Genomic DNA, 576,716 nt, shown 5'->3' on the forward strand with positions numbered 1-576,716 from the left:
CCACAGCAATGTGGTTGATTCAACTGCCCTCTGGGCAATTTAGGGACGGGTAATAAATGCCGGCCCAGCTTGTGGCATCCACATCCCATAGGTGAATAAAAAGCTAGCTAAAAGCAGATTTAGCAAAACATCAGAAATTGGGGACACAGTGGACCAATTGGATGCCCAAGGTTACTCCACCACTCAGTAGGTTCTTGCCTGATCTAATTGTAGCCTTACCTCCACTTTGCTGTTTATTCCCCATAACCCCTGACTGCCTTGTTGATTAAAAATCTGTCCAACCACATCTTGAATACATTCTGTGATGCAGACACTGCTCCCCTCTGGTGTAGAGAATTACAATCCATGACCGTCTGGAAGAAAGGTAAACCTCCTTCTCATCACTTGGTAAAACGGAGACCCCTTATTTTGAACTTTACTCCCAAGCCCTGGATTTCTCCCATGGAGTGAAATGCCTACCCTGTCAAGCATCACACCACCACCACCACAGGAGGTCAGAGGCAGTTATATCCAACAGAATTGATTGGAATTGCTTCTTGTGCACAATATAGAAAACGGTTGGTAAGTGGTTATGATCTTTTGTACTCTTAAATTTTTACATGGTATACAAATTGATCGTGAAGTTAACTGAATAAAAGACAATGTAAGTAAGTAAGTAGTGCAATAAAATAATTAAAACTCACAAAGAATGATAGCTGAGGTGACATGTCAGGGCAGTAGAATATTGGAGCTCCTGGAAACCCCTGTGGCTTGGGGTAAACACATCATTGGTAAGTCTTAAGTTCAGATGGCTTTGATTCAGTTTTGAACTGGAGTCTGGATTATAGATACTGCAACATGTCAGGAAGGAGAAAGGTTACCAGGATTCTTTATACAGTAGACCGACACACCACTTCAGTAGGGTCTTGAGTTATTTAGTGATCAGGATAGGAAGCTGTGACTATGAGTGAAGCAGATTGATTTTTATTCATCCATGGGATGAGGGCATTGCTGGCCAGGCAGCATTTATTGCCCATCCCTAATTGCCCAGAGAGCAGTTAAGAGTCAACCACATTGCTGTGGGTCTGCAGTCACATGTAGGCCAGACCAGGTAAGCATTGCAGTTCCTTTCCTTGGAGGACATTAGTGAACTAGGCGGGTTTTCCCAACAATCGACAATGTCATCATTAGATTCTTAATTCCAGATATTTTTTATGGAATTCAAATTCACCATCTGCCATGGTGGGATTCGAACCTGCATCCCCAGAACATTATCTGGGTCTCTGGATTAATAGTCTAGCGATAATACCATTAGACCATTACCTCCCCATTATGGGACAGAGGGTAGACATGCAGGAAAGGTATTGCTCAACGGGTTTGAGATTATCTCAACCTATTTTCATAGGGCTTGCGCAGTGGATGCTGAAGTTATTAAATTGGGTGGGGGTGACAAAGGAATGTGGTAGCAGTTGTAGGTGATATTATAGTGAGAGGGATTGAAACTGTTCTCCACAGCATAAACCAGAAAACTGTGTTCCTGACTTGGACCAAGATTTAGGACATGTCCTCAGAGCCGGAAAAGAATTTATAGTCGAAGGGGAAGGATCTAGTCGTCATGGTCCATGTGGGCACCAATGTCGTAGGTAGAAATAGAAAAGAGGTTCTACATAGAGAGTATGCAGAGTTCCTTCTTAAATTGAAAAGCGGAATCTCAAAGGTAATAATCGATGGATTATTACCTGAGCTGTGTGCATTTTGACATAAGGTACATAAAATTAGAAAAGAATGCAAAACTCAAAGGCTGATGTGTAGAATTGCATTTTCAAGTGTTCAGGGATGTGTAGATTAGGTGGTTATAGGGGTATTGGTCTGGGTGGCTTGCTCTGAGGGTCGTTGGTGACTTGTTGGGCTGAAGGGCCTGTTTCCACACAGTGGAGGATTCTATGATTATAAATAAAAAGTGAAATGGGAGCAAATTGGGTAGTCCGGACTGTTAAGTTCCAGGTCAAGATGGGTTTCATCCAGGGATCTTAAATAAAAGCTGGTTAATGAGATGTCAGATACATTTATGTTAAATTTCTAAAACTTCCAAGATTAAGGAAAGCTTTCACCAGATGAGAAAGTAGTAGGTATTTCAGAATGGGGGAGATACTGATTGAGGAAGAAATAAGTGAGCTCATAGGATTTGTTTAATTAGTGAAACTTCCTTAATTGTTTAAACTCCAAATATTTCTGTACTCTGTCCAAAGTTATGCATTTACATTATATCAAGTATAGTTTGGGTGCTAGGACAATGACAGAGATAGCTGTCAGAAGGAAGACATGATGGTAGAAGCAAAATCATACAAGATTCATTTCCGTGACATTAAACAGGTTTTCAAAAGAATTACTTTGATTCCAGGATGTATTGTGTATTGAGGAAAATTTATTTGCTCACAGAAACTGGAGCATGGAATGATTTCATTCAGCCCATTATATCTATGCTGGTTCTTGAAACAAAATATCCAATTAGTCCCACTCCATAGCTTTGCATCATAATACTGTAATTGTCTACCCCTTCAAGTACTCCTTCAATTTTCTTTCAGTTAGTATTGAATCTTCTGCCACTACCCTTGCAAGCAGTACATTCCTGACCAAACAACCGAAGAATAAAACAATCACCCTACCTCTGGTTCTTTTGTCATTAATTTTTAATATATGTGATCTTGTTATTGACTCATTTGTCAGTATAAACTGTTTCTCCTCGCACCAAAAAAGTCTTTCATAATTTTGAAGAGTTTGATGAGCTGCTGTTGTGAAGAACTGAAATGGTCATGATGGAGCAAGCGGCCTTCTCCTGTGCTGTAACTAATCTAGGATTCTATGACTGCTATATTAGATCGTTGTTATGTTACTGAACAGTCAGATATATAAACTTGACTGGCAGGCCTAACTGCAGAATGCAATGTTGGAGTAAAATATCAGTCAATCCTCATTGCTGTTTTGTAATGCTTACCTCATATTTTAAAATGAGTTTCAATCAGGGCCATGCCTCCATTTGCTCACAGCAACCCCTGGGCTCCCTCTCCTGTGGCACAATCATAAGAATGTCTCCAAGTGACCAGGAATAACCTCTATTAAATCTTTTCTTCACAAACTATGCTGTAAGGCTAACAACCTCAATTTCTCCAGGCAACTGAAGTCATGTCTTGCATTCATGCTAGTGACCTAATAAATCTTCCTCTACCCTCCCTGTGGTCTTGACATCCTTCCTAACATATTGCACCCAGAATTTGACACAAGGGCTCCAGTTGTGACAGAATTAAAGGAGAAAAATTGAAAATACCTCCAGAAAATATGTATGATTTGGTTCCTTAACAGACTCAGTTGTCTGCCTGTTTCCCCAGTAAGCACAATCCATATCCACAACCTAATCCCCTCTGGTAAACATCAAACAGTAGCCGGAACATATTGGACTTCTGTCCTGAGACGTTGCCCCACCCCCTGTTTTAACCCATCAACACAAGTGTAAAAAAATTCCACATAAATATGGTAGGTAAAATATTGTTCAGAATTTATTTTCGCTGTCTGGGGCTTAATTGATATTTTTAAAAATACAGAGAACTAGCTGTTGTTAAGAACATTCTGCAACATTCCTCAAGGACAGAATGAATCCATAACATGTGATATGAAAGATCCTTGACATTGTAAATCATGTTTATGCTTTGACAAGCCATTGTTAACAATTTGTTTGGAGTTTATTACATTCAACCGGATTGACAAAATTGTGGAAGATGGGCCAAAGAAAGATGTGCTTAAATTTTACAGATTTTAATCAGACTACATACTTTAGAAGAGGGTTCAGATCTAGTCACTGACAACAAAAAGATATTTGAACCCTACAGGCTGTGCATCAATAAATGAAGAGTTTAAACTCATGCTTATCAGAAAAAAATTGTGAAGCTCGTGACTTTTCAGACTTGACTGCATCAATGGTGCGGTGACATTTTAGAGGTATCTGATGATAAGACTATGAAAGATTTATAAGATTATAAATGAGGAAGGGTCACCGGACCAGAAATGTTAACTCTGATTTTTTCTTCACAGATGCTGTCAGACCTCCTGAGCTTTTCCAACCACTTCTTTTTGTTCCTGATTTACAACATCTGCAGTTCTTTCAGTTATTATAATGTTTTGGGGACCTAGGTTGAATAAAAATCTGGAATTAAGAGTGAAATGATGACGACAAATCCATTGCCAATTGACAGGAGCAACTCATCTCATTCACTGATGTCCTCTATGAAAGGGAACTGTCATCCTTAACTGGTCTGGTCTGCATGTGATTCACAGCAATGTGGTTGGCTCTGAACTGCCTCAGGGCAAGTAGGGATGGGCAGTTACTGAGAATGGAATAAAAAATCGTTTAAAAATGTGGTTAATATAGGTTAAGACATACAGGAAGCATGGTATATGGGTGCACACAACTTGGTTTGAGTTACGAAATGAGAAAAAGCATTTTGGAGGTTTAGTCTAAAATTCAATTGTGGTGAGATGACTAAGACGTGAGTTCTGTGATACTTTGACTGGGATTACCCGAGCTTTGAATTTCCATGAGTTGCACAACTTATCCATCAATGAGAAACGTTTTGATCAGCTATATGTCTTGAAAGCTATACACATATCAGTTTTGGCACCCTCCTCATTCATATATCAAATGAAGCATCAGTGGCATAAATCCCATCCAAAATGGAGGTGAAGATATGAAGGAATTTTCTGTACTGCAGCCTTTAATAGAAAGGTTTGACGACCCAGTGCAACAGAATTAGGGAACAAGAAATCAGTTTGGAACAGCACTTTGATCATTCACTTGGCTGTTAACTAAAGTGACTGTGTGCCTCATCAATCTTTTCCTGTCACTTTTCAAGAACGTCTGCGACAGGTGAGGTTAGTATACGCAACCACAAAAAGAATATGAAATGACACAAGTATAGAGATGATGCACAATTTCAAAGACTCTGACCTGCATGCACTTTTTCAAGTTAAGAGCAGAAACACAGATGGAGAGGCTCTCATGGTGGCAAACCTGCCAGAAATGACATCTGCATCAACCCAAAGGAAATAACACTTCACTGAGTGTCAACTCTCACTTCTAAGATAGACAACAGGTCTGCAAGAAGTTAATTCATTCCATGAGAGCAAGCAATATACCACACTAGTAATTCTAGCTTTTCTTTATTTGTCACCGAGTGCCACCATGTTTCTCACCAGTTCAGATGCTTGGACCTCAGTCATCTGGTGATCTGGCATTGACTGGTTTGAGCACCATACCAGCATCAATCCAATAACCAGAAGCCATAACAGTCCATGAAGCTGACACACAATGCACAAGACCAGGGAAATATTGATGCTCAGGAACCCATCTCAGTAAGTAGGGAGGGTCAATTCAACCTCATGCCATTGAGTACTAGTGTGCATCCACAGCTCCTTGGAGGGTACATCTAATATTGAAAGCTGTTGCATCCATCTACCAGTGATACAAGAACCTAGAATGCCACAGAAATAGACGAGAATCCTGCCACCAGGCAGGACTCACTCAAAATAGCAGGACCTTCCTGGTCTCAGTTAACCAGAAGATGCTGCTAAGGCCATGGAGGCCAGCAGGACACCTTGCTCAGTATCTGCCTCTAGCACGGAAAAGAAATGTAGGGGCATGAGGTACAGCATTTGTAACACATGAATAAGTCACTGTTCCTATGCATGATTCATTGTGGGAGCTCATTCATTACATTAGACTGAGTATTGTGTCATTGGTATCCACTTCATTATTTGTCACCAATGACATTGCTATCATATTGGAGTTGGATTTCACATCAATGTGATAGTAATAAAAGCTGCAAGTTCGCAGACACTTCCAATGGATTTAGACTTCAATGATGAGAGGTGTCTTGTCTGTTGGGTTCATTGGACAACAGATGGCACCTCATTACTGCATGTATCAATACTACATATGGAAACAGGCACCCAGATAGTTAAGTAAATCACCTTATTATCAAACAATAAAATTCTACTCTATGTCCTGTGAGGAGAAGTCATCCTTGCCCTGGGAGATGAGGTCAAGAGCATATGTCCAGTGTTAGGGTAGTGACTGTGCCGCTACACTGATATATATCCATCCACTTGAAAAGTCAAACAACCATAAACTTTCCCCTCATAACCCCAAGGGGATGATATTTGTATGTTGCTTTCGACACTTCTGGTACAACACCAGCAAGCTCATGAGGTCAAAGCTGATGAAAAAGATAAATGAAGTAAGCAGAAACTGCTTTATGAGCTAGGATATGGAAGGCCACGTTGATGGTGATGAAAAGGGTGATAACATCAAACTGAAACAGACATCCCTAAAATGCTCCATGGCTCTCCAGTAATGCAGCTCTACCACAGAACTGCAACTGAGCTGACAGCTTACACTGTGTTCTCGATTCCTGGACTAAGAAGATTACACTCATAATCCATTAGATCAATGAGAAATCAGTCACCAAGCTAACATTAACAGTTGACTGGTCCAGCCAGTTACTAGTTATATTTGCCAAATATTTACCAACTGATATACATATATATATATATATGGGTTAATTTTCATCAGCAAACAGGGCAAAGTGCTTGCACTCAAATTGTAAGCTGCTGGTCCATTTTGATCATGCATTACAAGAGTGGCATGCGTTATGAGAGTGATTTCAGTTTGGTAATCTGGCAGGCCATTCTTAGAGCATGGGCTTGCAGCGACGGCTGAAAAGTCAGGTCAAAGTCATTTAGATGGAGACAGTATTCAAGAGATCCCCTTCTCCTCCACAAGTTTCTGATCTTCAGAATATACCATCCAGGCCCTCTGTTTTTGCTTTCAGTAGTCTAGATGTTGCAAATGGTGGTATATCCATATACCTGCTGTTCTTGTCATTCTAGATGGTGATGCTCATGTGTTTGGAACTTGCTGCCTTAGAAACTTTGGTGAATTTATGCAATGCATCTCATGGGTTGTATAAATTGATATTACTGCTCATTTGTGCTAGAGGATTTTAATATTTGTACACATGGAATCAATAAAATGGGTTTATTTGTTCTAAATGGTGTCAAGCTTTTTGACTGTTGTTGGAGCTGCATTCATCTAAGCAAATGGGGAGTATTCTATTTCATTCCTGATTTGTACCTTGTAGATGATGGACAAGCTCTGGAGAGACAGGGGGTGAATTAATCATTGTGGCATTTCTACCTTATGACCTGCTTTTGTCACCACAATATTTAAGTGGTTAGTTCAGTTCAGTTTCTGGACAATGGTGACCCCCAGATGTTGCTTAGAACATAGAACAGTAGAACAGTACAGCACAGAACAGGCCCTTCAGCCCACAATGTTGTGCCGACCATTGATCCTCATGTATGCACCCTCAAATTTCTGTGACCATATACATGTCCAGCAGTCTCTTAAATGACCCCAATGACCTTGCTTCCACAACTGCTGCTGGCAACGCATTCCATGCTCCCACAACTCTCTGTGTAAAGAACCTGCCTCTGACATCCCCTCTATACTTTCCTCCAAACAGCTTAAAACTATGACCCCTCGTGCTAGCCATTTCTGCCCTGGGAAATAGTCTCTGGCTATCAACTCTATCTATGCCTCTCATTATCTTGTATACCTCAATTAGGTCCCCTCTCCTCCTCCTTTTCTCCAATGAAAAGAGACCGAGCTCAGTCAACCTCTCTTCATAAGATAAGCCCTCCAGTCCAGGCAGCATCCTGGTAAACCTCCTCTGAACCCTCTCCAAAGCATCCACATCTTTCCTATAATAGGGCGCCCAGAACTGGATGCAGTATTCCAAGTGCGGTCTAACCAAAGTTTTATAGAGCTGCAACAAGATCTCACGACTCTTAAACTCAATCCCCCTGTTAATGAAAGCCAAAACACCATATGCTTTCTTAACAACCCTGTCCACTTGGGTGGCCATTTTAAGGGATCTATGTATCTGCACACCAAGATCCCTCTGTTCCTCCACGCTGCCAAGAATCCTATCCTTAATCCTGTACTCAGCTTTCAAATTCGACCTTCCAAAATGCATCACCTCGCATTTATCCAGGTTGAACTCCATCTGCCACCTCTCAGCCCATCTCTGCATCCTGTCAATGTCCCGCTGCAGCCTACAACAGCCCTCTACACTGTCAACGACACCTCCGACCTTTGTGTCGTCTGCAAACTTGCTGACCCATCCTTCAATCCCCTCGTCCAAGTCATTAATAAAAATTACAAACAGTAGAGGCCCAAGGACAGAGCCCTGTGGAACTCCACTCACCACTGACTTCCAGGCAGAATATTTTCCTTCTACTACCACTCGCTGTCTTCTGTTGGCCAGCCAATTCTGTATCCAAGCAGCTAAGTTCCCCTGTATCCCATTCCTCCTGACCTTCTGAATGAGCCTACCATGGGGAACCTTATCAAATGCCTTACTGAAGTCCATATACACCACATCCACAGCTCGACCCTCATCAACTTTTCTAGTCACATCCTCAAAAAACTCAATAAGGTTTGTAAGGCATGACCTACCCCTCACAAAGCCGTGTTGACTGTATTTGATCAAGCCATGCTCTTCCAGATGGTCATAAATCTTATCCCTCAGAATCCTTTCTAACACCTTGCAGACGACAGACGTGAGACTTACCGGTCTATAATTGCCGGGGATTTCCCTATTTCCTTTCTTGAAGAGAGGAATTACATTTGCCTCTCTCCAGTCCTCAGGTACGACTCCAGTGGAGAGCGAGGATGCAAAGATCTTCGCAAGTGGCGAAGCAATTGCATTTCTCGCTTCCCAAAGCAGCCGAGGACAAATCTGATCCGGGCCTGGCGACTTGTCAATCTTAATGTTTGACAAAATTTTCAGCACATCAGCTTCGTCTATCTCTATCCATTCCAGCATGCACACCTGCTCTTCAAAGGTTTCATTCACTACAAAGTTTGTTTCTTTCGTAAAGACAGAAGCAAAAAACTCATTTAGGGCTTCCCCTACCTCCTCAGGCTCCACACACAAGTTCCCTATGCTATCCCTGATCGGCCCTACTCTTTCTTTGACCATTCTCTTATTCCTCACGTAAGTGTAAAATGCCTTTGTGTTTTCCCGGATTCCTTCTGCCAAGCCTTTCTCGTGCCCCCTCCTGGCTCTCCTCAGACCATTTTTGAGCTCCTTCCTTGCCTGCATGTAATCCTCTCTAGCTGAACTTGACCCTAGCTTCCTCCACCTTATGTAAGCTACCTTCTTCCTTTTCACTAGAAGCTCCACCGCTCTCGTCATCCAAGGTTCCCTAATCTTACCCCTTCTTGCCTGTCTCAGAGGGACATATTTACTCATCACTCCCAACAACTGTTCCTTAAACCGTCTCCACATGTCGATAGTTCCCTTACCATGGAACAACTGCTCCCAGTCCATGCTTCCTAACTCATGTCTAATCGCATCATAGTTTCCTCTTCCCCAATTAAATATCCTCCCATTCTGCCTAATCCTCTCCTTCTCCATAGCTATGTAGAATGTGAGGCAGTTATGGTCACTATCACCAAAATGCTCTCCCACCACAAGATCTGATACCTGCCCCGGCTCGTTTCGGCTTGTGGGAGAATCAATGAATGTCATTGAATGTCAAGAGGAAATGGGTTGATCCTTTGTGATTGGAGATGAACATTGACTGACCTCTGTATGGCATGAATGTTACTTACGATTTGTCATCCCAAGCCTGCGTGACGTTTATGTTTTGCTGTATTTGGACATAGATATTTCAATATCTGAAAAGTCACAAATGGTGCTGAACATTCCCACTCCTGGTCTCATGATGGAAGAAAAGTCATTGATGAAGAAATTGAAGATTCTTGGACACTATCATGAGAAACTCCTGCAGAGATGTCTTGCAGCTGAGGTGGCTGACCTCCAGCAATCACAGCTATCACCCTTTGTGCTATGAATGACTCCATCTAGCAGAAAGCATTTCCCTGATTTCTAGTAATTATAGTTTGTCCTTGATGCCTAACAGTGAGCAGGTTATTGCTAAGATAGTGCTGCTAAGTAGCAGTATTGATCACCCCTCTCAATACTTTACCTATGATCAAGCGTGCACTTATGTTGTGGCGTTTGGCTGGATTGGATTCATCTTGTTTATTGTGTACAGGTAATTGTTAATGTTGTCATGATAGATTAGAATAGATTACCTAGTCAGAATAGATGTGAGTGTTGTAGTTGTATTGAAACAGCTTGGCTGGGGATGCAGCAAGTTCTGGGGTACAAGTCTTCACTGTGACTATCAGAATGCTATCATTGCAGTATCCATTCCCTTCACATTTCTCCATTTCACAGGGAGGGGTTTGTATCAGCTAAGGACTGGTATTTCTGATTCTCTGGACTTCTGGAGCAGCAATAGATATTTAAGGGGATATTTCAGAATACACAGAATAATTGCATTCCAATAAGAAAGAAAACCTCCAAAGATCTGCCAACTATGATTGACTAAAGAGCTAAAGATGGTATCAAATTTAAAGAAAAAAAAACACAATATGGAAAGATGGTCTTCTGGTCAGAAAATTGGACAGAAAATAAAAATCAGCAAAGAATGGCTCCAAGACTATGGAGGGGACAATGTAGAGAATAGGAGAAAACTCAAAATATAAAAAAGGACAGGAAGCATTATAATAGATATTTTTTAAAAAAAGAGCTACCAAAGTGAGCACTGGTCCAACAGAACGAGTGTGAGGCATGATTTGGTTGGAGTGTATACAATCCAGAATATTCTTGACAAACTGGATGTGGGAAGAATAATAAAAACCAAAAGAACTGTGGATGCTGTAAATCAGTAACAAAAACAAAGTTGCTAGAAAAGCTCAGCAGGCCTGGCAGCATCTGTGGAGGAGAAAACAGAGTTAACATTTCGGGTCCGGTGACCCGAGTTCTGAGGAAGGGTAACCGGACCCGAAACATTAACTCTGTTTCCTCCTCCACAGATGCTGCCAGACCTGCTGAGCTTTTCCAGAAACTTCGTTTTTGTTGTGGAAAGAATAATTTCTTTTCTGGGCCAGTCTAGATCTAGCATTGTTGTAAAGTTACAGGTCACTCTCTTAGGCCTAAACTGAATTTCTCTCAGAAGGTTGTGTGACATTTTAACTCACAGCCTCAGAGGTTGGTCAAAGCAGGGATATTAAATATTTTTAAGATAAAAATAGATTGAATCTTGTTCAGCATTGGGGTAAAGGTTATTGGGGATAAATGAGAAAATGGATTTTGAAACACAAACAGATCAACCATGCTCTTACTGAATGGCGGATTAGGCTCAAAGGGCTGAATTGTTTACCAACACTCCTGTTTCATTTGTACCAGCTTTTTCTGCCCAATATTTTCATACATTTGTAAGGACCTGCATCATGTCAAAACATTGCAGAAAAATGTAACATTTTCTTAATAATATTCACGATCAATTTTCATTTTGATACTCCCATATGGAATTTTAAGCACATTCCTATGGTTATTATACAGCTATGTAGTCAATAGAAAAACAATCAAATCTTGTGTCAGATGTATAAAATTGAATCAATCCATTGCATCAGGAAATGCATCTGTCTTTATATCATATCACCCTGTTTGTCAGCTATCACCTCACTTTAATGAAAAAAAAACAACACATCCACTGCCAAATCTGTACTAAATATATGGGAAGGAGATAGCATTATTAATGTTGTTCACAGCTGTAGAGTCAGGGACAATGAACTGGTGATTCAAGCCTGCCAACAGCTCATATTGCTTTATTTCATTTGCTTGGTAAACTACTGTATCGGTTCCAAGATACAGCACCACACAAAATTCAGATGTAGTAGGACTGTTGAAAAGATAAACTATATCCATGTAGGTCACACTTCCCCAACACCATTAACATCTTCCCCTAACATGGAATTGGCAGGGGCTGGTGATATGTTTGCAGTCAGAAGCTTGTCAATGCTGGAGTTTATGTTGTACATCATCGAAGTCTACAGAATGTTTTGGGAATTCCAATGGATAGTTTTGGATATATAACACAACCATTTATATTCTTAACTTGCCTATTTAAAATAAAAAGCAAGATCAGAGACCAGTGGCAGTTGGAAAAATGCACAAGACTCACATATATTCAACTGCTGAAATTGTTTATCACTCTGGCTGTGGATCTCTATCTAATCTTAAAGAAAACAAGAATTATTTTCTGTCGGATTATTGATGTACTTGGAACATTTTTGTATAGTGCTAGTGAGGCGAGGAATAGGGAGAGAGAGGAGTTGAACACGTGGCTACAGGGATGGTGCAGGAGGGAGGGTTTTGAATCATTGGATAATTGGGGCTCTTTCTGGGGTAGGTGGGACCTCTACAAGCAAGATGGTCTTCACCTGAACCAGAGGGGTACCGATATCCTGGGGTGGATATTTGCTAAGGCTATTCGGGTGGGTTCAAACTAATTCAGCAGGGGGATGGGAACCAAAATTGTAGTTCGACTATAGAAAAGGTTGAGAGTAGCGAGGTCCAAAATAAAGTTTCAGGGACACAAGATGGCACTGGCAAGCAAGAAGTTGGTTTGAAGTGTGTCTACTTCAACGCCAGGAGCGTCCGGAATAAGGTGGGTGAACTTGCAGCATGGGTTAGTACCTGGGACTTCGATGTTGTGGCCATTTTGGAGACATGGATAGAGCAGGGACAGGAATGGCTGCTGCAGGTTCCGGCATTTAGATGTTTCAGTAAGAACAGAGAAGATGTTAAAAAGGCAGGGGGAGGTGTGGCATTGTTGGTCAAGGCCAGTATTACAGTTACAGAAAGGATGTTTGGGGACTCGTCAACTGAGGTAGTATGGGCTGAGGTTAGAAACAGGAAAGGAGAGGTCACCCTGTTGGGAGTTTTCTATAGGCCTCTGAATAGTTCCAGAGATGTAGAGGAAAGGATAGCAAACTTGATTCTCAATAGGAGTGAGAGAGACAGGGTAGTTGTCACGGGGGACTTCAACTTTCCAGGTATTGACTGGGAACACTATAGTTCAAGTACTATAGATGGGTCAGTTTTTGTCCAGTGTGCGCAGGAGGGCTTCCTGACACAGTATGTAGATAGGCCAACAATGGGTGAAGCCACATTAGATTTGGTACTGGGTAATGAGCCTGGCCAGGTGTTAGATTTGGAAGTAGGTGAGCACTTTGGTGATAGCGATCACAATTCTGCTATGTTTACTTTAGTAATGGAAAGGGATAGGTGTATGCCACTGGGCAAGAGTTATAGCTGGGGGAAAGGCAATTATGATGAGATTAGGCAAGATTTAGGGAGCATAGGATGGGGAAGGAAACTGCATGGGATGGGCACATTAGAAATGTGGAGCTTATTCAAGGAAAAGCTCCTGTGTGTCCTAGATAAGTATGTACTTGCCAGGCAGGGAGGAAGCTGTAGAGCGCAGGAGCTGTGGTTTACGAAGGAGGTGGAATCTCTGGTCAAGAGGAAGAAGGCGGCTTATGTTAGGATGAGATGTGAAGGCTCAGTTAGGGCACTTGAGGGCTACAAGGTAGCCAGGAAAGACCTAAAGAGAGACCACAGAAGAGTCAGGAGGAGACATGAGAAGTTGTTGGCGGATAGGATCAGGGTAAACCCTAAGGCTTTCTATAGGTATTTAAGGAATAAAAGAATGACGAAAGTAAGATTAGGACCAATCAAGGATAGTAGTGGTAAATTGTGTGTGGAGTCAGAGGAGATAGGAGAAGCACTAAATGAATATTTTTCAACAGTATTCACTCTAGAAAACGACAATGTTGTCGAGGAGAATACTGAGATACAGGCTACTAGACTAAGTGGGATTGAGGTTCACAAGGAAGAGGTATTAGAAATCCGACAGAGGGTGAAGATAGATAAGTCTCCTGGGTCGAATGGGATTTATCCTAGGATCCTCTGGGAAGCCAGGGAGGAGATTGCCGAGCCTTTGGCATTGATCTTTAACTCGTCATTGTCTACAGGAACAGTGCCAGATGACTGGAGGATAGCAAATGTGGTTCCCCTGTTCAAGAAGGGGAGTAGAGACAACCCTGGTAATTATAGACCAGTGAGCCTTACCTCAGTTGTTGGTGAAGTGTTGGAAAAGGTTATAAGGGATAGGATTTATAATCATCTAGAAAAGAATAAATTGATTAGGGATAGTCAGCACGGTTTTGTGAAGGGAAGGTCGTGCCTCACCATCCTTATTGAGTTCTTTGAGAAGGTGATCAAACAGGTAGATGAGAGTAAACCGGTTGATGTGGTGTATATGGATTTCAGCAAGGCGTTCAATAAGGTTCCCCACAGTAGGCTATTGTACAAAATGTGGAGGAATGGAATTGTGGGAGATATAGCAGTTTGGATCTGAAATTGGCCTGCTGAAAGAAGGCAGAGGGTGGTAGTTGATGGGAAATGATCATCCTGGAGACCAGTTACTAGTGGTGTACCGCAAGAGTCGGTTTGAGTCCACTGCTGTTTGTCACTTTTATAAATGACCTGGATGAGGGCGTAGAAGGATGGGTTAGTAAATTTGCAGACGACACTAAGGTCGGTAGAGTTGTGGATAGTGACGAAGGATGCTGTAGGTTGCAGAGAGACATAAATGAGCTGCAGAGCTGGGCTGAGAGGTGGCAAATGGAGTTTAATGCAGACAAGTGTGAGGTGATGCACTTTGGTAGGAGTAACTGCAAGGCAAAGTACTGGGCTCATGGTAAGATTCTTAGTAGTGTAGATGAGCAGAGAACTCTCGGTGTCCATGTACACAGATCCTTGAAAGTTGCCACCCAGGTTGACAGGGCTGTTAAGAAGGCATACAGTGTTTTAGCTTTTATTAATAGAGGGATCGAGTTCCGGAACCAAGAGGTTATGCTGCAGCTGTACAAAACTCTGGTGCGGCCGCACTTGGAGTATTGCGTACAGTTCTGGTCACCGCATTATAAGAAGGATGGGGAAGCTTTGGAAAGGGTGCAGAAGAGATTTACTGGGATGTTGCCTGGTATGGAGGGAAGGTCTTACGAGGAAAGGCTGAGGGATTTGAGGCTGTTTTCATTAGAGAGAAGAAGGTTGAGAGGTGACTTAATTGAAACATAGAAAAAAATGAGAGTGTTAGATAGGGTGGATAGGGAGAGCCTTTTTCCTAGGATGGTGACGGCGAGCATGAGGGGGCATAGCTTTAAATTGAGGGGTGAAAGATATAGGACAGATGTCAGAGGTGGTTTCCTTACTCAGGGAGTGGTAAGGGAATGGAAGGCTTTGCCTGCAACGGTAGTAGATTCGCCAACTTTAGGTACATTTAAGTCGTCATTGGATAAGCATATGGACGTACATGGAATAGTGTAGGTTAGATGGGCTTGAGATCGGTATGACAGGTCGGCACAACATCGAGGGCCGAAGGGCCTGTACTGTGCTGTAATGTTCTATGTTCCATGTTCTATTTGTCCTATCTATCAGGAGTTAAATATGTAAAAATTTGACAACATTATCAAGCAAAATAGATGCCCGCACTAAAAGGCTGATTTTATTTTACTTTAGCATTATCATCATCTATCTAATGACACAAGTGCTGCTATTAAAGAGTATTTCAAGGTTAATTAGATTTTTCACTGCTAATGTGCATTAAATGCATTTTAATAGGCTACTCAATTTTCAGATGTGAAATTACACATAAATGAAAGAATGCTTTAGCTACATGCGCATGTACTTTTTAAGAATTCTTATCAGATCATCTTCAATAGAAAAAGGTGTCTTCGTATCTTAATGTGGATTACTTATGAATAGAATAACTCAATGCCAATCAAGCCATTCTCTACCTCCTAACCGTCCTGAAAGGCTAATGACAACCAAGACAGGATAATTAACACACAGCAATTCCCTTACTGCATTTACTGAATTATTCAGAACATTAATGACAGCTCTAAACCCAACATGTAGTCAACATTGGTATGGAGCGTTTAAATATTCAGAAACTACACTGAGACTCTAATTAATTGGATCAGACCATCTGTAATGGCCTTAACTGCAGTTCTGGTACTTTCTGATGATCAGCTTGTTACAGTTCATGCTTTCTTCCAGTTCTCTTCATTCATGTTCACTATGCCCAGATTTTCTTTATATTTATAGGCATTTTTAGTCAATCTGTTTAGAGAAGTATGACATATTTCTGGAGCAGGTGGGACTTGAACCTGAATTTTCTGGTCCAGGAATAGGAACAGTACCACTATGTCACAAAAGCCAAAATTGAAAGTAAATTATACCGCATCAGGGCTCACACAGGATGTGAACTTAATATCACTCATACATGTGTTTATTAAATGCCCCAAAGCAAGAATTATATACCTAAACCAACAAGCCACCTGTCGAGACTAACTTGCATTTATATATGGCCTCTAATGTCATGAGATACACATAACTGGGTTAAGCAAAAATTTGGCATCAACCCAAAAGATCCTAAAACCATAAGATGTAGGAACAGAAATACGCCATTCAGTCCACTGAGTTCACTCTGACATTCAATAAAGTCAAGGCTGATCTGATAATCCTCAAACCCAGTTTCTTGCCTTTTCCCTATAACCCTTTACTCCTTTACTGATTTAAAACATTTGTCTATCTTGCCCTTCAATATACTTAATGACCAAGAAAAGTGGATGAGCCTTCATCACATGGGTGGCCATTCTTTCTATGTGGGTTGACACCAGCTCAAATGGATGAGACATCATGACATTCATGTTAAAGGTGGTGTCCTCCAATCTTTATCTTAAAGTTGCACAACACATCTGGAAATGCTGACAGAGATGAATTCATTCCTTCTTGCTCTTTCACATGTTTTCATGGACCGCTCCTAAGGCTCAGTCATCCAGCTGTGTAGAATTTGAAGCATTCTGTGCCCTCAAATGAGATTTTTCCAACACTATCTCTGTCTCAAGCACTGACTCCTAGTCCTGCATGTTGTGCTGCCTGTCATGTGACATTGAATTATTTTTCTTCTAATTTTTGCATGTCTCAAAATGCCTTATAGTCAATTAACATGTGTTCAAGTGTAATCACTTATTGCAATAAAAGTAATAGTGGAGATCAGAGGAAGTGCCTGGAGAGGAAAGTACAGCAGTCAATCAGAGTGCTCGGCTGGAGAATATTGAGGAAGTCAAAGATGACAGATCACCTTAAACTGGCATGACCCTCACCTTTCCTGATCTAACGAGATGCTAAATCTAGGTCCTGGGCACCAATATCCTATTGTTAACCATCTCTGGCACCTCTCCGCCTATATATTCTGTATCTGAGTGCCTCCCTCCACCTCACCTGACAAAGGAGAAGCATTCTGAAAGCTTACCATTTTAAATAATCTTGTTGGTCTATAATCTTGTGTCATGTAATTTCTGATGTTGTCCACCCACTCCAACATCAGCATCTCCACATTTCTTCCAGAGTGCCCGAGAACCAGAGGCCAGCCCTCCCATATCTTCCTTTCATCTTGTCAATTAAAGCAGGGTTTCCACAACTGTTTTGATCCCAATCAGCCCCTTGAAATAGAGATCCTTCATTGTCAGAGAGCAGGTCATCATACTCACACGCTGAAAACTATTATGCTCAGTTTGGGTACTACACTCGAGGAGAAATTTGAAGACTTTGGTGAGGTTAATGAAAAGGTACACTGGAATGGTATTAGGGCTGGGGATTAACATTATGTGGATTACCTAGAGAAGTTGGGGTCATTATTCTCAGAGCAGAGAATATGAAGGGGGAATTGATGGAAGTGATTAAAATCAAAAGAATTTGGATAGAGCAAGCAAAAAGGAATTGTTTTTCATTGTTTCAGAGTCTACGAGCAAAGGGATCTGAATTAGAGCAATTAGCAAATGAATCAGGTTGAAAATTAGGAAGACAATTTTATGGAACAAGTGTTTGAAATGAATTGCCTGACTGGATGGGCGTCACAGGTTCAAATGTAACCCTTAAAAGAATATTGATAGACGAATTAAGGAGAAAATATTACAGTGATGTGGGTAAAGAGCAAGAGAGTAGGGCTAAATGGAGATAACAGGGTGTAGAACTGGATGAACATGGCAGGCCAGGCAGCATCAGAGGAGAAAGAAAGCTGACGTTTCGGGTCTGGACCCTTCATCAGACTAAATGGATTGCATCCAGCAAACTCAATGATTTTGTTTGTGAGTAATACTTAAGGAGAAGTGTATTTGCCTAGTATCGTAACCAAAGTTCCTTAGTGATGAACTTTGACCTGGAAGCAGTACCATAAAGAAAATCTGTAAAATCAGGCCTACTCCAGGATCATTAGTTTAGGGATTATTGCAATCCCAGCACTGGGATGCTCTTGACAGCCACTGCTCCTGACGGCACACAATGATTGACAAGCCATCAACCCCCTGATGGATGAAGCTGTTGGAGGTAGGACAACCTACTGCCACTGGCGAGAGACAGCTTCATGACTTGAGCCAAATTACTATTGGGACTATTTGAATAATGTCATGTTTACCAGGCTCAGCATAGCCAGACTCGCTCCCAGCTGGAGATAACGGACATAACAGCTACCATCTCCTGATAAAGCACAAATCATTGTCTTCAGTCCCAGGTTAAAACTCCATGCCCTTGCCACAGTTTCCATCTGTCCCTTCTACATTTTCCTCCAACCAGACTGTTCTCTATATCTATGTCATTGATATCAACATAAACAACAATATTAAACTGCTTACCCTCCTTCTTTAGAATGTCCTACAGCCATTCCATAATATCCTTGACCTTGCCCAAAGGGAGGCAACACATCATCATGAAATATCATCTATGGCTACAGAAATGCCTGTTTGTACTACTCACAATTAAGTGACCTACCATGATTGTTCTTCATTCCTTTCAATTCCTCCCTTTGGTTAAACTTGTAGCTCTCACTGTGAAGATGCTTGGGTTTTTGAAAACTCATTCCACTGTTTATGATTGGCCTTGACCTGGTCCTATCAGAGATACTCAAGATGGTTGGCACCTTCACAAATGCTTCTCCTTCAGTTTGGGCGTTCTTAGATAAGAAATTTCAATGTATCAATTGTGTATTTTATATTTTCAGGGAGTTATTGAGGACATCCTTCAAGAGTCTTCTTCTGTTCTCCAGGTCACCACAGCCATGACAAAGCTTAGAGTAAACAGCTTGTTTTGGAAAACTTATTTCATGCATGTGGACAAAGTGTTCTATCCAACGCAGTTGATTGACAAATGGCTAGTTACTCAAGATGTTCGTCTGAGGCAAGACACTAGTATTGGAGCACCTATAATCATCCTTAAATTAAACCTTAAAAGCTTGGCCCTGGACTTAATGTTTTGGATCTGGATCAGAACAGAGGAAGGGTTACTGGACCGAAAACGCTAACACTGATTGTTTTCTACTCAGATGCTGCCAGACCTGCTGAGCTTTTCCAACAACTTCTGTTTTTGCTGTTCTTGTTGAAGATAATGAGGATATCAAGAAGGAATGGAGGTTGAAGAAGGGTAGCAGGAATGGAGCGGTGTGGCAAAACCTGACCTTATGTAAGCGCATATCAAGACCCACAGATAACTGAGGACCTATCCAGCCTTTTCCCATGTATTTTGAATAAGAAGCTTGTGCTTTCCCTTTTGAACCATAAAACAAAACTGAAAAGCTATTGAAATCTGACCTGCAGAATTTTCCTACAATGCACTCTTTGTGTGGTGACAATAGTACTTATTATTTAAGCTTTCAATGCTTTAAATTGCTTGTGGTGACATTAATTGCATAAATCAAACATTGCTATAGTAGGTGGGTCACACACATGCAATTCAGGCACATATCTGAATTTACTCATTTTCACATGAATCCTACAAAACACACAGAGAGATATTATAGGAATATATGGTGTAGGATTGCTCATCTATTAACAATGAAGATTTCAATTTTTGCTGCTACCATTACTCCTTTGGAAAAACTATGTTCAATTCTTCATCATTTAAGGTTCTTTTAAGACCTAAGCTACCTCAGTTGTGATGACATAAATAACCAATTCAAACTTGAACAATAGATAAAATAAAGCCAACCAGACATCTCACTTGTGGCTCCTGGACATGCATTTAGATTAATATCAGATGAAAAGAAGATTAGGGTGAAATCCCATCATTCATATACAATTAAAGATACAGGAGGGCATGCCAGGACCTTGTAAATGAGAATTCAAGCTGGTGAAGACACAGAAGTATTTACATGCTAAAGCTTGGAATCAACATGGAATAGACACAGATAATCAACTCCACAACCAACAGATCAAATCAAAGCTCTGCAATCCTACCATACCTAGCTGTCGATGATGGGAACAACGAAGCAACTAACTGGAGGAAACAACTCCACAAATATTCCCTTCATATTCCTCCATCATACTATTCTTTGTGTATATATCTAAACTGTTTCTTGAATTTACTGATACAACCAGCCTTCATTTATACATTCACCAAAATGGCTTAACCCAAACAGCTTTTATTCTCCCTCCACATGTTTGGTGACATGCATTTTGCTACAGAATGTGCACATTAACATGTATATATATACACAATGGCACCCTGAACACTTCAATAAGATCACTCTGAGCATTTCTTCCATTGGGGAAAATACTGTAGGCACCTCTTACACTTCAAAAATCACTTTAAATTTTAATTGTCCTCCAGCCCATCCTCTCCAATGCCTCAGTATATAAGGAACTAAATATTCTGAACACTATGGGGAATGAGCAGGGGAATGCAAGTAATTAGATAGCTCCATCTAAGTTCTGACACAGGCACAAAAGGCCAAATGGCCTAATTCTGCATTGTATGATTACAAACCTTTCCCAAAACATAATGATCAGAAGTATACATATTATTCCTGTTGTGACCAGAGAAGCATGCTGTAAAAACTCAGAATCACTTTTAAGTGATGTTGTGTGCTCAAAAAATAAACTTCTTCTGACTGGTTCAATATCCTATTCACTTTATTTACTAGTGTTGAGCAATGACTTCAATGACTTCAATAATCCATCCATTGGCTAGCTCTTCTCTTCACAGTGTCATTACTTATAAATTCCTTTTGGTTAATGTTGCTACTGAGTGTATATCCTTGCCCAGTTGTTTGGCTTGAGCCTTTATCCAAATTATATGGGACCTGCCATTCACCTCACAGCCCAGTTTCTTCAACTGTTCAGAATTGCTGCTGTTGCAGTTCTGCTCAGTTTTGTTTTAATTGTAACTTAGACAGATTTGTTATTTTCTCCCTTTTAACTCACATAGGCACAGTGTAATATTTCAGTACTTACTTCTGACTGAAGCAGCTCCCATTTACAGTGTTATATGACAATGTGGCTCCACTTAAAATCACCCTTTGTTACATTGATGTATCTGAAGTGTTAAAAGGATCAAAGGCCTATCAATCACTCATTGGTATTACGAAATAATAAATCTGCTGTTAGCTAACAGAGTTACGCAGGAATTCTGTGTCAATGGCCTCTCAAGCTGTGTGTTTATTTTGAAACTCCAATATTAAGTGTCATCGTGTAACTGGTCAGGACAAATAGATATAAGTACCCAATAGGAAGAAAGACAACACTGCTGTACCTGCTGCATATCACAGTAGAGTGTACATAAAATGGGCTTATTAATTCCATGTTACTCATAAGGATATAAGCTAGGATAATTGAATCTGGAAACTAAAGAAGAATCTTCATCAATTTCTAGCAGTTTTCTGTATATTTCAGGATATTTTAAAATTTTTTGCTCCTATTTGATAATTAATCCTTATTATAACCACTTATTTTGGTTTAAATTAGTTAAGCTATTTCAGTTAGAACTGATATACCTTAACCTACTATTAATAATAATGTTTATTTGAATTTCTGCACATTATTTTGTACATACAGGTAGGGATCAGGATGGCACCAATTTTAACCAATAATTCTGAAGCAATGGCAAAAGAACAAAAAGACCATAGAGAGTGAGTACTTCCTGGTTTTCTTCATAACTCAGCTTAAAAATACAATAAAACACTTCCCTCTTGTTTATGATGAACTAAAAGAGATTCTGATTTTTTTTTCTAACAAAGTAATAGTGCTTAACATGAAATATTAGGCTTGATTAATGAAACTTGCTTGCTGAGAAAGCTAATGTTAACATTTCTTTTCAACTATTTCAGAAAAAAATATAGTACATGTAAAGAACCCTCATTTGGCCTCAATGCCTGAGGATTTTCTGTATCATTTTGATTTGGGAACAAAAACACACAATCTTCAAGCAATGTTTGGAGATGTGAAGGTAGGCAATTTTATAATGGGACAGAACAGAGCAGCCAGCAGAAATTGTAAAAATTGTCCTTTACCTTAGCATCATGTATTTTTTTGGAGAAGAAAATGAATACAAATGGTATTGGCTAACCAGATTGAGAGGGAAAAATTATGTGTATCAGATAAACAATAGATGATAAGTGAGTGCCTCATCCAATTGAAAAGAACTTATAATAATGTAGTAACTTCCATTGCTTCATTACCCTTGAATCCCAATCAGGCTTCTAACACTGCTTAATTTTTTTTTTAGAAAGGTTTAGAAATCACACAAAATGTCACATTGACTGACATTCTATAAATTGTGAGCTTTTTGAACAAAATAGAATGTATCTGCGAATACAAATTTACCCCATAGATTTATACGTGTGTGTACGTGCATGTGTGTGTGTGTGTACGTGCATGTGTGTGTGTGTGTGTGTGTGTGTGTGTGTGTGTATGTGTGTGTGTGTGTGTGTGAGAGAGAGAGAGAGAGAGAGAGAGAGAAGGAGTGTGTGTGAGTGCAGGAGAGAGGGTGTGTGTGCAGGAGAAAGAGTGTGTGCATGTGTGAGAGATAGTCAATGTGGCATTTTATAAATTCCTACTATAGATATAAAACCATCTAACTCCAAACCAAAACACAGATTCTAAACAAGGCCTCACACCTAACATGCATTGTGAGACCTAAAATGTCAGTCCCTCTTTACACTGATAAAACCTTTAGTTCTCTCAGGACAGTGATTTGAAAGGAATTTGGGGGTTTACATATACATATTAATCGAATAAAACCTTCTAACTGATGAAAGATTTAGTAGCGCTTTAGATTTGCTTAATACATCCTCATCAGTGGTACAACCCTTTGATCTTTTTCCTTTTAAATTCTGTGTCTGATACTACCTCTCTCACTAACACCTATGTTTTCAAATAAACCTGTTGGACTATAAGAGATAATGGGAACTGCAGATGCTGGAGATTCCAAGATAATAAAATGTGAGGCTGGATGAACACAGCAGGCCAAGCAGCATCTCAGGAGCACAAAAGCTGACGTTTCGGGCCTGGACCCTTCATCAGAGAGGGGGATGGGGGGAGGGAACTGGAATAAATAGGGAGAGAGGGGGAGGCGGACCGAAGATGGAGAGTAAAGAAGATAGGTGGAGAGGGTGTAGGTGGGGAGGTAGGGAGGGGATAGGTCAGTCCGGGGAAGACGGACAGGTCAAGGAGGTGGGATGAGGTTAGTAGGTAGCTGGGGGTGCGGCTTGGGGTGGGAGGAAGGGATGGGTGAGAGGAAGAACCGGTTAGGGAGGCAGAGACAGGTTGGACTGGTTTTGGGATGCAGTGGGTGGGGGGGAAGAGCTGGGCTGGTTGTGTGGTGCAGTGGGGGGAGGGGATGAACTGGGCTGGTTTAGGGATGCAGTGGGGGAAGGGGAGATTTTGAAACTGGTGAAGTCCACATTGATACCATATGGCTGCAGGGTTCCCAGGCGGAATATGAGTTGCTGTTCCTGCAACCTTCGGGTGGCATCATTGTGGCAGTGCAGGAGGCCCATGATGGACATGTCATCAAGAGAATGGGAGGGGGAGTGGAAATGGTTTGCGACTGGGAGGTGCAGTTGTTTGTTGCGAACTGAGCGGAGGTGTTCTGCAAAGCGGTCCCCAAGCCTCCGCTTGGTTGGACTATAACATGGTGTCATGTGATTTCTGACTTTGTCCACTCCAGTCCGAGCACCTGCACATTTTTGTTAAAAAAGCTTCAAAAATGTATGTAAATATAAAGGATTGGAATTTTGCTTCCTTGATGTATCATTTAGTTAAATTAACATCTTGTAATATTACTTACAACAAACTCAATGTTCACTTCCTGTAATGCAGTCTATAATAAGAAGGAAATTTGTGATTCTCCTGGGAAAGGGAAGCAAAGTAGGTGGGAAAGCTAAATTGTGTACAGTCAAAAATCAGCTTCTCAAAGGTGGGATGTAACTTTTGAATCAAGACCTCCAAGGTTTGATGGTGGTTCGAGTTTCTCAACAGCAAATGCATGATTGCATCTGCAGATCATGCATATTCATTCAAAGAGAATCTCACCAGAATTACATGCACCTTTCCAATTAAATTATTCACAAATGAGAATTGTGTACCTTCGGATTCATAAATGCAAGGAAATGATTTGCAACAGGCAAGGCAGTCAAAAATAAAGCATAGAACTGTCGACCATGGAAATCTGAAACAAAAACAGAAATTGCTGGAGAGGCTGAACAGACTTGACAGCATCTGTAGAGAGAAAGTAAAGTTAATGTTTCAAGTCTAGTGACCTTCTTTTAGCATGGTAGTCAAGTTTCTGGACTGAGGAGAAGTGGTTATTTCATTCATTTTTTTTATTCATTAACAGGATGAAGCTATCACTGGCCAGTTGTTCACTGAGGCAATCATTAACATTTTGTTTGGTGGCAGTCAAGATGGAATGGGGCAGTATATGGAAGGGTGGAAAGAATGGTAGAGGGTGAGTGAGGGAAACAGGTGACAGTCAAACCAGAATGGAAGGAGCACACCAAAGCAGTGAGGAAGGAGGAAGGCAGGGAAATGGTGCAGTGCAAACGAAGGAAGGGGTAGAGCAGCAGAGGAAGGGAAAGAGAGAGAGAGAGGTTCAGAGAGAGAAAAGGACTAAGAGAGAGACTGAGAAAGAAACAGGCAGAGGGGGAAATTGAGTGCAGGGAGTTGTGGAGGAGGATAGGTCCCAGCATCATTAATGTTGGAGCCCTGTTTTTGGGCCAGGTGAAGGACGCCTTGGAAGGCTGACTGGAGAGAGATAAATGGGGCTACTGCCTCAATGGTGGGGTCCTGTGAATTGAGCTGAGAGTACTGAACAGCAAAGAGACCAGTTTCATTGATGGGGGTGAAGGGGCAGTGGAGAGATGAGATGTTGATGGGTAAGAAGGATCAAGATTAGGATCAGATGATCTTATGGTCATGGGTGGGGATTGTAGAAAAGAAGTGAGGCAGTTAACAGGATGGCTCAGTGTCAAAGTGGTCATTGGGTTTAAAGTTTTTTTTGAGAAGATTTGTAGCTCGGGTTGTGGATGAGATTGTAGACTTGCTTGCCTGAGGTGTACTGACGGTGTTACCTAGCAGGGTGCAACCAAACCCATTGGTTCAGCCAGATGGTGAAAAGTAACATGCACCACTTCTTACAACCTTTTTGAAGAAGGAGTTGCTCTAAAAGTGTGAGTCCTTGAAACAAGGGAAGGATTGCTTTGGGTGGAGCTAATGTTCTGCACAGTTGGCCACCTAAGATGATTCCCTGACATTTAGTTAAATGATGAGAACAAAAAACAAGTATACTTACTGCATACCTTGTTACCTGAGATGTACTTTGATGGTGCAAGCTTAAACAGCTTTGCCCTTCTGTGCTTCTCCTGCACAGAAGTGCAGTGCCTTCAGCCTCACATACTGGAGGTAATGGGGTCACCAACAGAGGCAGATAACCCTTGGAGTAACCTTAAGATGAAGTCTCAAGGATGGCTTGCTAGTTCTCCCTCCCCATCGATGCATGATAAGATATCTTTTGAGGGTAAGGAGCACCTGGAACAAGTTCAATGTGCTTACTCTCATTCTTGCCTAGCTACTGCCAAACTGGCTACAGTGATAGAATGCAAGTTTGAGCAGATATCCAGCAGCCATAGACAGTTTATCTGTACCTGGTTGTCTAAGCTGGTTGCCACTATCTCCATGGGAGCAGCCAAACAATCACATTCTGGAGCCACAACAGTAAACATATTTTGGACAGATTAATGCTCCTTTTGTATAAATCTACACATGGCCTCTGGCATCCCTGCCAAACCTTAACATCTCCATCAAATGGCCATTACCAGACACTTTGCGTCACCGCGAGCCTCTGTAGGGTCCTGATCTTAAACAGTTATCCAAACATCAGAGACATCAGCACTCACATCCTCCATCACTGTCAGCATGTGTCAGTGACGTATTTACCAGACCGTGGCTCTGAACTTAATCTGGAGCATGTACCCACTGAGCTAAATGTCTCTGAGCTGGTGAAGGCTGTGATGTGCTTCCTCTGAGTTTTCTGAACCATCATCCTCAGAAACAGAGCTTAAGATGAAGGTGGAGGAAAACTGTTTCTTCTTGCTTTCAGACTTGATGCAAGGATCTGGGGCAGAGAGGACAAAGATTTATCTGGTGGCTATCCATAATTCCTTTTTCCCATCAATATTTCAGCAGTTACCACCTTATATTCAGTTGTCAACACCAGGCCTCACAGTATTGCTGTGAAACTCTGATCTCCATCAGTGCAATCTCTGTTTTGATCCTCTGCGCAGGTTTCATGGCCTCCTCCTCAGCTGAGGCCAGGATTCCGGTATCAGGGTAATCTCTTCCCGTTTCTAATTTCTCCCACTAGTTGTGAGATCTTTTCTCCTGAAAACAGACTGGATAAATGAATGCTATCCTAATGGGTATTTTTTGAGTCTGGATGACCATACAGTTTTTGTGCACTTTCCAGTTTGTGTTTATTCATTCATGGGGCTAGGGTGTTGCTAGCCAGACCAGCATTTATTGCCAGCCACATTGTCCTAGACAGGTTTAACGTTTACAACATGAATTGGCTCCCAGACTATCAGTCCACATATTGAATATAATGCCAAGGCATGCAGTTGAAACTTTTGTTTACAACACTCTGCACTTGCACATTTACATTGCTTAATTCCCATATAAATGTCACATTGCAGTGACTACAATGTGGAATTTGTCCTTATGGATTCAGCAGGTGATGTATCCTCATCCTGCATTGGTTGCAGACTCTGGACTGGACTTCAATATTGCTAACCTGGGGTGTCACCTCCATTCAGGACACATTGGTCAGAAGAGTCGGCCTCTCACTGTCATCCCTGTGAAATACAAACACCTGCCATTTTTGGACTGCCTGGGAGAGGATCTGTAGTCACTCATCACGAGGTCTCTCACAGAGCCATGGAATCAGAGTCATTGAGTTATAAGGAGAGGCTGGGACTTCTTTCACTGGAGCATAGGAGGTTGAGAGGTGATCTTATAGAAGTTTATAAAATCATGAGGAGTATACAGTGGATAAGGCCCATGACAAGTGTCTTTTCCCTGTGGTGGGGGATTTCAAGACTGTGGGGCATATTTTAAAGGTGAGAGGAGAAATATTGAAAAAATACAAGGGGAAATTTCTTTACGCAGAGAGTGATTCATGTGTTGAATGAACTTTCAGAAGAAGTGATAGATACAGGTACAGTTTCAAAGTTGGAAAGATATTTAGATAAGTACATGATCAAGAAATGTTTGGCAGCATATGTGCCAAATGCAAGCTGATGAGATTAGTTTGTTTGGGATTAGAGTCGGCGTGGACTGGTTGGACAGAGGGGTCTGTTTCTGTGTATGACTATGACTATACGACTTATACAGCATGGAAACAGACTCTTCCGTCCAATCAGTCCACAACCCCACAATCCCAAACTAAACTAATCGCACCAGCCTGGGTTTGGCTGCCAAACATTTCTTATTCATTTACATATCTAAATGTGTTTTTAACATTGTAACTGTACCTGCATCAACCACTTCCTCTGAAAGTTGATTCCACACATGAACCACTCTCTGTTTTCTCTGACACATCCTGAGTAGCAAATTAGCAGGGTGGATGGGGAGGGGACCAGAAAATTTAGCTTCTTCCATTGGTGTAAAGTTACCAAGTGGAAGTTTGATGGGATTTGGATACAGATTCCAATGAAGTTACGAACTGCTACATTGTTGCCTAATCAAAGTCAAAGACTCCCTCATGTTGTCATCAACATGAACTATGTATTCAAGTACCACACAATTATTGCTACGCTCACTTTATAGCCTGCGCTTGGGTTTGTTGTTCCTTCTAAATCCAAGTGTCAGCTGAGTTCCTATGATGTTCTATGCTCCACTGTTCTAAGTCACAGATAGTCCTCTGTTTACCCTCTGCTGAAAAGGAGGGTAACCCTGTGCCATATTTTCATTAATACTATCCAACCCACCTGTTGAAAGTACCTGATCCAGTTGGCATCAATGAGCTTCAGGGAGCCTGAGCAGAACTAGACTGCGGATCAGGGGAACCTCCCCTCTTGTTGGCATCATACCTGGCACAAAGTAAGATGGTTGTGGTTGTTGGAGGTCAATCATCTCAGCTGCAGGACTTCTCCATCGGTGTTCCTCCATGTAGTGTCCTAAGCCCAACTATCATCAGCTGTTTCAACAATGACCTTCCCTCCATCATAAGGTTGGAAGTGGGGAATATTTTAGTGACTAACTCACTTCCTGACTCCCCAAAACCTATCCACTGTCTGCAAGGCGCAAGTCATGTGTGTGATAAAATACTCCCCACTTGCACAGATAGGTACAGCTCCAAAAACTCTCAAGTTTGACACCATTCAAAATAAAGCAGCCCATTTAATTGGCACCACATCCTCGAACATTCACTGTTTCCACCATCAACACTCCATAGTGGCAGTGTGTACCCACCACAAGATGCAATGCAGAAATTCACCAAAGTTCCTTAGTCAGCACCTTCCAGATCTAAAATCACTATCATTTATAATGGCAGCAGATACATAGGAACGCCACCATCTGCAAGTTCCCCTCCAAATCACACACTATGCTGACATGAAAATATGTGGTTGTTTCTTGACTGCGGCTGGGTCCAAATCATATAACACTCTCCTGAAAGACATTATTGGTGCACCTACTCTAAATAGATATCAGCAGTTCACGCAGGTTGCTCACCATCACCTTCTCAAGGGCAACTACAGATGGGCAGTAAATACAACCCAGCTAACAACTCCTATCTTTCATGAATGAATAAAACAAAAGGAAATGCAGGGATCATGTAGTTTAAGAGCGGTTCTGCAAGGGAATAACATGGCCAGAGATCAGTTCAGGACAAATATGTGAAGCAAATATGTGAAATGTACTGAAGAGATAAGCATAACTAAATGGGAGATTTGCCTGGACCTGCAGTTTTCATTCTTGCTGGCTAATCATGGCAAGTCTAAGAGGTTTATAATGGGACTAGTAATGGATGCATGAAGCCTATGGAAACTTATAGAACCTAGACTAAAGAGGAAATACTTAGAAGTAGTTTTAAGATGCAGTGTTTGGGAAATTATAAATAGAGTTAAAACATTATATTGCATATCTTACTTGATGTAGAATCTGAAATTTAGTCCTATATTTTTCAGTTTGTCTGTGTGGGAGGCAGTGCAAACCAGATGAAAGCTTTTGCACAGTTCATGTATTTAGAATTTGAACTAAATGAAAGTGACAGTGATGTACTGGATATTTGTGTAGGAACTGACAGATACAATATGTACAAAACTGGCTCTGTATTGTCCATAAGTGTAAGTATGCAGAGTTTTTTTGAATGATTTGGTGGATAAATTTCCTTATCATTTGGGTATTCCTGCCCTGCTGAAACAGTTTTAATAATTTCTTCTCTATGAGGAAATTCAGGTAGAAGCTTTTACTGCCTAACCTCGTCACTTAACTATCTTCCTTGAGTTTTCACATGAGGCCGAGCTTCCCACAATCTGTTCACCAAATTACTAACTGTTGGCCTGATTTGAATATATCAAAGTGAAAGCTGGAAATAAAGCAAATCAATGTTGTCTGGAGCTGAACCCAGGATAAATTAGACGTGGTCCAGTGAGATCATAGAATCCCTACAGTGTGAAAAGAGGCCCTTCAGACCAAAAGGTCCACACTGACCCTCAGAGTATCCCATCCAGATCCGCCCCCCTTAACCCACCTAATCTACACATTCCTGAACACTACAGGCAATTTAATATGGTTAATCTATCTAGACTGCACATCTTTGGACTGCGGGAGGAAACCGGAGCACCTGAAGGAAACTCACACAGACACAGGGAAAATTTGCAAACTCCATATAGACAGTCGTCCAAGGGTGGAATCAAGCCCAGATCCCTGGCGCTGTGAGGCAGCAGTGCTAACCACTGAGGCACCATGCCACCCTCAATAGTTGCAGAGTTGCAATAGTTTCATGGTCACATGTTTAAAACAGGCCTCTGAAGCTTTTGAAATAGAAAAGGCTGATGATCTTTGAATTCACATTTCTGCACGTAGAAAATTATTGTGAAAAGTTTATTTTTAAATAACCTGCCTAGAAACAGCATTGCTTGCTTCAGATTGTTCTACACAGGATGAGGCTATTTGTAGCTATTCAGGCATCCCATCACATTGCTGTTAGCACTTCACAGGAGCACATGCAGTAAGACACTTTTATTCTGTTTTCTTCCAAGTTGGCAACATCATGCGGCTGCAACTCTTAGTAACGTAATCCACATCACCATCACCACCTTCCTTCCATTAGCTGTAGTGGCTTTGCAGGAAATGAGAGTAAAAACTAAGATTGGTGGGCAATCGCTCTTTCAAGTTTTAGGAAACAAGAAACGATGTGGAATACAGTGGCTGCATGACACCAAGGTGGTTAAAGATGGGGATAAGGGATAAGATGAGAAGCATTTTAATCTTTTTTTCATACATTTCCAAGTCATCCAAGCTCATTAAAAGGTAACCTCACAAGAATTAAGTGTCCCTTTTCAATTAAGTAATCAGGGAATGAGAAACATTTGAATTTAGATTCACAATTGATTAATGTGGTGTGCAATACGTGAGATAGCCTTACTAGTGGTTTTGGAGTTTTTGCTTCTCTGGGAGTTTTGTTCAGCTATTGAACAAAGGACAATTGAAATCGAGTGACAAAAGGTGAACTTGGCTTGCCCGACTGAGGGAGGGAGGAATCAAAGTGGTAGCCCAGCCAAATTTTATGTGGGCAGAGGCAGAAAAGATCAGTGTTGAAAGTAGGTCAGAATGATTGTGGGAAACCAGCTCTTATACAGGGAAGGTTAATGGTGAAGTCCTAAAAGTTGAAGATACCAGAGGGAAGGTCAAAGACGATGGAAGGCAGGCCGAGGATAGAGAGAAGGCACTCCTGTTGCACTTGAGGAAAATTCAAGAGTTAATGAAGAAATGGGGGAATGGGTCAAACGCAACGCACAGGTGTAGGAGTGAGGATGGAGGGGAGATCAAAGATTAGCAAGTTTTGAGAAGATTTGTAGCTCACGTTGAGTTTCTGGATGTAAGTTTGCTCACTGAGCTGGAAGGTTAGTTTTTAGACGTTTTGTCACCACTCTAGGTAACATCATCAGTGAGCCTCCGGTGAACTGCTGGTGTTATGCCCTGCTTTCTATTTATCTGTGTAGGTTTCCTTGGGTTGGTAATGTCATTTCCTGCATTGGTGGTGTCATTTCCTGTTCTTTTTCTCAGAGGATGGTAGATTGGCCCCAAATCAATGTGTTTGCTGATGGAGTTCTGGTTGGAATGCCATGCCTCTAGGAATTCTCGTGCGTGTCTCTGTTTGGCTTGTCCTAGGATGGATGTGTTGTCCCAGTCAAAGTGGTGTCCTTCCTTATCTGTATGTAAGGATACTAGTGATAGTGGGTCATGTCGTTCTGTGGCTAGTTGATGTTCATGTATCCTGGTGGCTAACTTTCTGCCTGTTTGTCCAATGTAGTGTTTGTCACAGTTCCTGCAAGGTATTTTGTAGATGACGTTCGTTTTGCTTGTTGTCTGTAAAGGGTCTTTTAAGTTCATTAGCTGCTGTTTTAGTGTGTTGGTGGGTTTGTGGGCTACCCTGATGCCAAGGGGTCCGAGTAGTCTGGCAGTCATTTCGGAAATGTCTTTGATGTAGGGGAGATTGGTTATGGTTTCTGGGCATGTTTTGTCTGTTTGTTTGGGTTTGTTGCTGAGAAATCGGCAGACTGTGTTCATAGGGTACCCATTCTTTTTGAATACGCCGTATAGGTGATAAACTTCTGCTCTTCATAGTTCCTCTATGCTGTAGTGCGTGGTGGCTCGTTGGAATAATGTTCTTGTTTAAGAAAGGATCAAGACAAAAGATGGAAAATTATAGGCCGATTAGTCTAATCTCAATTGTTGGTAAAATTCTAGAATCCATCGTTAAGAATGAGATTTCTAAATTCTTGGAAGTGCAGGGTCGGATTAGAACAAGTCAACATGGATTTAGTAAGGGAGAGTCGTGCCTGACAAACCTGTTAGAATTCTTTGAAGAGGTAACAAGTAGGTTAGACCAGGGAAACCCAGTGGATGTTATCTATCTAGACTTCCAAAAGGCCTTTGATAAGGTGCCTCACGGGAGGCTGCTGAGTAAGGTGAGCTACTGCCATGGATTGAGGATTGGCTGTCTGACAGAAGGCAGAGAGTTGGGATAAAAGGCTCTTTTTCGTAATGGCAACTGGTGACGAGTGGTGTAGCGCAGGGTTCAGTGTTGGGGCCGCAGCTGTTCACTTTATATATTAATGATCTGGATGAAGGGGCTGGGGGCATTCTGGTGAAGTTTGCTGATGATACGAAGTTAGGTGGACAGGCAGGTAGTACTGAGGAGGTGGGGAGGCTGCAGAAAGATTTAGACAGTTTAGGAGAGTGGTCCAGGAATTGGCTGATGAAATTCAATGTGAGCAAATGCGAGGTCTTGCACTTTGGAAAAAAGAATACAGGCATGGACTATTTTCTAAACGGTGAGAAAATTCATAAAGCTGAAGTACAAAAGATATCTGGGAGTGCTAGTTCAGGGTTCTCTAAAGGTTAACTTGCAGGTTGAGTCCGTGATTAAGAAAGCGAATGCAACATTGTCACTTATCTCAAGAGGGTTGGAATTTAAAAGCAATGATGTGCTTCTGAGACTTTCTAAAGCTCTAGTTAGGCCCCATTTAGAATACCGTGTCCATTTTGGGCCCCACACCTCAGGAAGGACACACTGGCACTGGAGCGTTTCCAGTGGAGATTCACCCGGATGATCCCTGGAATGGTAGGCCTAACATATGATGAATGGCTAAGGATCCTGGGATTGTATTCATTAGAGTTTAGAAGGTCGAGGGGAGATCTAATAGAAACTTAAAAGATACGGCTTAGAAAAGGTGGACATTGCAAAGTTGTTTCCATTAGGTGGGGAGACTAGGACCCATGGGCACAGCCTTAGAATTAGAGGGTAAATTTAGAATGGAAATGAGGAGACATTTCTTCAACCAGAGAGTGGTGAGCTTGTGGAATTCATTGCATTGGTGTGCAGTGGAGGCTGGGGCATTAAATGTTTTCAAGGCAGAGGTTGATAACTTCTTGATCTTGCAAGGAATTAAGGGCTATGGGGAGAGTGGAGTAGGTGGAGTTGAAATGCCCATCAGCCACGATTAAATGGTGGAGTAGACTTGATGGGCCGAATGGCCTTACTTCCACTCTGTCTTATGGTCTTATGGTTTAATGGACACTTGAGTAGGTATCATCTGATTGGGCATAGTTGGCATAGATTTGCGAATGGAAAATTCTATTTGATGAACAGAATGGAGTTTTTCGATGATGATATGAATAGAATTGATCAAACGAAGTCAATGGATGTAGTGTACTTGGATTTTCAGAAGGCTTTTGATAAAGCACCCCACAGGAGCTTGGTTTGCAAAATTAAAGCACATGAACTGAGAAATAAGAAACTGCCATGGATTAAGGATTGGTTAAGAGGTAGAAAACAGACAGTAGGAATACATGGGCCATACTTGCATTGGCAAGCTGTTTATAGTGGGGTCCTGCAAGGATTGATTCTTGGCTCCAGCTTTTCACAATATAAACCAATAATTCAGATATTGCTAAATGTAGAAATAGCAAGTTTGTGGATAGCACAAAGCTAAGTGGGAATGTATGCTGTTACAAAGATGCAAAATGGTTTTTGGAGGGTTTGGATATACTTAGTTTTTGGCAAGAAAATAGCAAATGGAATATAATGTGGAAAAATGTAAGGTTACCCACTTTGGTAGGATGAACAGATGTACGAAGTATTTCTCAAATTGCAAGTGATAATTGTGTTAAATAATACGCCTATCGAACTTGGTCTCAGCAAAGCCCTGTGCAACTGTGGTAAGACTGTAAAACTCAGCACTCACAGTGAGTCAATTATTTTTTAAAGAAGTGCAAGTGTGATGCCATGCAATACATCACACTGTGAGTCTACCAACTACGTATCCTCAAGGCACTCTTCTGAAGTGTTGAAAGCTGGACAACTCAGAATCCCTGGAGCTCATTCTATCAGCATATAGTCATTGCTGAGAAAACAACACTTGAACTGGATCAGCCACATTCACTGGTTCGTGGATTGCTGAATATCCAAAATCCTTCTGTATTGTGAACTGACCACTGCCTCATGACCTCCTGGGTATCTGAATCTATACTTCAAAGGACAATAGCAAGTGGGATACAAAGACTTGATATTTACGCTGATAACAGGGAGATGTGGCTGACAGCTATGACCTTTGCAGGCTGACTGCAAGGACAGTGAAAGAAGTGGGCAGAGGTAGAAAGTTCAGCTCTTGAGAATCATAGAATCCTAACAGCGTGGAAACAGGCCCTTCAGCCCCACATGCCCACACCGGCCCTCAGAGCATCCCACCCAGACCCATCCCCCTATAACCCACCTAATCTATACATTCCTGAACACTATGGGCAATTTAGCATAGCAAATCCACCTAACCTTCACATCTTTGGACTGTGGGAAGAAACCGGAGTACCCAAAGGAAACCCACACAGATGTGAGGAGATTGTGCAAACTCCACACAAACAGTCGCCTAAGGGTGGAATCAAACTTGTGTCCCTGGCACTGTGAGGCCGCAGCGCTAACCGCTGAGCCACCTTACCACTCCTAGACAGAGTATACAAAATCCCGCATCTTCTCAGTCTAGTGTTTTCATCTTCAGCTGACACAAGAGACTGCCATGCCAGAGTGGGTTTTCTGAGCCACACCAGGCAATGACTTGCACAGAGTTGATCACCATCGCACAAACCAATATTTTACAAGACAGAAGGTGCCACAAATGATCAGGACCACTGATATCTCAGTGGGAGCATACATTGGGATCAAGGAATACTGGGGAGGATGCCCAGGATTTGGCAGCAGTGGATAGGTGTGCCAAAATCTCACAATACCTTTTGAGAGCCGTGGAATCGGGGACTGCTGGAGGGAGGTTCCAATGTTTTAGAGGATTAGTACTGAGAAATTAAAATGTTAACTTGGGACTCCTTGGAGCAGCCCCTAAGTCTGGGAGAGTCATTTATGTGATGGGACATCATAGCATTGGTAGAAAATTGTTTGTTACAGAAAATTGAAACATGGATGTAGAGCATTTCAGAACATTTTATTATGTTGTTTATAAAATTATTATATTCCGATAGTTTAATCCTATGGTATGTAAATTGCACATCTTCAATGTAAAGGTTAACATTTAAATTATTTCCATCTTTAAGAATTTGATTATTTGTGTTTGGTTGCTTTCAGCATTATAATTTAACGGTGCTTTGTTTCTAAGCGTATATAAACAGGCTAGAATAAGGTGGATGCATACAAATTTTAATCACTCAATAGCCAGGTAGGTGTATTTTATATTTTCATTTTGTTTAAAAGCACATTTTAAACATTAAATTTTGGCTTTTGGTCATAGGCAAAATGTTCTTCAAAAAATATTCAATACGGCTTGATCCTTTCCACACTATACTATTACTTGAACAATTATTTACATGGGGAAATAACATTACAAACGGTTCATTTTGGCAGGTTCAATGATTTACACTGACATTATAATATTATCATAAATCAAGACAGAAAATAAGGTTGTTTACAGCAAGTATATGTATAACACTAGATTTTTAATGAAATGCATTAACATTGTCTTTTTTGTTATTAAAAATAACTGCTTCACATATATTAGCCTTGTTATACTCGAGAGATAATTTGTTCTCCAGTGTTGTGGGTGTAATTTTGTCAAGGGTTAAATGGAAAACACATTGACATGCCAAAACTCGCTTTCTGCCAAACATCTGTTGAAATTTCAGGGGCAAGGCAGGAAATGCCCAAAGGAAATTCACCCACCATGTTTCAATTTATATCTCCTGACTTTGATGTTTCAGAGATTAGGATATGAATAAGAGAGAATTATGAAACAGAATTTGCTTTACTTTTCCTTGTTTTCTGATAACAAGGGCTAAATGAAGAAAATATTGATTCAAATCCATTTAAATGTTTGCAGCGTGGAATGTGCGTGCCATCTATATCAATCATGTTTCATGAACTTATCAAATTACTTCACCATGCCAAGTACCATGATGTCACTATCATACGTTTGGGAAGCTCAGGCAGAATAGGTATGTCAAAAAATGTATTAATCTAGCCCTCACTCCTTTCTCATTATTATCTAAAATTAATTGCAGGGATCTTAAATAAATTAAAGTTTACAAAGCAAAGAGGGTGAGGTATTACCAACATAGCATTCAAATAGTGTATTGTGGAAGTGAGCAAGAACAGAGGTTTTAGAACCAGTGAGCTAAGTGTCGAGGTGGGTTTTATTAAGATGATGGAAGCAATATTTTCTGATACCTGGGATGATTTCTATATGATTTCAAGCATAGGTGCTATAGACTGAGAAGGTCAGAGCCCACAACTAACACTCAGGTAAGTAATAGGGAGGGAAAGACACCAGGGTTCTGTGAAAGTGTGAGCAGGTGGGGTGAATGGAGAAAATTGTTGCAGAAGCCAAGACTGTCTTTATTGCCATTGTTCCCGTGTACTTCAGCTCCAAGGTCCACAATAGAGTAAATGAGACATGCATTGAACCTAAATCAATCCAAAGAGGAGTGAGGCGATATTATCCACTGCACACACCCTCTATGATTTCGTTATTAATCACATATGGGATGGTTCTATATAAGGATGGCTTTTAATAGTCTGAAAGTATTTCTGAAAATATTGCTTTGTTCCTTTCATGTTGAATTCAAGCAATTAAATTTCCCGAACCTCTTGAGTAACATGTTAACTGATAGAGATAGTAGGAACTGCAGATGTTGAAAAATCTGAGATAACAAGGTGTAGAGCTGGATGAACGCAGCAGGCCAAGCAGCATCAGAGGAGCAGGAAAGTTGATGTTTTGGGCCTTGATTCTTCTTCAAAAAGGGATAACTGATAGGATTTAATATTTGGTGCTTCCAAATGTGTTTCATGATCTCAAAGTCTCAACAAAGTTGTCCAAATTACTGATTTCAAATTTAAACAATCTTCTGTCTCATTGCTCATTAAATTTTGTACCTGAGGGTTTTGATACATGTTATATATAATGCATACAGAATTCCTATAGCACTGCTAAAAGAGGATGAAGGACAATTTGCACTTTCTTGTCTTTCTGCAATGATAGCAAAATCTCAATGCAAATTCAGATTGTGTCATACAAGAAGCATGTTAAAACAACTTTTAAGAATGCTAGTGAACGCCATTTGATCTGCTGCCCTGACTTGAGCTAACTAATACTGCACATTTCGATGGTTATGAATTGAGGTTTCCTCGACTGTCCAGTGAACTAGGCATCAAACCTCCACGATATGATCCAAACATGTGTAGATCTAAACTGTAATCCCTTCAAAGCCAATAGAATTTGCTTGATATTTTGTGATCAGAATGTTCTAAAAATGGAGTCTGACCAGGGTTTTCTACAACCAAACCATCCCATCTTTCCCTTTGTATTTCACAGAGTCATAGAGACATAGAGCTGTACAGCATGGAAATGGGCCATTCATCCGACTCACCCAGGCTGACTAGATATTCTAAATTAACCTACCACATTTGCCATCATTTGGCCTATATTCCTTTAAACTCTTCCTATTCATTAAACTATTGTAACTTCCTAAAAGAAAAGGAGAACTAGCTGGAAAAAAATCAGCAGGTTAGGCAGCATCTGTGAGTCTCATCCAGAATTTTCTATTTTTATTTCAGATTTCTAGCATCTGCAGTGTTCTGCTTTCTGATTCTTGTAAATTCCTATCCTGTATATGTAACATGCTGGATAGCGCATTTCTTTTATCTCTATTTTCCCTTGTGACAATCATCTGCCCTGTTTCCCTGTATTACAATGCCGGATACATTTCAAAAGTACTTCATTCACTGAGAGTATATTGGGAAGATCTGATTTCATGAAAGACACACTACAAATGTTACTCTCTCATTTCTTCTTATACAGTCATGAAGAAGCCCAGTTATTGGATCTGGGATCAGGGAGTGCCAGGAATGTAATAGAGATAGTTGCAATCCCTAAAGGGAGTTCCTAGAGCTGTGCATTATTTGTATTATTTCATGTAACCTGGACAGCACTGGCCAGGCTAGAATCTATTGCCCACTCTAATTACTATTAAGAGGTTGGTGGTGTGCTGCTTTTTTTAAACTGCTGCAATCCCAGGAAATGTAGGTATGCCCACATACAGTAAGTGATAGAGTTTCAGGAACCTGAAGCAGCAAAAGTGAAGGAAAAGCCATATAATTCCAAATCAGGATGGTGTGTACTTGGAGAGAAACATGCAGTGGTGGTGTTCCTGTGCATCTGAAGCCCTCCTAAGATGGTAGTCATCAAGGATTTGAAAGGCATAGTCAAAGGAATCTGTGTGAGCTGCTACAGTGCATTGCACAGATTCCATACATTGTTTCCCCTGCACATCGATGGTAGAGGAAGTGAATTACTTACAATGGTGGATGTATCCAATCAAGCTAGCTACTTTGACATGGATGGTGTTGAGCTTTTCTTGAATCTTGTTGGATCTGCATTCATCTATGCAAATCCTGGCTGTGCATTGTAGATGTACACAGGTGTTGGGATATCAGAAAGTGAGTTACTCCCTTCACTATTCCAAGCTGCTGACTTGCTCTGATTAAGTTCAGCTTCTGGTCAACCTCCAGAATGTTAATAGTGGGAATTTAGTGATGGGAATCACCATTTTGCTGCAGCATCTTGATGCCACACTCAGTCAAATACGGCCTTAATGTCAAGGGTAATCATTCTCACCTCATCTCAGGAGTTGAGCTCTTTTGTCCACATTTGGAGCAGGGGTGGAATGTGATCAGGAGCTGAGCTGCCCTGGCCTAAGTTCAATGGAATTTCTGATGTGGAGGTGTTGGTGTTGGACTAGGTTGGACAAGGTCAGAAATCACACGACACCAGGTTGTAGTCCAACAGGTTTATATGAAAACACAAGTTTTCGGGGCATCACTCCTTCTTCAGGTATTAACGAGAGACGTTGTATCAGACACAGAATTTATAAGTAAAAGATCAAAGGGCCACACCACTGATCAGGATGTATTAAACAAGCTTAAGGTGCTGTTAAATCTTAATCAGTTAGAAGGTTTTAATTGATTAATATGTATACGTAAATCTCCAAATTCCTTTCAAATCTCTGTACTGAGAGAACTAAAGTTTTTATCAGTGTAAAAAAAGAGGTGACATTTTAGGTCAGACAATGCAGGTTAGGTGTGAGGCCTGTAAGTGCCATGTGATAACACTATTGAAAGATTTTGGGATTCATTTTAACTTCAATTGTTAAGTCTTAGATACAATTATAGTAGTGAGTTACAGAGACCCCCAAATCTTAAAGATTAATAGCCTTGATTAGTTACAACATCCATTCCAGGTACAAGTATGATTTCACAAGCTATGTGGAAGTTATTAATTTATCATAAAAGTCATAAAAGAAATTATCCTTATTGATACAGTCGTTTTCTGTTGATACCCTTGAGACAGAAGCTTGTGATATTGGTTGACTGGGCATAAACCTCTTGTTCTTTTCTGATGAATGAAGTTATGTTTCTGTTTTTAGTCTTCTTTACCTGTGTACTGAATTCTAAGAACCACCACAGATTAACTCTTACTAGCTACTACACCTTGTGCATGAAACAAAACACCCTGACCTCTAACTGGGTTCCAATGCATAGACAGAAAATAATCAATCTCTGATTATCTGAACTGTGTACGCCCCATTCCTGATTGATTTCTTTAAAAGTAAGTGGTATTACTTCTTATATTTCCTGATTAATTCTATGATACAAGACACAGCATCAGAAGTAGGCCATTCAGCACATCGAGTTTGTTCTGCCATTCAATGAGATCATGGCTGGATGATCTGATAGTCCTCTGTTCCACTTTCCTCCTTTTTCCCCATAGCCCTTGATTCCCTTAACAATTAAAATTCTATCTATCTTGACCGTGAATATACTCAATAACCCAACCTTAACAGCCCTCTAGGGTAAAGAATTCCACAACTCACTGGAGGAGAAGGCTCCACAAATATCCCCCTCCTCAATGATGGAAGAACATAGTATATCTGTGCAAAAGGTAAGACTAAAGCTGTCATGGCAATTGTCAGCCAGAAGTGTCGAGTGGATGATCCATCTTCGCCTATTCAAGTGATCCCCAGTATTACAGGCACCAGTCTTCAGCCAATTCAATTCACTCCAAGAAACAGTTGGAGACACTGGATATTACAAAGGGTACGGGCCCTGACAACATTCTGGCAAAGGTACTGAAGACTTGTGCTCCAGAACTTGCTGCTCATTTAGCCAAGCTCTTCCAATACAGCATTGACACCTACCCAACAATGTGGAAAATTGCCCAAGTATGTCCCGTGCATAAAAAACAGGACAAATCCAACCCGGCCAATTACCGCCCCATCAGTCTACTATCAATCTAGAAGCACCTGCTCAGCGATAACATGCTCAGTGATGGCCAGTTTAAGTTGTGCCAGGGCCACTCAGCTCCTGACCTCATTACAGCCTTGGTTCAAACATGGACAAAGAAGCTGAATTCAGAGGTGAGTGAGGTAGGAGCAATAGCCCTTGACATCAAGGCTGCATTCGACCGAGTGTGGCATCAAGGTGTCCAGGCTTGGGCTGATAAGGGGCAAGTGACTTCTTGTCACACAAATGCCAGACTATGACCGTCACCAATAAGAGACAATCTAACCATTGCCCCTTGACATTCAATGGTCTTACCATCACTGAATCCCCACTATCAACTTCCTGGGGGGTTATCACTGATCAGAAACTCAACTGGACTCACTACATAAACACTGTGATCAGAGATAATGGGAACTGCAGATGCTGGAGAATCCGAGATAACAAAGTGTGAAGCTGAATGAACACACCAGGCCAAGCAGCACCCCAACGCTGATGCCAACGCAACTCCACCCACTGCCAAAGCCAGTGGCACTCCGCCCACCGTCGACAGAACCCCGCCCACAGCCAATGTCGATGGAACCCCACCGACAGCCGACGCCGACATCGCTCCGCCCACAGCCAGCAACCCCAGAGAAGACAGCCACACTGAGCCCTGCTGAATCTTCACCATACCCCCAGACCTCCCACTGACGGAAGACGAATGGTCAATCCTCAGCAAGGGGCTCACCTTTGTCCCCCTCTACCCACACATCAACAAATACCAGTCATGTTTGGACATAGAGCAGTTACTTCACAAGCTTCAAAATCTCCCCTTCCCCCACTGCATCCCAAAACCAGCCCAGCTCGTCCCCTCTCCCCACTGCATCCCAAAACCAGCCCAGCTCGTCTCTGCTTCCCTAACCTTTCTTCCTCTCACCTCTCCCCTCCTCTCACCTCAAGCCGCACCTCCATTTCCTACCTACTAACCTCATCCCACCTCCTTGACCTGTCCATCCTCCCCGGACTGACCTATCCCCTCCCTACCTCCCCACCTATACTCTCCTCTCCACCTATGTTTGGTCCGCCTCCCCGTCTCTCAGAGCCCTCTCCCCATCCCCCTCTCTGATGAAGGGTCCAGGCCCGAAACATCAGCTTTTGTGCTCCTAAGATCTGCTTGGCCTGCTGTGCTCATCCAGCTTCACACTTTGTTATCTCACTACAGAAGCACAGTGGCTACAAAAGCAGATCAGAGGCTAGGAATATTGCCACAATTAACTCACCTCCCGGCTCTCCATCTGTCCGCCATCTACAAGTCACAAGTCAGGAGTGTGATGGAATACTCTCCACTTGCCTGGATGAGTGCAGCCCCAACAACACTCAAGGAGCTTGACACCATCCAGTACAAAGCAGCCCACTTGATTGACGCTACACCCACAAGCATCCACTCCCTTTATCACAGACTCTCAGTAGCAGCGGTGTGTACTATCTATAAGATGCATTGCAGAAATTTACCAAAAATTCTCAGCAGAAATTTTCATTTCTAAACACATACCACTTCCATCTAGAAGGACAAGGGCAGCACAAAAATGGAAACATCACCATCTTCAAGGTCCCCTCCAAACAACTCATTATCCAGATTTGGAAATATATCACCATGCCTTCAGTATCGCTGGCTCAAAATCTTGGGACTCTCTCCGAATGGTATTGTGGGTCAATCCACAGCGGGTGGACTGCAGCCGTTCAAGAAGGCAGCTGACCACCACTTTCTCAAGGGCAACTAAGGATGAATAAAAAAGAATGTAAAAAGGATTCACAACCCTCAGAGAAGGAATTTCTCATCTCTGTCATAAATGTGCACCTCCTTATTCTGCACATTGCATCTGGAAAATTTAATCTGAAAAAGCGGTAATGTATTACAAAATGCAATACATTGTAGCTGGTTCTCTCCTACATTGTTATTTAAACTATTAAATATCTCATTTGGTTTTTTGGTTTCAAACTGTGCTTGTTCTTTAGGGTTGGATCCTGGAACTGTGATCATTACAGGTACAGCAGTAGATTCATTCTTCCAACCTCAGTTTGAACAAGTTGTTCTGGGGAAAATAATTAACTGAAGCACCGAACTGGATGAGGATCTAGCACAAGAATTATTGAACTGTGGTAGTGAGATTGATGATTATCTTATTATCATTGGAAACACTATGTGCACCTATGATTTCTATGAAGGTAATTTTAAAAAATCTATTAGGATACACTTTGTAATCCTGTATGAAACAAGCAACAATCTTTATATAAAATATATGACATTTTAACCCTCAATAAGCAATATAGTCCATTATTTCTGGGAATAGCACAGAGAAAGAATATATAGCCTAGTCTTGATCAAATGGACAATAGAATTAATTCACTTGAACTTTAAAAGAATTCCTTGCTATTTCAATTTTCACAAGTTAATTGCAAACATTTGACAAAATCATATTTTTTCTTCATTCGAGGGCAAGGACGTTTGGGATGGTGCTTTACGCTCATTTTCAAATGATGAAAAAAATGGATTATTTGAAGAAGGCATATAAAGCTGGTGTCAGAAATATTGAAATGGAGTCCACTGTCTTTGCTACTATGTGTCACAGCTGTGATCTAAAAGGTAAGCATTGCTTCAAAAGTTATAACCACAGGATTGACAGATTCACTTTTAACCATTAACTTGTTAAAATATAAGAATCTGTTCCTGGTTACGTAAATCTGAAGCCTAAGAGGTTTTCAATAAATTTAATTTCTATTATACATTTAGTTCTTCTTTTCTTCTCTATTGCATAGACCCTTGCGGTACACCACTAGTAACTGGTCTCCAGGGTGATCATTTCCCATCAACTACCACCCTCTGTCTTCTTTCAGCAAGCCAATTTCCGATCCAAACTGCTATATCTCCCACAATCCCATTCCTCCACATTTTGTACAATAGCCTACTGTGGGGAACCTTATCGAACGCCTTGCTGAAATCCATATACACCACATCAACCGGTTTACTCTCATCTACCTGTTTGGTCACCTTCTCAAAGAACTCAATAAGGTTTGTGAGGCACGACCTTCCCTTCACAAAACCGTGCTGACTATCCCTAATCAATTTATTCTTTTCTAGATGATTATAAATCCTATCCCTTATAACCTTTTCCAACACCTTACCAACAACTGAGGTAAGGCTCACTGGTCTATAATTACCAGGGTTGTCTCTACTCCCCTTCTTGAACAGGGGAACCACATTTGCTATCCTCCAGTCATCTGGCACTACTCCTGTAGACAATGACGAGTTAAAGATCAATGCCAAAGGCTCGGAAATCTCCTCCCTGGCTTCCCAGAGGATCCTAGGATAAATCCCATTCGGCCCAGGGGACTTATCAATCTTCACCCTCTGAAGGATTTCCAATACCTCTTCCTTGTGAAGAGCTTGGATGCGACAGGTGCAGGGGAACCAGAGGACTCCAAGTGTTGGCTGCCCACCTGCTCCCTACTAAGCTATAGTTTTGTGGCTTGTTGGAAGTAGATAACCTTTCCACCCACACTAACCTGTTCCCAAATTACAGTGGGTAGGAAGGTATCAGGCAGTCCACCCTCACTTAGACCATCGCATTCTCTTGACTCACCAGTTAGCGATCACTTACAATTCTATAATCACAGAAGCCCTACAGTGCAGCAAAGGGCCATTTTGCCCATCAAGTCTGCACTGACCCTCCAAAGAGCATTTGACCCAGACACCACCCTCAAACTGTCCCCATTACCCCATATTTACCATGGCAATTCACCCAGCCTGCACATCTTTGGACTGTTGGAGAAAACCAGAATGCCCAGCAGAAACCCGTGCAAACAGCATGAGAATGCCCAGCAAAGCCCACACAGTCACCCAAGGCTGGAATCAAAGCTGGGTCCGTGGTGCTGTGAGGCAGCTCTGACAACCACTGTGCCATGGCACTGCCCAGTTAAGGGCCTCAGTTTTCTTATGTGACAGGGTAAAGTGGAGTCAAGACAGAATCCCAGCAATTTTCACCATGCAATTTACTACGAGGCACCCCAGTCACTGTCAGAGTCCCTTTCAAGAGTAGACTCCCCCTTTAACCCGCCTCGGTTGGCATCTCTAAGCTGGCCTCCCAGCCACTTTATCTCTTCCCCCCCTACCCTGTGCTGGGACTTCCCAACCAGGTATGTCAAAAACACTGCACTTACCTGCATTGAGCTCTATTGCTTTTCTTCCTTGAAAACTGGCTATATCTCAGCAGTGACCACTGTTCGAACCTGGTGTCGTGGCCAATCAAGTTGACTGGCAGCTCTGCAAGACAGGACTTCCTCCCAGATGGGACAGAGGTTCCACACTGAATTAATTAAAGCTGCTCGCAACATAATGTTGCTGTTAGATAGACAGCTTATGAATTGGCAGGTACACAATCAATTTTTCAGTTGGGGGTAGCAGGAATACATCACCTTGTGAAATCTACATCTATGTTTCAGTCAGCTTGAACTTATTTCATGCCATAGCCTAAGGTACCAGGTTTTGTGCAAAATAATAAAATTCATAAAACAGAGTGCACATTTATTTAAAATATCTTTTTGAACATCGTAAGAGAAGTCCCATAGAGCAAGGAGCTCTTAAAATGAGGACTTCCCATGCAGTTTTATTTGCAATATTAAAGTTCTTCTGGAAAGTGATTTTTAGATAGTCTTCCTATATAGTTTCAACATTTTTATAGTTTTATTGAAGTTGTGGCAGATCTCCAAAAAAGTACACAATGTTATGCTGACAAGAGGAGTAGAGCTCTCTGTATATTGTAAAGTCAACTAATATCACATCTGTACAACATTGCCTGCAAAAGTCTCACCTGCACAAGGAATGTGCATGATCAGTCCAGTAAATGAACAAACTGGATGTTTGGTGAAACACTTCACTCAGAATATTGAAACCACTCATAAATGATAGTGACCAGGCAGAGAGAAGGCTGCTCCCTTTAGACGTGTGAGACGTTTTATTTGAAATTTCCTGCAACACTCCTCAGGTTACTCTACTTTTCTTAGCTGAGGCTAATAAATTTCCCGGTGAAAGCCACAAAAGATCGAGCACAGCCAGTTTATTCCTCTGAGTCATGCCCAGTCAATGCCAAAACCTGTTGTCAGCTGCACCCTATACCAATTGTCTTGTTTTTCCCAATCAAATGAACATATTCTCGAACCCTGACCAACAACCCTTCCAACTTATAACTCTACCTTCAACAGGACCTACCCAAGAACCACTGATAATAAAACAGCAGCTAAGAATTAGACACGTAAAGTCATTGAGTCATACAGCACAGAAACAGGCCTTTCTGCCCAACATGTCTATGCTGACCAAAGACACTAAGCTGCAATTACCTGCACTTGGTCCAGAGCCTACCATGGCATTTTAAATGCTCAATTCAGAGGTTTCTTAAATATTATGACAGTACCTGCCCCCACCACTTACTCAGGCTGCATGTTTCATATATCTATCACACTTTAGATGAATTTTTTTTTTCAGATCTCCTCTAAACCACTTATTCCTCACCTTAAACTTGTGGTATTAGATATGTCTGCCATGCAAAAAAGATTCTCACAATTTACTCTGTCTACCTGTCTCATAATTATGTAAAGCTCAATCAGATACTCCTCTCAGCCTTCTCTTTTCCAAGTAAACTAACCCAGCCTATCCGGTCTCTCCTCATAACTGAGATTTTTCAACCCAGGCAACATCCTGGTGATTTTCCCCTGCACTCTCTCCAGTGCAGTCATTTCCTTCCAATCATGTGGCAAACAGAACTATACACAGCATCCTGTGCACCTTCTTTCCTACCCTGTCTATTTGTGCTGACGGGATCAATTGACTTGTACACCAAGATCTCTTTGTTCTATAGTACTCCCTAGTTACCTACCAGACATTGTACAGATATAGATACTTCTTTTAATGAGGCCACCCAAAATACATCACCCCACACTTATCACAACTAAGTTCCAGTTGTCATTATTCTGCCCAACTTACAAATTGATCAATTGTAGCTTGAGGCTATCTTCCTCACTATTAACACCACCAATTTTCATGTCATCTGCAAACTTACTAATTATACCTTCAACATTTACACTCAAGCTGTTGATGTGCATAAACTGATCCCAATGGTACTTGGGCTGGTCATGGGCTTCCACTCACAAGGATCAACAATCCACCATCACCCTTTGCCTCCTGTTCACAAGCGAATTTTGGACCCAGTTTGTTAACTTGCCTTGGATCCAATGGGCTTTTACCTTTTGGACCAGCCTTTCTAATGGAATCTTGTCAAAGGCCTTACTGAAGTCCATGTAAACCACATCAACTGCACTATACTCAGAAATATAGTTAGTCATCTTTTCAAAAACACTCAATTCAACTTCCTTACCAGTGAAGCTCCTTGTGTAGAAATAGATACAATTTACCTTTCTGGACCTCCCATATGCCTAATCATACCATGTCTTCTCTGCCTACTGGATTGTCCTCGCATTCCTTCTATATTTGATTGGACCTTGTTCACCCACCGCCTTCACAATGAGAAGCTCTAAGTGAGCTTTTTTACGCATACCCCTTGCATTAAGTTTAAGTGTACTTTGAATTTGAAACAGTTCAATAACAATGACTTAAATAGGGTAAAACATTAGAATGATATAAATATTTTATTTACAATGCAAAACAATTAATACCATGTGAGACAACTATTAACATTTTTCTTCTCTCAGCCGCTGTCGTCTGTGTGACTTTATTAAATCGATTTGACGGTGACCAAATCACAACTCCTCATGAGGTTTTGCTTGAATATCTAAAGTGTCCACAGAAACTGGTGTCAGAATTCATAAAAAAGCTTTGGCTATACAACTGAAAATATAAAATGTAACTGAAATACTTTCAGTGCAAACAGCAATGTCTCAAACTGTAAACTTTACATAGCAATAGAATTCATGGTTTATATGAGCCTAGTCACATTAATCTAAGGAGATAGCCTGAAATTTACTTAAACTTCCATTTAAAATCTGAATTGTAAGTTTCCACAGACAGCATGCATAATTTCATAGTATATCACAGATCACAGCATACAAGTCAACATTTGAAGTCTCCAAAACCCTTCTGAAACTAGCGGCTATGTATAAAACGAGAACTACTGGTGTTGGCTATCTGCAAATGAAACATAGTCCTATTTCCTATGTAGTGAGGTTAAGAGTAGGCAAATCAGTCCTTTGAACCTGTTTAGCTGGATCCTAGAAACATGCTTCTTGCATCTACCCTGTACAGCATTGCAAGTTTTTTTATGCTTCACTGAGATCACCTATTTTGTTTTAAACTTTAGAGAATATAAGACTAGTTTCCTTAATTCCTTTTTATAGGCTAATTCTGCTTCTTCCATTCTCATACCGGTTTTCATGGGCATTGAATCCCTTCACTGCAGGGAAGTTTTTTGATGAGTCAGCAAATGTTTGAACTTTTAACGTGAAAGCAACTTAGTATTTCTTTTTTTTATTGGAGGGCTCATATTGTTCATTATTTACCATGTTTTATGTAGTCATCTCTGTGCATGTGTGTGCAACTCTAGGATGAAAATAGAGACTGACTATTAATTTTAGTAGAGCATTTCACAACTGAAATGGCGAAATCAACTTGTACATCAAGCATAACAGAGTGTGGAGCTGGATGAACACAGCAGGCCAAGCAGCATCTTAGGAGCACTAAAGCTGCCGTTTCAGGCCTAGCCCTTCGAGGCCCAAAACATCAGCTTTTGTGCTCCTAAGATGCTGCTTGGCCTGTTGAGTTCATCCAACTCCACACTCTTGTTATCTCGGATCCTCCAGCATCTGCAGTTCCCATTATCTCCTTGTACATCAAGCAACTGCGACAGCATGGCTTTTGGAGCTGAGAACATTAAGTAAATTTATTTGGTTGATTTGTACACTGCAATCTACATTAATAATTTTTTTACAGTAAGTAATTTAATATAAATATATCTAAAAATATTGCAGTTTGAATGGAGGAAACTTACAAGAAAATAACCTTGATACTTGTGATAAGCTTATCAATTACATCCAAGTACCTTGCTAATCTCAATTTATTTATTTATGATACATTAAAGGCATAATCCAAACTTAAATATTACCGGTCCCATTTGACAGTTTAAAAGCAGTTAATGAGGATGTGATATTTCCATATTTACTGCTAAAGACCAACAGAAATCATTTTTAAAAGATCGTTTTAAATACATGTAAATATATTTATTTTAATCTGTTTTTTCAAAGTAATGTTAATAAAAGGTGTTTGACTTTGTGGTTATTTCTTTGGGAGATTTTTTATGCACCATTACATATAAAATATCTATACGAGTCCGAATGCTAACAGTTCATGAAATCTTTAAGATCATATATAATCCAATTATCCTACCAAAGAACTTAAATAAACTAAAACAAATAATTGCATTCAGTTTTCTTAACTCTTTCATAGCAAAATCCCCATTTAATTGGGAGTCAAACATTTACAAACAGGGTGAAAATAAAATTATCCAAAGGAAAAATTTTTCAGTTGCGAGCAATCTGAAATAAAGATGTAAAATGCTGCAAACACTCAGAAGGTCTGGCAACATCTGGGAGAGAAACAGATGGCTGAATTTTACCAAAAAAATTGCATGTGGTCACAAAGGGTTGATTTCTATGAGCCCTAGTGAATTATCTCATGTAATTCTCTGATGCATGCCTCGTTATGTATAAACTATGCCTCCATGCGTTATAATGCACTTACCATCACAGAAAATACTCACCACTGCCAGGGCCTGCTGTGGCTTCCATCACCGGTGCCATATTTAAAGCCCAGTGGCACAGCAGGTCAATTGTTGGAAAGCAAAAGTTGCCATTCACAATTGCACTGTGAGAAGAATTGCCCTGGAGATAACTGAGAGGCAAGCTGCCATTCTGATTTGCTGACAATTCAGAACAAGTCACATCAGACTTGAATGGAACCCGGGGCTGAATTCTGCATTTTTTGATGTCTGAACCGTGTCATGTTTTTTGGTGCAGAAGGAGGCCAAGGCGTAAAATGAACAGCTGCTACTGTGTAGCCTCAGAAGGTGACCATGAACTTCGCAACCAAATAAATCTTTACACCTCACCTGACATTATTTTTGCTTCACAGCCATTATCAGGAATAATTAGTAATGTTAGATGAAATGGTCAAAGTTGCTGGTGGCAAGGATTTTTAGTTGACACACTGGTTCTATGCAGAACTGTTGGTTCACATCCAGAATTGTGTGGCAACAGAAGTTTTTAAACCTGTACTCTATTAGCCTCTATTTAATACTATCATCCCTTAAAGGGCCTCACATTGCTCACAAGTAAAGCCCACTCTCTGAGGAGAAACACCATGCACTCTGACAACTTTGAACATGGTGGCAGCGATTTTCCATTTCAATTACACATTTGTGATTTGGATGAGGATGGAATGTAACACAGGTAAACTTCACAGAGTAAATATAAACAGAAAGAACAGCAGATGCTGGAATTCAGAAACAAGAACAGAAATTTTTGGAGAAGCTCGGCAGGTCTGACAGCGTCTGTGGAGAGAAATCAGAGTTAACGTTTCGAGTCAACTGACCCTTCCTCTGAACTGATGGCAGCCAGATGATGCCAGGTCTGCTGAGCTTTTCCAGCAATTTCTGCTTTTGTTTCTCATAGAGTAAGTCACAGACTCAGCCTCTCAGTCCAGGTGATCCCAAACGTTCATGTTACTTTTTATATTATTGGGAGGTAATGGCCTAGTGGTATTATTGCTGGACTGTTAATCCAGAGACCCAGACATCTGGGGACCCAGATTCAAATCCCACCAGGGCAGATGGTGGAATTTGAATTCAATAAAATATTTGGAATTAAGAAACTAATGATGGCTAACAACCCACTGGTCGATTGTCAGAAAAACCATGGTTCACTAATGTCCCTTAGAGGAGGAAACTGCCACCCTTACCTGGTTGGCCATGTGATTCTAGACCTACAGCAATGTGGTTGACTCTAAACTGCCCTCTTGGCAATTAGGGATGGGCAATTAATGCTGCCTGGCCAGCGACGCCCTCATTCCGTGAATGAACGAAGAAAGAATAGAATGCCCTCTCTGTCAACTCCATCAGGGTTGATTTTCCTTATGTTCCCAACCAATTCTTTTATTTAGCTGTTTATCTTCACACTTTCTCACCTGTCCCCACTGAAGTCAGGGTGGTAGTAATCATCAAGGCCTCCCCTCTCCCCACAATGTTCCTTCCATATCAAGCATTGCTCTGTTGCTTCCCATCCTTAGATGTTGAGTTGCCCCCTTCAAAGTTATTGTCCTTCATGCATCCCAGTATGCTGCCTTCAATTCTCACAAAATGACTTCCCCAGAATTCCCAATCAGCACCAGCTTCTGATAATCACTTTAAATTTTAGTCAACAGAACCCCTGCACAGATGATGGCCACTCTCTTTACTGGCATGGAAAGACTGCCCCGACTGATGAGTGGCTAGACCCCGAATGATCTCTGTGGAGCTTCCTGAAATGACTTACCACTACATGACTGACTGAAACCCACTCCGAGAACATCCTGACTCTGATCAGCCCAAGCACTGACTGTGTCCAAGCCCTTGGAGAGATATTGAACGGTGCCCTCAATTACTGTACCAGTATACACTAACTGAAGGCAGTACCCCTTGACTTGACTGAGGACACATCCTGGACTGAGAGTCATGGCCATTTGGTCGAAGCACATTGTATGTTGCTGCGTAAGCTACTGGAATATGCTGTAGTATGACACTGAAATAGCACAGTGTGGTACAGTAACATGTCCACTGCTTTGACTTTTTATTGCAGACAGACATGACAAACTGTCTGGCTTTCTGTCTTCATGAGAAGACAGAAGTACTGTGAGCCTGTAAACTTTGAATGAGGCAGCAAGGTGCATGACAATGGAAGGAAGATAAGTGCAATGTGAATAAACTCTCAGATAGCAAGCTAAAAATCCTGAGATGCAGCCTGCTATGATGCATGTGTCCTGCAGCAACTTTACAATGTAAAGCGTCAATGCATTTCAAAAAGTAATACTGAAATGGGGAACTCTAAGTGACTCAGAGATGTGTCATGATGATGTCATGAAAATAGTTCACGTCCAATTGCTAACCTCTGTGAATGAAAGATATTTCATTGATTATTGTGCAAGAATAGCCAGGTCCCTTTGTACATCCATAAATGCCAATATATCACTATCCTAATGTAACTGCCTTTCTGTTTCTCACAATAAAGTGTATTACTTCATATTTATCCATTATCCATATTATGTCATGAGTTTGCCCAGTCAACTTCTGTAGATCACTTTGAAGCCTCGCTGCATCCTCCTCATGGCTCAACCCACAAAACAAGATACAAGAAATTAATGGACAGCACCTTGTGCCTTACCTCATGGGGAGTTTGGTCATGAGGGTTATTTTACTAGGCAGGAGGGTGGTGGACGGGAATCCTGGCATCTTTCCACTTCCACCCTGATTAAGTCTGTGGTGGCAAGGCCCAAGCATGACCTTCCTCCCCAGCTGCCAATTCAGGCCTTCACATGAGCAACTTAAGGCCTCATACTGCTGTTGTGAATATTAACTCGGTTGCAGGTAGTGTTCTATTACTGATAAGAATTAATAAGAATACATCCTGTGGATTAACACACATCATACCTTTTCATTCTAAATTGCTCTTTTTAACACCTACCTTTAGACCTCTACTTATGTGGCCACATTTCCCTTCACTCAACATGATCTGCCATGAGTCTTTTAATTGATGCTCTGTCAAATTCTTTTAAGCTGCTTTTTAATTTGTTGCTGTCACGTTTAATTCATTTTGTTATATTTTCAAACGCTTGAATAAGGCTGGCAATCTTGAGAATAATCAACTTTGTATTACCTAATACCATGTAAACTTAGTTTAAAACAGTTTTCTACTATAATCTTCTCTACCCCATTCTGTTGTTCATAGTTTAAGTTATTGTAAAAAGATTGTTTGAATGAGCTGGCAAATACAGCTTACACTGAAAGAAAACAATGTTACAGATAAACCTTGAGTCATTGTACCTTGAAGTAAATTCAGTCTTTAAAAAGAGTAGATTCCATGTCTCTCCTTGGCGGTCTTGCTGGAGGAATCTTTGATAAAACCTCCCGTGCATAAAATGTATTGTGGAGTCCTGCTTCTCGTAGTGCTTGTTCAATTCGAACACGAGGATCAGCTACTACCTACCCAGAAATAAGTATAGTTTATTTTTGATTTTCAAAGGCAAATATGAAAGTTAGAACTTTAGTGAGAAAATATTGAGTCAGTAATCCGTGGGATGAGGTCCTGAATATGTTTGAAGTCAGTGAGAAGGCACAGGCACATCCGTGTGTTTAAAAGTGCGTTTAAAAATATTTTTAGAAAAATTACATGACAATTATGTAACAAATGCATTAATCACCCTCTAAATTCTATCCCTAACCCTCCACACAATGCCATATGTATTGGAAAGGAATCCATTTATAGGAGAGACAACTTTTAATGCACAAGACTTACATTTTTGTTACTTCATGATAACAATGTTTTATTCAAAAAAATGGGCCTAGATCTTCTGATCGGAAGATCTCAATCACACACACTCATCCCACTTCCATTGATCCAACATCCAACATCCAGGACACAATCCCCACCTTCTCTCATCAGCCTGAACACTAACCTGACTCAAATCCCAATTCTCCCCCTGACCAAACCCCAACCCTTCACTGACCCTCACCTTACTCCTACTACCCAACTAGCAAATGTCAGTCCAAACCCCAATCGATCCTTGGGCCCTACTCACTTCCCCTTCAACCAGCAACTTTGAAGCCACTGTCCAACTGACCCGACCTGACTTCACACCACTCCCTTGCCCCATCCACACTGCCCACCTACTCAACAAGCTCCAACTACTCCGCTTGACCTAATATCCTTCAATCTACCCTAAACCTTCATCCAATTACCAGCTACCCTACCCACTTCACCTACCACCACCCATCTGTACCCCAAACTATATGGCACTCCTCCCTTCACCCAGCTTCCATCTGCCACCTGTTCACCCCTACTCAATTGGTATTCTTTCCCCTCATCCATCTGCCACCCTAATAATCCCACCCCTCCCAAATCCTACATACCTTCTCTCAATATTGCCAAAGTTGCTTTGGACTATATGCCACTGAATTCTGTAGCTCCTGACACAAACAGAATTGTGGTTTCAGCAGAAATCCTCTCTGTAGCTGCCAACATGGATTCTCCATCTTCGGTCCGCCTCCCCCTCTCTCCCTATTTATTCCAGTTCCCTCCCCCCATCCCCCTCTCTGATGAAGGGTCTAGGCCCGAAACGTCAGCTTTTGTGCTCCTGAGATGCTGCTTGGCCTGCTGTGTTCATCCAGCCTCACATTTTATTAACATGGATTCCTGGACTGGACTGGGAAAGTTGGGAAGGTTTCTGGCCTGGAGGTTCACCCCAGTAAAACTCTTCCACAGACATGTGGGAAACTTCTTGTTTCTCCTGGATTGGAAATGGGGATGCCAGCCCATATTGGAAAATTGGGCAATGATGTTCAGCCCAGTAGGACTGTCTCACTTAGTTTCACTGACTTAACCAGTTATGGCTAAATCATCTCTTATGAAATCTTTAAACCTTTAGTTCTTGAAATCTGTTAAGATCAATATTTAGTCTACTTCTGCTTTTCATCATTCTACATTCATGGTTCCAAGAAGCCAGCTCCCCATCTCCATTTGTTATCACACCCATTGCACAGGTATAATATCCAGCTGAGATTTTAATCCTCTGCACTAGAAAGATTGTTTAGTTCAATCTGCATAACATCACCTACCTACATCCTACGTTAACCTTGCTGTGGAACCCCTCTGCATGGTCAAACAACTCCCAATACATCCAGTCAATTTCCCATCCTTCACAAACATCTGCTCATCCAAAATTCCTGTGACAATTTCATATCTCATACCAATTCCAGCTTGTCCACTTGCATTGATCTCACTGAGCCAATTTACTCATGAGCCCAGATTCCTCAAACTTAGAAATCTTATCAAGTTATAAAACCAATTAGATACTTTCCTAAGTACCCTGTTTGTATATATTAATACAACCTCTGAAATAGGTTGGATTTCATCCCAGGCCTCATGGTCCAGAGGTTGGGATACTATCACTGCACCAGAATAGCTCTCCTAAAATGGCATCAGCAATGTAGCCTCTGTATGTACCAATCTGCATCAATATCTCACACCTGAACATTCATTCCTTTGACTCTGCCATCTTGTTATCCCCTCTTCTTTTTACCTTCGCTGTTGTGCTTAGACATCTTAACACTATTAATTGGGGTATAGAGGTTATGCTAAATTTGTAGGGAATACTGGTTTGGACTCAAGTACTGTGCTACATCCAGTTGGAAGGATGTGAAGGCACTAAGAGAGTGCAGAAATAATTCACTGGAATGTATTCAGAGGCAGGAACTTTAGTTATGGAGAAAGGCTGGAGAAATAGGACTGTTCGCCTTTGAGAAGAGAAGATTAAGAGGAGATTTTATAGAGGTGTTTAAAATCATGAGGGATCCAGATGGGGAAACTATGTTTCTATCAGTGGAAGGACTGAGAAAGTCAGCACGGATTTCAGGTAATTGGCAAAAGGAACAATAGTGACATGAGGAAAAACCTTTTAATGCATTCTGGAATGCATTGCCTGAGAGTATGGTGTAATCAGATTTACTGTGGCTTCCAAGAGGGATTTGCGTTATAATTTGGAAAGGAAGAATGTGCAGGGCTGCAGGAGAAAGCAGAAGGGTGACACTTGATGAATTGCTTCTTTGGAAAAATAGCTCAGGCATGACAGGTTAAATGGCTTCCTTCTGTGCTACTAAAATTCTGTGATTCAAGTGCATAAATGACATCTATTGCACCAGAACAATTCTGTTATTTCATGTAAATTGCCTAAAATAATCTTCCTCTTTTCCCATGCACAGTGGCAGCTGAGGCAGACAAAGTACATGCCTGTTTCAATAGCATGTTTTATTCTTGCTACGTCACAAACCTGTCATCAGACATTATAGCCTGAGGCAAGCCACTCCATATCAAGCATTGTTGACCAGGAGATGCTCCTATTCTTATAGCCTGTTATTGGCATGTTGGGAGGAATTATACATTGATAGCCAACCTTGATAGCCATATCACCAATGCATCTTCTGTGGCCATCACACCTGTGAGAAGGACCCAAACCCTGGAGCTTCTGGCTTACAGGCAGGGATGTTACTTACTGTGCTAGAAGACTTCCTCTTATATACTATTCCCATTTAAAGTCCTCTGTTTTTCCACCAACTTCTCCTTCTGTAAGACCATCCTTTTATCACCTTTACTTCTTTGGCTTACCATCAATGTTCTTATTAAATATCTATGTTTTTTCAATCTATATACTGCAAGTTATCATTGTTAATTTAGAAAGTGGAAAGCTGGCAGCAGCATATCTAAAGGAAATACCTTGAATATTTTAAGAACATGCCCAGATATATAATTTTAATTTTTGTTGTGCCATGGTAGAGTTCCTATCTCTGGACCAGGAAGCCTGGGTTCAAGTCCCACCTACACCAGAGGTGTGTTGTAACAACAAATGAACAGGCTGATTAGAAAATATCTATATTTATATATACACAATATATTCCCGGGGTGAGCTGTATTTTATACAAAGGAAATGTTGTTGTGATGTACCTGTTTATCTGTGTATGTGCACAAATGAAATAAAGGCTTTTGGAGTAGAAATTCTTCTTGCGCCCCGATTCCAGATCGGGCTTTTGATGCTTCTGTGTCACCCATCATCCTGACAGGATCAAACTCAGCAGTGACAGAAAACTGTGAACACAATTAATGCATCAATTTCAATCAAGTGGCCATAATATTTCCTTGCCAGATAATGTATAATGTTTAGAAATTTTTAATCAAATTATAAGTAAATATTGTCTTGGTTGCAAATATACTTTATCTCTCAAAGTTTTAAACTATTTACCTCATTAAATATTGTTCAAATACTCAGAGCACTTTCTAAAATAATGTAATGTCTGCAGACCAAATGTACTAAAAGTAGAAGGATCTAGAAAATAGTTTGTGCAGCACCTTGTCAGCTGATGTAGCTGGGCTAAAATCCTGCAACTCTCTCCCTTAAAGCATTGTGGGTGTACCTATAGCAAATGGACTACAATGGCTCAAGAAGACAGCTCAACACCACCTTCTCAATGGCAATTAAGAATGTGCAGCCCTTTAAAAATGGGGCTAAAATGTTCAAGATGGTGCATAATGCCATGTGTTCTAATAGCTGAAGTGCCAAGTGCTCAGCTAGATGCCCATCAGGTATTAGGTCCATTGTTTACGTGAAGCTGGGAATGAATGGCAATTCCTACAAATGTCAAACACTGAATAGAGATTACCACCTGAAATAGACACTGTTTGGTTGGCAAGAGGTAGGTCCTTGTAGAAATGCGAACAGACGAAGTGTCGTTATTAACATGATAGTGAATATTCCAACCAATAAAGATGACATTACTACTTTTTTTGGCAACTTAAAATCAATATGAATCTATTCAGAATAATTATTTTGCACTGTGAACAGTTACCTGGTTTAATATAAGGTCCCTGTTATAGGCCATTCCCTTTCCTCTCCTTCTCTAATGAAAGGGAGTGGCGTCAGTTGGCCATAATGTCAAAACAAATTGATTTTCCTGGCAAAATTAATTACCTTGACTCAGATGAAAAAACAATGAATGAAATAACAGAAATACTGATGTTTATGGAAATGCATCCCAACATCATTTGGTCATATGGGATATCCCAAAGTATCTCACCTCTACAGGAAATTTGACACAATACCTGTTTGAGCGCAGTGATAGATGCATCTTGCAAACCAAGCAACATTGACTTCAGGATAGTCATCAGACTTAAGAGGGCAAAACAGAATGAAACATCATGGTATGAACATCAAAGAGAAATTAGATTTTCAATTGGTTGCCACATTCTTATTAATTAGTTACAAAATCTAGTTGAAAGAAAAGTAAATCAAAGCGGGCATGTCAATGTAAGTGTGAGGCATTGGTTTGTTGTTGTTGTCATACACGTCATCTCAAAACCAGCATCATAGTTGTCTGACTAGTTGTTGCATATGCATTACTATAATGCATTTGTATATGATAAGAATTAAAATTTTAAGAGAGTGCTAGGCCTTATGTGAGGTCAAGAATTTTAATTAAAAAACATAAATCAGTACCTTCTGCCAGTAAGCATCAAGACGTTTTTGCTTTTCTTCCTCCTCTTGCATTTGCTGCAAAATTAGTGCTTTCTTTTCTTGATGACGTTTCTGTAACAATTCCTGTCTGTGCTTCACACTACCATTAACAATACAATATACAAACAACATTTTTACAATCTCATGCTAATAAATCCAATGGTGGTGAGGCAGTTAAAATGCTACTCAATGACACAGATGTCAACTTTTCAAACAACTGTTATACTCCTGTCTAGGAAATAGAGCTTTGTATTTGTTGTCCTTCCCTTTTCAAGAATCAAATAGCTTCTCTTTAGTTTCCACCTGAGTGAGTTAGTATTTAAAGAAGAAACGGTTTCAGAGGATCATTTTCTATTATATGATTTAAATTCAAAATAATGGTTTTGGTTACATTAAAGTGTAAATCTCAGATGTCCAATAATCCTGTTCCAAAATCCATACATGATTTATACACAGTATACATAAATGATTTAGACTTGAAGGTAGGAGGGTTGATCAAGAAGTTTGAAGATGATACAAAAATTGCTGAGGTGGCAAGCAGTGAGGAAGGTACCCTTAGATTGCAGGAGGATACAGATAGTCTGGTGAGGTGAGCTTATCAATGCAAATGGAATTCAATAAGTGTGAGTTGATATACCTGGGCATGACAAATAAACCAAAAGAATACACAATGAACTGTAGGACCATGGGAAGCATTGAGGATAGAGGAAAATTGGTGTGCATGTCCGCAAGTACCTTGAGATAGGAGGCTAGGCTAATAAAGTGGTTAAGAAGGCATATGAGTTTAAGAGTGGACACGTTATGCTGGAACTGTATAAGATATTGATTAGGTCACAGCTAAAGTATTGTGTGCAGCTCTGGAATCCGCATTATAGGAGGGATGTAATTGCACCGGAGAAGTTGCAGAGGTGATTTAACAGGATGCTGCCTGGCCTGGGAGTTTTAGTTATGAAGACAGACTGGATAGATGATGATTGGATAGATGGATATTTTTGGAGCAGAGGAGACTGAGGGAGGACATAATTGAGATATATAAAATTATGAGGGGCCATAGATAGGTTAGGCAGGAGAGAAGCTATCCTTTTAATGGAGGAATCAATAACCAGGGATACAGATTTAAGGCAAGGAGCAGTAGATTTAGAGGGTGGTGGAAATCTAGAAACCACTGCTTGTAAGGTTTGTGGAAGCAAAAATCCTTAAAACATTTAAAGAATATTTAGATGCGCACTTTTGATACCATGGCACACAAAGCCATGGGCTAAATGCTGGAAAATGCGATTAGAATAGTTAGGTGGTTGTTCTTAACTGGCACAAATTTTTAGACCAAAGGGCCCTTTTCCATACTGTAGAGCTCTGAATCTATGACTCCGAATCGTTGCTCTGTCTACACTGTGAGATGCACACTCAACACCAATTACACTTGTAATTCTTTGTCCAGGTCAATAATTTTCTTCTTCTTCACTGACGATATGCAATCACATTCACAATGAGAAACATACTGCATTGAACATTCGTGAGAAAAGTAAAGTCTTTTAAAAGGTAGGTATCACTAAAGAGGAATTAAAAAATCCAATCATATCCACATTGAGAAACATGGTATGTGTGCAGCTCTGAGGTACTGCAGATACATTGTATTTTGCTACATTGTTGATCACAACAGAAGGTCAAAAGCAGTAGATGATAGAAGGGAGCATTTAACTTGAGAACTTGCAATTCATCCTTACCGCTCTCTGTCCCTTTCAGCTTGCTCTGCCATTTCATTTTTCAATTCTTGAAGTTGCTGCTGATGTTTTTGTTCTAATTCTTCCCTCTTACATTGCTTTTCAGCATAGTACTGCTTTATCTAAAAACAAACAGATGAACCTTATAGGTTTAGTGAACTCCTATGCATTAAAATGCATTTTTAAAGTGGCCTTGATGTCTGTAGGTAGGGGACTGCCACAAGGGATACACATCAGTAAGTCATGTGAACCACAGCACAAATATGCAATGCCAAATTTCTGCAGCCACGGTGCTCTGTCATTTATAGGCATCTGACTCTTTGGCAGTATACCATATGTCCAAGAAACTCTGACCAAATCAATTTAGCCTGATAAAAGTCACAGAGAATGTTGGAGAAACTCACTAGGTCTTACAGCATCTGTGGAGAGAAACGGATCTGCTAAACCTGGTGAGTTTCTCCAGCATTCTTTATGTTTGTTCAGATTTCCAGCATCAATAGTATTGTTCTTTATCAATGTAGCCCAATCTCATCTAAATTCAAATTCCTGCTACTCATTGGTTCACCAGTGTTTCTACAACACACCTCCAATGCCCAAGTGTTCCCAGCAATCTCATCTTCTGCAGAGTTCAACCACTTAAAGTTCTCAAATGTAAGCGTCTCAACACCACTGATGGAAAAATTGTTATCTGAATTGGATGTCTGAAAGCTGGGAGTAAAAACTTGCTTGGTAAGGGTTCTTTTAACTATTAAAATAGCAGACTCATTTGTTTAGGTTTCAATTGTTTTATCTTTTTAAGTTTTCCTTTGGTCAATTTTTGCTTGCTATCTGAGTCAAATCTTTCTTTCCCTTTCTCTTTCTATAACTAATTTTTCACTCAGATTTTAATTTTTCATAATCCTTACGCTGCTGATTACACAATCCTTCAATCTGATTAGTTCAGAAGAGATATAAGTGCCTTTCTTTTCAAGCACATCCCAAGGTCATGTATCAATGGGATGTTTTCAACTCACACCTTGAGCAAATTCTGATGAGGAATGTAAAATGCAAAGCCATGTCTAACTGACAACTGACATTGTTAAATGTCCTGCTATAGCAAAAAAATTGTCCAGTGTACAATAGCAATTTTGAAATAAAAGGGAGCAAAATCTTGTGCTTTGCAATTGTTCGGTCTATAAGAGAAAGCTACAACAAAATAAATCCACTATTTTAAATTTAACTATCCAAAGCAGCAGATTAAGTGATGTCATTATGCTTAATAAACTACTAATATTTGAAACACATGCTTCAGACATTTCAATCCTTGTAGCATAATTGTGTTAAGAGGTTAGCCGTCAAAGGCTAAAGTATAGTGTAATTGAATGACGCTCCATAGAGATGCTACACTAAGAGCTATATGAAGAATCACATTTATTTCAGACTTTTAAAACAAAATTAATGCAATTAATTACAAGAAATGAGAGGAATGGAAAGAGTGCCAAAGTCAATTATTCTCATTGTACAGGTTGCCTTACTTTTTCTTTATCCATGGCTCTACGGCACATTTCCTTTTCTCTTTCCTTCCTCTCTTGCTCCAATTCTCTTTCTCTCTCCTGTGCAGCAATAGCTGCTTCCAGTCTAGCCATTTCCTCTTGATGTGCACGCATTTGCTGAACCTAGTGAAACATATTATTTTATTAATTATATTATTAAGTAAAATTAAAATAATTGAAGAGCATAATATGTACTCTATGAAGCAAGTAAAGAAACATGGTAATTCAATAATTTAAAAAATTATACAAGTTAAATCCAGGTAATTACAGGTAAATATCCAGTTCATGGGCGATTTGATAAATTGGAATTCATCATGTTTCGATTTCAATTGCAGATTTGGTGGTCGCTAGGTGAGACTTGTTTCATCAGTTTCCCGATAACTCAATGGATAAACCTGTCAAGTAGTGTGAACACAACTGGTCAAGGATATTCTTGGTTTCAAGCATTGGTCTATGCTCTTGCTTGATCTCCCTGAGCAGGCATGGGCTACTTAAACACAGATAGATTGATAGCTTGGCCAAACAGCAAGGGATGCGGGGTACAGTGGCCAAGTGCAACTCTGAAATCACAAAACCCGCACACCAGACACAGTGCAAACACAGCAGTCAGGTACTAATGACATTAGCATAACATATTATAAAATGGATGTTGGCCCCACTCTGATAACTAAAACCGAAACACTCAGACAGGAGCGCCTCAACCTATAATCTGTTATAAGGAGGGTGAGAAAGGGTGAAATCTGTTTTCCCAGCGACATCTAGTAATTAAGTAAAATAAATCCCTGACACTCACTTTATAATCAACAAATTACAATTTATTTATCTAACTCTAACAATAAACAAATTAACTAAATTATTAACAATTTGAATAAATCCCTTCTAATAACTAACTGTTCCTTAATAAAACAAGGTGCCAATGGTATCATTTTCCAATAAATATAAGTCCCACTTATATAAAATAAAAATAATAAAAACAGAATTTAATGTCTCGAAGTGACAGTCAGGTTAAATGTCTTCCAGAATGTTCTGTGTCTTCTCTATCAAATGTTGTGTCAGGAACGCCTTCTCCATGAAGTTCTTCTGTCAGGAATATTAACTAGTTGTGCTGGCGGTATCTTTGATGTAGATGGTGCTTTCCCTAAAATTTAGAGCAGACTGTACGAGCTAGTAATTCTGTTTTGAGAGTTGAGTGCTGTTAACTCTTGCAGATGGCAGATTGCTCTCCTGTCTTTGCCCAACTGCCCCTTTTTTTATATCCTTGATGGCATAGCAATATTCCTTACAATAGAATTGGTCCCATGCTGTTAAATCGCTAGATTTAAATTTAACACAATGAAGTTGCTGGATAAGCCCAGCAGCGGACAGCATCTGTGAAGGTAAAAAACAGAGTTAACGTTTCCGGTCCGGTGACCCTTCCTCAAAACTATTCTGCAGAAGGGTCACTGGACCCGAAAGGTTAACTCTGGTTTTTCCTTCACAGATGCTGCCAGACCTGCTGGGTTTTTCCAGCAACTCTGCTTTTGTTCCTGGTTTACAGCATCTGCAGTTCCTTCGGTTTCTGTTTAGATTTAAATTGATTTGTTTTTGGGATCTGGGTGACCGGTTCAAATTAATTGGCTAAACTTAAAGGTTGTTGTCTTGATAACAAAAAAAAATTGCTGGTTGGCCTGCTGACTGTACAGCCTTTTAATACAAATGTTTCAATTCAGGTGCTTTTTGCCCCCGCAAACCCACAAGCTGATGCCCACAGACATTCTTGTTGAATCTCTAACCATAGAAAAAGCACATCATCTTTTAAGGGGGCCATACACTGCTTTCCCCCATAGCATTTTACAAACACTAAATTCGATCATCCTGCCTCCCAATCCACAAAACCTCTACCCAATTTCATAACATCTCCCTGCTTAAGAAAAAAAATCAACCATCATTATGAAGAGATGGCTTAATTTCTTCTTTTTAAAACCTTAACTCAATTATATTTCTAGATCCATAGCTCATTAATCTAGAGTTACATATCTCATACTACATCTACGTCCATATATACATATATAGATATAAATATACACATTCATTTCTACCTTATATAAATATTTTTTTCTTTTAAACACACAATAAGGCATCTGCAATAACATTTTCACGACCCGTAACATGTACAATCTGTAAATCACATGCTTGTAACATAAGACTCAAATGAAACAATCTCGCATTCTTGTCCTTAACTTTTTCCAGAAATGTCAAAGATTATCATTAGTATACACAACGTCTCTAATGCATTGTTTGCAACGTAAATATTAAAATCTTGTAAGGTCATTACCAAACTTAAAAACTTTTTGTCAATGGTTGAATACTTTTTCTGGTGGATGTTGAGTTTATGAAAAATAACCGTTGTGCCTTTCAATTCCACAATCATCCTCCTGTTACAACACAGTTCCAACCCTTACATCGTTTGTTTCAATGGTGACTTTAAAGGGTTTCAAAAAATTTGGTGTGGCTGAAACTGGTGTGGTGTTTAGTATTGCTTTTAAATTCTTAAATGCCCCCTGGCAATGTTCTGCTCATTGGAATTTTGTGTTCTCTTTTAACAAATCTACCAGCACTGCCACCATGCTACAAAAGTTTAGTCAAAATTTCCTGTAGAATCCATTCAATCCTAGAAATGTTAGCACTTCCTTTCTTGAGGATTGTCTTGGAAATTCCTTGATGGCCTTTGTGTTCACTTTTCTTGGTGTCATCCTCCCGTGTCCAATGTTGTGCCCTAAGAATGTCACTTCCGCCTTTGCGAATTCTGTTTTTGTCAAGTTTATAACCAACTTTGCCTTCCATAATCTCTCCAACAGCTCTGCCAAATGCTCCAAGAATGGCTAAACATCACTAAGTCATCTATATAGACAGCACTATTAGTCAATCCTGCCACAACACGGTTCATAAGTCTTTAAAAAGTGGCTGGTACATTTTTCATTCCAAAGGGTTTGACTTTAAATTGATATAGCCCATTTGGGGTTACAAAAGCAGAAACTTCTTTCACTCTCTCTGGCAAAGGTACTTGCCAGTAATCGTGAAATAAGTCCAACTTTGTGATGCAAGAGGTTTGTCCTACTTTCTCCACTCAGTCCTCCAGCCTTGGAATTGGGTATGAATCAGATTTGGTCATGGCGTTGACCTTCCAATAAACTATGCAGAATCATTGAGTGCCATAAGGTTGGGGAACCAGCACAATCGGCAAACTCCACTCGCTTTGACTCAGCTCAACTTGCTTCTGAACCTGCAGCGCTTCGAGAGGTTTAAGCCTGTAGGGGTGTTGTTTTATTGGAACTGCATTCCCCATATCAACCTCATGCACCATGGCATCTTTAAATCAAACATAATTCTGAATCCCGGGGAACATTGGAAAAGTGGCATCAGACCCTAAAACCATGCTAATGGTTTATTGCCAGAATAACCCAAAGAATTGGGATAAAGGTATTCTATTTATATTGTTTGCCCCAAAAAAATCAACACAGTTGACTCCATTTGAATTGATATTCAGCCGTGAATATTCTCTTTCTACATTTGTCCTCCTAGCACTGTAACAAGTCTTTCAATTCATTTCTCTGTTCCTGGGACAGATAGCTCACTATCCTATCCCATTCTTTAAGGACTTCCCTAGTATTCAATCTATTCTGAGGTGAATCAAAATACACATCACCTTGATTTGATCTGTCGCTCTGAGTGGCAGTAACTAATACCTGTTTCTCTGGTTCACTGCCCCTGTCATAGCTGGGTTTCAACACATTTAAAGAGTTGATGCCTAAACTATCCATGACCTCCTTAAATAATTTGGTGGTAAATTGGACTGAATTTCACAGGATAGACCAGAATGGGTAAAGAAAGTAAGCAACTCTTCCAAAACAATTTTTGCATTGACACTCCGTAATGGAATTGCTTCCAGAAATCTGGTAGACACATCTATTATGGTTAGCAAATACTGGTTCCCACTTTTGGTTTTAGGGAGGGGACCTACACAATCAATCATAACTCACATGAAAGCTCTTGAATTGCAAAAGGTGCTGGTTTTGTTACTGCCTGTAGCTTTCCTACCATTTTACATATATGACAGATAGGGCAAAATTCAACCACACCCTAATGCAATCCAGGACAACAGAAGTTATTTTGTATTTTAGCCTGAGTCTTCATCACTCCGAAATGAGGTCCCACCCGTAATTCGCGTGCAACTTGTAATACTTCCTTTCTGCATGCTACCGGCAACACAATCTGGTGCACTTCTGCCCATTTCTCCTCTGCGCTAACTTGCTGAGGTCTCCATTTTCACCTTATTATTCTTAAGGATAGAATCCTAACACTCAGGAATATGTTGTGATTCATTTTCCATGCAGGCTTTATGATACAGGTTTTTTGTTGTCTCATCTTTTTGTTGTATATCCATTAATCGTTCAGAACTAAACACCTCTGCTGACCCTCTACCTATTTAGGTTCTTTCTTTACCATTTCACCAAACAGAGCGTCAGCTAACTGGAACTTAACTCCTTCATCTCTCTTTGGTTTTCTCTTCTTGCTTTAACTTATGACTGTGAAATCTCGTCACCAAGCCGGCCTGAAAAATTCCAGACTTTTCTTTTAACTCCTCAGTTCCCTGGTTTTCCTTTGGCTTCTCCACTACAATTGGTGTCACTGCCACTTTTGATCCTGCTAGGTCATTTCCAAGAACAAACTGTATCCCTGGAATTAACACTCTTTCAATCACTCCCACTTTCACGTCCCCAGTCTTGAGTGGACTTTCCAACCCGATCTTACGCAGGGGAACACTAAATCTCTGTCCATCTATTCCACAGCATTTGATAGGGTGTGAAGGCTTGTTAGGAAATTGTAGCTGTCAATTTCGTATAAAATAGGCCGGCGAAACCATGTCTCAATCTCTACATAATTGTTTTATGTTACCTATTGGAAGCCAAGAATACAATAAAAAATTTCAGAATTTTTGTAATAGTGTAGGTGGGGGTAGGTATGATCTAAGTCTCACATACTGTGTCTGATTTGAATGAATGTTGCTACATCAAATATGACAAATTTACAGGGATAACTGAACCAGGATGTCTTAACAAATTTCAATCCCCATTTCAAAGTCTTACATTCTGCTTTTGTTTCTATTTTTATTTCTATTGAATAAACATTAAAGTTCTTTGGACACTAAATTTAGAGTTGATTGCAAGCTCCAGTGGATTGTTCAGCCTACACTATTGGCCAATTGAACATGGATGACATAGATGCAGCTTACTCCCTTGTTAACAAAGTGTGAAGCTGGATGAACACAGCAGGCCAAGCAGCATCTCAGGAGCACAAAAGCTGACATTTCGGGCCTAGACCCTTCATCCGAGAGGGGAATGGGGAGAGGGAACTGGAATAAATAGGGAGAGAGGGGGAGGCAGACTGAAGATAGATAGAGGAGAAGATAGGTGGAGAGGAGAGAATAGGTGGGGAGGTGGGGAGGGCATAGGTCAGTCCGGGGAGGACGGACAGCTCAAGGAGACAGGATGAGGTTAGTAGGTGGGAGGCTTACTCACTTGTGCCTGCTTATAGCTGAAATGGCAGTTATCCTCAATATGCAAGTGTCAGTGGACGTACCTCCAGAGTTTGCGGCAACTGTTTCATTGAATGTGCACCTTTCATCTGCAGACACAGAGTGTGAGGGGCCAAGAAAGCCTATGATGAGAGTGCCCCACGAGGGGTGGCTTCCTTAGCGTCATTATCATTGTTTTCTTCCTTGGTCTTTAGTTTTTTTCTTCTTCATTCATTCACGGGGCAAGGGCATCGCTAGCTAGGCAGCATTTATTTCCCATCCCTAATTGCCCAGAGGGCAGTTCAGAGTCAACCACATTGCTGTGCATCTGGAATCACATGGAGGCCAGATCAGGTAAGGATAGCAGTTTCCTTCCCTAAAAGGGCATTAGTGACCACATGGGTTTTTACAACAATCGACAACTTAAAAAGATTCTTAATTCCAGATATTTTGTTGAATTCAAATTCCACCATTTGAAGTGGCAGGATTCAAACCCAGGTCCCCAGGATTTATCTGGGTCTCTGGATTAACAGTCCTGTGGTAACACCACTAGGTCACCACCTGCCCTGTATTCCTGATGGCTGCAGGTGTGCACCAGCTAGGGTACAACTGTTATTTACCTCACACATTTCCATTCTTTCAGCTCCAGTGACCAATCCACATTACAGTGCTCTACATGCAATACTTCAAGTCAGTGTGCTGCACTTATATTCTTTCAGAATGAAACCACATCTGGCTATCTATGAATATCATGCTCTCTCTATGAAGCAGCCTACACATTCAAAGCTGTCCGCCGTAATGATGCAAATGAATTGAATCGATATTATCATTAGTTATCATCCCATGTCCAACAACTGCCTTAAGGAACTTCAAGATACAAAAGCACATTTACCGCTACCGGTGGAGGTAGAATTTTTTTCTTGTAAGCACTAAGGGCCAGATGCTGCACCCAGCTGTACATTTCTGCTATCTTCCTGGGACTATCTGCTGCTGCCACTGTCTTACCTCTGTTTTTTCGCTCAAAATGCAGTGCTCTTCACTGATTCTACCCACCTACCAATGTGACCGTATCTGAGTGGGTGCAGGATGGACTTTATGATATGACTTGTTCTGTTCATTGGGTTATTTCCAATGGCACCAGTCCTGTGTAGAATTAGGTAGTCATCCTTCATTGAAAGGTACCCATGGGAGACAGAAGGAGAGCCTGAGAACTAGGCTTTGACAGTAGAAGCCTTTGCTGTGCTGAGACTTCCCAATGAAACTGAGTTTCTGGTACGATAATGAAAAAGGGGGAGTGTACTTATTATAAGCTTATTCATAAGAAGCTGTACGTATCAGCACTGGCAAATCCCCAACAAGTGCAATGCCTCTAAGACTCACTGAGGGTTCATTAGGTACCCTGGTTACATATTCCTTCAATATTCAGGTGCAGCATACTCACTGAGGATCCTCCGCTGCTTGTCTGCTGGAGATTGCATTTTCAGAGGCCTGTTATCAGGCAGTCACATTGCAATCGTCTTACCAGAGAGGAGAAGCTCTTCAAAACTTTTCTGGCATTATATTCAGTTCCTGTGAACGACATTTCCGTTTCTGACTGTTTCAGTCACCTCCATCCATGCTTGCTTTGTTTGCCTTGATCATTTGTTTCCACCCTCTGGAAGGAGTATATTCCTTGATCACTAAACAATATTTAAGGCAGCAACTGAGAAGCATGGGATAGCTTTATTCAAAAACTTATTCACTCATAGACGTAGGTGTTGTTGGTCGGCCAGCATTCACTTCCCGTCCCTTGTTGCCCTTGGAAAGATGGCTTCTTGAATTGGTGCAGTCCTTATGCTGTCGTAGTCCCACAATGTCTTTAGGGAGGGAATTCTAGCCTAACCTAGGTTCCAAGCCTTTGCCTCATTTCTTGACCTAGTTCTTGCCTTTTTCTTTGAAATGGCTGTCGTAGTAATAACCATTGTGATGCATTTAAATAGGGCCCGTACTTGCAGGTCCATTTGGATCCCACGCCCATACTTGCTAACTAGCTTCTCGATTGCCCTCCAGACAATTAGCAGGTCACCTCTTCAGAAATTGCATACTCTGGCTACATCTTTCCCGATGCAAAATCTTGCTCTCAGTCTCCAAACTCCAGAGCTGGTCTTAATTGCATGCATTTAAAACAGTGAAGTATATTGCATTCCAAAGAGTTGTTTAAAAGTTCTAAAGTTCATATTTCATGAAACTGATAACCCATGATCTTAATATCTAAACATCACAACATTTGCAAACATTAATTTGGAAGTGGTTGCAGTCACCTAAAAGTTTTTTTATCCTGGCACTGATCATAATGCCTTAAAAATACTAGCTTTACATGAAATTGGTTTCATCTGATGCTAATTTTTTAATTGTCACTGTAAAATTTTTACTACTTATCTTATTATTTCTTTGATAAATGATCTTCAATCTGTATTTTTTAGTCATAATGTCGAAGCTTACAGGCAATGCAGAAAACCACATGTGCCTCTGATAGTTCTTGCCATATTAGGTTGTAAGGAGTAAAGGCTCAGTTTTAGTATGATATTTCATGTTTTCAATATTTATCTTGATTTATTCCTTGTCAGAAAGTCATCTGAACACTGAAGACTAAAATCTGTAAACATTCACAAACCATCAACCACTGTGAACAGGAAAGATAAATGGGTAGGGCACTTCAGTTTTTAGGAGGACAATGCGATTATCAAATTATCTTAAATACTTATGACAAATAATTATAAAGGGACGTTTTAGTTTTGTCTGCAGTCATATTATGATGTCTGTATAAATCAATGTTTCTTCTCACCTTGTGGTTTAATTCAGCACAGATTTCTTGCTGCTTCCGTCTGTCATTTGCCAGCAACAAGTCAGTCTCATGAGCAATACAAGCTTCAGCAAATATCATCACTGTCTTCATAAGCAAGTCTTTCTTGTCACGGGTCCAGCTCTGAATCAGAACCCTCCAGTGCTCTTTCTTAAATTGAAATCCATCCCATAATCTCCAGTGGTCAATCTGCAAGGAAGTAAGGCTTTGTTACTTTCTCAACAAAAATCTACCTTTTAGGACAGTTTTTAATCTGTTGGTGTTCTGAACTCTGTTCCATACATCGTAAAAGATTCATGTTTATTTATTAATTCTAAATTATGTCAGTCAGCATTTCGCTCATTATGTTAATAGATGCAATGCGTAATCATTTTTTTTCCAAAACTGAGGTGCTCCTACCACAAGACATATGTAAAGCACTCTTCCTTTTGTCTAAAGCCATTCATTCAGTTGCAGAAGTGCAATGTAGTCACAGTAATTCATACAAAATTAGGGACTTTTTACAATATTAACACAGGTTCACTTGACTAGAATGCCCAAACTCACCGGAGCTTATTTCCACTATCCTAGAGATTTTTCAGTCCAGTCTACAATGTATCATGGAAGCTCCCAAACAATATAGCAAGGCAGGTAAAAGCTCCATTTATTAAATAAGAAGTGGGTAGGGACAATGAATGTCCTTCACAAAATTTCCCAAAGTGCAAGACACGAAGTTTAACTCACATTCTGGAATCAAATTCCTTTTTGAGGGGAGCCCATGTTTATCATCTTCACAACTTTGATGTTTATCTCTTCATTAAGACGACAGACTGGATCATTTAGGATTCTATTCTTTCGAAGTATAAGGCGGCTCTCATAGAAACATGAGAATTCTGACTGGGCTAAACAAAACAAATGAAGGAAGGATGTTCCTGATGACTGGAGAGTCCAGAATTGGATCACAGACTAAGGATACAGGGTAGGCATTTAGGAATGAGATGTGAAGACATTTCTCCAGGGATTGATAAGCCTGTCACAGAAAACATTGTGGCCAAAACATTGAATGCTTTTAAGTAGGAGTTCAATATAAATCTTAGGGCTAAAGAAATTAAAGGGTATAGGGAGAACTTCGGAGCAGGGTACTGAATTGGATGATCAGCTCTGATCATACTGAAAGGCAGAGCAGGCTTGTAGAACTGAAGGGCCTACACTTGTTCCTATTTTCCACATTTCTATGTTTAATTCCACACAATAATCACTCAGCATGATGACAATACCTCCTGACGGTGGAACATATTTAAATTTGGACTTGCGTCCTCTTAATTTGCTCTCACGGAATAATGTGTATGTTATCTCAGGTGTCATGACTTTAACATAATGGATTGATATTACCATTGGTGATTGTTCAGTGCTGGTGAAAGTAATCCAAATAACTTCATATGGAGAGGGTCAAAGCTGGAGGGACTAGTAGTGGACTGTGGGATCCTTAACAGAAGAAGTGCTATCAAAAGATTTACAAACTAATCTTTGAATTAGTCAGTTGCACCCACAACAGTGAAGTCACGATGTTTCCACAATTCATAGTTGACAATGAGAAAGCAACATGGACATCAGAAACATCAAAGTGGGGGATTAATCATATAGATCCAATTTGGCTAATGCTAAAATGTGTTCAGCACTGCAAGGTGCTGAAGTTAAAAGTTGAATGGGCCAGGGTTTTCTTCAGAGCTCAATACTTTGACATTTGACAATGGCCTACAAACTATCACTGGGCACTTAATGTTTCCTTTGTAAATGGTAATCAAAGCTGGACACAATGTTCAAAGTACACTCTGCCTCTCCAAAGAGAGGAAATAATTTTAGAATAAAATTCCCAACTCCCACATATACCTTCCTCTACAGCCAAAATAAAGGACTAACCAGTTCTTGCCTGGATTTGTGTGGCAGCAACCTTAACAGCATGTCCATGTAGAGCATATTTCGATTCTGTGTCTCATTAGAGTACAGATCCACAATAACTTGAAATGTCCAATGATCTTCTTCAGTCCAACCACAGTTCCTGAAAAAGGGAGAAATACCTTTAATCGCAAACCTAAACATAAAAAAATTAACCATTTTTGCTACATAAGAAAGAAAAGCCTAATTAGGTTGATTTTCCTCACTGTTGAGGGATTAGGACTGCTATGGTAGTGAAGGAAAGATTTCCAATTTTGATGACTGTACCTGCAAAATGCTTTTTTTTTTGGGTTCCCTAATGCTTTTTGAACCTTCCTGTGGTGCAAACACAATGCATGTAGCTACTGGTCAGTCAGGGGACATGAAAATGCAAAAATAAAAGCAGCTGTAGATTATTTGGTCCCTCAAGCTTGCTGTGCTATTCAATGAGATTATAGCTACCTCAGCTCTACTTTCTCGCCAGTCTTCACAAACACTTGACTCCCTTGTAGATCAAAACTCTAACTCAATCTTGAATATTTTGAATGATCCACCCTCTAACATTAAAGAATTTCAAACATTAAGGTCCCTCTGACAGAAAAACTTCCAGCTCATCTTCACCTTGAATGGGAAATTCCTTAATTTGAAACTATGTGGTCTAGTTCCAGATTTTGCCATGAGGCAAATATCATGTCAGTAAATACCCTGTCAAGTGCTCTCAGAATCTTTTACGTTCCAATAAGATCACATCTCATTCTGATGTTGATGGTTTCTAAAGATATGGTCTCAGCAATTCGCTTTACAGTTCTACAAGACTTCACTATTTTTAAAATCCATTCTCCTTTCACAAAAGATTATTTTGTCTTTCTAATTATTTACCCTATTTGCAAGCTAATCTTTCATGATTCATGCATATGGATATTCAAAATGCTCTGTAACAGAATTTGTACTGTGCATGTACAGTGCACCCGACTTGACTTAAACCCACGTGCATTTGCACATTCAGAATGTCAGCCTAACCTCAATACATCCATTCAAGAACTACAGGCCCAACTCATTGAAGGACCTTGAGTTTGGGAAAAGTGAACCGAAATGTAGTCACTGATGCAATAATACAACCAACAATAGAACTTTCTGGCTGAAAGCCAAAAATTGTCTCCAAATGGTGTTAAGCCTATCTTTGGCTTGGTATCCAAATATAAAAACTGCTTTCTCTTGACTTTTTTGAATTTTTTGATAAAGTAAATGAGAAGGTTGATGATGGGAATGCCATGAACATTTTCTGTATGAATTTTAATTGAGTGTATCACACAATGGATGGTAAACAAAATTGTGGCTCATGGTCAGGAGAGTCATTGTAAGCATGAATTTTTAAAAATTGTCTTAAGGACAGAAAAGGATCAAAGCAATAAATTGAGAGTTTCCAGGCTGCAGGATGGTAGACAGTGGGGTTAGGACAACTGATTTTTGACGTGTATAAATGATATGGGATATTGGAATACAGAGTGAAATTTCACAGTTTGCCAAAAATACCAAAATGGATGAGTGTCAAACAGTGAAGGTGATGTAAATAACTTCAGTGGGACGTGAATAGGTTAGCCAAATGGGTAGACAAGTGGCAAATGGAACTTAATACAGAATAATGCAAGTTAATCCATTTTGACAGAAGTGATTGGGAGAGGCAATAGAGACTTGTTTAAAAGAGTATACAGTGACAGTGGGACTTAAAGGTACATGTGCATTGGTCTCTGAAGGTGACAACGCATATTGAGAAGTGATTAGTGTTATGTCTTGGACAAGTGCCCAATTTTATGTTCTGACCAAGACTGGACGAGTGCACTGACTCTTTCTAGTGCCAAATAGTCCACTGACACCCTATTAAATCATTCCCCAAAAACTGGTGTGGGAATGAGAGACGCAATTTCTTTTTTTGCAAGTTGATTTTTTTCACCCCCATAATCAGGCACACGTGGCATGTTCTACAAAATTGCACCATGCCTTTGTTAAATCCTGGTCAGTAACAAAATTGACACGTGCTTGGGTCTTCAGGATCCCTTAATGTCCTGCCATTGAAAATTCAAGGGCCTTGCTTAATATCGCCTGAAAATATTTGGGTGGCATCACTCTTGGTGAAATACTGAACACTTTTCATCTTGTGTAAGGAAGGCTTCAGTTCCTCATCAGAACCCATTTTTAACATTCTGGAATTCCTTTTTCTTAAGGTTAATTTTGAGTAAATTGTTCTGCTTTACTTAAATCTGGATCAACTCATTGAGCTTCATTCAGGAAGACTTATTGAACATTTCTTTCAGATTATTCAATTCCCGAAAGAAAGGTTCAGACAGCCACATATATGTCTGTGGTGTCAATTTGACTTCAAGCCACTGAAACTTGTTCAGTCATTGATCAGATCACTGCACATGAAGGATAAAGTCCTGGAATCTCTTCTGCAACTCCTCTGTATTCTTTTTCTCTCTAGATATTTCTGCGACTAATGGAGAAGTTATGATTTTCACTGCAACCATATCACTTCCCCAACAGCAAGTCAATTCTGTCTATTGGTAAACCACGTTTATAATTACAGTTCAGATGTTAGGACCCTCCAGATGTATTCAGTACAAAGGTAGAGGTATAAATTCCTGCTAATATTGTTTGTTAAAACCATTCAACATGCTCTCTGGGAAGAGATATGCCAGTCCCCAGCTCCTGTAACCATAAATAATTTACCTGTCTTATTTGAGGGATGAATTACTTCTCCTTTTGACAAGAATAACTCTCAGGTATCTTGTGACAAAAATAATTGATGAGGATTGAGCTGTGGATATAGTTTATATGGACTTCAGTAAACATTTGATAAAGTCCCACACGGCAGATTGGTACAAAAACTAAAATCACAGGAATTTCAGGATGGGCTGGCTAGATGGAATAGAAAACTGGCTTGGTCATAGAAGACAGGGGGTAACGGTGGAAGGGTATTCTTCAGAATGGGGACCTGCAACTAATGGTGTCCCACAGGGACCGGTCTTAGGACCTCTGTTGTTTGTACTATATATAAATGATCTGGAGGAAAATATGGGTGGTCTGAATAGTAAGTTGGCAGATGACACAGAGGTTGGTGGAATTGCTGATAGTGCCGGCTATTGTGAAAGGTTACAATAGGATATAGATAGATTGGCAACGTGATCACAGAAGTGGCAGATGGGACTTTAATCGAGACAAATGCGAGGCGATGCATTTTGGAGGTCCAAATTTAGGTATGAATTATACTGTACATGACAGTACCATTAGGAACATTAACATACAGATGGATCTGGGCATGCAGGTCCACAGTTCCCTAAAGTGGCAACACAGGTGGCCAAGGTGATTAAGAAGGCACATGGCATACTTGCCTTCATCGGTCGGGCATGGAGTACAACAGTTGCACCTATATAAGATCCTTGTTAGGGCACATTTGGAGTATTGTGCGCAGTTTTGGTTGCCACATTATGAGAAGGGTGTGAAAGCTTTGGAGAGAGCACAGAGAAGGTTCACTAGGATGTTGCCAGGTCTCAAGGGCATTGCCTGTGAGGAAAGGTTAAAAAGACTAGGATTGTTTTTGTTGGAAAGATGGCAGCTGAGATGAGACCTGGTAGAGGTCTACAAAATTATGACAGATATAGATAGGGTGGATAGTCAGAGGCTTTTTTCCCCAGGGTTGAAGTTTCGATTACAAGGGGACACATGTTCAAGGTGAGAAGGCAAAAGCTTAAGGGAAATGTGCAAGGAATGTTTTTCACACAGAGAATGGTTGGAGCCTGGAATGCACTGCCAGAGGAGGTAGTGGAAGCAGGTACATTGGCAACATTTAAGGGTCGTCTGGATGATTACATGAATAGGGAGGGAATACAGAGGTACAGACCAAATAAGGGCAGAAGGTTTGTGTTTTAGTTTAGTCAGGCATAATGATTGCCACAGGCTTGGAGGGCCAAAGGGCCTGTTACTGTACCAAACTTCTCTTTTGTTCATCTCCCTCATACTCACCATGGTATTTCTACTCAGCGTCAGTGGCAGTCAGAGCTTCAAGTTGGTTTGTGGTATTCTTGGTCAAGGCTCCTTTCTCTGCATTGACTTTATGTACCCTAAGAAGTCCTATGGGTTTATCCAGAAACATTCACTTATCAATGCAAAGGCTTAAAGGGCATCACTTCTAAGCTCAGCACCTTCCTTTCAGGTATGAGGAGGCTGTCCCGGGGATTCTCAGCTGTCCTTTCTCATCTCTACCTTTCTTCTTTCTTCTTTTAACCCTCTCACCTTCTATCCTTCGTAGGATTGTAGTGGTGATAGAAAAGGGTTTAGGTTAAAGGACAAGCCTTTAAAATTATCACCCATTTTAGCTGTCTAACTAACAGTTGAAATCTTCGGCTTTTAATATAGGTTCTTACTATTGGAAAGACTGGATTTTTGAATTCTTCCAGGGAACTATTTCCTTAAGGTTCTCATACATAATGTCTATCTTTAATGCCTACATCCAACAACCAAAATTATTTTGCTTTACCCTCAAATTCTATGTAGGTCTACCCAAGCAGCTTCCTACCATTTTGCCTGTAAGCTTCAGAAACTAACTCTCTATGCACCAAGAATTTTTTGACATTTTATAATCATTAGAAGCCTCCTCAGAAAGCATAACATAGACTTTGAGCTCTGTCAGAAAGTTTGTTTTGCACAAACAGTGCCACCCCATCTTTTCAATAGAAAGGAAAATGCCTACATATTTCTTTCATCAAACTCAGGAGGGCCTGTACAAAGTTAAACATCTCGCTACGGGGTCTTGGGTTAGTGTCATGCCTCGAAAAGAAAACAAACTTGAAAAAAGTCAATGAAACTTTTATAATAGAATGGAGGAAGTGAGAGAAACTGAAGACTCCTAATATTAGTTTGTCAGCTCTGTGAGATTGTTCAGTGATATGACTTAATTTGCAATTAAAAATGCATAAGTCCCTCATTCAACAATGGTTTTAATGGATTTAAGTGAGAACAGTGTATAAAAAGTTGAAGTTCAAGTTCAAGTTCAGTTACAGATTCTGTGCTGATTATATCTACATAGGTTACAACATTGCACCTGTGGAAGAACAGGTTATTGCTGACATCAACTTCCAGATTTCCACTCTAATGTTTAGAAAAAAATGTTCATGACTTGCGACGCCAGCGTTATATAGCCAGCATGGTATGTGAGGCCATATCTAATTGCTCTACGGAAGGTGATGCTTGGCTGCTTTCTTGAATTACTGCAGTCCTTGTTCTAGGTGGTAGAGTTGCAAGTTTAGAAGGTGCTAGTGGAGGAGTCTTGGAGCTGCCACAGCGCATCCTGTAGATGGTACACTGTTGTCACTGAGCATTGATGCAAGAGGGAGTTAATGTTGAAGGTAATGGTAAAATGTGTACTAATTAAGCAGCTGCAGAGCATCTGGAATCTGCAATGGCATTAAATGAAGTGCTTGGTATCGGGGCTCACTAAAAGGCCTCACTGTCCCAGTTTCAGATTTTCAATCAGCTGACAGAGACTTTGTAGGATTGTTTTAATGGATTCCCGCAGCTCCAGGAGATTTTTAATTGCACGCATGTAGTCACCTAACAGACCAGAGAACTTGATTCTTCATGAGAAATGGCCACCATTCAATCAGTATCAGACTGCTCTGTGTCTACATGTCTGCACTCAGGGCAACTGTAATAGTGCCTGGTTCCTGAGAGAACACTAGATGCTGCACCTCTTCAGGCCAACATGCAGGCTCTGTGGATAGTTGCTGGTCGATAAAATTTATTGCTCAAAGAGGTGGTCCATGTCCCTGTCTTGTACCTAGGCAGAGAAGCAGAGAGGGGCTACAACCAAAATCATCTTTCAACATGGACCTGCTTTGAGCAGACCACTGGCATGTTGAAGATATGCTTCCTTTGCTTTCACTGTTTTAGTGGTGCCCTCCAGTCTGAGCCAGACAGTGTGTCCAATTTCGTGTTTGTTTTGTTGCGTGCTCCATGCTCCACAACATGACTATACAAAGAGGTGAGGAGCTGGATCAAGAGAAAAGATTGATATAGCACTCTTCTTCAGAGGAGGACAGGGATGAGAAGCATGAAAGAGGCACCTCAGAGAAGGTCAGGATCCACACATCTGAAGGAAGCTGCAAAAGCCATTATAAAATTCACAGTGATCAATTGATTTGTATGGCTAAGGATAAACCTGATTCAGCAACATTCAACATTCAGCAATAAGCAACATTCCCTGCCCATGACAATATCTCCTGCACCATCTTTCTCAGTCTTCACCATAATCCATTAACTGATCAACATTGTAAAATTATAAATCAAATGAGAAGAATTGACTTCACCCAGGTAACATATCAAATGTAACTCACAGCATGAAGCTTTTCACTCACACCAGCCCTACAGCCATCTGGCTAAGGAAGAGATTGAGGAAGCCAGTTGCTGTTTCTCTAATTCACAAATAATATTGGATGGCTTATCACCAGATCAAGCTGAGCAGGTTTTCCAGATATGTGCCAATGTGGTGAAGACCAATTGGAGTGCTCTATCTGGTCAAGACAGTTATATATCTATGGCAGTTTTGGATTAAACTACATCCTGGAAAGTGAGGAGCTGAAATTCCTCAGAAGGAAAACAGAGTTTTAAAGGATTCTGTGATTGAGTCAACTCATATGATGCGGCTTAATGGTTATTTAATATGTAATTTATAGAGTACAGAGCACAATAAACCACAACTAGTAGTTGATTTTGAGCTTTAGAACAAAGATGATTAAGGCGTTATTTAATATTTGCTTTATTAACTCATGTGGAAGAAAAAAGTTCTTAAGTTTTAAACCGTAGATTATCATAGCTTTTTTTATTTTAAGAAATAACAGAAATTTCCGTTAACTGGAATGATTGAAAAGAATTTTTTTTAAAAGAAAGGTTACTGCTCCACTAGGATCATAATATCTGCAGAGAAACTAAAATAAGACAAGGTTATGTTTGCATTGTTCTGGAAACACAATATAACTCTGATACATGGACATACTTTGAGTTTTTGCCTAAAATCACATCAAGTAAAATGCTTATAATTGGAGGTTGGGGTTTTAAGTCACCTGTCGACCCCCCTGATTTTCAGCTTGCATCAGGTGGCGGGCAGATGAAAATCACTTTCGTAATTATACAAATATGCCCACTGCAGTGTCAGGATTTTTCATCTAATTGGCAGGAAAATTACTTGCAGATTAATCTCATTATTCATTTTTTGTGTTAATTGTTACTTTACCTGTCTGTAAATTTAAGTTGGTGATTGATTTCCTCTAGCTGAGATTTGTATTTTGCATTCAGATTCAGGAACTCCTGCAGAACAGAGGCTTTCAAGTCAAGATATGGACATTCTAAGACATGCACATCCTCTGGAATTTCATCAAGATGAGGAGGGATTTCTTCCTGATTATAAAAGAAAAGAAAAAAAGTTATGAAAAGTAATATCCCTTCCTATAATTTTCCATTTAATGATCCTAATTTTCAATAATATTTTAAATAATATTAATGAAATTAATCTTCCTGTGAGTGTAAAACAAGAACAGCAAAATTAGCAGTCTCCACTTAACTCATGAGTGGAGATTTCTGGCAAATCTTTCAAGAGGGCTAAAGTTAACTTCAACACAACTATATTTATTGATCCCTATATAGAACTTATACAAATTATTAAAAGGCCTTTTCAAACAACATTCTCGAAAACAATTGGAGATCGCACAGAATGTTGAGGAAATTACAATTTTCTCTACTGTACTGTTACCAGTTTAGACGGTGTCACAGCTTCTAATGCATTATATCTTTTCCTAACTAAAAAGAGACCAAAACTATTCACAGAACTTCAGATGTGCTTGAATAAAGGCAATGAACAGCTGCAGCACCTTTTCATATATTAATACTCAGTTCCTCGTTAATTGATTTTTTTATTGCAATCTGTTTGGATACATCTGTGTGGCAACTGGGACTTGAACCCAGACCTTCTGGCTCATCTGTGTCACAAGAGCCCAAATTTTTTTAAAATCAGCCTGTTCGGAGATGTTATGACACATCTCTGCAATAGGCTGGACCGCATCAAGACCTTCTGAATTAGAAAGGATACTATTCGTGCAGCATGAGTCCCTTCCCTTACAATAAATGCCAATATTCTATTTACTTTCCTAATCATTTCTGCACCTAGATACCATTTGAAATTCATAGGCATCAGGTTTTAAGGCTGTGAATGAGGTCCTTCCGTCCACCATATCTGTGTCAGTCATCAAGCGCCAATCACTTGTTCATTTTTCAGCAATTGGACAGTAGTCTTGTATGCTCTGATGCTTTAGGTGACCATTTAAATAGTATATATTATGATGGTTCCCACCTATAACACCCATTCAAACAGTGAGCTCCAGATACCCACTACCTTTAAGGAAAAGCATTCTTCCTTAAATCACCTTTAAAACTTCCAACCTTTTACCTTCAATTCCAATCCCGTTATAAAATCCGTCTATGAGGAAGGTTTCTTCCTATCTACCCTATCTTTGACCCTCATAATTCTGTACTCCTCAATTAAGACCTCTTCAGTCTCCTCGGCTCAATGAAAACAAACCAGCCTATCTAGTCTCTATTCATAGCTGAATCACTAAATCCAGGCAACATCCGGGTGCACCTCCTCTACATCCTCTCTAAATGCAATGCCATCCTCCCTATGGCTGGCAACCGGAATTGCACACAGTTCCCCAGCTGTGGCCTGACTAATAGATTCTCCAGCTCAATCATAACTTCTCTGCTCTAGTATTCAGCATGTCAACTAATATAGGCGGTATCCCGTAGGTCTTCTTCATCACCTTTTCCACCTGTCCTGCTGTCTTCAAGGATCTGTCAACAATCACACCACTGTCACTCTGATCCTCTACTTCCAGGGTCCTACCATTCATCATGTACTTCCTTGCTTTGCTAACCACACATTTCTACACCTTCATCTTTTGAATGTACAGATATAAAGTTCAAAAAACCAAATAATGTCTGTGAATCCAGATTATTCTTTTAGAAAAAAAGTGATCTCCCTTATTATTTAGAAGTTGAAGTTGAAGTTGAAGGAGAAAATCCTCAGATATTCCAAACTGAAAAGTTTGGGTAGGACTTTAAATGTCCTCGTTAAAATGATAATGAAGCATAGCACATGAAATTGAGACATTGGGTTTTTTTTTAATCACTTTAGTTGTAGCTCTTTGTTTTAAGATTTTCACCTGTCCAAACAACAGTACCCTTCATCTTTGGTTGTAAACATGAGCCTAGAATAGCAGGTCATCATCCCTTTTACTTGTTACCCAGGAAATAGGCATATAGTAAATCAAAACTGATGCCTACCCAATTGAGCTTTACTTATATTATGTTTCACAACCAGATAAAAACAATTCAACCTTGATTCTTTTGTGACTCTTTTACAGAAGTAAGATCTTGCGGATGCTGGAAACTAAACTTAAAGAAACAGAAAGTGCTGGAAATGACAGTATCTAGGTAGAATCAATATTTCAAGTCTGTGACCTTTCTCATTTTTCTATTTTTATTTTATACTTCCTTTACAAGGTTTGCTGTTATTCTATCATTGCATTTCACTTTAACCTCTCTCTGGCCTACAGGAAAGTTTGTATTCTATTTCCTAAACTTCTTGTTTCAGACCGTTTTGTCTTTTCTTCCCATCCTACTAATTTAAAATGCTTTCTTACTTTGTGGTTAATTCTTTCTACCAGCACATTAGGATCATTTCAGTCAGGAGTAAATCAACTCAGCTATACAGCTGCCAGTCAACCTAGTACTCATCACAATGGTCTAAGAATTTGAAATCTTTAAGTACAATCTACTGAATCCTATAGCAGTTGCCATGCCAAATTGAAATGAATGCTTGATGTCAATTTGAACGTACTTTAAATAGAGAATTTAATGGTTTAGGTATTACATGATGAAAGTAAACATAAGAAAGCAAATATGTACATCCACTATTATGCCACATGATCCAATAAGATAATCAATATGGCAGCAATCAGCAATTTTAATTGTTCAAGTACAAATAGTTGCACACATTAATAAGGCAGTAAACACATTATCTCAATCCTTTGAAGATCAGTTGACTTTGGACAGTAGCTAACAGTCCCAACAAGCAGATTTGCAGATGAGGGGGCATCAAATGCTGTGCTTTTCCTGCCACCCAGTGTCGACCTAGCCATAATTTACAAGCTAGTGGGCAACTGCCCTTACACCAATTGAGGATCCCAAACTCTGCCCCCACCTAAGTGACCTACATGCTGTGACGTGTGCACCCCAGCCCCCACTTTCTTTGTGTCCTTCACCCAAGATCCTCCTATTTTGGCCCTGTTAAAATACTACCCATCTGTACTACCTGTCAACTGACACCTAGCTTTCTGGTTTTTGGACTGATTACACTGGTGCTACTGACTCCTCAGTGGTGAAATGGCTGTAGCATAGCCCAATGGAGCATGTTAAGTTTCACAATAACATTTTTGGTGGCAGTGGAGGAAAATCCACCACTGCTAAAGCCTGCCCCATGTTTCAAACTGACTGATTCCTCCTGCTGTATCCTACCTCCCTATGGCATTTCTTTAGAAGTGTCCAGCTCACAGCGTATCAACATAACTGCAATATATTTATCCTTCAACCAGTTAGTTGTGAATCTTTGAAATTTCCAATTGTAGTCTACTGTGGATACTTAGTCGACAAATATATTGAAAACAGAGACTAAATAAAATTTTAGGAATCTGGTTATATAGGGATAGTTCAGGAAACAAGAAATGTTTTCAATGGTTAGCTTACGCCTGGCTCCTATTTCTTATGTTCCATGTCCTTATTTAGCCAATGCTATGCCAATGTCTGGGATGGCACCATTGATGTGTGAAGACAGGCTATATTGGTTAGGACTATAATCACTGGTTTTTACAAGAAAAAGGGGGAATCTCACAGAAACCTATAAAACTCTATCAGGACTAGACTGGGTAAACGCATGATGAATGGTCCCGATGGCTGGAGAGTCCAGAGCCATAGGTTACAATTTAAGGATATGGTGAAGATCATTTACGACCGAGTTGAGGAGAAATTTCTTCAACCTGACAGTGGTGAGCCTATGGAATTCTGTGTCACTGTAAGTGGCTGAGGCCAAAATGTTGAATGTTCTTAGGGCTAATGGGATTAAAGGTTATAGGGAGAAAGCAAGAAAGAGGCCCTGAATTGGATAATCAGCCATGATCATGTTGAATGGTGATGCAGGCTTAAATGGCCAAATCTACTCCTGCTCCTATTTTCTATGTTTTAATGTGATCATTTTGTTTCTTCCTGATTCTTCAATGTTTCTGGCTATTATGGTGCTGGTCACAAGCTAAATAAGAAACAGTTTAAGATTGCACCATTGACCACATAACTGGTCTTGTCATGCCAAGTGGCAATAACTGAGGAGAACTGTCTTCATGATTTCTGGATCACCAGGATGTTAATTGCAGAGCTGTGTCATTCACTGCAAACATAGCTGTAACTGACCTGCAAAGAAACATCTTTCCACTGCAGGCTCTCTGATAATTTTCGAATAAAGAAAGGAGTTCATTTTGAATTTCAAAATTAAGGTCAAAGTCAAGGAGATTTGGGCTGAGTGGTATTTCATAATTTACGTGAGCCAAAAAGCACTCGTTCCAATGTTTCAGTGTCTGGAAGACTAGAAAATGGCCCTTCCCATTCTGTATAATTTTAAAAGTTATTTACCTCAAATTCAATATTTTTGATCTGTTCTTCCAAGATGCTTCTCTCTTGCTCAAGCAAGTCTGTTATCATCTTCTGTTGGCTTCTTACACATTCCACCTAATTGCATATAAAGGTGAAGAAAATATACATGCTTCACAAGCAAAAGAATAGTAAGTGTTAAGAAGTTATAATTATTTTCCCTGGCAGAGTAATTTAAACAGTAGTATTTTGAGAAATTTTGGAAAGCTCTGACTGACATTTATGTTCTCTTGATTCTTAGGTTGGCTACCAGACAGCCACATTCAGGCAGTAAACTAGCCTCAATCTCCTACAGACACCTTGTGGCTGAGTAGAAAATGCTGGTTATACTCCGTTAGTAGGTTTTAAGTCACCCTTAATTGCTTTCACTGGCATTCTGTCTCGTGCAGGAACAGCTCTGCTGACACCCCACTCCATCTCTGCAGAAATAGAGCCAAAGAACTTATGTGTAGGCAAGCAGCACTATTTTGGCACTTGAATTCTTCTATTCACTGCCCTAGCTAGCCTTAAAAGTCATTGGAAAGCTCTGTTCTTGATAATGTGAGTCTGTTTACTACCAATGCTCACTGTGCTTGATTTGTTAAATCTGGTTCAGGATTTACAGAAAAGTAAAAAGATTATAGAAGTTGCTGGAAACAAAAAGCTGTAAATAGAGTAGGCATTCTGAAATATTGTGAATAAATTTTTGCTACACACATGGAAACTAGTGCCATTTCTGCATAGCTCCAAAATATAAAATATACAAAACTCTTGGGGACAGATTATTCTCAATTACTTGTACCAGAGGCTATTAGAATTATAATACATTCAAAATGTTAAGAACCACATTTAGCTGCTTCACCAAAACCTTCCCTTCATTACAAAGGTCAGAAGAAAGGATGTTTACTGATTATCACAGAACGTTCAGTACCATTCATGACATTTCAGATACTAAAGTAATCTGCGTTCCTATACAAAAAGATCTAGACAACAGTCAGTCTCGAGCTTGGCATTTGAACCATAAAAGTTCCAGGCAATGAGCACTTTTAACAAGAGAGAATCTACGAAACTTCCCTTGGCATTCAATGGCAGCGCTTTTGCTGAATCTCCCACTATCAATATCCTTGAGGGATACCATTGAAATCAGAAACCAAACTGAATAACCACATGAATACAGTGGCCACAAGTGCAGAGACTGGAAATTCTGAGGCAAGTAAATCACTTTCTGATATCTACAAAACATAAGAGTGTTGGAACACTCTCCACTTGCCTTGAGAGAGATTATTATGTTGTTTTGTGAAAATTCTGAGGAAAAGGCATAAATGAACCTTGACATTGAGCATAAGGCAATTACTTTTGGGAATTCAGTGACATTACTGTATCCCCTTAATGGAAAGTAATGCTTCTTATAAGATTGTTACAGGAGTATGCATCTTGGGATAAGAATCAATGAAATAGCAAGTTGTCTTAAAGTTAGAAAGACAATTTGTCTCTCTGCTTGTCAAAACTTAAAAATTCTGCTAAAAGCAGCAGATGTGGTTGGTGAAGATTATAGGAGACTACTAAATGGGATTAGTGAGAAGCATTAAATCTGTTAAAAAAAGGTTGGAGGAAGCCACTACATCCTGTAAGCCTTCTACTGTCATGTGACTTTCACAATAAGGTTGGCTTGGATGCAAAGATATACAACAAATTCAGACATACTTTCATTCTGCATTTATTAGATGTTGCAAACACAGTTGGTTTGTCTAAAATAATACTGGGTACAGGTAAAAGGGTTTTTGTGAAAAATCATGGATAAGAAGATCAAACAAGGAACACCAATCAGGTTTCTTACTGATAATGAAGGTGAATTTGTCAATGATTAGTTCAGGGACATAAAGGAAGCATGAATATCATGATCCCAAATGCCACAGTTGAAAATCTTTTCAGTGACAAGTTCTGTGAAATGAAATATGAGGTAATCAAAAAATGTTGAAGAAATGCCAGGATGGGAAATAAATGCTAGCCTAGCCCAGCAATGCCTATATCCTGTAAATGAAAAAAATGGGAATAAATTAATTTTAAAATTTTAGCTGATCACAAGGTTGCAAGTTGATGGGCAAAATCCTCAATTGCCTGCTGTGCTGTGTAATTGTCCTCTTGCTGCAGAAGCTAATACAACAGTTATGCAGTCTCAGAGAAAATTCAGAAATCATTGAGGCTTAACATAGGACAACTTAATTCAGGAGATTTGCTGTACTATAAGAGAGAGGGTCATAGATAATGGAACAGCCCTGCATTACTCCAATAATCCTTATTAATCCAATCAAATATCCGTCTAAGTCAGCCCTGAAGATATTCAATGATTCCACCTCCAACGCTCTCTGGGGTAGGTAATTTCAAAATCAAAATTGGATCAATGGGCTGGTGAGTGGCAGGTGGAGTTTAATGCAGATAAATGTGAGGTATTGCATTTTGCGAAAACAAACAAGGGCAGGACTTATACAATAAACAGTGGGGTCCTGGGTAGTGTTGAAGAACAGAGAGACCTAGGGGTTCAGGTACATAATTCTTTGAGGTTTACATGATCTACAGACAGGCTGGTTAAGAAGGCATTTAGCACGCTTGCCTTCGTTGCTCATAACATTGAGTATAAGAGTTGGGACATCATGTTAAGGTTGTACAGGATGTTGGTGTGGCCTCTCCTGGAATACTGTCCGGTTCTGATTTCCAAATTATAGAAACAATATTATTAAGCTTAAGAGGGTGCAGAAAAGATTTACCAAGATGTTGCCTGCAATGGAGGGTTTGAGTTAGGAGGACAGGTGGATAGACTGGGATTTTTTTCACTGGAGCATAGGTGGTTGAAAGGTGGCCTTAGAGTTTTGTAAAATCATGAGGTGTATAGCGAAGGAGAATGGCAGACATCTTTTCCCCAGCATGGGGGATTTTACGGCAAGGGGATATATATTTTAAGGTGAAAGGAGAAAGATTTTAAAAAGGCATGAGGGACAATTTTTTCAAACAGAGACTGGTTCATGTGTGGAATGACCTTCCAGAGGAAGTGGTGGATGCAGGTTCAGTTACAACATTTAAAACACATGTACATAAGTACATGAATAAGAAGTGTCTGGAGGGATGTGGGCCACGCGCAGGCAGGTGGGACTAGTTTAGTTTGGGATTATGTTCGGTATGGGCTGGTTGGACCAAAGGGTCTGTTTCCACGCTGTATGAGAATAAATTCCTCCTTTTCTGTCTGTAATGTGAGATCCCTTGCTGTGAAACTGTGCCTCTAGTTCTAGGTACACCTGATGAGGGAAAACATCCTCTCAGCATCCATCCTGTCAAGTCCCCTCAGAATCTTATTACTTTTCCAATACGTTCCCCTCTCAAACTTCTAAATGTCAACAAAAACAACTTTAAAAACCCATATCTTTGATCAAGTTGTTGCTCATCTGGCCTAATGGCTTTAAACAACTTGATGATTTAGGAACTTGCTCTTGGACACTCTCGTAAAGTGCCTTGTGATATTTTACTATATTAACAGCACTGTATAAATACACGTTGTTCACTTTGTTGCTGTGTTAAAACAAAATTAAGGAGAATTTTTCGTGGATTTTGTTCTGTTTCTAGAATGTGTTAACTTTTTGAGTAATCTCAATACATGAATGTAAAAGTTAGACAATAATGAGCATAAATGTTCACCCACAGTAAGTTAAATGCAAAGCAAAGTAAGCAAAAATTGTTTTATGATGTGACATGAAGCCTAATGTAAATACAAGTTAAATTAAATAGTTTTTGTACCTGCTGCTGTATCTGGCAGGAATTAAAACCATCACCCTGGTAACAGTGCTGCATTTCAATCAGCCTTTGTTTCAAGTCTTTCTTCAATTGGAAGATTGGATCCACTGTAGCTGTTCTAAAAGCTTCTTGGTCTTTTCGCAACATTGCACCTTGTGTTAGAGAGAAATTCTCAATGTGCCTGCTACATATTGATTCTTTAAAAGGATAGAATTCAAACAATTTCACTTTACTACTGAAAAGCTTAAATTTCTTGAGTGACATTTTATTACATTCACATGAAAAGTATCAATGTACAAGGAACTATTCAATTATGGCAGAACAGTTAAAATAGTTTTAGAAACTGGGCTCATCAGCAGTTTCAGACCTATTTTATGCATTCGTGGGATGTGGGCATTGCTGGCAAGGCCAGCATTTGTTTCACATCTTCAGTTGAAAAGGCTCAGGATCTCATATATGGATGAGACATGATGAAACACAATGAACTATGAGAAAGGAGAGTTATCTAGGCCAGACCTATGAAAATCAGCCCCATGAAACAAAATCAAATCAAGATTGATTTTTGTCCAACAATTTTTTGGTCAATAGTGCAAACAATCTCCCTCATTCTGCCCTCTCTGCAGAATATTTACGTTGCTGAGTATAAAAAAACATTGATTTAACATTGTTCAAGTATCACTGAAATTGTATTTTCTTTATATTTAAGCCATAACTTGTTTGCTTCATTCCCCGTACATTCCTCTTCAGCCATGAAAAAAGTAAGCTCTTGCTGGAGTACAAAATAACACATACCTGACAATCCACAAGCGGTGGTCTCAGCTGCCAGCTGGAGAACCAGAATTTCAAAACAAAAGCAGCAGAGATAAAAGAAAGCCAAAAGGTATGAAAAATGTCCAGATTTCAAAATCTAAGTTTTATCTCCATAAGGGTGTTTAAAACAACCAATGCAGGCACCCGGGCCCAGCCACAGCATAAGGTCTCAGCCAGCCTGTAAATCTCACATTGATTGCTGGAGGAGCTTTGTCATCACCGCCGCTGCTGCCACTGCTTGCCCCAGACACTGGAAGGAGGTCCTTGCTGCCACTGGCACCACCACCTCCAACTGCCAAGAGGAGCAGCCTCCACTGTCAACTGCAGGGAGCCTGCCACCATTCCATGCATGGCCTGCTCGTTGCTGAGACTGTGCTGCTGCCTCCAATCACCGAGCAGAACTCAGGAGGAACCACATCCACTGCTGCCTCCCATCACCTCCTCAGGCTGCCAGGAGGCTGCTGCCATTCCGTGCAAAGCATGCACTCGCTGATTACACTGCTGCAAAAGCCTTCAAAAGAAAAGAAAAACAAAAAAAAATAGAAGAGAGGAATAGAAAAGTATAAAAAAAGCAGAAAAGAGATGGTGAGGCCTGGGCTCAGAAGTTTGCATGTAGCTCTGCTACTCCACTGCCATCTTGTTCAAGAGAAATACAACAACAAGCCAATCCATTATGAAGCACTGCAGAATTTTTGTCAGCCATCTAGTGTTCTTCCCAATGACAACAGGGAGCTGTTCTGCTGAGGAAAAAGTCTATTGTTACAGAAATGCTCAGAACTCCGAGGTCACTTAGCTGAAGTAAAATCTCTGCACAGTTAATGAGTAATGCTCTAGTCTTTCAAAAAGACACACCAGTGGGAGAGAATAAGCAGCTTTGGTCCCTCGTTAATCCACAGACCTGGTAATGTTCTGGGGATCCAGGTTTGCATCCCACCATGGGAGATGGTAGAATTTGAATTCACTACAAATCTGGAGTTAAGAGTCTAATAATGACCATCAATCCATTGTCAATTGTCAGAAAACCCATCTGGATCACTAATGTTCTTTAGGGAAGGAAAATAGAAAATAGAACATAGAACATAGAACATTACAGCACAGTATAGGCCCTTCGCCCTCGATGTTGTGCCGCCCTGTCATACCGATCTGAAGCCCATCTAACCTGCACTATTCCATGTACATCCATATGCTTATGGAAGGAAGCTGTCATCCTTACTTGGTCTTGCCTACACGGGACTCCAAACCCACAGCAATGTGATTGACTCTTAACTGTCCACTGGGCATTTCAAAATTGACAATAAATGCTGCCTAGCCAGTGATGCCCTTGTACTGTGAATGAATAAAAAGCAGCAAGTTTTCCTTTCAAAATTCAGGACTTAACAATATTTTCCTATCAGTTTTGTTTTGACAGTTTATTCTGTTGTCCATTCTAGTACAGTACTATTTTCTCCAGGAGTCCTTGCCTATATCTCAACATCTTCATTTCACAGCAAATGTCGAGCTAATACTACTACTTGCAGAAAAAGAAATTCCTGCACTAGAGACATTAGAGAAGTTTTCATCTCCTTATCTCCAGCATTATCTTCAGAATGCCCTTCATTATTGTTCTTGACTAATAATCCCTAGATTAGAAAGCCAAGTGGTTAGAAAAGAGAGAGAGAGAATTTCACTTGCTTATTTTTTTCAATAAGTACAATTAGTTGAATCCTGAAGATTTCTCCTTTGAAGCAGGTTTTCCTTGTTTGATCTTCACTGCAGACTGTCAAAGACTGTCACCAGAACTTGTAATTCCACTCTGCCAATGTGCTGGCCCTCCGTGGAAATGACGAGGGAGCACACAAGTTCTACACAAGAACCAAGAATGTTACTGGAGATTAGACACAGACACAAGAGACTTGTAGAGGATGGGAAATGGAGTAAAAACATAATATCTTCATGATTAGACGTTAATAGTTAAAAAGGGATAACACAAAAGAACTTAGGGGTAGATGTCGATAGACTAATATTAAATGTCTTCCCTTACAAGCTATATAAAGTTGCTATTCACTCACAAGAATGTAGTTTTCACATCACTGCAGTGGGTGACATTCATTGCAACTCCCACCCTCCTGATGTTTGGTCCTTTGATCAGGTACTGAGTGCTTTTGAAAGAGGGAGGCTCGCCTCCCACTTCCCTAGGAACCACATTCAACGCATACAGGTTTGCATGTCTTATTACTAAAACAGCAAGGGCAGCGATACCAACAGTGATGAAAAGTGGCTCTTAATTGTCTCTTAAGGGTCTCAACTGGCAATAAAACAGGAAAGTTATCCATGGGATTTGCTGATCTGGCCGATCGAAGTGAAGCTGGAAAAGCAGTGAAAGCCTTACCCTCCAATTTAAAATCTAAAAACATGTTATGTGGGAGGGCATTAAATACTGTCCACAGAATCACACAATAGTCACAGCGCAGACGGAGGCCATTGAGACTAGCCTGTTGTGTGAGCTCTCTATGAGATACTCAACTCATCCCAAACCTCTGCCCTTTCCATACAGCCTTGTAATTTATTTTACACCTCAGATAATTATCCAATTCCCCTCTGAAAGCCACGAATGAAGTTGCTTCAAACTCACTCTCAGGCAGTGCATTCCAATTCCTGACACCATAATGTATTCAAGGCATTATTGTGCTTTTGGTTCTTTTGCTAACAACCTTAAATCAGTGTCCTCTGGTTCATAAACTTTCCACTTTCTCCGTCCACACCCCTCATGATTTTTTTAAATATCTCTGTAAAACCTACTCTCAACCTTCTCTTCTCTAAAGAGACAGCCCTGTTTCACCTATCAGGCCATGAAACTGAAATCATTCAACTGCAGAGCAATTCATGTAAATCTTTCAAACAACCTCTGCTTAGATCTTTCCTAAAGTGTAATGTCCAGATTTGTCTATAGTGCTCCAGCTGAATCTGAGCTAATGTACAACAAAGGTTTACCACAGCTGCCTTGATTTTGTATGTGTACCTTTAAAAAGTTATCAAGGTTTGATCTACCTTGTGTAACTGCTTTCTCAAGCTGTCATGGCCAGTACAAGGGTTTCTGTCAACTCATGAACATTCTGTCCATCCACTCAAGAAATATTGTGAAAAGTGGATGCTTTAAAATGGTCACTCACAATCACCAAAAATTATCAAACCCGTCTTGTGGAGTTCCCTGGCCTGCCCTAAAATCTCACTCTGTTCCAGGCAACCTCCAGTCTCCATAAGACATAGGAGGAGTGCAAGTAAGGCCATTTGGCCCACCGAGTCCACTCCACCACTTAATCATGGCTGATGAGCATTTCAACTCCACTTCCCTGCACTCTCCCCGCAGCCCTTGATTCACTGCTCAAGCTGCTTCTTACAGATTTTTGCACAAATTGTTAACCTGACTTAGAATAGAGAACATAGAACAATACAGCACAGAACAGGCCCTTCAGCCCTTGATGTTGCGCCGACCTGTGAACTATTCTAAGCCCCTCCCCCTACACTATCCCATCATTATCCAGATGCCTATCCAAGGACTGTTTAAATGCCCCTAATGTGGCTGAGTTAACTACGTTGGCAGGCAGGGTGTTCCACGCCCTTACCTCTGAGTAAAGAACCTGCCTCTGACATCTGTCTTAAATCTATCACCGCTCAATTTGTAGCTATGCCCCCTTGTACAAGTTGAAGTCATCATCCTCGGAAAAAGACTCTCACTGTCCACCCTATCTAATCCTCTGATCATCTTGTATGTCTCTATTAAATCCCCTCTTAGCCTCCTTCTCTCCAATGAGAACTGACCAAAGTCCCTCAGCCTTTCTTCATAGGGCCTGAGCTCCAGAGCAGGCAACATCCTGGTAAATCTCCTCTGCACCTTTTCCAATGCTTTCACATCCTTCCTGTAATGGGGCGACCAGAGCTGCATGCAATATTCCAAATGAGGCCGCACTACCGTTTTGTACAGTTGCAGCATGACATCACTGCTCTGGAACTCAATCCCTCTACCAATAAAACCTAACACACCGTGAGCCTTCTTAACAGCACTATCAACCTGGGTGGCAACTTTCAGGGATCTATGTACATGGACACCAAGATCCCTCTGCACATCCACACTACCAAGAATCTTTCCATTGACCCGGTATTCTGCCTTCCTATTATTCCTCCCAAAGTGAATCACCTCACATTTATCCGTATTAAACTCCATTTGCCACCTTTCAGCCCAATTCTGCAGTTTATCCAAGTCTCCCTGCAACCTGCAACATTCTTCCGCACTGTCAACCACTCCACCAACTTTAGTGTCATCTGCAAACTTACTAACCCATCCACCTATGCCTGCATCCAAGTCATTTATAAAAATGACAAACAGCAGTGGTCCCAAAACAGATCCTTGAGGCACACCACTAGTAACCAGACTGCCGGCTGAATATTTTCCATCAACCATCACTCATTGCCTTCTTACAGAAAGCCAGTTTCTAATCCAAACTGCTAAATCTCCCTCAATCCAATGCCTCTATTTTCTCCAATAGCCTACCATATGGAACCTTATCAAAGGCTTTACTGAAGTCCATGTACACCACGACAACTGCCCTACCCCCATCCACATGCTTGGTCACCTTCTCAAAAAACTCGATGAGGTTCGTGAGACACGACCTGCCCTTGACGAATCCATGCTGACTATCTCCAATCAAATTGTCGCTTGCTAGATGATTATAAATCCTATCTCTTATAATCCTTTCCAAAACTTTCCCTACAACAGATGTAAGGCTCACAGGTCTATAATTACCTGGGTCATCCCTTACTGCCCTTCTTGAACAAGGGCACAACATTTGCAATCCTCCAGTCCTCTGGTACTAAACCTGTAGACAATGAGGACTCAAAGAAAGATCAAGGCCAAAGGCTCTGCCACCTCCTCCTTAGCTTCCTAGACAATCCTCGGAAAAATCCCATTGGGCCCAGGGGATTTATCTATCTTCACACCTTCTAGAATTGATAACACCTCCTCCTTACTAACCTTAATCCTTTCCATTCTAATAGCCCGTAACTCAGTCATCTCCTCTACAATATTCTCCTGTTCCTCAGTGAAAACAGATGAGAAATAATCATTTAGCACCTCTCCAATCTCCACAGGGTCCACACAACTTCCCACTTCTGTCTTTGACTGGCCCTATTCCTACCCTAGTCATCCTCTTATTCCTCACATACCTATAGAACGATTTAGGATTCTCCTTTATTCTACCTGCCAATGTTTGCTCATGTCCCCTCCTTGCTCTTCTTAACTCTCTCTTTAAATCCTTCCTAGCTAATCTGTAACTTTCCATCATCTCACCTGAACCATCTCGTCTTATCGTCACATAAGCCTCCTTCTTCCGCTTAACAAGAGATACAATTTCTTTCGTAAACCAGGCTTCCTCCCTGCCTGATAGAGACATACCTAACAAGGACACGCAATATCTGTTCCTTAAACCAGCTCCACATTTCAGTTGTCCCCATCCCCTGCATTTTGCTAACCCATTCTATGCCTCCTAAGTCTTGCCTAATCGCATTATAATTGCCCTTCCCCCATCTATAACTCTTGCCCTGTGGCATGTTCCTATCCCTTTCCATTGCTAAAGTAAGCATAACCGAATTATGGTCACTCTCTCCAAAGTGCTCACCTACCACTAAATCAAACACCTGGCCTGTTTCATTACCAAGTACCAGATCCAGCGTGGCCTCCCCTCTTGTCGGCCCTTCGACATACTGAGTCAGGAAACCCTCCTGCACACATTGGACTTAGTTATTCAACAGGTTTTTTTAAAAATGTTTCACAGTGGGTGCAGGACTAACTAAATGCAGAATATTTACACACTGATATGCAGGTACGGTTAACTCCTTGAGTTACCTCTCTTTTAGACACAGGTTTACAGAAAATATGAACCAGGTTTCTGCAATTAACAATATTTCTTATTTATTACAAATAGTTACATTCTTGCTTCAAGTAAACAATTATGAACCATCAATATATAACTCTAATAGATAAAACTCTAACAATCTTATAAAATGTTATAAAACGGACACATATGGACATAAAAAATGTCTTGAATGGAGGGAAAGATTGGGTTAGCAGTTCAATGGTCCCTGTCCACATGCTTTGCTGAGATGATCCTTAGGCTTGTCAGGGATTGCTGCTCTAGGTACTGTAACCTGCAAGAGGCAAAGAGTGTCTTTTTGACACTTATAGCATCACTGACATTGGTTAAGAACTGTAGCTTATAGCAACCGATGAAGGAAAATAACTTTACTTTCTTCTGGATAACAAAGTGTGGAGCTGGATGAACACAGCAGGCCAAGCAGCATCTCAGGAGCACAAAAGCTGACATTTCAGGCCTAGACCCTTCATCAGAGGGGGATGGGGAGAGGGAACTGGAATAAATGGGGGAGAGGGGGAGGCGGACCGAAGATGGAGAGAAAAGAAGATAGGTGGAGAGAGTATAGGTGGGGAGGTAGGGAGGGGATAGGTCAGTCCAGGGAAGACGGATAGGTCAAGGAAGCGGGATGAGGTGGTAGGTAGGAAATGGAGGTGCGGCTTGAGGTGGGAGGAAGGGATGGGTGAGAGGAAGAACAGGTTAGGGAAGCGGAGACAGGCTGGGCTGGTTACTTTCTTCTGGCTTAAGTTTTTTTTAAACTATATAGAAAGACAGCTCCATCCTTTTTAGCAGTCTGATGGCATCTGACCAAACATTCTCGCCCTTGAGATACTCAGCAACTTGAAGCCAAGTGCATAGTTGTTGGGAGGCAAGAGACCTTTGTCATTGAGATCTGGTCACCATTCCACACAGCAATCTACAACTTGAGAATCTCCCTTTGTACCCACCCTTTCATATTATAACTCATCTGTAGTAACCTCATTAAGTGCTTGAACAAACAGCAGTATAAATAGCATTTGCAATGAATGTTTTTTTTAAAAAACAAAAGTGCAGTAATCCTTTCCACAATTCTTGTTTTTTTTTAAAAAACAGGCCTTCTCCCATTTCAGTCCGCAACTGAAAAGTACAGAAAAATAAAAAGATAGGTTCTTTAACCCATCCATTGCCTGAACACCATCTGTTCCCATCACGGTGCACGATGAATAGGAATTAACTACTTTAGTTATTTCAATCTGCATTAGATCATGCAGATATATATGAAGAATAGATATTAATAATTAATTTATAAATACTGAATAGTTTTGTTGGCAAAAATAACACATTACTGAAACTAATCTCTACGTAACAACCTCAATTGTTCTAATCTCTATTCGTTTTTAGTGTATAAGACTGCACATACATTAATATTTAATTCGTCAGTAAGGACCACATGGTCAGGAGACGTGGACTATTAAAAGTCGGCTATTACGGAGCTAATGAAGAAGTAAAAATTGATTGTGAAAGTAAATAGGTAAGAAATATAAAAACAAACAGAAGGATCTTTTACAGGGATAGAAAAAAAAAGTGTCATTAAATTAAATGTAGGACCCTTGCAGAATGCAACTGGAGAATTATTAATAGGCAACAGGGAAATGGCAGATAATTTAAATAATATTTTGCATTGGTCTCCAGAGTGGAGGATGTTATAATATCCTAAAAAGAACAGATAAGCAAGATGCCAATGGAAGGAAAAGTCTTGTAAAAGCTTCTATTATGAGGGTAAAAATATTTGACAAACTAATGGAACTGCAGGCAGGCAAGTTGACATGACCTGATGCCCTCCAACAAAATGGTTTAAAGGAAATAGCTCAGAGATGGTCATGTCATTGGTCAAACTCACTGGATTCTGAGAGGTTCCAGCAGTTTTCCAATCTGCTGGAGCCTCCCAAGCTGACACCCTTGCTCAAGAAAAGCAAGAAACTAAAGGCCAGTTAGCCTAATATCTATTGTTAGGAAAATACTAGAGTCCATTGTTAAGGAAGAAACAGCATTTAGAAAAGCTTAATGCAATCAAACAGAGAAGAAATCATGTTTGACAAATTTACTCGGGCTGTTTGAGGTCAAACTAGCAGAGATAATAAAGAAGAATTGGTAGACGTGCTTTATTTGGATTTCAAAAATGCATTTGACACCTTTCCACGAAAGGTTATCACACAAGCTAGCAGCTCATGGTTTTGGTGATAACATATTAGCATGGATTGAGGATCAGTTAGCATTTGGATGATCGAGATTCAGAATTCATTTTTCAAATTGGATGCATGTAACTAGTGGTGTACAGCAAGGATCTGTCCTAGGGATTCAATTATTTACTTTTTAGTCAATATGGCTTTGTGTGTGACAAATCTTGTCTCATTAACTTGATTGAATCTTTTAAAGAGATGACAAAGAAGATTGATGAAGGCAGATCAGTAGACTTTGTCTACATGGACTTCAACAAAGCACTCGACAAAGTTCTGAATGGTTGAATGATTAGTAAGGCTAGATCTCAACAGATTGAAGGGGAGCTAGGCAATTGGATACAAAATTGCCTTGAAGGTAGGAAACAGAGGTTGGTGGCAGAGGGTTACCTTTTGGACTGGAAGCCTGTGGCCAGCGGAGTGCCACAAGGATCAGTGTTGGGTTGTACTGGTTTTCTTCATTTATATAAATTATTTGGAGGTGAATATAGGAAGCACGGTTCATGAGGTTGCAGTGGACATCAAAATAGATTATGTAGTTGACTATGAAGAAAATCATCTCAGAGTACAATGGGACCTTGATTAGATGGGCCAAAAGACGAAGGGGTGTAATTTAGATATATGTGCGGTATTGCATTTTGGTAAGGCAAACCAGGGTAAGGCTCAAACAGTTAATGGTAGGGCCCTGGGGAGTGTTTGTAAACAAAGAGCCCTGTGGTGGAGGTGCACAGTTCCTTGAAAATGGAATCACACGTAGATACGGTAATGAAGGCAGGGTTTGGCACACTCGCCTTCATTGGTCAGAACATTGGGTATAGGAGATGGGACATCATATTGTAGCATTGGTGAGGCCACTTTTAAAATAATGCAGACAATTCTCATTGCCTTGTATTGGAAGGATGTTATTAAACTTGGGAGGGTGCAGAGAAGATTTACAAGAGACTGTTACTGAGACTGGAGGGTTTGAGTTATAGGGAGAAGCTGAACAGGCTGGGGCTTTTTACTGCTGGAGCATCAGAGGCTGAGAAGTCAGCTTACAGAGGTTCATAAAATCATATTGGGCATGGAGAGGGTGAATAGCCATGGTCTTTTTTCGAGGGCGGTGGAGTCCAAAACTAGAGGGCATAGAACAGAGAGGGGAAAGATTTAAAAAGGACCTGAGGGATAACTTTATCAAGCAGAGAGTGGTGCGGGTATGGAATGAGCTGCCAGAGGAGGTGGTGGAGGCTGGCACAATTACATTTAAAAGGCATCTGAATGGGCAAATGAATAGGAAGGGCTTACAGGGATATGGGCCAAGTACTGGTAAATGGGAGTAGGTCAGATTCGGATTTCTGGTCAGCATGGACAAGTTAGACAGAAGGGTCTGTTTCTGTGCTGTACAGCTCTATGCTTGCAACTTTGGAGGAACAGGTAGAGTGTAATCTATCCAAAGTTTCTGGTAATACAAAAATAGATGGGAGTGCATGTTGTGATGAGCACATTAGAAAGCCGCAAGGAGATATAGCTAGGTTGAGTAACTGGCCAGAAAATTGTCAGAAAGAAGTTAATCTGGCAAAGTATGAGGTCATGAACTTTAGTAGAAAGAATTAAAAGGTAGACTATTATTTAAGCAGACAGAGTTTCACAAAAAGTGCATCACAAAGTGTTCTGGATATTCTTGCGCATGCGACACAAATTAGCATGCAAGTGCAACAAGTAATTAAGAAAGCAAAGGCAACTTTGGCCTTTACTGCAAGGGGGTTGTACTTTAAAAATATGGAAAACTTATTACAACTGTACTGGGAGCAGGCACAAAAGAGGTGTTGAGGCTTCAGGTAAAGCAGCTATGATATTATTGAATTAAGAAAAGTTAGAGGGCAAAATGGCCTACCCCTGTTATTTCTCACGTTCATACCTTCTTATATGGAAAGTTGTGGATCTTATGAACATAGCAACAGGAGTAGGCCATTCAGCCCCTAGAGTCTGCTCCACTATTCAATGAGATCATGGCTCATCTATGGCTTAACTCCATAAACATGTCTTTGGCCCATATCCCTCAATACTTTTGCTAAACCAAATGTATCTATCTCAAATTTCAAATTATCAACTGATCTCACATCCACTGCTGCTTGTGGAAGAGTTCCAAATATTTATAACCCCTTGTGTGAAGCAGTCTTCCTACTATCCTAAATGGTCTTGCCTAATTTTTACACTATGACCCCCTAGTCCTAGAATCCCCAACAAGTGGAAATATTTTATCTTTATCTACCCTGCCTTTTCCTGTAAATATCCAGAAGACTTTGATCAGATGACATAACAACCTTTGAATTTGAGAGAAAACGGGCCTAATTTTTATAATCTTTCGTCATAATTTAACTCTTGAAATCCAATATCAGTCTTTTAAATCTACATTGTACACCCACCAAAGCCAATATATGCTTCTGAAGATGTGGTGCCCAGATCTGCTCACAGTACTCTAAGTGGGATTGGATGGCATGACAAACATTACATGGAAGCTAGATCAGTTAGGGTGCAAATTCCTTTCCCTGATGAACCAACTCTGTACAACAAACTGAAAGCTGTATATCTGTTTTAGTAATGTTAGCCAACAAATATCAAACTTGTATCACAGGAGAGATTAGGGTAATTAAAGCATCTTTATCAATGGCATGGCCAGGATCACCAGGAAGGATGCAAGGATTGGAGGTCAGTCTTGGGACCATTTTCCGGAACCGATAAGCAACCCATTTTAAGATTTCAAAAATTAACTCAAGGTAAGAATATGTTCTGAAACTCTGGGGCTTATATGTGACCTTCTGCCTTTTTACTAGAGCTACACCAGTGTCTTGTTGTAGTAACACTGAAGGACTGCAGAATTACCAGAGAACTTCAAAACCATGTTTTGATAAGGGCACTCAGATAAATTAGGCAAACAACGTGAGGAACATACAAAGTAAGTAGGAAAGAAAGGCAGGAGTAGGCAATTCTGCCCCTCAAGCCTGCTCCACCATTTGATACAATCAATGCTACTTTCACCTTAGCCTCAACATCACTTTCCTGCTGGCTCTCCATAGCCCTTCAACCCATTACTAATTAAAAATCTGTTTATCGCCTCCTTAAATTTACTCAATGTCCCAGCATCCACTACAGTGTGGGGTCATGAATTCCATAGATTCACAACCTTCTCAGAAATAATTTCTTCATATCTGTGTTTTAAATCTGCTACACCCTATGCTAAAACTTTGACCTCTCATTCTAGATTACCCCACAAGAGGAAACAGCATTTCTATTTATACTTTATCAATCCCTTTTAGAATCACATATCTGAAACAGATCTCCTCTCATTCTTCTAAACTCTAGAGGGTAGAGACCTAAACTGCTCAACCTCCCTTCAAAGTCAAATCTTTCATCTCGAGAATCAATCTAGTAAACTGTCTCCAACACAGCTGTATCCCTACGCAAACAGGAGGACCAGGTTGTACATTACATTCCAGATGCAGTTTCACTAATGCCTGATACACAGTTGCAGCTGTGGTACTTTAACATTCTATTTCTTTAGCAATAAATGCAAAAATTCCATTTGCCTTTCTCATTATGTACTAAACCTCATCTGCCAAGTTTTGACCCAGGCACCTAATCTAACAACTTCAATTTCTGAATTTCTTACTTCTTCATTGCAACTTACTTCCCCTCTATGTTAGCGTCATTCACATATTTGACTATAGTACTTTCTATCCCCACATCCAAGTCATTAATATAGATTGTAAATAATTGGGACTCTGAGGACTAAACCTGTGGCATCCCATTAATTACTCCTTGCCAACCAGAAAAAAAAAATCCATTTATCCTGAATCTCTGTCAATCCTCTCTAGTTTGCTAATCCTCAATCCAAGCTAATAAATTACCCTCAAGTCCATGTGTTCTTATCTTGTGTATTAACCTTTTATACGTGACACGTTATCAGATGCCTCTGGAAGTCCAAATATAATCTATAGGATCCCCATTACTCACATTGTTTGTTACATCTTCAAAGAACTCTAACAAATTAGTCAAACATGATTATCCTTCATAAAACCATGCTAACTCTGATGGTTTGCATTTTGACTTTTCAAATGTCCTGGTATTACTTCAGCAAATGTGAATTCTAACAATTTTGCAACATCACAGTTTAAACTAACTGGTATGTAGTTCCTACTTTCTGCCTCCCTCCCTCTTTGAATAGGTATGTTATATTAGCAAGATTACAATCTACTGGAACCCTTCACAAATCCAGGGAACTTTGGAATATTATAACCAATGGATCTACTATCTTTCAAGACCCTAGGATGTAGGCGATCAGGCCCTGGGGACTAGCCTGCCTTTAATCCTAATACTTTGTTCAGTACATTTCCCCTAGTATTTTTCCCTGAAATTCCTCTCTTTCAAAAACATCTTCATTAATACAATCCCAATAGTAACAAGTACAGTCCTTCAATGTGCAAATTGAAGCAAAATATTGACTTAGTGGTTCCAACATTACTATGTTCCTAACTATTAAATCCCCAATCTCATCGTCCAAGCAACAAAAATTCACTATACATATGGATTACACGTACCATATTCTTTCATTTCAAAATAGAATATATTTTCAGTGCTTCCATCTTCAAGTAATTGCTGAAGCTGTGACTCTATCTTTTGCCTGTAAAAAGAAAAATCACTGAATTGTATAGCTATTGCTGTAATTCTTGTAATGTCGCTATCATACTCATATTTATATTGCTATGATACCTATATTCATTTATTGTATCTGCTGTACTAGCAAATGTTGCTGAAATGCTAGCAGGACCAAGAACATTACTAATGTTGCACGAAAGTTTTAGTATTAGAGACTGTCATATGCTTTGGTCCAAAATCATCCATATTGACCAAGTTTCCCAAATTAAACTAGTCCCAGATAACAAAGTGTGGAGCTGGATGAACACAGCAGGCCAAGCAGCATCTCAGGAGCACAAAAGCTGATGTTTCGGGCCTAGACCCTTCATCAGAGAGCTGACGAAGGGTCTAGGCCCAAAATGTCAGCTTTTGCGCTCCTAAGATGCTGCTTGGCCTGCTGTGTTCATCCAGCTCCACACTTTGTTATCTTGGATTCTCCAGCATCTGCAGTTCCCATTATCACTTAAACTAGTCCCACTTGTCTGCATTTAGCCCATATCCCTCTAAAACCTTCCCATTCACGTACCTACCTAAAATAACTGCACAGAGGCTTGTAACCCATCACTTAGCCACCCTTTATTTCCGGCCGGCCGGCCAGCTCGCTCAGAGTCAGTCATCTCAATTGAGGAGATTCTAAAACTTCTGTGTTTTTTTCTTTTACATTAATCTCCTGTTAATATTGGTAGTCAGGACTTTCCTGATTGGGGTTGTTAGCCTGGGCTAATCAAGGATATCATAGTCAACGATGTCCACCTGGTTCCAATCACTACATCCTTCCCTCTCTAAGTCGAGGGATGTAGGCCTGCTCTTTCTCTTGTAGCTTTTCCTGCAATATTTCACCCCAGGTACAGCTCATCTGACTTGGACTCTGACATGGGAGGTGTGTACTGGACCATAGTCCATTTCTCGCGTTCAAAGCATCTCGGGAGATTTTCCTCCTTTTCTTCTGGCGGTAATGGTACTGAGGCTGCATCCATTTCAAACTCAGGTTTCCTTGACACTAGACAGAAGGGGAAGTACCTACGGTTTCTGACAGGTCTTCTGGCTATCCTGAGGGGCTAGGTATGTTTTGCTCCTGCCCCGTTGGCGAGGTAACAGTTTTCAGGTGATCCACATGCTTGTTCAGGACTGTATCACCTACCCAAATTTTGTAAGTCACAGGACCTTAGCTCACATCATCCTCACCTTGTACCCATACAAGGCCATTTCCATGGTTCCGGCACCAAACTTCATCCCCTGAACTAAACTGTCTCACTTGCTTAGAGCAGGCATGTGACCGATATTGGCGCCCCTGCTGCCGTTTCACCTTCCAGCCCCCAGGTCTGGAAATATCAGGTTTAACCTGCAAGTCTTCATGCAGAGTCTTCTCCCCATCAGCAACTCTGCTGGAGCTATCCCTGTTGTTGCGTGCAGGGTGGTCCTAAAATAAAACAAGAACCGGGACCAGGTTTGGTACCAAGTAATGCTGTGCGTTGCTTCTTCAAGCCTGCATTCAATGTTTGAACCAGTCTTTCCACTAGACCATGGACGATAGATGGTATAGAGCCATACTTACATGCCGAATGCCATTTGACTTTAGGAAATATTCAAAATCCCTCCTGGTAAATGATGTCCCATTGTCCGTGGCCAATACTTCCAGGCGTCCATGAATAATGAACGACGCTTGCAGCTTCTCAGTCATCATCCCTGAGTTTGCCAAATGATCTTTATGTACGTCCAACCACTTTGAATGAGATTCCACAATGACCAGGAATGTTGAGCCGATGAACGGACCAGCATAGTCAACATGCAGCCCAGTCCAGGGTTTGCCCGGCCATTCCCAAGAACGTGGTGGAGCTGCCGGTGGCAATTTTTGTCCTTTCTGGCACTCTGAGCACTGCCCCACCAATACAACTATGTCGGCATCCAACTCTGGTCACCAGGCCTAGCTTCTTGCTGGCATCTTCATCTTGGAAAAGAATGGATAACCCTGGTGGAGAGTTCTGTTTCCCCGATTACCACTAACTGTTTTAGTTTTGCTAGGACATGAGCACTTTGTGTCCATTGTTGGCTATTGTCAGCAGTGACTGAAAGGGTGTCGAGGAAGTTTAAAACCAAGACAGACTCTTTCAAGGGGTCCACAACCAGTGGAGTATCTGCCAGTGGAAAGCAGCTCAAGGTTAATCACTTGTATTTTTGGACGGTGATTTAATTTCTACTTGTACGCACTGAGAATAAAGGCCAAACGCTAAATTCTACCAGAAGTTATGTGTGGCGCTGCTTTAACTTCCTTCAGTAGCCTTAGCAGGGGTTTGTGAACTGTTATTATGACAAATTCCCATCTATAAAGATACTGGTGGAACTCCCTCACAACAAAGATGACCACCAAGCCTTCCTTCTCTATCTGAGCATACTTGCGTTCGGCATCAACCAAGTCTGGGCATCATAGGCTATCAGACATTCCTGTCTGTTGGGCCACCAGTGAGACAACACGATCCCGAAGCCGTATGGGGATGCATCACATGTCTGAACTACCTCTCACTCCAGATCATAGTAGGCCAACATCTTAGATGATAATAGCTGCTTTTTCACTTCTCTGAAGGCTGCTTCTTGGCTACGCGACTGTTTCCAAGGCTGACGCTTTTTCAATAGCAGGTGTCAGGGTGACAAGATAGAGGTCAGGTTATGTTTGAATTTTATGCAGTAATTCACTAACCCAAGGAAAAACCTAAGCTCCAGTACAGACGTGGGAGCTGGGGCGGCTTTGATTGCCGTCACTATCTTCCAACAGGCGTAAACTGGTTTTGTTGACTTGATAACCCAATTCAGTCACTTGGGATGCCTGAAACATACATTTTTTCCTTCTAAGGTGTATGCCACCTGGGAGAAATGCTTAAGCATTATGTCCAAGTTCTCCAAGTGCTCCTTATTGGTCCTCCATGTTACTAGTATGTCATCCAGATAAATGGCAACATGGGGTGGCCCTTGTAAAATGTTTTCCATCATCCGCTGAAAAAGGGCACAGGCTGACGATACTCCAAATGGCAGTCTTGTATATTGGTAAAAGGCTTTATAGTTATTAACTGTAGCGTACTCCTGGGACTCCTAATCCTGTCACAGTTGCAGGGAGGCGTGGTTCATGTCCAGCTTTGTAAAGGACAGCTCCACTGCCAACTTCGGGTACAAGTCTTCTATGTGAGGGATTGGTTATTTATCCAGCTGTGAGAAGCAATTTACCATTTGCTTAAAATCCCCACAAAGAAAAACTGAGCCATCAGGCTTCATAATCCGTACAACTGGTGCTGCCCATTGCGCAAACTACACTGGTTTGATGATTCCCTCACTCTCCAGCCTCCTGATTTCCACCTCTACTTTTGTCTGCCTAGGTGAAGCTTTCTCAACCAATTCTGCCCCAACAGGCTTGGGCCCGACCCTTTTACTAACATCAGTGGCGACTGTATCAACTGTTTCTTATAGGAGATTGGGAACAAGTCATATCCTTAATCTACAACAGTCGCCCAGTGTAGCTTCTCAGTCTGGCTGAGGTCCTGTGCAAACTTAAAGGTTGGAGCCCCAAGCAAAGAGAGGTTTTGCAGCCACAGATACAGGTGCACCAGTATTGACCTCGATGCAAATTAGGCAATCACTTAACCAAACATTAATTTTAATCAGTTTCAGTTTGAACATTGCTAAGCAATTTAATTGCTCCAACCCACAAGTAGGTAGACTTTCCAGGATGTACACTTTCTTGGACACTGGCCTATGGGTATTCTTACTTAGATCAGGCCTTGTAAGACCCCCTCTTCAGTCTCAAGTGCACATTCCAGCAGCTGGCTTGCTGGCCCAGATCTTGCAGAACATGTTAGCAACTTGGCCAAGGCTTGGCTTTGCTGTGGGATTCTGCTATGGACTGGCCATGGGTAGCAGTGTTCCTCTGCTCAGGATATGCCATGCCCAAGGCTCTGCAATTGCCTTCATTCAAGTGGTGTTCCCCAAGCTCAGTCAGACAGGTGATGGATTCTATTTCCATTGGGTTGCCCTCTAGCACATACATTCCACTTGCCACATTTTCTAATGACAAAGTTGTATTGACTGTTTAAAATCCAGTTGGGATTCAGCTAATAGGAACTTATGCATAGTTACATTATTAATCTCACACACCAAATGGTCTTTCTGTATCTCATTCAGGATTAACTTAAAATGGCATATCTCTGCCAGTTGTCTTAACCTCATCAAAAATCCCAATACAGAGTCTCTTGGTTCCCTAACCACAGAATAAAACCAGAGCATCTGAGAATTACAGAGAGTTTGGGGGTCATAATATCCCCATAACTCTCATAAAACATTAGAATCTGGTGCCTCTGGGAAAGTTAAGCCCTTATAGCTGAAAATGCTGCAGGCCTAGAGGTAGTAAGAAGGGCGACTCATTGCTTTTCATCTGCCCCAATGTCACTTGCATGTTTAAAAAAAAAATTGCATTCTTTACATGTACCAGGCCTAGCCTTCTCCAATGCAGGATCAAATGAGTCAAGCTTCCCAAATAAAGACATGATGTCAGAAATGCTTATTCAACTCCAAGATGACTGCTGCAAGTGAATGTAATTCAGGCACATACTGCTTTGTCCTGTCACCACTGAACCAGTTGTTCACCTGGGCACTGGACCCAGTTGGCTGGGAGTCAGTTCCCTGGTCTGAGGAGATTCTAAATCACCTGTAAATATTGGTCAGCCAGGGCTTTCCTGATTGGGATTGTTAACCTGGGCCAATCAAGGACATCATAGTCAACAAGGTCCACCTGGTTCTAATCACTACACTATCCAAATGTCTTTTAAATGTTGTAACTATACTTGCACCTACCATTTTCTCCAGTAGTTCATTCTACATAAGAACCACCTACAGTCTGAAACATTGCCCCTCAGGTCTCTTTTAAACTTTCTACTCGCATTGTAAAAATATGCCTCCTAGTTTTAGACTTCCCCATCCTCGGGAAAGATCTTTGCTATTCACTTTATCTATGCCACTCCTGTTTTTGTAAAGCCTTATAAGTTCACCCCTCGACCTTCTACACTCCAGTGATAGAAGTCCCAACCTATCCAGCCTCTCCTTATAACTCAAACCTCTAGTCCCAGCAACATCCTGGCAAACCTTTTCTGAACCCTCACCAATTTAATAATATTCTTCCTATAGTAGGGAGAGTCCTCCAAAATGGCCTCACCAACATCCTGTACAACCTCAACATGATGTCCTAACCCCTATACTCAATGGTCTGAGCAATGAAGGCAAGTGTGCCTTCTTAACCACCCTGTCTACACATCAGGCAACTTTCAAAAGAAGTATACACCTGTATTCCTAGGTCTCTCTGTTCAACAACACTACCCATGGCCCTACCATTAACTATACAAGTTCTGCCCTTGATCATTTTACCTTATATTTATACAAATTAAACTCCATATACCACTCCTCAGCCTATTGGCCAATTGATCAAGATCTCTTTGTAATCTTAGATGACCTTCTTCTGTGGAAGAAGACGTGGAGGCCAGGGAACTCATGGAAATATCACCAATTTTGATGACCACAAACTTATTAACAATGCCTCCTAAATTATCATGCATATTGTTTATATAAATGACAAATGACAACAGACCCAGCACTGATCCGTACGGAACACCACTGGTCAAAGGCCTCCAGTCCAAAAATCAACCCACCACACCACTAACCTTCTGTCATCAAGCCAATTTTGAATCCAATTGGCAGCTCTCCCTGAATCCAACATGATCTAACATCACTATACAGTCTACCATGCGGACCCTGGTCAAAAGCATTATTAAAGTCCATGTGGACTAAAACTACTGCTCTGCCCTCATCAATCTTTTTGGTTACAGCCTCAAAAAACTCAATTAAGTATGTGAAATACAATTTCCCACGTACAAAATCATGTTGACTATCCCCATCAATCCTTGCCTCTCCAAAAGCTTGTAAATCCTATCTCTCAGATGTCCTCTCTAACAACCTACCCACATCTGATATCAGATGGGTCAAGAGTTCCCAGGCTTCTCCTTACAGCCTTTCTTAATTAAAGGCACAACATTAGCCACCCTCCAGTCCTTCAGCAACTCACCCGTGGCTGTAGATGATACAAATATCTCTGCTAGGGGCCTGTAATTTCTTCCCAAACTTGACACAATGTCCTGGGATACACTTCATCAGGTCCTGGAGATTTATCCCCCCCTTTATGCTTTTTAAGAACTCCAGCACTTCCTCCTCTGTAATGTGAACTGTTTTCAAGACATTAATATTTATTTCCATGAGTTCCCTGGCCTCCACGTCTTCCTCCACAGTAAAAACTGACACAAAATATTGCATTAGTATCCCTCCCATCTCCTATGGTTCTACACATAGATGACCTTGTTGATCTTTAAGGGACTCTATTCTCTCCCTCGCTGCTCTTTTACAGAGTCATAGATTCTTAAAGCATGGAAACAGCTTTCAGTCCAATCAGTCCATGCCGACGAAATCACAAACTAAATTACTCCCACCTGCCTGCGCTTGGCCCATATTCCTCCAAGCATTGATAATGGGAACTGCAGATGCTGGAGAATCCAAGATAATAAAATGTGAGGCTGGATGAACACAGCAGGCCAAGCAGCATCTCAGGAGCACAAAAGCTGACGTTTCGGGCCTAGACCCTTCATCAGAGAGAGGCATGGGGTGAGGGTTCTGGAATAAATAGGGAGAGAGGGGGAGGCGGACCGAAGATGGAGAGAAAAGAAGATAGGTGAGAGGAAGAACCTAACCCCTAACCTGTTCTTCCTCTCACCCATCCCTTCCTCCCACCCCAAGCCGCACCTCCATCTCCTACCTACTAACCTCATCCCACCTCCTTGACCTGTCCGTCTTCCCTGGACTGACCTGTCCCCTCCCTACCTCCCCACCTATACTCTCTCCACCTATCTTCTTTTCTCTCCATCTTCGGTCCGCCTCCCCCTCTCTCCCTATTTATTCCAGAACCCTCACCCTATCCCCCTCTCTGATGAAGGGTCTAGGCCCAAAACGTCAGCTTTTGTGCTCCTGAGATGCTGCTGGGCCTGTTGTGTTCATCCAACCTCACATTTTACTATCTTCCTCCAAGCATTTCCTGTTCATCTACTTACTAAAATGTACTTTAAGCATTGCAACTGTACTGGCATCCACCACACACAAACCACTGTCTATGGTTTTCACTTTTGCTCTTAATGTACTTGTAGAATCTCTTTGGGTTATCCTTAACCTCATCTGCCAAGGTTATTTCATGTCTCCTTTTTGTCCTCCTGATTTCCCTCTTAAGAATGCCCCATACTCCTTACAGTCTTCAAGAGATTCACTTGATCCCCATTGTCTATGCCTAACATAAGCCTCAATATCCTTACTCATTTATTGTCCCCAACTCTGATTAGCCTTGTCCTTCAATCTACCAGGAGAATTACGCCTCGGAGCTCTCATAACCACTTTTGAAAGCTTCTGAAAGCTTCCTACATGCCAATCACCCTTTTATCTGTGAAGTCTACTTCAATCAAATTTTGAAAGTTCCTGTCACATATCGCTAAAGTTTGTCTTACTCCAATTAAGAAGTTTAACTTTAAACAAGGCCTATCCTTTTCCATAACTATTTTAAAATTAACAGAATTACAATCACTGATCCCAAAGTGCTCCCCCATGAACACTTCAGTCACTTGTCCTGCCTTATTTCCTGACAGAAGGTCAAGTTGTTTTCCTTCCCTAGTGGGTACATCTACACAATGATAAAGTAAATTTTTTGAACACATCTAACAAATTTCTCACCATCCAAACCCCTAACATAATAACAGTCCCAGTTTATTTTTGGAAAGTTAAAATCGCCTACTATTGTAACATTATTATTTTTACATATATCTGAGACCTCTCTACATATTTGCTCTTCAGTTTCCCACTGACTATTGGAGGGCCTATAGTAAAATCTCATCAAGGTGATCATCTCATTCCTATTTCTGAGTTCGACCTATATAGCTTCACTGGACAATCCCTCAAAAACATCCTCTCAGTACAGCAGTAATAGCTTCCCTAATCAAAAAATACTATTCCTCTTCCTCTCTTGCCTCCCTTTCTAACCTTTCATAGCATCTAAACCATGGAACATTGAGCTGCCAGTCCTATCCCTCCTTCAGACATGTTTCTGTAATAATTATGATGTCGCATCCCATGTTTCAGACATGCCCTCAGTTCATCTGCCTTACCCATAAGAACCCATGTAGTGAAATAAATGCAGTTCAATTCACCAGAAATACCTCGTTCTCTGACTAACTCTTGCCTGCCTTTTCTAATTGAATTGCTCTTGCCTGCCTTTTCTATTTAACTTGCTCTCGTTAACTTCAGAACCATTCTTGTCTGTCTTTCTATCCTCACTACTACTTAGGATACTCCACACGCTCTCGTTCCAAGTTTAAAGGCGCCCGAATAGAACTAACAAATCTCTGCCAATGTAGTTAACTCAGTCACATTAGGGGCATTTAAACAGTCCTTGGATAAGCATATGGATGATGACGGGATAATGTAGGGGGAGGGGCTTAGATTAGTTCACCGGTCGGCACAACATCGAGGGCCGAAGGGCCTGTTCTGCGCTGTATTGTTCAATGTTCTATGTTCCCCACCAAGATATTGGTATCTCTCCAGTTCAGGTGAAAACCATCTGTACTGAACAGGTCTCTTCTGTCCCATAAGAAATCCCAATGCTCAAAAAATCTGAATCCTTGCCAACTGCACCATCTCCTCAACCAATGATTTATCTGCCCTATCTACTTATTCCTATTTTCAGTAGCACATGGCACCAGGAGTAATCCAGAGATTTCTACCTTTGAGATTCTGCTTCATAACCTCCGACCCAACATCCTGTATACAAATGTTTCAATTTGGGTGCTCTCTGTGTACTTGCAAACTTTCAAGACTCTGCTCACAGATATCCATTTTAAATGCCTAAACACAGAAAAGCACATTATTCTTTAAAGGGATCATATAATGCTTTACCCCTTAACATTTTACAAACATGAGATTCTAACCTCATGCCTCCCAATCCACAAGTACTCTACACAACTTCTCAACGCCTCCCCCTGAAGAAATAAAAACATCATCATGAAAATTCAGAGATAACAAGGTGTAGGGCTGGATGAACACAGCAGGCTAAGCAGCATCAGAGGAGCAGGAAAGCTGACGTTTCGGGTCTGGACCCTTGCTCAGAAAGAAGAAGGGTCCAGGCCCGAAACACCAGCTTTCCTGCTCCTATGATGCTGCTTGGCCTGCTGTGTTCATCCAGGTCTATATCTCGTTACCTCAGATTCTTCAGCATCGGCAGGTCCTACTATCTCTGAATCATTATGAAAATTCAGATTATTTGCTTTTTTTAAAACCTTAACTTCATTATATTATTAAATCCATAGCTCATTACTCTACAGTTACACATTTTATACCAATTCTATTACTATATAACATTGAACACTAGCATTCTCTCTATTAGAAGCATTTTTTTCTTAAACTCGCAATAAAGCATCTGCGATATTTTCACGACCTGCAACATGTACAATCTGTAAATTAAAATGTTGTAATATGAGACTCCAAAGAAGTAATCTGGTGTTTTTGTATTTAAATCTTTCCAGAAATGTCAAATGCGATAGGTAAACTTTTGCTCTTAATGTTGTAAGGACATTAACAAACTCAGTTGCTCTTTTTCAACAGTTGGATACTTTTTCTGGTGGATATTGAGTTTTTTTGAAAGTTAACTGATTGACCTTTCAATTCTATAATCATTTACCTGTAACAACACAGTTCCAACCCTTATATCAAAGTCATCATTGACTCAAGTGAAGGGCTTCAAAAAACATTGTTGTGGTTAAAACTGATGCGCAGTTACCACTGCTTTTAACTTCTCAAATGCCTCTTGGCATTGTTCTGTCCACCGGAATTTTATGTTCCTTTTTTACAAATCCGTTAATGGTGCCACAGCACTACTGAAGTTTTGTACAAATTTCCTGTAGAATCCACTCAATCCAGAAATATTATAGCACTTCCTTCTTTGGTTGCCTGGAACGCTCCTGTGGTGGGTGCCTGCAATGCGTTGCCAGCGGAAGTGGTAGAGGCGGGCACGATAGCGACATTTAAGATGTATCTAGACAGATACATGAATAGGCAGGGAGCAGATGGATACAAATCCTTGGAAATTAGGTGACAGATTTAGGTAGAGGATCTGGATCAGCGCAGGGTTGGAGGGCCGAAGGGCCTGTTCTTGTGCTGTAATTTTCATTGTTCCTTGTTCTTTTGTTCCTTGAAGATGGTCTCAGAAATTCCTCAATGGCCTTTTACTTCAAGTTCCTTAGTGGCATCAGTCCGTATCCGATGTTGCGCCTGAAGAATATCACTTCCGCCTTTGCAAGTTCTGTTTTTGCCAAGTTAATGACTAACTTTGCCTTCCGTAGTCTATCAAAGATCTCCATCAAATGCTCCATGTGATCTTTCCACAAATGGCTAAAGATCATTAAGTCACCTAAGTAGACGACACAATTAGTCAATCCTGCAACAACTCTGTTCATAAGTCTTTGAAAAGTGGCTGGTGCATTTTTTTCATTCCAAAGATTAAATTGATATAGCCCATTTGGGGTTAGAAAAGCAGAAACCTCTTCCACTATCTCCAACAAGGTACTTGCCATTAGTCACAAAGTAAGTCCAACTTTGTGATGTATGTGGCTTGTCCAACATTTTTGCACACAGTCCTCCAGTCTTGGAATTGGCTATGAGTCAGATTTGGTCACAGCATTGACCTTCTTATACTCTATGTAGAATTGTTGAGTACCATCGGGTTGGGGAACCAAAACGCTCGGCAAACTCTACACACTTGTGACTCATGTCTATGATGTCTTCTTGGTGCATCGCTTTCAATCGCTCCTGAACCTGCGCTGCTTTGAAAGGATTAACCTGTAGGGGTGTTGTTTTATCAGAACAGCATTCCCTACACCAACCCCATGTGCTATGCCATTAGTCCACCCCATTCCATTTGTCCATGGATCCTCAAAGCACTGTAACAAGTCTTTCAATTCAGTTTTCCATTCCTGGGACAGATAGCTCACTGCAAAGCCTCTTCTAAGGATGTCTACGCTGAAGAAGTTACCCTCCTCCCTCTGGACAAACCACAGGGGATCTCTCTCCCACTTCAAAGACCTTCTGATGAAGGGTCTAGGCCCGAAAAGTCAGCCTTCCTGCTCCTATGATGCTGCTTGACCTGCTGTGTTCATCCAGCTCTACAACTTTTTATCTCGGATTCTCCAGCATCTGCAGTTCCTATTATCCCAGCTCACTAACCTATCTCATTCCTTAGGGACTTCCTCATTATTCAATTTATTCGAAGGCACAAAAATTCTAACCATCTGGATTTGATTCCGCACTTGGAGTGACAGCAACTAATACCTGAGATAACAAGGTGTAGAGCTGGATGAACACAGCAGGGCGAGCAGCATCAGAGGAGCCGGAAAGCTGATGTTTCGGGTCTAGACCCTGCTTCAGAAAAAAAAGAGTTGGACTCAGTGTCAGGAATTTCCCCTCCGTGGGAAGTCTGGCACGCGCCTGCGGGTGATGGTCTGAGTTCGGTGGTGATGGCGGCTTTACTCCAAGGCACTCCGCACGCAACCTGTGCGCATCCTGTTGCCCCTCTGTCTCGCCAAAAGGCAGAGTCGCGGACCTCACAGTTTCCAATCGGCTTTCTTTTTCATTAACTAATCCCACACCCCCAACCTGTAATCAGCATTAATATTACCTTTTCCCAGTTATTTTTAGATCTGATGAAGGGTCACTGGGCTCGAAACATTAACTCTATTTTGCTCTGTACAGATACTGCTAGGCCTGCTCAGTTTCTCCAACATTTAGTATTATACAGGTGTATATTAATTGAAATCTTAATGATTATAAAGATACAGTTGCATGACTCGAACGTTTTACCTTAAATGAACATTTCAGGTGTTAATTCTTACCTTACTTCCATCAGTTTCGGGTGCTCCTTCCACCATACCCGCCGATGTTGATTAATTAGTGTACGCTCTTTGTTTACTTTTCCTGCTTGCAAGATTTTCTGAATCTATGCAAAAAATAAAAGGATTAAAATAGTAAAATTCCCTATTGTTCAATCAATAAATTGCACAAGGGAATGGGGTACTGAGTCATGGAAATTGAAAATTACTGATTAAAGCTAAATTATCTGACCTCAAGCAACAGTAAGAACACGACAATTGGCAAAGGATGAGAAGAGAATATGTCAGCCAAATTTTTGTTTTTAAACATCCATTTGTTAAAATTTTATTTGTCTGTGGGCTTAGTTGAGACAAAGATCATGAATGACAATGATACATCAATATTATGGATTGAATTACCAGTCTTTACTCTTGAAAAACTCAAGCATGAAGAACAGTCAACAAAGTAACAGAAAAAAAACTTGGCATGATTCAAAGAGAAGAAAAAAATAAAATCGTGAATCACTGCATTTCATTTTTCCCCTTCCTTTGTTACCTCCTTCAGCCTTGGAAACTTTTGCTTCAATTTTATTTTCAACCTATTTCATTCACCTCCACCACTGGTGGTCATAGCTTCAGCTGGACTGTCTGGTCCCCCAAGCTGTGAAATTCCTTCCTGAACAATCTCACCTTTACTTCCAGGTACTCCTTAAAATCTGTTTCACTGACCAAGCTTTTCACCTTTTCTAATACCAACTTTTGTGTGATTTTTGTTATTTTATGTTAAATGTATTATGTAAGTGTAGGCTGTTGTAAAACATGGTCTGAATTCAACATTTACAAAACCAAAGCTTGCAAGCTCAAGTGAGAACTGTAAACAAAAATAAAATTGTAAAAATAAAAATTGTAAATAAAACTATATCTGAGAAACTAATCTGTTCCATCCATAAACAAGACATTTTCTACTCTTCACCTCTGTTATGTCTTCCTTCTATTATTACCTCTTTCAAGCAGGCAGATTGATTGCCTGCTCCTATCTTTTAACTTTTACTTAGCGCTCCCTCTACTCAACAACACAAATTACATCTGGAACTGAGTGAGATGGAGAACATCACACCCATTTTCAACCATCCATGGCATAGTGGAACAGTACTCTAGACAATCCATCTTCTTATTAATGCAAATTCACTATATTTGATTTGATTTGATGTATTGCCACATGTACCCAGGTACAGTGAAAAGTTTTGTTTTGTGTGCAGTACAGGCAGATTATACCATACAAAATGCATTAGGCTAAGAGAACCAAACAAGGAAATTAATGTTACTGCTGCAGAGAAGGTGTACAAAGAGCAAGATCAACATTAAATTTGAAATTTGAGAGGTTCATTCAGAAGTATAATAACAGTAGGGAAGGAGCTGTTCTTGACTCTCTTGTTTATGCTTTTGCACCTTCTGACTGATGGAAGAGGTTGGAAAAGATTATAACAGAAATGAGAAGGGTGTTGATTATGTTAGTTGTCTTTCGAGGCAGCATCAAGAATAGATGGAGCCAATGGGTGGAAGGTTGGATTGCGTGATGGACTGGATTGTGTTCATGACTCTCTGTGGTCTCTTACAGTCCTGGGCAGAGCAGTTGACTAACAAGCCATGATGTATCCATATGCAGTGTTTTCTATGGTGCAACTATAAAAATTAGTAAGAGTCTTTACGGAGATGCCAAATTTCCTTAGCATCCTGAGGAAGTTGAAGTGCTGTTGCACTTTACTGACCATCGCATCAACATGGGTGGACCAGGCCAGATCGTTACTGATCGTCACCCCCAGGAACTTGACACTCTCAACCATCTGCATTTCAGCTCCATTGATGTAGATAGGGGCATGCCCTCTACCTTCCTTCCAGAGTGACCAGCTCTTTTATTTTGCTGAGAGAGAGAGAGACTGTTAGGTTTACACCACACCACCAAGCACGCTATCTCTTTCCTGTATTCTGTCTCATCATCGTTTGAGATCTGGCCTACAATGGTGGCATCATCCATGAAACTGTAGAAGGAGTTAGTATGAAATTTGGCCACAAAGTCATGAATGTATAGGGAGTATAATAAAGGGCTGAGCACACAGCCTTGCGGCATGCCAATGTCGAGGATTGTCATGGAGGAAGCGCTGTTGCCTATTCTCACTGATTGCAGTTTGTTAGTCAGGAAGTCGAGAATCCAGTTGCAGAGGCTGGAGCAGAGACCTAGGTCTCAGGCTTTGGGGACTAGTTTGATTGGAATGATAGTGTTGAAGGCAGAGCTGTAGTCAATGAGTAGGAGCCTGATGTAGGTATCTTTGTTATCCATACAGTACAGGGATGATTGTAGGGCCAGGGAGCTAGTGTCTGCCGTGGACCTGTTGTGTTCTTGGCGAATTGCAAGAGATCAAGGCAGACAGGCTAGAATGCTAGAGTTGATATGAGCCATGATTAACCTACTTATTCAAAGTATTAGTTTTAAAAAATTCCAAATCTAATATTTTAATGCATGAATAGTTCAATACCAACATGTTGGTGAATTTTATTTAAAGAACTAGTTAATTTCGCTTATCAGATTTAAAGGCCACACACAATTTTATTTAAAGAACTAGTTAATTTCGCTTGTCAGATTTAAAGGCCACACACAACACAGATATTGGCAAGGGTCACTGCATTGTACACAGGCATATTGTTAACAGGATGTGAATTTGCTCGCTGAGCTGGAAGGTTAGTTTTCAGACGTTTCGTCACCATTCTAGGTAACATCATCAGTGGGCCTCCGGTGAAGCACTGGTGTTATGTCCCACTTTCTATTCATCTGTTTTGAAACCTAAACACCAGGAAAAATCCAAAGGCATGTCAAACAACTATTTACTTTGCATCCTCTAGCTACTGCTTCAAAATGAGTATTTGTAGAGCTGTGGTAGTAGATTATCTAATGCCTTTTCTGTTGGAACAATGCAGAGAAACACAAACAAATGCATTTATGAGCCTTTATTATAGGAAGTCGATTCTTTGGCTGATTTAAAATTCTACAGATAGTTTATATACAGTAGCTACACCATTCAGTTTTGCAGAACTAATCTACTGGCATGGGCATATTGTCACTCACAATGTTAAGTAGCAATTTTAAGGCATTACTGGAATCTTCCAAACATGGTTTATTGTTAACAATAGCGAGTTTTGAGAAGATTTGTAGCTCAGGTTGAGTTTCTGGATGTGAGTTTGCTCGCTGAGCTGGAAGGTTAGTTTTCAGACGTTTTGTCACCATTCTAGGTAACATCATCAGTGAGCCTCCGGTGAAGCTCTGGTATTTAGGTTTCTAAACAGATAAATAGAAAGCGGGACATAACACCAGTGCTTCACCGGAGGCTCACTGATGAATGTTACCTAGAATGGTGACAAAATGTCTGAAAACTAACCTTCCACTCAGCGAGGAAACTCACATCCAGAAACTCAACCTGAGCTACAAATCTTCTCAAAACTCGCTATTGTTAACAATAAACCATGTTTGGAAGATTCCAGTAATGCCTTAAAATTGCTACTTAACATTGTGAGTGACAATATGCCCATGCCAGTAGATTAGTTCTGCAAAACTGAATGGTGTAGCTACTGTATATAAACTATCTGTAGAATTTTAAATCAGCCAAAGAATCGACTTCCTATAATAAAGGCTCATAAATGCATTTGTTTGTGTTTCTCTGCATTGTTCCAACAGAAAAGGCATTAGATAATCTACTACCACAGCTCTACAAATACTCATTTTGAAGCAGTAGCTAGAGGATGCAAAGTAAATAGTTGTTTGACATGCCTTTGGATTTTTCCTCCAACCTTCTGAGTTAACATCTGGTTCACATATTGTCTTCATTAGATAACTGGGAGGACAAACCTAAATGTAGCCACAAAATGATAAGGTTTTTCAGTTAATGTCTCAGTACTATCACACAGCTATTAGAAGGTTATTCCTTTAAACCAATTGCTTTCGATGAACTGTTACATCAATTTGAATAGGCCCATAGAGCATAAATCTTATACTTTAAAAGTTAATGCCTGAAGGTTGGCATCTCAGACAAAATAATCTATATACTACTGCATTATGTGTTCAATTCCTAAATAATCATATCAAAAATTTATCTGCTTAAATCAATTTTGTCAGATTTTAAATTACTTGTCATGATAGGCTAACATCCAAAACGGATGATGGGATAAAGTCAATGGAAATGTTAATTTTGAGTATGAGAAACTCTAAAAAATGTTATTGGGCAGGTGAGATATGGCAAATTCATTATAACAGAATTAAAAATATCTTGAAACAGTAAATAAAAAAGGAACGGCAAGGGCAGAATTCAAATCACTAACAGTGATGGGCATACTCAATATGAAAGGAACACTAAAGTAAGCACTTGAGCAGGGTTGAGAGATACTATGTCGAAGTTGAAAGATGTGAAAAAGACATCAACAGGGTAGAAGGACAGGTCAGGGTCTCTTGCCCAAATAGTTAGTTCATATAGCAATGCACAGAGCATTATTATGATCCCATAGAGGCTGTTAATTCTTAAGATATATGAATTGCTCAATGATCTATTGCAAAGAATAGCACAAGATTTGTTTTGACCAAGACGGGAGAAGTGTACTGTCTTTCTCTAGTTACACTACTCCATGAGTCACCATAAATTTAATTGTTTACCTTGTTCCGAGATATACAAATTAAGAGCAGGAGTAGGTAATTCAGTCCCCTTCAGCCAGCTCCAGCATGCAATAATATCATGACTGATCTGATTGGGCCCTCATATCCACATTATCATGCAACCCTTGAAAAGCTTTCACTTCCTTGCATAAAGAGCACCTATCTACCACAGCCTTAAAAATATTCAATGACTCTACGTCCACTATCTTTACAGGAACAGAGTTCTAAAGATGTGCAACTGTCCCAGTTTTAAAAATTTACCTCATCTCCATTTAAATGGGTCTAATTTTTAAATAGTTCTAGTTGTATGTTCTCCTAATAAGAGGACCTCTCAAAGACCACTCCCAACTTCTTCCAATGTTTTTTGTCAGGCAGAATATACAAAAGCTTCAACACACGTACCAACAGGGTCAGAAACAGCTTCTTCCCTGCTGTTATTAGACTTCTGAATGGACCTCGCAAATTTTAATTATAACATTGATCTTGCTTTTGTGCATCTTTTTTGCAGCTGTAACTTTGTATTCCTTGCTCTGTTCAATCACCTTACAATGTGACTGTACTGCATTCAAAACAAAACTTTTCATTGTACTTAAGTATGTGGTAATAATAAATCAAACGACATCTGTGTCAAGACCCCTTAGAATCTTGTAAGCTTTAATCAAGTTACCTCTTACTTTTCTAAATTCCAGCGATACAAGTTTAATCTATTCAACCTTTCCTTATTAGGCAACAGTCCCATTCCTTAAACCAGGTGAACAATGTTGTACACAATGCTCCAGTTGTGGTTCACCGGTGTCCTGTAATACTGATGCATTACCTTTCTACTTTTATATTCAATTCCTCTCACAATAATAACATTCTGTTAGCGTTCTTAATTACTTGTTGCACCTGCATACCAATCTTTCCCAATACATGCACAAGGATATCCAGATCCCGCCACATCTAAGAACTCTGCAATCTCACACCATTCAAACAAGGTGATTCTTTTTTATTCTTCAAGCTAAAATGCACAATTTCACATTTTCCTACATCATACTCTACTTGCTGCATCTTTGCCCGCTCACTTAACTAAGCTATGTATCATTTGTGACCTCCTTATGTCCTCTTTACAACATCATAAGTATGTATTGTCTACAGTAGACTTTAAAAAATTAATCAGACTTTGTTAATAAATACAAAATTATTGATTCTAATAAATAAAACTTGTTAAATGAGGGTAAAGATAGGATAGAGTTGATTGCACACTGCAGTAATGTACTTCGGGGGAAAAAAATTGTTTTAGCCAATAATGGCTTGGCTCTTGGAGGCAAAAGGGATAAGGCTTGAGACGATTGGACAGTTGTCACTGGCTATGTTGTTAGGTGTCATCAAATAAAAGCAATCGACATTGAAATTTTGGCAGATTTATCTTGCTCGAGAAACAGCATTAAGAAGTTGTCCTGTTGCCCTGCAAGAGGATAATCAGGTTTCACACTGAATTCACAATAAAGATGCTTCAGAAACAGGATGTGATGTTGCCAGTGTTGGACTGGAGTGGACAAAGGTAGTAATCACACTACACAGGTTTTAGTCAAACAGTTTAATTTGGAAGCACATGAGTTTTCAGAGCGTAACCCCTTCATCAAGTACAGTGAAAGTCACTACACCTGAAAAAAAGCGCTCCAAAAGCTTTGTGACTCCAAATAAACTTGTTGATCTATAACCTGGTGTTGTTGTAGACTTCTGACTTCAGATGGATTCTCCAGCATCTGCAGTTCCCATTATCACTATGCAAGCTGAGCAACCTGTTGTGTATTATGCTACACCAACTGAAAACTGAAACCAAGTCTGCAAAACACTGTTCAAAGACAGAGATAAGGAGATTATTTTTCTCTCAGAGGGTTGTGCGACTTTGAAACTCTGCCTTAGAAGACAGGATCATCAAATATTTTTAAGGCAGAACATTGTGGTTAGGCAAGGAAATCAAAGGTAATCAAGGATTGATGGGAATGCTGAATGCAAACAGATCATGCACGATTTAATTGAATGTCAGAATATGCCCCGTGGCTAAAACATTTACTTCTGCTCCTGTTTTGTATGTTCATAAGTAAACAGAATAGCCATAAAATCCTGTCATAAAAACACAGTCAGATGTTTCTCGGAAGTGAGTTCAAGCAACCAAGCCCAGCATTCATCCAACAACTATGGGGTTTCCAATGTTGTGCTGAAAACAAGGTTCAAATTTATTTTTGCATTTACCTTTAGGAACAAATCCTGTTGTCTCCACAATCCTTCAAACTCAAGACCACAAAATTTTGAAACATTTAGACGTCATAACAATTGTAAAGCTGAAGACCTTTACAGTAAAACAACTGAAATCAACATCAATGAAATAATACCTAGTAAGCAACTAACATATGAAACTACAGAACAGGGTACTCCACATTAACATCTTAACACATCCAAAACACAACACAGGCTTGTAACCAGATGAGTTTCACAAGAGGTTACATTTCACATTCCAAATTATTCCATTTTTAATTTATTTAAAAGGAGACATACCCATCCAGCAGTCATAGCAATATAAAAGATAATTGAGTGAATTGAAGGCTCTGATGTCAATTAGATGGCATGAAGTAGTGGCTATGACTGAGATGCGGCTATATTACAATAGCTTCAGAAAATATAGGACTTCTGTAAGTGGTATGGTGCGCTGCTGACATGAACAATAATATTATTATTTGATATATCAATTTTCTTTTGGTTTTACAGCAAATATTGAATTATTTAGAGTTGGTTATTTTTGCCCCTTTACAAAGGAGACACTTGTTTTAACTGATTTTGAGTCAGTCATCGAAAGTTGACTGTTCAAAGACTGGAATATAAATGGTACAGGAAAGATAATTTCATCAATAAAAAATACTATTCCAACAATGGTAAAAGAGGAAAATGCAAGGAAAAGAATGAGGCCTTTACAATCTCTTGCAATTTGAAAACGTTATAAAGAAGGGAATGCAATCAGCAGATGCTATGCTCAGAATTGATAAATGAAGATAGCACTCAAAACTGCAATGGAAGTTATAGGCTTCTCAATAGCAGTTTCCCAGTGGCAGAATGTATTAATTCATAGAGTGCAGAAGCTTTTAGCAAAAGCAGGATAATTTAGCTTCAGAAGTGCAAAGTTGCTCAAGTTAGTGAATGTGCATTTCACAGAAATTTTAGCTGATTAAAAAGAGTCAGTATAGATCATAGCATGTAGTTCATGTCTCAACTTAACTGAGATTTTTAGGGAAGTGGCTAATGGTAGAGATGGGAGTGACAATGGAATGGTGGGAAAATACCATATGAAATTTACTACAAAGAAATGCAAAGTGACTCACTTTCATAAGAAGAACATGTGAAGGCAGTGGGGGCAGCAGTGGCCAAGTGGTACTGTAGCTGGACTGTTAACCCAGAGATCCAGATAATGTTCTGTGGACCGGGTTCAAATCACGCCTTGACAGATGGTAGAATTTGAATTGAGTAAATATCTGGAATTAAGAATCTAATATGACCCTGAATCCATTGTCAATTGTCGGGAAAAACCCTTCTGGTTCACTAGTGTCCTCTTGGGAAGAAAACGGCCATCCTTGGTCTGGACTACATGTGACTCCAGACTCCAGACTCACAGCAATATGGTTGACTCTTAACTGCATTTAGGGATGGGCAATAAATGCTGCCTAGCCAGAGACACCCTCATCCTATGAATGATTAAAAGAAAAAAAGGACACAATATTAAAGTGCGTGCTGCAGCACAGGGACTCCAAAATCCTTGAAGGTGGCACAGCACATTAGGAATGCAGTTAATAAGGCATACTGGATTCTTACATACAAAAGCAAATTATGGGGTATTGTTATAAATCGCTGGTCTGACTTGAAGACAATAATTGTCTCCAATCCTGGCACTTCACTGTACAAAAGACATGAAGGCATTGGAGACAGTGCAGAAGAAATATATAAGAATGGTTTGATGACAATAGATGTCAGTTATATGCGAAGAGTAGGAAAGTGAATTATCTCTTTGAGAAGACAGAGCTGAGGAAAGGATTTTATACAGATGGTAAAAGGTATGACAGCTTGAGACAGAGTAGATACAGAGAAAATGTTCACATTTGTGGAGTGGTCAAGAACCAAAGCAATCTAGTTTAAAACAATTGACAACAGAAACAGAGTTAACATGAGGAAACTTATTTTTCACAGCAAAATGTTTGGTTCTGGAATGCAATAGCTAAGAGTGTGGTGGAGGCTGAATTAGCCATGTGCTTCAAAATGGAACTATATAGTTATGTGTAAACGAAAAAATTGTAGGTCCATGGTGAAAAGTATGGGAAGGTGGATTAGCTGTGTAGCTGATACAGAGAAATGGCGCAGACATGATGAGATTTACAGTTTCCTTCTGTGCTGTAACCGTTCTATGATGCTGTATAGCATACATGGACTACTCTTAGGCAATTGATACATTTATGGGAGTGTTAACTAATTTTTGTGAAACTAAAGACAAATTATTGACCCTGATTAGGAGAGGTTAAGTGAGCCAAATGACAACATTTTCTGCACAAGCCCACTTGTGCTATGAATTACACTAGCAATCAATTTAAGATTATGAATCATGCATGTAACAGTTTTATGGTAGTACAGAACTTAGAATTTGCAAAGAGTGGACAGGCCATCAAAGGTTCCATATTGCACTCCTCCGAATAGGACACAAGAACTTGAAAAAGTGACACCAATTGATACAGCGTGATGAGAGGGTGCTGATGAATTGGGCCATCATTGACATGGAGTTGCAGTTAACTATCAATCTTAGTACTCAGGCCAGGCAGTTAGGCTCTAAATAGGCAGGGTATTATCATGGGGATGTAGCACGGATTGGTTTTCATAACCCCTTTTCTTTTCCCACGAGAAAGGTACAATGTGTATGCACATTTCTTTTGCCAATATAAAGCAGGGTCCTTTTTATAAATATATTTAACTTCTAACTGACCAAAAGTTACACTTTGAGCCTGTCTAATTATTATAAATTGGTTTTTGGTTTCTTAGCACAGCCCAGATTATTAACAAATGATTTTTAATACTAGGATAGCTGAAAATTTTAACCATTTGGCTAAGCCAAATGAGGGAGCTTTAAGGGAGAGATAAATGGCTGTTGAAGATTAGAGGTAATTTAGTAAAAGGTTTGTTCATTTGAAATCAGTTACTCAGATGAAAATACATGTCTTTGGTCTCCTAATATTCCACACTCCCAAGTCAATTAGATCTCATGGGTGGAACAGTTAGTTTCATTATATCTGGTTGCATAAAACACCCAACTGGACTTACCTTGTTGCCTTGCAGTTTCAGAAATGGGATTCTCAATTCTTTCCAAAATTGGTCACTGTATGTTTTCACATGTCATTGTATTCCCCAAGATGGGATTTACTAGATATATTAGAGGTGATACATGAGGTTCCACTGTCTAATGGGTAGGGACTAATGGTCTTTTCTAACCCGTGTGTACAGGGAAATGGTAAAGAAGATAGAAAAGAGAAGAACAGTGAATAGAATAACCTCTCCAGTTCTGAGGAAGGATCCAGTGATCCTTCCTCAGAACTGCTCTTTTACTTTGAAACTGTCACTATGTTGTATAAAGTTGAGTTTCTAATATTCAAGTAGCTGTATTCTTCTGGTTATCTCAAAGTCAGAAAAGGTGAACAAGAAAACTCAGTTAGCAAGTCCAAGGATTAAACATAAAAATGAATTAACATTACCATAGCTGGTATACAGTCCAAGCCGTATTTTCTTTCAGTCCTGTTTGAGATATTGTTCTAAAATGCAGTATTCTTTTGATTTAATTTGATTTGATTTGATTTGATCTATTATTGCCACACGCACCTAGGTATAGTGAAAGGTTTTGTTTTACATGCAGTTCAGGCAGATCATATAATACAAAGTGCATTGGGGTAACTGAACAGAGCGAAGAATACAATGTTACGGCTGTGGACAAGGTGCACAAAGAACGAGATCAGCATGAAATTTAAAATTTGAGAGATCCATTCATAAAATCCCTACAGTGTGGAAACAGGCCCTTCAGCCCAACAAGTCCACACTGACCCTCAGCACATCCCACCCAGACCCATCCCCCTATAACCCACGTAATCTACACACTCCTGAACACCATGGGCAATTTAGCATGGTCAATCCACCTAGCCTGCACATCTTTAGACCATGGGAGGAAACCAGAGCACCTGGAGGAAACCCACACAGATATGGTGAGAACATACAAACTCCACACAGACAGTCACCCATGGGTGGAATCAAACCCGGGTCCCTGGCACAGTGAGGCAGCCGTGCTAACCACTGAGACACCGTGCCACCCCCAAAAAATAGCAGACCAATACTTGCATTCCCTGAAGAGAATGCGGGCCGTGGCGGTGAGAGCACTGAATCCTAACCATTAGACTGCCAGGGAAGACGCCAAATGCGCGTGCAAATTTTCTCAATTACAAATTCTATTTTTCTACTTTATCTTGCTTAATGCGCTTCTGTTTAACCAGGGACTCTAGATTTGGCAATATCAATCTCTCTTTGTGTAGAGAGGTCTATACTGTGCCTATGGCACCTCCCTTTTGAATATCTCACACTGGTTTCCCTTCTGTTAGCTGTAACATTGCGCCCACTTTTGCCAGATTATCTCTTAAATTCATAAAGTGTACCTTCCTGATAATCCACTTTTGCCTTCCACCAATGATGCTAAATCCAACCATGTCAGGATCAGCGTCTGTAAAATGGTCATCCACCAGTACTTCATTCACCTACTCAGCTACATTCCCAAAGATAAAGCTCTCATTGCACTGGTTACATGCTGCTTAAAATAGCTCTTTTGAATGCAGTTCAGAAATTCTGCGCCCTCTGTACCTTTCACATTGTTTGTACCCCACATTAAATGTGATTGAGGCCCCCCATTTTTCCTTCAAATGAAACTTTCAACACTGATATTTGACAATTGTTAAGCCTGCTCCACCATTTAATACAATCATGATATTTAGTCACATCATTATTCTAAAGTTAGCTGCAAAGGCCTGAAGACCTAACCAAATGTTACGCTCCACTTATTCCCAATGAGCATAAATGTACAAAAAAAAACTTTGAACCTAATGGAATGATACATTACTTTGAAAGAACATGCTAATTTCCAAATCTAGTGTCTAGGTAGTGTGTTTATAAAAGCCTTAAAACCCCACTTACTTAACATTTGCGGGTTTCTCCTAGACACAAAAAGTGAGTCCCAATTTTCAGATTATTTAAGTGATCAGTTTGTGAGAAATTGAGTTACTATAAAACAAAAATAAAGATGCTAGAGAAATTCAACAGGTCTGGCAGCATCTGTGGAGAGAAAAACAGAGTTAAATGCTTAGAAGTCAGGTAACATGGAGAAGAAGCTGCTCTTGAATCTATTTCTATGTGTATGCAGAGTTTTATGTATTCTGCCCGATGGAAGAGGTTGGAAGAGAGTGTAACCAGATTAGAGGAGTCTTTAATTACGCTGGTTGCTTTCCCAAGGCAGTAGGCATTATAATTGGAGTCAATGGATGGAAGGCTGGTTTGCATGATGGACTGGGCTTTGTTCATGACCCTATAGTTTCTTGTGGTCTTGGGAAGAGTGGTGCCAAACTACACTGTGATTAATTCAGATAGAATGTTTTCTATCTTGTATTAATAAAAATTGGTAAGGTTTCTACAAGGTTTCCAAGTTGTTAGGGCAATTTGGCAACTTGCTTTCTGGAAGTCAATGTCGAGAGACATAGAGAAATAATCTTCTAAGATATGTCACAACACAAATTGATGCCTGTCTTACAATTCCTCAACGAACTAGACCAAATTGAGAACATGCCATGTAGAGAAATAAGCAAATGAAACCAAACCAGGAATTGCTGGCAAAACTCAGCATCTGTGGGAAGAAAGCAGAGTTAACGAACTGATGCTGAGTTACTGGACTAGACAATCTATCACTGCTTTCTTCCCATTGATGCTGCCAGACCTGCTGAGTTTTGCTGGCACTTCTTGTTTTGTTTCGGATTTCCAGCATCTACAGTTCTTAATTTCATACAAGCAACTGAAGGTTTCTTTTTTATTGACTCAGGGTGTGATTGATACTGGTAGACCTGCATTTTTTGCCCATCCCTAACTTCCCTTGAACTGAAAAGCTTGATAGTCCATTTCAGAGGGGAAAAGTCAGAAGTCACATGACACCAGGTTTTGTCCAGGGAAGGCAAAGGGTCTAGGCCTGAAACATCAGCCTTCCTGCTCCTCTGATGCTGCTTGGCTAGCAGTGTTCATCCAACTCTACACGTTATACCAGGTTTTGTCCAACAGGTTTATTTGAAATCACAAGCTTTCGGAACATAGCCCTTTCAACGTGTGAATTCTGACTTTGTCCACCCCAGTCCAACCCCGCACCTCCACGTCATTTCAGAGAGGAGTTCATGGTCAATTACAATGCTGGTGATCTGGCGTCACATGTAAGGCAGACCATGTTAAGATGGCAGATTTCTGTCCCCAGAACAAGATAATGAACAAGACGGGTTTTTATAGCAATCAATTGTAGTTTCAGGGTTACACTTACGAGGTTTTCATTGCAGACTTTTTTGCTTATTTAACTTTAGTTCTATTAGATGCCATAGTGGAATTTGGACCACATCATCACCGCATGAGCCTAGGTCTCTGGATTACAAGTTCTGTGACATTATCATTATGTCAAATTCTCAGTCGTTGCTAAACTTCTGTTTATCATTGGCTATTATTAGTTGTGGTATTGAATTCTTTTGTTACTTTTGCACAAAATTGATTTACCTTAACGTCAGTGTGGAGACATGCCACCTTTTTGGCTTCAGCAAGAGCCTGAAGTTGTTCATAGTTAACTGGCTTGTACTTCTGGCTTCCAAGGCCATATTTCATTCTTATAACAAGTTTCTCTAGCAGAAAATAATTAAAGCATTAGAAATTTCAATGCAGTGTCAGGATTGCTTGTACAAGGAAAGACGAAGTACAAGAGCAAATAAAAAAAATTCATTTTGAGTTTGACATCTTACTTCTTCTACAACACTTCAGATGTGATCTTGCCAGGACTTTGCAAAACTTAAGCATAATCTCCCTTCTTACACATTCAATTCCCTTTGCAATAAATTATAACATTCTATTAGCATTCCAAATTACTTGCTGGACCTACACATTAGCCTTTTGCAGTTTATGCACTTAATATTTACCTAGTATTGCCTCTGGTTCATTTGGCAATAACTTTAAATAGACATCCTCTGGTTCTTGGTTCTTCCATCATGGAAATGGTTTCACCATACCTAATCTGTCCAGACCCTCATCATTTTGAACATTTCTATCAAATATTCTCTCAATCTTTATTCTCTAAGGAGAACAGTCCCACCTTTGCCAATCACTCCACTTAACTCATTCTTGGAATCATTCTCATCATTCTTTTCTGTGACATCAGTATAGCGTTCACATATTTCCTGAAGTGCAGTGCTCAAAACTGATTACAAATGAATAGGAAGGGTTTAGAGGGATCTGGACAAAATGCTGGCAATTGGGACCACGTCAGAATGGGATGTCTGGTCAGCATGGACGAGTTGGACTGAAAGATCTGTTTCCCTGCTGTATAACACTAATGACTGTAATATCTTTATACTCCAGTTGATGCTGAATCTGTCTTTTGTAAAGTTTCATTAGCAGTTCTTTGCATTTGTACTCTATGTTTCTACATATAAAACCCAGGAGCTCATATGCTTTACCATGCATTTTCTCAATCAGCTGTGCCACATTCAACACTTTGTGCGTATGAATATCTCGGTCTCTCTCCTCCTCCATCCCTTTTAAATTGCAACCCATACGTTGCCTATTCTAACTCTTCCTTCCAACATGTGTCACATTCCACTCCCCTGTGCCCATTCCATCAGTGTTGTCTTCTCAAAATCTATCAATATCCTTGTCAGAGTACACAATATTTCCAAGTTTTGCCATCTTCAAAGTTTGAAAATGTGCCCAAATCTAGGTCATTAAAAATAAAATAAAATTTTACTTTAAATACAAAATTCATAAAATCAGAAATGTTGCAGTTCTAATCCTAAACGCTGCAAAATCCCATTTTATTCCTTCCTCCATTTTGAAAAACAAACACTAGGTCTGTCTCAGTGATAATGGGAACTGCAGATGCTGGAGAATCCAACATAATAAAATGTGAGGCTGGATGAACACTGCAGGCCCAGCAGCATCTCAGGAGCACAAAAGCTGACGTTTCGGCCCTAGGCCCTTCATCAGAGAGGGGGATGGGGTGAGGGTTCTGGAATAAATAGGGAGAGAGGGGGAGGCGGACTGAAGATGGAGAGAAAAGAAGATAGGTGGAGAGGAGAGTATAGGTGGGGAGGTTGGGAGGGGATAGGTCAGTCCAGGAAAGACGGACAGGTCAAGGAGGTGGGATGAGGTTAGTAGGTAGGAGATGGAGGTGCGGCTTGGGGTGGGAAGAAGGGATGGGTGAGAGGAAGAACAGGTTAGGGAGGCAGAGACAGGTTGGACTGGTTTTGGGATGCAGTGGGTGGAGGGGAAGAGCTGGGCTGGTTGTGTGGTGCAGTGGGGGGAGGGGACGAACTGGGCTGGTTTTGGGATGTGGTGGGGGAAGGGGAAATTTTGAGCTGGTGAAGTCCACATTGATACCATTGGGCCGCAGGGTTCCCAAGCGGAATATGAGTTGCTGTTCCTGCAACCTTCGGGTGGCATCATTGTGGCACTGCAGGAGGCCCATGATGGACATGATATCTAAAGAATGGGAGGGGGTGTGGAAATGGTTTGCGACTGGGAGGTGTAGTTGTTTATTGCGAACCGAGCGGAGGTGTCCTGCAAAGCGGTCCCCAAGCCTCCGCTTGGTTTCCCCAATGTAGAGGAAACCACACCAGGTACAATGGATGCAGTATTGGCAGATGTGCAGGTGAACCTCTGCTTAATATGGAAATTCATCTTGGGGCCTGGGATATAGGTGAGGGAGGAGGAGTGGGGACAAGTGCAGCATTTCCTGCACTTCAAAATCTCCCCTTCCCCCACCGCATCCCAAAACCAGCCCAGTTCGTCCCCTCCCCCACTGCACCACACAACCAGCCCAGCTCTTCCCCGCCACCCACTGCATCCCAAAACCAGTCCAACCTGTCTCTGCCTCCCTAACCTGTTATTAACTAGGTCTGTCTCCTGTCACTCTAGCAGCCTTTTATTCAATGTGCTTGTCAGCAAAGTCAAGCCCAACGAACAGCATTGCCATAATCAGTGATAATGGGAACTGCAGATGCTGGAGAATCCAACATAATAAAGTTTGAGGCTGGATGAACACAGCAGGCCCAGCAGCATCTCAGGAGCACAAAAGCTGACGTTTCGGGCTAGACCCTTCATCAGAGAGGGGGATGGGGTGAGGGTTCTGGAATAAATAGGGAGAGAGGGGGAGGCGGACCGAAGATGGAGAGAAAAGAAGATAGGTGGAGAGGAGAGTATAGGTGGGGAGGTAGGGAGGGGATAGGTCAGTCCTGGGAAGACGGACAGGTCAAGGAGGTGGGATGAGGTTAGTAGGTAGGAGATGGAGGTGCGGCTTGGGGTGAGAGGAAGGGATGGGTGAGAGGAAGAACAGGTTAGGGAGGCAGAGACAGGTTGGACTGGTTTTGGGATGCAGTGGGTGGAGGGGAAGAGCTGGGCTGGTAGTGTGGTGCAGTGGGGGGAGGGGACGAACTGATATTGCCATAATCAAATCTCTATGCTATTTCATCCAAAAAAATTACTCAAATTCGTTAAACACTTTTACACTTACATTCTTCCTGGGATGAGGGAATTATCTAATGAGGAAAGGCTGGACAGATTGAGCGTGTATTAAATGAAGTTTATAAGAATAGGAGATCATCTTATTGAAACATATGATCTTTAGTGAACTTAACAGGATGGATGCCAACAATCTTGTTATGTGAGATACAAAACTTTAAAATAAGGTGTCTCCCCTTAAAATGGAGATGAGAATGAGGTTTTTCTCTCAGAGGGTTATTCATATGTGTAACTGTCTTTATGTTTTTAAAGCTGAGTTAGATTATTGATTAATGAGGGAGTGAAAAGTTATAGTGGATAGATAGGTAAGTAGAGTAGATGCCACTGTCAAATAGCCATGACCTTATTGAGCGATGGAGTAGGCTTGAGGGACTGAATGGCACACTTCTGCTCTTACCTTTTAAGTTCATGTTTTCTTAATTAACCCATGCTTGTCCACGTGATTTAATTTCTCCCAAATTACCATTTCTAAAAGCTTTGCCACCAAACAAGATTAATATTGACTAGCCTGTCAATTCTTATGCCATTTTTTTGAAAAGTGGTGTCGCACCTGCAATTCTGCCCTTTTCAAGCACCACCCTGTATCGAAGGAGGACTGGAAGAGAACAACCAGTACTACACAATTTCTAACTTTACTTCCCTCAGTATCCTTGCTGCATTTGATCTGGTCCTAATGATTTATCAGTGATAACACAGTGTTACGTTAAATCTGATGTTTTTCTTCACAGATGTTGCCAGACCTGCTGAGTTTTTCCAGCAACTTCTGTTTTTGTTCCTGATTTACAGTATCTGCAGTTCTTTCAGTTTTTATTCAGCCTGTCTAATTTCCTTTTTTTAACTAATTTTTGCCACATCTAGCATTTCAACCATCTTCGATTTCATTATTGCTTCGGCAGTAGCAGCGTCAACAATAAAGACAGAGGCAAACTGCTCATTTAGCTCCTTAGTCATGCCCTCTGCCTCCCTGCCAAGGTCCCGTTTATGATCCAAAATCAACTTTAATGCTTCTTTTTCAACATGTTTACTATTTTTGATTAATATAGCTTACGTTAGTTGCTTGTTGTTCCACTTTTCACAAAATATGCAACTCTACTGCATGGTTGCAAATGTTTTTAAGTGGACATCCTGTTTGATCAATATTATGAATTTTAAAGCCATTGGAGTGATATTAATTATTATGAAAATTCACAAAATATATAAAACCCTAGAGTCAAAATGGAAAAATAATTTAAAATACTGTATGTGATACACTTAGAATTCAGACTCAAAACACTTTGCAATGTTGACAATGACATTACACACAATATTGAATTTAGTACAATTTGATTCATAGTTCCAGCACTATTATTGACTCTTCAGTTGACATACAAATAGAATAGCAAAAAACAGGACAAGAAAAATAATCCAATGATTACTTTTATAAACAACAACTCCAAAGTACATTCAATTAACAATTGGTCTGAACAGTACATTGTAATAATGTACCATCGAATTAATGAAATGTTCTCGAGCAAAATGGTGTTCAAATTATTTGTGTACTTCCTGAATCCAATTTTATCTTCACTGGATAGTAGGAACTGCAGATGCTGGAGAATCTGCGATGACAAGGTGTAGAGCTGGATGAGCACAGCAGGCCAAGCAGCATCAGAGAAGCAAGAAAGCTGATGTTTCAGGCCTTGACCCTTCTTCAGAAATGGGGGAGGGGAAGGGGGGGGGTTCTGAAATAAATAGGGAGAGAGGGAGAGACGGATAGAAGATGGATAGAGGAATAGATAGGTAGAGAGGAGACAGACAGGTCAAAGAGGCGAGGATGGATCCAGTAAAGATGAGTGTAGGTGGGGAGGTAGGGAGGAGATGGGTCAGTCCAGGGAGGACGGACAGATCAAGGGGGTGGGATGAGGTTAGTAGGTAGGAGATGTTGGGGGAGAGGGGCGTGAGGTGGGAGGAGCAGTTAGGTGGGAGCAAGGACAGGTTAGAGAGTCGGGGACGAGCTGGGCTGTTTTGGGATGCGGTAGGGGAAGGGGAGATTTTGAAGCTCGTGAAGTCCACATTGATACCATTGGGCTGCAGGGTTCCCAAGCGGAATATGAGTTGCTGTTCCTGCAACCTTCGGGAGGCATCCTTGTGGCACTGCAGGAGGCCCAGGATGGACATGCCATCTGAGGAACAGGAGGGGGAGGTGAAATGGTTCGCGACTGGGAGGTGCAGTTGTTTAGTGCGATCCGAGTGTAGGTGTTCTGCAAAGTGGTCCCCAAGCCTCCGCTTGGTTTCCCCGATGTAGAGGAGGCCACAACGGGAACAGTAGATGCAATATACCACATTAGCAGATGTGCAGGTGAACATCTGATTGATGTGGAAAGTCTTCTTGGGGGGCCTGGGGTGGGGGTGAGGGAGGAGCTGTGGGGGCAGGTGTAGCATTTCCTGCGGTTGCAGGGAAAAGTGCCAGGTGTGGTGGGGCTGGAGGGGAATGTGGTGTGGACAAGGGGACCATGGAGAGAGTGGTATTTGTTTTGTGCTAAGTTCCAGTACATAACTGTTAATGTATTGCAAACCTTTCATGAGAAAAAGTAGGTAGCTTACCTTTGGCAATGAGTAATGTGCTGACTTAAAGGATATTGACATCAGAACTGTCAATATTTGTTAATTGTAAACCTGATGCAATAGTTGTCCACCTTAGACTTTTGATCATTCTTCGTCTTTAAGAGATGTATTTAGTCCGTTTCTTTTCAAGAAGAGACGTCACGACAGAGTAGTGAGCAGTCTGCTTCAAGCCAATGAAGTAAACAGGTTGTGAAGCCTTGGGTTTTTTAAAAGATTGCAACAATAGAAGCTGTCTGAATGGGTGGGGTTAAACTCCCATCAAACCAGGAATTTAAGTCTAGCTTTCAACAGCTGTTGGGATTGTGATAGTTGCTACATCTCTCTCTCTCTCTTTGCTACAATTAAAAGCTTGGGTTCTCTTCCTGCTGCTGGAACTGCATGTGAGATAGTCTATTTCACTGCATTTGCCTTTGTCGAGGGCATGTTCATGGGATGGTACTACATTAGAATTGTTGCTGTTTAGGACTTAAATAGTCTATCTTTCTGTTAAGTTTTCTAATAGAGTTGTCATTCCAATCCTTTCTTTTGTTTGTAATTTAACTACAGTATATGAATAAACTGTATTTTGTTCACGCCTGATAGTTTGACCAATTGAATTGCATCTGGATTGCACTGCCTGGCACTTGGCATTTTAAGTAAGAAAAAATTAGGATCTCTTTGACATATTTTGAAGGGGCTTGATCTGATCCATAAGACTTTAAAACCTAAGTGTAAATTGTACTTAACCATTCTGGATTTTATTAGTGAAATTGCCATTGATTATTTGCTTGTTCACTAATTTTGCGTTGCCTTACACAATCAAAATTATGGTTTCATCATGCCAATGTCAAATTCTATCCTATGTTTCTTGGTTTATAATGTTCAGGCAATTAAGTATTTAATATTTTAATAAATCTAAAACTGATTTCCAAAACAAACTTAGAGATTAAGCATTGAAAATTGTTTTGCTAGCTTTTTTTTCTAAACTGTACTTCTTCTCTCCCAATAATACTGATTCCTGTCAAAATAATTGGGTACCTTGCACATGTCATTTTTTTCTTGAGAGAGACCAGACAGCAATGGTGACAAATTATTTGGACACATGACATCACAGCAACGCACAGCATTCAGCATCAGCCACTTAGTAAAAATCTAGAGCAAGAACTCTAGCTTACTTTGTCCCTGGTCAATGCTAGTTGTAGCAATTCTTATGTTGAGGATCAGCTAGTTCTGAACAAAATGAAACATCAGGTGAGTGTACCTCAGGCTATCTGGACCAACTCGGACATCGGGTCAGAACTGCAAAAGCAGGAAGATTTTTCTTTTATGAAAATGTTATTTTTGAGCCATGATAGATGGCAATGGTAGACTAGCTAACCGCACTAATGAGGATATCAAATCTGGATTGCATGGGTTACCAAAATGAGTAGAGAGTTACTATTAGTAAGATTTATTGTAAAATACCTGCATCATCTGCTCTGTGATTTGTGATGAACATGCGAAGATCTCTTCCACTCATTGCTCCTAAAGAAAATGTAGTTTGTATTAGTTTTATACATTTTTAAAAATTCAGATAATTGTAAAGACCACTTATTTTGGATTGTAGACTAAAATGTTGGAAAAGATATTGCATTAAACCAACCATTTGTGGAAGAAGTTGCAATTTTCATAAGTTACCGGAACTCATTATGAACTGTATGAACAAGGTTGCCTCATTCAAATTGTGAGGGGAGTTTTTTAGAAGCGTTGATTCTAGGTGTGTTCAGGCGTTCTTGCCCAGGGAAAGTCCTTTGCTTGGTTTTTCATTTAACCAGTTGATTATTTCCTGGGCAATTGGCTGCAGCCCTGGATGTGAACCACAGAACAGAAACATCCAACCTGTAAAAACCAAAAGCCCTTCAATCTCAAGTGACACAAAAAGCTCCAATGAACTATTCTCACCACTATTTTCCTGTAAATTGCTGTCTTTGCAAGTTGCCTGTTGAAAGAATAAAAGGGGGCAGGGTTGAGGAAACGACCTTCAGAGACACTGAAAGGAGCTAATTCTCAAACAGTGAATAAAATGCAGCATCAGTGTGCAAACAACCTCATTTGATCAGCAGAGAATGAAAGAAAGTGGAAGAAACCTAAAGGAAACAACTCATCGACTCCTGTGGTCCAAATTGGTGTTATCAAATTGGTTCTCTCTGATTTTTTTTCTATCCCTAGCATTCTTGCCTCTTTATGTTTGCCTATATGTGGACTGGCATTTTTTTTAAGAAAAGGGTAGAATTTACGTTATAGAGTTATAAGTTGCAATTCATGTTTCTTTCTTACCATTGGTTAAACACAATTTGATTACAAATAGTGATTCTTTTATTAGTGATAAAAACCAGTTATACAAATCTGGAAATAGGGGAATTTGATTTCCAGTGCACTACTCCTGTGAGTCATGGCAGAACTAGAGTATGCTTAATATGAAACATTAGTCTATAAATAATTGAAGCAACAAATTATTTCAAATTTAGAGTTACAATTCAAATTGGAATGCATTGTTATTGACCTGAAATGTTGGGTGAGATTTTAAGTTTTTCAGGTTGCTAAATGTTATCTGCATTTCTGTTTTTTGTTTCATTTAACACAATCATCTTTATTGCTTCCCTATCTTTAATGTCAATGTAAGTTAAAGCATTAGGGCAGAATCTTACAGGGAATTGAGTGTCAAGAAATGTGGTAGAGTAGGTCTATCTCAACATCAGGATATAACATTCTGCATCCTTTAATTAAGTTCCAGTCAAGGTGAAATTCTCATGAGACAATGGCAAGTTGCCTACTAAGGAGACTTACTGCCCGCTAATGACTTTATTAACTGCAGATTTTGTTCAATTAATATGCAGCTTTCCATCATTCCAGTTGCCATGAATTTTTGTCATGGAAGTCAGAGAAAGTACTTGGCAACTTCAGTTCACTACTTGCTCCGAAGGAACTCCATGTTGAACACCGGGTACCAACATCTCAGGGCACCGCATGTACTACCCTAGACATTGGCAAGTGTCATGTGTCAGTCTCTAAAAATCCTAATGAGAAAACTCCGATCCACTTACAGTAAGCTTCTGCACTTTTTTGCTGCACTTCAAGGTTCAGTGGAAACCATCATTGTAATGGTCCAGCAGAAACAGTTTGTGTTCAAGGACAAGCAGCCAATCAATCCATGGGCTAGACCTGGCTTGCTCTCTTTGTGTTCATTCACTTTAAGCTGACTTGGATGCTCACAGCATCCATTCTTGCTTTCCCTTTACTTGCATTTATCTGTCTTGCCCATCAGCCAGAAATACCAAACTGACAGTTCTGCTGTATTGCTGTTCCACTTAGCACAAATCGAGAAGTTTGTCATGGTTGTCAGCAGACCTCAGCAGTTAGGTCAAACAAGAAAACTTTTGGTCAGGGATTTGGACACAGTCAGTTAGCCTCTTAGGGTGATCAGAGTCAAGATCATCCTCTCATAAGGCGTTTGCAGCCATATGTCAGGCGGCCTAGAGCCCGTCTTGATTCTTTCCACCCTATTGTAGTCTGTTTTCCTCCTGAAATGAGTGAAAGGGGCAGATGTTAAGAAAGATGAAAGTGAGTAGCAGAGCGGTGTAAGAGATGAGGTTCCCAGGTGTGTCAGTAGGCAGCACAGAGGGCATGCTGGGATAGTGCTGTCAGGGGATGTGAATGACAGCAAGTGAGGGATGATATTATAGGCAATAGTGAGAACAGTACAGCATGAGCCTCAGTAAGAGATAGGTACAGTAGCAGAGATAAAGTGAGTGGGAATTTTTGGATAGAAAAATTGTAGTACTTACACTGATGGCGTGAAGACCATTGGCCATTTTTTTACAGTTGTGTGCATTCCTCCTAAGACTTCACTGGCCTGAATGGCAACCTCGGACCAAGCTGGCATGGTGGTATTATGGCTCTACTGCTGTTCCTGGCATCATATTATTCAATAGGTCATCCAAGTCTCCACATGCAAAACAGGACACTAAATTTCCTTCTCTGCCATGTCTGGAACTAATGTCAGTAAATGTGAATGGCAGTCCTGAACAGACGTAGCCTGTCAGGGTGCACAATGGCCTTTTAAAGATGGTGTTAGGGTTGCTGGTCCATTTCTGCAAATATGAATTGTTTCAGGTACAACATGTGGTAAAATAGGGCTAGAATCAGATTAGAAGGACATAATCGGAGTGGAGTAGGTAATTAGTGAGGGATGTTTTATAAGATGCGGCAAGAAGCCTCAGGCCTTGCGGAGAGAAACTCTTCAGAAAACTCAGTGAAACTGACATTTAGCCAAAAAAATAGAAAATTCAGTCCTAAAAGTGAGTTTTAGTACTTTTACTGTTCATATTACCAAAAAAATGATAATAGAAAATTTCTGGTAATCTGAAAACTTTTAGTTATAATGCTAACATACAGCTAATTGATAAATCTGTTTTGGCATATGAATTTTAAAAAGACTTTTGAAAAGAATCAGAACAAAATGACTTGGTTCAATGGTCTTACCCACTATAATGTTGTGACTGTTAAGATGTCTGCAAACTATATTGTGATTCAGAAACCTTGAGAAAGTTCATTGCCACAAATTTTTGTATTGGCATTAATCTCAGCTACAAGTACCAAGTGATGATGGCTGGTCACATGACATCTTTGGTAGAAGATAAGCTTGATCTTGGTGAAAATAGTTTTATTACATTTGAGATATAGGATGTCTCAACATTAAAGTGCACATTACCGTTAGCTCCATTGATTTAGCAGCAGAACAACAACTGTGAAAGACTGTACAAACGCTGGTAAAGACTCACAGTTCCACCAAAGTGCAGTCATAGTAATGCACAGCATGGAAACAGACCCTTTGGTCCAACTTGTCCATGCCCACTGGATATCTTAAATAAATCGACTGCCTTTTGTCAGCGTTTGGCCCATATCCATTTACATCCTTCCTATTCATATACACATCCAGATGTCTTTTTGATCCCTTACCTGTGCCAGTCTCTGCCACCTCCTCTGGCAGCTCATTCCATCACCCTCTGCATGAAAAAGTTGCCCCTTCAGTCCCTTTTAAATCTTTCCCCTGTCACCATGCCCCTGCCTTTAAGTTTTGGACTCCCCTACTCTGGGGAAAAGAGCTTGGCTATTCACCTTATCCATTCCCCTCATGATTTTATAAACTTCTTTAAGGTCACCCAACCTCAGGCGCTCTAGGGAAAATAGCCCTACCCCATTCAGCCTCTCCCTTTAGCTCAAACGCTCTAACCCTGGCAATATCCTTGTAAATCTTTTCTGCACCTTTCAAATTTCACAATATCGTTGCTCTAGCAGAAAGACTAGAACTGAAGCCAGTTTTCCAAAAGTGGCCCCACTAATGTCCTTCCTATCTTGATTGGCAAGGCCTAGCATGTTGTGTCAATCCTTTCAATTTCTAGCTATGTTATAAAACATTATTCAGTTAAATAAGTGAATCTGATAGCCCAAAAACGTTTCCAGTTCAATCTCTGGTCTCCACTGAGATAACAGCTACAATGTTCTTAAAAACAATAGACAATAGGTGCTGGAGTAGGCCATTCGGCCCTTCGAGCCAGCACCACCATTCATTATGATCATGACTGATCATCCACAATCAGTATCCTGTTCCTGCCTTGTCCTCATAACCCTTGATTCCACTATCTTTAAGAACTCTATCTATCTCTTTCTTGAAAGTATCCAGAGATTTGGCCTCCACTGCCTTCTGGGGCAGGGCATTCCATATGTCCACACTCTCTGGGTGAAGACGTTTCTCCTCAATTCTGTTCTAAATGGCCTACCCCTTATTTTTAAACTGGTCCTCTGGGTCTGGACTCCCCCATCAGCGGAAACATGCTTCCTGCCTCCATAGTGTCCAAACCTTTAATTTTCTTATACGTCTCAATTAGATCCCCTCTCATCCTCCTAAACTCAAGTGTTTACAAGCTCAGTCGCTCCAATCTTTCAACATATGATAGTCCCGCCATTCCTGGAATTGACCTCGTGAACCTACGCTGCACTCCCTCAATAACAAGAATGTCCTTCCTCAAATTTGGAGACCAAAACTGCACACAATACTCCAGGTGCAGTCTCACTAGGGCCCTGTACAGCTGCAGAAGGACCTCTTTGCTCCTATACTCAATTCCTCTTGTTATGACGGCCAGCATGCCATTAGCTTTCTTCACTGCCTGCTGTACCTGCAGCTTGCATTAACATAGTTCCTTCAATGAAGCAAATTGTTCAATGGTGTTACACTGTTAAGTACAACAGACTAAACATTTGGTCAAAGAAGGAGAGTTTAACAAGTATCTCAAAGGAAACGAGAGATGGACAGACAGGGAAACAGAAATTCTTAATTTAGGGCTCAGATCACCGAAAGAACATTCTTCAATGACAGCACGAAGAAAAGGAGGATACACAAGAATCTAGTGTTGAAGGAAGGAAGAGCACCTAGGTTGTTGTACAGGTGGAGGAGGTTTCAAAGACAGGGAACAGAAAGGCCATGAAGGGATTGGAACACGAGAATGAGAATTTTAACATAGATGTTTTGGTAAACTGGGAGCCAGCAACCATAAATTGTGACAAATCAATAAGGTATCATGCAACAGTGTTCTGGATGAGGAGCAGTCCATGGGGTGTGAAGAATGGACAGTCAGCCAGGATTGCATTGCAATGTTTGAGCCCTGAGGTGACATACACTTGGAAAGGCTTTTCAGAGCGAATGGAGAGTTCAAAATGAGTGATGTTACAAAAACAGGAGTGACTCTTTCAGGAGATAATTATGGGTTTGAAGATCAAGATAGCAACAAACAAAACACCAAGATGCAAATAGTCTGGTTCAGCTTATGGAAGGGGTATGAAATCAATGGTTAGCAAAATGGAAGCTATGGAAGCATAGCAAAATGGTGGATATTAAAGAGCATTTAACATAATTTTTATCTGTATTCATGCTCCATGGTCTAGGTTTACCAGGTTCGTACTGTTCTGTTCCAGTCTTTCAATTACAATAAGCAAAGACAGAAGAATAGCAAGTATGATGATGTGTTAAGACATTAAGTGACCAAGAAACTTGGAGAACTGAGCACATTTATTAGAAGGTAATAAAGTGTGAAGCTGGATGAACACAGCAGGCCAAGCAGCATCTCAGGAGCACAAAAGCTGATGTTTCGGGCCTAGACCCTTCATCAGAGAGGGGGATGGGGAGAGGGCTCTGGAATAAATAGGGAGAGAGGGGGAGGTGGACCGAAGATGGAGAGAAAAGAAGATAAGTGGAGAGGAGAGTATAGGTGGGGAGGTAGGGAGGTGCTGCTTGGCCTGCTGTGTTCATCCAGCTTCACACTTTATTATCTTGGACCTCCCTACCTATACTGTCCTCTCCACCTACCTTCTTTTCTCTCCATCTTCGGTCCGCCTCCCCCTCTCTCCCTATTTATTCCAGAACCCTCTCCCCATCCCCCTCTCTGATGAAGGGTCTAGGCCCGAAACGTCAGCTTTTGCGCTCCTGAGATGCTGCTTGGCCTGCTGTGTTCATCCAGCTTCACACTTTATTATTTTGGATTCTCCAGCATCTGCAGTTCCCATTATCTCTTTATAAGAATGTTACAGGTTCCAAATCATAAAAATGTTAAGAATCATAGATGATGTAGATTCTCATGTAGGATTTTAAAGTTTAAATATATTCTCCAAAGTAAAGGAAATGGCTAAAGTTGTTACGTCTCAAGCAAGACTAGGTTAAAATATTCCTTTTTTCCAATTGTGATGCTGGTGAAATGATAGCTAAAGAAATGTATTTGGGACAGAAATCAATCATGGCCCTCTGAAACTAAAGTAGATAAATAATTGACTGAAAAACAGTTTAGAGCTTAAATGTGCATGTAAAGTTATAATTGCTTGATATGCCAGAGTTAGGTTATTAATGCTAAGTTAATTGTATTATCATGGTGAAGTTTACGCAGGTGAAAGGCATTGATTAATTACGTACTTAGAGCACATATAAAGGAAGTCTGTCGTGTGTGTGGTCTTGAGGAGACCATGTTTTATGTGGCCTGTAGGCATTTAAAACAAATATTTTGGCTGTATATTGTTAATTGTTGGTCACCTGGTATGGAGGGAGTAAGCAAATTGGAGGACCTCATTGATGGTCATCTTCTTGACCTAGTCAAAATCATCATGAACAGGTCTACATAAATGGCTGTTGGCCTTTGTGTGTAGTTATGTCTGCACCTGGATTTCCTTGGTAAGGGAATATGCTGTGTCCACTATTATGTTTCAGACCTGTGACCAGAAAGTAATGCAAGAAGTAGAGTGCATGATATCTGCACAAATGAAGTTAACTTAATTTTCTTTTGAATGCTACTCTTTTCTGTCCTTTTTAACAGTCTGATGGTCTCTATTAAACTGGTTGTATTTTATATTTTAAAGCATAAAATGTTGAGGCACACAAATACAATAAATCTAATTCTTGAGTTTAAAATGTTAGTAATTAGTCTTCCCTATGTGGCTTCAAAATGAAAATGCAACAACAAATACTAGCCTATGGTGTTTTAAAAACTGGAAGCTGGGGATGGGAAATCAAATTTTAATGAATTAATTTTATGAATAATGGCTGAAAGCAAATTAACTATGTTTCTGGAATCTGAACTTTATGGTGGTTGGGGAGAAAGTATTTAAATAGTTATGTGGGGCTTGAGTTATGCCTTTAAACAATGGTAAACTTTTTTTGGTGGGGGGAATTTTTAAAAAAAATTGAAGTATTGTCAGCTAGTTGACTACTTGTGTTGGATATTCTAAGCCTTGTGGATGAAGTTTACTGGGAAAACATCTTGCATACCAAATGAGGTATGGTCAAGCTTTATAGATTTCAAAAGATCTATGGTGAATAGTGCAATGTCATGGATTTATAGATTAAGATTGCTGGAAATAACCTATAATCATCATCATTGAGTTGCATTTAAATTCCTGTCTGAGGTATCAAATAGTTCTTGGTCTTGTGCTCTATCTCTCAACCTTCTGGATCAAATCCCTATTCTTGGAAGAAAAATTCCTGGGGAAGTAGTCACTTCTAGCACCTTTTAACAAGAATAAAGTTTGTCTATTTCTGGCTCTGACAGAATTATAATAATACTACCAGTCATGTTCAGTTGGTGTTTGGTTTCATGCTTGTTATCTGGCTTCTGAGTGAGTTAATACCTGAATTGGCAGGAAATGTGAAAGCAATGATGCCAATGAAAATAGTTGGGTTTGAATAGTGATGTAGAAAATGTTGAATTTCCAGTTTAGTTCATTGGCATGTAGTATATTTTTAATCCATAGCTTTTGGGGTTTTTTGCATAAAAGGTCAGCTAGCTGGACCTCTGAGCTCCTTGACTGGACCAGATTAACAGCCCCAATCAAGGAACTTGCTGACATAAGCTTGTTTAGGTATTAGTTTGTTTTTGATTCCTGACCTATGATGCAGTGCTATAGAGTGACTTAGAAAAAGTCACTAAGTCCTCATTTTATTGACTGACTGGATATTCCTATCCAGAGTTACAGGGGTCTTTGCTATAAACATGTTCTGGCAACACTAATTGGCTATAAGCTGTTTGACAAATAGGGAAACGCATTTTAAACGTGAACTTGTGTTGGCTGTGATTCCATACAGTAGGCAGCTTGCTGTCAGGAGCCCTTTGTACTAGTTCACTGTAGGTATTGTTAACAATGTTGTGGTTGAGTCGGAAATTCGGTCAGCTTTTTTCAATAATTGAAACAGACCTGCTGGCTTCTTTTATTAGTTTAAAAATTAGGGTGTAGGGAAAATGGAAGAACAATATTCTTTCCTTTGAAGGGAAACACTGAAGAACAGGAGCTGGGCACAAGAGGCTGCTCCAGCAGACTATGTAAGTAAGCAGCCAGATCATGGTGGGCTTGTATTTCAACTTGTTTGTTTTTTGCACCCTTGCGCCATAGCCCTCCATACACACGGTGTGAATGGCTGAAGGAGTCGAATTTGCTATGGCAACATACGTGTATATATCGCAGTCTGGAACTTTGAATCTCCGAACCTATACTCTGCTTCTGGCAGGAAGGATTTGCAGATCTCACCTTGAGTGCGCCTTGCCGGGCCATTGAGTTCTGAGGCAGGACTTGAACTTTGACCTTCTTGCTTACAAAAGCTTATACCTGTAACAATCTCGATTTTCACAAAGAGCTTGACAGCCACTTAAGTGTATATAAGTGCAGTCATTGTAGAAAATACAACAGCATTCACGCATAACTCTCTCTCCCAAGCAACGTCTGATGAGAGGACAATCCATAATTGTTGCTGACTATCGGATAAGCATTGACTAGGACACCCGGGTAACTGTCCTGCACTCTTTGGAAATAGTGAGGACAGATATGCAATCAGAAAAGGATCTGCCAAACAGCTGTCACAGTCGGACCAACCTGTTTGAACAGCTGCCGAACGTAGTGCTATCCTTTGAGCCACGCTTTTGGTGGTCTGCCCCTAACTCCGCTTTTCTCATTGGCCCAGTTATTTTCCACAGCGTGATTTTTCTGCAGCGTAACTATCGCGTCATAGCGGAACCGCCTGTATTTTGGTTTGAGTGCGTCAAACTATATGAATTTACAGCATGACCCCGAACCTGAAGGTTTTGATGACGATCTTTCAATCTTCCCTGGATAATGACAGTAGTCGTGTCAAAATAAATATGGGAAAAGCCTTAAACCCAACAAAGTCAGCAGCATCCTTGTAACTCCCTCAAGTTTCACAACACCATCTTTCCTATAGCAGAGAAACCAGAATTGAACATAGTATTCAAAGTGGCCTAACCGATTTCCTGTATAGCTGCAACGTGACCGTTCCCAACTCCATACACAATGCACTGACCCATAAAAGGCAAGCATATCAAATATCTTCTCTATCCTGTCTACCTGTGACTCCACCTTCAAGAACTATGAATCAGCACTCCCAGTCTCTCTGTTCAACTGTTCAGCAACACTCCCCAGGACCTTAGCCAGTGTGTAAGCCCTGCCCCGAATTGCGTTTTCAAAATGCAGCATCTCGCATTTAGCTAAATTTAGAAATCCAGCTGCTGCTCCTCTGCCCATCTGATCAAGATCCCATTGTACTCTGACATAACCTTCTTTGCTGTCCACTACACAGTTTTGGCATCATCTGCCAACCTAAACATACCGACTCTGCTCACATCCAAATCGTTTATATAAATGATGAAAAGCAGTGGACTCTACAAAGATTCTTGTGCCTTGTGGCATGCCACTGGTCACAGGCCTCCAGTCCGAAAAGCAAACTTCTACCACCACCCTCTGTCTTCTACCTTTGAGCCAGTCCTAATCCAATGGGCTAGTTCTCCCTGTATTTCCTATGATCTAAATTTGTTAACTAGCCTACCATGAGGAGCATTGAATGCCTTACTGAAGCCCATATAGATCACATCCACTGCCTTCATCAATCCTCTTCGTTACTACTTCAAAAAAACTGTTGTTAGTGACAATTTCCCATGCACAAAACCATGTGGACTAACCCTAATCTATCCTTGCCTTTCCAAATACATAAGTCCTGTCCCTCAGGATTCCCTCCAACAACTTTACCACCATTGCTGAACCTCCACTCTGCTAGCACCTCTCCTGTGGCTAACAATGATACAAATATCTCCACAAGGGACCCAGCAATCACTTCCCTACCTTCCCACTGGGTTCTAAGATAAACCTGATCAAGTTCCAGGGATTTTTGCACCTTTATGTTAACACTACTTGTGGGCTTCAAGTGCTGGTTAACAATCTAGATGCAAGATATTGTGAAGTGACCAGCTATCTAGCAATTAGTTAATCTCTTCATGAGAAGAAAATGGTGGATGTTTACATGAGGAATGCACGGGGTGAATTTTCTAGCAGACTTGTACTTAGCTCTGTTTAAAGAAAAACTGGAAATACTCATTAGGCAGCACCTGTGGTGACAAACAAAGCTAAGATCTTGGGTTGATGATATTTTCTGACTTTGAAATATTAGTGAAAACAGATGTTAAGCAAGTACAAAATTGATAGATGGAACAAGGAAGGGATTGGAGAGACTAAATAACAAATGGAACGGTTCCACAAAGCAAAAGAAAGTGACTGGGCAAGTAAGGGAATAAAAAATCTTGGAGCATAAATAGGACTAGTAGAATCATCACTAATGCTATGATTTGAAAATAGGGGACAGATTACAACCCAGAATTAAATACCATATTGGATACTTAATCTTTGGGACTCAACCTGAAAGTGATGTGCAGTTTGTAAGTTTTGATCATACTTCAGTCCAACAGTGGATGAAGTTAAGGACAAAGACGAGTTGGCATTGTCTCAGAATTAGTTGATTTTAAAGTACAATTGAGGTATCCACCAGAATGTTGCTGTGGGAATTTTGGTTTTGGTTTGTTTTGAATGCTGAAAAGGGAGGGAATAGAAAGATGCTTGGATAACCTAATGCTGAAAGAGGTGGTAATGGTAGATGTTCAATTAAATATGTAGGTTGTGGAAGGGGAAAAGAACAAGAAGAAACTAATCTCCCCGGGGGGCGGGGGAAGAGAGAGAGAGCGAGAACAAATCTAGGAAATGGATCGGTCACTACCCTTTTCGAGATAATGAGAACTGCAGATGCTGGAGAATCCAAGATAACAAAGTGTGGAGCTGGATGAACACAGCAGGCCAAGCAGCACCTCAGCTACCTTTTTCGAGCATCTTTATTAGGTCAATCTACGAGGACTAGTAATTAGGCTGAATGTTTGTTTGGCATAACATTTAATCATTGGGATTTATGAGAAATTTCTCAATGTATACTTAAGAAGCCACTTATTTATCAATCACCATATCTTGCAATGAAATTGTCAATAGTAAAACGCCGGTTTATCTTGGCTTCAATATTTATTTTGGTTTCACAATGCTAACGTGCATCATCCGCAAAAACATTCCGGAACGAAAAAAAAATCGGTTTACTCGCAAAATAATTTACCATTACTTCCTCCTTTTTATTGCCTAAATTGGTGACAATTTGACTCACATCACAAAAGTCCTGGCAGCTGTGATCACATCTCGGACTGATAGATGGCTCATCCCAGAGGCGAATTCCAGTGCTGGGGAAGCCAGGTGAGCTCGCTGCAGTGGAGGAAGCCGCACTCACCTTGCCATCTTTCTCACTCAGCCGCGGATTGTTGACAGGCGACGCCGCGATGGCAACCAAGTACACCTTTCCCAATTGGCTGATTTCGCAGGGGCAGCACCCAATGGAGGCGAGGGTAGCTGGTAGGCTGACCAATGCGGCCAAGCCGTGCCCGAGAGCAGGGCGGTGACGCGGGGTCGATCGTTTCCAGCTTCTCCCCACCCCGTCCCTGGAGAGGGGAGGAGTGAGAGTGAGAGTGAGAGGTTGAGGTTGCTGGAAAGGGGCGTCTGTCCCCTTCCAGTCTTTTCTGGTGCTTCCTTTCGAAGTGTGGCCCGGTCAGCCAGAGTAGTAAGTGTTTCGGTATAAGTGAGGAATATATCTCTGTCTGTGTGTGTGTGTGTGTGTGTGTGGGAGCGAGCGAGCGAGCGAGCGCGAATGAACTGGGAGGTTTGGCTCACCAGTCACAGACAGGTGTTCGCACACCCGTGGGCCAGAGGAAGGTGAGAAACGTTTCGTGGGTGGCTAGGATCCCAGAGCTGGCGTGATTTTAATCGCCTCCAACTCCTGCCACCCTTCTCCTGTTCGTGTCTCAATGTTCAACGACCGGGGACGGAACGATTTACATGACCATTTGGTTCCTATTGTTCTTGATGAAAACCGAGGCGAGAACACTCCCGAAATGATTCATTTCAACTGAAAATGGTGAGGTGGTGTTCCGCGATTGCGGACTGTTTCACTTGAATGAGTCCTTCCCGCAGTGAAGGTGTGGCGGCAATAAAATGAAATTTTCCATTGAGGTATAACTGTATTTTGATTTCGTGTCCTTTTTCGGCTACGTGTTTTCTTGCCTGCCCCTTGTTTAGTTTTTTTTCAGTGCGGTCATAATGGAATATGGCCACTGTTTAGAGAACAATCGAAGGGGGTTTGAGCGCTTATTTTGCATCATTATTAGGAAAAAAAATACGCCTTTGCGCCACTGTGCTGCATTGGCTGTACTGGTCTGTCGAGAATACGATCCTTGATTGTTAATGGTGATAAACCAGTCCCTGTGCGGTAACTGGGCGTTACTAAATCTGTGTGTGACTGTGGTTTCTGTTTAACTTTCTACCGGTCAGTAGACGTGTGTTAATATCGAATATTCTTAGTTGCTCCAATTTTAAGTAATTCTGTCCGAGACATTAGCAATCTAAAGCGAAACAGTCAACTGCACATGTATATCCATTCTATCCTTTGATTTTGTTATTGAGACATTTTGTAAGCGTGATACAAATTGGGTAACTTTAAAGGAAAGTCGTATTTCCAGACAGTTTGAGTTTTCACTTAAACGGCATCTCTGCTAATTTTTTCTTTCTTTCTTGTGCTTGTTTAAAAGCTATTAAAATTACTTTGTACAACAACAATATTTTTCTATAGGGAATTTTACGTAAGTCACCTTTTTAGTAGACAGGTTCCTTGTTCAGAGATAACAAGGTGTGGAGCTGGATGAACACAGCAGGCCAAGTGGCATCTTAGGAGCAGGAAAGCTGACGTTTCGGGCCTCGAACCTTCATCAGAAAAGCTCCCTTGTTCAGACAGCATGCTGTGTTTCTCAATTTAACTTATTTGCTTTCTTTGCACGTATACTGCATTTATGAATAATGTACTCTGATTTTTCTGCTATGAGCTAAAGTTGTTTGGACCACCTGTAATTTTTTTTTGCCCCAAATGAAAACAAATCAAATCTTGCATTCTCTTGCAGGGATAGAAGAGATAAAACAGGGAATGCAAGATGCAGGGTCTTTTGTTAGATTTCCAGATGTGGCATTTGTAGGGAGAGCACCAATAAAACCTGTTGCCTCTGCAATCTAACTTGCAGTTGAACCAAAAATGATGGCGTCAGATTACAGTGTTGAGCAGAAAAAAGATATTTGCACATACCTTGTTTTTTGTATGCTTCAACTTTTATGAATATTAGTGTAGTGAACAGTGAAGAAGTCTGTGAAAAGAACAAAACCTTGATTAGTTGGGCTGAGGAATGGCAAATAGAATTTAACTCTTCATAAGTGGAAACTGTTGCATTTTGGAAGGCACACCAGGGCAGAATTTAATTGTCGTGTTCTGCGCTCTCTTGCTGAACAAAAACCTTGAGGTGCAGGTTCATATTTTCTTGAAAGTGGAGTTCCATGTACACAGGCTAATGAAGAAAGCATTTGATATGCTTGCCTGTATTGGTCTGTGCATTGAGTATGAGAGTTGCAATGTCATATGGATCTGGATGTGTACGTGAATAGAACGGGTTTGGTGGGATCTGGGCCAAGTGCTGGCAAATAGTACTGATTTAATTTAGGATATCTAGTTGGCATGGATAAGTTTGACCAATGGTCTGTTTCAGTGCTGTACAACTCTAGACTCTCTAACTGCAAATAATCATCTTTAAATAAGTAATTTTATACAATTTAAGTCATGTTTATTGTGACCCAACTGGTTATACTAGTAGCTATGGTGCCTGTGTGCCATCTCACTGCATTAGTGACTACTTCCTATCATTCTGAAGTATTGACAAGAACAGGAGGGGCTACTTAGCCCCATGAGTCAGTTCTCATTCAGCAGGTGTTTGTATCTTGCTGATGTACTTGTACTTGTATCAAGTATTAACCATTCCACATGGCAGCTGTGTCTAAACACATCACCTTGTTACCTCAATGTAGATGGCGTAGAGCTAGATGAACACAGCAGGCCGAGCAGGAAAGCTGACGTTTCGTGTCCAGACCTGAAACGTCAGCTTTCCTGCTCCTCTGCTGCTTGACCTGCTGTGTTCATCTAGCTCTAAAACCTATCTCAGATTCTCCAGCACAGGTAGTTCTTGCTGTTTCTCTTGCCAACTGTATTGTGCTATCTTTTCAACTAATTTCAGTATGCCCAGAATAAAAAGAATACAGTATAAAAACAGGATAGAAACAACTTTCAACACTGTCGTCTCAAATGTCTGCTCTTTCTAAAGGATACAGGAAGGTTGATTAAACATGACTGCTTCATTTTTCAGCTTCCATGCTGGTAATTATTTATCAATTCTTTTGTTATTTCATCCTCTGGGGAAGATTTTGTCTGCCTGAATACTGAAGCTAATTGGCTTGTAGTTTTCTGCATTAGTTTTAGGGATGCTTTGTTTCTATAGTGCTTGTCACAGGTATTTTGAGTTGTAACTACAGTTTTATGCTCTTACTATCTGCCAAAGCTTTGCCATTTTTTTAAACAATCTATCCAATGTGCTTTTCAGATTTTCTGCAGAAAACCCTTTGCAATAGGCCATCTAATGTTGATCTGATTCTCAGCAGATTAATTTTACTGAAAGATTATATATTTTGTTTTTAGGGTTTTGAAAGGGTATAGTTTAGGTTGTAAGAGTTTAGAAATCATTTCTTTTTAACTGTTCTTGTTGAAATGAAGTGTTACAATGACCAGTCCCCACCTGCATCCACCTATCACCATCCCACCTACCTTCTCCTAGCCCCAACCTTCTGTGTCTTTATTTCCCAGTGCCCTTCCCCCCCCCCCCCCTCCAGTTCTGAAGAAGAGTCCCAACTCAACATTGACTTTCCTGCTCCTATGATGCCTGACCTGTGTTCCTCCAGCTCCACAGAGTTGACTCTGTCTCTAGCATCTGCAGTTCTTGGTACCTTGGTTACCTTTGCCTGTCGTCTGAAAAGCCTGGTGTGAATTCTTTAGACCTGAGGTAACAGTCAGTTATGCAAACTAGTCATTCTGATAATCTGAGATAGTAGGAACTGCAAGATGCTGGAGAATCTGAAATAACAAGGTGTAGAGCTGGGTGAACACATGCTGAGTCGGAAAGCCGAAACGTCAGCTTTCCTGCTCATCTGCTTGGCCTGCTGTGTTCATCCAATACTCCTTTGTTATTTTGATAATCTCGTTGGGGTTTTATGCCATTATAAATTTTAGGACGGATGATGGAACAATCGTTAACGCATTGTCTTTTAAGTCATGATGCTACCTTTTTGTGAATTTTGTACACTTTGAAGATTTTGCAACCAAAGTGTTCCACCAGGTTTCTCAGTTTTTACTTTTAAGCCTTTGTGCCTGTTCAACCTGTTATCCAGTGAGAGAATCCCCTTCTACTCACCACTCTACATTTTTGTTCTTAAAGCCTTTCTTCATTTTCTCAAGTGTTTGTGGTGCCCATCTAGTGGGGATGAACTATAGAGATAGTAAGAACTGCAGTTGCTAGAGTCAGAAGTGTGGAACTGGAGGAGCACAGCAGGCCAGGCAGCATCAGAGGAGCAGGAAAGTTGGCATTTTGGGTTGGGACCCTTTTTCAGAAATGGGGGTAGAGAAGGTGGACAGGTTGTGTCAGGTGAAGGAGGTGGGGATGAGAGGGAGTGTTGGAAATGAGATGAGGCTGGGGTGGGTAGGTTTTGAAACTTGGGAAAGTCCACATTGAGGCCATTGGGTTATAGGCTCCCAAGGCAGAATGAGGTGATGTTCCTCCAGTTTCTGGATTGTCATTGCGACGCTGGAAGAAGCCCAGGATGGACATGTCACCCAAGGAGTGGTGGGGGGGGGGGGGGGGGGGGGAGGAGGAGGGGAAGAGAGACGAGGAGGAGTTGAAATGGTTCCCGACTGGAAGGTGTTTCTGTTACGAACAGAGCTTCCGCTTGGTCTCAGCAGTGTAGAGGCGGCCACATCTGGACCAGTTGATGCAAGGACCACATTGGATGTGCAGGTGAACGTCTGTCTGATGTGAAAACTGCACTCGACTATAGCTGCCTTTGGGTCAAATATTATTGAAATGAAGTGCCCAGACTGTGCAAAAATGAAACAAAACATCAGATTTATTGTGTATTAATCAGTGCATTTGGGCTAAAGGTGTTTTGTTTGTGTTTTGATTTCTGCATAGGGTTGCATTGCGATTCTTAGTTGCTAACATTGCCACAGCTTAAAGGTCTAACCATGTTTTTTTTAAAAAATCTTGTGGTTGGTCTGGGCATTTGTCAAATACTGATCAGAAAATTCTTGTGTAAGTTCTACACCTGTGCCACCCTTTTCTGTCTCCACTTTCTGCCTTCATTCTTGAGCAGAGGAAATTCAAATCTAGTCCTATGTGACAGACCTCTTAAGTTGTCTGTAAAGATCTAACAATCCTGGCTTCAACTTCCTCTTGTCCAACAGCAATTTAATTTTGGCATCAAGTTAAAGGTATCTCCAGATGTGCAACAGTGTTATCAGCAAACAGGCTACGCATCCATGCACATTGAGAGGACTGTTGTGATGCAGTGGTAGTGCCCCTACGTCTGAGCCTGTAGGCCTGGGTTCAAGTTCCATTTGCTGTAGAAGTGTGAAATATCATCATCTCTGAACAGGTTGATTTGTAAATATAATCCAAGCACAATGATGATTTCAGAAGACAAGGCAGGAAGTTTGGTAATTAATTTGTAAATTTTCAGAGCAAACTAACAGTGATTTGATACCCAATATCAATACTAAAACTCTGAAAAATTGAGTTTTTTTAAAAAAAACTTAATCATAATAGAGAATTTTAAATTCTGCAATTGAAGTTAGCTTTTCAGAGCCTATAAGTGTTTGGCAGCAATTGATGTTTTTAAACTAAAATTTTTCAGTGTAGAATCATAAAATTGTTTGGTTCATTGTCTGCACCAGCCCTTGAAACAAGCATAATTAGCCAGAGTCAAGCTTTTGTGTTTTCCTTCTATTCTCTTTATAGACCCTTTCTATCCAAATAATCACCCAGTGCTTTCTTGAATGCCTCAATCGTTGAATCTACCTAAACTAGATTTCCAGGCAGTGTATACTGTACCCTTTCTGCTTGCTGAATGAAAGCCTTTTTTTTTGTTTTTGCACATCACTTTAAATCTCCACCATCTCAAATTGCGTTCTTTCTTTAGGAGTGGGAATATCTTCTGTGTGTCAGTGCTTTCCAACGGTCTCATGATTCTTAAAGCCTCTATCAAATCTCCTCTTGGTTGTTTTTTCTCTGAGGAGAACTGTTCCAGCTTTTTAATCTGCATTATTGAATTTTTTCATTCCTGGAACCATTCTTTCTTCTACATTCCCTCTATTGCAGTCAGATCTTTGCTATAATGTAGCGCAAGACTCCAGCTGAGGTTTAACGAGTGTGTAGTACGCACATTCAATATCACCACCTTTCTCTTGTACTCTATGCTTCTATTAATAAAGCTGAGGGCACTGTATGCTTTTTCTTAATTTACTGCTCTCTCAACCTGTCTTATCACCCTCCATGATCTGAGCTCATATACACCCTGCTCACTCTACTCCTGCATCCCCTGTATCTCCTGTTTGAAATTGTTTATCCATGTTCTTCCTATCAAAGTACATCACCTCACTCCTCTGTGTTGTGTTGTCTAGCTGGGAGGTGGGTAAGAGGATTTTGTGGGAACTTTTCTAACATATCCTTTGGAAGAAAACCATTTCACTGACAGGAACTCAACTCTCTTTTTATTTTCAAAAATATTTATATTGCAAAAGGTTTTTATCTTGAACACTGGGACAAAAGTGAGATTGACACATCTGAAATTTTGCAAATAACTGGTACCCTTTTTCTCAGGTACAATAAATTTCAAACAAGTGCAAAAATTTGTGACATTCTTTTGTCCTGATGTGTAAGATTATAAACTTCAGGTACGTGTCCCTCTTCAGCAATATTCAAGTTTTGTGCCACCAAATGACTGAACAACTTCTGCTTTTATCTGTGGCATATGAAAGTACATATTTCAGTGGGGCACTAGTTAAAACAGTGACATTTTTGTCTGCATCTTTGCAGCAAAATCCAGGGCATACCTGAGTCTATTTTCATATACTGCTTTAGATATGATTTCCAACTCTCAGTCTTCACTATTTTTCCTTATACCCATTTCCTCAGTACAAGTAATAATGTTTAGATGAGTGAATTGAGATTATTTATCACATAATCTTTTGTTCTGAGCACATGTACATAGTCATTTACAACTAAAAATTAATCAATTTTCAATTGGGCAATTACATATTGCATCTTTACCGGTAACCTCTGATTTGTTGTGAGGAATGTGACTACAGGTATTAGCTTGTTGATAATGTATTAAAATGCTCGAGTTGCTGCATGTTCCTCTTCTTGGGATTGAGGCTAGAAGTGAAAGTGAAGAATGCAGATAAAAATTTAATAGTTTCAGAAGCTGTTTGCACATAGCTTGTGAGCACTGTTTGGTTTATACAACCGCCTCCTGCAAGTACTTGCCCCACATGCCTCATGAGGAAAGATTACCAGCTGTTTCACCTGCAAAATTTTGAGGCATTATTTAAATAACTGTCTTTGGTAGCAGTTTATACTTATCAAAAAATGAAGTTTTGTGATCGCCTATAATCTATAACACATTTTAAATCTTTTTAAGAAGACTGTTAGTGTTCACAACCACAAGATGTCCAAAAATGCTTCACTACAGCAAAACCTATAATCCAGAGTCTTTAACGTGGTAAAAGGTCTTGAGGCATTTCATAGGAGCATTATGAAGTCAAATTGGGCACCCAGACGTGAGATATTAGGACAGATGTCTCAAGATTTTGGTTTAATTTATTCATGGGAAGTGGATATTTGTTGCCCCATTCACGGTGGTGGTGGTGGCAGCAGCAGGCTCTGTTGAACAAAGACTTAAGTTTGAGGAGCACCTTTTTAGAAAAGAAGAGAACTTTTGAGATGGTGAGATTTAGGAAGGGAATTCCAGAGTTTGGGACAAATAAAAAGCCCAGGCTTTCATTCTAGAGCAACTTAACACCAGTGAGAACTCCAAACCTGGCTCTAAGATGAAATCATGGAACATTCAAGGGTTGGAAGAGGTTACGGAAATGGTAGTAGTGAGATGATGGAATAACATAAAAGCAAGGATGAAAATCTTAAAGGTTGATGTGCTGGGCCAGCACCCTAACTCTGTTGTGGCCAGTGTAGGCTGCCAGCGTGAGGGTGATCAGTTAATGAGTGGACTGCACAACTTTGGAGAAGTACTCTCTGCCTGCAGTAAACTATGCTTAAAGTAGCAGCCAGTTAGCAGATAGCAAGATCCTGGCAACTGTAATGTGCTTCCATTATTTGCATTTAGGTCTTGGCCTAAAGATAAATAGCAACCAAGACACAAGAGAACATCAGCCTTTCATTGAGCTCCTGACTCTCAGGATAGTGTCACTGACCAAGCAAGTTAAATTTTCCAGTCTGGTTTACATTTGTGGCGAGGGATGAGCGTGGGACCTTTGTGCCCAAGTAGCTGCTTAGTAGGTGAAATAGTTGTCACCTTGTTAAAAGGCATAGCTTTCTACTCCAAATGGGTTGAGAACTAATTAGCAGATGCATCAGCGGATTTGGTAAGCTAGTTAAGCAAGTGGAAAAAGGATTGGGGATTGGGTGGTACAGTAGTTAGCAAGACCGTACAGTCCAATGTGTTTTTGACAATGAAATTGCAATGGCAGACTTGAAAAGGAAACACTTGTACTGCAACCCTTTTTATAACCAGCACCTACGGGACCAGGAGTGTGCTGGTTGATCAAATCGGCCAGATAATCAAGGGGTACGTATTATTGTAGTAAACTGACTAAGTGAAGTTTCAGGACACTAACAACCCTCAAAATATATGTAAAAATATCAGTGTGCTCCTCAAACTCATTGTAAAAATACCAGGTAAGAAATAGAAACACAATGCAAGGGGTATATGTATGACTGTTATACTTTATAAACAGCATTAAATACTTGGACATGAAGATAAATCACAGTATTTTGAGAATTGGTGCTGGTTAAAACAAAATTTGCTGCACTTTAGCAGAATGTGCATGTTTGCTATTTTTCTTAAGTGAAAAAAGTCTTCAGTCTTTTCCATATTATTAACAATTTGACAACTGTTCTACTGTGCTATTAGTGTTTAATAAAGTTTGCAGTTAGTTGGAGTTCCAGCCTCTCTGTTGATCTAGTGTACCAGATCAAAGCTTCGCTTACTAGTTTTGCTGTAGATAATGTAAATGCAATAACTTTTGTAGATTTGAGTTTTACAAAGGTAAGTATCACTTTTTAAAAAAAAACACGTAGATAATGGTCACATTTATTTGCTTGTTTTGATTTTGTTTCCTGGGAAAATTTGATTATATTCCAAATTTCAGTCCAAATGCATGAGTTACACCTGGGCGAATTAGAACCTGATAACCTAGGGGACATATTTGCAAGTGTGGTCAGAACATTTAAATTTAAAATGCCAGGGAGATGGATGACAAGACTAAAACAAAAAGACAAAAGGCAATAAGAAAGGTAATTGGGAAAGAATTCAAGCACTGGAATCAAGCAAGGCCATAGCGAGTGAGGTTAAGAATGCTTAAAAAGACTAGCCTTATGGTCTTGTGCCTCAATGTGCAGAGCATCTGCAATATTTTGGATGAATTTGTCACGTAAATAGTTTTACACAGGCATGACATAATAGAGATTGCAGAGATGATACAGTGTTGTGACCAGCAATGGGAACTGAATGTCCATGAATTTTCAGTTTTTAGGCTGGGGAAAAATGAAAAGGTGTATCACTGCTGATCAAAAAAGAAAATTAACTTGATTGAGGAACGATATTGGCCTTGGCAAAATTGTTATCCCATACAGAAACTAAGTGTGGAGCTAGATGAACACAGCAGGCCAAGCAGCATCTTAGGAGCACAAAAGCTGACGTTTTGGGCCTCGACCCTTCATCAGAAAAGGGGGAGGGGGAAGAGGGTTCTGAAATAAATAGGGAGAGGGGTGGAGGCGGATCGAAGATGGATAGAGATGATAGGTGGAGAGGAGACAGACAGGTTCAAGACGTGGGGATGGAGCCAGTAGAGGTGAGTGTAGGTAGGGAGGGCATAGGTCAGTCCGGGGAGTACAGGCAGGTCTTGGGGGGGGGTGCGATGAGGTTAGTAGGTAGGAAATGAAGTTGCAGCTTGAGGTGAGAGAAAGAACAGGTTAGGGAGGCGGGGACGAGCTGGGCTGGTTTTGGGATCCAGTAGGGCAAGGGGAGATTTTGAGGCTTGTGAAATCTACATTGATATTATTGGGCCGCAGGGTTCCCAAGTGGAATGAGTTGCTGTTCCTGCAACATTCGCGTGTCCTCGTGGCATTGCAGGAGGCCCAGCATGGCCAGGTCATCTGAGGAATGGGAGGGGGAGTTAAAATGGTTCGCGACTGGGAGGTGCAGTTGTTTATTGCGAACCGAGCGTAAGTGTTCTGCGAAGCAGTTCCCCAAGCCTCTGCTTGGTTACCACGATGTAGAGGAGTCCACAACAGGTACAATGGATGCAGTATACCACATTAGCAAATGTGCAGGTGAACGTCTGCTTGATGTGGAACGTCATCTTGGGGCCTGGGGTGGGGGTGATGGAGATGGTGTGGGGGCAGGTGTAGCACTTCCTGTGGTTGCAGGGAAAAGTGCTGGGTGTGGTGGGGCTGGAGGAGTGTGTGGAGTGGACAAGGGAGTCACAGAGAGTGGTCCCTCCGGAATGCAGACAAGGGAGGGGATGGTGGGGTCAGATTGTAGATGGCAGAAATGTCAGAGGATGATGCATTGTATCTGGAGGTTGGTGGGTGGTATGTGAGGATGAGGGGAATTCTCTTTTGGTGCTTATTGCGGGGACTGGGTGTGAGGGATGAGTTGCGGGAGACCTGGTCAGGGCATTCTCCTCTCCTGCAGGGAGGATGTTGTGGTCCTTGAAGAACAAGGACACCTGGAATGTATGGGAGTGGAATGCCTCACCCAGGGAGCAGATGTGTGGAGGCAAAGGAATTGGGAATAGGGGATGGAATTTTTGCAGGAAGGTGGGTGGTGGAGTAGGTGTATTCAAGGTAGCTGTGGGAGTTGATGGGCTTGAAATGGATATCCGTTACTAGGTGGTTGCCTGAGATGGAGACAGAAGTCCAGGAAGGTGAGGGATGTGTTGGAGATGGTCCAAGTAAACTTGAGGTTGGGGTGGAAGATGTTGAAGCAGCTGTATGGGTTGACCTTAGAAACACCAAGGGACAGAAAAATTCAGGGGCTGCATAGACACCCAAACTGTACTAGTAATATTGAGTCATTAAAAAGAAAGTTAATGATGCAAGGAACAAAAGTGGAGCTGTAATTGTGACTTCAGTCTGCATATAGATTGGATGGATCAAATCTGTAGAATACCATAGAGTAAGATCTCTTAGATTTTACTCTAGTTTTGTGGATCAATATGTTGAGGAACTGACTGGAGACAAGGCCATCTTTGACTGGGTATAGTGTAACAAGGAAGGATTTGACTGTCATGTTTTGTGTGGGCCCATTGGGAAATGTGACTGCAATAGGATAGATTTTTTTCATTGAGAGAGACTGATGTAGGATCCTGAATTGTAAATAAAGGAAATTATGGTACAGCAAACATTTTATTGACCAAGAGTGTACTAGTTGATCACTTTATTCCAGTTGATCAAGAGGCCCACATATTCAAAATGTGCAGAATATTGACTATTATTGCTCTCTTCTTTAGTCTGAGTAGTCAGTTGAGGATGAGAGTGAGAAGGCTCTCTGCTGCTAAGTTTTTGTTTAAAGAAAAGTTGTATTATTTATTACTTCAGTGAGTTACACTGTAAATTGCCTTTTGAGTTTAGGTGTGTTCAGGTTTTTTTTGAGGGATGTTTTTAAAGCTTTGCTTGATTTGGTGTTTACTGTGGTTGCACATACCACTTTTAACTATTTGATAAACTGGAACACTCCCTGATTCTATAGGTGCTGGTTAGTGAAAGGTTTGCTGTACTGGGGGGGACATAGATTTATGGTGAGATAGGAAAAGTTTTTTTAAAAGGAGATGTGCCAGGCTTTTCTTAAAATAAACAAGGGTGGTAGATGCCTGGAATGTGCTGTCAGGTGAGGTGCTCGAAGCCGATACGATAGCAATGTTTACGAGGTCTTTCCACAAGCACATGAATAGGCGAGGAACAAAGGAATATGGGCCATATGCAGCAAACTAGATTAGTTTAGAATGGCATCATGGCATTACAATGGTGGGCTGAAGGGCTTGCTCATAAGAATTGGGAGTGGGAGTAGGCAGTTCAGCTGTTTGTGTGCTGCACTGTTCTAAATAGTGAAATTTAGGTTGATTTTTGTAGGATCCATGTCAAGCTGATGAGCCCTTCTACGTTCTACAAAACTACTTATATGCCACAAACAGCAAGGGGCCCAACACTGAGCCCAAGGGAATCCCACTGAATGCTGGCTTCCAATCTCACAGTCCTTGATCAGCACCTTCTGCTTCCTGCCACTAAGCCAATTCTGGATCGAATTAGTTACATACCATGGGCTCTTTATTTCACTATCAGTTTTGTTTGGATCTTATTAAAAGCACTGCTGAAGCTCAGAGACTGTCAAAAGTACACCTGGTCACCACCTCAAAATATTGCCAGTGCCGCTGATAACTTGTCTGGAATCATTTTACAAACCCTCCTTTCCCCCTCAACCTGTAACGCTATGACTACCCTAAATACTATTGGACAAGATGAAATCCCCCACTGTTGCTACCCTATTATTTATGCACGTGCCTTAAATTTACCTACAAATCTGCTGTTCTGAGAGTGTTATGGGGCCTTTTATCCGATCCTAGCAATATGCTTGCTCCTTTTTGGCTTTTAAGTTCTGAACACACCATTTCATTTGGGGAGCCTTCTAATGTTTCACCCCTCCTTGTTTCTGTAATAATATGTTCATTGCAACATTCTGTCGTCTTGTGCCTCCTTTCCTGCCTTACATGAAGGCCCAGTATCCTGGAATATTAAGCTGCTAATCCTGTTGCCTCCACCCCCCCACCCCCTCTCCCACACCAACCATGTCTGTGACAGTAATGACATCATACTACTGTCGTCTTTGTGCTTTGAATTCATCTGCCTTGTTTGTCAAACTCCTTGCATCAAAATAAATACCATCTGACTGAACTCCTTCGGGGCAAATTGCTGCAGATGCTGGAATCTATACTGTAAACAAATACTAGAGATCAGTGGGTCAAGCAGCATCCATGGAGAGAAAGAAAGTTGACATCTGAGGAAGGGTCACTGGGCCTGAAATGTTAACATTTTTTTCACAGATGCTGCCAGACCTGCTGAACTTTTCCAGCAGCTTCTGTTTTTGTTTGCAACACTTCACGTCTGGATGACTCTTTAGAGCTCTGACAAAGCATTAGCTTGCTTTCTCAGTGGATACTGCCTGACTTGTCATCTCCAGCATTTTTTATTTTGTTTTCTTACCAAACTGCTTTTGTGCTTTAAATGGTCAATAATTTCTGTGCAGTCTTGACTCACTTGCTGGCGTTTATCTCCTCCCATTGAACATTCTCTATCTGGATCCCACCCTGTCGCAACTTAATTTCAGTACCCCCTCCCAAAAAAGTATTGGCACTCAGCTTGGTGTGGAGTCTCTGCTTTTGTCTTTAGCAAACAAGCTTCCATGAACCTTACTAGATTGGTGCTTCACTCTAAGCCTGTTGCAACTCAGCAGCTTTATCAGGATGTCTTTATCATAATTGAGCATTCAAACTTGGAGGAATGGAAGAGTGACCAAAGGCATGAATTTATAAATTGGGGCATGCAGCTCTTGTAATTGCCCGCAGCCCCTTCTGTGTGCAGTTTTTGCCTATGTTTATCCTGTTGGGTATGGTGTTATTGCTGCAGTTAATGTCAATCTTGCCATCAAGATGGATGCTGATACTTGGTGTGTCAGTGCTTAGAATTTGCAGCATAACATGATGTTTGAAAGATTTGGTGATAAGTTTTTCAGCAGACCAGGACATATCAATTACATTTATGAAGGAAGTGCCACTCTCTTCAACTGTTTCTGGAATGTTACTTCTATAAAGTTGGTAGTGAGAGCTTAAGATCTTGTCAGTAGTTTTTTCATCTTGAAGTCCTGCATCTTCTAACATTGCTTTTATCCTGTCAAAGATGAGCTGTTTGGTCATCATGTAGGCCTCCCCCACAGATGGTGTGCATGGATTGGTTTTTCAGATGTATTAGCTATATTGGAAGGGAGTTTGAGTGGAATTGATTCACCATTGTCCCAACTGACTGAATGAAGGATAAAAAAGGATGAGGTAGTAGGAACTGCAGATGCTGGAGAATCTGAGACAACAAGGTGTAGAGGTGGATGAACACAGCAGGCCAAGCAGCATCAGAGGAGCAGGCAGGCTAGCGTTTCAGGTCTTTCTGAAGAAGGGTCTAGACCTGAAATGTCAGCCTTCCTGCTCTTCTGCTTGGCCTGCTGTGTTCATCCAGCTCTACACCTTGTTATATCAGCGAATATTAACACCTTTTTTTAAAAAGTCCTGCATCACTCGGCCTGTTCAATGGAGAAATTCCTTTTGGGGGTAGATGAACAGTAATTCCTTTTTGAAGATTGTGTTAATGGGCATTCCTATCATGGAAAAAAAGGGCAGTCCTGTGTAGAATGGATCCCATACTGGAATCTGCTCGTACATCACACAATGTAGGGCAACATCAGCCATTTGTGAGTACAGGGAAGGTTCATATGTCAGGACTTCAGAATTACCTCACTATGGGATTGCATTCATAAGTTGGATATTCTTAAATCGGGTACTCCCCTGAATATGTTTTGGCTGTTTGGCACCATAATCTAGATACCTGGTGAATATGAAAGACCAATGCCCAGTTCTCTAGTTGCTCAACCATTCTTCTGCTTTGCCATCTCCATGTAATGATGGCTATTGAGATTTTTAATAAATGGTTAGGTGATTAAGGTGCTGGTTAACAAAGCTTGTAGCAGCTTATAAACATCCATGACTGTCTGCTTTATGATTAGAAGGAAGAATGATTAACTTTTGTCAGGATTCCTTAAGCTTTGATAATTAGGTCCTTAATGTGTGACCTTGTTTGTTTTTCGCTTGCTATCTAGCAGAATCCACAATCCTGTTCTGGTGTGGACTAGGTTCTGGTAGGTGTTTGTTTTGATCACTTGCAGTTCAAGTTCCTTGATGTCACATTATTTCTCACATTTTAGATGGACTTCCAGTGATTTTGATTTCAGTACCAGCCCAGTCCTCTAGCTTTGGTTGACTTATGAAAGAGACCTTTCCATTGAAAGATCAGTCGTGAAAGGCTTTTCAGATCAGAAGGCAGCTTTGGTCACCTATTTGATATTAGTGCATACATTCTTCGTTAACTTGATATGCACAGGTCCAGCATATGTACCTTAGCACGGACTAACCTCTTGTAGGTTGAAATTAATTGTTCAAGACTTTGTGATCTTTCAAATGAGTAGGAACTGAAGCAGTGTAGCTGCTGCTGCAAAAAAACTGGTAGATGCTAAATATTGAACACAAATGAAATTGCAGTAAACGCTCCCAAGTCAGATAGCATCTCTAGTAAGAGTGAAAAGATTAATCTCTTTGTGCACCCATTGTTGGAACAAACAGCTAGTTACAGAATGGCTATACACTGCACACTTTGAATTTGGTTAGATTCTGTACTATAGTCCTCAATTGAAAAATGCTGCCTTTTTGTTTCCCTTTTCTGATTGATTTCCACCCCCCCCCCCCCCCCCCCCCCCCCCCCAAAATCCAGGAAGAACCTTTCCACTTTCTCGGGTGACTGCCTAAAGTGAATGAGTGTAGTGTTCTCATTGCTAGGTGGAAACACCATTTATTTGTCACAAGGATCAAATGATTTAATGAAAGGAATTTGGCAAACATTTCAGCAGTAAGCATTGTCTTGCACACAACATTTTTGTCTTGCAATCCATAAGGAAGTTTGTATTGAACTAGTTGCCACTGTAAGGTGTCTAGTCTTGATCAAATGAGAGATTGAAGAATATATCTTGTCCAAATTTGTGTTTTGGTAATAAGTTATTGAGGAAGTTCTGCTTTCAGAATGTGAAAGCTCTTTATCCTCAGATCATCAACAGGCATGGATGATAGGCCAAATTGCTAAGCAGTGCTCTACAAATTGCATTCTGTCTGGATGCCAAGGAAGCCATACCAATGAGTTGGGCACTTGTCAATATGCAAAACTGCAAATTATACCAGATTTCAACACTGAACTAGAATGTGTTATTATGCTTTAACTAAAATTCAAGTTTAGTGCTGCTTCAGACTTTTCAAGGCCAGATTACTAATATACTTACTTTCAGATGTTCCTGAGGTTCAGTACTTAGAAGTTAGCTTTAGCTAGTTGTGTGGCTGAACTTGTGTGTTAGTAACTTGACTAGTTACTAATCCAGGCCTGAAACAGGCCATCCATCATAATTGAAGTGTTTGTGACTGACTGATGAATACAGTTTTTTTAAGAATATAGAATATTCACAATATTGTTTGAACAGGGAGTTAGTTAGCTCAGTTGATGGGCTAGCTTGCAATGTGAAGTAACATCAACAGCATGGATTCAATTCCCACACCAGCTGAGGTTACCAGGAAGGTCTCTACTTCTCAACCTCCACTGCATATCGGAGATGTGGTGACCCTCTGTTATAAATTGCTACCTATCCCATCCTGCCTCACCCCACCCCACATAAGTGGCTTCTTTCTCTAGGTTTGTGAAAGTGGCTGTACATGCAACCCCATCCTGAATGATGGGAAGCCCAGTACATTGGTGTGTAAGACAAAGTTGATGCTTCCAGTAATTCATGTTAACTTCAGAATGAAGGGGAATTTCAAGTAGGAAGTACAGTTTACATTTTGGGTCCTGTGACCCTTCTCCAGACCTGATTTTCGCTAGGAAAGAGTTGGTGTATATGCTGATGATGGCATGGCGGGGGCGGGGAGAGAGCGAGAGAGCGGTGAATGATGTAAGTTATAGACAGACATACAACATACGCTGTCTGTCTTACGTAGAGTATCCTGGGCACTGCACTTCAGGAACAACAGTATTTGAAAGGATTTAGTTAAGATTCACAAGAATGGTTCCTGCAATTTAATTTTGAACTACCTAAATAGGTTGGAGAAGCTATGGTGATTCTTCAGTGACGAGAAGGTTGAGGAAATTGGAGTTCCTCAATAAAGAGGAATCTCAACTGTGGGTGGAAAAAAAACTGTTTGCAGTGGTAGAAGGTTCAAGAACCAAATGATACTAATGCATTGGCAAAAATGTTTGTAATCAATGTGGTGGGGGGAATACTTTTGCAAGTAGTTAGACTGTTTGCCAAATCCTTTGCTATGACTATTTTGTTCGCAGAATCGTAGGGTTATTACGGTGCAAAAGGAGGTCATTCAACCCAGGGTGTCTGCACTAGCTGTCCAAGTAAACAATAAGACTTAATGCTGCTTTCCCCTGTAATCTTGCACATGTATTATTCAAATAATAGAGTGCTTTCTTGACACCTCATGAATGTTCTTTGCAGAGTTAGGTGGAGAGGCTGGCAATAAAAGCCCTTGAAGGTAATGATAAGCTGGTTTCTTTAACACCTACACCAGATGGGCAGCTGCAGTTTGGTAGGGTAAGCAAGATCCATGGTTTTGAAACACAATCGTAAAATGATATTTGGAAGGGATCTTGCAGGTGAACATGTTCTTATGCACGCATTGTCCTTCTAGTTGGTGGGGTTATTGGGTTTGGACCTGTTTTTGAAGGTGCTTTCAAGTTGCTGCCATGCATGATGTAGATGGAATTGCTCCTACTACGTGTTAGTAATGGAGCAAGTGAATGTTTATGTTGAGGGATAAGCAAGCTTCTATGCCTTGGAATAGCATGAAGCTTCTTGGGTATAAGTATGCCAATGCAGCCTGGAATCTCAACCCAGGCTAATTCCAGTATTATGTCGGATGTGTATTCTTTTGTTTAAAAAATGAACTTCAAGGTGTCCAGGTCACTGACCCTGATTTGAATTTCAATAATGGAGTAAAGCAGTCTTAACTTTGCATTGACAAATTTGCAGTATATGAATGCATACTTCCATTTCATGATGGTGCCTTCAGTTTTGAGGGACCCTTGGAAGTTTCTGCAAGAGATCACAAATGATCCTGAAAGGTGGTAGTATAAGCAGGAGCTGGAAGAAAATTGGCACCAAAGCAGCTGCTTTAGCACTAGACTAATAGAATTACTATCACCTTAAGAGTATGGACTGTCTGCAGCAGTGATGTAGATGTTTCTGTTTTTCTTCTTGGGATTGAGGGGAGAAAGTGACAGGGAAATGTCTGGGACAGTGGGATGAAGAGGTAATGAAAAGCCTGATTACACTGGAACAAGAAGCCAAAAACGTCATGATTGTTTATCAAAGGTAGAACGAAACCAGTGGTTACAAGTGAACTGGTCCAGGCTACTGGAAGCAACATCCAGGATGGCAGAATGGAATGAAGACGTGGTGATTGCTGCATGTAGTCAGAGTTTGCTAGCTAAGCCCTGATGTGAATGCTGATCAGCTGAATATCGGGTAAGTAATGAGAATGGGCTTGGGGGTAGAAGGTTTTTTAAAAAAAAATATTGCAGCAGGTAACATTAAGTCAGCCCCCTTTTTAAAACATTGTATTTACGTAAAGTGTTTTGATTTGATCTCAAGAATATTACCAAAATTGGAACTCCTCTTTGGGTAACACTTTTAATACCTTGTGCTAAAACAGATAAGGCATGATTTTCCAGCAGACAACCAGATAATTGTTTAAACTCAGTAATGATCTGACTTAATGGCCTAGATTTTCCAATAGCCAGATATTTGTTTTGGCAGTATAGATGGGGTTGTGCATGAGGGCCAATTAAATCTTTGACATATCCCAAAGATATTACTAAGGAAATTCAGTATTCCAGTGGATGATTCCCTCTGTCTGAAACCCTCTTTCTAAAAGCATCTGTTTTAATCTGAATTTGGAAAGTTCAACTGCAGTTAAGTTATGCAAGAAAAATTTAGATGATTTTAAAAAGCTAATCGAGCTGATGTAGCTGCTCCTTGGTAATGGTTTAAATGGACCTACAATTTACCGCGCACACATCATCTATGTTCCACAACCTCCCCCACCCTACACCCCAACCACACTCTCAGATGACTGTGCAAACTCCTCACAGAAATTCTCCCATGTTTGTGCAGGTTTCCTCCCACAGTCCAAAAATGTTAGCTGAGGTTGATTTTTGGCCATGCAAAATTGCCCAGTGTCTAGGGATGTAAAGGCTAGGTGGATTAGCCATGGGAAATGTACGATTATGGGATAGAGTAAGGGTGGGATACTTTTCAGAGGGTCATAGTGGACTCGATGGGCTTGATTCCACACTCTGGGGATTCTGTGATTTTAGAACTCTGCTCAGAATAAGTTTTAAGATCCAGCCTCTCCCACTTTCTAAAAGAGAATGATGTACTCAAATGATCTTAACTGAGACAAAGGTCTCCTAATCTCCTTTTCAAAGGAAGACCGCTTCGTGTACCACTATTTTATTCTTCCCAACAAGAAGCAGTGCACTGAGTATCCACCTGGCCTGCACTCCTGTTTCAATGATGTCACCTCATTTTAGAGCATAAAAGTGAAGGACAAGAGGCAAAACATAACAGAATTTAGTTAAGCAGTGAAGCACCATGACTCAATTTAATACTATTTGTTCATATTTGTTTTTCAATCTATGCAGCAAACACAGCATGGTTTTTTGTTTGTGACAGCACTGTAAATGTTACTTAGTTTTCAGTGACACTTGGGTCAAAATATCCATTGTATGAACTTATTCTTCCTGACTACTACCTGTAGCAGGCTCACTTTTTTTTTAAGCCGGGCATATTCATAGAATCCCTACAGTGTGGAAACAACAGGCCCTTTGGCCCAACAAGTCCACACTGATCCTCAGAGCATCCAAACCAGTCCCATCCCCCTATAATCCACCTAATCTGCACACGCCTGAACACCAGGCAATTTAGCATGGCCAATCCACCTAGCCTGCACGCCTTTTGGATGGTGGGACGAAACCAGGGCATCTGGAGGAAACCCTGCAGACCCAAGGAGAATGTACAAACTCCACACAGATTGTTGCCCAGGGCTGGAATTGAACATGCCCCTGGCACTGAGGCAGCAGGGTTAACCACTGAGCCTCCATGCCACCCTCAATTGTTGCAGAGATGACAAATACAAAGTATAGTGAATTGAGTGCAATGAAGCAACTGCTTCTGTGAACAGTTTTGCATGTGGTCAGTATATTCTGTCACATATATAAACATATGCAGAGCTGGAGTATGCCATTCAGTCCCCTCAGCCACCTCAGCTATTTAGTAAGATAATGGCTAATCTGACTGTAACCTCAAATCCATATCCCACTACTCTAATAACCTTTTTAACCATTCTGATTGTGTGACCCCTTATTTTTTTAAATGGTGATTCTTCATTCTGGACTCTTTCATAAGAAGAAGCATCATTTTCACAACCAGTCTGTCAGGATCCCTCCAAATTGTCTCTTGCTGTTTTAAACTTCAGTGAATTCAAGCCTAGCCTGTCCAGCCTTTCCTCATAAAATAGCCTACCCATTCTACGTATTGGTCTGGGAAACCATTTGAACTGCCTCCAAAGCATTTACGATCTTCCTTGTAAATAGTAAGACCAATACTATACACAGTATTCAAATTTGGTCTCACTAATATTCTGTATAATTGAAGAAAAATCACTTCCTTTTTTGTTTCCAACTCCTCCTCACTATAAATGATATTTTAATTAGTTTTCCTAATTGCTTGTTGACCCTATATGCCATCCTGTTGAGATTCCTGCATTAGTGGCATCCAGATCTCTCCTGCAGTCCCAAACTCATTTTTCTTATCAACAATTGGTTTTTTTATTCTCCTTGCCAAAGTATACAATTTCATATCTAATCGCCTCTTTGTCCACTCAATTAGCTGTATCTCTTTTGTACCCTTCTCATGTCCCCTTCACAACTTGCCTATCTTTTGGCAGCTGTGCTTTTATCCAAGACATTTTTAAAAAAATTTCAATAGTTGAGATCTCAGCACTGATCCTTGAACCATTTTGACTTGCCAGCCTGATAGACCTATTTGTGCCTCATTTCTTAATCATCTATCCATGTCAGTATGCCACTATCTACACCTGAGTTCTCATTTGTTGCTTATCCCAAAGTGTTCTTGTTATATCACTCTGCCATTATCTGAATCTGCCCTGCTGGTGGGTGAGAACATGCCTAGGGATAGTGATAGTGTATGAACCATGATTCTGAGAGTTTTACCTTGTCATACTATTGCCTGACTAATCTGTGGGATAGCTGTCCCAATTTTGACTAGTCCTAAAAGCAGTAAGGGAGATTCTGTTGTATCAGCAGGGCTGGGTTTGCCACTGTCATTTCTGGTCCCTCAGTCGACTGCTGTGTTCTACAGACCGGTTGGCATAGTAACCTTACGACTTGCTTCTGAGTGAAAGGTTGCCAATAGCTGGCAGTATCACTGTCTGTGAGTTACCTTTCCAGTTTATGGTATATCATCTTAGTGTGTAGGGATATTTTCACAACACTCCATACTGTCAGCTGAAGCTTTTGGTTTTCTAGGGCACCACTTCAATGTGAAGGCCACCAATACAGATCAAAAAGTTGTGGTCTTATTCATTGTGGTCAAGGTAGTTTGTTGCTACCATCCCCTCCTTATTTGGATCAAAGGGCCAACTTGCTTTATAGTGGTAGAAGAAAAGCCAAGTGAGTCTCCTTGAAGAAGCTCTTGCCTTTTAATGTACTCTGGTTATCATGCAGTTCACTAAACTTAATAGTAAATTGAGCATTGTTGCTCAGCCTATTGGGAAACTGTAGGTCTTCACCCTACAAGAATCTAAGATGTTCTCCCTTTTTTTGCCACCAAATTCTGTTGGAATCATCTGCGTGGAACTCCATGCATTCCCTAGCGTTAACCATTTTGGAACCATCATACAACACTTCTTCGCCCTGTAAAGCCCTCTTCCAGTAGTTAACATTTATACATGATGTATAATTATATTTACCACAATCCATCTCATCCTAAATCTCAGCATTCACATTCAGGAAGCCTGGTGACTTTCACAACTCTTGGAGAACTCAGTCTTTAGGTTTTGACGACTGGCAGTTGTTTGACTTGAGGACTGCTGAATCTAGTAGCTGCCCAACAACCTCGTCCAAGGATCTTGTCTCAAATTTCCTTTATAGAATATGACTGCTGTTTTGAAACTTTCTTTTGCAGCATCCTGCATTTGTGCTAAGCCGTGCTAAATATTCTAAACCTGCTGATGTTGAACATCCATGTTTAACTTCCATTCTGAATTAGTCTAAACATATTTATTTGCTCTCTATGGTTGCCCTGTTGGTGAGCCCAACATAATCACATCCTAAGCAACGCTACTTTGAGATATACTGCTGATTTTTGCCGTTCCTTCAGTGAGCTCTGCCGTTGGTATTGGTAAGTCTTCCTTAGGAAATGAATTGAAATATTCCTCCTAAACTTGTTTTTAATTAAACCCCCCCCCCCCAACCCCCGGCCAAAGCTGTTTTGGAGCTTGAACAATTTCAGTAAGATGGATCAATGCACACAAGTATCCCATTTAATCCATGGCTTTAACTTTGCAGTCCATTACATGGCATTTTAAGAAACTTCTTTTGTTTTTGCAGTCCACCTACATCTCCCCACCATTTGTTTTAACTTTAGCCGAGTTTAAAAATGACTTGCTTTCTGCAAATCTTTATTGGCTTTCCTTAATTCACATGTCTGATACCTCCCTTTCTTCTTGATTCACTTGTTTTCAGGTGTAGATTAATTAATGAGCTAATCTTTCTTTCATACTGCACTTCTTGCTACAGTTCACACTGCTGTTAGTACATGCTGTGTAATCCTCCTGTGCTCCGCCCCACCCCACATCAACTTTGGATGTCATCTCTTGGTGTTTTCAAAAAGAAAAGTCTAACATTTGTAATATTAAGGAAATAACTAGAGTACAAAATGTTAAAATACTAAAAATCAACACTTAACTTTATTAAGAATTTGCCTTTTGTTATACTGTAGCAAAGTGGAAGACTTGGAATCTGGGAGCTAGTCACTGAAGCAAAAAGCTAACAGTTTGAAGGATGTTGAGAGATACTGCTAGTATAAAAGTGGAATGTAATGTATTAGATAAGAGCATGGATATACAAGCTTGCTGAGATAGTTACCACAAAGGGTAAGACTTAGATTGTAACATTAGCAACAGCTGTATAAACTACTGTTTGTCGGAAAAAGCAGGATCACCAACCATGAAGCTGAACATAACTGAATGAGGGGCTAATTTAGTAAGAACCAGAATAAAGCAGAGTTATCCTGATTTTTAGATTGGTGTTAGTTGGAAAATCTAGGACATAGACCAGAATAAACAAGATGGGAGACAAGGCAGAGAAGAAAAACAAGCCTAGAACCAAAAACTGAGAGATCATTTGACTAATATGTTACAACTGTCTGGGTTTATTGTTCTAATTGTCTCAACTTTTTTTATGTATGACTTCTGTCATTTGTGGGCACTGCGGGGTGACTTTTGGAACTTGGCACTTTTATTCATATAAAAGTACACAATACAAATTTCTCTTCCATGATTTACCTGATCATTTAATATACTTCTGACTCTTTGCCAGTCTGTTTTAAAACAAAGTATAACATCAATAAGTCCCAAAGCCAACAAGTTGGCATTAAGTTTACTTTTCTGAAATACATTGGGTGTAATATTCACTTTAAAGCTGCACAGAAACTCCAAAGGTCATGCACAAGTCGGCTATATTAGATTGCTGTGCGTGCAGCAAAAAAACTCTGCACTTAAATCACTTGCACAAACGAAACTACAAGTGATATTCCAAGAGTAAACAAGGTGATATTTGATTTACTTACTGTCGCATGTATCTTGTTACAAAGTGAGAAGTGTTTCATAGTGTCACTACTCTGCCATCTTAAAACACACATTAAAAAATGTGAAATATTAGAATACATAGGCAGAAAAATGAAGAAATCAGGAAAAGATAATGATTTTGACCCTCATCATATCATATATGATATTCTGTGCTTTGTCTAATTAGTAATCTCATATTCATTTCCCAGTTATTGAGCTAGGTTAAAGGCTTTTCCATTCTTTGTCCACCTGAATTCAGCAATCTAACTTTCTTTGATTTCCTTTACATGTGAAGGATGCACCATTGTGGAGTCACCACGTACTGGCCTCTTGTTCCCTTCCTCGTTTTAACTGAGGACTGCTGACATGTTGTCACATCTCAGTTGCTGTGTTCGTCTCAGTTCTTCTAAACTACTGCATTTCACTGAACTCTCGGGTCTAACCATAAGGTTTGTCAGCAACCTACTGTTATTATTTGGCACTTGAACCTCTCCCCTATTAGAGACAGTACACGAAGTGTCCATTACCACTTCAAACGTTTGTATTCTTTCTGCCACCATCACCCCCATTCTCCCTGAAAATAACCTCCCCTAGAAATCTTTCCTCCATAGCCTTCATCCTTGAATAATCTGTTTCGTCTTCCAAGACCTACAAATGGAAGCAACTCGGTGGATCTATTGTCAACTGTTCCTGTCTCCTTGAACTAACTTCTTTCTGTCTTGTCCAGTTGCTTCCAGTTTACATATACATCTCATCTGATAGCTTCAAGTCTCCAATTTGCTGACCATAACTGCCTCCTTTTTCTTCACACGTGTTCAGTTCTTTATACATGGCTATGATCCCAGCTGATTACTACTGAATAAGCCAGATCCCGCAGTGCAGTCTGATCTTCTGTCAAGTCTCCTTCAGACTGTTTAAAACTCTGGGTTTGCTAAATTAATACTTAGTTATCCTGAACAAAGGACAAGCTGATGGTCTTCAACTTTTATCCCAGCTGCCATAAACCACGACCGTTTAAAATCTAACTTCTGTTAACACTGTAGAGCTTCCCCGGTTTCTGGAACTTTGGGTCACTGTCACAGAAGGACCACCTGTTTTTTTTAATAAAACTGTTCAAAAGTAACCAAGTTCATGTGCCTCTATTTTGTAATCCAAACTCAAAGATATACTTTATTACAATAGCCATTCCCCACCAAGAAAGTCTGAGCACCTGTGTCAACTGAGAACCAGCCAGTGGCTGAGTTCTTGCATTGAACAACTACTCACCAAAAATGAAATGTGGTGCTGTGGGTAGCAGCATGGATCCTTGCACTGCCTGCCTTTTGAATGCACCTCTGCTCTCCATCTCCTTTTTTATTTCTCCTTTGATACATTTGAGTGTATTGGTAGAATTTTCTATTCTTTCCACAAGCCTCAAACTTTGAAGACTGCTCTTGACTTTATATGGTCCATTTTCTTCAACTCTTCTCTTTTCCCTTCAGCTACTATAGTCACTATTTCATGGGAATAGCCATTAACCACAGTAAGATTTCTCCCTTTTCTTACCCCTGCAGCCCCTCTGTTTAGTAGATCATCCTCATCAATTTCTGTTGCCAGCTGGGCGATGCCACCATTGAACATATTCTCTTCCTTTTTCTTCCTTAACTGCATCCGAACTTGTTTTCTTTTTGCAACCTAATGTTCAGTTGCACTTTAATCTGTTAACCCTAAATTTGAATTCTTGTTTGAAGAGCTCTTGCTCAGTTGCTCTGGGCCTATATGTTCTTTTTTGAATTTTTGTACTCTATCGTTCTGGTTACCACACTAACAAAAAGATGTGGAAGCTTTGGAGAGGGTACAGAAATGGCTTACGAGGATATTGCCTAGCTTGTTGGAGCTCAGCACACACCCTCGCCCCCACCCACCATCCCAGTAGAAATGGCAATTATTAGTGAACATAGGTTTCGGGTTAAAGGAGATGAGAGGCAAGTTTCCTTAGTGTGCTAAGTACCTGGAATGTACTGACAGGGGAGACAGATACAGTAGCATTGTTTAAGAGACATTGTGACAGAATCTGAATAGGCAGGAAATTGAAGCAGTCTGACTAGATAAGTGGCAAAAGGGTTACAGTTTAGAAAGGCTTCAAGTGTCAGTGTAGTAATGGTAGGCTGCAGGGCCTGTTCACATGCTGTGCTGATCTTTTATTCTGAGATAATGGGAACTGCAGATGCTGGAGAATCCACGACAACAAAGTGTGAAGCTGGATGGAAACAGCAGGCCAAGCAGCATCTCAGGAGCACAAAAGCTGACGTCTCAGGCCTAGACCCTTCTTCAGAGAGGGGGCTGGGGAGAGGGTTCTGAAATAGGGAGAGAGGGGGAGGCGGACCGAAGATGGATGGTGGAGGAGATAGGTCAGTCCAGGGAGGACAGTCAGGTCAAGGTGGGATGAGGTTAGTCAGTAGGAAATGGAGGTGTGGCTAGAGGTGGGAGGAGGGGATAGGTGAGAGGAAGAACAGGTTAGGGAGGAGGGGATGAGCTGGGCTGGTTTTGGGATGCAGTGGGGGAGGGAAGATTTTGAAGCTTGTGAAGTCCACATTGATACCATTGGGCTGCAGGGTTCCCAAGCAGAATGAGTTGCTGTTCCTGCAACCTTCGGGTGGCATCATTGTGGCACTGCAGAAGGCCCATGATGGACATGTTGTCTAAGGAATGGGAGGGGGAGTTGTTTATTGCAAACCAAGCGGAGGTGTTCTGCAAAGCGGTCCCCAAGCCTCTGCTTGGTTTCCCCAATGTAAAGGAAGCCACACCAGGTGCAGTGGATACAATATCTCTGGGTCTAGGCCCGAAACGTCAGCTTTTGTGCTCCTGAGATGCTGCTTGGCCTGCTGTGTTCATCCAGCTTCACACTTTTTGTTATCTCTGTTCTTTTATTCTCCCTGGTTCTGCTGCATTCTGTGCTACAAAATGAATCTGCAGCTAATTGTAGTGATAGTCAAATACTTATAGCTTGTTGGAAATTTTTTTGGATTTGGTGAGAGACGTTCCTCCATTGCCTCCTTTTCTAAAATGGAGAAAAAAGCTTAGTCTGAAAGTGTTGAACCCAGTGCCCAGAAACCTGCAAGGTGCTAAGTAGATAATCAGGTGCTATACCTCTTGCTTCACGCTGTGTGAATATTAAATGATTCTTGCGTTGTTAACTCACCTAATCTTTCAACATCTTTTTAGTTCTTTGGCTCCTGAAAATTGGATACTTCTAGTTGCTGTTGACACATGCAGAAAAGTGATAAATTGGGTTCCAGGATAAGTACTACAGAACAGGCATAACGAGGATGAAGTTGAATGCCTTCCTCTCTCTTGTTATTGATTTTAATTTCCCGTACCAAAATGCTAATTCAGACCGCTTTCAATTTTTTTCATACATTTAGATGACATGTCAGCTCCTGATGACAAATCCCTGTTGAAGGAATAGGGGCTACTGCCCATGTGGGAGAACGTCCCACTGATCCTGCCATGGAGTCTGAGACCACAGCAACAACCATTTTGGCTTCAGTTAAAGAACAGGTACAGAAATTATGATTCTACCTGATTATTGATGTTCTCTAGGCTGAATGTAAGAAAATTCAGTTGTTCTTGTGATTTTTCTGGATAATTCCATTTTATAGGTAACTGACTTAATTGAACTTTTTTACATTTTGTAGTTTAGAAATGATTTAAAAACTGCAGTGTCAGCCAAATGAATGTGTTACTGTGCTGCGCCTCATTATGTCCAGTTTGTACTAAGAACAAGGACTGAACTGCAAGATCTAATTTGTTTGAGCTGGGTTTTTTGGTTCTTATTCCTAACTGTCTCCTCTTAGCATTTCTGAAGTTTACTGGAGAAATACAGTGAAGCAAATTGTATTTTTAGAATGGATGTTCTGAATATTTGTGTTCAGGAGCATAGATGTTATAAGCGGAATTGCAATGTAAGCTGTTTATTTCATCTTTTTAAATGATCATAATTAATGTTAGTGCCAGAAAGTACAAATCTCAGTAGGGCCCCGAAGAAACAGTTGTGAAATTGGCAGAATCGCTTTTAAACTATTTGGTAAGATTCATTATTGTAAAGCATTAATCTATTTTGTGCAATGAAATGTCTCAGACTTGTCAAATACCTAACCTGACAAGTGGAGAAGTGCAGCATGTTTGTCAGCATTAGAAGTAGAATTTGCACCCGTACCTTTTAAACTGTTAGCTACTTTAGATGTTGACTTGATGGCATTTTCTAAGTTGTATTTGTGTGTTTCCTTTTTACGATACTAATTACATTTTGAGTGTAAGAAATATTTCTGCACCTTTTTTGTTTTCCTTCCTTGCCCATCTTGTTTGAAATTTGTTTTATACTGTAACATTTTTCTTTGGCTACCAGCAGTTTTGGTACTTTCGGAAACCATTTTGAGACTGTCTACTGAGCAACAGCTGGCTTAGTTTTTTGGTACAGGTAAATTTCCCACTACTGGTAATGAATGGAAAGCTACCAACAGCTGGAAAATTTATCCTCCTGCCTTCCTCTCTCAGAAGAATGTGTGAAACAGTTGTAGCAGCCAGGAAATTGCTTCAATGACTTGCCACTAACAACAGTGTAGATTAATTAGTTAACAAAGTGTGGAGCTGGATGAACACAGCAGGCCAAGCAGCATCTCAGGAGCACAAAAGCTGACGTTTCGGGCCTAGACCCTTCATCTAGGCCCGAAACGTCAGCTTTTGTGCTCCTGAGATGCTGCTTGGCCTGCTGTGTTCATCCAGCTCCACACTTTTGTTACCTTGGATTCTCCAGCATCTGCAGTTCCCATTATCCCTAGATTAGTTAGTTCAGTACCATTTCAAGTTCTAGAGGAATAGCTAAGTTTGTTTTTAAGTATTCTTGCGTAGGTATTTGCACAATTGTTTGTCCTTGGCTGTTTTGAAGCCCACCAACCACGTTCTTCGAGCTAAATATCAGGTTTAATGTTTGGACATGATACAGAAGACTTGTATTTTACTTTGTAATGAAAAAAAATCCCAAGACACTTCAGAGTAATAATCAACCTAAAAGTAGATTCCAAACAAAAATGAAGATGGGTAGTGACCAAATGACTGGATAAAAGTGATTTTACAGGAGGAAAAATGTCTGAGTAATCTATTATGGGGGTTCAACAGATGAAGGTGGGGTGAAGGGAATGGAGGATGTATGCCAGAAATGGATGATTTTTGTACTTGGGAGTGGTAGAATTATAGGCTCTCAAGAAATTTGGTGAATTGATAGGCAAGGCTGTGGAACAATTTAGCATAAATATGAAAATTGAAAATATCAGGAATCTAAGAGGTCATTGCATCACAAATAAGAGGTGGTGGACATGCCGAACTTAAAATTGTCCCCTGGAACGAGGGGATAAGCAATTTGGACTTTACAAATTAAGAGGATAGGATGTCAACATGAAGAATGATCAATGGTTCCTTATTTATCATAACAAAATATCCTAAGATGCTTCACAAGAACTTCTTAAAATTGGCATGATCTGTCTGATATTGGGTCAGATGATCAAACACTTAGTTCTCAGGAAGAGTCACCAGACTCAGTGGCAACTCTGCTTACCTCCCACAGGTGCTGACAGATCTATTGAGTTTACCAGCAATTTGTTCTTTGTTTCAGATTTCTAGCATCGGCAGATTTTTTTATTTTGTATATTTGTAGCTTAGTCCACGAAGCTGTCTACAGGGAATATCTGAGGAAAGAGGGGAAAGGCCTGGAGAATAGATATTCCAACTTGGCTAAACAAAGGCTCAACTGAGATGTAGGAGCAGAAGTAAGCAATTCAGCCTAACAAGTCTGCTCCGTCAGTTAATGAGATCATGGCAGGTCTGATCCTAAATTCCACTTCCTTACCTTTTCTCCATAACCCATGATCTTATTACTACTGATAAATGTTCAATCCCAGCCTCAAATATAAGTAATGAACAAGCCTCAACATCCTTCTACAGTAAAGGATTCCACAGATTCCCTAGCATCTATTCTTTGGTTGGCATGATGACTCTGGTTAGCTCTGCCACTTCAGAGTGCCAGGAATCTGGGACGGGTGCTCTTCGGAAGGTTGGTGTGGACTCGGTGGGCTGAATGGCCTATTTCCGCACTTGGGAATCTAAGAAGAAAGGGAGGCAATGGCCTAGTGATATTCTTCTTGAACTGTTAATTCGGAGACGCAGGTAATGTTCTGTCGACCCAGGTTCAAATCATGGAATTTGAATTTGATACAAAACTGGAATTAAGAGTCTAATGATGACAATGAATGTATTGTAGATTAGTAGAAAACCCCATAAAGTTTAATGTCTTTTTAGGCAAGGAAACAACCATCTGTGTGGTCTGGCCTATGTTGCTGTAAACCCACAGCAATGTGGTTGACCCTTGACTGCCCTCTTCTATGAATAAATGTTTCAGAAATTCCTCCTCCTATCTCTCTCCTAATGGGATGAGACCTTACTTCATAAGTCCCAACAATCTTTCCATCTATCCTGTCATGTCTGCTAATATTCATCTGTGGTTCAATAGATCACCTTTCAGTTATTTTTATTTCTAAGTATTAGAATCCCTACGATGTGGAAACAGGTCCTTCGGCCAACAAGTCCACACTGCCCCTTGGACCATCCCACCCACACCCATCACTCTATAACCCACACGCACCCCTGAACACTACAGGCAATTTAGCATGGCCGATCCACCTAGCCCATACATCCTTGGACTGTGGGAGGAAACCCACGCATACATGAGGAGAATGTGCAAACTCCACACGGACAGTCACCTGAGGGTGGAATCGAACCTGGATCTGTGAGACTGCACTGCTAGCCACTGAGCCACCATGCTGCTCATATTGTCCCAACCTCATCAACCTCTCCGAATAAGAAAATGCCTCCATATCCAGAATTAAGCAAATGAACTTTGTCTCCACAACCTCCAATGCCAGTGTATCTTGAATAAGAAAGTTAAAATTGTTCAGTATTCCAGTTGTGCCGTCTATAGTGACTCGAATAGTATTGGCAAAACCTTTCTCCTTTTATACTTGATTCCCTTTGAATAAAAGCCAACGGTCAATTTGCCTTCCCTAAGGTTTTGGAGTAGATTTAAAGCTCGGGTTGTGGGTGTTTAGGTTGGTCTGCTCGCCGAGCTGGTTTCTTGTATAGCAGATGTTTTGTTACCATGCTGGGTAACATCCTCAGTGCAGCCTCTAATGGTCTTCCCTTTTACCTGCTGGACTTGGATGCTAGCTTTTTGTGATTTTAAGCACCGGGAATTTCTCTGCAGCTTTCTGTGGTCATCCTCCATCGAAACAATGTTTGTTTAGATTTTCTGTTCTTTCTACCACGTGCACACTATATTCTATCTGCTAGAATTCCCCCCCACCCCACCCACCCCCCCCCCCCCCCCCCACTCCTTAACCAGCCTCATCCCTCCAGTAGAGTCGTCACCCTCACCACTTGCTTTGCTGCAAACTTGGTGATAGTACATTCACTTCCGTCATTTTACTTATACATTTTTGTGGTCCCAGTACTGATCTGTCACTCCTAGTTTCTTGAGGTAACCAGAGTTTTGAAGAGAGCACTAAATCTGTTGTGGTTTACTTGGACATTTAGTCTGGATTTGATGAGGTCCCTTGTGGCATAGGCAAGAAAAGGGCCCAGTGCTGGGGCCCTTAACTGTTTACGGTGTATGTAATTTGATTTGACCCTAAATGTATGGGGTATGATTTAAGAAGCTCCCAGGGGCACCAAATTTGGTAGAATACTAGATAATTCAAAGGATATTTGTAAACTGCAGGAGGATATCAATGGATTAGTCAGCTAGGCAAAGCAGTGGATGGATGTTACACATGCCTGCGGTACAGGATCATGGATGTTTTTGGTTACAGTGCATCCTAAAATGGAAGAGTGAACAGACAAGAAGTCATTGACCTCTGTGCCAACATGGTCATAGGAAGAGTGACAAGGTCTTACAATGACATCTCGGAGTTAGGTAGTAAACTTAAAAACGTAGGGCCTCTAGGGTAGTAATCTCAAGATTACACCCTGTGCCATGCACTACTGAGGCTAGGAACAGTGTACAATTGAACACGTGGCTATGTATGAATTGGCTAATACAAAAAAAATTACTGCATTCAGATCATGAGAACAGGATACAGCATTGATCGTACATGAAGTGACTGAGAACAGCAAGATGCGTTTTCAAGTTGCCAAAGTGTCTGGCTTGAACATAAGGTCACTGACCTGAAATAATGGGAACTGCAGATGCTGGAGAATCCATGATAACAAAGTGTGGAGCTAGATGAATGCAGCAGGCCAAGCAGCATCTTAGGAGCACAAAGGCTGACGTTTCGGGCCTAGACGCTTCATTGACCTGGCCCCTTCAGTGTAATCAGAAGTTTCATACCTTTACAGAAGTTTCACCCTCTTACAGAATTATAGATGTCTCGCATCTTTACAGTCGTTTCCCTCCAATCCTATTCAGGCAGGAAGTTTAAGACCGTTTTCACCTACCCCTGTGTAGGAAGATAGGAAGCATAAATATTAATGGGATGTTATCCTGTTAACATCTCAGTACAAGAGGGACCTAAACTGGAGGGGCACCAATATCCTGGCAAGGAGGGTTTAAATTTAATGTTGAAATTGGCACTGCAGGCCAAGGAGTATAGAGACTGGGAACAGCTTGGACTATGTCAAACGTAGCCAAGTGGATGAAAGATGGAGGCTGAGGGGTGATCTGACAGAGTCTGCAAAATTGAGAGGCATAGGGTGGATAGTTGAGCTTTTTCCCCAGGGTGGAAAGGTCACCTGCAAGATGGCACAGATTCAAGGTGAGGAGGAGAAAGTTTTAGGGGAGAAATGCAGGGCAAGTCTTTCACACAGAGGGTCGTGGGTGCCTGGAATGCCCCACTAGAGGTAGAAGCAGACACATCAACATTTAAGGCATATCGTGATAGACACATGAACGTGAGGCAAACCGAGGGATAGCTACCACATATGGGTACTAAGTACTGGGTCTACAGGATTATGAATCTGTGCAGGCTTGGAGGGGTGAAGGCCTTGTTCCTGTGCTGCATTGTATTATAAATGGAATTTATCCTGGAAAAAAAGCAGGAACACATTTTTGGTGGGCTAACAAGGCAAAATATTGCAATATGCATTGTAGTCTGGAATGTCTCAATCATTCAGCACAGAAGAGACCCTTCAGTCTACCTGGTTTAGCAAGTACAAGCTGCAGAGGATCGTTGTACTCAACCTGGCACAGAGTATTGAGCTTCATAAGTGATTCTCTACAAACAGTGGACAGTCCTTGCTTTTTATGCTCCGCATGAAATAACTAATACAAAAAAATTACTAATTCAGAACATAGAGAACAGGATACAGCATTGATCGTTCTGCTAAAAAAAAAATACACTACCTACGTTTAGAGATAATGGGAACTGCAGATGCTGGAGAATCCAAGGTAATAAAGTGTGAAGCTGGATGAACACAGCAGGCCAAGCAGCATCTCAGGAGCACAAAAGCTGACATTTCGGGCCTGGACCCTTCATCAGAGAGGGGGATGGGATGAGGGTTCTGGAATAAATAGGGAGAGAGGGGGAGGCGGACCGAAGATGGAGAGAAAAGAAGATAGGTAGGGAGGGGATAGGTCAGCCCAGGGAAGACGGACAGGTCAAGGAGGTGGGATGAGGTTAGTAGGTAGGAAATGGAGGTGTGGCTTGAGGGGGGAGGAAGGGATGGGTGAGAGGAAGAACAGGTTAGGGAGGCAGAGACAGGCTGGGCTGGTTTTGGGATGCAGTGGGGGAAGGAGAGATTTTGAAGCTGGTGAAGTCCACATTGATACCATTGGGCTGCAGGGTTCCCAAGCAGAATGAGTTGCTGTTCCTGCAACCTTTGGGTGGCATCGTTGTGGCACTGCAGGAGGCCCATGATGGACATGTCATCTAAAGAATGGGAGGGGTAGTTGAAATGGTTCACGACTGGGAGGCGCAGTTGTTTATTGCGAACCGAGCGGAGGTGTTCTGCAAAGCGGTCCCCAAGCCTCCACTTGCTTTCCCCAATGTAGAGGAAGCCACACCAGGTACAATGGATAGACTACCTATGTTTAGTTCACTTTCCCACACTGACCCCATAGCCTTGAATGTTATGACACTTCAAGTGTTCATCCAAATACCTTTTTTAAAAGGTCGAGGCTACCTACCTCAACTACCCTTCCAGTCAGTGCATTACAAACCCCCACCATCCTCTGAGTGCAAACCCATTTTCTCAAATCCCCTCAACCTCCTGCCTTTTCAAAGTTATGTCCCCTTTATTTTTTGATCCTTTAACTAAAGGGCACAAACAACTTCTACTGAATTACTGAAGATCAGAAGGATCTTGGTGTGCGTATCCACAGATCTTTCAAGTAGCAGGCCAGATTCGTAAGGTGACTAAGAAAGCTCAGCCAAAGCATAGAATACAAAAGCCATGAGGTTATACCAGGAGTTTTTTTTAAAAAATGTATAGCTGCTACTCCACAACTGAAGTAGTGTGCAAGTTTGGTCACCAGGTGATGGGAATGATGTGATTGGACTGGAGGTTGCAGAGGAGATTTTATTGGAGAGCCCAGAGCCTCCAGCTCAGTGGAGGAAGGATCAGATAGCCGTAGTTATTGTGAAGACAGAGCGGACTTCGAGAGCACAAGTCTGAGGGGTAGGATGGCTGAGAGAGCGCTTTGTCACTGAGAGGGATTAGCAACTAGAGCATAGATTTATGTTAAAACAAAGGCTGGGGTGAATTTTTTTCACATGGAAGCTGATGGGAGTATTGAGCTCAGTGTGTGAAGAAGTCATTGAGTCAGAAATTCATGTCACGTTCAGCACTGTTTTTTAGGTGTTCATTTGCATAGCCATAGCCTCCAGGGTTGTAGTCCAAAGGATGGAATATGGAATTAGTATAGTCAGTCTTTAAGTGGTGCCGACAGAATAGGCCATTGGCTTCCTTCTGTAAATTGTTACTCGAGCTATTTGCAACTTGAGACAGAACAGTTTTCATGATCTCTAGATTGGAAGATAAATATGTCAGCTGAGTGTATTGGAATGGTCTAGTCTAGATGTGGTAAAGTCATGTGAAGTTTTTAGTAGCAGACGAGCTGAACCTGCTGAAGTTGTGACGTTAGGTAATCTTAGTGATGGAATGAATGAGTGGCAGTTTGTCAAAATCACAGGACACCAAGGTTGCAAGCAGACTAGCTTTATAGAGGCACAATGTCAGATGTACAGCATGGAAATGGACCCTTCAGCCTGATAGGGGACAGCACGGTGGCTCTGTGGTTAGCACTGCTGCCTCATAGTGCCAGGGACCTGGGTTCGATTGCACCCTCTGGTGACTGGAGTTTGCATGTTCTCCCCCGTGTCTGCCTGGGGTTCCTCCCACAGTCCGGGCTAGGTGGTTCCCTGTTGAGGCAGAAAATACTGTTTTTCATCTTAAAAGGACATCCTACATTACCTGGGGCCAAATACATTCTAAAATATGTCCTTCAATAGCATTTAAAGTAGTTAACTGTGTAACAAACCTGGCCAGTTGTGATCTCCATCTTAAAGATTTTTTAACTTGATTTCCAATGTAGAATTTTAAAGCAGTAATCAATAAGATTATTGAAATGGACGCACAGGAGATGTGCAGGCTAGGTGGCTTGGCCATGCTTAATAGCCCATAGTGTTCAGGGACATGGAGCTTACTTGGGCTATGGGGTTGGGTCAGTATGGACTTGTTTGGCTGAAGGGCCTGTTTCCACACTGTAGGAATTCTATGATCTAACTCCTTTGTGATGACCAGTTTCCTAAATCAAACTAGTCTCATTTGGCCCATATCCCTCTAAAGCCTTCCTGATCACATACACCCATCCAGATTCCTTTTTAAATGTTGTTGTAATTGTACCAGCCTCAACCACTTTCTCTGGCAGCTCATTACATACATGTACCACCCGCTGCATGAAGAAGTTGCCCCTTAGGTCCCTTTTAAACCTTCTTTTTTCTCCCCCCCCCCCCCCCCCCCCCCTCACCCTAAACCTATGCCACCAAGTTTTTAGACTCCACTACCCTGGGCGGGGGGGGACCTTGGCTATTTACCCTATCTATGCCTTCATGGCTTTGTAAACCTGAGATCACCCCTCAACCACCTGACACTCCAAGGAAAATAGCCTATTCAGCTCTCAGACTATTACCCAAGAGAGGGTTCTAACATGTCACTAGGGAGTAGTCTGGAGCAGTGTCACAAAGCAGCTTTTCCTGTCTTCCATTAGAATGAAATTTCTTTTCATTGAGAATTTTAGTCTGATTTACTGTGCGGGACGTGGAGGTGATGTGAAGTTGTACATTGTGTGTGTATATAGGAGAACTAGCACTGTTCTTTTGGAATGTGTCACTGGCAGCACCTAGTCAGCTGAATGACAGGGGAAGAGGCGCTGAAGGAGAGTAGTTTGGTCAACTGTTAAAGACTGCAAGATAACAAAGTTTGAAGCTGGATGAACACAGACCAAGCAACATCTCAGGAGCACAAAAGGTGATGTTTTGGTCCTAGACCCTTCATCAGAGAGGGGGATGGGGTGAGAGCTCTGAAATAAATAGGGAGAGAGGGGGAGGTGGACTGAAGATGATGGAGAGAAAAGAAGATAGCTGAAGAGGAGAGTATAGGTAGGGAGGGGATAGGTCAGGTCAAGGAGGTGGGATGAGGTTAGTAGGTAGGAAATGGAGCTGCGGCTTGAGGTGGGAGGAGGGGGATAGGTGAGAAGAACAGGTTAGGGAGGCAGAGACAAGCTGGGCTGGTTTTGGGATCAGTTAGGTACAAGAGGACTTAGTGTGGGGGAGGAAAGAGAGAAATGTTCACTTTTGTCAGAGTTGCATAACAATCGTAACTGATCAGAGCTGATTTAGTACTGTGATATGGGTAGAGATCAGGTGAGACAGTGATGATGTGGGGGAAAAACTAGACTACGACCTAAAAGCTCCAGGCTAAAGTTCTGAGGGCATATGTTGAAATCCCTGTATGGCAGATGTGCTCAAATTTCACCATTAAACCAGCATTAAATTCAAGATATTAAAAGGTGTGCATGTAACCACTGTTGTAAAAACCAGTTTGGTTCACGTTTTTTAGGGAAGAAAATCTGCGATGTGACTCCAGACCCAAAGCAATGTGTTGCCTCTGAACTGTGCTCTGGGCAATTAGTGATGGGCAGCAACAGCTGACCTACCAGTAATGCTACTTCTGTGAATGAGTTTAAAAACTTAATTGATCAACATTGGAGTCACTTCAGAGACTGATCACAGTAGTTTTGAAGTATCTAATCAGCAGAAGGAGATTTCAGCAATGTGCTCTGAGGTAGATATGCAAGATATTTGATGTTAGAGATGGAAATGTATATCAGTAGCCTTTGTGATGGAAAAATACAAGATCAGAAATTTTTGATTAAGGAATGAATTTTGTCATGAGCGCTAGGTGTGTCCATTGAAGTGTTCACCAAGCCATAGGTTAATATGACTTGTATAGCTTTTTTTAAATTTGTAATATCAAAGTTAAATAGATTAGCAGTCAAGATAATAAAGTGTGAAGCTGGATGAACACAGCAGGCCAAGCAGCATCCAAGGAACACACAAGCTGACATTTCAGGCCTAGACTCTTCATCAGAGATTAGCAGTCGTGCTTGTTTAAGCAAGTTATAGGTTACTTTGTTAAAAGGTATATCCAAGCTCTTTAGAGATAAGGTGAAATTAACAAGGAACTACAGGACTGAGCCTCCTAACAATTAGATAAAACCAGGATATTTGTACCAAAGATGCGTTGGGAGTTTCTTATACAGTTAGGATGCATTTGCAGGAACACTTTTATTGCTGACATGAAGAGGTTAACGCAAGAAGTCAAATCCAGCAGCTGCAATGACTTCTGTTGAAATAGGTGGTGTTTTACCTCCTAAAAGGTTTTTGAGCAGATTTTGGAAGGAAAAAAATTCCTTATTCTTCAGTTCTGTGATTTTTGACTTCCAGTGCAGCAGTATTTTGTATACTTTTTGTCCTCTTGGTCTAAACTCTCTTGAGGGTGGTTGCTCAAAGTTACTGCCTTTTGTGCTGTTTAGGATGGCAATACAGACAGTTGCATACTTATCATTTGACAAAAGTATGTGTGCCTGACGGAGTCGTCCTTTCATTTATGAAGGATGATTAGTCCAGGTTTTGGGACTAGACTATTGTATTTTTAGATGAGGCAGTTAGATTTTCAATACCACAGTTATCACTTTGGTTCCCTGTTGAGGCAGAAAATACTGTTTTGCATCTTAAAAGGACATCCTATACTGCCTGGGGCTAAATACATTCTAAAATATGTCCTTTTGGTATTATCGTTCCGTAGCATTTAAAGTAGATAACCGTAACAAACTTGGCCAGTTGTGACCTCCCATCTTAAAGATTTTTTTTAACTTGACTTCCATTGTACAGATTTTTAAAGCAGTAATCAATAAGTTTGATCCCAGGCCCACAGGATATTTGAGTCTAAATGAAAATTTTATCAGCATTTACCGTGGAGAAAGACGTGGAATCTGGGGAACACGAGTGGGGTGGGGTTGGGCAGGAAATAGTCTTGTCATGAAAAGAGCCTATGTTACAGAAAACAGTGCTGGAGGTCTTGATCTGATCAAGTGTATCCCACGGCATTGTGCGAAGTTAGAGGAGAAATTGTGGGACCCTTAGAAATATTTCATATCACTGGCTGTGGGAGAGAGCATGGAAAAACTGGAGGGTGGCTACTGTTGTGCCATTATTTAGGAAAGGTTGCAAGGGGAAAAACCAGGAAACTACAGACCAGTGAGCTTGACATCAGTGGTGAGGAAATTGTTGGAGAGGATTCTGAGAGATAGGAACAATGCATTTGGGAAGACACAGGCTGATTAGGGGTGGTCACCTTGGTTTTGTGCGTGAGAAATCATGTCTCGCTCGCGCTCTCGAGCAGACCAAGACTATAGATGAAGGCAAAGCAGTAGACTTCTTTTCTGAAGAAGGGTCCTGTGCTGAAACGTCAACTCCGCTGACCTCTACTGCTTGGCCTGCTGCTGTGCTCCTTCAACTCCACACTGTTATCTGACCCCAGCATCAGTAGTTCTTACTATCTCTAAGCAGTAGAAATTGTCTACGTGGACTTCAGCAAGGTCTTTTGACAAAGTTCCACGTGGTAGACTTGTTAGTACAGTTTGATTGCATGGGATCTAGGGAGAGCTAACCAATTGGATACAAAATTGGCTTGACAGGTGACAATGGTAGCAGAGGGTTGTGCAGACTGGAGGCCTGAGACCAGTGGTGTGCTTGCAAGTATTGGTGCGGAGTCCACTGTTTGCAAATGGGACCAAGATTGGTAGCATGGACAGTGAAGAAGGTTATCTAAGAGGACAATGTGATCTTGATTGACTGGGCAGAGGGGTGGTGTTTGGGGCTTTAATTCAGATAAATGCAAGATGTTGTGTTTTGGTAAGACAAGACAAGGCAGGGCAGAACTTAGTTAATGGCCAGGCCCTGGGATGTGTTGTCAGAGAGACCTGGAGGTGCAGGTATGAATGACATCACAGGTAGAGAGGGTGACGAAGGAGGTGTTTGGCATAGTCGGCCTTCATTGGTCAGAGTGTCGAGTGTAGAAGTTGGGACATCCTTTTATAGCTGTACAAGACATTGGTAAAGCCACATTTGGTGTTCTGCATAAAATTCTGCTTGTATTACAAGGATGTTCCTAAGACTAGAAATTTTAGGTTAAAAGTAGAGATTGGATAGGCTGGGACCACGACTCCACCCCCCCCCCCCCCCCCCCCCCCACCTCCGACTGTAGAAGGCTGAAGGTGACCTTTATAGAGGTTCTCACAATCATGTGGCATAGGTAAAATGAATAGACAAGGTCTTTTCCTCAGGATGAGAGTCCAAAACTAGAGGGTGTAGGTTTAAGGTGAGAGAAGGATTTCAAGGGGACCTAGGGGCAACTTTTTCTGTGGGTGATAGGTATATGGCATCAGCTGCCAGAGAAAGGTAAGTACAGTTACAACATTTAAGAGACATTTGGACAGGTACATGGCTAGGAAAAGTTTTGAGGGATATAGGCCAAACACTGTAAATGGGACTAGTTGAGTTTTGGAAATCTGAGCATGGCTGAGTTGGCCTCAAGGCTTTGGTTCTGTGCTGTGACTCTCTTTAGAACATGCTTAAAAGGGCATTAATCAGGTGGCATATTTTGTAATGGTGTTTTGACAAAACTAATTCAAGACAGGATGCCAAATAATGGAGGGAGTGAGTAATAGAGTTTAGTGTACTTGTGCAAGCTGAGCTTCACACGTGTTTTTGGTGACATGATAATGTGGATGAAGAAGAGGTGGAGACTAAGGATGGGAATGCTGAAAAACAATGCCAGAGACTTGATGGCCCAAATTAGATAGCTACGAGGAAGCTAAGTGAAGGCTGTAGCACATAACTGGATTTCGTAGATGGTAGAAGAATGGAGTGGTTCAGGATGTAATAGTTCAGTAATGGTTATGTGCTATGCTCAGTAACCAAGAATGGAATTCCTGATCTTGTGGGGATATTTTTGTACTGCAGGTGAAATGAAGAGAGAGTAAGAGATGGGAGTGTCTGAGAAATGGTTACGCATCGAGTTTGAGCTTTAAAGGCAAGTGGAAATTGGTGTCCTGCATGGCCTGAGGGATTTTTGGGGAGTAGCACGATGCCAGCATGTTGGGGGAGGGGGCGGGGAGGGAAAGAACAGTTTATGCTATTTGGGCCATTAAGAAAGGTTGGGTGCTTACCAGTTTCATAGAAATGCCTTTGAGAGCAGCAGTTTGGCTTAATGGACAGGATGTGCTTGAGCAGAAGAGAGCTGTGGTCTTTAGAGTAGGCTTTTATTTTGGAAGGGAATTGATTCGTGACTTACGGAGGTTTAGTTTGATAATCAAACTATCAGGAGCAGCTGAATATGTATGGTCTCTATCTGTGACACAAACCTGTGATTCTCATACTGAGTAGGTAAAGTTGGAGAAATGGGAGAGATTTAATGGAATTCGGAGAATAGAATCCCTACAGTGTGAAAACAGGCCCTTCAGCCCAACAAGTCAACACCGACCCTCGGAGCATCCCACCCAGACCCATCCCCTTATCAACCCACCTCATCCACGCATCCCTGAATATGGGCAATTTAGCATGGTCAGTCTACCTATCCTGCACATCTTTGGACTGAGAAGAAACCAGACACTGAGAACGTGCAAACTTTAAACAGTTGCCTGAGGGTGGAATCGAACCTGGGTCTTTGGTGCTGTGAGGCAACAGTGCTAACCACTGTGGCCCCCTATTGAGAAGCCAAGGATTGTTCATGGTCTCCAGAATGCTGAAGACCTCCAACTTCATTGTTCCCCAACCCCACACTCTCCACTTCTGTCTCCTTCCCAAAATCCCCAAACCCGCCTGCCCTGGTCAACCTATTGTCTCCGCCTGCTCCTGCCCCACCAAGCTCATCTCCACCTATCTGGATTCCCTTTTCTCCCCCTTGGTCCAGGAACTCCCTACCTACATCCACGACACCACCCACGCCCTCCACCACCTCCAGAACTTCCAATTCCCCGGTCCCCATCATCTCATTTTCACCATGGATATCCAGTCCCTACGTACCTGCATACCCCATGCAGATGGCCTAAAGGCTCTCCACTTCTTCCTGTCCAGCAGACCTGACCAGTCCCCCTCCACTGACACCCTCGTCCGCCAACCCAAACTTGTCCTCACCCTCAAAAACTTCTCTTTCGATTCCTCCCTTTTTCTACAGACAAAGGGGGTGGCCATGGGTACCCGCATGGGCCCAAGCTATGCCTGCCTCTTAGGTTATGGGGAACAATACCTCTTCCGTACCAACACTGGCCCTAAGCCTACCTCTTCCTCCATTACAGTGACTGTATTGGTGCCGCCTCTTGCTCCCAAGTGGAGCTCAAACACTTCACCAACACCTTCCTCTAGTTCACCTGGACCATCTCCAACACATCCCTTACCTTCCTGGACCTCTGTCTCCAGCTCAGGCAACCACCTAGAAACCGATATCCATTTCAAGCCCACTGACTCCCACAGCTACCTCGAATACACCTCTTCCCACCCACCTTCCTGTAAAAATTCCATCTCCTATTCTCAATTCCTTTGCCTCGGCCACATCTGCTCCTAGAAGGAGGCATTCCACTCCTGTACATTCCAGATGTACTCATTCAAGGACCCCCCACAGTGGTCGAGAATGACCTCGACACTCTCTCCCACATTTCCTGTGCCTCATCCCTCACACCCCGTCCCTGCAATAACCACCCCAAGAGAATTCCACTTGTCCCCTCATAACACCCCACCAACCTCCCCGGATACAACACATCATCCTCTGCCACTTCCGCCATCTACAATCCGACCCCCACCACCAAAGACATTTTTCCATCCCCACCCTTGCCTGCCTTCCGGAGGGACCACTCTCTCCAGGGCTCCTTGTCCGCTCTACACTCCCCTCCAACCCCACCACACCCAGCACTTTACCCTGCAAGTGCTCCACTTGCCCCCACATCCCAGGCCCCAAGGTGACTTTCCTCATCTAGCAGATGTTCACTTGCACATCTGCCAATGTGGTATACTGCATCCACTGTATGCAGTGGAACCTGTACATTGGGGAAACCAAGCGGAGGCTTGGGGACTGTTTTTTGTAGAACGCCAATGCTTGGTTCGCCGTAAACAACTGCACCTCCAGTCGTGAACTATTTCAACTCCTCCCATTCCTTAGATGTCATATCCATCCTGGGCCTCCTGCAGTGCCACAATGATGCCTGCCGAAAGTTGCTGTTTCTGCAACCTATATTCCGCTTGGGAACCCTGCAGCCCAATGGTATCAATGCGGATTTCACAAGCTTCAAAATTTCCCCTCCCTAGCCCCAACACCACCCCCCCCCCCCCTCAACTGCTTCCCAAAACCAGCCCAGCTTGTCCTCACCTATCCTCTCCTCCCACCTCAAGCCACACCTTCATTTCCTACCTACTAACCTCATCCCGCCCCCTTGACCTGTCCGTCCTCCCTGGACTGACCTATCCCCTCCCTACCTCCCCACCTATACTCTCCTCTCCGCCTATCTTTTCTGTCCACCTTCAATCTGCCTCTTCCCCCCCTCCCCTCCCCCCACTCCCTATTTAGTTCAGAACCTTCTCCCCATCCCCCATTTCTGGTGAAAGGTCTAGGCCTGAAACGTCAGCTTTTGTGCTCTTAAGATACTGCTTGGCCTGCTGTGTTCATCCAGGCCCACACTGTTATCTCGGATTCTCCAGAAGCTGCAGTTCCCCTTATCTCTGAGTGGAAGTCAAAGGGTTTGTTGGGGACAAGGAGACTCATGAAGTTTCGGACTGACTTTGAATACGTCCGTGGCAAGAAAAAATGGGAAACGATGGATGTTAACTGTTTAAAATAAGGAGCAGGGTAGAGAAGCTAAGAGAATAGTGTTGAGGGTCAACAATTGTCACCACTGGGCAAAGCAATTACCAGGCAAACTCCTGAGAGTAAACAATCAATTATTTCGATTTGGGGATTTGTATAAATATGGGCACAGTTGTTACAATGTGGATTTTATATTGAACCATTTTTAAATGTTTTGTATACTTTTTCAATTGAGTGCGAATTGATCACAATGTGAATTTATTACAAGAGTTTGCTTTCCTTTTCCCCAAGTTGTTTACCCAAAATATTAGCTTCTACACACTGAATATCTGGTAATGTTTGAAAGTGAACGGTCAATCAGGCTGGGGCAAGATGTGTGTTTGAGATAATAACAAAATAGTGGTTCCCCACATTTTGAAATCTTTTTTAAAAGAAAATGTGTTATTGGATATTGTAAGCCGTTAAAAATAAGACCAGTTTTGAGATGGTACATATACATTTGTTTGCAAAATGTACACAGTATTAATTAGCAAGTAGTTTGGTGGATATGGGGGAAAATTGTTCAGGGCTGAGGTAAATTGAATATTTAGGATGTGGAAGGAAGTTCTGTCTGAATGAACTAGCTATGTTACACCTATTCAGCGTGGTAACCTGCCATTCATTCTCTTAACAAATGTCATTTTCCAGCAGTACTTCAGAATGTGAATATGTTGGCTAACAATCTGAGATTGTTAATGAGTAATGTTTAGAGCTTTGTGCTGCTTGATTTCAGAGCTTCATTCCTGCCTACTACATGTGAACATTTTAAAAACCCGTTAGGATTCTGCTGTCTGCCTGCAATATTGATAAATATGTTCGTGAAATGTTCACAGCTGCAAGAATTGTAAGTGCATAAATTTGTCCTAATGCTGTATTGAAACAGTATTCCCTGCAGTATCAGACTTAGTTGATTCTGCGTGTGATATCAATTTTGTATCTAAATTCAAAGACAAACTGGAACTTTAGCATGACTGTAAAGGAGAAAATGCTTTTCAGCAATTTTTGTAGTAAGTATTTTAATAAAAACAGTGCATAAGCCCTATTGTGTGTGCATTGTCCTTCACAATTAGGGGAGGCAATGGCCTAGTGGCATTATCACGGGACTGTTAATCCAGAGACTCAGACAACGTTCAGGGGACCTGGATTCGAACCCTGCCATGGCAGATGGTGGAATTTGAATTCAATAAAATATTCAGAGTCTAATGATGATTTGTTCATTGTCATGAAAAATCCATCTGGTTCACTAATGTCCTTTTTGGAAAGAAAACTGCCCTCCTTACCTGTGATAATGGGAACTGCAGATGCTGGAGAATCCAAGATAATAAAACGTGAGGCTGGATGAACACAGCAGGCCCAGCTCTGGCCTACATGTGACTCTAGACCTGCAGCAATGTGGTGGACTCTTAATTGCCCGACGGGCAATAAATGCTGAGTAGCTAGTGACACCCTCATCCCATTAATGAATAAAGAAAATATGACTGCTTTGTAACTAAAAACTCTAACAGCTTTTTGAAAATGTTAATTTTAACAGCTGTTAATCTGTTTGAATTTAATCTAATTTATACTGCAATTTGGAATTAAACAGGAATATTTATTAAGCATTGCTATTTCGCAAATTCTAAGTTCTGTTTTTTTAGGACAACTTTGTTTTTGTTCTATAATTATTGTTTGTTGGTTCTTGCTCCACTTAACTGTGCAGGAAGGACGTAAACTTGTCTGAAATGATGGTGCTCAAAAGCTGACGTTTCGGGCCTAGACCCTTCATCAGAGAGGGGGATGGGGTGAGGGTTCTGGAATAAATAGGGAGAGACGGGGAGGCGGACTGAAGATGGAGAGAAAAGAAGATAGGTGGGGAGGGGATAGGTCAGTCCAGGGAAGACGGACAGGTCAAGGAGGTGGGATGAGGTTAGTAGGTAGGAGATGGAGGTGCGGCTTGGGGTGGGAGGAAGGGATGGGTGAGAGGAAGAACAGGTTAGGGAGGCAGAGACAGGCTGGACTGGTTTTGGGATGCAGTGGGTGGAGGGGAAGAGCTGGGCTAGTTGTGGTGCAGTGGGGGGAGGGGAAGAGCTGGGCTGGTTGTGTGGTGCTGTGGGTGGAGGGGACGCGCTCGGCTGGTTTAGGGATGCGGCGGGGGAAGGGGAGGCTTTGAAACTGGTGAAGTCCACATTGATAGCATTAGGCTGCAGGGTTCCCAGGCGGAATATGAGTTGCTGTTCCTGCAACCTACGGGTGGCATCATTGTGGCACTGCAGGAGGCCCATGATGGACATGTCATCTAAAGAATGGGAGGGGGAGTGGAAATGGTTTGCGACTGGGAGGTGCAGTTGTTTGTTGCGAACTGAGCGGAGGTGTTCTGCAAAGCGGTCCCCAAGCCTCCGCTTGGTTTCCCCAATGTTGAGGAAGCCACACCGGGTACAGTGGATGCAGTATACCACATTGGCAGATGTGCAGGTGAAACTCTGCTTAATGTGGAAAGTCATCTTGGGGCCTGGGATAGGGGTGTGGGGGCAAGTGTAGCATTTCCTGCGGTTGCAGGGGAAGGTGCCAGGTGTGGTGGGGTAGGAGGGCAGTGTGGAGCGAACAAGGGAGTTACGGAGAGAGTGGTCTCTCCGGAAAGCAGACGGGTGGGGATGGAAAAATGTCTTGGGTGGTGGGGTCGGATTGTAGATGGCGGAAGTGTCGGAGGATGATGCGTTGTATCCGGAGGTTGGTGGGGTGGTGTGTCAGAACGAGGGGAATCCTCTTAGGGCGGTTGTGGCGGGGGCAGGGTGTGAGGGATGTGTTGCAGGAAATGTGGGAGACGTGGTCAAGGGCGTTCTTGATCACTGTGGGGGGGGGGGAAAAGTTGCGGTCCTTGAAGAACTTGGACATCTGGGATGTGCGGGAGTGGAATGTCTTATCGTGGGAGCAGATGAGGCGGAGGAATTGGGAATAGGGGATGGAATTTTTGCAGGAGTGTGGGTTGGAGCAGGTGTATTCTAGGTAGCTGTGGGAGTCGGTGGGCTTGAAATGGACATCAGTTACAAGCTGGTTGCCTGAGATGGAGACTGAGGTGTCCAGGAAGGTGAGGGAGGTGCTGGAGATGGCCCAGGTGAACTGAAGGTTGGGGTGGAAGGTGTTGGTGAAGCGGATGAACTGTTCGAGCTCCTCTGGGGAGCAAGAGGCGGCGCCGATACAGTCATCAATGTACCAGAGGAAGAGGTGGGGTTTGGGGCCTGTGTAGGTGCGGAAGAGGGACTGTTCCACGTAACCTACAAAGAGGCAGGCATAGCTGGGGCCCATGCGGGTGCCCATGGCCACCCCCCTTAGTCTGTAGGAAGTGGGAGGAGTCAAAAGAGAAGTTGTTGAGGGTGAGGACGAGTTCGGCTAGGCGGATGAGGGTGTCGGTGGAGGGGGACTGGTCGGGCCTGCGGGACAGTAAGAAGCGGAGGGCCTTGAGGCCACCTGCATGCGGAATGCAGGTGTATAGGGACTGGACGTCCATGGTGAAGATGAGGTGTTGGGGGCCAGGGAATTGGAAGTCCTGGAGGAGGTGGAGGGCGTGGGTGGTGTCACGGATGTAGGTAGGGAGATCCTGGGCCAAAGGGGAGAAAATGGAGTCCAGGTAGGTGGAGGTGAGTTCGGTGGGGCAGGAGCAGGCTGATACGATGGGTCGACCAGGGCAGGCAGGTTTGTGGATTTTGGGAAGGAGATAGAAACGGGCCGTGCGGGGTTGGGGAACAATGAGGTTGGAGGCTGTGGGTGAGAGGTGCCCTGAGGTGATGAGGTCATGAATGGTGTTGGAGATGATGGTTTGGTGCTCGGGTGTGGGGTCATGATCGAGGGGGCGGTAGGAGGTGGTGTCGGAGAGTTGGCGTCTGGCCTCGGCGATGTAGAAGTCAGTGCACCATACTACCACTGCGCCACCCTTGTCTGCGGGTTTGGTGAGGTTGGGGTTGGAGCGGAGGGCTGCCCATTCTGCGGGGGAGAGGTTGGAGTGAGTGAGAGGGGTGGAGAGGTTGAGGCGGTTAATGTCTCGACGGCAGTTAGAGATGAAGAGGTCGAGGGAGGGTAGGAGGCCTGGGGGTGGTGTCCAGGAGGAGGACTTATGTTGGAAGCATAGCTCGCAACAAACAACTGCACCTCCCCAGTCGCAAACCATTTCCACTCCCCCTCCCATTCTTTAGATGACATGTCCATCATGGGCCTCCTGCAGTGCCACAATGATGCCACCTGTAGGTTGCAGGAACAGCAACTCTATTCCGCCTGGGAACCCTGCAGCCTAATGGTATCAATGTGGACTTCACCAGTTTCAAAATCTCCCCTTCCCCCACCGCATCCCTAAACCAGCCCAGTTCGTCCCCTCCCCCCACAGCACCACACAACCAGCCCTGCTCTTCCCCTCCACCCACTGCATCCCAAAACCAGTCCAACCTGTCTCTGCCTCCCTAACCAGTTCTTCCTCTCACCCATCCCTTCCTCCCACTCCAAGCCACACCCCCATCTACCTACTAACTTCATCCCACCTCCTTGACCTGTCTGTCTTCCCTGGACTGACTTATCCCCTCCTTACCTCCCCACCTATACTCCCTCCACCTATCTTTTCTCTCCGTCTTCGGTCCGCCTCCCCCTCTCTCCCTATTTATTCCAGAACCCTCACCCCATCCCCCTCTCTGAAGGGTCTAGGCCCGAAACGTCAGCTTTTGTGCTCCCGAGATGCTGCTTGGCCTGCTGTGTTCATCCAGCCTCACATTTTATTATCTTGGATTCTCCAGCATCTGCAGTTCCCATTATCTCTGAAATGATGGTGCTGTCAGGATTTCAAAAAAGCCCAGTTGGAGCAGTCTGATTTGTAGTCCCTCCTGCCAAATGATATTTATCATTTGTTGATATTTCATGTTGACATGGAGACAGCCAATCAAATCATCTTCCCGATCTCTCTATTTGGAGCACTATATAAAATTTAAAATACTCAATTGCCCCAATGGTTTCTAAGCAGGCTTTTTAAAAAAAAACACATACCAGATTTTAAATAACCAAGAACAGACACCAACTTGATAAACTTAATTATTTTATTATTTAAGCTATGAATAATACAGTGGCTTTAGTAGTGCAAAGTTAAATGACAAGGTAATGTAATGAGATACTAAGGTGTAGAGCTGGATGAACACAGTAGGCCAAGCAGCATCAGAGGAACAGGAAAGCTGACGTTTTGGGCATAGACCCTCCTTCAGAAATGGGGAACGGGGAAGGGGGATAGATGGCTGAAGGAGAAGATAGGTGGAGAGGAGACCCACAGGTCAAGGAGGCAGAGGTGGAGCCAGGAAAGGTGAATGTAGGTGTGGAGTCAGGGAGGGGATAGGACTGTCATGTAATTTGTCATTTTAAACCCAAAATCTTTGATTCTAGCCTCTCACTCCTTTTGACAAAGACAGACAAACAGACTTAGCTAACGGATAAATGAGAAGAAAGATGGAGATTGAACTGATGAGTTCACTTAAGCAGTCAACCTGATTTGTCATATCATGGGCACATGGGATTGTGTTTTGCTTGGTCTCTGGTCAATGCAAACAGCTTCCAGTAGGCTGTGAGGTATGTTCACTTAATTGTTACAACAGAACTGCTGTTCACTGAACTTTAAGTTGATTGCTCCCTCGTTATCCTTTCACAATCAAACGTCCATCCTATGGCTGTGAAAGCAACAATCCTTCTGACAAAAATGCAGTTCAAAACCAATGCAAACGTTTGGCTTTTGTTTCAGTTTTGTTCACCAGTCTCTTGATGCCAATGTCCCTAACTGGCTCCTATTAACATTCAAACATCTGTCACCTGTTTGAACCTAATATCTCTCCACAATCAAAGTCTATAGAATACTTTGAACAGGAATCAAACTCCATGAACTTCTAGGCCTGACCCCAAGCAAATGTCAGTTTGTTCTCTTTATTTTTCTAACCATTCAAAAGTCATGTTCAGCTTGTTGCTTAGTTCACAGTTCCAATGAAAAATGATAGAAATAAAGCTATTGAAGGTCTCAACATTATGGGAAGGGAAAAAAATCTTAAAATTGCTATTTCTGGTTATTATACCTTTTTCTGTTTTGAGCAAGTTGACCTTCAGTATTGTGATCCATTTTATATATCACTAAAGTTTTGGATTAGGTTTGTAGCTCGGGATATGGGGTTGAGGTTGATTGGCTCGCCGAGCTGGTTTGCTATTCCGCAGAAGTTTCATTTACCGTGCTTGGTAACCTCTTCAGTGCAGCCTCAGTTGATGCGTCAGTGTGTTTTTCTGCCTGGTTTTTAAACTCCGGGGTGTCTCGAGCTGGATTGGCTCACTTCTGGCTTTCATTCGTAGTGGAATGTAAATGGGGTCAAGTTCTGTGTTTATTAATAGCGTGCTTCGTGGAGTGCCAGGCATCAAGGAATTCCTATGCCTGTCTCTGCTTAGCTTGTCCCAGGATTTTGGTGTTGTCCCAGTCAAATTGGTGGTTCTCCTTTTACCCATGTGGATTGAGATGAGCGAGCATTGGTTGTCTTTTTGTAGCCAGTTGGTATTAGTGTACGTTGTTAGTTTCCCTCCTGTTTGTCCGATTGTAGTGTTTCTCAGTCTCTGCAGGGGATCTTAAATAACATTGGCCCTGTCCATGGCGGGGAGTGGGTCTCTAGTTCAGGTGAGCAGCAGTTGTAAGGTTGATGTGGGCTTGTGTGCTGCTCTGATGCCCTCAGTTGCAGGAGTCTTCTGGTTAGTTCCAATGTATTCCTGATGTAGGGTAGTGTGATGGGTGTATCTGGGCATGTGGTATCTTCCTGATGTTGCTCATGTAGGCATCTTCTGACCTTTTTTGGATATCCATTATGCTTAAACCTGAAAGAGGTGGTATTCTTCCTATTGGCATAGTTCTGTGTTGCTGCAGTGTGTTGCCTATTTAAATAATATTCGCACGCAGCTTTGTGTGTTGGGGTGGTTACTGTTACAGTTAAGTGCCTGGTCTGTGGATCAGCTGGATAAGAAACCCCTCTGATAGGAAATGAGACGCAAAAAAAGCCGTTCTCACCCCGGGGTCTGAACTACAACTGCAGGGACGCTAACAAAACGGAATTCCTAGCCACACTGGAAGCCACGTTAAGGACCAACCATTTCAATGAGGAAACACAACAAACGATAAGACAGACAATAATCCTGACCCTAACCAGAAGGAGTGAACTCAATATGTTAGAAAGACAGGCCCTGGAAGGACGGAAGAAAGGCAAGAACGTCACAATACTATCCGCAGATTAAAGGGCGCATGACAGTGATACTGAATAAAAGGGACTACATCTCCAAGGCACAAGCACTGCTTGCTGATGAAAACACATACCGGCCAGTAAAAACTGACCCAACACCACAAATGGGCAACAAAATCCTCTACAAGCTGAAAAGTCTTCAACAGGACAGACCGACAAAGCAGATGACTTAAGAATGAAACCCAAAGGAACCAACACACCCGGATTCTATGGCCTCCCGGAAGTACCCCTTAGACCCATAGTCTTCCTACCAGGCACTTCACAGATTAGCCAAGGAACTACAAAGGAGACTCGGGCACCTAGTCAACAAGTCATGCCACTCAATCCGCCCAGCCCAAGAATTCCTCAACCATATCCAAGACATAAGGATTGATGACAAGGAGACCATGATATCGTTTGCTGTCACTGCCCTAGTTACATCAATAGACATACCACTAGCAAGGGAAACAATGATAACACTACTGGAACAAGAACAAGATCCCAGTGAAAACATCTCTGCAGACAACAAGCTCAAACTACTGGACCTGTGCCTCACCACCCGCTTCACTTTCCATAGCCAAATATATGAACATATCAACGGGACACCCGTGGGATCACCTGTCTCTGGACTCAGAGGCAGTGATGTAAAGACTTGAAAGGACGACCCTTCCTTCTGCTAATCCACCCAAAACTATAGATACGCTATGCGGATGACACCATTGTAGTCATTAAACGGACCAAACTAGAGGAGATGCAAACTTTTAAACAACACCCTCACCGGAATAAAATCACCAGAGGAGGAGAACAAAAACGGCTCCCATTGCTGGATGTCACAGTAGAGCACAAGACAAAAGGGCAACTCCAAATGAAAGTACACAGAAAAGCCCACACACTTACCAGGTACTGAATTTAAGCAGTAACCATCCCAACTCTCTCAAACGAAGCTGCGTGCGAACATTATCTAAACTGGCAGCAACACAGAACTACGCCAAGAGGAAGAAAAATACCTCTTCCAGGTTTTCAAGGATAATGGATATCCAAAAAACTGGGTCAGACGATGCCTACACTAACAACATTAGCAAGGTAACATACCCTACATCAGGAACACATTGGAACTCATCACAAGATTCCTACAACCACTGAGCATCAGTGGCACACGAGCCCATATCAACCCTGCAATAACTGCTCACCTAAACTGAAGACCCACTCCCTGCCATGGACCGGGCCAATGCCATCTGTAAGATCCCCTGCAGAGACTGAGAGAAACACTACAATGGACAAACAGGAAGGAAACCTACGACAAGGGTACACTAACACCAACTGGCTACCAGAAGACACGACCAATACTCACTCATCTCAAAGCACATGGATAAGGAGAACCACCAATTTGACTGGGACAAGCTAAGCAGACAGGCACAGGAATTTCTCAAGCCTGGCACTCCACGAAGAAAGCCATTAATAAACACAGCACTTCACTCCCTATACACTCTACTAGGATTGAAAACCGGAAGTGAGCCAATCCAGCTCAACGGATTCCCGAGTTTAAAAACCAGGCAGCAAAACACATTCCAGCTTCATCGAAGGCTGCACTGAGGATGTTACCCAGGATGGTAATGTAATGTTTGCGGATTAACAAACCAGCTCGGCGAGCCAACCAAGCTCAATCTTTGTATACCACTTTAGTTGACTTTCCTGGTTTAAATCTTGGATTTATTCAATAGTGGCATATATTGTTTGAAACTGCTTCTATAAGCTCACTTCTGCTACTTGCTTAAAATAAAAGCCACTTAACATTTTTGTTAAATGAACTGCAATTTGAGTTGGTAGCAGAGTTTTTAAATGCAGTAAGAGTACTAGATAAAAAATTTTAAGCTTAAGTGACCCAGGAGGCCTGGGTTCAAATTCCATCTGCTCTATAGATGAACAGTTACATCTCTGAACAAGTTGGTTTAAAAATACCTGGATAAAATTGTCAATCTGTTGTAACGTTACTTTTCTTGTCACAACAGTAGACTGGCAGCAGCAAGATACAGCAATTTGCATGCCAGTTTGGCAAAAATATACATTGACTGAGCCCTTGATGTTTAGAATTTGTGCAAGATCCAAACAGTACAGATATAAGAAATAGCAAATTTATTGATATTTTATTCAGATGCTGAGTTTTTAAAAAATCTAGCTACTTCTACAATTTCAGTGAATATTAATTGCCTTGTGGGTTTAAAGCATTTTTTGTATGAAAACAACTGGACTTTGGATAGAGACATGTTGGTATGTGATATTACTACATTGCTAGGCAACAACTGATTTTATTTGAATGCCATTGGGTTTCTTAAAATTACTGTTTCTTTATACACATAATGGAATCCTGTCTTAACAGCATATTCAGGTGGTAAAGCTGACTTTTCTGTGTATATTTGTCACTTTCTCCAGTGCAGTTTACATGTGATTAGTTATGGAGAAGGGGGTTATTATGAAGTAAACCTATGCTGCTGAATCTAGTCAATTGAGCAGAGAAAATTCTCTCCAGTCTAATTTTTTTTAAAAGGCAGTGCTCGTCAGTAGTGCAAATATTTAAGTACATTAGCTAACTTGAACACTGAAATAAAACGAAATTGCAATTTTAAAAATGCCAACAAAATGTTTAATTCAGTTGAGACAAAATGGAAGGAGTCTGTCTGCTCAAACTATCATGTCATGCTGCAGTACCAGTAATTGATGGAACTCTGGGAAGGATTGCTGAAATAACTGCGTACAGAGGAATTAGTAAATGCCTGTAGATCATTCATTTGTAAATGCCCCTAAAGATCTGAATTCAAATATAAGGGTATAGTGTTTCTGTAGGGTGATCTCCTAAAACGGAAAGCTTAATCGTGTCAGAGGCTGCTTCTTGATGATGAGTGGGAGGGGCAAGATGAATGAGACTGGATTTCCTTGCATTTAACATAGTAAGATGTGGCCATTTAAAATAAAGAAAACTGAATTTGGCTTGCAATTGTCTGTAATAGGTTGATAACCCAATGCATTTACTGTCCTGTTCGTTGCTGCAGGAGCTCCAGTTTGAAAGGCTTACAAGAGAGCTTGAGTTGGAACGGCAGATTGTTGCAAATCAGCTAGAAAAATGCAAGCTGGGAACTGAATCACCAAGTGCTGCCAGTATCAGGTAAAAGCCTGCATTTTCCTTTTATTGCTATTGGATTGCCTGGATGTATTAATCCTGACTGCATTGTTCGCCTTACAAATGCATCTCTTATTTGATTTTTCTGTCTCCTTGGTTAATTCATAATATTGTGTGAAAGAACATTGATTCTGATATTCTGTTCAAGTAATAAAATGCTGAGGTGCCTGAATAGAATTTTTTCCTTGATTCTTCTAGCAAACCATAAATGCTGTTTATCAAATGAAATGCTATCGTCACAGATAACAGTAAATTTTGTTTGGGTTCTTCAGTCTGATTTGGTAGGATCCCTAACTGTAGACTGCTGACGTTTTTAACTTTTTCTAATTTAATTGTGCAGTACTGAAAAGAGACTCGTGGATTTTGTTTTTGAAATGAATTGTTTAAGTACTTTTCTCCACCAGGCCATAAAGCATTTGTCAATTGGCATGCTACGTGTACAGTCAGCATTGTTCCAAAAGCAGGGCATCTTAACTACAAAATAGGGATGAAACACATCAGACCCAAAAACAAATTGTGTTTGTATTAAAATCTGTATTGAAAAAATTGAAAACAATAAAGGCAGTGTATAATGGAGCTGTAAAAACTGTTGCAACTCATGTTTCTTAAAACTAGTAATGCTTCCAAGATGTGATTGGATTGACAATAGGACCATTGTGAGAAAAGACAGCAGCAGTTTTTCGTAACCATGTCAACTCAGAAGCCTGCTAACTTAACGATCTCTGGTATCCTGGTACAGAATTATACACAGTACTATTATCGCTGATAATGATTGATTGTTTTGATAAGGATTACGTTCATTGAAATTGTTGAATGACAATCTTGTGATAACTTGTATCATCCTTGAATAGACAAAGTACAAAATGAGGATGTTTACAAGTGCAGCAAATCGAGAACGATCAGTTCCATGAGATGGCAAAGTATACATTTTGACATTTATTTCTGTGCATGCAATTTAGAAATTTAAAGGAGATATTTTACAGTTTCAGACAAAGGAAAATCTGTCTGATTTCAGTTAAGCTTCTTCTTCAGAGTGGAGAACAAATGTTAGGAGTCTTCGGTAGTGTTTCATGCATTTGTACGAATAAAACGCTTTTAAAGGTGTTTTGCCAGATATTCAATCACATATTCCAAATTTAGAGGGTTTTTAACACTACATTTTATAGTTGCTGCCAAAATACCCCCTGCATCTCTAATATGAATGAATTATGACGACAGTTGAGAGGGCGACAAGCTTAAATTATGCCGTGCTCTGAAAGCTTTACTATGTTTATGGACTCTCTGCCACATGAACCAATTCTCTTGTACTACCCCATGTCAGTACAGTTAAAACTATAAAGCTAAACTAGCAGCACCCATATTAAGAGCTTGAAAACCAGGAATTCCTATGTGCTCAGCCATGTGACTATCATTTTTTTAGACATTTTAATTAAAGCTGTTCACTTTTCAGAAATTTCATTTGTAGAGCAGTGAACAGCACAGTACAGGCCTTTTGGCCCATAATATTGTCAAACTTTTACGCTAATCCTAAGGTCGAACTAACCTCCACCCCTACCTTTATACTATCATCCATGTGCCTATCTAATAGCTGTTTAAATGCCCCTAATGAAGTAATGCATTCCACGCCCTAGCAGTCTGAGCAAAGAACCTACCTCTGACACCTGCCGTATATCTATCTCTACTCACTTTTAAACTATGCCCCCTCGTAATAGCTACCTCCCACACTAGGGAAAAGTCACTAGCTGTGTACTCTATCGATACCTCTGATCATTTTGTACACCTCTGTCAAGTCACCTCGTCCTTTGTTGCTTGAAAGAGAAAAGCCCTAGTGCTCTTGACCTTTCCCTGTGACCTTTCCCTGTGACCTTTCCCTGTGACCTTTCCCTGTGACCTTTCCCTGTGACCTTTCCCTGTGACCTTTCCCTGTGACCTTTCCCTGGTCACAATACTCAATCCCTCTGTTCCTCTGCATCCTGTCCAGTGTCCCTTTGTAACTGAGAGCAGCTGTCTGCACTATCTGCAACTCAACCCACCTTTGTATCATCCAAAATTTACTAATCCACCCATCTACTCTTTCATCCAAATTGTTTACAAAAGTCACAAATGAAAGAGGACCCAGAGCAGATCCTTGTGCTACACTGCTTGTAACTGATTTGTCTGCATTCTGAATAAACAAATCTGGAATTGTTAGCTATGCCTAACTTTAAATTACATTCACTTAGCTTTCCACCTGTTGCCACTATTACTGCAACTAAGCTTGATCTGGGCCACCCTCCTCTGTAGCTCAGTATGATTGTGAATGATCCTCTGTGGCCATAACACATTTCTGTGTGTGGAGCTGGAGGAATATAGCAGGCCAGGCAGCATCAGAGGAGCAAGAAAGCTGATGTTTTGAGTCAGGACCCTTCTTCAGAAATCTGCATTTCTGCCTGCACGTCCGCCCTCTTCCCTCCCAAAACAGTGATAGGGTTCCCCTTATGCTCACCAGCATCCCCATCCAGAAAATCATCGGATGTGATTTCTGCCACTTCCAGTGAGATGCCACCACCAGACACACTCCCCTCCCTGCCTTCTGCAGGGACCATTCCTTCTGGGATACCTTGGTCCACACTTCCTTCACCCCCAACACCTCCCCACAGCCCTACAGCACCTTCACCTGTAACTGGCAAAGTTGCAACACCTGTCCATTTACCTCCTCCCTCCCCAGTATCCAAGGGCCCAAACGTGCCTTCCACGTGAAGCAACACTTCACCTGCACTTCCTGGAATCTAGTCTGCTACATTTGCTGCTCATTGTGGTCTCCTCTACATTTTGGGGAAACAAAATATAGACTTGGTGACCGCTTCACAGAACATCTACATTCTGTTTGCCAAAAAGCCCCTGAACACACTGTCTGCCACTTCAATGCACTGCCCTGCTCCCTGGCCAACATCTGTCTCTGGCTTATTGCAGTGTTCCAGTCCAAACCAAGCTGGAGGAACAGTACTTCATTTTCCACTTGGGGACCTGACAGCTCTCTGGACTCAGTTGATTTCAATAATTTTTGCGCCTAAACTCTCCCATGTCCCAGCCCCTGCCCCACATACCAGCCTTGTTACCACATAGCCTGTGATTACATGCCCCCTGTTGCTAATCACTAACAGTCCCTGTTAACTACTCTTCATCCTCCAAGCCTGATTGTTAGCAACTCCTCTGTCTGTCCAATTACCCTTCGCTTTAGGTTCTGTCCTATCGTTTTATTCCCTATTTTCTGCAGATGTTTTTCCAGCCACCATCAGTTCTGAGGAAGGGCCACCGGACCTAAAACGTTAACTGTTTTGTCCTTCACAGATGCTGTCAGACCTGCTAAGCTTTTCCAGCAACTTTGTTTTGGTCTATATTTCTTTTTTTTGGACCTTTTAAATAGTGATGATATATTTGCCACTCTAATCTGTAAGAACTGCAAAGTTTAAAGAATGTTGGAATATGACCACCAGTGCAATTTAAATTTCCAGGACCACTTCTTTTAGTACTCTGGGAAGTAGATTTTCAGGAGCTGTGATAATGGGAACTGCAGATGCTGGAGAATCCAAGATAATAAAATGTGAGGCTGAAACGTCAGCTTTTGTGCTCCTGAGATGCTGCTGGGCCTGCTGTGTTCATCCAGCCTCACATTTTATTATTGTAGATTTTCCGGAGCTGATTGTTTGTTTGTCAGCCTTTAACCCCATTTAATTTTCCAGTACCATTTTCTTACTAGTACTGACTTCCTTCAATTTTGCCCTGTCTCTGGATTCTTGGTTCCCTAATATTTCTGGGAAGTTTTGTGCCACCTTTTGTGAAGACAGAAATGAAGAACACATGTTCAACTCTTCTGACACTTCTGCCCATTATAACTTGGTTGCTGACCGTAAAGGAGCCACATTTGTTTTAACTAATTCCTTCCTCCTCTCACATTTTACAGAAGTGTTTGTAGTCAGTTTCTATGTTCCCTGCAAATTTTGTACTCTTTCTTTCTTTTTTCTGTCTTGACCAAACTCTTCCCTTTTTTTGCTGGTTCTAAAATGTTCCCAATCCTCAAGTTTGCTTTTTTTGGCAGTTTTGTCTCTCTCTTCGATGTGATACAATCCCTAATTTTTGTAAGCTTTGATTGTGCTTCCTTTCCTCGTTTTTGCACCAGATACGAATCAATTGTTATAATTCATGTGCATGTTTTTTACTTATGAACCATTTGCTTCTCCACTATCAACGGCTTTAAGGCACCCCAGTCTACCCTTGCCAACTCATGGCTCGTACCCATGTAGTTTCCTACTTCACATTCCATCTTAATGAAGAATTCTGTCCATGTGGTCACTTCCCCAAGGGTCCCTGCATGACAAGACTCTTAATAAATTCTCATCACGTGTCTGTAGTTTATGGCGGTCAGTTTAATTCCTCAATATATTGGTCTTTTGAAAACCTGTCACACATTCTTTCCAGGAAATCATCCTCCCCAGTACATTGATCATATGGGTTTTTTATTTTGAATGGCTGAAATGTTGGTGATCATAGCAATCATTGCAGCAGTGAACTGTGTAACATCTTTCCGCCTTCTACTGCTCAGAATGACTACCCTTCACACCCTTCTTCTCTCTCAAAAACTACAAAGAAACTCATTCAACTGCTTGTCTTTGGTTTGTACTTGTTGACTTTATTCATTGGTCTACTACAGGGCATCCTATCTAAAATCTTTTGTAAATTCATAATTTTTTGCTAGATTTTAAAACAACAATAAATTACTGGTAATGAATTGCCATTGAATGTTTTAAGGTGACTGCAGACTAGATTCTCCTTTTGCATTTCAAGCTGACTGTTAATTTTCGCTTCCAACTTCCTTTGGTTCATAATTTCTAATATTACATGTTATGAGAATATTGGAAGAGATTTCTTATAAAGGAGTATTTTTCTAAATCTAATCTTAAAATAAGAATTGAAGTCCAAGTGTTAAAATAATTTTTAACCTATGTAATTATTAGAATATGAACAGCCCTGGCTAAGCATTTGTAAAGCAAAATTTGAAAATTGATTGGCGCATGTTGCAGTTGTTACACTTAGACAACTGTAGGAATTTGCATTAATATCTAAAGAACATGCTATACAAATCAAGTCTTGTTAATTGTGGTATACAGTGTTTTGCTATGAATACTCAGAATTTTATGATTTTGATCCACTTGTGTTCAATATTGATGAAATGTGGTCCCACTTTGGGTTCTTCAGTGCGCCTCTGTCATTTTTATCCTGAAATCTATTTATTGCAAACTTTCATGCTGTAAGCAAACTAACAATAGTCAAATGCTCAAAGTCTAACTACTTTTTTAGTGAAAGAGAATTTCATGCCAATGGTTATTAAGACAGAGGAGTTAATACAGTTAATGTTATTGAGAGCCAGCTTTCTATTTATGCCATGTTCTACCTTTTAATTTCACCTGCAATTTCTTTTCTCAGTTCAAAAATGTTAGTGTGCAGCTTGTTCCTCACCCTGTTGCTCTGTACATACCACACAGGACCCTTTTTGGCCCTCTGAAGTCCATACCAAATTAGTTCAATGCTTCATGAGCTCCAGGATCTCAACTGACTTTTTTCCTTTGCACAAATGCCTTTTATTCAGAGATAGACTTTATTGAAGCTGCCATGTTTTTTGTATTTATGCTAAGTGAAAATTAGTTTCCTGTATCCCAAAACTAAGCACTGGCTAGCTTGTCTAATCCAATTCTGGAAATCAGTGCCACAAATGGTGTCAGCGCATAGTGCTGCAGTGTTGGTGTGGCTGTGGATACATGCTCTGAGGCAATGTTGCTCCCATGCAACTGTTGCCCTTCAAATTAGCCATGGATTTGGAAGATAGTGAAGGTGCCTCCTTGAGTTACTTTCGTGAACCTAGTAGATGGTACATAGTGCTGCCATTACCTCTGGCACAGGGAGTGAATGTTGAAGGTTGTGGATTGGGTACCAGTCAAGTGTTGCTAAAAGAGGTGCAGGAGCAGAGGGAGCTGGGTGTACATGTGCACGGATCATTGAAGGTGGCAGGACAGGTGGAGAGTGCAGTTAATAAAGCAGTGTTTTCAGCTTAACGAATAGGGACAGTGTTACAAGATAAAGGAGGACTTCTGATGTCAGGTTTCTTGAATGTATTAGTGCTGCACTCATTCAGGCATGAGGAGTATTCCATCAGGCGACTGACTTGTGCTTCGGTGACTTGGAGTGGAAGAGTAAGATTGGCTGAAAAATGCCTAGCTGCTGACCCACTCTTGCAGTCACGGCATTTTAATGGCTAGCTGAGTACAGCTTTAGGTCAGTGATAACCCCCTAGGGTAGTGCAAGCGCATGGCCCTTGTTTCGAGAGAGAGAAATGGGACAACAACTTTACCCCTTTCTCCTCACCTTGCAGTTGTGCACAGTAAGATGGGTTTTAAATCCTTTTAAGAAATGGGATTTTGGCAATACGTATGATGCAGTCTTTCTGGTAAGTTATTAAATCAGACAAAAACTTGTTTACACTCAAGATGCTGAAATATAAATGCATGCATGCCTTCTTGCACTCACTGAAATAGGGTAAAGATAAAGCATGCGTTTTGAGTGAAAAGCAGAAATACAAATAGGAAATCACAAATTCAGACTTAAGTCCTTTTAAAAAGGCACATTGGATGCCTGTATGGGATTTCTTTTTCTTCATTGCCACAATGTTACAATTCCATAAAGATGCAGGCTATTCAGCTCATCATTCCTTCAGTTTTGTTACCTATTGCCAATCTCCTGTCTTTATTTCCCATATCCCTGCACACTATTTCAATCAAAATAATCATCCAGCACCCTTGAATGCCTCAATTCAACCTGCAGCCTCCATGTTTCCAGGCAGAATAATCCAAATCTGTGGAGAAAAAGGGTTTTTATTTTTGTCGCACATCACTCTTTAAACTCACACCCACATTCATTTTCTCTTAACAAGTGGGGACAGATTCATCCTTTCTACTGTGTGCAGTCAGTCATTGTTTTGCAAGCCATTTCAAAATGCCCTCAATTGAGGTTTCTCATTCCTGGAAGTTTTTTTTTGTAAATTGCTTCTGCACATTCCAGTGTATTCAAATCTTCCCTATAATGTGGCAATTGCACATAATTGAACTGAGGTCTAGCATTTGTTGTTCAAGTTCATCACCTCATTGCTCTTTGTACACTCTTTCCCTAATCATAAAGCTGGAAACGTTATTTTGTTAACTGCTGTTTCTACCTGACCTGCCATCTTCAATGGTCAGTGTGCATGTATACCCAGGCCCCTCTGCTCTTGCACTTCTCTTGTACCGTCTTTCAATGTTCTCACTGAAGTGCATCATCAACTCACACTTTGCATCAAGCCTTCTCCGCAACCTGTCTGCCCACTTCACAACTTGTCTGTATCTCTTTGACTTTCATGCTATCATCCTATCAGTTTGCAATTATTCTGAATTTAGTTACTGTGAAATTGTTCCCTGCATGTCAAGATCTAGTTCATTAATAAATAGGAAAAGCAAAAGTCTCGATATTGATACCAATGAACTTCACTACAAATCTTTCTCTAGCCTGAAAACTCCTCCAAAGGTGAATGGAAGATGGAAGTTTCTGAATTTCCATGTGAACTTATGGGTTTCTGTAAAGGTATATATTTGCAGGTGACAATCACGCTCCTTGGGTTGATTGGTTGTTTGACAGGTTTTGTTGGAGGAGCGGTCCATCTGGTTGAATTCCAGATTTCTATCCTTGGAGATTTAGGATTCATTATCTGAAGCTTGTACAACCAAATGAGTTATAAGGAGTGGCTGGATAAGCTGGAACTTTTTTCCTCCTGAAATATAGGAGGCTTACGTTCATAAGATCGTGATGCGTAGATGAAATGAATAGCTAAGATCTTTTTTCCCAAAGCAGGACAGTCCAAAACTAGAGGGCATAGGTTTATGGTGAGAGAATAAGTTTCAAAAAGGAAATGCAGGCAAATGAGACTAGTTTACTTTGGGAAACCTGATTGGCATAGACAGATTGAGCCGAAGGCCTCTTCCTCTGATGTGTGACTGTGATCAACACTTGAATTTTCTCTGTGAATGATTTGATGTTAGCCGTTACTACATAATATGAACTTGGTGGCTGTTTGCCCCTTGAGAACTAATTTCTCTGTACTGCTTTTGAAGGTCAAGTTTGCAGACTGGTCAGCTGATTGAGTTTGTGTAAAATTACACAAATTGGGCCTGTAAATTCCACAAGTGGTTGAATCTCCCTGCCTGTTCAAGGGTGGGGTACCTCATCCACATTCACTTGCATTTTAAGAATTTCCTGGAAGCATGTCCAGGCATGGATTAATCCATTGTACGGAAATTTAGTGCTTTCCTCTTACTTGACATTCCAGCGCACTGAAATGGCAAGAACTGCAGGTGTTGGAAAATCTGAGTCAATTCAATATGGAGTTGGAGGAACACAGCAGGTCAGGCAGCATCAGAGGGGCAGGAAAGTCTGTTTCAGTTTGGCACCCTGATGCTGCCTTATCTGCTGTGTTCCTTCAGTTCCACACTACATTGACTGACTTTTACCCTATCATAACTGCTTCCCCCAAAATTATATTTGTATCGACTGTTCTAGCCAAGCAATTCTGTCTCCTCCCCAATTTTTGTGGCGTTGCGTGGTTACTTGGAGCGTGGCGGGATGATGTTAGCCAAGTCAAGGCTGATTTAGTGACATTACCAGACGGTCCCTCTGTCTATCAATCTAATTTACCAGCAGATTTTAACTTCTACTTACTACCATAGCTGACGTACGTATTGCTCTTTGAAACCAAAAATGTCTCCCTTCATTTCACCGGAGTATGCCTTTGATGATTTGAAGTATCTCTATCAAAACTGTTAAGGTTGTAAGGAAAATAACCGCTGCTTCTCCAATCTACTAACCTAAGTATAACCTTGCATTCCTGGAAACCACTTAAAATCTCCTCTGATCTTGATCCTAACTCATGGTGCTGCTGGAAATGTCCGATTCCAAAGTTGAACCTGGCTTTTAAAAATACTTCTCAGTTGTTTTAGTGAGTAATCACCTAAATTCTAATCACAAGACTGAATGTTTTCTTTAACAACAGTAGTTTATTGTGCAAAACAAAGAAACTAAGCTACTTGAATTTAGAATATAGTATAGAAAAGTCTTAAACAAAATTTTCAACCTACTTTTAAAATTGCCAATTTTAGAGACTCCAATCTCAATTATCTTTTAGGTATTTGTTTGTGGGACATGGGCATTGCTGGTTGCCCAGCAATTTTTTTTGTCCCTAGTTGCCCTTTAGAAGGTAGTGAGTTGCCACCTTCTAACTGCTGCAGTCCATGTGCTGGAGGTTGACCCACAGTGTGTTGGAGAGGGAATTCCAGGATTTTGACCTAGCAACAGTGAAAAATGGCAATCTATTTCAAAGTCAGAATGGTGTGTTGCTTGGAGGGGAACTTGTAGGTTCTGGTGATGTCTTTTTAAATGGAAGTTGAGTTTGGAAAATGCTAAGGGTCTTTGAATTTCTGCAGTGCATCTTGTAGATAGTACATTTGCTACTGAGCATCAATGGTGGAGGGAGTGGATGCTTGATGTGGCATCAGTTGAATGGCCTTTATGGTTTCAAGCTTCCTGAGTAGTGGAGCTGCACCCAGCTAGGCAAGGTGAAAGTATTCCATCACACTCCTGACTTGTGCCTTGTCGGTGATGGACAGGCTTTGGAGAATTGGGAGATGTTACGTTCTACAGGATTCTTAACCTCTGATATGCTCTCGTAGCCTGTTCTGTGTAGTTGCGTCTCTGGTCAAGGAGATTGATAGTTCGGGATTCAGTGGTTTGAATGTCATGGGATGGAGTTTGCCTGGCATTTGTGGCACAAATATTACTTGCTACCTGTTGAGCCTGAATATTGTCTGGATCTTGTTGCATTTGAGCATGCATTGTTTCAGTATCTGAGGAATCAGAGTGCTGAGCATTGTGCAATCAGCAAACATCCTCACTCCTAACTTCCTGATGAAGGGATGGCCATTGAATCAGCTGATGGTGCTTCAACTTAGAACACCACACTCAGGACGACCTCCAGGGATGTCCTAGAGCTTAGATGACTGACCTCCAACAACCACAATCTTCATCCTGTGTGTCAGCCTGATTCTAACCAGCAGAAAGTTTGTTCCCAATTCCCTGTGGTTCAAGTTTTGCTGGGGCTTGTTGATGCCACACTAGATCAAATGTATTCTTGATGTCAAGGGCTGTCACTTTCAACGCAACTCTGGAAGTCACCTCTGTCTTGTCCATGTTTGAACCAAGGCTATAATGAGATCAGCTGCTAAATGGCTCTGGCAGAACCAGAACTGGGCATTACTGAGCAGGTGAGCTAACAAGGTGTAGAGCTGGATGAACGCAACAAGCTAAGCGGCATCAGAGGAGCAAGAAGGCTGACGTTTTGGGCCTAGACCCTCTACACCTTGTTATCTCAGATCCTCCAGCATCTGCAGTTCCTATTATTACTGAGCAGGTGCTACTTGCTAACATAATTGACACATTCCATCACTTTCTGGATCAAGAGGAGACTGAGGTCGTAACTGGGGTTGGATTTGTCTTGCTTACGCATAGGACGTATCTGGGCAATTTTCCACATAACAGTTTATAACTGTAGTCTGAGTTTGGCTCGAGCAAAGGCAAGTTCCTGAGCTCATGACTTCATTACTATTGCTGGGGCGTTGTCATGACCATTAGCCTTTGCAGTGTTGAGTGCCCCCAGCTGTTTCTTTATCACAAGGAGTGACTCGAATTGGCTGAAGACTGGTAGACTGAAGCAGAAACCCTCATAACATTGAGGAAGCATTTGGATATACACTTATGATGCCAAGGCATAAAACGTAATGGACCAAGATGCTGGAAAATGGGGTTAGAACAGTTACAGGCAGTCATAAAGATGTACAATATGGAAACAGACCTGTTGGTCCAAATCATCTATGCTGACCAGACATTCCCAAACTTAACCAGTCCCATTTGCCAGCATTTGACCCATATCCCTCTGAGCTCCTCTGTTCATAATGCTCATCCAGATGCTATTTAAATCTGTAACTGTACTAGCTTTCTCCACTCCCTCTGGCAGCTCATTCCATACATTGCCAAAATTGCCCTTGTGCCCCTTTTTTTAAATCTTTCCCCTCACCTTAAATTTGTGCTGTCTAGTTTTGAACTCCCCTACCCTGGGGCAAAAAGATCTTGGCTATTCACCATATCCACACCTGTCATGATTTTCTAAACCTCTAAGGTCACTCCTCAACTTCTGCTCCAAAGAAAATAGCCCCAGTCTTTTCAGCCTCCCCTCTTTCCCGCGCACTCCCGCTCCTCCTCTCTCAGCTCAAACCCTCCAATCCCAGCAACATCCCTGTAAATCTTTCAAGTTTAACAACATCTTTCCTTTTGCAGGGAGACCACAATTGAATGCAGTATTCCAAAAACTGCCCAACAATTTCCTGTTCAGCCATAATTACTTGTGGCTCCACCTTGAACTATGAACCTGCACATAAGTTCTTTGGGCTTTTTTAGCTTCTAAACATCTGCAGATTCTTATAGCTTCAGATCTGGTCTAGACTACATGTGACTCCAGGCCCCCCCATTGTTTTTGATTCATAACTGCCCTCAGGGCATTTAAGACTGGGCAATGAAAGACTGAGCCAGTGATGCCCTTGTCCTGTGAATTTTATTCTGTACAGACTAAACCTGTACTCGGGAGAGCCTCTTCCCTGAATTACTTGGTCTTTGAAAAGTTCATTTTTAGGAGAGAACAAAATTTGTTTCTGACCCAGTCAGGTTGCCTCCAAGGTGCCTTATAAACTTTTAATCTCTAGGTTTCCTGAAATTAAATTGATCTTTTGAACCAAAAACACTCCAGGGTTTAGAGTCACTTGTGCTTGGACGCAAATGGATTCTGGAAGGACTCTGACGTTTTTTCTTAAATAAATCACTTCACAAATGTATCCACCGCTCGTGCCATTGTTTTGAAATCTGGTCTTCAAAATGACATCTATATACCTTTTTTTATGCTTTTCCTCTGTCACCCTTCACTTGTGATGCTGGCATTGGATGTGGTACACCAGCTGGGGCTAAATCAGTATTTTATATCTGCTTTGTGTAATCTCAGGTGGTATTTGCTTTGGCTCCTTTCTCAAACTGCTCTATGTTGCACTGATGTGCCAAGATTTTTCTCATGTACCATTTGCAATATATATTTTTGAAATTGTATTTGTACCCCTTAAGTTCAAATCATTATTGCACCAAAAAGAATTGGTTATGTACTCGAAAGTAAAGAGCTGGAGATTTGGACTAACTGGATTGCATTTCGAAAGGGCTGTGCGGATTAAGATGGACCAAATTGTATAGTATTGTGTTGTGCCATTCTCTGGTTATAGCTTTTTCTAATCAGCAGATATGCTCAAGGAACCCATTCTTGCAGCCTCAATAACTCTTGCATAATTGACCTCTTTCTATTCCTACCTCAACGACCACTTTGAATCATTTTGATATATCAATACACTTTCCAGAATTAACCCACATCTAGATCTGGAATTGAAATTGGTTCAAGGTGTTTATGTACCTCAATACGCAAATTATTTCGAACAATGATGTCGATTCTGCTTGATAGCTAAGAGCTGTGATATTAATCCCAAGATCTAAAAATTTGGACCATTACAAAAGCAAGCCTCCAGTAGGGATCAGTGGAAACTTTACAGCAAATGTTTTTCATTATCATGAAAAACATGCATTTGTTGTGCATGAGAATGCATGTTTACTTATAAACTTTAGGCGTTTAAGTATCAAGTGAAATAACTTCAGTTTTCTTCTCTTTCTGCTTGCAGCTCAACTGAAAAGTCCTTCCACTGGAGACAGACAGGTATTAATTAGCAATGTGTGATTTTTAGTTACCATTTTTTTCATAGTTCTATCTCCATATAAATATGGATAAATAGTTTCTCAATTTCTGTAATTTGATATTTGTCACATGCATTCTTCACTTCTTTTTTAAACTACCTAGTTTCAGCAACGTGGATTTACTCCAAGGGTGGTCCCCTGTCATTAAAAGTCATTGGGTAGGCAGATTAGTTAACAATTAGGCACAGTGTTATAGGGGACATTGAGTACAAGAGCAGGAGAGGCTATGCTGAAATTTTATATAAAACTGATTAGACCTCACCTAAAATAGTGTGTACAGTCCTGGGAACCACATTTTAGGAAGATGTGAACGCGTTAGTGTGTGCAGTAGTTTCATTACTCCAAGATGGAAACCTTTAGTTTTGAGGTATGATGCACTCAATTGGCCAAACAGCTGCTTTCTATACTGTAAGAATTTGATGTTTTGAAAGTTTACAATGTCACTACCTTTTTCAATGCTGTCTTTTAGGATAATTTTCTCTCCTAATAGTCCCTGTGCTTTCAATTTTACTGGAGAGTAAATGAAAAGAGCAGTAAATGATTGGAGGCAGAGATGCTTGGAATGTTATTGCACGTTGCTTGAGGACTGCAAGCTATTTTGTGGGTTATTAGCTATATTTTAAACAGCATCAATGACATTGGCAATTGGCGAAATTGGTTTTCTGTCTCATGGACCTTCTCACTGGGATAAAGGATGGGATTGTTTAACAATAAAATACATTAGATTAAGTATCTTGCAGACTTTAATTCTAGATATATTTCAATAGCATTTTGTAATGTGAAAACGTATCACTGATCTGCCAGTTCGGGTGCTTTAAATCTGTTCGCAGCCTCCATGTAACCCTAACTGCATATTCTCAGTTTGTGCTCACCCAGACTTCTTTTGAATGTATCTATGCTATTTTCCGAAACGACTCCTTGTGGTAGGTAGTTTCATGTTATAATCATTCTTTGGTAGGAAATTTTCCTGAATTCCCAGTACAGGATATTAGCCCCTAAGTGTTTGTGTGGTAGAATGGCACACAAATTGCTTACTGGTACCTCCCTATCCTTGATAATATGCAGTACAGGTCTGTGGTCTGTGACCACTAAGTGGAAGACTTTTTCTGATTAAAGTGATATAATCCTGAGTGCTGCTTCAATCAAATGACCATTTACATATTGACTTAATTCACTGAAACTTGCCATCCACCCAGGTGGACAAAGTCAAAAGCTCCATCATGTGACTTTACCTTCCTGCTCAGCAGAGTACAGCTCATTGTGTGCTGTGGCTTCTTGTCTATGCTGTGCTCTCTCCCCTGCACTTTGTAACCTTGCATCAGTTCACCTTTTCTTCCAGATTCTGCGTGCCCTGAAGACATCCACGAGTCCCTCTGGATGTAAAATTCTATGCTTCAATCAACCTTTTTCATTGGCATTTTCTGTTCATGCAAACTGTTCATCTTGTGGATTCCATCTCCTGTTATAAATTTATGAATCTGTGAAGTGTAAAGGATGTGATGGCTAACTAGAATAATAATGACCTGATTGCGCGTAGTTGGCATGGATTTGTGAATGAGATTTGTTTGAAGCTATTGGAGTTTAAGGATGTTACTGAATACTGTGAATTCAATCTGTTTTAATTTTGCTAAGTAACCTCTGGGTCACGACACCAAAAGCCTGCTGAAAGTCCAAATATATTGCATCTGTTGATTTTGTGTTTCTCCTACCTCTGCCTGCAGGGCACCTACATTTGCCTTGGCCAAATGTTTGCTTTTTACACACCTGTGTATGGTTTTACAATCCTGTGGTTTTTTATTGTCTTTTTGTTTCTTTGCTAATTTGCTTTCATTCTCTTTTTTGCTGTATTCTAAAATCTTTTTGCTGTATTCCTAAAATCTTCCCAGGGTTACTACTATTCCTGGCAACTTTGTACCTTTTCATGGAATTCTAGAATAGAATCCTCGTGTTGAAAGAGTCCATTTCAGCCCATGTCCATATTGACCCTCTGTAAAGCATCCCATCAAAACTGAGCCCCCACCCTATCCTCGTAATGCTGCATTTACCGTGGCTATTCTGCCTAGCCTACACATCCCTGGACACAAGGCAATTTAGCAGTTCATGTTTACGATCGTAACTTTTTTAAAGCCTGGCTGACTCTTGGGATTTTGTGCTTTGGAGGAATAGTGGCTATAAACTATAAAGTAATTCTTGAAGATTATCCATTGCTGCATACACTGTCATACCTTTTTTAATATGTAGTCCCAATTTACCTGTCACTTTGTCCCTTTACTTTAGTTTCCTTTTGGTCAAATTTAGCACCATTTTCATTTGCATGGAAGAGCCTGTAGAAAATGTGTAAAAGCCAAAAAAGGGCTAACTTCAGTGTTTTGAATAGAGATTGTTGTCCAGGTGGATTGGAATTAAGACAGTAAACACTAACTGAACAATAGGATTTGTTCAAAAGGAGACAATTCGGGCATATTCCATTTCACTGAGAGTGAAGGATGGACATTCAAAGTTATAGTTTCCTTGAGGGCTAAAGATAGAATGCCTAAAATGAAACAGTTACAGGTTTATAATAGAGGAACAAACCACAGAGATTGAAAACAGGAATGAGGAGCAAAGAGTATGAATATTGATTTTAATATTGGCTAACTAAATGAAAAGGAATTAAAGGAAAGACTTTTCTGAGCACAGTGAAAAGGTAGATGAATGAAACTATCAAGGTGATTAATTCTGGTTCTCTTTGACCAGGTGCAATGTTTTAAACTTACCTGGATATACAGTTGCTACCAGAAAACTTGGGTTACAAATGTTGGACTTGCTTGATAAAGGGCAAAGGGCTAAACACAGCCAAGACACCCAAGTATCTGTGCTGGGAAACTTTGGACAGAATTTTGTATAAACCCCCAAAGTTAGGTGGTGTGGCAACAAACCTGTATCATCATAGCAGATAGCCAATTTGAAAGAGCTAAGAATTTGCCTCCTGGTGAATGGAATTGGATGTACCTTTGGCGATTTGAGCAAGTGGGGAGCAGGGAATGCAGGCTGTCTGATTCCCAAGTGGAAGTTGGTGGTGTTGAAGCAGTTGGCTTTCATAAGAGGTCAAGAGTTGTTGTAATGGAATAGTCAGAGGGGCAGAGTGCAGAATGTGAGATAGCAACCAGTGAATTTTTGTTAATTTAAACTCTATAACCACCTGACCCATTTGACATTGGAGCCAGAGTTTTGTGAAACTGGATACCACAGGAATGATCCAAAAGCCACAAAGCTTAACATTTTTTAATATAATCACTTATTGTTATTGCAACACCCGAGCATGGAATTAGTTGTTTGTTTACAAAACAGCTTATAAATCTGCCTGCCTTTCTTAATGAAAATCATAATATTGTATGTGCAACTTGAACAGCTAAGAGAAGCGTCTGACGCTAGAGGCAGCGTGATCTGTGAAATCTACAGAAGAGCCTGATCCTGTGGCAGCCTCTACATCGGGGAGACCAAGCAGAGGCTCGGAGACCATTTTGTAGAGCGCCTGTGTTCTGTTCGTGACAGAAGATGACACCTTCCAGTTGCGAACTACTTCAACTCTCCCTCCCACTCCCTGGATGACATGTTCATCCTGGGCTGCCTCCAGTGTCACAGTGATGCCACCTGGAAACTGGAGGACAACCTAATGGTGTCAATGTGGATTTTACCAGTTTTAAAATCTCCCCATCCCTGGCCTCAACCCATGACCAACCCTCCCTCTGATCCCTGCCTCCTTGATCTAACACAACCAATCTGCCTTATCTCCTACTTGTCCACTCCTCCCACCTCACTGACCAATCCCCACTACCACCTCCCTGCATTCATCTATCACCATCCCACTGACCTTCCCCAGCCCCACCCCTCTGCTATTTATTTCAAGCTTCCTTACCCCTCCCCTATTTCTGAAGAAGGGTCCTGACGTGAAATGTCAGTTTCCAGCTCCTCTGATGCTGGCTGCCTGCCTGCCTGCTGTGTTCCTCCAGCCCCATGCTGTGTTACCTCTGAATCCAGCATCGGCAGTTCTTCCTATCACTAACCCTGAGGTCGTTCATTTTCTGTCAAGCTGGCCATCACATGATTCTGGTCTGATGACCCTTTTTCCACTGATTTGAAAATTTAGCTTGCTTGTCGGTCCATCAGCTTGGAACTTTGTCTCCTGAGCCAAATTCAGTCCATGTAATCTGGAACATTTTAACAGTTATCTAAACTTTGTGGACTCCGGTTAAAAGTGGCTATATATTTGGCTGTTCAATTGAAACGGCTGAGGTTGTGTTTTTTGGTTCAAAGCTGCAGCATAAAATCTGGTAACCTATAATTTGGGTAAAGATCTTGCTGGTTGTTCTACCTGAAATTGTACATGCCAGGAGTTTGATTCCTAATGTGTGCATGGCTGTTCGTGTCCTTGACAATACGTGACACCTTGAATTGTGCTGAATGTCTCTGCCTTTGAAGATTACCTCATTTATTGTAAAATGCATCTTATTGACCTGAATGTCCTTCGTGGAAGGAAATCTTCCATCCTTGCCTCTAAATCACTCTGTCAAGATGTTGGCATAGTAGGATGCTCCAACTGGAGTGACTCTGCACTTTGTCTTGTTCTCTCTCAATTCTCCCCCACCCCCAACTGCAATTGGGCATGTTCCCAAGGCACCAGGGAAAATTAGAAAGGCAGAATTTTTAACTTATTCCTTTATCTTCCTAGTTTGAACTATGAAAGATTTTAATGTAAACTGTTACCTATTACTTTACTTCATAGAATAGTGGAGAAATAATGTTTAAGTTTTAACTTTTTTAACTCTTGTTTCTCTTAGTACACTGTATATGTAAGCTTTTTTGTATCTAGGTACCTTGGTACTTAAGATGGTGACATTATACTTTTTTCACTGTACCTCTGTACTTGTACACATGGCAATCAAATTTAAGATCTAAATCTACCATGGTCTGATTTACCTATAACTCCAGACCTATGATATAGTTCAACTTTTAACTGCTCTCAAGGGCAATTGGGGATCAGTCACAGTGCTGAGGTTGCAAGCAACTTGTGTATCGCATAATGAAAACTTTGAGAAGGTATTTAAAGCTGGTGGTTTCCAGCTGGTGATCCAGAGCTGTTCCACATCAAGAGAAAATACCTTCAGGATGGAAGAAACTTGGAACAACCTAAATATTTAGATGTTGTGAAAACTCTTAAATTTGTAAACTTTTAATATCTAAAGTTTGCTTTTGTTTTGGCCTTATCCATGACATATGAAGCTTTTTATAAACATGTTAAACTTCCTGAACTGGAACTCCTGCGTAGGTAATTGGTATTAGCAATTAAGTACCTTTTTTGTCTTGCCAGTGTATGTCACCAAAAATCAGTTCTTGCCTTCCACCTGGTTATATTTAAACAAAAAGGCCAATTGGGGCAAGTGAGTTTCAGGTTCAGCTGAGCTGCTTTAAGCGTATTGAATTCTTGAAAGGAAAATTAATTATTTACCTGAAAATATTTGTAAGCAAACAAATAGTACTTGAGGCATATTTAAAATGAATAATGAATATTTCTTTGCAATTAACATGTTTGCATTATTCCATTCAACAGTTTAAATATTATTTCCACCAATGGTGCTCAAAACACATGCAGCCTCTTTATATTTCTAATCCTTTGTTAACTAAGCATGAAAACTGGCATGTTGTGAAGATTTTCTTAACCACAAATTATCAACATGTAGCGAAATACAGTTCACAAATAAAATTAGTATTACAGAATCTTCAGCTCCAAAGGGAATAATTTGTTGCATTGTGCCTATACTGATTCTTTAACAGAAATGTTCAGTTTGATTCTATACCTCATCTTTTACTCCATAATAATAGTATAAAATAGTTCTGTTCAAATACATCTCCACTTTTCTTTGAAACATCCTATTAATTGTTTCCACACCCTTTGAGCTTGTGTTTTCTAGGCCATAAGCATGAAATAATTTCTCCTCCTACGTGCTGCCCTGACAAAGTAATTCTCTCAACAATTATTTTAAATCTTTGCAAAGTAGCTATTGACACACAGGCAACAGGAAACAATTCCTGCTCAGTTGTTCTATCAACCTATTTGTCATATTAAATTACCCCGTGGGGTGTCCCTCCTAACACACACTATCCTTGCCCCCATCAATTTCAGTGAATTAGAGTAGCCCAAAGTCCCTCTACTGCTGAACTACTCCTAAAATTTGTACCATTTTGAACCTGCTGCCTTTACCACTACTTTTTCTGTTCCTCTGTCTTTACCCTCATTAAATTGTAAGTAAAACAATCTGTGACGTCTCTACCTATTTCATCTGCCTGCCTCCTTGGAGTCTGCTATCCTGTTCAACGTCAACGTATGTTGCCAAGTTTTATGCTACCTGTGCCAATGTCCATTTTATAAATTTAAAAAAAGTAACAGGGTTATTGTATTAATCCTTGCAGAACACTTGCTTACCTTTTCTTCAGTCAGGAGCCCAGATATTCATAACTGCCTCTTCATCATATTCCTTGGCCTATTGCAATAACTTTGTCCATCCCTTTGTTTTGGTACTTCATTTAAGGCACACAGTGTTTTAGCTTTTATTAATAGAGGAATCGAGTTCCGGAACCAAGAGGTTATGGTGAAGCTGTACAAAACTCTGGTGCGGCTGCAATTGGAGTATTGCGTACAGTTCTGGTCACCGCATTATAAGAAGGATGGGGAAGCTTTGGAAAGGGTGCAGAGGAGATTTACTAGGATGTTGCCTGGTATGGAGGGAAGGTCTGACGAGGAAAGGCTGAGGGACTTGAGGCTGTTTTCATTAGGGAGAAGAAGGTTGAGAGGTGACTTAATTGAAACATATAAAATAATCAGAGGGTTAGACAGGGTGGATGGGGAGAGCCTTTTTCCTAGGATGGTGACGGTGAGCATGAGGGGGCATAGCTTTAAATTGAGGGGTGAAAGATATAGGACAGATGTCAGAGGTAGTTTCTTTACTCGGAGTAGTAAGGAAGTGGAACGCTTTGCCTGCAACGGTGGTAGATTCGCCAACTTTAGGTACATTGAAGTCGTCATTGGATAAGCATATGGACGTACATGGAATAGTGTAGGTTAGATGGGCTTGAGATCGGCATGACAGGTCGGCACAACATCGAGGGCCAAAGGGCCTGTACTGTGCTGTAATGTTCTATGTTCTAATGTCTTCAAAAATCTGTGTGAATACAGCATTGATAACATTTATGATTAATCCTTTGTTATTTTTTTCATAGGAGAAATCTTAATGTTTAAGTTTTAAAAACTTAAATTGTAGCCTGCCTTGGTAATTTTTTTCACCTCCTGTGGGATTGAGGATGCACCCTCTGCACCTGCTTGTCATGGAAGGCCTGAAGATTGCTGATGCATACTGCATGCTCTCCTTGGCCGGAATGGCACAGGCAGTTTCCCCTGGCTTAAATTTTTTTGGAATATCCTCCCTGAATAATTTTTCAGGACATGGGACTAATATTAAATTCAATCTGAACAGGAGTCTGTTCAGACAGAACCCACCACATGCTTGAGCTGCATCTGTAGTATGCATTCCCTCTGAGCTAGGTTTATTTGAGTGCTGGGTGCCCACCCAACATGTTTCTGCTGTGTTATCCACCTGTCATGTCATCCAGCATATCTGAGAGTTTCGTCATCCCCAGGAATCCGTACCAGTGTCCCTACCGTTAATGGTACAAAAGGTGGTGTGTATATGAAATGAGTTGCCAAAGGAAGTGGTGGAAGTGGGTACAATTACAACATTTAAAAGACGTTTTAGATAGGTACACGAATAAGAGGTTTAGAGGGATATAGGCCAATTACAGGCAAATAGGACTAGATCAGTTTAGGTAACCTGGTTGGTATGGACTAGTTGGGCCGAAGGGTCTGTTTCTATGCTGTATGACGTATGAGTAATGACTCCCAAATGATAACTGTTACTCCAGTGTAAGGCAGCTAGGTCCCAACTATAAATCAGGTCCTACTAAAAGCCTGGCAGCTCCTGTGTTGAATTATGAAGATCAGATCAATATAAGGGCAAGAGCTGCATGTGACAATGCACCTGGAGGATGTTTGTTGCTATGGCACACCATCGAGGGGAGCAGAGAGTTGCTGTATGGGTGTGAAGGTACGCCAACACTGAAACTCTCTCCCCAAAGGAAGACTGAACCTCAGCTGTAATCTAGTGTTTTGCCGCAGAAGAAATTTATAAACGCCCTGTGTATCCTTGTCATTCTCTGCAGAAGGAATCAGTGACCAATGCATACCACAACATGGCAGTGATCAGTTGATTTCTGACCAACATGTGACTACTGTAGGATTATCCTCTAGCCTGTCCTGTCCCTTCCACCCAGTTGGAATTATGGCCTCTGCTTCTTGCCAGTTTACAGCCAGGATTTCTCAACAGGCCTAAAATAAACTATCCGTGCAGAGGGGAGATGTGTTCCAGGTTCATCCTGGGGAGTCCATCCACCAATGACTGACTCTGGAAAATTTTCTCCAGTTGATCCTTGCAGAGGACATCGAGTGCATATTTTGACGCTCATCCACTGCCTGTCAATTAGTTCTTTGAATAGGAACATGTTATCAGTGTAAGGTCAAAAGCTACCACCAACCTCAACTGAGGCAGAACCAACCTTGCCAGTATTTTCCACAAAAGATGCAGAATGGCTCCCCACAAGTAGAAAATAGTCAACCAAATAAGAATTGCCCTGATACACTACTCTCCCAAAATGAAGGGACATGTTGAGGACCTGTTGTTCTTGATTAGACGTTGCGGCAACATACAGACGAAAGGCAATGGACTACATCCCAAATTGCAATGCTTGCAGAATCACAAATGTAAATTATTTGTTCCTTTGACACTGGTCATGTCCTTCTGATCAAAGGACAGGAATGTGGCAACAGACCAGTACCCTGGGAAATGTGGATCAGCTTCCAGACAAGATGAATATTGTCCTAAATGATGCAGCCTGGAACTGTCTAGGAATAGTCGGAGCCAACCATGTGGCCCATGGTGCAGGGCAAGAAGACGATACCCTTCAAGCATTTTACACTCCATGCTGAGGAAGACTGAGATTGTGTCCCTCCTTCTAAAAGGGCTACGATGGCCCTGTGCTATGAGAGGGGCATCTTCCTAACTGCTGAACATTCCTCCATCACTTGCGTGAAGTCTTTCCCAAACCATTTGGGTAATCTGTCTCCTTGTTTTTGATACTGTGATGGATAAATCTCTCATTTTATCCATTATGCTTCATCTGCTATGCATTTGCCCGCTCATTCAACTTGTTCAAATCATACTAAAGCATCTCTGCATCCTCGTCATGTTTTGCACTCCTACCCAGTTTGTTGTCTGCAAACCTGAGGATATTACTTAAACACCAAAAGGATTGCAGATGTTGTAAATCAGGAACAAAAACAAGGAAAAGCTGAGCAGGCCTGGCACCTTCTGAGAAGAAGAAATCAGTTAACATTTCAGGCCTGGTGACACTTCCTAAGAATCGGGATATTACATTTTAGTCCCCTCATCTATATCATTATACATACAATGAATAGCTGGGGTCCAAGCACTGCTTCCTGAAGTATCCAGCTAGTCACTGGCTGCCACCTAAAAAGACCTGTTTATTCCTACTCTTTGCTTCCGGCTGCCAACCGGTTCTCCATTCATTTCAGTTCACTGTCCTGGATCCCAAACACTTTAAAATTTACAAGCAAATATCATTTGTGGGATTTTATGAAAACCCTCCTGAAAGTTCAAGTAAACCATGAGCAACGTAGCACGTTTATTTTTCAGTTTTACTGTTTACTCCTGTGTATTTCCTGTTCCTCAACTTTTTAAAATTAGTTTTAGAATCTAGCATGCCTTCTGGCTCAATTTCTTGGCTGTTTTGTACGTGCATTTTTTTTACTTTCGCATACTTCATGGCATTTCTTGTAGCACACCTGTAATATTCAGTATTTTCTGCTTTGCCCTGTGGATCAGATGTTACAGACTTGATTCTTTCAGCCATGGTGTTTGATCTGGTAGGACAATAAGATTTGCTCCTGTATGAGCTGCCAGAGGTGGTGGTGGAGGCTGGTACAATTAGTGTTTAGAAGGCATTTGGATGGGAATGAATAGGAAGGGTTTAGAGGGATATGGGCTAAATGCTGGCAAATAGGATTAGATTAATTCAAAATATCTGGTTGGCAAAGACGAGTTGGACCAAAGAGTCTGTTTCCATGCTGTACGTCTCTATGACGCTAAGATTAATATAAACAGGTTCTGTGGAAGGCACTTTCCTCCAGGAATGGCTCAGTTCTTTGCTGAAGGAAAAGGTTTAAGCTCTTACTTTCTTTTGAGTAGGCATTTGACTTTTTACTACTCTGAAGTTTTGCCCCATTTCTGCAGATCCTCTTGAAATGGCAAACAATTTTGCAGACTCAGCATTCTTTTGCCATGGCTGAGCAATGTCTCTGCTTGTGGACTCTGTTCTGCCATGATGTTAACACTGACTCTTAGTTTCTGGTATTTGACCTGCTAAATGCAACTAACTTATTCAGCTCCAGACTTCATACTTAGCTTCCACAGTACATAATATTTTTAAAAGTGTTTTATCCAAGTCAATTGTGTTCTGTTTGACTCATCTCTGACACTATAAATCTTTTTGGAAGTATTATTTTTCCTTCCAATTCTTAATGTGTTTGTTTGTTCTTTTTTCATATATCTGTGTCACAGTGCTGTTTTGTAATCTGCAATCTTTAGGCTTGTATTCTTAAAGGAAGTCAGTACTGCTTAAATTCTTTAGTCTGAAAGTTTGGATAATTCTGTAATGTAGGAATGATGCCTTATTTCCCTTCTCTTCAATTCTGAAGAATTAAATTCTATACAGAAATATTGCAAACAATGCTTCCAATAAAGCTTTAAATTCAGTTGATCAACAAAACTGATGTGCTGTTACTTTCAAGTTTCAAGTTCTGCCACCTTTACAACAGCTATGGGGACTTTAATGTGCAGATGGACGAGGAAAATCAGGTTGGTAGCATATTTCATGAAAAGGAATTTGTGAAATGTCTACCTGATGAATTTTGTTTTTAAGAGCAGCTTGTGGTAGAACCCACTAAGGGGACAGGCAATTCTGGATGTGATGTTTAATGAGGTAGTCTTGATTAGGGAACTTTTAATGTGAAGGAACACTTCAGTGACCATAGTATGATAGAACTCAACCCGAAGTTTGAGGGAGGGGGTGTGCAGTAAAGCTACAATTGAGTAAAGATAATTAAAACACCGGGAAAGGAGCTGACCAGAGTTGGTTGATTTTGGAAGAGGCCTTTTAGGGAAGAGGCAAACAGCAATGGCAAGAGTTTCTGGGAGTAGTTCGGGATGCATGGCAGGAATTCATCCAGATGAAAAGAAAACATGCTAAAGGGAGGACATGGCAACTATGCTGACAAGAAGTCAGGGACAGCATAAAAGCCAAAGAAAAAGCATATGAAATGGTGAACAGTAATGGGAAGCCTTTTAAAAATGACAGAATAACTAAAAAAGCAATAAGGAAGATGAAATGAGGCTAAGCTAGCTAGTAATATGAGAAGATTGCAAGAGTTTTTTAGACATATATCCAGTTAGTCTACAGTGTGCTGACCATCACCACCTCAAGGGCCACTAGGCATGTGCAATAAATGCTGGCCAGCCAGTGATGCTTATATTGTAAGAATACATTTACATAAGCGCAGGAGAGGCAGAAGTGGACAATTAACTGCTGGAAAAAGCTGAAAACTGCTGGGAAGTCGTGATGGGGAAACAAAGTAGTGGAGGAACTGAATAGATACTTTGCATCAGTCTTTATACTGGAAAATACCAGAACTTCTTGAGTTAGGGGGTATAGATGTGTGCAGGTACCACCTCCTGAGGAGAAGGTGCTGGAAAGCTGAAAGGTCTGGACCAGACGGACTGCTCCTCAGGGTATTAAAGGAGATGGCTTAGGAGATTGTGGAAGCATTGATGATGATCTTTCAGGAATCACTGGACTCCAGGAGGCTCTCAGAAGACTGGAATGTAATGTAGCACTGTTTTAAGAAGGGGAGGAGGCAAAAGACAGGAAACATTGACCCAGTTAGTCTGACCTTAGTCATCGTTAAGATTTTAAGAGTCCATTATTAATGACATGACTTGAGTACTTAAAGTGCATGGTAAAGGGGCACTGAGCCAGCACACCTTTTGTCAGGAGGCTGCTAAATAAGATTAGAGTCCACAGTGTTACGGGCAAGGTACTGGCATGGAAGTTGATTAGTTGACTGGCTGAAGGCAGAGAGCTGGGAAAAAGGCATCTTTTTCAGGATGGCAGCTAGTAATAGTAGAATTCAGCAGGAGTCCACAACTATTCACGTTATATAGTAATGATCTGAATGGAGGAGCTGAAGGCATTTTTGCTAATTTATGAATGACCCAAAAATAGATGAAGGGACAGGTAGTTTTGAAGTGGGGAGGCTGCACATGGACTTGGATAGGCTAGGAAAGTGGACAAAAGTGACAGGTGGAATATAATGTGGGGGGTTAAGCACTTTTCTAGGAAGAATAGAGGCATATGCTATTTTTTAAATGAGGAAGGGCTTTGTATGGTTGAACACAGAGGGTCAACAGGCAGGTTTAGTTGGCAGTTGAGGCAAATGCATTGCTTGCGTTCATTTCATGAAAGCTAGAATATAACTGCAGAGATATGCAGCCTTAGCAGTACAGGGTGTTGCCTGTAGGAGGGGTTCAAGAGACCTTTACAAGAATCATAATCATACAGCTTAGAGACCCTTTAGCCCAACTGCTGACCAGATTTCCTAAACTGAGCTAGTCCCATTTGGCTCATCCCTCAACCTTTTTGTCCCTGTATCTGTCCAAGAATTGTAATTGTAATTGCACTTGCACTTGCACTTGCCCTTCCACTTCTGGCAGCTTCCATTATGCACAATGCTCAGTGTGAAAATGTTGCCCCTCAGGTCCTTTTTAAATCTCTACGCCCCTCCCTCCCCCAACATGCACACTATTCACCTTTATAAGGTTATCCCTCCGCCCCTTGTCTCCAGGGGAGATTAAGTCCCAGTCTATCCAGCCTCTCCTTATCCTGGGAATAAAGGGCTTGCTCTATGAGGATTGTTTGAGGACTCTGTGCTTGGATTTTTAGATGGACAAGGTGGGATTTCATTGAAACTTTCAGAATACTGTAAGGGCTGGATGCTATGCATGTAGAGATGTTTCCACTAGTCGGAGAAACTAGGATCCAAGATCAGCCTCTTAGTGAAGGGATGATCCATTAGAACTGAAAATGAAGAATTAAGACCAGAAGATGGTGAATCTATGGAACTTATTGCCACAGAAGATTGCAGAGACCAAATCATTGAGTATATGTAATTCAAAGATAGAAAGGTTCTTAATTTGATAAGGGAATAAAAGCTTGATGGGGAGAAGGTAAGAGAATGTTGAGAAACATCAGCAATGATTTAATCATGGAGCACACTTGATAGGCTAAGTGATCTGATTCTGTTTTTGTATCTTACAGTCATCGACATGTAGAGATGAACAGCACGCAGATAGAACCTTTTGGCTCAACTTGTCCATGCTGACCAGCTATCTTAATCTAGTGCCAGTTGCCAGCATTTGGCCCATTTCTCTCTCGACCCTTCATATTAATGTATCCGTCCAGATGCCTTTTTAAATGCTGTAATTGTACCAGCCTCCACCACTAGCTCAGGTAGCTCATTCCATATACACACCACCCTCTGCGTGAAAATGTTGCCACTTCATTCCCTTTTAAATCTTTCCTCCCTAACCTTAAACCTGTGCTGTCCAGCTTTGGATTCCCCAACCCAGGGTAGAAGACCATGACTATTCACACTATCCATGCCCTTCATGGTTTTTATGAAATATGTCACCTCGGCCTTTGCTCAAGGGAAAATAGACCCAGCCTATTCAGCCTCTCCTTTTATAGCTCAAATCCTCCAAACCTGGCAACATACTGTAAATCTTTTCTGGCACCCTTTTCAAGTTTAACAACATTTTGCTTAGAGCAGAGTGACCAGAATTGAACTGAAAGTAATTCATTCGACCACTTTTGGAACCAATGTCCTATACAGCCACAACATGACCTCCTAACTCCTATGGTCAATACACTGACCAATAAAGGCAAGTATACCAAATGCTGCCTTCACTACTCAGCCTACCCATGACTCCACTTTCAAGGAACTGTGAACCTGTACCCCTAGGAACTCTTAGTTCTGCAACACTCCCCAGGACCTTACCATTAAGTATATAACTCATGCCCCGATTTGCCCTGCCAAGATGCAATACCTCACGTTTATCTAGATTAAACTCCGTCTGCCACTCATCAGTCCATCTGATCAAGGTTCTGCTCTACTCTTGAGGCAAACTCCTTTGCCCACTATACAACCAATTTTGGTGTCCTCTGCAAACTTATCAACTATACTTCCTATATTCACATCCAAATCATTTATGTAAATGATGAAAAACAGTCGACCTAGCACTGATCCTCGTGGCACCCTCCAGTCTGAAAAGCAGCTCTCTCTTCCCCACCCCCTTTTCTGATGAAAGGTCTAGGCCCAAAACGTCAGCTTTTGTGCTCCTAATACACTGCTTGGCCTGCTGTGTTCATCCAGCTCCACGCTTTGTTATCTCTACCACCACCCACTGTCTCCTAGCTTCAACTAGCCAATTTTGTTTCCAAATGGTTAGTTCTCCCTGTATTCTATGTAGAACCTTGCCGAATGCCTTTCTGCAGTCCGTATACACAACGTCCACTGCTGTGCCTTTTTCAACCCTGCCTTGCAGTCTTCTAACAATCAAAGTGGCTCAGGCCTTCTGAAGGGTTTTCCTACTTCTGCAGCCAGGATGAAGTTTTTAAACTACTTCTCTGTTGTAAAGGATACTGTTTTGGCTTTCAAGGCCTAAATGCTGAACACAATGTACCTTGCACAACATTGTCAAATTTCTGTGGGCTTATCCTTAATAAATCTTCCTGGAAAATTGCAATTTTAAATTCTAACTGTCAATCTTCTGCTAGACTCCTTCCTCAATCTTTTATATTTCCCCATGTATTGACTTAAAGTATGCAGTTTTCACAATACTTGTGGACCCTGTAGAAATTATTTTTCTGGACATTACTCTGTTCCCTACTGGGCATAGTGAAGACTGCTCAGAATAGCATTGATGTTTTGAGGGATGAGGACTTCTTCCACACGTTCCATAGAATTCTATTTCACAGAATCCCTACAAAGTGGAAGCAGGCTATTCAGCCTGTCGAGTCCATGTCGGCCCTCCTGAGCATCTCTCCTCTCCCCCCACCCCCCACCCCCGACCCAGACCCACTTCCAGCCCTACCCCTGCATTTCCTACCCTAGACACTATATAAAGCAGTTTAGCATGGCCAATCCACCTAACCTGTACATCTTTGGATTGTGGGAGGAAACACCTGCAGGAAACCCATGCAGACATGGGGAGACTGTGCAAACTCCACACAGTTGCCTGAGGGTGGAATCAAATCCAGGTATCTGGTGCTGTGAGCCAGCAGTGCTAACTGCTGAGTCACTGTGCCGCCCCCAACCTTTCTTTCCTCACTGCCTGATCTTTGGCCCTGTTTTTTGTATGGATTTTCTCTTTCACTTTTCTGGCAGGGATGTCAAACTGTACTCCTAGAGCTCACAGTTGAACCACCTTCTGTCTCTTCCAAGCGTGGCTAGCTTTAACTTATTTCCTAGCCCTCGCTCTTTGCCCTGTATCTTTCTTATCAGTGTTGAGATGAAAGCTTTTGACCCGCTGCTGCGACAAGAGAGCTTAACCTTTTTATTTCTTTAAATCCTTAACAATGGGGTGCGACTGACATTTTATGTAACGAGTCGTACCAGAATGTTCTCCTAACTCTCTTGATTTTTTTTGCCCTGTTACTTTGTTCAGCTGGAATATTATAACCAGATGATTATTTTTGGAAGTACTGGTCCTATCCAGATTCCATGATCTCTGAACACAGGATCTGCTGAGATGGCTCTTCTGATCAGAATGCTGCTCCTCTGACATGCTTCTGTGGTTGCTCTTATTGGTTTGCAGGAGGCAAGGATGGGTGGCTCATCCTCAGAGGATCTGACTCATTAGTTATAAATTGTAGCTTATGGCAAGTGCCGAAGGAAAGAAAAACAGGTTTTCCTCTGGCTTAAAGTGGCTTTTACAGCAGAGAATCATGAGGACTAGTGGTGATTAGAAGGCTTTTCCATTCCTGATCACTGCCCCAAGCTGTTTGACAATTTGAAAATCAGTTGCATGGTTATTGGCAGTAAGTGGCCTTTGTCAATGGCCTGTGGAGTAGTGGCTAGTTGTCAACCAGTTCCTTGTCAGGTGACTGTATGCACACCTCTCAGCTCCAGTTCACCTGCAAACTACAGTTTCAAGCAGTGTAGTTGAACAATCAGTTGTGTAAACAGTACTTACAAGGGCCAGCATACTTGCTTTTAAAATCTGTACTAACCCTTCTGCATTTTTTTATTTAAACCATTCCAACTTGAGGAATACAGAAAAGTAAACACATTATTTACATGGTGATGGAAGGCAGATTGCAGTGATGCGGAGAGATTGTGAGATAACCCTCATGAGTGAATGAGTAGGAAGCGCGTAGGGCTGGAAGGGCTATTAACTTAAGAGAATAGGTGAATGAGAGCCATTGTGTGGACATGATGCCTACAATAGTCAGGTGTAGTGCATGGACCTTAGTGAGTGGCATGTACAGTGTGCAGAGTTAGTGAGTTGAGGAGGTCCTGAGAGTGTAGTAGTGAAGAGCAGACTCGCACTTACCCCTGTGGGGTGAGAAAATTGACCTCCTTTCTGCACTGTTGGATGTTCCACTTCACCCAGGATACACCACTGTGTTGGAATCCAGGCTCATAGTGTAATCAAACATGATGCAAAAGGCTATCTCTCCAACTCCTCCAGGCTGCTGTTCATTAAATGGTGAGGGGGCTTTAATTTCCTCTGGGCCATGCCCTTGGTGATAACAGTTGAGCAATGCAGTATAAGGGCCAGTTCCTAGCTTGTAGTGCCTGAAGTGGCAGGCAGCTGTGCTTTAAATATGTTATCAGCTAGATGAATGCTGCTAAGTCCAGGTGCATTAAGCACCTCTGCTTTTGGTTGTGTAATGACCCAAGATGGACACTTGAGCCTGCACAATTAGAGGTTAAGTGGAAGGTTACATGAGAAATGTTGCCGTGAACTTGGGAGACCATGCATCATGAAACTCACTCGACAAAACACTTCAACTGGAAATGGGAGGATTCTATCCATTGTCTCAGTGCACAGTACGGTGGGCTATGAGGAAGTGCATTGTTAAAAAGCAATCCTTACTTAGAAAAGCAAGCCTTGTGCCCCATCTGCCCACTTGGATTGAAATTAAAATATCAATGTGACTATTATGAGAAAAACATGGAAGTTCCCTCACTGTCCTGATAACGCAGTTAAAATGGATTTTCTAGTCATTTGTCTGGCTATTTCATGAACCCTCTTAATTATCTGGTATTTCCTTGCCAGCTGTGAATAGTCTTTATCACTTGCAAAACTCTAAAACATCCTGAAGGTGTACCGTAAGACGGGAGCAGAAATAGGCCATTTAACCCATTGAGTTTCCTCTACCGTTCACTGAGGTCATAGTAGATCTAATAATCCTTAAGTCCATGATAGATCTTAAGATATAGGAGCAGAATTAGACCACTTGGCCTGTCAAGTCTGCTCCACCATTTGATCATGGCAGATACATTTCTCAACCCTGTCTCCTGCCTTCTCCTCAACTCTTGACCCCTTTATTAATCACATGGGGGCATTACCATCTGCAAGTTCCCCTCCAAGCCACCCATCATCATGACTTGGAAGTATATTGCTGTTCCTTTACTGTCACCGCTCACTTTTTCTCTAGGGCAACTAGGCATGGGCAGTAAATTCTGGCTGGTTAATGAGGCCTATGTCCCATGATTGAATTTTTTTAAAAAATCAAGAATCTATCCGCTTTAAATGCTCTCAATGATTTGGCCTTGCTAGGTCTCATTACTCTAAGTTTCAATTAAATGCCTCCCTCATCCTTCTAAACTTCATTGAGTGCAGACCCAGAGTTGTTAATTGCTCCTTATGACAATCCTTTCATATCATATCATTCTTGTAAACCATCTTTGACACCATCCCACATCAGATTCGTCCTTAGATACAGACCCACACTGCTGTCAATATTCGAGATGTGGTCTAAACAGATTGTTGACGTATAAGGTAAATATTTGTGGTCCCAACACTGATGCTGGCAGAACTCCACTAATCACTAGATAACAAGGTGTAGAGCTGGATGAACACAGCAGGCCGAGGAGCAGGAAAGCTGACGTTTCGGGTCTAGACTGGCTGTCCTTTGTCCAACGTGCTAGTTACTTCAAGAGAGAATTCTAACAAATTTGTCAGCCATGACCTCCCCTTGACAAAGCCATGCTGACTCTGCCTTATTTTACTGTGGACTTCCGAGTACTCTGCAAAATTGTGCTTAATACTGGACTGTAAAGTCTTATCTATGACTGAAGTCACACTAACCAGCCAGTAGTTTCATGTCTTCTGTCTCCTTGCTCCTTAAACAGGGGTGTTACATTTAGTATTTTTCCAGTCTTCTGGAAGTCTCCCTGACTCCAGTGATTCCTGAAAGATGACCACTAGTGCTTCCGCAGTCATCTCAGCTGTCTCCTTCAGAACTGAGTCAAGCCATAGTCATGCCCCTACAGCATGGAAACAGACCCTTAGGTCCAACCAGTCCATACTGACCAGAGTCCAAAACTAAATTAGTACCACTTGCCTAGACTTGGCCCATGTTCCACCAAACTGTTGTATTCACGTACTGATCTATGTATCCTTTAAATGTTGTAACTGCACCCGCATCGCATCCTCCAGTTCCTCTGGAAGTTCATTCCCCACACGAAACAATCTGTTTTTTCAAAAAAAATTTCCCCTTGTATTATTTTCAATCTTTCTCCACTCACCTTGAAGTTAAAAAAAAAAGTCCCTAGTCTTCAAATCCTTCACCAAAGGGAAAAGACCCTTGCCATTCACCTTATCTGCACCCATGATGATGATATAAACCTCTGTAAGGTCACCTCTCAACTCCTCTGCTCCAGTGGGGAAATGTGCCAGCTTGTCCAGCCTCTCTCTCTAACTCAAGCCATCCATTCCATTCATTTACTGCAGCATCCTGGTAAATATCTTCTGAACCCTCTCCAGCTTAATAATATCCTTCCTATGACAGGGAGTCCATAATTAGACACACGACTCCAGAAAAGGCCTCACCAACATCCTGTACAACTTCAACATAACGTCCCAACTCCTGCACTAAAATGCCTGAGCAATGAAGGCAAGCATACAAAATGTCTGCTTAACCATCTATCTAATTATAAAGCAAACGTCAAGGAATTATGTACCTGCACTCCTAAGTCTTTCTGTTCTACGACATTAGACCATGCTTTTAAATGTATAAATCTTGCCTTTGTTTTGTTTTGCCAAAATGCAATACCATTTATCCAAATTAAACTCTGTCTGCCACTCTTCAGCCCAATGGCCCATTTGACCAGGATCTCTTTAATCTTAGAAAACCTCCTTCACTGCCTACTATACCACCAATCTTGTTGTAATCCGCACACTTATTAACCGTGCTTTCTGTATTCACATGTAAATTGTTTATATAAGTGAGAAACAGAATGGACCCAGTGCTGCTCTCTGTGGAACACTGCTAGTTACGGGCCTCCAGTCAGAAAAACAACCCTCCACCATCACTTTGTCTCCTGCTGTTAAGCGACTTTGTATGCAGCTGACAAGCTCACCCCAAATCCCATGTGATCTAACTTTTCACTAATTAGTCTACCAGCCATAACCTTATCAAAGGCTTTACTGAAGTCCAAGTAAACAATGTCTACTGCTGTACCCTCATCAACCTTTTTGGTTACTTCCTCAAAAAAACTCTCTCAATCAAGTTTGTTAACACAATTTCTCTTGCACAAAACCAAGCTGACAGTCCCTAATCATTCTTTGCCTTTCCAAATATGTATAACTACTGTATTTGAGACACCTCCAACAATTTACCCACCACCCAAGTCAGACCAACAGGTCTGTAGTTCCCTGCCTTCCCCTTGCATCCCTTCTTAAACAAAGGCACAACATTAGCCAAATCCAGTTATTCATTCATCTGGTACAGGCTATTTATCCATCTTCAGACCTTTCAGCTTCCCAACTCTCTCTTGCTTAGTGGTAGCCACTACAGTCACCTCTGCCTCTTGACCCTCTTGAAGTTCTGGTTTGTAACTGTCTCCCACTGTGATGGTTTTTGCAAAGTACCTATTCAGTTGCTCCATCATTTCTATGTTCCTCAGTTTCCATTCTTGCCTTTTATCTATCTTAAATAAAAACTCTTGCAATCTTCTTCAATATTGCTAGCTGACTTACAATATTTCATCATCTTCCCACTTATTGCTTTTCCTTTTTAGTTATTCTTTAGTTTTTAAATGACTTTCCAGTTCTCTGGCTTCCCACTGATCTTCACCAAATGGTATGCTTTTTTCTTTGCTTTTATGCTGCCCATGACTTCATTGTAAGCCATGACAGTTTCCTGCTTTTTCCTATAACGCACAATTCCCTAATTGACAAAAAATGGCTATCTCTGCTTTGTATTTGCTTGAAAACCCAGCCTCTGTGGTAAATAATTTCATAGATTTCCCACCTTGTGAAACAATAAATTTATCCTCCTCTCCGTCTTTATTCTGAGATTATTTACTCTGGCTCTAGACTCTCCCACAGAGGGAAGCAACCTTTCTGTATGTACCCTATCAATCACTAGTCATCTTGTATGTTTCAGCAAGGTCACCCCTCCTTCTTACAAATTCCAAAAAGCACTGGCTTAACATACTCAACCTCTCATAAGACAAGGACCATACTGAGAACCGACCACACCGAGAACCAACCAACCTTCCTTGGACAATTTCCAATGCCAATAAATCTTTGCTTAGATAAAAGCCTAAAACTGTCCACAGTATTCCCAGCTGTGGTTTGATTCGTGCCTTGTATAGTTTTGGCAAAACATCCCCCCCCCCCCCCCCCCCCCCCAAAACCCATTAACCTGTTTATACTCCATGCCATTTGAAATCAAGGCCAACATTCTGTTTGCCTTCCCTATTACATGCTGAATGTCTTGTGCTTCCATGAACGAAGACTGTCAAATCTTTGTTCTATAGCTTCTGCCCTTTCTTATATTCAAATAATATTTTCCTCCTCTTCCTGCCAAATTGCATAACCTTGCATCTTCAAGTTTTTTTGCCCAATCTGTTCACGTACCTCTGCAAACTCTTTGTCTTCATCACTGCTGGCCATCCCATCCATTAGTGTCAAACTTGGAAGTAGTACATGCTCATGACTTGGATGAAGAAACTAAAATGTATTATAAGTAATTGGAGCCCCAGCGCTGATCACTGGCAGTCCAGTTGCAAGTTGCCATTAGGAGGAAGAAGGCTCCTTATCTCAACTCCCTCTTTATATTAGTTAGGTAATCCTGTATCCATGCGAAAATACTGCCTCCAACACCAGGAGCTCTTGCCTGAAGTACAGTACCTTTTTCAAAACTGTCTGAAGTTCCAAATATATTACATCCTTTGCTTCCTCTTTACCTATCCAGCTTGTCACCTCATAAAATTCTACTAAATTTGTCAGACGTGATTTCCCCTTCATGAAGCATGTTGACTCTGCTTAATCATATTATGTATTTATGAATGCCCTGCAATTGCAGAACTAGAAAATAAACTCAAGGCAGACTCTAACATTTTCAAATGGAAATACATTAAACTAACTGGCCTATAGTTACACTTTATATTGGACTCCTTCCCTTTTTAAATAACTGTTTTACATTTTTTTTTCAATCCTCTATAACTTATCCAGAGTCTGAGAATATTTGGAAAATTTTTACTGCTGGTATTTCCATTATAATTGTAGCTACTTCCTTTTAATTTCCAAGGGTGCATTCCATCAGGTCCAGGGGATTTATTAGTCTTGAATCTCACTAACTTTTCCTAGCACTTTTTCTTCTCGTGATAATTATTATAGTTATTTCATTTATCCTTTAATTATTTAGTAATTTTAGGATAGTGTTAATTTCTTCTATTGTGAATACTGATGCAAATTGCTTATTTGGTAACTCCTCTGCCATTTCTTGGCTCCTCATTATTAATTGCTCAGCCTCATTCTCAAAAGACCTATGTTCACTTTGGTTTCTTGCTTACTTTTTAAAAATTTAATGTAGTTCTTGCTATCTGTCTTGATATTACCTGCAAGTTTGCCTTCATAGTTTATTTTCTACCTCTGTTTTTGCCATCTTTTGGTTTTTGAAACTTTCCCAATCCTCTAACTTATAATTAATTGTGGCGGGTTTGTAATTTTTTAGTTCAATTTGATACTGTCTGTATCTTTCCTATTTAGCCATGGTTACCTTATCCCTTTTTTTAATTGTTCTTCCTCATTGGGAAGAATCTTTGAGTCGTGAACTATTTTCTTAGATAACTGTTGTTCCTCGACCATCTTTGCTACTAAACTCCTCTCCATGTCCACTGAAGCCAGCTCTGCCACCATTTCTTATTTAAACTTAGCACCTCTGCCTCCAACCCAGGTTTAGGCACAGACGTGCTGTGCCAGAGAGCCTGTTTTGTGTTCTAAGTTCCTCGCTGTCAAATTCAGTGTTGAATTTGATCATGTTATGGTCACCACTTCTTGGGGGATCTTCCACTATGACATTATTTATTAAGCCTGCCTCATTAAATCACCAAATCCAAAGTGGCCTAGTATCTGGTTCGATCCATCAGTTGTTATTCTAGGAAACTGTCCTGGATACCTTGTGAGTTCTTTGTGGCTTCATCTGCCAATCTGGCTGCCCCAATAAACATGAAGATAAAGGTCAGCCATGATCAATGTGTTTCCTTTGTTACATGCCTTGACTACCTCATTTATCCTCTGACCCACAGGAGGGTCAGGAGACCTATAGACTACTACTACCAGTGTCATCTTTCCCTTCTTTAATAGCTATTTGCAACGTGATATGCAATATGTGCGGAGTGAATTTTGTCTGTTGATGGGGAGCTTTTATTGTGGGTTAGGCAATGGACAGCCAAAAATCATTTTTTTTAGAAATGTGTTGTGCTGAAATTTGTCCAAATTTGATTTGGGTTAGCCATTTTTATTCTTCCAAATTGCATTTATTATTGTGCTCCAGCAGAAATCTTGATAAAGTAAACTGGGTCCTATGTTAAAGCCTCCAGTTTTTCTGAACCTGCTGTCTTACATCTGAGGTGGTTTGTCCATGGCCATAGGATTCTGCGTATCCATGTTTGAAGTATATCATATTAATTTGCTGATTACATAGTATTTCCAAAACACAAGCAGAGCATACATCCCCGTTGGAGGATGTGGTCTGAAGTGTAGTTACCAAATTGCAATTAGCTAGCTTTTTATAGGGGGGGGGGGGGAAAAATGTCTTAATTGAAAGTTTGTTTTAAACTGTTGAAATGAATTCTAAAGCAACTAACTTTTTTTACAGATGACCCAATAGGAGGAATTAATAGACGCAGAGTTACTGAAAACATTCAACCCCAATCCTTTAGTGTTGAAGCAGGCTGTGAAAAGTTACCAACTCCTGCACCTGAGCAAACTTCTCTTCATGAAAGTGAGGGTCTGTTGTATATGAATTTCAATTCGTACCAACATCAACTCTTTCACATCATCTGTTTTGAAAAGCCTGTTCCAAAATAAAATGTACTTTGACTTTTTCCTCAAATCAGCTGTATTATAACAAGCTGTACCTGTCTGCTCCAACTGTACAGGATCTATTGGAAACTCACGAAGCTCCACACAAATGAATTCCTATTCTGATAGTGGTTACCAGGAGACTGCAGGCAGTTATTATAGCAGCCAGAACTTGATCAAGCCTAACACAAGAAACCTACAAGAATCTGTTCAGAGCAGCACCAACAGTAATCACCTGGTGCGAAATTCAAGGCCAGAGGGACAGTCTGTTGGCCAGGTACTATGTTTTCAGGAAGCTGATGGCTTAAATTAACTTCTTCACAATCATCATCTCAATCTCTTCTATGCTGTTGGCGTTTTAAGCTGTACAGGCAAAAATCATCCACAAACTGTTGCTTCTGGCATATGCATTGGGATGGGCTTAGCACATATTTCACTTTCCTAGCCAAACAGATATGGTTTAATTGCAATATCTCATTTTAGATATTTCAGGTAAGTATCTTTTTCACTATTGGTAAACACTTGGGTAGCTGCCTTAGCAAGGGATGAAAATTAAGAACTATTACTCTGCTAGTGCCCAGAAGTCTCAGGCCCACCAATCTTTGGTTGAATTCTATCAGTTGATTCCTGCCTCTTAGTTTACTGGATATGGATCTGAAGAACAAGTTGTTCACTTTTCTTATACTAGCCCACCAAAAAGGTTGCTTTAGTGGACAGAACAGCTGCTAGGCATATTTCTGTCCAAGGAAGCCACGGGCTCCCCTTTCCTACTCTGGAGAGGCATATTTGAAGTAATAAGACAAACGCCCACAGAAAGCAGAATCTCGGGCAAAGTCTTTTCAAATCCACTTTGTGGCCTAATGGCTTTGCATTTACTTCTGGCCTACGTGTTTATAGGAGCATCCTGTGGACTTTTGGGTTCCAAAAAGTAGTAATTTTTCTAACAACTAAGTCTCCTTGTACGTTGGGGAGAGATAATAGGAACTGCAGATGCTGGAGAGTCTGAGATAATAAGGTGTAGAGCTTTATGAATACAGCAGGCCAAGCAGCATCAGAGGAGCAAGAAAACTGACGTTTCTGGCCTTGAGCCTTCCAGGCCTGAAACGTCATCTTTCCTGCCGCTCTGCTGTTTGGCCTGTTGTGTTCATCCGGCTCTACACCTTGTTATCTCTTTATATGTTAAATGCCAGTAAATAATAACTTTTTGTATCAAGTAGTCTTTGCTAATTATGTTCAATTAGTGAAGTTTTAACGAAGATTATTTCAAAACATTGGAAATTTTCATGAGAAATTGCAGCTAAATGCAGATGAGATTTTGTACTCGGGTCCTGATGAGATCTCTAGAGATGAATGATCCATAAAAATAAATTCGATTCCCAGTGATTTAACTGAAAAGATTGCTACAGCCTTCGACAAAAAATACTTACTAATCAAACAAGAACAAACACTATTTATGTCAAATACTTACACTTCAAACAAAACATTCGTAATGGCGCCGACCTGTTCCTCTTTCAGGTTTAACCATGATACCTTTTTAAGTTTTCAGGTTCTTGTGCCCATTCAGTTTTCCTGGACCCAGCACAGTGTAACATGCCTTGGCTGCCAGTGATTCACTTTGTGGTTTTTCTCCTTTGCTTTGCTTCCAAGTGAGAGCTGTCCTATCAAACTCCCATGAGCATCCAGATAGGCAAATCTTCCAGCCCTACTTCAACATCTGACATTTTTGGATTTCAACACCCTGAGCATGGGACTTGTTTGCATCGTTGCATAGTGACTCCAAAACAAAATCACTCCAATTCCTCATGGCCCTCTGTTCTTTGTTCTAGCTGCTTTCTCTGCCCTCTCCAAGCTGCTGTTTGACTTACCGCCTCATAGACTGACAGCCAAAAAAAATTTCAAAGCCACCCATACTTATTATCTTTTAGTTTTAAAGGTGTCCTTTGATCTGAAAGGCGTAGTTTAAAACCTTGTCCTGTTAAACAATTACCTTCAATCTTTACTCATACAATTTCTTTGGATTAGTAATACTACCCCTCACAGACAAATTAGATCCTTGAGAGACAGTTATCGAGGCCTTCATTGTTTAACTTTGACACCCTATATAATGGCATTGTTAACGTTAATTTCGGCTTGCCTTTGCACTATAATTACCTGACCTGTCTGCATTCTCATCAGACTAGGCATCCTTTCATGATGAAAATAATCTAAACGCATGTACAAGCAAATTACTTCAGATGCTAGAATCTGCAGAAAACAAATGCTGGAGATCACAGCAGATCGGACAGCATCCATGGAGAGAGAGCAAGCTAACATTTCGATCCAGAGCTCTGATGAAGAGCATCTAGTCTTGAAACGTTAGCTTGCTCTCTGTTCGTGGATGTTATCTGACCTGCTGTGACCACCTGCATTTGTGGTTTTCAGTACATAATCTAACACACATTTGTAACAATACACTTAGAAATACCAATACTCAAATATTACATAAACCTTCTGAAGTGCATGAGAAAAGTTTCTTCTATGACAGCATTAGTAGGTGGGTGAGGGTAGACTTCTTTACTCCCTGGGCTACAAACCTCTTGTTAGGAAGAGCAACTAACATTTCTGGTTTTTCCCCATCCAATGATGGGATGATTTATTTCCATTCGGTGTCTTCCTACAGCAGTGTGGGTGAGTTTGAAAATTTAGAAATTGTTATTCTTCCTTTTCACTCTGGCACAACTTGAACACAGTTTGTTTTCTCCTTGGACTTTGAATTAATTTAATTTTATTCATGTTTATGGATTCTGTATTTTACTTTGACTTTGATGTTTTGAAATAACAGAATGGCACAAGGCCTGTGAGTCTAATGTCTGATTTCAAATTTATTATTAAAATAGAGAAAAATTCAATTTCTTCCAGCCCCATGTGTGTGAATTGCCAATCTTGCTGATGGCTGGGATAATACAGAAGAAATTTACGCAAAGAATCCCTTTGCGTTGTTGAGCTTTGGAAAAAATTTTTCGCAGAGTGAAATTGATGGCATGTAAAAATTGTCCTTAGATGGCATTCCACCTTATCAAGCATAAAATGTATTTAGTGATGTTGGGATTTTATTAGAGGAATTTTTTTGTGAATCCCAAATACCTTTTGACAAGGCATAATGTCAATGCGTGCATCTTTATCTTTTTGAAAAACTGTTAATTCAATGACATTAACTCTTTTTTTAAACAGGGTCCAATGAATGTTGCTGTTACAACCAGTAGGGCAATGAGAAGAGTTAGTTCAGTTCCATCTCGAACACAATCACCAGCTTATGGTACTGGAATGTCACCGTCGAGGGGATCCCTGAGAACATCACTTGGGAGTGCTTATGGGTCACCAGCATCAACTGAACCTCGGTCCAATAATTCTGCAGTTTATTTGTCCTCTACAATGCCAGCTCAGAGAGCAGGCTCTCCACACGCTCCACAGAGAACTGCATCACCAGCTACAGTTAGACGAATTGGTTCAGTTACAAGACAACCCACTAACTCCAGCAGAGCCACCTCTCCTTTCCAAACTTTAGGTTCTTCGTTGAGACTGGGTTCACCTCTCTCTTTGGCAAATGCACAAACAAGAATAAATTCTCCACCCCAAGCTCAAACCGGATCATCATCTCCTGCACGGTCTACTATGACCGCTGTTCCTCAGCGTATGGCAGCACCGCTGCAAAGATCTCATGCCATTGATGCTGATTTTTATTGTCTGCAGTCACCAGAAATCTATGAGAGGATGGTTCCACCACGACCAGACAGCCTTGCAGGTCTGTTTTGTGATAACAATATAAACTACGACTCTTTTCATGGAAAAGTTTTATTTTAATGGGTATATGATATGTAGTCTGAACATTTTCTGGTCTTTAATCCTCAGTAGTTAATATGTCAAACTTTCTAATATATCCTGAAAAAGTGAAAAACTAAAATAAAATTTGAGGAATATGGTACTGCTTGCATTAAAAGGCTACCAACTGCAGCCATTTAAAAGTAGTCCCAACAGAGAAAAAGGTGAAACATTCATTTTGTATTTATACTCACTTTGCTGCTACCAACATCCTGAAAACCATTATAAATTAAGGCTCCTTAAAATAGTATTACCTTCCTTCATCATTGCCAAGGCACACAGAGGCAAGAAAAGAAAAACACACTTTACTTATGGACATCTTCCCAACCTTGCTATCTCATGTGGCCTATTTTTATATCCACTGCCTCGGTCACAGATGAAGCTAATTCTGATCACTTCCTTATATCACTCAACAGTTGCATCATCTACCTCCCACTTCCTTTTGTGTTCATCCTTCAAAAAACTTTGACCAAGTTGCTTTTAAACTGCCAACTATTTCACTTTTGGTCTTTGCCAGATTGCATTTGCAGTTATCCAGCTACTCAGTCATAGAACATAGAACATTACAGCACAGTACAGGCCCTTCGGCCCTCGATATTGTGCTGACCTGTCGTACTGATCTCAAGCCCATCTAACCTACACTATTCCATGTACGTCCATATGCTTATCCAGTGACGACTTAAATGTACCTAAAGTTGGCAGCAAAGCGTTCCATTCCCTTACTACTCTGAGTAAAGAAACCACCTCTGACATCTGTCCTATATCTTTCACCCCTCAATTTAAAGCTATGCCCCCTCGTGCTCGCCATCACTAGCCTAGGAAAAAGCCTCTCCCTATCCACCCTATCTAACCCTCTGATTATTTTATATGTTTCAATTAAGTCACCTCTCAACCTTCTCTCTAATGAAAACAGCCTCAAGTCCCTCAGCCTTTCCTCGTAAGACCTTCCCTCCATACAGGCAACATCCTAGTAAATCTCCTCTGCACCCTTTCCAAAGCTTCCACATCCTTCTTATAATGTGGTGACCAGAACTGTACGCAATACTCCAAGTGCGGCCGCACCAGAGTTTTATACAGCTGCGGCATAACCTCATGGTTCCGGAACTCGATCCCTCTATTAATAAAAGCTAAAACACTGTGTGCCGCCTTAACAACCTGGGTGGCAACTTTCAAGGATCTGTGTACATGGACACTGAGATCTCTCTGCTCATCTACACTGCTAAGAATCTTACCATTAGCCCTGTACTTTGCCTTCTGGTTGTTCCTACCGAAGTGCATCACATCACACTTGTCTGCATTAAACTCCACTTGCCACCTCTCAGCTCAGCTCTGCAGCTTATCTATGTCTCTCTGCAACCTACAGCATCCTTCGTCACGATCCACAACTCCACCGACCTTAATGTCGTCTGCAAATTTACTAACCCATCCTTCTACGCCCTCATCCAGGTCATTTATAAAAATGACAAACAGCAGTGGACCCAACACCGACCCTTGTGGTACACCACTAGTAACTGGTCTCCAGGATGAGCATTTCCCATCAACTACCACCCTCTGTCTTCTTTCAGCAAGCCAATTTCCGATCCAAACTGCTATATCTCCCACAATTCCATTCCTCCACATTTTGTACAATAGCCTTGTCAGGGGAACCTTATCGAATGCCTTGCTGAAATCCATATACACCACATCAACCGGTTTACTCTCATCTACCTGTTTTGGTCACCTTCTCAAAGAACTCTAACGTTTGTGAGGCACGATCTTCCCTTCACAAAACCGTGCTGACTATCCCTAATCAATTTATTCTTTTCTAGATGATTATAAATCCTATCCCTTTATAACCTTTTCCAACACTTTACCAACAACTGAGGTAAGGCTCACTGGTCTATAATTACCAGGGTTGTCTCTAGTCCCCTTCTTGAACAGGGGAACCACATTTGCTATCCTCCAGTCATCTGGCACTATTCCTGTAGACAATGACGAGTTAAAGATCAATGCCAAAGGCTCGGCAATCTCCTCCCTGGCTTCCCAGAGGATCCGAGGATAAATCCCATCCGGCCCAGGGGACTTGTCTATCTTCACCCTGTGAAGGATTTCTAATACCTCTTCCTTGTGAACCTCAATCCCACCTAGTCTAGTAGACTGTATCTCAGTATTCTCCTCAACAACATTGTCGTTTTCTAGAGTGAATACTGTTGAAGAATATTCATTTAGCCCTTCCCCTATCTCATCTGACTCCACACACAACTTACTACTACTATCCTTGATTGGGCCTAATCTTTCTTTCGCCATTCTTCACTACTGCCTTTGAAGCTCTTAACTCCAGTAATGACCCTTACTTTCTTGCCATTACGCTCCTCATTCAATAAGCCCACAATTGCTAATGGGCAATAGATGTTGGATTGTGAATTATATTTTTAACATTTTAAATGCTTTAGAGAATTTTTGTTCCCTATACAAAAGTGGACCCTATGGCCTCCAATGATTCAAGCTATTTCTTGAGGTCCAAATCTTGAATTCATGCAAAAAGGGCTACTTGCTGCACATTGTTATTCAGATTATGTAGAGTGTCCTGGTGCTTTTAGCAATGAACTTTAGGTGTCCAGTTGTAATGCCTTTGGTCTGATCGTGTGGTGGGTGCTTTCACGTCTGGCACAGGAGGTAGTTCCAGGTCCAATTAGGAAGGGGATGTCAGCTCCAACTGGGGGAATAGGTGTATCAGGTCCATTGCAAAGTACAGAGATAATGTTGTCAAGTAAAATGGTGAAGAAGTAGAATTGAATATCAAAGACATACATGTATGTTCCAATTGTGTTGGTGATACCATGAACTTGCAGTTTACACAAGGAAGAAAGGCCAGGGGTGGATCACGTAGGACACCTCAACTGACCCTGTAGGACCTGCAGGATTTTTTTCAAGAAAAATAGCTATAATGTGCTAGTTGCATTGGAACAAGTAAGTGTGATAACTAGTCAAGGACAATATTGATAAAGGAAAATAATAAAACTGCATTAGAAGTTCAATGGTCATAATTGTGGAGTGTCTTATTGTTGGTTTCACAACTGTAATCTGAGTGTAAATTCCAATAAAAATTTGCACAGAAATTTACATGAGAAATTAGACAAAAGGGAATAGAGGAATGAATGACTTTTCATCTGTATAAAACCTGTGTGATCACTTTCACAACATCTGGAAAGTAAATGTCCAACAATTGCACAAACATGATAGTTGTAAGAATCATAACTTGAAGTTATGCTATCATCTGATGTCATATATCTCATGCAAAGGCTACAAGATGACATCATGTCTGTAATTAGCTTATTATGAAGGGCTGCCTTAATAGCTAACAGCAATAGTACATACAAGCAAATGTGAGGATTCAGGTTTAGATGTGTACATGTGGACCAAATAATTGGAATCATTAAGAATACAAGCTGAGACAATGGGTGTTAATCCTGTCAGTTTATGTGCTCAGATGACAAGTTGAAACAACCAATCTGCGGTATAAAAATCAGTTGCAGGTTTTGGAACAATTGCTCCATAAGGATTTTAACTCCTATTTCCACACTCTGGAGATCTGGGAGACATCTGAAACCAACCAGAATATACTCAGTAAAATGTTATTTTCTCATTCCTGAAGATTCACCACCAGTTCCTAATATTTAGTCCTTCCTTTTCCTTCACCAACCACAACATCCTTAGCTACATATTATTCTGCAGTGACATTACAGATGTGGGACAATTCCTGCACATAAAATAGATACCCAATTCTGCCACTCCTCTGTCTCTCTTGATCCATTATCTCATCTCTCCAGTTGTAATGGGTGGGCCTCGTTTGCTTCCCATCCTTGATGCATGTTTAAAATCTTGCCTTTTAATTTACCTGTCTCCAGCCCCTAAATGTCATGAAACTTTTAATTGTTATTTTCTTTTGTGAGCTACCAGTACTACTTGCTCCTCATTCTCAGCACTGCTATCTCTGTATTGTTAGCCTCATTTCACGAATTCCATTAATTCAAACTGGTTTCCTGTGCTTTTAAAAATCATTGAATTCCTTAGTAATTCAAGTGCTGCAACTTAAATTACATATTAATGTCATTGAAGTGGTGTTTATTTCATAAGCACTAATTCTGAAATAATCCTGAATTATTGTCTGAATTATTTTTAAGGAAATTGAGCACTGAAGGGAATAACATGGCAACTGAACATGATGGGATACAGTTACTTTATAGAATTGAAGAGCAAAGTAACATGCTCTTTAAGTTTGTGGGTATTGCAGATACAGTTGATACATTTCACACCTACTTCAGCTTTAAATTGTAAGATTGGTTACACCAGTTTGGTTTTTCCAAACATCAAAAAAACCATGAGTAAATAATCACATTACTGTCAAGTTGGATTCTAATTTAATGTCATGAGGTCAGGTCATGACTTTGCAATTGCTTTGAAAAATATTAATGAAATGGCTTTGTTGTGCTAAGGGTATTTGCACCTGATAATATTGTGCTCAGTACTTTAAATTAGTTTGGGAGGGGGTTGAGAAGCAAAGGGTAGATTCGGTTGGGACAAAATCTAAAGTGAAAATGGACCGCAAAAAGTTGTTGGATGAACCTAGAAGGCAGAGAAAACAAAGGTTGGGGGTGAAGAAAAAGTGTATTACAGTGTGCAAGGGCAGCTACTTCTGTGTAAGGAGTATAGCAAATGAAGCAGATAAGCTGAGGGCAAAGATACAAATGTGGCAGTATGCTATTACAGCTATTGCAGAAATATGGCTTGAGAAGGGACGGAAATGAAAGATCAACAATCCTGGGTACAGGATTTTTCAAGCAAGATAGAAGGGGGTTGAGAAAAAGAGGAGGCAATTTTGGTCAGAAGCAGTTACAACTACTAGGAGAGATGAAATGTTACGGTTATCAAATGAAGACACACAGATTGTACTGAAGATTGAAAAAGAAGCAGTGACAACGTGTACTGTAAATCCCAAACATTCAGATGAGCTAGAAGAGCAAAAATGTAAGTAAACCTTTGAGGAATATAAGGGAAGTGATAGGCTATTTTAGCTACTGAATATTAACTAGGATAGTTTTTGTCTGAAAGGGAGCTGAGTTTGAGGTGCTTTCAAATAATTGTTTTTAGCCTCAATGCAGCAAGTCCAACAAACTATGGTGCAGGTTTGTACTTTATTTTAGAAAATCAAGGTAGGCTGGTAGAAGGAGTAGCAGAGGGAGAGTGTTTTAGTAGTAGTGATCATAATTCTGTTAGTCCTAACAATTATGGGCCGGCACAAAGATAGAACATGAGTTCTATAGAACTCACGCAAGATCACTCTAGTAAAATGAATGTAATTTAGCAAAATGTGTGCTGGAAACACAAAGTAAGCAAAAACAAATTGCTGGAGAAACTCAGCAGGTCTGGCAGCATCTGTGGAGAGAAAACAGCCAATATTCTGAGGAAGGGTCACTGAACATGTGTCAACTGTTTTCTCTCCAGAGATGCTGCTGGATCTGCTGAATTTCCCAGACAATTTCTGTTTTTGTTTTGGATTTCCAGCATGCAGAGTTCTTGGATTTATTTTCAAGTCAAGTCAGACCACTGGGAGACATTCAGAATAGAGATTCAGGGTGAACATCTTCCTGGAAAGAAAAGTGTGGGATGTGTAAATCTAGAGGCCCCTGGATATCAAGGAATGTGCAGGACAAGACAGGGCAGAACAGAAAAGGTTATATGTGACATTGAGAACTGAAAATGTCAAGAGAATTGTTAGAAAATGGAGGTGTGACATCAAATAAAATTAGGATGGTAAAGAGAGGTAAGAAAACACATTAGCAAGCAATACATTAGGAGTAAAAGGCTAACCAAGGAAAAAAAGGACTCTCTTAAAAAAACCAAAAATGTAACCCAAGTCTGGTGGCAGGAGAAATGAATACGGTTCTTAATGAATACTTTTACCTTTCCTCACAAAAGAGGAGATGCAGTTATTGTAGTTGGAGAATGTATAGTATTGGATGTGAATAAACATGGAAGTCAGAGGTCACATGATACTAGCTTATAGTCTAACAGGTTTATTAAGACCACAAGCTTTCGGAGTGTATCTCCTTTGTCACATGAAGCCAGAAGCAGTGCTCCATAAGCTTGTGTTTTTAACCTGGTGTCATATGACTTCTGACTTTGTCCACCCCAGTCCAACACGGGCATGTCCAAATCACAAATGAGAGAGGAAGAATTAATGGCATTAGTGTCCACGGAAGTGTTGCATCACCAGCACTAGGTGAAGCATACCAGAGGCTATTAAAAGAAGCCATTCATTTTTCAATCCCAACTGAAGGGTCACTTGACCCAAACGTTAACTGTGCTTTCTCTTTACAGATGATGCCACACCTGCTGAGTTTTAAGAATAATGCCAGATGATTGGAGGACTGTTTAATATTTTACGTTGGTTTCAGAAAGGAGTGAAGGATAGACCAATTTGTTGCAGACCAGTCTAATCTCAGTGGTGGGTGTACTGTTGGAATCCATTTGCAACATCAAAATAAACTCAGTTTGGATGTGATAGATTTGTCAAGAAGATCATGTCTACCTAATTTGATGGAATTTTTTGACAAAGTAACAAGGAGGCTTGATGAGGGTAGTGCGCTTGATGTGGTCCTCATGGACTTTAGCAAAGCTTTGAATTTTCTACCCCATTAGTAAAGTTGAGAGCATTCTATTCTTTATTAACTGCTTTCTCTAATCGATCTGCCGTATTCAACAATCCATGCGTGTGTATATATATCCTCTGTTACTACACTCCTTTAGAATTGTATCCCCTTTTCTGTATTGTCTTTCAATGTCCTAATTCTTATCTGCAGTGATCTTGACCTGCCACCAACAGCCTAATCCAATAACTTGTCGATGTCCTTTTGGAATGCTAGTTTGCATCATAATGTAAATTACTTCCATGTTTTGTATAATCAGCAAACTTTTAAGCAAGGGTGCCAGTATTGAGCCCTGGGGATCTCCAATTGCTCTTGCTCTTACTTCCTCTTGACATTGCTCAAAAGAATCCATTAATGCATTTTCTTTCTTAGAATTAGTAACCTTCAAATTGACTGAATTATATCTAAAATAAATGTTTCTAGAAGCGTCCCTGCCAGTGAAGTTAAACAGACTGGTCTACAGTTGCTGTGATTATCTTTGCAACCTTTCCTGAACAAGGCCGGAATGTTTTCAGTTCTGTTTCCTTGAGTCCAGAGACAACTTGTGGATTATGGTTCGTGCTTCCACCCTGTCAATTTCTACCCTTGCTTCCTTCAAAATCTGTGGATGATCTCATCCCAACCTGGGGTACCAACAGTCTATCCAAAACTACTTCCTTATTAACTTTGAACCTTTTTAGTTATACAGTTTCCTCCTCTACCTTGTGGCATCTGAGCTAGGAGGCCAGAGGTTAAATCCCACCTGCTGCACAGATGTGTAATATTTGAGCGGTTTGTTTAGAAAATATTTTACTCTGTCACCATGGCGTGGAGCAGGATCCTCTTTTACAAAAAGTATTCATTTAACACCTCAGTCATGCCCCTGCCGCCTTTTGTAAATTCCCTTCTTGTTTTCTAATTAGCCCTACTCCTCCTCTAACTACTCTATTTAACTATTTATGGACCTATACAAGACTCTGGGTAATTGGAGCCCCCATTATAACCACTCTGCAGAATTGGTATTTTTCTCTAATTGAGTCTGTCACCCCATCCAATCCCCATGACCATGCGTGGAGTTTTAAACCGTTACCAATCCATCTAACCTGTACAGCTTTGGACTACGGGAGGAAGCCACACATGCAGAGAGAGCATGTAAATTCCATACAGACAGTTGCCTGAGGTTGGAATTCAACTAGAGTCTCTGGCATTGTGAGGCAGCAGTGTTAACCACTGTGCCACCAGGCACCCATTGTCATACCGGTATGTATGGAGTTTTAATATTCTTATTTTAAGAAGGATGCAAATGCATTTGAGATAGTTCAGATGAGGTTTACTAGATTGATATCTGTGGGTTGTCATATAAGGAGAAATTGGAGAAGCAAGGCTTGTTTTCTCTGGAGTTTAGAAGAGAAGGCCATGTGATAATTGAAGTGTACAAGATCTCGTAATGTCTTAAGTTGGACTTGGAAAGAATGGTTAACTTTGTGGTGAGTCCTGAACAATGGGGCATTGTTTTAAAATTAAGTTGTCACTGTTTCAAGTCACACACCAGGGGAATTTTTCTTTGAGGGATGTGTGATGCTAAAACAGTCTGCCTCAGAAAACGGTGGAGACAGAATTCTTGAATATTGGTAAGGTGGAGATAGACAGATTCTTGTTAGACAAGGGTAAAGATTTTTGGGGCAGAAAGGAATGTGGAATTTGGAACACATCAGCCCTGATAGTCTTGAATGGCTGGATGAGCTTGAAGACCCAAATGGCCTACTTCTGCCCCTAATTTATATGCCTGCATGTAATTTGATTGAAGTTTGCAAGACATTCATGAAATAAGGGGAGGGTGAGAGAAACTATTTCTGTTAGTTTGAAAGTACAAATAGTGGCTGAGTCCAGAAGCCTAGTTACCCGGGACTCTGGCAGCAGCCACCCATTGTTCACCTCTTCATTACAAGCCTGTATTGAGTTGGAAAAAAATTGGAGTAACATCACAAAACTAGTGAGTTCATTGGCTTGTAAAGGAGCTTGACTAGCAGTTGAAGACATTATGGCACATCTGCAACACTGAGTGTTATTTGAAAAGCATGGGTAGAGAAGTTAAGGGAGCGAAGGAAGAAAGGAATGGATGACCACCAGGCAGTCCAAGAGAAACAGGAAGGTAGAAAAGGAATGTCTTGAGTTCCCGTTAAAATTATTTTTTTGTTTTGGGAGCTGATGAGGGTATTGTGCTACCTTGAAAAGCCAATCAGAATCCAGCTTCTGGCACTGTGTGGCCTGACAATACAGGAGAGGAATGAAGAAGAAAGAAGGAGTAATAGAGATTGGGGATCAGACACAAATTTCTGTACCTGTTGTCTACAGGATGGTGCCTGGTGTTTCCTCGTGCCAGGGTCAAGGATGTGAAGGAGAGCTACAGGACCACCTATGGGAGGGGGTACGTCTAGAGGTTGTGGTCCATGTTAGTATCAATGACTTGGGTAGGAAAATGGATGCAGTCCTACATTCAGTTTATGAAGCTATGTAGAAAGTTAGCAAACAGGACTTCAAATCTCGTAATCTCTAGATTACTCCCATTGCCACACGCAAGTGAGCACTGAAATAGATAAGGCAGATGAATGTGTGGCTTCAAAGATGGTACAGGAGCCTTAAATTCCTGGGGGCTGGCTCTGGAGAAGATGGCACTGTACAAGCCAGATGGGGTTGCACCTGAACAGAACTAGGACTGAGTTCCGTGTGTGGCGTTTTGCCAATGCTGTTGGACGAGGTTTAAACTAACTTGGAAAGGGTATGGAAACAAAGAGAGAACAAAAGAAAATGGAGGTTCGGAAAAGACTTGGGATACAGCTGCACTAGCACAGACAATACCAAGTTAGTAGGTGAAGTTGAAGAGAAAAGTGAAGCCCAAAGCACAGTTAACAGGCACAAATAGGCATACACAGAGCTTGTAAAATAATAAGTAAGAGTTAGGAGTCACAAATGCAGATTGTAAATGGAAATATCATGATAAATGAGAGGAAATTGAGAATCCTTACAGAAATATTTGCATTACCTATAACTATGGGTGAGGTGCCTCATGACTGTAGGATGGCTACTGTTGTACCTTTTTGAGAAGGGTTGTAAGGAGAAACTGGGGAACTATAGACTTGAGTCTGATTTTGGGTGTGGGTAAACTGTTGGAGGTGATTTTTAAAAGATAGGATTCATGGGCATTTAGAGAGGCAAAAATTGATTGTAAAGAAAATCATTCCTCTCAAACTTGATTTTCTTTAAGAAAGTAACCAAAATGGTTGAGAGCAGAGCAGCAAATGTTGTTTCTTTAGATTTTAGTAAATTGTTTGAAAATGTTCTGCATGGTAAACTAATTACTAAAGTTAGGTCACATGGAATTCAGGGTGAGCTTGTCAGCTGGATACACAATAGACTTATCAGCAGAAGACACTGGAGGGTTGCCTTTCGGACTGGAGGCCTGTGACCTGTGGTATTCCGCAGGAATCGGTTCTGGGTCCTCTCTTGTTTGTCATCTATGTAAATGATTTGGATGAGAATATAGAAGGCGTGGTTAGTAAGTTTGCAGACGATACCAGAATTGGGTGGCATAATTGACTGACAGTGAAGAAGGTTTTCTAAGATTACGAAGGGATCTTGATCAAATGGATCAATAGGCTGAAAAATGGCAGATGGAATTCAATCTGGATAAATAAAAGGTTCTATATTTTGATACAACAAACAAGGGAAGGGCTTACACAATTAATGGTAGGGCCTTGGATAGTGTTGTAGAACAAGGGATCAAGGGGTTCAGGTACATAATTCTTTGAAGTTTGCTTCACATGTAGACAGAGTGGTTAAAAGTGCATTTGGCACACTTGCCTTCATTTTTCTGTTCTTTTGAGTATAGGAGTTGGGAAGTCATGTTGAGGTCGTATAGGACATTGGTGAGGCCTCTTCTGCAGAGTCCAGCTCTGGTCACCCCGTTAAAGCAAGGATATTATTAAACCAGAGAGAGTTCAGAAGAGTCACCAGGATATTGCAGAGTAAGGATGGTTTGAGTTATAAAGAAAGGCTAGATAGGCTGGGACCTTTCTCACTGGAGTCTTGGAGGTTGACAGGTGATCTTATAGTTCATAAAATCAAAGGTTACAGATAGAGTTAATAGTAGTTGCCTTTTCCCTAGTGTGGGGAATTTCAAGACCAGGGGACGCATGTGAAGTTGTTAACTAAATCTGCGCATCACAGTCCACTGTGGCATGCCTTCAGTATTTAAGGGCATGTTGTGACAAAAATCTTATCTCTGACATATTCTAGAATTCTCTCCTTTTTTAGTGCGTGTAGTCTGCTTATCTAAATCTGTATGAATATTAAAATTCCCCATGAACATTGTATTCTATAATTTGTTATTACTTATGAGTGCCCATCTACTTCTTGGAAAGTCATTTATTGTTGGAGTGATTTTGTCCTTAATCACTAAAACATCTCCATCCCAATTTCCCTTGTCATGTTTGAAGCAGAAGGAGGGGAGTTCAAATTTTGCTCAAGGTCTTAAGCACAAAAAAAACAGGCTGACAATTGAGTGATAGTGAGTTTAATGGTGGGATAGTCACTCAGCAGTTAGCACCGCTCCCCCTCAGTGCCAGACACCCAGGGTTAATTTCACCCTCTCAACTGTGGAGTTTGCATTTTCATACCCTATCAGTGTGCCCCCCACCCACACCCAACCCTGCTTCCAGGTCTCCTGTTTCCTCCCACAGTCTCTGAAGATGTGCATGTTAGGTGGCTTGGCCATGCTTAATTGCCCCGTGCTATCCAGGGATGTGTAGGCTAGGTGGATTAGTCATGGGAAATGTGGGGTACAGAGATGGGTGGATCTGGGTAGGATGCTGTCCAGAGGATTGGTATGGACTTGATGGGTTAAATGGTCTGCTTCCATGCTGTGGAATTCTATATGCAGTGGGAGAGAGAAGTTGGAGAAGAGTAAACTGCTGGGATGATTTCAAAATCCTAATAGATCATCTTGGAATCCCTACTGTATGGAAATGGACCCTTCGGCCCAACAAATCCACACTGACCCTCAGCATTCCACCCAGACCCATCCCCCTATAACCCACTTAATCTATGTATCCCTGAACACTGAGCCATTTAGTATGGTCAATCCACCCAGCTTGCGCATCTTTGGACTGTGGGAGGAAACCAGAACACCCGAAGGAAACCCCCACACACGGAGAGAATGTGTAAACTCCATACAGACAGTTACCCAAGGGTGGAATTGAACCTGGATTCCTGACTCTGAGGTAGCAGTTCTAACCACTAAGCTGCCGTGCCACCCCATAACAGCTCTGGATAGATGATCCCTCTCTGATGAAGGGTCTAGGCCCGAAATGTCAGCTTTTGTGCTCCTGAGATGCTGCTTGGCCTGCTGTGTTCATCCAGCATCACAGTGCATAGTCCAGGCTATCTTAACTGAATTTTCTCTTCCCTAGATAGTAGGATACACCTTGTTTTCTCTTCCCTAGCACCATTTTCTGCACATGCTGTACATACAAGTTGCTGCAAGATGGCAACGAAGCAAGTTGCTCCATTCGGACTCCGCTCTGCTCAATAGTTCTTTCTCTCTTTGTCCTTCCTTTTTATTCTTCCTTCTTCTCTCTCCCTCTGTAGTAATTCTATTTGAGGTTATCCACTTTTTGGTAGCAAAAATGGATAGGCAGATTATTAGATGAATGGTTGTAAATTGAGAGGGGGTATGTTCAGAGAGACCTGGGTGTCCTCCTGCACCGGTCACTGAAAGTAAGTGCACAGGGTAGCAGGCAGTAAAGAAGACAAATTCAATGTTAGCCTTTGTAGCAAGAGGATTTGAGTATAGGAACAAGGATTTCATGCTGCAGTTACATGGAATGTGGTGAAGCCACACCTGGAAAATTGAGTCTCCTGAGGAAGGATGTTCTTGCTAGCGAGAAAATATTGTGAAGGTTTAGCAAATTCATTCCTGGGATGGCGAGACTGACGTATAATAAGATATTGAGTCAGTTCGAATCATATTCACTGGAGTTTAGAAGAATGAGGAGGGTCCTTATCGAAACCTATAAAATTTTAAAGGACTAGACAGCAAGGATGTTCCCAATGGTGGGGGGAGTCCAGAACCCCACTCCTTACTTTTAAGGATAAGGGCAGATGAGCATTTTTTTTTACCCAAGCAGTAGTGAGCCGGTGGGTTCATAGTCAAAAAAAGTGGTTGAGGTCAAAACGTTGTTCTTTTTATCATCAAGGAGGAGGTAGATTTATAGCTTAGATATGGCTAAAGGGATCTAGTGATGGGGTGAGGGTGGGATTAGGATATTGAACTCAGTGACCAGCCATGGTCATACTGAACAACGGAAAGGCTCAAGGCATCGAATGGCCTACTCCTCCTCCTACCTTCTATGTTTCTATAACATTGTTGAACAGAAGGAGTCTGATCTCAGACTGAAATTTAGCTTGGCAGATGACTTTTGTTTTGTTTGATTTTAATGACGTTGTCTCTCTCTGAAATATAAATACACAATGCTGCATATTTGATTTTTAACAATTAGGCAGAAACTTAGTAAGCAAAAGAGATGAAGTAAAAATAGAATAAGCCGAACTTTTATGATATAACTTGACTTTAATTTCTAATCTGTAAAGGTCTGTGAGCCGCTTCCTGGAACTGCCATACTGTGTAGGGTTTAAATATTCTCCACTTCGAATAACATCAGTGTTTATCAAAATACACGCTGGGGCTATTACTGATTCCTTGCTTGAAATTTATTTAGTGTTGACACTGTCTGCAGAACAATCACAAGCTGAAAATAAAACTGAAAAGATCTCGCTTTCCAAACTTCCTGAAGTTTTAAAAAATTCAGAAATTTCGAACACAAATCCAGATGTTTACAGCAAGAAGAGAAATTAGTGGAGAACTCTCAAAGTCTAGACGGCATCTGTGGAGAAAAAGCAGAGTCAACATTTTGGGACCAGTGAAACTACTTCAGAACTTAGTGTAGCTGTGAAAAGATGGTATTCGTGCTAAAGCCTGGGGGTTGGGAAGGGAGGGGAAAGCGGTGAACAATGTGGAGTCCAGAGAGAGAGAACTGCAGTTAGATAGACAAAGGAATGATAATGGTGAGCTGTGGAGAAAGAAGAGCTGCTAATGGGGGCCATCAGTGGGTGAAAATGGGTTGACTGTAATGAAAGCAGCCCATTTGATGACAAGACCTGGTTATAGGGCTGGGGTAAGAGAATGGAGGCAGTGTTCAGGCCCTAAAATTATTGAACTTAATATAGCGTCATGCAGGCTGCAGGGTCCCCAAGTGGAAAATGAGATGTTGCTCTTGCAGCTTGCACTGAGGCTCATTGAAACACTACAGCAAGCCCAAGACACACATGTTGGCCAGGGAACAAGGTGGTGTGTTGAAGTGGTAGGCAGCCAGAAGTTCAGAGTTGTTTCTGAGGGTAGGATGTAAATGTTCTGCAAAGCAGTAACCCAGTTTGTTTGATCTCCCCATTGTAGAGGAGACCACATTGTGAGCAGTAAATACAGCCAACTAAATTGGGTGAAGTGCAGGGAAATTGCCTTACCTGGAAAGTGAGATTTGGGGCTTTCGATATTGAGGAGAGAGGAAGTAAACTGCGATCACATGGAAAAGTACCACGTGGGTGTAGGTGAAGTGGATCAGGGCATTCTGGAGGGTATGGTCCCTGGTTGTTTTTATCACAGCCAACCCATTTTCACCCACCGATGATTCCTGTTAGCAGCTGTTCGTTCTTTCCTGCTCAGCATTATCTGTTCCTTTGTCAGCCCAATTGCCATTCTTTTTCTGTACAGGCTCCATCTCCAGCTGCTATTCACTCTGTTCACTTTCCTCTTCCCCCTCATTCCCCACTTCCAGTATTCAACATAAATGTCATTTTTCAGAGCTACAATCAGTTGTGAAGAAGAGTCATTACTTCGCAAGGGCATCTGAAAGATACCTGCTGCTGGTTCAATGTGCACTTGCATTACCAAGACATACAAAGCTATGTATCAAGTGCTGGAAAATGGGATTAGTGTAGTTCAGAGATAATGGGAGCTGGAGAATCCGAGATAACACTGGAGCTGGATGAACACAGCATCTTAAGAGCACAAAAGCTGACATTTCAGGCCTAGACCCTTCATCAGAAAAGGATTAGTGTAGTTGTTTTTCCTGTGGGGGACCTTCTTCTGGGCTGTCTATCTCTAACACTAATTACTTGATATAACTGCACATTAACTCTGTGATTCACATACTTGGCATCTGGTTCTGTCCTGAATTTAAAATTTTCCAGTCTCTTGCCATTCAAAAAATATTCTGCATTTTGTTCCAAAAGTGTATTCCTTCATGCTTTGCTGCATTGTATTCCACCTGCCATTGCTTGCCAACTCGCCCACACTGTCGTCTTCTTCTTTGAGTCCATCTTCCTCATCACTAACTTTTCCACCTGAAGAAATCATCTGAAGGATTGAGAAATGATTACAAAAAATTGAACAAAGTTCACATATGTCTATGTGTATGAATGTAGTGGCAGAGGATGAACAGATGAGAATTAGATTAAGTGAGACAAAAAGTAACTTCTGAAATTAGATCTTTGAAATCTTAACATTTATTACGTGAGGAAATGAGGCTCCACATTTGTGCTCATTAATTTTCATTGCCATAGAGAAGAATGGTAATATATCAATTATCACACTGTTAAAGAATACTAGTATTTGTAATGAATTGGTTTTACTTTTGCGAGTGTAATTTGTATCTACCATACAAAACAATAACTTCATAACATGCAATGAATGTCAATAGAGAGACAACGAAAGGCTAATGACAAAATACTACAACTGATCATAACATATGCATGTGCCTGTTTTCACATTTCTGTACCACTTGTGTATAAATAGTGGTGAGCGTTATTTGTTTTCACTTTATTTTGACAGCAAAATCCGACATTTAAATATATCTTAAAGCTGGTCATTTGAGTTAGTGATATTTCTGAATATTGTGTAAATTTATGCTCTTACTACTGATTCAATATAACATTTGTGTTACTTTTATTTACTTAATATACTTTCTGTTTACGGTTAAATTTCTAATGCTAATTACTCTCCTTTAATAAAATATTATAATTAACAAATTGATTTAATTTGATATGTTTTAATTCTGTTTCTCAATTTAGAGGTTTATGAATGAGTGGTTGAACATAGCTTTATTCCTGGCTCCACCATTCTTCCCCATCTCGTACATAATGTTGATTTTTCTGATTCTTCCCTCATTAACTTCACTCCTACCTGAGGATGTTTTTCTTTTTCTCTCCTCTATTACTTTCAAATCCTCTCCAGATTTTGTTCAGTGAGTAGAAGAACGTGTTGTATTGGCGGGGGCGGGGGAAGGAAGAAGAGATCTCAAATGAGCACGCAGAAACCTGATTCAGTGAGCAAAGTTGTCCATATGTTTAGCAAGTGTCCATGTATGAAAATGATCATGTCTGAATGCATACAAATCCTGACATTTCTCTAGACTTAAATGTTAGTTGACTTGTTATCTAGGAATCATATTTTTAGGATATTATTTATCATTCCAATGAGTATATACTTCTGTTTCATGTTTCCAAGCTCAGAATTTAAGTACGTGGAATATAAAACTAAATTGATTGCGAAGTATATAGTGTAAGTAGTTTCTTGACTTCTACATACTGTGGCATCAACTTGTATCTCATTCTTAATATATTCACTGCATTGAAATAGATTACACCCATAGGAGGGATGCCATCATTTTTGAGCTGGCTCAAGAGTGATGGACCAATCTTTAACCAATTTCTCATTCTTAAAGCTGCTCAAAATGGCACTGGATCATGTTGACAATGAAAAAGTTTTTCACTGTGTATTTTACTGTTATTCTCACAATAAATACATGTGACAATAAAATCATACATCATTGTTCAACTGGTTAATGTCCACACTCATCACTGTCCTCTGTGTCATAGCTTTCGGATCTTGAAGCAAACTTGCAATGAGGTCGTAGAACAACTCTTACTAGATGCTAAATGGCAGAGTGAATGGAGTTAAATTTCTTTTTCTTTATTCCTGCAGGGGATGAGGGTGTTGCTGACCTGACTGCGTTTATTGCCCATCACTAATTGCCCAGAAGGCAGCAACCACATTGCTGTGGATCTGGAGTCACATCCAGTCCCGTTAAGGATGGCAGTTTCCTTCCCTAAACAACATTAGTGAACCAGATGGGTTTTTCCACACATTGACGATGGATTCATGGGCAACATTAGGTTCTTTCCAGATTTTTATTGAATTCAAATTCCACCATCCTGCTGTGGCAGAATTTGAACCCGGGTCCCCAGAACATTATCTGGGTCTCTATTAACACTGGACTGTTAATATAGCACTAGGTCATTGCCTCCCATCTAATAAGAAAGAGAAAGAGATAAAACAGATGGAGAGCTAGGCAGTAACCTGTAATCTGGGCAAGTGAATGCTGCAAACATGTACAGAGAAGCAAGTGAAGTAGACGCGCATTAAGCTGTCTATGTTGTGAAACAAAATAACCAGAGAACTGCAGATTCTGGAAATCTGAAGCAAAACCAAAACAGTAGTGAGATACACTTCTTCCACCTTGCACTGGCCTTTAGAGCACTGTAACAAGCCTGAGCCAGAGAGATTGGACAGGGTGTTGGTGTGCTGAAGTGGCAGGCAACCAAAGCCTGGGTCATTTTTGTGGACAGAATATAGGTGTTCTGGAAAGTTATTGCCCAGTCTGCCAACGCTTTCCTACCTGAAATCCATTCTGTAGAAGGCTTACTGCATCCGAAATGTTGACTCTGCTTTCTCTCCATGTGCTGCAAGACCTGCTCAGTTTCCCCACGGTTTCTGTTTCAGTTTATGAAATTGTTATTCTATAATGCAATGATGTAGAATTAAGATCCAGTATATATCTGAATACTGTCTACTGTGTTATTTTGTCTCCATATGTAACAAATCATATTATAAAGAAGCCCAAGCCATGCTGTCTCCTCAATCAGTCTGTCTTGAACCCAAACACACGGAATCAAGCTTAAAACTACACAGCAAAAGACTTCATACCTTTCTTCATTAAACCTTTTAGTATATTCTTGTTGTCTTTCCTCCCTCAAACTCAATCTGAATGAGCCTAATTTTTCCTTAAGTGCAATACTATTCACTCATCCGTTCCTTGTGGCAGAGTTCCACGTTCTTACCACAGTTTAACTTCCTATGTGTTTAGCACTGTTTCCAGTACTTCAAGAGCATTTTTATTTTTAAAACTGTTATTTATGCCCAGTGGAAATAAATACTGATCAATTGGCATATCAAAACATCTTTATTTTTAAATAATTGTTTATACCCAGTGCAAGTCAGCTTTGAATCACTCACCCATAGATTCTGTTTTTCAGGATTGCGTAGTTCATACGCCAGTCAACACAGTCAGTTGGGACATGAGTTGCGTTCTACCATGTCTCCTGATTTGCATATTACTCCAATCTATGAAGGAAGAACACTCCAAAGCCCGGCTTATCGCAGTCCCAGTCATGCAGGTGTGGAACTTCTTCATGGCAATCAAACTGCAGTGTTTCGTACAGGCTCAGGTAATGGTTTTGTTGAGTAGGTTTTCTTTTGAGACAATGACAAAGACCATACTACTGAAGGAAACTAATTTAAAGTAGGGCCATCTGTTTGAATGTGTCAAAGAAGTGGATTTTTTTTGAGGTTAGAGATGAAATGGTAGATTTAGTGTAAGATGATCTAGAATAGATTATTAAATGTTTGATTTGCAAACTGATTTGTTACTAATGTGTTTTAGGGTTTTCCCAGTTTGTTTGAAATCGGCCAAAGATTATGTGGAAGTCAATACTGTGTGGAGCTGGAGAAACACAGCAGGTCAGGCAGCATCAGAAGAGTAGGAGAGTCGATGTTTTGGGTCTTGACCCTTCATCAGGCCTGATGAAGGGTCTAAGTCCAAAACCGAAACACTCGTACTCTTCTGATGCTGCCTGACCTGCTGTGTTCCTCCAGCTCCATGCTGTGTCGACTCTAACTCCAGCATCTGCAGTTCTTGCTATCTCTGAAGAACTGAGTGGACGCAAGAAATAATTTATCTTCATGTAGTCAATTGATCTGCAATAATTATTCAGTTAAGTGTCTCCATTGTTGACCATTGTATGCCAGTTTCAACTTTTCTTCCCTACCGCAGTTTGAGATCTCAATCTTGGACAATGTAGTATACTCTTAGTATTAAGGTCAGCCTAGATTCTGTTTTCACGTGCTGGACTGCACCTACCCTATTACTCGGGCCCTTTGCTACTGTTGTGCTATTGCTGAGCCAAGGCTTAAGACATCAAATCTCTAACCTCCTAATCAGCATACTGTATGGCCTATCCCCTTCAAATAATTATTTTAATTACCAGCCAATTTCATATCTGCACGGAACTGCAACAGTCATGTTAGTCCATTTTCTAATAAAAACAAATTTGTGTTCTCATTTTCATTGCCTTTTTTATTATCTGTAATCTAGGAGACATAACTTAGAATATTCTCTCTAATTTAGTTATTTATGTTAAGATATTTAAGGATCCAAGGCTGACTTTGGATACCTCAACTTTTCTAAATTATGATTTTCTGTTTATCACTGTTTATTAAAACAAAATCCTGCAACTAGTTGTGAAGTAACACTATTGTGCAGTACCTAAATTGCATCGAAGCAACAGGAAAATATTTTTAAGCTAATTGTCTGTCCGACATTGCATATCCCCCTCTATTCGGTGAATCCTTAATCGTTTATTTCTGATGTGCCACCTTGTCGTCAACTTGCTGAACATGAAGCCAATTGGATATGGGTTTCTTTTTTGAGTTTGTTCTAGATCCAGCTTAAAAGGTTCTAAGAATTAGTGACAGGCATGGAAATAAACTTCAAGTGTTAATGAATTTGTTCGCAATGCCGTTGTCTCTGTTGCATTTACAGTTCTGAAACAGAATATTCTCAGTCTTTTACAAAGAGGATAAGGAACATGTGTATCGTGAAGATTATAAAGTGGAGGAATTAGAAAGAAAGAAAATCCAGAATGGAATCAGAAAGACAGTTGATGGTTTGAATCTTCAAGAAATGGCAGAGTTCTGGGTTAGAATATTGCATAGTCACTTGTGTTCAAGCAAGTAACTGCGCTACTTTATGGAATAAACTCTCCCACTATTTCTCTCTCATCTGAGAAGATTGCATCTGTAGTGCCAGATGCTGCATTCCTAAGACATTATGCTAGGGATTGTGCAGCTGATATGCTGTTACAATCTTTGCTGGTCTTAGCTTATCAGTTAACCTTAGCAATTGTGCCAAAGTAGAAATACCCATATTGACCCCATGCTAAAAACTGGATTGAGACTGCCAAATTATTAAATTAAAATTCCACTAATTGCAGTGGTAGGATTTGAACATAGGCCCTCAGAACATTAGCTTAATTTCTGGATTAATAGTCTAGTGATAATACCATGAGGCTATTACCTTCCCTTCATTTGCTTCTGTATCTTATTGTTCAGATTCCTTGCATTAAAATATATTCCATTAACCCTGTTAACCTTGATTCTTTCCTATCAAGCCTATGTTTTCTCTGCCTTCCAAGCTCAATTACTCGCATTTTAACTTCTAATTCCAATGCAACTTTCCTCCCTCTGAACTGCATGTTAGGATCTCATCTCCCTGACAATCCACTTTAAATCCGCCCCACCAATATAAGCAAACCTGCCCACGAGAATGTGTCCTATTCCTGTTTAGATGTAATACAACCAATGAGTGCAATTCCCATCACCCAGAAACTGCCCCAATGCCTCAGGAATCTAAAGCCCTCCTTCCTGCACCATCTCACCAGCCACGGATTCATCTGCTTCATCCTTTTATCCTTGTGCTGTCTACAGTGTAGCACTGGAAGTATTCTGGAGATTATTATCTGTAAAGCCCTGCTTTTTAGTTTCCTATCTGGCTGTCTAAAGTCTGCATTTCATTTCCTTCAAATGTTATTGGTCCCAACACAGACCACAACGTCTGACTGTTCATCTTGCCCCTTCAGAATGCGCCATAATAATTCTGGGACATAAGACATCCTTGGTCCTGGCACCTGGGAGGCAACATACCATCTGGAGTCATGTTAATGGCTGCAGAAGTGCCTGTCTACTCCCCTAATACTTTTGCCCTTCCACATTTTTTTCTTCCCCCTTCCCCAACCTCCACACTTCTGGACCACCCTCAGTCCCCTAGCCTTGGCTCTGGCTGGCCTCTGCAGAGGAACTGTTGCTCTCTCCGTTTTCCAAGGCTGATTAAATGTTTTGCAAGTGGGATTCATTTGTGGATTTCCTTGCTACCTACCTGATCTCCTTATTTTGCCTGGCAGTCACCCATCCCCTCTGCCTGTATTTTCTTAAACTGCAGGTTAGCCAGATCCTGAAGCATGTCATTCATGAACCCGTCAGTTTCATGAATGCACTATAGTGTCCCTAGCTGTCATTCAAGCTCCAAAACCCAGAAGGTTTATATCCATAACTGCATAGAACATGGTCACTTGCTTTCATTTTACCTTTATTCCTGCTTAAGTTTCCTGAGTCTCACTCTAGTCCACCACAGTCTGTCCAGTACTCCACATGGGTCTTCCCTCCTTTTTCCACGCTTCTGTGCAGTGATACTGACTGCCTGTGACTTATGATGTCTTGAATTATATACTAAAAACAGAGGGCACCTCAAAGATATTTATATGTAGCAATTCTGCTTGCATTTATTTGTTGAAATTGGCTGTTGAATGTGGTTTATATTTTGTTTTAATTAGAAAGCATGTATTTGAATATAAACGCTGAAACTTCCTTCAGGAAAACCTACGGCCATGTGAAATTTTGATATTTGTTTGAAATAGGACTCAGTACGCAGATTGAGAATCAAATATGTAGGGAGATCTCAGATATATGTAAGCATAATAAGTTTGTAACAATGGGAGATTTTAATTTTCCAAATATTGACTGGGGATGCCATAGTGTTAAAGGTTTGGATGGTGAAGAATTTGTCAAATATGTTCAAAATAAATTTTTTTTTGACAATATGTGGATGCTCCTAATAGAGAAGAAGCAAAATTAAGCCACCTTTTGGGCAATAAAGCAGGGTAGGTAACTGAAGTAAAAGTGGAGGAATACTTTGGGTCTAGTGATTATAATTCTATTAGTTTCAAAATGGTTATGGAAAGGGATTAGCCCTCCATAAAAGTTAGTTTTTAATTGGAGTAAGGCAAATTTTAATGGTATGAGACAAGAACTTTCAAAAGTTTATTGAAGTAGACTGTTTGTAGGTAAAAGGACACCTGACAAGACGGAGACGTTCAAGAGCATGGTGAACAGAGTTCTGAGGGATTTTGTTCCTGTTAGTGAAGAGTAAGGCTGGTAAGACAAAGGAACAATAGATGAATAAAGATATTGAGATTCTCTTCAAAAATAAAAGAGAACCTTAATTTAGATATAGCCAACTTGGTTTGATTGAATCTCTCAAAGTGCGTAATGGCATTCTTCAGAGAAATCAGGAAGGCAGAGGCCATATCCGACAGCATTGGCAAATAGGGTTAAGGATAATCCAAAGAAATTCTCTAAATAAACTAAAAGCATGAGGATACCGAGAGAGAGGGTAAGGCCTCTTAAAGATCGAGGGTAAGGCCTCTTAAAGATCAAGGAGGTTGTCTTTTGGGTTTAACCCCAGGCGATGGGAGAGATGCTGAATGAATATTTCACATTAGCCTTTACTGTGGAGAAAGAAATGGAGTTTAGAGAATGCAGAGAAATAAACTTTGATGTTTGAAAATCAGTTCACATTACAGAAGAGGAGTTTCAGGAGTTCTTAAAGAGTATAACGGTGGATAAATGTCGAGGACCTGATCTAATGTATCCCAGAGCATTGTGGGAAGTAAGGGAGGAAATTACAAGACCCCCTGCAGAAATATCACTTATAACCAAGGGTGAGGTGCCTGATGACTGGAGGGTGGCTAATATACTTTCTAAGGAAGGTTGTAAGGAAAAACCGGGAAACCATAGGCCTGTGAGTCTGACTTTGGCTATGCATAAATTGTTGGAGGTAATCATAAAAGATAGGAGGAATGGACTTTTAGAAAGGCAAAAATTGATTTGGGATAGTCAGTATGGTTTTGTATGAGGAAAATCGTGTCTCTCAAACTTGGTAACTTACTCAAAAAATTCAAAAACATTTGAGAGCAGAGCAGTAGACGTTTTTTATTTGGATTTTAGTGAAGCTTTTGACAAGGTTCCACACAGTAGACTAATTAGTAAAGCTAGGGCACATGGAATTCAGGGTGAGTTTGTCAATTGGATACGTAATTGGCTTAACAGCAGGAGACAGTAATGGTGGAGGGTTGCTTTTCAGACTGGAGGCCTGTGACCAGTGGTGTTACACAACAATCATTGTTGGATCCTTTTGTTTGTCATTTATATAAATGATTTGGATGAGAATATAGAAGGCATGGTTAGTAAGTTTGTAGACAACACTGAAATTGGATGGCATAGTAGACAGTGAAGAAGTTTTCTAAGGTTTTGAAGGGATCTTGAACAAGTGGATCCATAGGCTGAAAAATGGCAGATGGAGTTCAATCTGGATAAATGCGAGGTATTGCATTTTGGTACAACAAACAAGGGTAGGGCTTATACAATTAATGGTAGGGCCTTGGGTGGTGTTGTAGAACAGAGGGATCAAGGGGTTCAGGTACACAATTCTTTGAAGTTTGCTTCACATATAGACAAGGTGGTTAAAAAGGCATCTGGCACAGTTGCCTTCATTGTTCAGTCTTTTTGAGTACAGGAGTTGCAAAGCCATGTTGATGTTGTACAGGACATTGGTGAGGCCTCTTCTGGAATACTTTGTCCAGTTCTGGTCACCTAGTTATAGGAAGAATATTGTCAAGTTGGAGAGGGTTCAGAAGAGATTTACTAGGATGTTAGAGTATGGAAGGTTTGAGTTATAAAGAAAGGCTGGATAGGCTGAGACTTTTTTCCACTGGAGTGTAGGAGGTTGAGAGAGAAGCTTGTAACATAATGAGATATATAGGTAGAATTAATGGTTGTTATACTTTCTCTAGGATGGAGACTTTCAAGACTAGGGGACACATTTTTAAGGTGAAAAAAGAGTTTTAAAAACTGAGGCAAATTTTTTAGTTGTTCACATGTGGCATTAACTTTGAGGAAGTGGTGAATGTGGGTACCATTGTACCGTTTAAAAGACATTTGAATAAGCACATCAATAAGAAAGGTTTGGAGGGATCAGGGGAAGGAGCAGGCAGCTAGGACTGGTCTAGTTTGGAATTATGTTCGGCATAGACTGGTTGGACCAAGGGGCCTGTTTCTGTGCTGGATGTGTCCGAGTTTGTCTGATCCTAGCTGAATGCCTGTCTCAAAGCTGATAAAATAGTCTACACACAAGTTAAATTTAGTGTGTTCTAAGTAGGCAAATCAGAAATAGAGGGCAGATATGAATATTGGAAAATATTCAATTTAAATTTTTAAGGATAATAATCAAAATCTCTGGTTTAATTAAGTTGAATCGAGAGTTGTGATGTAAACACTAACAATAATATTGAAGTTGAGCTTAACCAACATGGATAACATAAATGGGAAAAAGAAAAGCTGTTTCCATGTACATTAATGAATGAATTGGATGTGAAATTAGAAACCAATGAAATATGTGTGATAGTAATTGCATTTGGTATTCTGTAGATTTCCAAGTATATTAATTTCTGGAATCCAAACAAAATTGTTTTCACCAGTTAAGATAATAAATCTCCTGCTATACCTTGTCATAATGTTGAACCTGATTGTGTTGATTAGCTGCACCCTGTTTACTTCGACTAATTTACTCAGAACAATCTTGTTGCTTGGATCTATTTAATAGAAAACGTGCTTAAAAGTCTGTCATTGCAATATTTCAGGAGGATTATATAGGTTTAAGGTGTGCTTTTTTTTTATTTTTAGCTATTGGAAACCTACAGAGATCAGCCAGTCAACGTAGCACTGTGACTTACCAAAGAAATAATTTTGCTCTAAATTCAGTGGGCAATTACGGTGATCCATACAGAGTTCCATATCGACCACCCGAATCTACCTATTCCAGACATCATTACAGCATTCCAGCAGATGAGACTACAACAAGATCTCCATCAATTGACAGTATCCAGAAGGATCCAAGGTAAGTGTATTTAGGATTTTGAGAGACCCTGCTAACCAAAGTTGCTTTTATGCTGGATTTAGTAGGGCAAGTGAACAAGAAGATTGATTAATAAATCTCTCTCTAGCCTCTATTACACCTGATGTAAATTCAAGCCACTGCAAGTGCCAAAACACACACACAATTGAGGGAGCCCATTTGACCTATTATTTCATTCAATAAATAGGTGCCATTTTTGGTCAAACAGGCAATTAACAGTTATCAGCGTAATGGACAAAGAGGCCGGGGAGTGGATTGGGAAAGGGTCGGAAAAGTGGATGTTCATTTTTTAATCAAGAAAAGACAGGCATAGCAAAGGCCAATGTGAGGTGGAATCGAAATAGGTTAAAGTGTGAGGCAATGGCCTAGTCGTACTGTCAGTGGACTGTTAATCCTGATTCCCAGGTAACATTCTGTTACCCGGATTCGAATCCCACCACGGCAGATGATGGAATTTGAATTCAGTAAAATATCTCAAATTAAGAATCTAGTGGTGACCATGAGTCCATCGTCAATTGTGAGAAAAAACCCATCTGGTTCACTAATGTCCTTTCATCCTTATCTGATCTGGTGTACATGTGACTCCAGAGCCACAGCAACTGCCCGATGGGCAATAAATGCTGCCTAGCCAGCGAATCCCTCATTAATGAATAAAGAAAATAAAAAGGTTCAGTCAAATGAGGGATGATGACTGGGTTGTTTTTTTGAATTCATTTGTGGGACATGGGTAATGCTGACTGACCAGAATTTTTATTGCCTATCCCTAATTCCTCTGGTGAAAGTGGTGGTGAGCTGCAAATTTGAACTGCTGCGGTCTGTGTTATAAGGAGACTCATAATGCTCCTAAGGAGGAAGTACACTGTTTTGAATTTTTCCACTTCAGGATGGTGAGTTGTTTGGAGGGAAGCTTACAGGTGGCTGCCCCTTTTTTGTGCTATCCTCGTTCTTCTAGAGGGAAGTGGTTAGAGTAAAATAGAATAGCCTTTATTGTCACATGCACTTGAATGAGTGCAGCGAAAAGCTTGTAATGTCACTGCTTTGGCACGATCTCGGTACAGGGTACTTAGAGAGATTTACTAAGATTTACAACATTCCAGCAGCTGAGACTCCAACAAGATCTCCATCAATTGACAGTATCCAGAAGGATCCAAGCTAAGTGTATTTGGGGTTTTGAGAGACCCTGTTACCTGAAGTTGCTTTTATGCTGGCCTTAGTAGGGCAAGTGATACTTCCTGTTTGTTACAGAATTGAAAGAGTAACAAAAAATAGTCTAGCATTGGAATTCAAAGTTTTAAAAAGTACTGGAATTACTCAAGTCCAGAATAAGAATATCTTTAAAAAGTTCTCAAATTATAATCCTTTGGTTTTTTGTTTGGAAGGTGCTGTCGAAGGATTGTTGGTGAATTTCTGCAGTGCATCTTGTTGCTACTGCACATAAGTGGTGGAGGGGGTGGATTTTGTGGGTGTAGTGCCAATCAAGCGGGCTGCTTTATCCTGGATTGTATCAAGCTTCCCAAGTGTTTTTGGAGCTGCACTCGGCAAGGCAAGTTGGAAGTAATTCATCACACTCCTGACATGCCTTTTAATTGATTGTCACACTTTGGGGAGCCAGAAGATGAATTAGTCAATACAATATTCCTAGCTTCTGAGATAATGGGAACTGCAGATGCTGGAGAATCCAAGATAACAAAGTGTGAAGCTGGATGAACACAGCAGGCCAAGCAGCATCTCAGGAGCACAAAAGCTGATGGTTTGGGCCTCGACCCTTCATCAGAGAGGGGGATGGGGAGAGGGTTCTGGAATAAATAGGGAGAGTGGGGGAGGCAGACCGAAGATGGAGAACAAAGAAGATAGGTGGAGAGAGATTCCCTGAAGTTGGTCCGGAGGGAGGAGGGTAACTTCTTGAAGTTAGGCATCCCTGGAAGTTACCCTCTTCCCTCCAGACCAACCTCAGGGAATCTCTCTCCACCTATCTTCTTCTCTCTCCATCTTCGGTCTGCCTCCCCCTCTCTCCCTATTTATTCCAGAACCCCCCTCCCCATCCCCCTCTCTGATGAAGGGTGTAGGCCCGAAATGTCAGCTTTTGTACTCCTGAGATGCTGCTTGGCCTGCTGTGTTCATCCAGCTTCACACTTTATTATCTTATTTTCCTAGCTTCTGACTTGCTTTTATTTGCTACTGTATTTATACAGTAGGTCCAGTGAGATTCTAGTCATTGGTAACTCCCCAGATGTTGACGGTGGAAGAATTAGAAACGGAAATGCCATTGAATGTCAAGGGTGGAGATTAAATTCTGTTATTAGATATAATCATTGCCTGGCCTATATATGGCACAAATTTTACTTGCCACTTGTCAGACCAAGTGTGCATATTGTCCAGGTTGTCTTGCATTTGAATATGTTGCTTCATTATCTGAAGAATCCTGACTGCCCAGAGCATGATGTTCACCACCTACAAGGTACTAGCCAGAATTTTGATGGAAAAACTCCCCACATGCCTAGATGAGTGCAGCTCCAAAAACACGGAAGCTTGACGCCATCCAGAACAAAGCAGATTGCGTGATTGGCAGCACATCGACAAGCGTCTATTCCCCCCGTCGCTGACGCTCAGTAACAGCCGTATGTACTAGCGACAAGATGCACTGCAAATGTTCATCATCGATCTTTAGACAGCACCTTCCAAACAGACAGCCGTTTCTGGCCAGAAGGACTAGGGCAGCAGATAAATAGGAACACCACCACCTGCAAGTTCCCCTCCAAATCACTCACCATCCTGATTTGGAAATAAATTGCCATTTCCTCACTCTCCCTGGGTCAAAATCCTAGAATTCCCTCCCTCAGGGCATTGTGAACAAAGTCAGAAGTCTCACAACACTAGGTTGTAACCCAACAGGTTTATTTGAGATCTCAAGCTGTCGGAGCACAGCCATTTTGTCAGGCACAGTGAGACAGCAGAGCGCACAGACCCAGAGTTCATAGGCAGAGAGATTTTTAAAAAATCATAACTGATGTGTGTGTCAGGTGATGACAAGTCTCTGCAGGTGACCAAGAGTGTTAGACAGTGAGTAAGGTGTCAGCATCTGAATAAGCAGTGAAGGGATAACCTATAATCTGATTAAATGAGGTAGAGACATAATTACAAAAAATTAAAAACTGGGTGATGCTGGAGACAAAATAAATGACTGGAATTGCATGCCAAATTCAAAACTGTACAAACAGTTAAATTAGAGAGATTATAACAATTTATCAAGGTGACACTGTCAAAACAGGACAGGTAAGAAAGATTTTACAGATACAGAACAGTATGATGGGGTCACCTGCAGCGTGACATGAACCCAGGATCAAGGCTGAGGCTGTCTTCACGAGTACAGAATTTGGCTATCAGTCTCTCCTTGGCAATTCTGCATTGGAGGATACTTACCTGAAGAGTAGAGACTGAATGCCCTTGACCACTGAATTGTTCCCTGATTGGGAGGGAACACTCCATGTCAGTGATAGTTGCATGGACAGTTGCATCCATCCATCCATCATCATAGCATCTGCATGGTTTCGCCAATATGCTATGCCTCTGGTGACCCTTGCCTGCAGCATTTTGAGATAGACAACATTTGGCCAAGTCTCATGAGTATCTGACATGTATACGTGGTGGGTGGTGTTTCCATGTGTGGTGGTAGTATCCATGTCGATATTCGAACATGTCCTGTAGAAGTTACCAAGGCAGGGTTGTGTGGTGTTGTGGTCGCTGTTGTCCTGAAGGCTGGTAGCTTGCTTCAAGCAATAGTTTGTTTAAGGTTTGGTGATTGTTTTGAAATTGAGAACTAGATGCATAGGGAAGATCTTGACGAGATGCTCATCATCGATGATGTTGAAGACTGTGAAGACATGATGTAGTTTATCCAGTCTGGGGAAGTACTGGATGATGTAAGTTACTCTCTTGGTCATGTCCTGGGACCACCACCTGAGAAGGTCATTGCAGCTTTTGCTGTGGCACATTGGAACTTATGATCAATGAGTTGAGTATTGTATCCTGTTCTTATAAGGGCATCCTTCAAAACTTACAGGTGTCCATCACGATCCACCTAATCTGAGCAGATCCTGTGTATGTGTAGGGTGTTTCCGTAGGTGATGTCTTCTTTAATACGTTTAAGATAGAAGCTGGAGAAGTGCAGCATCGTGAGGCTATCCGTGGGCTGGCGGTAGTGAGGTACTGAGATGCCCAAGAATGAGACTGATTCTAAGTAGTTGTCCATGGTAAGTCTGATGGGAAGAAACTTGTTGATGTCACTATATGTAGTTATTTGTGATTTCTTGCCAAGAGTTCAAAGAAAGAAAATGTCGTCTGTGTATCTGGTGTGCAGTGTTGGCCAGCAGTCCTGTGCAGCAGAGAAATTCTGCATGAAAATGTTGGCATGTTGGGGTGCAGATGTGGTTCTGTTGGCTGTTCCATGTGTCTAGATGAAGAATAGGTTGTTGAAAGTGTGCTCAAGGATGAAGCGGATGAGCTGTAGGACGGCACCTGGAGATTGGTGGTATTGAGTACTGAAGCTGTTGCCGTGATGCCGTTGTTGTGGAAGATGCTGGTGTAGACTGCTGAAATGTCCATTATGACAAAGATTGTAGGTGATGAATTACTGTAAGAAATCTGCAGTATCATGACAGAAACTGGGTTTTCCTTCTGGAGTGGGTTTCAAGATGCCCTCAACACAGCCAGAGAGGTTCTCTCACAGGGTCCTGTTGCCTGATACAGTGGGTCGCCCCAGGTGTGTTGGTGCTGTGTATTTTGGGAAGGCAGTATAAGTCTCCTACACAAGAAGTACGGAGGATGAGCGTGCGTAGGACACTCTGAAGGTGTAACCATCAGACTTACCATGGCCTACACTTCAGAATCAGTCTCATTCTTGGACACGCATCTCCATCAAGGACAAACACCTCAGTATGTCATTATATCATAAGCCCAATGGTAACCTCACGATGCTGCACTTCCCTCGCTTCCACCCTGAGCATATTAAAGGAGCCATCACCTATGGACAAGCCCTGCGCATACACTGGATCTGCTCAGATTGGGAGGAACATGACGATACGAAGCGGTTTTGAAGGATGCCCCAATAAGAATGAAATATGAAGCTCAAATCACCGATTTGCCAGTTCCTACACACCACAGCGCAAAAACACAGTGACCTGCTCAAAAGGTGGACACAGGACAAGTCTGATAGAGTACCCTTCATCGTCCGGTACTTGCCCAGACCAGAGAACCTACATCATGATCTTTGCAGCCTTCAACATGTCATTGATGACACTGAGAATCTTGCTAAGTTCTTGCCTTCAAATAACCACCAAACCTTAAACAGATCATTTTTTTGTAGCAAACTACCCAGTTTTCAGGACAGCGTCAACCATGACACCCCACAGACCTGCGTTGGCAACCTCTGCAAGACATGTCAGACCATCACACATGGGAACACCACCCACCACATACATGGCAGATACTCGTATGACTCAGCCAGTATTGTCTACCTCATACACTACAAGCAAGTATGCCCTGAGGCATGGTATATTGGCAAAACTGTGCAGACACTGACAACAGATGTATGGACACCACACAACAATCGCCAGATGGGAGTGTTGCCGCCCAGTCGGAACACTTCAGCGGTCAAGGGCATTCCGCCTCTGATCTTCAGGAAAGTGTCCTTCAATGCAGACTTTGAAATACACAGCAACGCAGAATTGTCGAGCAGAGACTGATGGCCAAGTTCTGACCCATGAAGGTGGCCTCAACCGTGATCTTGGGTTCGTGTCACTCTACAGGTGACCCCACCATCTTTTCTGTATCTGTAAAATTTTCCTTACTGTCCTGGTTTGACAGCGTCACCTTGATACATTGTTATAATCTCTCTACCTTAATTAGTTTGCGCAGTTTTGAATTTGGCATGCAAAAGCAATTATTCAATTTGACTCCAGCACCACGTTATTCTTAGTTTTTTGTAATTATATCTCTGCCTCACCTTAATCGGATTATAGGTCATCCCTTCGCCAGTTATTCAGATGCTGACACCTTACTCATCATCTAACACTCTTGGTTGCCTGAAGAGACTAATCACCTGACACTCAAACTAGTGGTATGATTTTTATTGATGTCTCTGGCCTTGATCTCTTCCCCCTATAAACTCTTGGTCTGTATGTTCTGCTGTCTCACTGCATGTGACACAGTGGCAGTGCTCCGAAAGCTTGTCCGATTTCAAATAAACCTGTTGGACTATAAACCTGGTGTCATGTGAATTCTGACTTTGTCCACTCTAGTCCACCACTGGCATCTCCATACAAAGACAATGGACTGCAGTGATTTAAGAAGGCAATTCATCACCACCTCAAGAGCAACTGGGGATGGGCAATAAATGCTGGCTATCTAGTGATGTTTGCATCCCATAAGCAAATGAAATAATTATCAGCTAAGTGAAGCACCATAAAGCAAGTTTATGCAATCTGTCATCCTGACATAACCCACAATGCAAAGTATTTAAGAATTCTAAATTTGATGCATTTGTCCAAGACCAAAGAGTCTAGCAAGAGGTACTCATTAGAAAAGCATACTTTTGAGGGAACGTGCTAGATTATTGAACTACCATAAAGTACAATGAGAAAACAGTATTTATAAATCATTTTGTAGATCAGGTCTGCTGAAGCTGTGTCACTGTTAGAAATGTGAAGAACAAACCAGAAGAGTACTCTTTGTCTGTTATAATTTCTGGAGGCAAGTCCAGGAAATCCTGTGGCAATTCCAGTGCATTTTGTTTCGAAAAATGTTAGCAAGTAGTAGGTGTCAACTGTTGCTAAGCTTTCATGAGTGTGATCAACTAGAAAAGAAACAGAAGTACATTTTAGAGGCAGAAATCGAGCATGTAAATTTACTGACAAGTGCAAGGTCTAAATCAGAAATACAATAAAATGAATGCTGAGAAATTAAGCAGATATCTGCAAATTACTGAAGTAATTTCACCTTTAATTATGCAGCATCTGATTTTTTTTTAATGCTGGGAGGAGTCACGTGAGGACCTTGTGATGCAGGTCAAAAACTGTTATACCCCAGAGCCAATTAAAATTATCCAATTTTCACATTAGATAAGGGATGCTTGAATGCTGCAGAACTGAGATATTCTGTACATAAACATAATATGGCTCTGAGAATTAGACAATTATTAATGACTGTGGAAAACTTATTGCAAAATAGAAACTAAAACATTTAACTTTTTTTAAAAAAATTCCTAATATATTACTGAAGAAGCAGAGATGCAACTGCATTTAGTGGAATGATGATTTGATTATACCCGAGGCATTTCTTTCAATACCAAGTATGGAAATGCTTTGTAATGAGATTTTCTGAAGTTTGATGTGCCAGTTTGTGCTGTAGGTTAACAATTATGGTGTACACTTCTAATCAGTAAGGGAACCAAAGGTTATGGAGGAAAGGCAGGAAAATGGTTTTGAGGGTTAATAGACTAGCTCTGATTTCTTCAAATCTTGTGGACTAATGTGGGATTTTCTCACTTCTATTTTTTAAATCAGGGAATTTGCTTGGCGTGACCCAGAATTACCAGAAGTGATTCATATGCTCCAGCACCAGTTTCCATCGGTTCAAGCAAATGCAGCAGCCTACTTGCAGCACCTCTGTTTTGGTGATAACAAGGTGAAAACGGAGGTATGACGCATGTGTATAGCATTTCTGTTTCATTTTTGAAGAGAGCTACAAAACAATGCAGAAGTATGTGTCATAATTTATTCGGAATGCAAAACTACAAGATTTCCATTAACTTAGATATTGAATCCTTTCATACGGATGGACTCATCTTGAAATATACACATTACTCAGTACAGCATTTCTTAGCTTGGAATCACTACTTGTACTGATAATTAATGCACTGCTGAAACTTAAAAATTGAATACAAATTGAGAATCTTCATTCCTTTCTATCCCAATGTAGCTTCACAGTGCTGATTAATTCACCACTCTGACGTTGACATTGGAAAGACTTAACTGTGTCTGTGAAATTTAACTTCTGCTTCACCTAATTTCCTATGTCAGATAGATACACACACCCCAGCAACTTCCATTTAATTGGATTTCTGATATCCTCAGGTATAGAGAGAAAGGATATCGATCCATGAGAGCAAACTTTAAGAGTAATCAAATGCTTAATCAGAACTTTTCGGTGTCACACTGTGAAACAGCCATGATCAAAGATACAAATGTCTCCCAATGTAAGAGGAATAGGGGAGATCGGGATATGTTGCCTCTCTGATGTCATGTAGCATGGCAGGTGAAATAATGTGCATAAATGCGAAGTTACCTACCTTGGTAGCAAAAACCAGAAGACCAGCACTTCGCTGAATAACAATTGATTGGGAAAGGGGAGAGGTGCAATTGACCCGGCTGTCCTTATACACCAGTCACAGAAAATAAGCATGCAGCTGAAGAAGGAGGTGAAGAGGCAAATGGTATGTTGACCTTCGTAGCATGGATGTCTTGCTGCAATTGTATAGGGCATGGTGAGACCACACCTGAAGAATTGTGTGCAGTCTTGGTGTCTATCTGAAACTGATGTTCTGGCATTGGATAGAGCACAATAAAGACTTACCAGCCTGATTCCTGGGTTGTCTGGGCTGATCTATAACACAGAAGTGTATTGTCACATGTACTTTTACATGTAAAATACAGTGAAAGATTTTGTAAGTCACCCTACTATGGTGCTTATATTTAATAACAGAAGTCATACATTATAAAAAAGAAGAAAAATTAAGACAAAGTTCAGTTAAAGGCTCCTGAGCTCTGGGAAAGCCAATTTAAGGAATGATGAAATACCCTGAAGATGCAGCTGGAACAAGAATGCCATGCAGGCAAAAGACTGCCGTGTGCTGGGCCACTGGAATACTGGACCAGAACTACCCACTGAAGATGATCTCCAGGCAGGCTGAGACCACCTGCTAGAATACCTGAAAGCCAAAGATGGGAAAGATCTCCATGCAAGATGAAACCAAGCCGAGTCTAGACATCCACTTGTCCTTCATGTGCCTGCACATAGCTGCAGACTTGGACCAAATGCAAGACCAGTGAGCCTTCCTTCAGTTGTTGGTAAAGTATTGGAAAAGGTTATAAGAGAGAGGATTTATAAATCATCTAGAAAAGAATAATTTGATTAGGGAGAGTCAGCACGGTTTTGTGAAGGGTAGGTCGTGCCTCTCAAACCTTATTGAGTTCTTTGAGAAGGTGACCAAACAGGTAGATGAGAGTAAACTGGTTGACGTGGTGTATATGGATTTCGGCAAGGCATTCGATAAGGTTCCCCACAGGCTATTGTGCAAAATGCAGAGGAATGGGATTGTGGGAGATATAGCAGTTTGGATCAGAAATTGGCTTGCTGATGGTGGTTGATGGGAAATGTTCATCCTGGAGTCCAGTTACTAGTGGTGTACTGCAAGGGTCGGTGTTGGGTCCACTGCTGTTTGTCATTTTTATAAATGACCTGGATGAGGGCGTAGAAGGACGGGTTAGTAAATTTGCAGACGACACTAAGGTCGGTGGAGTTATGGATTGTGACAAAGGATGTTGTAGGTTACAGAGAGATATAGATAAGCTGCAGAGCTGGGCTGAGAGGTGGCAAATGGAGTTTAATGCAGACAAGTGTGAGGTGATGCACTTTGGTAGGAGTAACCGGAAGGCAAAGTACAGGGCTAATGGTAAGATTCTTAGTGGTGTAGATGAGCAGAGAGATCTCGGTGTCCATGAATGCAGATCCTTGAACGTTTCCACCCAGGTTGACAGTGTTGTTAAGGCATACAGTGTTTTAGCTTTTATTAATAGAGGGATCAAGTTCCGGAACCATGAGGTTATGCTGAAGCTGTACAAAACTCTGGTACGGCCGCACTTGCAGTATTGCGTACAGGTCTGGTCACCACATCATAAGAAGGATGTGGAAGCTTTGGAAAGGGTGCAGAGGAGATTTACTAGGATGTTGCCTGGTATGGAGGGAAGGTCTTACGAGGATAGGCTGAGGGACTTGAGGCTGTTTTCGTTGGAGAGAAGAAGGTTGAGAGGTGACCCTTAATTGAAACATATAAAATAATCAGAGGGTTAGATATGGTGGATAGGGAGGGCCTTTTTCACAGGATGCTGACGGCGAGCACGAGGGAATATAGCTTTAAATTGAGGGGGTGAAAGTTATAGGACAGATGTCAGAGGTAGTTTCTTTACTCAGAGTAGTAAGAGTATGGAACGCTTTGCCTGCAGTGGTAGTAGATATGCCAAGTACGTTTAAGTCATCATTGGACAGGCATATGGATGTATATGAATAGTGTAGGTTAGATGGGCTTCAGATCGGTATGGCAGGTCGGCGCAACATCAAGGGCCGAAGGGCCTGTACTGTGCTGTTATGTTCTATGTTCTAAGTCCAGGCTTGGAGAATCAGTCCATGACTGAATCCCTGCTCACCGGGAGACCCCAGGCTGGGTGGAGCTATGTCTGACTTGTCCTGGTGTTGCTGCTGCCAGGTGCCGTCTCCTTCACTCTCCACTGCCCAGACTTTGAGAAAAGGAAAACAGTGAAAGTAAAAAGGGAGGACAAAAGAGAAAGAAAGCTGACAGGAGTGGATGAACCCCAGGCTCAGACCTCTGCTCTGCCATCCATTAGAGAGGCTGGATCACTTAGGATGCTAAGTTAAGAAGAATAAAGCAGGAATCTCATAGAACCCTATGAAATTGTAACACAACTGGACAGGATAAATGAAGGAAAAGAGTTACTGATGACTGGGAAGCCAATAAACAGGGGCCATGGTATAATGTTACACGATAGGTGATTTAGAACTTGGGTAACGAGATGTTTTCATTCACGAGAGTAGTGAGTTTGTGAAATTCTCCACCATGGAAAGTGATGCCAAAACATTGAATATTTTCAAGAAGGAGTAATCGCTTTAGCAATAAGGATATGGGGAGAGAATGAGAACAAACTACTGAGTTGGATGATCAACCATGATCATATTGAATGGCAGTGCATGCCCAAAGGGCCAAATGATCCATTTCTGCTCCAGTTTACTGAGTTTGAGTCAAGGATGGCTCTGCACTCCGGTCAGGTCATTCTGAAAGAGAAGGGAGAAGAGCCAGAGATTGTCGCCCATGTTGGTAGCAAGACACAGGTTAGAAAGAGAGATGAGATCCTGTTTGCAGAATTTAGAGAAGTAGGAACTAAATTAAAAAGCAAGACTTAAAGGTAGTAATCTGTGAATTACTCCCACTGTCACGTACTAGTGAGAGCAGAAATAATAGAATGGACTGTTTGAATATGTGGTTGGTGGGATGCAATAGGAAGGAGGGATTTAATTTCTTGAGGCATTCGGACTATTTCTGGAGTAAATGAGATGTGTGCAAGCTGGATATATTGTATTCCAGCAGGACTGGGACCAATAACCTTGCAGGGGCATTCACTAGTACTATGAGGGAGGGTTTAAAAGAGTTTTATAAGCGAGCGGAAACCTGTGCATGGACACGGGTGAGAGAAACAAAGATGGAAATGCAAGATGAAAGGTGAAAGCAGAGGAAACCAGGACAAGATGATTGATAAAGGCAGAGCAACGGTTGTTGTCTCTATGGACTTGAGCAAGGTGTGCAACAAGGTTCTGCATGCATGGTAGACTGGTTGGCAACATTAAAATATGTGGGCACCAGAGGGAGCTAGGCAATTGGAAACAAAATTGGCTCGAAGCTAGGAGACAGGCTGATGGCAGAGGGTTGCTTTTCAGATTGGACGCCTGTTAGCGACGGTATGCCACAAGGATTGGTGCGGGCCCACTGCTTTTTTATTATCACTTATAGAAATGATTTGGATGTGAATTTAGGAGATATGGTAGGTATGCAGATGACACCAAAATTGGTGGTGTAGTGGACAGTGAAGAAGTTCATCTCAGTACAACTTGACCTTGATCAGATGGCACAGCTGAGGAGTGACAGGTGGAGTTTAACTTAGATAAACGCAAGGTGTTGTATTTTGATAAGGCAAACCAGGGCAGGACTTATGCACTTAATTGTAAGGTCCTGGGGAGTGTTGCTGAACAAAGAGACTAGTCAGTGCTGGTGCTTAATCCCACAAAAGTGGAGTTAGGTACTCAGGGTGGTGAAGGTGGTGTTTGGCATGCTTGCCTTCATTAGTCAGTGCATTGTGTACAGGAGTTGAGATTTTGGTGAGGCCACTTTTAGTATATTGTGATCTGTTCTGGTCTCCCTGCTATGGGAAAGATGTTGATAAACTAGAAAGGGTTCAGAAAAGATTTACAAGGATGTTGACAAGGTTGGATGGTTTGAGCTAAAGGGAGAGGCTGAATAGGCTGGGGCTTTGTTCCCTGGAATGTTGGAGGCTGAGGAGTGACCCTCTTGGAGGTTTATAATCATGAGTGTCATGGATAGGTCTTTTCCCAGAGTAGGGGAGTCCAAAACTAGAGGGTATAGGTTTAAGGTGAGAGGGGACATATTTTAAAAGGGAACCTGAGGGACAACTTGTACATGCAGAGGGTGGTGTGCGTATGGAAGAAGCTGATGGTGGAGTCAGATATAATTAAACATTTAAAAGGCACCTGGATAAGTCTACGAGTGGGAGAGGTTTAGAGGGGTATGAGCTAAATGCTGGCAAATGGGACTAGATCAACTTATGATGTCGGGTCAGCACAGTCGACTTGGACTGACCAATCCATTTCCATGCTGTTTAAATATAACCGTTTTAGTTCTGTCTTCACAAAAGAAGGCACAAACAATTTCTCAGGATGCTGAGAAGTTGAGGCATCAATTGGGAAGGAAGAGATGAATGAGATTAGTGTTAATTTAAGTCTTGGAAAGGAATAGGTCTGAAAACTGATAAAGCCGCAGGGGCTGCTAATCTAAATCCCAGAGTTCCAAAGGAGATGGCTGGGGCTACAGTGGATATATTGGTTGTCATCTTTGAAAATGTTGTAGATTCTGGAAAAGTATCAGCAAATTGAAGGTGATAAATATAAACTCACTATTTAAAATAGGAGAAAGGGAGAAAATTGAGTGATTACACAGACTGCTTAGCCAAATTTTCGTAGGGAAAATCTGGACTCTGTTATAACAGATTTAATAATGGGAATACAGAAAATATCAGCAGGATTACACAAAGTGAACATGGATTTATGAAAGGCAAATTATGTTTGTTAAATTTGGAGTTTTTTGAAGATCTATCTGGTAAAATGGATTAATTGAACCTGTGGATGCAGTGTATTGAATTTTCAGAAATCTCATAATTAATTGCTACATACAAAGTTGTTTAAAAAAAAATCAAAGCACATGGAATGGATTGAAAAATGGCTGGCAGACAGAAAACAAAGTAAAAATAAATTGGCCTTTTTCAGAGTGAAAGTCAATGACAAGTTGTATACTGCAGGGTTTGATTCTCCTGTCCCAGCTATCCAAAATATAATTGGTTTAGATGAACAGATCAAATATAATGTTTCCAAATTTGCTGATGACAAAACTTGGTGGAATTGAGAGTTGTGAAGAAAATGTAACTAGGCCAATACTCACTCGTCTCCATACGTACAGACAAGGAGGACCACCAGTTTGATTGGGACAACATTAGAATATTAGGACAAGCCAAACAGACAAGCATAGGAATTCCTAGCGGTCTGGTTCACTGCCAAGAAGGCCATCAATAAACACACAGAATTAGACCCTACATATGCACCACTGCAAAGAAAATCTGAAAATGAGGTGATCAACAGACTGAAGAGTTCAAATAGTAAGCGGGAGGACAAAGCAACAACGCTTTATCAGAGGCTGCACTGATGTTACCCAGCAGGATAATTAAATGTCTGCAAACTAATGAACCAGCTTGGCAAGCAAACCAACCAGTATCCACCACCTGAGCCACAAATGTCCTCAAGAATATTAGGCTTCTAGGTGATTTAAGCAAGTTGGAGTGTGGGCAAATAAATAGCAGATGCAGTAACTTATGGATATGTAAGAAGCTGACAACTTCAGTAGCAGAACAGAATGGCAGAACGTTACTTAATTATTATGTGTCTCAACCACATTCTCCTGCCTTTCCATGTAACCCATTATCTCCTTATTAATCATATTGAAACACCACTATCTGCAAGTTTCCCTCCATCCATTCACATTCCTGACTTGGAAATGTATTGTTGCTCCTTCACTCACTGGGTCAAAACTTGGAATTCCCTCCCTAAGGGCATTGTGGATCAACCTACAGCATGTAAATTGCAGCAGTTCAAGAAGGCAGCTCCCCATCACCTTGAGGACAGCTAGGCCTAGGCAATAAATGTTGGCTAGTCCAGAAATGCCCATGTCCCACAAATCAATAAAAAATATGATGGAATGGAAAAGTTGATGTACAACTCTATAAAACCACACTTGGAATATTGTATTCATTTTTGGTCACCTCATTAATTTAAAAAAATGAAGGAAGCTTCAGAGAAGGTGCAGAGGAGATTTGCCAGGATGCTACCTGGACTGGAGGGTGGGTCTTCGGAGGAAAGGTTGAGGGAGCGAGGGCTTCCTTCATTGGAGTGAAGAAGGATGAGAGGTGACTTGATTGAGGTTTACAAGTTGTTGAGGGGCACAGATAGGGTGGATACCCAGAGGCTTTTTTCCCAGGGTGGAAATGACTATTATGAGGGGGCATAATTTTAAGGTGATTGGAGGAAGTTATAGGGGAGATGCCAGGTTCTTCGCACAGTGGTGGGCGTGTGGAATGCACTGCCAACAGTGGTAGTGGAGTCAGATACTTCAGAGACTTTTAAGTGACTCTTGTATAGGCACATGGAGGACATTAAATTGTAGGGTGTGCAGGATGGATTGATCTGTGTAGGATAATAGGTCAGCACAACATCGTGGGCTGAAGTGCCTGCACTATGCTGTACTGATTCCATGTTCTAAAGAGTCCTGGATGTCCTGCCCATGAGCCACTGAAAGCAAGAATTCAGGTGAAGCAAACATTTAGGGCACCAAATGGTGTGTTGGCCTTCATTGCAAGAGGGTTTAAGCACAGGAAGAAGAAAGTCTTGTGGGAGCTCTACATGGCCTTGGTGAAGCCACACGTGGACTTGGGTAGACAGTTTGGTCTCCAAGTAAGAAAAGATGCACTTGGCATAGGTGGAGTGCAGAGAAAGTTCACTAGACTGATGCTTGCAATGGCACGTGTATCATGTGAGGAGAGATCAAATCATCTGGATCTATATTCACTGAAGTTTAGAAGGATGAGAGGGGAACTCATTGAAACGTAAAATTCTAACATGGCTGAACAGTCTGTATGCAAGAATGATGTTCCTGTGGCTAGTGGGTCCAGAACAATGGGTCATGATTTCAAAATGTGCAGTAGACCATTTCAAACTGAGATGAAGTGAAATCTGTTTACTCAGAAGGTAGTGAACTTGAGGAATTCTTTACAACGCAAGTACAGACTGTCATTGAAAATTCAAGAAAATAGTAGATAAGTTTTGAAAGGCTAAAGGTGTCAGGGTGTTTGGGGAGTGAGTGAAAATATAGCATTGAGGTAGAGGATCAGCCATGATCATGTTGAATGGCAAAGCAGACCCAATGGCCTGAATATCTATTGTAATATCCCTACAGTGTGGAAACAGGCCCCTTGGCCCAACATGTCCACACCAACCCTTAGAGGATTCCCACCCAGAATCATCTCCCTATAACTAGGGGCAATTTAGCAAGGCCAATCTACCTTGGCTTCACATCTTTGGACTGTGGGAGGAAACCAGAGCTCCTGGCGTAACCCACGCGGACAGTCGCCCATGGTTGGAATCGAACCTGGGCCTCTGCTGCTGTGAGGCAGCAGTGCTAACCTCGAAGCCACCATGTTGCCCCTATTTTCTATGTTTCTGCTTACGAAGCACTCTGTCTCACTATGCTGTGGAATTGTGTTCAAAGAACCAGACAACCAAGATTAGAGAGTGACAAAAATAGCCTCTATTTTACATTCACAGCAGCATGATGTGAGGCGAAAATAGAACTTCAAAATCATAGCTCAAAAGTAGCCTCTTTTATACGTAGTTTGTGCATACATCAAAGTTCTAACTCTCAAGGGCTATGTAATGGCTGCGCTGTAGGAAATCCGATATCGTTTAAACACTTGCTATGTGTTGGCAGTTATTCTCATGAGATTGGACTGTCTGTTCGGTTTGTTCTTGCATGATTCAAAAGATGTTGGTCCTGTTATCTCCAAAGTTAGAATGTTGGTAAACATATACATCTGTGTGCCAGATAAAAGTTTGGATTTCTCAGTCATGGCTGTCTTTTGTGACTTTTTGTTTACCTATTTATTCAGTTTCACAGTTGCATGTATCTGTGGGGTCTATTTACTATCGTTTATTCATTCGTTCAAAGTCTGGCAGTTCTGAACATCACACTCCTAGTCTTATTAGTAGGTTGAAGGTTGCTTAGAGACACGACATTGAATAAAAACTTGAGGCAAGATAAATCCTGTCACCTACAAGTTATGATATGTTTAATTTAATACAAGTCTGTAGTGAAGTGACATTTCACTTAACATTGGTTAGCTCACTTCTTTTATCTTTGAATGATTCTTGGAGCAACGCTGGCTGGAAAGGAGTTTAGAGTAAGGGGTTGGGGATTGCACCTACTCCAGGCTAGGTTTTAATATGAAAGCACTACTTTTGGTATGGAAGTTTAAAAATGTTTTATCCTGTGATATGCAGCTTTGTTACATGGAGCTGTGTACCCAGTGCCTTATACATGACTGCACTTTTAAGTAGAATGTAACCTGATATGGAATGCACTTAGTCTGAATGGGATGGTTAGTTTTCATAAGTCTGTAGTTAATATTACATGCCATCGTGAGCAGTGATATAATTCATATGTCAATCCTCAACCTCTTTGCAGCCATTGACACAGTGAGAGATTCTCTCCCTCACTTTCCAATCTCCCAAAAACCCATGAGTGGACTTGACAGGGTAGTTTCTGATAGGCTATTTCGCCTTATAAGAGAGACTGGAGGAACACAGCTTTAGAATAGGGATAAAAATAGAAATTGCTAAAAATGCGCAGCACATCTGGTAGCGTCTGTGGTTCTTCGTACAAGAAACTTTTTTTTTCTTTTTCCTTTCAAGCATCAAGTCACACACAATGCAACAGTTTATAGATTTCCGTGGTCCTCTGGAACCTTCCTCTCCTTCCCTCTGACTCCATGCCCTCTGCCCCCCTCTTCCCCCCCCCCCCCCCCACCCCCACCCCCACCACCTGTTGTTTATTCACTATCCGTCCTGACCTTCCACTGTCTGATGCTGAACGTTCTGTACTCGGCAAAGGTCTGTTTTATCCATCTGCATTCCCACCTTAATGAATTTCAGGCATGACATCATGTTGGACTCTTCTTCCATCGCATTTGCCTCTGTGCCCATTTCTTTGGACACGAGTCCTCTCCCGTTCTCCAGACCACTTCGCTCACCCCCAACGCTCTCCCTCTGGCCTTTTCTCTTTAACCTGCACTTGATCTGTTTATTTAGAACTGTTGATGTCACATTGATCATCTCAATCCACCCTCAGCCTTACCCATTCCAACCTATCCTCCAGGGAACTGACTGCACTGTGACTCTCAGATCCAACCTTGAGTTTGTAATTAAGCTGGTTGATAAGGGTGATGCTATGTAGTGTGGCATACTGACCTTACGTTGCAAAGGCAGAGCACCAGCTCTTAGCTACTTTTTCCTATCTCCCTCAGACTGTGACCCCATGCTGGAAGATTGTCAACCTCATTTCATCTGGTGATCTTCCCACCACTGCCTCTGAGCTGATAATCCCCATTGCTGCACAGTCTGTACCTCCTTTCCAAAATTTTCAAACAGGACTTAAAGAAACAAAGAAACCTACAGCGCAGGAATAGGCCCTTCGGCCCTCCAAGCCAGCGCCGATCAAGATCCTCTGTCTAACCTGTCATCTGTTTTCTAACGGTCTGTGTCCATTTGCTCCCTGCCCATCCATGTACCTGTCCAAATATATCTTAAAAGACGCTAACATGTCTGCGTCTACCACCTCCGCTGGCAACGTGTTCCAGGCACCCACCACCCTCTGTGTAAAGAACTTTCCACGCATATCTCCCTTCAACTTTCCTCCTCTCACTTTGAACTCATGACCCCTAGTAATTGAATCCCCCACCCCGGGGGGGGAAGCTTTTTGCTATCCACCCTGTCTATACCCTTCCATGATTTTGTAGGCCTCAATCAGGTCCCCCCTCAATCTCCGTCTTTCTAATGAAAATATTCCTAATCTATTCAACCTCTCTTCATAGCTAGCACCCTCCATACCAGGCAACATCCTGGTGAACCTCCTCTGCACCCTCTCCAAAGCATACACATCCTTTTGGTAATGTCGTGACCAGAACTGCGCACAGTACTCCTCCAAATATGGCGGAACCAAAGTCCTATACAACTGCAACATGACTTGCCAACTCTTGTACTCAATACCCCTCCCAGTGAAGGAAAGCATGCCATATGCTGCCTTGACCACCCTATTGACCTGCGTTGTCACTTTCAGGGAACAATGGACCTGAACACCCAGATCTCTCTGTTCATCAATTTTTCCCTAGGACTTTTCCATTTACTGTATAGTTTGCCCTTGAAATTGATCTTCCAAAATGCATCACCTCGCATTTGCCCGGATTGAACTCCATCTGCCATTTATCTGCCCAACTCTCCCGTCTATCTATATTCTGCTGTAATTTCTGACAGTCCCCTTCACCATCAGCTACTCCACCAATCTTAGTGACATCAGCAAAATTGCTGATCAGACCACCTACACCTTCCTCCAGATCACTTACATATATCACAAACAACAGTGGTCCCAGCACAGATCCCTGTGGAACACCACTGGTCACAGGTTTCCAGTTTGAGAAATTCCCTTCTACTATTACCCTCTGTCTCCTGTTGCCCAGCCAGTTTTTTATCCATCTAGCTAGCACACCCTGGATGCCATGTGACTTCACTTTCTCCATCAGCCTGCCATGGGGAACCTTATTGAACACCTTACTGAAGTCCATGTATATTACATCTACAGCCTATTACTCATCAATCAACTTTGTCAAGTCCTCAAAGAATTCTGTTAAGTTGGTAAGACATCCCTGTACAAAACCATGTTGCCTATCACTGATATGCCCATTTGGAAGAAAATGGGCTTAGATCCTATCCCTCCATATCTTCTCCAGTAGCTTCCCTACCACTGACGTCAGGCTCCAGTCAATAATTACCTGGATTATCCTTGCTGCCCTTTTTAAACAAGGGGGCAACATTAGCAAGTCTCCAGTCCTCTGGGACCTCACCCGTGTCTAAGGATGCTGCAAAGATATCTGTTAGGCCCCCGGCTATTTCCCCCCTCACTTCCCTCAGAAACCTGGGATAGATCCCATCCGGACCTGGGAACTTGTCCACCTTAATGTCTTTTAGGATACCTAACACTTCCTCCTTCCTTATGTCAACTTGACCTAGACTAAGCAAACATCTATCCCTAACCTCAACATCCGTCATATCGCTCTCCTTGGTGAATACCGATGCAAAGTACTTGTTAAGAATGTCACCCATTTTCTCTGAATCAGCGCATAACTTTCTTTCTTTGTCCTTAAGTGGGTCAGTCCTTTCTCTAGTTACCCTCTTACTCTTTATATATGAATAAAAGGCTTCGGGATTTTCCTTAACCATGTTTGCCAGCAATATCTCATGTCCTCTCTAAGCCCTCTTAATCCCTCATTTCAGATTCGCTCTACATTCCCGATATTCTTGCAAAGCTTCGTCTGTCTTCAGTCGCCTAGACCTCGTATGCTTCCTTTTTTCTCTTGACTAGTCTCACAATTTCACCTGTCATCCATGAATCCCTAATCTTGCCTTTTCTATCCCTCATTTTCACAGGAACATGTCTCTCCTGCACGCTAATCAACCTCTCCTTAAAAGCCTCCCACATATCAAATGTGGATTTACCTTCAGACAGTTTCTCCCGATCTACATTCCTCAGATCCTGCCGAATCTTGGTATAGTCAGCCTTCCCCCAGTTTAGTACCCTTCCTTTAGGACCACTCCTATCCTTGTCCATGAGTATTGTAAAACTTACGGAATTTTGTGGTCACTATATCCAAAGTAGTCCCCTACTGTAATATCAACCACCTGGCCGGGTTCATTCCCCAGCACCAGGTCCTGTGTGGCCCCTTCCCGAGTTGGACTACATACATACTGCTCTAGAAAACCCTCCTCGACACACCTTACAAATTCTGCTCCGTCTTGACCCCTAACACTGGGTGAATCCCAGTCAATGTTGGGAAAATTAAAATCTCCCATCACCACCACCCTATTTCTCCTACACCTTTCCATTACCTGTTTACATTTTGTACCTCTATCTCACACTCGCTGTTGGGAGGCCTGTAGCACAGCCCCAGCATTGTTACTGCATCCTTCCTATTTCTGAGTTCTAACCATATTGCCTCATTGCCTGAGCCCTCCATGGGGCCCTCCTTCAGTGCAGCTGTGATATCGTCTTTGACCATTACTGCAACTCCTCCACCCCTTTTACATTCCCTCTCTATCCCGCCTGAAGCATCGATATCCTGGGACAACTAGTTGCCAGTCATGCCCTTCCCTCAACCAAGTCTCAGTAATAGCAATAACATCATACCTCCAGGTACCGATCCAAGCCCGAAGCTCATCTGCCTTATCTACTACACTTCTCGCGTTAAAACAAATGCACCTCAGACTACCTGTCCCTTTTTTGTGTTCGTCATCTGCTCCCCGACTACTATTCCCTTTAGTCACACTGACTCCATTATCTAGTTCCCTACAGGCTTTCATTACTACCTCTTTTCTGTCCAATGTTTGGTTCCCATCCCCCGCCACATTAGTTTAAACCCTCCCCCACAGCATTAGCAAAAGCACCCCCAAGGACATTGGTTCCAGTCCGGTTCAGGTGTAGACCGTCCAATTTGTAATAGTCCCACCTTCCCCAGAACCGGTTCCAATGTCCCAAAAATCTGAATCCCTCCCTCCTACACCAGCTCTCTCACCACACATTCATCCTGGCTGTTCTTTCATTTCTGCACTGACTAGCACGTGGCACTGGTAGCAATCCTGAGATTACTACCTTTTGAGGTCCTACTTTTTAACTTGGCTCCTAACTCCCTAAATTCTGCTTTGTAGGACCTCATCCCGTTTTCTGCCTATATCGTTGGTGCCTGTATGCACCATGACAACTGGCTGCTCACCCTCCCCCTTCAGAATGACTTTATAAGACTCCTGCGCAGACCTGTTGTTTCTGCCCCATGGAACATCTTTTCCTACCTTTTTTCTTTACTCTCTGGTCCTGTGTTTATGCACTTACATCTGCGATTCCTCAGAACTTTGTCAGTTTCAGAATTTTCAATTTGCGGGCTCCAGCTGCCTCCTCTTCACCATGGATGTGCAATCCCTTTACACGTCTCCCCCACCAGGATGGTCTTGGGCTCTCCGCTTATTCCTGGAGCAAAGGTCTGAACTGCCTCCATCCAACACCAGCCTCCTTAGCCTGGCCGAGCTCATCCTCACTCAGAACAACTCTTCTTTTAACTCCTCTCATTTTCTCCAGGTCAGAGGGGTGGCTGTGGGTACACACATGGTCCCCAGTTATGCCTGTTTCTCTTGGGGGTACATGGAACATACCTTGTTCCAGTCCTACTCTGGCCTTCATCCACAACCCTTTCTCTGATATACAAATAATATTTATCAGTGCTGCCTCTCTCTGATCTGGGATTGAAGAAGTTTATCGATTTCACTTGCAGTTTCCATCCTGCTGTCACCTTCACCTGGTCTATCTCTGATTTCTCCCTCCCCTTCCTCAACATCTCTGTTTTCATATCTGGGGGTAGACTGGCCACCATAAACCCACCAACTCCCACAGTGATCTGGACTATACGTTCTCTCACCCTGCTTCCTATAAAGATTGTAGTCCCTCCATCTTTGTCGTATTTGTTCCGACGATGCCAGCTTCAACAAAGGAACCTCCAATGTTCATCACCTTCCTCAAATGAGGATTTCCCCAGCCCTGTTGTTGTCAGGGCACTCAGCTGAGTCTAACCCATGTCCCGTACTTCAGTCCTCACCCCTTCCCTTCCTGCAACAGTGATAGGGTTTCCCCCTTGTCCTTACCTACCATCCCACCAGCCTCCACATCTAGAGGATCATTAGCCACCTTTACTGCCACCTCCAACGAGATGCCACCACCAGATACATACATCCTCTCCTCCCTTGTCGGCCCTGCTCAGGGACCGTTCCCTCTGGATCACTCCGGTTCACTCTTCTTTCATTACCAACACCCATGCACAGCCTCATGGCACCATCCACTGCAATTGCAGAATGTGTAACACCTGGGTCCATTTACTACCTCCAACCTCAATATCCAAGGAACCAGACACCCCATCCACGTGAAGTAGCACTTTATCTGCAATTCACACAGTCTGGTCTACTGCATTTGCTGTTCACAATGTGGTCTCTTCTACATTAGGGAAATGAAGCATAGACTGGGTGACAGCTTTGCAGAATACTTGAGTTCTGTTCGCAAAAAAGATCCTTAACTTCCAGTTGCCTGCCACTCCCAACACACCACCTTGCCCCCTGACCAACATCTCCCTCTCAGGCTTGCAGCAGTGCTACAGCGAAGCTCAGTGCAACCTGGAAGAACAACACCTCATTTTCCGTCTGAGGATCCTACAGCCTTGTCGAGTTCAACAACTTTAGGGTTTGAACTCTCCCATGCCCTTACCCCAACCCCCATAACCGGGTCTTGTTACCACATAGCTTGCTATTACACCCCACCTATTGTTAGCCTCTAACAATCCCCTACCAGCCAGATTGTTATCCACTCCTTTGTCTGTCTGTCTAACTGCTCTTTTGACTCTGGGTTCTACCCCCCACCTCTCTTACTCCTTCCCCTCTCCTCCCACCCTATTGTCTACATATGAACTGACATTTTTATAGCTACTACCAGTTCTGAGGAAGGATCTGTCAACCCAGAATGTTAATTCTGATTTCCCTCCACAGGTGCTGCCAAACCTGCTGTGCTTTTTCCAGCAATTTCTATTTTTGTTTTTGATTTACAGCATCCACAGTTATTTTGGTTTTTATTTAGAATAAGGGCTCTCCCATTTAAGACATAGATGAAGAGACATGTTTTCTCTCAGAGGATTGTGAGCCTGTGGAATTTTCTTTCCTGGAGAATGGTGGAGGCAAGGCCAGTAACACATTTCTAGGCAGTAAGACAGGCATACAGATTGGAAGCCAAAGAGTATAAAAGATAACTTGTAAAGTGAGTTAAGGCCACAATCCAATCCACCGTGATCTTGAACAGTAGAATAAATTCAAGGGAACAAATGGGCTACTTTTGCTCCTAACTCATATTTTCCTTTGGAATCACACAGTCTCCTCCAGTGGGGCCCTCCCCCTCCACCCCACCATTGTCCAACTGAAAATTGACCTTGGTTCATTCAACTGTTGTTTATCTAGTCAGTCATAGTGAGAGCATCTGCATCAACGGCATCTCTTTCCACCCCTACGCTATCACTTTTGGAATCTCTAAAGACCTGTCCTGGGTCCACTCCTTTTCTTTTTCTACATTTTATCTTTGTTATCAGATAAAGACATGCCTGAAGTCCCAAATAGGTTTTCTTAGTACCCAGAGTAAACTGCCCATTTCCGTTTGACATCCTTACTGCCTGGGCACTGTTAGCCTGGCAATTGGATGTCCAGTTCTCATAAACCACAACTTCCCAGATATGGCAGAATTTTCAAGCATCAATCTTATCCAAAAGCCAAATACCGCAGGTTCTGGAAATCAGAAATGAAAAAGATCAGACAGCATTGGAGGAGACAGAAATGGAGTTAATGTTATGAATTAATGTCTATGACTGTCATCAACCTGAGCACGTTAACTGTGGATTTTTTTTTTGCCCACATCTGGTATATTTGTGCATTTCCTGTTCTGATCTAATCATCTTGACCAGATCCTCCTCGGTGCTACTCTTGACACACTGTCGTCCACTTGTTGAACTAAGTTCTATCACCTTGGTTGCAGGTGTGAGGAATATGCTGGAATATTGATTTTGTTCATCACCGATGGTCTTGGCTGCCTAGTTTTGAACGCTAGAACTATTTGCTTAGTATAATGGTGATGCCGCAGAACATAATGAATGACATTTTGAGTTTGAAGATGAGACTTGGACCATTGCTGAGGGAACAATTTTTGAGGGAGATGTAAAATGTTTTGTTAGTTTTATTTTAAGTTTGTTTTAATTTTGTTTTTTCCAATATTACTGATACGCCTAATAAAGCTTCACAATCGGCCATAATTTATTGATTAGGCACTGATGCAAGTAGGGCCATACAGGAAAATTAATGGAGAATATATTGCGTAGCAGAAAGATCTATGACCAGCCTTGGCAAGTAGATTATCTATTTGTATAACTTTTTCCTTTCATAATTGTTCTTTTGGAAGAATTGAAACTGTTTTTTCTGAGAAGATCACAGAATTGTTTTAGGACAGAGTGGCCATTTGCCCATCATGTCCATGTTGGCCCACTGCAGAGCTATTCATTGAATGCCAGTCTTTTCATTGTTACCACAGCCTTTTTTACCTTTGTCGTACGATATTTCCAAATGAATGCTTCTTGCTCAGGCTAGCACAATTGCAGTCTGTTTCTTTCTAGTGAAATTCCTCCTCATTTAATAACAGCCTTTTCTTCAGTTTATGTCTCTCTGAGATACCTAAAACAAACTCCAAACTAAACTAATTTCTTCCATTTCAAAGCAAACAAATAAGCTCCTTTAAACTCAAATTTCAGGATTTGTCTCACCTATCACACTCACACACTTACACTCTGCAGCTCCCATATGGATTTTACCAGATCTCCTGTCTCTCTGGACCCTTGTTGCTAGGCAGCAAAAGAGCTTTCTTCCTATCTTTTTATCAAACTACTGACCTCACCTCTTCATTTCAAGGGTTGGATATGTTTAGTGTTTAAAAAATGTGTATAACAGGCTTGCAGATTTCTAATAAGAACATAAGAGCATAAGTAGGCCATTGACCCCTCCATTCCAAATCCTGGCTGACAGTCTCCCTCAATGCCATATTCTTTGGTATGCCTATATCATTTGATGTCACTAGGAACTGGAAATCATGACAGAGCTTCCACAGCACTCTGGTATAGAGTATTCCCAAGCTTTGGTACCCATTAAGTAAAGAAGTTCCTCCTTATCCCAGTACTAAATGACTTGCCTTTTATTCTGAGGTTGTGTCCGTAGTTTAGACCCCAAAAGCAGGAGAATGTTCCTGTCTGCATCTACTCTGTCAATTCCTTTCATTCATCTAAACTCCAGAAAATATTGGCCCAGTTTCCTCAATCTCTCCTTTTATAGGACAGTCCTAGGAATCAATGTAGTGAGCCGCCTCTGCACTCCTTCTGTGATAAATGTATCTTTGCTTAGGCAAAGAAACCAGACCTATATACAATATACCGGGGCAGTCTTACTAACATTTTATACAGTTGAAGCAAGACAGTTATGCTGCTGTCGTCGTCTTTGTCATTGGTGATCCCTTGCAAACGAGGATGACTCTGTTCCCCTATAGGGATGAATCCATAGGTGGCTGTATAGACTGGTGTGGCTACCGCAGGCTCTATAACACTTGGGGCAGGTGGATATCACAGGAAGGGGTAGATGGGACATTGTTGTGGCAGCACACTCCTTATGCTGTTTTCATCCGTCTTCCACTTTTTCCCGATGGCAAGTCTCGGTGCTCAACACCCTCCCGAATGTTCCTCCTCCAGTTTGGACAGCCTTTGGCCAGTGATTCCCAGTCATTGCCAAGGTCCTCCACAACTGCCTGCAATGGCTGAGGAACTCCTCCCAGAGTCGCAGTGTGGCTTTCAGCTACAAGAGCACAAACAGCATTTTCACTGCGCAACAGCTGCATGAGAAATACAGAGAAAAGAACCTACCCCTGTACTTGAGATAACAAGGTTTAGAGCTGGACGAACACAGCAGGTGAAACAGCTGAAATTTTCTAAAGGGTCCAGACCCTAAACATCAGCTTTCTTGCCTCTGATACTGCTTGGCCTGCTGTGTTCATCCAGCTCTACACCTTGTAATCTCAGATTCTCCAGCATCAGCAGTTCCCACTATCTCTACTCCTGTATGTGGCATCCTTAGACTTTACAAAGACCTTTTGATACCAATTCCAATGCGTAATGGAGCATCCTTCTCCACTTGGGTTGCACCATGACGTTCGTTACCATCCTCCGCCTGCTGCACGATGACACAGAAGTCCTGGTATTGCCAAATGGCTCCACCACCAGTCCATTGCTCATTTGGACCAGCCCCAAGCAGGGCTGTGTCATTGACCGAACTCTTCTAAATCTGTCCCACTGCAATACTTCACCTCACTGCTGGAGTGAAGCTAACTTACAGAACCTGTGAGAAATTATTCACCCTCTGCCACCTTTGCTCCTATGCTGAAATAAAGGCTAACATACTGTTTGCTTACCAAATTGCCAACTGTCCCTTTCCAATGTTACACTGTTTAAGAAGTACTCTGCATCTTTGTTCCTCTTATCAAAATGAATAGCCTCACACTTAACATATTGTATTCAATCTGTCACACTGTTGCTTCTCCCTCAGCCTACCAAAATCCCCTCTAAGCCTCTCTACATTCTCCTCGCAACTCGCATTCCCACCAATCTTTTGTACATTTGCAACATTGGAAGTAATACAGTTGGTCCCCATGCAGATCATTGAAGATCATAAACTGGGACTAGAGCCCAATCACTGATCTTACAGTAACCTCACTAGTCACAGTCTGCCAACCGTAGAATGACCCACTTCTTGCTAGGTCCTGCGTCCTACCTATTAACAAGTTCTCAATCACTGCTGGTATATTATGTCCAATCCCATGTGCTTTAGTTTTGTTTACTAACCTGCATGGGACTTTATCAAAATCCTTCTGAAAATCTAAATACACTACATCCAATGGTTTCTCCTATCAACACTGTTAGTAACATCCTGAGAAAAACTATCATGTTTGTCAAATGTGATTTCTTTTGCTTTAATCTATACTGACTCTGCATAATCAGACAGTTATTTTTCTAAGTATCCAGTAATCATGATCTTTAAATAGATTTGAACATTTTCACTGCCAATGTTAGGCTAACAAATCCATAGTTCTGTATTTTCTCTCTCTCTGTTCTCAGCAGTGATGTTATGTTTACAATCTGAAGGCACCATTGCAAATAAATAGAACTTTGAAAGATGTTCACTAATGCATCCACTATCTCTGTAGATATCTTTGTCAGCATTTTAGGGTGAAGGTCATCTAGTCATCTTCTGTCCTATTAATTTTGCCAGTACTACTTTCTTACTATCCTGATTTCTTTAAGTTTCTCGTATTCAGTGCATTCTTAGAACATCGTTAGTTCAGATGATGGCAAACCTAAGAACGAACTAAACTTCTCTACCTGTTATAAATTCTCTTGACTATGCCTGTAATGGACCCACATTTGTATTTGCTAATTGTTTCCTGTTTTATTTGCATATTTAGAGCTTTTTAATGTGTTTTATGATTCATACAGTTCTGCATTCAAATTCTATAATCAGTCTTTATCGCATTGGTCCTTGTTATCCCTTTATCATAGAATCCCTATAGTGTGGAAGCAGGCCATTTGGTCTATCAAGTCTACACTAACCATCCAAAGAGTATCACACCCAGGCCCACCCTTCGACCTTGTCCTTGCAACTCTGCTTTCCCATGGCTAATCAACCCAGCCTGCACATCTGTGAATTGTGGGAGGAAACTGGAGCACCTAGATGAAACATCTGCAGACAAAGGGAGAATGTGCAAACTCCACGCAGATTCTACCTGAGGGTAGAATCAAACCTGGGTCCCTGGTTCTCCTTTGAATTCTACAATTCTCCAAATCTTTATGTTTATACCTTTTTAGCAACTTTCTCAATCTTCTCCTTTGATCCCATACTATCTTTTACTTGCCTTTTTAGCCATGGTTTTCTCAGTTTCCCTTTTGGGTATTTTTGCCAGAATGGAATCATGCTTTTTTCAAATAGTAGCCATTGCCTAACTACTATGAAACCTTAATGTATTTTTCTAGTCTACCACAGATAATATCCTTCTCATAACTTCATAATTGCCCTTATTTAGATTCAACACCTTTAGTTTCAGATAGCAGTAACCTTTCTACAAACTTCTTGGAAGTGAGCTCACAAGAACAATTCTTAAACCGAGTGAAACCATGTGATTTCCTCAAAAAGTAAAATCTAAATTTAAAGTTACACACAGTTCCTAAAAGATGGTCAGCAATATTTCTCCTAAAATAAACAGAAATTGCTGAAAAAGCCTTGCAGGTCTGGCAGTATCTGTAGAGATAAATCAGAGTTAATATTTTGGCTCCAGTGACCCTCCTTCAAAATACAGTTCTTTTAGTTTTTGTCAAATATTTCTTCGAATGTCCTTTTGCTGTATGTGGTCCATGAGTTGCACTGTGTCACTCTTCCAGATTGCCATGAGATCTCATGTGCTGAACTTAATGACCACTGCTAATGAGCAAACTGTTGGTTCCTCTATGGCAATTTCATGATTGATTTGTGTATGTGCAGCTACTTGCAAGCAACGCTCCGAGGGACCTTCGCAGATTTTAACAGCGTGTTTGGTTTTGGTTTAGTATCTGCACATCCTTACCTTCTAATCACCCAGTCTGGGCTACCTGTGACCTATTGCAATGTGGGTGACTGCTGACTTCCTTTGAAATGGCCCAGACAAGCATTTAATTACAGCGGCATGAGTCACCCTTTTTTAATTGTGGAAGATATTTTTTAACAGCCTACTACAGAGATGTTCTTGTACACCTCTGGAACAGGTGGGATGTGAACCAGAGTCTGCTGGTTGAGGTTGGACAGTACCACTGCATCATAAGAGCCCTGAATCACATCTCCCTCATCATCCCTCTTTTCGTCCTGTCTGTGGTTTTCTTCGCTTTGGTCTTCTCAGACTCTCAGCTTTAGACATGAGGCCCCCAAAGCTGGGTCAGCAGTCCGGAAAGGGCATGCCAGCGGCCCGGAGCAGGGATGCCAGCGGCCCAGCGCAGGGCACAACGGCAGCCAGCAGTCAGACCAGATGAAACCCCCCCCAATGCTGATCTGCAGAAAGCCCTTGGAGACAGACTCTGATTTTAATCTTTTTAACTTTGCTTCTTGTTCTTCTGATCAGTGATTATACTGTGTATAGCTGTAATATAACTTTTTTCTCTTTCATTTCTCTATTCTGTAACTAATGGTGGTACCTAGGCACTCCGTACCTTAGATGACGCTGTGTTGGTGACATTGTTACATTATAAATAACCTTGTAACTGAAGAAGCTGTAACTTTGTACCTAAGATGGTGTAAGTGGTGATTTGAGTACATGACGACAATAAAGCTAATTCACAAATCCATTCATTCATAGAGGGAGCCTTCAAGGTTGATGGTTTAATGGGAATAAGGTGAAAGGAACAAGCAATTGGTCTTGTGATCAACATGAACTCGGAGGGGCTCAATGGAGAACAGGAAACAAATAAGAAAAAAATAAAGGCCCAAAGTAGATGGGGTGCGTTGTGGAGAATGTTTGACCAAGTGGCCTTAGCAGAAGTCAAGGAAGTAACAGAGGCAGGCTCAATCTTAGTGACAAATGCGTCACTAAGGTGACATAATTGCAATGCTCATTGTCTCAAATTTTCAAATTGGCTGTAATTTTAATGCAGTTACAAAACCATAATTTATTTTTGCTTCAGTTCACTTTCTGCATTCAATAAGAATGGATTTTCCCTTAATTATAAGGATATAGCCCTTTGGAATTCTCTTCCATGGAAGCTTGTGGAAGCTCAGTCTTTGAGTCTGCTTAAGGTAAAGATTGATTAAATTTTTGATTACCAGCAGCATGCAGGATTATGCAGATGGAGAGGGTAAAAGGCATTGAAGTGTTCAATCAGCCATGATCATACTGAATGGCAGGGTGGGCTCGACGGACTGAATGGCCTACTCCTGTTCCTTTGTTCACGCACCAACACGCCATGTGTAAAATGATTCTGTCAGGTATTAAGAGCATTTATTTTGATTGTTACAAAGCTGTTTTGGAACAACTACACTTTCTGCTCATTGTTTCTGCACAGTATCATCTCGAAACAATCAGTCAAGGAATATATTTGTGTACTTTGCTATTGCAATCATAGGATTTGGTACAAAGGTACTCCACTGCTTTTTTGTATATCTTGTATTGCCATCTATGTATGCAAATTGCCAAATTAAGTGTATTGAGAAAGAGAAACCACTTTATGTTTGGAAGTGATTAACGTATGCAAGTAAAGTTGCTGTTACAACTTCTATTATCTAAAATTTTCTTAACATATATTTCAACGATGATTAGAACTTTTTAATTGAAGTATAGCTGTGGGTGTGTAATTCATCAAACTGCCCCAAGTATCTATTGAAACCATTATCACAGTTATAACTATGCAATAATGAATTTTGAAATGATGCCCTAGTTTAGTAAAATTGCATAACTTTGGGACAGCATCCAGTCAATGTTGACATCAAGTTTGTGTACAAGTTACTGATATTGATCATTCTGTTGTGGGTGTGGTAAGGTGCTGTCGCAAGTAAGAGCTAGCTGCCCCTATAAAAGAGGGAGGGAAACAATAAAAATTTTTTGTGTCTACTGATATCATGGTGACTAATTAGTGTTACGTTAGATTAGATCTGATGGCCTCCTCGTGATGAATAGCAGACAAGAATCTGATATTTTGAAATAAACTGGAAAATGCCGTGGAAGGAATTTCACCTTGAGTGCTTAGCTGGTAACCTTGCTGATTATGGCCCACAATATGTGGAATTATGTAATTTTGTATGTTGGGCTGTTAATATGGCATTTAACAGATTATTTGTGGAGTGAGGGACATTTTAATGTTTGTTTATGTCTTGTTTATGACCACCTTGAATAGATATAAATAACTTCTGGAGAATTTGACAATGTGACACCTTTTTTTTTATTTTCACGTGGGCAGTCATCTAGCTTCCAAATCTTGACCTTCCTTCTATCAAATGATTTCATTATGCACAAATTTATTGAATGAGAGTGTTTTGTGGTGGAAGGGTTAAATAGCATATGAATTCAAGAGAGCAAACCTTTTGATTGTGTAGGGTTAGTAATGTATCTTTTAAAATTATATATGTATGTGTACAGTACAAATTAAGCATTCTGTGTATCTTGTTTATTTCCCAAAGGTCTGTATGTTAGGTGGAATTAAACATTTAGTTGATCTTCTGGATCATAAAGTCCTCGAAGTACATAAAAATGCATGTGGTGCACTTCGGAACCTGGTTTATGGAAGAACAACTGATGAGAATAAAATAGCCGTAAAAAATGCCGGCGGAATCCCAGCTTTATTGCGTTTGTTACGAAAAACAGTGGACGCAGAAATGCGGGAACTCATTACTGGTGAGTGTTGACACACTGTATAAATTGTGACTATGGAACTATTATTCATGAAGTGATTTTGCTCCTACTGATGTGTGCCTTGTCGACAAGGGCTCAAACTTGCATCCTTTCACATTTATATGTAGTTCTTTATCCCAGCGCGAGTCCATGTAGTCATTGAGCTATCTGAAAGCAGCTCCAGGTTAATACATGTTTTAAAAGGCTGTGGTATAGCTGGTATGGTAATGTGGGCACTAATATCACCAATTGCAGTTGTTGAGTTCACCCTTTCACTGCAATGAGAAATCTATGGCTTGGGATGTTCCAGTCTCCAAAATGAAGACCTGGTGACATCATTGACAAAAATCAGGCTTGTCCAACCTGTCTTCAGGGGGAGTTTGCACTTCAATTCTTTTTCCCCTCACTAGATCTCTGAGCAAATTTCAGAAAGATGAGGTTTGGCCTCTTTTTAATCATTTGTTTAAGGGAAGAACAATCCGATCGGTAAGGTAAATAAGTAATTAATAATAATGACCATTGAAAAATGCCATGCAGCAGTACTAACTAATTGTTTTGCCATTTTTGGTAAAGTAGCAGAGCCAGAGCGAGAGAGACCATGTCCAAAGCCCCGCTCAGGAAGGGAGTGGACCTACGGATCAATCCAAAGGGTTGGGTTTAACTTAGAATGATCTTGTTTTTGTTTCTGTCATGGCACATTCTGCGCTGGCCTCAGCAGAATTTATTTGAAAGTGGAAGTTGGAAGATGATTGCCCTTCATCTTTGGGTTTTCATCTTCTCCAAGCATATTTGTGAATACGTTTAGGGGAAAGAGTAGGACGGAGGAAGAGGATGGTTTTGTCTTGGTTCCTTCCCTGCGGTCCTTTCTCCCCCCTTCTCTCCCTCTAGCCCTGTCTTGTGTGTGTACTCTCTCTCACTCTTTCCTCCTCTCTCCATTTCCCCGCTCACTTCTACCTCTTCCTTCCCTCCGTTAATTGCACGTACCCCTCACACCCCCACAATTTCAGAAACCCATTCTGCCATCTTGATAGTTGTCCTTTCAGGCACTTGATACCTGCACTGGAAGGGCAGAGTCTTTTCTTCCGCTGACTTGTTTGCTGACTCAGCTTCATTCCCTGTACCTGTCACCATGCTTCCAGAAAAGCATCTGTCTACAAACTGGCCCAGATGTCCCATCCATTGCATTCTCACTGACCCACTTGCACTGCTCAGGGCACAGCCTGATCCCAATGGCTACTTTCCAAAGCTCTCAACTCCATCATTTTAACCACTGAAGAGCTGATCAACAGCAACTGTCAGTGAGAAATGATATCCAATTGGAAGAACATCATCTTGCAGAATTTTCCAGTTCTGCTTGCTGTATTTGAATTCAGGTGGTGGGCTGTCTGTTGGACAAGCCTGGTATAAATCAATTTAATTATTTCACTGACATTTTTCTTAACGTTTTGTTTGTCTCAGTGCAAGAAGATTCTGTTTGTGACAATGATGTAACCTTTTTTAAAAAAAAGTTCACTTAAATCTATTGCACCCCTGTAATTCCACAGTAAACATAATTGAAATGTAGAGAACACGTAGAATTGTTTCAAGTGAAACGTTGCTGATACTGCTTTGCATATTTAGAATTTCATATCTACATATTAATAGCTTACACAAAACCCTTTGAAGGAACCTATAAAGACTAACTAGTCCTGTCCCCCGCTTTTACAATTTATATTCTATAAATTAATAATCTATTATTTCTCACAAATAAATAATTAATTTGTCTTTAAAATGCTAATTTGAGGTATTTGTATGGAATCCCTCCGTTATTTTGTACAGCTCAAAAAAAATGATTTCCTGACTTTGTTCCATTTATGTGCATCAAATTATTCCACGTGTGATTCTGGCCACTGATTTTTTGCACTATAAGCATGGGCATACCTCATACTAAGAAAATGTAACGTCGTTTTGAATTTTAGGACTCAATGTGTGTTTCACCTATACAAAGTGGATGTCTGACACAAAAATATACCTGGCTTGCCTTATATTGTCTCTTTCTGCTGTCTAATTGAACGTTAATTCTGTTTTTTTTTAAAACACTAAGCATTTCTGAAATTGTACATTTGACATCTTGCATATTTTTATTTTCTGCTGCAATTTTTTCCTTTTCACCAAAGCTTTCAACGTGCCATGGTATACGCTCCTGAAGCCTTAACAACTAACAAGTAATAAAGTAGAAGCTAGCAAAGTGGGAGGGCAAGGTTTCCTTTTTGGTATTCTAATAGTCTGCAAAAGAAGAACAGTTGCTTCATGGTCATACACTGTGACATCTTCATGACCTTCAATTAAGGACTGTTAATAGACCCTGTCCTGAAGTACCTTTTTGTTTTCCTGCTTCTGCACTTGGTTTTCTTATGACTGAACATTCTCCCTGTTGTCACAACTCCCGTGTAATCATTTTTTTTTTCTGACAAGCAATACTTACTATTATCTGAAATAACATGTGCTTGCATTACTGTTATATTTGCTTTCCAGTTCTCCCATATAGGTAGCATAAGCCTATCTGACACTTTCTTTATCAACTTTTTTTAAACTGGTAAGTTTTGTTTGTAATTTTCTGTTTTTGCTTATTTTAAATTTTATGTATGCCACTCTGCTCAGACACCTTGGTGGTGTTGTCTTTGGCACTCTCCTAGTCCTTGTGTGTTCTCCCTGCTTTCATTACTGCACTCAACTACACTCCAGCATCCCAATGCTCTTGTCCTGCTCACCTTGAGCACCCAAGTAGCCATTTATTGTTTTTCAACCTTGTCTTGTTCTTAGCGCACTATTCCCTTCTCTCCTATCATGGCTGCATTCAGTGCTCTGCTACAAGCAAGCTAATGATGTGCCAAAAATAAACCTGCATTGAGAGCGTAATCTGTGAGAAAGAAAGACTGAAGGTAGGAGTATGAGAGAGATATCAACAGAAAGTGTGGCAGATTCATATGCATTGTCACAGGATATCTCCTGGTAACATACTTTAAAATCATTCAACCCATCATGTCTGCACTGATCCTCTGAAGAACATCATGCCCACCCCCCCCCCCATCCCCGAACTATCCCCATAAACCCACGTCTGCCATGACCAATCCACCTAGCCTGCATGTCTTTGGACAGTGGGGGAAAAAATCAGAGCACCCAGAGGACCCCCACACCGGCACAGGGACGATATGCAAATTCCACTTTTAGTTGTCCGAAGCTGCAATCCGGGTCTCTGGCACGCTGAGGAAGCAGTGTTAACCATTGTGCCACTGTGCTGCCCTTAAGGGAATTCCAGATTAATCACTTACCAATTCTTTCTGATATTAGCACAGTGCATTATTTGTATGGGATATAGGCATTGCTGGCTAGGTGAGCACTTATTGCCTGTATCTGATAGTCCTGAAGGAGGCATTTGTGAACTCCCTTCTCAAACTACTGCTCGCCGTGAGATGGAAGGACATCCACAGTGCTGTAAGGAAGGAAATTCCAGAATTTTAAACCAGTAATAGTAAAGGAGTTGCAATATAGTTCCAAGTCATGATATGTGGTATGGAGGGGAAATTGCAGGTGCTCCTGCATATTTTCTAGGTGGTTGCGCCACAAGTTTGGAAGATTCTGACAAAGGAACTTTAAGTTTATAGCAGTGAACCTTATAGGTAGTGCGCACTGCTGCAAGCGTGCGCTGTTAATGAAGGAAATTATTACTGAGGTTGATGGATGGGGTACCAGTCAGGTAGATTGCTTTGTCTTGGATGGTGTCAAGTAGCCTGGGTGTTATTGGAGCTGCAACCCTTCAAACCAGTGGGGAGTATTCAACCACACTCCCTGCTTGTGCCGTGTAGCTGATGGACAGGCTTTGGGGAGGCAGTAGATGAGTTGTTCACTGCAAAGATGTTAGCCTGTATCCAGCTGTTATAGTCACAGCATTAATATGACTGGTCCAGATCTGTCTGTGGTCAGTGGTCACTACCAGAATGTTAGTGAGGAATTCAGCTATGATAATGTCATTAAGTAATCCCTACTTAACGATGGATGAAAAGGGTTCTAAAGTAGGAGTTGGATTGTTTCTTCTGAGAGAAGTCTAAATGTAAATGTTTTAATGTGAATTTATCAAAATGGATTTTGAAGCAAACATAGTCATGAAATCTCCAAAAAAGTAGGGGAAACTTCACCAGCAGTTAAATAATTTTACCGTCTTTTTGCCATGCCTGAACATTTCCTTAGTTTTGTGATAAACTATCTCAAGTATGGGAATGGTGATTAAACTTGCAGGGTATAATGTTTGATTGTCCTTTTTTCTGAGGAGTACGACCCTACAGAACCCAAATGAAACTTTTGCATTGGCTGTAGTGAGATAATCCAGTAATCAAATTAACATTGCTTCATTTAAAGTTGCACACTTTTCAGGAACATAATGTGAGGAACTATTGTATTTTGGTGTAAGAGAAAATCATCAGTGCTGTATCATTTGAAAACCATTGTATCTACAGCATGCAGCACATTTGAATGCTTCCTAAATATACTGGAAATAGGGCATCTATACATCTGAAAAGTTTAAAATGTTATGTCAGAAAAAAGTTTGCTATAAAGAGCTTTAAATCTGAATATATTCCAAGCAAAAAATAATTTGAAATGTACATGGAATAAAGATAAATGCAAGATAAGGACCACTATAAATAGACATTTTAAGAACAAAATCAAAGTCACCAAAGCTGATGTAGACTAGCAAATGTATTTTTAAAAAGTGCAGCAGTCAAGGCCTAGTGAGATGAGGAATAGTACAAAGATTAATTTTGAGGATAACCACTTAAAAACAGTAGAGATGTTAGAAAGGTAGTTGAAAGATAACTACAAAAAGGAGGCACCAATCTTTTTGCTGCTTAGGCAGTGGCTGGAAAACTAAATCCCATATTTTACTAATTTTATTGGCTTTAAGAATGACTTTATTCTTTCGTGGAAAATGGATGTGAGTGGCAATGGCAGCATTTGTGGCGGAATCCGAATTTCCCTTAAACTGAGAAGCTTGCTAGGCTACTTCAGATGGTTAAGTGTTAGCCATATAGCTGAGGATTTGGAGTCACGTGTAGGTCAAACCGGATAAGGACAGCCGCCATGGTGCCATTTGAATCCGTGCCCCCAACAGATTACACTGGGGTTCTGGACTTCTGGTCTCTTACTGGTGACATTACCACTCTGCCACCATCACCCTTACATTTTTACATCAGTATTTATGTTAAAATGTCTACAATTTGTTGTATTTACTTCTGGCTCCAGACTTTAAACAGTGAAAAGCATGTATTATGGAAATAATTCAAAGAAATCAAGAATACCTCTGACATAATGGGGCAGTGAAGGTTGGCAGTGCCCACGACATGGAGGTATGGAGAACAGAGGGGGACTACAGCAAGCAAGAGAATTGGATAGCAGGACATTCGGGGAAATAGGACTAGGGGCAAGTTGGCTATAGGTTTCAAGTTGTATTTTTCTTGCATGTTTTTAAACTTAGTTTATTTTAAAAAATTTCTTCAGTGCAGAAATTTTTAGCAGTGTAAAATATTTCAGATCAGAAGGTATACTGTTTTAATGTTTCTAACTGATGAGGAAGATCTTTCAGAACCTAACTAAACATTTTAATGGTAGTTCTATATTATCATTTTCGGGAATGCAGCCTCAACTTTAGTGAAGACTTACTGTAATTTAAAACAGGGGAAACAATCTCTGGTCCATTCAGCCTGCTGCACCTAATTGTGATGCTTTGTGTATCTCAATGTATTTGCATTACACCCCAATCAACCAGTTTCGAAGATTTGAATAGCTATTCTTTGCATGGGGAAAAGTTCTGGGGTCAAATCAGAAAATGATGGGAACTGATTGTACTTTACAATTTTTTTAGGAGTTCTCTGGAATTTGTCTTCATGTGATGCAGTGAAGATGCCAATTATTCGTGATGCTCTAACAACTCTCACAAATAGTGTCGTGATACCTCATTCAGGGTGGAGCAGCTCTTCTTTTGATGAAGACAGAAAAGTGAAGTTCCATGCTTCTTTAGTACTGCGAAATACTACTGGATGTCTAAGGTAAATAAGTAAATTACCCTCCTCCACTCAATGGTCATGAATATGGAAATATTTTGAAGGGTTGTAGCTGTAAAACCAAAAGTTATTTTAAGTTGTATGTTTTTAAGTACAAAATTGTGTGTTTGAATAACTGCTTTTACGAAATTTGGTGGTTATTTTTGTTGTAAATTTTTTTTTTTTTGTTTTTTCACTCATTTTGTCTGTCAATCTTACTTTTGTCACTGTTGCATAAGATGCTAGTTCTCCTGGACTTTGGTTGTCCCTGGCATTAATGTTGAACAAGTGGCTGTTCTACTAAAACTACCTAATTTTGTTATGTTTAATTCAATGAAATGTTTATTGTTACCTGTATGTGTTAGCGAGCTGCTTTTTTTAACAAGTTTGCCATGTTGCAGAAATCTTAGCTCTGCAGGTGAAGAGGCTCGAAAGAAGATCCGATCTTGTGAGGGATTGGTGGATTCATTACTATATGTGATCCAGATGTGCGTTAATGCTGCAGATTACGATAGCAAGGTTTGTGATTTGTGCTTCTTAGGCTGTTTCCTGGATAGTGCTCCATTAATCATGATTGTATCATTATTTTGATTTGATTCTGTGAGAACTGCATAACACTGACAAAACAGTCAGTGAATTTGAAAATAAGTTGTTAAAAACACTTGATTTTGTTTTAATTCCCAATTTTCACTCCTAATCTCCATTTCTGTCTTGAGCACACTGAAACTTGTTGATATGGAATCACAGCAGCAGCAGCAACGTTTCCACTTGTTTTAAGTACTGACATTATCAAATGGAATAAAATAGAACAAGCATTTTTAATGTAAAATTATTTTCTCAATCTCTAATAAGATCTAATAATAGAATCCACAAACTATTAGTGATTCAGATTTGTGGTGATCCCTTAACTGGGTAGGCTGACTTTCACTTAAAGCTGCCAGCATAATGCCTAACAGATGCAAGACCCACTTTGCAAAGTGGGATACCACAAATAAATCCTGATATGATGAGCATTGCAAAAATTGCTGTGAAATAGCCAAGGGTGGAAGTGAATATTCAAAAGTTTTTGATCTTTTTTAAAAAGAGGCAGTGGTGGTTAGCTCTGTCAATAAATGTTCGTATGTAAGAAATTAATTTAGAATCTGTTTCAGGTAGAGATTACAAATAGTACAGGAAAAAAGCCTCTCGTGGGAAATATTCATAGGACCCCTAATGGTAGCTACGCTGTAAAACTTATTACACCTCAAAAACTACTGGGGGTTGTAAGGAAGATACACTATCAATCATAGGTGATTCTGATTTTCGAATTGCTTGAGATCAAATTGGAAAAGGTAGCTTGGAGAATGTGTGCATAGAATGTGGTCCAGATGATTTCTTATGCCAACCAGGTGTACACTCATTCAGACCTGATTGAAACAAGATTATTTAATGATTTCTCATTAAGGCATCCTCTACCAGAGTGATCATAACACAGTTTCTCAGGAGATTTGGGTCTGGGACTAATGTCTTCTGTTTGTAATTATCTTTTGTTTAAATTCATGAAGATAACATTGGCAACAGTGGGCTGGGACAATAGGTTAAAAGGTAAGACTGAAGATAAGCAGGGACAGATTTTTAAGGAGATATTGTAGAACTCAAATGTGTATTCCACTCAAAAAATGATTCCACAAGAAGGATATACCATTGTGCCTCACTGAGGAAGCTAAAGATTTGAAATAGAAAGAAAAGACATTCAATGATGCAGTGATTTGGTAGAAGGCCACAAGGTTGGGAATCTCTAGAAATCAGCAAGTAATTACGGAAAAAATAAGAAATAATTAGAGTGTGAGACTATATGCTAGAGAAGGTAAGAACCAACAGTAAGACCTTCAGGTATGCCAAAAAGGAAGAGAATAAACATTAGTTCCTTAAAGGAGAATAATGGGGAAATAATAAAGGAAGCAAAGAAATAGCAGATATCTTAAACAATTATCTTCATATTCCTAGGCTCATGTTGTGAGGAACAGGTTTTTGAACAATGTTAGATTTTTGAAACCTGAATCTGCATTTCAAAAAAAGTCAGAAGTGAAATGCTAAAGAAACACTGTCAATTGTCATAAAAATCATCTGGTTCTCTAATGTTGTTTAGAAGGAATTTTTACGATCCTTACCAGGTCTGGCTAACTAGTGACTCCTGATCCAAAGTAATGTGACTGGTGCTTAACTGCTGCCTGGGCAATTAATAGGATGCAGTATATGCTGGCCTAACCAATAGCACTCATATCCATGAACAAGTTTTAAAACATCATGAGAGAAAAAGTATTCAGGAGATTTATAGGACTAAAAACTGGGATCTGATGACCCAAATGCTGGAATCTTCAAGAATGTGGCTGTAGAGTGTGAATGCATTGTTTGTAATCTTCCAAATTTCCCTAGATTACTGTTTGATAATTCAAAATTGATTGTTGCAGAAAAGAGACATCTATGTCAAAGCATTTCACTTTGCATTCATCAGTACGTTTTGCAAGAATACAATTTCCAGGGGTTGGGCCTATTGTGATATAATGGTAATCTGAGAGTCCCATGTCCCAGAAGTGTGTCATAAACAATCTGTTCAGAAATGTTAAAATTATGTACAATTTTAAGGGAAAACTTCTCATTTATACTGCATGAGATGGATGTGGGTTGGTTGGCAAGTGGACTTTGGAAGTGATTTTGCCATCAGGAATGCACCCATTAATGCAGATTAACAGTAAAGCAGGCAGGTTGAGTCTGGGTCAGGGCATTGCTCTGAGAATTGAACCAGAAATGGCTGTTACTTGTTTTGTTGAATTGACACTGGCATAGTGCATGTACATGTTCTTTCTGCCTAAAGGGAATAGGCCCTCATGTGTTAATGTGTGTAGCATCCAGTACACGCAAGTATACCACACTGATTCTAACTGACAAATTAGTTGTCAGCATAAATTGTCAGATTTCAGGATTATCCAACAAACATTATTCAATTATAGAACGCATCTAATTTTGGATACTGTTGTAAGTTCTGCAAGTGGAGACAAGTTGGCTACAGTGGCTTGACAATGTTTATTTAAATAAGTGGCATTCCAGTTATGTTTCTTATTTCAGACTGTTGAAAACTGTGTTTGCATCTTGAGAAACCTGTCCTATCGCTTAGAGTTAGAGGTTCCACAAGCTCGTCTGATGGGAACAAGTGAACTTGATGGATTACTTGGTAGTGACTCTCCCAATAAAGATGCTGAAACTGGTTGCTGGGGTAAGAAGAAGAAAAAGAAAAAGAAAGAGCCCCAGGAAGATCAGGTAAATGCTTACATTTTAGTAAAACTATGGTTTAGAGCTGTGTTTGTATGCTTCATAGGATCTAAATCAACGACAAAAAATTGATTGATCAAATGAGTCGAGGTTGTAGACTTGCTCACCAAGCCATTGTGTTTGGTTATAGACGTTTCATCACCCTGCTAGGTAACATTCAGTGTGCCTCCAGTGAAGCGTTGGTGTTCTATCCTGTTTGTTAATTATATGCCACAGTTTGCAGGGGTGGTGTACATGGGGTCCAGCTCAATGTGTTTGTTTAGAGTTTCACTATAAAACAGAACCGGAAGTAATGCCAGCAAACCAAGGCATATAATTAACAAGCGGGACAGCATACCAACGCTTCACCAGGGGCGCACTGACGATGTTACCTAGCAGGGTCATGAAATGTCTGCAACCAAACACACCAGCTAGGCACACAAGTTTACAGCCTCATCCACAACCCAAGCTTCAAATCTTGTCAAAAACTTGATCAGATAAATTGAAGAGCAACACAATGGTCCCAAAGAAGTGTAAAACAGCCAGGCTGCCTGTGATTATAAAATTGTCATTGTAGTGCATGACTGAAGTGTTCATTTGAAAATCTACATTTCGGAAGCCTTCCTTCTCAATAATCACATGTTATCTTCTCTGGTGAATATGTCACATGTTTAGTGTTAATTCAGATTAGATTAAATAATTTAAACATCAATACATAGTCCTGAACTGAGCCAAAAGTAGTCTCAAATTTATTATGGTTAGAATTTACTTCAAGGTATTAAGAAAGCTGCTTGATATTTACAGATTTATGATATTCATTCTGAAGTTAGCCATTTCTAAGAGTTTCATTTTGGTTGGAAGAATGTTCACCTGGTATCCATATTCAGAAAACTAAGATTATGAATCTAGGCCATTTTTGTGGCCCAATTTTAAATCCAAATGGTTATGAGAAAGATTTGAAGATATTAGTTAAGTAAGAATACTTGCCTCTTATTTCTTGTCGCACACTTCCTTTAGTGTTTCAGTGGTGTTGGGGATGCCTCAAACCGGCAGTCATGAGCTTTCGTAATAAATATGGTAGGGTCTAATTCCAGTCGGTATACGAACAGTAGAGAAATATCAGCTGTTCTCTCTAAATGGCACTTGAAACCAGTAAAAGAATTTCAGGCAGGGACTTGCAGTCATGCAGAGTGAAATCACCTGACCCTAGTTAAATATTATTTAAAGAAAAGGCATTTTGCAATAGCTTGAATTAAATTAAGTAAATAATGTCACAACCAAGTAACATAATGTTAGATAACTGAATTGTCAACTTTCACCGGTGCATTAGAAAGCAATTATAGGGATTTTGCAACTTTTTAAAGAATATATATTTTATTTACAGTGGGATGGAGTAGGTCCAATACCCGGATTTTCTAAATCCCCAAAAGGAGTTGAAATGTTGTGGCATCCGTCAATAGTGAAACCATATCTCACTCTCCTTGCTGAAAGTTCAAACCCAGCCACATTGGAAGGATCCGCTGGATCTCTACAGAATTTATCAGCAGGAAACTGGAAGGTATGTCCAATATTATATATGTAATGTATAAGTATTTGCAAATAACAATTTATGCATTTTATGCTCAGAGTAAGCAATATCCTTTTTACAAATTGCAATACCTTTTCTCTCTGGGCCATACCATTGTGGTATCTAGTGATTGTAAATCAGTGTTTATAGATTGAAATACAGCCTGATACTCCCTTGCACTCAGGTCCAGCATACAAAAATATGTCTTTCCATTTTTCTTAAACAGGTAGTTTTCAGCAAATGGAAAGAAGTTACAAAAATGTTTGTTCTTGTCCATTACAGTGTTGCAACTAACAATAGGATTGTAGAATTTTACATTACAAAGACAATCCCTTGGTCCATCATGCTGTGTCAGTTCTTTGGAAAACAAGCTCACTGTTGCAATCATTTCCAACCTGTCCCTTTCACTATATACCCTCTTTCTCCCCTCCCCCTCCCAAAAATCTGGAATTTGCATGATATATAAACACGGCCATGAATTGGTTGCCAGATGGACAGTGCTGTGTTTTACATTCTGCCTGATGTTTCAAGAAGGGGCACAGTGGCTCATTGGCTAGCACTGCTGCCTTGCAGCAGCACAAACCCAGGTTTGATTCCACCCGTGAGCGACTGTCTGTCTGTGTGGAGTTTGCACATTCTCCCCCATGTCTGCATGGGTTTTTCCAGGTGCTCTGGTTTCCTCCCACATTCCACAAATGTGCAGATAAGGTAGATTGGTCATGCTAAATTGTCCATAGTGTTCAGGGATGTGTAGATATGTGGGTTATAAGAGGATAGGTCCAGGTGGGATGTTCTGAGAGTCAGTGTAAACTTGTTGGGCCGAAGGGCCTGTTACCACACTGTAGGGATTCTATCATCCATTAAGTAATTGCAGATTCTGCTGTCAGCACATTTCTAGTAGAATATTCCAAGCTCTGTATAAAAGAAAACTCCTTTCAGTCTTTTGGTGATCTTAAATTTGTTAATCTAGTTAAAAGTTCGCCATTCAATAGAAATATTTTCTCCAAATTTGTTATCAAAATTGCTTTAACATACACCTCATTGTAATAACAAATTCTAATTGCTCATAACTAAAATGTTACCTCCCCCTATTCTGTCACTTCGGGCCATCACCTCTGTGACTTCTTGATATTCTTGATATTCCTTTTAAAGTACTATAAAGCTAAACAATGTTGTTATGGTAACTTAGCCACTGAATTGTACAGACTTAACATAACTGTTATCTCTTCATTCCATAGAACCTAAAATTCCACACATTTTACAGCCTTTTCAATTTGCCCACTCATTTTTTTAATGTTAGCAGAGGGAGTGTTGCAGCTGTTTTGGCTAAACTAAATTTAACAAGGGTTGATGTGACACTCCATTTCCCAAGCTTTGCAGAAAGTACAGCCTTCCAAAACACAAGTTTCATTATTCTAACTGTTTTTATGTTGAAAGACATTGTAGCTTGATCAGTTTATAAATACGTGGTTATGGATCACCTCTTGTCCATTACAAAGCATAAATGATCCAAATTTTGCAGTAATGGTAGCATACGTCATTGAAATCAAATAAAACTCTGTGTGACTCTGCTATGTTCCAGGGAACAAGAATTTCACCTGAGGCAGCATTCTCTCATTGGTGAAGGTTACAGAAAGGCCCACCAGCACAAGCTAGCTCAAGTTAAAAAGACAGGCAGTTACGAGTGTGCTTACAAAAAAATGGCTGCTGCATTAGCTGGAGGAGAATATGCATTAAATAATTAATCTTACAAATTTAAAAATGCAAACACTTAGGTGATAAACCACCTTCAAAGTAATAATTTAAAAGTCTGATGCAGCATGCTTAAAATGTCATTGTAGTTAGTTTTTAACAAATTTATCAGATTTTTGTAAAGTTTTATGTCACTAGTTATTTAGTCAATCCATTTTAACTTTAAAATGAGAGGTCCTCCTTGTAAACTGCTTTTAAGTTATGAAGGAGCTCCATGTACCTGATAATGCGAATGTAAAATTTAGAATGAGGGCAGTTAGCCTAAATAAAAGCTGGTGTCTTAATCTGAGTGAAGTTACAAAACTTTCAGTGTGGAGTTGCGCTTCATTACAACTTTGTGATTACCACACTACAGTTTGTGTGCACGCTGGAATCTTCCTATGTCCAATAATTGCAATTTTTGAATACACAACGCTCTGACAATGCAAAATCAAATCCATTAAATGATTGCCTTGTAGTACCCTAATTTTGCCACTGTGTGAAATTAATGACTTTAAACCTTAAAATAGAAATTGTTGAAATGTTCTTTCATTCCTGAACAGTAGGGTACAGACTTCAGTCTCCAGATTTCTGTCAACATCATTTGAAACTAGCAGTGTAAGGTTTGCACAGATATAACAGAGTGACTACCTTGTAGCTTCATTTTTGATTTTCCCTTCCCCTTCCCTGTTCAGTATTTCATACAGCTCAGATTTACGTAAATATTTGAGTAAGTTGTTTACTGATTTAAAGCAGATTTCAGATCACATAGTTGGCAATCTTTTCCATGTTATTTGTTCTTTTTCATTACGAAGGGGATTATTGGAAGGTAGTCTATTTTTACCTTCTTAGTTTGTGTCCTCCAGTCATCTGTGGGTCCATCCCAATAGTTCGACAAGAATAAAGATAAAGCCTTGCATGTACCATGGAAATGGTACTTAGTCTCATACAGATCCCACCGTCTCAGTCAGGATTTAATAAAATTAAATGTGTCTTAGTCTCAACAAAGCAATCCTTGTTTGTATTACATATTATGGCTATTCAATCTAGCTGTTATACATTAAATTCTGTATATTCCACCTATATAGTGCATCTAGGCTTCAGGAAAGGCTGCAGCTGGGAGAGGCACACGTTATATGGAAACAATGCATACTGAGGGAGCAGGGAGCTTGACACCAGAAGAATGAATGAAGGGAAAGGTTAGGAGAATTTTTCTTCTATGCAGAAGATTATTAGGACTTAGAATGCTTTACTAGCAACACTAATAGAAATAAGATTTGTCATATTTGGAAGGAAATTGGATGAATATTTCAAATTTAAACATTCGGAAGAGTATGGAGAAAAGTGAAGAACTGAATAGAAGTTGAAAGCTCTTTTTTTTTAAAAGAACAGTGCAGACGCAGTGGGTCAAATAGCTTCCTCATCCTGTATATTTTTGATACTTGAGATCCACTCGAGTTAAATTAACTCAGTACTAACTGGATCGAACAAGCAGTCTCCTAGTCTTTCACTTGGATATTCGCTGAAGTTGCCAGTGTGCCTTTATTGTATCTTAGTTCCAAAACACTGGAATTAACTCAAACGTTTGTTGAACTCTTGGTGGAACATGCATCTTTAGGCAGTCTTCACTGAGGTGTTATTAAGTTAGTGTCAGTAAATTGTGTTACATTTGTGTAAAGTTTGTGAAATAATAAATTGCATTGCTAAAATTAAATTATTTAACTTTGTTTTTTGACAGAATAATGAATGAGCTTATGGTGAGAGGACTGAAGAAGTGCTTGTGATGTGTCAGAAAAATGGAAAATATTTATTTTGATCATAGCCTATGCTAGCAACATTACATAAATGTAAAACTTTATTGCCATGTCAAGGTCTGTCAGAAATAAAATGAGAACCTGTACTAGATACAAAGATTTTTAACTGTTAGACACGTCTTAAGTGATTATGTAATATTTCTGACAACATGTGAATAGTAAAATTCTAACAACACTTGAATTTCTTAGTGAGGCAATTGCATATTTAGCAATCTGGTTTCAAGACTTGTGTAGGTGTAGGAAGCATTTTAGTAAGAGGAGTAGACATTTGAATCCAAATAAAACTCCATGAGATGGGAAAAATTAAAAAGCAAGTGTCAAAATTGAGAAATGCAATTCAACATCCTTCACAGGGGCTCAAACTTCATTTCAACCCATGATCATTGCTCTTTGGGTAGGACATGAAGTGATGGAAACAAATAAAGGGGAAGGAACCTGCATGTAGTCTTACAGCTGCAATTTATTGTTTCGATCAGTGAATTCACCAGCTCTTTTAGACATTAACAATGGAAGGTACTGCTTTTCATTTAATTTCCATGCCTTCTGACATTGTGGATGCTGACTGATCATTGCTCCATTATGCCTGTTCGGTTTCAAAGTATAACATGCTATAATTGTGATACTTCTAAACAGCAAATCTAGATAATCATTAGTCACACCTTCACATGAAACTGTTCTGTTAATCCCAATATTGCAAAGTACGTGAGGGAGATGCAGGATGCAATAATGCACAATAACTGGTTTTTAATCTTTTGGAAAACTGAATGAAAAGCAGGAAAATGTTAGATAATCATTAAAAGCATTTCTGACATCTTACATACACTGTATTTTAAAGTGGCTGTGGAATTTTGAGGAGAGACATGTTTAGAGGTGTAGTGCTTCAGTTCAAAATTTTCAAGTTCTGACTCAATTTAACTTTTTTCTTGCCCTGATGTCAGTGGGCAGCATACATACGAGCTGCAGTCAGAAAAGAGAAAGGCCTTCCGATTCTTGTGGAACTTCTGAGAATGGACAATGATCGGGTTGTTTGCTCTGTTGCTACTGCATTGAGGAACATGGCCCTTGATGTTCGAAACAAAGAACTAATAGGTAAGTGAAAATTAAACAATATTTCACAAGTCCGAAAAGCTCCGTTCCAGATTTTTGTATTATAGCATAATCATGAAGCTGTTACTACACACTATTAAGATTAGTCTAAATTGGGTAAGTTTTCAGAGTTTGGTGTTCAATTTCTTCTTAAATAAAAGCTTTTTGTTTTCACTTTTATTCTCACGTTTCTCCTTCATTGTCCTGTCTCTCTCTAAATCATGTACAGAAAGAGAAATAAATCTAATTTGGACTTTCTGCTGTAGACTGGGTTTTCAATCTGATTAACCAAAGAACACTGCTATTTCTTGTTCAACTCACTGGTAGCCTGTCGAAGGCAAATATTGAATTAGATATCTGATGACAGTAAATAAACAGCTGTGAAGCAGCTGAATAATAAAAATAAATTTTGGGATATAGGTTTTTTCCGTCTCCGGTGTACTTAGTTTGTTCATCAAATGAACATTAAATTCTTGGTTAAAAATAAAACTACTAGAACTACATTATAGGTCAGTCGGTTTTGTCGAGGAGACTGTAGCTGTTTATTTATCCATACTCCAAATATGGATTAACCAGAACTTTGAGTAGCTGAAGCATGATTTCTACACTATTCCACCTTTTTAGACATCAAGACTGGCATTTCATTAGCTACCTTGATTATTTTCTGCTCCAGATCATTACTGTGTCATGATCTATGTAATTTAACCTGCACTATTCTTAGTTTTTCAGCTCTATCCTCCTTGGGTCCGTTGTGAATGACTTCACATTTATAACAGTTATATTCTCATAAAAGGTCATTGGCCTGAATTATTAACCTCTTTTTCCTCCATGTATGCTGCCTAACCTGATAAGTCAGTATTTGTGTTTTTATCTCCCCTGCCTCATTTGATGATCATCCTCAATGCTAACAGTTTACAGTGTATACACACAGGGAATCCCTGGTTGTGTGATGGTTGGTATTAAAATCTGAACTTGTGTTGATGACAGCGAAAAAGGAAATGCTTTAAAGAGTTTTCCAGTATTCAAAATCTCCAAGCTCCCCTTTACCAGAAACTTGGTTAATTTTAGCAGGTACCATGCTTCATAATTCTCAGGCTAAGTTAAAAAGAGTATATTAATAATGCCTAACCTAGGAATTTGCAGCTGCTATGCCATTCGTTCTCACTTTACCTTATGGAAGTGCATTCTTAGGCAGTTCCACGTGATCAATCTAAAAGAGTTCCCATGTGACTGAAGAACCCAATGCACGATGTACAAGATAATAAAATGTGAGGCTGGATGAACACAGCAGGCCAAGCAGCTTCCCAGGAGCACAAAAGCTGACGTTTCGGGCCTAGACCCTTCATCAGAGAGCCCTCTGATGAAGGGTCTAGGCCCGAAACGTCAGCTTTTGTGCTCCTGGGATGCTGCTTGGCCTGCTGTGTTCATCCAGCCTCACATTTTATTATCGTGGAATCTCCAGCATCTGCAGTTCCCATTATCTCTGGCACGATCTACAATCTGTGCCACAAGTGGGACAGACCGTGGTTTGAGCGTTGAGGGTAAGATGCTAGTGTTGCCCATTCTTTGTCAACACGACTTCAGCTTGCCATGAGCAAAGAGACTCCAGGTTTACAGATCCTTTCTGGGTGCTTTCTGTCCAATATAGGCTGTAATAGTCCAGGGAGTGTGTCAGACCAGAAAAATTGATAATTATGGTGAGTGCTTTAGTGTTGGGAATTTTGGCCCAAGCAAAAATAATGACATTGGTGTCCCTATCCTGCTACTAGATTTGCCAAATCTTGTGGAACAGCATTGGTGCTGTTCTTTCACGTATTGTGGTGCCAGATGTTTCAACATTTTTGTGCCATTATAATTGTGCTGTAGAACATGAACTTGGTGCTAGGTTTGAAGTGCTGATCATCAAACAGACACCTCCACAGGCAAATGAAGTCTGCCGTGGCAAACTAAAGACAGTGTTGAACATCATTGATGTGACTGAAATGCACTTGTCAAAGTTCATGTTTGATAGTTAGCTCCAAGATAAGGAACGTGGTCCATGTTGTCCAAGACCACCTCATTGATATTGAATGCTGGAGGGTGGGGCTGGTTGGCAGAGGTACTTTGTTTTACAAGTGTTCATTGTAAGGCTTTTTCTCCAAATGTGCCAGTTTGGTAACCTGAAATGGGTATGTGGTGGATCCATTGTTTGGGATCATGGCTTGCATATCATCATGGGCAGATGATGCATGATCCTTAGGGGACAGTCAAAATGGGAAGGAATAATTGCATACAGTTTAGTGTCAAGGCCTTTCCTTGACGGAGTCAAAGAAGGCCATGTATATCGGTTGATGCTGTTCCCTGCATTTCTTGTGTGGTGAAGATCCTTGTCTGTCGTGCTCGTTTTGAGGGCAGAAATCACACTACACTCTGAAATGAGCATTACAGCCGCTGGGAGAAAGCAATTGAGGTTCTTGCACCAGCTTTCTCTGTGGCCAACATAGTGAATTTTCTTCTCTCATGACCACAGTCAAGTCTGTCTCCAAGCTTGAAGATGGTGATGATTTCAACAGCTGGGAGATCTCCTGGCATACTTTTCTCCTTCCAGGTGAGGGAATTAAGAGAATATAATGACACTAATACTGCTTCAACAAGGATTACATCGGCTCCAGATGCCATGTTGTTCTTGAGCTGTTGCATGGCTTTTTTTATTGCACAAGTTTGTGTTGAGATATTGATGGATAGCATGCTGTAGGTTGGAACTGAGCCTGCTTGCATTGAAGACTAAGTCTCTATTTGGAGCTCTTTAGAGTGCTCAATCAAGTAGGCATTGACTGCACCTCTGTCCTTGATAAGCACCTCTCCTCCATTTGACCAGCAGTGAAATAGGGTCTTGGGTATGTAAATTACAGATAATCTTAACTATGCTAAAGAAATCACATACATCATGATTATTGGCTAACTGAATTTTCAGCATTTTCTCCACCCACCTTCTGTTGACTAGGTCATGGGTTGTTTTGCTGGATCTGTCACTTCAGTTGCTTTTCACTTCTCAGGACAGGTCACTGTCTCAGGTTCAGATATGTCATGCACAAATAGCTTATCAGCTCCTGCGACTTATCATCATACTTATTGAACCAGTCTCAGTGTTTCCTTGTTGAGTGACTGATCATCTCTTTGCACCTGTTGATTATGAAGATTGTCAGACCAGGCTTAGCAGACTGGGAATTTTGGGTACTCTAGTTCACTAGGAGTGGTCAGGCTAGCAGTGAGTTGCTAGCTGAGTAGGGCACTCTTATCAAAGTCTTTGTGTCCCTCGGTATTGTTTTCCTGCAAATTCTTGCTGTTGCCACCTTGGGGCAACATTGATGTTGATGACAGAATGAATTAGGCTGTAGTCCCTTCTGCTATAATAGTCAGTGTCATACAGCATGGAAACAGACCTTTTGGTCCAACTCAATGCTGACCAAGTTTGCCAAACTAGTCCCATTGTCTGCATTTGGCACATCTCGCTCTGAACCTTTTCTATTCAACTGCCTGTTCAAATGTCTCTTAAATGTTGTAATAGTGCCTGCATTTCCCACTTCTGGCAGTTCATTTCACGTACAAATCATCCTCTGTGTGGAAAAAGTTGCCCCTCCGGTCCCCTTTGAAGCATTCTCCTCTCACTTTAAAAATATGCTGTCTAATTTTGAACTCCCCTACCCTAAGAAAAAGAGCATTGCTATTCCCTTATCAATGCCCTTCATGATTTTATAAACCCCTCAACCTCTTTATGCTCCAGGGAAAAATGTCCCAGCCTACAGCCTCTCCTTATAACTCAACCTCTCCAATCCCAACAACGTGTTTATAAATCTTTTCTGCACCCCCTCCAACTTGATACTTTCCTTCCTATAGTATGGCAACCAGAACTCTACACAGTATCCCAAAGGTGGCCTCGTCAACATCCTGTACAGCCTCAACATAATGTCCCAACTCCTATACTCAATGATCTGAGCAATGAAGGCAAGCATGCTAAATGCCGCCTTAACCACCCCATCTACCTGTGACACATTTTTCAAAGAACTATGAACTTGAACCCATCGATGCCTCTGTTCAATGTGGTGGGGAGCGCAACATGTCATTAATTGTAGGTTGTCTACCAGAGTGCTGGAGGTCAGGTGTGAACTTATTGGTTTCCATCTGATGTTCAAATAATGTAGTCCAATTCTTGCCCTCCCTTCAGATGGGCTTACCAATGTCTTTCAGTGTATTAGGGATTGGTTAGCTCTGTGGAATTACAGATGTCACCAAACATGCATCCCTGCAGTCCCTCACTTGCATGAAGCCATAGCCAGTGCTTGGAGTTGAGGGTGTTCCCACAAGGGCTTGTACTTCACTTTGACAGAACCAAGTGTTGGTTATGATAGATCACATTCAGCACACTTTTTGTCAAGGGCAGAATACTGTTACTAATAAACTTCCCTGCTAATTACATCTACCCACAGGTCTACGCCCTTTCCAACTCTAGGTTTGAAGTCTTTAAAAAGCACTAGCCTGTTACCGGCCAGGGATTGTTTGAGATCGATGTGGAATTCCACTTCCCATTGGGCATACACATTGAACACTGTAACACACTGTTTCTGGTCAAGAGTGAGCCAAAGGGTCATGAGATGTTTGTTTACCCCACATTGGCAGTCTGAAATGTCCAATTAATTTGTTCTAATAGTGAAGGCAAACCTATGAAGGCAGCAGTCTCCTTCTGATGTATCTTTGCAGATGAACATTTAACCACCACATCATTTCTTTCTCAAGGCAGCAATGTAAACGTAAAAAAATTTGTGCTCCTGGGCATAGAACATAGAACAGTATAGCACAGTACAAGCCCTTCGGTCCATGATGTTGTGCCAAACTTTTACCCTAAATTTAAGGTCTATCTAATCTCCACCCCTACCTTTACCTTTATACTATAATTCAGGGCAATGACAATGCAGTGTTCCAGTCTGCTGTTGGAGGGGTTGCCTATAAGGGTCCTAATGTTCCATGTTATGAACTTTGATGGGTAGAAGATGCCTGTGGTTGATTCCTTTAACGTGGAATAGCCATTGTACATTGGCTACCGTAAGGGTTTGATAGATCAACGGCCTTGGTCGAATGGCAAAGACACCCAAGATGCCAGGAAACCTCCAGGCTCCACTCCCTCAACCTAGGACATAAAAACATGAATCTGCTATCATCCTCAACACTGTCCAAAACACACAGGGGCTTCATTGGAACACCTCTGGAAAAATCATTGTAAATCAAAAAACCTCTTCGTTACTCAAATCCTTTTCCTAGCTCCAGCTCAAATACAGTAACAGCTTTTACTCCCTGCTCCATACTATTTGGCCTGGTGCAGTCTCTAGCTTAGCATCCACTGGTCCAAGTCTGTTCCATTGTTGGTGAGGGGTTAAAATTCTCTTGCAGTTGAATTGAAAAATCCTTTCAGCCTTAGTGCGCATGTACAGAAGAGTATAGACAGGTTACAGATGAAGTCACGGGGACTGTAGACTGGGGGAGACTGGAGCTGCTTGCTTGGATTCAGTCACACCTTAGGGCCATTCTTTTCAATCATCTAGACATGAAAATGTGGCTTCATACACACAGGCTTGCACAGTTCTGACCATTAGAATGTGTGGATGCCACCCACTTATGGGTTCAATGCCACACCTGTGGAATTTACATCTACAGTCTTCACTGCACTTCGGCTTTTAACCCAAGGTGTAAATAATGATGATGAGATGCCTGTGTCCTGTCAGCATTGATGGTTTGGGCTAAAGGGCCTGTTTTTGTGTTGTATGACTCTGACCTCGCCTTACTCTAACTTGCCCCTTACGCTGTCCTGTGTGTCATAGCCACAATTAGGACCTTGAGGGAGGCATCAGGAAAAAGTGACACAGTTCAGGAATGGTTTCTCCCCCTTTACTCTGTATGTTCTAAGGTAATAACAAGATTGGGGACTCAGTATATGGATTCCGAGATTGCTCGAGGAATGAGGAAACTTGGGAAGCATTTTAAATAGACAAAAGTGAATGTGCTTTCTCTTGAATTTACTGGAAACAAAATCCTGCCTAACCATTCAGAGATGTCAAGAAAATGGTGAGTGCACCTCGGCCAAATTATGATGATCGACAGTTGGGCTTCATTGGTAAAATGATTGCAGCAATTCCATAGTAATTCGGTATTAATTCCTTGGTGATTCTAACTTTTTTTCTGATTGAACAAAACAAGTTCAGGAAAAAGATTTGTTTTTGTTTATGCTCAGAATGTTTTGGAGACTGGGTTATGATTAAAGTGTAATAATTCATTGAAATGAATTCATATAATATTTAAAAAGTGGTCTTCAATAGAAAGTAAGTTTGACATGGCATTATCCACATTACTAGGGGCATTAAGAATATTGTTCATTTCAGGCTATGCTTTGCAGAAAGGTAAGTGGATTTCCCATCCCTCTGGAAGGAAAATTGGCAAGAAGCTAGCTCACCCCATATTAACTTGTAGGCAACCTAAATTGTCTTGCAGTGGGACGTATGCCTCTTGTGCAGGAGGAAACTCCACTTTGGGTGCTGCCAACTAATTAGATTGGCCATTAACTGCATTACCCCATGCAGTAGCAGTGCCAGTGCCAGAGCTCAGTGTTTGGTGTCTCCAGGAGTCCAGAAATTAGCCGAAAGAAAATCATCTATGTCCTATGGAGGTAAATCCTGGTATTTGGGGTGGTAATGAATCCAGGGTGGTGGTTCCATTGGGCAGGCAGCATGGAAGGAAGGGGGAGTAGTGTGACATCTTTAATGTTGTTTCTTGGATTAACACCGGTGATAAAGTATGATATGATCTGTGCACTATTCTGTAATGCAGCTCATGTAAAACATAGCACAAAAATTGGACTCTTGTTGACACAGGTGTGTTGAGTTTATTAATAGGAGTGTTCTGACCAGCAGTAAAATCATGAGAATCATCTTAACACATCCTTTGCGCAGGAACCACTGAATTGCGTTCCCAATGATCTTTCTGCCCATAACCCTTTTTCTTCCCGTGTTTGAGTTTTCACGTAGAGACCTGTCACTAAAGTCTAATGACTTGTAATAAATAGTGATCTATGTTAAGTGTAGAAACCTGGTCCTTGCTTTCTGGCAACCTGGATCTGAGAGTCAGGTAAATTGAGGAATTTTGTGTGTATTTTGATAAAGCCTTTAACTTCAGTGAGTAACTTTCAGGAATAATGGAGCTTGAACTCTCATGCATCACCCTGGTGAGCCAGAAGGCAGCTTTGTAAATTATCTTTGTCTTGTGGTGTTGGTATTTTTGTACGTCTTTGATTTTGATAGGGTCTAATACTGGTTGACATATAGGTTGAGCCAAATAAATGAATATGCTTCTTGCAGGTTTGACAGATTCTACTGTTGAAAACAAATAACATCATTACAGCTGTCATGGACTGTTGGAGATTTGTGTCAAACTCCTCTTTAGTTCTTAAGTTTGCAATGTCACTGTGAGATGGAAATAACTTGGTAGATTCTTGATGAAGTGATTTATATTTTGCTGGAATGCATATTGATTTATGGACTGTTCTGAAAGTTGTTAGATGATATATCTGACAAGATATGTTTGAATCAATATCCGTTCTTGGCATTGAGTTGGAAGCATGCTTGGCACCTGAGAATTTGACAGCAAGCTCTTCTAGGTTACTAATCTTGTGTGGATCTCTTTCGTGCAATATTTGTTGTCCTTGGGCCTAAATATACATATACGCTGCCACTTTTCTTCAAAACGCAAGTATTGGAGTTGCACCAGACAGTGTGATGCTCAACTTTCTGGGTGATACTTTCTCTACTGTGAAATCCAAATCCAGTTTGCACTACTTTGAATGTGAATGATGTGGGCCATTACGAGGTTGAGGGCATCATCTTTCAAATCTAACACTGCACCACCTTTAAAATTGCTGCTAGTATCAAACCACTCTAGATATAGGTTAGTAAGGTCATCAAAAAACTTAATGTTGCAATCTGAAATATTTGCAGCTGACAGATTTGCTACCTTGTGGATCAGGATAATATATAGATCCAGTGGAAGTTGACAATGTGAGAGTTTTTAGATCTTTGCTTTGAGAGCCGTGTTGACATTGACATTGGGAAGGCATATCAGACCTGTTGAAGCATTTGGAATAAGACAGGAATGTGATGGAACACTCCCCATTTGTGGGGATGGGTACAGCTCCAGTAACACTCAAAGAAGTTTAACACCATCCTGGAAAAGCAGCCCACTTGAATGGCACTACATGCTCAAGTATCCATTTCCTCCATAACCGACAATCAGTATCAGCAGTGTGTACTGTCTAAAGATGCACTACAGAAATTCAGCGAAGATCCTTAGATGACACTTTCCAAACCCATAACCTCTTCCACCTAGAATGACACACACAGCAGATACATGGGAACACCACCACTTGCAAGCTCCTCTCCTAGCCACTCACCGTCCTGAATTGGAAATATATGGCTGTTCCTTCATTGTCACTGGGTCAAAATCCTGGAATTCCCTCCTGAAGGGCATTGTGGGTCAATCTACCACAGATGGACTGCAGTGGTTCAAGAAGGCAGCTCATTACCACCATCTCAAGGGCAACTAGGGACAGGCAATAAATAAGTGCCAGTCAGCAATGCCCACGTTCCACGACTGAACCAAAAAAACAGCCTTATGTTTGGACTGCATCATATTCTGCCAGTTTCCTGAGTACATCTCCTGTAAAATGTGTAAAAGAATGATAGTTAAATTTGCACTTGTCAGTGTTGGCATTTAGTGCAAGTTCTCCATGTCTTTTAGATGGAGGTAGAAGCATCAACTTTCCTGAGTGTTCATGCAATCTGTAAACTGACATTGCAGATACCTTTTTAATGAAACTTTGGAAGTGTCTTTGACATTGTTGCTTAGTTGACGGTTCTTAACATGTTGCTGTGGAGCTTGATGTTACAGTGTGAGTTAGTTCGGTCAATTTTATTTCATACACGTTTTAGCCCAATGCCCTCTTGTCGAGCATAACTTACACATTTCACAAAATACTAGACATTATCTTCAGAGGTGTGATAAGCCATATCTCAAGATTTGGATGTTTTACTGACCTGTTTAACACTAGCGAGAGTTGTTGTAGATTGAAGAGCTAGTAGATGTTGCTGATCAGCTACAGTTGCTTTGAAATTGCATCTTCCTTCTAGTGGTGTATTGTGGTAGATTCTTTGTTGGTCCAGAATTGCTTTTCTCAAGGATTTAACATAGAGGTGTTGATCAGGTTTATAAGCCTTTCAGTTAAGTTGATTTTGGTGAAATTGCATTCCATATCTGTTCATCAACATCAAACTATGAATTGGTCACTTGTTTCACCAGTTGTTGAATTTGTGTCCACTCAGACTTCAGTATCTTGAAGTTGACTTGAACTTTAAATTGACCTTCAAAAATCTTGAGAATATTATCTTTGCATCCATCATTAGAGATGCTGGACAACTTGATTCCTCTTAATCTTTAGTTTCTGAAAGCATTATGAAATTTGTTTGCTTGCCTGTGTTTATCAGCTGTTGCTTCACCTAAGAAGTGAGGACTTATTCATGAGGGAGTTGAGGTTAATGGCAGAATGTCAGTGGAGTGCCAATCCCTACTCTAATGTTTGCTTTCCATTTTTACTGTGCTCTTTAAAGTGCTCTTTAAATTAAAGAATTTTTATTGTTCTTTTCAGTTTTTGAAAATTGTTATTGTGCTTGGGCTCTTTTAAGGCCATCACAAGGAACGTTAAAAAGAACAGGCTTGTGCCTTTAGATGGTGTTTATGAAAAAGTCTCGCATGCATTTTTTTGCATGTTCCTGAACAGCAAGATCATGAAATCAACCAGTATCTGAAAACAAGACCTTTTTTAAATGTATACTTTTTAAATATTTCTTCTGTTTTTTCTCCAGGAGCACCTTGGTAGTCTGGCATTGTCCTTCAACAGCTTTTGTAATTCTTGTTCTTTTTAAAATCCAAGTCAGCTGTGCCAGTTTTTTCCTATAGTCTTTTTTTTAGAAAGACAGTACTGTTAAATGTTATAGCTGCACCTCATTATAAGATTGTAACCCTTTTTAGTTTTTGTTCATGCTTTTTCACCTTGCTTATTAACTTAAACCATGAACTCAGGTACCTGATGAAAAATGACTGCTAGGGAAGTTAAACCCAACTTTTAATGCTGACTTGGTATCACCATGATGTGGTTTCTTAGGTCAAACACCACCATTGTTGGTATGATATTCTGAGTGCTGCCATGAGCAGTGATTAGCTCATGTCAAACTTACCACAAAGATCGAGTGCTTATTGAGATAAATGTCGTGAAGCTTACAAGCAGCATTAATTGTTTACCTTGTTTTAATATCTCAATTTATTTTGTGCTTATTGATTTTACTGTATCTTGTGAACACATGACTGACTGAATGCATTACGCTGACTTCATTGCATTGAGTGTGACTGATAGCAAGGCAGCTATCTTTATATTGAAATGTCACAAGTCATGATGTCATAGAACTGTCCTAAAAGTACATTGATTGCCTGTTCTGAATCTGTTCCACTATACTACAGTTTTGCAGTAGGAGTGGTGGTCCCCCACTTGTATGCAGGGCATCTGGATTGAGATGCTTCCCTTCCAATAGATCATTAATAAAGCCTGCCACTGTTAAGGTACTGCCCATGCCGGTCACGTTTTGGTTCAGGCAGTGCATAATTCGGATCAGTTGGCTTGCCGTTGAACTTTAATTACCTGTAACTGTCTGTTTATTGGCAGATGGGCAGCTGATTTTGCTAGCCAATGCATTTTCCTACAGTGAAGGTGTGCTCAGGTGTAGCACTTGACACATGACTGCTAATGCCTGTCTCCCACCCCCCACCCCCTTAAAAATCATGCCTGGTGCATCACAAAAGGTCTAGCTCATCACTTCATAACGGAAGAAAAACATAGACAACTTATCAAGCCAGATTTGAAAAGACATCCTAGCTGAAAGGGTGGAACCATGTCCATCATGAGTCTCAAAGCACTGAAGATGAGATTTGAATATTACTAGCTCTGTATGTTCATTTTTGGACAAGTTCATACAATGAGAAGAGATTTGAATCTCTGGAATATTTCAGTCCAGCCACTGGGTCTGGGGGAAGTTCACTTTCAGAAAACAGTATTTCATCATGATTGCAATCTTTTTTTCTTTGTTACTGTATAATATGATGGTGGAGCCACTCTGGAAGTAAGGAACATTGTGTGCTTACAGGAGTGGCCAGCACTACTAAACCGGAGTATTCCTGAGACAGACCTAAAAAATTGTAAAGGAACATTATTTCCGAAGAGCGGATATTCATTTGGAATGGACTTCCATAGATTTTAACAGAATTTTAAGGAAGTCCACAATTTTACTGTGAATTCATTCATTTGTTATTATCAGTTAATGTTAATTAAATGTAGTCTGTTGGCTATGGGGACAACATGAATGGACTATATCTAGGTTATTTATTTGTGTTAGCAATGTAGCAATTGGAATTGGAACATACAGGAAACAATAGGCCATGCAGAAGCTGAGGTACCCTTAAGGTGCACACTTGCATGGCTGCGCAACAAGGAACTGCACAGTGCAGCAATTTGGTCAAGCATGCTGAAAAGACATAGGAAGCTACCCAGTGGAATTTTAAAATATTATTTGTTTTGTGGTTTTGGATTTGTAACTAAATAAGTTTTTAGTGGTTTTGCTGGCTTACTACTTTGTCATTGGCTGTGGTGGGGCTCCTAGCTGTCTTGTACTAATTGAGCAAGTTAGCGTGATTAACTTAAATTGTTGTTATTTCAACAAATCAATAAAACATGATGAAGTAACAAGGGTCACTGGACCCAAAATGTTAATTCTCCTTTCTCTCTACAAATGCTACCAAACCTGCTAAATTTCTTCATTAATTTCTGGGAGTTTCTTCAGTAATAAAACATGATGGTTGTTTTGTGAGGCAACAGGAGCCCTGGGCATGCCATATATAGTTCAATTCGAATTGATACTAAATATGGAGCAGTGAATTATGCAGGCTTTTTCCTTGCCAATAATTTGCATTATAAGCCAAAGGGACTGTAGATGCCTGCCTCTCTTGGACTACTGCACCATTTTAAGATGTATATTGTCAATTTAGGCAATTGAGTTTGTACTCGTTGTAGCAACGAGTATATTCCACTTCTGTTTCCTAGATTTCTGTATTTCTTAATTTTTTCTGTATATGCGCTAGTCTTTTTGTGTATAGATATTTTTCAGGATACTAAGAAAAACCATCCAAACAAAATGTTAGATAACAAGGTGTAAAGCTGGTTGAACGCAGCAGGCCAAGCAGCAGCATAGGAGCAGGAAAGCTTGACTCTTCGGGCCTAGACCCTTCTTCAGAAAGGCCCGAAATGTCAAGCTTTTCTGCTCCTATAATGCTGCTTGACCTGCTGTGTTCATCCAGCTCTACACCTTGTTATCTCAGATTCTCCAGCATCTGCAGTTCCTGTATCTCTCAAACAAAATGTTTACAGATTTCTTATGTGTCGATGTTAAACATCTTGCAAGGGTTATAGCCAGATCAGAGTTCGTGCATTTTTGGTACATACAACACAGCATCCTAATTTCCCAGAGCAGGCAATGTGACTGCAGCAGTCTTTAAAAACTTGCCATACTTCTGAGGTTAGAAATCATAAAACACTCAACTTTTATTGGTGCCATTGCACTGAAGAAAATCATTTGCTTTCCATGCATTCACTAGTCAACCTCTATCTTGGATCTTCCACTAACATTACTGTGCACTACAGAGGACAAGAGACAATTGCACACTGAGCTGGATGGTAAAAGCAGCAAAGATATATTTTAATTTGTTCATTGCTGTCAGAAATTATCAATCAAGTTTAACAGCATTCTAAAATGTATATGTAACAACCCAAAATTTCTCTAAGAAATAAGGGAAAAAGCCACAGTACAATTGATTCTGATACATAGTTGAACGCCTTCAGTCTTAGTTACAATAATCTTTGCCATTAGCAGTGTCAGCCCAACAAAAAGTAAGAGACAGATATTGCTATGGGAAGGGAGTAGCGTCCTTTAGATTTTTTCAGGTTAATTGTTTGCTTTTGTTTGTTTTAAATCTTGACTCGTTTGTTATAGAAGAACCACATTGCAATGAAGAATACAGATGGGAATACAACTAATGTTGTACAGTAGATAATGGGAACTGCAGATGCCTGAGAATCCAGGGTAACAAAGTGTGAAACTGGATGAACACGACAGGTCAAGCAGCATCTCAGGAGCACAAAAGCTGACGTTTTGGGCCTAGACCCTTCTTCAGAGCTCTGATGAAGGGTCGAGGCCCGAAACGTCAGCTTTTGTGCTCCTGAGATGCTGCTTGGCCTGCTGTGTTCATCCAGTTTCACACTTTGTTATAATGTTGTGCAGTAATTTAGTATTAACTTTTTTTTCTTTTTCCAGGCAAGTATGCAATGCGGGATCTTGTGCATCGTCTTCCAGGAGGTTCAACACTAATAATGCTTTCTGATGACACTGTTGCTGCTGTTTGTTGTGCTTTACATGAGGTTACTATTAAGAATATGGAAAATGCAAAAGCTTTAGCCGATGCTGGAGGAGTCGAGAAACTTGTAAATATTACAAGGGGGAAGGGTGAAAGGCAAGTATTCAACTGAAAAACATTGTGATAAATATTGCATTTTGTATCATCCTCTATACCTTTTGTACACTATGGTTATGTATAGCCAAACTGAGCTACGAATTACATACTTTTCTTGGCCTTTCACTCTTAGTGAGTTGTCTGTCTGTAGCCTATGGTGAAATTTTTTTGTCTCCTTTTTGAAGATTGTTGACTACAATTGTGCGTTAACCTTATTTTATTATTTAATTGTATCTTGTTGGCCTAAGAGATGTTAGTACAATTTTGTTTCAGAAAGGTGAAATATACTTGACCATTTCCACTTGTTTTTCTGGAACGGTGGTACCAATTTTTAAAGTACAGATTGCGTGAAGCAAAAACAACCCAACAGCTGATTTTAAATTTCTGAACTGGCAGCTGTCCCCTCTCCTGGAAAGATGAAGGATGCTGAAACAGGAATTGTGCACGGTTGTAAAGCATTTCCCTGCCATTGAAAATTTAACACCCTGACGTTAGTCAGGTTATTAATGCCTCAGAGTCCAGGCTTTCAATGGTGAGAAATTAATGTTGCCTTCTCAAACTGAAGTTGTCTATAATCATTTTGTCCCTTGCCAGTACACCCAGTTACTGAATAGACACAACAGCTATCAAGAATGTCACAAGAAAGTCTTCACATTGATGATTTAACATTAAGATGGGTTATCAACCTGAAACGTTAGCTCTTTTTCTTCACATGCTGCCTGATAAGCTGAATATTTCACACTTTTTATACTTCTGCTTTGGGTCTGGAAAAGTTGTATAAATGGCAGCAGATATATTACCCCTCACTTATAGCAGAAAATATGGGTACAATGACTGTGATCTAATGGTGTCAAACAACATGCTGGGTTAAGACAGCTGAAATATGCCCAATAACAAATGAGACACCATTCCTTGAGTGTCTGTAAAACTTCATGAGAAAATTATAGGTGGTGCAGTTTAGAAATGTGATTGAGTGGGACAGAGAATTAAATGCCAAATAACTAGAAGTAAAAGGTCACTCTTGGAAACTAAACTGAAGTAATAAACCATAAATAGGAACAGGAATGGGCTGTATGGCCTTTCAGTCAATGTGGGAGACAAATGCTGCATATCTTTACTGAGATTTTACTCTGAAATGATTGTCAGAATTGGGTTAACATCCTATTTTAGAGGCTTATCTACCCAATTTTATTTTTCATGATATTTTACATTTTGTCTGATATTTCTTTAAGGTATTCCCTGAAAGTAGTTAAAGCAGCAGCTCAAGTTTTAAACACATTATGGCAATATCGTGACCTTCGCAGCATTTACAAAAAGGTAATTTACAATAACATAAGCATTGTTCTCAATTGAAGTCAATAATCTAATCATTATAATTTTTCCCCACCTGACCATCTTGTATTTGCAGGATGGTTGGAATCAAAGCCATTTCATTACACCAATTTCTACTCTGGAACGTGACAGACACAAAATCTCTACATCCCACCCATCCTTATCAACAAACAATCAGAATATGTCACCTGTTCTTCATTCTGGTGAGTAGTTTGTGGTTACATAAAGAAAATGAATGTTGCAACTTGAACTGCTATCCTACGGGTGTGAAAGTAATGGAAATATTTTGTAGCTGAGGTACCAACCTAGTGAAGCTGCATCACAGAGCTGCAGTTCACAATTTAGATTTACTTTGACTTCGAATCAAAAATACAATTTGTAAATTTGCAAACAATTCCAGTTTGTAGCTGAATGATTTGTAATCAATACTGAAGAAAAACAGATGAGAATTTTAAAATTAAAAATGTTGCTTAACCAAGAGCCATTGTGGGTCTACAAGTGCAGAAATGGGTGAACAGAGCGTCATGTTAGTTTGGGCACAGGCAGCAGAGTTTTCAATTAACTCAGGCTTAGATTTAGAGTGTGGAATTGCGGGAACCTGTCTGGATTGTGTTAACTTGATTGGAATAATATAGAGGCCAAAAGCCAAGGTTAGAGTGGGATGGTTCTGTGGACACTACTGATGAATCGTAGAATCCCTACAGTCTGTAATGCGTAAACAAACCATTCGGCTCAACAAGTCCACACTGTAGGGATTCTCTGACTAGCATCCCACCTTGACCCAACCTCCTAGCGTGTCCCTGTTATTCTGCATTTTCTAAGACTAACACACCCAGCCTACACATCCCTGAGCGCTGGGTAATTTAGCACGGCCCGTCCCCCCAACTGCACATCTTTGGACTGTGGGAGGAAACTGAAACATCAGGCAGAAACCCACCAGGAGAATGTCTGTGTGGAGTTCACCCAAAGGTGGAATCGAACCTGGGTCCCTGGCACTAAGAGGCAGCAGTGCTAACCACTGAGCCTCCATGCCAGTGAGGGCTAAATTTCAAATCTTGCGGGTCTTCATTGGAACTGGAAGTTTTAAATTTTTTTGTATATAAAAGGTCCGATGCATTGGAAAAAGTAACAGGAAGTAAACAGAGTATGTTCTGTAATTCAGTTTTATGGAATAGCAATAGTTAAATGACACATCTGATCATTTCATATGATGAAAGAATAATGAACAGTGAAATTAGAAAATAACTATGATATGGATGATGTGTAAATCTTTACTGTAAGTAAGTAGAGGGAAAGAAATGTGTGGTGAGTATGTTGAGAAGATTTTAGTAGCCAGGATAAGTGCTAGAAATAAAATCACTGCTACACTTGTGCTGGACAAGTATGGGACCCCATTCTGGGAAGCATTGATGCTGTTTGAGAGAACTGAAAACTATGGTTAGGCTTGGTTATTTGAACCAAAAGGTGGTAAATTATCTGGTCGGAAAATAAGGTGCAACTTCTTGAGTTTCTGTCCTAAGTAGAATATAGGAAGCCAAAACAGGTCAATATAGGAGTGTGGTGGATAGTCTGAGTGGATCACGCATACAGACGGAATTGAAATGTTCAATGCCATCTGCATTTAGCATCCTAGTGTAAAGGGGACCAGTAATTGAGCACAGTATATTTAGTTGTCATTTTAAGAAAAAAAAGTGCCAATTAAAACTCTGCCTGGTGGGCGTCTTTGGTTGTCTGCATGGTCATGTATGAAGTGAAAGGGCTAGTGTTTCATCTGCGTTTATACTAGAAGATAGTCAAAGAAGGAAATGAATTTGGAAGAAGGTGTGGGGCTGATGAAGTGGGTCTGGTGACCATTGAAAGCACAGTCCTGCAGAATGCTGGGAGGGGAAGAAAGGGTACATTAGGTAAGTGGGCTAGTGACAAGGGTGTGCAATGTACTTTGAAATGTAATCAGAATGAAGCAGAAGAACCTGGCAAGGAGAATGATTGAGAAGTGTGGGAATGGAACAGACATAGTCATGTGGTCTACAATGGAGAAGAATCTTTTGACTGAGGAAACCAGTCTTTTGAAGGTGACATTGCCTGAGTTAGTGGTAGAGGAACTGGGAATACAGATTGAAGTCCTTATGGAATGACATGTTTTGTGATAGATGTTGCTTCAAGCAGGTTCAGTATTAGGTCCTTTGCATTTTGCAGCTCATATCAATAATGTGAACTTTAAATTTAGAGGACATAATCAGAGGAAGATGGTTGGAAGCTATCAGTGGAGTGGTCAGGTAGACAGTGGAGAAGTAGAAATCAGTCCAGAGAATTGTGAGATGATGTATTTAAAGATGACAAACAAGGCAAGACAAAATGCAATAAATGGTATGAAATTGCCTGTGCCTAGAAATAGAGAAGCCTACAAAGTGATAGTAGTTAGTGATGGACATTGCAAAAATAAGGAACGGATGGAAGTTAGAAACAGAATTTATTAAATTTTCAGCTCAAGGTGAGAACAGAAAGCAGCACTGACTGATTTTTGACATATTGGGGAGGTTGTCTTGCATCGGCCCTTGCCCTCTGGTTTTAATAGGATATGCAGTACTTTGCTGCAGCCCAATTTGAGGTCTCACTACAACGTCTTTCATTTGGAGGAAGTTAGCAAAATTAAAAACAAAAACGTTAAAATGAGTGAATATAGTCAGCCGTAAGAAAGAAGACAGCGAGGGTGAATAGAAATTTGTTGGACTGCTATTTATAGAAAGAGCAGAGGACCAAAAGTCCAACTTCTTGTGGAGAGGTGTGGAAAACAACTGACTGAATAGCCACAGTGAAATGGCTATTAAGGCCAAGAAACTGGAATTGATTATATATGGTGGAGACCCTCCACTTCAATAGCAGACCTTTCATCCACATCCTTTTTCACTCACTGTTAACTTATAAGACTTCCTGGTTGTGACAGAGGATTCAAAGACCAGAAAACTTAATGCAGACTCTTCTCCATAAAGTTTGCTGGAGCTGAATATTTCTGGAAATTTGTACATTTTTCATTTAGCTTCTGCAGTGTCCTGATGCTGTCTCAATGCTTTTAATTCCTGAAAAAAAGGTTATCCGGACATTGCCACTTTTCTGTATGTAGAATTTTGGTCTGAGCAATTTTGGTGCCACACTTTCCTAAATAAATTATTGGCTGTAAATTTCTTGAGCTGTCTTGAGGTTGTGAAAGGCACTATATAAAAGGGCGAGACTTTCTTTTGAAGTTTGGTTTCTGATTTGATGTAAATATAAATCTTGCTTACAGTGGCGAGCACAACCTCTTCACCAGCACTCTTGGGAATTAAGGATCAACGCTCCAACTATGAAAAGACAAAGACATCTATGCAATATTACAACAGCCCTGGAGACAATATGACACATACAAATTTAACTATAGGTAACGAATGGCGCAATTACAATTTTATTTATAAAGTTGGACATTTTTGTGATGTTCACAATATTGTCATTCATATAGATTGGCCTTTTCCTTGATAGGGATAGATGAAGAAGCATTTAGTCTGTAAAGTGCTTAAAAATTGAGGTTGTCTACAAATTAGAGTTCTACAAATCTTTCTTCAGAATATTTGCAAAAGTGCATGATATGACAGTTCAAATGTCATTAGATGCAGTATATTTAAATTTCATTCACTGCAATATGTGGCAGTCCAAGGTGCCTCATTGGATTTACAGTATCAGCTACATGAGGGGCTGTCCATCAATGTACTTTATAGCATGGCCTTAAACTAGAGCTAAGGAGCCAACATGGAATCTTTGCTGCAGTTGCTCCAACCTTCAGTATGTCCTTACCATATAGTCCTGGACCTCGAAATGCAACTGTCCACGTGGTCTGTGACTCACCGAAGAGTCATTACATTGACTTCATGTGTAGACAACATCTTAGCATTGGTGCAAAGTCCTATAGTAATGCCTATGTGATTTTTCATAACAAGGAAACTAGAGATATATATTGTGGCATTGTAGAATACAATTATTAAAACAAGCTACTATATACACACACATTTCAATCACAGGCATCCGAGTGCCTGCAATAACATTAAGCTGTTAGATTTTAAGAGTTGGGCTTATAGTAGCACATCCATGCTTCAAGTGATTTGACGTTAGATGAGGTATGCTATCTCAGGTCATATTCAGTTATATAGTGATGATAGTGAGTTTTGAGAAGATTTGTAGTTCAGGTTGAGGTTCTGGATGTGAGTTTGCTCGCTGAGCTGGAAGGTTAGTTTTCAGACGTTTCGTCACCATTCTAGGTAACATCATCAGTGAGCCTCTGATGAAGCGCTGGTGTTATGTCCCACTTTCTATTTATCTGGTTAGGTTTCCTTGGGTTGGTGATGTCATTTCCTGCATTGGTGGTGTCATTTCGTGTTCTTTTTCTCTGGTTCCAAATCAATCTACCATCCTCTGAGAAAAAGAACACGAAATGACATCACCAATGCAGGAAATGACATCACCAACCCAAGGAAACCTAAACAGATAAATAGAAAGCGGGACATAACACCAGCGCTTCATCGGAGGCTCACTACTGATGTTACCTAGAATGGTGGCAAAACATCTGAAAACTAACCTTCCAGCTCAGCGAGCAAACTCATCCATATAGTGATGATGTTGTGAACATGTTCCCTAAAGGTAGATAGACCATGAAACATGACAAAGTAAAACAATTCCACACCGATGCTCCACTTAGAATGTATGATGTATATCTTCTATTTGTTTTGCCAAAGACACACTATATAAACCTGCTTAAAAATTTTATTTACTTATTTACCTCCATTTTCATGAGGCATTTGTGGTTCAGAGAATTTGAAACTGAGTGGTGGTGTTTACTGGGTAATAAAATGTGAGGCTGGATGAACACAGCAGGCCCAGCAGCATCTCAGGAGCACAATAGCTGACGTTTCGGGCCTAGACCCTTCTTCAGAGAGGGGGATGGGGTGAGGGTTCTGGAATAAATAGGGAGAGAGGGGGAGGCGGACCGAAGATGGAGAGAAAAGAAGATAGGTGGAGGAGAGTATAGGTAGGGAGGGGATATAGGTCAGTCCAGGGAAGACGGACAGGTCAAGGAGGTGGGATGAGGTTAGTAGGTAGGAGATGGAGGTGCGGCTGGGGGTGGGAGGAAGGGATGGGTGAGAGGAAGAACAGGTTAGGGAGGCAGAGACAGGTTGGACTGGTTTTGGGATACAGTGGGTGGAGGGGAAGAGCTGGGCTGGTTGTGTGGAGATGGCCCAGGTGAACTGAAGGTTGGGGTGGAAGGTGTTAGGGGAAGTGGATGAACTGTTCGAGCTCCTCCGGGGAGCAAGAGGCGGTGCCGATACAGTCATCAATGTAACGGAGGAAGAGGTGGGGTTTGGGGCCTGTGTAGGTGCGGCAGAGGGACAGTTCCACGTGGGCCATCTCCAGCACATCCCTCACCTTCCTGGATCTCTCAGTCTCCATCTCAGGCAACCAGCTTGTAACTGATGTCCATTTCAAGTCCACCGACTCCCACAGCTACCTAGAATACACCTCCTCCCACCCACCCTCCTGCAAAAATTCCAACCCCTATTCCCAATTCCTCCGCCGCATCTGCTCCCACGATGAGGCATTCCACTCCCGCACATCCCAGATGTCCAAGTTCTTCAAGGACCGCAACTTTCCCCCCCACAGTGGTTGAGAACGCCCTTGACCGCGTCGACCGCGCCTCCCGCATTTCCCGCAACACATCCCTCACACCCTGCCCCCGCCACAACTGCCCAAAGAGGATCCCCCTCGTTCTCACACACCACCCCACCAACCTCCGGATACAACGCATCATCCTCCGACACTTCCGCCATCTACAATCCGACCCCACCACCCAAGACATTTTTTCCATCCCCACCCCTGTCTGCTTTCCGGAGAAACCACTCTCTCTGTGACTCCCTTGTTCGCTCCACACTGCCCTCCAACCCCACCACACCCGGCACCTTCCCCTGCAACTGCAGGAAATGCTACACTTGCCCCCACACCTCCTCCCTCACCCTTATCCCAGGCCCCAAGATGACTTTCCACATTAAGCAGAGGTTCACCTGCACATCTGCCAATGTGGTATACTGCATCCACTGTACCCGGTGTGGCTTCCTCTACATTGGGGGAAACCAAGCGGAGGCTTGGGGACCGCTTTGCGGAACACCTCCGCTCGGTTCGCAATAAACAGCTGCACCTCCCAGTCGCAAACCATTTCCACTCCCCCTCCCATTCTTTAGATGACATGTCCATCATGGGCCTCCTGCAGTGCCACAATGATGCCACCCGAAGGTTGCAGGAACAGCAACTCATATTCCGCTTGGGAACCCTGCAGCCCGATGGTATCAATGTGGACTTCACCAGCTTCAAAATCTCCCCTTCCCCCACCGCATCCCAAAACCAGCCCAGTTCGTCCCCTCCCCCCACTGCACCACACAACCAGCCCAGCTCTTCCCCTCCACCCACTGTATCCCAAAACCAGTCCAACCTGTCTCTGCCTCCCTAACCTGTTCTTCCTCTCACCCATCCCTTCCTCCCACCCCCAGCCGCACCTCCATCTCCTACCTACTAACCTCATCCCACCTCCTTGACCTGTCCGTCTTCCCAGGACTGACCTATCCCCTCCCGACCTATACTCTCCTCCAGCTATCTTCTTTTCTCTCCATCTTCGGTCCGCCTCCCCCTCTCTCCCTATTTATTCCAGAACCCTCACCCCATCCCCCTCTCTGATGAAGGGTCTAGGCCCGAAACGTCAGCTATTGTGCTCCTGAGATGCTGCTGGGCCTGCTGTGTTCATCCAGCCTCACGTTTTATTATCTTGGATTCTCCAGCATTTGCAGTTCCCATTATCACTGGTGTTTACTGGCCTGGTTATCCATGTTAGAGTGCTCACTTTTGTTGACAGCACATGGGAGAAAACCTTTTCTAATGTCTTGTCATTTGTACATAATCTTATCTAATTTCTTCCACAGTTTGTGTTTGGACTTGTTCAAGCTTCTTTATACTTTTCAATGTAAATGTGTAACACTTTTATGCATAACTGACTTTTTGTCCCAATATAGATTAATATTGTTATTACTCAACCATCACTAGATTTACCATTGCTATGCCAATCTATTTGCATCTAACATTATAAATTTCTTAATTTAAGTTCATAGTGGCAGTGCATTTTTTTTGTGTTTACTTTCCTATGGTTTAGTTTTCTTTCTAACACACATTCTTTTGGCTTGTAATTGTAGACACAAATGTAAAATATCCCTGTTCTGTATTAATTGAAATGTATTGCTGTGTAGGTTCCAGTAAACCATCACCTATTTACATAGGTTCCTATTCTTCACCAGCTAGAGAGGAATCTAGACGACTTCATGTAAGTATTGAATACTTCTGAGAAAAAAGAAGTAAAATATTTTTACATCTGAGCATTCCATTATCTTGAGGCAGTATAATACAAAGTACTAGACAGAAAATTGAATGAATGTATGCTGATCCTTGCACCTGTAATTTAGGTTTAACAGCTTTAAAAAAGACAAGTGTTGTATCGCTGTTATGAATTGAGTTTATGCAGTTCTGAGTAAATAAACTGATGTTAAGAATTTCAAGAAATATTTTGTAAATACATTTGTAAGTTAGGATCTGAAGTAAATTTGCTGGAAAGTATTAGTTGAGTGCTCAATATTGTATCTGAGCTTTCTCTGGTATCCAGGAATTTGTGACAAGTTTAGAAGCCTCGAATCCCTACAGTGTGGAAACAGGCCCGTCAGCCTGACAAGTCCATACCAAACCTCAGAGCATCTCACCCAAACCCATCCCCTTCTGCCCATCTAATCTACACATCCTTGAACACAACAAGCAATTTAGCATGGCCAATTCATCTAACCTGCACATCTTTGGACTGTGGGGGTAAACTGGAGCAGCTGGAGGAAACCCAAGCAGACACGGGGAGAGTGTGCAAGCTGCACACAGACAGTTGCCTGAGAGTGGAGTCAAACCTGGGTTGCTGGCACTGAGGTGACAGTGCTAACCACTGAGCCACCGTGCTGCCCCTGTTATTGAATGCAATCTTCATTTTGAGCCATCAAGTGCATTAGGTTTGACTTGCTTACCCCATGGTTCAGTGAATGAGAAGAATTGTGAATTTCAGTTTTGTCACTTATTTTTAATCATTTGGTTGTACAGACTTGAGTATTGCTGAGAAAGGACACATTTTGTCAAAGCTGTTCATCTCGTGCTCATCAGGGCAACTTGCAAGAATTACCCAAGGCAAAGGAAAACAATGTTTTACTGTATGAGAGGGAAAATGCTGATTGTTTGTTTGGCAAGTGAACTCTGATTAATGAAGGTTTTGCCATGGAAAATGCACCAGTTAGTGATGACTGACAGTTAACTACAAGCCTTGTTTAAATTTTAAACCAGGCATTTAACACTGGCATTGCCCTGAGAAGGAATTAAGTGAATGGCTGTCACCTGGTTTGTTAAGTTGAAACAGGAACAACACATGTATATGTTCTTCCTTTCTGCGATGAAATGGACCCTGTGTTAAGTTATGCAGCCTACAGTATGTACAAATGCACCATACTGTAAGCCCAACTGAACTGGTTATCAGCGTAATTCTTTGTACATTCAAGATTATTTAGCCATTTTTATCCAACTGTAGAATCATGAGTTTTCCAAGCATACGCTGCAAGGTACATCCCAAATATTTATAGGTTATATTAAATGGCATTTCCCATTAGCTGTTCACACCAAGCCAGGTACTAAATGCACCCAACTAACCCATGCTTGCGAGTTAATGGAACAGAATTGAATAAACTTCATACACAACAGGCCTACAGGACACATCTGATCAGCTTTTCGTTTACTTTTTAAGTTTTTTTTGCCAGTATTAAGTATATAATAGTGTTATACTAGTATCTTATTTATGTGCGCCTATTAATTCTTCCTTATTAACTTAACCTTGTTACAGCATCCACAGATGTACTATGGCCAAGAAGAATCAATCAGAAGAAATTATGATGCATATAGATTGTATATGCAGTCTCCACACTGTTATGATGACCCCTATTTCGATGACCAAATTCATTATCCAACAGCCACTGATTATACATCACAACATGGACTAAAAACATCAACTAATTATGTGGATTTATATTCTGCTACACGGCCATCTTACAGAGCAGACCAATACCCAGGATCCCCAGATTCCTGGGTTTAACACTTGAAAAAATAAAAGAACAATGTCTTGTTGCTCTGTTTCTGATTATAAGTGATCATTGATGTAAGACATTTCTAGTGGAGACAATGTGAATGTAACTTTTAGGAAGGAATTCAGGATGTGTTTTTTAACAAGGAAATCATGGAAGCAAATGCAAAGGAAGATTGATGGGAGAGTCTTTAACTCTGTATAGATGTTAGATTTCGTATGTGTAACTCTTGTAGTTTGGTGGAGGTGTAGGCCATGTGATGAAAGGTTTGCGGTGGAAGAAAATAATTGGAGAAGGTGCGGGCCAAATAAAATGTGAAACTTCTGTGAATAGTCTCACTCTGGTTTGTACAGACATTTTAAATATATACACTGTTTTGTTTAACTAAAATAATGAGCCTTCAAATTATGTATTACATTTCCCCTTGTAAATTTGCTTTCTTTGGTGTAAATATGGAAATGCCATATGAACAAGGGTAGCTGTTATTTCAGAAAGCAGTGTCTTATATTGAAATTAAATTTAAAAATCTAAGTGTCATACAAGAGATAAAATATTCTAAATGAAAATATGTCACATTTTGTTTTAAAGGAGTTTTGTAATTTCAAAGAACATGCTTTTCCCAGTGAACTGGATACTTATTTTTCCATTCCCATTCTGTGGCTAGTTTCACTGCCATTTGCGATATGCATTTATAAATAAATGTGATCATTTCATTCACTGACGTTTTGTGCTCACGTTTCTGCTTTTCTGGTAAAATTCCAGGTAGAATTGGTATAGTTGGTATCTAGATGGGCATGTTTATTAATTTGGTTCAAAAGCCTACCTTAAAACCCAACCAGCCTTTTATTTTTATGACAGTAAAGTGCTATGCATGATACATGTTGAGGCCAAATGTAAAATATATAGTGAAGAGGTTGAGTTCTTTCTTTAGCTTAGTTTATTTAAGGGCTACTTTTTCGATCTCATTAATTCCTTCATTATGCAAGACGCAGTCGTGTATTTGTGTTGCATTGAGTACTTGAAATCAGAGGCAGATTTGGAAGTTTTTTTTATATTCCTCAACAATTATCAGCTTTCCATTAAACTTGAAACTACAACACAGTAAAGCTTAACTTTCCGGGATGCTTCAGTATTTAAATTGGCTCAAGACAACAAGCATTAGTTAGCAGATAACACAATGTGGAGCTGGAGGAATATAGCAGGCCAGGCAGCATTAGAGGAGCAGGAAAATTGACGTTTCAGGTCAGGACCCTTCAGAAATGGGGAAGGGGAAATGGAGCTCAGAAATAAATAGAGGAGGGGTGGAGCTGGGGAAAGTAGGTGGGATGGTGATAGGTGAGTGCAGGTAGGCAGTGGTGAGGATTGGTCAGTGAGGTGGGAGGGTTGGATAAGTGGGAAAGAAGATGAACAGTTTGTGTCAGGTCAGGGAGGGGGTGGGGATGAGAGGGAGGGTTGGTCATGGGATGAGGCTGGAGGCAGAGAGATTTTGAAACTGGTAAAATCCACATTTAGACCATTGGGATGAACGGTGCCGAGGTGGAATGTGAGGTGCTGCTCCTCCATTTCTTAATCAGTTTCCAATGATTTTCATGCAGTGTTATCTCCAGCTGATTTTAAAAGGTGTGGATAATATTGATGGTCCTTGCATGTCTGAAAAATAAAGGTATTTCCCAATACATTTAAACTTGTCAACTTGTCGCAAGATGGCACATCAACCTGACAACTGAAAAGGATTGTTTGTGCGTGGGAATTTGAAGAAACAGGTAATATAGGTCTGTCTTCAACAAGAGCATAAAATGTACTCAGTGGTGCTGGTGAGGACCAGTGTCACTAGCTGCCTTGTCTGGATAGATTGAAGCAGATCTGAAGGTTTACATGAATGAGATCAATGCAGACTGGGTGACCCCCTTACAGTAAATTTATGCAATGTCCAAAGGAATGGCCCCAACCTTCCACTTGCTTGCCATCTTAATGAACCATCTTGCTGTCATGCTAACCTTTCTGACCTGGACCTGTTGCAATGTACCAGTGAAGCATAATGCAAGCTCGAGAAACAACGCTGATTTCTTGTTTAGGCAATTTACAGCCTGTACAACACAATATTAAGCTCTGTAGCTTCAGAAAGGAGCCACCTTATGTCTGTTTTCCATTTTTCTTTTATTCTCTCCCACCTCCCCATACCCCTCCAACTGTTTTGTCTTATCTGTTATTCTTCTCCCTTGTGAAGAAAGAGACAAAGTATTCATTAAGACCCCATCCACATCTGTATCCACAAGTTACCTTGCACCTCTCCAATAGGTCCTACTCTTTCTTTAGTATTCTGCTTGTTCTGAATGTATTGATAAAGTATATCTTTGATTTGACATGCCACTGTTTTTGATATCCACTGTTTTTCTACCTTTTTCTCACATACACACCTTTTGGTTTGCTTCAGTTTTAATCTTTTTTAATACTGTCAAGCTTTCTTTTTCTGCTTAATCTTACTCTGTACACGTCTGCATAACAAGGAGTCTCTAGATTTGGTATTTCTGGTTTTGTTTAAGTTTTTGGGGACTGTTTATGCTGCCCTGTAAAATTTTGCTTTTGAATGTCTCCCACTGATTTGCCTTCAACGTGTGTCCAGTCCATCTTCACTGGATCACCTCTTTGTAAAATTTGTCTTCCCCTAATTTAGAACTTTTACTCCTAGACTGCTTCTGTCCTTTTGCATAATCTAATTATATAACGGTCCGAATCGCCGAAAATGTCACCTATTGCAACTTGATTTGCTTGCCGAGCTTCATTTCGTCAGACTAAAACTCGAATTGTGCTGCCTGTTGTTGGGTTTATGATGTGCTGGCTGTAGAAGTTCTCTTGAGTGCTGTTGCAAAATTTTATGCATACGTGCCGTTTGCACTGTATCCTTGTTGATGTTAGGGTATTTAAGTCATCAGTTGTTGTTGCCTTATGTTGAAATAATTGAATATGCCATCTGATTATGTATTATAATGGATACTTAGTGAACAGCATAGTTATACTGCTCTTATGGTACTAATAAAAAATAATTTGCAATTGTACAGTACTGTTTTACAAAAGCATATCTCAAAGCAATGGATACTGATTGGAAGGAGAAAGATAGATAGATATTTTAAAAAGAGGCTAGATCAAGAAATGAAAGGCATAATAGAATAAAAAATATTTTTTTTTAAAGTGGAGAGGCCAGCCAAAACTGGACACTGCAAACCAGTTGTAGCTAAATGGCATTCAACAATAGGATAGGAGCAAATTACTGTAGATGCTGGCATCTGTACAGAAAACAACAAATGCTGCAGATCACAGTGGGTCAGGCAATGTCCATGGAAAGAGAGCAAGTTAATGCTTTGATTCTAGATGACTCATCAGCTCTGATGCAGGAATTTGAAAATTAGGTCAAAATTTATCTCTGACAGAAGAGCCACCGGAACTTACAGGAGGTATTTGATGGGAGACAAGTGACAATGAGTGTTGATATTAAATGTGTTTAAGTTTGTGAAGGAGTATGGAAAGGAAGCTGACGAGATAATTTAAATCTTGAACTTTTTTTTAAAGTGGAGACAGGAACAAAACGTCTGTCTATTTGACCATGTTAAACAAGAGAAAAAGTAATATTTGTCATTTTCAATAAAATTATTACATTGCCTTGAGTGCCAAATTAAGAAAAGATATTTACAATGAATAGTAATTAATTTATTACAGAATTATAGAATGATGCAATACAGAAATAAGCTGTTCTGAAGAGGAGTCACTGGACTTGAAAAGTTAACTCTGCTTTCTCTCCACAGAAGCTGTCAGTTTCTCCTTCAATTTCTGTTTTTGTTCCAGAAAGAAGTCATTTTGTCTGTGCCAACCTTCTGAAAGAATTATAATTACTCCAACTCCCTGCAAAAAAATCCACTTTAATATCGATCCAGATCATTTTTAGTGAATCTGCCGTGCATTCCAGATATTAACAATTCCTTGCAGCAGAGGGGAAAATAGTTTAATTATGTAGAGTCAAATTTCTCACCAGCTTTCATGGTACTTTTACATGAAATTATTGGTATGTTCCTCCTCTAACCAGTGCTTTATCCAGACCAGAACACTACAGTTAATGGAAAAATTATAACTTCTTCCAGGAAGTACAGGTACAAATTATTTTGAAGGTTGTGGCAATAAATAAACAATAAGGTAAAGAGAAATTTAAAAACACAAATGGTTAAAAAGTAACCTTCAGGGTCAGAAAACGCACACGGTGAATTCAATTGTAGAGGCTATTTTTCAGGACCTGAATTGAAAGAGAGAGAGCGAGAAGTGGTTCGAACACTCTTGGAGACAGAATTGGGAGATCAATCCCCCCCCCCCCCCCCCCCCACCTAACTCGGAACTGTTGCCACGAATTCACCTTTTGTCTCCTTTCAAATGCAACAACAATGGACATCTTGAAACAGTGACGAAGATGGGAGCAACAGGTATGAAGAATATGAAGTGCCTTCTAATTTCAGCAAACTACCACCCACTGATCTGACCTGGATGATCCACTTGCACAGCTCTTACTCAATGGACCCAGCTGTCAAAATGAGTCACTCCGACACCATTGACAATTGTCTGCCTCGTCATCAAGCAGCAAGTCCTTGCTGATACCTGGTGTTTAGGACCAGAGTCACAACCCTGCTCTAGATTCTGGATCTGTCCAAGCAGCTCTGCAATTGAGAGAGCAGGTATAGATATTCGCCCACGTTCGAGATGATGTCTCTGATAACCACTTCTGACATCACAAACCTCTCTGGTCACACTATTCCACATCACCATATGATGACTTCACGTGTAAAAGCTGGCAATCCAACCCCCAATATTGGTCTGTACAGTTCAGAGGAGGAGCAGGATGTTAACAAATGTAAAGTTTCAAACAATCGCTTAATACTTGCATGCAATGTGAGCATCATTGGCTTGGTCAGCTTTGTTATTCATCTCCAATTGCCCTGAAAAGTTGTTGGCAAGGCACCTCATGAAACCCTGCAATCCTTGGTATATATGTACCCACAGTGTTTGAAAGGGCATTCCAGAAATTAGTCTGAGCAAAGAAACAATATAATTACAAGTCAAGATGGCACTTGACCAGGAGGAGAACTTCCAGGTGATGGTATAGCATCATACAGTACAGAAGAGGCCCTTCAGCCCATAGAGTCTGTATTGCCAAAAGTAGACTACTACCTACAATAGTTCCACTTTCCTGTGTCAAGCCCATAGCCATGTTCCTACAGTTCTTGTAATACGAATTCACGGAGATGGTGGGTTTCAAAAGAGCCTTGATTAGTTTTTGCAGGGGATCTGTCATTGGCACACATTGTTGTCACTGTGCATTGCTGGTGAAGGGAGTGAATATTTAATGTGATAGAACAGGGGTTGATTGGGTGGTTGCTTTGTCTTTGAAGGTTTTGAGCTTCACGTGTCATTGGAAGCCCACATCCAGGCAAATAGAAAATATTCCGTTACACGTAAATCTTTGTAGATCGTGGATGGATTTTGGGGAGTTGGGAGCTGAAAAACTTATCACAGCCTTTCACCTGCTGTTGTAAACAGCATTAGTTATATGTATATATACTGGTTAAGTTTCTGGTCATCAGTAACTCCCAGGATGTTGTTGGTGTTGTGTTCAGCTCTGTTGAATGTCAAGGGAATTTGGTTACATTCTCTTGTTGGAGATGATCATTGCCTGGCAGTTGTTTGGTGCAAATGTTAGTTCCTGTTTATCAGCCAAGCCTGCAATATTCTCCATGCCTTGCTACATGTAGAGACAAATTGTTTCATTACTCCCTGTCAAAATCCTGAGGCTTCAAAGCCACCTGACAAAATTGCAAGTGATGCTCAAGTTGATGTCAAAATAGCATAGAACATAGAACAGTACAGCACAGAACAGGCCCTTCAGCCCACAATGTTGTGCCGACCATTGATCCTCATGTATGCACCCTCAAATTTCTGTGACCATATGCATGTCCAGCAGTCTCTTAAATGACCCCAATGACCTTGCTTCCACAACTGCTGCTGGCAACGCATTCCATGCTCTCACAACTCTCTGCGTAAAGAACCTGCCTCTGACATCCCCTCTACACTTTCCACCAACCAGCTTAAAACTATCACCCCTCGTGCTAGCCATTTCTGCCCTGGGAAATAGTCTCTGGCTATCAACTCTATCTATGCCTCTCATTATCTTGTATACCTCAATTAGGTCCCCTCTCCTCCTCCTTTTCTCCAATGAAAAGAGACCGAGCTCAGTCAACCTCTCTTCATAAGATAAGCCCTCCAGTCCAGGCAGCATCCTGGTAAACCTCCTCTGAACCCTCTCCAAAGCATCCACATCTTTCCTATAATAGGGCGCCCAGAACTGGACGCAGTATTCCAAGTGCGGTCTAACCAAAGTTTTATAGAGCTGCAACAAGATCTCACGACTCTTAAACTCAATCCCCCTGTTAATGAAAGCCAAAACACCATATGCTTTCTTAACAACCCTGTCCACTTGGGTGGCCATTTTAAGGGATCTATGTATCTGCACACCAAGATCCCTCTGTTCCTCCACGCTGCCAAGAATCCTATCCTTAATCCTGTACTCAGCTTTCAAATTCGACCTTCCAAAATGCATCACCTCGCATTTATCCAGGTTGAACTCCATCTGCCACCTCTCAGCCCATCTCTGCATCCTGTCAATGTCCCGCTGCAGCCTACAACAGCCCTCTACACTGTCAACGACACCTCCGACCTTTGTGTCGTCTGCAAACTTGCTGACCCATCCTTCAATTCCCTCGTCCAAGTCATTAATAAAAATTACAAACAGTAGAGGCCCAAGGACAGAGCCCTGTGGAACCCCACTCACCACTGACTTCCAGGCAGAATATTTTCCTTCTACTACCACTCGCTGTCTTCTGTTGGCCAGCGAATTCTGTATCCAAGCAGCTAAGTTCCCCTGTATCCCATTCCTCCTGACCTTCTGAATGAGCCTTCCATGGGGAACCTTATCAAATGCCTTACTGAAGTCCATATACACCACATCCACAGCTCGACCCTCATCAACCTTTCTAGTCACATCCTCAAAAAACTCTAAGGTTTGTAAGGCATGACCTACCCCTCACAAAGCCGTGTTGACTGTATTTGATCAAGCCATGCTCTTCCAGATGGTCATAAATCTTATCCCTCAGAATCTTTTCTAACACCTTGCAGACGACAGACGTGAGACTTACCGGTCTATAATTGCCGGGGATTTCCCGATTTCCTTTCTTGAAGAGAGGAATTACATTTGCCTCTCTCCAGTCCTCAGGTACGACTCCAGTGGAGAGCGAGGATGCAAAGATCTTCGCAAGTGGCGAAGCAATTGCATTTCTCGCTTCCCAAAGCAGCCGAGGACAAATCTGATCCGGGCCTGGCGACTTGTCAATCTTAATGTTTGACAAAATTTTCAGCACATCAGCTTCCTCTATCTCTATCCATTCCAGCATGCACACCTGCTCTTCAAAGGTTTCATTCACGACAAAGTTGGTTTCTTTCGTAAAGACAGAAGCAAAAAACTCATTTAGGGCTTCCCCTACCTCCTCAGGCTCCACACACAAGTTCCCTATGCTATCCCTGATCGGCCCTACTCTTTCTTTGACCATTCTCTTATTCCTCACATAAGTGTAAAATGCCTTTGTGTTTTCCCGGATTCCTTCTGCCAAGCCTTTCTCGTGCCCCCTCCTGGCTCTCCTCAGACCATTTTTGAGCTCCTTCCTTGCCTGCATGTAATCCTCTCTAGCTGAACTTGACCCTAGCTTCCTCCACCTTATGTAAGCTACCTTCTTCCTTTTCACTAGAAGCTCCACCGCCCTCGTCATCCAAGGTTCCTTAATCTTACCCCTTGCCTGTCTCAGAGGGACATATTTACTCATCACTCCCAACAACTGTTCCTTAAACCATCTCCACATGTCTATAGTTCCCTTACCATGGAACAACTGCTCCCAGTCCATGCTTCCTAACTCATGTCTAATCGCATCATAGTTTCCTCTTCCCCAATTAAATATCCTCCCATTCTGCCTCATCCTCTCCTTCTCCATAGCTATGTAAAATGTGAGGCAGTTATGGTCACTATCACCAAAATGCTCTCCCACCACAAGATCTGATACCTGCCCCGGCTCGTTTCCGAGCACCAAGTCTAGAATGGCCTCTCCCCTCGTCGGCCTGTCAACGTACTGCGTTAGGAAACCCTCCTGAACACACCTTACAAAAACAGCTCCATTCAAATCTTCTGCTCGAAGGAGGTTCCAATCAATATTAGGAAAGTTAAAGTCACCCATTACAACAACCCTACTGCGTCCACACTTTTCCATCTTGTGTTAGTTTTCATAGCTGCCATCATAACTTTGACAGAAATTCTATTTATGCATGTTAACAATCTTCTACTGAGATTATAGTGACAGACCAGGAGATTTTCAGTGCAAACTCATCATGTTCGGGGCAGGGGGGATAAAACCTAATGCTAGGAATTTTCCTCGGCATTTGTGACCAGTTGCAAATGAGGTATAGATATAAACAATGTTTCTACTGATCTTCCACCACAGATAGTGTTTAGAACATAGAACAATCAGTGCAGAACAGGCCCTTGAGGTTGTGCTGACCTGTGAACTAATCTAAGCCCATCCCCCACACTATCCCATCGTCATCCATGTGCTTATCCAGGGACTGTTTAAATGCACCTAATGTGGCTGAGTTAACTACATTGGCAGGCAGGGCATTCCATACCCTTACCACTCTCTGAGTAAAGAACCTGCCTCTGACATCTGTCTTAAATCTATCGCCCCACAATTTGTAGCTATGCCCCCTTGTACAAGCTAAAGTCATCATCCTCGGAAAAAGACTCTCACTGTCCACCCTCTCTCATCCTCTGATCATCATGTATGTCTCTATTAAATCCCCTCTTCGCCGCCTTCTCTCCAATGAGAACAGACCTAAGTCCCTCAGCCTTTCCTCTTAAGACCTTCTCTCCAGACCAGGCAACATCCTGGTAAATCTCCTCTGCACCTTTTCCAATGCTTCCACATCCTTCCTGTAATGGGGCGACCAGAGCTGCACGCAATATTCCAGGTGAGGCCACACTAGCGTTTTGTACAGTGTGTTTACATAGAATACAGTACAGGCCCTTTGGCCCATAATATTGTGCCAAACTTTTATCCTAATCCTAAGGTCTATCTAACCTCCACCCCTACCTTATACTATCATCCATATGCCTATAATAGCCCCTTAAATGCCCCTAATGAGGCCAACTCCACTACTCTCTCTGGCAATGCATTCCACGCCCATACCACTGAGTAAAGAACCTACCTCTGATATCTCCCCTATATCTGTGTCCGCTCACTTTAAAACTGTGCCCCCTCTTAATAGCTACCTCCACCCTAGGAAAAAGTCTCCAGCTGTCTACGCTATCTATACATCTGATCAATTTGTGCACCTCTATCAAGTCGCCTCTTATCCTTCATTGTTCTAAAGAGAAAAGCCCTAGCACACTCAACCTTCTAAGACCTTCCTGTTTAATCAGGAGAACCCTTAATGAAAAGTCCCACAGAATAGTTGGCACTTTTAATACTGTTCAATTGGTCGCTTACATGGTCCTTGTATGTTATTAGGCAAGAAATATTTACATTTCAAAAATGTACCAAATATTAATTATTTTTAAAGCATTAATCTTTTGATTTTTGTGTTTTGCATGGGATGTATTTGGATAAAGTGTGCAATTCTTCAGCCATTGTTTCTAAAATTTAAACAATTGCTGTGGTATTTTTATCATCACATTTATTAATTTGACCCCATATATCTGTTTGTGATTTGCAAATTTTCTGTGTTCTTTCAGCTACTTTGAATTGTACTCGTGTCTTTCCATAATAAAATACAAACACCAACTGCTGCTGAAGTGTATAAAACACAAGAGATATTAAAAATCTGTTAAAACTAATGTTTCTGGTCTGGACTCTTTTTCTGAAGAAGGGTCTGGGCCAGAAACGTCAGCCTTCCTGCTCCTTTGATGCTGCAAGGCCTACTGTGTTCGTCCAGCTCTACACCTTGTTATCTCAGATTCTCTGGCATCTGCAGGTCCTACTATCTCTTAAAAATCTGTTTGGCATGTTTGCAGTTCTGTTTACCATGACAAAAATGCCGAGGCCTTCTGCAACAGCCATGACCCATGGAAAGATGAAAGTTACATGCAAGAACTTTAATTCTATTTCCCTTCCCCCATAATGAATGGGTACATGATTAGACAAAGTGAATAAAGGACATCTGATCCAATGATCCTGTTTCATTGCGCTGTCACCATTCCACGTTCAACCCAAAGTTCTCCTCCAGTCACACTCTCACCTTACTCATTACTTGAATACGGGTTGTCACAACAATAGTTACAGCAAAACATTTGGTGTCAAGCCAAAATTAATGAAAGCAATGATATAATTATAAATTTAGTCAATTTTCCTCAACTGAAGAAAATACAACTGATTTTAGTTTGTCATATTTCTTTAATCCCCACATCCAATAGCAGATCTTTTACAAAACATTAATAGATTCTGCAAAGAATTTTAACAATGACTTTCTCAAATGCTATCATACTGTTGTGCTTTGAATTTTAAAGTATACAAGAATAATTTTGTGATTAACTGCAGGCGTGCAACAATTCTAATTGTACATTAAAAAAGTAAAATGCCTTCCGGATAAATTCCAGTATCGCCTCTAAGTGATAAATCCGCGCACTACCTTAATAAACCACATTACAACATAGTTCAAGTGCCACTAACTTACTGTTAAGATCAATCTTCACGTCTTTAATATCTTTATGTATTTGTATCCTATATTATTTTGGAATGAATGGGTTTTAAAGAGACAGTACTAAATGAATAAAGGAAAAACTTAGCATTATCACAAAAATGTAATAATCTAATAGTTCGATTTCATTGGCCTGTGGTGTGATGCAATAGTGTTCTGGTAAGGATGATATTATTCATGCTTTGAGAGATCATAAAATTTGGAAGCAGAATTAGCCATTTTGCCTATTGAGTCTGCTGTGCCATTTGATCATGGCTGATATGTTTCTCAATCACACTCTCCTGCCTTCTCCCTGTAACTCTTCATTCTGCTATTAATTAAAATCACTGGAGTTAATGTTGTTTTACTGAATTTGTATAGTATTGGTTTTCAAGTACAGAAGCACAAGAATCTTAAAATTCATGTTGCCTCTAACCTAGGCCTTTTCGGTAGCTATGCTGTCCAGCATTATCCCCAATGTGAATGGAACATTGGCTTATTTAAAGAGTTATTTGCATTTCAGTAGTGTCATTCCTGTGCAAACCAGGTTGCCCAGTTATTAGGAGCTGGCTAAATGATAGTTTCAGAAAGCTGAAGAACATTAGTAGGAAATACTGAGTTGACTGTTATGCTGCATAATTGTTGCATGTCTAATGTGCCATTTTAAAAACACACCTACAATGTGATAAAGAACAACACAGAATTTCAGCACATTCACCTTCAGATGAAGTTCAGCAAAGCAGCAGAAGAGCTAAAAATATAGCACAGCAAACATAATGCAACATCCCAAATCACTTTGCAGAAGCATCACAAAATAAAATGACATTAAACCACATTGCACTATCGCCAAAACTGTGACCTTAAGTTTAAACGAATATCTCAGAGGAGGAAAATGAGGTGGAGAGATGTGGGAAGGCAGTTCCAGAATCTGGGATGAAGTTCCACTATTTAAGAAAGATGATAAGGAAAAGCCAGGGAACTATAAGACTGGTGAGCTTGATGCCAGTGGTGGGCAAGTTGTTGGAAAGGATTCTGAAGGATAGCATTTACGTGTAGTTGAAAAGGTAAGGCTTTGCATGTGGGATGTCATGTCTCACTAACTTGATTGAGTTTTTTGAAGGAGTAACAAAGAGAACTGATATGGGCAGAGTAATACGTGTAATCTATGTGGACCTCACTAAGGCATTCGACAAGGTTCTGCATGGTTAACAAGGTTAGGTCACATAGAATACAGGGAAAATTAGCCATTTGGATATAGACGGGCTTGAAGGTAGGAGACAGAGGGTGTGTTGGAGGGAATGCTTTTCAGACTGGAGGCTTGTGACCAGTGGTGTGCCACAAGGATCAGTGCTAGGTCCACTGCTTTTGTCATTTATGTAAATGCTTTGGATATGAACATAGGAGGTGTAGTTAGAAAGTTTGCAGATGACACCAAAAGTAGTAGTGTAGTGGACAGCATGGAAGGTTACCTCAGAGTACAACAGGACCTTGATCAGATGGACCAATGGGCTGAGGAGTGGCAGATGAAGTTTAATTTAGATAAATGTGAGATGTTGCATTTTAGTAGGGCAGGACTTATACACTTAATGGTAAGGTCCTAGGGAGTGTTGCTGAACAGAGAGATCTTGAAGTGCAGGTTCACAGTTTCTTGAAAATGGAATCGCAGGTAGGCAGGATAGTGAAGATGATGTTTGGTACGCTTGCCTTTATAGGTCAGTAGATTGAGTATAGGAGTTGGGAGGTCATGTTGTAGTTGTATAGGATACTGGTTAGGTCACTGTGTTCAATTCTGGTCTCCATGCTACAGGAGGGATGTTGTGAAACTTGAAAGGGTTCAGAAAAGGTTTACATGGATGTTGCCAGGATTGGAGGGTTTGGACTATAGAGAGAGGCTGAATGAGCTGGGACTATTTTCCCTGGAGTGTTGGAGGCTAAGGGGGTGACCTTCTGGAGGTTAAGAAAATCATGAGGGGCATGGATAAGGCGAATAGCTAAGGTCTTTTTCCCAGAGTAGGAGAGTCCAAAACTAGACAGCACAGATTTAAACAGAGGGGAAGGATTTAAAAGTGAAGTAAGGGCAACTTTATCCACATGGAGGGTGGTGCATGTTTGGAAAGAGCTCCCAGAGGAAATGGTGGAGGCTGGTACAATTGCAACATTTTAAGAGGCTTTGGATGGGTATGCAAATAAGCAGGATTTAGACAGATATGGGCCAAATGGGACTAGATTAGTATAGGATATCTGGTTGGCATGAATGAGTCAGACTGATGGGTCTGTTTCTATGCTGTACAGCTCTGACTCTATGAATGGACATTAATAGTGAAACAATTGAGATTGGGAATGCGTGGAGGCTAGCAGTAGAAAGAAATATTTGTCTTGGAGGATTGTGGAACTGGAATAGGTTAAGATGGGGAAGAGGACAAGGTTCTGGAGGAGTTTGAATAAATGAAAGTTTTAAAATTAAGGTTTGTTTCACCTGTGAGTCAAACATTGAGCGTGGATGTGATGTATTAAAAGACTTGCTAGGAGTTAAGACAGGGCAGCAAAGTTTGGTGTGACAAGTTTACAGGGTCGACTGATGGGCACATATTGGATTAGTCAAATCTAGGGGTAGCAAAAGGCATGAATGTGGGTTCCAGCAGCGAATGAACTGAAACAGGGTGGGATTGGAAAAAAAAACTTGACCAAGAAAAGCTATACAAAAATATTGTGTCATGTGAGAAGTGTCACTGAATACTACTTCTCTCACCCAAAGTGTTGTACAACTATTAGTAACCATTTCAGAGAACTGGTTGGTGTCTCAGAGTTTCAGTAACATGGGGAACTTGCTGTTGTAATGCCATTTCCCCTGACAATTAGTAGCTTAGGGTAAACAAGGTGATGGCAGCAGATGGTGATAATGGGAACTGCAGATGCTGGAAAATCCAAGATAATGAAATGTGAGGCTGGATGAACACAGCAGGCCCAGCAGCATCTCAGGAGCACAAAAGCTGACGTTTTGGGCCTAGACCCTTCATCAGAGAGGGGGATGGGGTGAGGGTTCTGGAATAAATAGGGAGAGAGGGGGAGGCAGACCGAAGATGGAGAGAAGAAGATAGGTGGAGAGGAGAGTATAGGTGGGGAGGGAGGGAGGGGATAGGTCAGTCCAGGGAAGACGGACAGGTCAAGGAGGTGGGTTGAGGTTAGTAGGTAGGAGATGGAGGTGCGGCTGGGGGTGGGAGGAAGGGATGGGTGAGAGGAAGAACAGGTTAGGGAGGCAGAGACAGGTTGGACTGATTTTGGAATGCAGTGGGGGTAGGGGACGAGCTGGGCTGGTTTTGGGATGCGGTGGGGGAAGGGGAGATTTTGAAGCTGGTGAAGTCCACATTGATACCATCGGGCTGTAGGGTTCCCAAGCAGAATATGAACTGCTGTTCCTGCAACCTACGGGTGGCATCATTGTGGCACTGCAGGAGGCCCATGATGGACATGTCATCTAAAGAATGGGAGGGGGAGTGGAAATGGTTTGCGACTGGGAGGTGCAGTTGTTTATTGCGAACCGAGTGGAGGTATTCTGCAAAGCGGTCCCCAAGCCTCTGCTTGGTTTCTCCAATGTAGAGGAAGCCACACCGGGTACAGTGGATGCAGTATACCACATTGGCAGATGTGCAGGTGAACCTCTGCTTAATGTGGAAAGTCATCTTGGGGCCTGGGATAGGGGTGAGGGAGGAGGTGTGGGGGCAAGTGTAGCATTTCCTGCGGTTGCAGGGGAAGGTGCCGGGTGTGGTGGGGTTGGAGGGCAGTGTGGAGCGAACAAGGGAGTCACAGAGAGAGTGGTTTCTCCGGAAAGCAGACAGGGGTGGGGATGGAAAAATGTCTTGGGTGGTGGGGTCGGATTGTAGATGGCGGAAGTGTCGGAGGATGATGCGTTGTATCCGGAGGTTGGTGGGGTGGTGTGTGAGAACGAGGGGGATCCTCTTTGAGCAGTTGTGGCGGGGGCAGGGTGTGAGGGATGTGTTGCGGGAAATGCGGGAGACGCGGTCAAGGGCGTTCTCGACCACTGTGGGGGGAAAGTTGCGGTTCTTGAAGAACTTGGACATCTGGGATGTGCGAGAGTGGAATGCATCATCGTGGGAGCAGATGCGGCGGAGGCAGAGGAATTGGGAATAGGGGATGGAACACTTTTGCAGGAGGGTGGGTGGGAGGAGGTGTATTCTAGGTAGCTGTGGGAGTCGGTGGGCTTGAAATAGACATCAGTTACAAGCTGGTTGCCTGAGATGGAGACTGAGAGGTCCAGGAAGGTGAGGGATGTGCTGGAGATGGCCCAGGTGAACTGAAGGTTGGGGTGGAAGGTGTTGGTGAAGCGGATGAACTGTTCGAGCTCCTCTGGGGAGCAAGAGGCGGCGCCGATGCAGTCATCAATGTCACGGAGGAAGAGGTGGGGTTTGGGGCCTGTGTAGGTCCGGAAGAGGGACTGTTCCACATAACCTACAAAGAGGCAGGCATAGCTGGGGCCCACGCGGGTGCCCATGGCCACCCCCTAAGTCTGTAGGAAGTGGGAGGAATCGAAAGAGAAGTTGTTGAGGGTGAGGACGAGTTTGGCTAGGTGGATGAGGGTGTCGGTGGAGGGGGACTGCGGGACAGGAAGAAGTGGAGGGCCTTAAGGCCATCTGCATGCGGAATACAGGTGTATAGGGACTGGACGTCCATGGTGAAAATGAGGTGTTGAGGGCCAGGAAATTGGAAGTCCTGGAGGAGGTGGAGGGCATGGGTAGTGTCACAGACGTAGGTAGGGAGTTCCTGGACCAAAGGGGAGAAAATGGAGTCCAGATAGGTGGAGATGAGTTCGGTGGGGACAGGAGCAGGCTGAGACGATGGGTCGACCAGGGCAGGCAGGTTTGTGGATTTTGGGAAGGAGATAGAAACGGGCCGTGCAGGGTTGGGGAACAATGAGGTTGGAGGCTGTGGGTGGGAGGTTACCTGAGGCGATGAGGCAGTAGATGGGCTGGATTTTCCAAGGGTGGCAATCACACACAGATTGTCATTCCATCCCTGTCCTTTTTTTAAAAAAAACTCCAAAAGGAAGCAGGACTTGGGGGAAGATGGCTGATAGGTCAGGTCCTTGGTGGAGGTATAGGTGAGTACAAGGTCTAGTTATCTAACTCCTGAGGAACCAGAAATGGGAGAAACTGCAGATGCTGGAGAATCAGATATAACATGGTGCAGAGCTGGAATGAACACAGTAGGCCCAGCGGCATCAGAGGAGCAGGAAAGCTGACGTTTCGGGTCTAGGTACCTTGTTATACTTGGGAACCATGTCTTTAATAGTCATAGCTGGTGCTGAGTGACTATTCACTTAATTTCATCAAAACCCTGTTACTTCTCTGAATTAAATGGAAACTTCTGGAGAATTCCAAGCATCGAGGAATTGCCTACTGGAATCCTTAATTTCCAGGTCAATTATTTTCCAGTCTGCTAGCATGGTCCCTGTTGTTAACTCCCATTTGTGCTGGACTAACGGTTGTTTGGCCCTTCAAAATTATATCAACTCAGCAGAACTAGAAGAATCAGCCCATACCTCAGGGAGCCAAAGCTCTGCAAGCTTTCTATGTTTACAAGTATAATTAAATTCATTAAGAAGTTGCTAAATAGACTGAGAGAATCGTTCAGGAATGAAGAAATAAACAGGGAAAGAAGGATGGGTTTAATAGCGATTTTAAATGTAGGGAAGGGCAGGTGCGAATTGATAATAATACATTTAGGGACATTTGATTTTATTTTCAGTGTTTTCAGTGTGATAAAATAAATAATTAGTCATTAGCATCTTTCATCATTTGTGGAGGAAATGACTACAGGTGTCATACTAACTGGACGAGCCCGATCTTTAATGGGTTTCACGTCTTCACTGCTTCCAAATTTCTAGTTGATTACAAGCATAGCATGATTTTCCATTCTGTGATCATTTACGTGTAACCGTCATTTCAAAATAACTTTATCTGCGGCTCAGTCTGGGAAACTCTAATCATTGATAACGACTCCATCCATTTTTCAGTAATAAACTCGTTAACGTGCAGAATCAGGTGTTTCCAGTTAGTGAGGTGAACAGGTGAGGAGAATTCGTTGTAAGTAGTTTCTTGGAGTTGTACATTAGTTTGGCTTGTGCGAAGTGAGTAGGTGAGAGTTGTTTTATTCATTAGAGCAGCGGTCACCTTTATTTTAACCTTAAAACGCTTTGGTCAGATTTCGAGAGGTGAACCCGGTTTCTCGTATAATGATGTACTGTATTGTGGTTTTTTTTCCCCCCCCACATAAAAGGAAAAGTATTGGATTTTTTTTCTTTGTGAAAATTAGCACAAACATAATGGGAAAACTTTCCTTTCATACCCTTGTCAGGCTTTTCTTCAGGATGTAGTATTCTCAGTTTCTTTACTGTTCTAATTTAGTACTTTTGTCTTGAATGAATTGTGAAATTCATAATTTACTTGGATAGCGAGAGGTTCAGAGAAAAGGTTGCGAGTTAGCTTTAGAAGTTACCTGTGATTTAATGTAAAGAAGTTTGTTTTTGGTGAAGTATTCTTAATAAGACTTTCGACGTGTTTTGACGGCATCACTGCAGGCCTCAACCAATGAGGTCCAACTTCTTTTTCTACAATGGCGACTAGTCCCGGAAGTATGACTTTTTAGACTAAAAAGGAGTGCGAGGCAAGATACTTTTTCCCCTAACTTACGTACCCGAGATGAGTGGTTTTAGTTGCTCATTTAAGACTCGGGATCTCTTGACTTCAGTTACCTATTTAAACATCTTGGGTTGTCCATTGTTTTTACCTGCAATACTCTGCACTGACCTGCGTTAAATAAAACTGTGTCGATTTATTTATTAAATTTGTGTTCCTTTCAATTTCCGTCTTGATCCCTACAATTTCATGAATTGATGGAGATTTTGATCAACCTATTGAATGGTGGTTGCTCTTGAGCATGAAGTGACCTATTGGGGGTACTAGTTATTGATTGGGCTGGATTTCTTTTAGTTATGGTTAATTTGAGTTGTGCCAAGTTAACAACTAGAGTTCCACTTGAACTCTTTCAGCATAACCGTCAGGGTTGATTGTTTGAGCCTACATTATGTTTAATGTATTCAAAGTTATTGCAATGTAAATATACTCTTCCAGTCCTGTAATTATGATTAGTATTAATGGTAATTTGTACCATAGCATATGTTCGGGCGGCACGGTGGCTCAGTGGTTAGTACTGCTGCCTCAATACCAGAGATTGAATGAACATCCTCCCAGTGTACCTCCCACAATCCAAAGATGTTTAGGTGAGGTGGGTTGGCCGTGCTAAATTGCGTACTGTGTCCAGGATATACCGGCTTGGCAGATTTTTCCGTGGGGAAATGCAGGGTTATGCGGATAGTGTAGGCGCTTTGGGCTGAGTCCGAGTGTCGGTGTGGACCTGGTGGGCTAAATGGCGTGCTTCACACTGCAGGGATTCTGTACATCTAAACTTCCATAAGTAACTTGACCCCAGGGCTCCGAACTGAGTTAGTTTACGGTTGCTGTAACCGACCTGTTTTTTTTCCAGAAGCAACTATTTAATTGTACACTATGCAAGCTTATTGCAGGAACTATTTTCTGGTTGTCTGGAAGTTGGGTGCAGCTTGAATTTTGATTCCTTATTGACATAAACCCACCTTCCAGTAGAATTAACAGCTGACAAGAGTTTGAAATAATCGTGGAAACAATAGTTGCGTGTGTCTACAATGGTTTCCCCCAGAATCATTTAAGGAGCTGAAAAGACAGCTTGAAAAACTAGCTCTCTCTGAGTTGCTTTCCTTTTTGAGTCCTGAACAAGTAACTACAAAATTTCAGCACTTGGACAGATTGCATACATGCCCTTTTACCTAATTTACTTTTTTCAAATTTTTGTTTTTGGGATGGGCCCTTCAACTTCGACACCGCACCCCCCCCCTCCCCATTCTCTTGAGGCTGTCTTTCCTTTTTTCAATGAATTGGTTACAGTAGATTATGAAAGTCGACAGTCAGAAGTCAAGACACTGAATGTTGAGAAATGTGGAGCTGAATGAACACAGGCCGAGTGGCATTTTAGGAACACAAAAGGTTTTTTCACAAATGCTGCTACCAGACTTTCATGCATTTTTTTTTAACTATTACAAGTAACACACTGAATTACTGCTTATTTTCTATTCCTAATAGGTATGAGTTACCTCAAAAATCAGGTGGAAAATGGAAGTGATCAAAAAACCACGAAATATATTCTGAGTTCAAGGTAAATAATTGCCCCTTTCTGATTTGAGCTAGAGTAAAAGATGAGGCAAATTGCTATTTAGAAGATGAAAATATTCCAGTGGTAATTGTTTCAATCATATCCTAGAGGCCTAATGCATGTTTTAAGCAATCATTCTCCATTCATCTGTCTGAAGATGGTCCCCCTATTCATGACAAGTTCACTTGCCTTGCGATGGATTAGTTGCATTTGATCACTGATTTGAACTAACTTTCACGTTTATAATGCTTAGGTCATCAGAACTTTGGCCAGGCCAGGCATTGCAAAAAATCAGAACGGCGACTGCTGTAAATCAAATGAAAATAGATAGCTGGAAAACCTCAGCAGGTCTGGCAGCAACTGAAGAGAAATCAGAGTTAATGTTGTGGTTGAGTAACCTTCCTCAGTGAGTTGCTGAAACAGATTTCTGCAAAGTAATTGCTTTAGCTGCTAATTAGAATGTCATTCCACAATGTAGGGATAATTAAGAAATGTAACATACAAGTAATTACATGGAGAAATTGGGCCTTAAAGTGATCACTTCCCCATACTTGGTCTTGAGACAAATTAATGCAACTGCAAATGACTAGATAATTATCCTTCATTACTTGCAGGGAAGTTTTTTCATGGATAATTTTGCATAACACAATTGTTTTTGTGGTTGATCAAAACTTTGACTCTGACTTGACTGTCTTGTGGCTGATACCCTTCCAAATTATATAAGCAAGATCCCAAAATTGAGCAATTTTTGAGTTAGGCTTGGCAACAGCACACGTATTCATCAAGTAACAGCTGATGTCTGTCCATGCATATTTATAAATTTCCTCCATTTGGCAACAGTTAGGACTTGAACTCCTGTGGAATGTTTTCCTGACTCACTGCCTAATGTGACCATAATACAGGATTTATAATCTGGCCTTTAATGGGTTTTTTGTTGCTTTCATCCTTTTTGGTTTTTTTCAGTTATGACTTTTACGCAACTCAACTGCAGTTAACTCTTATTTTCTTGTAAAATGGCAGCAAACATTGCAGGTCTTGATGACCAGTATTTCTGGTGAGAAAGGAAGTTCACTTGTTTCTTCCTTTTATTGTTTTAAGCTTCATTTCAGCTCATTGTTAGACAGCAACTCATCCTGACTCTAATCTCTGGTCTCTACCTTTTTTATCACAGCCTTTTTCTTTGTACTTATTCCCCTTACATTTATGTAAAAACGTTGCTGTTTTAGGGTCATAAATATGAAACACTCCTTGTTTCTCTCCAGTGTCTGACCAGCTGAGTGTTTCCAGCATTTTTTATTCCAGATTTCCAGTATTTCTTAACAGTATATTGGTAGTGCAACTAAAGAGGGGCCGTTCTGGACCTTGCATTGGCCAGGTGATTGTTTCCAAACTGTTCTCCCACTGAAAGTTCAGTGATCACAATTCCATAAGTTTTAAGATAGTGGTGAGCAAGGATAAATCAATGTTGTGGGAAAATACTGAACTGGGGCAGGCAAATTATTAGTATTAGGCAGGATCTTGGGAGTTGCTGTTACCAAGTAAGTCCATATTTGACATGGAATTCTTTAATGACAAGCTGTTAAGAGTTTAAGACCAGCCTTTTCCAGTGGGAGGGGAGGGGGAGAAACAATGGGAAAGTAAGGGATAATGAGAAAGATTGTGAATTTTTCAGATGGAAAAAAACAGTTTTAGGAAGGTAAAATCAGACGGCCTGTGAGAATGTAAACGGTGGGAAAGAATTCAAGCAGGGAATTAGCAAGAGGTGGCCTTGAAGTGATCTTGGCAAATAGGGTTAAAGAGAATCCCAAAGTATTCCATACATTTAAAAACAAGAGGATAACTAGGGAGAAGGTAGGACCACTTGAGGATAAAGGAGGGAACTTGTGCTTGAGGGTAGAGAATGTGGATAAGATCCCAAATGAATACTTTGCGTTGGTATTCACCCAGAAGAAAGAAATGGAAGATTGTGAAATTAGTGTGGAGCATACTAATATTTTAGGGCATTTTGAAATCGAGAAAGAAGTGGTGTTAGATCTCTGAAGAGCATTTAAGGTGGATAAATCCCTAGGACCCAATGGTATATATCCCAGATTGAGTGAGGAAACCAAGGAGATTACTGGAGCCTTGACTAGGATCTTTGTATCTTTTCTAGTCATGGGAGAAGTCCCAGAGAACTGGCAAGTAGGTGATGTTATTCATTTTTCTTTTGAAGAAGGGAAACAAGGATAATATAAGAAACAATAAATTGGTGAGTCTCAATGGTTGGGAAGCTACTGGAGAGAATTCTTATGGATATGATTTACATATTTGGGAAAGCATGGGCTAATTGGGGAGTCAGCATGTCTAGTTAACCTGATGATTGAATTTTCAAGGAGGTGGGGAAGATGATCTCTTTAGTAAGGCTTTCAACAAGGCCCCTCAGATCATCCAGAAGATTGATGCTTGGGATCTGTGGTGGCTTGGCTGTAATTCGCTTGCCCATTGCCAGGGACCAGTAGTGAAAAGGTGTCTTTCTGGCTGGAGGTCTGTAACTAGTGGTATTCAACAGGGATCTGTACTGGGACTTCTGTTTCATATATATAAATGACTAGGATGAAGATTAGATGGGTGGGCTAATGGGTTTGTAGATGATACAAAGATTGGATTTGTGGGTAGTGTAGAAAGTCATCAAAGGATGCAATGGGATATAGATCATTGCAGATATGAGTGGACAAATGGCACATGGAGTTTCATCTGGGCAAGTGAGGTACTGCACTTTGGGACATAAAATAAAAGCATACAGTTAATGGCAGGATCCTGAACAGAATTGACGTGCGAGGGATCTTGAGGTTCAAGTCCAAAGTTCCCTGAAAATAGCCACATAAGTAAATAGGGTGGTAAAGAAGGTGTTTGGCATGCTTGCCTTTATGGTTGGGGAATTGAGTGCAAAAGTCAAGCTATCATGTTGCAGCTTTGTTTAGGCCACACTTTGGAGTACTGTGTTCAATTCTGGTTGCCAAACTGCAGGAAGGATGTGGAGGCTTTGGAAGATAATCTCCAGGATGCTGCTTGGATTAGAGGATATGAGGTTGAAGAAGAGGCTACAAAAGATCATAGAGGTTGAGGGGGGCAGAAGGGATTAGTTTCACTTGGCATCATGCTTAGCACAACATTGTGGGCCAAAGGGCCTATAGTGGTGCTGTACTGTTTATTCTTTGATAGTATTATGTTTTAGAATTTTGTATCAAGGTGTGTTTTGAATGTGCAGTTACTGGATTAAACACTTCAGTATGTATTGGAGATTTTGGTCCAGATTTCAGGGTCAGCAACTTCTTATGACATGAATTTTATCTTTCATGTCAATTTCAAACTCGTATCAGGAATGAGCTGCAGTGATGTTGAACAGGATAAACAACCAGTTCAACCAGCCAAGAATACTTTCCTGTGAAGGTAGAGAGGGAGGAATGTGAATACCAATAAGGCACTGGGACAACTCCTTTAAAAATAAGTACTGAGTTTTATCAATTTGCTCAGATTCTGTAGCAGGTGGGTCAAGAACCTGAGCAGCCTCACTCAGAATAGGGACACCAGCACTGCACCACAAAAGCCCACTTAAAGGGCTGGGTATGCCCTCAGCTGATGGCTTTCATCTTGAATTCTTCCAGAAAGTGGCATAAAGATGAATGCCTTGACTCTGATCTTCCCAAATTGTTCAGATTCTTTAAAGCTGTTGTGGATCTACTCATCAAAATAGAGCCCAGCACTGGAGAGCACATGCATTTTTTTGACATGGAGATAGTAAAAGCAAGGCTGTGGAGAGAATTGAAAATGTGACCTTGCTTTCAAAATGTATGAAGCAGTTAAGTCAAAAAGGGTGAGCAAGAATGGTGAGTTGTTTCTCATCCATGTGTGAATCAAACTGTTCAATCTCCACTTGGTTATTTCAATTACATCTTTTTGTTTTCAGTTCTGCTGTCAACTTGTCAATAAGGAGTTTTATTTTGGCTAAAACTATTAATAAGGTGAGTGAACAACTTTACTGCCATTTTAATTGTCTGTGTAAAATGGATTTAGCAGTTTAAAAAAAACAAATATACATGACTTATCAATTAAATTTTTAGAAGTGGATCAAATCAGGATAGCTTTGACTCTAACTCTGGACTTCTATTTACCACTTTTGTCTCCTTTCTTCATGAATGTTGCGTAAACACAATAGCTCAAATGTCAGTTCTTGCATACTGATTAGAGGTTCTGGAACTTTCCAGTATTTTTGCAACTACTGTTCAGCCTGCTTTTTAAAAAACAAACTAACACGCCACATAGCTTCTAAAACACTTTTTTAGTTTTTTATTCCCCTCATCCTATTACTGCTGTTAAATAGTTTTGAAGTAACCATTTATAACTTGATCCTTGATGTATTTTGGTATTTGATTTGTGGTGCATATAACCATTTGGAGGGTAAACTGTAAACTATTGGCTGGTAGAAATTTTCTTGAATCTTTTAGGTTATTTCTCTTGTTAAGTAACATAATATATGGGAAACCACAGCCTGCAAGTTCCCCTTGAGGCACTTGCCATCCTAACTTGAAAAGGTATTGCTGTTCCTTTAGTGTTACTGAGTGAAAATCTTGGAATTTCTTCCTTTACAGCATGGTGGGTATAAATCGAATACAGCAATTCAAGAAGGCAGCTCATCACCTTCTCAAAGTCAACTGGGCAATCAGTGCTGACCCAGCCAATTATGCTGTTGTCCCACAAATGAATTAGAAAAGTAAACTTTGCAACTGGGGTCCTTGATACTCCTCAAATTTTTCAAGGTCTCTACCAGAGCGAGGGTGACTTTGCAAACAATTGTTTGCATGAACAAAACTGAAGTTTTTGTCTATATTAACAGGTTTCTAGCTCTTGCTGAAATGTCATTCTGCATGTGAAATAGTGCAGATGCTAATCTGTGCTTGCAATGAGCTCAGTGCTCAAGTGAGATGTGAATTGTACTGACTTTCAGCTCTGAGTGTGTCACTTGTGCATATTGCCAAACATGAGCTATAAGCCAACACAGCATAACTCTGATAACCAGGTGTAGAGCTGATGTTTTGGGCCTAGACCCTCCTTCAGAAACAGCACAACTGGGTGTTTAAAAATAAAACTATTCCAAAAATGTTTAAATTCCTCACTAATCAAGTGTTCGGATTAGTTTTATTTTTTCCACCTGAATCTGACCTTAGAAGCAAATTTTAAACCTATTAATCTACTAACACCAATTTCAAATGTGCAATAAAACTCGCACAAGTTTGCTTCCTAAGAAATTTGCACCTAATCAAATCTTTTAAGATGTGCTCATTTGAAGAGCTTAAATTTAAAATTAGAAGAAACACTCGGATTTCAGGAAGTGGTCAGTTTTGTAGCTAGGGTGAACTTTTAGTTTAAATATCAAACACTTGTGCTTAAGTGTTACCTTTGTCCTAGTGTATTTGGTTTTTGGGTAATTGACCCATAAGTCAAGTGGAAAATCGAATATGCTGTAGTTCTTGAAAGAGAGATCATGTCACTAGAATGAAATTGCATTTGAGTCATCAAAACTCTTGAAGTTGGTGTTAATACTTGGTTAGAAATTTACTACTTTGACAAAAGGGAGAAATGAGTGAGAAACAGCAAGGGATCTAAGCTGCCCCCCTGTTGTGAATGGGTGTCACAAGTAGCTCTTAACCCAGAGTCTGTGAAGTCCTCCCACTAATCCTGAAAATGGCATCTGTCCAGGTGTAATCACAGCACAACCACTAAATGTACATAGTTTGCCAAAAAACTTTTTAAAAAATCTCTCACTGTGGATTCATCTGTTTCCATAACTTGCAAAGCATTCCAGTTCACAGCACATGCCTGAGGGAGAATAATGCCCTTTGATCCCATGCCCTTAAAATGCTTCAAAGGCATTTTTCTGCAGTTCTTTACAGGCTGATTTAGTCTTTTCACTACTTTTCAGCTGAATCGTAAAGTTCAACCTGAAGCTAGGCAGCAAAAGCCTCGGCCTGCTCTGGAGAAGATTCCACTCCCAAGACAACTTCACACTATTCATCAGCCGCGCAAGTGCTGATTTTCTTTTCTCTCAGGAGAACAATTCTACACCCTTCGACAGCCACCATGCAAATTGAAGGAAACAATGATGCATTTTCACTTCAAATACTAATCTCTTCCATAGCTACATAATGCAATGTGATATGTTCCCTGTATCTTAAACTGCAAGAACCCTTCCTGATCAAATTAAATATTAGTTCAATATATCTAATAGTGTATCAGATTTGTCACTGGTGTCTCCAGGGTTAAATTTGATTGTTCAACAACATGATCTTTAATGAGTAAGACAACAGATACAAATGAATTTGTTTTTGGTCTTTTATCTTTTTTATTTTATCATAAATGTGAAAGTAGTCTCAACAGTAGAAACTTCAAATGATTATTTCAAAATGTTGCATCCCTTTTGAATGGAAGGGACTGAAATGGGGACTTGTGTAGTGTCCTAGGTTAAACACTAGTTCTTCTATCTGTTCTGCAATGGTAATCAACTTTTCTTGCATTTGCAATGGTGCTAGCTTCCATTTTTTCCATCTTTGTTTCCACCTGCAAAAGCACTTGAGAATTTCATTACTGCAATATAATGAGGAATGACCTCACCAATGCTCAGGTATATGCTGCGCTACTGCCTTAGCTAGCTAAAAAAAATTTGCGGTAGAGGGATTGAAACAAGGTTCACCTAACTTTTCTAGGATGAGTGGATTATCTAAAAGAGGAAGGATTTGAGGTTAGACTAATCTAAAATGATCAAGTTGAATCTTGTAAGAATTTGTTTTACAGGGTGACTGCAGGAAGGATGTTGCCTGCCCTGGTCTGGAACAAGGGGCCACAATTGCAGAATAACAGACCATTTGGGATAAATATGAGAAGGAATTCTTTCATTTGATGGTTAGTCCTTGGGATTTTCTACCCCATTGGCCTAGGAGATGTAATTGTTGAGAATTTTCGATGTGGAGATTACTGATTTCTGGATAATAAAAATATCAAGGGATAATGTAGTTAATTAGTGTTGAGATAATGGCTGATATGTTTCAGTGAAAGGCAGACTTGAGGGCCTGCTCCTACTTTGATTTACTTTAGTAGTACAAGGGTCAGTTTTTCCAGTTAGCTGTAATCAGCACATGCAAATCTTCCCAGTATGTGCTAGCGTTCAGTTCTTCCAACCCCAGCTGTCTTGTGCATGGCATATCCTGTCAAATTCCTGAAAGCCAGAGGACATGCTATCTTTTTATGGCAGTAGCTGTTATTTTCCAGTAAGTATTTAAAGATAGACACCCATCCACTCCCTCTATTGTAGGACAGTTGGTCAAGACGGTGATTGGGTCTTGAAGATTGTACAGGTTAAGACCACAACCAATGTTTTCAGTGTACCATTAAGATAAGTCATGTACATGCAACTCAAGTCTTTGCTCTCAGCTCAAGTCAGATCTTCCTGCAGGTCACAGCCCATACGGAATTACCCATTGAGCACTTATAAACTTGCTTGGCTTTACCCTTAAGTTCACCAGTCAAGTTGTCTTCTGACTGGTCCAAATCTTCCAATTTCTACAATGCATTTATTGGAATTCAGATTAATTGACTTTTCAGATGATAGGCAGTAGTTTGCTTGGCTGAAATATTAAAAAATGTTTCAGCAATTTTCCACTTCAAATTCCACAATTTAGAGGCTTGAACATATCATGAGGAGCATAGATAAAATGAATAGCAAAGATCTTTTTGCTAGGATAGAGAAGTTCAAAGTTGGGCATATTTTGAAGGGACCTTGGTCACTCTTCACACAGGGTGGCTTGTGTGTGAAATGAACTAACAAGTGGTAGATGCATGTATAGTTACAACATTTAAATACATTTGGACATGTATATGAATAGGAGGTTGAGGGATTATGGGCCAAATGCAAGCAAAGGGGACTAGTTTAGTTTTGGAAACTTGGTCAGCATGGACAAGTTGGGCTGAAGGGGCTTTCTGTACTTGCGTGTTTATAGTTGGATCCATGTGATGACCTGTTCACTGATCAGATCTCATACTTCCATACTGCAGTTTGGGGAAATCCAAGCAAATGCAAGGTCAGTGGCTTGTTAATTCAAATCAGGGAATAATTGGCAGCAGCTGTGAGCAACTTGATTCTGGCTGGTTTGTAAAGCCTAGCATGTGAATAATGCTTTGAAAAATAACCTTCACTTATCAAAATACAGTAATATTTAAAAGTAGGGTAAAGACCTCATTTGACAGCCTAAAGGCCAAAACATGACTTGATACCCACCCAGCTATTTGTTTATCACCAATACGTGGGGGCTGCAGCTTTGACCATGCTTTTCAAAGTTCCTGCTAATGTTGGAAGAGCAGCCAAATGATGTTGGATGTCATTGCCGTTCCCTTAACTTTGTTCACTGGTTAAAATCCTGGGGCGCCTCACTGGGGGTATACTAGTGTCTTGGCTTTGTGGAAGTTAGGGATGGGCATTAACGCTAGTCTCCAATTCCCAATGTTAGAACATTTTAATTCCAAAATTAATTTAATGTAATTGTTCAAATTACCACAAGCTATCTCTACTTCAACTACCTATTAGGAAATCTCTATCAAATATTGAGGCAATTACTTAAACTCTATTGCATGAAGCAGCATGAAACACCCCTCAAACAAGGTAAACCTCAACCCACCCTAGCAATTACCCATTCAATGGTGGAATTTAACTCTGATTCCAATGAGCAGTGTCTGTGTCTGGATATCCAGTGTTCTTATTTCTGCTGCTGAAGGATCATGAACTTGAATTGTTATACAATTTTTCCCCTTTTTTTTTGAAGTTTGTGCTGTGACATTAATTTTTTTTTAGGTTCTTTCATCCCTAACTGATTACATTTCTGGAGTTCTCGAGTCTGTAGCTTGCCACTTTATCAGAAGTAGCTCTTTGTTACATTTGGGGTTAACGATTTGAAATAGATAATTGTGCCAGTAACCCCCTCACCGCAGGGCACTCATTCTGCAGGCAGTCTTAATTACCCATTTGTCATGAGGCAGCAGATTATCCAGAAGTGTTGCTTCTTGCCCAACAAGCAGATTTTTGTTGCTTTGACTCTTCCCAGTTAATTAGCACATTGCTTTATGTTCCTTTTTCTAGAACTTTCCCAAAATGAAGAATCATTATCCCAAAAAGTTATCGCAGATCCTTCAGTGTATGAACAACTTTAAGTTCTGAAGTTTCCATTATCACAACAATACACAAAACAATGGTACTCAAGAGTATGCAATCTCCAGATACTTAAATCCTAAAAGTTTGAATATTGCTGATACTCTAATCATCTAGCATTTTCTGTGTAGGTTTGAATATTTTTGACTGGAAAATTGTACACATCACTGCATCATTTACAAGTCCAAACCATGGATCAGTTACCCTAATGTCATCAGGAAATGACTAGTCTCTGGCTAAGGATGTTGTGACTGCCTTACATTTTTCAAATGACCAGAGAACAACCATTGGCTTGTGAAAGTATAATTTGTGCTTGATCAGCTTGATTTGAACCATCATCATTTCAAATGGTTCACTAAAGTAGATTGGACAATATATGGATATTAAATGTAAGGCTTTATGAAAGCAGCATTTTATTAGTAACTTTTTAGATGAAGTTTGAGAGTCATGAAATTGGTGGCAAATGATTTACCTAGTTAGGAAATTCTATGAATAGAACAGTTTGAGGGACAATGGGCATGAAGGTTTGTGTCAGGAGTTGACCTAGGATCTATTAGGAGCTCCCGGAGTTGGATGAGTATAAGAAAGCTGCATACAATGCTGATGCTTTAATCATTTTCAATTGTAAACAACAGACTGCAGCTAAAAATTTGGAAAAGGCTGATAGTAAATGGACAAGGCTTTAGAATTTCATAGTTAGATGAGGTTGCCCACATAGTGTTTGGGTAGGCCTAGTCTAAAAATTAGACCCAGACCCTTTGGGACTAATTTTGGGGAAATACTTCATAGACTGGGTGATAGGATTGTCATCTGTGTATGTCAATTAGATTGATTTTAAAATTTGGTTATTGTAGAATATGGGACAAGCAAGTATAAAATTGTTGCGGTCAGCTTTGGTCTCGTTGAATGAAGTGGCGTGTTTGCACTGTTCAATGGTCTGCTCTTGTGTACATAATGTGTTTTGAAAATTAGACCAAATTTAATGTAATGAAATCTTACCTGATCAATGTGACAAAAGGCAGAACACTCTTAGGAATGATGTACAATTTGATTCTATTTTTGAGCAGAGTTATGGCTTGTTTTTAATGGGCTTTGTGACAGGTTTGGAAGCCTTTGCAAACACCTTTTTCATGAGGCTTTACAGCTCTAAGTTTTAGTATATTAAATTTGGGAAGAACTGTCTTGTTATAATCCCAACTGATGGTGATACTGAACAAGTCAGGCAGAGTCCAATCTGGCTTGATAGCACCAGTTTAATTTGTGCAGTTGGTCACCATGGTTAATCACTGAATGTCTCTTCAAGTTTGCCTATGAACTTTATCAATTTTTGTTTAAAAGGAACTACATAACAGTTTAGATCATAAATAGCAAAGCAAGATGAATTTATTTCATAGTAATATCCTTCTTTTGATAGTATCTCAGTGAAATATCCAAACTTAATTTCTTATCTGATTCCATTCCTGTTTGGCCTCGTGATTTTATTTCAAAGTCTGACCCTAATGTCTTCAGTCCTGACAGCTTGGAGACTTCATAAGTTGAAACCCTTTGGCTAAGGTGGAACCATTCTCCTGAGATGACAAATTTCTGAACTTTTCGAAGAAAAAATTACAGGATTTAAACTTGTTCTGAACACTCCAGTCAACTTTGCACGCACACTGCTAGATATCTGTTCAAAAATTGCCAGTTTGGAAACAATTTAGTTCACTTCCAAATTACTTTGACTTTAAAATATTTTTACCTTTTCTGTAGAACTGAAATCTTAGAGATTTTTACACTAAAACAAAATGTATTCTCTACCTTTTTTCTCTACATCCTTGACAACACTGATCCAGGCAGAGAAATCCAGAAGTGGTTGAGAGATAATGGGAACTGCAGATGCTGGAGAATTCCAAGATAATAAAATGTGAGGCTGGATGAACACAGCAGGCCAAGCAGCATCTCAGGAGCACAAAAGCTGACGTTTCGGGCCTAGACCCTTCATCAGAAGTGGTTGATATGGGTTTCGGGTGGAAATGGGAGAATGAAATGTTCTAAAGATTTTCTGCTGAAAATGAAGTGCAGAGAACTCTCATGTTTGCTTTGGATTACTTTTAAGATATGAGAAACTTGGAAGATTTTGCTGGGGGCTGGGGAGGGACGGGAGAAACTAGTTGTAGCTGTGCCAATCTCTGCACAAATCCTTAGTGTGGAGATAGGGATGAATCTATGTTGCAGGCAATATCCTTAAAATATCCCAATGAAAAAATAATGAATCTGGATTCTTCTGGGACTTGTACTGGGAGCTTTCCAATTTTTTTTGTCCAGTATAATATTTTTATGGTTTAATTAAAAACTATTTAAAAGTACACTACTTGTAGACCTTTGTGTCCATTTGATCCTTTTTTAAAAGACAGGTTTCACTCTGGGATCTGAATTGTTCAGTATTAACATAAGCTGGGATCACACCAATACTACCACTGCATTACCCAATTAAGTTACTTAAGAAGATGAATTAAAAAGTCAGATAGGAGGAATTGCAGATGCTGGAGAATGAGATAGCAAGGTGTAGAGTTGGATGAACACAGCAGGCCGAGCAGGAAGGCTGTTTCAGGCCGAGGACCCCCACCTTCAGAAATGGGGGAGGGGAAGGGAGTTCTGAAATAAATAGGGAGAGGGGAAGATGGGTAGAGAAGATAGGTGGAGAGGAGACAGACAAGTTAGAGGTGGAGATGGAGCTAGTAAATGTGAGTGTAGGTGGGGAGTTGGAGAGCAGATAGGCCTGTCAAGAGGGTGGAATGGGCCTGTTTCAGAACTCCCTTCCCTTCCCCTTTTGTTCTTTTGAAGGGTCTAGGCCTGAAATGTCAGCCTTCCTGCTCCTGATGCTGCTTGGCCTGCCTTGTTCATCCAGCTCTACACCTTTTGTTATCCATGAATTTAAAAAGTCTTCCAGGTTCATCACGGCAAAAATTGTTTATTTCCCAGGATGTCCCCAAAATAACTAGATGTCAATCTTTTTGTAGGAAGTTTACAGTGCAGGGGGTTGGTTAGCTCAATTGGCAGGATGGCTGATTTGTGATGTGAATACTCTGTACTGGCTGAGGTCACTGAAGGTCCTACTTCCTTGCTACTTGCCTGGAGGCCTGGTAATAGTAAGGTGAAACTTGTCATAGGCTGTGTAAGAGTGGCCCTTTGCAGATGATGAGATGGGTGAAGGGACAGTGTTGGAGGGCTGCAGAAGGATATGGACAAGTTAGGGAAGTAATCAAGAAGTGGGAGATAGAATACAATGTGGGAAAGTGAAGTTGAAAGGGAAGAATAGAGACAGATTAATTTCTAAATGACAAAAGGTTCTGTAAATCTGCAGCACAGAGGGACTTGGGAGACTTAGAATTCTTTTAAGGTTAATGTGCAGATTCGGTTAGGAAGGTAAGATTAGCATTTATTTTGAGGGCTAGAATACAAAAGCAGGGATGTACTGCTGAAGCTGTAGAAAGTCTTCACACAACTGAAGATTACCAATGGGTTTTGAGCACTAAGGAAGGATGTGCTGCTATTGGAGGGGTCCAAAGGATGTTTACAATGATTCCAGAGATGAAAGGTTTGTCATGAGCAGTTGAGGACTCTAGATCTGTACTCTGGAATTTTGAAGGATGAGGGAGGCCGATTGAAATAGGCCTGGATAGAACTGACAGAAGATATCTTTTCTAGGAGGAGAGTCTTGGGACCCAAGGCCATAGTTTGAGTGAAGGGACAAGCCTTTGGAAGGTGCTGAAAGAGCCCAGGTCTTGCAGCGTCTGTGAGGAGCAATTCGTTAACATTTTGGATCCAATGACCCTTCACAAATGCTGCCTGAACTTTTTCAGCAACTTCAGTTTGTTTGATTTATGTCCTCAGTCCTTTTTTGAGATGAGGAATTTGAGGCAGGTCGTGGTGAATCTGTAAAGCCCATTGCTGCAGAGAGCTGTTTGGGCTAAGTTAGTAAATTTTACGATGGATTTTAGTGCTTGATTAGTAGAGGGGTTTGAATCCCACCATGGCAGATGGTGGAATTTGGGTTCCCTTACTTAATTAACATTAGACTCCAAACCCATCTGGTTCATTAAGACAGAGACATGGTTGCAGGGAGTTCAGGACTAGCAGTTAAACATCCAAGGATTCACAACATATTGAAAAGACAGGGAGGTGGGCAGAGGGGGTGGGGTTGCCTTGTTAGTTAAGAATGAAATTAAATCTACGGCACTGAATGACATAGGGTCAGAAGATGTGGAGTCTGTGTGGGTGGAATTGAGGAACCACAAAGGCAAAAAAACTATAATGGGAGTTATGTACAGACCTCCTAACAGTGATCAGGACCAGGGGTGCAAGATGTACTGAGAAATAGATAGGGCATGTCAGAAAGGCAAGGTCACGGTGATCATGGGGGACTTCAATATGCAGGTGGATCCAAAGAAAGGGAATTCATGGAATGTTTGCAGGATGGCTTTTTGGAACAGCTTGTGATGGAGCCCACAAGGGAGCAGGCTATTCTGGACTTAGTGCTATGTAATGAACCAGACATTATAAAAGATCTTAAAGTAAGGGAACACTTAGGAGGCAGCGATCATAATGTGGTAGAGTGCAGTTTGAAAGAGAGAAGGCAAAATCAGATGTAATGGTGTTACAGTTAAATAAAGGTAATTACAGGGGCATGAGAGAGGAATTGATGAAAATCGACTGGAAGCAGAGCCTAGTGGGGAAGACAGTAGACCAACAATGGCAGGAGTTTCTGGGTGAAATTGAGGACACAGTACAGAAGTTCATCCCAAAGAAAAGAGATTATCTGGGGTGGGATTAGACAGCCCTGGCTGTCAAAGGAAATCAAGAAATATTAAAGAAAGACAGCCTATAAAGTGGCCAAGAGCACGGGGAAATCAAGATTGGGAAGGTTACAAAAACAAACAGAGGATAACAGAGCAATAAGGAAGGAGAGGACTAAAATATGAAGGTAGGCTAGCTACTAATATTAGAAATGATAGTAAAAGCTTCTTTCAATACATAAGAAACTAACAAGAGGCAAAAGAAGATATTGGGCTGCTCCAAATTGATGCTGGAAGGCTAGTGATGGGAGATAAGGAAATAGCTGAAGAACTTAAGTACTTTGTGTCAGTCTTCACAGTGGAAGACATGAGTAGTATGCCAACAATTGGGGAGAGTCAGGGAGCAGAGTTGAATATGGTAGGCATTATAAAAGAGAGAGTGCTAGAAAAGCTAAAAGGTCTAAAAATTGATAAATCTCCTGGCCCTGATGGTCTACATCCTAGAGTTCTGAGGGAGGTGGCTGAGGAAATAGCGGAGGCTTTGGTCGTGATCTTTCAAAAGTCACTGGAGTCAGGGAAAGTCCCAGGTGATTGGAAAAATCACTGTTGTAACCCCCTTCCTTAAGAAAGGATCAAGGCAAAAGTTGGAGAATTATAGGCCGATTAGCCTAACCTCAGTAGTTGGTAAAATTCTAGAATCCATTGTCAAGGATGACATTTCTAAATTCCTGGAAGTGCAGGGTCAGATTAGAACAAGTCAGCATGGATTTAGTAAGGGGAGGTTGTACCTGACAAACCTGTTAGAATTCTTTGAAGAGGTAACAAGTATGTTAGACCAGGGAAACCCAGTAGATGTTATCTATCTAATCTTCCAAAAGGCCTTTGATAAGGTGCCTCGCAGGAGGCTGCTGAGCAAGGTGAGGGCCCATGGTGTTCGAAGTGAGCTACTGGCTTGGATTGAGGATTGGCTGTCTGACAGAAGGCAGAGTGTTGGGATAAAAGGCTTTTTTTTTTGAAATGGCAACCAGTTACGAGTGGTGTCCTGCAGGGTTCAGTGTTTGGGCCGCAGCTGTTCACTTTATATTAATGATCTGGAATGGAAGGACTGGGGGCATTCTGGCGAAATTTGCCAATGATACAAAGATAGGTGGATAGGCAGGTAGTACTGAGGAGGTGGGGAAGCTGCAGAAAGATTTAGGCAGTTCAGGAGAGTGGTCCAGGAAATGGCTGATGAAATTCAATATGAGTAAATGTGAGGTTTTGCACTTTGGAAAAAAAATACAGGCATGGACTATTTTCTAAATAGTGAGAAAATTCGCAAAGCAGAAGGACAAAGGGATCTGGGAGTGTTGGTCCAGGATTCTCTCAAAGTTAACTTGCAGGTAGAGTCGGTAATTAAGAAGGTGAATGTAATGTTGTCGTTTATCTCGAGGGTTGGAATATAAAAACAGCGATGTGCTTCTGAGGCTTTACAAAGCTCTAGTTAGGCCCCATTTAGAATACTGTGTCCAAGTTTGGACCTCAGGAGGGACATTCTAGCCCTGGAGTGTGTCCGGCAGAGATTCACACAGATGATCCTGGAATGGTCGGTTTAACGTATGATGAATGGCTAAGGATCCTGGGATTGTACTCATTAGAGTTTAGAAGGTTGAGGGGAGATCTAATAGAAACTTACAAGATAATGTATGGTTTAGAAGGGGTGGCTGCTAGGAAGTTGTTTCCGTTAGGTGGGGAGACTAGGACCCATGGGCACAGTCTTAAAATTAGAGGGGGTAAATTTAGAACTGAAATGAGACGAATTTCTTCAGCCAGAGAGTGGTGGGCTTGTGGAATTCATTGCCACCGAGTTCAGTGGAGGCCGGGACGTTGGATGCCTTCAAGGCAGAGATCAACAAATTCTTGATCTCAGAAGGAATCGAGGGCTACGGGGAGAGTGCAGGGAAGTGGAGTTGAAATGACCTTCAGCCATGATTCAAATGGTGGAGTGGACTTGATGGGCTGAATGGCCTTACTTCCACTCCTATGACTTATGGTCTATTAATGTACTTTTAAAGGAAGGTCAGAAATCCCACAACACCAGATTATAGTCCAAAACGTTTACTTGAGAACAAGCTTTTGGACCCTCACTCCTTCAAGTGTTAGTGAGAAAGGACAGTATCAGATGCAGAGTTTATAAGTAGCAGATCAAAAGTTTGCACCATTGAGGATGTATTAAGCAAACTGAAGATGCTGTTAAATCTATCTTCAGTTAGAAGGTTTTAATTGAAATGTACACGTAAATCCCTGAATTCCTTTCAAGTCATAGTCCTGACAGAACTAAAGGCTTTATCAGTGTAAAGAAGAATGACATTTTACATCAGACAATGCATACTAGGTATGAGGTATTGTTTAGAATCTGTTCTGGTTTGGTGTCAGACTGATATTATTTGTAGAGTAGGAATTCTAAAATACCACGTTGTCTGTAAGCTTTCCTTTTCGAGGAAGGAAACTGTCATCTTTACCTGGTCTGGCTTACATGTGACTCCAGACCTAGAACAATGTTTGACTCTTAATAACCCTCTGGGCAATAAATGCAGTCTAGCATCTTGGGAGTTTAAGTTGTGTGTAATTCTGCTGGCTCATCTCCAACTTTCCAAGCAGATAATTCTGAATATGTGAGTTCTGAGGAAAGGTCACTGGAGTCGAAAGTTTAGCTTTTTTCCCCCGCAGATGCTGCCAGACCTGCTGAGCTTTTCCAGCTGTTTTTGTTCCTGATTTACAGCATCCGCAGTTCTTTTGGTTTTTAATTCTGAATATTTACAGATCTTCTGTAACTGCATATTCTGCCAACACATTCTTGAGCAATGCATTCAAAATTTAACCACTAGCTGCATTAAAAGCCTTTTGTCCTTATCTGCTTCGTTTCCGTTGTGTTTACATTTAAAATCCCTCTTCTCTGCTTCTTGTATCTAATGAAAACAGTTTCTTCCCGTCACTGTCTAAAGCCCTCAGGAATGCTCAGAAACTATCAAATTTCCTTTCAGCCTTTTCCTTCGGAGGTGAGCATCCCAGCTTCTCCCGTGTTTCTTCATAACTGAAGGCCCTTATTGCGCTTTTATTCAGATTTTCTTTCCACCACGTTTTTTTTCCACATCCTTCCTTTTAAACTGCATAGAATTGAACATGAGTTTTACTCTCGGTATAACTTTGTTTTTTTAGTACTCTAGAAAACCGAGGACTCTGTTTTATTAATTGCGTCCTCAACCTACCGTGCCATCTCCGAGGCCTTGAGGGCGCATGTTCTTGGTCCTCTGCTCCTAAATGTCTTCCGGACATACCTGTGAGCCTTTATTAAGCCCCTCCGTTCTTTCAAAAATGTATCACTTCACATGTCTTCGCGTTAGATTGCACCTTCCAGCGTGTTGGCCTTTTCTGCTGGCCTATTTGTGGCACGCTTCAAAAGGACAAACTAGATCTAAGGCAGCTGTGCTAAAATAATGCTTCTATATTACTATTATTACTTAAAATTTCAGTGGAGCTCCTCCTTCTATCTCACTTCAGGCTTGGTTTTAAATTATTGTAATATTGCCTACTGATTACATTTAAATCACAGTCATGTAGGGGTTAAAAGTTACTTTTGTGTCTCACTGCTACCATTCCTATTAATTCATCCCCGATCTCAGCACATTTTTGTTTAATATTTTAATAATTCACCCGATGTGGGCGGGGGCAGAATGACTGATGTTTAATGGACCAATGATTCACTTGGAGAACGTGCGCAGGTTGTGTACATTAGCCAATGGCGATAGGAAGGGGGCGGGTGTAGCATTTTGACGCTCGGGTTTTCTTTCAATGATCTCATTTTGGGACGGGGAGGGGGGCGCTGTAGAGAGAAAGAGAGAGAGAGAGAGGGCGGGTGGGCGCGCGGAGTGGCTAGTGGGCAGTGGGGCTGACGGAGGAAGGGCGGCCGAGAGCGGACGATCGTTATTTGCTCTGCAGTCAAAGGCGGCGAACGGACAGTTGGTCATTCCTAGTGCGGCCGTGACCCGGCGTAGTTTCGTCGACAATCGGTGAGTTTTAAAGTTGAGCCGAGGAGTGAGTGTCATCGGAGCTTCTTGCTTGTTCGGCTGGAAGTCTTTTCTTTCGGCCCCGTTCCACGATTCTTTATTTTTCGGAGACGGTTAGTGACCTTGGATGACGAATGAAACTGCCGTTTGACCCTGTTGAGCCGAGATTCCGTCACGGCGGCGGCACTGATTGAACCGTAGGAAAGTTCTGGAAAAGTTGAGTGGCAGCCTGAGTGCGGTTGTATGAGAGCCGGCTCTAGTTAGGTTGCCGTCCTGTGTTTTTTGGGTGGGGAGAGTAGAGGAGACCTCAGCTCGGTTTCCCATGTCACCAGTTGGGGACGTTAGGGTGCGGACTGGCAAAGAACTGGAATGGGAACGCCCTGACCGCGAAATGAGCAAGTTTTGTTTGCTGTGGCTGTCGGCAGACGGGTGTGAAACGGACGATCCCAGTCATTTCGGCAGGAGATAGCAGGAACTGTATTTGAGCGGTTCTGTATTCCGTTTCATCGGTAATTCTTTCTCATTTCACTTATTTACAACCGGCTAATTTTTTGAGGGGGAAAAAAAGGCCCTGTAATTCACGTTCGGAGATTTGTCATTTTTGATGCTCTTAATTTAAAATTACGGACCAGAGCCCACTATTGCACGTTGTTCAGATCATAGAATGGTTACAGCACCGAATTACATTATTGGGAACGAAAATCGAAATTGCTGGAGAAACCCAGCGGGTCTCGTAGCATTTGTGGAGAGAAAGCAAAGTTGAGGTTTTGGGTCCGTTAACCCTTCAGACCATTCTGAAGTTTTGTGATTTGTAAATTTTGAAGTTGTGTCCAAGTCAATAATATGTCAAGAAGAGCAGTGGTCTAATTACTGGCCGCTAGGAAATTCCAGTGTGTACGATTACATGGCATTTTATCAAAAATCTTTTTGGAAGTCCATGCGCACCACCTTGGTTTTTATTTAAAAAAACTCACTGAATCTAGTTGAACATTATTTGTCTTTAACAAATTCCTGCCGTCTTTCGTTAATGTAGAGATGGACATGGGAGCTGGGGAATTTGGGGAAATAATGATGCCTTGAAAAGTGTTTGTTACAGAAGAGGGGGTGCTGGGAGTCTTAAAACACCCAATGGTAGATAAATCCCTGAGACCTGTTCAAGTGTTTCCAAAAACTTTGTGGGAAACCAGGGAAGTGATTGGTGGGCTGAGATAATGTATCCTGGACAGCCACACGTGAGTTGTTAGAAGACCGGAGATTGGATAATGCGTCCCGTTCTTTAGGAAAGGCTGTAAGGAAAACCCAGGGAACTATAGACTCGTGAACCTTTTGTCAGTGGTAAGTAGGTAACTTACTGGAGCAGATTCTGAGGCACAGAATTTGCACATGTTTGGAAAGGCAAGGACTGATTACAGATAGTCAGCATTGCTTTTTGCATGGGAAAACGTCTGAAGAACTTGGTTGAATGCTCTGAAGATGTGACAAAGAAGATTGATGAAAGCAGAGCAGTAGACATGTGAATGAACTTCAGCAAAGCATTTGTTGAGGTGCTGCACGGTAGACTGCTTAATAAGGTTAGGTCAGATGGAATCCAGGAGGACCTATACAATCGGATACAACATTAGCTTGAAAGTAGGACACAACGGGTTGTGGTGGAGGGTTGCTTTTTTCAGGCTGAAGCCTGTGACCGGTGGTGTGCCCCACTGATCTGTGCTGGGTTCACTGCTTTTTGCCATTCATACAAATGGTTTGGATGTGAATAATGGAGGGATGGTTAGTAAGGTTGCAGAGCACAGCAAAATAGGTGGTGCAGTGGACTCTGAAGAAGGTTATCTCAGTACAACACGACCTTGATCAGATGGGCCAAGGGTGACAGATGGAGTTTAATTTAGATAAATGTGAGGTGTTGCATTTTAGAAAGGCAAACCCAGGGCAGTACTTAACTATAGTAGTGTTCCTGGGAGTGTTGCTGAACAAAGAGACCTAGGACTGTAAGTTCATAGTTCTGTGGAATCATGGAGTGATGAAGAAGGCGTTTGCCTCGCTTGTCTTCATTGATTAGAGGTGGAGTTAGGATGTCATGTGCTTGTAGAAAACATTAGTGAGGCCATATTTGGAATACTGCATACAATTCTAGTTGCCCTTCTATAAGGAATGATGTTAAACTTGAGAAACTACAGAAAATATTTGCAAAGATGTTGCCATGACTGGAGGGTTTGAGTTATAGGGAGAGACTGCATAGGCTGGCGCTGTTTTTCCTAGAGCGTCAGGGTGATCTTTATAGAAGTTTATAAAAACATAAGGGGTATAAATAGAGTGGATGGCCATTGTCTTTTTCCGAGGGCAGAGGAGTCCAGAGCTGGAAGACATTGGAAAACGGTTAAGATTTAAAAAGGAGCTGATGGGTAACTTCTTCACACACAGTGTATGTGTATAGAACGAGCTGCCAGAGGAAGTTGCAGTGGTGCGTATGATTACAACATTTGAAAGGCACCTGGATGGGTATGGGAAAGATTTAGAGGGATATATGCCAAATGCTCGCAAATGGGACTAGGTCTGATTGAAATGTAAGGTTGGCTTGGATGAGCAGGACGAAGGGGTCTGAATCCATGCAGTGTGACTCTAATTGATCCACACTTATTCGGATAACAACTTTGTGCTGAATTGTTGTATTTACAAGCTTTCTAATACTGGGAATAAACTGGCTAGTTTGGTTTATCCCTGGACCCCTTTCTGAATGTGTGTAACATTTGCAGTTCCTCTGACAGTATCCCTATACAAGGAGGATTGGATGGTTTTGGCCAGTGTTTCTGTAATTTCCTTGTGTACTAGTTCTGGCAACTTATCAACTTGTACAACAACCTTTCAAATCTTCCTTTTAAAAAGACCGCTATCTGAACCAACTCCATTAACCATCCCCTCGACAGCATCTTTTGTTGTAAAGACACATTCAAAGTAGTCTTTTACCACTTCAGCCATGATCTCTTCTGCCATGAACCTTCATTAGATCTGTAATCTATTCTCTTACTATTTTTCTTTGCACATGTCTGTTTAAAACTTTTGGATTCCTCTTTATTTGGTACCAGTCTCTTGTCCTGAGATAATGGGAACTGCAGATGCTGGAGAATCCAAGATAACAAAATGTGAAGCTGGATGAACACAGCAGGCCAAGCAGCATCTCAGGAGCACAAAAGCTCATCCCACTCTCTTGTCTTCTGCCTCTGTTTCACTTTCTCTCTGCTCTTCCGACAATTGATTATAGTGATTATAGTTCTGCATTAGAAGTGCAACTATCGAGCATACTATTTATCCTTCCACAATACGTAGTATATGAGAGATGGGTGTTACCAAATGTACCTCTTCTATCAAATGTTGTAATTTGAATAACTCTTTAATCACAAATATACAACTCTATAGTGAAGAATATAGTTCATTGCGATCATTTTCAAAATAAAGTGAAAGGTGAATGTAAGATATATAGGACTTGAAAAGACTTGCAGTTATGTTTGTCAGTCCTAAAGTCTAAAAGCTATTCTGTTCTCTTAATTATTTTGTCACCAAAAGGATAACTGGTTTTTTCCACTCAAACGCAGTGCCCTATTCCTCTTTTGCAGCTTGATGAGGTCAGTTCCATCATTCTTTTCCCACATCTTCCCTGCATTCACCAACTCTGAATTTCCACAATGATTCCATTCTAAATTGTGTGATTATAGCCACAGCATTTTTCGTGATGGCCCCTCATTCTGCAGTCAAAGAAAGTCTCTCGCTATTCTGACCTGGAAATAGATTGCTGCTAATCTTTGCTGCTAAATCACTACTTACATTATTCCTGTTCATTCTGGGAACACTATCCTATAGGATATTCAATGCTTTAAGGAGAAAACCCTTCTCTGTGAAACTGGTGATGGGTAATTGATTCAGACCTTTTCAACATGGTCTACTTTCTGAGAACAAAGCCAGTTGTGTGTCTCAGGATATTGCAGTTGAATCTTCAGACCTCTTGTCATTTCCAATATTGTTTGTTTCAGTGCTGTTCTGGGCAACTTCTCTGCCATCTTAGGTTAATCCAAAACTCAGCTGCCCAAATCTCATTCTATACAAAATCCTAATTGTCCTTTTTCTCTCCTATTGCTACCTGCATTGAGTCCATTTCACTGCAATGTTTCATACTTAGACGTCTCGTTCTTGTTTTTAAATCTCCTCGGCTTTGCCTTTTCCTGTCCTATAAAATCCAGAATTTACTATCTTCTGTAGTACCTTTGGCTGTCTCTTGATACATATTGTGGAATTCCTGATAAACAAAAATTAGAGCTTGTCCCCTGATCCTTGTAGCTTCTCACCCATACCTATTTGTAGAACGAGCAAAATGAATGATTTAATGTAAACGATAGTGAGAGATTTGCTTTTCTATGTTGCCCTGCTATGCAGGGAATTACCCCATTTGGTAAACGGCAAGATCTTAAATTGCTACAATCGATAATTGACTGTTGTTGGACTTTGCTACAGAACTGTACAGTGGTGACTACACTTCAAAAGTGCTACTTTGTTCACTGAAAAACATTCATATCTCAAGATTCATTTTGTATGCTTAATTTAAAATGTCACCATGATGTTCACACTCCAGTTAATAAGAAAGAGAAAATCCTTCAGCTCGGTGAGCAATACCAGTGATCAACTAATTGAATTTTAAAATTCTTGCGTATAATGATGTAATTAAGGAGCACTAGGGTTTTTACAGTCCACGTTTTATTTGAATGCTGTCACTCACTCTACACTCTCCTGAAACCTTATTGAGTAAGTGCTTGGGATAGGAGCAGCTTTCAAAGTATCTCTTTAAAAAAGAAACCCAAGGATTATAAAAATGTTGAAACGCCAAGGAGGAGTGGGAAACACAGCAATTTGATCGCGCAGGAAAAGTATTGAAATTAATTGATGTTAATTACATGCCCTGTTACCTGTTTAATGTTGAAGCAAAATAATGTTAATGGGAAAATTTTAAGTAAGGGCTTGCTGTGTATTAAAGGCCTGTATGTTTACACACTTTCTGAATGTTAAAATTATTTCACTCGCAAATTTTTACCTCAACCCTGCTCCCTTTTTAATGCCACCTTTATACCCTTAACATTGCTATCTGCATCTTTAAAATGAAAATTTCCAGTTGCATAGTATCTTGGAATCCCAAAAGCGTGGGGACAGGCCATTTGGCCCAACAAGTCCACCCTGCCTCTCCAAAGAGTATCCCACCCAGACCCATTCCCCTACCCCTGCATTTCCCATGTCTAACCCATCTAACCTAAACATCTCTGGGTGCTATGGCCAATCCACCTACCCTGTACATCTTTGGGCTGTGGGAAGAAACAGGAGCACCCAGAGGAAACCCATGCAGATATGGGGAGAATGTGCAAACTCCACACACAGTTGCCCCAAGCTGGAATCGAATCCGGGTCCATGGCGCTCTAAACCAGCAGTGCTAACCACTGAGCCACCGTGCTGCTCAATTTCTTGCTCCAAAGCTATTCCACTTGCCTGTAATTTGTTGAAATGTAACTTTTGGCTTCTACAAGCTCCCTCCAGGATCTACTTTCATTTGTGCGATCTTAAAGTTTTTTAAACTGAGCTGCCGCATGCTGTGAGGATTACCTACTTTTCTCTGACAGCGTATTTGTTTGGGTCCCTCCACTGACTCTTGTTTTAGTTTGGCATAAATGTGGGTGGCAGGTCTGACTCTCTGCGTTTTCTTCTACTCATATTTTGTTGTCATGTCTCTTTTCTCGGCTGTCAGCCTAATTTGCATCACATGTAACCTTTTCATCATTTTGAGCCAACCTTGTTACCATTGCTCACACCCTCGCAATACTTGGAGATTGTGGACTGATTCAGGTCTGATAAAGACTGAAGCACGTGTCCACTTGAATACTAAATTTGAGCACCATCATATACAGTCATTAAGAATAGTGCCAGACATTTTATCCCTTGGTCAAGAATTGATTTCAGAAATACAGATCAGTCAACTAGGTGTTCATTGTTTTAAGTCTGAGGACTTCTCCCAAACTTTGATATCCTCTTCTTTATGAGCCAATTGCCAGGATCCTTGATCATTTAATTTTTAGTTCTCATTTCAGGAATCTAAATAATCATGCTTAATGCAATTTGCCATCTAAGAAATGAGAGACAGTTGCTGCCAGCTCCTGAAAAGAAAAGACTTGACGTATTTACCACACATTTATCGGCATGCTCACTTACGGCAGAGAGGAAGCCCTTCAGCCCGTAAAATTCATGTCTGTTCTCTGTAAAGCAACCCAGTATATCCCAGTGCTTGCTCATCATAGGATCCCTATAGTATTGAAGCAGGCCTTTCGACTCAAGTCCATACCGACCTTTTTGAAGAACATCCCACCCCAGTCCCACTTACCCACTTTATCCCTGCAATTCCCATGGCTAATCCACCCAGCCAGCGCATAACTGGATGCTATGGGCAATTTACCATGGCCAGTCCACTTAACCTGCACATCTTTGGACTTTAGGAGGAAACCAGAGTACCTGGAGGAAACCTGCACAGGTATGGGTAGAGTGTGCAGACTCCACACAGTCACCCAGTGGTGAAATCAAATCCAGGTCCCTGGCGCTGTGAGGCAGCAGGGCTAACGATTGAGCTACATGGACTCTCACTGTACCGCACCACTGTGGTTCTCCGACCCTGCTGGGAAATGCTTTGGCAGCACCTAGACGTAGTGTCATAGAGTCGTACAGCATGAAAACAAACTTTTTAGTCTAATCCATCCATGCTGACCAGATATCCTAAATTAATCTAGTCCTGTTTGCTAACATTTGGCCCGTATCCCTCTAAACCCTTTCTGTCTGTCGCCTTAAATATTGTAATTGTATCAGCCTCTACCATTTCCTCTGGCAGCTCATTCCAAAAACGCACCAGCCTTTGTGTGAAGAAGTTGCTCCTTAGGCCCCTTTTAAATTTTTCCTCTCTCGCATTAAACTCATGCTGTCTAGTTTTGGACTCTTCTGCCCTGGGGAAAAGAACTTAATTATTCACCCTATCCGTGCCCTTCTTGATTTTATAAACCTCTATAAGGTCACCCTCTGACGCTCCAGGGAAAACAGCCCCAGGCTATTCAGCATCTCCCTATAGGTCAAACCCTCCAAACCTGGCAACATCCTCGTAAATCTTTTATGATCCCTTTCAAGTTTCACAGCAACCTTCCTATAGTAGTTAATTGAAACTGGATTCTCTGAAGCACTGGGGATGCTTTGTGTCCAGATGTAGGGAAGGTTGAGTTGCAGGGACACCAGAAAATGGAGTTTTTTCCCCCAGAGTGGGGGACTCAATTTCTCGGGGTCATGAGTTCAAAGTGAGAGGAGGAAAGTTTAAGGGAGATATGCGTGGAAAGTTCTTTACACAGAGGGTGGTGGGCGCCTGGAACGCGTTGCCAGCGGAGGTGGTAGACGCAGACACGTTAGCGTTTTTAAGATATATTTGGGCAGGGAACAAATGGACACACACCGTTAGAAAATAGATGACAGGTTAGACGGAGAATCTTGATTGGCGCAGGCTTGGAGGGCCGAAGGGCCTGTTCCTGTGCTGTAGATTTCTTTGTTTCTTTGTTTGAGTTTAAATAAAAGGACCAGTTTTGGGGGGTTGAGATCGATTTGACTTGTAATGGTTATACTCTACAAGATTATCATGGTTCACCTGTGCCAGTGAGTTTATGGAGTTTAGTGGATTGGATGATTTGAAAATTACATAATAAAGCTCAAATATGTACCTATGATTGAAAATATTGAATGCAGTAGTGAAAAGACATTAGGCGATTATGCAAATAACTTAGATGGTGAAAGACATAACAATGTTCTATGCAAGAAATATATGATATCGATGTAGAGAGAAAATGCAAGAGGTATATCCCACAAGTATTGGGCTTCTGATGGAAACCTATTACAAGCTTATTGTCAGCAAAAGAAATGAAGTCTGAAGGAGCACTGAAGTCAAGGTGGAATAACTGAAATTCTCAAGCTCGGAGCAGAACAGAAATGTTGTTAACATTGTTATCAGTACAGTGAAGGAACAGGTTGGGTGGGATGGAGAAACTTATACTTACTGTACAAAATAAATAACATTGTTGATTCCTCTGCGCATAGTGATGTTTTGAAGGGGAGGGTGAGATGCAGATGCATGACAAAATGGAATACAAATTAAAAAGCAGCAGTTTTATGGATTAAGAGCAGGTTAATAAAAGAGTCCATTCACTTAATTGTTATACACCAGAAGATAACTATTTAAACAGGGGTCCAACTTCACTTTTTCAGTGAGAGTTTTATTTCAGTCAACAATGTATTTTAAAAAAAAAGACACCCCCATTTCCCTGTATTTATGTAGCCAATTACCTATTAATTAAACCATCCATTTTATTTCTGCTGTTCCTTCATTCCATTAGGTCCCAACCATTCCTTTGCACCATATTTCATAACAGAAATATGTACTAATCTGTTTTCCTTGATAGCTTGCTTTTCAGGATTGTTAAAGGCCTTGTTTCTTGCTGAAATACAATTGTATTGGCTCAGGTTAGACTAGATGTACACACTTGACTGTGAAGAGAATCCATATGACCACTGTGATATTCTCTTGGCCATTTATAGCATAGCTGTGCTTGTCATGGCTTTGATTATCTAGCTTCATGCAATTAATCAGATTTATGTATGCTTTGGTACTGCACTTCTTGATTAAATGACTAATGATTTAGATAAGAAATCAAGATGGAACATCTCCTAATTTGCACATGACGCAACGCAAGTGAGAGGATGAGCTGTGAGGAGAATGTGGAGATGCAACACTGTGATTTAGGCAAGTTTAGTGTCTGGGTAATGCATGGCAGATGAAGTACAATGTGGACAGATGTGAGGCTATCTGCTTGAGTGGCAAAAACAGGAAAGTGGATTAATGGTAATAGGTTGGGCAACGGGAGGGTGCAACTGATGTGGATGTCTTTGTTCACTGGTTGCTGAAGGTAAGCATGCAGGTGCAGAACGTGAAGTGGATGAAGATTTTTCAGTGAAACAATATGCCCAACAAATATAACAAAGTGTGTAGCTGGATAACCACAGCAGGCCAAGCAGCATCTCAGGAGCACAATGCTGCTTGGCCTGCTGTGTTCATCCAGCTACACACTTTGTTATCTTGGATTCTCCAGCATCTGCAGTTCCCATTATCTCTGCCCAACAAATATTATGTTTAATCCTGATTATTAGATAGCAGCTGCCTGATCTGTAATTGTTTCAACACAGAACAAGTAGCAGGGATGTACTATTTTGGTGAGCATATTACTTTTTTATAAATTCTACTTCGAGCTCTTTATGTTTAAAGATAAACGTGCAATGGTTTCACTTAACTCCTGGTGGGGAGTGGTGGTTACAAATGGAAAGCAGATGGTATGTTGACCTTCATAGCTAGAGGATTTGACTGCTTGCAGTGTATACCGATAGATATTGCTTGATATATTAGTATGATGCTTGATTAAAAGCAACACACAAACTACAGGGCATATTCTTCAATTTTGATGTTAATAGTGAAATCAAGAAATACTTTTTGGATAGTGAGAATCCAAAATTCTCCCAAAGGCTATGAATGCTGGGTCCATTATAGCTTTCAAGACTACAGTAGATCCTTTCTATTTCAAGTAAACAATATCAAGGGGTATGGAACAAAAGTAGCTAAATAGAGCTAGGGTATTGATCAGCAATGATCTAACTCAGTGGTGGAATGCGCTTCATAGACTGAACAGTCTACCTGTTCTGTGCTTTTACAAGAGCTGTGACATTGTGGCATTAACTTCCAGAGTCTATTGGTTGAAGGAAACAAAAGCACTAATGAAGAAAGGTTACATTTATATAAGAGATAGTAGGAAATGCCGATGCTGGAGAATCTGACATAACAAGATGTAGAGCTGGGTGAACACAGCAGGCCAAGCAGCATCGGAGGAGCAGGAAGGCTGAGGTTTCGGGCCTCAACCCTTGTTCAGAAATCTCTGAAAACCTTCTTAAATGCAGCAAACAACTTATGCACACTACCCCCAAAGAAATGAAGTAATGACTATATCTTTCATTTTTAGATGTTGTTTGATCGAGACATCTAGCTAGAGATGTAAAACTTGCAACGGTGTAGATAGGATTTATAAGGCAAATGTATTGCAGAGGGGAAATGGGTACAGTAACTGTCCATGATTATAGTTTGGACTTCTGTAATCCAAACATCTTGGATTGGGCAGGTAGTGGACAGTTATCACCAAATGCAGCAGACATTACATGTGCATCATCACCATGCCTGCTAGATTCTCCTTGAGACAGCAGTAAAGCAGGCTGAGTCTATGTTTAGCTGAATATAATTCCCTTTCAGCAGGTGGACCTACCTGTGATATTATTCAAACAGTAGACATCTTATGTAATTTCTGTAGTTTCCCTTGTATGTTTCCACTTTACTCCAGTGACTTCATTTTACAATTTTTCCCCCCTTGTAAAAATGCATCTTTTATATCACATGATTTACATTCTGAGAAATATTTTTGTGAAAAGATTTAAGAGTATCTTAAGGTCTACTTTTCCTACTGTAAGGGAATCAATCTTGTGTTTGGATCAGCAAGTTTCTCATAAAAATCCTGTGCCACTTTCCTTAGATGTACCATCTGAAAACACTTTTCTGTGCATATCTCCTTGCATAAGAAGGTTGTCTCTTCTATCTGGCACCTCCTATGTTTATACTGAATTATTTCTAACTTTCCAAACCTTTTCTATTTGGCACTCTTAGCAACTTCTAATTTCTTACGAACTAGTAAAACGTCCGTCATTAGGACTTCTGTTCCTTGCTCATTCTTTGTCCTTGTAATTGAAAACTATGCCCTATAATTGCTCTACTATCTTATTCTGAACTGCTACTCCAAATCACACTCAGGTCCGTCTGACTGCCCAGAAATCACCACCCATTCACACCATTTTTCTGGATAAGTCTGCAACTGCCTTGTTCTTCTATTTCTGTAGTGATTTGCATCTGCCAATGAGAGTAATCTGGAGGTTCCTACTTTGACACCCTGCTGCTAATTTTGTCCACATGATCACAATTTCTTTCAACCTGTTATTGGTATCAAAGTAGCCCAAAAGTTCAAGCTGTTCATCCTCTCTAAGAAGAATTTCTGCAACTGCTCTGACATCTTTGACCCTGACGCCAGCAGCATCCTGGAGTCTTGACTCGAATCACAGAGATGCCTTTTTTGTTTACATAGCTAATGAATCCTCCATTACTACAGCTCGCTCATTCTACCATCTTTCTGAACTGTACATCTAGGTGATGTGTATAACAGAATCCCTACAACGTGGAAACAGACCATTGGGCCAACCGACTGTCTGTCTGAAAAGCATCCCGCTCAGACCCATCACCCTTCCCTATTACTGGCTCGATTCTTGCTGCACTTTAGCAAGAAACTTTAATATAATTAATGGGCAACTCCTCTATATGGCATGGTATGCCCCTTTTTAAAAAAATAGATCATATTTATTATTAATCTCTTCCACAAGTTTAAAGTTTCAATCTTTTTTTTTATCCTGCAACATTTATCAACGTAGTATTAAGACTATCATTAGCATTTTTCCTCTCAATTCCTATCCCCCTGATGTCATTCATACCTCAATATTTTGAGGAGAGACATTGGACCTGTTAAAAGGATACGTGTCTGAATTATAAATCTTGAATTCCCAAAAACAATTACCTTGCATCTAGATTCATTTGACTTTTTTTCACAAGGCCTGCTGAACAGGCAGCCACCTCCTGTGAGTTGTTTTGTTGTCCTCCTCCATTTGTGACTGGATGTGGCAAGACTATCTTAGATCTGATCCATTGGTTGTGGGATTGGTCAGCTGCATCTGTCCCTTGCTGCTCATGTTGTTTGGCATGCAAGTAGTCCTGCTTGGTAGCTTCACTGGGTTGACCCCTCATTTTCAGGTATGCCTGTCCTCCTGGCATGCCTTCTTGCACACTCCATTGAACCAGGGTTGATCCCCTGGTTTGAGTTGGGTATATGCTGGGTCATGAGGTTGCAGTTTATGCTGGTGTAAAGTTCTGTTGATGGCCCACAGTGCCTCATGGATACCCAGTCTTCAGTGGCTACATCTGTTTGAAGTCTGTCCTATTTAGCACGGTGATCATGCCTCATGACATGAAGGTTATTGTCAATGTGAAGGTGGGATTTTCTCCACAGCGACTGTGTGGAAGTTACTTTTCACGATACTCTGGTGGGCAGATGCATCTGCAGCTGACAAATCACTAAGGATGAGGTCAAATATGTTTTTCCATCTTGTTGGTTTCCTCACCACATGCCACAGACCCAGTCCAGCAATTGCATCCTTAGGGACCAACCAGCCCGATCAGCCGTGCCGTTGCTAAGCCACTTCTGGTGATGACAGCCAAGTGCATTTTGTGCCCTTTGTGCCCTTGTTACCCTCAGTGTTTCCTCCAATCATTGTTCAAGATGGAGGAGTACCGATCCATCAGCACGTTGAAGGCAGTGTATGGTAACCAGTAGGATCTTTCCTTGTCCGTGTTTATCCAGAAGCTACGTGACTTCATGAGGTCAGGAATCAATGTTAAGGATTCCGAGGGCAGCTCCCTCCTGACTGTATACCACTGCTGCTGGGTCTGTCCTGCACGTGGGAAAGGATGTGGCCAGGGATGGCAAGTGGGACTTATTCATGTTCTCAGATTCATACCTTGTATACAGTGGCAGGTTGTGGCTGACAAGTCTGTGAGGTAACTTTTTCCCAGTTTTGACACTAACCCCCAGTTGTTATTAAGGAGTTCTTTGCAGAGTCATGGGGGTTGTTTTTGCTGTTGTCTTGTCTTTTCTGGTGCTCAGGTTGATGCAGGTGGTCCATTCTTATGCAGGCATTATATTTTGTTAAAAAAGAGATTTACTAAGCGGCCTAAAACAAATCATGGCAACATAGCTTTTATCTATGATATGCTTCTTCTGTGCTGTGTGGCAAACCATGGAACCTTCAATTGTCGCTGGTGATCACGTGCAGGGTGTGTCCAGTCGTAGCTAATGGCAAACCGTACCTTGGAACTCAAGCTGCAGGTGAATTCACTGTGGATGTCCGTGATGCTGAACAAGTTGTGGCTAGCACGTTTGATGTGATGGTCACACACCAGGCAGATGGTGCAGGAATCCCTGGCCATTTTCCCCCTTTCTAACATATATCCCATTTTGGATGACTGTGGTAAGGAGATGACTATGCAGGGGAAAGTAGTAGTAGCAAACTTCATGACACCATGGATGGGTCTGCTGCACAGGAGGGAAGGAAGAAGATTAACAAGGCAAAGTGATAGGAAATTCAGTTGTAAGGGGAACAAGCAGACATTTCTGTGGCTGCAAAAGAGACTCCAGGATGTGTTGCCTCTCTGGTGTCCTGGTCAGGAAGTTACTGAACGGCTGCAGGGCATGCTGAAGGCGGAGGACAAATAGCCAGGTTGTGGTACATACTGGTACCAATAACATAAGATAGAAAAAGTAAGGACTGAAAGAACTGCGGATGCTGTGCATTAGGAACAAAAACAAAGTTGCTGGCAGCATCTGTGAACAAAAAAACAGAGTTGACGTTTTGGGTCCGGTGACCCACCCTCGTAACTGTGTCGGTAGAAAAAGTGATGTGGTCCTGAAGTAGATGAAAAAACGGGACCCAAATGGTAAAAATCTACTGGTGCCATGTGTGACTGAATGAATAAATAGGAGGTTAATCCACATGAATGAAATGGTTGGAGAAGTGGTACAGACAGAAGAGCTATAAATTTGAGACTGTTTTTGGGGCAGTGGAATCTATATGAGGCAGATGGATTGCACCTGAACTGAAATGGGACCAGCTTCCTTGTGGGGAGATTTTCCTTCCTTGGGGAGAGTATAACTAACTTGGCACGGAGTGGGATCTGAAATGAATGAAGACGATGATGAACAGCCAAAATTATAAGAGGCAGCATGTGAGTCCGGAAGAAGATAGATATCTTTGGCCAGTTAAGGCATGAAGGAATTTGGTAAGCTTGGATGGTATTTATTTCCATGCTAGGAGTCTGACAAACATGTCAGATTGAAGGCACAAATTAAAAAATGGGAAATTACAGAATTTCTGTGACAGATATAGTTGAGAGAACATCGGTAGCTTAATATTCCAGGATGCAGTGTCTTCAGGTAAGACCGGGCTGGAGGTAAAAGAGGAACAGGGGTAACACTTTTGATCAGGAGTATCTTACAGTAGTAATGAAGGATAGATCTTAGAAGCCATGCTGTAGAACTTAAAAACTAAAAAAGATCAAGGACATTTCTGGATGCTTGCTATAGGCCTCATACCATTCCAAGGCAAGTAGAAGAGCTGATTTGTGGGTAGGTAAGTAAGAGGGTAGTAATAAGGGATTTCAGCTTCCCAACATTAACTAGTCGTAGTCTGAAATATTTAGAGGAACAGTGATTCTTAAAATGCATCAAGGATAATTTTTTTAAAGCCAGTATGAAGGCCCTCCAAGAGACCAGCTTTTCACTTAATTTTAGGTAACAAAGCTGTGCAATTGGGGAAACATTTTGCAGACAGTGATCATAACTTGATTAGTTTCAAGATTATTATGGAAAAGACCATAAGAATTAGAACAAAATATGCTGGGGTCCTTAATGGGACTTAGATCAAGAATAAAAGGATAATGGGGGAAAGTGTAAGCCTACTTTGCCATTCGGTCAGTTCACAGCTGATCTAACAGTTCTCACCCAGTTTCTTGCATTTTCCTATACCCCTTGATTCCTCTACTGACCACGAATCTGGTTATCTCTTCGTTAAGTAAATGCAAGGACTATGTCCCCACAGCTCCTGTAGCAATGAGTGCCAATGACAGTCAACCCTCAGAAGAAATTCATCCTCCTCTCAGTTTTAAATTGGTACCTCTTTATTCTGAAATTATGCCCTCAGCTCCGAGACTCTTAACGTGAATCGAAACAACGTCTCCATAGCATTTATCCTGTCAAGCCCCTTAATAATCCGGTACATTTCAAAAAGGACAAGGATGGGTTTGAAATCTAAGGTTTTGATGAGGGTGGAAGGCTGATTTTAATAAGGCACATGAATTGGCCAGAGTGGTCTGAGAGCAAGTGCTTGTAGTTAGATGCATTCATGAAGGAAATAGGGAGAATACAGGGCCAACATGTTGCAATAAAGCAAAAGGTGAGATCATCAAATTCTGTGAATGCTGGTATCGAGCAATATGTAGCATTGGATGATGAGCAAAAGTGCGGTTTATAGCAGATAATGAGGGTTCAGAAAGCAGAAACCGTTGAAACAAAGAAGGTGCAAAAAGAAACTTAAAATGGAGATTAGAGGAGCTAAAAGTGGACATGAAAGGATATGGCAGGTAAAATTCCTCTACATTGGGGAAACCAAGCGGAGGCTTGGGGACCGCTTTGCAGAACACCTCCGCTCAGTTCGCAATAAACAACTGCACCTCCCAGTCGCAAACCATTTCCACTCCCCCTCCCATTCTTTAGATGACATTTCCATCATGGCCCTCCTGCAGTGCCACAATGATGCCACCCGAAGGTTACAGGAACAGCAACTCATATTCCGCTTGGGAACCCTGCAGCCCAATGGTATCAATGTGGACTTCACCAGCTTCAAAATCTCCCCTTCCTCCACCGCATCCCAAAACCAGCCCAGTTCGTCCCCTCCCCCCACTGCACCACACAACCAGCCCAGCTCTTCACCTCCACCCACTGCATCCCAAAACCAGTCCAACCTGTCCCTGCTTCCCTAACCTGTTCTTCCTCTCACCCATCCCTTCCTCCCACCCCAAGCCGCACCTCCACCTCCTACCTACTAACCTCATCCCACCTCCTTGACCTGTCCGTCTTCCCTGGACTGACCTATCCCCTCCCTACCTCCCCACCTATACTCTCCTCCCCACCTATCTTTTCTCTCCATCTTTGGTCTGCCTCCCCCTCTCTCCCTATTTATTCCAGAACCCTCACCCCATCCCCCTCTCTGATGAAGGGTCTAGGCCCGAAACGTCAGCTTTTGTGCTCCTGAGATGCTGCTGGGCCTGCTCTGTTCATCCAGCCTCACATTTTATTAAAATAAAAGCAAACCCTGTTTTAGTTACACTTTCCCCTGTTATCCTTTTTATTTAATGTAAGGCCCATTAAGGATCCCAGCATAATTTGTATGTGCAGCCACAAAATGTAGGTAGGGTTTTAAACGAATACTTTGGGTTTGTGTTCCCTAGTGAAAGGGATGATGCAGGTATAGAAATCAGGGAGAATGTCTGTGATACAATTAAGGAAATTAGCATATAGAGGAGAGTGAGTGGTCTGGCAAGCTTAACAGCAGATAATTTGCCAGGACTGGCTGAAAAATATCCCAGGGTGTTGAGTGAGGCAGGGGAAAAATAGCAGAAGCACTGCAGAAGTTTTGAATTTCTGTTTGTCACGAGAATAGCTAATGTGAATACCATTATTCAAAAAGGGAGCAGGGGAGAAATCGGGAAACGACAGACCAGCCAGTTTAACCTTGGTGATGGGGAAACTGTCAGAAGTAATTCTGAAAGACAGAATTAATCTGCATTTGGAGAGGTAAGGAATAGTCAAGAACAGTCAGCATGGTATTGTTATGGAGTGATTATGCCTGATCAACTTGACTGAATTTTTTTGAAGGGTTGACCAGATATGTTAATGAGGGCCAAGATAATAAAATGTGAGGCTGGATGATGAGGGCAATGTTTTTGAGGCAGTTTACTTGGACTTCAGTAAGGCCTTTAATAAGATCCCACTTGGGAGACTGATAGAAGAGGTAAGAGTCCATAATATTCAGGAAATTTGATAAATTGGATCCACAGTTGGCTGAATGGCAGGAAACTGAGGGTGATGGTTGAGGCATGTTTTTCTGATTGGAAGTATGTGCCCATTGGGGTCATTGGTGGGGCTCTCGCTGTTTGTGATAATACAAAAATTGTTGGAGTGATAAATTGTGCTGCTGTGTTCCAGCGAAGTTCAGCTCAAGTCGGAAGAACAACACCTTATTTTCTGCTTGAGTCCCTGCATTTCTCCGGATGTGATATTGTGTTCAATAATTTTTGGGCCTGAACTCTCCCATGTCTGAGTCCCCTACCCCCGCACCAGGCCTTGTTATCACATAGTCTCTCATTACGCTGTGCCTGTTGTTAGTCACCAGTGGTCCACATTGACAACTATTCACCCTCTTGGTCAGATCATTATCAACTCTATTGTTTGTCCAACTGTTCTCTCTCTTTGGCCTCTATTGCCACCCATTGTTTACTCCTTACCCTTGTCCTCCTCCTCCTCCCACCCCCCCCCCCCCCACCCCACCCTATCTTCTGCATCTAAACTGACATTTTCCTCTCTGATGAAGGGTCCAGGCCCGAAACGTCAGCTTTTGTGCTCCTGAGATGCTGCTTGGCCTGCTGTGTTCATCCAGCCTCACATTTTATTATCTTGGATTCTCCAGCATCTGCAGTTCCCATTATCTCTTTTCCTAGCTCTCATCAGTTCTGAGGAAGGGTCACTGTACCTGAAACGCTAATGTTTCTCTATCTGTGGCTTATCTGATTTGTAACAATCAGCTGAAGCTGTTTAGCAAGGAGCAAGGCTTCAATTCCCTGTATGCACTTGTTACATTCAAGGAGCAGCAAGGTGTTGACAGAATAACATTATGCAAGTCATACTTGCTGGTAGACAGAAACAGTGTAAATTGGAAACTTGTTGAAGCAATTTTCCAAATCACAGGAAATACCTGAGTGGTAACCTCAAAGGCACAGACAAGGTTAGTTTCTAAATATCATTGCTGTATTCCATACTGCTAATAAACAGTGTTTAGTAAATCGGATAGATGAATGTTAGATGTTTAACCAAAAGGTGATGAATAAACAGAGCGAGTTGACTTTGCAGTAAATGTACGTTGTTTGTATGCTGGTCGGTAGCAGTGAATGAAATTGTACTACTGCTATTGAAATTGAGCCATGCAGGAATTTCCAAAAATTGATCATGTAGGTACATGCAACTACAGATTTAATTGGTCTTGATTTACAGCAGGGTGATGTCAAATTAGGTGGAGACTAGTTATATGTTGCTTGAATGATATTAGTATATGATAAATGTAGGTTTAGAATTGAAAGATCTAGTCTGATTAACCTGAACCTTTTGAGAAGTGTCAGTCCAACTGCAGTGTATTTGAAGTTTCAACAGGATTCATCAAATACTCATTTTAAAAAAAAGGATATCTTAATAAAGACAGAAAAGGCAAGTTCCTCTGGCAGCATCTGTGGAGAGAAATCAGAATATTCCGAGGAAGGGTCACTCGACCTGAAATTTTAACTTAGTTCTCTGCACAGATGCTGCCAGATCTGATGTGCTTGTCAGAAATTTGTTTTTTTTTCTGATTTACGACATCAATTCTTCTGGTTTTTAATCTTAACGAAGATGATATCCAATGTCTAGGAGAACAAGAGGATCAAATGCAGAGAAACAGTCACTTGTAATTTCCCCTCCAAACCAAGTCACTCTGAGTTTGAACTGTATTGTTGTTCCTTCATTGTAGCTGGATCAAAATGTTGGAACTCCATTTTGTGCAGCACCTACATCATGTGAACTACAGTAGTTCAGGAAGATGATGACCACCACCACCACCACTGACTTTTTTAAAATGTAATTTATTTTTCTACTCAACAAAAGAGTCAGCCACCATCTTCTTGAGGACAGTCAGGGATGAGCAGCAGGTGCTGGTTTTGCTAATGATGTCCACATCCCGTGAAAGAGTAAAAGAACGATTCAGGGCAAAAGCTTTGGAAATTGCTTTAGATTAAAAAGCGAGGCATCGAGGCATCTGAATGAAAGCAAATGCTGAGTGAAATGCTTATTTATGGATTCTAATCCCAGTCTCCGAATTTGCGTCTATGACTTGGATTCAGAATTAAGTGCATGAGCACTTGAGGTTGCATTTTCATAGTATTGACGACATATTTGCAAGTATGTGCCAAGATTCTCAAATTGCTTTTATGAGTACATGATCAGCATCTCACAAGAAACTAAATCATTTGATTACATAATGCTTGTTAGAAACTATATTCATCTTGTTTTGAAAGTTATTTTTATATTTTAATGAGTTAAGTTAAAATGGACCAGCAATCAAGCTGTTATTTAAGCAGGTTAAACATTAGTTTACTGCATGCTATTACTGAAACCTCTTTAAGAATAAAGAGAGAAAGTTAGTAATTAAAAATGAATATCAAGGTCGAAAGTATCAATCGGACAAATACCTATAAGACAAGCATGCTGTATGAAGTCTCCATGGTAAATTGTTTGGATCTGTTGCTAGGGTTGGGAAGACCAGGCCTGATGGGCTGAATGGCCAAGTCCTGCTGTTCTGTTGCTTGATTTCCTTGTTGCTGAAATGTGACAGTTAATACCTGAAGTCAATTTTGGCAGCTGAGATGCCATCTGTAGTCGAAATAGTAGTTTTTTTTTCAGTACAGGTAGACTCGACAGATCAACTGTTTTTGCAGGAGAGAGATGCGGTTAAGGCATCTTTCTTTAGCTACCTCGCTACTTCATCCAGCAGGCTGTTAGCTGTTCTACAATAAAAACCGTGCTGGAGAAACTTAGTCTGGCACCATAGCGCTGTATCGCTGGGAAGGGGATCAGTGCATTTCAAACCATACAAAAACCTGTCAGTTTTCCTCTTTCTACGATAATTGATGTTACCATCTGACTGCAGAAAGCGGTGTTGCCTTTCATAGCAGTCCTCCTTTCTCCTGTGGTTCTTAGTCTTGGTTCTGGACAATGCCTATTGTACTTCCTGCAGTGAGTCATCAGTGTATAGTTATCTCCTGGACAAAGTCTTTACATGTCTTAGATAATAAAGTATGAAGCTGGATGAACACAGCAGGCCAAGCAGCATCTCAGGAGCACAAAAGCTGACGTTTCGGGCTTAGACCCTTCATCAGAGAGGGGGATGGGGTGAGGGTTCAGGAATAAATAGGGAGAGAGGGGGAGGCGGACCGAAGATGGAGAGAAAAGAAGATAGGTGGAGAGGAGAGTATAGGTGGGGAGGGGATAGGTCAGTCCAGGGAAGACGGACAGGTCAAGGAGGTGGGATGAGGTTAGTAGGTAGGAAATGGAGGTGCGGCTTGGGGTGGGAGGAAGGGATAGGTGAGAGGAAGAACAGGTTAGGGAGGCAGAGACAGGCTGGGCTGGTTTTGGGATGCAGTGGGTGGAGGGGAAGAGCTGGGCTGGAACGGAGGAAGAGGTGGGTTTGGGGCCTGTGTAGGTGCGGAAGAGGGACTGTTCCAACCTGTTCCTCTCACCCATCCCTTCCTCCCACCTCAAGCTGCACCTCCATTTCCTACCTACTAACCTCATCCCACCTCCTTGACCTGTCCGTCTTCCCTGGACTGACCTATCCCCTACCTACCTCCCCACCTATACTCTACTCTCCACCTATCTTCTTTTCTCTCCATCTTCAGTCCACCTCCCCCTCTCTCCCTATTTATTCCTGAACCCTTACCCCATCCCCCTCTCTGATGAAGGGTCTCGGCCCGAAACGTCAGCTTTTGTGCTCCTGAGATGCTGCTTGGCCTGCTGTGTTCATCCAGCTTCACACTTTATTATCTTGGATTCTTCAGCATCCAGTTCCCATTATCACTCTTTACATGTCTTGTCTCTTTGTATTCCACTTTGAGCTTGTAATTGTATACGCAGGTGTTTTAAACTACATAAATATGGGAGCAGATGCATACAACAGTGCACCAGAAGCTACATACCAGTAGCTTGATAATTTGAAGTGTTGTTTGTTTATGGAGGAACAATTAGCTTCTGAATTTTGAAGATTTCCAACTACAGCCCTAGTTTGTCTGAACTGTGGCACCTTCTACAATGTAGTATCCTTTTTATACCATCACTTATGTGATACGATTTCAAGTCATGAATCGACCAAGTTTGTTCAAAGTGTGGAGCTGGATGAACACAGCAGGCCAAGCAGCATCTCAGGAACATAAAAGCTGACATTTTGGGCCTAGACCCTTCATTGAAACGTCAGCTTTTGTGCTCTTCAGATGCAGCTTGGCCTGCTGTGTTCATCCAGCTCCACACTTTGTTGTCTTGGATTCTCCAGCATCTGTGGTTCCCATTATCATTGTTACCACCTGAGCCAAGTTGACACTCCTGAATTTAACAGGTTTTATGAAAGCACCTGCATGGGGAATGAAAATTCTACAGGGATATGGTGTTTTGGAGCTGGACCAGCAGATGAGCATTTGATATTTGGGATTGTGAAGGGAAAATAGAACAAAACTGTTTGTACCACCTCAGCTAGCTCCATGTTGTTTTGAGGAGCAGCAAGGCTCGCATTATCTCTTGCCTAATATGCAGAATTTCATATATATGAGATTCAGTTTGCCATTGATAGGTGATGCTTGTGGAGGTAGTTTGTGCTTTCCTTTGGAAGTTTGGTTTGATGTGTTCAATAGCTGCTCATAAAATATGGAAATCCTTGGGGAATTGTGATAAATGCTTTTCAGCTGAATTGATATTCTGTAGCTTCTGTCATTAGTGTCATTTTGATTTTTCAGTGATTGCTTTTATACAAAAAAAGGCGTGTTTAAGCTCCCAGGCCACTTTTATTCGCTGAAAGTGTTGTATGGTAATATTTTTGGGTTTTGCAGATGGAGCTTTACTGTGCAAATGTTTTATTGGAAATTATAGCCAGCGATGAAACGCAGCATGCAAAAACGCAATTGTGTTATGTTCTAACCACAATTTTATTATAATATGTTATTCCCTGCAAACCGTTCTGTAAATAGACCTTCTTTTAAGAGAATTAACATTTAACAGTCTTGCTGCATTAGATACAAATGCATTATTTTAAGAATTTACATTTCTGCCCTGTGACTGCCCGCAGTGGTTATCTTTGTCCTGCGGGCTATGTCAGTTCTGGCGTCTCTTTTCTGGCACCTCTTTTCTGTGGAGAATTTCTCATAGCTTCTCATCCAGGTAATTTCTTCTGCCTATGCTTTTTTCTAATTGCCACCAAATGATAATTTAGCTGCAACTTTATCTTTTGAGTTTTTCATGAACTTTAGAGCACTTCTCTGAACAAATGGTGTATGTTTGTTGATGTTATATAAGAACCAGAAGCAAGAGCAGGCAATTCAGCCCCATGAGCCTGTTGCACTATTTAATATGATCGTGGCTGATCTCATCTTATCCTCAACTGTACTGCCCTGCCTGCTCCCCACAATCCTTCAACCCACTTGCTAATTAAAAATCTATCTACCGTCTACTTAAATTTAGTCTGTGTGCTAGCATCCAGCACACTCTGGGATAGTGAATTCCAATGATTCACAACCCTTTGAAGGAAGTGATTTCTTATCTCTCTCTAAATCTGCTGCCCCATATCCAAAAGAGAGACTCTGACCCTTTTTTCTAGATTTTCCACATGTGGGGCACATCCACTATGTCTACTTTGTCAGTCTCCTTTAGCATCTAATGTACCTCAGATCTGATCTCATACTTCTAAATTCTAGAAAACATAGGCTTCAACTGCTCCATCCCTGTTCATAAGACACCCTGATGACTGGAACTAATCTAGTGAGCCTTCTTTGAACTGCCTCCAGTGTGAATATATTCGTCCTCAAGCGGACCAAAATTGTACGCAACGTACCAGGTGTGGTCTCACTAATGCCTTGGACAGTTGCAGAAGTACTTCTCTACTTTCCCACTCCATTGCTAAAGGAATAAAGGCCATTTGGATACAGAATTGAGGGTACAAGATCAAGGGTGGTTGTAGAGGGTTGCTTTTTGGACTGGAGACCTGTGCCACAAAAATCTGTCATGTTTCTGCTGTTTTTCATCACTTATGCAAATGATTTGGATGTGAATATAGGAGAAATGGCTAGTAAGTTTGCACTTGACACAAAAGTAGATCGTGTAGTGGGCAGTGAAGGAGATTATTTCAGAGTATAATAGGACCTTGGTAGATGGGCCCCTGGGGGAGTGGCAGACGGAGTTTGATTTAGATAAGCGTGAGGTGTTGCATTTCAGTAAGACAATTCAGGATAGGACTTGTACAGTTAATGGTATGGCCCTGGGGAGTGTTGCTGAACGAAGTGACCTAGGAATGCAAGTACATAGTTCTTTGAAAGTGGAACCACAGGTAGAAAGGGTGGTGAAGGTGTTTGGTATGCTAGCTTTCATTGGTTAGATTGTTGAATTTAGGATTTGGGGTGTCTTGTTGCAGTCGTACAGGACATTGGGTGAGGCTGATTTTAGAATACTACATACAAATCTGGTTGCCATACTATAGGAAGGATGTTGCCAAACTTGAGAGGATGGAGAAAAGATTTACAAGGATGTTGCTGGGGCTGGAGGATTTGAGTTCTAGGGAGAGGCTGAATATGCTGGGGTCATTTTCCCTGGAGTGTCAGTGGCTGAGGGGTGACCTTGTAAGAGTTTTATAAAATGATACAGGATATGAATAGGCTATATAGCCAAAGTGTCTCTCCTGGTGTGGAGACTAAATGGCATAGGTTTAAGGTGAGAGGGGAAAGATTTTAAAAAAGGAGCTGAGGAGTAGCTTTCATGCAGAGAGTGGTGAGTGCCTGGAATGAGCTGCCAGGGGAGCTGGTGGAGGCGGGTACAATTACAAAACTTAAAAGGCATCTGGATGGGTGCATGAATGAAAGGGTTTTGAGGAATATGAGCCAAAGGCTGGCAAGTGAGATGTCTGGTCAGGGTGGAAGAGTTAGATTTAGTGGTCTGCTTCCATGCTGTATGACTCTATAAAATTCCATTTACCTGCCTTATTACCAGCTGTACCTGCATGCAAGTGATTAATGCACAAAAACCCTTCCTCACTCTACCCAAAATGTTAAACTGATTTCTCTCTCCAGGTTCTGCCAGACCTGCTGAGCTTTTCCAGCAATTTGTAGTTTTGTTTTTGATTTACAGCATCCACAGTTCTTCTGGTTCTTATTTAGAACCTCTGACATTTTTGGTTATACCTATCAGCAAGGACTCCCTGATTGGCCTAGGTTAACAGTCCAAATCGGGAAACTCATTCTGAGAGATCCACCTGGCTGGCCTTGTTCCAGTCAGTACAGTTGCTACCTTCATCCTAGCATATTATTTCCCTTTCTCAAGGCAGTTGAACTTTGGAAACCATCACCTTTCCCATACAGGCATCTGCACTGGGCTTTGTTTTAACCTCCCAAATTGGTTTCATTCCAAATGTGGCAGACACACTTGATTAACTATTTCAACATTTTATTGTTCAAAACGGTGTCAACTATATTTTCTTTGATAAGTTAACATTTTACATGATTGTGACAAAAGCTCAACATGATTTGCAAGACGCATTATGGCAATAAATAAAATGCAATATCCATGCTTTGCCATTTTTGTTTTAATTCTCTAAGATGTGACTCAGAATGAAAGAGTTAATTAGATCAAGAAAAGAAACGGAAGGTGTCCACATAACTTGCTGTGTCAAGCTTCCAGCTGCTTTATCTTTTTAGTATGATCTCCCACCACAGTAGTGAGAGCTGAGCCTTGCTCTGGTATCAAGTTCTTAATCCAGTGGAACACCCTCCTGTTGCTGAAACTACTTTCTCTTTTGTCACATGAGAATGGGATAATATGTGGCTTGTAGAAATCCTTTGAAAATATGTGACATACGTTGGTGTGTATGGTGGGGAGAAGAATTAGCATATGCGACAAGAAGGTTAAATTAGCTGCAGAGCTAATAACCAGTCTTGAGATTGTGAATGTACTGCTCATAAATCAAGAGTTTGCGTTTACACATGATCTCTCACTACTTGATACGCCATAATATGTTCTTTACCACTTGTTTCCAAGTGCATCTCTATTTAATGGCTGGAGGTAGCTGTAAACAATGGCGTTCCACTGGATTTCCCATTGTTTCACTTGGCCAGTGATGCGAGGAGTACAGTTGCCTTTAGTAGTTTCACTTTGTACTCAAGTGACACTTGATCATGGAAATTGATCAGACACCACGTTACCATCAAATACTGACTGAGTGGATACTCCACCTGTTCTTGCCTAATGTATTAGTTATGAAATCTGAGCTAAGCCTTCAATCTTTGCTGAAGCTGTAGGTAAATACTTAAAATTCAAGTTTCATTAATTCTTCACTGTAGAGAATACTTTGTAAATTGATTTTAATGATTGTGAAACAATTTTATCACTTTGAGAATAAAGGTTACTTTAAATGGACATTTGTTAAATAGGTTAGAACATAAAACATAGAACAGTACAGCACAGAACAGGCCCTTCAGCCCACAATGTTGTGCCGACCATTGATCCTCATGTATGCACCCTCAAATTTCTGTGACCATATACATGTCCAGCAGTCTCTTAAATGACCCCAATGACCTTGCTTCCACAACTGCTGCTGGCAACGCATTCCATGCTCTCACAACTCTCTGCGTAAAGAACCTGCCTCTGACATCCCCTCTATACTTTCCACCAACCAGCTTAAAACTATGACCCCTCGTGCTAGCCATTTCTGCCCTGGGAAATAGTCTCTGGCTATCAACTCTATCTATGCCTCTCATTATCTTGTATACCTCATTTAGGTCCCCTCTCCTCCTCCTTTTCTCCAATGAAAAGAGACCGAGCTCAGTCAACCTCTCTTAATAAGATAAGCCCTCCAGTCCAGGCAGCATCCTGGTAAACCTCGTCTGAACCCTCTCCAAAGCATCCACATCTTTCCTATAATAGGGCGCCCAGAACTGGACGCAGTATTCCAAGTGCGGTCTAACCAAAGTTTTATAGAGCTGCAACAAGATCTCACGACTCTTAGACTCAATCCCCCTGTTAATGAAAGCCAAAACACCATATGCTTTCTTAACAACCCTGTCCACTTGGGTGGCCATTTTAAGGGATCTATGTATCTGCACACCAAGATCCCTCTGTTCCTCCACGCTGCCAAGAATCCTATCCTTAATCCTGTACTCAGCTTTCAAATTCGACCTTCCAAAATGCATCACCTCGCATTTATCCAGGTTGAACTCCATCTGCCACCTCTCAGCCCATCTCTGCATCCTGTCAATGTCCCGCTGCAGCCTACAACAGCCCTCTACACTGTCAACGACACCTCCGACCTTTGTGTCGTCTGCAAACTTGCTGACCCATCCTTCAATCCCCTCGTCCAAGTCATTAATAAAAATTACAAACAGTAGAGGCCCAAGGACAGAGCCCTGTGGAACTCCACTCACCACTGACTTCCAGGCAGAATATTTTCCTTCTACTACCACTCGCTGTCTTCTGTTGGCCAGCGAATTCTGTATCCAAGCAGCTAAGTTCCCCTGTATCCCATTCCTCCTGACCTTCTGAATGAGCCTACCATGGGGAACCTTATCAAATGCCTTTCAATGGAGGTTAACTTGGTAAAATTATGAAATTTTCATTTGGTGATACTACAGTTTGTAGAAGGTACTGCAACATCTAGAATAGGAAATTGTGATTTGATGTACAGGTGATGTTTTCTTTACTATTACAGACTAATGAGGGAGTTCAGAAAACTTATACGATGTTCAAAGCCGTACTGAAGAAAAGTCGTGAAGGTGGAAGAGGGAGCAAGAAAGAGATCGGTATGTAGTGAGAAATGTTTTAATTGGGAATACAAACTTAATTGTTGGTGCTCTCATGATTTTTCACTTCTTATTTTTATCATTTTTGGTTTGGAACGGAGAGCTGAATGTGAACTTTGAACTGTGAGCAGCAACTTGTTTTCTTAAACAAAGAATGGTTTTCGGGATTGTTTTGTGAGGCAAGGCCTGGAGCTGATTGCTGGTTGATTGTTGAAAAGAGTGCTATATGGACTCTTTGACTCTAGAGAAGCATTATATTTAAGCAGATTGAAGATATTTGAATGGTAACAGGAGCCTGTTATGGAGACATCCAGTCTAACAACTAGAAGCCAGAGTTTGAACTCTGTTTAGGTCAGAAGCACCGTACCTGCAAAAGCTACAGAATGGAGGTTGATTACTCCCTGGCTGTCCTCACATTATCATCTAATTGAAAGTTCAATGCATAGAATCTCAGTAATAAGAATGAAATGAATATTCCTCCAATCCTAGTGGAAATTATCTGCATGCATAGATGTCTTCAGAAACCGGCTAAGACACAGTCCCATGCACCTGTGATATTATGGATAATGGAGTAAGCTTATATGAACTGACCAGTTAGTTACATCTCAATTATTTTTGGTTCCCGTTGACTTATCACTTTACTGTGTCAGACTGTCTGTCTGTCTTTGTGTAACTGGGAGGCTAGAATCAAAGAAGCTTGCATTTAAATCATACATATTACTTAGATTAACATGTGGTGTACCTTTATTGTGTAAAGCTGCTGCATTATTAACAGATTATTCAATCTTTTGAGTTCAGCTATAAAACTGGTGTCTGGTATTGGTTATTGAAAAAGCCTGCGTGGTGCCATTGGAGTTAATTTTCAGGATTATTGAGTGTTTTAATTCTACTGTGTTGTGAATACAGGGATAGGGAAGCTGATTTGATTTGTCTGCTTGTTTCCACGCTGTAACGTAATGGTTTGAGTAGGAAATAGGAGGAAGTGAAACTATTTTAAAGCATAGCTCCTGCTTAAGTTTCTTGATAGAAGTTTACAAATTATGCGAGGCACGGATAGTCCAAAGTCTTTTTCCCATGTTAGAATTGTCAGTTATTTGGGGACATGGGTTTAAGGTACATGGGGGAAAGTTTAAAGATGATGTGAGGGGCAAGTTCTTTTTAATGCAGAAGGCAGTAAGTACCTGGAGTGTGCTGCCAGAACAGGCATTGGAGGTGAATACAATAGCAGATTTCAAGAGGCATCTTGAAAGATGTATGAACAGGCAGGAAATAGAGGGATATTGACTGCGTAAAGGCATAATTATTTTAGTATAGAAAGGAATCATGTGTCAGTACAGCCTTGGTGCTCGGAAGGCTTGTTTCTGTGCTGGACCGTTATTTGTTTAAATTACACTGCCAGGTAGAAAATCGGTTTCAAATCCAATGTGTTATATTACATACTGCAGCATATTTTCTTTATTGGTTTCTCTTCTCCCAACAGTGCTTTATGCACACTCCTTTAATCCCTCTTTTGAAGGTTTCCCCCTTTCTTCAATGTTGTCTGACCTCATTATCTGCTTGATTGATTTCAAAAAGACTTTTGATAGCATCCATTGGAATTGCACTCTGGTCTAGCACAAAGCTAGTACAGCATCCTAGAGTAGTATATAAGTATGTTCAAAGCCTTGTACTGCAGCGTCTACGTCAAGACCATCATGGGCACAGAGCCTTCTTCAACACCGACACATGAGAATGGCAAGATTTGGATTGTTCCATATTCCTTTCCTTTAGATTCTTAATTTTGTAATGCAGGAGGCAATGATGGTGAGAGTTTTTGGCTTTCCCTTGCAACACCACCAACTGACTAACTTAAATTTCATAGATAACATGTTCTTGCTGGCCAAAGAATTGCGCATAGTCAAAGACGTGATCAAAGCAGTGCCAAGGTTGATCGGCACATCCAATTTGAGAAGATTGTGACAGTGAAGACTGGATGGCAAACAAGACCTTCTCATCACCATTGGCAACAGAATTAGGAAGCAACATCTCCAGGGAGTGTGGTGTAAAATTCAGCATCCTTGTAGGAATTGCAAAAGCAGCACAGATGTTTAAGCAACTTTGCACATTTTGGGCATCCAACACCACCAGTGTGGCCATAAACTGCAAATCTGCATGTCCATTGTAGCACCACCTGTAATCTATGCTAGCAAGACACAATGTTTCATGATCAGACCTCTTCCAGCGGTATTCCCTACATGGGATCCTGGGCATCACTTGGAGAGACAGCAATGCCAGTCAAGTGCTACGTAGGACTGATCAATGGTGACTACGGGTTATTGAGAGAGAAAAACAAAGATGCCTGAAACAGCTAACAGGGAATGCAGGAGACAAAATAAATGTCCTGTCGGAACGGAAGTGAAATGAATGCTAACAGATAAGGAAAGAAATCTGGAAAAGTATGTTTAAGGAGGATTTCAAGTATGGGCGACATCATAAGAAATTATCTCTTTTTGGAGATGGTCTCTTGTCACATTGAATAAGATGCTGGAAATCAAGTCCTGCCTTTCCTGGAGTTGTCACAATAGTCGGAGATTTTATCAAAGTATACAACATTCCACAATTTGCTTGTCTTTTCAGACTGAAGTTGACAGTATACATGTCCAGGTTTCTGTAAGTGACAAAATTATTACAAATAAATAGATTCCAGCAACAGCTAAACAACAACAAAACTCCCCCTATACCTACATACAAGTGGACAAATGCAGACAGGCAAACATTGTGTTATGGATAGAGAAATCACTTTTCGTAGGACCAGTGCTCACCCTGTTAACTCTTCTTAAAGTATATAGAAAAATTCTTAGTGTTTTTATATTTTTAGCTAACTTTTTCTCATACTTTCATTTTTCCATCTTTCAGCCACTATTTTAAAAAAAAGTTATCACTCTTCTGAGCTGCCACCCATTTTTCTCCTTCAAATTTGATATCAACAAGTCTTATTGTTCACTATGGATTGTGACTCCTCCCTGTAGAATTTTTCTTTCTTGTTGGAAAGTGTACGTTCTGTGTTTCCATACTGACTAGAATATAGTATAAGGTTATGGACTTTGACAGGAAGCGTAGAGAAGCTGAACATCATTTAAATGGAGCAAGACCGAAAAATGTCAGAGGGATTTGGGAGTCCTCATACATAAATTGCAAATTGGCATCCAAGCGCAGGCAATAGGGAAGGCATATGGAATGTTGGTCTTTATTTCAAAGGTAATGGATTATAAAAGTAGGGAGGTCTTGCTAAACCTATACAAGGCACTCTGAATACTATGAATAGTTTTTTGGTCCTTTTACCTAAGGAATGATGCACTGGCATTTAAGACAGTTCAGAAAAGATTCACTCAGTTAAATCTGGGTATGCAGAGATTTTCTAATAAGGAGAGGTCGAGTCGGTTGGCCCTGTCCTCATTGGAGGCTCAGAAGAATGGGAGGTGACCTTAGTGAAACAGGTTAGATGCTGAGATTGTTTCCCCTTGTGAGAATTTCCAATTTCAAGTCATAGCCTCAGAATAAGGGGTCACTCTCTTAAAATTGATGAGAAATGTTTCTCTCTCGGAAGGTAGTGAACATGTAAACTTATTTATGCTGTGGGCTAAGATTGCCATTCTTATAATCCTTAAGGGAATCTAGGATTGTGGGTAGTCCTACTGGACCACAGAGCTGTTCTCTTGTTAGTGAGAGATGATGTGAGCTGGTTTAACCCTAGGGTCACCATACCATAGGTGAAGGGAAGAGGATGAAAAGGAGAGTCCTTCATGGTTACCTTAGCTGGTGCTAAACCCATGCTGTTGTGTTACTGTCATTGCAACACAGTGGTCCACCCAACTATTTTGTTGGGTACATAGGCACATTAACCTTAGTAGACATCTATCAGTCCTGCTACAATAGAACAAAGTATTGAAGACAATTGAGTTTCTGGTTCAGGATTTCATTTCTTTGTGTTTTCTCTCTGCTACTGATGCATGTTTGCTTTTCAAGGAGGATACGTTTTATTTTGTTTGTTCGCATTGGGTGCAACAATCTGACTGATCTTGCTCCAGGACTGCAGTGTTTAAAGAAGGTGATCACCAATCTTGAGCGACTAAAAATGGGTCTTTGTAGGAATGTGCATGTCCTATGAAGGAATGAATCAAAAATTTCATTTATTGATTTTTGTTGCTATAAACTTGAGTGTGCTGTCTGTTTCTTTAAAGCTGTGATTCCAGCCCTCCCCTCACTAAACTGAATAATCTGGATTTGTTTTACAGGTTTTTTTAACCATCTTAAAAATCCTTAAATCACTTTTCTGTGTCTCCATGTTGCAAAGATAGTTTTCAGTATTTTCTTGTTATTTAGACCTTTGATATTCTGTGCACTGCCTTCAAATGTGTTTCATGTGTGTTTTGTTATTTGAAACCAGATACAGTCCTCAGTGGGCCTGCTGGATACAAAACTCAAATGGCCTGACCACAACAGTTTGGTCAGGAGCTCTTTTAACTTCTGAATTGCTTGGTTAGGAAGTTCAGTATTTTGCTGACATTCATCATTGTCCTGCATTTATTGGACACGTCAAGTCTGTTAAACCTTTAAGCTTTATACTCAGCTATTTCAGCACCATTCGAGGAGTATGTGTGCTGCTATTTTTGGTAGCTTTGGTTTCATCTACTGTTTTTCTTTTTATTCCTGCACCTTTCACTTGGCTGTTTCTGTATTTTTTTTGAGCTGCTGCTGTGATTTTTTTTAATGCTGCTGTTAGCTTGGTGTTAAAAGTAAACTTGACATTTTTGCTTTGTTTCCTAATCTAAACCATTTTAAATTTGAAACAGTGATGAACATAATTCGGGCACCTGTTTACCTTTCTTTCTTGTCCCCCTCACCTTGAAGTAACAGTTCTAATTTACGCTTTTTCCCTTCATGTCTTGATCTTGGCTCTAAATCTTCTCCCAAGTCTTTCTCAGCATTAAGTTGAATGTCATCTACTCCTTGGGTGGTTTGTTCTCTGCCTTTTTAACATGTTTAACTTTGCTGTTATTTATATCTTGAGTAATGGAGTATTGGAATCATGCTTGGAATCTGAAATTTTTTAAAAGAACTATATTGGTCACACTTTTTAAACAAAAACAAGCATTTGAAAGCATGAAAAATTATAAATAATTGGGGGAAAAATGCTATCATTTAATTCTCATTTATTTTAGCCTGATTTCAGAAATTTATAAGCTTTCTGATGGGATGACTACATGTATTTCAGCAATTTGTGTTAAGCCTAGTTCCTAATACATTAATTGAATGTACTATGATGAAATTTGCTGGTGGCAATAGAAGGCGACAAAGGTGAGAGGTAGGAAATTGAACATTAGATAAAAGCCTGAAAAAATACCTTGCATCAAATCAGTGTATATGATTTATGACATAAAAGCAGCAGGTGAGTTATTTACAGCTCTGTTGTGTTCTTTATCACTCTTCAGTTGACTCGCTCCTGTCCTTTTTAAAACACTGCTTTTTTTGACTTAATCATGTGAAGCAATGGATAATCTTAGTAAAGATTTTGTGCACATTTTAATATTCAAGACAAGTTATTTGATCCGAACCTTTTAGTTTTGTGTCGCAAAGGTGGTTTGTTTTAAAACGTCTCAACAGTTCTGCATTGTAACTAGATGATAGATGTGTGGTATTGAATTGGCTTTATCCAAAAAGGGGTGAAAGCCTAAAAAATATCACTTTGAATTTAAATTCCGATTTGTATTATTACAAGTAGTAATTGCCTTCACTTTTTATTTGTTCTTTTCCATTTAATTTCCTTAAGCAGATGTGTACAAAATGGAGCAACAGAAAGTGAAACCACACCCCTCAGTTGATTGTGTACGACAATGGCAGACGAAAGGTAAATAATCCAGAACATTTCTGAAATAGTCTTTACCATAGCTTAAAAGTAAAGCTTCGTTTCAGATATTTCTTTTGTTTGAAAACTTGATGAATATAAAACTTAGCCTGTAAGATTCTCAATTTAGCAAAACTTGACATTGCTGCATATCCTGCTATTCTCGTTGATCATAAGATAATTCTTTCGCATGTTTACTCATCTTCATATTTTCAGTCTTTCCAATCTTTTAAAATTTAACTCTGACCAACTTCTCACTTTGGATGTTTTGTGCAGTTACAACTATTACATGTTATTTAGACAATGACAAGCTCTATAAGCTATGCCTGCCTCTTTGTAGGTTACGTGGAACAGTTCCTCTTCCGCACCTACACAGGCCCAAATCCGCACCACTTCCTCCGTTACATTGACTGTATCAGCGCCGCCTCTTGCTCCCCAGAGGAGCTCGAACAGTTCAGCCACTTTACCAACACCTTCCACCCCAACCTCAAGTTCACCTGGGCCATCTCCAACACATCCCTCACCTTCCTGGACCTCTCAGTCTCCATCTCAGGTAACCAGCTTGTAACTGATGTCCATTTCAAGCCCACCGACTCCCACAGCTACCTAGAATACACCTCCTCCCACCCACCCTCCTACAAAAATTCCTTCCCCTATTCCCAATTCCTCCGCCTCAGCTGCATCTGCTCCCAGGATGATGCATTCCACTCCCGCACATCCCAGGTGTCCCCGTTCTTCCAGGACTGCAACTTTCCCCCACAGTGGTCGAGAACGCCCTTGACCGCGTCTCCCGCATTTCCCGCAACACATCCCTCACACCCTGCCCCCGCCACAACCGCCCAAAGAGGATCCCCCTCGTTCTCACATACCACCCCACCAACCTCCGGATACAACGTATCATCCTCCGACACTTCCGCCATCTACAATCCGACCCCGCCCCAAGCCATTTTTCCATCCCCACCCTTATCTGCCTTCTGGAGAGACCACTCTCTCCGCGACTCCCTTGTGCGCTCCACGCTCCCCTCCAACCCCACCACACCCGACACCTTCCCCTGCAACAGCAGGAAGTGCTACACTTGCCCCCACACCACCTTCCTCACCCCCATCCCAGGCCCCAAGATGACCTTCCATATCAAGCAGATGTTCACCTGCACATCTGCCAATGTGGTATACTGTATCCATTGCACCCGGTGTGGCTCCCTCTACATTGGGGAAACCAAGCGGAGGCTTGGGGACCGCTTTGCAGAACACCTCCGCTCGGTTCACAACAAACAACTGCACCTCCCAGTCGCGAACCATTTCAACTCCCCCTCCGATTCCCCAGACGACATGTCCATCATGGGCCTCCTGCAGTGCCACAACGATGTCACCCGAAGGTTGCAGGAACAGCAACTCATATTCCGCTTGGGAACCCTGCAGCCCAATGGTATCAATGTGGACTTCACCAGCTTCAAAATCTCCCCTTCCCCTATTGCATCCCAAAATCAGCCCAGCTCGTCCCCTCCCCCCAGTGCATCCCAAAACCAGCCCAGCCTGTCTCTGCTTCCCTAACCTGTTCTTCCTGTCACCCATCCCTCCCTCCCACCTCAAGCTGCACCTCCATTTCCTACCTCCCACCTCATCCCGCCTCCTTGACCTGTCCATCTTCCCTGGACTGACCTATCCCCTCTCTACCTCCCCACCTATACTCTCCTCTCTACCTATCTTGTTTCCTCTCCATCTTCGGTCCGCCTCCCCCTCTCTCCCTATTTATTCCAGAACCCTCTCCCCATCTCCCTCTCTGATGAAGGGTCTACGCCCGAAACGTCAGCTTCTGTGCTCCTGAGATGCTGCTTGGCCTGCTGTGTTCATCCAGCTCCACACTTTGTTAACAAGCTCTATCCTGTAGTTTTACAAACTTCTGTTTACTAAAACCTGGGAGCAAACTGTACCATTGGAAGATCTGTTCCATGGCTAAGTGAAGTAACAGCCTGGCGCAGAATAAAGGATTACATCTTACAGAAATTGCGCCAGTCACTACCATCCCCATTCCTGAGGAGGTCCTGCCCATTGGTGGGACGTATTGAAATAACTGTGGACTTGAGTCTATTTTTAAAACAAGGATCCCTAGAAATCATAAAGCTAATGGAACTGGTGACAATGGCAACATAGCCCTTTTGATCCTGTACAGTCCTCCTGACTGAACCCAGGGGGCTCGTGCCAAAATTGGCCAAACTGTCTCCCAGTATAGTCAAGCAATTGCCTTGCATAGGAAAACTCAAGGAACCATGTTTTACAGACTTTGTCCCTTACAACAGCATCATCATCCCTCTGTCTGTCCTGTACTACAGGCAGGGCAAGATGCAGCAAGGGTTGTGGCATCAGGGTATAAGGAGAGAGTTTCACTGAATCTTCAATATACCATAATCTTTGATTCCCTTGCCCAACAAAAATCAATCTAGCATTTCAGAACGGTTCTGAGGTTTCAAGCCGAAACTTTAACACTGATTTCTTTCCACAGATGCTGCCTGACCTGCTGAGCTTTTCCAGCAATTTCTGTTTTCTTTTCTGATTTACAACATTCATAGTTCTTTCGTTTTTTTTAAAACATGTATGTACCCTTCTAGAACATAGAACGTTTCAGCACAGTACTGGCCCTTCGGCCCTTGATGTTGTGTCGACTTGTCATGCCAATCTGAAGCCCATCTAACCTACACTATTTCATGTATGTCCATATGCTTGTCCAATGACGGCTTAAATGTATGTAAAGTTGGTGAATCTACTACCATTGCAGGCAAAGCGTTCCATTCCCTTACTACTCTTGAGTAAAGAAACTACCTCTGACATCTGTCCTATATCTTTCACCCCTCAATTTAAAGCTATGCCTCCTCGTGCTTGCCGTCACCATCCTAGGAAAAAGGCTCTCCCTATCCTCCCTATCTAATCCTCTGATTATTTTATATGTCTCAATTAAGTCACCTCTCAACCTTCTCCAATGAAAACAGCCTCAAGTCCCTCAGCCTTTCCTCGTCAGACCTTCCCTCCATACCAGGCAACATGCTAGTAAATCTCCTCTGCACCCTTTCCAAAGCTTCCACATCCTTCATATAACACGGAGACCAGAACTGTACGCAATAATCCAAGTGCGGCCGCACCAGATTTTTGTACAGCTGCAGCATAACCTCATGGTTCTGGAACTTGATCCCTCTATTAATAAAAGCTAAAACACTGTATGCCTTCTTAACAATCCTGTCAACCTCGGTGGCAGCTTTCAAGGATCTGCATACATGGACACTGAGATCTCTCTGCTCATCTGCACTACCAAGAATCTTACCATTAGCCCAGTACTTTGCCTTCTGGTTACTCCTACCAAAGTGCATCACCTCACACTTAGAACATAGAACATAGAAAAGTACAGCACAGTACAGGCCCTTCGGCCCACTATGTTTTGCTGTGGAATAATCCTAATCCAAAAATAAAATAACCTAACCTACATTCCCCTCAATTCACTGCTGTCCATTTGCATGTCCAGCAGTCGCTTAAATATCACTAATAACTCCACTTCCATGACTACCTCTGGCAAACTATTCCATGCGCTCACAACTCTCTGGTTGAAGAACCTCCCTCTGATGTCTCCTCTGTACCTTCCTCCTAACACCTTAAAACTATGACCCCTCATGGCAGTCAGTCCTGCCCTGTGGAAAAGTCTCTATCAAATTTGTCCGCATTAAACTCCATTTGCTGCCGCTCAGCCTAGCTCTACAGCTTATCTCTGTCTCTCTGTAACCTACAACTCCTTCGTCACTATCCACAACTCCACCGACCTTAGTGTTGTCTGCAAATGTACTATAACCCATCCTTCTACGCCCTCATCCAGGTCGTTTATAAAAATGATGAAGAGCAGTGGACCCAACACCGACCCTTGTGGTACACCACTAGTAACTGACTTCCAGGATGAACATTTCCCATCAACCACCACCCTCTGTCTTCTTTCAGCAAGCCAATTTCTGATCCAAACTGCTATATCACCCACAATCCCATTCCTCCGCATTTTGTACAATAGCCTATTATGGGGAACCTTATCGAACGCCTTGCTGAAATCCATATACACCACATCAACTGGTTTACTCTCATCTACCTGTTCGGTCACCTTCTCAAAGAACTCTAAGGTTTGAGAGGCACGACCTACCCTTCACAAAACCGTGCTGACTATCCCTAATCAAATTATTCTTTTCTAGATGATTATAAATCCGATCTCTTATAACCTTTTCCAACACTTTACCAACAACTGAGGTAAGGCTCACTGGTCTATAATTACCAGGGTTGTCTCTACTCCCCTTCTTGAACAGGGGAACCACATTTGCTATCCTCCAGTCGTCTGGCACTATTGCTGTAGACAATGACGATTTAAAGATCAATGCCAAAGGCTCGGCAATCTCCTCCCTGGTTTCCCAGAGGATCCGAGGATAAATCCCATCCAGCCCAGGGGACATATCTATCTTCACACTCTGTAGGATTTCTAATACCACCTCCTTGTGAACCTCAATCCCACCTAGTATCTATCTTCACACTCTGTAGGATTTCTAATACCACCTCCTTGTGAACCTCAATCCCACCTAGTCTAGTAGCCTGTATCTCAGTATTCTCCTCGACAACATTGTCGTTTTCTAGAGTGAATGCTGTTGAAAAATATTCATTTAGTGCTTCCCCTATCTCCTCTGACTCCACACACAACCTCCCACTACTATCCTTGATTGGCCTTAATCTTAGTCTCGTCATTCTATAGGTATTTAAGGAATAAAAGAAAGCCTTAGGGTTTACCCTGATCCTATCCGCCAAAAACAAAGTTCTCATGTCTCCTCCTGGTTCTTCTGAGCTCTCTCTTTTGGTCTTTCCTGGCTACCTTGTAACCGTCGAGCGCCCTAACTGAGCCTTCACATCTCATCCTAACATAAGCCTTCTTCCTCTTGACCAGAGATTCCACTTCCTTCGTAAACCATGGTTCCCGCGCTCTACAGCTTCCTCTGTGCCTGGCACGTACATACTTATCTAGGACACACAGCAGCTTTTCCTTGAATAAGCTCCACATTTCTCATGTACTCATCCCCTGCAGTTTCCTTCTCCATCCTATGCTTCCTAAATCTTGCCTAATCTCATCATAATTGTGTTTCCCCCAGCTATAACTCTTGCCCAGTGGTATACACCTATCCCTTTCCATCACTAAAGTAAACATAACAGAATTGTGATCGCTATCACCAACTGCTCACCTACTTCCAAATCTTAACACCTGGCCGGGCTCATTACCCTGTACCAAATCTAATGTGGCTTCGCCCCTTGTTGGCCTATCTACATGCTGTGTCAGGCAGCCCTCCTGCACACACTGGACAAAAACAGACCCATCTATAGTACTCGAACTATAGTGTTCCCAGTCAATATTTGGAAAGGTGAGGTCCCCCATGACAGCTACCCTTTCTCTCTCACTCCTATCGAGCATCATCTTTGCTATCCTTTCCTCTACATATCTGGGATTTTTGGGAGGCCTACAGAAAACTCCCAACAGGGCGACCTCTCCTTTCCTGTTTCTAACCTCAGCCCGTACTACCTCAGTTGACGAGTCCCCAAACATCCTTTCTGTAACTGTAATACTGTTCTTGACCAACAATGCCACACCTCCCCACCTTTTACCATCTTCTTTGTCCATCATCTAAATCCCGGAACCTGCAACAACCATTCCTGTCCCTGCTGTATCCATGTCTCCGAAATGGCTGCATCATCAAAGTCCCAGGTACCAACCCATGCTGCAAGTTCACCCACCTTATTCCCGATGCTCCTGGCGTTGAAGTAGACACACTTCGAACCAACTTCTTGCTTCCCGGTGCCATCCTCTTAAAAACAGTCAATGATACGGCATTCTGAAACAGTTTCAAAATAGCACAACTCTCGTGTGAAAAATGTTCTTCTCAACTGTATTCAGAAAGGGCAACCCTGAATTTTAAAATAATGCCTTTAGTTTCAGACTTGCCCACGAGAGGAAACTGCTTTCCATATGGGCTTTCTCAAGAGCGTTCACGTTCTTATTTTTCAAGGAAATTATTACTCTGCCTTCATACCTCAAACTGTAATGGATAGAAACCCAGCATGCCCATCCTATCCTTATAAGACAAGCTAATTTTCTAGGTATCAAGCTGGTAAACCACCTCTGATCCACCTCCAAAGTATTCATATCCTTCTTTAAATAAGGTGACCAAGACTGCGCACACTATTCAAGATGTAATCTCATCAATTTCTTATTACTACAGCATAACATCGTTACTTTTACATTCAATAGCGGATACCATCCCATTGCCTTTCTGTACTGTACTTCATCTACTGCAACTGCATGTCACCTTGTGATTGGTGTACTAGGGCACCTGATTTCTGCGGTCATTTCCACTTGACTAATAATATTTTCATTCTTTCTGCTGAAATGAACAGTTTCATATTTTCCCGTGTTATTATTTATCTGCCAGAGTTGTGCCCACTGTCGCCCTATGTATGTCCTTCTGTAAGCTGTCTTTATTCACAGTAGGAAGCTCAGTTTCCTAACTCTCAATTATCTATAGTTAGAACTAAAGTTAGAGGAGTAAAATTAGGAACCCTTTTTTCTCAGATAGTTGTTCCTGCTATTCTCTAACCTCCGTTGTTATCCTCTCCTCTGCAATGTGTCCTTCCAGTTCTTGTCATCCTTTTCTCTCTCTCTTTTCTACCTCATTTTATCCTCCGTCACCATTTCTAGTTTATTTTTGGGCATAGTGGTGTTGAGTCATATTATAACTATTATGTTGACAGACCTCTATCATCCATGATTCTTAGAAAATAGTTATTGTATACTATTTGTTTTCAGCAGGAAATGTTTGCACTGATCATTCTGGGCAAGTTGGAATGTCAGATGATGCTTCTGGCCAGTTCTCCATTCAAGAGGATATCTGTAAAATGAGCATGTCTAAAGGAGTGTCCATGTCACTTCCATCCTCACCACTTTTGCCACGCCAGTCACTTCCTAATCATACACGGGCAGGCAAAAGATCCCCAGGTATAAATTTTACATAAGAGGAGCAGATTACTTTTTATTAACCGTACAGAAGATGAATTTTGAGCTCAATGTTTTCCATTAACAATTATATCTCATCATTTTCTTTAATGTTGGACTTAATTTTCTGACTTCTGTTCAATTTTCTCATGTTTCCGCCAAACATTATGCACTTGCAGTTGAATCTGTATATCGGCGCTAATTCTTCAAAAGAATTCAGCTGGTTTAGATGTTGCCTTGTATTTTATAAATGTTCTTGAGTAAGCGTGAACATCTACTTTAGTTTGAGACTTCTAGCACAATATATTCAAGAACTTTGGTGTTGCTTGAAAACTTCTGAAACTTACCAAAAGCAGCGCTTATACTTATGCAGAGATAGTTGTAGAGCAGCCCTGCTCAAAACAAATTTGTGATCTCTATTTGTGCAGGGTAATATAATTTGTAATGCTTTAGTTTCATCTGAGTATTGTAGTGAAAATAATAGCTTTAAATGAGTACTACAGCTTGTAATTAAATAGCTAAAATGAATAGCTATTTATGTTCTGTCTGGAATAATTATTTATTTTAAAATATTTTTAACAAGTCAGTTGTTATCAAACTGCATGATGATTGGCTGTTCAACAGGAAACTGAGGATATATAGGTCACTTTCAGATTGGGAAACTAATTGGTAGTGTGTCATACAGATCTGTACTTGGGAGAAGGGACAGAGTGTATCATACTCAAATTTGCTTGGGACTAAAAGGTAGGAAACAAGTTGTAATGTGAATACAGATTCTGGGAATTAAAGATAGCTTAAGTGAGCAGGCAAAATTTTGGAAAATACAGTTCAGTATGAGAAAATGTAGGGTTGTGCATTTGAGTGGGAAGCAAAATATATAAATGAAGAGGGACTAGAGAATACCACGGTTCAGAGGAATCTGTGTGTCCTTGTACATAATTGCAAAAGCTGTGAGCAGGTACACTAAATATTTAAATGGAATTGGAAACCTTTATTGTAAAGGATATGGAGTGTAAAACAGAAGGCTCGTTACAACTGTATAGGGTTTTGGTGCACCTGCACATGAGTATTGTGTACAGTTTTGGCCTAATTTCTTCAGGAGGTATATACTCACTATGTTTCTGCAATGGAGGCAGCTCACAGAAGAATCATTGTTTGTTCAAATGGACTGAATGTATGCACTTAGTGATTGAGAAAGTCTAAATATTTAATTTACACAAACTGAACTTAGTTGTTGGCACTAAGTTGAAATCTGGTTCAAATCCTGCAGTTGCTAGCCTTAAGCAGAGCTTTTCTTGGAGGTTGTAGTAAGAACATCTATATCTTCAATTTCTGCTAAACTAACTTAGTTTGTAGTTTGAGTTGGCAGTAAACTGAAATTTACAGTTGAAATTCTGGAGTTAGCCTTCAGTGGAATTGTTATCCCCAAGACTTAGACTGAAAGAGCAGACCAATTAGGAATCAGCTGAAGTTGGATCTTCATTATGTGACTCAGACGTTTTGTGCTGCAATATAAGCAGTCCACTTGGTGTGGCCTAGTAATTAAATGTGACTTATAGAGAGCCAGAGGTGAATGTCTCGAGGAGTGAAGCAGAGAAAAGAAAGATGTATTTGATTATTTTTGTTTGTGTTTCTAATCCTTAAAATAAAAGTAATTTCTAATCTTCAAAAGGACCTTACTTTTACTTTAAAGATTAGGTCTCTAGTCTTTCTTCCTCTTCTTAAAGATAGTTTGTCCGGTATAAGGCTGCTGCAGTCCTAGGGTACTGTTGGGTTGCTGTGTCATTAGAGCAAGATGATTGATACTGATTTAATGTGAGGGTCACTGTATCTCAGTTGAGGTGAGCTATTGAAAATCATTTGTGGTAATCTCAGATGGTGCTGGAATTCAAAACCCACATTGTTGACATCACTCTGCATTATAAACAGGCCATCCAGCCAACTGAACTAATTTGTCTAAAAATAAATAATGTGTAAAGAGTAGGGTAGGGTTATTAAATGAAACGGTAGCAGGCTGATTTATGTATAGCTGCCACAATGAATGGGAACTGCTGGACACTGATGGTCCAGCTAGAATGTAGCAAATGTTTTGTAGCTGGAGCAGCCTTTGATCTGGTTTGAGGATAATTAGAGATAAGAAAATTTGGATAAGTTAGAAATAATTGTGAATGAATGAGGGCAGAGTTGACTGAGAAAGAAGTTTAACAGCTAAACATTTGAACAATAGCAGATGTTTAAGAAAATAATTCCTGATGTACGGCAAAGATACATCCCAGTAAAGACCGCGGATTCTGAGGAGGAGATAAACTGACCATGGTTAACCCAGAAAGTTGATGATAGCATCACATTGAAAGAAAAAGCATATTACGAGGCCAAGATTAATATAAAACAGAGGATTGTGCAAGTTTTAAAAGCCAACAAAGGATGGCAAGAAACAGCTGAGGGAGAAATCTACTTGCCAACATGCCCTCCATTATATGGAAATGCAGGCCTAAACAAACACATGCTCTTTACAGGATGAGGCAGGAAAATGATGGAGAACTAGGAAATAATAATAAATGAATGAATAAAAAATAAAGTTGCTGTAAAAGCTTAGATTAGATTCCCTACAGTGTGGAAACAGGCCCGTCGGCCCAACAAGTCCACATCGCCCCTTGAAGCATCCCACACAGACCCATCCCCCTATAATCCACACACCCCTGAACACTGTGGGGAATTTAGCATGGCAGGTCCACCTAGCCTGCATACGTTTGGACTGTGGGAGGAAACCAGAGCATCCGGAGGAGAAACAAGCAGACGCAGGGAGAATGTGCAAACCCCACACAGACCGTCGCCCGAGGCTGGAATCGAACTCGGGTCCCTGGTGCTGTGAGGCTGCAATGCTAACCACTGAGCCACTGTGCTGCCCTAGCAGGTCTGGCAGCATCTGTGGAGGAGAAAACAGTATTTCGGATCCAGTGACAAGTCACACTTTGTACTTTGAAGAGATTTGGGCATTTTTTTCTAAGGAAAGATTACTAGCTTTTTGGAGACAGTCAGAAACAGTTCACCAGATTGAGATCTGGTATGCAGGGATTGGTTCAGTTAATTGGGCTTGTACTCATTGGAGAGGCAACCTTACTGAAACATTTGATTGTGGGGGAATTTGATAGGGTAAATAATGGAGAGTTGGACTCTCCCACAAGGAGAAACAAACACAAGAAAACACAGTATCAAAGTAAGGAGTTGCCCATTTAAGACAGAGAACGAAAAATTTCTTCTTAATTCCACAGAGAGCAGTTAGAATGCTAGTTTGTTCAGTGTATTCAAAACTGAGATAATCAGTTTTAAGTAGTGTATTGGGGGGAAAAGGCAGGAAAGTAGATTAACAGTTTCACCATTTGGCCAACTTCTGTTTCTCCATGTTATAGCTGAAACTGAGATGAGAAATTCATTCCCTTGGTCATTAATTTTGAAATTCTCTCCCCAAGAGAGCAAAGGAACAATTTCTGTCCTCATTTGCTGTCTGTTATCTTCTTTTTGCCTATGGCTTTCACCTTGCTCTCTAGGCTCCATCTCCACCTATCTGCTCACCTCTCCCTTTCTCCACTTTGACTGGCAAAAATCTCACTTTTTCCTTACTACTAACAATTCTGTTGAAAAGTCACCAGATTTAAAACAATAGCTGTGCTTTCTTTCCACAGATGCTGCCAGACCTGCTAGATTTCTGTAGCATAATAAAATGTGAGGCTGGATGAACACAGCAGGCCAAGCAGCATCTCAGGAGCACAAAAGCTGACGTTTCGGGCCTAGACCCTTCATCAGAGAGGGGGATGGGGGGAGGGAACTGGAATAAATAGGGAGAGAGGGGGAGGCGGACCGAAGGTGGAGAGTAAAGAAGATAGATGGAGAGGGTGTAGGTGGGGAGGTAGGGAGGGGATAGGTCAGTCCAGGGAAGACGGACAGGTCAAGGAGGTGGGATGAGGTTAGTAGGTAGCTGGGGGTGCGGCTTGGGGTGGGAGGAAGGGATGGGTGAGAGGAAGAACCGGTTAGGGAGGCAGAGACAGGTTGGACTGGTTTTGGGATGCAGTGGGTGGGGGGGAAGAGCTGGGCTGGTTGTGTGGTGCAGTGGGGGGAGGGGATGAACTGGGCTGGTTTAGGGATGCAGTAGGGGAAGGGGAGATTTTGAAACTGGTGAAGTCCACATTGATACCATATGGCTGCAGGGTTCCCAGGCGGAATATGAGTTGCTGTTCCTGCAACCTTCGGGTGGCATCATTGTGGCAGTGCAGGAGGCCCATGATGGACATGTCATCAAGAGAATGGGAGGGGGAGTGGAAATGGTTTGCGACTGGGAGGTGCAGTTGTTTGTTGCGAACTGAGCGGAGGTGTTCTGCAAAGCGGTCCCCAAGCCTCCGCTTGGTTTCCCCAATGTAGAGGAAGCCGTACCGGGTACAGTGGATGCAGTATACCACATTGGCAGACCTACTAACCTCATCCCACCTCCTTGACCTGTCCGTCTTCCCTGGACTGACCTATCCCCTCCCTACCTCCCCACCTACACCCTCTCCACCTATCTTCTTTACTCTCCATCTTCGGTCCGCCTCCCCCTCTCTCCCTATTTATTCCAGTTCCCTCCCCCCATCCCCCTCTCTGATGAAGGGTCTAGGCCCGAAACATCAGCTTTTGTGCTCCTGAGATGCTGCTTGGCCTGCTGTGTTCATCCGGCCTCACATTTTATTATCTTGGAATTTCCAGCATCTGCAGTTCCCATTATCTCAGATTTCTGCAGCAATTTGTTTTTGCCAACCTGCTTTACCTTTGCTCATAAGACATTCTCCTCATCCTTACCTGATCTGCCCCCAGTGAAATGATATATTTCCTTAAATAAGGGGACCAAAACTGCACTCAGTACTCAAGATCTCACCACCACCTTGTACAATTGCAGTAAGGCTTCCCTACTCTTATACTCAAGCCTCCTTGAAATAAGGACCAACATCCCATTCGCCTTCCTGATTACTTGGTGCACCTGTGTATTAGCTTTCTGTTTTGTGCACAAGTACCCCCAAGTCCCTTCATGTTGCAGATTTCTGCAGTTTTTTTGGTATTTAAATAATACTTTTTTCTTGTTCTCCCTTTCAAAATTAGCTTCACATATTCTGATATTATACCGCATTTCCCATCTTTCTGCCTGCTTACTTAACCGATCAATACCTGTCTGTGAACTGTTTATATCCTGTCTGCAAAGTGTCTTTCCATCTATTTTTGCCATTGCAAACTTGGCTGCAGTACGTTTGCTTATGTCCTCTAAGTCATTGACATGTACTGTAAATGATTACAATCCTAGCCCTGATCCCTGTGGAACTCCACTGATCGCCACTAGCTGACCTGAAAAATAATCCTTAAACCCCACTTTGCTATTTCCTGCCCACAAATGAAATCTAATCATGCCAATATACTACCTCCATCGTCATGGTCTAATGTTATTTTACGACTTAGTCTGGTGTGAGGTGCCTTGTTGAACACCTGAGAGTCCCTTGTCCAACATATCTACTAATTCCCCTCAATCCACTCTGATTGAGACTTAGTTTAAAAAAACTCCAACTTAGATGCCCTTTCCCTTTCATGAAGCAGTGTTGGTCCTGCTTGATTATGTTATGATTTTTCAAGTGTGTTATTACTACTTCTTTAACAACTGATTCCAAAAATTTTCCAACAACAGATATTAGGCTAATCAGCCTTTACTCACTTATGGACCTGACTAAACCCTCAAAATATATTAAGATGATAGCCTGGACCCCAACTTTTTTTCTTATCTTAAAGGCAAGTGCCAGGTGGGGTGTTCTGGATGCAAACTATTTACTCAAACTACCAGATTTGAAGCAAAACACACTTCATTCATACACTATAATTAAAATACAACAAAAGAAAAAAAGAATAGTTAACTCTATTGGAAAACTTCACATTATAATAGATTATTTAACTATTGAACAGTAACTGTTCAATATAGCAACATCGCGCACTATTGGCAAAGGTAAAGTCAGTGAAATGGATTGTCAAATGCAATTCTAGCAGCAGAAAGAGAACTTCCAGCTTTTTGATGTAACAAAGAGAAAAACCAGCTTCCACATCCAATTTCGAGAACCAGCAGCAGCAGCAACTACTAAAAAATGTGAAATTAAAGATCTTGGCTCAAGCGAAGCTTGACCTGACCCATTCAGGCTGCTTCAATTGTGCCAATTGGCCTCAGAAACTGTTCACTTGATTGGATCCAAATAGCCAGCTCATCCTGTTCCTTAAAACTTCTCTCTCAAAAAAAAACTACCAGGATAAAATGCACCTCTTAAAGCCATAGTATTGTCACACTCAGTTTGTGCCTCCCGCCCTTTTTGAATAAGGGTGTTACATTGGCAGTTTTCCAATCCTCCTGTACTTTCCCAGAGTCCAAGAATTTTTGGGAAATTACAAAAATGGATCCATTACCTCTGTAGCTGCTTCTTTTAAGGTCCTAGGATACAAGCCATCAGGGCCAATTGATATACCTGCCTTTAGCTTCAGTAGACTGTAATACTACAGTTTTCGTGATGGTACTTCACTCCTCCATTCTATTCTTTAGTATTGATGGGATGTTAAAAGTATCTTCCACCATAAATGTGTTCACAAGTGGAAACAATAGCATCAATTGCATATATTTTGGTTGTCAGACAGAGTTTTTGTTTTCAAATGTTCTAGAATGGTGTTGAGATTACAAGATTGTAAACAGTTTGCTTCGAACTTCTTCATTTACTTGTAAGATACAAGAGAATTGTGTACCAAGGATATCTAATCAACATGTCTTGGATACAAGATGTCATTCACATAGCTGCAGGGAAAGGTTTCTAAGAGATCCCTGAAAAGTCTGAGACAAGGGCATGCAGCTGTTATCCTTGAGACCGGAAGCAATAAGAAACCAAAAATCTTAATTCTTCACTCTGCAGGTATGTGCTGGGCGCTCACTCTAGGATTCAAAAGACCAGACTTAGGAAGATTTGAAATGTGCCCAGAAGAGTTGCCTAAGTTGTGCTTTGTGGATAATCACCAGGAAATAGCCTCATCATGAAAGATACTTATCGATTTAAAAGCCATTAGGCCTGAAAACCAAAGGAATAGAAGCTAGCCCTCGGGAGCTAAGAATCACATTGGACTGGGCCCAGGAATATTAAATATCTAATTATGTAAAGTATGTCCATGAAATAATTTTTGAAGGTTCTGCTTAAAGTAAAAGGAAAACTTTCTATTCTGTTGTTTAAAATATATGTTGCCGACAAAAAGAAGTGCTTGTTCAATAGTACTTTTAATGTGGTTAACAAATGTTAAACACCTTTTTGTTTGAACGAAAGCTGGAAAAATAGCAGTCTGAACGTAGCCAGAGTTTACCAGGTCGTCTGTTGAAACTTGAAGGTCAAGAGTGGAATTGAGCTGTGGTTCAATCATTGTTGACCTTTGGTAAATCAAAGCTGAATAGAGAGAGAGAGAGAGAGAGGAAGTGGAATTGTGACTTTATGCTAGACAAACTGGTTGGAAAAGCAACAAGACTGCGGCTTGCCTAACAAGGTTTTGATAGTTACTGTTTTACCGCAGACTGGGCACTGGTGCTGAAAGGAAACTCTCAAAAAGCCTACAGAAAAGTTTCTCCTGATAAGGTTAAAGTGCTTAGTTGGAGGAAATTCATAAGAATGTAGTTTTTTTTCCTCTGGCTGTCTCTCTTGCACGTGCTCACTATCGCACACTCTGTACAAGACAGTGCTCAAAGACTCTGAACTTTGTTTGGCTGGAGTGTTCCCACTGGAATTATTCAACGCTTTTAAAAGTATAGGTACTATGGTTTAGCTGTATTTCACAGACAGCAACTGAACTAAATTTTGATAATACTGAATACATGCTTATCCACAAAGTGATAGTGTCTGGAAGAAATCTGTAAGAAGATAACAGGAAAGGAATTCTTTTCCCTTATGCAGCCCCAATCAGGAAGCTGAAGTATGTGGAAAGCCCTAAAGTTCCAGGAGATGATGTAATTACCTCGGCTTTGGCCAAGTTGGCACAAAAAACAGATGCTTCCCAGTTAGCACAAAATGGTGAGTATATCTATCTTGTTTCCTTCTTTTAATTGTGTAAAAGATACAAGACTGAAGGTGCTGCAGCTGGAATATACTTAATGTGGAAAAATAAATTCTTGGTGCGTTTAAAGGCCCTTTAGAATTCTGTTCGCGTTCTGTGTGATTTGACAAAACACTGCTCCCACAAAAGTTGTATGAAATCATCACGTGCTCTGGAATGTACTTGATGACGTCTGAACACTTTGCCGTGAAGGTGGCAGAGGCAGGGCCATTGAATATTTTTAAGACCAAGGTGGCTAGATTCTTTTTGGGCAGGAGAATCGGGGGATGTTGTGAGTAGATGACAGTGTGTAATTTCACACACAACCAGATCAGCCATGATCTTGTGGACTAGTGGAGCAGGCCTGATCGGCCAAATAAGACCATAAGATATAGGAGCAGAAGTAGGCCATTCAGTCCATTGAGACCATTCTGCCATTCAGTTAGATTATGGCATGGATTTTACAGACAATGTCCCAGACGCCACCATTACCGTCCCAGACACCACCATTACCATCCCTGGCTATGCTCTGTCCTACCAGTAGGACACACCCAGCAAACATGGTAGCACAGTGGTATACAGTCAAGAAGTTGCCGTGGGAGTCCTCAACATTGACTCTGGACCTCATGAAGTCTTGTGGCTTTAGGTTAAACATGGGTAAGGATACCTCTTGTTGATTTCTATATATTGTCCTCCCGCGGCAGATGAATCAGTACTCCTCCACATTGACCAACACTTGGAGGAAGCAGTGAGAATGACAAGGGCACAAATGTACTCGGTGGGGAATTTCACTGTCTACCACCAAGAGTGGTTCAGCAGCAGCACTATTGATTGAGCCAGTCAGGTGCTAAAAGACATAGTTGGTAGATTGGTGATGAAGGAACCAACAAGACGGAAAAGCATACTTGACCTCATCCTTCCAATCTGCCAGTTGTGGATGCATCTACCCATGACAGTATCGGTAACAGTGACCCACCTTCTCTTTGAGAAAATCCTCCATCGTGTTTTGTGGTGCTATCACTCTACTAAATGGGACAGACTTTGATCAACTCAGGACACACATCCACAAGGTATTGTGAGCCATCAACAACAGCACAGTTGTACTCCAGCCTGGCATATGCCTCAATTAATGATTATCATCAAGCCAGAGGATCAGTCTTGGTTTGGAGATTGCAGGAGAGAATGCTGGAGCTGGAGCAGGACCAGGCATATTCGAAGATGAGGTGTCAATCCACCAAACGGAACTACCTGTATGCTGAATGCCATAATCAGCATCTAATAGACAGAGTTAAGCAATCTCATACCAACACATCAGATCTAACCTCTGTGGTTCTGCCACATCTAGTTGCTAATGGTGGAGGACAGCTGAACACTGTATTGGAGGAGGCGGCTTCAATAATATCGCTATCCTCCATGATGGGAGAACCCAGAACATCAGTGCAAAAGTTAAGGCTGATGATTCCCAGCAGTCTTTAGCCAGAAGTGCCAATTGGATGATTCATCGCGACCTGCACTGGTGGGCCCCAGCATTGCAGATGCCTGTCTTCGGCCAATTCGATTCACTCTGATATCAGGAAACAGTTGGAGAGACTGGATACTGCATGTGCTATGGACCCTGACAACATTCCAACAAGAGAAGTGAAGGCATGTGCTCCAGAGCTTGCTGTTCATCTAGCCAAGCTCTTCCAGTACACTTATAATACAGACATCTATCCTACAATGTTGAAAATTGCCTAGGAACGTACATAAATAGTAGGACCAATCCAGCCCAGCCTATGTCTACCCCATCAGTCTATTGTTGATCATCAGTAAAGTAAGGGAAGGTGTTGTCAACACTGTTAACGAGCAGCATCTGCTCAGCAGTAACCTGCTTGGTGACACCCAGCTTTGCCAGGGCCACTCTGTTCCTGACCTCATTACAACCTTGGTTCAAACATGGACAAAGAAACTGAATTCCGGAGGTGAGGTGAGAGTGATAACGCTCACCATCAAGCCCCCTTAAAGTTTTGGCAAAGATCTGTAGCTCGGGGTATAGGTGAAGTTGTTGACTTGCTGGCCGAGCTGGCTTGTTTTTGTTTAGACTTCTGTCACCATGTTCGGTGACCTCATCAGTGTAGCCTCTGAAGTGATGTTATTCTACTCCGCTTGGAATTTATATTTATTTATAATGTCAGAAGTGGGGATGTTGCTTGATGATTGTATAATATTCAGCACCATTGCACCTCCTCAGGTACTGAAGCAGTCCATGTTCAAATGCAACAAGATGTGGGCAATATCCAGGCTTGAGCTGACAAGTGACAAGTAACTTTCCTGCCACACACATGCCAGAATCAAACTAACGCCCCTTGATATTTAGTGGTATTACTATCACTGAATCCCCCACAATCAACATCCTGGGGGTTATCATTGACAAGAAACTCAACTGTATTCCCCCCATAAGCACTGGCTACAAAAGCAGGGCAGATGCTAGGAATACTGTGGTGAGTAACTTCTGATTCCCTAAAGCCTATCCATTATCTACAAGGCATAAGTCAGGGATGTAATGGTAAACTACCCACTTGCCTGAATGAATGTAGCTCCAACAACACTCAAGCGTGACATTATCCAGGACAAAGTATCCTGCCTGATTGGCATTCCAATGCTCAAGCATCCATTCCCTCCACCACTGATGCTCAGTAGCAGCAGTGTGCGCAATCTACAGGATGCATTGCAGAAATTCACCAAAGATCCTTGGGCAGCTCTTTTGAAACCCATTATCACTTCCACCTAGAAGGACAAGGGCAGCAGATATGAGACCACTGCCTTCAAGTTCTCCTGCAAGCCACTCACCATCCTGACTTGGAAATATATTGCCGTTTCTTCACTGTTGCTGGATCAAAATTCTGAAATTCTGTCCCTAAAAGCATGATAGGTAAACGAGTGGAAGGTAGACTGCAGCGGTTCAAGAAGCTAGCTCACGACCATCTTCTTAAAGGCAACTAGGGAAGGGCAAGAAATGCTGGTTAGACAGTGGCACTCAGTCTCTCAAAAAATAGATGAAAATTTGATAATCGTCAATTCCACTTCCTTATCCTTAGGCACTTGATTCCCTTGCTGAAAATCTCTCTCAACTTTGAATATGTTTTATGACCCAGCCTGAACGACTCATTGTGGTGAACAATTTCAATGATTCGTTGCCCTCTGAAAGTAGAAATGCCTCCTTCACTCTGAGTTGGTGCCATTTGGCCCTAGACTATTTCTCAAGGAGAAATAACCTCTCCATCTTTCAGTCAAGCCTGAAGGACCTAGCATAAGTCAATATTTCCCCCTCATTCTTCTAAACTTCATGGAGTTCAAGCCCAGCTGAATCAAAGTTCCTCCTTACCTGGAATCCTATCCTAGTTTACCTTCTCTGGACCGTTTCCACTGTCACTATATCTTCCCTTCGATAAAAGGACCAAAACTGTTCACTATATTCCAGCTATAGTCTTTGGTCTATGTTTGCTCCTATTTTATATGCTCATATATGCTATGATATTATTCTGCTATGTGGCTCCTTCACCAAGCTGCTGCACATAATAAGATCATACTTTACAGAATTTAGCCCTTTCTCTGACACATTTTGCTTTAAGCCAGGCCTGCTTGTTGGGAGAATGGTAAGAAAGAATTGCTGCTAAAGATGTCTAATGAAATGATATTTCAGTTCCAGTGGGTGTGATGTACACTTATACAAGATTATCAGGGGCAGCACAGTGGCCCAGTGATTAGCACTGCTGCCTCACAGCACCTGGTACCCAGGTTCAATTCACGCCTGTCTGTGTGGACTTTGCACGGTTTCCTCTCAAAGCCCAAAGATGGGCAGGTTAGGTGGCTTGACTATGTTAAATTGCCGATGGTGTCCAGGGATGTTCAGGAAAGATGCATTAGCCCTGGGAAATGCAGGCTTACAGGGATAGGACGGAGGAATGGAGATAAATCTTGTTGGGATCTTATTCGGAGGGTCAGTGCGGACTCAGTGGGCTGAATGGTGTTTTTCCAAACTAGAGATTCTGCGATTACTGTGATGATCTATATAGTACTTGCATTTATATCCCATTGCTTGTTAGATTGTCATTACTTATTTTAAATATTAAGCTTGTTGTTCATCTTCATGGGGAAAAAAAGCTGCTAAGTTGCGTCTTGAACAATTGAAAACTACAGTAGGCTGAACTCTGAAACAGCCAATGAAAACATGATGATCGTAGTTTTCATTAGGTAAATGACCTATCTTAAATTTGAGCCTTTGTTTTTAATAATCTGAAATAGCTTATCCTAAAAAGTTGAATCCACTTAGAATAGCTAATTCTGTATTTTTGTGTTCTGGTGGTACACACATGAGCAGGGAGAATTTTGAAATAGGGTGAAATTGCAGACCAAGTGTGGAGGTCCTGGTGCAGCAAGTAAATACAAAAGGTAATAGAATTTTGTCACTTTTTTTTGCACAGGGGATTGAATGCAAATATAGGCAGGTTATACTTCAGTTATATAGGACTAGTGACACCATATCTGGAGTATCTGTGAAGTATTTGTCATCTTACTTAAGAAAAGATGTAAATGCATTGGAATCAGTTCAAGGAAGATTTATGGATAAACCTAATACTGAAATGGTTGCCCCATGGCCGGGATTATATCTGCTGGAGTTTAGAAGAGTAAAAATTAACTTGCTTGAAGCATGGGAGCATAAAGAATAGGAAACAGCCCTTTGAGCCTATGCCACACCAAATATGATCGTGGCTGATCATCCACATCTGTATTCTGTTTCTGCTTTCTCTCCATAGTCTTTGATCCCTTAAGCCCTATGAACTATATCTAACTCTACCTTTTTGGATTGCAAATGTTCTGGCCTCCACCTTTTGTGGCAGAGAATTTCACAGACTCACCAGTCTGTGCGTGAAGAAATTTAGAATCTTAGATTCAGAATTCTACAGGTATAGTGAAAATTTGTAGCATGGGTTGTGGGTGCAGTTGTTCGTTAGCTCACTGAGCCGGTTGCTGTGTGTGCAGACGTTTCATTACCCTTCTAGACATCATCGGTGCAACCTCTAATCGAAGCATTGGTGTTCTATTTCCTTCTGGATTTATTTTATCCTCTGGTGTGATGGTCTTGTCACTTCAGGTTCTGTTGTTTTAGCAGCAGTCTATATGGGGTCTGTTTCTAAGTGCTTGTTAAATTCCCTTGCATGTCTGGTGTTTGCTTGTCCTAGTATGGTTATTTTGTTCTAGTCGAACTGATGGCCCTCATTGTCTGTGCACATTAAGTCAAATGAATATTGGTCATGACCAAGTTGTCTAGAATACATTCTGTCTGGGCCTGGTGACTTCTCTACCTGGAGAGTGACGATTCTGTGGCTTTGAGATGTATTTTGTCCTGGTTTCTTAGAAGAGAGAGATTGCTCAGTGCCTCTCATTCAGTCTGATAACATAAACAGCTTGTGAGGCCTTGAGTTTTTTTTTAAAGCTGGAAAAACAGAAGCAGCCTGAATGAGTTTGGCTCACTCTCTCTCTCTCACAGACCAGGGTTTCTCGTTTTTATTTAAGCTTTAAGATTCAGCAGAAGCTGCTGGAGCTTTGAAGAAGTAGAAAATATTTTGTACCCTGTCAGTTGCATCTAGAAGCTGGGGTTTTTCTTCCCGGGGCATTGCATGTGAGAAAATGAGATTTCTGAATTTGCCTCTTTGCCAAAAGATGTTGCTATATTGGAACAGCTACTGTATACAGCTACTGTATCTAAATTCTGTTAATTGTGCGAATGAGTTAATTTATTATAAGTTCTTATTGTTGTGTTTTAACTACAGTTTTAACTACAATTGATTCGTTTTTTTTCCTTAATGTCAAGTCGTTTGGTTGAATTGCATCTGGGACACTGCATTTCACGGTGCCTTTAAAATAAGAAAAATTAGGGTCTAGGCTACCTTCTTACATTAATATAAATCTACATTAATAGTCAGATCTTCTGTTCATAGTGTACACAGTGTACATCAGAAGAAATTTGCTTGCTGACGCGTGTCAAAGCGAAAAGTCTTATAATAAAAAAGAATGCTTTCCGTTCATTATGGTTGGTCGTACAACCTGTAAACATTTTCTGCTTGCATATGCCCGCTTCTAACCAGTAGAGAACGAAATGCATCTTAAATCATTTGCTCTAATTTATGTTATAACTAATATAAATTTGTAATTCTTTTTATAAATTAATAGTACTATAAATATCAGAAAATTTGTGAACCCAAGTAGCGAAGGTATTATTTTTGAATTTTTATTAGTCACATTTCAGCATACACAGGGCTGCCCCTGAGTCTGTCTTTCTGCTTAGAACACCCATGTTTTCTTTCCTGTCTCTGTGTGTCTTTATGTGGGGTGGGGGGGGGGGGGGGCGGTTTGAATGGGGTTAGGAGTTTAAATTGAGTTAGAACATACAACATAGAAAAGTACAGCACAGTACAGGCCCTTCGGCCCACGATGTTGTGCCGTGGAATAATCCTAGTCCAAAAGTAGAATAACCTAACCTACATTCCCCTCAATTCACTGCTGTCCATGTGCATGCCCAGCAGTCGCTTAAATGTCACTAATGACTCTGCTTCCATGACTACCACTGGCAAAGTATTCCATGCGCTCACAACTCTGTGGGTGAAGAACCTCCCTCTGACGTCTCCTCTATACCTTCCTCCTAACACCTTTAAAACTATGACCCCTCATGGCAGACATTCCTGCCCTGGGGAATAGTCTCTGGCTATCAACTCTATCCATGCCTTTCATTACCTTGTACACCTCGTTCAGGTCACCTCTCTTCCTCCTTCTCTCCAGAGAGAAAAGTCCGAGCTCAGTCAACCTCTCCTCGTAAGACAAGCCCTCCAGTCCAGGCAGCATCTTGGTAAACCTCCTTTGCACCCTCTCCAAAGCCTCCACATCTTTCCTATAATGGGGCGACCAGATCTGGACACAGTATTCCAAGTGTGGTCTCACCAGGGTTTTGTAGAGCTGCAGCATAACCTCGTGACTCTTAAACTCGATTCCCCTGTTAATGAATGCCAAAACACCATATGCTTTCTTAACAACCTATCCACTTGGGTGGCAACTTTGAGGGAGCTATGCACTTGAACACCAAGATCCTGCTGTTCCTCCACACTGCCGAGAATGCTGCCTTTAATCCTATGTTCAGCATTTAAGTTCGACCTTCCAAAATGCATCACTTTGCATTTATCCAGGTTGAACTCCATCTGCCATTTCTCAGCTCAGCTCTGCATACTGTCAGTGTCTCAGTGAAGCCTGCAATAGCTCTCGATACTATCAACGGCACCTCCAACTTTTGTGTCATCAGCAAACATACTAACCCACCCCTCAACTTCCTCATCCAAGTCATTTATAAAAACTACAAAGAGCAGTGGCCCAAGAACAGAGCCCTGCGGGACACCACTCAGCACTGACCTCCAGGCAGAATAGTTACCATCTACAACCACTCTCTGCCTCCTGTCAACCAATCAATTCTGAATCCAGACAGCCAAATCACCCTGTATCCCATACCTCCTGACTTTATGAATGAGCCTGCTGTGGGGAACCTTATCTAATGCCTTGCTGAAGTCCATGTACATCACATCCACTGCTTGACCTTCGTCAGCCTGTCTCGTGACTTCCTCAAAGAACGCAAGACTTGTAAGGCATGACCTGCCCCCCTCAAAACCCTGCTGACTCACTTTAATCACGCTATGCTTTTCCAAATAGTCATAAATCCTATCCCTCAGAATTCTTTCCAAAACCTTGCTGACCGCAGACGTAAGACAGACTGGTCTGCAATTTCCAGGGATTTCCCTATTCCCTTTCTTGAAAAGAGCAACCGCATTTGCCTCCCTCCAATCTTCCAGTATGACTCCCGTGGAGAGTGAGGAAGCAAAGATCTTCGCCAGTGGCTTAGCAACCTCCTTTCTCGCTTCCCGGAGCAACCTAGGATAAATCTGGTCTGCCCCTGGGGACTTATCAATTTGAATGTTTGCCAATGAGTTATATGCTGACGAGTCATAAATGTTTATATGTAGTTAGAATCTGTTTATTTGTAATAAATAGTCCTTTCTATTCTCCTAGGCCTGAAAATCAGATAGGTTGGGAAATTTTGCGTATATTAATGTTGGTAATAGCGGAGGTTGATTCCAGAGTATGGTACTGGTGAGGCTTAACTTGTTTTCTTCTCACATTTGGAAATACTGGTGTAGTTATTCTCCTGGAATTAAAAGTCAATGCATTGAAAAGTGTTTTGGAGGAAGATAATGAATTGCAATGAAAGGAGTACAGCAAACTTTTGTTTTAACCGGTACACTTGTTAAGCAAAAATTTTGTACCTGAAATACCAGAAGTTTACTGTATTACCGCGATCTCCATGATGTCCAAGTATTCAGTTGAGGGTCCAAGTGAGCAGGCTGTCTGTGTGTTCTACTAATAGCAGAATTACATTATTATTTTAAGTGACTTGTACTGTAAATGAAGTATAACAGTGATATGTATGTTTCCTGCTTTACATTTTGTATTACTTAGTGTGTGTTATGTGGACCACTTGATCAGCCAGAATATCTGATCAACCCCCCCCCATTCTGCCCTGACTCACTCCTAGTTCCAGTGGTGCTGGTTGATAAAACATTTGCTGCAGTTGAATAGTAAATGGTGGAATCCTTACAATATCTCTAATTTTTGATTGATATTTCCTTATCTCTAGTAAGTAACAGCTGTTATGTGTAACAATTGAAGTAAAACCAGTGTAATTTTATTATTAAGAGCTAACCAGAACATAGTCTGATTACTGGTTCTGGAGATCTTTTCTGGGATTTAAAAAATACTTAGCTTTGTTCATGCCGGATTAGAGCTGAGACAGCAAAGATGCATAATAAATACAATGTGTGAATACTGACTATGGGAAAGATTGTATTGAAACTAGGTGGACAAGTCCAATTGACAGCTACTATTTTAGTTTGTTGCTTGTCGTATTTTTCTGAACAAGAATTAACTGATCACATGTGGTCTTCAGATATAAAAGGTGTTCATGTCTAATTCATCAGAAAGATGAATGTCTGTCTGTGCACATGTAGCTGAGTGCATTGAAGCTGAATACCATTAATGCAAGATTTTGGTTGTACTAATGCCTTTACATTATGAAGATGATATTATTGTCTCTGAGAGCAAATCTTCAGATCATTTATTTGAACCTTAAAAGGGAAATTGCAAGCCACAGCTTGCAAAGGTCTCTTCTTAAAATGGAGTACTGTATTGGCCAAATGGAAAACCAAGCCGCAATTGATAAAATGTTAATTTGGAGGAAGCAAGTCAGTCTTGAAGTTTATGAAAACTTTGAGGAGTCTCCTTCAGGCTTAGAACAACCAGAGAGTAACATTCTGGATTGAGGGTTTGATCTGCGTCTGGAAAAGTGGTTTATTTGGCATCAAAACTTTAAACGTTAACATGGAAGATGGGGTTGTTTGAGCTAGCGATTTCAGTTTGAGATCTCTGTTTGTCAAGAGGTGACCCAAATATGGCTGCTAAATGATTTTCCATCTTTTGTTGGAAAGAGGTATTGATGACATTAGTGAAATTGCATTTTCTTTTCTGATTTTTTTCTCAGAAAAGCCAGCCAAATGCTGTTAAATCTGTGCTTGCAGTAAACAAGGTTAACAATAAGTTGCTCTAGTATTAGAACAAAATCTGGTTGAATCTGATGATTTGCTCCTTTTGCTCATTTAATAAAGCAGTCAATTCTAGATCCTGTTTATTTTTTTAAAAAAGAAATTATCAATAGCTTGCAGGAACAGCAAGAAAGCCAATCTGACCTGAGGCGTTTGGACTCATTGGATGAAATTGCTGAACAGAAGTAGGCAATTTGAATATATTGAAAAGTTATTGCTGTTTAATGACAATATCCTTGCATTTGCTGTGAGTCAAAGATCTGTACGCTTGATGCAGTGAGCATTGTACAGATAATGGACCAGCATATTATTCAGGTAGTCATTTTATGCTACAGGAATTTCCAACTGAAGTAGACAATTGGGTAGATGGGCAGTACTAAATAAGTTCAGGAAGACAGTGTTTCATGACCTGCTTTTCACCCTGATGGATGATTTGTAAGAAAAGAGTGATCCAAAGAAGGCAGTTTTTTCTCTGAGATGGAGGAATATACTTGGAACATCAGATACTAAATGACAGGCAGTGGAATTGGAAGAAAACTATGCCTGAACCCCCACAATGTTTTGGGCGGTGAAAGCATATTGAATCAATGACATTGAATTAAGTAGATGGCAATCACAGTTATTACCTGAAAATACAGATCTCTTTTTGTTCTGGTTTATAGTGTGCTTAGAGCAAGCCATAAATTCTATGGAGTTTAATAGAATGTTTCATTCAAATTGGTACTGTTAGTACAAAGCAGGTTCAGTTGAGGCATTCAAGGACATTCCATGATCATTTGGATGGAAATGATCTGCAGGATTTGGGGAATAGGTGGGAAATTGCCACTACGTAACAGAACTGTTGCAAGCATGATGGGCCAAAGCCTTTCTGAGCTATAACGATTATGATTCTGAGAGTATGGCTGACTGAGCCACAGTTCATGTGTGCAGATGCGTTTGAGAGGTGACAATTCAGAATGTTTTTCTCTCCGTCCACATACAGTTTTGTGAGGGAGAGTGTTATGGTGGTTTCATACATTTTTGCAGATTGGAGTTTGAAGTGTTGGGAAACCTGAATTGTGTACTTTAAGATGTCAGTAAGAGGACAGTGCAACATTTTTCTTGAAACGAGGTATTGCTTGAAAATCACATGATTTGTGATACAAATGTCTGATTTGTATAACGTTTCGAGTAGTTTGAGAAGAACTCATCCCACCTCTTCTGAAAAACCCCTTATTGCGGGGTCCAGCGTGTTGACTGAAGCCCTGGTCCATTCTGAACACTTTGCCTGCCAGAAAAGGCTCAAGAAGAATCCTCAATACTGAGGTTCTTGAGCAGTAATCAACAACAGAAATGTTCCATGATTGAGAAGAAGACCTTGAGTTTGGTGTTGATGTTGCAACATTTCAACATTTATACTGCTAGTGATGTGTCTAAGATGATTGTATTTACTGATAATAATTCGTTAACATTTTTGGAAATATGTAAGGATAAAAATTGCAGATTGTTTAGATGGAGTTTATTATTGCACCCATTCAATTTGAAAATTATACATGTGGTAGGATGAGAGAACATAATTGCTGATGCATTGTTGTAACTTTGATGAAAGAAGATGGAAGCATTTGGTGGTGGGAAAGACCAACTGAAATAGATTGTAGCAGTGAATGTTTGCGTGCTTGGAGTCAAAATGTACATGTATGATAATTTCCTAAAAGCATTAGACTAAAAGTTTTTTTAAAAGTGAAACTATCTTTGTATATTGATGGCTTTATTAAAGGTGGGGGTATGGTGATGCAATGACTTTTAAGAGGTTTATTTTGTTTTGGGTTTTTTTTGAAGAGTCTTTAAAACAGAGGTGGTGAGCTGTCTAATCAAGAGTAGATACTAGAATAAATAGTATGAGGTCCTAGGTTTTCGCAAAAGTTGGAATAATAGAAGCACCCTGAATGGATAGGGTCAAACTCTGTCAAAACCAGGATTTTTAGTTTTTGTTTTTCAGTTGTAGCAGTTTGAGTCTTAAAGTTGGGTAGAAGCTGCAGTGCATTTCTCTGTGCTATTCTCTCAGTTTTTCATAGAATCCCTACACTGTGTAAGTAGGCCATTCAGCCCATAGAGTCCACACCAACCCTCCAAAGAGCATCCCACCCACGCCCACCCTATCCCTGTAACCTGGCATTTTCCATGGCTAATCCAGACAGCCTGCACATCCTGGACATGATGGGGTAATATGGCATGGCTGATCCACCAACCTGCGCAAAGCTTGGATTCTGGGATGGAAACAGGAGCAGCTAAAGGAAATTCATACAGATACAGCGAGATTGTACAAACTCGGTGGAATTGAACCTGGCTCACGCTGCATGAGGGGCTGAGCCATTCAGTGCTGTGATGTATTTCCTCCTGCACTGGGGAATTGCCTGTGAGGTGATCTATTTTTCTGAACTTGCTTTTTAGCCATGTGTGTTTATAGGATGTTACTATATTGGGAAAATTACTGTTTAGGAGAAAAGTAATCTAATATTCCCAAGTTTTCCAACAGAGTTAAATTACCACTTTTTTTTTGTTGTATTTTAACTAAAGTGTATGAACGACGTGTGTTCTGCTTAACATTGAGTAGTTTGACCTTTTAAAATAGGAAAGATTTAGATCCTAGACTATCTTCTGAATATAATTTGAGGGTTTGGTCTGATCCATGACTCTCCATCCACTAGACGTGCATTGATGTGTTACCCAGCAGCTGATGAAACATTTGCAACCAAAGCCACTGGCTCAGCAAGCATGTGTACAACCTTACATACAATCCGAGTTACAAACCTTCTCAAAAATTTTAACTCTATACTTTTCCCACACCTTTATAATTTACTTATTAATTTGTTCCCCTCTAAACCTTTAGCACCAGCTCATTAGTTGGTGGCCGATAGGAAATACCTTTAATTTCATGGTATCTCTAATATTTCTTCCCTACAACCAAACATTTGGCCATTGATTCCTGTAGGACATCCTCTAGAGTGATACAGTTTGCTTCAAAACAAAATTGACAGAGAAACTCAGCGCGTCTGGTAGTATCTGTGAAGAAAAAGCAGCGCCAAATTCTCAAGTCAAGTAATTTTTGGAGGGCTCCAGGCGTAGAGGACTTGACACCCAGTAGAAATTTCAATTTCCTAGGCAATTCTGTGCTAAGATGAGATAACACTCTGCCCCCGCCCCCACCCCCACCTCCAAAGCCCAGTCCTATCTGCATTAGAAATGTTGGCTATCAGAAAATCTAGGCCTTAAGGTTTTCTATGAATTAAATGCACTTTTTAAAACAGCTTTCATCTCCGTGAGCACTTCGATAAGGGACAGGTTGGAGGTGTGGGCAATCAGTGTTTCAGCAAATGAGTCTTTTGTTGATTGGGGAGGTGGTTTTATTTTGCATTTTTCATGTTTTTAAAATTTGCAGCAAGTGCAGTACTTCACTTGTTCACGAACGGCCCGCACCTGTGGACAAAACAACTGATTTTGCATCTGTTTGTAGCAGAGACAGATGGAAGTTGAATAACTGCAGCTATTTGTCTTTCAGAGCCACAGAAGAGTACTGAACGAAGCTCCTCCCCTGCTGCTCAGGAACTGATGACTAGATTGGGATTTCTGTTAGGAGAAGGGATTCCAAGCTCTACTCATCTGGCTATGGATGAGAAGAATGAAAAAATGGTATGCAAATTAAGGATGAAAGATATTTATTTTGGAGATATGGGAAGATGCTGCATGGCATTCAATTTGGAATTTTAATTTAGAAACTCACAGCTGGAGAAAGCCATTCAGCTCTTTGAGACTGCTCCACCAATCATTATAATTAAAATTGACCTTCCTGTCTCAAAGCCGTATGCCTTGATGTCTTCAAAATAAAAAATTATCTTTGTTTCTTGAATATTTTTAGTGACTTGGCCACCATAGCCTTCTCTCATAATAAATAAGCATGTGGAATTCTCTATCCTTTGAGTGAAGAAACATATCCATATTTCAGTGCTAAATGGTCTACACCAAATATTGAGACGGTGACCCCTGGTTCTCTGTTTCCCTGCCAGTAGAAACATCCTCCCAACATCTAGACTCTCCAATCCAGTTAGAATTTGATGTGTTTCAATCAAATCCTTCTCAACCTTCTAAACTCTAGTGGATACATGCCCACTTGAACGAGCCTGCCCTTCTATCCCTGGCATTAGCCGAGTGGACCTCCATTGCTTTCTATCTATGACAAGTACGTCCTTTTTGGGTCGAGAGACTAATACTGAATGAAATACTCCAGTTGTGGTCCCATCAAGGCCCTGCCTGATTGCGGTAAGACATGCCTACTTCTCAACTAAGTGGATGATCCATCTCAGCCACCCCCACTGGTCCCCAGCATCACAGTTACCTGTCTTCAGCTAATTCAGTTCACTTTATGTGACATTAAAAAACGGTTAGAAGTACTGGATGGTGCAAAGGCTGAGGGCTGCGACAACATTCAGGCAATAGTACTGCAGACTTGTCCACCAGAACTTGCTGTTCCTCTCGCCAAGCTGTTTCAATACAGCTACAAACATTGGCATCTACCCAACAAAGTGGAATATTGCCTAGGTATGTCCCGTACACACTAAGCAAGACAGGACCAAACTGGCCAGTTTGGTCCTATCAGTCTACCCTTGATCGTCAGCAAAGGGGTGGAAAGACAAAAAGGCTGAATTCCAGAGATGAGATAAGGTAAGAGTGACAGCCCTTGACATCAAGGCTGCATTCGACTAAGTGTGGCATGAAGGATCCCTAGCTAAATAAGTCATTGGGTCTTGGGGGCAAACTCTCAGTTGGTTAGAATCATATCTGGCATATGGGAAGATGTTCGTGGTTGTTGGAAGTCAGTCATCTCAGCTCCAGGATAACATCGCAGGAGCTCCTCAGGGTCGTGGTCCTTTTTCTGACTCAACCAAGTTTTGACCCATGCCAATATATTTGTTACGGCAGGCAACTGCCACCTGCCAGAATTAGCACCATTCAGCTCTCAGAGAAAGCCCATCTAATTAATCAAAGGTACTGCAGTACTTTAGCTCAAAGTCCTCACCAAAAAATACTAGAGATAAAATATCCCTGATTGCAGAATTAACAGAGGAAAAGGCCGAACCGCTCTGATAATTAAACTAAAACACGAGCCCTAATTTTTTATGACAGCAGTAGGGGTTTCCTCTAATAATTACCCCCAAAACATCCAGAGAAGCTCATCTTTCCCCTCTTAATCTATTAAGAGTACTTAAAAGAAAGAAAATTCCTGATCTCCACTTTACAAGTAACGAGAAACAGTTTATTTATTTAATCCAACAATGACCAAATTAACAAAATTATTTACAAAATTATGAATAAACCGACAGTTCCCCCTTATACTACTAACTACTTCCTAGCTGATGTAACCTCCACTGTTGTGCTGTTTAAATAAAGATAAATCCCATTAATATAAGCCCAAGTAATAAGAAGCAATAAATTATAACTGTCTGTGTTAATTTGGAGAGATTATTTTCTGGAATAATCTGTCATCTCAAGTCTCTTCACAATTACCTTTTCCTCTGTTAATTCTGCAATCAGGGATATTTTATCTCTAGTATTTTTTGGTGAGGACTTTGAGCTAAAGTACCGCAGTACCTTTGATTAATTAGATGGGCTTCCTCTGAGAGCTGAATGGTGCTAATTCTGGCAGGTGGCAGTTGCCTGTCTCTTTCAAAGGCAGTTGGCTCTCCCTGACTTTCCAAATGCTCTTGTCTTATATAATCCATAACAACAGAATCAAATTCTTATAATATGATTGGTTTCAGGTTATCAGTACCATTAAATTTAAATTCAGTTGGTTTTATTGTATCTCGGTGCTTAGTTTAAATTAGTTGGCTAAATTTAAACTTGCTGTCTTGGGGAAAGAAAGTGTTGCTTGACTGTTCTGTACAAAATGTTTCCATTTGGGCACTCTCTATGTGCCTGCATTGATAAGCTTTGAAGCATAGACAAAGCACAAGCTCCTAAAGGGACCACAGCACTTTTCCCCCCCCCCCCCCCCCCCCCCACAATCATTTTTACCAACAAATTCTAACTTCCTGCCTTGCAATTCTTGAATACTCTACTCTGTGAGCAAAGTTAAAGCTACTCTATTACTCTATATTACTCTATCTCCTATGTGCCTTAACTTGGCCACTAGTCCCTTTATGAAGCACCTTATCAAAAGCCTTCTGAGAATATAAATACACAATATCCACTTTTTCTCCCTTATCTATTATGCATGTTGTATTCTCAAAAAAGCCTTCAGATTTGTTAAACATGATTTGCCTTTAATAAACCCCATGTTGGCTTTGTTGAATTCTGGCCAGTAAATATTGAATAACCCTGGATATTTGGTTCCTAGCCTTGGTAATCCTGCAACCTTGTCACAACCCGATCATTTTTAGTTGTAGTGCTAATTCATGTTGCAAATGCGGTGTGCATTGAGAGACAACTTTTAGATATATCTTTTTAACTTTGTTAGTCATCTCAGCTTTATTTTGCACCGTGGCCACGTTTGTTTTTTGCCCTTGTCTGTTCTGCCTTCAACTTTTGCTTCTTCCCTTTCTGTTTTTTCTTTTTTCTCCCTCCTGTACCACACTGCTCAGGTTCACACCCCCTGCCACTGAAGTGTAAATACTCCTTTACAACTCTAGCAAACATCTACCTTGAGTACCTGGGTCTCGGTGCTGCGAGTACTGGTCCTGCTTTCTCCAACATGGGACCCACTGTCCTAGGAATCTGAAAACCTCCCTCTGCCATTTCCTCAGCCAGGTATTTATCTGGCATATCCTATTACTTTCACTCTGACTAGCACATGACATGCTATCATTACTACTTTTCTGAGGTGCTTATTTTCAATTTATATGCTAATTATCTATATTCACCTTGCAGAACCAAGTGTGAGGTGATGCACTTTGGTAGGAGTAACCAGAAGGCAAAGTACAGGGCTAATGATAAGATTCTTAGCAGTGTAGATGAGCAGAGAGGTCTCGGTGTCCATGTACACAGATCCTTGAAAGTTGCCATCCAGGTTGACAGGGCTGTTAAGAAGGCATACAGTGTTTTAGCTTTTATTAATAGAGGGATCAAGTTCCGGCACCAAGAGGTTATGGCAAAGCTGTACAATACTCTGGTGCGGCCGCACTTGCAGTATTGTGTACAGTTCTGGTCACCGCATTATAAGAAGGATGTGGAAGCTTTGGAAAGGGTGCAGAGGAGGTTGAGTAGGATGTTGCCTGGTATGGAGGGAAGGTCTTCCGAGGAAAGGCTGAGGGACTTGAGGCTGTTTTCATTAGAGAGAAGAAGGTTGAGAGGAGACTTAATTGAAACATATAAAATAATCAGAGGGTTAGATAGGGTGGATAGGGAGAGCCTTTTTCCTAGGATGGTGACGGCGAGCACGAGGGTGCACAGCTTTAAATTTGAGGGGTGAAAGATATAGGACAGATGTCAGAGGTAGTTTCTTTACTCAGAGAGTAGTAATGGAATGGAACGCTTTGCCTGCAACAGTAGTAGATTCGCCAACTTTAGGTACATTTAAGTTGCCATTGGACAAGCATATGGATGTACATGGAATAGTGTAGGTTAGATGGGCTTGAGATCGGTATGACAGGTCGGCACAACATCAAGGGCCGAAGTGCCTGTACTGTGATGTTATGTTCTATGTTCTAACCTCATTCATTCTTGTAACCTATGACACTGATACTGACATGTACCATGGTCACTGGCTTTTCAGTCACTCCCTTCAGAATGCCTTGTTACTGCATTGCGACCTTCTTGACCCTAGCACCAGGGGAGGCAACATACCATCCATCGGGTCTGTCTTGCTGCCACAGAAACATCTGTCTATTAGCCTTACTAATGAGTCCTTGATCACCTTAGCCTGCCATTATTCTTCATCCCATCTTGTGCACCAGATCCACTGGTGTCATGGACATGTCGACCACTGCTAACCCCTAAGAAGTTTGCTCTACCCAAGTTCAATCATCCTTTACCCTCTTGATATGAAGTTGAGTCTACCTGTACAAACCGGTTCACTTGGTTGACCTACTAGTTAGTAAACAATTGTTGTGTGAATGTTTGTTTTCTAGAATCAGTTGTTTCATTTTATATCCTTGACTGTTTTCTATTAATGTTCAGGGAGTCAGTCCATGTTCAACACTGACAAGCAGTACTGCATCTCCAGGGACTGACAGCCCATGCTCAACCCTGAATAGCTGCATCAACAAGCCACCACAAAAGAAACCTAGTCCCTGTGGAACTATTACCAGCTTAAGTTCCACACTGGAAAGCAAAGACAGTGGCATTATAGGTAAGCAGTTCGGTTGATGAAAGTATGTAATGCCAACATACCCTATGCTCAATCTTTGTCACTTTTGTTGAAAGTGATTCAATTATTTTTAAAAGGCTAGTTTTTAGAATTGCTATCTAAATCATTTTGTGCAGATAGCGTAGACTTTTTTGATTGTTTACAAGTGTATTGATCTTCTTAAGAAATGTATTTTTGAGTTAGTAAGAATTAGTAAAATCTTGCTTTTAGCATGTTAACTTAGCTTTTTGTGTACATTTTTGACATAATGGTGCAATCAAATATATTCACAATGTCCTGCTGCTGAAACTGTCTGTAAAATGCAAAAGTGAATACATTCTAAAACCATGATTGAAAGCCATTGGAGAAATATCGTGGAATAAAGTGATACCCATGCTGCTGATGTGGTATACGTGGAGTTCCAGAAGTTGTTTGTTATAATGCCACACAGATTCGTGATTCAATGTTTTGTATTACCATTATTTGAATTTTTAATCAAAATGTCAGTGATCTTAGCTGAAAATCATTAGAATTAATTTCAAATGAGCTGATTTCTTATGGTACATGGCTAGGCATGAAAATTTTTTAAGATTGGAAAATTAAACTCTTTTGTGTTATTCTGCTAAGCTTTTTAAGCAACTTCTAAGTTACAATTAAATCTATAAATAAAGAGGAAATGGGAAGAAGTTTAAATGAATTTTTTGTCTCCATATCCGCAAAGGAAAAGGATGAAGTTGATGTAGTAATCCAAGAGAAACAATGTTAAGTAGTGGACAAAATAATTATAATGATTAGAGGAGCTGGAATGTTCAAATGGATAAGCCACCAGTGGTGGATGGATTATCCCTTTGGATATTGAAGGTGTTCAGGGAGGAAATAGTAGTTGTTCCAAGGATTATTTTCCAGCCTTGACTAGACACGGGTGAGTTGCCGCAGAATTGGAGGAATGCAGATGTGATTTGATTGTTTAAACAAAAGGTTCAGAGGAAATGCCAGATAGTTAGTCTTCTGGGGTAAATTGCTAGAATGAATCCTGAGGAATCAAATGAACTTTTTTCAGAGATACTAGGAACTGCAGATGCTGGAGAATCTGAGATAATGAGGTGTACAGCTGGATGAACACAGCAGGCCAAGCAGCATCAGAGCAGCAGGAAAGCTGATGTTTTGGCTCTGGACCCTCCTTCAGAAATGGGGGAGGGGAAGGGGCTTCTGAAATAAATAGCGAGAGAGGGGGAGGCGGTTAGAAGATGGATAGAGGAGAAGAAGGGTGGAGAGGAGACAGACAGGTCAAAGAGGTGGGGTTGGAGCCAGTAAAGGTGAATGTAGGTGGAGAGTTAGGGAGGGGATAGGTTTGTCCAGGGAAGACGAACGGGTCAAGGGGCAGGATGAAGCTAGTAGGTAGGAGCTGGGGGTGCGGCTTGAGGTGGGAGAAGGAAGGACAGGTTAGGGAGGCGGGGATAAGCTAGGCTAGTTTTGGGGTGCAGTAGGAGGAGGGAAGAAATTGAAGCTTATGAAATCCACATTGACAGCCTTGAGCTGCAGGATTCCCTCTCCCTGCAATAACAACCAAAATAGAATCCCCCTCGTCCTCTCATACCACCCCACCAACCTCCAGATCCAACACATCATCATCCGCCACCTGCAATTTGATCCCACTACCAAAGACATTTATCTCTCCCTACCCTTATCTGCTTTCCAGAGGGACCCCTTTCTCCATGAGTCCCCTCCAGCCCCACCACACCCAGCACTTTTCCCTGCAACTGCGGGAAATGCTACACCTCCCGCCTCACCCCCATTCAGGCCTCAAGCAGATGTTTACCTGCACATCTGCTGACGTAGTATACTGTATACGCTGTTCCTGTTGTGGCCGTCTCTACATCGAGGAAACCAAGGGGAGGCTTGGGGACAGCTTTGCAGAACACCTGCTCTCGGTTTGCAGTAAACAACTGCACTTCCCAGTTGCGAACCATTTCAACTCTCCCCCCCCCCCCCCCCAAATTCCTCAGACAATGTGCCCATCCTCGGCCTCCTGCAGTGCCACAACAATGCCACCAAAGGTTGCAGGAACAGCACCTCATTTCGCTTGAGAACCTGCAGCCCAATGGTATAAATGTGGACTTCACAAGCTTCAAAATCTCCCCTCCCCGACTGCATCCCAAAACCAGCCCAACTTGTCCCCACCTCCCTAACCTGCTCTTCCTCCCACCTATCTACTCTTCCCACCTGAAGCCTCACCCCCATCTGCTGCCTATTAGCCTCATCCCGCCCCCTTAACCTGTCCGTCTTCCCTGGACTAACCTATCCCCTCCCTAACTCGCGACCTACACGCACCTTTACAGGCTCCATCGCCGCCTCTTTGACCTGTCTGTCTCCTCTCCACCTATCTTCTCCTCTATCCATTTTCTATCCACCCCTCCCCCTCTCCCTATTTATTTCAGAACCCCCTTCCCCTCCCCCATTTCTGATGAAGGGTCTAGGCCTGAAATGCCAGCATTCCTGCTGTGTTCATCCAGCTCTACACTTTGTCAATCAGATAAATTGTCACTTAGAAAGGCATTGACTAGTCAGGGAAAGTCAGTGTTGCGTATCAAGAGAAGGTCAAACCTTAGAAATTTGATAGAATTATTTGAAGTGAAAGGAAGGAAGGATCAATGAGGGTTGTGTAATAGATGGAGACATTTGATGAGGTCCCACAAAGCAAACTGATCAAAAAAGTAAATGCCCATGGGACACAGTAATGTGGCGAATTAAATCAAATGTTGGCTTTGTAACAGAAAAGAAAGGGTAATGGTTGATAGCTGCCTATGTGAATGGAGAGCTGTAGCAAGTGATGTTCAGTAGGGCTTGGCGTTGGGACCGGTGCTGTTTATTTTTAAACTTTAATGACTTGGACTTGAATGTTGGGTGGGGCACAATTGGCCACATATTGGAGAGTGTCGAGGATAGCTGTCAGCTCCAAAATGACACAGATGCATTGGTGGATTGGGCAGGAAAGTGTCAGATGGAATTCACTCTGATAAATGTGGGGTGTTGAGTGGGACATCACGGGTGGCTCATTGGTTAACACTGCTGCCTCGCAGAACCAGAGACCCAAATTTGATTCCAGCCTTGGGTGACTGGCTGTGTGGAGTGAAAACATTGTCCTCATGTCTGCATGGCTTCTGCCATGAGCTCTGGTTTCTTTCAACAGTCCAGGGATGTGCAGGTTAGCTGGATTGACATTCTAAATTAGTGTCCAGCCATGTGGTGGCAAGGTGGGTTAGCAATGGTAAATGTGCAGTGATGGGTGTAGGGTGGCATGCTGTTTGGAGGGCCATTACAAAATCAATGGGCCAAATGGCCTCTTTCTAGACTGTAGGGATTCTGTGATTCAATGACTCATTTCGGCAGTCAAACAGTAAAAGGGAATACACTGTAAACAGGAATGTGCTGAGAGGTGTAGATGAAGTGAGAGATCTTGGCTTGAAACTGCACAGGTCCCTAAAGGTAACAGTACAGGTAAATGGGTTGTAAAGAAGTCATATGGTACACTCTTTTTATTGGCAGAGGTGCCGAATATAAAAACAAGGATATAATGATGAAACTGTATGTAAGAGACCCGGTGGACCAACAATTACAATATTATGTGCTGTTCTGGCCATCGCATTACAGGAACGACATAATTCTGTGGAGAGATTGCAGAGAAGTTTCACTAGAATGTTGCCTGAGCTGGAGAATGGTAGCTATTGGAAGAGATCGGTTGGGGTTGTTTTCCTTGGAAAGAGAAATCTGAGGGGTGACATGATTGAGGTATACAAAATTGAGGGGTAGGGATAGACAGGAGGAACCTGTTTCCCTTGGCAGAAACTGGCCTTGTCAAAAACCAGGGATCATAGATTCAAGCTAACTGGTAGAAGGATAGGAGAGGATATTAGGACAATGGGTGTCTGGAATTCATTGCCTGAGTTGGTTGTGGAGGCAGAGTCCCTAACAGTTATTTTTGAAGATGTATGTGGATCTGCACCTTAAATGCAGTAAGCTTATGACTATGGGATGTGTGCAGGAACGTGGGATTAGAAAGGCATCTGGGTGTCTTTGAGTTGGCATGGACAAGATGGACCAAATGGCCCTTTCTGTGCTATATTTTTTCTATGGTTCTGTGGTTGTAAATCTGAATGGATATATGTTCTTCCTACTTGACCTGTTTTCATTCCAATTTTGAATGGTCCAATTTTGAATGGTTCAATTTCCAGGCACCTTAACGATCTGTTCCTCAACTCCGAGATAATGGGAAGTGCAGATGCTGGATAATCCGAGATAACAAAGTGTGGAGCTGGATGAACACAGCAGGCCGAGCAGCATCTTAAGAGCGTAAAAGCTGATGCTTTGGGCCTAGACCCGTCAGCGCTTGTGCTCCTAAGATGCTGCTTGGCCTGCTGTGTTCATTCAGCTCCACACTTTGTTCCTCAACTCATTTCTTTTTTCCAGTTCTACAAATGTGAACTATCTTCGCTCAACTTGTTGCTACTAGAGCCCTCCGACTGCTTATTTCCCTGATATTCTCCTCTTCAACTCATCTCAGATATTGTGTACAAAGCCAGTACCTCCATCTAAGTTGTTTCAGTACCAGAAACCACATGTCTATATTTCCACAATTCAACAACCCATGAATAAGTGCTATAGGAATGAAGTTTGGTAATGAGAATGTCTGAAATGTTAAAAATTCAAAAATTTGTGAAAGTGGATATCAAATTGATGACTGTGATTTGCCAGTTTGGATCCAGAAGGCACTAATCCAATTAAGCTACCTCCTGTGTTGTGATTCACTTAGTGCCTGGTGAAAAAGAAGGCAGTGTTTCAATTTCTGCAAGGCCTTTGGTTCAACTAATCTACCCATCCCTTTGTTGAGTGGTTAGCCTATTTGCAGATTTCCTCCAATTAGCTTCCAGATAGCACTGAAATTATGTGAACATCATATTTTCATCTAATTTGTCCCCCCTCTTAGTCGTTATTTCCATTTTACGATAAAATTAAAAACTACTATTTGTATACCAACAAACCCAAGAAAATCTCAATAACTACTAAGAGTATATGCTCTTTCAGAGGTTGTGAGCATTGCAGGCTAGGCTAGCAATTCTTACAAATCCCTAATTGTCCTTGAGAAGTGGTGGTGAACTGCTATACTGAGTGTGTGTGTGTGTGTGTGAGACCCACAATTCTATTAGGAAAGGAATTACATGATTTTGAGTCAGCAGAGTGAAGGAGTTATGATATAATAGAACAGAACACCTCCGCTCAGTTCGCAACAAACAACTGCACCTCCCAGTCGCAAACCATTTCCACTCCCCCTCCCATTCTCTTGATGACATGTCCATCATGGGCCTCCTGCACTGCCACAATGATGCCACCCGAAGGTTGCAGGAACAGCAACTCATATTCCGCCTGGGAACCCTGCAGCCATATGGTATCAATGTGGACTTCACCAGTTTCAAAATCTCCCCTTCCCCTACTGCATCCCTAAACCAGGCCAGAGCATCCCCTCCCCCCACTGCACCACACAACCAGCCCAGCTCTTCCCCCCCCCCCCCCCCCCCCCACCCACTGCATCCCAAAACCAGTCCAACCTGTCTCTGCCTCCCTAACCGGTTCTTCCTCTCACCCATCCCTTCTTCCCACCCCAAGCCGCACCCCCAGCTACCTACTAACCTCATCCCACCTCCTTGACCTGTCCGTCTTCCCTGGACTGACCTATCCCCTCCCTACCTCCCCACCTACACCCTCTCCACCTATCTTCTTTACTCTCCATCTTCGGTCCGCCTCCCCCTCTCTCCCTATTTATTCCAGTTCCCTCCCCCCATCCCCCTCTCTGATGAAGGGTCTCGGCCCGAAACGTCAGCTTTTGTGCTCCTGAGATGCTGCTTGGCCTGCTGTGTTCATCCAGCCTCACATTTTATTATCTTGGAATCTCCAGCATCTGCAGTTCCCATTATCTATGATATAATAGATGTTGTGTTGCTAGGAGGGAAATCGCAGGTGATGGTGTTCTCTATTGTCTGTTGCTTTTCACTTGCTAGATGTTGCCCTGAGTTTGACAGATGCTTTAGAAAGAATCTTGGTGAGCTGCTGGAGGACATCTTGCAGATGCGTCATACCACTTGCCACAGGTGGAGGGGGTTTGGTTGACTAAACTGCATAGTCCTGGATGGGGTTGAACTTCTTGAGCATTGCTGGTCGAATCCAGGCAAGTGAAGAGTATTTCATCACATTCCAGATTTGTGCCTCAGATGTTGAACAGGATTTAGGAGGCAGGAGATGAATAACTTGTCATGGAATGCCAAGGCTCTGACCTGCTCTTGTAATCATTATTTATATGGCTGCTCCAGTTCTGTTTCTGGTTGGTGGTAATTGAGTGTGAAGAGGAGAAGATTACATTCATTTTTGAGGGCAGTCACTCTCCTCACTTATGGAGTTTAGCATTTATTTTCTTGTTTTGACCAAGGTTGCAGTGAATTCAGAAACTTTGCCCAAGCAGAATCCAAAAGGAGCAACAATGAAAAGGTAATTGCTGTTGCTATCTAAGTGCCACTTTGATAGCACTGTCAGTGACACTTTGCATCACTTGCTGTTAATTGATACTAGATTGACGGTAGCAGTAATTGGCTGGACTGGATTGCACTGTGTGGACAGGACACAGCTAGGTAATTTTCCACATTGCTGGTAGGTTTCAGCATTTTGGCTGTATTGGCATAGCTTGGCTAGACATGACTAGTTTTAGGGCACAAGTCTTGCATTTCTCTGCCAGAATGTTGTCTACACTTTATTGCAATTTCCTGATATCATGTGAAGTGAATCTTGGGGCCCTAGGTGGAATCCAAGATTTATCATCTGGTTTGCACTTTAGGCTGAAGTATACTACAAATGCTCAACCTGGTCTTTTACACCGATGTGCTGGGATGCAGAGCTTCAATCTGATCTGTTCTTTGTGGGAATTGCGTAGGCTTGCCAATGTGCTGCTTCTGCAGCTTGGCATGCAAATAGTCTTGCTTTGTAGCTTGATTATGTTGACACCTCATTTTTAACTTTGCATGGTGCTGCTTTTGGCATATCTTCCTGCACTATTTACTGATTCCCCTGAAGGTAATGATAGAGTGAGAGTTATGCAGTGCATGAGATTATAAAATGAGATTGAGTATGATTCTAAGATAATAAAATGTGAGGCTGGATGAACACAGCAGGCCCAGCAGCATCTCGGGTATGATTCTGCTGCTTTTGAAAGTCTGCAGTGCCTCATGAATGTCCATTTTTGAATTGCTGGATTTGTTGATAGCTTGGGCAAAATCCAGTCAGGTGGAATATATTGGGCTTTGAGATTATCTACTTCGGCAGGAAGAGTAGAGGAGCAGTATATTAAATGGAGAAAGATTGCAGCAGAAGAGGAATTTCGAGGTTCTCATGAGAGTTGTAATCTAATATCCAAATTCAGCAGAGAATAGGGAAACAAATAGAATGTTGACATTTATTTCGAGGGAATGCTGTACAAAAAGATGGAGTCCTTCTAAACTACACAAAGCTCTAATCAGATTACACCTAAACACAGTGAACACTTGAGACAATTCAAAAGTTTCACGGGGTGTGGAAGGACTATCTTATGAGGAGAGATGGAGAAGGTTGGAGTTCTGAAAAAGAGGGGAATGGGTTTTGAAACATGAGATTCTGAGGGACTTGACAAAGAAGATGTAGAGAGGTTGTTTTCCCTTGCAGAAGAATCATGGACCAGAGGACGACATTGCTGAATGAACGATTGCTCACTTAAGACAAGATGTGTAGGTGCTGGTGATGGACTGGGATGGAAAACGTCAGAAGTCACATGATACTAGGTCACTGTATAACGGGTTTTATGAAATCACAAGCATAGGATAGGAACTTATAACTTGCTGTGCCTGTGTGCTTCCCTCCACTTCACCTGACAAAGAAGCAATGCTTTCAACGCATTTGATTTCAAATAAATCTGTTGGACTAAACTTGGTAACAAGGTATAGAGCTGGATGAACATAGCAGGCCAAGCAGCATCACAGGAGCAGGTAAAGCTGACGTTTTGGGCCTAGACCCTTCCTCAGAAAATGAGGGGAGTTAGGGTCCAAAACGTCAGCTTTCCTGCTCCTGTGATGCTGCTTGGCCTGCTATGCTGATCCAGCTCTCCATCTTATTATCTCAGATTCTCCAGCATCTGTAGTTCCTACTATCTCTGGACTAAACTTGGTGTTGTGAGACTTCTCCGTTAAGACAAAGACAGACAAAGATGAGGGTGAATGTAATGTTTGAGGATAGCAATTCAGTGGAGTTCTTTACACCAAAGATATGTTGAAGTTTGTCATAAAGTCACAGAGCTGCACAGCATGGAAATAGACCCTTTGATCCAACATGTCCATACTGACGAGATATCCTAAATAAGTCTTGTCCCATTTCTTAGCGTTTGGCCCATGTCCTCTGAGCCCTTCATATTCATATACCCATCCAGATGCCTCTTAAAAAGTTGTAATTTGTACCAGCTTCCACCACTTCATTTGGCAGTTCTTTCCATACGTGCACCACCCTCTGCATGAAAATGTTGCCTGTTAATTCCCTTTTAAATCTTCTCCTCTCACCTTTAAACTTATGCCCTCTAGTTTTGGACTCCCCACCTCAGGGAAAAGACCTTGTCCATTCACCTTATCCATGTCCTCACCCATAGCCTCTGAGGCTCCAGAGAGAATAGCCCTAGCCTACTCAGCTTCTTCTCCGTAGTTCAAACTCTCGAACCTGGTAACATCCTTGTAAATCTTTTCTGAACCCTTTCAAGTTTCAGAACAAGGAGATCAGAACTGAATGCAGTATTCCAAAAGGGGCTGAACCAATGTCTGTATAGCTGCAATGTGACCTCCAACCACTATACTCAGTGCACTGACCAATAGAAGCAAGCATACCAAATACCCTCTTCCATTCTGTTTACCTGTGACTCTATTTTCAAGGAACTATGAACCTGTACTCCAGGGTTTCTTTGTTCAGCAACATTCCCTGGAACCTTACCATTAAGTGTATAAGACTTGCCCTGATTTGCCTTTCCAAAATACAGCCCTCATATTTACTTAAACTAAACCATTCGCCACTACTTAGCCCATTAGCCCATCTGATCAAGGTCCCATTGTAGTCTGAGGTTATCTTTTTCACTATCCCCTACACCACCAGTTTTGGTGTCATCTGCAAACTTACTAAGCATTGCCACTTGTATCCACATCCAAGTCAATTATACAAATGATAAAAAGCAGTGAATCGAGGACTGACTGTGTTGTAGCATACCACTGGCCAAAGGCCTCCAGTCGGAAAAGCAACCCTCCACCACCACACTCTTTCTCCTACCTTTGAGCCAGTTCTCTGTCCAAATGTCTGTTTTTCCCTACATTCTATGTAATCTAACCTTGTTAACCAGTTTACCATGAGGAACCTTGTGAAATGTCCTGAAGCCCATATAGATCACATCTACTGCTCTGCCTTCTTCAATCCTCTTTCTTACTTTTTCAACAAACTTAATAAGGTTAGTGAGATGTCACTTCCTGCACACTCAGCCATGCTGATCAACCCTAATTAGTCCTTGCTGTTCCAAATACATGTAACTCATGTCTTTCAGGATCCTCTGCAAATACTGGACCATTACTGATGTTAGGCTCACTGGCCTGTAGTTCCCTAGCTTTTCCTTACCACCCTTGTTAAATAGTGGCACCGCGTTAGCCAACCTCCAGTCTTTCAGCACCACACCAGTGGCTATTGATTATATAAATTTCTCAGCAAGGGCTCCAACAATCACCTGTCTGGCTCACCTGATCAGGCCCCATGGAGTTATCCACCTTTGTGTTTTAAGACATCTACTACCTCTGTAATATGGACGTTCTCCAAGATGATGTCATTGTTGCCACAAGTTCTCCTCCTCAGTGGTTCCAACCATAGGTACATTTCTGATCTTTCAGGGGCTTAATTCTCTCCCTTATTATTCTTGAATATTCAAGCCTGAGATATGCAGGTTCTCATCAGCATGGTTATTGAGGGCTACGAGTAAAGTGTAACTCAAGATTCTCATTGAACGTTGGAATAAGAGAATTTGGCTATTTGGCCCACTGATGCTGGAACATCTTGTGGTTTAATTGGCTCTCTTCCCCACCCCCCCCCCCCCCCCCCCCGGCAAAAAATCTCCTCTCATAGGGTCTAAGCAGACTAATATTGAGCACCCGCCGCCTCTCTGCCTGTCTTGGCCTATTTTAATGACACCAAGTGTTGAGTGAGATGAAAATGGCTGTCTCGGCTGTTAGTGTTAGTGCAGGTGAAGGAAGAGTGGTTAATTATCCCCAGTGAGTATAGAATGCGCAGAGGATAGGAGGGGTTAGTAGTCTTTAGGGTTGGGTTGGAGGCCAGGTGAGGCATCGCAATGAGATGTTGCATGCCATACCAGAATTGTAGAACTCGAGACTTGGTAGGAGATGGATGCAGTGGCAGAATTAACAGTGTGAGAGAGAGAGAGGGCAGAGACAAAAAGTTGGCTCCTACCCTTGTGTAGCAGTGAAGGAAATTAACTTGCCTATGACATTGGTGTACCGTCAGATTCTTGGGCATTGCACTCACCAGGTCCGGTGCCATTGTCTGCTTTGAAAGTTCTAAGGAAAGAAAATGGTGTCCTCCACCCCAGCACAGAGCTTCCAGGGCCCTGTCACCAAAGTGATATGCCAGCTTGACTCTGACCGTTTCTGGGCAGGTCTTGCAAAGGAAAACTTTTTCTTTTAATCATACAGCCCAGAACCACACCCTTTGATCCAACCAGGCCTTGTCAAACATAATCGTCTCCTTCCCCCCCCCCCGCCTGCAAAACAAAAAACTTTTCTACTCATGTAGTTAGTCAAATGTCTTATTGTAATTGTGCCTACATCCGCCACTTACTCAGGAAGGTCATTCCATACACAAACCACCCTCCTGTGATGATTAGCAAATAAGCAAACAGTAAAAGTGCAGAGACAACGCAGTGTGGAGCTGGAGGAACATGGGCTAGGCAGCATCAGAGGAGCAGGAAAGTTGACGTTTCAGGTCCGGACCCCTCTTCAGAAATGGGGAGCAGGAAGGGAGCTCTGAAATAGAGGAGGGGTGGAACTGGGGAAGGTAGGTGAGATGATGGTGGTAGGTTAGTACAGGTAGGGAGTGCTGGAGATTGGTCAGGGGGATGGGTGGGGTGGATTGGTTGGAGAAAAGATGGACACGTGTCAGGTCAAGGAGGCGGGGTTGAGGGGGAGGGCTGGCATAGAATGAGGCCGAGGCCGAGGCTGGGGCTAAGGACATTTTAAAACTGGTGAATTCCATGTTTAGGCCAGCTGGCTGTAGACTTTCGAGGCAGAATGAGGTGTTGCTCCTCCAGTTTGGGGGTAGTTTTATGGTGACACTGGAGGAGGGCCAGGATGGACATGTCACCCAGGGAGTGGGAGGGGGAGTTAAAATGGTTGGTGACCTGAAGGTGGTGTCAATTGTCACGTACAGAGCGCAGATCCTCCATGAAACGGTCTGAGTCTGCACTTGGTCTCACTGATGGAGAGGAGGCCACATTGGGAGTGGTGGATACAGTAGACCAAGTGGGTGGATGTGCAGGTGAACCCCTGTTTGACGTGAAAAGTTTGTTTTGTACCTTGAATGGAGGTGGGGCGGGGGGGGCGGTGTAGGGCAGATGCCGGGTGTGGTGGGGTTAGTGCGGAGTGTGAAGTGGACGAGGGAGTCGCAGAGAGTGGCCCCTACGAAAGGCAGATGGGGCTAGGGAGGTAAATATCTCTTTTGGTTATGAGGTCAGATTGTAGCTGGCAGAGAACAATACGCTAGATGCAGAGGTTGGTGGGGTGATGTATGAGGACTGTCTTTATTTTTGTTGGGGAGAGATGGTGTGAGAGCACCACCCGCAAACAAGAGGAGTGACGACACCTATTCCAACTGACGTGTGTGTTGAGAATGCTTGGCACCTAGTTTCTATTTGGCGGGTAATAGAATAGAAATTTATGTATTATTGAGGCGAGATTAAGTAATGATGAGCATTGTAACGAGCGATAATCCCCATTAAGGGGCCTCTTGCCATTTACTAGTAATAATCTCATCACAGTCCTGGGGATTTGCTTCGTAAATACAACTTGTTGGTCTCAATGGCAAGAAAGGCCTCATTTGATATCCAATACAATTCTTCCAAATTATTCACTTAATTTTTTTGGCATTCACGATCATAGTTACATAATATAGACATTTGATAATTGTAAGGAATTTTCTCATGGTTTATTCAACTTGCAAAGAAGCATCAGTTTAGATATGACACATTCTTTAATTTGACAAAGAAATTGTACAACTGTGACAATTGGTATCAGTGATTGGTACCAGAGGACAAATGGACTGTTGGCACAAAATATTTCAATCTTGTTAAAGTGGCTGGGACAGTATCCTGCTCTCTTGCTGAGGTGGTAGAGGATTCCTCCCTTGATCATCTTCATTCTCCTCTGGTTCATCTTCCATCTGCCTGATGAGGGCTCAATGAAGTCTGCTGTATGGGGATCCACTCATGAGGTCTCCTGCCTACAAGGCCTGCTTGCTGAGAACCTACTCTGTCTCAGCACTTGTTAGTTTATCATACTTCCAGGGGCAGGTAACTTGTACTGTGTCAAACAATTGGCTATACTGTTCAGGCCAGTGGCTGAGGCCCAACTAAATTGGAGATGGTGGAGATGGTAGAAATGGTACCTTATGATCTTTTGGATTGCAAATGCTTATGGGATGGAAAGTGAGGACTAAAGAGATCCTATCAGTACTGTGTGAGGGAAGAGAAAGGGAGTGGTGAGGGCAGAAGTGGAAGAGATGGATGGGACATGGCTGTGGTCCCTGTTAATTCCAGCGGGGGCTTCAGAAATATCTACGTTTTAGCTCAAATGAGGATTCTATTGGCCCTTACTTTCCACCCTGCCAGAATCTTTGTATTATTGTCACATGTGCCTAGGTACAGTGAAATGTTTTGTTCTCCATGCAGTACAGGCAGATCATACCATACAAAGTGCACAGGGTAGAAAAAAACAGAGCAAAGACTACAATGTTACAACTGCAGAGAGGAGATGCACAGAGAGCGAGATCAACATGAAATTTAAAATTTTCGAGGTCCATTCAGAAGTCTAAAAAGCCGGGAAGAAGCTATTCTTGAATCTGTTTGTACGTGCATACGAACAATTATATCTTCTGCCTGATGGAAGAGGGTGGAAGAGAATATAACTGGGTTGAGAGGGGTCTTTGATTATGTTGGTTGCTCTCCAGAGGCACAGGAAGTATAGATGGAGTCAGTGGTAGAAGGCTGGTGTGTGTGAAGAGCTGGACTGTGTTCACTATTCTCTGTTTCTTGCCGTCTTGGGAAGAGCATTTGCCAAACCACACTGATACATCCAGATTGAAAGCTTTCTGTCTGCATCCAAAGGATCATTAGCTGCCTTTCCTGTCACCTCTGGTTGGTTGCTACCACAAGACGTACATTTCGCTTCCCTCCCTTGCCTGCATTCTGCAGGGACTATTCCCTTTGGGACACCCTAGTCCAATCCTCCTCCACTCACAACCCACCTCCCGTGACACTTACCAAGCAATTGCGGATTGCCCATTTACCTCCCTCCTTGCTATCAAAGGCTTCAGACGCACCTTCCAGGTAAAGCAGTGCTTTACCTGCTGTTCATTCAGTTGACTTTACTGTATTCATTATTCACAACGCACTCACCTGTACACTGGGGAGTTGAGACACAGACTGGGCAACAGCTTTGCGGGTTAGCTATGTTGAGTAAAAATGACCCTGAGCTTCCCAGTTTCCTGCCACTTCCACACAGCATCGTGTTCCCTGGCCCAACATCTGAGTTGGGGCCTGCTTCAGAGCTGCAACAAGGCTCAGCACAAACTGGAAGAAAAGCACAAACTAATTTTCTGCTTGCAGGCTGTGCAGCCTTCAGAACACAATATTGAGTTTGATAATTTTACAGCCTCAACACCCTCCGTGGAACTCCCTTAAATTGACATTTCACTAAATTTTGGGAAATTGAGAGTATTGGGTGACATATGAAAAGATAAATCACAGCAGTTTATGTTGATTTTATGATCTGCTAAGGGTGTGCCTTTAGTTGGAGAGTCGAATAAGAGATCTAAACAGTTAAATGTGAAATTAGTTTAAGATACTTTCAGCAGTAACGTTGAATTCTTTGTATTTTCAGCTACAGCTTCATCTGAAAATGAAGATAAAAGTGGTTCAAGTCTCGAGTGGAGCAAAGATGGTGGTGTGCGGGACTCTGTGTCACGTGGTATCATGAAGCATTTAAGGCGAGAGAGTTGTTTGCCTGTGGCAGAGGAAGAACCACATGGTTCTGACACCAGTGTTTCAAAATCTGAAACTGCTTCTGATGGTCCTACTGCTTATGTGCACCAGTCTGTGTCGTCATTCCTGATGCCACGACCTAATTCAGTTGCAGGTATGTTTCACTATGTACTTGTGCAAGAGTAAAATTCTTTTGAGTAATGAAAATATAGTGTATAAACAAAGAAAAATGACAAAGTCTAACTAACAGGCCTAAACAACATCTCCCACAGAAGCAACAAGGATGAACTTCTAAATGATTAACTTGTCTTCAATCATCGCTTCTATGCCGTGGAATTAGTTTCTCCAGCAGTTATGATTTGAAGAGGTTGATTTTACTGAGGTCTTTACTCTGATACTAAAATTAAAGTGCTTGATTATAGATACTTAAAGGAGAGAAATACTGCTTTACATGGAGAGACGTTTTGGAATTTCCCATTTTCTTTGTAGCGACATTCGATTTCTGGAGTAGAAACCGATTAGTGTCTTGGAATCAATTTGTTAAATTTATTTTAGAAGCTTCTCCAGCGTCCCTGATTTCAAACAGTCATTCAATCTTAAAACACTACAAATTATGCTTGGCTTCAATATCCCTCATTTATCTAACCATTTAACACACATTTTTGGGAAGCTTGACATTTTTCCCCCATGGCCAACAACTTGACATGAAGTAATGTTATCTGCTATATATTTCCTTTTTAAAAGAATCTATACATTATGAATTTTCTGAATGATGTGAGTCTCAGCTTGGAAACAATCAAATCCTGTTTGACGTGCAGGGTTGGTTTAGCGTGGGCAGTCAAAAATGCAGCTCTCTTTACCTTGCTCCAAAATGCATTAAATCAAACTTTGAAAGAATACTCCTGTTGCACCTCTGTGTCTGTACAAACTCAGATATAAAAAAAACCCTTGCACTGCCCTCCTCTTATTTATGACCTGCAGCACATTCTTAATATTTTTTTAAACTAAGAAAATCAATTCAAACTGCACTGTGACATTACTTTGTTGTGACTTAGTAATGTTATTTCCATGTTTTTCAGAGATTTGGTCCATTAGGACAATCACGTTAATATAGTTCAGAGACCAAGTTGCAGAACTGATTATAGATCATTGAATTGAGAGAGTTCATCATTGTTCCAATGGTTTGTTCCAATCAAAAACATCCACTTTTGAAGTGATGAAATGTTTTCGATTGCAAAATAAAAATGAAACACATTGTACTGGTTAGGGTGTTGAGTAGTGGCCGATATGAATGCTCAAAAGTGATATTTAGAAATTCTTGAATTTGTTGGTTGAAAGTGGCAGAATAGAGCTTTTGAAATTCTAAGTGTCTGTACATTGAAAAAGAAACATCAATTTAGAATCTGTTTATTGTCCATGTGGTGGTTCTAGGGGCATTTTAATTATCTTCTACATGGAGACTGATTATTTAGTGTGGGATGTAATCTTATTCTGTTTTTTACAAATACTTCTGAAGAGGACCAGGTGTGAGTGTCGCCTGATTGCAAAGAATATTAATTCTCTTTCACAAATGTCTTTGTTTTGAAAAAGTCTCCAGGCTGAGTTTATTTGGAGAAGTCTCTAAACTGAGAGTCTTCTATTAGAAATCTCCAGACCATTTGAGATTGAAGCCTCAAGAAGTCTGTAAAGAAGTATAAGCAGGAGAGCTGAAGAGTATCAGTGAGTTAGTCTGCATCTGTGTGGTGCAAGAGACAGAGAGAATTACATCAGATGAATGTGCAGAGTCAGTAAGAAATTTTCAAGTGAAGCTATTTCACTGGAATTGAGTGTCTCTGTGGATATTAACTTAAAATTTGCACTGCTAGTCAAAATGAAATTAATTAAGTTGAGTGAAATCAAAAGGTGAAAATATAAAGCCTGGTGATGACACACTGATTAGAAAGTTCACAGATTTTATATGCTTCTGTGTATTGCTGAGGAAATATGCTTGTGTTTATATCCAGCATTGTCGACTGAGCTGTTGTACTAACTCTGGAGAAACTGAATTTTGTTTAAAACACAGTGAATCAGATGTGATAATGTAGATTATTTATCTGCTGAATTTGTGGTTGCCCTGGAATTTATAGAATCCCTACAGTGTGGGAACAGGCCCTTTGGCCCAATCAATCCACAGTGAACATCAAAGCATCCCACCCAGACCCACCCTGCTATAACCCACCTAATCTACACATCCCGGAACACTGTGGACAATTTAGCGTGGCCAATCCATCCAGCACACACATCTTTGGACTGTGGGAGGAAACCAGAGCACCTGGAGGAAACCCACGCAGACACAGGGGAGAATGTGCAAACTCCACACAGACAGCCGCCCGAGAGTGGAATCAAACCTGGGGTCTCGGTGCTGTGAGGCAGCAGTCCTCATCATCAACAACTTCTCTTTCGATTCCTCCCACTTCCTACAGTCAAAAGGGGTGGCCATGGGTACCCGCATGGGCCCAAGCGATGCCTGCTCTTTGTAGGTTACATGGAACAATCTCTCTTCTGTACCTATACTGGCCCTGAACCCCACCTCTTCCTCCTATCGGTGCCACCTTGTGCTCCCACGAGGAGCTCAAACAGTTCATCCACTTCACCAACACCTTCCACCCCAACCTTAAGTTCACCTAGGCTATCTCTTTAACTTGTCTGTCTCCTGTCCACCTATCTTTTCCTCTATCCATCTTCGATCGGCCTCCCCCTCTGTCCCTATTTATTTCAGAACTCGCTTCCCCTCCCTGATTTCTGATGAAGAGCCTAGGTCTGAAACGTTAGCTTTCCTGCTCCTGTGATGCTGTTTGGCCTGCTGTGTTCATCCCGCTCTACACCTTGTTATCTCAGATTCTCCAGCATCTGCTGTTCATATTATTTCTGATACAACTCACTGGAGGAGATGTCTTTGCATATATCCTCCTCCTCAGTAATGGAGAAACCCAATACATTCAGGTAAAAGGTAGAAGCATTTCCAGCGATCTTAAGTGGATGATCCATCATGGCCTCCTCCAGTCATCCTAAGCATTACAGATATCAGCCTTTAAGTAATCCATTCACTCCATGTGATATCACTAAATGTTTGGTGTCCTTGGATACCGCAGAGGCTTTGGGATTAGAGGAAATCCCTGCTATAATATTGAACGCTTGTGTTCCAGAACTTACAGCTTGTCTAGCCAAGCTCTTCCAGTACGGTCCCAACACTGGCATCTACCCCACAATGTGGAAAATTGCCAGTTATTTCCTGTACACAAAAAGTAGAATAAATCCAACCCTTCCAATTATTGACCTGTCCGTGTACTCTTGATCATGAATAAAGTGATGGCAGGTGTCATCAACAGAACTTTCAAGCAGCACCTGGTCAGCAATAGCCTGCTCAGGCAAGGCCACTCAGCTCCTGACCTCACTGCAGCCTTGATTCAAACATGGTTAAAAGCTGATTTCCAGAGGTGACGTGGGACTGACAGCCCTTCACCTCAATGCTGCATTCGACCACACGTGGCATCAAGGAACTCTACCCACTGATTGCGGTTTTGCTATTGGAGGAGAACTCTCTTCTAATTGGCGTCATACCTGGCACATCAGAAAGTGGTCGTGATTGTTGAAGATTAGTCACCTCACCTCTGGCATATCTCTACAGGGGTTCCTCGGTATTGTTCTACGCCCAAACGTCTTCAGCTGCTTCATCAATGACCTATCCTCAGTCAAAAATGGGATGCCACGATGCAATGTTCAGTGCCATTTGTGACTTCTCAGATACTTATGCAGCCACGTGTTCAAATGAAACAAGATCTGGGCAACATTCAAGCTTGAGTTGACAAGTGGCAAGTTATATTCACGCCACACAAAGGCCAGGCTGTGACCATCTCCAATAGAGGTGATCTAAGCACTCCCCTTTTGACATTCAATGGTGTTAGTATTACTGAAACCCCATCGATCAATGTCCTTGGATTTACCACTTACCAGAAACTCAACTGGAATTGTCCCATAAACTCAGTAGTTACGTGAATGTTTCAGAGGTTAGAAATATTGTGGCAAGTGACTGACCTGACTTTCCAAAGCCTGTCCAGGCACAAGTCAAGAATGTGGTAGAATGCTTCCCACTTGCTTGGATGGATGGATCTCCAAGAAGCTTGACACCATCCAGGACATAACCTGCTTGAGAGAGGCTTCACATCCGCAAGCATCCACTTGCTCCACTGCTAATGCTCAGTGGGAGCAGTGTGTACTTACTGCAAGATGCACTGCAGTAATTCACCAAAGATCTTTCGACAGCACTTTCCAAACCACAGTGACTTCTACCTGGAAGGACAAGGGCAGCACGCACATGGGAATATCACCTGCAAGTTCCTCTCCATGTAAGTCACTGCTGACTTGAAAATACCTTATTGAATATTGCTTACAATTCTGATCGTCGTTCTGTAGGAAGACTGTTGTTAAACTTGACACAGTGCAGAAAAGATTTACAAGCATATTGTCAGCTCTGGACGGTTTGAGTTATAGGGAGAAGCTGAATAGGCTGGGGCTTTTTGCCCTGGAGTGTCGGAGCTGATGGATTTTTGTAGAGGCTTAGAAGGTTGTCAGGGGCGTGGATAGATTGAAAAGCCAAGATCTTTTTCTAGTTTAGAAAAACAAACTCTTATGGTGCTCAGAACAGCAGAACAGCAACTCATATTCCGCCTGGGAACCCTGCAGCCATATGGTATCAATGTGGACTTCACCAGCTTCAAAATCTCCCCTTCCCCGACTGCATCCCTCAACCAGCCCAGTTCGTCCCCTCCCCCCACTGCACCACACAACCAGCCCAGCTCTTCCCCCCCACCCATTGCATCCCAAAACCAGTCCAACCTGTCTCTGCCTCCCTAACCGGTTCTTCCTCTCACCCATCCCTTCCTCCCACCCCAAGCCGCACCCCCCGCTACCTACTAACCTCATCCCACCTCCTTGACCTGTCCGTCTTCCCTGGACTGACCTATCCCCTCCCTACCTCCCCACCTACACTCTCTCCACCTATCTTCTTTACTCTCCATCTTCGGTCCGCCTCCCCCTCTCTCCCTATTTATTCCAGTTCCCTCCCCCCATCCCCCTCTCTGATGAAGGGTCTAGGCCCGAAACGTCAGCTTTTGTGCTCCTGGGATGCTGCTTGGCCTGCTGTGTTCGTCCAGCCTCACATTTTGTTATCTTGGAGTCTCCAGCATCTGCAGTTCCCATCATCTCTTATGGTGCTCATCCTGGGCCTCCTCCATTGCTACAACTATGCCACCCGAAAGATGGAGGAACAGCATCTCATTTTGCTTGGAAACCCTGCAGCCCAAGTGTATCAATGTGGACTTCACAAGCTTCAAAATCTCCCCTCCCACGACTGCATCCCAAAACCAGCCCAGCTCATCCCCACTTCCCTGATCATTCCTCCCACCTCAAACTGCACGCCTATCTCCTACCCACTAATGTCATCCCACCTCCTTGACCTGTCGGTCCTCCCTGTACAACCTATCTCCTCCCTAACTCCCCACCTACATTCACCTTCACTTGCTCTAACCCCGCCTCTCTGACCTGTCTGTCTCCTTTCACCCTATCTTCTCCTTTATCCATCTTCTATCCATCTCCCCCTGTCTCCCTACTTATTTCAGAATCCCCTTCCCATCCCCTGTTTCTGAAGAAGGGTCTTGTCCCAAAATGTCAAACTTTCCTGCTCCTCTGCTGCTTGGCTTGCTGCGTTTGTCCAGCTTCACTCTGTGTTATCTCAGTTTCTCCAGCATCAGTTTCTGCTATCTCTTATGGTGCTCAAATCTGTTTAGTGACTGCTTCTGAAGCAGTGTTCTGATTTATGTCGATTCGCTTAAGATGGTTCAATGTTGAAGAAAAGACTTGCAAAATGACAAAGTTATGCCTAAATATGCTTCATTTTTAGCATATTCTGCATGTGCAACTATGTAAAAAGTGAAATTATTGCCCTGTGACTCCTTAATTTAAATGCAGAGCATGAAAAAAACATACTTTATTTTGGGAATTTAAAATACAACATTTGACTTGCATAGGGAATATCTGGATTTGTTGCAGGTCATCAGACTTCATTTTTAATAAAAGATATTAAGCCTCAAATACCCCTTTCATTCATTAATTCATTGTGTGCACTAGGATGTATGTTCATAAGGAGGTCATTCTGTGTGAAAATTATGGCAACTTTGAAATTGTAATCACCTCCATAGTAATTGTTCTAACAAAATAGTGATGTACTTGTTGCATTTTAAAAGATAAATTTGCTTTTTCTCTATAAAGTTACTAGTATGCCACATTTTTATTTATGTTCATTTATTGTAAGCGTGACATAATTCTAGTTAATGCAATTACAGTGGAATTTAAGGTGAATAGTATCAGTAATTTATCAAAGTATATTTTAGAATTAATGGCTATTGACCTGTGGAACAATGTAAGAAAGCAACTTCCAGTTTTGTATGCTGAAATAGTCTCTCTCTGAAAATCGTGTGAAAAGTTATGGTTGAGAGCCATCTGATTTACACGTAACAAACAGGATGTATCCAGCAGGGCTGCCCAGCTTGTATGCATGACCAGTTTTCCTGCATGTTTACTCTTCTCATTCATTGTACCACACCTATTAATTTCAGATGATTGGTTCAGTATTGATGTAAACCATGATTAACCAGCTTTATGCTTTTGCGGAACACTAGTCTTTGAAATAGCTTTTGGAACTTAGATGCATTGTCATTCTGTAGCCTTGACTAATGAATTCTATGAAGAAATATGCTAATCTTTCAAACTGTTTTGTCCTGGGACGCTGACATCATTCCAGAGCATGTGCCAAGTGTAATTACAAGTTGATGACTGTCATCTGGATTAAATCATTGGTGCAGAACAACTGTTCTGCTGTAAAGTAATTCTGAGCAAAAAAATGTTCATGGTTTTGAAAAAGGATTCATGATTTCTAGACCCTATCAAGGAAAATAGTCTGAAATGTCATGGCCATTGCTTTCTCATCTATTAAATTAGTAAGTATTGAATTTGCAATTCAGTGAAGTTGTAAGCGCCTCTTAAGACAATAGAAATTTATATTGACATTTATAATGATGCATAGCATCTTTTGCATTTTGGTCATTAATTTGCAATGTTAATAATTTTCAGTTTGATTGGCACAACAACTGCTCGACCATGTCCTGAAGTAAACCAGGTACCACAGCCACATCACCTTCCTCAGCACCTGCCTACGGAACCGGATCATCCCCAATGGACTACAGTCTCAAAATCTCCCCTACCCCCACCGCATCCCAAAACCAGCCCAGTTCGCCCCCTTCTCCCCCCCCCACTGCACCACACAACCAGCCCAGCTCTTCCCCTCCACCCACTGCATCCCAAAACCAGTCCAACCTGTCTCTGCCTCCCTAACCTGTTCTTCCTCTCACCCATCCCTTCCTCCCACCCCAAGCTGCGCCTCCATCTCCTACCTACTAACCGCATCCCACCTCCTTGACCTGTCCGTCTTCCCTGGACTGACCTATCCCCTCCCTACCTCCCCACCTATACTCTCTCCACCTATCTTCTTTTCTCTCCATCTTCGGTCCGCCTCCCCCTCTCTCCCTATTTATTCCAGAACCCTCACCCCGTCCCCCTCTCTGATGAAGGGTCTAGGCCCGAAAAGTCAGCTTTTGTGCTCCTGAGATGCTGCTTGGCCTGCTGTGTTCATCCAGCCTCACGTTTTATCATCCATTTCTTCAGATATGCCTGGATAGGGTTTTGCCTGATACTGATTTTGTTTGGTTTGACTTCTTGCTGTTCCAGCCACAAGTTCAACAAAGCTGGAAGATTTGAGTTACCTGGATGAAAGGAATGCACCGTTACGTACCTCTTTTAGGATGCCTTGGCATAACACAGCTGGAGGAAGAGTACAACAAAATGTGAAAGGTGTGGTATTGCTGTATGTACATATGCTGATGTTTTTGTAACAAACCACAAATTTGTTCTTAAAAGGTTCGAAATGGCATTGTGGTTCATTACATACCTGAAGTAATGTTCTGTTATTTTTCAAATCATAATTAGTTCAAAACCTGCAAGTTACATAACTTTGGATAGAAACAAACTTATTGGGACTGTGAATTGTCCTACTGACTGTATAATATATTATTCTTTAAATGTATTGTGTCCAGCTGTAATTAAAAATTGGTGACAGTAAATGGGTAGTTTTAACATTCGGTAACAAAAAAGAATCAGTTTGTAAAAATGCACTCAACATATATTGGCATCATTGGCTAAACCATCAATTATTGCCCATCTCTGATTCTCCAGAAGGCAATTTAAATATCAGCCATTTTGTAGTGGGTTTAGAGTAACCACATAGGCCTAACCAGATAAAGGCCATTAGATGGGATTTTGTCATTTATTCCAGGATTCATTGGTTTCAAATTTCACTGTATGCCATAGTGGGATTCAAGCAAATGTCCTGGTGTTCTAGATTGTTGGTCCAGTAACACAACCACTGTGCATCAAATTCCTTGATTCCATTATTGTTTCAAAATTGTAATTCTTTGAAATCCTTGTAACCATCAAGCATTTTTAGTGATGCTTATGACTCAGTTGGTCATTGCTATAGCAGTGTGCTGAAATATATTTAGTTTTAATGTTTCAAAGATGTTAGTAATAAGATAGGAGCAGAATTTTAAGTAAAGTTAGAATTGTACAATCAACTCTTATTGAAGCGCCTTACATGTGTTTTCGGGAAAATAGAAGTTAGAAACTGACAGTTATCGAGTTAAGCAGTTACGACTTTTACCATTTTGAAAGCAAACAGCACAAGAAGACTGACTTGTTGGCAACTAATGTGTTTCCAGACAAGGAATGCTGTTCATGAAATTGCTTTATGTTGAATTTCTTGTAACGGAAATAGCTGCTTGGTCATACAACATCTATATTGCTGAAAAAAAATGCTGTCAGAGCTTTTTATCCTGCACTTGTTAGAGCACAGCTGAGAATGCCAAATTTCAAAGTGAAGTTTAAACTGCATAACGAAAGGCTGCTTATTGATTAACAAGTTGATTCCAATTGGTGAGGTGTTACCATGGATAATTTACCAGCGAGCAGTTATTTAAATTCAGAATGGCTAAGTCAACTCTGACTGGTCAAGGTATTACCATGGGAACAAGGCAATCATTTTGTTTAACTGAAAAAGCCGCAATTCCTAAATGTGATCCTACTGCTTATAGAGGATGGGGCTGTACATACGAATATATGTAGAAGCTAGCTTTAAGCAAGCATCAGTGAGCCATATTGCGAACCCACACGGTCCACATCTTGGGAGCATAGTCTAAAAATTAATATCAGACCATTCAGCAGAGATGTTACGAAGCAGTTCTACACACTTCTCCTGTTCCTTTCTCCCTACGTTTGGTATTCTTTCTTCTGTCCTCATGAGTGCAAGAGAAACTTTGACAAAATGTCTCCCCGATATTCAGCAATACTCTTGTTATTGTTTTTATCAATTTTGCACTATGGTCCCCTTAAGAATAAAAGTAAAACTGCGGAAGGACAAAACAACTAGAAAAGTGGAAAGGAAGTTGCACAATATTGCAGTGTAATGTTAAGAATGTAGTTGTGTAAATGAAAAGTGTGTGATTACTGTGTGCATGATCCTTGCACTGTAACTTTGGTCTTGATAGGATCACTTTGTCTGTGGCACTGTTCATGTACCTAAATGCACAAAAGGATTTAGATCCTGCTTCTCCTCCAGTGAGTCCATTTTCTAAAGACTTCAATGTTTGCCTGGGTTTCTTACCATTTTCAGATTTAAATTATCACCCCAAATGTGTGACATTGCAATATTTTTGGATTGATAACTAGCTAATTTAGATTAGTTTTCCTACAGTGTGGAAACAAGCTCTTTGGCCCAACAAGTCCACACCGCCTCTTGAAGCATCCCACCCAGACCCATCCCCCTATAATCCACACACCCCTTAACACTACGGCCAATTTAGCATGCCATCCACCTAGCCTGCACACCTTTGGACTGGGGACTGTGGGAGGAAACCAGAGCACCTGGAGGAAACTCACGCAGACACGGGGAGAATGTGCAAACTCCACACAGTCGCCTGAGGCTGGAATCGAACCCGGGTCTCTGGCACCTTGAGACTGCAGTGCTAACTGCTGAGTCACCGTGCCTACCGTATTATTAACTTCTACAAAGTGAACAGACAAAAGAGTGGGAGTAAGCACAACATCTCTCATCAATAAGATCCAGGCTGATCTAATCTAGGCCTCCTCTCCACATTTCTGCCTGTCCCCCATGACCCTTGAATATTATATCATTCCAAAATCTGTCTCTGTTTGCAATAGTCAATGACAGTCTTTGTAAAGTCTCTGGGGCGAAGAATTTTAAAAAAGTTGTGACTGTCTGAGAGAATAAATTATTTTTATTTCCATTTGAATAAGGCGATTTCTGATTCTGAAGTTTTGCTTTCAAGTTTGAGGCTTGTACAAAGTGAAATGTTCTTCAGCATCCACTCTTGTCAAACCCCACAATGTTCTGTTTCAATAAAATGCCTCTATTTCTTCTAATCTCCAATGGCTAAAGGGCTAAGCTGCTCAGTCTTGCCTTGTAAGACAGTCAGTTCATCCCAGCAATCAAATAAATTAAACAATTTTGAATTGCTTCTACAGCAAGTAATTATACTCCTTAATTATAATGTTTAGTTGCACAAACATCCTATTTAATCAGAGCAAGATTTTCCTACTTTTTCCTAAGGATAAAAGGGGAGTTGGAACAGATGCAGCCAACACTTGGTTTGGAATATAGAGGTAGTGTCAGACTTTACTTGATCTTTACTGCCTTTTTTTTTGTTTGTTTGGTTCATGTGACGCAGACATCCCTGGCTATGCCAACATTTATTGAGGCCTACTTTTTAAGATAGAGTCAGTGGCACCTAGTTCACAGTTATTTAAAATTGGCATGCAACAGTGAGCTTGTGCAATGGTAAGGCCAACGATTTTCTTTGTGAGCTAATTTGTTTTCATTTGCTCATTGATTGTGGATGTCTCTGGCTGGACCAATGTTTATTGTCCATCCCAAATTGACCTGGAAAACGTGGTGGTGAGTTGCTGCCCTGAAATGCTTCTGTCTACAGAGCTGAGGGGGAAGGAATTCTAGGATTTTGACTCTGCAATACTAAAGGAACAGTGCATTGTTCCAAGTCAGGTGAATTTCTATAGAACATTTTGTGCACGCTGCTGCTATTACACATTGGTCGTGGACAGAGTGAACCTTTGTGGATCTGGTGCTAATCAAACAGGCTACTTTGTTTTGGATGACATCAAGCTTCTGAATGATTTTAGAGTTGCACTTAACCAAGGAAGTGGGGAGTATTCCATAATAACCCTGACTTTTTGCTTTTAGATGGTTGATAGGTTTTGGGGAGTTAGGAGGTGAGTTACTTGCTGCAGGATTCCTAGCCTCTAACCTGCATTTATAACCAAAGAACCAAAACAAAGTTGCTGGAAAAGCTCAGTAGATCTGGCAGCATCTGTGAAGGAACAGACAGAGTTAACGTTTCGGATCTGGTGACCCTTTCTCAGAATAGGGCCACCAGACCCGAAACGTTAACTCTGTTCCTTCACACGCGCTGCCAGACCTGCTGAGCTTTTCCAGCAACTTTGTTTTTGTTCCTGATTTACAGCATCCATAGTTCTTTTGGTTTTTATTTACAACCAAACTATTGGTGGTGTTGGTCGAATTGAGTTATAGTCAACGGTAAATGCAAGTCAGAAATGTGATTGAATACTCCCCACTTGTCTGGATGAGTGCACGTCCAACAAGCCTCAGGAAGCTTGACACCATCCAGAGGAAAGTTGCCCAGTTTCCCAGTTGCCCACTTGCCACCACATTCACACTCCCTCTTAGCACCAGTGCTCAGGAGCTGTGTGTACTATGTAAATCTGCATTTTAGAAATTCATCAGGTTTTGAGACAGCACCTTCCAAATCCATCACCATTTCTATCATGAAGACAAGGGCAGCAGATACACCTCTACCTGCAAGCTCCTCTCCAAGCCAGTCTTCATGCTTACTTGTAAGATAACACCATCACCATTCCTTCATAGTTACTGGGTCAAAATTCTGGAATTCCCTGCCTAGTAGAATTGTGGGTCTACTTGCACTGCATGGACTGCAGTAGTTCATGAAGACAGTCCACCACCACTTTCTCAAGGGTAACTAGGTACACACAATAAATGCTGGCCAGCCAGCGATGCGCACATTCCACAAATGAATGAAGAAAAGATTGGAAATCTGAACCGAAAATGCTGGAGAAACTCAGTAGGTCTGGAAATTTCTTGGGAGAAACAAAGGTTAATGTTTCAACTCCAAAGACTTTTAAACTGTTTTTTAACTTCATGCTGCATGGATGGTTTCTTAACATTTACAAATTCTTGGACTTTACAGGCACAAAATGCTGTAGTTTGTTTTTGGTGCTGTTACATGTTTCATCTTTAAACTTCAAAGAGCTATCTGTTAAAGGACAGTAAAACAGAGTTTATCGGCTTTAAAAATGCCATTGGTGTTTGCTCATTCAGGACATGGTGAGACCATCTTGCTGTTATTGGTGCACTGTCACTTACTGCATGAAATAAAATACTGCATCTTGTTGTGAGTTGGTCTATCCATTGATGCGGATGAACTTGTTGTAGTCAGGCCTTTTTCTGCAGGACTGGACCATAGATGGCAGTGTTATTTACTTGAACTGCCTTGAGCCATGTTGGCAGTGATTTTTGGATTTTGGATCTTGGGATAGGCAGCTATTCTCATCCATGTCCGTCCTTGCTAGAGAGAATGCTTGCTTGTCAAGTTGTTCCATTTTTTTTTCAGAATGGTTGAAAGTGTCGATGGTGGAAACCTCCACTCCACAGGCCAGTTTTTCATTTTGAACCATGATTTTCAGCTTGCTTTTTGTATTCATTTTGTTCCAATTGGCAAGTCTTTTAAATTTCTCATAGGTTTAGCCATATTTGAGGGCTTGAACGTCCTCTCACAGAGAAATCTTGATGTAAAATGGCTTACTCAGACCATTGAAAATTTGCACATTATCATGACCTAATTCCCCTCTGGTTGACAGATATCTAACAATTTTGCATAACTGGTTAATCTGGAGTTATCAGTCCAGGACTTTGTTTTACTATACGTATCATTTCTTCTTCTGCTGGCAGAACTGCCTGACCTCCTTGACAAGTTGAATTTTTGGTTGTCTGAACGTGATGCATTATAATAAATTATACAACATAGTTTAGCAGTAAAGGTTTGAATAATTCTGTTTAGATATTATATTTATGCAATTGTTTTATTCCATCATTGCTAAATTAAATGTAATTATCAGAATTAATATTTCTTTTAAAATCTGCTTTGATGGTATACAATGCTTTGATTTTGTAAGAATGTAAAGTTCAATTAAGTGTTTTGTACAGATATTTCTGCTGTAATGCATGTTTCACTAACATGAATTGGCGGTAATGCAATCGATGAATAATGGACGCTGTTTGGATAATGCAAATTTGCTACTATACAGTGTAGCGATTTTTCCCTAGTGATTTCCCTATAACATAATTTTCTATGCCGCAAGATCTCATGAGTGCAACTGTTGCATTATCGGAGAAGTACCTGTATTGGATACATGTGGTAACACTCAAAAATACCAAATCGATTTTCAATTCAAAATGTAACATTGAAATTCTGTAAATAATATATAAATTATTTAAAACTTTATGAAGTTACTGTTTCTGGATACTGAGCAGCCTAGGGTTTTTGGCTTGATTTTGTTTCAAGTTTTTTGATGCAGTGTATAGTCTTGACTTGCTTTTCATTGGGCAAAACTTAACGTTTTTTTGTTTTTGTATGCTAAGTGTAAAATGTACTTGAATAACAAGAAAATTACAGTGCTATTATAAGCATATTTTTAAGAGACATCAGTGGAAATTAATCCATTTTATGTTTTTTTTAAATTTTATTTAGTGCGATTTTCTCCATACAAGCCTGTTGATATTGTCTTAAAGCCATTATTGTTTGAGGTACCAAGCATTACTACAGATTCAATATTTATTGGTCGGGATTGGCTGTTCCAGAAGATAGATGAGAACTTGCACAATGGAGAGATTTCAGAGAACAAAGGAGCAGTAATTATTGGAAATGTTGGTTTTGGGAAAACAGCCATAATTTCCAGGCTAGTGGCACTGAGCTGTCATGGAGGTCGGATGAGACAAATTGCATCAAATTGCTCCAGTGTTTTCTCAAAAAGTAAGTTTCTTGTTTGCAATATGTGAAGTATAGTGCATCTCAACCCAGGAAGATGCCAAAGGGGATTTTTTTTTCAGGCTATTGAATCAAAATTCATAATTGTACAGGACTGAAATGCATTCTTTGTTTGAAGGTAAACTTTGCAGTATCAGGTAATATACCGTGATTGCTGGACATTTGAAGTCTGGAGAGAAAATATTGGAATTGCTAATTAGATCAGTGTGTTTTGAAATCTTTGGACTCCTACAATTTGGAGTTCTACAATTGCAAATTATAGTTGCTTTCACTCAGCAGCTGCAGGCCATTATTTTGTTATTCCCAATTGCACCTCCTCCAGGCCCATCTTTTCTTTCATTGTTTTATTGCTGCTGCTAATGACCTACAAAGCATCATCCCTTTAGTTTACATTCCAGCATAGTTCTACCTTCCATTTTCTTCACTCTTGCCCACTCAGAAGAGGTCTGTACTTGTTTAAAATCAGTTAATGTTTTCCAATTCTAATGAAAGCACATCAACCTTTTTGCTTTCTGTGTTTTGCCTGACTTGCTGATTATTTATGATGTTTTGCTTTTTCACTATTCAATATTAGGTGTGTTCAATCTATAGCTTATGTGGATATACATTTGATGTGCATACTTCTATCCATTAATTTTTGATCTCTTGATAATTAGATGTAAAAGAATTTTACCAACAGTAATTTTAATTTCATAGTTTTTTTAATATAAACTTCATTCAGTCATGAGAGCTCTGTTTGAATATAGGACTTTAATTCATTGTCTTCTGATGTTTCATCCTCAGCTGGTTTGTTTGGTAGTTATCAGCAGTTTGCAATTAGCTTTCACTCAAGGCAAGGAGGCACAGATCTCAAACCTACCTCAGCTGGAATGGGAATTGATTATGCTGAATCAGATGCTAGCCATTGAATCAAGTGATGTAATCTGCCTCGAGGTTGTTCATTATGACCAAAATATGTAAACTAAAGCACAGATGTCGTTTATGGTTTTTGTTTTTTACATAAGGTCATTTTATTTTTGTTGTTACCCTGCCCGAAATTCTGTAGAGTTAACACATTTTTCTCAGGTTATTGTCAGTTAATAATCTTCAGGATAAATTATTGCAAGTGCAAGCTGATTATGACATATCTAGGGCAATGACATTTTAAAAAAAAAATTACAGGGTGTGGGTGTTGCTGGCTGAGCCACCATTTGTTGTCCGTCCTTGGTTGCAATTGAGGTGGTGGTGGTGAACTACCCTCTTGAATTGCTGAAGTCCATTAGCTATAAGTTGACCCACAATGCCATTGGGGAAGACATTTCAGAAATTATTAATAATAGTGGGAGTAGTAGCCTCCCAGCTGCTCTGAAGGTGCAGCATACTGTCTGAGCAGTTTGATAGACAATAATTTAGCTCCTGGAGGTGTGGTGTAATGATAATATCCCTATCTCTCATCCAGAAGTTCTGGGTTGACGTCTCCACTGCTCTAAAGGTGCGTCATAATGTGCTCTATCGGGTTGATTAAAAAATATCTGCTTAACCATCACAATTTTTAAGAACAATGAAGGAAAAAGAACTAGAAAAGCTGAATGAAAAACAGAAGTTGCTGGAGAAACTCAGTAGATCAGGCAGTATCCACAGGAAGAAAGCAGGGCTAATGTTTTGAATCCAGTGACTCTTTGTCCGACCACTACTTACAGCTCAATCAAGTCTCCCCTCAACCTGCTTTGCTCTAAGCCCCAGTCTGTCTAGTCTCTCTTCATGACTGAAATTCTCTAGTCAGGCACCATCCTAGAAAATCTCCTGTATACCCTCTCCAGCGTTAATATATCCCTCCTGTAATGTGGATTCCAGAAGTGCACACAAACTCTGTGAACATTTTATACAGCTTCAGATGACCTCCCTGCTCTTAAACTCTATGCCTCAGCTAATAAAAGCAAATATCCAATATGTCCCCTTAGTCATTTTATCCATCTGTATTGATATCTTAAGAGACCTCTGGATTTGCACACCCAGGTCCTTCTGACCATCAGTGCTTCTTAGGATCTTACCATTCATGATATATTCCCTTGCCATGTTTATTCTGCCCAACATGTATCATATTGCATTTATCCAGATTGAATTCCATTTGCCATTTAGCAACTCATCTGCTCTGCCCAGCCCAGCCTATCTATATCCTCCTCTAACTTAAGATTATCCACCCCACCAATTTTAGTCCCATCCACAAAACTAATGATCACCTCTCCTGTGTTTAAGTCTAACTCATTCATATGTACAACAAACAGCAAGGGGCCCAGCACTGATCTTTGTGGAACTTCTCAGGAACACAGATTTCTAGTCACAAAAACACTCCTCAGCTATTACCCTCTGTTTCCTGCAATGCAACCCATTCTGAATCCAATTTGAAAAATTACCTTGGATTTCATGGGGTCTTGCCTTTGCTATCATATCTCCCATGGGGACCTTGTCAAAAGCCATACTGAAGCCCAAGTAGACTACATTGAATGCATCGACCTCATCCACATATTTGAGCACCCCTTCAGAAAATTTCAAGCAAGCTGGTCAGACATGACCCCTTTTAACAAAATCTTACTGAATGTTCTTGATTAATCCCTGTCTGTTCAAGTGTAGATCAATTTTGACCCTCAGAATTGCTTCCAACAGTTTCTTCACGCAGAGGGGCGTTGGTTTGATTTGACCTGATTTATCTCTTGCTTCCTTCTTGAAATACCAGGCTTAAATTTGGGTGGCAAGCTGTAATGGGCAATTGATGTGCAAATCTGGCAAATAGTTAAAAATAACAGAAAAGCTAACTATTTATGCTAATTAAATCAGAGTACATAAATTCTAGAGATTACCGAGTTTCATTTTGTGCCTTAGCCCCATCAATTTGCAGCTGATTAACATGTTAGTAATATAGAATACAGTATACAGGAAAAGAGACCATTCAACACGTCGAGTTTGCACCAACCCTCCAAAGAACATCCCACTCCATCCCCATTGACTCGCATTTACCAAGGCCAACCCACCTAGCCTGCCACAATCCTGTGCACTAAAGGACAATTGAGCATGGCAGTCCATCTAACCTGCACATCTTTGGCATGTGGGAGGAAACTGGAGCCCCTAGAGGAAACCCACACAGAGTCAGAGAATATGCAAACTCCACGCAGACAGCCGCCCAAGGCTAGAATCAAACCTGGATCCCGAGCACTGTGAAGCAGCAGTGCTAGCCACTGTTTCTTGAGCACTTTTGTTTTCTCCAGCAAGGTTCAGCTTTCTTACTTTAAGCCCAAATGTCTTTGTACCTATGCTACTTGTTTAGAATGTGGTGCCTCTTTCCAGTGACGTATATCGTTTTACATTCATTTCTGTGTGATTTCATTTATGACACTTTTGGGGCGGAGAAATGTTGTTTGAAGTTCTAATTTTTCATTAACTATTACTGTTAATCTATTTAAACTGTCAACAGGTACAGACCTACACCAGGAACTTCCACTAAGCCAACTGTCCCAGACGTCTACATCCTTTCACAATAGCAGTGCATTGAGCACTGAGTGTGTTCCTGGAATGCCTGAGCTACAAAGACAAAGGGAAGAATCTTTGAAGAGACTTGCAGCACAGGTAAACTGCATCTTCATTCTACAGTATCTTTTCAGTCAAAATTTTCATTTTCTGAGCAGCTTTTGTGGTGATATTAGTGTATGCATATGATTTCAGAGTTCGTTGCCTGATGTAACAAACTACAATACTGTTGATCATATTGGCATTCATTGATTTGAATAAGTTAAAATCTTTTGGAGGGATTTCATGAGCCCATTCCATTTTTCTTTGAAAGCCAAACATCAAAAACTTCAGAAGATTTGGTGTAGCTGAATTTAATTTAATTGTTGCAATCGAACATTTTGCCTGTTTGTGTTTTTATTAAAATATTTATGGTTGTGTGTTAGGTTCTGTTACAGGCATGCGACACAGAAAAAGGCCCATTGAGTCTAAACCAGTCAAATACAACCACATAACTCTTATAATTTCATGTTCCAGCACTTTGCCCATCGCTTTAAATGCCATGACTTTGCAAGTGCACAGCTAAATACTTCTGAATGTTATAAACTGCCTTTGCCACCCTTGCAGGTAGTGAGCTCTAGATTTCCACCACCCCCTGAGTGAAAATGAATTTCTTTGCATCCTTCTAAATCTCATGCCCGTTACCTTCAATTTGTGTCCCGGATTGTTAATTTCACCACTAAAGGTAGGAGTTCCTTCCTGTCTACTCTACCTATGCTCCACATAATTTTACGCATCTCATTGATGCCCTTTGTTTCCCTTGGAGCAGTAAAAATTGACAATCAGTCTTTCCAATTTCTCATGACAACTAAAACTCTGTAGCCCAGAAGCATCCTGGCATATCTCCTCTACGTCCTCCCAGTACAATCGCATAATTCCCATAATATGGATTCCAGACCTGCACGCAATATTCTAGTTGTAGCCTACTCTTAAACTGACGCCTTCTAGTTCTCTATTCCCCAATCCTGGGAAAAAGACTCAGTGCATTCACCCTATCCATGTCTCCCATGATCTTATGCACTTCCGTATGATCCATCCTCAACCGCTTCTCCTCTAAAGAAAAAAGTCCTAGCTTATCCAACCTCTCCTGATAACTAACTAACTCTTTAGACAGTTCAAGCATCCATGTTCCAGTGCTGTGCCTTGGCCTCTTGTATGTCTTTGCCTTATTCACTCAATGTGTGAATTAATTGACTGAGAGGATGGAAAACAAAATTCTTACGATTGTTGCTGTCTCATCAATTGTCAGGAGATGTATGAACCTCCAAATAAGATGTATATATGAGGAATAATTGATATTTTGCCTGAAATCAGGAACTCCTTATGCAAGAAGCTGTAAAACCTCATTACATAATTGTATACCATGACTTCAATTTTTTTAAAAAATGCACTGAACATCTTTTATTCTAGATCAAAGCTAGACAAAAACTCAGCTCATAAATGAAGCTGGTGCCTCAAAAATATATCCCAGTAATTAAACAGAAGTTCTTCAATATCAATATTATCAAGCCAGTATCATCTGCTTATTCAGTGTTTTGAGGAGTAAGTATGAGCGGTTGTTCTCATCCCAGCTGATAGTAATACAGGGCAAGTCAAATCATAGAATCCCTATTCAAGAACAGTTGCAAAGAAAAATCTGGGAATTATAGACCAGTAAGCTTAACATCTGTGGTAGGAAAGTTACTTGAGAAGCGTCTGCGGGATAAAGCTTTCAAAAGACATGGTTTGATTAGGAGTAGTTAGTATGGCTTTGTGTGTGGGAGATATACCTCACAAATATGTTAGAGTTCCTTGATGAAGTGACCAGGAAGGTTGATGGCGGGGCAGCCGCTACAGTGGATAATGAGGAAGGTTATCAGAAATTGCAGCAGGATCTTGATCAGCTGGGGGAAGTTGGCCGAGAAATGGCAAATGTAGGTAAGTATGAGGTGTTGCATTTTGGAAAGCCAAATCCAGGTAGGAGTTTCATGGTGAATGGTAGGATCTTAAGGAGTATAGTGGAAGAGAGGGACTTTTGAGTTCAGGTGCATGGTTCTCTGAAAGTGGAATCACAGGTACACCGGGCAGTTAAGGCGGCTTTTGGCACACTGCCCTTCCATCAGTCGGGGTATTGAGTATAGAAATTGGGAAGTTAGCGAGTTTTGAGAAGATTTGTAGCTCAGGTTGAGGTTCTGGATGTGAGTTTGCTCGCTGAGCTGGAAGGTTAGTTTTCAGACGTTTCGTCACCATTCTAGGTAACATCATCAGTGAGCCTCCGAAGCGCTGGTGTTATGTCCTGCTTTCTATTTATCTGGTTAGGTTTCCTTGGGTTGGTGATGTCATTTCCTGTTATTTTTCTCAGGGGATGATAGATTGGCTCCAAATCAATGTGTTTGTTGATGGAGTTCCGGTTGGAATGCCATGCTTCTAGGAATTCTCGTGCGTGTCTCTGTTTGGCTTGTCCTAGGATGGATGTGTTGTCCCAATCAAAGTGGTGTCCTTCCTTATCTGTATGTAAGGATACGAGTGATAGTGGGTCATGTCGTTTTGTGGCTAGTTGATGTTCATGTATCCTGGTGGCTAGCTTTCTGCCAGTTTGTCCAATGTAGTGTTTTTGTAGACAAACTGGCAGAAAGCTAGCCACCAGGATACATGCTTTGAAAATATTCCCAAATCTTTAAAGAATTGCCAAAATAATTCTTAGCATATCAAATATTGTGGGCAGTGATGACATAATGCTGTTATCAATGGACTAGCCACCCAGAGTTCCAGGTAAATTTCTGCACGCCTGCATGTTCAAGTTCCACTAGTGACAGATGGTGAATTCATGAACAGTCTAATGACAACTACGAAACCATTGTCGGTTGCTCTAAAAACCTATCTAATGTTCTTTTAGGAAGGAATTTTGTTGTCCTTAGTTGATCTGATTTTTATGAGAGTCCAGAATCTGAGTTGTTACAACAGAAAAAGAGGCCTTTCAGTCTGTCATCTGAGATAAGGCAGTTCAAATGCCAATCATTATTAATGAGTGCCAATCTTATGTTTTCTCCCCACACCCTTGTACACTGTTTCTACCCAAATGATCATCCAGTGCCCTTCTTAATGACTCAAGTACTTTCTGAAATGGCTATCAAGCTAAGCGATTGTATTGACTACTAGAAAGACTCAAGAAAGGAGTGGACCACTGAGCATTAACTAAAGCAATTGAAATGGTAGCAAACTCAGCCCTACCCACTTTCGGAGCCCTCCTTAATAACACCTGGGGACTCGTACAAAATTGGGAAAGCCTATATGACAAACTAGTCAGGCAACAACCTGACATAGTCATACTCATGGAATGATACCTTATCTGTAATGTCCCAGACTGCACCATCATCATCACCATCTCTGGTTATGTTCTGGACAGACCCCGCAGAGGTAGTAGCACAGTGATTATACAGTCGTTTTGGAGTGATCCTCCAAGTCTTCAACATTGACTCTGACATCTCATGCTATCAGGTCAAACATTGGCAAGGGAACTTCTTGGTGATTATCACAAATTGCCATCTCCTCTTATCATCTCCTATTTTAATTTAAGGAAAAACCCCATTATGAACTGGGCAAAGGTTAATTGATGGGCGGGACGGGGTAGCTATTGGGGGCACTGCATGATGCTGTGTTGGACTTTTTATAATGTAAAGATTTCTGTTAGCAAAAGCAGTGCACTTTGTGAGACAGGCTGACTGAGCAGAATGGACCTTTCCTTAAAAATATTAAACAGTTTTTCTGGGGTCAGATCACTGACTGTAACTGAGTCTAACCTTTTAATCAGCATGCTGCCAATGTTCCAGGAAGATTGCAACCATGATGACAAGAGACTACCATTGCTTCTGTTCCATGTTGTGACCCTGCCTAGTCACAAATGTTTAATGTCACACGTGATGTAGGAAAGGCTCTGTTCAGTTGGGTTTGTCAAAGCAGAAACAGAAGATTTTTATCCAAAGCTCAAAGGTTTAAAAATGGACCACACCAATCTACAACTGTACAAGAAGTAGGTGCCACAGAAGAACAAGGTATATTCTTCTTTGGGTAAGTAGTAGACCCTCAAGATGAATTCTGGCATGTAGGTATCACAGTGGAGAAAATGATGTTAAAATTGCATTTGTAGAAAGCATATTGATTCAGATTCAACACTGTGGTTGAAGCTGCAATTTCCCCATATTTTTGCCAAGCTTTGAGGAATCATGTTCTGAACATGAGAGCAAAAGCAAGTTACCCTTTGCTGCAGTGAGAAAGGAAGTATTTAATCCCTGTATGTCATTTCAAATCAACATTATTTTCTGTTATACAGAGCTGCAATGCAACATTGAATTATCATTTTTCATCAGCTGCAGCAAATGTTGAAGTTAGCTCATCAGCTAAAGATCCACTCTCCATGGATGTAACACCATCCCTCGGATCATAGGAAGATAATGCAACTCTTTCATTCTGTTTGAAGAAAGTCTCAAAGTTGCAGGAACAGGATGCACTAAAGGTAATGCTGACTAGCCCCAAGATGAAGCCCTGGACCTTAACTTGCTCCTTGGAAGCAGTGGAAGAGAATGATACAGCTCCAGAAGATGATCTTTTGGATCCAGGTCCTAGATCTTTCTTCACCCTTTGACCTGTCAATAAAGTTTGTGAATTTCCTGCTGTTTCTTTTCAGTAGAATCACACCATTGTTGCAGAAGGTAACACAGGAAAATTTGTTATTCCATTGTGCCCTCTGACATTCAGCAACCATGGCCTCTGTTTGCAACATTTGAAAATAGTGGCCAAAAATTTGTGGTAATAATAATGGAAAAATAGACAGTGTTTTCATTAATTATTCTTCAAAACTAATAGCAGTATTTGGAGTTAATGTACATACGTCTAGAGGACAATTGATCAGGCTTCCCAGCAGTTGCCAACTGCCCTGAAATGGCTGGAGTATCCCAGAACCAGCTTCAGCCGCCTTGTGATCAGAAGGTGCATTTTGGGAAGTTTATTAGCTCCTGGGAAAGACTCATCTACCAGAGTATTGGAGCCCCAAGATTCTTGAAATGACCAGGTCCAATTGCTTGTACTTAGGTACTATCTGGTTTCTTATTTTAGGAACCAGCCACCAACTAGCGAGAGCCTCAATTCAGATGCCACCTAACCACACCTGTGCCAAGAACCTACTTGCCAATCCTCGGAAAAGCCAGGAGTCCCCAGGCCTCTTGTAGATTTTTGGTCTCCTTCCCTCCCTAAGGGGTTTGCAAGAGAACCCTGTTTTCTCTACCTCTTCTGGAACTTCCCATAATCCTGATGAATCAGGGATACTCTCTTAATAGTTTCATACATTTGTCAATCATTTGGATAGCTTTCTACTGTTTGTTTCCTTGTGTAGCAGGGGCAGTGCCTTTCTGTCTGGGCCCTTCTTTGTTTAGTGGGTAAGTTGTGGAGGATATGTCTATCCAGGATAACTGTTGCCTTTTACATTGTGTTAATGTAGTTCGCATTTGGCTACTATGTTTACACAGTGTCTGGTGTCTTGATTTTGTGACGTCAGAGTTGTACTTGACCAATGTACCCAGCATCTCTTACTGTTTGACCAAATTAACAATCTGTCTTTCAAGCAGCTGCAATCTGTTTGCAAAATCATAGTCATGGGTCAGCTAAAATGTCATGCTCAGGTTGCAGTTATAACAGCATGCTTGTGTAGCGAAAAGTTTTACAAACATTTCCAATATTAAGTGCACAATTTAATGGATAAGGGTCACAATTTTGACATTTCAATCTTTCTCTCAAGGAATTGTTGTGCCGATTTCTAAAAGGTGGGGTTTTCCACAGCAGTGAACAAGGAAAACAAAAATCATTCTAAGCTAGTGCTCACCTCACCCACTTGCTTTATAACACCTTCTTTCTCTCTCTGTCAAATTCAGCCAATTGCATGAGCATGCATATGACTCTCGCTGTCACACAGGTGTGTGCAAACAAGCATGTACACATGCACACAGTGCTTGCACTCTCTCTTACATTCTCATGCTCTCTCTTGCAGACTCTCTCTCACCTGCAGTCTCCCTCATGCGCACTCTTGCGTTGTTTCTCATATTGTCTGTGTCTCTCGTTCTTACGTACTCACTCTCATATCACTGCTGCAGTTACTGTTCCTTGTCACAGCCGTGAATTATTTGTCCCACGACTCATTGCAGTTCCCTTTTTTAATGATAGAAAAAGAACCTCCTCCCTGAGTTGCTGCTGGACAACAATTCTGCTCCAGTAGAGTGTTATTTGGTTTTGGCAAAATACTGATGACCTGGAAATTTGGCACATAATAGGATGCTTAGAGTATTTTAAACAATATCCTTGCACTGGGAGGCATATCTGAAGCTTGTTGATAAAATTCCCTTGAGTTGGCACAATTCTTCCCATCACTCACTACCTGGAATGATGGAAGAATGAGTAGTGCTGAAGGTCTCCTAATGTTATTTTGCTAAGTCACAGGCACAGTTTTCATTTCAACAACTCCCTTCAGTTCTCTATTTCATTTCTCCACTATGCTACAGTGAGCTTGGTAATTTTTCCAGATTTTGTTTATGTTCTTCGAAGTGGAGTAAAATGGTTTAATAAGGTTAAATGAGAAAACTTGTTTCATTTCATTTCATGGTAGTTGTTGTTTCCCAGTTGTACAGAACTGTTTACAGCACAGATGGGCCATTCAACCCAAGAAGGCCCACCGTGATAGTTAGGTTCCAAATGAACTTTCACCCATTATCATGCCTATCACTCCTGTCTGTCTTTTCTCAGTTTCTGCCATTTTGTACTGTTTTCTTCTTCCTCTCCTCGGTGGAGTGAGCTGTCATTTTCACTGCTATTTTTGGAGAACAAAATTTCTCTTGAATTTATTATTGATTGTTTTCTATCCAGATCCCTTTGTTTTGGTTTCCCAATATAACTGGATATGTCATCTTGAAATCAAACGATAACCAAGAGCATTCCCTGTGGATTTTGTTTTAAAATGCAGGGTTGAAATGTTCGGAGAAGAATGTGTTTATTATGGCTTATTTTCGCAGTGCGTATTTGGTACCTTTTTGAGATAATGTAGCTTTAAAACATGAGGGTAAAAGGTTTTTAATGCTTTAGTTATTTATTTAATAATGTTGTTTTCTTATACTAGACTGAACATTTTGAGTGCTTCACAAGAGTAGCTTTAAAAGAATCCTTTGTTTTCATGTTACCATATAAAGTGGTGAGTGATTTTTTAAGCGCAAAGTTTGTATTTTTTTTGTCCTTTTTTACATTCAGACTGTCCCTGCTGTACAGCTCGGGGAACTGGACAATCTTAGATACAAAGTTAATATTGATTTCCTTTTGAATGGTAGAAGCATACTTTTCAGACTGAATAAGTTTACCGCAATTTGAGATGACATTATATCACATTAGTAAAACTGCAGAACAAACTATATTATAATCTTGTTCGCGGTTGGCCAAGGGAAAATACTTCTCGGCAGTTCAACTTCCATACTTCCTCATTGCAAGCATTTTCTAACTCCCCTGTTTTTCTTTTCTAATTCTCTGATTCCTTCTTTGAGCCTCCAGGTTGCCCAATTTAAGAGGGCTTCTTGCACAAGTTTTTATATCCATTTTGTGGGATGTGGGCGTCATTAACTGGCTAGCAATTATTACCCCATCCCAAGTTGCCCTTGAGAAGGTGGTGGTGAGCTGTCTTCTTGAACTGCTGCAGTACACTTGCTGTGGGTTGACCCACAATGCCATTGTGAGGGGGGAAAATTCCAGGATCTTGACCCAGTGACAGTGAAGGAATGGAGATATAGTTGCACGTTGGGATGGTGAGTGGCTTGTTGGGGAACTTGGGAGTCGCAGTGTTCCTCTATGCCTGATGCCCTTGTCCTTCCAGATGGAAGTGGTTGTGGTTTTGGAAAGTGCTGACTGAGGATCTTTGTAAATTTCTGCAGTGCATCTTGTAGATAATGCACACTGCTACTTCTGAGCATTGGCGGTGGAAGGAGTAGTTGCAGTGCCGAATCAGGCGGGCTGTTTTGTCATGGATGATGTGGAGCTTCTTGTGTTGTTGGGGCCGCACTCATCCAGACAAGCGGGGTGCATTCTGTCACACTCCTGACTTGTAGATGATGTACAGCCTTTGGGGAGCCAGGAGGTGAGGTACTCGCTGCAGTATCCTTAACCTCTGACCTGCAGTTGTAGCCACTGCGTTTGTGGTCAGTCCTTTGTATGCCCCTGGCTGGTCCACTTGCTAGAGCAGTCATTCCTAAATAACCCCTTGCTTGCTTATTTATTTGGCAATTCAGCTACTGCTTTTGTTGGCACAGCTTATCCAATCATAATACTTTCTGGCTGACAAAAGATGAGCAGAACAGCGAGTAATTAAATAGTCACACAATTTAGAGTGGGGATGGAATTTTTTAAAAATGCAAGGAGTTGAGATGATATGAAAATTGAAGAACAGTCATGATTAAAAAGTGAACGAGCAAATTGGAACCCAGGCATCCTATTAGATCTGTTGTGACTAATGTGACTGAAAATCTGAAATGAAAACAGGAAATGCTGGAAAATCTCAGCAGATCAGACAGCAACTGTTAAGAGTGAAATGGAACTGGTCATCAAGCTGACATTTCTCTCTGCTGCCTCTCCTGTACTTTTGTTTGTATTCCAAATCCCCAGCATCCAGTGTGTTTTCCTGACATACCACAGGAAGTTTTTGTTGTGTAAAGAAAGTGCAGAAAAGCAAAACTTGTTTGTTTTTTTTTAAACAGGTTGTTGCCTATCACTACTGCCAGGCTGATAACACTTACACTTGCCTTGTGCCAGAATTTGTCCACAGTATAGCAGCTTTGCTTTGTCGTGCACCTAGACTAGCTGCATTCAGGGATTTGCTGCTGAAGGAATCACACATACAGAGTGTCCTCAGTTTACGATCTTGTGTCCAGGATCCGATGGCAGCATTTAAAAGAGGTATTTTGGATCCTCTTGCAAATCTGATAAAAGGTAAGGCTGTAAGGGCTGTAAGAGCTGTAAATGATTTGATTTGCTTTTGCTATCTACTGGGCATTACCTAAATAGCAATATTTTAAACCAGATTATCAACATTGAAAGTTAAACTCTGAAATACAGCAAACTTCGTTTTAATTGGCACCGTATGATTCTGTACACTCAATAAAATATTGGACATTTATATCTCAAATACTGGAAGTCTACTGTATTGTTGCGATGTCCGATTAGACAGTAGAGGTTGAGAGTGAGAAGGCCAGTAAGTTTAATTTAAGGCACAGTTGCATCATTATTTAATTGATTTATGCAATAAATAAAGTATAACAGTAATGTATATAGCCCCTGCATTACGTTTCAATTGCTTAGTGTGTCTTTATACATTGATTATGTGGACCTTTTGATCAACTGGTACACTCCTGGTTCCATAGGTGCTGCTTCATAAAATGTTTGCTTGTATTCATGTAGAGTTAGATTTTCATGAATATTACGGAGTACACCTTTATTTAGACTTGTTTGGGAACTTTAAAATTTTAAATGCTTCTTTTGCCAAAAGGTCTCTGGAATTGAGCTGGCAAGAGCACAACATGGGAAACAGGGCCTGTGTGACCTCAGTGGATTATGGAGCTATTGGTGTATCCTTAACAAATTAACTTAATGAATTAAGAAATAAACAGGGTCGACTGAGAAAGCTGTTAAAGTAAATTGGGTCAGTTTAAAGTAAAAAGTGGACTGATTTGAGAGGGGGGAAATAGCAAAGAAAAGAAAGATTAAAGTTTCACACTTCAAAACATTTTCTGAAATAATTCACAGCAAGCGGGTGTGAGAGCATAAGAACATAGGAGCAGGTGTGGGCTATTCAACCCCTTGAGCTTTCCCTGCCATTCAGTAAGATCAGAACTGATTTGCCCTGGTCTCAACTCCTCTTTTATGTCAATTTAGCATAGATGTCACTCTTGATATTTTAAAAATCTGTTTACCTCCTCTTCAAATACTTTAATGATCTAGCTGACACAGCTGTCCTACACATTCAGTTCTCTGAGAGAAGTTCCATTGCATCTCATTTAATTATCTGTTTAATTCAATTAAGCTATTCTAAATGTCCTGCTTTTTCTTTAATAATGGACTCCTACCATTTTCCCAGTGACAGACGTTAAGCTAACTGCCCTATAGTTTCCTACATTCTTTCTCCCTGCCTTCTTGTTAGCAATTTTTGTGCCTTCTGGAACCTTCCTAGAATTGAGTTTTGGAATATTTGAACCAATTCCACTGTGATCTCTACAGCTGTTACTTTTTTAAAGCTCCTAGATGCAGGCCACCAGGTTATCTGCCTTTGGGTTCATTGGTTTCTCAAATATGTTGCCCCTTGTGATGGGGACTGTTACTAGATCTTTTCTCCCCTTAGCAATTTTGATTGTTTTTCTCTCTGGCAAGTCCTCCACCATGAAGGCTGAAGCAAAATATTCATTTAAATTATCTGCCATTTTGTTGTTCTCCTTTTGTCAGTTCCCTAGTTGCATCCACCTAGGATCACACACTTGGAGTCACATGGTTATACAGCACGGAAACAGACTCTTTGGTCCAACTTGTCCATGTCGACCAGATATCCTAAACTGATTTAATTCCATTTGCCAGCATTTGGCCTGTATCCCCCTGAATGTTCCTATTCAAGTATCCAGCCAGGTTCCTTTTTGATGTTGTAACTGTGCCCACTTTCCCCTTTTCTGTAGCCTGTTCCATACATGCACAACTCTGGATAAAGTTGCCCGTCAGGTCCTTTTTAAAATTTATCCCCCTCACTTGTGCCTGTTGATTTTAGACTCCCTGACCTTAAGAAAAAGACCATGGCTATTCACCCTATTTATGCCCCTCATGATTTTATAAAGCTCAATAAGATCACCTCTTAGCTTCTGATGATCGTGGAAAAAAAGTAGCCTCAGCATATTCAGCCTCTCGCTGTAACTCAAACCCGATAATCTCAGCATCTTCCCCAATAGAAGGGATACCAGAATTGAACACAGTATTCGAAAGTGGCTGAATCAAAATAGTTGTTTAAAAGTCTGCCACTGACATTCCACTTGGACTATTTTCCTGGCTTGCTCTGGACAACTTTTTCTCAATCTGTAATTGCCCTTCTTTAAATTGAGGATACTGGTTTGAGATCAAATTTGTTGTTCCTCAAACTGTATTTGAAAATCTAGTATGTTGTGATCACTGCCCTCCACATTGATTTATTGTTACATGTACTGAAATACAGCAAAAAATTTTGTTTGCTTGCTGTGATCTGCACTGCTCAAAGGATCAGATTAAAAAGATTTTGAGGCATACAGGTTACATTGTTTGAGACGAGTCCATTCAAAAGTCTGAAAGCCAGAAAGAAGCCATTTCTGACTCTGCTTGTGTGTATGTTCTGCTACTTCTACCTAATGGAAGAGCTTATAGTAGGACATCACCAGGGTGCAATGGATCTTCAATGATGGCCACCTTTTTGTGGCAGTGAGCTGTATAGATAGAGTCCATGGATAAATGGTTGGCTTTCATATAGGCCCAGGCTGTGCAAACCACCTTCTGTAGCTTCTTACGATCCTGTGCAGCGAAGTTGCTCTATCAGGCCATTATGCACTTGGACAGTATGCTTTCAATGGTGCATCTGTAGAAGCTGGTGAGGGATTGTTTTAGATCTGCCAAAAAATGTGCCATCTTGATGTCACATTTAAGTGGGAAGTCCGGGACTGTTTGTCATTAGCGTCATTGTGGCTATAGAGGATACAAAAATCTCTGCCAAGGCCCTAGCAGTCTCTTCCCTTGCCCCCTTTAAAATTCTGGGATAGATTCCATCAGGCCCTGGGGACTTAGCTAACTTAATGATTCTCAAGACATACAAAACCAGCACCACCTTAATATTGACATACCCTAGAATATCAACGTACTCTTCCCTGATTAGACCATTATCCATGTCCCTCTCCTTGACGAATACCAGTTGGAGTTTCTAAAGAAAGAATAACGATACTCATTGATCATCTTTACTAAATTCTGTACCCTTAAAGCTGCATCTTCTTTCCAGAATTAAAATGATGAAATGCCTGACTAAATTGGGATAGATAAAATTTAAGGTACAAAAGCATACTTGCTGATTTGTGAGACTGGCAATGCTTGAGGCACATGTTGACAATGCTTTGCTTCAAGGCTTTTGTTAATATCAGTGTGGGAGCACTATTATAGTGTATAATTTCTGACCAACATGTCTGACATCTGAAATGAATTGATTACCATAGTAATAAAAGAGTAGTTAATGGCAGTCTCATGGGTTTAAAACACCACTCTAATGATCTGAACAGCATTTGAGAAATCATCATGTAGATAAAGTGAAGCCCACAGGATAAAAACAAACGTGATACCAAAGAGGTGTAAGGTTGCTAAATGACTGAATCAGTAAGTAATGGTGAGTGTGGAACTGGAGGAACACAGGTCAAGCAGTATCTGATGTTGCTTGGCCTGCTGTGTTCTTCCAGCTGCACACTGTGTTATCTCTGACTCCAGCATCAGCAATTCTTACTATCTCTGAGTAATGGGGAGTAGTTGTTTACAGATTGAAGGAAAATGTTTTTCAGGGGGGTTTATATACCTAATATTTTTCTTACTCTGTTTACTAAGACTTGGTTGGATGAGACACTATTGCAAGCTGTGAGAATGTCACAGAACTTGGAAATATTGTAAAAGATGATAGACATCAACAAAACATAGGCCGGTGGAAAGAACAGACACGATGCAGTTTAACGCAGGGAAGAGTGAAGAGTAGAATGAGGTGATGATGCATTATAAACTTGAGCACAATTCTAAAGGGAGTGTAGTGACTTAAGGATATGCACAAATCTTTGAAGTTAAGAAAATAATTAAACCAGGATGTGACATTTCGAGTTTTATAAATGAAAGTGTTGTCTACCATTGTAAGGGAAACCTGTGTAAAACATTGGTTCAATTTGAAATGGAAAGTTGTATGCAGCTTTGGCATCACATTTTCAGAAGGATGTGAAGGCCTTTTAGAGAGCGTGCTGCAAAGCTTCTGAGAGTGTTCTGTGTTTGAAAGACTTCACTTACATGGAGGGATTGGAGAATCTGGGATTATTCTCTTTGGAGAAGAGAAGATTGAAAGAAGATTTAATGGAGGCATGCAAAATCATGAAGGGCCTAAAGAAGGGAAAACTTTTTTTCAATTGACAAAGGGCCGAGAGTATGCAGGCTTTGTGGTTGGCCAAAAGGAAATGCAACATGAGGAAAATCTTGTATTATGAAACATGGAACAAGAGTGTGGAACGTAGTGCGTGAAGGAGGAGTAGAGACATTTCAAACATTGGTCCCTCAAAGAGGAATTAGGTAAGTACCTAAAAGGAAATAATTAGCAGGGGTACAGAGAGGAGTGGGAAAAGACAAGCTAAGTTTTTTTTGAGAAGAGTTGGCAGGCCAAACAACTGCTTCCAGAGATGCAGTTGTTATATGATTTTATTTTTTAGGTAATCAACAGAATCTGGATAACTTGCTGGGACTGGGTGTTTGGAATGTGTAATAATGTAGATTTTATGCAATAAAAAAATTAATTAATTTTAACTTTCTCTGCAGGAAAGAGGATCCCTGCAGATGATTATATTATTTTAGTAGATGGTTTAAATGAGGCTGAATTCCATAAACCTGATTACGGTGATACAATTGCATCCTTTATCGCTAAAATAATTTCCATGTTTCCATCTTGGCTAAAGTTGGTTGTTACTGTTCGAACCAATCTACAGGTAAAAACCTCTATTTACATTTTTACAGGTAAAAGCAAATGTCAGGTATTCAGAGATACATTGCAATAACACATTAGGTTCAATAGTCAGCTTCAATTTACTGTAAGTATTTCACGGATAAAGTTATTATAGAATTTAGAATTATAATTGCCGTTTTAAGCCAGAAACAGTTCTTACAATCTAACTGGAGACAACAATGAAGAGGAAACAGGTCTGTGGTTCGTTTGGCATGGAAAATTAATTTATTGGCTGAAGACCATGTAACTGGACATCAGACCATGGTTGATTGTTTATTGCATTAATTTGGCTGGTGGCTCTCATTTGTACTTTTAAACATTTTCTTGAAAGTATTTCAGATACGCAGCAAATTAATTGTGTGTTGCCCAAGAATAATTGTCTTTGGGTCTGACCCTCATTAATAGATCATGGGATGATATCGCCATGTAGAAGCTGGTAAAGTGCCATACCAAGTTCAGTTGCTGAAAACTAAAATATTTTCTCATTGCTTAAGGATTAGTGTTTTTGTGTATGATTGTCTTGCATTATTCCGAAGAATGAAATATACAACAATGATCAGCACAACAAACTGTTCTCTCAGGAGGATCTGAGTAGAGAAAATCAGTCAAGTGTTCAGGTTAAGCATCCTTTTAATTAAACTAAATGAGGTAACCTTAACTAAAGCAAAACAAAGAACTGTGGATGGTCGAAATATGAGACAAAAACAGTTGCTGGAGAAATTCAGCAAGTCTTGTAACATCTGTAGATAGAAAGTAGTAGTCAACATTTCAGGTCCAGTGAGTTGTCTTCAGAATCCAGTCATAAACTTTACTGGAAAAAGTAAGCGTAAAATTTTAATCCTAATGGTGTAACTGGAATAAATTTTTAGCATGTACTTCACAGTCTTGGCTTTGGATGTACATACTGATAAAATATCTGTAAAATTGGCATGTTGTAATTTTAACTTGCCCCACCATTCCCCACTCTGAAGTGACTGCAGAATCATCACAGGTTAAAAGATATAATTACAGTTTGACTGGTTGCATCAGCGGTTTTCCTTATACCTAATATGCAAGTACCCACAATTGTATCAGAATATGCACAAAATACTTGACTTCAGGATGATGTGCATTTTATTTAAAAAAAACCTTCATGATGAACTCTTAATTAAACTATTATGGTTGTGTTTACTTTTAGCAACTACATTTTCTAATCTTAAGACAACAGCATTATGAGCATGGTTGATGTGATATCAAACAAATTAGATCCCAGAAACCTGGCTTAATAGCCCATAAATTTTATTTTGCTTTTCATGTACCTTGAAGATCAGTGATTGACAGTGTTACCTCTAATTTTCTTTGTGGCTCTGCAGGCCGTCGAGGTTGGTGTGCAGCAGTGACTTCCGAAATTGGCATTCAATGCTGCAATCAATGTGTTGATGTCAGTTGCCTTGTTCAATGGAACAGCTATCTGCACAGCTTAGAGGAAATGTTGGTCACTAAACCTGTTTACAAGAAGCTGCCATTGTACTTTTAACAAAAGAACATAGGATTTTTATTACACCCAGAGGAAAAGTGCCAACTAATGTTACTACGCAAAAATTGTTCATAATGGTCTTTATTACAAATATCAGAAAGAAAAATTCAACTATTTTATCCCCACAGCATACTAACCGACACTGCTTTCTGGGTGAAAGGTTGCTCCAGTCTGCATGCTGAAGCTCCTTGTTTAGCTGACGTGGCTGTAAATAGTTTCCTTTTTATAAAATTCTATGCATTCACTTTGTGCCTTTTTTTAAAATATTAAGGCAATATTTCTCCCTGAGAAGCTTAAACAAGCTGCTAATCCCACTTCCTTACTCCTTAAACTCATGTCTTCAATGATCTCCTGTTGCCAAAGCCTTCATTCTTTCAGATTGTTGTGAATTTCTGTGTTTCTTGGACTTTTTTGCTAGACCATAAGTTTTTTTTTCTTCCTTCCACCTTTATTTCCTAAACATTGAACTGCTCATTTCAGGGATTTAAAGCTTATGAACGAAGTAAATTTTCAACACCCAATTGCCCCCCTCAAAACAGATCAGAAATGAAACTAAGAACCCTTCTTAATGCACAAAAATACAAACATTATTTCAGTTTAAAGCTATATGTTCTACCACTTCAGAACCCAAGTGCTCAAACAATAATGTATCATGAACTTTAACACAAGATGCAAGTGTAATACAAGGTGTTAACAAATGACTCCTAAATTGTGCAATGTGTGTTCTCAGTGCTCTTGCCATAACATGTATGACTTACTATATGCCTTACTAGGAGATTCACTAGAATATATTGAAGAATTTGAGACATGTACCTCTTTTTCTGCTATGGTTTGCAAATTTCTAACTTGTACTTGGATGATATGAAAAAGCATTAAAGAAAACAGATTGATAATATTTTACTAATTTTTATAGCCTTAGCAATAGAGTAAAAACAACAGCTTGCATTTAAATAGCTCTTCCAAAGCAAACTACCTTGAGGTGCTTTATAAGAACTTGAGTAATCACACTTTGATACCTTATGTGCAAGGGTTACTGTTGGGTCAGAAGTCTAAAGAATGGTCAAAGAAGCTGATTTTAAGTAGAATCTTAAAGGAGGAGAGTCACATAGAGAGGCAGAAGGGTTTCGAAAGAATTCCAAGCTTGGGGTCGAGGCAACTGACATAAAAACCACTGGCATCAGAGATAATAGGAACTACAGATGCTGGAGAACCCAAGATAACAAAGTGTTGAGCCGGATGAACACAGCAGGCCAAGCAGCGTCTTAAGAGCACAAAGCTGACATTTCTGGCCTAGACCCTTTCTGAACATAGAACATAGAACATAACAGCACGGTACAGGCCCTTCGGCCCTCGATGTTGTGCCGACCTGTCATACCGATCTCAAGCCCATCTAACTTACACTATTCCTTGTACGTCCATGTGCTTATCCAATGACGACTTAAATGTACCTAAAGTTGTTGAATCTACTACCGTTGCAGGCAAAGCGTTCCATTCCCTTACTACTCTGAGTACTACTCTCTCTTACTACTTTCTGACGAAGGGTCTAGGCCTGAAACATCAGCTTTTGTGCTCCTAAGACGCTGCTTGGCCTGTAGTGTCCATCCAGGTCTACTCTTTATCTCAAAACCACTAGTGGTAGTGTAATTAGAATCGAGGATGCCTAAGATGCTGGAATTGGATGAGCACAGCTTGTGAAAACTTGTAGAGCTAGAGAAGGCTACACAGATAGAGAATCTACATATTATCTGAAACAGTTTGAAAACTTGATTCAGAATTTAAAATTTGAGTTATTGCTATACCAGGAGCCAATATAATCAGCACAGATGGGTAATGGATGAATGTGATGTGGTACCAGTTACGAAAAAAGCAGAGAAGTTTGTATAATGGATAACCTCAACTTTATTCAGGTTAGAGGACAGTAGATGGGCAGAGTCTGTCAGTGACATGGAATTGAAAATAGACAGCCATGATGATGAAGTGTGTATGTTCATTCTCGAATATGTTATCAAGGTTTTCAACAGTCTAATTCATCCTCATACGTTTGCTGGATTAGGTTGCGACAGTGAACAGTTTCTAACCTATAAATTAATTTTCAGTGTAATAGAAACTACTTTAAATCTTCAATCATGCTTGTTTACACGTGTTAGATTTTGAGATCTCAGAGGTGTGCCACTGTTGTAGCAGAACGGGATATTAAGCGCTATAATTCTCCTGATATAAAAATGATTTCTGTAGGCTACAGAATTCCGTAGAGGTTTGTACAAATCTTGGAGACAAATTCTACTACCTGTTGAATTGATAAACTTAGTGTGTACCATATTAATTACAAATTGCAAATGAAAATTAAATAAACTTTCCACAATGTGAATACCTACTTTAGAACTCCCTTCTCCTGTTCTGTACCTAGGTTCTAGATTACAAATGTGAATAAGTTGTCTGACAGTATTGCTGTGCTTATTTACAATATCGTGACAGTGATCTGCAATAGATTACTACAAGAGTGAAATAGAAAGTGCAGGGAATATTCGGCAGCAGATCAGACAGCATCTGGAGAGAAACAGAATTTCAGATTAATTATCCTCTGTCAGAAGTAGGATTATCAGAGATGTGATTGCTTTCAAGGGCAGAAAACCTCTGGATGTTTGCCGCGATTAAGTGAGATATTGCAGGGTAAATGAGATTGTAATTGGGTAAACTAAGAAAGAAAATATGCATCTGTAAGAGGAGTGAATGGGAATATCTGAATCATCTCTAATGACCGCCACCCATTTTCTTCCCAATTACATATGTGATTCTGTTGTTCAGAGTTTTTTGAGATTTTCTGGATTAAATTTAGTATGTTAGTGCAATAACTTAAGATGGATTAAGCCTTCACTCTGGAATTGTATCGTCATTACATTGACCATCAAGGAATCTCCTGAAGAATTTTGCACTGTTCATGGTTTGTTTCTTTATCAAGCTGGGGAGTGAATCTGGGACAAAGTGGGTTTAAGCTCATGGTCAAGAAATGAATTTGCATGGAGCATCAAGAATCTTCAATCTGCATTGTAATTTTCTATATACCTTTTCTATATCAAAATAGCCGACATTACAGTTATTCTTTTGTGAACAAAGTGAAACTGCTCCACTGCTAGGATGCACAATGAATTTTCATTTGGTACCTGCTTATAAAAGCAGATTTGTTTAGTGTAATCAGCAGCTAAAGATGGAGGTTTTGGCTGAAATAGCCACCGGTGCAGCTACAGTTTAGGTTAATACATCAAGGATGCTTTGTATTACCAATCAGGCTGGGAGAACTCTAGGTTTCTGCTATTTGTTGCTATCATTTCGGAGTGGCTGTCACAGATTTTCTACTGGAGGCAAGTTTCAAAGGAAAGGAAAACTCAGCAAATAAAACTAAAGTCCAATCCAATGCCAATAAGCTGCTCCCTTCATCTTTGCACCCATGTTGGCAGATATAAATCTAATTGATTTTTATTTTAACATGAGTCAGGAAATGTTTTAGAGAAGATTAAAATTCAGCTGGAAATGGCTTCTAGTTGTGTTGGGTGCCATAACGGCTTTGACTGGCTGAGAAACTATGAACTGCTATGGGACTTAGTCTTTTTAAGGCATGCACTAGCTCATTTTATAATACTTAGGTCTACTTTGCATTTCAATTTGGCTGTGGACCACTGATCTTTTTGTCAGAGCAGACCCAAGAAAGCCTTAGCAGTAGTAACATAGTGGTAACTTAAGGAAGTGTTTGCAAAGAGTTAGGTTTGTCAGATGCCTCCTTTAAAGTACTGTTCCAGCATTTACTGTGCCCCCATGTTGGTGAAAATTTTAAATTGTTCCATATTCACCATATGTAGCATTATATAATGAATACTGTCATTAAAATGTGAATTTAATTTAGCGAGTTTAAATGTATACACTCAGTGGACCTGAGCACCTCAGTGCAGCATTGTTGGAGGTACATTATTTGAATAAGATATTGTGCCATGGTTCCAGATGTTAGATCTCTTCAGATGGGCTCAAAAAGTACAATGTCATTATTGAAAAGAAAAGCAGGGGACATTCTCCTGATATCCAGAAAACTAAAAATATAAAATGGAAACTAGCTATTTGTCTTGTAATAGGACCAGATGGTAGCAATTTGACTGCCATGTTTAGTCAGTTTAACAAATGCGGCAACGCTTATCAAAGATGTGATTTGAGATTTTGGAAGAAGTAATCTAAATATAAATATATTTAGAGAAGAATCCATAAACCCCATGCAATTTAAAATTTAGGTAATTAATAGAGCAGAAAAGGCATTTTAGTGCAGTTCAGGGTTTGAAATTCTCAAATTTAAACTACCATCTAGTGTTGGGAATCTATCCAAAGTCACCCAAGGCTACACATTATCCTGTAGGGTTTTGAGAAGCTGAGATTTTGAATTGTAAGGCTTTGATATTTAAAGCAATAAAAACAATTCAAACTTTGAAACCAAAAAAATTGCCTTCAAACATTGTATATAAATTTAACTTTACAGCTGATAATTTTTATCTGAATACTGAAATATAATGACTTAATTTAAGAATGTAATGAAAAAAAGAAACTGTATTTAGAAATGCTCCTATAATATTGAAAATATGAACCTGCAATATTTACAGCTTTTGTTCTGCTTTCTTTTTGCTTCAGTATTAAAAACATTATTTCTTACAGGAGATCACGAGTCTACTTCCGTTCCTCAAAATTTCTCTGGATGGTTTTCCAGACAGTGAAGATATTAACTGGGATCTGAATTCATACATCCATCACAGAATTAACAGGAGTCATGGAATACTGAGTAATATCTCTTTGAGTGGAAAAACTGACACTGTCACAGTGAGCAGAGTCAGCAATCATCTTGTCATGCGTAGCCAAGGATCTTACCTGTATTTGAAGTTGACCCTGGATTTGTTTGAAAAGGGTCATTTGGTTATTAAGAGTGCAAGTTACAAGGTAGTTCCAGTGTCCCTTTCTGAATTGTATCTGCTGCAATGTAACATGAAGTTTCGAACACATACTTCATTTGCAAAAGCTCTTCCTGTGTTGAATGTGGCCTTGGCATCCCTTCATCCACTGACAGATGAGCAGATTTTCCAAGCAATAAATGCTGGCTTTGTGAAGGGTGACTTGGCGTGGGAGGACTTCCAGCAGATAATGGAGAGCCTTTCATGTTTCTTGATCAGACGAAGGGATAAGACTCGAATGTTTTGCCATCCATCCTTCAGGGAGTGGCTTGTTTGGAGAGCTGATGGTGAAAGTCTGGACTTTCTTTGTGACCCAAGGTTGGTGCATTTGAATTTTAAGCAACTCTTATGTGTTTGATTTACAATGGAAGATATACTTGGATTTTTTTTATCCATTTATTTCAAGCAAACTCGCCTTTCTTCTTGACTCTGGATTAATGAAAATTAATTCATTGCCATACAGCAAAAATTAGAACTTTTAAAAAAAGTTTTAATGTTGAAATGTATTTCTCGTAATGAAGGAAAGCATGATTTTAATTATTTTTTTGAATGGAGGCTTCCTTTGACCAATATACATGTCTTTGGCTCTGGGTCAGTTATTTGTATACTTACCTGAGTTAGAATACTTTTTTCTTTGCAATTGCCATTGGGACCGTGTATTAGAAATTCAGGTCCATTTAAGTGTCAAACAGAACAATTCCAGAGTTGCTTGAAAGCCAGTGATTATCATTGGGCTTTGTGCTTTAAGAGTTAGGTTCTTTAGGGCTGTTTAGCCGTGTCACAGTAGTATCCCTACCTCTGGAGCAGGAGGTTCAGTTGTAAGTCCAGCCTGCTCCAGAGGCTTCTATCAATGTCTTCGAACAGCTTGCTCTTTCAAAAAAGGTTGGGTTAGAAGAGATTAATTGGGCTGAACTGTGGATTTGCAGTAAAACTCTTGTAAAGCTAAATCTTCTGTTACTTAGTCCATCAAATGAGTGTTAGTCTGTTAAACATCCTTGACAAAAAAACATCTCTAGGCTGACACTCCTGTGCAATATTGAGAGAGTATGGTGGCTTCTGAGAAGCGTTTCACAACATCATCCAAAGATGCCTCGCTAATTTTTGGGTATACCAATGATGCACGGTTCCTTCCCGTCACCAGATATCTGAGCTCCTCAACTTCTGTTAAATTGTCAAATCCATCCCATCCCGAGTTGATGTGCCAAATACTCATCCATGCCTTTGTTATCGACTTATTTCACAAATTGTCATTCACCCAGTACCCCTTTGTTCACTTATCAACATTCTCATTATTTATCCTTGTTGTTACATCCCTCCTTCCTCCTTTGTTTCTGAAATTCCCTTTAGTCCTACTGCTTTCTGATGTGCATTCATTTAATTTTGGTTTCTTGTGCATTCCCAGTTTGTGACCATGTGTTAGGCTGCTTATGCCCTATTTTTTGGGAATTCTGTTTCTAAATCCCTTAGCCTCTATTTCATCCATTAAAGCGTTCCTCAAAATCTACTACTTGGACCTAATACCTGGTCATCTGATCTAATGCCTTTTGTGTTTCAAGGTTCAGGTTTTGCTTTAAATGCTGCTTTTAAGCACATTTTGTAATGTTAATGGAAGTATATGCAAGTTGTGCTTCTACAGAAAACCTTGCTGCCTCATCCCAGATTTCCAGCTGTTTAATGGAAAATAAAATATATTTTGTTGCTTGAAGCAAGACACTGTTAAACAGATGTATGTAGCTTTTATATTTGCCAAAGAAAATCAAATGGTCGCAACAATTTAAGACGTAGTCATGTCAGGGAATGTGAAACTCTGGGTCCATTGAAGTATGCCAATAATATTTTACAAAAGCAAAATACTGTGGATTTGGGAATATGAATTGAATAAAATCATTTATTGGCACATGTATTCAGTATAAAACAGTGAAAAGCGTGTACTGTCACCATGCATAGGTGCCATTCATCTTAGAATCCAACTTTTCCTTCTCCGCTGCTACAGTCCCGCTCTGGGCTGTATTAGCCCGTGCCATACTGCAGCCAGAGTCCTGCATTGGGCTACACTAGCCCATGCTATGCCATTACAAGAGTTCCTGTTCCAAGTCAGACCAGCTCACGCCATGCCATTGCCAAGGGCCCACTCCACATAGAAGTAAGAGTCCCACTCCAGGCTTCACAAGCTAGCCCACTCTATAGCCAAGCTGCTTCTGAAGATGCAGCTGCCAATCTGTTGCTCAGGATAAAGAAACAAATAATGAAAGCTTGTCAGAAAAGCATGGCAATAATCATGGTAAGCGATGGTAGTCTTGATGAGTTCAGAAGATGGTTTACAAAATACTTTCTTAGAACAGCACATTCTGGAGCTGACAGAGATCAATATAGTACTAGACCTGGTATTGTGAAATGAGATAAAATTAATGAATTAACTCATAATGAAGTTTCTAGGTAGAAACAACCATAATATGATTGAATTTTATACTCAATTTGAAGGAGAGAGAAGTAGATCTGAGACATTTTTTAAAAAAAATTAGTTGGGGCAATTGTGAGGCCATGAAAACAGACTTGTTAAAGTGAATTGACAAAATAAATTAACAGGTCAATAGAGATACAGTGGCAAATATTTAGAGATATTTCAGAATATACAGAATAGGAAGGGCCACCACACCCAAAACGTTAGCCCTTTTTTATTCTTTCACAGACACTGCCAGAGCTTTTCCAGCAACTTTGTTTTTGTTCCTGATTTACAGAATCTGCAGTTCTTTTGGTTTTTATTTTTCCAAAATAGGTACGTTTCAATGAGTAAGAAAATGTCCAAGGGATGGACGCATTCTCTATACTCAACTAAAAATGTTAAAGGGGTTTCAAACAAAAAGCAAAAGCATGTAATACTGCAAACAAGTTGCAAGTCAGAAGTTTGGAGCGAATGTAAAACCAACTAAAGAGTAACCAATGAAAGGGGAGAAGTAGATCACAAGTAAAAGCTAGTTAGAAATGTAAAAACAGATCGTAGGACTATGTTTAAATAATGCAAGTAGCAGAATGTTAATAAAATGAGCAATGGACCTAACTGTAGAAAGTTAGACTGGAGAATGGAAAATATTGAAATGATGGATGAATAGGAATTTTGCATCCATCTTCACCATAGAAGATTTGGTAATATCCCAGGAGCTTTGATAAATCAGGAAATGCAAGGGAGGAAGGAACTCAGAAAAGTTCCAATAACCAGAAATAGTACTGAATATGTTATAGGAGCTTAGAAGACACTTACTTCTGTCATATAAGATAATAAAATGTGAGGCTGGATGAACTTCTATCATGTGTTGAACTTGATATGTATATATTTTATACATGAAAGCCTCCCCTTTCAACCTCACCCCATATCTCTTGCCTGATGGTAAACTCACCACCAACTTTCTCTTTAATAGTCATACAGCACAGAAACAGGCCCTTCAGTCCAACCAGTCCATGCCTGAACAAACTAAACAACCCGTCCCACCTGCCTGCTCCTGGCCCATATCTCTCCAAACCATTCCTGTTCATGTCTTTTAAATATTGTAATTGTATCAGCATCCACCATTTCCTCAGGAAGTTCATTTCACATGTGAATTGAATGCATTTTTTAAAAAAAAATTGCCCCTCTTGTCTTTTCTAAATTTCAGTCTCTACTTTCATGTTGAAAATGTGTGCCATAGTCTTGTAACTTCCCATCTTGGGAAAAGACAACTACCGTTAACTATCTGTACCTCTCATTATTTTATAAACCACTTTCAGCTCACCTTTCAACCTCCTATGCACCAGTGAAAAAGAGCCCAGGGCTTTCTTTATAACTCAGACCTTCCATACGTGGCAGCATCTTGGTAAATTTCTTCTGAAGCCCAGCTTAATAATATCCTACTTATTATTGGCTGACCAGAACTAGACACAGAAAAGCCTTGCCAACGTACTGTACAGCCTCAATATGACTTTCCAACTTGTATACTCAAAAGGGCTGAACAATGAAGGCAAGTGTGCAAGATGCTAATTTAACCATCCTATCATAAGCTTCAAAGATTTTTAGCTCAGGTTGAGGTTCTGGATGTGAGTTTCCTCGCTGAGCTGGAAGGTTAGTTTTCAGACGTTTGGTCACCATTCTAGGTAACATCATCAGTGAGCCTCCGACGAAGCACTGGTGTTATGTCCCGCATTCTATTTATCTGGTTAGGTTTCCTTGGGTTGGTGATGTCATTTCCTGTTCTTTTTCTCAGGGGATGGTAGATTGGCTCCAAATCAATGTGTTTGTTGATGGAGTTCCGGTTGGAATGCCATGCTTCTAGGAGTTCTCGTGCGTGTCTCTGTTTGGCTTGTCCGAGGATGGATGTGTTGTCCCAATCAAAGTGGTGTACTTCCTCATCTGTATGCAAGGATACGAGTGATAGTGGGTCATGTCGTTGACCCACATGACCCGTATCCGGACATACAGATGAGGAAGTACACCACTTTGATTGGGACAACACATCCATCCTCGGACAAGCCAAACAGAGACACGCACGAGAACTCCTAGAAGCATGGCATTCCAACCGGAACTCCATCAACAAACACATTGATTTGGAGCCAATCTACCATCCCCTGAGAAAAAGAACAGGAAATGACATCACCAACCCAAGGAAACCTAACCAGATAAATAGAATGCGGGACATAACACCAGTGCTTCGTCGGAGGCTCACTGATGATGTTACCTAGAACGGTGACGAAACGTCTGAAAACTAACCTTACAGCTCAGCGAGCAAACTCACATTCAGAGCTTCAAAGAATTGTGTACCTGCAACCCTAGGTGTCTGTTCTACAGCACGACCCAAGGCCCTATTATTCGTTGTATAAGCCCCATCCTTGTTTGTTGTACCAAAATAGAGTACCTTGCATTTATCCAGATTGAGCTCAGTCTGCCATTTTTCAACCCAGTGACTCATTTGATCAAGATGCCTTCAGAATTTGAGCTGCCTCAGACTGTGGTTCTCTGGGACTTTGGACAACTCTTTCATGCAGAAAATATGTTTGTGTTGTGTGGAATTTTTCTAATTGCCCAAGTGAAAATGAAGAGCAAATTTTCAGATTGATCAAGATAATTATAGTAATATTATTGCTGTATGAGAGTTTAGTGTGACTCATTGTAAGCAGCAAGTTGTGAATAAGTGGACAAGCGAGTGAAGAATATTTACTGTAAGCAGTATTCTTGAATACTTAAAGAACTGATGCATTATTTGATCAAATTATAAATACTTATAATAAAGTTAACACACTGTGAGGTGAACCACTATGTGCAAAATTACATACGCCCAGGGTTCACATGCCTGTCAACCACTGATCATCACCCTGACAATCACTGTTGCATTTGTGAAAGAGAAGGTATACAAGTTAATGTTGCTAGTAATTTTGCTGAATGTCTGAACATACAATATCAAGGCCTGTGAAATATGTATCAAAATCTTTGTTTTATTAATGCATTCAATCTAATTGTTAGATTAATTTGCAGCCATTGTTAAGCAAGCGCTATACAAAATTAAATTAAACACGATTAGTTTTTTCAAAATGCCATTTTACTAATGCTTAATAAATTTAATTATGTCAACAGATTCCCCTGCTAAATGAGCTCATTTTCTCACATGTATATTTTAATAGTTTGCAATAACTAGCCTAAGAATTTTTATTTGCCTTGTCCTGATAGATAATTTGTGCCCTGCACCTTCAAGTTTAATCTTAGAAAAAAAAATAGAAATGGTTTTGGAAAATGCCTTGTAGAAGGATCATAATGTCAATCTACTGTTTCTGTTCCTTGTTTCATCTACTCTGCAAATACATATGTGCATGTGCCTATGGATTATGGCAGCCATTTTTAATGATAGAACGTTGTCTGCTGCATTCGGGACACACATTTCATTTGTGCGGGTATCTTTTAAAGTGGAAAAATTCTCCAAAGCAATTGGTATAATTTTTAAAAAATGCACTCTGAGCTGCAAGTCAAAGTATTAGGAGCTTTAACTGTTTCTGATTCAATGTTTTCAAAATACTGTAGCTGCAAGATTGAACAGGTTGATTCTGATGGTTGATGAGTATAGAATAAGGATGTCAGATTAACTGAGATTTAGAACAGTAGGCTAAAGCATTTTTAAACTGAGGATTATGAGGACTGTGGAATGCATTTTGAGAGATTAAAATAAAAAAGCTGTCAATATTTAACAATAGAGGACAGAAAAGGGTGAGGAATGACATCAAGTTGAAGAGATAGGATTAGGACTACTGATGAACAAAGTGGGCTGGATAAATTTAATAGAGATAATAAGAACTGCAATGCTGGAGAATCTGAGATTACAAGGTGTGGAGCTGGATGAACACAGCAGGCTAAGCAGCATCTTAGGAGCAGGAAAGCTGACGTTTCGGATCTAGACGCTTCTTTACCCTTGCTTGACCTGCTGGATAAATTGAATAACCTGTTTCACTCTGAGATATCTGCTGTTTGTGTTCCATGTATGCAATTGTTCAGACATATATGTCTCAATAACCTAATGCTTGTATGTGCTCACCTACATGCTATATAAGGTATGTGTATTTGAGTGAGTTATAGAGTCATACAGCACAGACACGGACCCTTCAGCTCAAGTTATCCATGCAGACCAGGTTTCCTAAATTGAACTTTTCGCAATTGCCTGCATTTGGGCTGTATCCCTATAAACTTTTCCTATCCCTGTACCTGTCCAGTTGTGTTTTACATGTTGTAACTATAGTTTTCACTACTATTTCCATTGGCAGCTTGTTCTGTATATGCACCACCCTTCGTGTGGAAGAAGTTGCCAGTTAGATACCTTTTTTAAATCTTGCTCCTCTCACCTTAAACCTATATCCTTTAGTTTTGGACTCCCTACCCCAGGAAAAGATCCTGGCTATTCACCATATTTACGCTTCTCGTAATTTTGTAAACCTCTATAAGGTCGCTCCTTGGCCTCCTACGCTCCTAGGAAAAAATTCCCAGCCTATCCAGCCTCCTCTTATACCTGAAATCCTCCAGTGTCAATAACATCCTTATTGATTTTTTGGTTTTTTTTGCACACTTTTTACAGCTTAATAACATCCTTGCTATAGCAGGGCTAGCTCTCCCTGGATCCCAATGTAATCCAGCATTGCCATCCAGAACCTGTCGAAGGTTGTTGCTAAAGTCCATACAGACAACATCTATGACTCTGCCTTCATCTATTTTGTTTGTTGTCTCTTCAAAAAAAACTCATTCAAGCTTGTGTGACACAATTTTCCATGCACAAAGCCATGCTGACTATACCTAATCAGTCTTTGCCTTTCAAAGGAATATAAGAAGTAGCAGGAATAGGGCATCTGACCTATTGAGCCTGTTCCACCATTGAATAAGGTTATGGCTAATCTCTTTGTGGCCTCCACTTACCTGCCCATTCACCATAATTCTCAATTCCTTTTCTGTTCAAAAATCAATTTATCTTTGCCTTATAAACATTTAAGGCAGTAGCCTCAACTGATTCATTCAACAGAGAATTCCACAGATTGACACCTTTTTGGGTTGAGACGCTCCTTCTCAATTCAGTCCTAAATCTGCTTCCTCTTACTTTGAGGCTATATCCATGAGTTCTAATTTCACCTGTCAGTGGAAACAACCTCCTGCTTTTATTTTATCTATTCCCTTCATAGTTTTATGTTTCTATAAGATCCCCTCCCACCTCTCCATTCTTCTAAATTCCAATGATTATAGTCCCAGTCTACCCAATCTCTGCTCATAGGACACCCCTCTTAAGTCTGCAGTCAACCTAGTGAACCTCCTCTGCAGCCCCTCTTTTCTCGAGTAAGGAGACTAAAAACTGTGCTCAGTACTCGAAATGTGGCTTCATCTACGCCCTATACAGCTGCAGCATAATCTCCCATCTACCTCGTTATTTAAACAGTGGCGTCTTAATCTGCTGGAACCTTCCCCCGAGTCCAGCAAATTTTGGTAAATTATCGTGAGTGCATTTGCTATTTCCTCTGTCATCTTTCTTAGCATGTGTTCCATCAGGGCCAAGAGACTTTTTGTCTACTTTTTGTCCTGTTAGCTTGCCCAGCGCTACCAGTTTAGTGCTGATGGTTGTTTCTAAGTCCTCACCGACCATTGCCATCTTGTCATCGATTATTGGCATGTCATTTGTGTCTTCCACTGTGAGGACCAACACAAAATACCTGTACAACACTTAGGCCATTTATCATCATTAAATCCCCTTTCTCATCCTCTAAATGAGCAGTGTTTGCCTGAGCCACACTCTTTCTTTTCATATATTTGCAGAAACATTATAATCCAAGTTAGTTTACTCTTATAATCTATTTTATTCTTCTTCTTAGCTTTTTTCCTGGCTTTCTGTTGACCTTTTAAAGATTTCCAAACTCCTTAGTTTCAAATGCAAGCATATCCTGTCTCAAGATTCCCTCTACTTAACATCATAACCACCGCTGATGTCAGGCTCACCAGTCTGTAGTTCCTTTTGGCTTTTCCTAAAATAAAACACACCGACATTAGCCACCCTCCAGTCTTTCGGCACCTCACACATTGATGCTACGAATATATCTGCTAGTGACCCCACAAGATTTTCCCAGCTTCCCACAATATCCTGGGATACCCTTGATAAGGTCCTGGGAATTTATCTACCTTTATGCATTTTATAACCTCCAGTGCCGCCTCTTCAGTAATGTGGACTTGTTTCAAGACATCACTATTTATTTCCCCGAGTTCCCTAGCTTCCATGTCTTTCTGAGGAGATTCTGGAGGTGTTAATGATCTTTCAGGTATTGCTGGAGTAAGTGAGAGTCCCAGAGGACTGGAGAATGTCTGATGTAATACCCCTTTTTAAGAAAGGAGCGAGACAGAATTTGGAAAATTACAGACTGGTTAGCTTGACCTCGATTGTTGCTAAGATTTTAGAGTTCCTTATTAAAGATGAGATTGCACAGTACTTGGAAGTACATGGAAAAATAAGATTGAGTCAGAGATAATGGGAACTGCAGATGCTGAAGAATCCAAGATAACAAAGTGTGAAGCTGGATGAACACAGGCCAAGCAGCATCTCAGGAGCACAAAAGCTGACGTTTCGGGCCTAGACCCTTCATCAGAGGCTCTAGGCCCGAAACGTCAGCTTTTGTGCTCCTGAGATGCTGCTTGGCCTGCTGTGTTCATCCAGCTTCACACTTTGTCATCGAAGATTGAGTCAGCATGGTTTTAACAAGGGAAGATCACGCCTGATAAATCTGTTAGGATTCTTTCAGGAGGTAACAAGCAAGTTCAGTAAAAGAATACCAGTGAACATGACCTGTTTGGATTTCCAGAAGGCCATTGACCAAGTACCATTCAGGAGGTAGGTGAATAAGATAAGAGCGGATGGTGTTCGGGACAAGGTATTGACATGTATAGAGGACTGGCTGACTGGTCGAATGCAGAGAATTGGTCTTTCTCGGGATGGTAACTAATGTAGTTCTACAAAAGTCATTGTTTGGACTAAAACTATTTATGTTATATGATAATGATGATCTGGATGAAGGAATTGAAGGCAGAAAGGTAGGTGAACAAGGAAATAGTATGGAGATAGGGAAGCTGCAGAAGGACATGGAAAAGCAAGGAGAGTAGGCTCAGAAATGGCATATAGAATACAATGTGGCAAAATATGAAGTTATGCATTTTAGTAGGAAGAATAGAGGTGTATTTTCTAAATGGGGAAAGGCTTTGGAAATCTAAGGCACAAAGGGACTTGAGTCTCAGTACTGAATTCTCTTAAGGTTAACATGCAGGTTCAGTTAGCAGTTAGGAAGGCAAATGCAATGGTAGCGTTCGTTTCAAGAAGGCAGAAACAGGAGTTGAGATGTAGTGCTGAGGCTGGAAGAGGCTCTGATAAGACTGCATTTGGAATATTGAGTAATTTTGAGTTGGATACCTAAGGAAAAAGTGTGCTAATCTTGGAGGGGATGCAAAGGAGCTTTACAATAATGATCTCAAGGATGAAGGACTTGTTATATGAGGAGCTGTTGAGGACCCTGCGTCTGTACACCGGGTTTAGAAGGTTGAGAGGGATTTCATAAAAACTTAAAGTATTCAGAGACTTTGGATAGAGGGGGCAATGAGAAAATGTTTTCACCAGGAGGAGATACCAAGATGTGAGGGCACAGACTTAGAGCGAAGGACAACCCTTTAGAAGTATGGTTAATACGTTTGTACATGCCACCAAAATTGGTGATGTAGAGGACAACAAAGGAGGTTATCTCAGATTTCAACAGGACTTTGATCAGATGGACAAATGGGCCGAGGAGTGGCAGATAGAGTTTAATTTAGATAAATGTGAGGTGCTGCATTTTGATAAAGGAAATCAGGGCAGGATATATACACTTAGTAGTAAGGTCCTGGGGAGTGTTGTCAAACAAAGAGACCTTGGGTTGCAGATTCATTATTCCTTGAAAGTGGAGTTGCAGGTAGACAGGGTAGTGAAGAAGGCATGTAGTATGCTTGCCTTTACTGGTCTGTGCATTGTAGAAATTAGGAGGACTTGGGGCTGTACAGGATATTGATTAGGACACTTTGAATACTGTGTTAATTTTGGCCTCCCTGATATAGGAAAGGGTTCAGAAAAGATTTACAAGCATGTTGCCAGGGTTGAAGGGTTTGAGCTATAGGGCGCAGCTGAATAGGCTGTGGCTATTTTCCCTGGAGGATACTGGGTGACTTACTAAAAATTCTTTAAGTTGATGAAGGTGTCGTTGGCTAGGTGAGTATTTATTACCCATCCCTAATTATCCAGAAGGAAATTAAGAGTCAACCACATTGGTGGGTCAAGAGTCACGTGTAGCCCAGACCAGATACGGATGGCAGTTTCATTCCTTAAAGGACATTAGTGATCCAGGTATGTTTTTCCAACAATCAACAATAGTTTCATGGTCCTCAATGGACTTGTATTTCCAGATTTTTATTGAATTCAAAGTCCACCATCTGCCATAGTAGGAATCAAACCCAGGTCCTGAGAACATTGTCTGGGTCTCTGAATTAACAGCCCAAAGACAACATAGGTAGGCCACTACCTCCCCCATAGCTGAAAGCCTCCAACCTCGGCAAAGTCCTTGTAAATCATCTCTCGGTATTATGGATGCATAAGATTGTGATGCACTTGCAAAAGAGGACCTGGAGTTCTATTCTACTTGGAAGATCCTATCAGCATTAGCAAATCTCTGAAGATCTGAGGAATACTGCAAAGATTAACAGTTCTCTCAATCACTGAGAGAGGAATAAGATGGGAGTATTGTGAAGTTATTCTGCGTTTGTGAACACTCCAGGAATAGAAATGAAGGAAAGAGTGGCAGTTTTGTTTGTAGTACTGCATCATTTGCTGGAAAATGAAAGGAATAAGGAGACAGGCTTAACAGTATTACGAGAGGGAGAATATGACATAAGGTGACCTTGCCATCTCTTTGGTCTGACAGGTGCTCCACTTGTTAGATCATCTAAAACTTTTTCTCTGGAACATCAGCCAACACTAATCATTATTTTTGCTGACTTTTTTATACATAAAAGTTATTGATTATATGCACAAAGTCTTTAAATAGTTTTTAATAAACACAAGTTTCCATTGACACAATCAGACCTCAAATTTTAAAAATAATTTCAGGTACTGAGATCAAAGAAATAGCCTTCAACTTCAAAATCTTAAATTATTTATTTCATTGAAATTGAAACCTAAATGATGAAGAGATGAGCTTGTTGATTGGATTAGAGAGCAGCCAAACCAGAGGCGCACAACTCTGTTAGGGTTATGCTTTTTTGAGAAATAAACTAATAACTTACTTTTTTTTCAGAGGCTCTTGAAACTGCAGTATCTCATAACATTGTATCTTAAAATAATAATATTACCATTCTTTATCCATATATTTGCAGATGTAAAATAGATTGTCCTTAGCTGGGGGTAGTTCAAATAATGCTAAGTATATTGTGTTAATTAACAATCAGTTGCAACACTGCAGTCGTAATTCTTTTCTCTTACAGAAGTGGACATGCTCTTATGGCATTCATGTTCTCTCGCCAAGAAGGGAAGCTAAACAGACAGCAAACAGTAGAATTTGGCCATCACATTTTGAAAGCACATATTTTCAAGGTAAGCATTGATCCAATGAGTTATTTTTATGGAAAGAAGAGTAAACTCTTCTACGTTGTGTTCAGATGTTGTATTAAATACCAGATGCATAACTTAAATAGGACTACAGCTTTTAGTTTTTGTGTTTAAGGAACATTTGATGAATCCTTAAAAATATGAAGGTCAAAAGGAATTCTTAAATTTGATAATAGATGCATGAATTATATTTATCATTTTGTTTTTTGAAAGAGTCTGGAGTTCAGACATGTGGACTTCAAGTGACATTTTGGCATTCGTCTGTTTTTCTGAAGGTGTAGAATAATTGGACGAGTCTTGCCATAGCATGATTTTAAACCAACGTGTGTCAGAGACCAAGTCTGAAAGCCTCCGGGAATGTGACAGAAATTTGTTTGTGTTGTGGGGTTTACAACAGGTGGGGGAAAACTAGCTTTGGCAGCATCTTGGATCTTTAGAATCTAGTTCAAAAGCTTTTAGAACTAAACAATACAACGCAGGAACATGCCCTTCAACCCACAATGTTGTGCCAAACATGATGCCAGATTAAACTAAGATAACAAGATGTAGAACTGGATGAACGCAGCAGGCCAAACAGCATCAGAGGAGCAGGAAAGCTGATGTTTTGGGCCTAGACCCTCCAGAATAAACTAATCACTTTTGCCTAGCCATGGTCAATATCCCTCTGTACCTTGTTTATCTAAAAGCCCCTGAAACCACCTACTGTATCTGCCTCCTCCACCACCCTGGCAGTGCATTCCAGGCACCTTCCTAGTCTTTTTTTTAAAAAGAAAACTTGCCCCTTGCTTCTCATTTGAACTTTTGCCCCTTAAATGCATGTCCTGTACTATTAGACATTTCACCTCTTGGGGGGGAAAATATTCTGACCGCCAACCCTATCTATACCTCTCATTTTATAAATTTGTATCAGGTCTCACCTCAGCCTCTGCCACTCCAGAGAAAACAGTCCTAATGGTCCAGCCTGTCCTTTTAGCTCATATCCTCTAAACCAAACCGCATCCTCGTAAACCTTTTCTGCACCATCTCCAAAGCTTCCATATCCTCCTTGTAATGTGGCAACCAGAATTGAATGCACTTCTCTAAATGCAGCCTGACCAAAATTTTATAAAGCTGTCATGTCACTTCCTGATTTTTGTCCTCAATGGCTGGGCTAATAAGGGCGAGCATGCATATGCTTTCTTTACCACTGTATTTACAGTGGCCACTTTCAGGGAGGTATGGACTAGGACCCCAAGATCCCTCTGTACATCAGTGCTTTTAATGGTCCTGCCATTAACTGTGTATTTTCCCTTAATATTTGATTTCCCAAATTGCAACACTTCACACTTGTCTCAAACTCCATATGCCATTTCTCCACCCATGTCTGCAACTGATTTGTATACTGCTGTATCCTTTGGCAAGTTTCTACACTGTCCACAACCGCCTGATCTTTGTGTCGTCTGCAAACTTAATAACCCACCCGTCTACCTTTTCATCAAAATCATTTATACAAATACAAACTGCAGAGGTCCCAGTACAAATCTCTGTGGAACGCCACTAATCACAGATCTCCAGCCTGAATACCACCCTTCCACCACTACCCTGTCTTCCATAGGCAAGCCACCTTGGATCCCATGCATCTTAACCTTCTCGATGAGCCTTTGAAGTTCAGTTCGAAGGAAGTTTGACTGATTTCAGAAGCAATTAAAACCCCTCCGAGAGAAAGATGATTATTCAATGTCCTTAAGGAACTAAGTTATCTTAGTGAAAAGGTAAAGACTGTGAAACGTTTAGACCAAGATTGTTTAGTTAGAAATCTGGATTGCGTGTTTAAAGCTGAGCAAACCTAAGATTTTAGATATGAGTGTCCCAGGAAAAGAGTTCACAGGACTGGACCTGTGAGGAAACAGTTAAGTCAAACCTATAGATTTGGGGGGAAAATGTTTTTCTGGCATTTGAATAACTGAAGTGATACTGTTGGGATAGATGGGATTTTGTTTTTGTTGTATGTTTTGAAATGTTTCCAACTGTGTTATACATAGCTTGGATTGTTTTATTTTCCTTTCTTTTGTGCAATAAGCTTCTGTCATGCCCAGTCGTAACATTAGCTGGGATCATGACAAACGGGGACTTTAAGCTGCGTCTGAACTATCGAATTTGAAAGGAATCTATGGCTGTGTACGAAAAATGGTTATATTGTGGCACTGGACATAAAATGGCTGTGTTGTGAAATTTATTGGCCATGTTTTGAAAATATTTTTGTATAATATGAAGAGTTTACTGGAGGAACATATGACTGTGAAATATTTGGAAGTTATGACTAAGGCTAAACTGAGAGAGTTTAAAAACTAAATTTTTTTTTTAATTCATTCATTCATTCATTGGATGCAGGCATTGGTTTTAACAGTATTTATTGTCCATCTCTCCTTGCCTAGAAGGTGATGTTGAACAACCTTCTTGAATCACTGTAATCCATTTGGTTTAGGTGCACCCTTCAATGCCTTTAGGCAGTAAGTTCCAGGATTTTGACGCAGTGACATTGCAGGAATGGTGATCTATTTTCAAGTTGGGATGATAGATGACTTGAAGGATAGCTTGCCAGTGATGGTGTACTCATGTTTTTGCTGCCTTTGACCATCGAGATGGCAGTGATTGTGGGTTTGAAAGGTGATGTCCAAGGAGTTCTGCCGTGCATCTTGTAGATGGTATAGTCTGCTGCTGTTGAGCTTTGATTATGGATGTAGTGCTTATCAAGTAAGCTCCTTTGTCCTGGATAGTGTCAAGCTTCTTCAGTGCTTGTTGGAATTACACTCATGCAGGTAAACATGTATATTCCATCACACTCCTGACTTGTGCCTCGTAACTTGTAGATAGGTTTTGAGGTGTCAGGAGGTGAATTACACACTGCAGTATTCCCAGCTTCTGGTTTGCTCTTGTAGCCACAGTACTTATATGGCTGGTCCAGTTCGGTTTCTAGTCAGTGGTAATCCCCAGGATGGTTATTGTCAGACACTTGCATGGTGTTAATGTTACGTGCCACTTGTCAGCCAACTCTGGAAGGTGTCCAGGTCTTGCTGCCTTTGGATGTGGACTGCTTCTATATCTGAGTAATCAGGAATGGTGCTGAAATTTGTGCAAATATCAGCAATTGTCCCCACTTCTGACCTTGTGCTGGATGGAGCGGTAGAATTAGTTAAGATACTGTTAGAAATAAATTCAACATTTGAGAAAGAGGAATGTTAAGATTTATGAGGTTGTAGACTTGCTCACTGAGCCAGTGTGTTTGATTGCAAATGTTTCGTTTTCCTGCTAATTAACATCATCAGTGCACCTCTGGTGAAGCATTGGCATTCTTTTCCGCTTGTTATTTATATGCCTTGCTTTGCTGGGATGGCTGGCATCACTTCAGATCTGTTTGTCAGTAGTTTGTATTTCAGGTCCAGTTCAATGTGTTTGTTGATGGAGTTCAGGTTGGAATGCCAGGCCTCTAGAAATTCCCTGTCATGTCTCTGTTTAGCTTTTGCTGTTATGGGCACGGGACTTCCTATAAGCTTGGCACTTCACGAAGAAAGCCATTAATGAACACATAGAAGTCGACCCCATATACACTCCATTGGGAAGGAAAACCGGAAGTGAGGCAATCCAGCTCAACAGACTCCAGAGTTTAAAAACCAGGCGGGAAAACATCGATGCTTCATTGGAGGTTGCACTGAGGATGTTACCCAGCATGATAATGAAATGTCGTGGAACAACAAACCAGCTCGGTGAGCCAACCAACCTCAATAAGACTGGACTATCAGAGCCAATTAGTAGAAGTTAAATTGGGGACTGATAACCAAATTAGGAACATACAAGGAATTCTCAGAAAAGAGGGCATTGGAAAAGTAAATAAGTATTAAAATTCAGAGATGGTAGGAACTGTTGATGCTGGAGAATCTAAGATAACAAGGTGTAGAGCTGGATAAACACTGCAGGCTAAGCAGCATCAGAGGAGTGGGAAAGCTGACATTTCGGTTCTGGACCCTTCTTTCTGAAGAAGGATTCCGATCCGAAACGTCAGTTTTCCCGTTCCTCTGATGCTGCTTGGCATGCTGTGCTCATCCAGCTCTACACCTTGTTATACCAGGTCACAGTCCAACAGGTTTATTTGAAATCTCAAGTTTTCGGAGCATAGCCTCTTCGTCAGGTGAAGTCAACACCAGCATCTCCACATCAGAGATAAAATAAACTCACATTATAGGAGGGCATCCTGGATAGTTTTCTGACTGTAAATGTGACTTGATCACAGCCCCATTGACCCCTCTTCAACAGGTCTATGTAGTAAAGAATGCCATTGATTCATTATACCCTCAAAACAAACTCCTCCTTATAATTGTCTTACGTGGATGACACCGTACTTTTGTAGTTATGTCTTCTGGTCCTAGCTTCCCTTATAGGGGAAACAATCTCTTTGCATGAGTTATCTTCTCATTCTTCTAAACTCCAGTGAATCTGTTCCCAACTACTCAGTCTCTCCTCAAATGAGAGAATTCCTCCATGTCTGTGATTAATCTAGTGAACCTTCTCGAAACTGCCTCCAATATCAGTGTATCTTTCCTTAAATAAAGGAATCAGAACTGTTCACAGTATTTCAGATGCGGTCTGGCCAGTGCCTTGTATAGTGTTAGCAAGACTTGCTGAGTTTTGTACTTCAAGCTACCAACCCCCCAGGAATAGCGCCAGATGACTGGAGGATAGCAAATGTGGTTCCCCTGTTCAAGAAGGGGAGTAGAGACAACCCTGGTAAGTATAGACCAGTGAGCCTTACCTCAGTTGTTGGTAAAGTGTTGGAAAAGGTTATAAGAGATAGGATTTATAATCATCTAGAAAAGAATAAATTGATTGGGGATAGTCACAACAGTTTTGTGAAGGGAAGGTCGTGCCTCACAAACCTTATTGAGTTCTTTGAGAAGGTGACCAAACAGGTAGACGAGAGTAAACCGGTTGATGTGGTGTATATGGATTTCAGCAAGGCGTTCGATAAGGTTCCCCACAGTAGGCTATTGTACGAAATGCGGAGGAATGGAATTGTGGGAGATATAGCAGTTTGGATTGGAAATTGGCCTGCTGAAAGAGGACAGAGGGTGGTAGTTGATGGGAAATATTCATCCTGGAGACCAGTTACTAGTGGAGCACCGCAAGGGTCGGTGTTGGGTCCACTGCTGTTTGTCATTTTTATAAATGACCTGGAAGAGGGCGTAGAAGGACGGGTTAGTAAATTTGCAGACGACACTAAGGTCGGTGGGGTTGTGGATAGTGATGAAGGATGCTGTAGGGTGCAGAGAGACATAGATAAGCTGCAGAGCTGGGCTGAGAGGTGGCAAATGGAGTTTAATGCAGACAAGTGTGAGGTGATGCACTTTGGTAGGAGTAACCAGAAGGCAAAGTACAGAGCTAATGGTAAGATTCTTCGTAGTGTAGATGAGCAGAGAGATCTCGGTGTCCATGTACACAGATCCTTGAAAGTTGCCACCCAGGTTGACAGGGCTGTTAAGAAGGCATACAGTGTTTTAGCTTTTATTAATAGAGGGATCGAGTTCCGGAACCATGAGGTTATGCTGAAGCTGTACAAAACTCTGGTGTGGCTGCACTTGGAGTATTGTGTACAGTTCTGGTCACCGCATTATAAGAAGGATGTGGAAGTTTTGGAAAGGGTGCAGAGGAGATTTACTAGGATGTTGCCTGGTATGGAGAGAAGGTCTTCCGAGGAAAGGCTGAGAGACTTGAGGCTGTTTTTATTAGAGAGAAGAAGGTTGAGAGGTGAATTAATTGAAACATATAAAATAATCAGAGGGTTAGATAGGGTGGATAGGGAGAGCCTTTTTCCTCGGATGGTGATGGCGAGCACGAGGGGGCATAGCTTTAAATTGAGGGGTGAAAGATATAGGACAGATGTCAGAGGTAGTTTCTTTACTCAGAGAGTAGTAAGGGAATGGAACGCTTTGCCTGCAACGGTAGTAGATTCGCCAACTTTAGGTACATTTAAGTCGTCACTGGATAAGCATATGGACGTACATGGAATAGTGTAGGTTAGATGGGCTTGAGATCGGTATGACAGGTCGGCACAACATCGAGGGCCGAAGGGCCTGTACTATGCTGTAATGTTCTATGTTCTATAACCCTTGAAGTAAAGGCTAACAGCCTATTTGCACTGGCCAATACCTTCTAAATCAGGATGTTAGCTTTTTGTGATTCATCAACCAGTACTGTCAAATTCTGTGCTACAGCTTCCTGCACTCTCTCTCAATTTACATTATATTCAGCTGTTTTATTTTTCCTGCCCCCTTACCACATCTTCCACCTGCCAGGTCTTTGCCCACTCACCTAATCTGACTGTGTGTCCCCTGCAGTCTGTATTTTATCTTCATTACTTGCCAAACCACCTGTTTTTGTGTCCTCTGCAAACTTGATAGTGTATTCACTTCCCTTATCGAACTTATTAATGTACATTGCAAATTAATTGTGGTCCCAGCTCTGAACCCTTTGGTAATCCACTAGTTATGGGTTGCCATTCCTGAAAATGCCTTTTATTCCAACATTGTCTTCAGCTAACTTCCCAATCTTCTATTCTTCCTAATAAAGTACTCGCAATACCATCCGCTCTTAATTTAGGTGGCCGAACATGTGGTACTTTAGTGAATGTTTTCTGGAGGTCCAAATAGGTTACTTATATCTCCTGGTTCTCCTTCATCAATCCTGCTCGTTACCTCCTCAGAGAAGTCTGAAACAATTGCCTGGTATGTTTTCCCTTCATGCAGCCATGCTGGCTGTGATCATATGCATTTCTAAATGCTGCGCTACTGTATCCTTTATAATAGCCTCCAGCAATTCCCAGTAATGGCAAACTTTCTTTTGCACCTTTTTAATTAATCTCCCTTTTTGAGTAAGCATTATATTTGTAGTTTTCCAATTTTCTGGGACTTTAACAGAATCTATAGATTCTTGGATGATTACTACCATGTGTCCACTATCTCTCTAGCTACTTCCTTTTAACATCTAAGATGCGAACAATTCACTTTAGGGAATCTAACAACCCTTAGCCTCATTAGTTTCCTCTGTACTTTGTCCTCCAATGATAGTTACTTTCCTCCTCCCATCCTTCAGTTGTTTCAGTATTTTGTACCTTTGGAATGCTCTTATTGTCCTGTACTGTGAAAACTGATATAAAATATTTGTTCAGCTTCTCTACAGTTTCCCGTTTCCCCATTTATTGTTTCCTCAGCCTTATTGTCTAAGGGGTCAATGTTCACTTTGGCCTGTCTCTTCCATTTTTTAAATGCTGCTATTGTCTGTATGATATTACTTGTTTGTTCACCCTCAAAGTTCATTTCAATTTTTTTCCTTTTTTGGGGTGACCTTTTGTTCACTTTGAGCTTTCCTAATCCTCTGGTTTGTCAGTAATCAGGGCCAAGTTCTGTTTCTTTCATTTCAATTTATTGTTATCCTTAAAGTTCCTTGATTGAATTATCCCCTTCTTTGAATTCTCCTCACTCACTGAAATATATCTTTGCTGTGAGTCATGAACAATTTTCATAAATGTCTGCAATTGCTCCCCAACTCTCTTCTCCTTTCCTCAGATTGACAGTTATTGTTTCCATCTAGGCTCAGATTTTGACATTGCCCTGTCTATTGCTGTCTATGATTCTATTACACTTCTTTTAGTTTGCAAAACAAATATTCTATAAATAGAAAGCGGGACATAACACCAGCGCTTCGTCGGAGGATCACTGATGATGTTACCTAGAATGGTGACGAAACGTCTGAAAACTAACCTTCCAGCTCAGCGAGCAAACTCATGTCCAGAGCCTCAACCTGAGCTACAAATCTTCTCAAAATTGTAGGGATTCATTGAGGATTTTGTTCACAGATGGTAAAGCAGCTAAAACATGCCCTTAATATAATACTTAAATGTTACCTAGGATGTTTGAGAACTTTAGAAATATGGAATTTGATTTTGAAATCTAATAATTTTGTGTTTAAACTTAATGCAGGGGCTAAGCAAAAAGACAGGAATATCCTCTAGTATGCTTCAAGCGCTGTGGATAAGCTATAGCAGTGATGGATTGTCTGCTGCCCTCACATCCTTGCGAAATCTTTACACTCCCAATGTGAAGGTAAGGGGATTTGTGGAGTTGAATTGATAGTACATTAGAAACAATTTTTTAAAACTGTTTCCTGTGTTTTGCTCCAAAAGTAGCTGCTGAAGGATCACACTGGAACTGGATTTTATCCAGTTTTGTATTTATCGATAGTGAAACATTTACAAGTATATTATCTCTCTTTATCAAAACATTCTGTTTTATGCTCTAGCCTACCAAGAGGGATCTTGTCAAAAGCCTTACTAAAATCTACATAGTCAATGTTCACTGCTGTGCCCTCATTGATGACCTTCGTCACTACCTCAAAAAAATTTCATCAAGTTAATAAGGCATGACCTGCCCCATACTGACTATCCCTAATTAGGCCATGCTTTTCCAAATGTGTGCAAATCATATCCCTAAGCATTCTCTCTAGTAGCTTTCCAACTGTTGATATGAGACTCACTGTCTGTAGTTTCCTGGATTATTCCCAATTTCCCCTCTTGAAAAGAGGAACAACATTAGCTACTTGCCAGTCCTCTGGGACCTTTCCGATAGCTTGTGAGGATACAAAGATCTTGGTCAAGACCCCAGCAATCTCCTCCCTTGCCTTGCTCAATAATGTGGAGTAGATGCTGTCAGGCCCTGGAGTCATATCCACCATAGGGCTCTTCAAGAGACCTAACACTATTTCTTCTTTGACCTCAAAATGCTTTAGCATATTAGCCTGCTCCACTCTAAGCTCACTATCTATCATATCCACCATATCCTCCTCCTGGATGAATATCAACGCAAAGTATTAATTTAGGATTTCACCCACATCCTCTGCCCTCAAGCACAAGTTCCCTCTTTCATCCTTGTGTGGTCTTACCTTCTCTGTAGTTATCCTGTTGTATTTAATGTATGTATAGAATGCCTTGGGATTCTGTCTTAACTATACTTCCAAGGTCATTTTATGGCCCCTTCTCGCTTTCCTAATGTTCTGCTTGAGTTCTTTGCTGCTTTCTTTATATTCCTCACGGGTCCTGTATGATTTTAGCTTCCTTAACCTCTAAATGCTTCATTTTTCCTTTTGACTAAATTTACAACCTCCCTTATTATACAAGGGTCCGTCACTTTGCCATCTTTGTCCTTCCTCCTTATGAAACATGCCAGTCCTGAACTCTGATAAGGTCTTTAAATAACTCCCACATGTCAAATGTGGACTTGCCTGGTAACAGCTTCTCCCAGTTAACACTTCCTAGCTCCTGCCTAGTACTGGTGTTATTTGCCCTGTCCCAATTTAGTACCTTCACGCAAAGCCCTGACTTAGACATTATAGCTATCTTAAAACTTAGAGTTGTCATCACTGTTTCCAAAATACTGGCCAGTCATCTGGCCAGGTTCATTAGCCAGTACAATCTCCAGTGTGGCCCCCTCCTGTAATCAGAATAGCCACATACTATTTAAAGAAACCCTTTTGGATGCACTTGGCAAATTCTGCCTTGTCTAAGCCTCTTGCTTGAAGGGAGTCCGAGTCAGTATTGGGGAAGTTAAAGTCACCCACAACGATAACCCTGTGGTTACTGCATCTTTCCATAATCTACCTACATACTTGATCCTCAATGTCTCGGTGGCTGTTGGGGATTTGAGGTACCCGTATGGCCTCAGTGGACGAGCCCTCCAGTTTGTCTCCTCTGAGTGCAGATATGACATTCTCCCTGATTAGTGAGCAATTCCTCCACTTCTTTTACCTTCCTCTCTCTCTTGCCTAAAACAGTGAAACCCTGCAAAGCTCTGCAGCTAGTCCTGCCCCCCTCTTGACCAAAGCTAGGGCTCTTTTCTCAGGACGTTCAGCAAGTCATTAACTGGACAATAACTAAGAGAGCAAAACCAAGAAACCCAGTTCTGCACCTTCCAAAGCAGTACTGCCTCCTGCCTAAAAAAAGACAGTCCTTTGGTTTCTGTCTAGTTTTCTACATTCTCTCTGGTTAGCCAGCCCTAGTCCTTCCTTGATTAAAATATTCAACATCTAACCAGCAATTCTGAGCATAATGACATCTCTGTGCTGGTAATCTGTAATGTTCTCAAAGCAGTACTTGGCCTACATTATCTTTCCAGGCTAATTCCCAACAGCAAACATTTGTCATTTGTTCTCTCTCAAACATAGCTGTAGTTCAAAGGACAATTCTCAGTTGCAACTTTTGCAGTTCCAAACCAAGAATGAGTAGTATAAGAGAAAATAATAATGAAGACACATGGATAAATAAATAACGCAACTTGGCTAATCATCCTACCCATGTTCATGGTAACATGACACATTTGAGGTGATCCAAGAAATAAACAACACTTTTTTAAAATCTTCTTTTACCTTCAAAACCAAACCTTTGAATTTTGACCACACATAAATAACTTAGGTAATGTGGAATTGTGACCCCTATACTTGCTGCTTCACCAGTAAATGTCCTCATTTATTAAGGAGGTAGGAACTACTGATGCTGGAAAATCTGAGCTATCAAGGTATAGAGCTGGATGAACACAGGCCAAGCAGCATCAGAGGAGCAGGAAATTCCTGCTCCTCTGCTGCTTGGCTTGCTGTGTTCATCCAGCTCTACCCCTTGTTATCTCATTTATTAAGGTGTTTTTAGCTGTTTTAACCTGAAAATTGCATGAATATTTCAAGCTTAATTATTTAAGAAAGTCATAACTTAATGTCAGCAGACTTTAACATTGATGTGCTTTAACTCCATAAATAAAGTAGTGTTAATTTATCCATTTAACTCTGACTTTTCTTTAAGATATTTTTGCCACTGACCCCCTATTCTATGTAATATAATATAAGATAATAAAATGTGAGGCTGGATGAGCACAGCAGGCCCAGCAGCATCCCAGGAGCGCACAAGCTGACGTTTCGGGCCGAGACCCTTCATCAGAGAGACCTTGTTCTATGTGCTGTGATATAACCATGAGCTTTTCTCTAGTGCCTCCATTCTTTCTTCCATTTCTAATCTCAGTTTTAAAGCTGCTAATGTTCATTGTCGACCCTGGAGAGTTCTGCTTTACTCTGCCCTTGGACCTGGCCTGGCTCGCACTTTTGTCCTCACACTCAGTTCTTGCCTGGCTCTGGTGTTCAGCTCCTCGGCTCCCAGCTGATATCTCCTTTAAGCGCTGAAGCTGTTGCCTCCATCTAGTGGCAGACATTGGTCAGTGCAGGTAGTCCTCTGCCTAACCAGTGCTGTCTCCATCTAAGATAATAAAATGTGAGGCTGGATGAACACAGCAGGCCAAGCAGCATCTCAGGAGCACAAAAGCTGACGTTTCGGGCCTAGACCCTTCATCAGAGCCTCTGATGAAGGGTCTAGGCCCGAAACGTCAGCTTTTGTGCTCCTGAGATGCTGCTTGGCCAGCTGTGTTCATCCAGCCTCACATTTTATTATCTTGGAATTCTCCAGCATCTGCAGTTCCCATTATCACTGTCTCCATCTAATATCAGTAGATGGAGCCATGTCAATCTCCAAGTGCCATACTTCAGATGAATAATTTTTAAAGTATTTTACAGTGAGTTGTATGAAATGTTGTATTCTGTATTATTGACATGTTTTAATTAGCAAGTTGCTTCAGCTGGGAGTGCACATATTTTAGAATATTTTAAAATAAAATCCTTAGTGTGGAAACAAGCCATTTAGCCCAACAAATTTCCACACTGACCCACTGAAGAGCCTCATGCTCAGACTCAGCCTCCTACACTTTCCGTCTAACCTTACATTTCCCATAGTTAATGCACCTAACCTACACATCCCTGAAAACTATGGGAAATTTAGCATGCCCAATCCGCCTAACTTGCACAATCCACCTAACTTGCACATCTTGGGGAGGAATGCATAGCATCTAGAGGAAGCCCACGCAGACATACGGAGAATGTGCAGACTCCACACAGACAGCTACCTGAGGGTGGAATTGAACTCGTGTCCCTGGCACTGTGAGGCAGCAGTTCTAACCACTGAGCCACCGTGCCACCCGTGTTTGGTGCAGTATTTCAAATTATACATTTGGTAAGAAGGAATTTAATTTTGGCTTTAACATTGATTCTTGTGGGAACCTGTGATTCACTTAAAGTTGTATTACTTAAAGTTATGATTTTTGTGTCCAAACATAACTTTAAGTGATACGTTACTGTATTGGTATAACTGTGGATCTCTTGACCCTACCGAAGGTTCAAGATGGTTCCCCACAGATTTTTTTTCACTTCCAGCTCTCATCTTATTCAATAAACACAGGGTTAACCTTTGAACTGCAGTCGCCCCAGCTTTGTATGCCAGTTCCTCCACCAAGTGTTCCATTTATTTTTAGTTGTCTTCAATTGCTAGAATTACAGTTATATTTCTAAAACATAAATGATCCCGTTGCAGCACAAGCCTTTGAGACTGGCCTTGATCTTGAGTTAAAGCAAAGATTAATTTTGTTAGTTTAATCAATTTCTTGTAAAACTATCCTGTTTGCTGATGATGCTCCTGTTGCCCTTTTCAGTTGAAGTATCCTGGACAATTTTGAAAATATATTAAGGCAACGCTATCTCAATGTTTTCTTTATTGTTTTGGGTGTAATCCCAAACCCAATGGAATAGGTAAATGCAGAACACTAAAACAGTTTTTGAAATAATACTTCTATTTCTGTAACATTTTGTAGGTGAGTCGATTGTTGATTTTGGGAGGAGCGATTGTGAACTACCGAACTGAAGTCCTGAACAATGCACCCATCCTATGTGTTCAATCACACCTCGGTCATCAGGAAATGGTAAATCTACTCCTTGAATTTGGAGCTACAGTTGACCATGTTTCTGAAAGTGGGATTACTCCCTTTTGCCATGCTGCAGCTGCAGGACACTTGAATATTGTGAATCTTCTATGCAAGAAGGGAGCAAAGGTAAAGATGTTTTGTTAAATAATCATAAGATGAACTTGTGGCTTTCATTAGTAAAGTATTTGCCACTGAATATGTGTATCTTTGTCAACTGCAGTGATGATTTTTGCATTTGTGTTGAATTTCCGATGTCATCAAAAAAGGAGGAACAAAGTGATATGCAGTCTAAAATTGTAAAAACCAAACAAAATAATTCATTATGCCCTGTGATTGCAAACTTCACTAAATTTTTATGTCATCTGCAAATTCATCAATCGGACCATCTGCATTTTCATCGAAGTCACTTATTTATATTACAAACAGCGGAAGTCCCAGCACTTATTCTTGCGGAACACCACTGATCACAGACCTCCGGTCAGAAACATACCCTTGTAGAACCACTGGTAACAAAGTGTGAAGCTGGGTGAACACAGCAGGCCAAGCAGCATCTCAGGAGCACAAAAGCTGTTTCGGGCCTGGACCCTTCATCAGAGAGGGGGATGGGGAGAGGGTTTTGAAATAAATAGGGAGAGAGGGGGAGGTGGAGAGAAAAGAAGATAGGTGGAGAGGAGAGTATAGGTGGGGAGGTAGGGAGGGGATAAGTCAGTCCAGGGAGGATGGACAGGTCAAGGAGGCGGGATGAGGTTAGTAGGTAGAAAATGGAGGTGCAGCTTGAGGTGGGAGGAGGGGATAGGTGAGAGGAGAACAGGTTAGGGAGGCGGGGACAAGCTGGGTTGGTTTTGGGATGCAGTGGGTGGAGGGGAAGAACTGGGCTGGTTTTGGGATGCAGTGGGGGGAGGGGAGATTTTGAAGGTGGTGAAGTCCACATTGATACCATTGGGCTGCAGGGTTCCCAAGCGGAATATGAGTTGCTGTTCCTGCAACCTTCGGGTGGCATCATTGTGGCACTGCAGGAGGCTCATGATGGACATGTTGTCTAAGGAATGGGAGGGGGAGTTAAAATGGTTCACGACTGGGAAGTGCAGTTGTTTATTGTGAACCGAGCGGAGGTGCTCTGCAAAGCGGTCCCCAAGCCTCCGCTTGGTTTCCCCATTGTAGAGGAAGCCACACCGGGTACGGTGGATACAGTATACCACATTGGCAGATGTGCAGGTGAACATCTGCTTAATATGGAAAGTCATCTTGGGGCCTGGGATGGGGGTGAGGGTGGAGGTGTGGGGGCAAGTGTAGCACTTCCTGCGGTTGCAGGGGGAGGTGCCGGGTGTGGTGAGGTTGGAGGGGAGTGTGGAGCGGACAAGGGAGTCACGGAGAGAGTGGTCTCTCCGGAAGGCAGACAAGGGTGGGGATGGAAAAATGTCTTGGGTGGTGGGGTCGGATTGTAGATGGCAAAAGAGTCGAAGGATGATGCGTTGTATCTGGGCGTTGGTGGGGTGGTATGTGAGAACGAGGGAGACCCTCTTTGGGCGGTTGCGCCAGGGGCAGGGTGTGAGGGATGTGTTGTGGGAGATGCGGTCAAGGGCGTTCTCGACCACTGTCGGGGGGGAAGTTGCGGTCCTTGAAGAACGTGGACATCTGGGAGTGCCGGAGTGGAATGCCTCATCCTGGGAGCAGATGCGGCAGAGGTGGAGGAATTGGGAATAGCGGATGGAATTTTTGCAGGAGGGTGGGTGGGAGAAGATGTATTCTGTGGGAGTCGGTGGGCTTGAAATGGACATCAGTTTCTAGCTGGTTACCTGAGATGGAGACTGAGGCGCCCATGAACGTGAGGGATGTGTTGGAGATGGCCCAGGTGAACTTGAGGGTTGGGGTGGAAGGTGTTGGTAAAGTGGATGAACTGTTTGAGCTCCTCTGGGGAGCAAGAGGCAGCACCGATACAGTCATCAATGTAATGGAGGAAGAGGTGGGTTTGGGGCCTGTGTAGGTGCGGAAGAGGGAATTTTTCACCGAACCTACGAAGAGGTAGGCATAGCTTGGGCCCATGTGGGTACCCATGGCCTCCCCCTTTGTCTGTAGGAAGTGGGAGGAAGCGAAAGAGAAGTTGTTGAGGGTGAGGACGAGTTTGGCTAGGTGGATGAGGCTGTCGGTGGAGGGTGACTGGTCAGGCCTGCGGGACAGGAAGAAGCGGAGGGCCTTGAGGCCATCTGCATGAGGAATACAGCTGTATAGGGACTGGGCGTCCATGGTGAAAATGAGCTGTTGGGAGCCAGGGAATTGGAAGTTCTAGAGGAGGTGGAGGGCGTGGGTGGTGCCACGGACGTAGGTGGGGAGTTCCTGGACCAAGGGGGAGAAAATGGAGTCCAGATAGGTGGAGATGAGTTCGGTGGGGCAGGAACAGGCTGAGACAATGGGTCGACCAGGGCAGGCGGGTTTGTGGATTTTGGGAAGGAGATAGAAACGGGCCGTGCGGGGTTGGAGGCTGTGGGTGGGAGGTCCCCTGAGGGGATGAGGTCATGGATGGTATTGGAGATGATGGCTTGGTGCTCGGGGGTGGGGTCATGATCAAGGGGGCGGGAGGAGGTGGTGTCGGAGAGTTGGCGTTTGGCCTCGGCGATGTAGAGGTCAGTGCACCATACTACCACTGCGCCTCCCTTGTCTGTGGGTTTGATGGTGGGGTTGGGGTTGAAGCGGAGGGCTGCTCGTTCTGCGGGGAGAGGTTAGAGTGGGTGAGAGGGGTGGAGAGGTTGAGGCAGTTGATGTCTCGATGGCAGTTGGAGATGAAGAGGTCGAGGGAGGGTAGGAGGCCCGGGGGTGGTGTCCAAGAGGAGGATTTGTGTTGGAGGCGGGTGAAGGGGTCAGTGGAGGGAGGGTTAGGCTCTTGGTTAAAGAAGTAAGTGTGGAGGCAAAGGTGGCAGAAAAACTGCTCAATGTCCAAATGTGACTGGTATTCGTTAATATGTGGGTGGAGGGGGACAAACGTGAGCCCCTTGCTTAGGACTTGACCGTTCGTCCTCAAGAGTCAGGGAGAAGTCTGGGGGAATGGTGAAGATTCGGCAGGGCTCAGTGTGGCTGTCTTCTCTGGGGTTGCTGGCTGTGGAGGTTGTGGGCAGGGTGCCGATGGCGGTGGGCGGAGTGCCGCTGGCTTGGGCGGTGGGCGGGGTTGCGTCGGCAGTGGGAGGAGCGGGGTGGACGGCAGCTGCAGCGGTGACGGTCGTGTGTGGTGTTAGTTCTGGAAGTGGAGCCGGTGACTGCAGCAGCGGTCGTGTTCGCAGTCCTGGAAGTGGTGTGTCCGGCGGTGGCGGATGTGATGTCGTCGGTGTGTTCACCGGCCATGTTCTCATGGTCAGTGGCAGTGGGTACGTGGTGGGGGAGGTGCAGGGACAGGCTTGGGATTTGGAAGGTGGGGGAATCCTTTTTTAAGGTGGCAGGACCCAGTGAGTTTGTTGTACTTAGGATTTTTGGTGTCCACTAAAGCTGAGTAGAACTGGGTGTTCAGTCTGTGGATCCTGCGGAGGATAAAAAACAGGAGAGGTCCTTTGCAGGTCTGGGAGAGGGAGGCTCTGAGCTGGGGCAGGTTGGATTGCAGTGCCTGGAGATGTCGGCGCATGGCTACGAGTGTCTGTTTCAGGACTCGCAGGGAGAAACGCTCCTGAAGGGTCTGAATGTTCTGGATGTAGTGGTGGTTGCGGTTGGGGCCAAATTGGGAAGGCTTGAATGTAGACTGTAGTCCATTGGGGATGATCCAGTTCCGTAGGAAGGTGATGTGACTGTGGTACCTGGTTTGCTTCAGGACATGGTCGAGCAGTTTCAAGGCTGAAGAGATTACAAGAGAGTTGCAGTGGGAGGGAGATTCCCTGAGGTTGGTCCAGAGGGAGGAGGGTAACTTCTTCAGGTTAGGCATCCCTGGAAGAGTCTTTGCAGTGAGGTTAAAATTGTGATCAGAGATGATGGGAACTGCAGATTCTGGAGAATCCAAGGTAACAAAGTGTGAAGCTGGATGAACACAATAGGCCAAGCAGCATCTCAGGAGCACAAAAGCTGACGTTTCGGGCCTAGACCCTTCATCAGAGAGGGGGATGGGGAGAGGGTTCTGAAATAATGCTGCCCAATAGTATCAATGTTGACTTCACAAGCTTCAAAATCTCCCCATGCCCACTGCATCCCAAAACCAGCCCAGCTTGTCCCTGCCTCCCAACCTGTTCTTCCTCTCACCTATCCCCTCCTCCCACCTCAAGCCGCACCTCCATTTCGTACCTACTAACCTCATCCCGCCTCCTTGACCTGTCCATCTTCCCTGTACTGACCTATCCCCTCCCTACCTCCCTACCTATACTCTCCTCTCCACCTATCTTCTTTCCTGTCCATCTTCGGTCCGCCTCCCCCCTTCTCCCTATTTATTCCAGAACCCTCTCCCCACCCCCCCCCCCAAAAAAAAACGTCAGCTTCTGTGCTCCTGAGATGCTGCTGGGCCTGCTGTGTTCATCCACCTTGACACTTTGTTACCTTGGATTCTCCAGCATCTGCAGTTCCCATTATCCCTTGTAGAACCGCTATCTGTTTTCTGTAACCAAGCCAATTTTTAACAATTCATTGTGGATCCCATGCAACTTAATCTCCTCAACCAGACTATCGTAAGGGACCTTGTCAAAAGCCTGAGTAATGTCCATGTAGACCACATCTATTGCCCTACTCTCATTCACCATCTTTGCCATTTTCTCAAGAAACTCAACTAAATTTGTGAGACAGAACCTCTCCTGCATAAAGTCATGTGACTGCAATAAGACCATTCTTTTCCAAGTATGAGGAAATCACTAAGAATCCAATAATTTCCTTGTCACCAATGTAAGGCTCACTGGGCTCTAATTGCCTAGATTTTCCTAGTTGCCCTCCTTAAACGATGAAGATTGATTACTTTCCAGGCTTCTGGAGCCATGTCTAGCTGAAGAGGATACAAAGATCTCTGTCGAGACCACAGCAGTGTCCTCCCTTGCACCCCCCACCCCCCGTCAGTGTCCTTAGAGAGATCCCATCAGGCCCTGGAACTTATCTACCTTAATGAATTTCAAGACACCCAGCATCACATCCTTCATAATATCGACATGCCCTAGAGTATCAACGTACCACTCCTTAATTTCTGTATCATCCTTGTCCTTCTCTTTAATGAAATACCACCTACTTCTGGCTCCCCCATAAATTCCCTTCTTTGTCCTTCAGTGGACCCACCCTTTTCCTAGTTTCCCTCTTGTTCCTAATATATGTATAAAATGCCTTGGGATTCTTCTTGATCCTACTTGCCAAAGACATCTCATGGCCCCTTTCAGCCCTTGTAATTTCTTGTTTAGGTTCATTCCGGCCTCCTTTATATTCCTCAAGGGCCTTCTCTGATTTCAGTTTCCTATACCTTGCATGTGCTTCCTTTTCCTTTTCGACAAAATTTTCTATGTCTCTATTCATTTATGGGATGTGGGCATCGCTGGCTAACCAGCATTTATTGACCGACCCTAGTTGCCCTTGAAGGTGGTGGTGAGTTGCCTTCTTGAACCATTGCAGTGTAACCCACAATGCCTTTAGGGAGGCACACCTGCTGTGAGTTGACCTGCTGTTAGGATGAGAATTCCAGGACTTTGACCCAGTGGCAGTGAAGAAATGGCAGTCTATTTCCAAGTAAAAACGCTGAGTGGCTTTTTGTTTAATCTATTCATTTTGTGGGATGTGCACATCACTGGCTGAGCGTTTATTGTCCATGGATGAGAACCTTCAGGTGGTGATATTCCTATGTATCTGCTGCCTTTGTCTTTCTCGATGTGAGTGATTGGGGGTTTGAAGTTGCTGTCTGAGGATCTTTGAATTTCTGGAGTGCTGCTATGACTGAGCAGTGGTGGAAGGAGTGGATTTTTGTGGATGTAGTGCCGATCAAACAAACTGCATTGTCCTGGATGCTGTTGTGTTTCTTGTGATGTCGGAACTGCCCCCATCCAGGCAAGAGCGAAATATTCTATCACACGCCTGATCTGTGCTTTGGAAGTGATGGAGAGGCTTTGGGGAGTTAGGCAGTGAGTTACTTGTTGCACTGTTCCTAATCTGACTTGTTCTTATAACCTTTGTATTTGTGGTGAACACAGTTGCGTTTCTAGGTTCAGAGATAATGGGAACTGCAGATGCTGGAGAATCCAAGATAATAAAATGTGAGGCTGGATGAACACAGCAGGCCAAGCAGCATCTCAGGAGCACAAAAGCTGACGTTTCGGGCCTAGACCCTTCATCAGAGAGGGGGACGGGGTGAGGGTTCTGGAATAAATAGGGAGAGAGGGGAAGGTGGACCGAAGATGGAGAGAAAAGAAGATAGGTAGAGAGGAGAGTATAGGTGGGGAGATAGGGAGGGGATAGGTCAGTCCAGGGAAGACGGACAGGTCAAGGAGGCGGGATGAGGTTAATAGGTAGATGCGGGTGCGGCTTGGGGTGGGAGGAAGGGATGGGTGAGAGGAAGAACAGGTTAGGGAGGCAGAGACAGGTTGGACTGGTTTTGGGATGCAGTGGGTGGAGGGGAAGAGCTGGGCTGGTTGTGTGGTGCAGTGGGGGGAGGGGACGAACTGGGCTGGTTTAGGGATGCAGTTGGGGAAGGGGAGATTTTGAAACTGGTGAAGTCCGCATTGATACCATTAGGCTGCAGGGTTCCCAGGCGGAATATGAGTTGCTGTTCCTGCAACCTACGGGTGGCATCATTGTGGCACTGCAGGAGGCCCATGATGGACATGTCATCTAAAGAATGGGAGGGGGAGTGGAAATAGTTTGCGACTGGGAGGTGCAGTTGTTTGTTGCGAACTGAGCGGAGGTGTTCTGCAAAGCGGTCTCCAAGCCTCCGCTTGGTTTCCCCAAAGTAGAGGAAGCCACACCGGGTACAGTGGATGCAGTATACCACATTGGCAGATGTGCAGGTGAACCTCTGCTTAATGTGGAATGTCATCTTGGGGCCTGGGATAGGGGTGAGGGAGGAGGTGTGGGGGCAAGTGTAGCATTTCCTGCGGTTGCAGGGGAAGGTGCCGGGTGTGGTAGGGTTGGAGGGCAGAGTGGAGTTACCTGAGGACCAGTCTTTTCTTTATCCATAACTATCTTAAAATTACTGATTTATGATCACTGTTCCCCCACCGAAACTTGTATCACATGGGCAGGTTCATTCTCCAATGCAAGTTCTATTTGGACTATCTACATGTTGTTTCAAGAAAATCTCCTGGATATGCCCAACAAGTTCTGACTCACCTAAATCCCTGCCCTAAGGGAGCCCCAGTTAACATTGGGCAGTTAAAATCACCCAAAACAACAGCCCTGGTGTTTTTAAATTTTTGTATTACCTGTCTGCATATCTATTCCTCTATTTCCTGTTGAATCTTAGCAGGCTTGTAGTATAAAGCATCATCGTGATTGTACCTTCCTTATTCTTGAGTTTTACCGTATGGCCTTGTTGGGTGAACCATCCTAAATGTCCTCTTTTTCTGCTTGATGAGATTGATTTTCCAGATGTTCTGCTCTTACTTCCTTAATATTGATTGCAGTAATTTTCCCATAGTAGATGTTAGTGAGTTGACCTTTATCTTTTGCACGCAGCCTCTTACACCATGTGTTTCCTTAGCCCACCTCTGTCTCTGTCAAAAATGTATAACAATATTTTTCAACATGTCTCACTTCTGAAGAATTGTCATCATGGACTCCAAGCATTCTGTTTGTTTTACATTTCCAGCATTTGCTGTATTTTGCTGTTAGAGAAAATAAACCAATCTCTCTTGATAGTCTTGTAAAGATTTTGTATCATTTGTAAACGACTAACTATACTGGAAAACCTTCGATCATATAACAGAAAATTAAAGTTCAAAATTATATGTACCATTTGTACATTTTCATCACTTATTGTTGCGAAGTTGAGTAGTGTACCAGTGGATTGGGAGGCGGGTTGTTAGAATCTGGCATTTGTAAAATGCTAGGAGGGGAAAGCATTGTGTCATTCCTTTAAAAGATGATGGGCTTTTTCAGTGCTTAGAGATTTAAAATGGATGTCTGTGAGCAGCAGTTTGAAAGTGTGCAAGTACACACAGAGCACCCAAATTGAAACATTAGTATCCACAAAGGCCATACAGTTACCTGGCCAAGCAGCATTTTTACCAAGACAAGTTTTGAATTTAGCCAATCAATTTGAACCAAGTACTTAAATATCAATAACCAATTAAATTCTTTCAGGTTTTATTTAAATTTGAATGTGATGGTTTTGACAACGTAGGACTAATCCTATTGTAAGAAATATTGATATGTCATCCGGGGTATGAAAGAAAGGTATAGTTGGACAAAGCCAGCGAACTAACTTCCATCTGCCAGAACACTCAGCCCTCAGCTCTCGAGAATCACTGGCTCTCACAGCCTACCTCATGTCTTAGAGAAAGCACCATTTAAATAACAAAGGAACAGTTGTTGCGAGTGATGAATAAATATGTCCCTCTGAGATAGGCAAGAAGGGGTAAGATAAAGGAACCTTGGATGACGAGAGCGGTGGAGCTTCTCGTCAAAAGGAAGAAGGTAGCTTACATAAGGTGGAGGAAGCTAGGGTCAAGCTCAGCTCTAGAGGATTACAGGCAGGTGAGGAAAGAGCTCAAAAATGGTCTGAGGAGAGCCAGGAGGGGGCACGAGAAAGGCTTGGCAGAACGGATTAGGGAGAACACACAGGCATTTTACACTTATGTGAGGAATAAGAGAATGGTCAAAGAAAGAGTAGGGCCGATCAGGGATAGCATAGGGAACTTGTATGTGGAGTCTGAGGTGGTAGGGGAAGCCCTAAATGAGTTTTTTGCTTCTGTCTTTACGAAAGAAACGAACTTTGTAGTGAATGAAAACTTTGAAGAGCAGGTGTGCATGCTGGAATGGATAGAGATAGAGGAAGCTGATGTGCTGAAAATTTTGTCAAACATTAAGATTGACAAGTCGCCAGGCCCAGACCAGATTTGTCCTCGGCTGCTTTGGGAAACGAGAAATGCAATTGCTTCACCACTCACGAAGATCTTTGCATCCTCGCTCTCCACTGGAGTCGAACCTGAGGACTGGAGAGAGGCAAATGTAATTCCTCTCTTCAAGAAAGGAAATAGGGAAATCCCCGACAATTACAGACCAGTAGGTCTCACGTCTGTCGTCTGCAAGGTGTTAGAAAGGATTCTGAGGGATAGGATTTATGACCATCTGGAAGAGCATTGTTTGATTAAATGCAGTCAACACGGCTTTGTGAGGGGCAGGTCATGCCTCACAAACCTTATCGAGTTCTTTGAGGATGTGACTAGAAAAGTTGATGATGGTCGTGCTGTGGATGTGGTGTATATGGACCTCAGCAAGGCATTTGATAAGGTTCCCCATGGTAGGCTCATTCAGGTCAGGAGGAATGGGATACAGGGGAACTTAGCTGTCTGGATACAGAATTGGCTGGCCAACAGAAGACAGCGAGTGGTAGTAGAAGGAAAATATTCTGCCTGGAAGTCAGTGGTGAGTGGTGTTCCACAGGGCTCTGTCCTTGGGCCTCTACTGTTTGTAATTTTTATTAATGACTTGGATGAGGGGATTGAAGGATGGGTCAGCAAGTTTGCAGACGACACGAAGGTTGGAGGTGTCGTTGACAGTGTAGAGGGCTGTTGTAGGCTGCAGCGGGACATTGACAGGATGCAGAGATGGGCTGAGAGGTGGCAGATGGAGTTCAACCTGGATAAATGTGAGGTGATGCATTTTGGAAGGTCGAATTTGAAAGCTGAGTACAGGATTAAGGATAGGATTCTTGGCAGTGTGGAGGAACAGAGGGATCTTGGTGTGCAGATACGTAGATCCCTTAAAATGGCCACCCAAGTGGACAGGGTTGTTAAGAAAGCATATGGTGTTTTGGCTTTCATTAACAGGGGTTTGAGTTTAAGAGTCGTGAGATCTTGTTGCAGCTCTATAAAACTTTGGTTAGACCGCACTTGGAATACTGCGTCCAGTTCTGGTTGCCCTATTATAGGAAAGATGTGGATGCTTTGGAGAGGGTTCAGAGGAGGTTTACCAGGATGCTGCCTGGACTGGAGGGCTTATCTTATGAAGAGAGGTTGACTGAGCTCGGACTTTTTTCATTGGAGCAAAGGAGGAGGAGAGGGGACCTAATTGAGGTATACAAGATAATGAGAGGCATAGATAGCGTTGATAGCCAGAGACTATTTCCCAGGGCAGAAAACGCTAACATGAGGGGCCATAGTTTTAAGCTGGTTGGAGGAAAGTATAGAGGGGATGTCAGAGGCAGGTTCTTTACACAGAGAGTTGAGAGAGCATGGAATGCGTTGCCAGCAGCAGTTGTGGAAGCAAGGTCATTGGGGACATTTAAGAGACTGCTGGACATGCATATGGTCACAGAAATTTGAGGGTGCACACATGAGGATCAATGGCCGGCACAACATCTTGGGCTGGAGGGCCTGTTCTGTGCTGTACTGTTCTATGTTCTATGTACCTATGGCACAGCTAGATGTTATTCTTGACAGAAGAATGATGGCATTTTTTTCATACGTATGTACAAATGTGGGGCTTATATATTGGAGCAGCATACCATTAGAATCTCTCTTTATTCGGAAGTAATTAATAGTTAGGTATTTATTTGGTTTGTAAATAGTTTAGTTAATTTGTTCATTGCTAAAGTTAGATAAGTAGTTACTTGATTGTAAAGTGACTGTCAGGGATTTATTTAACCACTAGAAGTTGCTGAAAATCAGGTTACACTACTTTTCAGACTCTCTTTACAGATTATAGGGTAAGGTGCTCCTCTTGGGTGTTTCGGTGTTAGTTCTCAGAGGGTGGGGTGGTCAACTTCCACTTTATAACAATACGAAAATTTAACATACAATGAGATAATGAAATAAAAATAAGAACCACACCAATTTTCACTTAAAAACAAGTACTATGTGAAAAGGTTTAAAAAGTAATAACTTAATAAAAACAATTTGTACAGCAACATCAAATAACACACAGTTGTGAACTTTTTGGTATAGGTTAAATTTTTACGACTGAATCCAGGGGTATAACTGTCTCTGTAATCCTTGTGTCTGGGTCTGGCATATTATTTTTAGATTGTCTGGAGTCCTTAGTTATAGCTAATAAAGACTATGTGAACACGATAAATCTTTGGTCTTTGTAGATAAGAGTAAAAAGATAGTGGGGCTACTACGTGACCCTAGAAATTCTCAAAACATTGATAGTCTTAATGCAAGGTTTACTTATTTATGTTGAAGTAATTAAAATGCGTAACTTCCAGGTTGATTATACAGATAAGAATGGTCAATGTGCGTTGGTTCATGCTGCATTACGAGGTCATCGTGACGTTATTGGATATTTACTCCAAGCAGATTGGATGTTAACCACTCAGCCACAACATTCTTTCAGGAAATGTCAGGCTCTTCAGCAAGCTCTGGTTGCAGCAGCAAGCATGGGACATGCTGATGTAAGTTTCCAGACCGTATTATTAACCTGCTTATATTATGCATAAATAAATGTGGGCACTTTCCACCCAATTGCCTTGATGAATATGATTTATTTATATTTCTGCAACATTTGATTAAGCAAAGATGTTTTTGTTGTAATCCTCCATTGGACATGCAATTTAAGTGGGCTTATAATCAAGTGAGATCAAGTTTCCTCATTTCAGAGGATCTTTGCATTTGTTTGGTGTCTTTCTGCACTGGCATACTTAAAATTAAAGATTTGCTGTGCTGGTGTGTTGTATTACAGCATCCCATGTTTACTTCGTAGATATTTGCAAATATTAATAAGCAAAATGTTTTTTGCATACCTTCTATTTTGGAACCCAATTTTACAGAATATGTGGTGAAGAACTTATTTACTTATGACCTGTACCTGTTAGTTGTCAGCAGGTAGTTTCCCATTGGATGTAGACGGAACAGCCGCAGTAGATGGCTCTCACATTGTTTAGTGGTGATCAATGAACAGACCACTGTGAGCTAACTGTTATACAGCAGCACGATCCAAAGAAAATGGGATAATTCCTTGTTGTTTCTAAATACATGTTGCAGAATGTTTCCAACCCTCAAATAATAAAACCAAACAACAAACAGTTTGTTGCTTAAATACTTAAATGCCAGAGGCCTTTCTGTGAATTGTGATACATCAATCCAGAGTAGCCTTATTGTATCCCCTTTTGCTGCATTAAATTGTTCTTAGAAAGATTCTAAACTTATTGTCATCGGTTCTGTGCTCAAGGCTCATTCTAAGTGTTGACCGTTCTGTGAAGCATCTCCTGAAAAGAGTCCTAACTTCTCTCAATGTAGCTTCTGTCATGGGCAATCTATGTCTCCTGTACCATCCCTTTTGAGTTTGATTATTTTATTATGGTACAAATTGTTAGTCTGATTTTAGTTTTCAGGGTATTCATTTAAATTCCTAATTTTATTGGCAAACTCTCTTTGCCCAAAATACCATAAGTATTTTGGAGAACACTGCTTTGCATCTCCTATCTGAGTTTTAAAGCTTGTGAGCAAAATTCAGATTTTTATTACCCCAGTTTGACATTCATCCTTTCAATTTTTTCTTTACTTGCCTCTGTGCTGCTTATAGATTGTGAAGGATCTGCACGATTTTGATGGTGAACATAGAATAGAGATCAATAGTTGTGACACACTTTGGGGTGAAACAGGTAATTGACCCGGGTTTGCACGTTTTTCTTTGTGTTATTATTCAACTCCTAGATCTTAAAAGACTGCCATATGCAGACATGATCGGCTGAATTGCTTCTTTGTACACTGTTACACTTCTGTGATTCATATTCTTATTGTTTTACAAGATAACACATCAAAATGATTCATTATTAGAATTTAACTGTTGTATTTGATTTTATAATTAGCAATAAGCACTAATATATGTGAAACTTATTTCATTATATTGAGCATTATTTACTGTACTTGAATTTAAATTGATATTTGTATTTGACTTATTATGGTCACATCTACTGATTAATATACAGTGAAAAGTATTGTTTTGTGTGTTAACCAGACATCTCATACTTTACGTAAATACATAAGGGTTAAAAATTCAGAATGTAGAATGTAACATTACAGCGATAGAAAAGATGCAGAGAAAGATCACTCTAACGTGAAGGTCTGTTCATAAATCTGATAACAGCAGGGAAGGTGTTCTTAAATCTGTTGGTTCATATCTTCAAACTTTGGTATCTTCTGCCTGATGGAAAAGGTTGGAACAGAGTATAACCAAAGTGGGGAGGAGGGGTGTTTGATTCTGTTAACTGCTTTCCTGAGGTCGTAGGAAGTGTAGACTGAGTCATTGGAAGGAAAGCTGGTTTTCATGGACTGGACTAAGTTCACAGCTGCCTGTAATTACTTGCGGTCTCTGGCAGATCAATTGCTGTACCAAGCTGTGATGCATTTGGATACGATGATTTCTGTGGTATGTCCATAAAAATTGTTAGGTCATTTGGGCATGCTGAATTTCCTTAGCCTTCTGAGGAATTAGGGGAGTTTGTGTGCTTTCTTAACTGTGGCATTGACATAGATCAACCAGGATTGGCAGCTGTGATATTTGTTCCTAGAAATTTGAAGGTCTTGACCATTTCCACCTCAGACAGGGCTGTGTCCTCCACTCTACGTCCTGAAGCCGATGACCAGCATCCTTCATTTTGCTGACATTGATGGAGAGTTTATTGTCTATACATGATGCTACTAAGTTGGCTCGTTCCTGTATTCCATTTTGCCATTGAGGTCCAACCCACAATGGTGGTATTATCAGCAATTTGGAGTTAAAGCTGAATTTGGTCCCACAGTCACGAGTGTACAAGGACTATAGTGAACGGCTGAGTATGCGGCCTTGTGGGGCACTGGTGTTGAAGATTATCGTGGAGAGCGTATTGTTGCTTATCCTTACTGATTGCAGTCTGCAGGTCAAAAAGTTGAGGATCCAGTTGCAAAGAGGAGAGCAAAGTCCTATGTCGCAGAGTTTGGAGATAGGTTTTCTTGGAATTATGGTGTTGAAAGCAAACTAAAGTTAATAGAGTCTGACGTAGGTGACCTTATTATCCAGTTGTTCCAGTGATGAATGTAGGGCCAGGGTGATGGTGACTGCCATGGACCTGTTGTGACAGGCGAATTGTAGCAGATCAAGGTGATCTGGGAGGCTGGAGTGCTGTGTGCCACTACTAATCTCTTAACAGTTCACAATGATGGCTGCTGTCCAGTGGGTTTGACATCCATTAGAAAGGCACGTTGCCTGCTTTTTCTTTGGCATTGGGATGATAGTGGCCTTTTGAAGCAGGTGGGAACCTCACATCATATTACTTCTAGTTTTGGTTACATTTTCCTTGAGATACTAATTAATAACAGTTATCAATGCCACTCTTTAGTCCAGGAGGTTGACTGTTTAATTACTTTGATTTGTTTGATTTCACTTTGATCCATTTGCAGAATAAAATGGGAACATTAGTGGGTTGTACTGAGTTAGCTTTTCAAGTTGTGTGTAAATATTTTGTTGGTATTTATTTATGAGAAGTTTATGTTTAACGGAAAGTGCTTATGTTAATAGCTGTTCTTGTAAATACAATACCTTTTGATTAGCGGACTAATTTCTGTCAAAGGAAATAAAAAATACATTTAAGTAATAGAATGAAGGGCTTTTTCACAGAAGTCTCTTATTAAAAATTTCCATTTTCAAAGAGGAGCTGGAGAATGGTGTGAAATTAAAAGTGTCTGATCGACCTTTTCATTCTATGACATGTATTGTTTAAAATGCACTTTCATAATATAAAGGAGTTTAAGCGAATAAGAAGGGAAGTAATTAAATATTCAGTATCAGAGAATATGAGAATGATGATCAAACTAAAGTTGAATGACAAAATATATTTAAATTTCAACATCTTATGCCAATTTTCCACATTGCCACAGTTGCTTCAAGTTGTTTCAAACTGCTCCTTTCTTCCAAACGTACGTTGCAAAAAATCCTAATGTAACCTCTCTTTTATTCAAAACGTTTATTAGGCAGAAAGCAGGAAACTAACCAAGTCAGTTAGTATTATATCCAATAGGGAAGATGTTAGTTATTATTATTAAAGAAGGGCACTTGGATAAGTTTAAGGTAATCAGACAGAATCAGCAACTCGTTGGAATTATTTGAACAAGTAACATGTATTGTTGAAAAGGGGAACTAATTGGTGATGTTAGAGTGACATCAATATTTAGTAAGATGAACGGTGTTCAAATTAAAGGTCATGGTGTGTCAGGATAATCTTTTGATTGGATAGAAGGATTACAGAAAGCAGATATTAGGTATAAATGAGCCATTTTTCTGGTTGACAAAATGCAACACAAGGATAAGTTGTGGGACTTGAACATACTAGACTTTGTACAATGACTTAGGTGGACCAAAGGTGTGGCTGTTACAATTGCTAGTAAAATAAAGACATATCAGAGAGTTAATTATGAAGAAGAACTGAGGGGGCTATAAATTGGTATATCCAGACTAGAATTAGAATTAGAATTAGGTTTGTCGTCACATGTATTCAAGTACAGGGATATATAAATACAGCGAAAACTATACAAAGTCACTATTTCCAGCACCATCTTAGTAACAAAGATGCCTTGGTACAAAATCTTGGGTATAAATGATAAAAATTAATAAAAAAGGTTAAAAGATTAGCATCACAGTCCTTCTAAGGCAGGGAGTCCTCGCTGGATATCTTTTGAGGCCAGGAGCTTCTCAAGTCGACACTGGCTCAACGCTGCAGTACAGATGCTGTCCGAGAAGAGGGGGAAGGCAAAGATTCGGTAAATATGGCGACGTGAAATTGTCCATTTTGCCAGGAGAAGCAAAAAGCATCTGCTGAGATTCCAGATTGCAGTGATGAAGGACATGGGAGCCCTGTTGCATGAATCAGAAAAGGTTCATGTACAGCAAGTAATTATGTTGAGAGTATGTACTTATGTTTAATTAATGTCTAGAAAAATCTGACATTTTTAAATTACTTAGCCATTTTCTGGATTTCTGATATTCATGGACGTAGTTTTGATATTGACAAAAGAACAGTTTGAGAAGTGGGGAGATAATAATTTATTTTGTGCAGCAAATTAATGAACTGGAATGTATTGTTGAAAATAGAAGTAGAAGCTGATCTAGTCATCACTTTGAAAAGGGAATTGGATATAAAATTGCAAGGATACGCGGATAGAAACTGAAGTGTATCTACATTGACATTATTTTCAAAGAGCCAGTGCAGGCCGAATGAACCGAATGGTCGTCTTCTGTTATTTGTGTATTCCATATTGTTTTCCTTTCTTAGCTCTCACAGCAGCAGCAGGCAGAGGTAAACTGGAAGTATGTGCACTGCTTTTGCAACAAGGAGCTGTGGTGTCCCGTCCCAATCGAAGGGGAATTTCTCCAGTATTTTGTGCATCAAGACAAGGTCATTGGCAGGTAGCGCAAATGTCATTTTTTTGCAATGACATCTTCATAGTTGGAAAGATCATTATTTTTTGTTTAAGATACAACATTTTCATTTTCACCTTGGTATGTTCAGAATAACTGATAAAGTTTCTGTCACTTATAGAATAAAATGTTACTGCAATTCTACCAGAAAACTCTGGAGTAATTGTCTACCTTTACAGGCAACACTCAGCATTTGGCAGAAGCAGTTGAAATCATTGAAATAGTTAATGCTAAAATTTTGACATGTATAAAACAAACTGAGATCTAGCTTGTTCCTTTTGTACATGTGTGTTGTGATCTTTTGGTTTTTGAGAATATTTCCTGATGTAGTCAGAATGATTAGGTTAAAGAAACAAGCAGCTTTGTACTTTAACGAAATGCTGTATTCTTTGTTGACTGGAATTTCATTTTTTCCTGTAGTATAAGCTATAACTTCACTGCACATAGTGGTGATTATGTATACAAAGTGAGGTGCAAATGATTTAATGAAATAGCTGTTTTTGGCAGAAATATCCTGGACGCTAAACACTGGAATTGACAATAATAGGAAATGATGAGCAGTTGATTGATTTTAAATGATTGCTCATTTAAATCTGGGTAGTTTAAGCAGTGAAGACTGTAGTTCCCTCTTATACAGTGCTGCACTAATTCATTTGTTTTGTAAAAATTTAGATTGCTGACCTATTGATTCAGCATGGTGCTGATGTGAATGCAACGGATAAGCAGGGCCGTACACCACTTATGGTGGCTTCTTGTGAAGGGCATGTGAACACTGTTGAGTTTCTACTTTCAAAAGGTAGACTACTTTAAGTCTTTATTACACTGTACATTGATATCTTCTTGTTAAGTTTCAATATTTGACTTTGATCTTTAGGTGCTTCCATATCTTCAGTAGATAAGGAAGGATTAACTTCCTTGAGCTGGTCCTGCTTGAAGGGTCGAAAACTTGTGGTCCAGACTTTGGTAGAGAAGGGTGCAGCAATTGATCACACAGATAAGAATGGTCGCACACCCCTAGATCTGGCAGCTTTTTATGGAGATTCTGACATTGTAAGTATTATCAAACTTTATTTATAATGTAAATGAATGCATTGATGTAATGAGTTTGATAAGTAAACTTTGATAAATGGTGGTAATGAATGAGAATTTAAATCAAATGACTGGCTCGCTATCAAGATCATGATCCATCCTTGAATTTCTCTGTAACCCGGGAAAGTGAGATGAATTGTAGTTTCCATATCCAAAGTTGAATTTAGGATTTTTCTTTTAACTGAAACATTTCTGTAGAGAAAAATGCTTATCCAATCAGAAGTCTCTTCTGAATTTAAAAAAACTATATTTTATCTGTAAATATAAAAAGTTCTTACTTTGTTTCCAACTCTCAAATGAAATGGACAAATCTCTTGAGAGGTACAGTGCATAGCTGAGCCATAAAGACTGGTGCAGTTCCATGTTTGATAACTGCCTTGAATTCAACTTGTGCAGTATGCTGACATTTAATATGAAGGGTATAAAAAAATTACCCTTGATTGCTGGCAAGTAACTTCTGTCTGAAGCTATGTATACAGCTGTATGAACAATGAATGACTACAGATTTGGATTCAACAATAATGCTTCAACTTTGTATCTTTGCCAGAATGCTTTGGTTTGCTGTTTGCAGCTTTTTGCGCTTCCACACAGGCACTTCAGCCAAACATTGTTGGAAAACCTTACACTATTTCATTACCCCTCTCTATCTGTTTGTCTCTAAATTACTTTACTTCTTTTTCCTCCTCTTTTAAAAGTTCCTTCTCAGTCTCATCAGTTTTGACCCAACTTACAATTACTTAGCAAAACTAATAATTCCACATGATATAAAGGAGCTAGAGATACAAGATGTAGTACAGGCTGTGGACCTTGACAGCATCCTGACAATACTGAAAACTTGCTGTCCAAAACTAAAACTTAGCACGAGCCAATCTATCTATCACGGCCACGAAATTGATATCTATCTGACAATGTGGGAAATTAACAGGTACATCCTGGCCACTAAAAGTAAAAGAAATCCAATCTGGCCAGTTTTTTAAAAATTCATTTTTGTGGATGTGAGCATTGCAGGCTGGCCAGCATTTCTTGCCCATCCCTGTTTGCCCTTGAGAAGGTAGTGGTGAGCTGCCTTCTTGAACCGCTGCAGTCCTCCTGCTGTGGGTTAACCCACAATGCTATTAGGGAGGGAATTACAGGATTTTGACCCAGTGACAGTGAAGGAACGGTGATATATTTCCATAGCAGAATGGTGAGTGATTTGGAGGGGAACTTGGTGATGCTATTCCCATATATCTGCTGCCCTTTTCCTTCTAAACGGAAGTGTGCTGTCTGAGAATCTTTGGTGAATTTCTGCAGTGCATCTTGTAGATCGTACACACTGCTGCTACTGAGCACCGGTGGTGGAGGGAGCGAATGCTTGTGAATGTTGTGCCAGTCAAGCCGGCTGCTTTGTCCTCGATGTCAAGCTTCTTGAGTGTTGTTGGGGCTGCAGTCATCCAGGCAAGTGGGGAGTATTGCATCACACTCCTGACTTGTGCCTTGTTGTTTTGAGGAGCCAGGAGATGAGTTACTCGCTGCAGTATTCCCAGCTTCTGGCCTGCTCTTGTAACCACTGTGTTAATATGGTGAGTCCAGCTGAGTTTCTGGTTAATCTTAACTCCCAGGATGTTGATTGTGGGGGATTCAGTCATGGTAACATCATTGAATGTCAAGGGGCGATCAGATTGTCTCTTACTGGTGATGGTCATAGCCTGGCATTTGTGTGGTGCGAATGTCACTTGCCGCTTGTCAGCCCAAGCCTGGATATTGTCCAGATCTTGTTGCATGTGAACATGGACTGCTTCAGTATCTGAGGGGTCACGAATGCTGCTAAACATTGTGCAATCATCAGCGAACATCCCTAATTCCAACCTTATGATGGAGGAAAGGTCATTGATGAAGCAGCTGAAGATGGTTAAGGCTAGGACACTAGGAACTCCTCCAGAGATGTCCTGAAGTTGAGATGATTGGCTTCGCACAACCACAGCCTTCTTCCTATGTTGTCAGGTATGACGCCAAACACCAGAGAGTTTGCCCTGGATACCCATGATTCCAGTTTTGCTAGGGCTCCTTGATACCACGGTTGTCACATGCAGCCTTGATATCAAGGACTGTCAGTCTTGCCTCACCTCTGGAATTCAGCTCTTTTGTCAGTGTTTGAACCAAGGCTGTAATGAGGTCAGGAGCTCTGGCCTTGGCGTAACCCAAACTGGGTGTCTTTGAACAGGCTATTTCTGAGCAGGTGCTGCTTGATAGCATTTTTGATGACACCTTCCATCACTTTACTGTTTATTGAGAGGAGACTGACAGAGCGGTAATTGGCCGCGTTGGATTTGTCCTTTTTTTTATGTACAGGACATACTTGGGCAATTTTCCACATTGTTGGGTAAGTACCAATATTGTAACTGTACTGGAACAGCTTGGCTAAGGGAGCGGTAAATTCTGGACCACAAGTCTTCAGTACTATTGCTGGAATGTTATCAGGACCAGTAGCCTTCGCAATATCCAGTGTCTCAACCTTTTCATGATATCATGTGGAGTGAATCGATTTGGCTGAAGACTGTATCTGTAATGCTGGGGACCACTGGAGGAGGCTGAAATGATTGTCCAGTCGGCACTCTCGCTGAAGATTGCTGCAGCCAGTCTTTTGCACTAATGTGCTTTGGTCTTCATTATTGAGGATGGGGATATTTATGGAGCCTCCTCCAGTGAGTTGTTTAATTGTCCACTACCATTCATGAGGATGTGGCAGGACTGTAGACCTTAGATCTGATCCGTTGGTTGTGGGATTGCTTAGCTTTGTCTATCACTTGCTGCTTTTGCTGTTTGGCATGCAAGTAGTCCTGTCTGGTGTCTTCTCCAGGTTGAAATCTCAACTTCAGGTAGGTCTGGTGTTGCTCCTGGCATGCCTTTCTGGCATGGTGATAGTGCCACACAGCACGATGGAGGTTGTTCTCAATGTGAAGGCGGGATTTCGTATCCACAAGAAGTGTGTGATGATCACTCTTACCGATACTGTCGTGGACAGATGCAACTGCAGCTGTCAGATTAGTAAGGACGAGGTCAAGTATGTTTTTCCCTCTTGTTGGCACCCTTATCACCTGTCACAGACCCAGTCTAGCAGCTGAGTCCTTTAGGACCCAACCAGCTTCACCAGTAGTACTGCTGCTGAGCCACTCTTGGTGGTGGACATTGAAATCCCCCATCCGGAGTACATTTTGTGCCCTCACCACCCTTGGTGCTTCTGCCAAATGTTGCTCAACAGAGGAGCACCAATTCATCACCTGAGGGAGGATTCTATGTGGTAATCAGTAGGAGGTTTCCTTGCCCATGTTTAACTTGAAGCCATCAGACTTCATGGAGTCCGGAGTCAAATGTTGAGCACTCCTAGAGCAACACCCTCCTGACTGTATACCACTGTGCCGTTCCCCTCTGCTGGATCTATCCTGCCGGTGAGGTAGGACATATCTAGGGATGGTGATGGTGGTGTCTGGGACATTGTTTGTAAGGTATGATTCAGTGAGAATGACTGTGTCAGGCTGTTGCTTGACGAGTCTGTTAGACAGGTCCCCCAATTTTGGCACGAACCCCCTAGATGTTAGTGAGCAGGACTTTGCATGGTTGATAGGGCTGTTTCTGCCAGTCTTTTCCAGTGCCTAGGTTGATGCGAGGTGATCTGTCCAGTTCCATTTCTTTGAGTCTTTGTATTAATTGATACAACTGAATGGCTTGCTAGGCCCATTGAAAGCGCAGCTGAAAGGCCAGACCAGGTCAGGGTGGCAGATTTTCCTCCCCTGAAGGACATTAGTGAACCAGATGGGTTTTTCCGACAGCAGGCAATGATTTCATGATGATCATGGACTCTTAATTCCAGACTCTCTCTCTGAATTCCAATTCCACCATCTGCCGTGGGGGAATTTGAACCTGGGCCCCTGAATATCAGGTGCGTTTCTGGATTAAGAGTCTTGTGATAATACCACTAGGCCATTGCCTACCCTTAGTTTAATCTTGAGCCTCAGCAGAGGACAGGGGGAGCTGTTGTGGAAACATCATCAAGTAATACATGTAAAGTGTTCTCACTGATGCTTGGTTTGATTGGACAGGGCTTCTGTTTCAGTCCTTATTGCAACTTTAGTTCAAATATGGTCAAAAGAGCTGAATTGAAGAGGTGAGGTGAAAATGACTTCCGTTAGCATCAAGGCAGATTTTGGCCCAAGTGCAATATCAAGAATCCCTATCAAAATTGAAGCCACGGGAACCCAGAGGAAAATGGTCATTTGTTAAAGGTGGATTATCTCGTCTCCAGGACACTGCATCGGATGTTCCTCAAGTCAGTGTCCCAGACTTGACCATCAATGACATGGTGGTAAGTTTGATGATGATGTCAGCTTGTGAGGGGGCACAGCTACAAATTGAGGGGGTGATAGATTTAAGACAGATGTCAGAGGCAGGTTCTTTACTCAGAGAGTGATAAGGGCGTGGAACGCCCTGCCTGCCAATGTAGTTAACTTAGCCACATTAGAGGCATTTAAACAGTCCTTGGATAAGCATATGGATGACGATGGGATAGCGTAGGAGGATGGGTTTAGATTAGTTCACAGGTCGGTGCAACATAGAGGGCTGAAGGGCCTGTTCTGTGCTGTGTATTGTTCTGTTTCATCAGATCAAAACTGGGATGCTTACACATGGTAGCACAGTGATTGATGACGACTCATAGTGAAGCAATCTATATCCACATGTAACAACACCTGGGCAATTTTCAGGCAAGGGCTGATAAATGGCAAGTAACATTCTATGACACAGGTTCCATACAATAACTATCAACAATAAGAGAATCTAGTCATCTTGTCTTGGCTTTCAATGATATTACCCTTGCTGAATCTCCACTATCAGTGTTCTGGAAATTACCATTGATCAGAAACTTAATGAGAATCAATACTGTGACTACAAGAGCATGTTAGAGGCTAGAAGCTCTGCAGCGGGTAATTCCCGAGTGTCAGCATTGACAAGGCACATGTCAGGAATGTATGGTAATGTTCATGTATTTGCCTAGATCAGTTTGAACAACACTCAACTTGACATAATCCAGGTCATGGCAGCCAGCTTGATTGGCACCCTATTAAATGTTCACATCTTAAACCACTGACAGCTTCATGTACCATATACAAGGTGTTTCAAAGGCTCCTTTGACAGCTTCTTCTAAACCTGTGGCCTCTACCACCTAGGATAAGGCAAGTAAATGTTTGTAGAGTCATACAGCACGGAAACAGACCCTTCGGTCCAACCAGTCCATGCTGACCATAATCCGAATTAAATTAGCCCACCTGCTGCTGCTTGGCCCATATCCCTCCCATCATTTCTTATTAATGTGCTTATCCAAATGTCTTTTAAACTTTGTGACAATACCCACATCCAGCACTTCCTGTGGAAGTTCATTCCACGCAACCATCACTCTGCTTAAAAAAAATTACCTCGTATCTTTTTTAAAATCTTTCTGCTCTCACCTTAAAAATGTCCCCCCAGCTTGAAATCCCTAATCCTAGAGAAAAGACACTACCATTCACCTTATCTGTACCCTCATGATTTTATAAACTTCCACAAATTCACCCCTCAACTTCCTGTGCTCCAATGAAAAAAGTCCCAGCCTATCCAGCCTCTCCTTATAACTCAGACCCTCCATTCCCGGCAACATAATGGTAAATCTTTTCTGAACCATCTCCAGCTTGATATGTGAATCAGCACCTGCAAGTTCATTTCTTAGTCATATCAACTTGAATTGGAAATGCATCACAATTGATTCACCATCGCCGCATCAGAATCCTGAAACTCCATTTCCCACCTGCAATGTAGTTTGGATGGACAGCAGCGATTCAGAATCCATCAGGATTTTTTTCCCACAGCAGTTTGGGATGAAGAAAGATTTGCCAGTGATGTTCACATCCAGTGATAGAGCAAATCAAAATTGCTCCCTTTCCTCCACTGTTTGGCACCTGTATCATCAGCTATCTCAGTCTTGTCTCTTGTGTTATAAATACATGTTGGGGGGTGGGTGAACAATATGCCAAGGCTGGCACATGAATAACACCTTGGTCAAAGTACTTGAGGGCAACCTGTTGTATAACACCAACAAGAAGTCTTTAGGAGAGGTTGGAAAGGAAAATATGCTGTGATTTTTAGGAGGAGGTATGTTGAAGCAAAATGAGATTGATTTTGTTGTTATTTGCATTCATTATTTGGAAGAATATAAAAATCAATAAAATTGCTAATATGAGGAATAGTTAAATTATATTAAGATGTAGTCAGAGTAAAAAAAAAATGTGGAGCCTGAAGAAGGGTTCTGATCCAAAATGTTGATTTTCCTGCTCCTTGGATGCTGTTTTACCTGCTGTACTTTTCCACTCCACATTTTTTTGACTCGAGCTTCCAGCATCTGCGGTCCTTTCTGTCTCCAAGAATATTAAGGTGTATTTTGGGCATTGCGTATACTTGAATGTTAGTTCCACAAAGAAACTAATTATTCAGATCTAAGAGAGGAAGGATTAAATATTCATGTTGTTTCAGAAATTTTGCTTTAATACAACGATCCTGGAAAATGTCTGAAATGATGAAATTTTATGTCATCGGTAAAATAAACTTGTTTGGTAAGTTTTGTATTTGCTGTTCAGGTTCAGTATCTGGTGGAAAGAGGTGCAATGATTGAACATGTTGACCACAGTGGAATGCGTCCATTAGACAGAGCAATTGGATGTTGCAACACTTCAGTGGTGGTAATGCTTCTTAAGAAAGGTGCAAAACTAGGTATGGCTTTATGACTGACGGAAAACAAAATTGCAGAAATGAATTGTCATTTTCCTTAGATTTGTACTCTTGTTCATGAGAACTTTGTTTGAAATATTGTGGAGAACTGTATAATGTGGTAGCTTCTGATTCATGAGGTTAACTGCATGTCACATTTCCAATTTAAACCATGGCTTTGGTATGATGTTTCATTCAGCATTTTTACTTCATTTGTAAACTGACGCATGTAATAAAATAACAGATCAATAGCTTTAGACTTCCTAGAATTTAGCTTGAAATTTTCTTCAATCGTGGGGATTTTGTTGGAGATTATCTCATTAATGAAAATTGCAGAAATAGATTCTAAAAACCAAAGTCTTGTAAATAATTTGTAGCTTACAGTTTATGGTGTGCCTCATTGTTCTTAATACATTTTAAACTCCTCCTTTCCACTAATAATATAGCCAGTCATCAAGATAACTTGCTTTTGCAATAAATGTTTTGACTGCTTCCTATACCCTTGGTTATAAATTATTCAATGGGACTTTGGTGTTCCTCTTTTTTTTTCTGTGATATACAATTACTTGGATAGCAATACAACTAAATATGCTTGAAAAACTATCTTAAAGCTGCATTGCACTGCCTGTTAGTGCTAATATCTACTATTTTTAATACGATATATCCAAAATTGTACTTGCGTTTGGATTTCATAAGATTTGTGCATTGCTTACTAGACCAGCATTATTGCCCAGAAGACAGTTAAGAATAGCTGACATTGTTGTGCACGTAATCACCAAGCAAGGATAATAGATTTTCTATCCCTGAAGAACATCAGTAAACTAGATAAGTTTTTCTAACAATTGGTAATGATTTCACAGAGGCTGTTTTCTTTTCCCCCAGATTTTTATTGAGCTTATTCTTTACCATCTTGCTATGGTGGTATTGGATTCCATGCCCTCAGAACATTATCCTGGGTTACTGCTTTACTATTCCTGAGGCAATAACATTACGTCACTGTCTCCTTGCATTCCTAGTATTTCTGAATAAAGCCAGGAACGTACAAACTGGCTCCTTGAGCTTGTTCCACTATTCATTGAGATGGCTGATCTGTAGCCGAACTCCCAAATCCTGTCTTTGGCTCATATCCCTTAGCTTAACCAAACGTTATCCTCCACCTATTTAAAACTAACAACTGATATTCCCTGCCCTATGTGGAAGGAAGTTTCAAACATCTACCACTCTTTGTATATAGAAGTGCTTACTAACATCTCTTCCCAAATGGTCTGGCCCAAATTCTAACATTGATTCATATCTAAATAAAATATGGGCTTTTCAGGGGAAAATAGAAATTCCCTAATACCTGTGTTGGTGCTTCTAAATGTAGCGTAAGTTTCATTTTTAGACAATAGGTTGAGCTGTTCCTACTGTGTTATTTATAATTATGATTTATTTCATAGAACAGAGTTTATTTTCATTTAGAAACTAAGTGCATAAATAAAAATAGCCTTTGTTACAATTATCAAAGTATTTGTCAAGTGATGGTGATACAACATAGAAATAGACCCTTCAGCCCACCATGTCTCTGCCAATGAACAAACACCAAGCTACACTAATCCCATTTATGTACACTTGGTCTGTAGCCCAGTGTCCTGGCATTTTAAGTAACCATCCAGATACTTAGAATAATGCAGCGTAGAAACAGGCCTTTTGTCCAATTCCTGCAGCACCTGCCTACCTTTCTTGGCTGTCACCCATCTACCTGACTGTGTACCTGGGGTTTGAGCACCTCCCTGAACTTATTATCTGTCGTGCTCTTCAGTGCTTCCAACTGATCTCACAGTCTGAGACTAGCTGCAAGCAGACACTCAACTGCTCCCTGATCTCCCATATCTGACTGGAGGAACATACCACTCCACTGACCTGAAACTCTACCCCTTTAACGGCTAGCACACTTAAGGTAAGACCTTTTTGTCCCTCAACAAAGTCTGGTGTTCATCTTGGCACACTGTTGGATCTGACAAGCAGCACCATGCAAAAATGGCCAGGACAAGACTCGGCAATGCCTCCCTCCACCACTTCGCTCAACTCAATTAAATGTTGTGAAAGTACCTGTCTCCTCCACTCTTTCAGGCAGTATGTTTCTCATGTACAGTACCTTCTGAGTGAGGGGAAAAAAAAGTTATTTCCTCTGATCCTCACTAAATAACTTACCCTCACCTTAAAACCTATGCTCTCTGTTCTTATACAGGTCTGCCTTGGGGTACAAATTCTCAGGATCTACCCTTGCTATGCCTTTCATAATTCTTCATACCTTGTATAACAAAGTCTACCTGTATATTAATTTAATATCTTTCACTTCCCACAACTACCCACTCCCTAGGAGTGGAGTGCATTGTGAAAAGTCTTCATACACATTGATCTGCAATGGGCTTTCGACATTTTGAATATTTTGTTTCTTTCAGTGAGATCTTTAGTTGCAGAACATAGAACAATATAGTCCAGGATCAGGCCCTTCAGCCCACCATGTCTGCACCAACCACAATGCCATTCCAAATGATTGTCATCTGCCTGAACGTAGTCCATATACCCCTTTTCCCTGCCTGTTCAATTTTTCTAATTAATTGCCTCTTAAACTTTGCTAAGAGGTTACCATAGCGCCTGGCAGCGTTTCAGCACTTACTACCCTCTGTGCTTTTAAAAAAGGTTTTTCTACACATTTGCCTTAAACAGTTCCCATCTCACTTTAAACCTATGCCCTATGCATTTTACGTTTACACACTGGAAAAAGCCTCCAACTGTCCACACTATCCATGCCTCATGTAATTGCATATATTTCTCAGGTTGGTCCTTGGCCCCTGACGCTTTTGGGAGAACACAAATTTGTGCAACCTCTTCTTATGGCTAAAGCACTCTAATCCTGACATTCTGGTAAACTTCTTTTGCACTATCTCCAAAGACTCCACATTCTTCCTATAGTGTGGGGACCACACAGCACTCCAGATTTGGCCCATCTAAAGTCTTACACAGCTGCAACATGACTTGCCAACCTTTATACTCAGTGCCCCAACTGATGAATGCAAGCACGATGTACACATTCTTTACCACCTTATTCACTTGTGTTGCTACTTTCAGGCAGCAGTGGACTTGAATCCAAAGATTCCTTTATGTTTCAGTGCTAAGGGTCCTGCCTTTGACTGTATACTGTTCTCTTGCATTTGACCTCCCAAACTGCATCACACCACGCTTGTCTGGATTAAACTCCATTTGACATTCTTCTCCAACTCATCTATATCTTGCCGTAACCTTTGATAACCTTCCTTACTACCCACGACAACACCAATTTGTGTCAGCTGCAAACTTACTAATCAGACCACCAACATTTTCATCTAAATCATTTGAATATACAGATATAAAACAAACTAACTAACTAAGATCCCAGCACTAATCCTTGTGGACCCCGAGTATTTGACGTTTCCACCCTGGGAGAAAGACTCTGACTATTTGCTAGTCACAAACTTCAGTCAGGAAGACACCCCTCAAAAATTACTTTCTGCTTCCTATGACCAAGCCAATTTTGTATCCAATTTGACATGGATTCCATGCAACTTGATCTTCTGCACCCATATATCATTAGAGACCCTAACAAAGGCTTTCGTAAAGTCCGTAGACAACATTCACTGCCTTACTGTCAATCATCTTCATTACTTTGTCAAAAAGCTCCATCAAGTTTGTGAGTCAATACACCTGCTCCCCCCAACCCCTCGTGAAGCCGTACGGAACTATTCCTAATTACTCCTATGTCCATAAGAACTCTTAACAATTTTCATAGATTGCGTTCTACGGTGCATCTATCTAGATGTATCACAGCATGATGTGGCAACTGCTCTTCCCAAGACTGCAAGGAGCTACAGAGACTCATGAACACCGCCCAATCCATCGATTCCATCTGTGCTTTCCAGTGCCTCAGCAAAGCAACCAACATAATCAAAGGTCCCTCTCACCTTCGTTGTACTCTCTTCCACCCTCTTCTGTCAAGCGGAAGATTATAAAAGTGATAATGGGAACTGCAAATGCTGGAGAAACCAAGATAACAAAGTGTGGAGCTGGATGAACAAAGCAGGCCAAGCAGCATCTCAGGAGCACAAAAGCTGACGTTTCGGGCCGAGACTCTTCATCAGAGCTTCATCAAGATTATAAAAGTTTGAATACACATAAGAACAGATTTAAGAACAGTTTCTTACCCTCTGTTATAAGACTTCTGAATGGACGTCTGAAATGTTAATTCTGATCTCTCTGCACCTTCTCATAACTGTATTCTGTTACTGTTGTGCTACCCTGATGCACTTTGTATGGTATGATCTGCCTGTAAAGCATGCAAGACAGCACTTTTCACTGTATCTCAGTACAGAACAATAGTCTTCTCCAAATGTGAGCACATTCTGTCCTGAGGAATCTTCAGTAGAATCTTCAGTAATTTCCCTACCATTAATGTAAGACTCAGTGGCTGATAATTTTCTGAATTATCCGTGTTGTTGCTCTTAAACTAAGGAACACTATTGGCTGTTCTGTAATCTGCTGGTATCTCATCTGTGGCTAAAGAGGACATAACAATCTCTGCCAAGACTCCAGTCTCTTTCCTTGCCTCCTTCAGTATCTTGGGGTAAATCCCATCAGACCCTGTTGGCTTATCTGTCTTAATGTTTTTCACAACACTCAACACCACCACCACCTTTCTTAAAATTAAAATGCCCCAGAATATCAATATACCCCTCCCTAATCTTGCCATCATTCACGTCCTTCTTTTGTTTTGTGAATACCGATATCAAGTACCCCTTAAGGACCTCACCTGTTTCCTCTGGTTCCGTATACAAATTCCTCCATTGTTCTCGAGTGGATCTGTCCATGCCCTAGTTACCCTCTAGCACTTCATATATGTATAAAATGCCTTGGATTCACCTTAATCCTACATGCCAAGGATGAGTAATGGCCTCTTCTAGCCCTCTTTTCTGCTTCCTTTATTTATATTCTACAGGGGCCTTGGTTGATTTCAGTTTCCTGAACCCCACCCATGCTTCTCTTTTTTGTTTTTGGCTGAACTTTCACTCACTATCTCTCATCATCCATGGTACAGCCAACATGTTGGTTGTTGAGATCAGTCTGGAACAGTGTCAAGGTGGGCCAAAAGACCTGTTACTTTGCTGTAGGTCTATGTTCCTGAACTCTGATCAACTGGCCTTTAAAAGATTCCCAAATATCAGATGAATTTACCCTCAACAGCTGCCCCAATCTAATTTCTCCAGTTCCTGCCTAATTCTGTTGTAACACAATGTAGAGCTGGATGAACACAGGTCAAGCAGTATCAGAGGAGCAGGAACACTGATGTTTCAGGTCGAGACCCCTCTTCAGAAATGGGCGAGGGGAAGGGGATTCTGAATAAGTGGGGAGAGAGGGGGAGGCGGATAGCAGAGAAAATAGGTGGAGGAGGCAGACAAGTTAGAGGTGGGGTTGAAGCCAGTGAAGGCGAATGCATGTAGGGAGTTAGGGGATAGGTCGGGCCAGGGAGGATGGACAGATCAAGGAGGCGGGATGAGGTTAGTGGGCAGGAGATAGGGAGGTGGGGATGAGCTGGGTTGGTTTGGGATGCAGTCAGGGAAGGGGAGATTTTGAAGCTTGTGAAGTCTACATTGATAAACTTGGGCTGCAGGGTTCCCTAGCGAAATAGGAGATGCTGTTCCTGCGGCTTTCAGGTGGCACCATGGTGGCAGCGCAGGAGGCCTAGGATGGACATGTCATCCAAGGAGCGGGAGGGGGAATTGGAATGGTTCGCGACTGGGAGGTGCAGTTGTTTGTTTCGAACTGAGCATCGATGTTCTGCAAAGCAGTCCCCAAGTATCCACTTGGAGACCTGGGGACTGCTTTGCAGAACACCTATGCTCAGTTCGCAACACAAAGCTACAACCAAGCGGAGTCATGGGGACCGCTGTGCGGGACGCCTATGCTCAGTTTGCAACAAACAATTACACCCCTACTGAAACCCTGATCACATGACTAGGCTCAGTCCTCAGTACGAGGTCTAGTATGACGACTCCCAGTTTCGCTGTCTACATATTCTGTCAAGAAACTCTCCAAGATGCCACCCCATCAAAGCCCCTTGCACTAAGGGAGTCCTAATTAATGGTGGAAGTTAAAAAGATCCACGACAACAGCCCTGTTGTTACTGTATCTGCTTGCATATTTGTTCATTCTCTGCCACTGGCTTTTCATAGACCTACAATATTACCCCATTATAGCGATAGCACTTTTCTTGTTATTAAGATCTACTCATATGGCATCACTCATAAGCTTTTCAAGATGTTCCCTCTCAATACAGCTGTTCCATCCCTCTCCATCTCACTTGAAACATCTAACCTTGGAAAGTTAAGCTGCCGGTCTTGCCCTTATCTCAACCAAGTTTCTTTAATGGTGACCATATTGCAGTCCCATGTCATAGTCCACACTCTAAGCTCAACTGCTTGACCTGTTATACTTCTTGCAGCAAAGAAAATACATTGCAGACTGCCAGTCCTGCCATGTTTGTTAACCTGGCCCCACTTATTCTTCCGACCAGTCTTAATTGACTTAATGTCAACCACCTCTTTAATCAATTCACATACTGACCTAGTGCTCTGTTTCCCATTCCCCTGCCATGTTACTTAAAAACCTCCCAGGTGGCGGCACTAGCAAACCTGCAAGGTTATTGGTGCCCCTGCAGTTTAGGTGCAATCCGTCCTCCTTGTACAGCTTCCACCAGTGCTGCACGACATCTGAAAGATCTAGATATATGAAGGCCTCCCTCCTACACCAGCCATTTAGCCTTGCATTCATCTGTATTGCTATTCCTGGCCTCACTAGCACATGGCAAAGGGAGTCATCCAGAGATTACAACTGAAAAGTCCTCTTTTCAACTTCCTACCTAACTCCCTAAATTCCCTTTGCAGGACCTTGACACACTTCCTATCTATGTCATTAGTACCAATATGGACCACTGCCTCTAGTTGCTCACCCTCCCCCTTCAGAATATCCCCTGATGCTCAGAGATAGCCTTGACCTTGGCACCAGGGAGGTAACATACCATCCTGGAGTCTGTCTCAGCCTCAGAAATGCAATATGCTAGGGCTGTTTTCAGCAGGACATCTTTTTTAATGATAGATTTAAATGTTAAAAAGTTTCCATCGCAGCTTCCATTTATGTGTTACAAAGGCTACAGTTCTTATGATTGTTTAGGAAAATGTCTTAAAGCTTACATAACTTGATGTTTAACTTGACGTAAGGATACGCCCTTGTCCTTTTCTAAAATAAAGTGATATCATTACTTGTCTAGGTAATGCAGCTTGGGCAATGGCCACATCCAAACCAGACATCTTGATCACTTTACTCCAGAAACTAATGGAAGAAGGAAATCTACTATATAAGGTATATTCTGACCATGTCGAAATATCGTATGACTTAGAACAATGCACACCTTAAAACTTTCAGTACAGTTCAGAAGCTGCTGTTCTTTTCTGATATACTGTCTTGATAATCGAGCCCACTCTTTTGCAGAACCTCAGAACGGAGATATCTTTATGTTTTCCTTCTTTGCTACATGATAGAGTCCTGTAATTGTTTCCTAATTTACATGGTATTCTCTCTTATTATTGTTGACATTAGTGTCCTGAACTAACTATAATGGGCCTTCAGTTAAGATTCTCAGTCGAATACAAAAATGGAATCTAAAATGATCGTCTTTTTAAAAATTGCAATTTCCACATTTGAGTTTTTTTTAAAAAGAAGAGTTTGACCCCATACATTTAGGGGGAAATAGCTATATTTAACTTGTATTATAATTCTGTTGGCACCCTCTGAATAATACTGGGATGGAAACAAGCATTGCTAATGTCCAATGTTCATCCAGTTTTAATAAAGCTGAAATATATTAATCATATTCAATGTGGGTTAATTAAATTCCATCTCATTGTCATCTACACATCTTTTTCGCTATAATCCTATGTATAGGCTTAAATGTAAATTGAAAATCAGTCCTAATGTATTATTGTCATTACTGTTTTATCTTGTATACCATTTGAAAATGGGGATGTTAAGACTATACAATGCATTGGACAGACCACATCTGGAATACTATGAACAGTTTTGGGCCTTTTATCTCATCACAGATATACTGGCCTTGGGGGTAGTCCACAGAAGATTGACTAGATTGATTTTGCGTATTGAAAAAAACTTTCTTATGGTGAAGGTTTAATAGGTAGGGCTTGTACTCACAGGTATTTAGAGGAATGAGAGGAGACTTTGTGAAACAGGATAGATACAGAGGTTGGAGATAGTAGGAACTGCTGATGCTGGAGTCTGAGATAACAAGGTGTAGAGCTGGATGAACCAGCAGGCCAAGCTGCATCAGAGGACTCTAACTCCCTGTTCAGTTCTGGCACATTGAATCATAGAACATTAGAACAATACAGCGCAGAACAGGCCCTTCAGCCCTCTGTGCGCTGACCTGTGAACTAATCTAAGCCCCTCCCCCTACACTATCCCGTCATCATCCATATGCTTATCCAGGGACTGTTTAAATGCCCCTAATGTGGCTGAGTTAACTACATTGGCAGGCAGGGCATTCCACGCCCTTACCACTCTGAGTAAAGAACCTGCCTCTGACATCTGTCTTAAATCTATCACTCCTCAATTTGTAGCTACGCCCCCTTGTACAAGCTGAAGTCACCATCCTCGGTAAAAGACTCTCTCTGTCCACCCTATCTAATCCTCTGATCATCTTGTATGTCTCTATTAAATCCCCTCTTAGCTTCCTTCTCTCCAGTGAGAACAGACCCAAGTCCCTCAGCTTTTCTTCATAGGCCTGCGCTCCAGACCAGGCAACATCCTGGTAAATCTCCAATGCTTCCACATCCTTCCTGTAATGGGGCGACATGACTGCACGCTATATTCCAAATGAGGCCGCACTGGCGTTTTGTACAGTTGCAGCATTTCATCACTGCTCTGGAACTCAATCCCTCTACCAGTAAAACCTAACACACCGTGAGCCTTCTTAACAGCACTATCAACCTGGGTGGCAACTTTCAGGGATCTGTGTACATGGACACCAAGATCCCTCTGCACATCCACACTACCAAGAATCTTTCCATTGACCCAGTATTCTGCCTTCCTCTTCTTCCTCCCAAAGTGAATCACCTCATATTTAGCCATATTAAATTCCATTTGCCACGTTTCAGCCCAATTCTGCAGCTTATCCAAGTCTCCCTGCAACATTCTTCCACACTGCCCACCACTCTACTGACTTTAGTGTCATCTGCAAACTTACTAACCCATCCACCTATACCTGCGTCCAAGTCATTTATAAAAATGACAAACAGCAGTGGTCCCAAAACAGATCCTTGAGGCACACCACTAGTGACCTGACTCCAGGCTGAATATTTTCCATCAACCATCACTCGTTGCCTTCTTACAGAAAGCCAGTTTCTAATCCAAACTGCTAAATCTTCCTCAATCCCGTGCCTCTGTATTTTCTCCAATAGCCTACCATGTGGAACCTTATCAAAGGCTTTACTGAAGTCCATGTACACCACGTCAACTGCCCTTCCCTCATCCACATACTTGGTCACCTTCTCAAAAAACTCTGAGGTTTGTGAGACATGACCTGCCCTTGACGAATCCATGCTATCTCCAGTCAAATTGTTGCTTGCTAGATGATTATAAATCCTATCTCTTATAATCCTTTCCAAAATCCTTTCTAGAACAGACGTAAGGCTCACAGATCTACAATTACCCGTGCCATTCCTCCTGCCCTTCTTGAACAAGGGCACAACATTTGCAATCCTGTAGACAATGAGGACTCAAAGAAAGATCAAGGCCAAAGGCTCTGCCACCTCCTCCCTAGCTTCCCAGACAATCCTTGGAAAAATCCCATTGGGCCCAGGGGATTTATCTACCTTCACACCTTCTAGAATTGATAACACCACCTCCTTACTAACCTTAATCCTTTCAATTCTAGTAGCCCGTAACTCAGTCATCTCCTCTACAATATTCTCCTGTTCCTCAGTGAGAACAGATGAGAAATAATCATTTAGCACCTCTCTGATCTCCGCAGGGTCCACGCACAACTTCCCACTTCTGTCTTTGACTGGACCTATTCCTACCCTAGTCATCCTCTTATTCCACACATACCTATAGAAAGCTTTAGGATTCTCCTTTATTCTACCTGCTAATGTCTGCCACTGTCCCCTCCTTGCTCCTCTTAACTCTCTGTTTAAATCCTTCCTAGCTAATCTGTAACTCTCCATCGCTTCATCTGAACCATCTTGTCTCATCGTCACATAAGCCTCCCTCTTCTGCTTAGAGATACAATTCCTTTAGTAAACCACAGTTCCCATACCTTATCGCTTCCTCCCTGCCTGACAGCTGATGTCAATCTCATAGAACACTAAAAATGGGGATATTGATCTGGCTTGATGACGCTAACCCTGGAGAGAACCCAGGATTTGCATGTTCCAGCTTGTAAATATGATCTGCATGATATGGAGGCGTTTATGATGAAGGGTGCCTTGTTAACCAGTACCAAAAATACATCTGATCAGAAGTGGGAACAAAGATATCTTCCAAAACTGACTAATACCAAACTTGTTGTGGCTTAAACTATGGAAGATTTTGCTTTGGAAAATTTCAAGCTGGCGCTCTCAAATGTTGCTCACGCATAGATATATTTGAAAGTTGTTAATGGCATTTTCAATACTTGGTATTGATTTGCCAATAGCTCACTGGACAACCACCAAATTTCTCTCTACTATTTTAAGACTTGGTGGGAGCTCTCAAGTCTGTACTTGCAAGGAAAACCATCTACATGTTCCACCTTTTCTCGGTTTGCTATGTTAATAAATCAAAGCAGAAGAGTGAAGGTATTGCTGTCTCCATATTGCACTTTATGACAATCATGATTCTTGATTACTATATTATTTTTCTGTCTGATATTGATTCTTCGGTGTGTTCTATGAATTATAGTTCCCCTACATACTGTGCTTTGTAACTGTTGTTTGTGTATGATACACCATAATTAGAACTGATATCAATCTGGACCTTTTAAAAATGCTGGACAGCAGTGGGTGTAAAGGTGAAGGTGCTGGATTGGGGGATAAAAGCAAAGTTTAGCAAAATGGAAAAAATTTAAGTATTAAAATGAAGTGATTCCTTATGTCTTGTAAATCGTTCCATATATTCTTCTCCATATGCTTCCTTCATTCTTTACTGATAATATTGCCTTGAAAACTAAAAACTAATCTTACATTTGCTATTCATCTAGACCTCCATTCACTTTGTAAGCAGTTATTGAAATATATATCATCAAAAGCATCTGTGGAACTCCTGCAGCTAAACATTGTTAGGCCTAGAATTCTCCTCTTCCGAAACCATGGTATCGTTACTTTTTATCAAGACATTGAAGAGTACCTAATTCACAAGTTCTATTTCTCTGAGCTAACAACATCCTTCATATAGCGCATTCTTATTTCATTAATGCGTCAGGCCATTGCAGATTATAGGTAACTTGGATTTTATCCTGTTTTTTTTCCCTTTGATCCTTTGGATCTGATGTCTTAATGGAATAAATAAGCTTAACAACTAATAAAGATGTTGTCAGTAGCTGAATTATTATTTAATAATACTAAGTAATATTACTAATATAAATGCTAATAAGGTTTTGCTCTCAACTACTGCAGAAAGGAAAGATGAAGGAGGCAGCCCAGAGATATCAGTATGCCTTAAGAAAATTTCCACGTGATGGCTTTGGGGATGAAATTCTATCTTTCAGAGATCTGAGGGTTTCTCTCTACTTAAACCTATCCCGATGTCGGAGGAAAACTAATGTAAGTTACTCTGTTTAATTTCTAGTTTATTTACTCAAAGCCTGACTTAGTGAAAATCTTTTGTTTAACAGGTGCCGGGTCAAGAACTGTGATGAAATGCATTAACTGTTGATATTAAAACAAATTGCAGTGTTTAGCTTACCCACATTACATGGTTTGAAGAAGAGTGTACCAGTTTTTAAGGTAACCAACAAATGGTAGAAAAAGCCCAGTTGTTGCTGCTAATTGGAATTTCTGATGTTGTGTATGTTTTATATATGTGTAAAAGAAGTCAAACAACTAGTATTTATACAGCCTCCTTAACATATTGAAATAGCACAAGGAGCTTCACAAAGCATACAGCACAAACTATGACAGTGAGACATATGAGCAACTATCAGGTCAAGTAAGTATAGTTTGATCAATGAAGTAAGTTTCTTTAAAGGGAAGAAAGCAAGGTATAGAGATACAAGGAGGAACTCCAGTATGTTGGAGAATTGGGGGACTGGAGGAGATTACAGATGTAAGTAGGAATCAGCTCATGCACCTATTGTTTGGTGGGGGTGTGGTCAGGGTGTGGAATGGATGGGAATTTTAAAATCAAAGCATTACTTAATTGAGAGCAATGTAGATCAGCAAGCATAGGTTGATAGGAGAATAAAACCTCCACTCGTCTTCCCAATATTCATGCTTGACTACTGTACAGGACAAAAGCAATCCATGCCATTTTTCATCACTAACAGAAAATAACTACGATTGTTATACCATGTGATTAACAAATGACAGAAAAGCCAGAATTTCTGATTTACTGCTGGGCAACTTGAACTTTAAATCCCCAAAATACCTGCGCACACTTAGTCACAATTAAGACAGATTGGTTGACACACCTGATTGGGGAAAAAATAGAACTTTGAACATCAATAAACCAGATTTCAAGGATGGGTTAGATTATTTGACAGAGGGCAGCACGGTGGATCAGTGGTTAGCACTGCTGCCTCACAGCTCCAGGGACCCAGGTTTGATTCCACCCTCGGCTGGCTGACTGTGTGGAGTTTGCACATTCTCCCTGTGTCTGTGTGGGCTTCCTCCCATGCTCTGAAGATAGGTGGATTGGCCCAAGTGTTCAAGGGTGTGTTGATTAAGTGGGTTATAGGGGAATAGGTCTGGGTGGGATGCTCCAAGGGTTGGTATGGACTTGTTGGACCAAATGGTCCATTTCCCCACTGCAGGGATTCTATATAAATCTACATATGATCTCTTGATGACATGTTGCTATCTGTAAAGTAATGGTCTTTTGTCACTTTGACAAATGATCCAGCACAATAATCTAACACAAGTCTTGTTAGAATTTTATTTTCTTCTAAGCTTTCTTGATTTTACTTTTTTCATAAATGTGGGGGAAGAAAGGAGGGATGTGTTCAGTTTGCAGGCTGTGAACGTCTTTGGTTGTCCTTGCAGTTACAGCTTGGCAACAAACTGCTCAATTAATGAAAGAACTATTGCCAGGTAGAATTTCCTTGTCTGTCATTGCCGCTGTCTCAAAGTGTCTCCTTCAATGATTTAAATGTAACATGGTCTTGCATTTCTGAAGGGTCCTGACCTGAAACATCAGCTTTCCTGCTCCTCTAATGCTGCTTGGCCTAGAACATAGAACGTACAGCTCACTACAGGCCCTTCAGCCCATGGTGTTGTGCCGAACTGTTACCCTAATCCTAAGGTCTGTCTAACCTCCACTCCTGTCTTATACTATCATCCATATGCCCATCTAATAGCTGACTCCACTACCCTCTCCAGCAATGCATTCCACACCCTGCCCACTCAGTAAAGAACCTACATTTGATGTCTCCCCTATGATCTACCTCTCCTCACTTTAAAACTATGCCACCTTGTAATAGACTTTTCCCTAGGGTGGAGGTAGCTTTGGCTGTCCACTGTATCTATACCTCTGATTATGTTGTACACCTCTCATCTTTCGTTGTTCTAAAGAGAAAAGCCCTAGCGCTCTCAACTTTTTCTTGTAAGACCTTCCCTCCGTTCCAGGCAAATCTCCTCTGAATCTTTTCCATCACTTCCACATCTTCCCTGTAATGAGTTGACCAGAATTGGACACAATACTCCAGATGTGGCTGAACCAAGCTTTTGTATAGCTAGAGCACAAGTTGAACTCAATCCCTCTATTATAGAAAGCTAACACACCATATGCCTTAACAACAACTCTATCCACCTGGGTGGCTGTTTTCAGGGAATTGTGGACATGAACCCCGAGATCCCTCTGTTCCTCCACACTGCCAAGAATCTTTCTGTTAACCCTGTATTCTGCTTTCAAGTTTGTGCTTCCAAAATGAAGCACCTCAGACTTTGAGGGTTAAGCTCCACCCTATCATGTCCCTTTGTAACCTAGAACAGCCCACTGCACTGTCCACAACTCACTAACGTACCCTTCCACTCCTTTATCCATTGGCCTACTGTGCTCCTGCAACTCCACACTTTGTTATCTATTGTGTTGCATTACTTGATTTTTTTTTAACCAAGTTGCAAACCTCACCTGGTATTTCAGCTATCTGTTCAGCTTCTGATTGAGTTTATATTCTCAAGAAGGAAGTCTCATACAGGTGAAACTACACCTGGATAAAAGTGGGAGGGCTAAAGAAAGTTCTGTGGGGAGCACCAGAGGTTACAGTACAGGAGCAGGAAGAGAAGCCTTTACCAGTAATTCTTCTCTTCATAAAGAAGAGTGGAGGAAGTTGATGTAAAGGGCCAAAAGTTGCAAACAGATCAAGGACAAGGAGACAAAGTTTACCTTTGTCATGGTTCAAAAGGATCTTTTAACTTTAAGTATTTTAGTGCTGTGTGAGTAATGGAAAATGATTAAGAAAATTACATATTTAAAGGACATGAGAAAAGAACGAAAAGGGAGTTTTGAGATGAAATGACTGTTTCCAAGGACAACATGGTCAAGAATTTTTTGAAAGGGGTGATGACAATTGACTTAAATGAAAGAGGGGTAGTGGTTAGGGAGTACCAGTTTCGGCTAATGAGCCAGAGTGATCAGCTATTTTGTAGGAATAATCATGGAAACAACAGGTGGATCTCATGCAACTAAGATTAGCATTAGGGGAAGTATTACTAGGTGGGTCTCATGGACATGGTAATTCCAGTTTATTGGATGGTATCGGGTTTTGTGACAAGTTCAAGTTCCCCACTTTTGTTGAAGTGAAGGGCAAATGAAAGAGACAATTTGGAGTGAAGAAATCCAGGTTATTTCTGTCATCCAGTGGTGAACAGAACTTGTTCATGCTTTTCTGATCTTTTCAGATGTAGAAGATGGCTGAATCAGTTATGTCCTGTCAAGCTTGCATCCATTAAACTTACAGGAACAGAGGTGGGGGTTGTACCCAGGAGAAGATTTAGAACAGAGGGAGAAGTAATCCTTCTTTTGAGGATGAGATCATAAAGGTAGTAATGACAATACAGTTTAGTAAATTGATTATTGCAGCAAACAGAGCCAAATGCTTCATGGTTGAGATTTTGAATATACAGCTGTAAATAAATTGGGGATTCTCTCAGGTACAAAGGAAGGGGTGGTGGTAGCATACACATCCAGTATTAAAATGAAATAATGATTTTTGTTAATTGATTGGGCAAGGTCAAGAAGGTCATGAATATCAGTTGAGGTTGCCACACACAGGATGAGATTTAGGATTAAGCCATGCCCCCTTTAACAGGTGCATGCAAGAGATGGCTAGATTCCTCCCCTTTAGTTTTAGCCTGTCTTTCAATATATTATATACCCGCTTTAGACAATTGCAAACAAAATAAGATTAGCATGCATTTTTGAGAGCAATGAGTTAACATCTTTAATTATTGACAAAGTCAGATGTTTTATTTATGCTGCATTCCCGATTTGCCATAACTACTGTATAATAATGCTCAGATTAAATGGCTTAGCAAGGCTATTTACAGTTTGTATGTAATCTTAACATCTTTAAGTCTACAGGATTCACTGGGGTCAAATATATATGGTCCTTCAAGTTGACTGGATTTGTGGAATCCTCTGTTTAGCTTTTGAATGCTCATCATCACAAGAATCTTGTTTCTTCAGTTGTACTCTTACGTTTGAGCTAAACTGGTATATGTATGTTTCTCTAAATAAACCCCTTTCACTTACAGCCATATTATAAAATGCATCACTGTAGTACTTACGTTAGTTCTATTTTGACTTATGCCTCAATAGAATTTTGTGTTTTCTGAAAAATCATAGCACTATGCAAACTAAGAGGCTCTGTGTTCTTTGCTTCTCCTGATCTTGCTTTGATGTTCTGTAGTTGCCAGCTGTCAGAACTGGACTGAAAACGAGTTTGGAAATGGTTATCTTGATCACCAGAGTCTTTCCCAACTATAACCAAAACTTGTTAACTGTCTCTTAGAATCCGGAATGCTTATTTCAGAACTGGGAATCAGTTTGTTGGCCAACAGACCTATGACTCAATATCTACAAATCTAGTTTTCCAGCTTTTCAATAGCTTTAGTTTATATTGTAAGTAAATCACCGTAACTGTACCAGTGAAGCATTAATAGTTACATAATGTTGGATAACCAAATTTGTACAACCCATTTTATAAGATAGCTTGCCTGCTTAATCTGTAATTACTTAGCACGTTTCAAGCTATCTTCCCAAAAAGGACCCGAATTCTGAATTTGGTAGGTTTCCAGAGTTTTAACTCTTGTCGTGTTATTGAAAGTCCATATGTTGATCTGGATGTAAATAATTTCTCAAAGAGAATCCTGAAGTTCGCATTTTATTAGCTTGAGTTTATGCTCACTTGCTCTACTCCTCTTACCTATATTAACTCTTAATTTTTTTTTTCAGGGCTTTCCTTCATAACACAGTCTTATGGGTTTTGGTTTAGCACACATACGATTTTTATCATTTTGTTTTGCTTGATTTGCTATGCTGTTTTTCTCCGAGCACCTGTTTCATACGTTACTGCATTTTCTTCTCTTTTTCCAGGTAGCCACTTTACAAGTCCTGCAAGGAAAAAGAGATTTACTTTTCCTCAGAGTAAAGTTTATTTGCTTTAGCAATGCACTTATCCAACATTTTTATCCTTATACCTTTCCAAGGTTCTACAACATTGCTCTGGTTGTTCTCTCATTTGTTTGCATTTAGCTCTTTCCTAATCTCTAGAAGACAATGTCCTTCTACTGCTGATTTTGAATGATGGTCTCTGGTGTATGCCTAAAGTAAGACAGATACAACTTAATTTGCTTCTGCAGTGTCCCTGAATGCTATGTTGTATTAATTTTAATCTGCTGGCTTCAGCTGTTTCCACTTTATCATAAATTCCCTCTAGTCATCACTGTTTCCAGTTTTAGTGATTTGTTTCTAATACTTAATGCATTACTGTCCCTTATTGTCAATCTGTACATTCCAAAACACACTTCTGAATTTTTCCCTGCCTCTTTTCCAAGATCTTTCATGCTTCACATTTATCTTAAAAGTATAATGGCCAGGTGAGGGTATCAGATAATGATGCAACCTTGTTATTGTGTTTTTAAACAGCCTTCTGAACCCAATATATGTACATTTTAAAGTGATTCTGAAATGTCATTAATGTTTTTTATTCTTTCAGGAGGTTGAGGGAAAAGCCATTAAATGGCACTTCTGTCTGGTACAAATATTTGTCCTGATGGTTCTGCATAGGACTAGGTTACTTTAGTATTTGAGTGGTTTACTTCAGAATTTCATTTTGCCTTCTTGATGGTAATCCTCAAAGAATACTTACTTTCATTGTTCTCTCCTCTGGTTATGATGATATGGCCTATCAACATATTAGCTCTACCTTACATCTCCGTATCCTTTCGATTAGCTTTCTCAACCATTCCCTTTCCAACTCATTTGGTAGCAGGGGACTGAAATTAGTATCTTTAGTAAAAGACAAGAAGCATTGAATTGGATGGTGTAGTCAGTATTCTCAAATTATACCCACACTAAACTACTTGCCTCAGTTCATTTTGCAAAACCATATCTGGTGCTTGCTCCGTGGAGATAGAAACCCACTTGTTCACATTTCGGAAATTGCTTCTTCTGTATTCCCTTTTGTCTTTCAAATTTGTCCCTGCCTCCATCTCAGTCCTATTGTTTGGTTTGAATGAAAAATCTTTACTTGCCTTTTTTCCCCCCCACCCCGCCCCAATCTTCATGCTTTAGTAGTTTAGTTGTTCCATTATTCCTCCTCCTGAATAAGCTCTTGGAGTAACAACTTGTGTATGTACCTCAAACAAATTTGCCCAGCTCTTAATGCTAACTAGAATAGAAGTTAAATACGGAGAAGCTCGACAGACATGGCAAATGAAAAAAATCCATTTGTTTTTTGCCTGTCTCCACAGATGCTACCAGGTTTGCTGAGTTTCTCCAGTATTCTTTGATATTTGCCCTGTCTTTTCCCTCACTCAGATCAATATCCTTACAACTAAGAAAATAATTGACAAAGCTGGGTAAGATTTCACACTAAGTGGATACACTTTTTTTGCTTTTTTTTAAAAAATCTCCAGGACTTCGGAATGGCAGAGGAATTTGCTTCTAAGGCATTGGAATTAAAGCCTAAATCATATGAAGCTTACTATGCCAGAGGAAGGGCTAAAAGGAACAGCAGGTGAGAATGCCATACGTCTCCTAGAGTAGTCTTTCCACCCCATCTGAAGCAATTAGCCCTGCAAATGAACAGGGCTTGGAAATAAAGATTTGGGTGCTATTGTGTTCTTTGAAAAGTGAGCTCCTGTCTGCTTAAAAAATTGGAATAAAATTGATTACATAACAAATAGTACTACTTTTCTACAGGCAATTTTCTGCAGCCCTGTCAGATCTACAAGAGGCCGCTAAGCTTTGTCCTAACAACCGAGAAATAAAGCGGCTCCTGGCTCGAATAGAAGAGGAATGTAAACAACTACATCGCGCACAACAGAAACAGCAGTGTCCACAACCACAGCAAAACAATGAATCTGATAATGAAGAGGAATTACTACACCAACACATTGATAGCTCATTGTTTGGCATTGAAGGAGTTGATGAGGCTAGTGTTGGACTACCTAGTGAAATTCAACCTGCATCATCAAAGCTTCAGCATTATCCAAGCTCAGTTGTATTTAAGAAAGGACTTCAAGATGATGCAAGTTCTGAACAGAACCCAAGGGCTACCTCTCCACAGAATAAATCTAAACACAAATTACTTCGGGAACCACTTACACAAGGTCAAGTTACTCAGCCTCCCAGACAAGCTCAGATTGTGAAAACAAACCAGCATATGTCTTTTTTACAAACTGGAGGAAGAAATACAAGTTCTCACCATGATCAAAGAAATGTTCAACAAACAGAGCATGCAGTCAATACCCGAACGTTTTCTGGGACTTCTGGAGAAAGGGTGGCTTCAGCTTGGTCTGTGCAGCTGCAGCACAATGAACATACTACAACTGAGAATGTTATAAATGTGCTGCCAGCAGAAATTCCACTTGTACAGCCCCTCCTGACTATGGATTTCTCAGAAAATGTAGATCAAGGAGTACATGTGAAGTCTTCAGCTATTTCTGGTTCTACAAGCAGTCTAGCCTCCAAAAGCACCGTCTCTGACAACAGGCAAACTTCAAATGCTCACCTCAAAAACAGCTTGGAATGTAATATGGAGAAGTCCAACCAAAACTTGAGTGGAGCTGAATGCAGACCAAGAACTACACCATTTATGGGAATAATTGATAAAACAGTAAGATCCCAGCAACATCAGTCCAACAATCAACAGATTCGATTGTGGCATGATCAGTCGATAGATGGAGTAGTTACAAATGCTTCAATTCCTACTGGCCAAAATATTCATTGTGAGCCACAGTTTACCAAACCTGTTGGTGCTTATCATGATCATAAAAAACTTCCAACTCTAGGTTCTGCTGGAAATCTTCAAAATGGAATGCATTCCAAGACTTGTCCGACCACCACAAACTTGCAAGAATCTAATCCATCCTTGACGGTTCCACACAGTTCTAAGTCACAATCTCTCATAGCTAGAGATACACATCCAAGTAATAATACTCCATTAAAACCAAAGCGATCTTTTATAGAATCTAATGTGTAAACTAGACTGATGAACTCTATTGCTTACCAGTGGTCATTACCTTTTTGTCTAAGTTGTAATCTAGTAGTAGAATTTGTAGCTACTGCTATATAGGAGCAGGAATAGGTCATTCAACATGATCACCCATTTCAGCACTCTGTTCTCACTTTTTCCATAACCTTTAACCCTAAGAACAATACCTGAATGTTTTGGCCTCAACCACTTTCTGTGCTGGCGAATTACATGCTGTTATAAAAAGGTAAGCTTTAACCTAGCTGGCTCTTGCACTGATTCTTGTAATATTGCATTTAACACAAAAATGAATAACTGCACTTTATAAAACTGCTGTAGAGTGCTTTTGCTGTAATTTTAAAAACAAAATCTTGTATACAGAACATGCATTTTTAACATTTCAGTGAAAAGGAAGATATAGATTCAGTTAAGATACACACCAGTTATTTTTGCAAATCAGCCAGCTCTTGGGCAAACCTCTTGTAGAATGATTTATGTAGTCATGAAAAACTTAGCTAAATCAACAATTTGTTGCACTAATTAAATTGTGTAAAATAGTGGTTATATTACAAGTTTCCCAATACTAACTATTTATTTCCTTTATGTTTGCTATTTTTCCCACCCACAGATCATGTAATTAATTAAACTGCTAATAATTTATTCCTTACAGCATATTGTATTGCCAAGCAGAGGGGAAAAAAAAACTGATAAAGTATTGTACAATTTCTAATGTTTGATTTAATTCTCTTTTCTAGAACATACTCCAAAAAAAATAAAAGACAAGTATATTCTAATATTTATGGGTTGTGAATTGTCTTTTGTCAACTGCTTTTCATAAATGCACTTTCCAGGGATGTTCAATTTATTTATGCCAGATGAATAAAACTTGGGCTTTGAGAGGTTCTTTCATCCTTAGCTGTCTCTGAAGACTGCATGTTTTTCTACATCCATGCAAATGATGTTGACGATTTTCTTACTGCAGTATATTGATTCTTTGTATTTCCAGACAAGCTGTTAAATATTTTAATGGCTACTACCTAGTTTGTGTGCTTTAAAATAAATATTAGACAAAACATTTTTGTAGCAACTATATGTTAAAATTTGGATGCTAACGCTTAATTAGAAATGAATGAAACTCACTGATTTAAATATTTCTTTCTCTCGATAAAAACACCTACCTAAGATTTAATCGCATCCTTGGTTTGCTGGCATTCGTAGTATTTGTCGGGCTTCCATCCAGCGGTCAATAGCCATTTTCAGTGTTCTGTTGGGTGTTATTAAAGATGTTTCTAATGGCTTATTTGTCATAGGACTTGTACGTTTTTTAGTATTAATCCAGCTCTCAATTGCTTCTCTCTCATAAGAATAGCCATCTATCAAATGAATAACGTTTAATAAGCGTCAGTTGCACAATAAATATGAGAGCTCCATTGGTTAGTAGTTGAGTCAGTGAGAGCAAACAACACTAACAGTCTTCACTTCTCAACAATGGAATATATATTTCAACAGGGACCCTCAAAGTACTTTACCATCTTACTCTGCAAGAAGGTAACAATTGCTTTTGGCTTGACACAGGAGGAAGTTGGAGTACAGATCCCAGGTTGCACATCCAATTTAGACAAGTGGTCTAACTTTGCCATTTACATTTACACTAAATGTATACAAGTATCAATCTCACTACCTGAAGCAATCACTGGATCAGTCATGATCTCCCTTGATATTGGACAGAGGAATTCATCTGGTACCTCAACACACATTGGTTCCATTTTGGCTTTTAGTTCTTCAATTTTTCGCATTGCTTTGTTACGCAGTCCAAGTGACCCTGTTAAAAAAAAATTTAATAGTAGCAAGTTCTAATGCATTTTATGAATAAACAGCAAAAACTGAACCTTGGCAAAATATGGAAGAACATTAACATGAAACATTTTCAGTTGTGTATGAAGTGCTGTCTAAAAATATTACCTATGATGGCAGCTTTGAACTTATAAATGTGAGCTGCAAAGCAAGTTATACATCTGTCTTCACGTGTGCATTGCTGAGTTGAACCTATAGCTTCAAGTCTAATTCTTCTATCTGCTATCCTTATTCTCACTTACTTACAATATGATTTTAAACCCAGTTAGAGACAAAAAAACTCGCAGATGCTGGAATCCAAGGTAGGCATTCAGGAGGCTGCAAGCCAGGCACTATCGGAAGGAAAGGTGAAGCCAATGTTTCAGGTACCCGAAACCGTGACATGTCCTTTCCTCTAGCCTCCTGCTGATGTTTCTGAATGCATGTGATTGTACTAGTTTCTGATATACACCATTTATTGGCTCCCTGATTCCTAAATGAGAATCTACTCTGTTCATAGGCTAAAACTTGGCTAGTGGCAGGTGATGAACCATTTCATTAGTTACACACTCACCTAACAACAGACGGTCGAAGAACAATGGGTCCAATGCTGAGCAAACACGAAAGGGTTTACAGATGTTGTTCGATCTCTGGATCTTAATGAGAGGAGGCTACTGACCTGATTTTTTTAAAAAATTAATTTCTTATCCCTAGTCCACATAATTTAAGGCTTATAGCTACATTTTGCTCTTACGAGGTTCGTGTCTTATTTATGCCTATCCCAAAGCAACAGCCTCATTTCTTTAGTCCTAAGAGTCTTTAATTGCTGCCTGGTTCACAGCTCAAGACTATCAGAGATTAAAATTACTACTGACATTCATCCTCTGTAAATATAGTTCAACAACAATGCAACTTCTTCCAGTTTCCGTTTCTGCTGTGACCACCCTTGTGGTTCCACTCAAACTTCGCACTGCACCCAGCTATAGCAAACTACTCTAAACTTGCATCACTTATCTGGCCACCTTGCATCCTACACATCTACCGCCCTAACTTCATACTTGTCATTTTACAGCAGCTGATTAAATGGCTGTTTTTGGTTCTGGACCTTTTAATTTCAAAATACTCCAGCACATTGCTGCGAAGTAGTACTGGTTTACCTTAACATCTGTACTACATGAGAACTGTCAGGTTGGGAAATATAGCTCTGAAAAATCTATCCATTTATATAAATTCCTGATCCTTGTTGGTAAGATGCATTATGACGAAATACTACTTCTGCCCTATGAGAGATAATAGGAACTGCAGAAGCTGGAGAGTCCACGATAACAAAGTGTGAAGCTGGATGAACACAGCAGGCCAAGCAGCATCTCAGGAGCACAAATTAGCCAATTTAATAGTGGCCTCTCCCATCTATTGACTGTACAGTCCTTGCTCCAAGAACTAAGCCTTTGGCTGTTTTCCTGTTGGAATTCCTGTGCTTCTGGTTCTCTGGTTTATAGGAGAGTTTTAAAGGTGAATAATCATATCAAACTCCCCTCAAGACAATTTTGTGCATTAGTCATTAACATTGAAACTAGGAGCAGCAGGAGACCACTTAATATGATCTTGGCTGATGCTCAGTCTCAATGATATATTGCTTCTTTGTCATCTCCCCACCGCGCCCGCCCCATCCCTCACTGCCTTTAAAGCAGAGGTTAAAAAAAACTTTCTTGAACATTCAGCATGTTGGCCTCAACAGATTGAATGAAGAAATGCTTTTTCATCTCAACCCGAGATGGTCTACTTCATACCTGATTCTTGAAAGTAGCATAGGTTTTCTCCAATTTCGGGCTTAGCCCTGTTTAATAGCCAACTGCTAGTTGAAATATTTTGTGTATGCTTATTTCATAGATCTTACCAACTTTCAAATCATTCTGAAGGTTTTCTTTAGTAAGACTCAATAATTCCTGACCATCAATGTTGTTAGATTTGAAAAGAGCTATTAAATCCTGAAGCTCTTCTCCTGAAAGCCACGAACAGACCTCATCTTCTGACCAGTGCTGAACAGAATGTTTAAGTCTCCCCGATGATTCAATATCTTTAAAAAAAAACAAATGTATCTTACTTTATCCATGGATGGTGTGTATACATTTTTCATCTTTCCTATTACACATCTATATGTAAATGATTTCAACACGTTTGAGGTGAAATTCTGAAAATGAAATACGAACCAGAAATGTCCTTAAATCCCATTTTCCAAATATGCACAGTTTTATCCATAGACCCAGTTGCAATTAGGGGAAGATCACACGCAAATGCACAAGTTGTCACATACCTGAAAATGTTTTTAAAAAATTAATGCAGTAGTAAAATGTACAAAGTCAAAGACTATACAGCAGATTGTGTTAGGAGAATGTTCTCATGAGTTCAGTCATTCAAATAGTACTGAGTTGCCTTTAGTACTGCCAAACAACAATATTTTCCTGCTACCTTTATACTCAAATAGTAACTGAGTCTCAATGATGGTGGTAGAAAAATTGTGAAAACCTCAAGCTTGTTAAAAAATCTTTCATGACCAGTTACGCAGGAATAAAATGTCAATCCTTTCTCCCAAATGTAATATCTGCTAGTTCCACGCGACTACACATTTGAATCTGTGACTGACCATCCTGCCAGTGAAAATACTTCACAGGAAGGTCCAAGTCTGCAGATGCCCAGAACCAACCATACATTACATTAAAAATGGCTGAAACTTACTCTCCCAAGCAGACCAATTTTGGCCCAAAGATTTAGTGTCTTGAACAGTCATAACACCACAGGACACTGTGAAGCAAACTCGGCAAAGATCTCACCAGCCAGATATTTGATGACTTGCAAGTGATCACTGATTCTTAAGCCTGAGCAACTTTCTACTGATTACTGGAAACAGGACAATCACCTGCATTTCACCATTGTTTCCAAACATCAATGTGGAAAAAAGTGTCATTCATCCTGCAAAATACTCAATTCCCCAAACTCAACACAGAAATTTAAGTGATAGGAAATCTAAATTACTACAGGGAAGCACCGTAAAAGGAGTGAACTGTAACCTTGCAGCACCGGAATGTTATTAGTTAAGTAGCCTCTCTATTGCTATGGTCAGTTGGAGCATTTTCAGGGCAATTAATACCCTCCTGGATGAAGGGATGCAGGACCTAATCCAGTAGTACATTCAGCTGGCTAGCTCTGACTACAGATGACCTGCTAGGATCTCAACTCAGCCAGATGTAACTGAATGATTCTATAGAATATCTGAACTTTTTTTTAAACAGGGCTGTTAAGAAGGCATACAGTGTTTTAGCTTTTATTAATAGAGGGATCGAGTTCCGGAACCAAGAGGTTATGGTGAAGCTGTACAAAACTCTGGTACAGTTCTGGTCACCGCATTATAAGAGGATGTGGAAGCTTTGGAAAGGGTGCAGAGGAGATTTACTAGGATGTTGCCTGGCATGGAGGGAAGGTATTACGAGGAGAGGCTGTTTTCATTAGAGAGAAGAAGGTTGAGAGGTGACTTAATTGAAACATATAAAATAATCAGAGGGTTAGATAGGGTGGATAGGGAGAGCCTTTTTCCTGGGATTGTGACGGCGAGCACGAGGGGGCATAGCTTTAAATTGAGGGGTGAAAGATATAGGACAGATGTCAGAGATAGTTTCTTTACTCAGAGTAGTAAGGGAATGGAACGCTTTGCCTGCAACGGTAGTAGATTCGCCAACTTTAGGTACATTTAAGTCATCATTGGATAAGCATATGGACGTACATGGAATAGTGTAGGTTAGATGGGCTTGAGATCGGTACGACAGGTCGGCACAACATCGAGGGCCGAAGGGCCTGTACTGTACTGCAATGTTCTATGTTCTATGAATTTGAGTGTATCCTTAGAAAACGCCCTGAAACTACTAATCTGACAGACCATTACATTTCTAAATCCAAACTAACTGCTTAGCCTCCAAAAATAGTGAGCAGCACAAGAAGAAATACTCAACGAAAAACACCAAGAGATCTATGAATAAACACAACAAGCAATGGCCTCAATTCTTCTAAAACATCCGACTGCCACAAAAGAAACCTTTCAACAGACATGGGAGAAAGTCTATTAGGAAACTGTCAGTATTAAAGATTGCCATACTGTAAAGCTAAAGAATGACCCTGAAATGACTGGTTCATCACTTACATGGCCTATAAAATTCTAGAATATATCCTTTGGAGAATCACTGATTTTGTTGAGTCAGTGTTTTCAAAAGAAGTGGAATTCTGACCTAATTGCAATTGCTGTGCTCAATTTTTTGATCCTTTGATACATTTTTGGCGGGATTTCAGAAGTAAGCCAAGTGCGGCCTCTGTGGGCCCTGTATTTGCCCCATTCAACTAAGGAACCAAGACGGAATCTTGCAAGACTTCAGTAACACAATATCACACAAGCTGCCATTGATCTTGATGCAATCAGGCAGTGTCGCCTGAGTTGTGAAAAATGTTTGACTAACTTGCTGGAATTCTTTGAGGAAGTAACAACTGATGTAAACAAAGGGTAATCTTTATTACCATATTAGATTTTCAGAAGGCATTTGACAAGATGCCACTAAAGTTCCTACATAGAATAAGAACTCATGTTACAAGAGGTAAAACAAATCTGCATGAGGGTTGGTTAGTTAGGAAACAAAGTAAGCATAAATTACTCATTTTCATATTGACAAGATATGAAGAATGGAGTACCATAAGAATCATTGTGGGGGCCTCGTCTATATGAATTATTTACACAGAGACAGAATATACAGTTGTTATATTTACTGACAGCACAAAAATAATTTGGAAAGTAAGCTGTAACTAGGACACAAGGAATCTATCTATAATGCTATATCTATAATATTTAATAATAAAGAGAGAGTGGGCAAAAAATTTGGCATTTTGTTTTGCATTCAGGGGTTATGAACTTCACTGGCTGGGCCAGCATTCATCACCTATCCGCTAAAAGCCTTTAAGGTGGCGAGTTGCCTTCCTGAACCACTGTATTCCATTTTGCACTGATACATCCACAATGCTGTTAAACAGGCCGGGGGGAATTCTAGGATTTCACCAGCTACGTAGAAGCAATAGTGATATTTCTCTAACTTAGGTGACAACGATGAGTGGCTCGGAAGGGAACTTGCAGTGATAGTATTCCCAAATATTTGCCGTCCTTATCTTTCTAGAGGGTCACAGTCATGCATTTAGAAGGTACTGTCTAAGAACCCTTGGTCGACTTCTGTAGTGCTTCTTGTAAAGAAGGTTGTACAAATTGCTGGACATTACTCAATGTTCAGTGGAGGTACACGATCACACTTTCGACGTGTGCCTTCTAGATGGTGGATAGGCTGAGGGAATCAGGAAACTAGTTCCTTGCTACAGGATTCCCAGCCTCTGACATGCTCTTGTAGACATATCTTGTATTTAAACAGTTGATCCAGTTCAATTTCTGGTCAGTGGTAACCTCCAGGATGTTGACTGTCTTTGAGGATAATAAGTGGACAATTCACATTTCCCATTTGGCAGAAAGAGTGGAAAAGCATGATATTAATTGGAGATACATTGTTAGAAAGAAGGAGCTGGGCTTACTGCAAGTGGAATGGAATAAAGAAGTGGGATCAAAATCAGAAATTGTTGGAAATTCTCAGCAGGTCTGGCAGCATCCATGGAGAGAAATCACAATTAACATTTAGTGTCCAGTGACCCTTCAGAACAAAGAAGGTAGGATGTTTGTTTCAGTTGTTCAGGACTACATCTAGATGACGGTGTACAGTTTTAGTCTCCCTCTTTTAAAAAGAAATAATTACAATTGAAGCAGTTCATTTTGATCATTCCCAAGACACTGGTTGTTATGAGCAAAAGGTGGAGTTTAGAAGAATGAGATGATCATTTTGAAATGATAACAAAGGAAATAAAGTATGGGTATCAAATTGAAAGCTAATGCATACAAAGATTATTGAGAAACTAGAAGATGGGGAAATTTTTAAAAGATTAACAGCTTTCTTGGTGGCTAAGATAGACAATGGGAGTAAACTAGCTCAGAATATAAAAACAGCAAAAGTTTCTGCAAAATGGAAAAAAGTGTGGCTCAGGTAAACATAGGTCCTTTAGAGAATGAGAAATCAGATTTAATAATGAGAAATAGCTGGTGTTGAACAGGTATTTTGTGTCAGTCTTCAGTGGAAAACACCACTAACATGCCAAGAATTGATGTCAAGGAGGCTTTGGCAGGTGAGGACCTACAAACTATCATTATCACTAAAGGGGTAATGTGGGGCATGCTAACGGAGGTAAAGGTAGACAAGTCTCTGGGCCCTGACAGAATGCATCCCAGGATGGCAAGAGAAACAGCAAGCACACTTAGGGTAATTTACCAAAATTTGCTTGACTCTGTGGCAGTTCTGGCAGATTGCCAAACAGCAAATGTGACAACACTTTTTTTTTTAAAAAGTGAGGCAGACCAAAGCCAGGTAACCATAGCCCGTTAGCTTAATTTACGTAGTGGGGAAAAATGCATGAATCTATCAAGGAAGAAATAGCGAGACAACTGGATACAAATTGTCCTGTCAGGCAGATGCAGCATGGGTTCATGAAAGACTGGTCATGTTTAACTAACTTACAGAATTCTTTGAAGACATTACAAGTGTGGTTGAAAAGGGAATCTGGTGGATTTCCAAAAGACATTTGACAAGGAGCCACACAAAAGGGTGCACTGTGTTACGGGTAAAGGATTAGTACAGATAGCAAGGAGTGAGGATAAATGGGTGTTTTTCTGGTCAGTGATCTACAGGCTGGTGGTGTGCCTCGGGGATCAGTGTTGGAACTACAATTGTTCGTGATTTACATAGATGATTGAGAGTTGGGAACCGAGTGTAATGTGTCAAAAGGAAAAGATCACACTAAAATGAATGGTTGAACAAAGTATACAGAAGACACTACAAGTCTGCAGAGGGATATAGGTAGGTTATGAGAGTGGGCAAGGGTCTGGCAGATGCAGTACAATATTGGTAAACGTGAGGTCATCCATTTTGGTTGGAAATACTATTTAAATAGTGAAAAGTTACAGTATGCTGCTGTGCATGAATCACAAAAAGTTGGTTTGCAGGTAGTCATGAAGACAAATGGAATTTGTCCTTCATTGCTAAAGGGACGGTGTTTAAAAACAGGGAGGTTATGCTGCAGCTGTACTGGGTGCTGGTGAGGCCATACCTGGAATACTACGTATAGTTTTAGTCTCCTTACCTGAGAAAAGACGTACTGACACTGGAAGGAGCGCAGAGGAAGTTCACAAGGTTGATTCCGGACTTGAGGGTTAGCTTATGAGGAGAGATTGAGTATAGTCCCAGTCGATTCATTGTAATTTAGAAGAATGAGGTGAGAATCTTATAGAAACAAAATTATGAAGGGAACAGATAAGATAGAAGCAGGAAGGTTGTCTCCATGGCTGGGTGGAATTAGAACTAGTGGCCATAGCTTCAAAATAAAGAGGAGCAGCTATGTGACTAAATTGGGAAGGAACTTCACATGAAGGTTGTGAGTCTGAAGCACTTCAGGCTACCACCTCAAATGTTTCGAAGGCAACAAAGAGTTCAAGTGAACGGGTGCGTAAGTGGAGCTGAGTCCTTGAAAAAAAATCAGCCATTATGTTATTGAATGGCACAGCAGGCTCAATGGGCTACTCCTGCTCCTACTTCTTGTATTCTTACAAAATGAACATGAATCTATGCAAACTTGACAGGGTATATGCTGAAAGAATGTTTCCTTTTGTGGGAGAAACGAGAACTAGGGTACACAATTTAAAAATAAATAGTCTGCTACATATGGCTCAAGGTCATATTGTCTGTGGAACTCTCTTGCCCAAAAGTGGAGGAGGCAGTGTCACTAGCTTTTTTTTAGAAAAAAGGCAGAAGCAGATAATGATATCTGGGTAGGCAGGAAAGAGGAGCTGAGGTTAGAATCAGTAGACCATCAGATGTAGGAACAGAATTAGGCCATTTGACCCATTAAGTCAGCTGTGAAAATCATCAAATCAATTCTCTTAATGACCCTGCCTCTGCATCTGTCTTACATGGGCAACCCTTGATTTCCTTTATGCGCAATGGTCCTAGACTCTCCCACAAGGGGGAAATAACCACTGCTTCCACATTTTCTGGTTCCCTAAGAATCTTGCAAGTTTCAGTAAGACAATCTCTCACTCTAAGCTCCAATGAGTACATATCCAACGTACCGAACCTCTCCTCAATAAGAAATCCCCTCCATATCCAGGATCAACATAGTGAACTTTCCCAGAAATATCTCCAATGTCAGTATATCGTTATTGTTGATCTACCAAGTTTATGTCTCTACACTCTTCAGGTCATCCTCAGTATGTGTCCATTCACCTATATTTGAGTCGCTATATTAGTGACCGCTAGTGCAATCTCAGCTGAATGACCTATTCTTTCCTGTTCCTAATCAAATGCATACTGGACGACAGGATGCTCCAGGGCATCATCAGTACTTTAAGTATGATTGATTGTACAAAATACTCTGTAGTTAAATTCTGTGTACTGGCATGGACCAAATTTAGCTATATTCAATTTCTTGATGATCAAACGAGTATTGCAAAACAGCATATCACCAACTTCCTCAACTGACCAACAACTTGGCTGCTCATCTGTAAAAGCTGTCTGAAACTGTCTGATCTGCTGTGATTTTCCATCATCCCATCACCAGTCCTTGTTGTCTCCAACTTGGCTGCTTATACTGTCATAAAATCATCCTCAAAGTACATTCGCTGTGATACCATAAACGTTCAGAAATCCCACAAGTGGAGGAAGGAGAAGTAACTCCATCCAGCAGAACTTGAAGCGAGCCTTTTGGATTAATGCAACTTAAACCCTGAAGTTTGCAAAGTTGAACAGAATTAATGAGAAGTCACAAATACTTGTGAAAGTCCGGATGCAGTAGATCCATGACTCTGACCTTCTGCAAACTATAGCTAACTATAACCATTGTACTTGAAGGTGGCAACGCAGATCGAGAGTGGTCAAGGACACATATGGCATGTTTTCATTCATCAGATGGGGTATTGAGTACAAGAGCTGGCAGGTCATGTTACAGTTACATCGGACTTTGGTTTGACCACATTTGGAATCCTGCGTACAGTTCTGGTCGCCACATTACCAAAAAGATGTGGATGCTTTCCAGAGGGTACAGGGAAGGTTCGCCAGGATGTTGCCTGGTATGGAGATCACTAGCAATGTCCCGTAATTTTCTTTGCTCTTTGCGCAGCAAATATCTGTATTACAATCAGAAAATTAAAAACACTTGCATGCGATTTTGGTCATCCAGAACACATGACAACTCATGCCTGATTCACAAATATAAAAGAGCTGTCATAGTTACGTGCATCAGGACCAGTGAATATATCTGACTTAAACTACTCGAAGTGTAAATAGTTGCTGGTTGTTGATAAACAGATTGTAGTTGCTGCTGTACATCCACACAAACCATAAAGAACAAAGAGATAATGCCCACTATCAAAATGAGTGCCTTGAGGGACAACTTTATAGTGCATGTAGTGCGGAACCAATCAGAGATCAGGCAAAATTAACAATTAATTATTCAATAGTTAATCACAATGTTCAGCATAACCGAAGACTGTATGAAAAAGCTCTATGTCCGTGTTTACAATTTGATTGAAAATGGAATTTTTTTAAGCTTTTCAGCTACAAAAATTATAAAGTATTATCAGAGGGTGATTGAATTTAATTAGGATTAGGCAGTGAAGACAAGTCCTAACTGATGTCATCAGCGAGACATCCATGATTTTAACTGTCAGTTACATACCGTTCATGCTGTGTCAGTGTATAAAGCGGTGCTCCACTGCTCTACATAATAAAAGAGCAACATTAACTATGAATTTGTTTGATTTTAATGTTTCAAACAATCATATAAATAAAATGCATAATAAAATCATGAGTAGGCAGCCATTTGGCCATTTGAGCCTGTTTCAAAATTCATCATTATCATGGTTGATCATCTAATTCAAATACCAGTTCCCACCATTCCCCCATATCCTTTGATCCCTTAAGCACAAGTGCTACATCTGCTTCATCCTTGAAATCATACAATGTTTTGGCTTTGACTACTTTTTGTAGCAGCAAATTCCACAGACTCACCATTGTCCGGGGGAAGAAACTTCTCTTCATCTCAGTCCTAAAGGATTTACTCTGTACTCTTAGACCGAGACCTCTGGGTCTGGATATCCCGGCCATCCAGAATATCCTTCCTATATGTACCCTCCCTCGTCCTATTAGATTTTAAGTTTTTATGACCTCTAGCAAACATAATCCTAACTGATTCATCCTCTCCCAAAAATAAAGTCCCACCATCCCAGGAATCAGTCTGGTAAAACTTTGCTGCACTCCCTCCACAGCCAAAATACCCTTCCTCAGATAAAGAAACCAAAACCGTTGTCTCACCAAAGCCCTATGTAACTGCAGCAAGTCATTAATGTTCTTGTACTCTAATCCTCCTGCTATGAAAGCCAATAGACTTATTTGCCTTCTTCACAGCTTGTTGCAGCTACATGAATACCTTCAATGACTGGTGTATGAGGGCACCCAGGTCTCACTGCATATTCCCTCTCAATTTATAGCCAGAGAACAACCTGTCTCCTGGTTTCTGCTCCCAAATGATAGCCTCATATTTATCCAAATTATACTGCATCTGAAATAAATTTGCACATTTTCAGCATGTCAAAATTACAAGAAGCATCTCTGCATCCTCCTCATGGTTTGCCCTCCCACGCAGCTGTGCGTTGTCTCCAAGTTTGGAGCAATTACATTTAGTTCCTTATTTCAAATTTTAATATATTTTGAGACCAGCTGGAGTGCTAGCTCTGATCCCTATAGTACCCTGCTAGTCACTGCCTGTCATTTGGAAAATGTCCCATTTATTCCTACTCTTTGTTTCCTGTCTGCCAACCAGTTTTCTATCCATCTCAAAACACTACCTGAAATCGCATGCACTTTAATTTTGCACACTTATCTCACATTCATTGGCTCCCAGTCATCAACTCTACTAGTCATTTGTTTGAACAATTCCAATATATTTGTAAAGCATGATCTTACTTTCATAAATCTATGATAACTGACTGATCCTACCATTGTTTTCAAATGCTCAGCTCTTCATTATTTTCCGATGGATGCTCTAGCATTTTCCCCACTACTGACAAGATGACACATCTGTAATTCCCAGTTTACTGTCTCCCTTCTTAGACAATAGCTACGTTCTAAATCTGTAGGAATCTGCCATTGATCAACTGAATTTAAAATACCCTAGCTTTTGTTTACACTTTTAACATGAGGCAAAAGATAATACTGCATTGTAAGAAAAATATACAGCCAGGGTCAAATAAAGCAAACCTAATTACCAGTAGCTATCAGACCAGAATTAAAGAAAAACTATATTAATGGTATAAGCCTAACATTAATTTTAAATCTCTATCGTTTCAAATGAAAATAGTACTTAGTTATAGACAGTTGCATCGTTTTGAATACATACTCCATTGTGACATTCTCAATTTGCCCAAAGCAACATCAAGGTAGACTTACCGAATTCCAAATGATTATAGATTTGTCAACAGACCTTTAAAGAGGAAACAGAAGTTTTCAACTACAAAATTGCACTAATTCTCCTTCTATAATTTAGGTTTTAACAGAATTTTAGGTGAGTGTGTATTCAGAATATATTTTCTAGGCTAAGGCACCAAAATTCAAGACTGGATTTGATAGGTGGATAAATAAGGGTCTTGAAGACTAACAAAGCAGGAGGATGTGATACCAATACAAGGCAGCTATTTGGATACAAAAACAAGAGCAGGACTTAGTATTCAAGCACAGAAAAACAGCTGTAAATGGATCAAAAGAGAATAAAGTGCTAAGAAAGCAAAATTAATGACTCTATTTGAATGCGCATAATGTTCGGAATATAACTGAGTTAATAGCCCAAGTACAAGCTAAGGGGCTATGATCTTATAGCCATTAAGGAGAAACACTTACAAGGCAATCAAAGGTGGGAACTAAATTTTCAGGCATGTGACTTTTTGAAAGGATTGACAGTAAGGAATTTGTCGGTATGGGGTCGAACAAGTTTGGCAATAAATTATCCTTGCTTGGAAGATGTGGAGTCCATACTGGTGGAAGTAAGAAATGAGATGGGAAAGAAAAACACTGATAGAGATAGCACAGTAGCTATTTTGTGGGACAGAGAATAAATCGGGAGATTGAGTCAATTCCACTGTTATGTTCTGCATGATTGTCTAATCTTCTGCATTATCTGGAAATAGCAATGAAACATTTCAGAGGTGCCAATAAATAAGCAGTTAAGCTATTTGACTTAGGATTCGTGAAATGGGACACACTGCTAACGTGAAACAGCCAACTTACTTTGAAGACGCAGAGCATACATATACAACCTAAATGTGATACAAAGTGAAGCTTATTTGCAAAATATTTCCAAAATCTGAGGAACCTAAGTTTCAATTTAATTTCTCAAATTTTATCAAGACTTAACAGGTGCACAACTCTTGATTTTTTAAAGATAAAAACTGGGGCAAGTACAACAATTTCAGAACATGAGAATTCGCAGGTATCAGGAAAAAAATCTTCACTTACCCAGAGACTAAGATCTGCCCATCTGGTGAAAAACAACATGACAAAACAGGAGCTGTGTGCCGGTTTAATGAACATTTCATTCTAAGGTCACAGCCTACAAGCATAAAAGGATTATCATATGAAAATGTGAAAGTTAGCAATGCAGAAAGCATTTCTACATGTTTGTATCAATGGATGATGATCATTCCACTTTTTTTCCAACCAAAAAAACTTATGAACTATCACCAGAAATGATGGTTAACAACACACAATTCACAAAATAGAATCAGACCATTCAATCCAAGTAGTCTATATTGTGTTCGAGCCCTTGCTGATTTTCATTTTTTTTTTCCAAAGCAATTTTGATATAGAGCTGTAAATAGGGAACTGAGAGTTAAAGATGACTTTTGGACTGTAGGTAAAAGTTTGTACTAAAAGGAAAACAGACCAAACAAGCTTTTGCTTTTTCATGGGGAAAGGCCTGGAAGTCAATTGCAGATCATCTCCTGGTCAAAAGATTCTGCAGATGCTTCATCACCAGGAAAGAGCATTATGTTTAAAGAAATATCAGAAGCTGGTGATTAACGAGGTCAGTACCTGAGAATTAGTTCTAAGTCTGGAAAAGCAGATGATAAATGTTGTATGGTAACTGAGATCTCATTGAGATGACACTCAGTCTGTCAGGGAATGGTCAGAGATTGAATTGGGTTTTGGACTATATTTTGAATGAAAAGAAGAATCTGGCTGTTGATGCTACAGCATGAAAGCTCCCTGCCTAACCTTCCTTATCAGCTCATGGAAGCTTATACAATAGGAAGCTAAACTGTGAACTGCTGCTTTTATTCGATTAAAATGAAAAGGTGACTTTAGTCGACATCTTCAGAAAATCTACCAAGAAGCCACTATCTATGTCTGTGGAACAATGTCTTGTGAAAATCACACAAGGCCAGTTTTGTTATTTCCTTTTTTCTTAAGTGTTTAGTTGTAAATCTTTTGTATAAAGGGGGCTGAAAATAAAGGTTTTTAGGTTTTAGCATAAGCCAATTAGATTAATTTGTTTATAATTTTGCTCCATTGAAGTTACTGCAATTAATAGCTAAGTCTATTGTTAAAGCTACAAACTGGTGTCAAGAATTGATTATTCAAAAAGTCTGATCAGGAACCATGGGTGACAATTTTGAGGCTTTTTGCAAGTTTCAATTTTTACTGTGTTGTGAATAGAGATAAAAAGGCTGATTTGGTTTGGCTGTCTGTCTCCATGTCTGAAGAATAGGTGTTTTAACCTCCTCTAAAACATATTGACTTAAGTATCAACATAATCATCTACTCCTTTCTGCTTTCCACATATCTAGCTATCCCTTAAATGCATCATTCTACTGCCATAACGGCAGAGACCTCAAAGTCTTACAACCAACAGATCGTACCAACAAATATATTACCTTAATTTTTACTAATATTCTCTCACTTACAGGTTTTCAGCTTTTTGATGGGAAATATTTTAAAATCAATGTATTTCTGAAGCGCAGCCATTTGTTTAACATGGACAATATAGGAAGTTCGAAAAAATTGTTACGTCACAGACTGTTTATGTGATGTTGTTTGAGCTATAGATGTCAGTCAGGAAACTGGGACAATGCTCAT

At 41.0% G+C, this 576,716-nt stretch overlaps 5 protein-coding genes across 28 annotated transcripts in view; 3 read left to right on the plus strand and 2 right to left on the minus strand.

Moving 5' to 3' along the window:
* Positions 1–17,587: 17,587 nt before the first annotated feature.
* On the plus strand, positions 17,588–47,791 carry LOC125454010 (uridine phosphorylase 2-like). Its single transcript, XM_059647652.1, is given in 10 exon segments — positions 17,588–17,650; positions 19,078–19,253; positions 22,163–22,295; positions 29,533–29,691; positions 36,454–36,568; positions 42,906–43,115; positions 43,385–43,398; positions 43,400–43,441; positions 43,443–43,533; positions 47,652–47,791. Coding segments are annotated over 10 exon segments (1,143 nt in total).
* Positions 47,570–145,624, minus strand: LOC125454216 (coiled-coil domain-containing protein 148-like). 4 transcript variants are annotated; one of them, XM_059647288.1, is made up of 17 exons: positions 145,158–145,624; positions 133,743–133,978; positions 133,565–133,624; positions 126,512–126,633; positions 112,993–113,096; positions 100,894–100,976; positions 87,391–87,539; positions 83,608–83,703; positions 79,109–79,272; positions 71,809–71,947; positions 69,892–70,098; positions 61,496–61,636; positions 59,985–60,103; positions 58,243–58,360; positions 56,697–56,837; positions 53,024–53,182; positions 47,570–47,731 (listed from the first exon to the last, which is right to left on the minus strand). In XM_059647288.1, the coding sequence occupies exons 2-16, from the start codon at positions 133,768–133,770 to the stop codon at positions 53,036–53,038; spliced, it is 1,818 nt and encodes a 605-aa protein (XP_059503271.1). In that variant the 5' UTR covers positions 133,771–133,978; positions 145,158–145,624; the 3' UTR covers positions 47,570–47,731; positions 53,024–53,035. The 4 variants fall into 4 exon arrangements, with proteins under 4 accessions (XP_059503271.1, XP_048390719.1, XP_048390720.1 ...); XM_048534762.2 differs by lacking the exon at positions 133,743–133,978; XM_048534763.2 differs by lacking the exons at positions 126,512–126,633; positions 133,743–133,978.
* On the plus strand, positions 145,418–336,586 carry pkp4 (plakophilin 4). 11 transcript variants are annotated; one of them, XM_048534752.2, is made up of 23 exons: positions 145,418–145,604; positions 163,490–163,642; positions 172,451–172,586; positions 198,817–198,929; positions 211,820–211,854; positions 235,515–235,646; positions 235,798–235,997; positions 238,931–239,501; positions 257,674–257,865; positions 264,272–264,485; positions 272,063–272,195; positions 295,863–296,076; positions 301,970–302,153; positions 302,549–302,666; positions 305,253–305,444; positions 306,820–306,993; positions 311,486–311,636; positions 325,124–325,319; positions 326,552–326,636; positions 326,728–326,854; positions 329,935–330,066; positions 333,962–334,035; positions 335,632–336,586. In XM_048534752.2, the coding sequence occupies exons 3-23, from the start codon at positions 172,536–172,538 to the stop codon at positions 335,878–335,880; spliced, it is 3,537 nt and encodes a 1,178-aa protein (XP_048390709.2). In that variant the 5' UTR covers positions 145,418–145,604; positions 163,490–163,642; positions 172,451–172,535; the 3' UTR covers positions 335,881–336,586. The 11 variants fall into 11 exon arrangements, with proteins under 11 accessions (XP_048390709.2, XP_048390707.2, XP_048390711.2 ...); XM_048534750.2 differs by lacking the exon at positions 163,490–163,642; XM_048534754.2 differs by lacking the exon at positions 163,490–163,642 and having other exon boundaries at positions 235,515–235,640.
* Positions 336,587–372,831: 36,245 nt separating this feature from the next.
* Positions 372,832–561,358, plus strand: LOC125453905 (protein TANC1-like). 8 transcript variants are annotated; one of them, XM_048534037.2, is made up of 27 exons: positions 372,832–372,993; positions 399,598–399,688; positions 405,498–405,575; positions 412,435–412,623; positions 420,597–420,713; positions 433,951–434,081; positions 438,564–438,735; positions 452,988–453,242; positions 460,910–461,032; positions 467,113–467,394; positions 470,858–471,009; positions 479,706–479,937; positions 484,555–484,721; positions 490,944–491,551; positions 503,265–503,373; positions 511,398–511,520; positions 516,150–516,386; positions 527,557–527,742; positions 528,873–528,951; positions 532,597–532,730; positions 533,415–533,538; positions 533,617–533,792; positions 540,473–540,605; positions 547,945–548,036; positions 552,341–552,487; positions 559,022–559,122; positions 559,308–561,358. In XM_048534037.2, exons 2-27 carry the CDS (start codon positions 399,628–399,630, stop codon positions 560,587–560,589), a joined length of 5,490 nt encoding a protein of 1,829 aa, XP_048389994.2. In that variant the 5' UTR covers positions 372,832–372,993; positions 399,598–399,627; the 3' UTR covers positions 560,590–561,358. The 8 variants fall into 8 exon arrangements, with proteins under 8 accessions (XP_048389994.2, XP_048389997.2, XP_048389995.2 ...); XM_048534040.2 differs by having other exon boundaries at positions 412,438–412,623; XM_048534038.2 differs by having other exon boundaries at positions 405,501–405,575.
* wdsub1 (WD repeat, sterile alpha motif and U-box domain containing 1) overlaps positions 529,206–576,716 on the minus strand; it is a 94,473-nt gene continuing 46,962 nt past the window's right edge. The window contains exons 5-12 of one of the 4 annotated variants that reach the window (XM_059647290.1): positions 575,097–575,190; positions 574,035–574,068; positions 572,266–572,306; positions 564,624–564,727; positions 564,311–564,490; positions 562,262–562,402; positions 561,759–561,953; positions 529,206–532,178 (exon numbers count right to left, since the gene is read on the minus strand). In XM_059647290.1, coding sequence (XP_059503273.1) covers positions 561,766–561,953; positions 562,262–562,402; positions 564,311–564,490; positions 564,624–564,727; positions 572,266–572,306; positions 574,035–574,068; positions 575,097–575,190 — 782 coding nt within the window. In that variant the 3' untranslated portion in view covers positions 529,206–532,178; positions 561,759–561,765. Of the gene's footprint in view, positions 532,179–556,267; positions 557,496–561,758; positions 561,954–562,261; positions 562,403–562,987; positions 564,491–564,623; positions 564,728–572,265; positions 572,307–574,034; positions 574,069–575,096; positions 575,191–576,716 lie in introns of those variants that run through there. The other 3 variants (XM_059647289.1, XM_048534046.2, XR_007247898.2) reach the window with 3 other exon arrangements.

The sequence above is a fragment of the Stegostoma tigrinum genome, chromosome 7 (assembly GCF_030684315.1).
Source record: "Stegostoma tigrinum isolate sSteTig4 chromosome 7, sSteTig4.hap1, whole genome shotgun sequence".
Lineage (NCBI taxonomy): Eukaryota > Metazoa > Chordata > Chondrichthyes > Orectolobiformes > Stegostomatidae > Stegostoma > Stegostoma tigrinum.

Bases quoted from the DNA above. Each gene is read 5' to 3' on its own strand.
- LOC125454216 (XM_059647288.1), bottom strand. From the start codon at position 133,770: ATGAAAATTGCAACTTCTTCCACAAATG. The intron at 133,625-133,742 runs GTTGGTTTAATG...CATTTTCTTTAG, and splicing joins TGCAACTTCTTCCACAAATG to GAGCAATGAGTGGAAGAGAT. The intron at 61,637-69,891 runs GTGAGAAGAAAC...ATGTTTCACTAG, and splicing joins GTGCTGAATTAAACCACAAG to GTTCAGCAAATGCGTGCACA.
- pkp4 (XM_048534752.2), top strand. From the start codon at position 172,536: ATGGAGTCTGAGACCACAGCAACAACCATTTTGGCTTCAGTTAAAGAA. The intron at 235,647-235,797 runs GTCTGTTGTATA...CCAACTGTACAG, and splicing joins TTCTCTTCATGAAAGTGAGG to GATCTATTGGAAACTCACGA. The intron at 257,866-264,271 runs GTAATGGTTTTG...TTTTATTTTTAG, and splicing joins AGTGTTTCGTACAGGCTCAG to CTATTGGAAACCTACAGAGA.
- LOC125453905 (XM_048534037.2), top strand. From the start codon at position 399,628: ATGTTCAAAGCCGTACTGAAGAAAAGTCGTGAAGGTGGAAGAGGGAGC. The intron at 420,714-433,950 runs GTGAGTATATCT...TTTGTCTTTCAG, and splicing joins TTCCCAGTTAGCACAAAATG to AGCCACAGAAGAGTACTGAA. The intron at 491,552-503,264 runs GTTGGTGCATTT...TTTCTCTTACAG, and splicing joins GACTTTCTTTGTGACCCAAG to AAGTGGACATGCTCTTATGG.